This window comes from Oreochromis aureus, linkage group 17 (genome assembly GCF_013358895.1).
Source record: "Oreochromis aureus strain Israel breed Guangdong linkage group 17, ZZ_aureus, whole genome shotgun sequence".
Lineage (NCBI taxonomy): Eukaryota > Metazoa > Chordata > Actinopteri > Cichliformes > Cichlidae > Oreochromis > Oreochromis aureus.
The window spans coordinates 11,257,366-11,775,525 of NC_052958.1; the positions used below are offsets into that span (position 1 = coordinate 11,257,366).

Consider the following 518,160-nt stretch of genomic DNA (forward strand, 5'->3'; position numbering starts at 1 on the left):
CCTGTTCAGCTGCTCATCAATACAAGTGTTTTATAAGCCAATCCAGTGGTAGCAATTCATTACAATTACACTATGTGCACAATTATTAGGCAAGCTGTATTTTTGAGGATTAATTTCATTATTGAACAACTACAGTGCACTCGGTCAATCCAAATGTTAATGAACCTAAACCTGAATGTTTAAGAAAGTAAAAGTGAGGTTTTGTCTTTAAGAGAATATATATATGAGCAGAATTATCATGCAACTAAATGAAAAAATGAACATTTTCCCATCTCACTAGTTTATTTTCATCTGTTAAAGTGAGAATAATAAAACCACTCAAAATTTGCATTAACATTTCTGTGTCCATTGCTGATCCAGCCATGGGCCCATCCATCTGGGTGCAAAACAGCAAAGCGTTTGATGGTTCTGTGGTCACGCCCCAATATCTTAGTAATTTCAAGAGTTCTGCATCCCTCTGAAAAAGCTTTTACAATTTTTGACTTTTCAGAGTCCTTTAAATCTCTTTTTTGGCCCATTTTGCCTGAGGAAGAGAAGCTGCCTAAAAATTATGCACACCTTTATATAGTGTTGATATTCTTAGGCCACACCCTCACTCATTACGCAAATACACATCACCTGATATTCTTAAATTCAATAAGCACTCACGTTTATACAGCTTGCCGCTGGAAAATATGCATAAAAATTATAATATGGCCAAAATACTCACTCACAATACTCACAATACTCACAAATGTGTCTGGATACTTCAGAAAATCATTGAGGCTGGTTATGAACTTCAGCAGTATTACATCTATCGTGCACAGGAGAATGAGATTCACGTTTTTGGTTTTCTTTCTTTCCGTCTGACTCTCAGTTCAGGTTTTCCTCTCACAGTCCAGTTGACACGATAAGACTGGTATTTACTGGTTTTGGAAACACGGCAACAAAGTGGGAGATCAAAGGTTTCAATAGAAGCAGATCATAAAAACTGCTGGTTGGATCGCAAAGTCCTGGATATGAAAAGTGAATGAAAGTGTTTTTCAACGACAATAATAAATGGATAGGAAGGCTTTGGAACAGGTACAAGAACCTTGGAAATTCAAACACGAACAAGGCCTTGAAACAGGAATTATGTTCCATTTCTCAGTGTTAGATATTAGTTTGTTTGAGATTTTGAAGAAGTTTGCCTCTATTTGGCATTTATGTGAGTTTTAAAGCCAACATAAGAGAGTAGTAACTTTTAAACAGGAAGGGTCTGAATTATTCAGAGTGAGGACATGACTTCACATTTATCCCAGGTAACTGTATTCTGATAATTAACATTTAGTCCTTTTACTGAATGTACTTTAGGAAGTCCAGACCTTCAGTTAAATTCAGCTCTGGACAAATTGCCATACCTTGTGAATAGGAGGGGCATCCAATCAGAGAAAAGCTGACTTAAAGGAACAGATGAGAGGCTGTGCTAAGGACCACTACAAGATAAAGAGGGCTCATTTTGAACTGTGAACCATGGTAAGTCACTTTAGTAGAGCCTAAGCTGGAATATAACAGGTCCACTTTAACTATCAACTTATTCCACTAGGTGTCAGTGTCGAACTGCACTCCTGTGTCTGATACCCCCATCATGTTTGTACTTAAAGTCTGGCATAGTCTCTGTGAGTACTGTGAAACTTGAGACTCACATTAGTACCCCAGTCTTGCCGAATGACCTCAGACACACAGCACTTGATCTACGGAGCATGTTTACCTTTAAGGATGCTATTCATGGGTAAAGCATCAACCTCTTTCAAATTTAGGAAGACGTGGAGAGCCTTGGCTTCGGTGTGTAAATCAGTTAGTATTACATACTTCATTGATCTGTGCAAGAGCTGTTAAGAATGTGAGAGCTATAGTGATTCGGGTTTTATTTTGAAGGGAGATATTGAGCTGTGTGCGATTAACCATGCTATGACGGCAGTCTCAAAGTTCAGTGCAGTGTCCGCCAACAGGCCAGATGAGGGCGCCGCCTCCTGCTCCATCCTTTGTCCTCAGTTGCAACCCGCTCTGTATAATCACAGCAGGAGAAAATAAATGCTGTGACATAAGGCTGTTTAATCCTCTCTCCTCTGAAAAATGTATTCTGTCACGCAGCAATCTGCTCTCCCTTCCTGTCTGTCCTTATTGCAGTAGCAGTGCAGAGCAACAAAATTACTCTCCAGTTTATAGTTCTGTGTTCATTTTTCTTTTTTTTAAAAATTTGCTGTATTGTGTATCTGTTTCCTTTCTTCAGGTCATGTAGAAACAAACTATAAATTACCAACAGCCTTACAGTACATCCTGCATACACTTCTCTTTTACTGTATTGTATATTCAGTGCCAGGCCACAAGCCGCAGCGTGTCGGAGCCCTAGAGGGTCTTCATCTTAGCCTGGAATGTCAGTCAGGTGATCAACAGGTTGGTGTCTGTGTGCCAGCACAGCCAGAAAACATGAAAAAGATTCTGCCACACAAAGATTGCTGTAATAAGGGAAGACCTGGTGAACAGCCAGGTCCTCCATATCCTGACTGTCATCAAGGAGTTCTGCAGCAAATTAGTAGGCTTCTGCACTTCAGCTACATGACAGATTTAAAGAGAAAAGAGAAGAAAAGAAAGAAAAGAAAGGGCAACAGAAGCTGACCTGACTCGTAATTCCTAGTTTGAGTAAATCTTGAAAAACAAAAGCTTCTAAAACTGACTTGTGTCTCTCATTTTGCCATCTTTGCATGTTAGAAACCTTATCTTTTAAACACACCCACAGTCTGTAAAACATGCAAATCTGAAGTCTAAACTAAAAGGTGACATTTGTCAAGATTATGAGTAATAGTGATGAGTAATGTTACCTTTATGTATAAAATTTGCAGGGTGAAAATCTGACATCTTGTAGCAGCATATTTGCATGTCTTGTAATTAGGATGTGTTAGTTTAAATCTGAATTTGGGCATTCCAAGTAGCAGTAGCTTTGATGACAAATGACGACAGGCCCACACACTACATGCTTCATTTTATACAATATGGCTAAGGAGTATTGTTCAACCTCTTTTTAAAGCCCGACACCCTGTTCCTGCATCAGAAAAGGAGGAGCATGCAGGGAGGGAGAAGAGGGTGAGGCTATGTCTCCACACAGCCCTGACCTCCAGAAGTCAAGCAACCTGAGATCCTCAATGAAATATTTAAAGCTTCTGTTTTATCCGCAGTGCGTTGGTCAAGACAAACTGCGGGCCTGCATGACATAATGCCAAAGCCATTCACCAGCTGTCTGATTGGTCCACGCTGAGCAGGGTGGTCAGGTGTCCTGTGCCTCTGTGGCCTTTTAAGGCATTACGATGCCCCGAGGCTTCACATTAGACTCATGACTGTCTGCTCCAAGTTATGATCAATCACTGTTGGCTACAGCATTTTCTACAGCAAGGCTTTTAGCAGTGAACCTGCCTTGTGTGTACATTCTCTAACGAAGGCAGTTTCAGCCAATCTATGTGTATAAAAGAGACAGTGTGTGCTTTTTTGTGACTTTAGGCCTCCAGCTTTAAGGTTTAATAAGTTCACAGGCAAGAGCAGAAATGTGTTTTTTTATGTGCTGTAACATGAATAGATTTGTATTAGGTTTCATGTATGATTTTTTTTTTTTTTTTAAAGCATATACATAATAATACATTGAGCCAGAGTGCCAGGTTCCTCATGTTGGTGTTAGGTAGCAGGCAGTGCTCTCTCATGTTACAAGCTCTGTTTCACTGGCACGGCAGGGGGTGGACGAGGTGGCAGTGATGCCGGTGCAACAGCAGCAAGCGGTACAATGATGCTGCTGGGTCTTTACTAATAGATGAGCCGCTGATTAACACGCCTACCCAACCAAGACCACCACCACCTCCACCTGCTTGTTCTGCAGAGCCTAAAGCAGGAGAAGACAGCAGAGAAACAGTGCTACTGATGACAAGTGGTGCAGGAGTCATACAAATCACCTTGCAGAAGTTGGTTTGTTGGGGGGGAGGGCGCAAATACATGATGATATATATAGATGATATAACAGGAGGTTCTACTTTCTACAAATAATAATAATAATAATAAAAATAGCAGGACTTAAAATCTAAGCCAGTTTATTTATTTATTTTGCAATTTGCTTTTGTGTTTGTTTGTTTAAGCAAAACTGAACATTCCTGCAAAAATATACCTTTTGTTCGGGTTATTAACATTTTCCCGAATAATGATGTGGCATGCTTTGATCCTCCACCTGAACAATTAGGTTGGAAATTCATATTTTCTCAAAAAGAATGAACAAATCATTGTCATAATCCTCATGATTTAATATAAGTGAAATGCAATTGAATTACTAAGATGTAATTATTGTGTCCAATATACCCAGCAAATAAAGATAAAAAACAGTAATTGCAATGACTGTATATGATATACAAGATCAATCAGCATTTTCTCCTGTAACACACCTTTTTTAAATGTATATATATATGGAGAGAGAGACAGACGTATTATCTTGATTTTAATCTATTCAGTTATTCTTTTCGAACAACAGACTAAATCTTGCCCTATTATTATTTTGTCCTATGGCCCGAATCCCTTCACAGGAGGCGGCAGAGACCCCTCCATCCGATCCCTCCGCTGGCACCTGTTTCATCTTGCTTCGGCACGACAGCACAGAACCAAATGAGTATTTTAAATATTCATCGAGTGCTGCTCGTCTCCTGTATACACTACCGACCTCTCACACAGATGATCCGGGGCTCCAGTTTCAGAATTTCCAGGTGGAAACCACTTCAAGCCAGTGAGGGGCTCTGTGCTCATGCTCTCCATGAATTGAGCACCAACGACGAGTCACCGGGGATTAATTTCACTGTCGCTATTCACTCTGAAAGGAGTGTAACCAAACCCAGTTCCATCACCTCTAAATATTAGACGAGTTTTGTCTGCTTCGTTATCTGCCTCATTATCAACAGCAGGTAAATGGACTCTGTATGGCCATCGGAGAGGAGGATGGGTAGTACTGGCCCTCATATATTAGGCATCCAAGAGTGAACTAAGGACACTCCGGTGATGTGCAGCTCTGCGTAAAAGCTGGAGGAGGATGAGGAGCGACATCAGAGGCCCACTAAAGGCCCAGAGCTGCGTCAAGACACCAGGCCCACATCAGGTTCGCCAGGTCGTATGGTTTTCACTGGAAGGAATTATAAATAGAAGCTTGTAAATAAACTATAATGTAGGTTATTAAAAAAATAGAAATGAAAAAAAAGTAGAACCTGTTATGTGATGGAAAAAAAATCCTACATTGGTGTTACAGCAAAGGCATTTTTCTTGCTATCCTCGGACAGGAAATGTTACGCAATCTGCACAGAGTAACCGGCAGTGCAGGCTTTAAATGCAGTGTTTGATAATCATTAGCCATCTGGACGTAGTCATTTGATCTTACAGCATCTCGACCCCAAGAACTGCAGCCTCAGCCTACTAAAACTAATCCCGGGATGGTGGTAGTGTGCGGGAGGGGGTGGTGGTGGAGCTGGGATAGATGTCCCAAAAAGTCTATCTGATGCACCGTTGCTTTATGTCTGAAAATGCATCACAGGCCATGTCAGTCAGCATCTTTGGTACATCAGTTACTTTCTTTATTGTGCTTACTTTTTAACAGAATGTGAAACACTGAAATAGGAAGCGGATGCACTGCTTTATGCCTTTATTTTATCCTTCTTTCTCTCATTGGGAAAGTAATGTGGTCTGCATGTGCTGCGAAGGTAGACCGTGCAACAGTGATCTATATAGCAATCACAGGCCTGCAGGCCATTAGCCAGGCACCAGACCGATGAGGAACCGTGTAGTTGATTTTTTTTAAAAGCACTTACAGCGGAATATCCTACTTTTCGAATATAGCCTACAATAAATATTGAATTTTAAATTCACATTACAACGTATAAAGGACGAAAGAGCTGATTAAAATCAATTTAGCCTACGTGTTTGCATTAAGATTGTAGAAAAATGCTATGATGCAGAAAAAATAGTCAAATTCTGTAAATGTTCATTCTTATCATGTGGTCAGAAAGGCCTAATTTAAATTTGCAATTTTCCTCTCATTCCTATTTTTTTTTAACTGTCTAAACATATTTTAATGTCTTAAAATCCACGCGGGCTGTAGGACAAAATGGAATAATCTCGATGTTCCAGCTGGAGAAGAATCCGACACAGCCTTTCCTTGGGTTAGCCCAGTCAGAAGAGGGGGTTGGTCCACATTATTTGTCAGGAAATCGTTTAATCCGGAGACAAAACCAATCCTCATCCACTCAGAGTGCAGCAGTCCCGGGGTTAAAAACAGCGCCCTGTTTGAGGTCCTTTTCAGAGAGATCCACTCTTAAAGAGACTGTAGAGGCCCCTAAACGCAGCAGGGCAAAGAGAGGCTCGTGAAGGTTGGATTATTTGATTCGTGGGAAGAGATGCTCGAAAAATGTGTTTTTATTTGCTACCGGGCAATTCCTAGCATGTGTGCTCACAGCTCTAACCTGGAGGAGGGAGACTGGATAGAAGCTGTTTGGGTTTGAGCCTAGAAAAAAAAAGTCCACCGTTATGAATGCAGGTAGGCCAAACAGAGGTGGGTTTTGTACCATTTTCGGTTCCTTGCCCATACCATTTAAAGGGTAGGGGCCTGTCTCACATTTCACACACAGAAATAGCTCTAAATTTGTAAGTAAAAGTAGGATTCAAGTAAAGATTTGAAACAAAAGGAAGTTTCAGAAAATTTAAATATTAAAACTTTGGCCAATTTCAGTGGCTGTAGTTTCATTCTTGTCGCGTGTTGTTGCCGCTTTGTGTGTCTGCGCCTTTAAAAAGGTGCACGGGGCACCTATCTTTCTGTAAGTGTGCAGCCGGGACGCGCAGGTAAAAGGGAGGAGGTTTCAGTGTGGAGAGAGGGAACCGGTGGGAGAGAGAGGGAGAGAGGGGAGAAGAGAGGAGCGCAGGGCTGAAATTGACATTTGATACTCAGGAAGTTCAGGAGTCTGCTTGGATTTCTTTTGTTTCATTGTAATTCTGCAGTCCTGCTGCGGGCAACACGAACGGGAGGCTTGTGTCACTTCCACACAATGTTAATAGCGGAAAATCCTTAAATGATAATGATAGGTTGAGGACTAAAATGTGAGTTGGGTCCGACTTCTGAGCGGTTCGTGACGCACGACGATGGACTGAGAGGAAGGTACGAACAATATTTCGCTTTTTTGTTGTTGTTTTTTAACGCACAGGTTAGCAGTTTAAATAAAGCAGCCGAATACACAGGCTAGCTTAAAGAGAGGGTTCACATCAAATGAGAAAAGATGGGCGAGGAGGCCGTGTTACCTACCAAAATACTTGGCTAATATTGCAATTTGTTTTACTTTGTTTTTTTAAAAGATGAATGGGTAATGACCTACTAACAGATCAGTAGTTTTATAAATCTGGCTATTCGAATACTTCAACTTAAAAACTTTAACTGCTATTAATTCAATTTAATGTAAGGTACTACTTTTGTTTAACCTCTTCTGGGTTAAAAAAAAAAATCCGCACAAATAGTCCGTTAAACGTGGTCGAAATTAATATGAAATAGACTAAATCCCAGAAATGCGAAATTTAACCGCCACCTGATAAAATATTATTTAAATAAATGTTCAATTTAATGCAGTTGTGATAATTAAATAGGCTCTTTTTTATTTTCGGTGATGCTCGAGCTTTGTGGTATGTAATCACGTTGCACCTGCTTCTATTTCCGTCCAATACCAAGAGAATACAGTGAAGACCTCAACCTAATCCTGCGGATTAATACTGAATTGGGTATGTTGAAATTTTTTTCTCTTTTTTTTCCTTTTTCTTTTCTTTTTCTCCTTTAAAAAAAAAAAAAAAAAAAAAAATCCCTGCACACTGAGGGTAATTAGGGTTGTATACAGGGTGTGTGGTGTTATGAAACAGGACAGTATTCCTAATAACCAATAAAGGCCAAAGGGAGGGGTCCTTAAAATATAAACGTAAAAAATACTTGAATGTGACTTGAAGTACCTTTTTGTGTGTTTCAGGTCATAAGACTGAATTTAGATCTTGCTGCAGGACTTAGAGGAGTGATAAATCCTCCTGAAATAACCGTGAAGTTGAGGACTTGTAGACTCCCTATTCAGACAAATGCGATTAACAAGGGGCTTTGGAGCAGCTTTGAGGTTAAAATAACGACGACAGAAAGAAAAGGAAGTCCGGACTTTGCAGTGTTAACATTTCAAAAATATAAATCACGAGGAAGGGAATTATGAGCGCTTCCTAAACATCCCTTTGGACGTGTTACATCATTTCAGGTAATATTTTCATGTAATCTTGGATTTTTAATAAGTTGGCCTATGTTTGAATTCATGAAATGTAACTATAGCGCCATGTTTAGGTTTAAATTAAGCTGTCAAAGACGACATCAAGAATTCGTCTGTGAGAAAAGCTACTTAATTATTGTAAATGTTCAAACCTCACATATGTTTTTTTCCTTTGACAGTTGGTCTTCACGACACATCAAAACAAGATGGCTTTTTAAATTGTTTTTTATTTCCCAGATAAATCTACATTTATCTAGTAATGTTTTCTCTGATTTTATTTTCATTCAGAAATAGTGTCCTTGTTTTTTTCTGTTCTACTTCCATGAGTAAGAGGCTCTCATTTAAAAACATATTACTAAAATCTCATGAAGCTCCTTCCTTAACTAATTAAGGTATGGAAAAACACAGGCAAACCTTTAAAGGACACAGGTTCTTCTTCTTCGTTTTTTTTCGGACTTGGCTTTTTAGTGGTATTGATTTCTCCAGGAAATGGCAATGGGAGTCTTGCTCAGGGAGCCATTTGGGCGTCTGAAGAATCACTTAGTACATGGTTTGATCGCTGGAATCAATGGGAGCTCCCCGCACTGCAGGGCCCAGGGTGAGGGAAGCTAATGGCTGAACCAAGGGTGGGGCGTCTGGGCCCTGCCAGGACTGAGCTGAGGACAGCTAGCTTCTCTCTGATTCGGATTATCTGTGGTGCAAAGATGCTTTTGACAACATATCCAAGGTCAGGAGATGGTTTGAAGGTTATGATTCAGCTGCAGTATCATGATTTAAACCCTTTTATTTATTATTTCGATGTGAAGGAAAAGAGAAATAGGCTCAGTTGTTTGTGTATATTTTTGTAAGAGAAGCCTTGCATATTTATTTGACAGACATTTTGAATTAGTTGAGTTGCTTCATTGCTGATATCTTAGTCTGACTGCAGCCGTTTTCTGGGATTTGTTGTTTTTAAAGATCAGACTTAAATCACAGATACACCACACAATATGTGAATTTATCCTTATTTTCATTTCACTGACACAAAACCTGCAAGCCAGTTTTTACCTGTACTTGTACTAGTTACATGTAAACTCTTGAAATAACAAGAACATCAACAATGATGAAAACTTTATTTATTTTATCACAGATTTTAAAGATTAAAATGAATGGGTCGTTATAACATAACTGATGCACCTCAACACAAATGCAGCAAGCAAATTAAGAGGTTTGTTAAAGGTGAGCAGGTTGATTGTTTAGGGGGAGGGCAGAAGCCAGGATGTAAAGGGATTACTTATCAATCTATGTCATGTGCCAAACTTAAGTTTAAGACATCGGTGGGTTTGATAACTGAGCAGTGAAGTGCATATGTGTTTCTTTGTTTGGTCTTAGCAGAAAAGCAGTGGCTAACGTATTTTGTCAGTGTTATCCAAGTGGTATTCTGATTGAGTTCTGTGTGAATAAAAAAACAGCACCTGTTCCTGAAAAATCTTGGACTTTCAGTCCCAAATATTAATTGCTTGATTGTTTAGTAAAAAAATGAAATTAAGCAAAATCCATCAAGCATTATGTTTGGCTTGATTGTATGTGGGTAAGATGTTGAGATTCAGGGTTAGTATTGCACGAAACCTTGTAAAATATCCTCTATATATGTTATAAGCAACAACATAAAATCCAACTTACCAAAAAAACCATTAATAGTTGATTTATAACTGCATAACATGCTTATTTATATGTAATTATCAGGTACGTATGCTGTCAGGGTTAGCTCTCTGTTCCTAGAAATCTAAAAGCGGGAGTACAGGTGATTAGACGAGAACAGGTAGAAGAGGGTGTTTGCTCACTCGTAGGATTGACTGGACTTATATTTAGTTGCTCACATTGAGGCACAGTGGCTTTGACCTGTTACTCAGTGTGTGGATCAGTCCACTGCAGTGCAGTCAGTCTTGAGCTAAGCTGCGTCACTGCAACACTACGGACATATTGAAGGCTGTGGCTGTTCTAAAATAATTTCTTCACTTCTTCTTCACTCATTTCTCTTTCTCTTCTCTCACTCTCTCTCTCCAGGCTATTGCATATGCTCTGCTCTTGTGGGTTGGTGGTCTAGTTTGCATAGTCTTGATGACTGTCCCTTGGTGTTGGGTTGACAATGACTCCTGTTCTGTGTATGGCACTGGTAGAATTCACTGTGAGAGCTCACTATCAGTGAATTACCATAGGGCCATAAACAGAGCAGAGAAAGAACCACTTGATGACGATGCCCGTCTATCGCGGCTTACTTTCTGTGGCTCCTCTCTCTTGTGCTTGTGGGTGGGGTGAATGTGATGTAATGACTCTGGTGCGGTTGCATGAGCTGTGCTGCGCTGCGCTCATCTTGCTTCAGCATCTTTCTGTCCTTAGGTGTCTCTATAACAACAACTGCTTGCATTTGGATGCCCCAGCCACTCCTCTTCTTTGCCCATTTTGGCACTAGCACATTTTTGCTTCTGTATATATACTTTGAGCAATTATGTGTAGTGCCAATATAGGACAAGACAGACTTCCATCGCTTTTGCACAATTGTGGATTGATACATTTGGTATTTATTATTTAAAATGTCCTGATGATTGAACTCTGAATTCTTCTTGCTGTCCCCTTGGTTTCATGTATTTTGGCGGATATGGAGCTGACACTCCTGTTCTAGTCTGTCTTAAACCACGACCCCGGAGGATGATATCAGCACAGCAGGGCTATGAAACAGTCAGCTTATTTTTCGCATCGTTTCATTGTTCTTTTTGTTTTAAAAATAACACTTCTTTCTATGCTTTTCAGCTTCAGATAAATGCCATCTCGTCTTAGTGGCTTCATCCATGTTTATGGCTCACTTTGTAAGAAGAGGCCCTACAGCTATCAGGTGGTGTTTGGCAATGGTAGAACTCACACTGGTGAGGTAGATGGATCCGGTGGTTCTAGACTTGCCAACTACTGCCTGAGAGCATCCACCAGCTGAGAACAATGTGGAGACAAAAAATAGCCCCAAGCAGAGAAGCATCTGAAGCTCATTTAAGTCAATGAGTGAGTGGCTGACGGTGGTGAAGGGTGGGGTGAGACTCTGTTCCTCCCCTGCACACCCTGGCCTCAAAGCTCCAGTGACTTGGTATAAACTTTTTACAAGCAATTTTAAAGAACAATCAGGATCTAGATAAAACTCCCAAAGTCTTTGGCTTCTTTAATTCAGAAAAGATGACACGCAGGAGGCAGGACAAGTAGAAATCAATTTTTAGCTTTGGGAAACGGTTTCACCTCTAAAAACAAGAAGGAAAAAAAATCAATGTAAGTGTTTTCTTGAAACAAGATATTTGAATGCAATCAATGAAAAGTCTAGCACTGCAAGTATTACCTTGTTCTCCACTTCGCAAGATCAGGCTGACAGTTTTACCGCATAATTGTTCAAACATTTTATAGTGGATTGAGTACTCGGACAACAAGACATATATTCAGCTTACTATTTCATTTGGATTAGTTTAAATCAGAGAAAAAAAGAAGAAGCTGAGATTTTCAGAATCAATTTTTTTTCCTGATGTAGGCTAAATAACTAATTTGGGTGGTGGGGACAGGAGAATAAACAATAATGATGACAAACATGATTTTAATGGAGAAACTGATAGCTCGTAGTTTGTTCCATGCAGATAATGTAATTAAAATAATGGTTCATCAGTCAGTCTTTGACAAGTGGACAAATGAGTGCAGCTCTGCAGTGTGAGAGGGACGAAGTGCTCCACTTTATGTCTAGAGGTTCAGCTCCTCCGCCTTCAGCCAGCCATCAGGGGGTTCCTCTCTTAGCTCCATGGCATAATTGGCAAACCGTGTGGTGTCATCTTACCCTTCTCTTTTCAGTGCAGCCTTTTCCCCTCCTCCCTCCCTTCCCCAAATGGAAAGGGTGGAGAGTGAGGCAGTGTTTCAAATGTTAGTTTGGTTTGCTGTAACAGTCCATTGACAGTTTGGCGCAAAAAGCAAGCTCCATACTGAGCTTCATATATCTGGGTCAGGGTCTGCTAATGTAGGTGACAGGGGGATCTGGGGATTAAAACCTCTTTATCTGCCTTTGCTTAAATCCTGCTTTATAGCCTACACTTCAGCTTTAGCTAATATGATTTGTATTGTTTGCCTGCAGGCTAGCTATATTTGATCTACGTGGATGTCATCATTGGACCTTTGCAGAGGCTCTTTTGCTTTTTGTGCTGATTGGCCATTAAAACAGAGAGTGGGTAAGTGCTTAGATTGTGGCGATACACATACTACTTGACATAAAGGATCTCAGCTCTGGCTGATATTTTCAGGGCAACTGATTCAGGTTAACTGCACTTTTTGTCTCGTGTTACAGATATATCACGCACGTATAACGCCTAACCGTCTGGGCATGAATCAAAGGATTTGACATGTTCTTAATTGTGTGTGCACACCTGCTGACTCATCACTGAAATGCATAGCTGTTTATCTAGCATACATATTTGCCTGTGTGTGATGCAAATAAATACTTTTAAAAGACCGATCCATTGTGTCAGACTCCGTCTAACGATCTTCTTTGCAGCAAAGTGCATTGAGGGATAACCCTTGTCAATTCAAGGCCTTCTCCAGATGGACCGAGCAGCTCAGGTTACACTGCATTTTTCAGTGCCCCCTCTATCCCACAGCCCCCCTGGCCCCTTTCTCTATTTCTCTCTCTCTTTTTCTGTTACACACACACACACACACACACACACACACACACACACACACACACACACACACACACACATGGTTTCCTGGGTGGGTAGAGTTGAGCTGAGACAGTGCTTCTCCTGTGTTCTAATGCAGGCTACTGAGCATTAGTGAAATGAGATTATCATCGTTCTTACGCAGTGTCTGGGTTGAAGGTGGACAGAGGTGTGAGCCGGGAAGGTGAGGAGGCCATTATTAGACTATTAGACTACATTATGGGGGAAGACGCTTCATCAGCAACATGTCGGCAAGACGCCTAGATTTAAATTGAAATTGATTTAGAGTGAGTTGATTACATTTCCACAGATTAGAAAAAGTTTCCATTTTACACTAGAGGGGCATGCATAGGTCAAAAGCAGGGTTCCCTGCCCTAAGGAGCACCTCAAAGGCAGGTTACTGAGTTCATCGACTTGATGAGAGATGCATTCTCAAGTTGTGGTCCAGCCCTATGGGCGAGCGGTAGGAGATTATGTCTTGTTAGAGCAAGCGGGGGCTTGGACTGCAAGTAGTTTGCCCATATGTGTGCGTGGCCCTGTGTGTATGTGTGTGTGTGCATGCATGCACGGGCATAGGGCCTGGGATGCACGTATTAAGAAACGATTAGTGGAGATTAAAGCTCTGCCCCAGAGTCTGCTTGCACGACTCCAGGCAACAAGAATGACCAACCCCTCCCTTCACACCCTGCAGTGCCCCCTGTGGAGCTGGGCCACTGAAGCTCGTGCTGCAGCCTAGTCTGCCGACGGGGGAGAATCAATATCGCTGCCTCTTCTCTTATGAGAGCTTTTCCACCACTAAACATATCACCTCCAGGATGGAGCGCAGGCACTCACACTGAAACCTGGTTGCCTAGATTTTGGTTTTAATGGTTTTAATGACATCTGGTCTGATTTTATGTCAGATGATGTATCTGAAGTTTGAAAGTGTGCACTGCAGTGTGGTGCACCATGATGTCGGCAATACCTCAGTGCAGCAGTTGAACTTCTCATATAAAGCAATTGGTACAAATGCAGGTGATGTAACCACCTAACAGGTGTTCATTCATCCAGAAGAATGAGGTCTGCAGTTATTTAGGTTATTTAGGATGTTTATTCTCATGGCACAGTCATGTACAAACCTTCATCAGGGAGTTAAACATATTTCATATAGGAAGGATAGGAGCCTTCAAAAAAAGGACCAGATGGCACAAAGCCACCAACTTTTACTACATTTAAATCAGAATTACATTACCAAAACATAAAACCAGGTTTACAAAAACAAGTCAAATCAAAGTGGTAATTTAAGGCAAACTACTTAGTAATTTATGAATCTGAAATGCTTGTTTTTGAATAAGATACCTATGTCACCTCTTCATGTGGAAAAAGGCATTCAGTTATTCAACAGGCATGTAATGTAAATGGGTTAATGTTATGGAAATGTAGTGTCTAACTAGTATTGCCTGTATATGGCATATTTGAGTTCTGCTAAACTATTCTGCAAAAGTCTTTTTCTTCTACTAATGTAAGAGACTTTACAGCCGAGACATTCTAGCCAACAAAATGAGGTTTTAGAGTATTTAAAATTATTCATAGTAAACTCCTTTTGAGAGGAGAGGTCAAATAAATAAAGCAACATTTTGCTGAAAGTTAAAAACATATATTATTATCAGATATTTGAGCTCTTATTTTGAAATGAAACTCAAGAACTCCATTCTCAACTTTGAATAGAGTAAAGAATACATTTATTAGATGAAGTGCCACCATTATATGATGCAGTGGGTAAAACTGGTGACAGCTATCCTAAGGCTTTTATCTTGTGCTATTTTGTTACTACTTTAATCACAAATTTAAAAAGATTAAATGCACTTTATGTATGGATACTGCAGAGTGATCAAGAAATAAAGAAGGGAGAGACTTAGCGAGAAAGAAAGCATGCTAATAAAGCCTCTAATCTGCAGTGACAGTTTGCATACATGTCACGCAGTGTATGACTGCAACATTATACAGAGACTTACATGGAAAATTACCATTTCTCTTGCCCACAGAGACGCACACAATACACTTGACCTTATTAAGGGGTCCAATCGAAAAATCCCAGAAGGGAGTATACATTTTAAAAAAGAAGAAGAAAAATAAGGTCTTTTTCATCTGTGAATGCAACCTGGTTCGGCTTTAATCTGGAGGAAGAGCGGGATATACACTGACGCCTGATAGATTAAGGCCCGAACGCTTCTCTCTCTGTTCTGCTCTGCAACAGAAGGGCCCTGCTCACAAATCCCAGGCTTTAAAGCAGAGGTTTCGGGCAGCTTATGATGTAATCAAGGCCCATGTCTGTCACGGGAAAGGTGGGGGGTGCTATAGAGGAGAGTGTGGAGGTTATTGGGCTTTCTGGCAAGTGCACCATTATGGGTAAAAGGTGTAGAAATGTGGTATTTCTCAGATAAAGGTAGAAGGAATGAGGCTGTAAGGTCATCATAAATCTTTAAAAGTCTGTCCTAAACAAATTATATGCTGAATATGATCATTTTCAGATCCATGTTTTTTTTTTTTCATGTGATTCACAGAAATATTTTGGTGTTTTAGTGCCTCTATTTTAAGGCCACCTTCCCTTTAAGCCAACTCTTTTCTGATTCTGTCTCTGGCATACAGATAACTTGGAAAGCAAGTGGGTGGAGCTATGTCTGAGACTGCCATATTAGGGATATGATCTCTCACTGATATACAAAGGCAAAAGTGAGCATCGTAACAGTGAAAAGCACATATAACTTTGGCTTTATATGTATTATTAGTAATTTTTTATGGCTACCTTCAGAAGTTGAAGTATAAACTATACTGTAGATCAGGGGTGTCCAACTCCAGTCCTCGAGAGCTACTGTCCTGTAGCTTTTAGAAACATCCTTGTTCCGACACACCTGAATCAAATGAATGGCTTGTTATCAGACCTTTACCAAACTTGATGGCATGCTGAAGAGGCGATCCAACCATTTGATTCAGCTGTGTTGGAACAAGGATGCATCTAAAAGCTGCAGGACAGTAGCTCTCAAGGACTGGAGTTGGACACCCCCGCTGTAGGATATCACAAAAACAACCTGCAGATGCCAAAAAGGTTTTATAGAGCTGACTTTTCACATGTATGTTTTATGTTAATATGACAAAATCCACTAATTGTTAGGCTTTTGGATGAAGAGTATAATAATACCCGAGAAACTGGATAAATGGTGAACAGCAGCCATTTTATTGGACTTCATTTTTTTCCAAATACACAATTTTGGTGAAAGTCACACCAACTGTTACACCTTCATCAAACAGAGTTGATTCTCGGCAAGCATGGTTTTTTTGTGTGGCAAATCCTTTTGTGGATCACAAATAGTGCAGCTTCTGTCCAAGTACGACCAGCTTCCTGTGACATACAAAGTGATGGAGACCACCGAGTCCTGCGTGACATACAAAGGAGTTCATGTTGCAAATAACATGGTTGCCTCCTCGAATCCATGCACTGGGAAAAAAAATAATTAAAAAAATTTGGTGGACAAAAAGACTGCATCAGTAAGTCCTCTCAGCCATCCAGCAGTTAAAAAAAAAAAAGAAGTTATCCTGAGTCTTTGCAAAATTTTGGCATGTACTTGGATTACAGTAGAACAAAAAAAAGGGGGGGGAACAACAGGGCAAGACTGTCTGGGAGTGTCTGCATCTCAGATGCTGTGTTGTACAGTGAGAGAGTTAGTGAGCTGAGGTGGGAACAGCAATTGTGAATATGGCGAAACACAGGAGTGACTTTCCGACTATGGCACTGAATTCGTCGTCCTAACAACAGAAACAGTCGAGCATGGACAATATAGTGAAAAATCCCAAACAAAGACAAGAAACACACTCAGTGAAACAGGGGTGGCTTTCCTCCTGAGCTTTTTGGTTCATCTTTGTTTTAAGCAAAGGTTAATTGTAAAGAAATAAATACTAAATACTCAACTTCAAAGAGCTAAAAAAAAAAAACCAAAACCAAAAAACCAACCAAAAAACAATGCTAAATGGGAAAAATACACCAACAAACGCAATCTTTTTACATAGTAAACACAATGCATTGATAACACACGTACACGTCCCCTGCAGATGCACATTAAAAAATATATTTGACATTGTACACAGCATGATGTCTCGGAAAACAGAACAGATAAACAAATCTCCTAGGTGGCCAATCAGTGCTTTCTGCTCCTTCCGAGGTCACTGCTCCAGGGTTACGACCTCTACTGCCTGGCCGTCCAGTGTGACAGTGTTATCTATGCGAGTAGCGACAGGCGCCATTGCAACCTGGACGGGCCGGTTACCCTGGGCAAGGCTGGTGACTACAGTCTGGTACATGCTGACTGGAATCTGGACCAAACCTAAAGGAAAAAAGAGGACAAGTTGGACTTAAACATACAGCACCAGCATCACTAATACATTTTTTATTAGTTTAAAATGAGTACTTAGGTCGCAGGTATGTTAATATTACAGGGAAATCATTCACAGGTGGACACAAGTACCTTTTTTAAATAAACCTATTAGACATTTGAAGATCTTATACTCCTCACTGGTTACCCAATTCTATTCTACTGTCCTCAGAAATCTTGTTTTTGTTTATGGTGGCTCATTTAGATGCTGGCTAATTTAGAGCGGGTTGTCTAGTATTCAGAAGGTTGGTGATTCAATACCAAGCTCCTGCACCTGTATGCTGAAGTGTCCATGGGCAAGATGTTGAACAGTACCATGCATTTCCATCTAGGTTTGCAGACATGAATTAGTGTTAAAATGTGTTTGTGAATGCAGATTGCATTGTTAAAAGTATTAAAATTAGTGTCAGTTTACCATGGACTAAACTAATGACTAGCTAATGATACTTTTGATTATTAATGGGTCCAGGGGGACAAACATGCAAATCCACATGCTGCTATCCACATGTGAAGGACTGTTTCAGTTATCTGCTGCACTAATAGACCCCATTTAAATATGAAACTAACCACTATGACACCACCCAGTGGTTTGTAGATCTTGTTTTAAAGCTTTGATTTCTGTGTTGCATTTCACTGCATTTCTTTAGAAGCCTAAGTGAGCATATTTAAAGGAGAAAGTTGAGTAGTTACCATCTAATGCTTGGTTACCCAGGTGCGCCCATAACTGTAAAGAGGTATAGATCACTGGTAATAAATATGAAATAAAGTACAAATAAAATGCTGGGTTTTCACTCACTAAACATGGAGCACAGATTCTTATGTGAGCTGTACAATTAAACAGCAGTCCACAGTAATAGTCAAGTAACTACGTTCAAAAGACACTGCAAACATGGACAGGAAGTCAAGATGGTCAGGCTGAGGTAAGCCTAATGGGCAGTTTGAGGCCTAGACAGCATTCACCTGTGACTTAAACTAGCTAATTCATCAGTATAGCTATTATGATGGGATACGTCGTAGAGGCCAAAACCATTTGTAGTTTAGTACTCAGTTGTAAACATATTTTTTTCTGCTGTGAAGTTGGGGATTTTAACATGGGAGTCTCTAAGGGACTGATTCTGTTTTTGAGATGCCCCAAAGTGGTCATTTTTCTGGATCCACAGTTTATTTGGTTTTGTTTTTCAACGCCACAGGTTGTCACGCTTAAAAAATAATAAATCAGCCCTTCTGCTAAGAAAATCTGCTTTTACATTCTCTTGCTAGAGGAAATCCTGTTGACGGATTTTATGTTTTACACGGGCCTTTGGGAACCCGTCAACTCCAGGTAGTTGTTGGTGACAGGAGGCAGACATGTTACAGAGAAGGCATTTCTGAACAATGACCCAATTGAACGTCCTCGGCTTACTTCCCCCGTTCCCAGCTCTGTTTGTGCGTCTCTGCCTGCAGGGATTACTGCTGCAGTCACGTGGTGCTCTGCCCCACCCTGCAAGCTGTCACAGTGTCACAGGCAGGCAAGAAGGTCAGCATAGGGGATGGCAGTGGCTCATACCCACTCCCATTACTGCAAGCTAAGATGCTGGATGTTACAGGCAACCAGTCCACATTACAAATGAATCACTTAAAACACATAACCCAGATGAAACAAGGGTGGATATAATTGTAATTGAGAATAAATAACATTTTGAACAAAAAAAGGTCCTTTTGTTGCCTCTTGCTCACCCCTCTTGACACTTATTTGTGACAGTGTTAAGCTGTACTGACAGTTATTATGGAGGAAACCTTATAGGGAGCGTGGCTTTGGCCTAGCACAGCAACATAGACCTGGGATGAAGTGCAGTTTCTAATTGAAGTGCCACTCGAACATTGTTACTTAGAGATGAAGGGTCACGCCTTGTATAGCTGTGTTTATATATGTGTCTTTGTCAGTGCAGGGTTACTACACAAGCCAATCAGCAGTGTGCCCTGGCTGGTGCACTTCAAACACCAGTCTTCTCTGCTGTGTAGCACTACAGTGATTAGCGAAGGTCAATAGTTGCGAGAAGGGCTGGATTTGGCAGCTCCATTAATTGTTTGAGTGAGCTATTACAGCCAAATGGCTCCTCGTGGTTTAGGAAGCAAAATGCCAAAAATAAATAAATAAACAAATCACAAAGCCTGCAGATGTTAGATTTGAATAAGGTGAATCCCCATTATAGGATATGAATGCAGACGTAGCACCTATTATGTTTTAACAGGAAACTTTCATGATGATGTGGATGATTTGGTTTTCTAAAATTGTTTGGCTAATGGATACAATCATTTTGTAGCCTGGCAATTGTTAGAGCCTTTTAACCGTTATGCAAAGATTAAAAAAAAATGAATGCAAACACACCGTGTTTCCCAGCTTTGCCTGCTACAGAACTAAACTGATTCCATTGGTTTCTAAAACTCCGTAGTGTGATTTAAACAGAAATTCGATGGGCACACACACACACGCATATATATATATACATGTATATGTATATATAGCAACAGAGCTTGGTGGTGTCTGCTGACAGCTGGTCAAGTGATTAGACTATGGACTGATAATGGAGTGGATCAAAGCTCTTAAGGAGGGCACAAGAGGGACCTCTTCATGCCCCTGGACTAGTGTACATTGTGTGTTAGTGCATGTTTGTGTGTGTAATATGTGTATTGTACTGATCAGATGACATAATAAGTAAAAGATTGACAGCTTGCAGGCTACAAAAGGTTTCCCAATTCAATATCCTGATTCGTTTAAATTAACCAGTGAATCAAATTGTTCAGTAATAATAAATACTCACGATGCAGCTTTGACAAAATGTTATTGCTTATGAAACATTAGCTTCATGTTTAGCCTTGAGGGTACTGACGGAACATATCCACGAAATTGTTATCAGTGCTATTGAGCAAAGAGGGAAGGCTGTCACTGCAAACTAGCCTAGTCCCAGCAGACACACGGCAATAGCAGCGTTTGCACTATGCATTTACGGAGGGTGAACCTCTAATAACGTGTCATTAAAAGAAGGGACAAGATGCACACATAAATACACACCATCTGTCACATCAGCACAGAGCAGATTACAATGTGGGGGCTCAGAGGCCTCACAGTTGTTCTACGGGTGGGAAGCTTACACTTAGTAAGGCTAATTAGAAAGGCCATTGGCTGGGGAGTGCACACAAACACCAATGGGTAAAATTTAATTGCACACATTCACTGATTAAATTTTTTTTTCTATTGTAAAGTACACATTAGAACACACAATCTAGAAAAATATTTCTTATTGCTTACCGTTTGTCCATTAAAGTCTACCAAGAGGATTTTTTTTTACGTCAAAACTTGCCATTTCATTAGGCACACCTGTTCCAATTCAATTTAGATTCAATTCAATTTTATTTTATTAATATAGGGCCAAATCACAACAACAGTCACCTCAAGGTGCTGGTCAGAAACACTAATATCTAATCAACCAATTATATGGCAGCAACTCAATGTTGGCATGTAAACATGGTCAAGATTACTTGCTAAAGTTGAAATTAAGCATTAGAATGAGAAAGAAATTGACTTCAAATGACTCTGAGTGTCGCAAGGCTGTTGATGTGATATATGCTGCTGATCTACTGGGATTTTCCCACACAACCATCTCTAACCAGTAAGCAGCAGTTCTGAGTTACAATAATTTGTTGATGCCAGAGGTCAGAAGAGAAAGCCAGATTACTTCAAGGTGACAGGAAAGCAACAGTAACTCAAGTAACCACTCGCTGCAACCAAGGTATGCAGAAGAGCATCTCTGATTGCACAACATGTGGGCTACAGCAGCAGAAGATCACACTGGGTGCCACTCATGCCAGCTAAAAACAGGAAACTAATTCGAACGGACTCACCAAAAAATAAGAAGATTGGAAAACTACTTCAGGCTGCTGGTGGTTCATAAAGCTGTAGGTGATATTTTATTGGTAGTCTCGGGCCACTCATTACCAACTGAGCATCATTTAAACACCGCATGACCACAGTGTGACTATCTTCTGATAAATGAATAAATCTCTGTATGTGTGTGTCTGTTTTGCACTTTTAGTGACAACCATTAATCAGACCCACTTTAAACTTGATGGTTGGACTGCAGGGCACCTGAGGAAGTATATTGGCAAGGCTGGAGTCATTCCAGAGAGCGGCAATCTAATCTTTGGGGTCCTCGTAAATAATACAGATAAATTGATTTATGTGGTCGCCAGTTTAGATAACATAGTTTATATATAAACCACCACTGTTTGATTGTTTGATAATGTTACTAATGTACCTGTGATTGCAGGCACTGCAGTAGTGAGGTAGTAACTGACTTTTCAGACCTTCATTGTTATTACAGTTCAATGCTGCATACCAAAAAAACACTTGACACCTTTCTTTATAATTATGCAATTGCTGTAATTTGAGGTGTATTTTATTTTATGTTGCTTCATTGTTTGCTGTGTTGCTGATAATTGGGTACCTGTGGCATCTTGAACCCCTGCCAGTGCCCCAACAGCAGCTGCCGTCTCTGCCAGGACAATTTGACCTCCGCCTTGTAGTGTGGCTTCTGCCAGCGTCGCTACAGCGTGAGCTGCTGCCTCACTGTAACACACGAACACAAGTGCACTATATGTAAAAACATATTTCTGTACATGCAATTTCAAATTAAAACACACACAAACAAGAAATTAGGCTTGAAGATGCAATCTCCTGGTACAAAGCCAAAAAGCTCTCTCACGCAGAGTCTGCTCAGAGAGCCAAGGGTTATTAGAGAGATGTGGGGTGAAGACGCAGGAATACATGAGCTGTAAGAGGCTTTTCTAGTCTGGACTTACAGAGAATCTGTCACATCACCCTAAAGGCCAGGTGCTATGGGTCTAACAAAGCAGTGTTATATACTGGATCTATGCAGCAGAATTACTACTAGCTCATTAGCACACGAGTTTCGCAGCTTTATGATAATCAGGCTTGAGGCAGAAATGTAGAGCGATAGAAAGGAAGAGGAGATGCAAGAGCTGAGACAACAGATTCTTGATGATGCAATCAAGTGTACCAGAAACAACAGAGTTTTTTGTGTGTGTTGTTTCATTGTTTAATATGTGAATTTAGATTGGATGTTTAAGCTTGCTGAGGGTTTTGACCATGGCTAATAAATGTTTCATCTCAGGTAATTTTTAATCGCACAGAAGGAAAACAGTGAGGATAAGAGGCTCTGCACCCCATCTGTAGCTGGAAAACAGACACAAAATGTTCCAGAGACGGCAGAGTGGAGAGCCCAGAGTAGCTCAGCTCAGGTAAACAGCAGGAAGGGAGGGGAAATGAGAAGGAGGGGGTCTCAGGTGGGTGCAGGTAACAAGCCCCAGTGGGACATACCCATACACATCTGAAATGATTGCCAGGACAGGACTGCAGTGAAAAAAAATTCTAACACGGCAGTATCTAGGTGACTGACTTCAGAAACAAACTGCTGAAAAAATGTAATTCAGGAAGTGGGTAGCCAAGGGTTAGCTTCTTTTAACTGCGACAAAGACTACAACAAACTATTAACCTGCTTCTGTTGTGATCCTACAGGAACTTTAATTTGTGACTATAATAGGACTGAAAACATTTTGTTCTTTTTCTAACACAGCAGCCTAAATGAAGTAGAGATGTAATGCTGTATATTTATACTCACAACATCTCAAATGCAGCTATTTTAATCTGCTTTTACCTGCATATCAGCAGGTAATAGCTGTTAGAACGTGAAATATGTGCCTAACAACTGGTTTAATGGTTCTACACCGTGCATGCTGGTGGTATAAAAGGGTACAAGCTAATTATTTAGATGCTGAAACAGGACAAAAAGTATCTCCAGGGAATCCAGTAACCTGCTCTGACACATTTGTGCCATTTTCATCCAGCTGCCTGTGCATTTATGACATTTTTTATACTTGTCAGTGTTTGCTGACTCCAACACTAGTTTCTGAGCAACTGTGATTTTTTTCTCTCAGTGAAATTAAAACTTGACATGATAATAACATTTCTTTGTTTAAAAGTTTCTGATATTTTCTGGTGACACCAAAACTTTCTTCTCTGTTAACACATTTGTAGGTTTAGGCTTAACAACATAGGGATGCTAGCCATTATTACAATAGACTATTTTGTAATTCTTTTTTAACCTTTTTAAAAGTTGTCTTGAGCAAAGTTTCTCCAGATCTAAGTTTGCATTTTTTAGTCCTGTCCTTGTACCTGGACCATTTACACTGCATGCACCCCCTCATAATAGGTTAGAGACCTATTATAATATCTCAGGAAATCACATAACATAATATTCAGTTCTGTCAGAATCACCTGTTCAGTGCCATTGTAACAGTGGCTCCAGGCTGAATCTCTTGGCTAGCAGCGACAGCAGCTTCAGCTAGGGATGCCACTGCCTGCGTGGCCTCTGAAGCTTGAGTCGTTTGGATTGTCATCTCCCCGCCCTGCAGGGTGGCCCAGCTTGGTTCCACCTGGAGGAAAAACAAAGTATATACTTAAGTTTACATACACTTATCAGGGGCATGAATGTCATGGTAATTTTAGGCTTCTTCTTTGAACTGTTCTTTTATTAGGATTAAATGATTGTATAGCAAACATATGTTGCATTTTCTCTGTTCCACACAGGGTCAAAATCATACATACAGGCCAAAATATGAACATACACTCACAACACACTAACAGGATTTGTTGAAGGTTCAACAATGTGTTTTAACTTGACATGGTCAATTAATTCTTGCTAATGTTCATTATTTAACTACAGCTGGTAGGAATGACCAATACTCAGAACAATGGGAAAGTCCAAGTAACTCAGTGAAAATCTTAAAAAGGAAAATTGTAAATTTCCACAAATTGGGAAGATCTCTTGGAGCCATTTCTAAATAACTAAAGATTTCATCAAGATTTCATTTATGTAAGTACAAGTTTTTCCGATTTTCACCCCTTTGCCAACTTGGAAGAACACCCAAACTGTCCCCCGATGAGAGGAAATTGTTTGGGATATTCAGAAAGAACCCAGGAACCACCAACGCTCAAACCTGCCATGAGCTGGAAACTGCTGGAACACCAGCATAACTGTCAAGCATGATGGTGGTAGCATCATGCACTAGTGCTATTTGGTAATCAGTGGTACTGGTACATTACACAATGTGAATCGAATAATTAAGACTACCTCCAAGATCTTTAAATTAGAACAGTTCAAACTTCGACACAGTTGGGTTTTCCAACAGGGCAATGATACATCAAAACTAATCTTAGAATGCAGAAAACAGGCTGACGACATAAAGCTTTTATAATTGGACCACTAACCAATTTAAATGAACTGAACCAAATCTGCCAAGAAGAGTGTTAAATATCCAGCCAGGTCTAATGCCAGAAGCTTGCAATGGTAAGCAAAATGGTCTGGTCAAGGTGCAATATGCTAAGCTACCAAATATTAGTGGGATATATATATATATATATTTATATTTGAGCCTGCATGTATACATTTGGCACTGTGTGGATTTAAAATTCTGACCATAAGTGTAGATGAACATTAGCAATGAGGTAATGAAGACTGAGCAAATATTGCTGGTATTAGATTGATGGACTTGTGGCTTTAGTTTTGATTTTGTGGCATTAAATAGAGTGCATTTTTAAGAGGCTATGTGTGCAGTAAATAACTTAATGTGTTTCAGTATGGTTTTTGATAAAAGAATGATTTCTAGGCACGTTTGAACGCATGTGGGTGTTACCTCTCCGTCAGTTACCGTTGAGTAGTTAACTTGTGCCACTGTCACACCAGGCAGCTCCGAGGCATCCGCAAGAGTGGCAACTGTGTGTCCTGTACCGACCTGAAAACAATAAATTTCCACCAAGTGCATTAGGCTCTGTAAAAAAAACAAGAGGGGCAAAAACTCCCACTCAGGAGTAAGAAGGCCATGCAGTGAATAAAACGCACCTGGATAAGCGAGACTGTTCCATCTGGATTGTTGATGGTCTGTACCACGGTTTGTGAGGGCACAAGGTGAGCGATACTTTGTGCAGTGGTCAGGTGGTGCTGGGTGGTGGTTGCCGTGGTTACCTGCTGGTCTTCAAAAGCATATAATAGATCCTCACGGCCATGCTGCTTATAGCAGTTCTTCACTATGGTTCGCAACGCCTGCGTCCAAGAGACCTGAGGAAGTACAGACACAATTTAAATTCCTAAGACCGATGACTCTAAGGCATGGTGGTACATCTCTTAATATAATCAGATGATAAATATGAATTATGTAGAATGGGATTAAATTAAACTGTAATAATGAATGGACATGCGCCTGTTTCCTTTGCTCTAGAGCAATCTCAGAAGATACACAGAAAACACAAAATAAATGACAGAACAGGTGTTAACAGCTGTGCTGGTTCTACTAAAAGTGCATAGACTTGGCTTACCAGCACCTCTAAAGCCTGTTCTTCTCATGCTATATTAAGAGGAAAAAATAATCAGCTTCAAAGATGTGCATTAGCTGTAGCTTCATATTGAAAGTGTTGATTTATGAGTGGTAGCAATTTTCCTCGAGGTCTACAAAACAATTTACTACTAAAATTCTGCTGTATATATGCTAATAAAACAAGTTTACTGTATCTTTTACTCCTTCATATGGTATCTTTGTGTCTTTCTCTGGTATGTTATACCATATCACACCAATCTATCTTAAAGCCACTTGTGTCACTAAGGGAGCAATGATCCAAATCCTAATGTTGTCTAGAATGGCTTAGTAGTTAGAACTAATGTTCTAAGTTAACCAAATATGGCATTTCCCCAAAATGCCATCAACTATGTCTTTAAGGACTGTTATCACTGTCACTGAATTACACGTGGCAGGTGACTCTTGCAAAGGCAAGAGCTCTGGATCTTTAGACAACACCAAACAGAACTAGCTAATGTAACAGAACAGGATTAAAACACTGTGTAAAAACAATCTTTCTCATGGGTGTAAAATACAACATCTGTTTAGTTTGTTGTCACATTCGGATCAATAAAAATTTTGTTGTTGAGTGATCTGTACTCACAAGCAACGTTCATTTTGTGCACTTACAACCTTGTACTCTTTCCCAGCAAAATATCACTTTATACTAGTGTTTGTCTTACTCTCTGTTTCTGCTCCTCTGTGCGCACATCACTGCGAACGTTGGCCCAGGGGATGTCGTCGGGCCACCACACTGGCTTGCAGCTCTCTTTACCCCAGCCAGGCTTCCCTCTGCCTGTTGAGTACTTCAACATCTCTGGGATAAATGCTCGCAGCTGTGCCTAAAGGAAAATAAAAGAGGCAAAAAATGCATGGGAAAAACAGATGATATAGACAGAAAAAAAATGTTGAAAGCTGCAGGGCATACACGCCCTTGAGCAGGCTGCGAGAGGAATGCATTAGGTACCTGCAGCGGGTGCTGAGGTAGTCAAGGCCTGAAAATAGAAACAGACCTTCTAAAAGGAGAACAATGGGGTCAGGTTTACTAACAAACCAATCTATGGCTATGGCTCCAGCCTGATGTATCAGACAGACACGGTGAGCACATCAGAGGTGATCCAACAGACAGCAGACAGCCTGTTCCAACAAAGGCTCCAGGACACTGAGCAGAAGTATTAACAAGGACGAGACAGTCAGTATTGTCAAAATTAAAATCGACTGTCAAACAAGGGCACTGCATTAAGTCTGTGCTAATAGGTGCACTGTACAGACTTATTTCTTTATTGTCAACAGACTCTGTCAAGACTCTGGGGTGGCTGTAGCTCAGGAGGTAGAGCAGGTCAGCTACTGATCGGAAGGTTAGTGGTTCAATCCCTGGCTCCTCCAGTTTGCATGCCAAGGATCCTTGGGCAAGATACTAACCCCAAGTTTCTCTCCGATGCATCCATCAGAGAATGTTTGTTAGGAAGCACTAAAAGCTTAGAAGAAACGTGAATGTGGCATGTTGTATAGATGTAAGAATCAGTCCATTTATCAAGTGCTTGTCCACCGTTTTGGAATATCTTACAATGAAGTAAAAAGTACTGCTTTTGCAGGTGACCATCTGCTGAAAATGTTGTTGCGCTAAAAGCTGAAAATCCAGGCTTTATGGTGCATCTAGTTTCTACTTGAATAACAGCTGCCTGACAAGGTGAAAAAGCGAGCGGATGACGTTCTTAATCTCATCTGATTTGCTTGTTATCGATCGTCTGTATGCATACTTCATGTGCAGTAGTGAGTGGCACGCATATGCACTCCCCATCATGTCGACAGAGCCCGAGCAGGCGCGCGCTTACACTCACTGACATGCTGAGGTGGGGGTTTAGTGCCAGTGTCCTCGGCGTCCCGGTAATATGCAAGCATCACCGGGGGATTATATTGCACAATGAGGCACTGCAGCGTCCGCCTGCCTTGACATCACAAGCTAAATTTGGTTCCGGGAGAAATAAATCCCTCCCTCCTCCCCATTAGGCCCCCCTTTTCTAACTCACAGTCACACAGCTCCTCGGTGCATCACGCAAACAGATATGAGAAAATGGATCTTGATAGAAAATGGAGGGTCGGTGCTTCACGCCGGCTTTCGAACAACAAACCCTCCACGTAATGGGAGTTCCACCAGAGCCAACTCTAGCTCAGCAACCTGCATTAACCTGCGAAAAAGCCTTGTAGGAAAATGATTCTCCCATTTACACCTGCGATGATGTGGACGTATGTGGACGTATGTGTGCAAGGCCAGATGGCCAAATTACAGTGGCTAGCGAGTTAAGTGGCATGTTGCCCTCGCACCCACCACCCCACCCCAATCCTAATCCTCCAAGCAGTGGTCCAATCAGGTTTCAGGAAGGCTGTTATGTTGCCGGGTTCCTGAACCTAACAAGGCAAGGGGGTAATTATGAGCTCAAGCTAGTCGTGGGATCACCTGCTACAGATGCTCCATATATCTGACAGACTAGGGCCTCTGCTTAACCTCATTTGGGTTTTCTTCAGCTGTATAAAATTCTACTGCAGATATCTTTTTATAAGACATGTTTCTGATACGAACTGGGTGTCTCTGCTAAATTAGCTTCCTCTCCTCTCATTCCTTGGCCAAGGTTTATAGGCTTTTCCCAGAAGGACTTCCCGTTTCCAACGGGCAACACACACATATCTGTAAAAACACCCACCCCCACACCTTTCCACCCGGCTTGTCCAAACTGAGTGAGGCAACAGGTTACTCGCGATAATCTCATCCTACTACTTCCAGAAAAACAAGCTCCAACTAACACCTGGCCTCCAAGGATTCATCCGGCACTGGGATTGGCTAACGTGCTCCCAGGGTTGTGGATCGTCTCTGAGGGCCACTGTCATGCTGCCTACTGTGACGATGATCTAGAGAATGCGTCAGCAGCACTGGGACGGCAGAGTAAACAAGCCAAGCTCCCCTGGGCTGAAAAGAAAATTCAGGCCTGCGAGTGGTACTAACGCTACGATGAATGGCCTACAACGGCTGCTCTGCTTATCAAAGAGAAGGATTAGCTTTTTCTCAGATTAGAGTTTCTCTTAATGGTGATGCTGCTCTTCAGGATGAGAATAAATGCATGACTGCTGAATAGATTAATCAATAATATCAAAAATGAACTAGTGGACAACACACCTACAAATAAGCATTTGACCTTGCTACATGTAGTTAGCTAAGCTCTTCCTCTCACTAGTAATAAGACACAGTTTAAACTTTCTGGTTTGTTAGCGGCTGGCGCCCTCTGCTGGGGGTAGTGTGTGTAGTAGTGAATTTGTACAAAGGAAAAAGAGAGTAAACCTTAGCACTTCTAGAGGATAGAGAGAAGGCCTTATTAAGATTTCTGCGGGGAATCTTTGTAGAGCCTACAGCATAAAAGTAAGTGGCTGAGGTTGTTGCAGGCATTTAAGCTTGTTCTGATGTATTATGTTTTCATTACTTTGTGATTGTGTCCTAGTATTTTTGTGTCTTTTTGTTGTGGTCAGTCAGTTTTGTTTCATTTTGTTTTGTTTTGGCGGGAGGGGGGTTACATCCCTGCATGTAAAGTTGATAGTTTCAGCAATCACCCTCCAGGAATTTGCTGACAATTCCTATATTGATTTTATTGTCACTCATATTGACATGATGATTGTTATTCTCTCACTGATAAATTCAAGTTTGCAGTTAAGACGTAGCTACGGCGTAGATTCCCCACTAAAGAATAAATCCGCAGTAAGCCTTACCTGGGTCATCTTATCCACAGAGACGGGGATGCCATCAATTGTTAGCGGGGGCAGCTCTGAGGCGAGTTCTCCACCTGCAGGGGCATGTTCAGCCAGGGCGTTCTCCAGGTCCTCCAACAACATGCTCTTATACTTTCTTACCTAGTATCCATGAAAGATACATCACAGTGTGTCAGCCTGAGCTTTTAAGAGTGATAGCAGGTTTAAAAAAAATCACTGAAGAAAACATGCCAAACATTTGCTAGTAGATACCTGGACAAAGATAAGTATCTGTATGCCTTTTTTGGTTATGTTATTAAGACAAAATCAATATGGTCTTTAATAAATGATTACTAGCTATAAAACTATGAGTATTTTAAATAAATAAATAGTTATTAGGAAGAAAGATGTAAAGCAGATTCAGTTTATCTAACACGCAGTGTGTTCTTATGACAAGGGAAACATTGCATATGCATGAATGACTGAGAGGACTTCACTGAAATAAATGAAGGAGAACACTGAGCTTTGGTGTGATGGTAAGTTTCACTGTGTTACAAACTAATGCTTTCTACCTGCTCTATTTATAAGACTTACCACATTCTCCAGAGGAGCAGCACCAAACACCTTGAACACAGGGTTGGGTTTGGAGGGGGAGATGCACAACACTATGGCTTGTTGGCCCACTCTGGTGGTGTACTCATCCAACGTGGCTCGCAGTTTCCTGTTAACAAACACCATCCTTTACTTCTGTGTTCAGATTAAAAGCTGCAAAGCACTACAACAATTCTACCCTAGGAGCTGAGCGAGGGATATTTTGGTCACCATAGCCGCTGACAGAAAAGCTATTAGATTCACCTGAGGAGACGAGTCTGCTGTCTCTTACGGATGGAAGGGTTGGATTCAAAGATATGAGGCCTTTTTCTTTTCTTCCCAGTTGCTACGGCAGCAGCAGCTGCCATACCCACTGGCCCTGAAAGAAAGAGGAGGAGGGAGAGATTTTAGCAAAGGTAAAAAGAGACAAAGTATTTTCCTTCTCTGGTTTGAGCTTTTAAATACACAGCCCATGCGGTTGTTACTGTTTATTGTTCTTTCTCTTTTTTTAATATAAAATATGTTTTTAAAAAGACCTGAAATAGCACTTCACCGATTTAATTTCAAATCATGCCAACTTTAAGATGAAAAAAACCCAAAACATGGCAGAGGCTTGACAGAAGGCAACACTGCCTACACAACTAATCCACTGGCGCCACCTGTTGCTCAATTGAAAGCATTTTGCTTAAATTATGGTGTTATGGGATTTACCAGGCTTGTATAATTAATCACAGATGCTAAGAAGAATTAAAAAAACAAACAAAAAAATGGTCTGTTGTAAGGAGTTGACTGTCTAATTTGCCACAAACTTTGCAACCTTAATAATGATTATCAACACAAGTCTACAGGTCGTGAAGCACTTCTGCTTGTAACTTTGGTCAGACCCAACTAACACACTCTGGAAACAGCACAGAGTTTAGACTCACCTGCAGCAGCCAGGTGAGCTGTGACCTCATCAGTGCCAGCCGAGTTGAGGATGTCTGTGTCATCATAAGGATCGTCATCTGGGGAGGAGGTCGAGTCTTCCTCAGCGCTCATCATGGATGTGTCAGTCAAGGTGGTCACATGTACCTATACACGAATCAATGAATGAATGAACCTGGGACTCGCGCTATAGTGGGGCGTTAACATTTCTGATCTGGGCCAGTAATTTAACAAGATGAGTGATTAATATCAGTAAATTTGTTTCTAATTTACACCACTTATTATGCTTGTAAATGCACCTGCTGGCTGACAGCGCTAGCCTCAATGGTGGTCATGTGCTCTGTCTGGTGAACGGAGTGCTCATCCATTATCAGCCAGCTGGTCTACACAGCTAGGTCCACAGTACAGTTACTGAGGAAAAAAAGAGGGAAGTGATCAAAGTACATCAAATTTAACGAATAATGATATGTTATCTTAACAAGACAATATGCTGATATTTATTTATACATTTAAATGAATTCCTATGCACCAAGAATTTGGAAGTGTTACAATATTTCAGACAAAACTGTGACCATGCACAGCTGCCACTGTCATTTATTTTTACAGGGAGAGCTGTCTGATGAAGATGCTGGGGTGTCTTTGTGCTTGTGCACCACTGCCGCTCTGCCTCCAGAGGACGTCATACTGCATTAATAGGGAATTTCATTTGGAAGAGTATTGTCTGAAAACAATGATTCATTTTTTTCCACTCTTGTCTGACTGTACCACTTTCACTCTGCCCATAGAGGGCACTTATGTTAGGTGTTACAGGTGATGAATTTGGAAGATGTGCATTCCACCCAGTAATAGATAGCTTAGCACAACAAATCACAATTTCATGTCCAACTAAAGGGTCTTTTAAATTAAATTTTGTCACAATATGGGAAACTCCATATTAATTTGGAAAACTGGATATATGAGTATGTGGAGTTACACTGTAGTGTGGCTGAGGAAAAATAAACATATATTGCACACTAACACACACATAATGCTTATGTTCACTCCAAATCAATCAAATTACAGCGGTTAAAAGGTTTATGAATAAATGAAAGGAGACCGTTTCATGTAGATAACCTGCTTCATTGATACAGTGCAAAGATGATTTATAGAATAGTTCTTTAATCATGTATCTGCACACACTGTTTTAACTTTTATAGTGGCATACAAGAACGTCAATACTGCCCCCCCCAAAAAATAAATAAATAAATAAATAAATAAATAATTATATATAACTGAAATTCAGGTCATTAATTTCAGTCTAATATATTTATAGCCAGCTGCAGTACATGAAGTCTAGACACTGAGGAGATCAGTGATGCACGAAACGCACAACTCCACAACAATGTGTATGTGTAACCAATTTAGTGACCTGCAACCAGCTTAATTTTGCACAGCACTGGATAAAGAATTGATCGTGCCAGACAGTAGTGTACAGTTAGCCGGATCTGCCGGTCTACAGTCAACGACTGCTTCACTGAGCTAAGCTAGCAATGCCCTACATTCAGCTAATTAGCTGCCTAGCTAACCATTTGGCGGTATAAAGCCGGTCGTCTAAAATAACACGAATTCTGCCACCTATTTTGCACGTTCAGACACTAAACAAAACGATTACAGGGCGCAGTGAAAGCCGTCGTAATGCAGCAGCTAGCACGAAACCCGCGCAAAAAAAATCACACAAAAACATAGCGCCATAACAGGCCCGGGCCTGTGGGCTCATCCTCAGCTATTCTTCTCTCTCCGAGGTTGAAGTCGATACGCGCCTAGATCACGATTCCCCCCAAAAACAGATTTAAAATACAATCCGACTCCAGTCAACATCTAAACAATCTGCATCGTTCACCCCAACGCTGCCGGGTTCGATGATGCGGCTGCGCCGGGGCTGAAATAGATGGAGATTGCGCGGTAGGGCACTAACCTCAGAGCGGCTGCGCTACTTCGGGCCTGCGCCGTACAGCGGGGATGGAGACGAGCTTTAATGGAGGACAGAGGGGAGCCAGCACCAAACACAACCAACAGACCGCACACAACAGTGAGCTGCACTAGTGATGCTTTCAAGTGCCTGCCGCGTAACCGTAACAGTAATACACAAGAACTGAAACTACAATAACAAACGTGCTCATAAATACTTCGTAGACATTGTTTCATTGTTTTCTTTAAACTGATTCTAGTTAACAACTCATTGCCGATGTTTCAACATGACAGAAATATTAAACATAACTTCACTTTTTATTATGTCAGTTTTTAAATTCTCGAAATTTTTTTAATAAACCCCTACAAAACTGTTAAAATATCCGATTTTAAATACTTACTATAGTCAGAGCCTTTATTATGTTTTTTGGGGAGGGAAGAGTAATTAAAAATGAAAGGGAACATGGAAATATGAAACATAAAGTTTATCTCAGTAAATAAAAGATCAAACTAAGTAGTTTTTGCTGATTTTCCACGTGTAGAAAACCTGGACGTCACTAAATGTCCAGTTTAATATAACACAGACCTTTTTTTCATTGCATTTACGATTCTGCAATGAAACCTAACTTTTCCTGTACTCATGAACGCCACATAAGACCTGTCGAGCCACGCCCCTTTCTATTCAACGGCGGCAGGCGCCAGAAGATGGTCGTTATTCAAAAGTGGTCTAATCCGGTTTGGCAACAAACAAACACGAAACCACACAAAATTAAAGCATCTTTATTTTGTGTTAATAAAAGCTACTCCCCTACTCAGACCCCATCATTAACAATTAAAAAAAACCCCCAACCAAACAAACAGAAAAAACCCCCCAACAACAATAGGCTAGACCAGGGGTGGGCACCGAGGCCAAAATTGTCCTTGAATTTAAATGTAAATTATCTCCTCAACATGTCCTGATGTTCTCCAGAGGCTGTGACAATCAGAGATTCAGCCTTCTAGATTCTTCGAAGAGGTTAGTTGACTACCAAAATTTCAATTTACTGTAATTAGCAACTGTGGTGCTGCTGTGACATAGAGATGCCAGGCTGCTTTCCGTAATGAACATTTTCTTCGAAGAGGTTAGTTGACGAAGCTGTTACTTGTTCATTTTCTCGTGTTTATTTTCTTTCCCTAATAATACACAACTAATTTGCACAACTTTAATTATGAGACTTATGCAAAGTTTTATGCGGAGACATAGCAAGATTGGGCAGTAGCAAAAGGATAGCATTTGAACCGGTTAACACAGATTACAGAAAGTCATCCACCCAGATCAGGAAATTTGAATTCAGATTACTTTGTCAAGAATTTTACTATGCCGATTTTAAAATAGTGAAATATTTTCATAGTATCAGTTAAGTCATGTCTATCAGATTACTGCCTTGCTTAATAGTTAGCAATTTTTAAAAATAGATAATTACGTTTAGTATAGTATTATATTTATAATAAAATGGAAGATATGCATCATAATATTGTAAAACGGCAACAACAAAAACTTACTCAAAAGAAACATGAACCTATAAGATGCACGCTACAGGGTAAACATGCAGTTTGTGTATTTTATTTGTTAGAAATCTTTTATTCATTTGAATGAAAGCATTTTTGTGCAACTCAAAAATAAAGTTCCAATTAATGAGGTTTCTTTGTTGTTTTTAATACCAGACATTCAGTGCTTCTGAGCTTTCTGCAGCTTTCTCTGTATTGGTGGCAGATATTAAAATGAAGTTTAAGACATTACTGTAACCCTAAACACAGTTGGCATCTTAAACACCTTCTGGTGGGAAAGTGAGCTAAACGGATAAAGAGGCAAGTTTCTGATGCGCTTATATTTAATTTCATACGTCCTCAAGGGGGCAGTGTTGCATTACAAATCAGTCATGGAGCTGCGCTCTTCAAGTTTGTTGTAACAGGAGATGGCAGTAGGGCATCATTGATACGGCTCTCTGCAGGTGCCCTGGCATGTATTCAAGATGATGGATGTTTTACATTAGTGTGTGATGACAGCAGCTTATGTTTGTGTCTCACTAAATGTCAGCAAGTATCATATTAAAAAATCTGGCAGGAGAGCTGCAGAGTGTGATCCTGCGTTTTACAGCTTCCATACTGTGTAGCTGACCTTCAATCCTCTCTGTCTCACTGTCATCCCTCTCTGTCTTACTTTGCTTTCTACAGACAGACATGTGTTTTCATTGTTTCCTAAAGCTTCACAATGGATATTTATATAGAAAGAAAAATTGGGTGTGTTTTCTTTCCCGTTCCACACAACTCGCGTTGAAATTTTAAGAAGAATTTGTTGAATTTTCTTTGTGAAAAAGTCAACCTTTAGCTATATTGTTTGCCTGGACTTTTATTCAGTTTTCTGACTCAGGAGATCATTTAAACATATTTTTTTTGGTAACTAACTTGCACTCTGGCGCATAGATCATTTTAGCAGAGTCGAAACTGCTGACAAATAATTTTTATGCCATTCACAGAAGTTGTTTCCCAAGGGCACTGCAGTGTGAAGCAATATCCTTTAGATAGGTGATGATGTCACATAGATGGACTGAAAAGCTGGAGAATGTTGAAGAAGCAAGGTGCTGTTATTTGGCCCTGTTCTGCTTTCTCTATCATGGGCTATGGTTAGGTATAGATAAGGTTTACAGCCTGGGGCTCTGGAATCAATAATGGATGTAATTGGTGAGCTGGAAGTGAGGATAATTGAAGGTAATTGTGTGGACCGTCACCAGCTTTGTCGAGAGGTCAAGTTATCGAAGACGAGAAGATGGCGGGGATGTTAAATCACTCTCTCTCCCCTAGACCTCCAACTGTATACCTATTGTTTACAGCATTATTTAGTAATAACACCTTTGCATTTTATTGACTTTCTTTTTCAAAGCTGAAACAATAGTTCCAAGAATAAGGTGTTTGTCCTTACATAAATTGTTATATTTGCTCAGAAAAAGCTATATGACCTTGTAGTAAACTAGATGTTTTGCATCTTTGGGCCTTTTGGTGTAAAGGTCCAATTTACAGATGTTAGAGTTTAAGCTTGTGCTATTTGTAGAGGACGTTTCACAAACACATTGCTACCATTCATACTCTTAGATCAGATATTTCCTTGTATCAGCAGTCTCACCCTTCTGCTGTTCAAACTTTCTGTTTATGAGGGGGACCCAATCAGAAGAAAGTTGGCTTGAAGTTACAGTAACCTGTTTCAGACACTGCATGGCCTGAGGGGCTGCATCAACGCCTAGTATAAGATGATTTTCATTTCTACTTGACTGGATTACTGCAACGCCCTTTTTGCAGGGCTTCCTAAAACAACTTTCAGTAAGATGTAGCTTATTCAGAGGTCTGCTGCAAGGGTATTAATGGAAACCAATAACAGAGAGCACATTAGTACAGATACTGGCTTCCAGAATCCTACAGAATTGATTTAGAAATATTTTATTTATATAAACAAATCTTAAATGGTCTGACAGTTAGTCACTTTACATCTGAGTTTGCTTTCTTAGATCTTCCACTGCCAAACTGTTAGCTATGCAGTACTCCTCACAGAGAAAAATTGGGGATGCAGCTTTTGCACATTATACCCCCAAACTCTGAAACAGCCTCTCCCTCAAAATATTAGAGAAGTACACTCTACCAATAATTTCAAGAAACCGTTAAAAACACGCTTTAAATCTGGCATTCAACTAGCATTTCCACTTAATAATAATACCACTGTCAGTTTTGGTGAGACTCCATTCAGTAGTCTGGCAGATACGACCCATGCTTCTTCATTATATTTTTCCCTGTTTTTTGTGGGACTTTATGTATTATTTATTTTTATGTATGAGCTGTTTATAAACTTGTGGGTGTGCATATATGCATTTTTAATGGGTTGTTCATTTGTTAAATATCTCTTTTTAATATATTTATCAACCTCCTTACCCCCAGAAAAGCCCTTTGAACCCATACATGTGATATTGGGCTATACAAATAATTGAAGTGGATTCATGTTTATTTTGAACTGTGAATCATAAAAAGGCACGCTACTAGAGTCCAAAGATAAAGAATGGAAATTTTGGAAAACAGCATAATAGATCTCCTGTCATTTAAACACAAATTTGTAGTTTGAATTGTCATTCTATAAATTCTTTGGGTCTATTGGGCTTCCCAATAAATCTTTAATCCAGTACCAACTCCAAAACATTTTTCTTATCAGTCTCAGTTATTTTTATCTGGAAGAAAATTATGCAGCCACTTCATTTAGTCACTTGATATGTGCATGTTGTTTTCATTTTTTTTTTTTTTTTTTTTTTCAGTACAACCAGTGCAGTTGTAATGCTGGTCCATAAAGCAGTGAACTGTTGCACTATTTTGGCAGCATTCATTAAGAATATGGTATAAAATGGTGTAATTTTTAATTTAAAAATGTCTGCTAGTCAATATAGTTCAAGAATCACAGTGCAAAAACTTATAGCCAGTGCATATGTAGATGCTCAGAGTAACTGTTATGCTCTGAGTCTCTTTGGCATTGTGTATTGGACTGAAGCAACTCATAGAATATTAATTAAATTCTCTCATAGATTCTTTTCTCCCAGTGAACTTTCCAGGGGCAGAGAAGTTATTAAAGGTGAAATGTGTTCTATGGTCAGCAGGGGGCACTGCAGTACTGTCCATTAACTCAAATCTCAACCTCTGCGAAAACTTAACCGGTGCTCTGCAGAGTCATGGCCACTGAATGATATGACACTTTCATTCATATTTCACTCTAAGAACATTCAGCGATTACTCCCATCTTATAGCTTGGAGTAAAAGAATTCCAAAATCTGCAGTCTCTTATCTTTCTGTAGATTATATCTGATTTAACACCGTAGCATTTTACAGTCCAATTAGTGTTCTGTTTCAGATAATGCATTTTTGTTTTGAGTTGTCATTAGTGATAGATAAATGAAGGGATGTATCTATCATAACCTCGAACACTCAGAATACACTGTGGTTGTGTACTCAATGTAATAAATAACATTATTGTAGAAAGTGTGCTGCTCTTCTTTGACAATGCAATGTTCAGTATAGACTTCCTGTTAATTTTTTTCTTACTTTAAAAAAAACAAACCAATATTTTTATGTAAATAAGATTTACATTTTCATTGTAGGTTATAGTCCCTTAATGTACTTAAAGAACCTGTCGAACTGCTTTACAGTATTTGTAACCATCACTTGTGCAGCTGTAAAAGTTTAAATTCTGAAAAAAAGGTGTCTTGTACCAACTCTGGATGTACTTACTTTAATACATTATAACTAGTTTAATCAGAATGGCAGAAATAAGCCTCCTCCCAAGGGTGGCTGGGCTCTCCCTTGGAGAAAGGGTGAAGAGTTCAGTCATTCAGCAGGGACTCGGACTAGAGCTGCTACTCTCCCACCTCAAAAGGAGCCAGTTCAGATTTTTTTGGGCGTCTGACTAGGATGGCTCCTGGACATCTCCTAGTTGAGGTATTCGGGGCATGTCCTACCGGGAAGAGGCTGTAGGGCAGACCCAGGACATGCTACAGAGGTAATGTCTCACGGCTGGCTTGGGATCGTCTTGGTGCCCCTAGATGAACTGGAGGAGGTGGCCAGGAAGAGAGGGAGCGCTTTTTTTTCTGTTTAGACTCGGATAAGTGGTAGAAGATGAATTGATTGGTAGCTTAGTTAGTTTAATGTTAGCATATGAAGCAGCATAATTGCAGTAATCAAAATTAAATACACTTCTCAGGCCTTTTTTTAAAAAAAATGTTTTTTTCTTAGAACTATCTTAAAGCCTTCAAAGAATATGTAAACATTTCAAAGTGAACAGGAGAAATCCAACAGGAGCAGTGGTTGTGTTGACAAACAAAAACGTGAAAAATTTTAGATGCATTTATACGGCATCAGTCATTTGCTTTGATGTTGCAGCCAAAGGTTTCCAGGTGATCACACAACTTCACAGCCCTCCTGTCATTGGTTGGCTCAGAGGTACAGTAGCTGCTCTAGGATTCCTTCTTGTAGTTCCGACTCCCTGGGGGAGCCGCTGAAGGATGTTGTCAGTGATGAATACTCTTTGTAATCTAACGGGATATTAGAGTGGAAGTGCTCAACATTCAGCTGGAGGGAAAGGGGAACAGAGGGAGAACATTTACACAATCTTATATACTTGGAAACCATGAAGGGACTTGGTATTGATTATATGTTTCGACTCTAGTATTTCTGTTTTTGCTTTCTACATGTTTCAGTCTTACTTTAATCATCTGCTCCTCCTCTTTCCTCCACCCTCCCTTCACTGTTTCTTGTACTATGTACTTTGATTACAAGAATTATTTTCAAAACAGAGTTGGTGCAAGTATTTGAAAAAGAGCAAACACTACTTTATATAACTTTGGAAGACATCAGGTGGGTTTTCACTACAAATAATCAAGTCAAGACTTTGCCTTTATTCTTCAGGCACAGCTTGTTGTTAGATGAAACTGGAGTATGGAGAAGATCATCATCAAGGCAAGGAAAACATAACAGGAAAAAAAAAGCAGTAAATGTAAAGGCAAGAGGCTGAACTATCAGTAGACTGTCTCTCAAGTGTCTATTTCCTTCTTCCTTCACAATGTGTTCCCATGCTTAATTGGAAATGTAGTGTAGGTAATGAACCCATTTATAGACTCATTACAATATTCTGCGCTAGCAAAAGGTATTGTGCTGAGACACAGGACAAGAGCGGTGGAGAGGAGAGATTAGAATGGAAAGAAGTGAATACATGAAGGACATTCATAGATGGGGAAAATATGAGACTAAATATTTTGACATTTAAAAAAAAAAAAAAGAGAAGGGTTTCTCACAGGTGTACTTTTATGTGTCTTTGCGCATGCTGATTGTTGTGACCAAGAATATTGGGAGCCTGTCACCTTGTGTTGTACAGTGAATGCTTGCTGAGAAACATGGAGATATAGCCATGTTGCCCCATGTCATACAAACTCAGTTTTTTGGACTGCAAGATTCAACACCACGACAAAAATCTTAACTTTTAGAGCAGTTCAGCCTTATAGCAGTAACTGGTAGCAATCAGAAAAGGTGAAATCGATGAGAAAAAGAGAAGAAATATGCACGATAAGATGCAAGGGTTTATCTCCACTCCTCACTCTGTGCTATACTTGGCTTAGTTTGCTCTTGCTGGGAGTTACAAGGTCAGATTATCAACACTGTCATCTTTTATCATCAGTATTCCAGCACCTATGCTGGTTGGATCCTGACTAGCCAAAAAAACATGTCTAGGAGAAAGTAATGGGGACAGAACGGTAAACATATAATAAGAAAAATGTTTGAGCATTCATTCATAGCTTATTTTAGTAAATACTATCTCACAATCTTTGTGATACCTCTCATCACATTTGCATCATCACAAGAGTCTACTAAACTTTATGTTATGTTTCATCCCAGCCAGCTAAATTTTCAAATAAGTGCTCACTAAGGCTCAGCGTAGTTGAAATTCTGTTTGCACAATGTTTGACAAAATTCTATTAGTTACAAGCTGTGTACTAGAACCACGACCTTAACTCGTGATGATGAAGATGAAATACAAAGCAGAGTAATGGATTCACCTGCCATTTCCTGTTTTAAATCAAATAACCCATGGTTAAATGCTTGGGAGAAGTGCATATTTTGATGCCAGCGACTCACTCTGTCATACTTAATGGCACAATGTTTTCTCTTTGACTTAATGAGCTTCATTAAGGTCTGACTCACTAGTCTTCTGAATTTTGTTTTTTTCCTTCCCCCCTCTTATGCTAATTCAGTAACAGGAATTGCTGTTTTCATGCTGGGTATAAAGTGCTACAGTGCACATCACTTCTTTGCTGGTCTCTTACTTGACCTGTTGTCTACATAGTGCGTCTTGTCCAACTGCAGGGTTATGAGTACACCCATTATTCAGTAGCTTGTAGAACCACCTTTAGCAATAATAACTCAAAGTAATGGTTTTCCATATAACTTTATCAGTCTCTCACATCATTGTGGAGAAATTTTGGCCCACTCCTTTCCATATTTATTAAGTTATTTGAAGCTTGGCATTGGCTTATGCACACCTCTCTTAATGTCCCACCACTGCATTTAATCAGGTTGAGGTCTGAACTTTGACTTGGCCATTGCAAGTGGGATCATTGGGATCATTCTGCTGTTGCAGTATAATTATCCATTAACCCACTTAAATGTGTGATTGTACAGATTTTTTTTTAAATAGTAACAGTTTTTTGTGGAGTTTTTTTGTGGGTTTTTTTTTTTTTTTTAAACACCCAATCATCCACGTGCATTATATTTATTTACCAATGAAACACTAAGACGAATGGGCTGGGGTATGGTCATGTGATTATAAGACCAACTGGACAGTTACCAGTGTCAAACCTAGGTATGTTTGGTACTTTTCAAATACTTGTATCTTTAAGTTCTTTCATAGTGTATGTTTGTAACACTGGATGAGAAAAACTCAAATCATCACCCTGAATTTGCACTCTCTTAACTATCAAACATATCTAGATTTGACATTGGTAACCCCCCATTTTGGCCTTATGTCACATAACCATATGGCCAACCCATCCGTGTTGGTGCTTCATTGGTGGATAAATGTACTGCATGCAGACAATTCGATGGGTTTAAAGAAAAAAAAAAAGTTGTGCAATTTTTCTTTTTTTTCTGTGCAATTTCACATTTGAGTGGATTAGTGGATAGGTATACTCAGTGTATTCTATTTACAGTGCTGTCTACAATATAGTTCTTGATGACCCTGATGAAGGCCACAGGCCGAAATGCAACGCTAAATAATAAAGCAACCCTCCAAAAAAAGTCATATTAGTTCAATTTTTTGTCGTACTATCATGAACTTTAACATGCTAAATGAGGCCCATAGAGTCTGAGATGTAGCTTTGCTATATGTGGGCCATACTGGGGCATTTTGTTAACACACACTTGAATGCTCTAGACCAGTAAACTGGCAAAAGTTGTTCTTTTGTAAAGGTGCTCAAACTTGTTGATGGTGACCAAGGACATCAGATTAGCAGCAACTTGCTGCCCCCTTATTTCTATGGGAGCAGTAAGGGTGTATTTAGTTTTTCACACAACTGCACAGATTCCTGTGAAACTTTCTTTTCATGACTATATATCCAAATCTGTTTTGTTTTTGCTTTTTTTTTACATTCAAGCCTTCACACCGCAACCACTGAAACATCAAGAATCCGAGATGCTGATTCATTTAAAGCTGGAGGACAAACAGCTGACGAGGTATGAAAAGTAACTCTGTTTTTCAAGGCCAGCCACTTTGACTGTTTGTATATGTGTGTGTACTTGTGCTGTCCTTGCTCTAATTGACCAGCTGTGGCTACGTGTTCGGCCTCCTTAAAACCCCCATTGATCCCACAGCCGTTTCACAACAGGCCTTATTGCTTTGCTTGTGCCCTCTGTTTCAGGCGTCTGCAACATCCCTGAAAAGGAGTACAGGAAATAGTGGGGACTGAGCAAGTGAGTGTGCAAGAACTGTGGTGTTGGATTGAAGTGGAGGGGTAAGAATGAAACTGTACATTAGGATGGATATTCGAGAAGATGGGTGTGTTTTGTCACTTTATGATTTCCAAATCCTATTCATTGAGTCATTGAAAACTACGATACCGTGTGCAGGAGTCGATAAATGGATATGTGCATAAATGAATTAGTAAAGATTTCTGATGACATAAGCAGCGTGCAGAAAAACGTCCGACATTTGCAGTTATTAAAATATAAATCTTTTCTTGAATGTCAAATTCAGTGACAGTAATTTAGTCTAAGTGGAGTACATTAACGTGTTCTCATTCAAAATATATAATTGCAGGGCTAAATGGGTGTTAAGTATTCTGAAATGCATGCCGTGTAACCTCAAGGTCTGGGTCTGGCTTGGCCAAGAACCATTCGTCACCCCTTTTGCTCTCTTCTCCCGTGTGCCTTATAAAAGCAAAAACCTTTAAAAACAAATAGAATTGTAATTGCTTTTAGCTGTGGGCTAAGGTCAAAGAATGTGCTACTCTCAAACTTGGCTGGCTTTGATTGCAAGCTTAAGCACATTTTCAAGGAGAGAAACTTGGAAAAGTCTTGGTTAACAGAATTCCATCTGTTTTATAGTCGATAGAACAATGGAGCTCTGCCAAACACCGCACACCTCACTCTGTAATGTTATACAAACTTTGACCTTTCTCCCTCCAGGACTGTTCTCGGGGGTTGTGGGCCAGGGTCAAGGCCATTAAACCTGGCTTAATAAGCTGCTGAGGCCTCTGTCTGCCCAGCCCCCTCCTACTGGTCCATGTGAGGCCTGAAGGTTCAGAGTCAGCAAAGCTGGAATCTGGTACTGTCAGCAACCTTCAGAGATGGTTTGAACAGTGTGTCTCGATGGTAGTCTGTCTTTATTTTCGGCATGAATGATACTTGCTGATACATGCTGATCCCTCTTAATGTGCAGTCATACTCATGAAGCAAGATTTTTTGGCATACTTGCATGAATCCTCAGATTTTTAATATTCTTTGAATATTAGCACATTTGGCACTTTCTTACTGGCATTTTCGAAGCAACTGCCACTGATAAGTGTAGACAGCACAGGAAGCTGAAGGAAATGGCACATGCATCAGACTGATACTAAAAAGAGAATAATAATTGCTGAAGAACTGCTAAAAAATGTTGCACACTGCCTACAAGCATATCAGCACTTGCATGGAGCCATAATTTGATATGGTATATTACCATTACTATGGAGTTTTATCTGCTCTGATAATGGTTGATTTCACACTGAACAGAGAATATTTTGCAAATTGTTTTTATCAATTTCATCACTTTTTGGGGATCAAAACATGTAAAATTGATATTTTACCATCCTGTGTCGGTAAAAGAGGTTTTTTGTCCTGATGAATGTTTAACATTTGAGTTTTTGAATGTGCTTTTCAAACCGCTGGCCTTTATGCGGGATTATATATACCAGCCACCAAGATCAAATACAGTTCTTTTAACTGTGTCATCATTATTTTAGTTTTACTTTTGTCTTGTGGCTATAGGATTGTTTATGTCCCTATATTTTCTAGTCAGAAGAGCATGAAAATAATAGAGCAGTGCGATCGCTGTGGTATAGAGTTATAGATGTAGACTTGTTTCTTTTGACTAGGTTTGGTTTGGTTTGGTTGTGTGTGTGCGTGGGTATGCGAGAATGTGGCACATCAATGGTCCAATCAATGACCACATCACCACCACTAGTCTTTTTGTACTTGTTTTATGGTACACTTTGTGTTAGTTTCTGTAAGTGTTTGCATACGTAAAGGGGTGTGCAACCAACGCAAACATACTTGCTTGCAGTCTTCCAATGAAGCAAAGAGCATATAGCTGATAGATGATGCTTTGCATAGGTCAGATGCTGACTGTTTGAAAAGTGGACGAGAACAGAGGAGGGAGTGAGAGTAGCGTTCATAACAAAATAACAAAAAATGAAAAATATTCTAGAATATTCTATTCTATTCTATTGTTCTATTAAAAGGATAAACTTTATTAATCCAAGAGGGAAATTAAGTAGTCATAGCAATTTCAAAGCAATCGTATAAAGTGAATTGTAGAAAGAGAGATATAGATGGGTAAATATAGAGATATAAATATAATAGAAATATGAAAGGACACAAGCATTACCCTAATGTTTCTTTGATATTAAAAGGTGTTATAAGGGCACAGGTGTGCAAGTATACATTGTGGCGTACAGAAGTGACAGAGTCCTCTTCAGTAATGTGGGTCTCACCCAGGTGGATGAGTTAAATAGTCTGATAGCAGCAGTAAGAAACGACCTCTTGTCTTGTTCCCTCAGACAGTGAGGTCGAAGGAATCTGTTCCTGAAAATGGTCTTCAGATTGTCCAGTATCTTATGGAGGGTCGGAAGTCATTTTCCACGATTGCCAGTTTTCCATGATTCCATGATATAGCACCAGATGGTGGCTGCAGTACAAGGACACATTTCATTGTTTTTAACATTTGTTTTTTTCCTTCTTCTTCGTTCTTCTCTGCAGCTGGCAAGGACCAACAACATCAAAAGCAAGATTAGCCCACAGACAGGTTGTTGGTGATACTTTCCCCTAGTGACAGTAAACAGCTGCAACATACAGTATAGACAGTAGCCTAATTAAAAGCGGGTCTTTACTCTCCTCTGTCACTATGTACGTACTTAAGATGGAGTTATTGTGAATTCAGTCTTTTTTAAATGCTGTGAAGGAACTACAGTAAATTTGAAAAAAACAAAAAACCCAACATCTATTTTGAGTCAAAGATGAACTGATTTAATTTTGGTAGTCAAAGGTCAAGGTTATTGTGACCTCTCAAAATTAATTGTTTTTCCCATAACTCAAGAATTCATACATTCAGTTTTGACAGAATTTCACACCACCGTGTAATAGGATAACGTGATGAACTGGTAACATTTTATAAGCAAAAGGTCATTGGCCTACATTGGTTTGATATGACTGTGTTCTGCAAAAATACCTGTCTAGTTATAATTCAACACCATGAGTCACAGAACTGAAGGTGAGATGGTGACTATATTTCAGTTTTGATACTCATTTAGTGACACTACTTTGGGTGCACTCCTATTAAATGTCTTCACTGCATACGTTATTCTGAAGAGTCAATGTAATGAGAACATACCACATATAGCTCTTTATAAACATACCGCTTTGTTACCACCGTCTGTTTTGATGGAGCTGTAATGTGAACCTAAAGAGGTGCTGTGTGTCACTCGTTTTCTGAAAGTACTTGATAGAAAATTAGGAATGCAAATGACAAAAAACTCTAATACACTGATCCCCTTTGTACATGTTTAGTACTGCAGTTTGTTCTACAGTGTCTTACTCTTGTGAGTCAATGCATTTTTAATGTGGACTTATTTTCAACTGAATAATTTAGTGCTTGGTCAGCAACAGGGGTGATCCAGAATCCATCTGATGGGGTAGAAAGAGCATGAGGGGAAAATCCAGATGCGGAAGTTTGAATGGGCCTGAAAATGCATACTGGAGCACAGCGTACATGGGTCATGTCTATAGGAGGACAATGTTTGTAGAAATAGATTTTTTGTTTTTTTTTTGTTTTTATGGTTTTGTCTGCTAGTAGATGCTGTGCTATAGTGGTACTCTTAGCAGAGAGGTGTTAACTGCTTAAAAACGTGGAGATTTGCTTTTAGGCAAACTGAACTTTCCTTAAAAACTAGTCTTTGGTCTATTATTATATTGTTGTAACAATGCTTCTTGGCAATAAATCATATACCATTGCAAAGCCTGTTTATTTCCCCATAAATGGTGGCACATTTCTAAGGAAAATTCCTGTTATTAACTCTTGTTTTGAGATTCTGGTACCCCAGGTGCTGACAATCAGGTACCTGATTGGTGCTTAATTAGCAGCACCTGTCAGCATGGACACCTGCTACAGCGGTCAGTTGGTGTCTGCTCCATATTTGACTGATCTGGATAGGGCCCATGTCAAAGGGCAACTTCAAGCTGGTGTTCAAGTTGTAGCATTATTTGGATTGAGCCCTGTCTTCAAATTGAAGGCCACGTTCTGTATAACAGGGGATGTCAAAGACATACCGTGAAGTGTGCAACCCAAGAAGACGACACCACAAAGAGACAGTTTGCCTACAGATCGTAAGTGCTGACAGGGAGAGGAATCATCTATAGATTTGCAATCAGTGCTTGCAGGATGATATCGCAGACAGCTCTCTTCCCAGACAATGTGGAACAAACTGCACACATCTCCGGTCTATCAGGTGTGCTAGGAGACCTACCATGACTGACTTCAGTGTTGGGCTAATTTGCCCCGGAGCTTGAACATGTGGAGGACCATTATGTTCAGAGACGAGTCCAGATTAGGGTAAACCTGTGGAGAAGATGCAGGGAATGCTATGCTAACTGTGATGGGGGCAGTATGATGGTGTGGGGGGGTCATCTCTTTCACTGGAAAAACAAGGGTTGTCAACATTGGAAGCACTCTCAATGCAAAGAGATATCCACATGAGATTCTGTAACCGGTAGTAATCTGTCTCCACAGTCCGGGACTGAACTTCATCCTCCAAGATGACAACGCTCTCCTCCACAGAGTGGGCTTTATCAGAGGCTACCTCGAGAATTTGTGAGTCAAGAGGATGGAAAGGCCTCTCTACAGTCATGACCTCAACCTCATTGAACAATTGTGGGATCAGCTTGGGCGTGCTGTTCATGCCAGACTGACCAACATGACCACATTGGCTGACTTGCACCAAATGCTGGTTGAAGAATGGGATGCCTTCCCACACCAATGTGTAACCAAGCTGGTGACCAGCATGAGAAGGAGGTGCCAGGCTGTGTATTGTTCTTTCACTACTGAGGCCCCAGTGAATAAATCGGTTTCTTCAGACTTAAACCATTAATATCAATAAATGACACTAAAAAAAGAATCAATTGCAGAATAAGCTGTTTGACACTGGGAGAGAAGATTTGGCAAGTTTTTCATGGGTGCAATGGGGAAATAAGCAGGCTTTTTCAACAGTACAAGATTTGTTACAACAAGGAATGATCAACCAAACACAAATTTTCAAAGTTTTTGATGCCCGTATTATTTGTTATGAAGAACCATGTCATACTCATATGACACTGAGAGAGAGAAAATATAGTGGACCTCTATGACACAGATAAACAAGCTATATCAGGGTTTGGATTTGCATACTTGTCAAAATCATCATTTTTAGATTGGGTTTGTTAACTGTGAGCTAAATGGGGGGGGGGAGATCACCAAAGTTTTATTTCTCATTTCTCTTACCGAGCTTCCTTCATATCATACAGACAAGAGTGTGTTCATTTGTTTTATTGCATTAGAGCATTATGTAAATATGTATACTGCCAGTCTCTCAAGGGAGGCTGCACTGATGGGGCTGAATAGAGCATCCGGAGAGGGCAATTTAACAGGCAGCGATGAATGCCCTGTAACATATGTCATCTTGTCACACACACAAGTGGACGTCAACATCATGATGCAGAAGAGCGGGTAGGCCCATCTGCGGCAGGGGTAGACCCGGGCATCCGGAGCGCTTCGTCTCTTTCATTTACCACGGCTGGGCGCTGAGTACGAACGCAGGGTTTGTGAATGGCCTGTTGTTAATGAGGCCTCATTCGGTGCAAGCAGACACCCAGGGCTACCGCTTAGTGGCATGCCCTCGGCCGACATGAATAACAAAAGGCAGAGTGGGATCATTAGGCCCCCGGATGCCCGAGGGGTCCGGCACTTTAATCACGTTTGCGTAATGAATGCAGCTGCTTTGAATCACTGCTTATTCATAATGTCCACAAATGCAGTTGTAATGCAGCGTTAATGTTACTGCTGATCTGCCAGAAGTTGTGTGTCTGTGTATATGTAACTGAAGAAGCTGAGGTGGTGTCAGTTTTTATTGCTCAGACAGGGGCCACTCTGTTGGATAGTGTAACAATGGTGTGACAAGCCAAGGGTCACGTTAGATTAATCAACACCCAGAGATTTCTTCCTTTGCCCTCATGAGTATGGACAATGCAAATTTAAATGTTGGCGTATGGCTGTAGGGTCACGGAATGAGGGTTACTTCACATATTATGCAATAAGATGGCTTCTACATTTGCATTTTCTTATATTTTCGATGGGCATATTCTGAGAAGAATCCCTTTCTCCACAGTTTTCACATAGTCTCCAAGTCTCTGACTTTCTGCTGAGAGTGCAAAGTGTGTTTGAATTGATCCTGCAACTTGAAAGTATGATGAATTGTGCCAGACTCCAACAGTTAATGATCAGACAGTTTATGTTTTTACATTCACTAAAGAAATGAATGGCACATCACTTTTCTTCTTTTGTACCAAGCTATATCTCGAGACAAATGCTGAAATTTCTATCCTTAGGTGGAGAATTGATAACATGGTTTGTTTGCTTTTATGGAACCTCACTAAACATCTGTGATCACATCCTAATGAGTGACCTTTTCCCATTTGTCCTCCTCAGAGACGAATTTATGCAAGCACCAAGCTTTTCCCTCAGCTGCTGGGTTTAACATGGTGCAAACAGCGCGTCACTCTCTCATCTTTTTGATGTTCTCTCAACACCTTTATGCTATTCAAAGGGACATTGAGTGTTTCTATATGTTAACTTGTCTCAAAAGTAAATTCAAATGGATAATCTTGTCAGTTGGCCAGTCCTGGATCACGTGCACTTCAAAGCATCTGTCTCTTTGACTCTACTTTTCTGTCTCTTTATGGTTATCATTGAAATGAAATTGTGCCAAAGGGATTTGGAGTAATTGTGTACAGCCCCTTAACAATGTACATTAGTTTTTGGAGTATAATGTTGATCACTGTCTCCTTTGAGACCATTGTATGCCTGCTTTCTGTCCATGCCAAAGCATCTGCCTTCTCACTATTGAAAGTTAGAATTAATCCTCAGAAGGAGCTCCAATCCTAAATGGGTAAATGAATTCTGTTTGGTTTAAGTCCTCAAGTACATCTGGACTGTCTAAAGGGACGAGAGCAATGGCTGCTGTCTCAAATCCCATCTTTTGTGAAGCCCAGGTCTGTGCGTGCAGGCACACTACGCAAGCATAATGCCTGCTGCAATTTTATCTCGATTTCTGTGTATTTGCATATGCATAGGCTGAATCATTGTTGTCATTTTAATGAAGAGGGAAAACTCCCTCACAGGCAAATACAGCTAAAAGAGACCATTTTAATGGCAGACATGCCTTCATGATCAGCTTTAATAGGCAGCTTTAAAGGGGAGCTGCATTGAAGTGGAGGATATTAAGGAAAAGCTTAAAGTAGCTCATAAACTGCTTGAATCCTTGAACGTTCACTGTCATTATCCAAGATGATAGACAAAAAGCATTCAATTTCGAGAATCTTTCGCCCTCGTTGTCTCCTGTCACCCTTACCCTATTTGTGATTTCTGAAGTAAGCATCTGAGTGATCCTGATGTACTAACAAATGCTATTTGTCTTTCTTTAAAGGATGGTACTTAGCACAGACGTGCCTGTTATGGTCTGCCTACTTGAAGTTGTACCTGAAGAGTGATGTGAATGTGTGGAAAAGTGCAAATCACAAATGTAAGGGTGCACAGTGATCTCTTTGTGGAGTTCTGTTATAGCAGTGCAACTTTGCTAAAGGTCAACAACCGCAAGTCTAAACAGCTATCATGTCCTAATACTGTTACATGCCAAGGTTGGTGAAAAAATAAATAGGACAAACGAGAAGAGCGCAAATCCATAAAGAGAGGACATTAAACCAGAAAGATATTAAAACCAGAAAGGCCTGTGTATTTGCGGTCAAAAACTGTGGTCGGGGGAGATTTGATATTCTGAGATGGAACAGAGCCATCACCAGGGTGTCAAGAGATGTGCTGGGACCAGTGTGGCGATCGTGGCTCAAGAGTTGGGAGTTCGCCTTGTAATCGGAAGGTTACCGGTTCGAGCCCCGGCTCGGACAGTCTCGGTCGTTGTGTCCTTGGGCAAGACACTTCACCCGTTGCCTACTGGTGGTGGCCAGAGGGCCCGGTGGCGCCTGTGTCCGGCAGCCTCGCCTCTGTCAGTGTGCCCCAGGGTGGCTGTGGCTGCAACGTAGCTTGCCATCACCAGTGTGTGAATGTGTGTGTGAATGGGTGAATGACTGGATGTGTAAAGCGCTTTGGGGTCCTTAGGGACCAGAAAGGCGCTATATAAATACAGGCCATTTACCATTTACATGTTAGGATTACATTTTAGACTTTCACAACATTAGCATGCATCTGCTGCTGTCTCAGCATCAGACACTACAGGTAACCTTAGCTGTAAAGTTAACTTTGGGAGTGTTTTGACGGCTTGCAAAAGGCCAATAGAATGCTATTGAGGAGTTCTGATGATGTTTTGTTTCATTGGGGTCCTTCTTTTCAGCTCATTGGCACTGTGCTAAACTTCTATTATATATAAATCTTATATATAAATAAACTGCTTGTGGAAAGATGCTGATATCTGTACTGATATGGACTGTGTAATGTGTTAGGAACAAAAAGATGACAGAATGTATGATAAAATAAAAATTATCAACCTACAGGGGCTGAATTCAAAGACGCAGAAAATTAAAATGGAAAAAATGATGCATCAGACATAGTTAATTTTTGCTAAAATTTCATTGCAGAAACTTACTTAGTAGTTTGTATGGCTCCCACGTGCTTGTATGCATGTCTGACAACATTGCAGCATGCTCCTAATGAGACGACAGACAGTGTTCTGGGGATTCTCCTCCCAGATCTGGACCGGGACATCACTGAGCTACTAGACAGTCTACGGTGCAACATAATGGGGTTAGATGGACCAAAATGTAGGATGTTTCTATTGGATTTAGGTCAGGCGAACATAGGGACTAGTTAAGGGTATTAATTGCTTCACCCTCTAGGAAATGCCTGCATACTCTTGCCAGATGAGGCCGGGTATTGTCGTGCAATAGGACGAACCTAAGACCCACTGCGACAGTGTAGGGTCTGACTATGGGTAAGGATTTGATCCCACTAAGTAATGGCAGTCAGGTTACTCCTGCCTAGCCTGTAGAGACCTGTGTTTCACTCCATGGATATCCTAGTGGTTGATCTCCTGGTTGGTTCTGGTCATCTATGGGAAATGCAGATTAAGTTTCGTGGTGCCAAGCAGTGGGCAAGGGCCCACTAGAGCACGCTGGGCCATTAGGCCACCTTCATGAAGTCTGTATCTGATTTGTGTGAGACACTGACACTAATACTGCTGAAGGTAATTTTGTAGGTTTCTAGCAGTGCTTATCCTGATCCTCGTACAAAGGAGCAAATACAACTCCTCCTGATGGGTTATGGGTTAAGGACCTTATATGATCTGGTTGAGCTCTCCTACCTGCCTGTCTCCTGGATTCTCATCCAGTTCTTGAGACTGTGCTGGAAGAAACAGCAAGACTTCCAGCAATGGCACATATTGATGCACCATTCTAGATTGACACATCATCAGTTCAGGTATCTTCTCATGCTAAAAAAAAGAGCAAAAAAATGTAAAAGTAATCCTGTTTTGGGATTTGTCTCATTTTTGCCCCTCTAGTGCACCTGCTGTTAATTTCATTAACACCAAAGCAGCTAAAACTGATTAAGCCCCCCCCCCATGGGATATTGACCAAATCAATATCCCATAGGTTTAACTGACTCTGATTATAAAATGTTCGTTTTATATTTTTGTGCAGTATATTTTCCCAGTAAGACACAAACTGACACTAAAATTAGTCTACTTAAGTTACTATGAGGTATAATGTAAATTACCTTATGATAACCTAAGTACATGTAACCTACCTATATATGTTTAACTACTGAAAACATTTTAGCCATTGCAAAATTGTTTTTTTTCGCAATTGCAAACTGTTTTAAACAACAAAGTTAAAGCATATTTCAAGATAAAACAAGGATAATATGTTGGATTATGTCAGTATAAGTGAGTCTAAGGAGCTTGGAAAGAAAAGCGGCTGGACTTCGAAACTTAAAGAAGTCCAGATGCTTTTCTTTGCAAGCTCCTTAGACTACAATGACCTGGATGACTGAGAACCTTCATAGTCAACATAAGTGAGCAGATCTACATTCTTTTTTCTTTTACTAGCTTTCTTATCAACTTAAAGCTGCACTAGTCCAGCTGTTCCACATTTATCTTTTACTGTGCTATTAGTGGTGTTTCCTGTGTTCACAGCATTCTTCTTTTTCTTCAGTATGCATGGATAGACAAGAATAATTGTAGGTGTATGCTGTCCCTGTCAGTTCTGGGAAGAATTGCAGCCTCAGTACATACAATACGCCTATAGTAGCTATGGTACTAAAAACATGGGTACTATTACATTTTCAGAATTTTAATATTAACAAAATATTGTAAGCATTGGTTCTGTGGCATTCCTAGATTAGAGCCATGTCTGAGAATTAACTAAAAAAGAGGAACAGACTGATGTCTGTAAAGTGGATAATTCTCAGTGATTATCAAAAATGAGCAATACAAAAACTGTCATGTACATGATGGTGTCCATAGGGAATGTTGTTTATTTTGTTGATTAATGCTAAATTCTGTATTTTACATGCTACATTTTATACAGTTTTTAAAATAATAATAATTATTATAATTTGTATTTTTTTCCCCATCAGGTACCTCCAAACTGTTAATAAAGAGAAACTGTTTAATACCAGCTCTAGATATAGTCTGGCTCACCACAATCCATAGCTCAGGCTCTGGAGCCAGTGTTCTGCAGAGGGGTTGGACTGAGTTCCCCTCTGACATTGCCCTGGGTGAGAGGTGGTGGGCAGGGGTTTGGCACACTTGTATCTCCTTGCTTTGCTGCCTACACGTTGTGTTTTGGGGTTTTTTGCCTGGTGGACGAGAGAGTTGCTTTTCTACACCTTTAGGTCAGGGAACAGGTCCTGACTCTTACTTATGCCTATGTGCCAAATGGTCAAATCTACATTCCTACCCTCTACTATGGTCATGAACTCTGGGTGGTGACTGAAAGAATTAGGTAGAAATGAGTTTCCTCTGAGAAGCTGCTGAGGTCTCCCTTAGACAGGGTGAGGTGCTCGGTCATTTGAGAGGGACTTGAGTAGAGCCACTGCCCCTTCACATCGAAAGGAGACAGTTAAGGTGCCTTCTGGACACCTCGTAGGTGAGGTATTCCAGGCATGTCCTGCAGGGCGGAGACCCAGGGCAGACCCAGGCCTCACTAGAGTGATTAGTTCTGTTGGCTGGCTTGGGAACATCTCTCCTTTCCCCGAACAAGGTGGAAGAGGTGGCCAGGGTGAGGGAAAATGAAAATATAAATAAAAACAGTAGCTATAAGGAAGTTAAAAAATACTAAGTGTAATAAAAAATATAAATGGTAATGCAACTAATAATCACTGCCTTTTAGGTGACATGCACTTGTTCAGTGTTCAGTGCTCATGTATTGGTATTTATCTAGTAGTTTTATGGCTTGTGGGGAAGAAATACGAACCTAGAGTGTGTAAATCCTGTACCCTGTAATGCAGTTCTGCCATAAAAAGTGTTTTGAGCACATGACCTTATTTGTTGTTTTAAGATCATTATATATTCAAACCGCTGAGCAAAGTTGTTAACTTTAATGAAAAAAACGTCTTGAATGGCTGAAAAAATTAGTTCAGTTATGGCCATGAAGTAAGAGGTCCTATTGAATGACTCCCACTATTATGCTAGCATGTGTAATATGGTCAGTGCTATGAACTACTGCTTTATTCCCATATTTCATGCTTTTAATGACCATGGTTTATAATGGCCATGTTGTCATAATACTACTGAACTCAGACATTTTCATTAGGCGGTGAGTAAGATTAGATTGCCCTGTATATGAGTACTTATGAGTCTCCTTGACTTTCCAATTCTTATTAGTTTGTGCTGAAGAGGAAAAGTATAATTTTCTTTCTGTACTTCACATGTTACTATAATCTCTGAATGTTGATGTACTCACTTATGTTCTGGTTTATTTCTATCTATTTGGCCCAACATCTGCCCCAGTTCTGGTGTGGATGTGCGTGTGTTTTTCTATTTCCTTTAGCGAGGCCAACAAGCAATGTTTGGAAGACTGACGATGCTGAGGTGAATTAGACATTTGTGTCACTGGGTTTTGTTTTTGTTTTTTGCTTTGGAAAATATTCCTTACTGCTTTATTACTTCTTTATAACTATAACTTTTCACAGTTTTATTTTCCCGAAAATGATCCCTATTTCTTATTATATGGTTCTCACTATTATTTATTTAAGTACTAAGGGTGAATTTTCCGTGGGTCGACTAGATATTAAAGTTACGTAGGAAGTAGGTGCACTTTTTAATTTTTTTTGCGTCTTTGGAGAATGCTATATAATTTTCTTCAGTAAAATGATTATTCTTTGCTTGTGCCTGGCGGTAACTAGTTTATACTTTAGTATTGGAGCATCTATAAAAAATATAAAGGGGAAACAATAACAGTGAGACACACAGGCTCAGGAAATACAATACACTTTTGGCCTCGGGAATCAGCAGAATGAGCAGACTGCGCATAACCAAGTGTTTACAAATCTGTACAAATGGGAAAACTTCTAGTTTGAAGCTGTTTCGCATATTCAACTATTTAACATGTTGTTATTAGGTAGGTCCGTGATCTGGGTTTGTTTTCTGTTCGGATTTTCCACACTATTGGGAAAATCTGTTTTCTCAGATTAAAACATTAGTGCACAATGCTGTTGGCTATTACAGGGAAGTGATGGTTTGAAGATGAAAATGTTTCAAGTATGATTTTAACATTGCCTTTGACATTTCAGCCAGGCTCAATAATTCATTGCACACATCAGCTTTGTGGATTTACAAGCCTATCAGTTGTTTTTGGTTTGCCTAATTAGAACAGGAAGGAAGACATTTTATTCATTAGTATGCAGCCACATGTTTGTTAAATGGTCTCTCTAACCATGTGCTGCAGTGTCTTTATTTGATTATGCTTTTCAAAACATTGTCTGAAAAGAAGAACAATATCTGGGTAGTGTTTTATGTTTGGCCTCTGTGTCATAATCATAACATATCTTATAAGTTCAGCCAATTGAATTTCACTACCGTTTATGTAATATATGAAGTCGCCACATAGTAAATGCCAGTAGCTTGGTGGCTATAGCTAGGCTCCCCTATAAATTGAAATGGAGCTTGGCTTACTGCTGAATTGTTTACCTGTACAAACATGCAAAAGTATCTATTTTTGCATGTGTACTTTTATTTAGGTTTTAATATGCAGCATTTCAAAAATCATTGTTATAATGTGATTTATTTGTGCATTCATTAGCGACCTTAGATCCTGTGTTTTTGTTACATGTCTAGGCAGGCAACATCAGACTTGGTGTTAAAATTGCACTATGTAATTGCTACCTGAATAAGGTACAGGTGTAAGATGATTAGGCGTACAGTTGAAGCTGTTTTAATGTCATTATCTGTGGAAGTTGTTGTCAGGTATACTATCTATATATATCGAAAGAGGAACAGCAAGTGCAAATGAAAGGATAAGCAGAAAGGGGAATTTACATATTATTAAGCCCTTTTCTCTAAAAATAGACCTTACCATCTGTTGTCCCCTTGGAATGAATTCGCATGCACAGAACTTTGTGGATAAATATTATCAGCCGGGAGAAGGTGCTTTGTTCACTTTCTAATCCAACTGTTGTTAACTGGTAATGAAACCAAAATGAAAGACTTGACCTCTGTTTAAACCCACGTGTTATTACAGTACGTGCATGCATAGAGTGTGCACAGAATGGAATGAGACATGAGAAAATGAATGAATGATGGCAAGGTATAGAAGAGGTTGGGATACGGAGAAATGTAGGGAAGGTGCAACTTTCAACTTGGCCCTCATCCAGCCTGCATATCAGCTGTCTGTTGAGCTTTTTCAAAGGCAATTTATTTTTAGATATTTCAAAAACTCATTTGAAGGCAATTTTCACTCCATGGCTGCAGCCCTCGCCGTTAGCCTCTTCCCTCTACGCCAGTCGTACCTCCCTCTCATGTGGCACCCGATGTGTCGCAGAGCCCGTTTCTTGGCATCAGCACAGTTTTGATTTAATTCTGAGGGCCATCTGTAATCCCCTGCAGGACACAGAGGCTCGTAGCCCCACACAACCACACCGCTCTATCTTTCTCTTTATCTGCCTTTCTTTTCAGTTTCTCTCCCAGGACCTTACCTTTTCTTTCTTCTTCACTATCAGCAGCCCCCCCTCCCCATCCACCCACCTACCCCCAGGCTCATTCACCCCTCTGTGGGACTGTTAGCACATCTCATACATGCAGGGATAATGGGATTGCAGAGAACCAAAGACTTACCTCATAAATTCACAGAGACCAATATGAAGCTGAGGGTGACAACTACTGATGTTCAGTTTGTATTTAATAGGTCATGTTTGGTAGTTGTTATCAGTGCATAATGCACATGCATATCATCACTTGCTGTATCACTGAACATATTAAAGGCATTGTTTCCTATATATTGCCCAGTTCACTTAATTAATATAAAGAGTTTGAATTTGAATAAAAATTTTGACCGCCTGAGACGTTCTCATGCATTTCCAAGTTTTAAAAATGGAGTCCTGACAATAAAGTGTATATTAACTGAAAAGTAAGCGCTTTATCGTTTCCTTTTTGGGTTGGTCTCATCGTACTAAATCATTTAAAAAAATCTAAATCTAAATCAAGGACAGCACCTGAAACACAAACCTTGCACTTTACTTGCCCCGATCCCCACAAAAAAGAAAAATCTTTACCCAGTAAAGGTTGAAAAAGAAAATCTGGTCCCATTTCCTCTAGACCATTTGAAGCACTTGCACCTCCTTGTTCCTGAACTGATCACACAATTTAAGTCTTGGCAGTTCAGTGCTTTGAGTGGATGACTGGACTGGGCTAAGAGCACCTCTTCCTGCTCGCTTTACCTCCGGCAGTGACAGCAGATTGTGTTATTGATGAAGCAAAGATGATGTGGTATTGCTAGAGCAACGTGTATCACATTCACATGTGTATGATGTTTGACAACCTGTGTGTCATCTCTCTGCCCTGTAGCTCCATCACACCTAGAGAAATGGTTGAAATGGAAGATGTTGCAGCGTGAAACATAAACGTCAATGTTCTTAACTCTTACAGAAGTTTAGAAAGCACATATTTGCTACTAAAAAGTTCAACTAGCTTGGTAGAAATATCTTTCCCGGACATTGCTCTTCCCAGGCTGATTGGAACTTACTCCGAGAGTCTGGCTGTCAGGGTAAAGCAGTTTGGCGGTCAGTTGACTCTGTAAGCTCTGGTCAGAGATAAGCACCTGGCTGGAGAGCTTTTCCATTTCCTCCCAAAGCACCCAATCAAGTAGTGGCTGCAACTCAGCACTAAAGAGACCTAAATACTCCTCGTTCTTCCTGTCTGCCTCTCCCCTGTGGAAGTCCCACTGACTCGCTCTCTTTCTGTGTTTCCTTCTCTTTTACTCTCTCTTCAAACGCTTACTTACTGTCCCTCTCTCGCCCAAAACGCTCCTGCGAGACTAAAACCACCCAGCGCCTTTTATAGGCTGCATTGTCACTATCAAATATTTTATCGTTTTACCAATATTTATCTTTCCAGTACCTGTCAGGGGACACACAATATTGAGTTTATGATGAGGTTGGCCAGTTTAATTCCACTTGTGGACACTGGAAAAGCTTTGGTTGACTGAAGTGGCAGGGGTTGTGACACCTCTGCGTGTGTTAATTGAAATGATAAAGGAACCACCATGCCTGTAATCTTTAGCACCCTTATTCAGGCAGAAAAATCAGACCTTTTTGTTTTTTTTTTGCTTGAGATGTTATTGTGGTTTTGTATCTGGATTGATAGGTTTTAAAGTTAGATAGACTTGGAGGAGGATGTTTATTGGTTGAATAAAGACAAATTTGCCACATGAATTTGCCAGCAATGCCCCAGGAGAATAAAAATTACTGATTTTAACTTCTCCAGATAAAAAGCAGATAACTTAGAGGAGGATTCTGAGGCTTTAAGATCATTGAGATATGGATTATGCAGGAGCAGCTCCAGCTCAATATCAGTCTGAGGGCCTGTGTTTGTAAATTGAGTGTGAAATGCCATCTGATTTGTTTTTAAGATAAGTTTGGCCTTTACAGGTAATTGCACTGAATGAACTGGCGAATGGGAACGTGTTCTTCAGAAATTTGCCCTATATAGCCTGTGTTTTCATTTTTAATTATTTATCTTCCTGCTGATTGGATAAATTTCCTTTTTTCCATGGCTTGTCAATGGGAAAAGTCCCATTTAGGCTTACAGTGTGAGGGTAAGACGTTATGTACTTTGTGTAACATTCACCACCCAATTACAACCACTTAACTTGCTTTCAAAAATGAGAATAAATTTACACGACATCTTTGAGCTAATTCTGCTGTTGTCAGTCAGATTGTTGCCCTTTTTTTTTAACACCCTTGCTTTGTCTATGTCATCAGAGTGGCTCTGGTTTTTCTTTCCTTTTTGGGTCTTTTTTTTCTACCAACAGCACGTGATGTCTTTTAAAAGTGCTGAGTCAGTGGATGCTATGATAGGCCGGCTGATACTTTGTCTTGCTTGTAACCTTTGCTGTTCCTCTGATGTCCATAACAAATTGCCCCAGGGTATCAGCGTGATCATGCAGTGGCAACACAGCGCAGGAATAACAATAAGCCTAACCATGCTGCAGTTGTGTGTCTGTGTGTGTGCACGCGTGTGTGTGGTGTTACTGCAGCAAGACAGTTTTTAATTACACTCTTGAGTATCTTTATTTTCTTGCAAACTGACATTGTCCTGCCCATTTCCGTTCCGTCCCCTGGAAACCAATAAACTGATTAAAAATGCCTTCCTCGTGTGTGAACAATGCTGGGTGGAAAAGCGAAAGATTACTAGAAACATGCTTACCTTTTTCCAGGCTTTGGGCACAATTTTAATTTATAGATATGTGGACATTCTTAATTTCATGTCTGCTCACCTGGTAATGTCCCTTCGTATGCAGGAACCACTGGCTTTAGTTAATGGTGGGTTTACATATTTGAGTCACGTGAGTGCTGCAGAGGTTGTAAAGTTCTCTGTTCAGTACACGCTCAAAGTCCTTGATGAACAAGCAGATGATTTCAGCAATGAGCTGCAGAGGCAGGACTTTGCATGGATGGTTCCACATGTGCACAGTGTTTGTACACTTGCTGCCCGGTCTCCTGAAGACAGTATATCTAATTTCAGAAATCATTAAGCTCTTTAAAATGTTAAAGTATTTTTCAAGGAAGTGTATATATCTATATATCACCTCTAAAGTGTTCTGTTTTTGTTTTGCTATAATTTTTTATATCTCCCTTTTTTGACAGCCAATTTGTGGCTACTGAGTCTGTACTTGGTTATCCTCTGTCTCTGCTTTTGTTCTTCTTTTATCTCTGACAGCAGAAAGATTTTCAGCTAATTTGTAATCTCTTTTTAAAGCCAGATAACTTTCTAATCTACTTTGGTTTTTATTTTCTTCTTCCTAGTGTTCCAAATAGGTTTCTTTGTGCTTTCTTATACTTTTAGTTTGAAAACAATGGTGCAGAATTATTTCACAAAAACCAAAAACTACGCTGGTCAGAATTATTAGCGTCCCTGCTAATAGTAAGTTGTGTATCCTTCCTGCTGGATATCAACCCGTAGTCATTTATTCTAGTTTATAACGTTCTCACCCACGTTTCCTGAGCAATCCCAGCTCCTTCTTTTTTGGCAAATCTCTCAAGCTCCTCCATATTTGATGGTCTTCTGGAATGGAGCTTGGTCTGCAGTTTACTCCACAGATTTTAAAGTCTGGGCTTTGTGTTGGCCAGTTAATAATATTCACTTTAAACTTCTGGAAGTAGTTCTTCAGCAGGAGTGACATGAATTGTTATTGTTATGTGACAAAGAGACGACATAAACACAGTTTTGCTCATGACCACTTGAAGTTTTATATAGCACTAGATACCCTTCCAGTGTGCAGTGTTTCTCCAAGTTGTCATTAACATACTTCAGTCTGCATTGAAGGTGTCTCTTCTGCAGAAGTGGGTTTTTTCTTGGTCTGTAACCTCACGGTCCATTCCTGTGTGGCTTTCTAATGATTCTCATCTTTGAGACTACACTTCCCAACTTGGCTAAGTGTCTTGGCAGTTGTTCTGAGGTCTTTGGGGCTCTTATTTTTCATTTTTGATAATTCTTACTTCTCCAGGCTTGTAGCTTGTTGACTCTTTTGGAAAAGCTGTGATAATGTTTTCTTTTGTTTTGACTCTTGGAAAAGCATGATAATGTTTTCTTTCTTTTAGCCAGTGATGACTCAAACCCTTGGTGAAGTTTTTAGCGTGGTTTGTGTCAATAAAAGGTCAGTTTTCTAGTGCTAAAAATACCTGGCGTTTTTTTTTCCTGAAATAATTCTGTTATTGTGTTCTAAAAAGAAATAGTCTATGTTCTCTAAAGAAAAGTAGCATGTTTAGGAATGCTGAATGTTGAAAATCCCTTGCTCTGTTTGGGGGGAAAAAATCTATTTTATTTTGACAAGAACTTTAAATTTCACGAGGGGGGCTAATAATTTTGTCCTCATGTACAATTCTGATGTATCCAAGCATCCATCCACAACAGAAAATAGCTTACACATAAAGTAGTGAAGAACTAAAACGCTGCTAGTCCTTCTATCTGGACCTGATAGGCTTTTTCATAATCAGGGTCATTCCCACGGGACCTATGAGGCCCCATCACACTGAGCTCAGCATGATAGATGAGGGCTCTAACCGTTGAGCCAAGCTAGCGCTACCACCCTCTGCCGCTACCTCCAAAAATCTGAACCACACATACACCGTGATGCTGTCGCAGCATTGCACTGGCACACACTCTCATAAAGTTCCAAGGGCATCGATTCAACTCTGCTTCATTAATATGTATTGGAAATTATTTCCCACTTTAAGGCAAGTCCTGTTCCCCTGAAGGTTAGGTCCATCGGGAGTGTGTGGATGCACATGTGTGTATAGTTTGAGCTGTGCCACATAAAGTAGATTTGTAGTAATCAATGTACCATGAGTAGAATTTTTTTTTTTTTACTCAGTGACGGTATGTTTTTAGGTTGTTTCCTATTGTTAACAAGTCATGAAGTTTGGAAATTTCACAAGATTGGTCAATCTTTATAGACATGTGTAGAAAGCAGAAGTGGGAACGTATTTGCCAAAAAAAAGCAGTCTTAGTTTGTAATAATGAGTGGCAGACAACAGAAAGTCATGGCCATGATATTTGGCGATACCTGTGAGCAATCTAGGTAATGATTTCTCATGTTGGAGAGTACTGAGTGAGTCGTTCCTGGTAGTGTGTGTGGCGGATTTAATAAAACTCCAGCTGCTTTATGCTATACAGCTCACTTGTTCACAACGCAGTGTGCAAAGAGGCTTTCCAGTATTTTGTTTTTGTTTTTTTGGTCTCAAAACAGCTTTTATTTGACAGTTTGGTGTACCTGAAGCAAAACACGAAAGATTGGAAATAGATTTAGTTTTATGTAGCCAATATTGAAACATCAAACAGCTCTTGGATTGGGCCCAGTTTCAATCCTGTGGATTGGCTTGGAACACTAATAGAACTCCTGTAGGACTACAAATGTTTTTGTGGGGGAAAAACAAAACTTAAGCTAATTACTTTTGTGTTTAAATGCTATAATGCCAGTGAAAGAGAAGTGCAGCAGTAGGTTCATTAATTTTGTTAAACTTCTTTTATAAATAATAAAGTTTTATAATAATTCTTGTATTCTTTTTTTCATAAAATCCCAAAACCTCCATGGAGGTGATTTTAGCAAAACTTGTTTACTGTGACATATTGTATGTCTTTTAACGTCAATTATTTTGCTTCTAATTTTACTTCTATGAAGTAGACCCAGGGCACTCTAGCACTTTTAATTCATTCTCTGATTAGCGCCAATCAGCGTGTGTGTGTTTTTGGGGTGTGCGTTCTGCCATTGTTTCTTAATGGGGCATAATATTGGCAGACATGGCACAAAGCTGCCCTCATTGGGGAGCTTGTGACACCCGCGGCTGATTTGATTAAAGTCAGCAGATCTCGTTCTAAGGCTGCTCATTACACCAACCAACAAGGGACCCAGTGACAAAACCACTTGGTGTATATATTAGCTAGGTAGTGGGAGATTTAGGTAAAGATTAATGAGAGACGGAGGGGACAAGGGAGCACAGGAAAGATGGAGAGGGACGAAAACTTTCTATTGAAAAGATTCTATAAGCAGATTGACCTCATGTGTGGGACTTGGTAACTATTAATACAATTTTTCATCTTTACGTATAGCTTCCCCTAAAGGTATTATAGACCTCTTGTTGATGAAATGTCAAGTGTAATTTTAATGTGGCTCATGTTTAAAATATGGGCTTTAGGTAGATTAATAGAGACCCTCCCCCAAATCATAGTTTTCACTCCCTGGAGCAAATGAAAACACACCAACCTGCATTAGCATTATAAATATACTGCCGGATGTCTAATATTAATCTACAGAAAATATCATTTAATTTTTCAAAAGAGCAGGAAATGCTGGCCTCTTTTTAAATTGAAAATATCATGATGAAAAATTTTTACTGCAAAAAGCATCACACACATTTATACAGCCTCTGTAATACATAAAGAAGATGATTCTCCGTCTGCATCCTTTAGAAATAAGAGATTTAAATGGAGGTGTCAGCACGGCGAAGATGGATAGGTCTCAGTTAATGTGTTTTTTCTCACTTGGTAGGAATTAACTCCTCTTCTCAACTCTGGCTCACCCGGGATCGGCAGAGTAATGAACCCTAAAAGGAAAGCACTGATCATGTTTATCTTTTTTCTTTTTTTTCCTCCCAGTGCCTCTGCTGCCACAAACCTAAATTCCTTGACTTGACCCTAGACTTATTGAGGGAGTCAAAGCTCAAAGCCAATTTCACAAACATTTTCTCCATCTCCTGTTTACTCATAGATGTGTGCATTGAAGGGAAAAAGAGAGCTTTATTGTATATGAGTTAAGATTTGTGTATAGCCTCCGCATGATTGTTCACCTGCTGTGGAGGGGAGTAGATATTATATGTGCAGCTGGGGAGATTTAATCTTCTTATATAAAGCAGAGGACAAAATGATTTGTTTTGTTGGTAGTTTTGTTATATGTTTCTCAAGCTGACCATTGTGTAGAGCTGGTGACAACTGGTGTAGCAGCTAATTGTAAGTGACTCTCATTTTTGGTTCATTGGATGCTAGAGTGAGGAAAGTTCTCGCTTGGTGGTTTCACTGCTGTTCAGATGCTAATTGGAGCTATCCACACCTCTATACACTTCCATGCCCCTTCACACTGATGATGCTTTTTCAACAGTTTCCAGCTCAGGCAAACACAGACTTTACAAGCTGTGAACAGACATTAACTACTGGGACTTGTGGGTCTTTGTGGGCATTTTTTAAAAATGCAGTGACTGTAAATTATATTCCTGAATATATATATATATTCATGCTATTTATGATCTGCAGTTATAATCAACTTTAGGAAAGCAGTTAGCAAGCCTTCTCTCTTTCTTATAATATGGAGCCTAACGGATCCATTACCAATGTATGCATCCCTTGCACACACAGTCTGAATAAAATTCCTTTTTCGCCTTTTCTCCACCCCTGATAAGCAGAGATTGTATTTCATGCACAGATATGCAGACGACTATGGAGAGTTTTTGTTTATCCTTCTCAAAGGTGTCACTGGTAGCCCTACTACAAGTGTCTTATGTCGTAAATTGCATCCTCAGAGGGATTCCATGACACTCTGCCTGGTTACCCTCCAGTTTGTTGAAACCGCACAGCTGTCAGGGCAGATGCAACACTGCACGGACACCTGCACATTTGCATGTAGACTAGAACAGAAACTGTGCATGTGTGGAGAGTGCAGCTGTCTGTGTGTGTCCAAAATGCCTACCTAACTTCATTAGTTAATTACAGTAAGCTACTGGTAGCTGCATTTGCTAGCATGATATTGTTTATGTATTTTTTTTTTTTTTTACATTGTATCTAGTATAACATACAACAGGAGTTGTTGTAAACAAAGTGCTGTATAAAAATCAATCTGTAATGTTGAATTCTTGGAGGTATTTAGTTGCAAACATAATGCATTAAAATGCATTAATTTATACTTTAGTATGTGATTTTTACAGCAGGCAGCACTGTTGCCTTAAAGCTAGGAAGTCCTGGATTTAAATCCATCGGCTGCTTCTGTGTGGAGTTTGCATGTTCTTCTCATGTCTGTGTGGGTTCTCTCCAGGTACTCCAGCTTCCTCCCACAGTCCAAAATTATGCATGGGGTTAGGTTAATTGGTGATTCTAAATTGGTCATAGGTGTAAATGTGAGTGTGAATGGTTGTCTGTCTCTCAGTGTTAGCCCAGCAAGAAATTGGCGACCTGTCTAGGGTGTGCCTTTTGCCCTGTGATACCTGGGATAGGCTCCAGCCTCTCACTGACCCTGGTTTGGATAAATGGGAGAAAATGGATGGCTGGAACTCTACAATATAACATGCCTATAAACTAATGATTAAGACACAGTTTTAAAGTTGTTAGTTTTTTTTGTCTCACATAGTAGATGGACTGACATCACAACGTGTTTTTTTTTCTTCATTTTTTATTAAAGCAAACCAATATTAAACTTGATCATATTTTTTCAGTCTGTAGCATTGCCATTACTTCAGCATAACCAGATTTTCCATCTGCACATCCTACCCAGTGTACGCTAGTTTGTGTCAAATTGTTAGCTTTATTTTTTTTTTTAGCAATTTTCCCTACAAGAATGCTACTAATTAAACTTTTGTATAATCACTTAATCATGGATTCTTGTAGCTCGTATCTAAAGCTGCTGTCGGCAACACAAACACTGGAAATGTCCACGACAGTTAAAGTCAAATGGAAATTAACAGTCACAGTAAATTCGGGACTTCGTGATTAAACACTAATGCAGAACTAGTTATAATCCATGCCGTGGCTCTTTGGATAACTACATTATTTTATTGCTGAAACAAGATGATGTTTGCATAGCTATCCATGTTGGAGTTTAAAGGACTATTTTAACAGCTGAGGGAACCAATGTATTTGTGATCATTCTTAACTTTTTGTTTGTTATTCTTTGACCTCCACTGTTAAGCTGTTCTATGCTTTAAATCAAAAGGTCAGGTTAAATTACTTCTAGTTAAATTACTTTCAGTTTAAATTGTTTGATTTTTTTTTCTGTATTACCATAAATGGCTTAATACACAAACAGCACATTTTCTGGATGAATACAGAGGCCACAAGACCTGCCCTCTGAAAACTGGTGAAGGCTCTCTGTTATAGTTGTCACAGTCCCACAAGGCAGTGCCTGACTGAGCTTTTGTCCTGTGTGTCCTGCCTGGACATGGTCCTCTGCTTCCATGCCTTGTTTTTTCTCTTAAGTTGACATCCGTGACAATTACTTTAGGCCTGAGGGAGAGGATGCAAAAGGACATGCAAGGGCACAAATGAAGTTCTGAATGCATAAGGGCACATTGTGCATGCATACTGTAATGGTACACACAGTGGATCCAAACGTCCCTGACAAAGACCTCCTTTGTTTACAATTCTTTGTTTTACTGAAGTTATAAAGTTTGAAACATTATTTTAATATTTCATGTGATCACAGGTGTGGTCTGTTTTGATCTGGCATTGAACTGTAAGGAATTTTTGAGTGTGTTCTGAAAAAATGGCGCATTGACACTTCTTACAAGCGCTTTGTATAGAACATACAATGTTGTAACTTTCTCCCGTGTGAAGACACGTGCAGTGCATATTGATGTTAATTAAAGAGAGTCTTGCTAACAAGTCAACTGTTCAGCATTATCTAGCCATCAATTATATTTGTGTAATGTGCCCAATGAATAAATTTTTCCTCTAACAAGATAACCATCTATCAGTCTTTGTCATCTATTGAAAGGTGGTTAATGAATGGCCACTACAGATAACCATAAATAATGCAACATGCCTTATCTAGGGGTTTGACTCAGCCTACCTGCTATTTAACGCTGACTGATTTATTCCAAATTCTGCACATTTATCTGAAGACACTCATTCCAGCACTCTACCCAGATCTCTTCCAACAAAGTCTTGTTTTCATACAATTTGAATACACCAATACATTTAAAGTTCTTCCATAAAACCTTAATATTATGCCATAATGGCCTTTATCTTATACCACAAAAGGTACTAAACTATCCCAAGCTATCACTTTTTTCTGCTTTCATTCACTGCAAGCATTGTGCCCATTTTCCCTGTTCCGTGTATTAAAAATATTTCTGTCAATTTCATGAAAACTGTCCTAAAAAGTGAAACATTCATCCGCAAAACCTCTTATTGTTCTTTCATTGCACTCCTGTGGTCTGTTGATGTGCCAGAGTTAATTCCACCGGATGATAGCCAGACTCTGAGCTTCAATTTGATTATAATCCATCTCCCTCATCGAAGATCAGCCCTACTGATTGCTTTGTGCTATGTTTGACAAGATTAAGCCCCTTTTCTCCCTTTGTTATACATGAAGATTGTGTTAGATATGGTGCTTCTAGTGGAGCTCTATTTGAACTGATGCATTAGAAGTCACCTAAATGTGGACAAATGGCCATGCCAGGCCTAATACAGTGGGAGAATGAATTATTTGATCCCCTGCTGATGTTCTAAGTTTGCTCATTTATAAAGAACCGAACAGTTTCACATTTTTATGGCAGTTTAATTTTAATTGAGAGAGAAAGAATATCAACAAAAAATCCAGAAGAAAAGTTACTTAAAAGGTATGCATTGATTTGCGTTGATTTGCATGCCATTAAGTGAAATATGTATTTGATCTCCAAGCAAAATGTAACTTAAGACTTGGTGGAGAAACTTTTGTTTGCAAGAACGGCTATAAGACATTACTTGTGGTTGGTCACCAGGCTTCCACACATCTCAGGAGGGATGTTTTGTCGCACTGCTCTTTATAGGAGCTGTCTAAATCTTTTAATTTTCTTTGCTGGTGGCTGAACTTGAAGCGTTAGCTCCCTTCAAACTTGTTCCACAGGATTGAGGTCTATAGACTGGCCAAGCCACTCCATGACCTTAGTGTCTTTCTTCTTTAGGCACTCTTTTGTTGGCTTGGTGTTACGTCGTGCGTCATTGTCATTCTTGAAGACTCATCCACAACCCATCTTCAGTGTTCTGGTTGAGGGAAGGTTCCCGTCCAAGATTTTTTTACGTGGCCCATCAATGTGGTAAAGTTATCCTGTATCCTCAGCAGAAAAAACACCCCCAAAGCTTAATGTTTCTGACTCTGCACTTGACTATGGGGATTGTGTTCTTTGGCTCATCCTCACCATTTCTCTTCCTCCAAACTCAGTGAGTTGATTTGATGTCATGGAGCTAAATTTTGGTTTCGTTTGACCACACACTTGCTCCCGGGCCTGCTCTGAATCTGATGTTCATTGGCAAACAGGCCTGTACATGTACCTTCAGCATGGTGACCTTGGAGATGCTGTAAGAGTTCACTCCATTACAGTGTAATGTGTTTTCAGTGGTATTCTTCTTGTAGAAGAGGATGTGGTTCCCGAGGCTTTCAAATCATTAACAAGCTCCTCCCATGTAGTTTTGTGGCAATCCACCTTTTTTCAAATGATCATCCTCACCCCATGAGGCAAGATCTTGCATGGCGCTGCAGACCTAGGGTGATTGATCATTTTATATCTATTTTATTTCCGAATAATTGCACTAACCTTCTCATCAAAGCTTCTTGCTTGATTGTCTTGCAGCCCGTGAGAGACCTGTGCAGGTCTACAGTCTTGTCACTGATGTCCTTTGACAACTCTTTGGTATTGCCTATAGTGGTGGAGAGGTTGGAATGGAAGAAAACAGTTATGTGGACATGTGTGCTTTATACATATAATAAGTTTAGATCAGGAGATTCTGTAATCGAATGATTGATTGTAATGTATGTGCCACAAGGACACACTGCCTGTCTGTTTGAGCCAGAGGTCTGCCTGGATTGTAAGGGATCAAATACTTAGTTGACTCAATGGCTTGAAAGCTACTTTATAATTTTTTGTTATGTGTTTTTTTTTTTCTGAATTTTTTGGTTCATATTTTAAAAATGAGAGATAATAGTTTCTTTTTAAGCGAGTCAATTTACAAATTCAGCAGGGGATCAAATAGTCATTTCCCCCACTGTATTTCATACATTATTACTGTATTGGAAGCAGTGACTGTTTTCTCCAAGTGAAAACTGGTGTGTGCTTTTGGGGAAGTTGTAGGTGACCTATAGTAACCTAAATTCACCTGAAACAAAACAACTGTGTTAGCTCCTGCTGACTCCATATGTTTACCATTAAATGAAGTTGTACTACTTAATTAAAGTCCCATAACAGCTGCCACATGAGACAATGCCAAGTCATTAAGGCATTTTACTCCTAAATCCAATTAAACTAAAACCGGTGATTCAGCTTATTCAGCTTGGACATCCAGTTTCACTCGTTTAAACCCAACCACCATATACACCACACCAATCAAAATGGCTCCCTGACTCTCATAACTCCTTAACGGTTACAGATTTTAATAAGTGGTGTAGCTATAAAGCAAAGTATAACTCTATAACTACACGATTCCTCTCTTGTTTGATGACATATTTTCATTTTTAAGAAGTAATAGCCAGCCCTACTGTGATGGTCTGTGTGATAAATGGCTGAGTGAAGCAGAAAGGAGTCGCCTTTTTTACAACAAACAGGAACTGTTTGCCGCAAGCAGATCCATGAATTGCCATTAGTTGATATAGAGTCTGTACTGTCAGTTTGATGATGACATTGTAAAGGAGGACGTTGGTTTTATACATAAAAATAATGCCATGGAAGTTATTTTTTTTAAAGGCAGGTTTCCTTTGAGCTGATAGCATTGAGGCAATCGGCAAATCAGAAAGTAATATCATCCCAAAAGACATTTTTTCTCATCCATGTCATGCATTTATGTGTAAGGTAAATTTGCAGTTGTGGGGCGTGAGCATACATGCTTTTTTTGTTTACTTTTTCTGAATTGGCACCTTATTTTAAATGTAGTGTTTTCAAATGCATGCTTTTTCCAGTCTTTGCTAGGTGTGATTTCTAGTTAGAAAGCACATTATTAATATTAATGTGGGATAATCTTCCTCTGACCTCTTCATTTCTGAGAAGTTGTTTTAAAGGATAAGGATTGCTCAGCAATCTATGACGATGATGCCGATGGCAGCAGGTGAAACTTTTCTACTCCAGTGCAAAAAATAAAATGGAGTGAAAGTTAACTTCTAAACCGTTCAAGTCACTGAGTCAAGACATTTTTTAACTGACATTAAAATATCTTTTACTTGGCTCTGTGGTGTTTCAAATGTGATTGTTACGGTTCACCCCTGCATTTCCATTCCTTTATTCTAATCGTGTGAAACATCATATTGGATTCTTTTTTTCCACAACAGGAATTTTATATCTGCTATATTTTCTGTGTGTTTTTCAAATGACTCAGGCCACACAGGGGGATTGAAGGCAAATGAAAGCAAACATAGATAAGTGTCTTCTGTCAAAACCTTGCCACACATCTCTGTGTGCTTCACACACCAGATAGCTGTTCAGCAGTATATACATTATTATCTCTCCGTTACTGAATTTTAAAATCTAAAGCAACATAAAATGAAATGGAATAAAATGTGAATCAAATTTGGGTCATTTAGAAAGCCGTAAATGAAATTTTTTTAAAAAAAAAAACGTTTGTTCCAGTAATAAATTTAGGTGAACTTTGTAATAATGAACTTGAACAGAAACTAAAGCTTTTATGGATTTACTGCATATTTGTTGCCACAGGCTATGACCGTAGTTGCCTGGTGACTTTCTCTTCATACCACTCCCCTCGTCTCTCTGACCCAAAAGCCCCAGCAGTCACAGAAAAGGATTGGCTGAGATTACTGCGCTCCACTGCATCAAAAACGACCTGCCCAGGGGCAAATTTGATTGGTTAAAACGTAGCATCCGTAGCTGTTTTCCACGTGGAAGAATGGAAGCCCAGAGCAATGCACCAGCGGAGCAGGTTCATAATACATATTTATACCTGCAGTCTGTGGACCATTTATACCTTTACACTTTTCATTTATGTGTTGCTTCTTATCTATTCACCCCTGGCTGTGTTCCTCATTTATGTGGGGAGATTTGCCTTTTGTGTATTTCTACTATTATCATATTTATTTATTTATTTATTTTGCTGCTCACTTTTTAGATCAAAACCTCGGGGGATTTAATGATACAAGCAGGTGGCAGAAATAAGAAAGTGGTGGCCTTTATAAGAAAACTTTGGAAAGACTTTCATTTCTTCAATTAAACTATTTTTATTGTGTTTCATATAGCTTTCACTCACAGAGTAACTCTAGAATTACTTCATATTTTAGTCATTATTTATGCATTTTCCCCTAACATGTAGTGCTTATGACTGTAGTAATAATAGGAAGTGCAAAGAATTCAGACTAGCCCATAAAAATCAAAAAGTGCACCTATACATCGCCGCTTTAAATCATCTTCGTATGCACCTTTGATAGGTTTCACAGGTATCGCAGATTTTTAGTCTGCTTCCTGAAAGTTTTGTCATGTACCTCACATTTGAGACTTCAAATATCAGCTTGTGTTTTAAATGACATCAATTTCATGTGGATGATTGTTGAAGAGTGCACTTTCCAAGGCCAAAGGGGGCGTGTCAGTTTAAGAAGGCATTGTGCAATACATTCTCCAGGATTAACTTGTCAAATCTGAAGGTTCAACTGTCCGAAATGTCTGAAAAGGTTCTGGAAAAGAACATTCAGCAGAAATGACATGAACTCTGTGCCAGCCGACTGCACATAGAAAATGCAGGAGTTTTTTACAGATGCAAATACAATCTTTACTCCCCACCCAACCTGCAGGGCACATTTGTCTCCTTAAGATTTTGTCCACTTTCCCCAAAAATGAATTTCACTAGCTGGGCCCACGTCCTCATTTTAGGTTTGATAGCATTTTAGTAGGCAAAGGTGAATGCTTGGACATGAATTGAGCTGCGGTTTGGGGAAGGCCTCGAAGGGGACTGGCGACGGTTCCCGGGCCTGGCAGATCCCCATGTACTAAATAGGAGTGAAGAAGTTAAAGAATTGAGAACAAGGACGGAGGGAGGGTGGGGGCACGTAAACGAGAAAGAACAGCCTGCAGAACTGGGGGAGAACCTATATAGATGACAACTGGAAGGAGCGTGTTTGGAGGCGTGGTCCCGCTCCTGAAATTCCGATACATAATCTCCAAATCAAATTGAATGATCATCATTTTGACCCACAAGACAGAAGTGCAAGGTGAGACAGAAAAACTTCCAGGAACCAATTGATAACTATTAGTGACAGTGAAAGCAGCCCAAAGGTGCAAGAAAAGATCATCTTAAAGGTGAGACCAACCATATTTAAATCATGCATAATATTTGATATTTATGTCTTGCCAGAGCTTTCACACGTCATACAAGAACGACTATATGGTAGGACTCTGCCCTATGGACTAATTCGTAGCTTGACGGTGGGGTAAAGGTGAAATGGATCACTAAGAAAGGTTCATAGATCTACTTTATTAACCTTTTTTTATGAACCCTTTTTTAATGATTGATTCACTGATGTCACACTGCAGTTTTGTGATGTTTCTTTAATTTCTTTGCTAATTGGCACGAGTTAAGGCAGGAACAGTTATGAACTGTGAAATCATTGATCAAACTGTATCTACTATAGTGCAATAATACATGTTTTTTGTTGCGGAGCTCCTTGAAGGAACATGCAGTAATTTGGGTGCTATAGGTTTTTGACTGACATCAAATTCTACAATCGTGAACAGGGCTGTAATGGCAATGGAAATCTTTGCAGATACAATTGCTGGCTGCCATTATACACCAGGGCCTCTTGTGCTTTTGTGGAGAAGACATAAAATTGCTCTGCTATTATCTCACAATTCCCCTCCTCCTCTCATCATCTCTTCTTGAATAAAGTTGCCCTAAGAGCGAGATAAGCAGGGAGTGGATATACTGAGTTGTTGTGTTTTTTTTCTTTTTAAAATGCTCAGACAAACCTGAGCTGGCTGTCAGGAATAGTGATGAATAGAGTTTGTGTATATGATGGGTTTGACTGTCTTTTCTATCTGCAGAAAAGGGGAAGCTAAAGAAAAGTATTTAAGGTAGGTTTTTGAGTAAATGATTCAGTGGTGTGTAAAGGGATTTCCTATTTTCTACATCGCCCCCGCACTGCCAAACCCTCCTACCATCTCTATAGTCACTTAGTTTCATGCTTGACCCTCAGCCTATCCAAATGCTCTCCTGCTTCTCCTCTCACCATTCGTAGTCAGTTTCCCTCCCACATCCCGCTATTTTCTTCACGCATTACTCCATCCCATCATCATTTGTCTGTCTGCTATTGTAACTCATCAACTCTCCTGCTGTTTTTCTGCTATTTTCTTTTTCCTCCCTTCAGTCACTCCTTCTCTCCACCCCTTCCTCTTTGTTTTTTTCTTCTTCTTGTTTTTAGACCCTCTGCTCACTACCTAAGGGAGGGTGAACGGTCTGATGAACATGGATAGCCCGGAACAAATCAGTCTATCGATCTGTCGTTGTATCCCTCGCTCTGGCCCTCTGATCGTCAGCAGAAAGCAAAGTGTTTATTAAGCGAAACCTTCCCAATCTCCCTCTTCCCCCCACCAAAACGATCGCTGTTCCACCATCCCCCTCACTTGGTAATGGGGAAGCTGTTCCTGGGACCTGTCCACCCAGCTTGGACTTGTTGTTTCTCCCAATTACATTTCTTTAAATGTTCTACCTGCCAGGATTTCTAACTTTTATTTCCTCACCCTCCCTCCTTCCGCTGTCCACTACAGCCAATTTAAAGTTGGCCTGCACTATACTCAAAGAGAGAGAACAGAGCTAGCTCTTATTTATGATGATGCATTGCAGCAAAGGAAAGCCACAAGGAGGAGAGTGACGTGTAGTGAAGTGGAGTGTTTATCAGTCATCTGCAGTCTATAGGGCTTAAATTGGGCCTGAATTTTGTACAGAACGATTGCATTATGGGTTCTTTTGAAAGGGCTGAATTTGATTGAAATGGAAAGCAGTGCCTTCTTGCTCTGAAAATACATCAGTGCTGATTAGATTATGAAGAACTGCAGGGGTGGAAGGGAGGGTGTTCGGAGTGGTGGCAGATATGAGGGTGAAATGTAAGCAAAACATACTGTGCCGAACAGACAAGTGGGAAAAGGAGGAGGAGGAATCGGTAATGCTAGTGCCTTCAACCAAAACCGACAGACTGCAAACACAAGAATTTCCTGGATCTCATGATCTTTCTTTTTGGCTGAAGTAACCTCATATCAATACGGTATTAGCCGGAGTCGGAGCTTCTCTTGCAGAGCAGACCGCCTTTACTTTGACTGACAGACGGAATGGATCCATGCCATTCCCAGCCGCAGAGCTCCCAGGTCTCGCATAATCAATCAGCCATTAATGGAGTAAGTGGCTGTGGAAGGATATTAAATGTTAATTGCTGTAAGGTATTGATAACCCCAATTGATCTCCTAGATAATTGCAATCAGCGAAAACAAAGATACATTATATGAGACTAAGCCCACTTCAACTGAAGCCAGTGCTAAACAATGATGAATGGATATATGGATGAGATGTTCTTTGGTTCTTTTGTTCATCTCTTGGTTGTGTATCCATTTCTGAATATTTTAATAATGCAACCCTTGGTTAATTCTCACTGGTCAATGCTTACAAACATGACTATCTTGTAAATTTAGGCAAGTAGGTTTCTTAAATAATGATCACCCATTCGATTCGTATTTGGCATGAGTAACATTAAAGATGCCTTTCATAGCAGAACAAAGAGATGCTGCAGCTGTATTCGTCAAGTCTGACAGTCAATAGAAGCAGCAGAATAAACCAAACTAAATCCTATTAAGCATGGTAAATTAAGCAAAATCTTACATTGCCTGCTCATTTCCGGTTTCATTTTTTTTCTTGAAATCTGCAAGACTAGCTTTGATGGTTCACAGTTAAAAATATTCTTTTTTTAATCTTAAAATAGGCCTATTGCAGACTTTTGTTCTCTTTCTGGTGGAAAAAAAGCATTTAACTCATCTTAAATCCAACTTTATTCAGACTGACTAGCGACAAAAGATTTAAACAGCAGATTGGTGGTCACTTCTATGGTCACAGTCAAAAAGTATACTGTAAATCCACTGTAAAGTGCAGCAATATAAAAATAAAAACCATATTTTTCCAGCAAAGTCTCGATAGAATACATTTTAACTGGTTGCCATAACAGTCTAACAAATATACAGTTCCATGTAGTTTCGTTCAAGATGAAAAATTACTGGCTTGACAATAAATCTTTAGGATGTGAAGAAGCTTTCACTTTTCAAACTTTGTCTGTGTGTAGTGCTTTCTTCTTTTCCTCTTTATTGCCTCCTTCCAAGTCTATATTCTGAGTATGCCATCTGCAGTCTTTGCAGGGAAATGTCCATAAATGACTTGTTGGAAATGTAAGACAGCAGCATAAGTCAGATCATTATAGATTAACCCCTCACTGAAGGTCGATTACAGAGCAAAACAAATCTACAGCCTCCAGTTAGAAGGAAAAAGTCAAGACTTTTTCGGTTCATGTGTACATGCACTCATGCACACACAGTGTGTGTATATGTTAATGTTTTCACATGAGCAATTCATATGCTTGTGTGTGTGTGTGTGTGTATGTGTTTGATGATTTAGGGTGGGGTGTGTAGATAGTTGCAGCAACTCCTACGCCACCTGAGAGGAATTGGCAGACCCTGGTGAGGCGTTGTTTCAGAATGCCCGTTGAATAATGCATGGCCTCAGAGCATTTGGACCCTCTAATACCACATCACTGTGAGACACTCCTCCTAAGATCAATAACACTTAGAAGCTGCTTTATAATGAAGGAGACACTAAAATTCCATCATCAGGTAATTAGTTGAACTCTGCCTCCCATTCCTCACCCCACCTCTCCAATTTTTTTCTTCGGCCATGGTGCAACACGAGGCACATCATTTGTTAAAGAGCGAGTATGAGTGAGAATGTGGAGGCTGTGGATTCCCCTTTGATGGAGTGTTTCTTGAGGTTTGATGAGGAAATTTGTCAAGGCAATTTGCAATGTTTGAACGCCAGAGTTTTAGGGTTAAAATTGGAAAGTTCCTCTCTGGGATTTTACGTGAGTGCTCGCTCTCTGATTGTTTGCAATATTATTTGCTCTCTTCACTCTTATAACAAGGCTTAGGGCATATTACATTCAGTTTTTTTTTAACACCAGTATGGATGCAAGTAAGGCAATTTTAAGGGTGAATCCAGCCGTTAGAGGCTGGGGTTGAAGTATGTTTTTGTCAGTCACATACAGTCCATTTTGTATACTATAGTATCCCCTCCTCTTGTGCCACGTTCTGTGAGAATGCATTTATAATGACTGAAGGAGCTTTGCAGACAGGAGCACTCTCTGCTCTACTCCTTTGGGAGGTCAAGGGTCAGGAAGCAGTAATGCAGTGTAAATGTACTGGCATGGGATTTAGAGTTCATTAGAGGTCCATTATAGCCTTTGAGTGACATCACTCACTCTTGGAGCAGGAAGGAAGAAGTACCTGTAGGTGTGCAATTTATCATAAAAGGTCTGTGGCTTAGTGATGTGTTTTTTTTCTGTATGATCTAAGGTGATCTATAAAGTGATGGTTAAAACTCTCTTCTAATCTTACATGTGCAGTGAGAAGCTTTGAATACATTCTGTAGGGAAGCAGTAAATCACCTCAGCTCATAAATGTTGTTCATCTGTATATAGTTACAGAAAGTAAAACTTAAGGGCAAATCCTTTATAATGTAGGGTCACTTTCTTGATCTAGAAGAGGCTATAAATCCTCTTTTTGCCCCTTCTACCCCCCCAAAAACCCATCTTCATTCATATTCACTAAAAGCATCTGCAAAATCCAGTGCTGTCGTCTGCAAGAAACCAAATTTATTCAGTGAGAGCAAGGGGGGAGCTTACCATTGGGCAGCTTACATGCTTAATTTGGACCCGGTCCAACTTCTCATTATTAATCTTTCTCACTGTTTATTGCGAGAGGTAGGGGAAGAGGTGGAGGTAAAGAGGGAGCAGTCAGGCAGTCATGGAGTCATCTATGGCATCTATGGTTCTACAGGGGATGTCTTCTCTTCACTCTCTGAGTTCCTGAGGTCAAGCTTAGCTCCAGCGCTCTTTGGCAGTCTAGAATAATAGAATAATGGCATAATTAACTGGCAAGAAGATTTTACCCTGGGGACGTGCTCTGCTGCTCCATTAGAAGAAGCTGGAGTCTTGGTCCTGGCTGTAATTAGGTCTCCATGGGTTCTAATTGTCCTGCAGTTTTACAGTTTAAATGGTATGACTTTGGTAGATTGGGATCTACAATAAGGGAAGCTTAAAAAAAAGAAATGTGTGTACACAAGGACAGTGTACTAGACCGGAGTAAGTTTGTTATCAGTGAGAAGTTTATTGAGCCAAATATATTTTTAGCAGATGAATAAAAACTCAATCTAAAAATTAAGTAATTCCTTCAAGAATAGCCATCACATTCTTCGTCCATGGTGTAATTTTGTAACATTGGCTGTACTGTCTTTGCAGATTGGAAGGGTGGAGGGTGTAGTATGACACAAGTAGCTCAGTCATAAGATACAATCCAGATCATTAGGGGTGTAGCAGTTCTGAAGCTGAGGCAGCAGAAACAACAAACATCTACTATATCATCCTTTAAACAAATAACAGTATTTCCAGTTGTAGCTTCAGCAACGTGTGCTAACTCAGTAGGCTGTGTTGGAGCAGTCAGATACATTGCAGTATACATTCCTCATGTTTGCAATGATTGCCAGATTTCTGATGTTGCTTCAGAGGTGGGCAAAAGGTAAAATATTACCTTTGTGTTAAACTTGCAGAGTTATGCCCTTATAATATTATAATCCACTGTGCAATGATCCTTTCACACTATGTGCTCTGTAGTAAAAAAATGTTTTTGCACATTAAATTGGTTGAAATCTTGCAAGTGCTCAGCAGCTTGACGGTAGACTGTTACTTTTCCATCATCCTGCACAACATTTTGATATCTTATCTGGTTCTTGCAGCATCACGTTCTTAACACAGAAGAATGTGTGTCTTTAATAGTCTATTGACTTTCTGAAGATTTAACAATGCACTGGCCAGCAAGTTCTAGTTCTTCCACCCTGAACACACAGCTCTAACTGATCCTCCATTGAAAGATATAGCAGTAGATATTGGTTTTTCCACACAGCCACTTGTACGGCACTGGATACAGAAGAGAGCTCTTCTTCATTCCTGTTTCTGATTTATTTGAATTTTCATCACCTCAATTGATCGAGACCCTTTACTCAAGGGACAAGATACAGACTAAATGACTATTGACTGCCAACTGTTTGAAAAATGCATTTGTCAGACCACCAGTGCTATTGATGAGGGTGTATTAAAAAATGTATCTGGAGAATCAATGGAGAGGAAGGAGAAAGTCCATAGCAGTAGACTACCAGCGAGTGTTTTGCTCTCTAATTTGTGCTTTCTTTCTATCTGTAGCTCTGAGAAAATTCCTCTTTTTCTTTATGCCTTTTCTTTGTCTCTTAGTGCTTATGTGCTAACTGCTGCTGGTGCAATGCAGTAAACTAGGGGAGGTAGAGTCGCAGGGTGGGTGTGTGTGTGTGTGTGTGTGTGTGCGCGCGCATGTGGAGTTGTAGCAGAGGCATCGACAAGCATCTGTGGGTTTACTGTCTCCGTAAATCCCACTTACCCACTGCACGCATGCAAACGCTCCACATCAAGAGATACTGACCTTTTCTTACAAGTTCTTTTTTAAAATCTCAGTGCAAAACGCCAAGATGAATCACTTTGGAATTTAAATGCCACATGAATTCTTTTGGGTCAGTAATGAGGTTTAGGATATCGGAGCATTTACAGAATAACTTAAATGAAATAGTGAAACATATTTTCTAAGAATATCTTATATTTGTGTTGTTTTTTGATGGGCTTTCTGTGTTATCGTCATCACATGAAACCGTGACAATAATGAACACTTCATGAAGTCACATATGATCTCCAGACAATACTGGAAGAATCAGAGCACTGTCTGGTGTCACCTTTTTCACATGTTGCACACAACGGGAAATATAGTTGTGGTCATAAGTTTACATTCACTCATCACAGACATAATAATTTGGGGCTCTTAATGATTTGTTTGTTTTGTTTTTGTTGTTTTTTTCAGGTTGGAATGATTGTACAGCATACATCTTTTTAAAAAGCCCCCACAAAGTTTGTTTGCACAGACCCATCTTTTAGGCACAATCCACAAATTTTCAAAACGTTTAAAGTCAGTACTTGGAAGAACATTTCAGAAGCTTAATGTTAGCCTGCTTTATCCATTTTTGAGTTGCCTTTGGGATCATTGTCCTGCTGGAACACTGATTTGTATCCAAATTTTAACCATCTAGCTGTTGATTTGAGTTGAAGAAGTTGGAGATAGTCCTCTTCTCTCATTATTCCATTCATTTTGTGTATACCAGTATATACCAGTACCACTGCCAGCAAAACAGGCGCAGAGCATGCTACTATCACCAGTTGTTGCAATGTTGGTACAGGTTTGAAAGCCTCATCTTTACTCCTTCAAACATATCTCTTGTCATTGTGACAATTGTGTCATTGTTTATGTCTCATGTGAAACATGAAACTTTTTCTTCAGAAGACTTGACTTTGATTCGTCCATGTGGGTAGCTGCAAATTTTAGTCAATTTTAAGCTTTCTTGGTCAGCATGCTCTCATTCCAGGTTATACAAAACTCTCTCCACTGTGGACAGTGATGCTGGTGTTCCAGTAATTTCTAATGTATGGCAGGCTTGAGCATTTGTGACTCTACGATATTCAGGATGAACCCCAATCAGTTTCCTCTCATCTGAGGATGACAATTTGGTAGTCCTCTTACAGACCTTTTATAAAGTGGTGACACATCGGAAGAACCTGTATTTGCAATTGTTTGACCTGATGACCTTGGGACCTGCAGTTGTTTAAAAATGCCTTTAAGAGACCTTCCCAACTTGTCCAAATTCACCCATGATGAATTTATGTAAACTGTTAACCTTAAAAGGTTTACCTTAACTTTAACTGTACCCTGCATCAGATGTGTTTGCACTACTCGATAAAATGGGATACTAACAGCTTTAAAGACAAGCTAACATCATTCCTTGGGAATGAAATGTAAGTTTTAACATACATGCTAAGAAATATCTAGAAATTTCAGCACAGCACTGCACGTGTAAGGACAGCTTACAGCCTGATTACTAGTTTGAGTCAGAAATCCTTTTCCGCTGCATGACCAGACGCTCAAATCTTCATATGAAAACTGAGATTGCAATTAGAGTATTCTTCACACCCCTTGCATTGTCTTCATTTATTCAATATTTGAATTTGCAAATTGTGTTTGAATTGCAGACTAATCAGAATTGCAGTCATCCATGCAGAAATGTTAGCTGTCTTGGAGCTAGCTGTACAGTTTGATGATTGGGTTTGCTGTAGTATTTTAACGTCCTCATTTCATGACTGGCTAGACTTTATGGAGGAGATGATGAAAGGTGCAACAGTCTTCACCATCTCGTATATCATGTCCTCTTTACACACACACTTGCTTGGATTATCTCTCCTTCTCTGTCTCTATTTTATCTGTCCCCATAAGCTGACATACCTTCCAACTAATGCTCTGTCAAGATCATTAGGCAGTGATGGACAGCTTTTGATGTATGTCATCATTCACTGGTAGAATGTGTGTATGTTTATGGACTGAAGCAGGAAGGTTCAATCAAATTGGAGGACCTGTGTAAAGGTGTGCAGAGTGACCTTTGAGGTTTGAAAGCACAAAACACAGGAGGATGGAATGATGATGGGCTGAGATGAGAGGAAAAGAGTTGGGATGGCCTGATTTAGTTTCGCCCTTATTGCCCTGAAAAAAAATAATGGAAAAGAAATGGTGCTGGGAATATGTTTGAAGTGCTTTGAAGTAATATTGATAGTGTTGTTTATAAGTTAAAAGCCCAGCAGATGAAACAACCAACTGTGTTGCTCAAAATGAAGCGGATAGACCTATTTATGTCTGATTTTGGCAGTAGTGATATGTGCCTGTTTAATTATTTTTGTATTTCGAGAGGTCAATTTTCTGAAGCTCTCTGATTTAAAACCAATATATTTTCAGTGCGGATTAAATCATAATTTATGTGTGATTGATTAGGGTACAGTCTTAATTCTTTCTCTTATGTTGAAGGGGTTCAAGTGTCTGAGTCAAGAGGACTTTGGAGATTTAATTAGGGGACAAAGGGGTGCATGAACCCAAGCTTGCTTATCTCAAGTTGGGTAGGTAAATGGCTGAAGGTTCAAAGGTCCAGATTTATCGCTTCCTCTGGGAGGAATGCGTGATTACGCAGGCACGTACGTGTGCTTGCTTTATGTTCACGCACACCTGCTTGTGTGTGTACCGTTTCTGACTCCCAGGCAGATAGCAAAACTTGTCTCTGTGATGAATGACACTGTAAACATTGAACCAGGACAAAACAGTCCCCTGAGGACGGTCCACGTTTGAATGAGATCAGCAGAGAAAGTCCTTATCAAGCCTGTTACGGGCCTTTCCTTTGCGTTAAGACGGAATGTGCTTTGCATCCTAATGTCATAATCTATTCTTCATTAAGCCTGAACGCAGCAGTTAACACACCCTCTGATAGTATCACACTGTGTCCTCACTGCAGCACAGGTGAGTCCTGCCTGTCACTGATAAATGATTCAAAAAAGCAATAGAGATGGCTAAAATATAGCTGACATGACATCGCCTTGTGATGTTATCAGAGGCAACTGCCACAGCCTCCATAAATACTGAATCTCATTAGAGACACTGAAGTGTTAATTTTAAGGGAGAGTATTTTCCATCTCTTCATAATTCAGAGAGACTGTTGACGTTTGAAGGGCCCTGTCATGAGGTGCCATGTGTTCCCTTGTGGATGGTGCCATCTGGCCTGGTTACAGTGGGCTGCCGAGGCCACAGTGAGGGCTTTAACAGCTGATGTTTAACTGGCACCAACTTGAACCCTAAACCAGGCCGAGTGTGTGTGGGCAGCAGCACTCCCACACCTACAGTCTGCTAAGTTGTACTGCCTCTTGATGACAGATGTGGCAGTGCGAGTGCCAGAATCTGCTAGAAAATAGATGACTACAGGCATGTTTCATGTTGGCACACTGTAGGTGCCAACATGAAATCTCAAGACTGCTGTAAAAATAAATAATAAAAATATAACATTTAATTGGAAGTGTTCATCACCCTGTCCTCTGTTTCGAGTGAAAGAGGCTTTTAGAATAAAGGTGGAACCACAAAGAAGAGTTCAATGTAAACCTCTCAGAGAATGAATAATGGATTATGGAGCGAAAGAAACAGATAATATGGGTGGAAATAAAGAGAAACGGGAAACTGATGATTGACAGTGACAGGTAAGATAAGAGAGAGGGTGATCAAAATTCACCAGCTCACATCTGCACACATGCAACAGGCGCATTATGCAGAAACCCATCAAGGCTAGGCTGTTGATAGCTTACGGGTCCTGCAGTGTTTTTATCTGCACAATAGAGCCTCAAGAAGTGTGCTGTCCATTTTATCTTGGAATTGGGAGTTATCTTTTTACATTTTGTGTGCTCATCCAAACTTATCCATCTTTCAAAAATGCTGTTGTCAGTACAAATACCCAAGTCTAATTCTTCTCTCACACACTCTATAAATGAGATGCCTCTCCCTTGCTTTTTATATTTCTAAAAACATTTAGAGTGGTGACTCACTGTGTGATTGATGCCACCTTCAAGATAATAAGCAGTGCTAGAGCATTAAGCTCAAGTCGCTCTGAAAATTACTGTTTCTCAAATTGTGCCTGTGAAACCGATTGCCATCTCAACCTTGTTACTGAACTTAGAAGTGAAACGGGGAAAAAAGCGAAAACATTATGAATTCTTGCACGGATATACTGCTTGACATGTGCGTTCTTCATACTGAGGTCAGATGTTAAGGTCAGAACAACAGTACTGAACTTTTGGCTTGTTTGTTGTTGTTGTTTTTATGCAGTGAGGTTCAAAATAAAAATTCACATCCTCTGCAATAACACTGCTTTTTTTCGTACTCTGTTCTTCTGGTGAGGTCAGTTCTTTCTGGAGAGGAAAAAATGACCCAGCAAACATTTTGACCTTAAATAGCCATCGACTGGCGTTTATTTTCTTGACGTCTAGCCATGGTTGAAAAATAGTTGCAAAAGGAAAGCAATGCCAACTTTGAGACATACAGTACTCTGCAAAGATCTTGAGCCACTAATTTCTCTGTATTTTAGTAGGAAAATGTGAAATGGGTCAGTATTTTGTATAACTACGTTTATTCTTCAACACAGCCTGGACTGTTAGGAGGCATTCTTGTAATTTCTTTAACTAGTTTTCTGGGAATAGTTCTCCAGATTTCTTGAAGGAAATTCAAATCCGTTCTTTGGATGTTTCTGCCTTTTGTTCTGTTTTATGTCAAAATCATCCAATATCAGACGTGTGGAGTGGAGAGAGTATGGACCCAAATTCAGACAGTGGAAACAGAACTGAACTTAAACTAAGAGCGAGGCTTTATTCATGGTTGACATAATCCAAAGGAAAAAGCAAAAGGGAAACGTGACTGGTAGTGCTCCACTGTGTTTTTTTTTCTATCCAGGTATGCTTTTAGTGTATTGGCAGTGTCTTCGAGATCATTGTCATGGTGACAAATTAAGCTGTTGTCAATCAGATGCTTTCCAGATGGAATTGCAAAGTCAATCGAAATCTGATGGTACTTTTCTGCATTAATAATTTTAGGAATTTTGGCAAGATCTCCAATACTTCTGGTGAAATGTAGCCCCCCAAACCATGACAGAGCCTCTGCCGTGTTTTACAGATGGATCCACTAACACTCAAAGGACACACTCACTGTTGTGCTGTACCAATCTCCTGACTTCCTCCTGCACATATTGAGTATTTGAACCAAAAATACAAACATGTGGATTCAGTCCATCAGACCTGTTGCCACTGATTTTCAGCCCAATTCTTGAGTGACTTGGGTATACCTCAGACTTTTCTCCCTGCTTCCCTTTTTAAAAAAAGTGGCTTCTTGGCTCTTCAACTGAGAATATTTTTGAGGGATTTTGAGGCTTCAGTGAACAGTAGATGGATGAGCGGAAGTGCTAGATGCATCGCTCTGGATTTCTTTCTGTTTCTTAAGGACATGACTTTCATTTGGTATAGATACTTTTGTGGGCTTGATGCTTCTTCCTTTCTCCTCCACTTGTCCATTATTATCAAATTTTTTTAATTCTCATCATAATGAGGAACATGATTTGAGGAACATCATCTTGTTCTGGCATGTTTCTGAACAATGAATGCCAGTAAAGAACCTTGAACCTTGAGTTATTTAAACCGCACACGATGTTTTGGAATCACCTTGTTGGTGTAAAATACTATTTTATATGTGTCTCCATACTGTGTTAGCTTTTACATCTTTTTGTAGATTTGACTAAAGAAATGATGTATTTTAGTGACAGGCTGCTTGTAACAAAAGTACATAAAGATACAATTTAAAATTGGTTCATTGCTAAGTCTGTTACTTGTCGAGTCAACACTGGTTCATACCGTCAGCTAGATGCCTTTTTTATGCTTGAATAATTCATAGGTCATTGTTAAGTGGCAAAAAAATCTTCAGAAATTGGTCAGGTACAAGGTCTGGAATGAAAGTGAGATAATGAAAAAGCAGCTCAAAGAAAGACTTTAAAAGACCTTCAGAATACTTGGATAACTATTGCTCAAGAGCACTTTAAAAATGACAAGAAAGTCTGGCTCCTTGGGAAGAAAATATAAAGAAATGAGGGGTTGTGCAAGATTTTTGCACAGTAATTAAAACGCGCTGTTAGCTCAAAGTCCTTCGTGACTTTCCAACAAAAAAAAAAAAATCAATAATAGTTTCATATTACCCTTTTATCAATCTGAACAAAATGAAACTGTCGATCAAGAGAGGAGAAAGAACGTCAAAAAAAGGTACCATAGAACAACTTAATTTACATGCAGATGAGACTAAATGGCTCACAAGTTTCATTTATTTATTTTTTAAAAAGGCTAAAAATAGTAATAAAAATCTGCGTATGTGAAGAAGACATTTTGTGGCTTTGTCTGCTCAAAGACTTTAATTTATTTACTGAAATAATCTGAAATATTCTGTTTTACACATGAAAACATTTATAAAAATGTTTTCCAGCATTTCCCTGGAAAAACATACATGCATTTTTTGTCAATCTAAATCTAAGTTGTTTTTTTAAATTGTTGATTCCAATATTAGTATGTATTTAAATGCCTTGCTCAACTGTACGTTAATATAGTTTGAGTGCTAATCATCCTCACTCTGATCACATTTACTCCATATCAAACACTTCTAACTTTACTAGCTAAGAGGGCGACTTCATCACAGCGTCATGTTTCCATTCAGTCTCACTATCATTGATTAACGTAATCAGAGATGCTGCATCTCGCACATAAATGAGTTTGAGACTGACGCTTCAGTTTATTAGGCGCAAACTGTCTGCACTGGTGAAGTGTAATTAAAGCTCTCGCGCTGACAGCCAGCGCCATGCAAGCCACAATGTTGTTGTTCTCAACGCAGCATTCATTTTTAAAGTCTTTGTGAGTTTTAATATTGGCTTAAAGATTTTAGCAATGCAGCAAAACACTAATATTTAGGCTTCAAAATGCAGAGTCCAAACCAGTGACTGAAATCAGATTCATTATAATATAAAATTACCTAAAGAGATGTTTTTGAAACAACGTATTAACCTTTCCACTAAAAAGGCCCAGACATTTGGAGCTAGGACAAACATGGCTCACATTTGACACAGTCAGTTTTACTTTACTTTACTGCACCTATATTTTGATCATGGAATAAGCTGAAATAAAATTAGATATTCCTTATATAAACATTGAGCCCCAAGATGATGATTTAAAATTATATTCAGTAATCATTTGGTGATTGATTCAAATTTGCAAGCTTTAAAATAAGAATTTATCCCAAGACATATATTATGACATTAGGGCCCAGACCCCCCCCTGCTGTTAGCAGATATCCACAAATGTAAAGAAACCACAATTACACAAAGTGTATAAGAGCGTTTTCAACTATTTATATTCATTACATGGTTATGATATCATGCTCAGACATTAAGTTGTAACTCAGTTTTTTTTCACCATACCTGTGTTTACATTTCCTTCTTGCTTTGTGCTTTGACTGATCTGCAGGTAACACCTGTTGCTGCCTTGTTAATCATCATTTTGCACAGATTGTCTCTGGCCCTGTTCCAAAACCTGATATAGCTGTTTGCATAAGGTATAATGACTGAACACTGTGCTTGATTGAAACACACAGTCAACAACTTAGTAGCATAGCACTTACCACAAAAAACTCCTCATCTCTGAACGAATGAGATCTGAACTAGCATGTTATATTCAATTACCTCTGTCTTAAGTGGTTGTTATGTCATTCAGCACCTGAGAATATCCTCCCTTTAGAATTTTTTTAGGTGTTTAGCCTTGACTCAACATTAGATTCTGAGTGGGGTTGTGATTGATTAGCGCTCGCTCTTCTCTCAGTGGAGCAAAGACTGAAGCAAGCAAACCACCAAACCTCGAAAACTGTTCCACGGGTGCTGCAGATGGCAACCCACTGCTCCAAGTCAAATTCGTCTGTTTGGCAAGATAAGTGATTCTTTTTTTTTTTTCCACCATCTTCTATAAGTGTGAGCAGTTGACTCAGGTATTGATGGAGAAGAGTCAAAAAGTTTGAAACTCTGTTATTAACTTTTATAAAAGGTTAATAGCAGTTTTTGCTTGCCTTTAGAGATACCAAACTCCATCTACCTGTAATCTCTAGGTCAATGATCAAATGTTTAGTTAATTAATGATTGTATCTAATCAAATTCCATGTTAGTAGAACAAGCATTACATCAATAGCCTTTAAAGATGAATGGTTTTTGGCAGCAGGAGGAACAGATTTGTGGACTTGCTCAAAATCATGCGTGACTACTGCCCTAATTAATATTTATTCTTAATCTGAGTCAACTCCAAATTATTTGACTCTTCCTATTTTAAATGTGAAAAAAGGGTTCAGTACACTGCAGTGATATATCATGATCCCACCTGCCTTTGCAGTCAGGCAGGTAAGATTTTCTTTGGTTGACTGCAGCCCTTCTTATAAAAACCTCATGCATTTTGCAGAAGTGATGACATTACATGAAGGGCTCTTACATAACTACACTGTTGAAGTGAAATAGATTTACAGTAATATGTGGTATCTTTATTAGGGGAGCCTCAAATAATGACCTGAGGTTCGGCGTGCTCGGAAGTTGATTTCACAGGTAGCTGTTAAATTGCGTCATAGCGCTTCAAGCTGTGGATTTATCGAAGCAACTGAGCCAAATCTATTTATCCCTCTGCTTGAAAAAATATCCTATCTTTCGATTCTAAAAAGCTTCGATCTTTCCAACGTTGTGAAGAAGACGGTCGACTCGCTTGGTTTTTGTGAGATGTGATAAATTACTGATGGTCTGTTTCAAGATTTATGACCTGCTGTCTTGCCTGTGTGGCATTATGAAGTTGGGACGAGTGACACATTCTAATATTCTACACTTAATGGTGAATAATGTCACACACCGCCCTCACAGAGCCCATAGGTATCAAAGCAGAGGAATATTCAGTATGCTCAAACTCAATTTGAAACCCACCGGTGGGAAAATGGCATTTCTAATGGAGGACGGAGACCATCTGATTTGAGGTTGAGAGTGGGCTGATCAGAGGTATTTTTCTGTGGCATTGCTGGCGCTATCAATTTGAAATGGTGATTTGGATGGCAACGCGGTGGCCTCGACAGGTAATCTGGTACAAGCATTAGTGCCTGTTAAGTGGCTGGGTTTAAGTGTCACACCTTGTCCATCAGTCTTTATTTGGCCAAACACGGACTTTCCTTTTGCCCTCAGATCCTTCTATAGCGCAGGTAACCACATGGTGATAAGCTGGCAGAGGTGCTGACACCCCAAATCGACAACAGAGAGTAATGTAGTGTAAATGAATGAACTGACCCGCCACGTCAACTGCCACCAACCCCCAACCCTTTGTAAAGCCATCCCCCTTTTAATCCCTTCATCTAACCACTCAACCTCCACGATAAGGGGCTGCAACCCTGGAAGAGCACCTAATTGCAAAGGGTAATTAATCCTAACAGGCACGTGCTCATGAAAAGGGTAGAAATAACGAAGGACTTTAATATCCTCATCAGATAGGAGCAGATTAATTTCTGCTTAGATATGATGAGATTTCCTTGCAGAAACACTTAAAGCTAATTTCTAGTAAATGGATGATACGTATATCTGCACAGTTAAATATTTGACAGAAACTGGAGCGCATTTTCCTATACTCTGTAGAGCACCAATAAATAACAGTGATATTCAACCACAGACATATCCACTGTCTTGTAATTTCTTATGCTCAACAAGAGTGTGCTAAAATTTAAGTCAAAGCTTTGAAATTAATGGGGTTTAAATTACAGATGCCTTATTAGCCCCAATCAAATCATATTTTAAAGCACTCACAGGATTTTGTAAGAATATCAAATATCACATTGTATAAAAATGAAAGCACAAGGAAATGTTCCATCATGGTATTGGATCATGGCACAAATGAGAATAAAATTCCATCATGTTAAATACGTTAAAACTTTTAAAATTCACAGTACAGGAAGGAAACCCACTGACTTTATGCTGCTTTTTGTCTAAATTACAATGGAAAGCAGTCAAAATTCAAGCTGTGAGAGATATAATCTGTTAGCAGCCAGAAGTATACGTTTTCTATTAAATCTGTACAACCAGGAAAACTCAAGCGTTTTCTGTGGTCTCTTAAATCTGTACAACCAGGAAAACTCAAGCAGTGTGTGGATGGTTGATATATTTCTATATACTGTGTATTGTGTATTTTGCTGTACAGTTTGCTGGCAAGAAAGATTTGGACGTCTGAGTGTTTGTCACTGGCAGAGCCTCCAGATTTTTGGAGTTCTGCTTCTGTTACTGTTGTTATGAACAGTAATTTTTATTCACTTTATTATTTGAAGATTCTTGGTTGCAAATAATACATAAGGTTTTATCATAAAGTTTCAGGAATCTGCCAAATCTGACTAGGTTTCTCTTCAAGATTCTCTTCTCATGCACTTCTGGACCTCTCTGCTATTTTTAGATTGCTAACTGGATGATCACTTGCACACATGACCTCAAACTCAAGCAACTGTGATGCTGAGGATCATCACTGGTTAGGGCATCACAACATAGCTGGGCTGTAACAGAGTGCAAGTTAGACAAGCTTTAATGGATAATGGGACTAAACAGATGTGAGAAAAATGACTGGAAAACCAGCTTAAAGAGAAGAGGCTATATTTCAGTTGAGAGATTAGAAACTACATTTGAAGAAGAGTTTCATTAGTTGAGGAATCGGATATCTGATATATTGTAAGTACATTTTTTGTTCTGTTTGCTTAAACATCAGTAAACTGTTCTTTAGTGCGCTTATGGTGTAGGTATGCTTTTAGAAGTGGGTATTTGTTTCTTGTTGATGCCCTGTGCAGTGGTATTTCAAATACCAGTGAGCATCTTATTAAAACACAGCACATTGTTGTATAAAAAGTGAAGAGGTTTGAATACTCTTTAAATCCACTGCATACATTTCTTGCTTGCGTTCTCACTTGCAAATGTATGTGTGTTGATGAGCAGGATAAAAGGCTGGGATGATGGATCTAGTCAGACTGTAACCAAGTTAAATGAGAGACAAATGTTAAAAGGTGCACAAGCTTTGTTCGTGGAGGATAAGGGATGTGATGGCAATCACACCCTTGACGAAACAATTATCCTTCCTCTCAGTCTGCTGCCACAGCTGACACTGAGGCCAAGATGGGAGCATGCGCTCCACTGATCAACTCTCTCACCGCCTCCATATTTCTCCTTCTCCCCTCATTTTTTTGTCCTCTCTGCACCTAGCTATCACTGTAATTAGTGCTTCTGTCATTGGCTCTGACATGGGTTTGCACGTTAATGTGTGGTTGTTACAAAGCGAGAAGCTCAAAGTATGTTTGTGTGTTTGCATCACGGTGCGCACTTGTGTGATGGGGGATAAAGCGGAGTAGCAATAGGTCGACTCCCAGAGCGATCGATTCTCAATCGCCGTAGAAGCACTTTCCTCCTTTTTTTTTTTTCTTCTTCTTCTTTTTTTTTTTTTTTTGCCAATTCAACACATGATTAAAGCCGGCGGGGCAATTACCATTCATCTGGAAGGAGACAGGAAGAACAGGCCCTCAAAGAAATGTGAGAATCAATCCATTATGTGCAGCTCTTTTCCTCCCTCTTCTCCCTCTCTTCTTCTTTCTCCCTTCCAGCTCTGTGGCTAATCTTCCCCTGCCGCCTCCTTTCTCTTCCTCTCATTCTCTTTTTCTGTCTCTGTCCATATTCCTCACCTGCTCACTGCTCTTTTTGTTTCTGCATTGTAGACTAACTTATATCTTTCTGTCACCCATTCCATCCATCATTACCATTGCTTTGTCTCTGTTCTCATTATCCTTGGTCACCATTTTTGCTTCCTTTAGCCACATTCAGACATTTTTCCACTTCTGCTGTAGTACTACTCCCTGCAGTATCAGGAACACGTTCTCTTGCTTACTGTTTTTCAGAAAGAGAACACTACAGCAATTCTGTGATTTGATGTCTCTCCAGATTAATATTTCTCCTCTGAAATAACATCTTTAAAACTTTCCAAAAAGGGCAATATTGTTTGTATTTGAGTAAGACTTGTTATCTTGCCATCTGGACATTTTGACTTTACTGTGTAAAATGGCTTGATGTGACTATGTTTTGATTTGGTGATACAGAAATAAAATCAAACTTAAGGTCACCCCCAGATGGCTTGAGGGTCTAGGTTTTCATATTAGGGACGTCTGAAATCATGTTCTCTTCAACTTACACAAAAATATAGGATATGGAGTTCACTTCATGTTCTTCAAATGCACACCATATGAAAGATTTTGAAGACCTAATAAAATATAAAAAAAAGGATCATGAACACAAATTCTTAAATTACTCTAACTCTTTTCACTTGATGTAAATTAAGTTATTTTAAATTTTAAATCACTTGTATAGTCGAGGGTTGTGCAACCCCAACTTTTTGTTTATTTATCGTTGTTTCACAGGGCTGGAGAAACCTTTGGAAAAGCTTAAAAAACAAGTTATATGACACCTGCCCCCTTCAAAATGTACTTCTGCAATCTGTCTGTAGCCTCCTCTCAGCAGCTGTTTACTTTTGCATGAGCAGTGTTTTTAACAATATATGGATAACATTGGACATCTTGATGAAATTCGTGCTGGTGGCAAAATAACGAACCCTGTACTTTTACCTATACCACAAAAAACAAACCTGAGATTCAGAGAAAGTATGATCTTTAGGGGTGTAATGTTCTCAGACTGACATATTGTACTTCCCATCACACTGTTCTCCCAATTAGTAGTAGTTGGCGGTAATGCAGAAACATTGTAGTAATGCACAACCAAAGGAAAATAAACATAATAGCAAACATGGAAACAATGTAGGTTTACAAAATTTGCAAAATTCTTCATTTGGACCCCAGAAAGCACAATATGTTTTGGGTAAGTGATACCTGAGTAATGCAGTACCGTTATCCTTCTAAATTTTATAGATAATGCTGGATTGGCTGCTGGAAATGAAAGTTACAGTAACCACAAAATGATTTTTTTTAAAAGAAATTATGAGGATTTTAAAAACCTTTTACAGAGCCTATGATACGTAGGTGTTTCTACAGTCTCTGCAAAATGTTAAATAGTCTCTATAAAAACATTGGTAAGGTATTTGCTGCTTGTGAGAAAAGTGGATAAGGTACAGTAAGTTCACAAGCTGCTTAGTTCCTGTGTAACACAGCTTTCTATATATCCAAATATCATCCATTTGTAGATGTTTAATTTAATCTTTAACAGAAGAGAGACATTTAAATGAATTGCATACACATAAAGTAGCATACACATTCAGAAAGGGTGACTGTATGAATACATCCAGTGAGTGAGAGCAAGCTTGTGTGCAACAGCCTGTAAAATCAGCTCATTTATGATCCATTTTGCTCATCTCATTTCTCATGAGAAGTGATAAGCAGCATGTGTGTGTACATTTCCACCTTTGATGGAAAGGTGACAGCTGGCCACAATCCACGGCCTGAGAACTTGGCTTTTTACACCAAAATCACACAGCCGAGTCCTCGTTCATCAAAACTGAGAGGTGCAGACTCTCTTCCCCGACGCAGCAGGAAAGCGTGACTGATTGAAGTTGATTTCCCCTTGCAGAGTTTTGCATTGCAGCCGAGTAGAGAAACACGCAAAGACGGTCGAGTAGGCAGACGTGGACGGGCTTGTTAAGTAGCAACCAGGCCCCCACAAAGACTGTTGAATTGCGATTACACTTGTGTGGAGACAAGTGAGTGGTCAACTGTGGTGTGTGTGTGTGTGTGTGTGTGTGTGTGTGTGTGTGTGTGTGAGAGAGAGAGAGAGCAGAAGTAGTGGAAACATGGGCATCAGATATCAGATCATGGCCTTTTTAAGATAATAATCTGTACTCGATACAGACCAGTACAAAAACACATGGATCTGTCGCTTAAAGACTTAAGTCATCATGGTGACATGGAACTGTGAAAGTTCCATGTCACCAAAACAGAAATAGGGACCTTATTTGTACAAAGTTTTAACACAACAATGACCAAACTGCTGCAATGGGTTGGTTTGGAAAATTTCTAAATCTCTGCAGGAACATCACCAAAATAAGTACATGTATTGCTAGAAGGATAGCCAGCACTGCTTGAAGCAAGAAACACTGAAGCACGTTCTGAGCAGCTGCTCAAAGGCACTGGGAGAGGGATGGTATTGACAGAGGCACGATCAGGTGTTGCAGAGATCTTGCCCCATCAAACTGACACCATCATCAGTGCTGCAAACAAGACCCACTGCAAAACCATCTGCAGGCATTCCACCCTTATACCATCAGCATCAAATGAAGTTCTCCAAACACATTGTGGTAGTTGAAGTGGTTCTGTAAGAGCAGGCAGTTCCTTGTGAAGATTGCTTGTAAGACACCTTAGAAAGAAGTTCAAAACTGCGTGGGATTAAGACCCTGTCATTTGGCAGGTTATTTGGCATTGAAGGAATGAAGATAAAGAAGAGCATTTGCACTAGCCTCAAGAAAGGCTCATCTCAGTTGATATCTTAGAAACAGGAAAAATGGGCAAGTGAAAGGATATGAGTGAATTTGACGAAGATCAGATTGTCATGGCTAGTTTACAGATGCTCTGGGTCAGATCATCTGTAAAACTTGTCTGCAGTGGTCAGTGTCTCTCAAAAGTGATCCAGTATAGGCAACAGTGTTGAACCGACAACAGGGTCATGGGTCGCCGTGGCTCACTGATACACGTAGAGAGCGAAGGCTGGCCCATATGGGCCGATCCAACAGACAAACAGCTGTAGCTCAAATTGCCAAAAAGGTTGATGCTGATTCTGATAGAAAGATGTCAGAATACACAGTGCATCATTATTGGTTGTGTGTGGGGCTGCTGACCAGTCGGGGTGCCCATGCTGACCCCTGTCCACCACTGAAATCACTGACAAATGAGCACATGAGCGTCAGAACTGGATCATGGAGTAATGGAAGAAGGTGGCCTTCTTCCATTGCTCTATTTAATCACATTTTCTTTTGCATCGAATGGATGACCAGGTGTGTCACTTACCTGGGGAGCACCTGGCACCAGGATGCACTATAAGAAGGGAAGCGCTGTAATGCTTTGGACAACCTTTTGCTGGGGAAACCTTGGATCTTGCCATCCATGTGATGTTACTTTGACACGTACACCTTTCCATGGAAACAGTATTCACTGATGGCTGTGGTCTCTTGGCAGGATAATGCTGAAAAGCGAAATTGGTTCAGGAATGGTTTAAGGAGCACAATAAAGAGTTTGAGGTGCTGAATTGGCCTCTAAATTCTCCAAATCTCAAACCAGTCACGCATCTGTGGGGTGTGCGGGGCAAACAAGTCCAGTCCATGGTTGGCACACCTCGCAACTTAGGCGACTTAAAGGATCCATTGCTAACATCATGGTGCCAGATACCACAGCACACCTTCAGGGGTCATGTGGAGTCCATGCCTCAATGAGTCAGGGCTCTTTCATCAAAAGGTGGACCGACACAATATTAGGCAGCTGGTCATAATGTTATGCCTGATCAGTGTATAATTTACTTGACTACAGCTGTTCCAGCTTCTATAATAAGTAAATTCAATGAGCATAAAAAACCCAACATCTGTTCTGATAATCTAAGGACATACTTTTCCTATACTCATTAGGATAGGAAGAGGGACTACAGCAATACTTTTAGACTGTCAGTAGTTAGTAAAGATACGTTTTTGTCTGCTAATCATGTTTAAGTTTCCAAAAATATTGAATTGTTTGAATTTCTTGTAGCTGATAAATGTCCTAAATATACGCTCAACTAAGTGAATGTAAAATGTTACCATCTGTTTCACTTCTTTTACTAACATAGGACACTTACTTTGTTTTTTAAATTTTATTTCTATTTCTGTCTCACGCGTTCATTTAGTGAATTTCTTCATTTTAGCTAGCATAATTAAAATGTTACCTTTAAGAATGATTCATAAAGAGAATAAAGACAATTTACTCAGTGCAGCTGTTTAACTGAATTTTGCTACAAGCATGCAAATCAGAGCGAGACATGAAACAAAACAATGTTTGGATTTTGTCCCTCTTATCTATGATGGCCATTAACATTTTCACTTTTTCCCCTGTCTCTTTAATTTCCTTTAAAATGCTGTTCCACATCGCTTTGTAAGCCTAATGGTAGCCCCAAATGATTCCTTTTGTCCATCAACAGAATTGCAAACAAACACATATAACCATAAAACACTACATTGCCTCCATGTCCTGAAGGGGATAGAGCAATGAAATTGATTGATTATCAGAGAACAGGATCAGAGCAAAGATGTTCTCTGGAAATTAATGAGGCCATTGTATTAACACATTTTCTTTTCATTAGAGTTCACACTAACCTCTATTCTAATGAAGTGCCAAGAATAAAGAGTGCTTTTAAGGTGGCAGACCTTTGTTGGTGGTTAATCATATAAATGGCACATTACCAATTAAGCCCCACCAGCGCTGGGCGTTAAGGCTTTTAAGTGGGCCCAGATTACCCTAAACCACTCCACTAAGAACTTTTAATTACCATCCCTACCAGGAGAAGGCCCAAGTCAATGAACACATCAATGTGTGGATAAAGTCAAAACTTGTGTCTAATTGCCATGATTGACTTTTAGGGGTTTTTTATTTCTTGACAAAATGTGCTGAAATTGTGTTTATGGAACAGAATATCAAGTTGTATGTGCAGACAACAAACTCTGCACTAAAGAGTCAACAGAAGACAAAAACAAAGTCAGATATAAGTAAGGTCAAGAGAACATTTTATACTTCTCACTGAGCTTAGATCTGCATTAACATCTGGCATGGGAAGTTTTAGATGAAGTAAATGTAAGCAATTAGAGAAGGTGTTGTGAATTCATAAAAAGCTCATTGGGCTTGTACAGCAAGCGATGCTAATCGCTTTTTGTGTATATCTCATTAGGCTAGATGGAACTAAAGCAAACCACCATCCAGAAACAATTAAATTATATGCATGCAAAGTGAAATCAATTGTCAATTATGTTATCGTGTCATTTCATCCAATGAGGTGTGGATTTTTTTTTTTTCCATTGTGCTCATCTGTCAGTGCGTCTGCAAGTCCTGCCATAGCTCTGGTGATTATTTGACATGAGACGAAGTTTCCTTTCGTATGGAGCCCAAGTTATGTTGTTAATTAAAAAGAAGAGAAAGATCCTGACAAGGAAGTTGAATTAATTATATGTTGATGATCTTGGAAAGTAACAGAATGTGGTAAATTTCTCTTGAGACTGAAGATATGGCCAGCTAACTGAGAAATTTAATTCAGCTTTAGGAGCTGCTATAAAACCACATGATGCATTTTCATGAAATAGTCAGGGGGACAGAAATAATAGTCAGGAGAAATATAATTCAGTGAACATACTGCTAAAATAATAAAATAGTTTTCTATGTAAAATGCTTTTGTTGGGTAAAATCAAAGAAAAGTGTCTGGATTTTCCCTGGACACACATGCTGATTGGGAACTTATTTAATTGGTTTTCAGGACCTGATAAAGCAGAGCTGGCATAAGAAATTACATATTGGGGGATTTTTTTCCATAGCTGAAACATTATTTTTACTATTTTCTGTATTAAAGATAGCATAGCCATAGTGAATGGAAATATAGTCCAATCTAAGACACATTTACTACTGTAAAGTGCCCAAGGTCAGGATTCTTTACTATATCTTTATCTGTATTCAGCGACTGATCAGCAACTATAAGCTTTAATGGCTACTAATGGATACAGATTAAATAGAATGGGGCATGTTATAAAAAATACAGGCATTTTATATAATCATACAGTAACTTATTACAAGATTATGATAAAAAAATCCTTTTTAAATGCACAATGTATAAATCCCCTCCATCACCATGATATATGTGCTGTTATGTCATGGTGATGGAAGCATTGTAGTAGTGACAACAAGAGTATTCTTGCAATAAATACAAAAATTGGGCTTTAAATCAAAAGGCCACTTTAGTAAGCGAGTAGAAGAAACTTAAGCCGCAGAATTGACTGCACTTGTCCCTCTTCTGAGAAATGCAAACTTCAATCCACACCTGTACCTCGAGTTGAGGATAGCATCCTTAGTTCTACAAATTTGGCAAACAAAGCTTGTTTACAAGACGGCATCTCATGAGGTGTGTTTGTTTTTCAAAGGCTGTCAAAGTTCCCTTTTTTGCCTGTTGCAGTGAACCATGTAATGCTATTAGTCAGCTTTTGCATTTCAACACTGCGAGAGAGCATCAGAATTCTTCACGACGCTTTTCTTTCTCTCTGAGCTCATCTTAAAGCGGCTCTGGCAGCAGCTTAATTTTCACTATCTGCAGAGCCATGGCCCCTTCATGTTTGTTATTAACTGATACACAGGTCCATCCCAAATATGTTATTTATTTATTTTTTTGAAGAATATGAGCAAAGTATCTGAGGGCGATGGCAATGTTGAGCTATTTCACAGCCCATTTCCTAATTGCCATCTTCACCTCAATCAGCTGTGTTTTCCACCACTCGGCTTGCTGTTCCTGCTTCTGACACTAACAACAAATGCTCTGCTCACTGTGCCTCTGCCCTTTAATACACACACTCCTACAGACAGTAACACGTTGTCGTAAACACACGCATGCACAGACGCACCTTACGTTAACACACAAAGACCAGATGCCTGTCAGATTGGAACAGCTGGAATAAACACGTAAAAACCAGCGTGCTAAGAGGTTGCAATCAAATTCTGAGCACCACCAACACAATTGGGGAAAGGATGTGATGAACAGATGGAATGTCAGGCAGCTGACTGAATGCTGCTCAGTGTAGGAGCCAGACTTCGGGCTCCCCAGTTTTATATTATAGGATTAGTCACGATGGAAATTACCATGAATGTTAAGTAGCTGGCAGTGGTGGAACGATAATTCATATCCTGAAGTAAAAGTACCATAACCACAATGGAGAAATACTATTATAGTACTATTGCATGTAAAAGTCTTCAATTCAAGCTTTTACTTAAACTTAATATACTGTTCTTTTTCTTGTATTTTCTTGTATGTATGGGTCATTCCATCTCTGCTGTAATTTGTTAGGTCATATATCAAATCATTTTCATGGTGTATATATAGATTTTTTAAATGGTCCGTCAATCCACTTCCAGCATGTTTTTCTTCTCACTTTGAAAGCTGAGACCATGATTGATAAAAAAGCTATACTTTTCACTGGCCAGAAAAATTAATCAAGATCTCCAATTTGGGATATATAAAAAAAACATTGACCAAAAAAATGAAGCAGTTTTGTAAATTTGAGCGGACACTAATAAAAAATTAACATAGCATTGTGGCAATTTCTGAATGATGCATAGCTGTATTTAGACACAGAAACAAAAATATGGGTGGATAATATGTTCTAATTAGAAGAAAATTATGGTTTTTCCAAATGGTACTGTAATTATAATTGAGAATGATTTTAAACATCCCTAACCCTAACATTGGTCAAAAGCGTTTTTGTTATGAATGGAAGTTGAATTGGTTTCATGTTACTAAAAAAAAAAAAAAAGAAAGGACAGGATAACAGTATACTTTTTTTTTTTTTAAAGCGAGCCAATATTCCCAGTGTCCTTAGTCTCCAGACTTACATTTGAGATCAGATTTGGGCTTCATCATGTACAGATGGGTTTGAAAAATTTCCATTTCCACTTCAGAATGAGGGATTTTGTTTTAGTAGTTTTACAGTTTATTTTTGAAACCTCCACAATGGCATGAGGGGCAGATGGTGTCAGTAGGCAACAGATTCTGTTTACAGAAGCCAGGTGGACACAACAACCCAAATGAAAGTAGGATTTTAGCGAAGGGAACTTTAAAAATAGGAACTAAAAATGACAGACTGATAGACTAAGTGGCTGCTAACATTGCATGATCAATAATATAGCTATGCCAAGATACTGTGGTATTAAAAAAAATTAAGCAAGAGACAGAAAACTATTTACACCAGTGGGCAATTTCAAAAATCTACAATTACCTTAACCCCATTAATTGCATGTCTTTGGACTGTGGAAGGAAGCTGACATACCTGGAGATAATCAAACACAAAGGCTACGTTCACACTGCAGGTCTTAATGCTCAATTCCGATTTTTGATCAAATCCGATTTTTTGTCTGCTTGTTCACACTACACATAAATGCGACATCAAACGCTCTCAGTGTGAAAGCTCAAAGCGGCCCGCATGCGCAAAAGAAGATGTCACACAGAACTCGCTCTGTTTAGACCCAGAGCAAACAATATTGTTTGACTGATTGCCCTTAATATAAAGACTTCGGACTTTATGTTTCCAGATTTTTGCTTTAAGTTATTTTGTTATTTACATAATAATGTAGATAACCTAAAAATGATCCTTTTGCTGTTTTAGAGGAGCGGTGCTTCAAAGGATAGTTGCAGATTTCTGTCAGAATCTGCAGAAAATACAGTAAAAATAAAATGTTCACATTTCTCCAACATTGTCTTCCCAACAGTTTCACCGGATGGTAGGAAATCATTCGCGATGTCCTATCGGGCGCTTCTCCGGCGCTGATAATTGGCGTCTGTCTTGTGTCAGTGACGTAAAAGACGGATTTAATGCGACTTGACCGTTCACACAGCAGTCGCTTTCTAAAACATCGGATACGTATCGGATTCAGGACCACATACGAAAGTGACCCAGATCGGATTTGAAAATATCGGATTTGTGCCGTTCACACTGTCATACCAAGATCGGATACGGGTCGCATAGGGGCGAAAAAATCGGATTTGATGCGCTTTCGCCTGCAGTGTGAACGTAGCCAAAGTTCCCACCCAGATGGTGGATTCAAACCCAAGACCTTCTTGCTGTGAGGCAACAGTGCCAACCAGCACCACCATGTGTTGTATTTATTCTGACTTTATATCAGCGTCTAATAAATGTAGGTATGTACAACTAAGTTGCACTATAGTATGGGATTTTATTATCTTCCAGTGGATAACTATAATTGGTGCTAAAAGCTATGAACACAGAATCACACACAGCGACATACAAACAGCTGTATGTGCAGTCACACACCATTCGCCAAGTCACAAATTGCACGATTGAATGGACACTAGCCTGTAATTACAGACTTTGACAATATGGCTGCTGCCCTCCATTCTTCAGACTCTCTCACACTCTCCCTCAATTTGTCCCGAAAGCCACTGACCCGTTGGCTTCTCTATAATGACCACTGAAACGGGTCATTCAGTCTTATTGACACAGCCTGAACATTATGGTATGTCAGTATTAGGGATCACAGCTCCAACAGTAATGACTGCTGTTGTGGATCACAGTCTCGGTTAATGACCTCTGCTACGGGTTGAGGGAAATGTCCGCCCTGGTGCCTGTCTCACTCTGCCCATCCGTCTGTCAGCAGACCTCTGGAGGTCACAAGTTATTTTGGGAGACATACTGTCAAAAGAATTTTTGAATACATTCATTCATGTATCCATACATGAAAGAAAACAGACACACACCACCCCAGTTGTGAGCCCCATGTCCATTAGAGTGACATGGATGTTGACCCACTCCTCCCCGCTTTATCCAGCAATCCCACTACTGGGAGTCTGGATCAGGGCCCCTGGACACGATGACATGGCAGGTGACAGATGGAGGGAACACATGGAGAGTCATGGTCTGCCTTCCTGGACAACATGCCGGCTCCGAAAAAGGATGTACTATATAAAGTCTTGTAATTTTAGGCTGTAAAACATAGATTTAGGAATTTGATGCACTAAGATGCAACAGATTTATGACAATACAATGCCGACTACGAGGATGAGCAAACAGTATATTTTACTGCTATGCATTCACATGATAGATTTGTAGTTTTACTGAAATAAGTAGTCACACCACGAGCAAAATTAATTGCTACCCTGCCATCTGCTTGGTTTCTGAATAGTGCCAAAGGCTTAGGGTTTAAAGGAGAATTTATTTCACTGTGGCACATTTCCCATTTATGTGTCTTTAGAGGCTCTAAGTGTCATGCTAACTTTAAATTCTTCACCTCCGTTGTAGCTGTTTGGGAGGCGAGGAGTCGCTCTGATCTGATCCGATCTGATCAGATGTGCCGGCCGACCTAATCACAGGCATAATCACTGCGCCCGCTTTTTGTGCCGAAAGCTTTCATTTTGGCAGGTGTTTGCACCGGACAGGGAGTCGCAAACCAGTTTGTCCCTGCTAGTTTTGGGGTTGCAAGAAAAGGGTATTTACTCCCATATGGTCTGAGCAGTCCCACTTGCTTTTCACTTGGGTGTTGGTGCTGTTTGTTGTCTCTCTGTGCTCTTCTTTTTTTTTTTACTCACCCCAACTGGTTGTGGCAGATGGCTGTCCTCCCCGAGCCTGGTTCTGCCAGAGGTGGGTTTCTTCTAAAAGCAAGTTTCTTCACTCCACTGATGCCAAGTACTTTCTCATAGGGAAATGCTGGTTGTTGGGTTTCTGTCTATAAAATTGTTGGGTCTTACGGCATAAAATGCCATCAGATGATTGTTATTGCAGTTTGATGCAAGATAAATAAAAGTTAATTAAACATGTATAATATGAGCAATTTCTCTCGGGCTAATTTGGAACAAAAAAATTCATCAGTAAATACAAGCCAGAACTGTAATATTCATCTAAGCTGCAAATTCATTAGTTGTAGTTCAATAGCTGGGATCACTGTCATGGATGGATACATGGATATTTTCCACATCTGGTATAAACAGATTTCCAACTGCAGGAAAAAAGAAAGTTTTCCTCCTCAACTGACAGCAGTAGTATTGAGCACAGAAACAAACACTAGAGTTTTGTTTACAGGATAGGCCTGTCTGTCATTTGACTGTCTGTGGTTCTTTCAGTATGACCTTCTATCCAAGAACATGGAGATTTACAATGTTATCATAAGATGAGTTTTCCTCAGAAGTTGGTTTTGGAAGGATTTTTCACAACTGTGTTAACAGTAAGGATGTTTTTCCATTTTGGTGGCCAGCATAGTTGGAAATATATGTTTTTGCTGCGTTTCCATTGCTATGAATACAAAACACACTGGCACATCGCTCTATTCTGTTTTCCTGAAATGAGTGCTCTCCTTCCCCGAGGGGTTTGAATTAGGAATATTCTTTGTTACCCAGAAACAAGGGTACTACTTAAAGGTAGCATCTCTGAAAATGCTTGCATAGGTCCAGTGGGAGAAGAATTTAGATGAGCCTGGAGAGTGAGCATAATCTCCTCAATTTCATTGTTTTTTGCAATTTGTACATTATTTCCACGAAACACATACATCTCGAGGCCGTGCTCAGAGATTGAATGTGCCGAATGTAATTCTGTCTGTGCTCCTCTGGGCGTTGTATAGGTGTTAGTGTCTTGACTGACTTTAGCTTGGATGCCTGAGGCCCTGATGGGATCTGTACCACCCATGTACCTCATAATCGCTGTGGAACAACATGGTTCTGCAGCACAGAGTGTCTACCTGGTCATAGGAAAGGTTGTATCTGTTTCTTCTGCATTTGCATGCATTTGTCTGGCTGTCTGCCTGAGTTTTTGTCCGTTTCTCTCTGTCTGCTCGTATGATTGACTTCTGTCTCTCTCTCCCCTCCAATTCCCTACTCTCTCTCACTTCTGTAAGAAGATTGGATCGTTCAGTGTTTACATAAAGTCTATCACCATGGCAACAAAAGCAGCTTGTAAGCATCTACACTCCCAATTATCTCCTTTCCTCAGGCATCTTGGACTCTCTGCGCTTTCAGCTGTCCCCAAACATTCTTATTCAGTTTTTTACACTTGCAAATACTTCCAACCAAACACACATTTCACATAAAGTATGTGGTGACAGGAATGTGCAATAATGGATAAATTATTTATGCCAAGTGAGTGAAGTTTTGATTTTATCTTGTTATTTTTATGCCAAACATAGGAAACACTTTAGATGTTATATTTACACTTAATATATTAGATTAGTAAATGACTTAAGAACTATTATGAATGAGCCGCATCGTATGAGATTCACACCCACAAAAACAAAAATAAAATAAAAAAAAGATGCCTGATTAATATTTGGCCTTGAGTGTGCTTTCTGTGGAGAGCATTGCAATGCTTCCAGTGCAGCTGATAATTTTAGCTCTCTCTGTCTGAGCATTTATGCATCTGGACCTCCTCCAGTGTTTTCAAATTTTGGCCCTTCAGTTTTTTCGTTTTGGGGAAGAGAAAAAAGTCACAGGGTGGCAAAGTTACCAAATAACATGGTGGTGAGCAACAGTTACACTGGCGTGGCATAGCCTCCTGAGAACTGAAGAAAAAAGAATCTTCCTATTGAACTTTATTGTGATTTCCTGCCTCTTTGAAGCTAAAAGAGCCCACACAAACACATGAGATATCAGCGAAAAGCTCAGAGATGTTCTCTATTTAGTACATTAGGACTTAGGGTAGCTCAATAAGTCAAAAGATATAGACTATAAACAAATGTCCATTACAGAGGACATAATTGATGCTAGTTCTCAGGATGATATGAAACTCCTGCCTTTTCAGTGTGCTTTGCTGGCACACAAAGTTAGCAAAGTTAAAGTGAGTTGAGTCAAGCATTAGAATCATCACTTTATAGCAGAACTGATCCATAGGGACAAATTCAGGGTGCAAAACTGTGAATGTCACCTGGTGCACAAATAAACAGCCTTTGTTGGGGGAAATGAGCCAAAATTAAATGAGGTATGGTTTATATTTTATTTATTTTCATATATTTTTTTAAAATGGCGGAGTCATGTAACAAAGCAGTTGTATGTGACAAAGCAGTGGTAAGGAAATTAACTGTGAAATAAAAAAGGAAAAGAATAAAAGATGATAAAAACAAAGTTACAACATAGCTGAAAAACTGCATTAAAATCAGCCTATGCATCGAGCTTTTTAAAATATCAGGGGGAATGTGTGTATTTTTATTTTATGAGGCTGACATTTTGCTAGTGAATGAACAGGTGGTTACTGGGGTCAATGCTCTGAGGCGGAACAAGCCAGGTGGCTAGTCCTTTGTAAGATGGAGCACTTCTCTCTTGGCTGTGACGTTGGTCCCCATGGGTCATTGAGTCCGGATTTGTATTAGTATTTAAGACTGCTGCCATACAGATTTTACAGACACTTGTTGGTGCATGCAAACGCTGCAGATGTGGGACGACTTTTTATTTTTACCACAGGCAGTTTGCCCACCTAAGTCTTTGCCTTAGGTAGAGTGCTAGAGCCTTAGCAGATGTTGTTCTAAGTGGAGTCTGTGTGAGAGTTTCAAAGAAGAGAGCATTATAAGGAAACTTAGTGACACTTCTGGTGAAAGTCATAACACCATTACATTCTGCTCTTTAGATTTTTGCTTTCTTTTGATTCCAGGTAATGTAAAATATCCATACCGCCCAAAAGCAATGCTTTTTATTCCTCTTTCCAGGGATTACATGAGCTCAATTACTCTAGATAGATAATCTAAGAGGTTTTATCTGGTGTGTAACTGAAGTTTTGTGTCTCCTTTTATGGAGTGTAATTTTTTCTGTTGTTGTGGAGGTGAATGTGAAGTAGCAAGGTTGGGAGGGAGAAGAGGCATTAAGGTGAAGGATAGCAGTGAGGCTCACCAGGCAATTATAAAAAGATTAGGAGGAGATTTGAGATGTGAAAGATATTGTACTCAGATACTCATGCACATAGACAGACCAATCTTGCCCTCTCCCACTCACTCTCCTACACGCAAACACAAAGCCCTGTAATTTAGTTGGCATATAGAAAGAGAGAGCCGGCTGGTTCTCTTTTCAGACATGTCGAGACATAGAAGCCAGCCAAATGGTCACAAATATAGATGATCGGGCTGATAAATGAAGAAATATGTCCTTTCCTACTGTGCAGTTTCTATCACAAGAATGTGTGGTATAGTTAATATTTGATGTTGTCCACCATTAGCCTCAAACTGGACTGTTCTGAGGGTGCTACAATTGGAAGATTGCATAGAAACTGACTGAAAATAGAACATGCACACTTAAAGATGACAGTCATGTCTGCGCTGTGCAGTTAAGTCTTCATAGGTGATATAGTTAAAAATATTTCCATGCATAGGCTGTGTAATTGTAGTTTTTCCTCAAGGTTTTAGGACCAAAACTTGAGACTTTTGCTTTAAAACGTCATGCAGGATTTTGGCATATAAACTATGTGGGTTTACTAATATAAGCATACTTTATTAGGACTACTTTTATGTAAACTACTTAGTTCATGAGATAAATATTTTATGCTGTCTGTAAAGTAGAATAACTGTTACAAAAAGATAAAAGAAACACGGGCTTAGATGGCTTTTGTATATATGCAAAAGCAGAAGAAACCAAATTGTTTGATCTTGTCCATTTGTCTGTGTCCATCCCTTAACCTGACATTGCTGGAACCCGTGAAGTATGCACACACTGCCAACATTTGTGCTGATAAATGGCTATATTGTGCCATACATGCAAATGCACCACCGTGTAGTCAGTTAAAGGGTGACTGACACAGATGAAGGTTTGATCTTTGTTGGCATATACAACTCCCAGCTGACCAACCTTTAATCTCACCCACTTAATTATGCATGAGCCCTCCATGTGGGGCTTTAATGGCCTTTTTTCCTCTTTGTCTAACTATCATGCAAAACCTTTGATACTGCCCCTATGTGACGAATTAGAAGGTGCATCTTAAGTTATCATACGAAAATAAGTAAATAAAAAACTATTTTTTTTTTTTTTCTGAGTTGTAAAAGAGTATTCTTGAGCAATATACTTTCACATTATAAATAATTTCAATTTATAATAATTTTATTTTTTACTGCATATAGCACTGGCTGTGCCAGTGACTCAAAACAGGCTGCACATAAAGATTGCATTTAAAAAATGTTTAAAAGCTCAGTCATATAAAGTTCAATGAACTTTTATATTTTTTGCATATTATATCGACTCAAGTTTTCGATACTTGCTTTCATTCTCATATTGCTTCATGTCTTCGCGATATTATAATATTTGTTGCTGATACTGTGTTGAGCATTTAACTTGCTTATTTAAATAACCTTCACTTGCAGAAATTAGTCTAGACACAGACGTGCTTTAAATGTGAAATTTCAGGGGGGTTTTCTAACTAAAAGTGCGACATCATTATTTTAAAGGCATTTAAAGTCAAAACATTTCTTGTGCATGAACTGGCCTATAATGATACAAATTCAAAAGCCTTTTCCTGAATGACCTCCCTTTATTATCCAAAAACACATTTTCTATGTCTCTCTTTTTGTCGCTCTCAAACTCTCTAATGTCCCTGATGACCTGAGAACATAGTGTTGTCCAACGGCATTTCTCTGGATCAATTATGAACATATGGATATCCCAGGAAGGACAGATGTATAGCCATTCAGTTATTGTAAACACGCCAATAATATCAATGATGGGAGGCTAAACAGCAGAGGGTGTTTGGATCTCTAAACATGTCAATAATGTTTGTTTAAGAGACTGAACTGGTGGGCAGCATTCAGGCCTTTGTTCCTCGACTAATCCATTTAAATGCATAGATGAAATCAATCTAAAAGAGTGCTTAGGTAATTTGAGTATAAAGTGAGTGGTGTGTCCTTGTTTTTTTTTCTTTTCCCACTTTTCACTCTGACCTCACACAGATCCCCACTAGAATTATAATGGGAAAAGTGGGATGGAAACTGTGCTACTGTATAGGGGACAAATCCCATTGCTCTTGGGAAACAAGGTCATCCACTAACCTTCTGTCTCCAGCTGCAGAGCAAATGCTCAAAGGGAAAGGCCGCCATTACTGGCTCCCCGAAGAGGGTATCAAGTCAATTCCCAGTGGGCACCCATGTAAACACACACACACGCTTCCCACAGACAGATGAGTTTGAGCTTTCCGTCTCTGACACACACGCATACATACACAGTTTCAGTCATGTCCACACTCCCCTCAATCCCTCTGACCTCACCTCAATTAGCGAGAGACATCTTTGTTTGGGTTGCCGTGCCTAATTAGCATGGTTCACCACAGAGCAAGTGCTTGGTGAAATTCATTTATCAAAGGGGGCTAGGACAATGCTTCATGTCACGCCATTAGGATTACAATCTCTCTCATCATCTCTCCAGCTCATTGCATGAAGCCATTTGACAGTTCTGAGTGGGGGTGGCGGGGTGGACGGAGGGAAGGGGCAGAGCAGCATTATGGAGCGAAGGATGGAAGGTAACAGCATGTAAAACAGAATGCAAGTGAGAGAATACATGCGGATATTGAGCGAAGCAGACAAATCATGTTAGCAGGAGACACGAGGAAGAGAGCAAAAAGAGCAGGAAAAAATGAGTGGCACTTCAGAAAGTGGCAGATGGCGGAAGAGAGAGTTGAATAGATTTTATGAAAGACAAATAAGGAAGACCGAAAGAAAGAGGTGGGGGGTGGGGACTCGAGGGTATTCATACGCAGGCCAATTTGAATCAGTGTAGACAGATATGTGTATGTGTATAGACAATTCTGGCAGTCTGAATCTCAATCTTTCACACCTTACCAATGAGAGTGCCACGTAATGGATCCTCGTATGTACACACTGCCTATAGAGGCCACTGCAGCCTTCAGCGTGCATCTGATATTCAAAGCATCTTCTGTTCTCAACGCATACACAATAACACACGCCCTCGTGCACATTTTCTCACAGCCTCTAAGCCATAAATGTCAATATAAAAAGAAATGCTGGCACATCTCCCTCTCTCTCTGTCGCCGTCTGTCTCTGTTTTGCTCCTTCCTTTTGGTAAAAAGAAATTGTTTATCTAAATTGCTAGAGGATATTGTGAATCATTTTTCAAAACGTTATCATTTGTTATTTTTCACATGGTGTGCAAATTGATGCAAGGGTAAGGGAGGGGGCGCTGGGGAGGAATGGAGAGAGACAACCATCAGACCATCAATCATAGCAAAGTAGCCCACACTGACAAGTAGAAGGTCTCTGGCATTTTTGACTGATTTGATTGATGTGTTTTTGAAGTGTGGGGGGAGAAGGTGTCAAACTTTCTTTCTGGCATGGAGTGGATAGATCATGCATCACTCTGTGGCACTCAGCTGGGATTGGCAATATACTTTTAAATACTCTGTGTGGATCTACTTTATTAGGTGTCTCCCAGTTTAAGAGAGGCTGCATGTTTTGAGTTTTGATTATTTAAACTGATGGAAGTCAGTAAACAGACTGAAAATTGTACTAAACCAGTGGAGAGTAATGCTCATTATGGCATTCAGTGATGGGGATTTATCATGCTGCATGAGGGATCTTTGATCCTGTATCTGATTAGGATACTAAATAGTTCAGTTTACTTTAAATCTATCTTCTTAAAGTGATTCAAATTTAAATGTGGGTTGGCTCTTGCATTTAGTCTGTTCTTGTGGCAGAAAATGAAAAAAGACCTGTTGAACCATTGTAAATGTATACTGTGAGATTTCCCAGTTGACATATAATGTGAAGTGTACTTTAAGTAATACATTGCAGTGACCTGTAGTACAGAGGCTCTGCTGTGGCATAGATGTGACATTCGAAGGCTTTTAGCTGCTATACAGCATTACTATGTACACTACTTTAGTCTGTGTTTGAAAGCTTTTGAGTTTTCCCTTGAAGGCCGTATGAAACTTCAGATTCCATTATTTTTATCCTTTTTACTAGGCTCACATCTTAGAATGGAATATTTCTTTCTCTTTAAATGGCATTGAAATTGACTTGTGTTTTATGGTGCTATTCCTGTGTGTGTATGTAATAATAGAATTGAGATGGAAAATATGATAAAACATGATAACGCTGAGGAATTATTGCACCTTCACCACAAATCTGTAGTTCATAACAATCACTTGTTTAGTTGTAAAAAGTGTTGGCGTCATTACTGAAAAAAGATTTATTCCACATTAGTAATGCTGTATGCTGCTTAATTACTGGACAGAGAAAGTAATTTGTTACTCTACTCGTTACATTACTTACTATCATTAATCCCTAAAATTACCTGAAACACACTGTCATAATTACTAGTTAACAATATCACAGTCCCACACACAAAAACAAATCCCCATCCTTAAAGACACATACATAATCTTTGTTTGTGTTTACAAAATAGCACATAATTAACAACACAAAGCAAAGATCAACACAAGCCCTAAGAGATGTTTGTCATGGTACTTGGTCTCTGACCAGCATTTGTGTTTCAGTAGTTGCTTTAATATTCTTTGATGATTCTTATTCCTGGTTTTGGTTATGTTTCATGTATGTTTAGTGATCTTAGTTCTTCCTTCCTGTGTATTTTTCTTAGCCTGTGTTTAGTCTCTGTCCCTATGTTTTCTCTGTGCCTGTCCTGGTGCCACGAGTCATGTCTAGTCACCCTTCGCTCTGTGTTCCCTCCGTTTCCGAGTCAGTCATGTCTCAGTGTGAAGCCCGTGTGTCTGAGTAGGTGTCTTTGCGTATGTGTTGTGTTTCCTGTTTTACTTTGATAGTCTCGTGTGCTATGTCAGTGTGTCTAGTTTTGCGTCGCCTTGTCTCGTTATGTCTAATTAATCCCAGCTGTGTTTCCCTCCTGTTTCCCATTCCCTCATTACTCCCTTGTATATTTAAGCCCTGTGTTTTCCTCTGCCCGTTGTTGCGTTGTACCTTCTCAGTGCTGTGTGGTTCCACTGTGTTCCAAGTAATTCTAATTCTCAGTTCCTGGTTTAGTTTCTAGTTTTCTAGTTCGAGGTTTTGGTTTGTTTTTTGCAAAGTTTATTTTTGTATGGAAAGTCTTCTGCCGCATTAACTTTCATTCTGTTTCTGAGTCCTGCATTTGGGTCCAATCTCCTGCCTGCCACACAGCAAACATGCCAGTGTTAAAGCGATTGCCACCGTGATTGTTACTGTAGAAATATGGTGGAATTGGAAGCTACAAGCCTGACTGCTCATCATTGCCTTTGTTACCTGCTGAAGTTCTGGCTCTGGATGCTGGGCTGTGGTCTGCATACACTCAGACCTTTAACATCACTCTGGGTTCTGGACTTAGTTTACACTTTAGTATCATAGTCGTGTTCTTTCATGCAATAAAAATAAAAGTAATGTCCATATCACCATTCCTCAAAATTGTCTATCACTCCACCATCTTCTTCCTCTGGCACATGAACTGAAATCAGCTGATTGCCATGCAAGAGCACTAGAAGAAACAAGCATGTTTGATTTTTTTTTAATTCATTTATTTTTTCCCATCTGCTCAGCATGCAGATAGCTGAAAAACCTTTGTGATGCGAGTAACAACATAAGTGTAACTGTAATGTAATTACTGGATTTAGATTTACCTGAATTACTGGACCATGATAGTGGTCCAAAAGTTAAACCATCTCATAGCTTAGTCATACAGGCCTAAAGACTAGTTAGCATTCATGTGGCAGCCACTGGTCACATGTCTTCCTTGGCTGTGAAATTGATTGACCCCTGGAAACCACGGGCCAGGGAAGAGTGCGTTCCACGACAGGCTGTTGCTAGTTGCTTGTGTGAAACTGGTGGCAAAGGGGTATACGGTATACTTTTACACAAAAAACCTTCACATGATTGCTTTGCTCACTAGCGAGCTGCCTTTAGTTTGTGTGAGAGATGCAGACTGCAAACACTTGAAAGCTACTCACCAAGTTGTAGTGAAACTGGGAAAAGTGCAACGTAAACCGGAAATGGAGACCACCGGTCTTCGAAGTTACAGTTGTGCCTTTTGAAACTTTGAAGGTGAATGTTCTCTGGTTTCAGGTTACGTTACATTTATTTCCAAGTAGATAGCCCAGCGGACAGTTAGCAGGTGTTTACAGAAAAGTCCATGTCTTTCATGCATTCTTCTTCTCTGACCAATACAACCACACAAAGGTTTTTAGTGAAGCACCCTCTTTCGCTCATCAGCTAGCAAGCTCCGGCAAACACTTGCAACCAGTTGGGTAGTACCCATTTTTGCTAGACAGTCTCAGGCATGTGTGACAAAAAGCTGTGGGGACAAAAGTTGAGGTGGTGGTTCACTGGATTAGTGAATAATGATGAAAACAGACTCCATCAATGCTTTTACATGTTTTTTTTCCCCAATAAGCATTGATTTGGTGATTGGAGGGCAATGTTAAAATTAAACAGGTTAAAAATTAAAGGCCTTTTGAATTTATCTGCTTTGGCAACTTTTGAGTATAATGAGATTTTAAAATGTTTAACAATTATCTGCCAACTGTGTCCAAGACAAGTTTAATTAGGACTTACTGTTTTATTTTACAAGGCTTTACTTATTTCAATCTTCAAACTGGTAACTGCTTTTCATCAGTATATATGATTCAAATCAAGCGTTCTTAATAATGTGCAGGTTGCCTGTGTCCAATTAGTTTAAGAATGGTGTGTTTTAAGGTTTAACAGAGTTTTAAGTTATAATGCTGGACTATACATAGTGTTAAAAACCATATCAGCATACCAGAGATTTAGCTTCCTTTTCCTTTGTACATCCCAAGAAGTTCTGAAAACGAGAAGTTATTTCTTCTCTGTTCAAGCTTTTTTTTTTTTTTTTTTTTTTACTATTTCACACCATTCTTTCTCTCAGCATAAAGGGTGGCAAGGCAAGGTGACATTTGAAAAGTGCATTTCCCTCTCCATTTTGTCTCCACTCTGTCAGTACGTTCTTTTTTTCTTAAAGACAACCCCCTCCATCTCACACTGTCTCCGCACACACACCCACACTCTTCAGTGCCCAGTGACAATGATGTCCCTGGTTACCAACAGGGCTGTTTGTGTTTGCTAGACTAGAATGTGACCTCTGGGCACCTAAATGACACTCTTGCTGGCTGCGGTGTGACCCAAGGGCCCATTACGAGTCATACCCGACACTAGATCTGTCACATATACTCCTGTGACGAGCTGTTGGACATTTAACTGTCAAGTCCCGATGGCAGGTTGTCAACACCTGTGTCAGGTTGATCGATTAGCAGATTGAGTCCTAAAACCTCATCCTTCCACCAGCGCCTCCCTTTTTAGGCTGATTAAAATATGGGAACAATCAATTATATTTTGTTTCGTACAGGCAGCACATGTGGTTAACTCCCTGGTGACAGAGTTTCTGCACGTTTAGAAGTTAATTGCTCAGCTCATTAGCTGCACGTGTGTTTCAGGTTCATAACGGTGGGGGATTCAGCATTGTCGTTATGTGATGAGATGTTTTAGAGTGGTGATCTTTCAACCTGAGGCGTAAAGTGGTCTGAGAGCTTTGGAAAAACAAACAAACACACATACAAAAAAAACCCCGACCCAAAACCGTATGATCTGTTAATTCCTGCATCCATTTTTAATGGCCTTTGAAGAGAACACTTGTTTTTCCTCACCAGCGCCATTTTGGCAGCAAGGTAAACAGATGGATACTGACAGTGAGCGAGCGTCTCACAACAAGTGTCTCGCTCTGCCGTATCTCCTGTTTGACAGAATACAGCAAGCATTCATCCAGTTTTTTTTTCTATGTGTATCCAGTAAAATTAGGAGCAACATTTATATTGCAAAGAAATGGGAGGAAAGACTCGTATCAGTTTGACAGATTTTCTGCTGCATTTACAAATAATGAGGTTGCGCCTTGAGCTTTTTTCAGTCTGTAGTTCATCGTTTTTGTTATATCTCACTTATATAAAGGGGACTTGGTTTCATTCTTATATGTTTAATAACTTTAAAAGATCATACCACCAGCTTCTCGCTTTTTTCACTCTACCCTGTCACTGTTCCCTTCCTATTTTTCATTAAAAATGTGCTCTGTTGTCCCCCTTTTAAAATTCAGAGCGACTCTTATCACGTATGCGACATATGATGCTAAATACAGCCATACATAACGGATAGCTGCTTTTCATTCTGCCAAATGCTACTGTGAGGATTACTACTGTAGCAGAGCTGGTGTGACTTTAAACGCACATATGAACATCTAATTCATTAATCAGCTTCTGCTGATGGCTTGTGATCAGCAGAGAGATTCAAGCTTTCAAGGACTTGTTGAAGGTTGCTGTGTGGAGATCTGTGATTGCTGTGTAAATTGATTATAGCTGTGCCTCCCTCCAAGGATGCTGCCAGTCAGCTCCAAGCAAGACTTCAGAGCCAAAGTGTGTGTTTGAATGGTGATTGGATATTAAACACTACATCAGCATAAGCAAGCATACAAACACAGTTTACATACATGTGCTGTATTCGACACGCGTTTACACTGGCATGCATTTTCTCTTTCAAACCACCATCCATATAATCAAGTGTGCATGCCCACTTCCCTTTAGGTTAGGCTAGATGAAAGCCAGCGTCAGACCACACTTTGCCACACTTTAACAACAATTATTTGCTACTAACGTCTGCAGATTGTTTGATTTGATGTCATCTCTACCAGCCACAATAGTGGAATTTTAACCAATCTTAAACTTACTACATTTGCATTAGGTTTTGTGACAAACGGGCTCTGATAAACCCACTGTATGCTCTATATACAGAATCAAAATGGCTAGCAATGTTCACAAAAAGCTTTTTAAGAACCCCGATTATCTTGTTGGTTCAAATACACTTGCAACTTGTTTAATGCAAGTTAAAGTGCAATTCCCCCTTAAGAGGTCACCATCTGCAGTTGTCATTTCGGTTTTGGTTAGTTATTTGGTGCTATAAATACATGTTGTGGCTTCATTATTGACAATTGTAGAGTCCAAAATCCATCTTGCTATCATGTTTTTGTTATTTCAGATGTGAAATAGAAATAGACACATCTTGATTCATTGGATGATGATAATACGTCAAGACTTCGATGCTTTAATAATTCGTTGGGGCTGAAAAATCAACAAACTGCAGGAATACACCAGGCACGTCTGTGCCGCGATCTCTAGGGATTCCATCAAGCATGCAGCACCGTCCCAGAAATGGATTTTTGCACAACTTGAAATGGCTCTGCAGGTGCGATCTGAAGCTGTGTGAAAGATGTAACAAAAGTCTGTAGGAAACATGATTTTTAAGACATGTGCCAGATTTGATTGTTATGTTATTTATGTCTCTTTCCTGATCAGCACACTGTGTTTATTCTCTTCCTTAACAAATTAGCTACCTGTGCTTTATACCTGTTATTGGATGTGAGTCAGGGAATAGACAAAGTTGTCTTTTTGCCCAAAAACCCTGACACTTATACCCTGACATTTATAGACCACTGCAAGTGTCCTGCTGGCAGCCTGCGGCCCACTCTAGCCAGGTGTACATTGACTGTGTCCTGTCAGCTGCAGGCTACATTTTGAAAAGGAACAGATATGAAAAGGATATTGAAAAGGTGAGGGATGTAACGGGCACATGGATTGTGGGAGTAGAAAATGAGAGGCAGTTTGAAAGAGAGGGGTATTTAGAGGGACAACAAGAGCAACGGGTACAGAGGGATGATGAGAAAGCAAGCAGAGCCAGGTGAAGTTGTGTTCAGTCTTCTGAGGAGGGATGTTTTGTCAGCTCATACAGACTGAGGGTTATCTGTCTCCCCCAGCTGTGCCACCCAGCTGTCACACACTGCTATGCTCCACTCTGTCCTGGCATCCTGGCACACAGCTCCTTCTGCCCACTATTATCTGGCTCTGTGTGTGTGTACTCCATATTTGTCAGCCTTTCTGTATGCAGATTATTAGCATAGAAATGAGCAAGTTCAGGTTCTTTATGCAGCAAAAGTGAGAGTGTCTTCTTGCCCTTTCTCACATCTCTAGGAAAGTTGAATATCACTCTAGCTAGTCACCAACCTAGAGCATCTATCCATGTTCCTCTGTCTTTTAATTAATCAAGTCGCTCTCTCTATGATGAAAGTTTTCTTTTCAAGGCAGTCTTGGAATCAATTTGCAGTTATTTCCCAATGGAAGCCATGTGCCTTCTCCACAAAAGAGACCAATCTGCAGTCTCCCCACCGCTGCTCTCACCACCCCAACCCCGACGGGTAAGAGCCTCAATTACCCAGAGTCTATCACTGCAAACAGCCACTTTGCAGCCAACCACCTGTGACTCGGACTGTGGGAAGCTTTGGCTGCAGCCTGGCTGTGTGGGGGTAGAACAGCCAAAGTCATGGGCTGGGCAGCCAACCATTGATTAAGGGAATCAGTATTGATTAAGGGAGCAGGGGACATCTGGAATGAACCAATTTATGTCCCCACATCAATTATTCAAATGGCTGCCACTGAATTGGATTAGAGGTAGATCTTCCTGCCATCGTTTGTACCCCTCTACAATCTGTACCCTCTCAGCAAGCTGTCGTCACAAGTCTCTCGACAAGTCAGCTTCTTGAATTGCAAACTTTTTAGTTCACCACATGGACTTTTAGTGCATAAACAACTGGTGGAAGTCGCTGGGCTCTGCTCAGATTTGCTCTGCTAAATAAAGCGTATTGGGCGAGTACTAGGACAGCCTTTTTTTTTCTCATCACCCTCGATCACTGGCTAATGCCTATAGCCAATTGCTGGCCCACACTGTGTTGTTAGATTTGTTTCTCAGTTTGCCCTTCTGTCGCTGTGTTGACATCTTGAAGGCTTGAACGCAGCACCGAATGGTACAGCTCGCTAAAATCTGGGCCAGAGGGTTATTCATATTCATAATGTTGGTGCTGGAGAAGCTGTGAAAACGTGTGTGGCTTTGTTCACATATGGTTTGTTTTTTTATCGGGTGAGGGTGGGGGGTATTTGTGTTAATCCCTGTGTGAGTCTGTCTAGTGGGATTTTGCTTTGTGTATCATACAGCAGTCAGATCACAGAGGCCAGGGCCAGCGCTGAATCCAGCTGATGGGCTCCTGTCCATTGTAGACAGGCTAACGTGGCGGGGATATGTGACGTGACTGGGCCAGGGACAAAAGCCCACAGGTGGCTGACTATGATACAGGGCTGCCCTTTGTGTGCTGGCCCACCAGATCGGCTCACAAAAACACAGATTTATTTTTTTTCTGATATTATCATCGGCAATGTTTGAGTCTGTATTAAAGAGCAGCAAATTGTTATTTTCTCTCAATTTTTTCGTATTTCTACTCTTTTATCTTACACAGATCAATATTACATTGCTCGTCGTGATCATCCTTTTGTGCACTCACTAAATTAGAAAATATTTTTGTTTACCTCTGGATAAGCTGTAAAGGCTTTAATGTCCATGTGGGTAACTTTTCTTATCAGTTTTGAGCAATTTTCATTTTGACAGTTCAAACAATTAGCATATCACCATTTCTCTTAGCAATGGTGTTGCTGACATAATAGATGACAACAAATGGCTTCTGTATTGCATGTTTAATTAATTTTGATTTATATTACACTAATTTACAACAACAGTTGCTTCAAGGTGCTTTAGACTGTAAGGTAAAGATTCTACAATATTGCAGACAACAGCTCAACAGTGAGATGATCCTTTATGGGCAAACATTTGGCGATGGTGGGAAGGAAGAACTTTCTTTTAACAGAAATAAGCCTGTTAGAACCAGCTTCAGGGAACGGCAGCCATCTGCAATAACTGATTGGGGGAAGAATGGAGGAAGGGCATATGAAAAAAACATACGAGTGGAAAATAAATACTCATTATATAATGTGAAGCCTATAGCAGCATAACTTCTGTAAGGAATGGTTCAGGGCCCCCTGGGCTTTATCTAAAAAGACAGTTTTAAGGCTAATCTTAGAAATAGAGAGGGCGTCTGACTCCAGAATCCAAACTGGGAGCTGGTGCCACAGAGGAGATAAGCGAAGGCTCTGCCTCCCATTACTTTTGGAAACTGTAGCCTGTTGAAAGCCTGTGCTTAAAAGTCTCTAAGATATGATGGGGCCTGATGATTCAAAACTTTATATTAGGATTGTAAATAGAGTTCTGGATTTATCAAGAGCCAGCAACAAATGGAGCTAATATAAGAGAAATATGATCTCCATCTCTCTGGTCCCTGTTAGTACTACAGGCTGAAGGCTTTCAGGGAGCTTTTAGAAAACCCGATACTAAGAAATTCCAGCCTACAAGTCACAAATGCATTAACTAGTTTTTCACCATCATTCAAAGATGGGAGGTTTCTAATTTTAGCAGTCCTGCATTTTTTTTTTTTATGTTAGTGTTGTTCCATTGATTTTTATTAAAAAAATCTTTAACAGTATGGTTTATTTTCAGGTCATTACTATGTCTCAGTCTCAGTTGCATAACTTTGTATGGCTAGAAAGCTTGAATAACAGCTAATATACTTATAATAAGGTGCAGATTTTCACCAATACCTAGTTGCTTAATGGCATGTATATTTGTAGCACACCGGCACCTATTAAAGCCTTAGTTTCCATGGACACTCTTTTTTTTTATAACTAAATTACAGCAAGTTTAGTCAATCAATTTGTTCCTGGCTTGAAGAAAAGTTTAAAAAGATCTCTCAAGTGACCCTAAGAAGAGCGAGTTTAGTTGTAGTCACTTAACGCTTTTTTTAAAAAGAGAATGATTAGAAAAATACCCTTTTTTCCCCTTTAAGTTGTAACTCATTACAGGCTCTGTTCATTGCAGTGTGTTTGTGCTATGATGGATTTCCGAAGTATAAAAAGAAAGGAAACTAATAACTGTGCGGTTTAATAAGTCTCAGAGTACTTCTAAATAGTTATGAGCCATGCCTCGCATTAAACTGGGGGATACTAAACATTGTCTTTTTAACTAATTGAGTTATTTGGTCATTAATATTTATGGTTTTGTATTTATTACATAAGAATGGTGCATATTTATCAGGGTCTTGTTTTGTGGTACCTGCCACCTTATTAAAGAAGATGTTATCATGTTAATAGGATACTAGTTTTATAATGACAAAAGATACTACTGATCTGAACAATAGTTATTGTTGAATATATGTACCTTTAATATAAAGTTGTTTTGTTGCATATTGCTTTAAAGTAATTGCTTCGGAATGTTTTTTTGAAATTCCAGTTTAAAACCATTCCAAGAGCAGGAAACCGTACCGATCTGCTGCACAGCTATAATCCATTATCAAGAGGAAGAATGTGCCAGGCATGAAAGCAGACAATAGAATCAAAATAAATTCAATGAACATCTGAACCAGATAATCAATTTATTGTATTGTATAGGCTCACGCAGCTTTGGTAATTCGTGTGAGAGGGAACGTCGCTGGAGTCCGAGGAGCAAATGTGCTGCTTAAAAGGAATTCCATGGATGTTATTGATTAGGAGCTGAAATGCGGGGTGGGGGATTTAGAGGAGAGATTTTGTGTGCGTGTGTGCGTTATAGGTGTAATAATGTTTACCATAACAGGTTGTTTTTCTTGACTCTGCAACTGTGCAGCTGATTTATGCAGTGGAAGTAGTCAGCAATGCTGGAGTGAAGGATTCAGAGATGGCGTTTGATATCATCAGAATAATTTTAGCATTTGCACCGGTTATCCCGGAGTGAGCAGGTGATGCATTACACAGGACTCGAGTTCTGTCTGGAAGAATTATCACGCACTTATACTTTTACTGGTTTGACTCAGCAGACTCACAGTGTACACCTCAGCTTGAAGGTCACTTAAAGTCTTAGCTCTAAACCCTTTGACAGATTTGTATCTTTATTCTCCATCTGTACTATGTAGGGTTTTTCTGGATGTAACCATGTCCGTCTCATTTCTCTCCCACTCCATCCCTCCTGTTACCAGCAACACAAATGTTTACCAAGACAGAACAGACGGAGGAGAATAGACTAATATCGGAAATTGCTCCCATCTGCTTGTGTGCAGTTGTCAATATCTGAGTCCACTGCTGAAATTAGACCCGTCAACCAGTGTCCAGACTGTTCTGCTATCATCAAGTCATCCATCCTGCCAGTCTGGTAGTCAGAAAAGCAGCCAGTGATAGTAGCCACACGAAAAATTCAATTCCAAAACTTGAAATCACAAGCAAGAGCCAGATGTTTTAGTAAAAGTCTTGGCAAGGACACATGCTTGCCAAAGTGAAATACTCCTTTAGTTCAATATATTTGTGAAGCTGTCCTCCTATGGACACAATGTAGCAACTTAACCTGGTGTAATACAGTGAAGCTAAGGAGATACTCTGAGGGAATGTACTGAGAGCTGCTGATTCTGATACAGTGTGAATAATCATCATTCTACGTTGAATAAAAAACTATAAAGTTAGTAGAAATTAGCTCAGTTGAACATTTTTTTGCTTTAGTTTTGAGCTAAAAGTGGTCATATAATAAAAATGTACAAATGATTATAATTAAATAATAATTAAAGGGCCTATATGGATAATATTTTTGATAATATTCTGTGATGGATTTCATTGTTTTGTGATTCAACTTGTGGTGGTGAATGTTTTTATTCTAGATATTAACCCATGCAGTTACATGCATTCATGCACATTTGTGAAGCTCACCCTGAATGAGAGACCATATCTATGCACACAGTTGGATATTCACTTGCAAGGACACAAATGTAAATGACTAATGACCAATAATAACAAGGCAACAAGCTAGGCCAGAGGCTGTGGTTTGAGGAAGGCCTCTTCGAGGATCAGCTCCCAGCTCCACCAGAGATGCGTATGACAGAGGTTGACAACACATGATTTAAAAAAAAATAAAGAAAAAAAGACTCGAGCTGTTTTCACCTTCTAATACTTGACACTTCTGGCTCCTCCCCCTTTAGTCAGGTGGGTGGTATTAGCCAAACCAAGCCATTAAACACAACTCAGGTATATGTGCATTGATTATAAGTAATGAGCATGCCAACATACCATAAAGTGTGCAAGCTTGGATTTGAAAACTCCTCGTATCTTTCTGTAACATTAGTTTCTTTCATGTCTTTCTTTGTGAGGGAACTTTGACCTAGCAGCTGATGGTGAGATTAGTCATTTGAATTGCTTTGTTGACGGTAAATATAGTTTCTTGTCTTGAAGATCAGTCTTTTTAGCTAAGGTGACCAAGGAATGATTATGGGTTCAAGTCCCTAAAGCAGCAGGTCCAGCGTTATTGATTGTCCTGCCCTGTAACCCTGCATGCCCTGCAATATGCTGAATGTCTCAACAGCACCAAACCGCTCACCACTACTTCTTTTCCATCCCTCACTCGACCTCCATGTGGATGGACCTTCAGGTTTTTTGTTTTTTTTCCCCTCCATAGCCACATCACATCAGTGCATGGGGATGTGATGGCAGGGTGGGGATTTGGGGTGAAAGAGCTGTGGTGATCATGGGAGTGTGGAAAACCATCCTCGGTGCAAAGCAATCATAGCCGGCCCTCGATCATCCTGCCCCTCTGATACCTCCATCCAACCTTTCTCAACCCATCACCTCACAGAGTTGCCTCTCTCCTCTCTTCCATTATTCCCAGCTCACTAGTCAGAAAATTAGGGTAACACTTGGCAGCCCTTCCACCTCTCCCTACTTCTATTTCTCCCTCCACCTTCCCTCTTTCTATTTCTCACCCATTACTCCCAGTTCACTGGTTGGTATATGGAGGGTGACACTAGGCCAATTCAATCTCTCGTCCTCGTCAGGTACTAAGCCTGCTGGAGTGCTGCAGCCTCTCACATCCATATATACCCGTCCAGCAGGTTGTCACCCTGTTTTCTGCATTTCACACCTTCCCTGCCCTCCTTTGCTGCACAGAACTTTCTATTTCCTCATTTGTCACTCCTGTTTTCCATTTACTCATTTTTTTAAAACCTTACCTCTGACTTTTTCAGCCCCAGGTGTCTCAGGGAAGGTGTTTTAAAGATGGCCTTGTTGTAATGAAGTAGTGTTGTGCTTTATTGTGCAGCTGCACCGGTTGGAAAAGTTGATGTTACAAAGAGTTTCCTGTGAGGTTGTGTGTTTTGTGAGATAACGAAGCTGGTGAGCCAAATTAAACTTAATACATTAAAGTGTGCGTTTTGGCTGTCTTTGATGTACGACACTGAATAATGCAGGTTGCAGAATAAAATAAACCAGTTATGTCTTTACTGCAGCTAAGCTCTGCAGAGTGACATGTGCTTAGAGGCAGGGATTTCCCTCCTTGATTTCCTGAATGGCTTCAGGTCTGCATGATTGGCTTCAACTGGAAGAAGCTTACAGGTTCAGCTAATCTTTTACCAGTGCGACTGTTTACTTAATATTTTTGACCTGGTTTTTTGGTTACATCATGTCAGGAAATGCCTCTCATTAAAGACAGTTGGCTTTTGTAACTTGTCTCTTGACAATATAAATGGGAGCTGCGGAGGTAGCCCATGAAGCTTATTTTACTTCAACACAGATTAGGAGCTAAGCAGCATTTGCATAAGTTGGCAAAGTTAATAGGCTGACTTGCAGCCAAATACAATGAGAGGTCCAGGTCCAGTAAGCCAGAGTTCCACATTAGTTGGAAAATTCACTATTAGCCAGTTTCTACATAAAAAAAAAAGAAAAGAAATCCAGCTTGGAATGCGGAATTAGAAAACTAACAAATTTGGAAAGATGCAAATGTAGGATTTTCTTTTTTAACTTTAAGGTGATGACATTTTTTTCTCTCTATTCCGTTTGATGTCTGAACTGTTCAGCCGGTTAAAGCTTGAATCTATGAGGCAATTTCACTAGGCTCATTAAAAACTTTCATCATTTCTCCTTCTGTTTTGAGACCTTTTCTGGTCCCACATAGATCTTTAGTTCCAATAAGATGCATGAAATATCCCCTTCTTGGTCTCTAGAACCTTAAGACAACAAAATACATTTGCTCTATTTTGTTGTGTACTTCCTTCTCGAATAATCTTTTTTTTCTATCACCATTTTCTGTTCTCATTCATGTCACTTTATAGTTTTTTTTTTTTTTTATAGTAAATTTTCATTTAATAAGATATTGTTTGCGTCCATGTTTTATTTTTATACATTACGGCTCTGGGGTATATCTCACTCTATTTGTGTATTGTACAAACCTAATCTTAGGATGTTGCTTCAAAAATGTGATGTAATATCTCAAGAGCCAATCCTCTACATTCTAAATTGTAACAATGAATGATGTAAAAATAGTGGCTTTGGATAATTTTTAAGGATGCCATTGGCATACCTACTTACTTAAATACCTGGCTCCAAATCTAAAATCCAGTGCTACTATCTGCTGCTCATGACAGATCAACCAGCTTTTTGTACTTCAGCTTTCATCTTCAATTCTCAGTTGGCAGGGATGTTTCTTTATGCTTTGCTAGCCGGTGTCAGCCTCTATGATGATGTTAATGGCTTTGGCTGAATTGGATGTCATTGCTGTGTGATAGTCTTCAGATACATTATGATTGCTGGATGCCAATTTACATATTTATTTAGAGGTTTACCCTTGAAGCCACTTGCATTCAGATCCAGATCCATGGTTTCCTTTATCTTCCCCAATGGTACTGTGGGCAGAACTGATTGAATGAAACCATATTTTGACTAATTTGGACAAGTGTTTTTAAAGATCATCATGGTGTTTCTTATCATCGGAGAGACCTTGCAGCTACAGTACAGTTCTATCCCTTGTGTATCCTGGCATGTATAAAGTCAACAGCAAGGGAGTAATGAGAAATCCCAGAGTACAATTGACTCTTTGTTATGCATTATTGTGTAGCTTTTCTTTGCTGCTTTGTCTGGCACCCCACAGTGGGGGACTTGCGATGGCCTCTACATCCCTGAACATACCCTGTAGCGACTGTCACAGGAATTGAAAAGGAAATTAGTGCCATCCAGCTCATAAAGACGCAGTGTAGGTAGGTTTTTCTCACAAACTCGCACAATAAGGAACAACCAGACTCGTGAAATGCTTGGTTTCATAATAAAGTTTATTCTATATTACAAATAGTATTTTGTTCTTGACTGCAAAATAGGAATGCATTATATTTACATACACAGGTATACAATTAATTATAACAAAGTTAGAGAAGCTCGCCTTATATCCCCCAGGTTTCGTTTTCATCTCTCAATAAGATACTCTTTATCTTTCAAATATGATCTAGTAAAAGTCTTTTCTAGCATGTTTGTGTAACAGCTGCTATAACACTGAGCTAGGAGGACATTTTTAGTTCCTACAAAACGTTTGAAGGTGGAAACTTTATCTGTGCTCTTGGCAACGCTAGGTGGCTACTACCAGACGACCTTTGTTGCCCGGGAAGTGACAGGGCGAGGGAGGGAGAAATGAAAGACAGGATGAGACACCGGGGGAAGCAGACTTGCAATCACAGCTGAGGGCTCTCATCTTCTTTAGTAACACACAGCTGGGAGGAGAAACTTTGGATGTCCCTAAAATGAAATAATAGAAGTTCTGTATGCTGTATGAGATGTGATCAAAAAGTTCTGGGAATTTGGCCATGAAGATCAACAACCATAGAAGATAACATCCCTAAAAGTCCAATTTGCACATTCAGAGTGCGTATACAGCAGAGCCTAAACTTGCATGGAACAAATGTTCCAGTAGGTTCTGTATCCTAAATATAAACTGAGGGTTCAGACTTTCTATGTCTGAAGTGTGGTGTGTGCCATCACGCAGTGAACTCAAAAGGCAGGGGTTCTGTTCGCTCAACATTTGCCAGACTTGCCTTACTGTGACTTCCTCCAGATCTGCTAATTGAAACTCAACTTGAAGGGTTGCTTTTGAGATGCAGTGGAGGACATCCAGTGTACATTGCAGAGATAAACATGCACAAAGACATAATTCCCAAACCCTTTTGATCACCTCTCAAAAAGCTGCAGAAAGTTAACAATGATTTGTTTATCTTACATACAGACAAGGACCCCTTAAAAAAATGGAGTCACTTGCTAAACTTGGTCTAAAACATTAGTCTAACAAAGCTAATGCGCCTCTACTGCTATGGATGATAAATTAGAGGTATAGGCCTACTTAATTTGTTCTTGGTGTTCATTTTTTTCTTTGTTCATTTTCACATCTTGTGCTGGCAAATTGAGGCAATCCTTTGTTGCTTTTTAGGACGTGAACCTGCATCTAATCACATCCGTCTGTTTTCATAACTGCACATATTCTGTTCTTTAAAAAAAAAAAATGGGCAGGCTTCATCACTGTAAAGGAGCTTTTTTTTTCTGGGAAGTTGAGCATTTATCACGATGAAATACTTAATCTAACGCAGTTTTCAATAGGAAAAAATAAAACCAATAAAAAAGAACAAATGTTCTGCCTGACCAGATTTAAACTGCAGAGGCGGCACAGCTGTCACACAAAAAGAGTGCTGGTCTGTAATGGAGGACACAGTAAATGGGACAAGAAAATCCAAAATGGGGTACATGCTGTCTTTAAATGACATCCAGAAAATGAGCAGTTGTCTTGGAAATGACTTCAAAAGCCCCTAGCAGTTGTAGAAGTCTCTAAATATCTTTTTGCAAGGCAATTCAATTTCATACCATCCAAACAGGTCAACATGCAAAGGTATACAGTAACTCCTTTATTTAGCATCTATCACGTCACAAAAATCATAGGGATGAGACTGTGTCATAGGGGGACTGGTCTGGATAAAGGTTCCACCTTAAACGAAAGTTATAGTTTTTATAACATGAACAATCCACTTTTTCCATCTTGATTCTTCCAAGCAAAAGAAAGATAAAAGAACACATCCACATCATCATTGCAAGGCTTAATTTTCTTATTTTTCACTTTTTTTTAAATAAGTTTCTTAAATTGTTTACGTTTTACATGCGCTTAAAAAGCCAATAAAGGACCCAAGGTGGACCTAGGGCGGTCTTCACACATTCACATCACCACATGGGGCACGTTGTCAAGGCAAAAGAAAGGGCAGAGGTCAAAAGGTACGGAGGGCGCCTCCATCTTTCCATCGCTCTCTCCCATAGTGGGGATTCACATCCAACAAGTCTTATCTATGTCCATCATTTTCTGTTTACCTTGCCGTGATGCTCACGTCTTGCTCTGCTTTATCAGATCTTTTTTTAAAAATTTCTTTCTTTCTTTTTTTTCTCTTTTTTTTTTTGAGGTTTGGAGAAGGCCGCCCCCTGCCGCCACTGAGGACAACTACACTAATACAGACAAGAGCGCCTCAAACAGTTACACACTCAAGAGTTGGGGTTTTTGCCGTATGCAACTAGCTACCATCTCCAATGCTTGTGCAAAACAGAAAAACTGGTAAGTCAGGAGCCGGACGAAAAAGGGGGGTGAACGGTGTGCCGAGAGCCGGAGAGACCCGGGACGATGAAAAGAGAAAGGAGGATCGGATCACCTCGCCCACAGAGCCTCTCACCTCGACACACTGAGGTCAGAAAAATCACACATGTTGCTTAAAGTTCAAGTCACCATATTTTTTTTTTTTTTTTTGTCTTAGAAGTGGTTGTCTTATACATAGTCCTTTGTTTGTCAGTTCCTCAGTGGCACTTTATAAATACATTTTTGACCATTTTTGAAAATTTCAAGCTCCTTTGGTTTTTGGCTGACCAACTAAGTCCGTGTCATTTGATTTCTCCACACAAAAGTCTTAAAATTGGGACATCCCGGGAAAGAAGTGCTACTCTCACAACAGAGCCTCTTTAGGTAGCACACGCTGTATTGAATCATTCTTGTTTTTATTGATCAAGCAGTTTCTTACCCAGTGCATTTCAGTCAGCTCTTCCCTTTACCTCCTCCGTTGTTGGCGTAGAAATCTGGGCAGTCAGGATGTTGGGTAGCTGCTGAGTGTGTGTGCGTTTTGTGTGCATGTGTGTGCTTTGATAGACCGTCGCAGCGGCGACACAAGGTTGGAAGTGGCAAGAGCCAGGCAAAGACTGCTACTGGTGTTTGGATTAGCAGTCAAAACACTGTCTTCCAGAGTTGGTTGTGTGCTTTTTCTTTTTTTCTGTTTTTTACAAAGGATCCAACTTGGGCGGGGGCTCCAGGGTTTCATCTAATAGCTTAATTTTGCAGTAGCTATATAAGCCAAATGGAAGCAGAAATCATGAGCGCTTTCTTAAATGTATGCTGGGGCAGATAAAAATGTGTGCATGTTGCAAAGGGCTATAGGCTGGGGATGCTCTGGTTTGTAAAGTTCATCATGGTTCAGTAAAGGAAAAGTTCAGAGAAGCGATAATCCTTCCCTTCCCCCATCAGTCTTTTTCTTAAATACAACTCCAGCTACATTAAAGAACACAAGAACATTCTAGGCTTGCCTGGATTTGCCCCAGATTTCACGGATATGTATGCTTTGCTTGAAGGTACAGTGTAAACTTGGCAAACCATCCTTGCATTAATTTTCTTCAGAGGTGTTCATTTGGCTTGCAGTCATCAGTGTTGATGCTTCCTCTTGATTCTGTATATTTAATATAGAACTACAATAAACTGAACTCTAGAGATGGTTTTATTTTAACTATCCTATTCTGAAAAGTTCTCAACAAAATGGACACCCAACATTGTGGTTTTTAAAGAATTACCTATCGGTGTAAATTCTTGAAGGCAACATAAAAATGTTTTTCCCCTCTTTCCTTCCAACAGGGGGGATCGACACATTGCCAATATGGCCAGCTTTCAAGCAATCACCCCTTGAAGCTTCTCTGTGGTGAAGCTGAGGGATCCCCCACATTGCACTGTGGGAAACGCCAACCTCAGCTCCGGGCCACCCCTCGCATAAATTCAGGTAAACTAGTCTATGCAGCAGAGTGAATGGGAAGAAGAAAAAAAACAAAAAAAAAACAAAAAAACAACAGGATTTCTCAGGGAACAGGAAGCAGAAAAAAAGTTAGAGGAAGAATTCATCTCTGAAAGGCGGAGGGGAGGAAGTCACATGATGAAAAAAGATGGGGACAGGTCTTCGCTCAGGCACGGCTCGGTTTCTGACGGGGTCTCTTCCCAGTGCACCCTGGGAAGTGCGGTTCTCAGCTCTCCAGACTCATGAAGGCCACCACCTGCTCCAGCTTAAAGGCCAGCCTCTGTTTCCTGGCTGCATCGTCCTGCTCCAGTGCACACACAATCTGCCGGCGTGACCATGAAAAAGACACACAACGCTATTACTAACAGGACTTTACAAATCCAGCAAGTAACTAAACTAAAACAATAGATTTCTATAGAAATTGATTATAGCTATTGAAATACTGGCTTGGATTTGGGGAGTGCCTGAGCTTGACTGTCCCACTGTACCCAGCTGGCCTGCACTTACTGCTCTTGGCTTCAAGTTGGCTTTAGTTTGTCCGTTTTACTTCCCACATTTTAATACACTGTCCGTCCTTTCATTGACTTTTCATGACTTTTGGGGGGTAAATGCCTGGGCAAGGTACGATTTGCCTCTTATGAGTACCCCCATAGTTAGCGACAGCACTGATGTGTTGCCAAAAGGTATAATAGGTCCCAGCATTACGTACCTCCTCAGTGTATTTCCCCACATAGGAGTAGATCTCACTGAGAGAGCTCATGGTGTTGAACTCATTCATGTGCATCCGCGACTGCTCTGCCAGGTAGGCATTCATGTCCTGGTCACTGATCGCTGGCATCTTACTAATGTCTGAGTAGTATCTGTGAAGAGAGGGCAGGAGGAACAGTACAAAGCATTAAGGTGTGTTTACTGCAGGAAAAAAAATGTTAAAAGGAAAAGTGCTAAATGATTTTGAAAGCAGAATATGGCCCAGTGATGTTTTTTTACACAGATGTTTACCTCAGAGCTCATTGTTTATGAATGGCTGACTAATGCGTGGAGCATAGAGACGAAAAGCACGTTTCATAGTAAAGTGACCTAAATGGAATCTGGAGATGCAGAGAGGCCTCATGTTTTAAAATGGAACACTGCAACAGCATACAGTATACTCACACACGCCGCACTGAGCTAAAGGCAATCAGTCACTGTCAGCAGCAGCTGTGTTGCCCATATCAACTGTGTTGATTAAAGCTGCTTATTTACATATTAAATTCCTGGAGCTACAGCCACTTGAGGACAGGCCCGTTGTATGGATGGATAATTCTGGGAGTGCGTGTGATGATATTTGCCAGGAAACAAGCTGTCAGAGCTAACAGAGCAAAGGAGAAGGCAGGTGGGTGTTACTCACAGAGGTCATAGCTGTATTGACACTGCACAGTACTGAAAGCTAGAGCTCTGACCTGGGCCCTGTTAGTGTCATGAGCATGAGAATAGACTCAACAAGCTCATAACATTCACTAAAGCAAGCATAAGCAATAAAAGGGGAAAACAAATAAGAGGTGGTATGTATGGAAAGCGAAATTAAAGTCTCTATTGTATAAATCACAAGATAGCTGTAGGCCCAGCCACTACAATCAGGTTACTTTTTACTAAGTAAGCCAGCTATTCAGTAGTTTCTTTGTTGAAATGTGAAATAACATGTCACAATATGAAACTATGAAAGCCTCAAACTGAACTGATGTGTGACAATTATGCGGATTAAAGACTGCTGAGGTGTTTGCATTTTTGCTGCGATCACTTTCATTACTAGTGTTGTTGTGTTAGGTGGAAAATGCGAGTATATCTCTAATGAGATCAACCACAAACAGAACCCTGCACAAGCCAATCTGCAGCATTTCATTTGGCGTTCTTCACCACCAACTTTTTAAATTTAATTCATTGTAATCTTTAAATAACTAGTTGGTCAATTATTTGCAGAAGTGAAATAAAAATACTGCTATACCAATTTAACATCCAGTTTGTTGCAAGTGCCGATGTCTCTACAGTAATGTTTACTACTGAAGTTTAAAAGCTGTTAAAAAAAAAAAAAAACACCACACATATCCCATACTTTTAAATGTACTGATTCATATGCAAGCAGTCTTGTATACAAATAATATAATGACAGGTGTGATGGATTTGTCATTGTCTGGAGACCTTCAACTCCCACATCAAATTCAGAGCAGGTGGCAGTAGCTCACGGGTCTGCTTCACTTCACGACGCCTTTTTAATAACATCAACATATTGTAGCAAGTAAAAAGCTTTGGGATATTGTGGCTCTGCCCAGCTGCATAGCATGGAAGTGCTGAATGCAGTTGTTGTCTTATGTAATTTATTAGTGGCTGAAGTGGTGTTTCAAGCAAAGTCTCAGCAGGGTAGTACTGAGCGAGAGACGCTGATTTCAAGGCATGGAGATATCCAATGGCCTGCTAACCAGCTAAAGCAGCGTCCTCTCTTTATAACCAAGATAGAGGAGGAGGGAGACAGAGAACAATAGGATATCTCTTCTGAACCTCTACAGTTTCTTTCTATTATAGTTTGATTATGCCCTGAAAATCCTCCCCCTGGTAAATCCCTTGCTGTGGCACTTTGGACAGTAAAGTGAAACGGCATAAATCCACTTTGGGCCATTAGTGTGGCTCTTTAAAAAGATTAAGGCAGTTTCACTTTGCAATAATCACTGATTGAAAGAATAATTTGTAAAAGTACAAAACGGCAATTAGCATTGACGCCATTCTGTGATACCAGGCATTCCCTGTTTATATGCAGTTATTAAAAAAACAAAACAAAACATGCATCCAGTATTTTTCCCCTCACAGTAGCAGCTGCTCTATTCTGTCCACGCATATCTTTTTTTATGCATCGCTTATAGGAGACCAGAGAGAGAGAGCCACACAATCCCGAGCCTGAAGCTCCTCATTTGGTTCCACCCATTCAAGCACATATATTCTCATCCTGAGGCTTGCTTTGCAACGACGCTACAGCCACATAAATACTCGGAACCACTTCACAGTACCCCATCTTTTATTCAGGACCTCTTTGCCTCCCCTGCTGACAAATAAATTTAATAAAACTTCCATTTTAACAAATTACCGGCTTCTGCTGCCTGCAACTCTCAAAAATGCTTCGCTTGATTTTTTTTTCTCTCCCCCACACACACACACACACACTTCTGCACCCTTCCAGCACACTGACTCCTATGTCCTGTAGATCTCATGCCCTGGGCACTCCCATCTATTCCCACTGCATTGTAATTTGGATTGGGTTTCACAGCTCATAGATCACACTGCTACAGTCGCATTGTGTGTGCTGGAATGAAACGCGCTTAATGCAGGTTTTCTGATGGTTCTTTCTCTCTTCATCTATCCAGTAATTGGTGTGTATGCACATGCGCTTTTCTTGACAGCTTACCTCTCCACCCAGCTCTTGTAGCTGGGGATGTCCTTGGCATAAAGCAGCTTGTTGGAGGGTGAGTCTTTCCCAAGGCGGTGCTCTGAGGTGGAGCAGGAGTCCATGAAAGTCTGGGCCACCACAGACAGACAGGCATCTGTGATGCTGCTCTTATGGATGTCAAACACAAACTGGGGGTTTTTAATCACATTCACCCAGAAACGCAGAGGTAGGCTGTCAGAGAGGGAAAAGAGAAAAGTAGTTTAGTGACAAACTCAAAATCATGCAACTTTTCATTTCCTGACAAATAATTGTGTGTTGCTGTTTTCTTTAAATTCCTTTTAATTTTCCCGATCTTGATATTTCCAATTCTGGACACAACAATATGAAATTCTTTAACCTGTAAAAAAAATAAGGGTAGTCTCTTAAGAAAATCTAAAACTGATTCATGCTAACTAATGTAGTCTGTTAGGCTTCCTGTGGAAAAAAAAAAAAAAGTTTTGCAGTGATTGTTCAGTTCTGTCTCGGTGACAGAATGCTTGAATAGCCATTCAAATGGGCGAACAAAGAGTGTGAAGTAAAACAACAGCCTGTGTCCGGTTGAGCTGCTCTGAGATTAAGTCCCTAAATGCCGTTTTCAAATTTGCTACAGCCAGCTAGTCAATAGGCATGAACATATTATTCGCCAGAAGGGACGAGGATTCATTCACTTTGCAAAGCTAGTACACAAGCCCTGCTGTTGCTGATGTGCTCTATTTGATGTGTGTGCTCAATTCAATAAAGCCTTTATCTTTAAAACCAGGTGGTGGCTGGCTCTCATTTTTTTTTCTCGCAGTGTCCAGGGGTCCTTGCTGGGGGCCGCGCAGTGACACAGTTCATATTGCCTTGTTTGTGCAAGTGGGTCCTATTTTGTGCCTGTCAGGAATAATAAAAATACACAAGTCTGTTTATTTGCAGGGCTTGTTTCTGCCAAAATGAATAGATATAGGGCCAGCTTTATCTGTGTATTGCTGTGAAAGGGGCTCAGGTGGTATTAAGAAAAAGCTGAGTGTTACTTGGATCTCTGTATCTTTACTTTTCTCTGGGCTCTGCGCTTTTAGCTGATGTGGCAAAAATCAACAAAGACACTGCTGCTGTCTACACTACATAGAAGTTTCTGCGTATAGAAAAAAAAAAAAGAGCATAAAATGTAATAAAAAAAAAAAAACCTGAAACGCATTCATTTAAAGTACCACCAGTGTTCCTCGACAATCCACTGAGCATTTATTCTAGTACAACCACCCACAAAGATATTCAGCTGTACAATGTAACAAAAGAGGATTTAAACTCAGAATGGGAAAAACTCAGCATTATGACTTCAAAATTAATCTAAGCAAAAAAATCTAGTGGGATTAGGTGCAGGGATCAAAGGGATATTAACAAGGCTGCTGTGCTGTCTTGATTGTTGACAAGCTGGCGTTTCAATGGGGCAGTGGATGCTAAGATGATGAGATTTTGCCCAATTTTGTGTGTGCAAAATTACCACCATAATAAGTATGCCTTATCCATTGAAAATAGGCAAATCTGAGTTTACTCCTGCTGAGTAGTTTTAGGAATCTGAATGATGGTCATGATCGGTCCTTTTGGTTAGGGATTAGGTTAAATATCAGCTGCCAAGATCAAGGGCATCTCATATCCTAAAGAAATTATGCTGGCAGAGTAAGAAAAGGGCTCACTGATTCATCACTTGAAAGTGCAGTCATTTCAAACTGATGAAAGAGTGTGATATAGTAAAAAAAAAAAAAACTGTATAATTAAGCAAGCAAAATAAGCAATAGTTTAGACAGCATCTTTACTAAAACTGGGCAGATGTAAATAGGAGAATTATTTCTGTTTTAAAGGCAAAATGTGACCAGAACAAATGTGATTCTAACTAGTTGCTTTTCTCTTATTTTTTAATGCATCCACACTTTAACACTGGTACCTAAAACATTTGCAAACAGCTAAGTCCCCTTGTGGTCCCTGAAAACCACCTCATGCAGCCCTTTGAATCTCCAGTTTTAGGATGTTCTGCCCATTTTGTGGAATGGGCCTAATGAATTAGCTTACCATTGGCAGGAAAAGAATCACAGATGTTGTGATGTAGAACATCTCACTGGTGCCATTATGGCATAGACATGCAGTGAGCTAAATTTTTAATTAACAGCTTTATAAAGGTGACCTGACTGAATTTTGTTCCAGTCAGGGTCTAAGTAAGCAAAACTGTGCTATTTTCTTCCTGTGATAGGCACCTTATACTTAGATTGCTTACTACTACCACTGTGGCAGACCTGAGTAGGATTGTGTTGCAGTATGATAGCAGATAAGTGATAATCTGCATGCAGAAAAGAGGAGTGTATGTGGCAGTTTTGCACAATAATTAAAATTCTGTCCATCTTGAAATGCAGCGCATATAGACGGACACACGCGGACCAAATACAGAGGAGTGAGGATGAGAGCAGACACTGACACACTGCCACTAATCCAAAAGATACCATCTGGAGATGCTCTGGGAGCCATTGACTCATGTATGTACATACTGACTGTGCACACATACAAAACATGTTACAACTCTGTCACACAATACATACAAAACTAACAGTCTAACTAAATTTAACTTTGCACCATGAAAAGGCAGTTTATTTTAAAAAGCAATAAAACCGGTGAAAAAGAAGTTTAAACTGTTTTTTTTTTTTTCCAAATACCAAAAGTCCACACCTAGTACTTGGGCCTTAATCATCTGTCATGATTCTGCAAGGTATGCCACCAACCACTTGGGGTCATATTTTGTTAATGTCATTGTTTCCACAAGAAAATCAAAGGACAAGGCAAAGTTATTATGTATCTCTGTTGACAGTCAAGCACAAGAAAATGCTTTAAGAACTAATATCTACATATCTAAAGGCTATTTCAGCTGTTAAGATGTGCAGGACAAATGATAATTAGGACGTATAGTGTTTACAACATGTCTTCTGCAGTTTGGTTTGATCTGAATATATCTTGGTGGTCATTTACACTCATATTTAGCACTGTGCACATTTTAAAACTTAGTGTAGCAGCATCATAGAGGTACAGAAAGGCATAGTATTTTTTTTCTTTTTGATAGTCTTGCTTTGATGTAAAGGACTTGACTTTGATGTAAGGTTTTACTTGTGGCTATACAGCTGATTTAAATGTTCAACATGCCTTGATTCCAGAGGTCAATCTGTGATTCAGGTCTTTAAAACCTGCAGGGACACCGCCCTCGTGGACTGGGATGGAAACGTGGTCAGCATTAATCATGCCAAAGCAACCGTCAGCTTTTATTTTAGAAAAATTGTGAAAATTTTCTCACTGAATGGGGTAAAATAGTGGTTCACAATCTGATTTCAGTATAGATTTTGCAAACTTTTAAACATTCAACTAATAAAAAAAAGAAAACGGTTGACTGGTAAGCTATAGCAACAAATACACTGGCATGATATGACAATGGTATAAGGCTGAAGGATCTAACATAAGGGTTATATCAGGGGACACTGAAGGAAGGGAACCCTCAAGGTGGGGGTAGTAGTAGAATATAGGGGCTCCTGCTGCAGTTGAAGTTAATGGCGTGTACAATAACTGTGGGACTGATAGGTTTAATGGGATGGGGGCTCAGCTTGGAAGGGACACTGACATTATTATTTTCTACCATGAGACAAAACGAAGGCTTCTGTTGAAGCCAAGATTGCAGTCTTTTAAGATGAGGTCATGAGGTTATGCATATGCACACGCAGGGAGGTGCTTAAAGACACAATCATATGCACGTTCCACACTGAGAAGGTACTTGTGGTGGCATCAGCACAAACTGTGCTCAGCCTCAGTGGCTTTTTCCCAGGGTGTGTTATGATAAATTGTGCTTTATTTATAGCCCTACAGTGAAAGTCTAATGAGGAGAAGCACGTCGACCTCTCAGAACACTTAACACACACTGTGACTGGCCCGGTAACACAGAGAAAAACCCTAAAATTAGGCTCATGAGGTAAAGTAAATAATATTTTCCTTCAGCCTCTCCCTACCCATTCCTTTATGTCTATTCGTCCCTCGATACACATAAATTTTTCCTCCAATATCTGTGGTTCTCCTGGGCCTTGGGCTGAGTGATGCATGCTGGGATCTTGGCAGAGGCTATGAGGCTAATGAGATATTAGTGTGCATTTAACTCCCACTGTGTTCACTTCCTTTTCTTCACCTTTTCATTCCTCTGCTCACCCCATTCCAGGGCACTGTCAGTTATTTAACCCCAGCCAACCTTTTAAGGTGGACTCACAGGGGTCAATATGGTCTAAATTAATCAGCAGATATTAATTTAGAGGTGTACTTGTGCACCTGGGAGTGAACATTTGTCACTATAGAGAATTCCACAGTGACAGGATTTTTTTTTTTTTGGCCCAGTTATCCATGATAATAGATGGAGAGTCTTGGCAGCCAATTGGATTAGCCCCTTGTGGTTGGCTTTAATGAAGATTACACACCCCTGTGGTTAATGGATATTAGGAGAGGAAGAGGCGTATTGTGAAACTTGGCTCTGACAGGGCAATACCCAGGCAATGCCAGTGTGCCTGTAGTACTTTTAAAAAATCAAAATGCCCATCAGTGATCCAAATAACTGTTTAAGGAGTCTTAAACATTCCCATTCTGTGCAGTTGACACCAATTACTTGGTGTGTATGCATATTTCTATATCAGCACCCACAGCATATTTAGATTTAGATGCTAAATGAACTCACCAGTTGCTCTTCCATGTGTGTCGGACATGCGGGTCGTGGATGTTGTGTTTGTCGGCCTGCTCATCCAGGAAGTCAAACATATATTTGATGGCCAGTGGCAGAGCGCTGCCTCGATGGGCTGTGCTGAAGATGGTCTCAAACAGGTCATCCACAAACTTCTGTAGCGTACCCTACAGAGCAAGGAGAGGAGAGTTACAAAGATTCAGTCATTCTCTCATTTTTCAAAACTTCACTAACAGTAGCAGAAATGCCATTAATATGTATATTTTTTTTCCTGTGTCAGTTTGAGTTGTGCAGTGCATGACACTTTCTCTCCCAGCTCCGATGTTTATGTGTCTGACTCATATCTCACAGACCCTGCCCCTAAATCTGCTTGCAGCTTTGATGGGGGAAATTGTTATTTCACAGCTGACTTTTAATAATATCTAGGAACAGGAGGCGCATCTCCTAAGCCTCTTTGTGCTGCCGGATTAGCTCCCACACTGCACCATTGACCCTAATTTGATTTAATGTTGGTGACTTTAAGAAGGAGGAGGAGAAGAGAGACAGAGAGTGAGAGAATCTAATCCTCTTGTAAAGAATGAGCTGATGGGATGCACGGGAAAAAGGCGAGAGCCAGAGATGGAAATGAAACGACACAAGTTTCCTATCAGAAGAAGAGGCCATTGAGTGTGGCAGATGAGGTGTGTACAGGCATTGGCAAATAAAAATCCAATTTGGGTGGAGCGGGTGACCAAATCACAGAGTCAGGAGAGGTAGAAGGGGAGAGTGGGAGGAGGGAATCCTGTTAGTTCGACAATCATGGCTATAATTCTAATGTGGCCCACATTCCCGGCAGCTTACCATTTTTCTATGAAGACGGTATCACATATCTCTATATCAAGCCCACGTGCCTTCCTAGCTGGTATGGGAAGGCCTATCGCGTACATGTGTGCAGAGACAGTGAAATCTGTGTATGTGCCTACCAGTGCTTAGGCTGTGACATTTTACGTCATCCTCGATCTCAAGGGGTGCACCACTATCAACACTGTCATCATCACAGGGTTCTCTTGTTCCCTGGTGGAGCTGAAACTGCCAACATAACCCCCCCACGACCATCTACCCTGTCATTAGACTGCACTCTAAACACAATGTGTCATCTGGATGTTTTGATGCCATCTGCCTCCGCATTGAAATGCAAGGAAAGCGACGTTGGGGATAGCAATGAAACAGGGAGGCTGAGACAGGCACACACACACACACACACACTCAAGTGTACAAGTGGAGGGAAAATGCAATCCTTCCCTGCACCAGTCCACACACGTGAACACGTCCTGTACCCACACTCAAGAGTGTCACTGATGGAGCTAATATGAGAGATGTGAGTGGCGTTGCCAAGGAGAGGTATTTATTGGCAAGGTGAAAGCCAAACGCAGTCAATTACACTGCCTGTCTGCCCAATCATTTCTCAGCAAGAGAGATGGCCAGCCAAGATAAACTGGTTATTTCTCAAAAACAATCCATCTGGAAAGACGATGTGCTGTCTGTAGTCAGAAGCCACCTTCCTGCACTCTGGAACGGGATAATGGCAGGAAAATGGAGCGACTCACAGAGGCTGAGAGGCGACGTGTGCATGTGTGAAGGTGTGTGGACGACTACACAGTATGTGTCATGACGATAGCTGCTCTGTGTTTCCTGCCTCATCCTATTCTGGGATCTGTAGTTTGTTTATTAGTTTCTTTCATATGCCCTGTTTCACGGTCACTATTGCGCCTCTCTTTCCCTGTTAATTGATCACCAGACTTGTTGGTTTTCCGGTGTGTAGAATGTCACCACTAAATGTCAGCAGATTCCAGATTTTTAGTCACCTGTTTTCATACACCTCCAATTCTACTGCATAATCGTGCAGTGCTACGGTGGCCGCTGTAGGACAAACAACTCTGGTCACTGTTTAAGTGACTGTATGCTGTCAGCAAGTGTTTACCTCACCTGGTGTCTATATCTATTAACTCTGTATAAGGAGTCGATGAGTCAGCCGGTGTTAATGAAACTTTCTTCGAAGTGGCTCCAATATTGTTGAACTTGGGCACTTTGAATAAGGTCTCATACAATGTGGGAATCTAATTAAATGGCTTATCAGAACAATGGTGTTATGGGTGTTTTTTTAGAACATAAGCATAACCTTAAAGGTGGCATTACGTTAGCTTTTAATCAGCTGTTGTTTAGGTATTTAAGATGGCGGGGCAACATGGCCGCTTCAACAAACCAGCACCTGCTTGTATGTATTCTTAATGAATTCATTCATGAAGTTTATGAAAATACGTTTTGGAAGACGTAAGTACACACTCGTGAACAGGACCCAGAGATACTTAAACTCCACCACCTGGGGCAGGAACTCGTCCCTCGCCCGGAGTGGGCACTCCACCCGTTTCCGGCTGAGGGCCATGGCCTCTGATTTGCAGGTGCTGATTATCATTCCCACAGCTTCACACTCGTCTGAGAACCATTCCAGAGCGAGCTGGAAGCCATCACCCGATGAAGCCAACAGAACCACATCATCCACCAAAAGCAGAGAAGGGAGCGGGAGATCGACAGATGAATTGGTGCTGCGGCTGCAGTGATGCGGATGCTGTACCGGTCCGTCGTGGTGAAGAGGGAGCTGAGTATAAAAGCGAAGCTCTCAATTTGCCGGTCGATCTGCGTCCCTACCCTCACCTATAGTCACGAGCTGTGGGTAGTGACTGAAAGAATGAGATCGCAGATACACAGTGGCGGAAATGAGCTTCCTCTGAAGGGTAGCTGGCCTCTCCCTTAGAGATAGGGTGAGAAGTTCGGCCATCCGGGAGGGGCTCAGAGTAGAGCCGCTGCTCCTCCACATCGAAAGGAGCCAGTTGAGGTGGTTCGGGCATCTGACAAGGATGCCTCCTGGGTGAGGTGTTACGGGCATGTCCCACCGGGAGGAGACCCAGGTCAGACCCAGGACACTCCAGAGAGATTATATCTCTCAGTTGGCCCAGGAACGCCTTGGTGTTCCCCTAGACAAGCTGGAGGAGGTGGCTGGGGAGAGGAAGGTCTGGGCTTCTGTTTAGGCTGCTGCCTGGCCCCGGATAAGTGGAAGAAGATGGATGGATGGATGGATGGAAATTACCCACTAATCAATGTATAAGTATGAGCAAAATATTTTTTTTAGTATTACATGACTTCAAAAACAACTGACTACAACTTTAAGTGTACTGACTATAAGAAGTATATGGTATCACTAGAATGCCAAGTCAAGGTAGAGACAAACAAAATATGGTAAATAATCACATACTAACCTTTGTCTTTGTGAAACATTCAATTCAGTTGTATTTATATAGGGCGAAATCACAACAACAATTCCCCCAAGGTGCTTTATATTGTAAGATAAAGACAGTACAATAACAATAACTGAATAAATCTGTTAGATAGTCATGGTGATATATCTGCTGAAAAAGCAGACATCAGTGTTTCAAGTTGTATGGGATTACGTAAATGTACGGGATAACTGTTCTACTATAAGACCTTTGGATGGGAATAAATATTCCTCCAGATCATGTCAAGCTGTCCAGGTGCAGAGGAAGCGAAGAAACACCAAAATTATGATGATTACCATGCTTCAGTACTGGGATGATTGTCAAGCTGATATGGAATTCTGTTTTCTGCAGTGTTTGTAGTGCTCTACATTGGTCCTGCACAATTCAGCCATAGCTCCTAAACACCATCCAGTGTAGCATGGTAGAGCATTAAGTTACTCTTTGGTAATCTTTTCAGCAGAGTGACCATGGTATGTGTATGTTAAACTCATGTTTAACAGCTACAATAAATCCTTTAAGCTTATAGCTGTTACTCTGGGTTTCTCATCTATTACTCCACTGTGAATTCATCTTAGCTGGGTGCCCACTTGCAGGCTAAATCGCCTCAAATTATAGGCAATTTGTCTAACTGTGGACAGATAAGTATCTTAACTCCCTGAGATAACTTGTTTAATCTGTCCAGCTAAATGCAAATCAACAATTCCTGATAATAAAAAATAATTTCTTTTGAGATTCTGTTTTGCAGATCTATAGTGGGATTGGTAGATGGGATGGTAAGTTATACTTTTTTAATATCAAGCATCAACTTTTTCCACCCTACATCGTAAATATTTTAATGTGTTCGGTATCAATATGAACAAAAGAATGATCTGCGTAGCATTAGTTTAAATCATTTTTGTTTAGAATTTGAGTTTAGATTGAGATAAATAAATCGATAGATTGAGACTAAATGAATATAACTGGAAAGGGTTTCTTACTTTATCTTCCTGCTGTAAATGCTTTTGTGGTTGTAGAGGCTGTTGTTCACCGGAAGGCAAACGCGCTTTTCATAAAGAGAAACACAGCAGCGGCAAAAAAAAAAAAGAGGATTTGTTTGCCTATTATCTAGATGTACTGTTTCAAAGACAAGTTGGAATTGGCACACCCAAATTAGTTCCATGTTCCTGCTCATTAGCCAACATGTTCCATAAAGGATGATCATCCTGCTTCTTCCCTCTGTGCCTGTTTAATGGATGTGCTACCGGTGTGTTTGAGACACTCCACTTTAGACTCCTGACACTTTTCATTTATATTGCATATATTGCACTGGGTTTATGTTCCCTATGTTAACAGCTAAACAAAGACATTCAGGAGACGAAAAGCGGAAGTGTTGGTGAATTAAAAAAAACACATCCTAAACATTTTCAACTCACAGCCTCCCACTTTCTTTTACCCTCCCCATATGGCTGTCTTAGTCTAATAGAAAGGGTGTATTGGTGTGGGTGGAAAAAAAAAAAAAAAAAGAGGGACAAGGTGCTTTAAGAGCGGATTGTTAATTTGCATTCAGCTGTTGGATCAAAGTCACATTTTCCTCCAAACCAAATTAACTGTATTTTTTTTCTCCTTCTTAGGGGCCATTGTCGCAAGGCGCATTCAAAGAGACCCATTTTATAGTCATTTCTATATTTGCCTGATAATTTTTTTTTATAACAGAAAAACCTTCACTGGTTTCATCGGTCTTTTCTTCTTTACCCTTTTTGATATGCTGCTGCATCAATGCAACAGTAATGAAAAAAGAAAAACAAACAGAAATATCCATTTTCTCGTTCTCACCTGAGGGGATAGAGGAATACATTTGAATAATCTTTTCCACTGAGATGACTCATCCAAAGTAAACATGAATATTTAAATACAGCGAGGGATTTCTTAGTTATTATAACATGGGGTAAAAGATGGAGTGACCTTTTAGCCTTTCACCTGCTGAACTGCTTCGGTTAAAGATGCTACAGCTGAGTTGGATAACTTTATTTTGTCTGGTTTGATCACATAGCATTGGGTAAATTGAGCAGCTAGATAAAGGAGACCTATTATGCTTTCCTGATTTTTCTCTTCAGATTAAACATAGGGGAAGTTTATTTGAGTTAATGAGAGAGGATATCCCTAATGTGGTCATTACAGAAACGCAGCTCTGTCTGTGAGCACAGTACCCCACCCACCAGCTGTTCAGTCTTTCTGTTTGTGAGGGGCAGCTAATCAGAATAAAGATAGCTTAAAAGGAAGTTAAAACATTTTTCTTTTAAAAGACACAGTGGATAAAAGGATGGGCTGCACCAAGGCCCAATATAATATAAATAATGATTATTTGGCCTGTGAATCATGCAAAGCTACTCTAGTAGAGACTAAGAACAAAAATATGGACCTAGAGGTTAGTACAGTAGGTCCTCACAGCTTAGTGTCTCTCCTAAACATAGATTGCTAACCTTGGTCGCCAGAAGTCTTGTCAGGTAGATCTCAGAGACCATCTTGCTCCCGCGGTCGCCCTCTTTCTGGTCTCCGTGCTCGTGGTTCTTAACCAAGTGCCAAACCTTCACCCCACTCTCCAGGTCGGGGGTGATCATAGGAGTACGGGTACGAAGGCTGTCGGGGCTTCCAGTGTACTTGATCATGTTTTCTGTGAGAAACAACAGGCTTCAGTTTATGTAATGCTGCTAATCGATGCAACACAGAGTCAGATAAGTGTTAGATTTCTTTTATAAAAACTGTGCCTTCATACTATGATTTATGAATTTATAAAGATATGTAAACATCATTAAAAAAAATTTTTTTTGTTTTTAGATAGTCACAGAAGACAGATTTGAGCTAAAGCAAACTAGTTTAAAGGAAAAAAGAAAACTGACATAAAGGCAAGAATCAGTCACGGGCAGCACAAACACAATAGAAAAAATGGAACCAAAAAGGCAAAGAAAACTATAACCTGCATGTCAGCAACAGAATGTAGTTTCTTGGTCTGAGGTTTCCAATTTACAGGTGTGTGAGATTGGATATGAAACTTTCAGAAAGTCTGCATGGTTAATTTTTCATGGCTTCTTCTCCAAGTGACAAGACATAGCATTGCCGCCTGACACAAAATCGAACAGGTGTCAGACGAGATGAAATATGTATGGCCCACCCAATGGCCGGAGCGGCGATGACATTTCCAAACACATGGCTCAATGAATGTTTACACAGTGTGAAAAAAAATTGATCAGTGGGTGCGGTTTGGAGAGGAGTGCAAAAAAAAAAAAAAAAAGGAGTGATTTTCACCGTGACAGAAATCAATCTGTCCAGAGAGAGAAGCAGGAGGAGTGTATGGAGAAGAGAGTCTGCGGGAAAATAAGGGACAGCTGGAGACAACAGATACAAAGTGCGTGTGTTTTTATGTGTCTATGTATTGACTACTCATATTTGATCACAGTATGATCAACTAAAAAAAATAAAAAGCCTGCGTCTCCTATAGGGCACTTCACTGAGCGTTATTTAACTGTAGCTTTGTTACAAGGTTAACAAACCAAATACACTGTGCAGGACAAGCGCTGCACAAAATCTGCTGCTTTGAATTGTTAGCTTTGCCCTTGCGGTATGGCAGAACAGTGTGCTCATTTTGTGGTAATTACTTATTCAAGAAGTTTGAGAGCTGAGGGTGATGCGTAGTGAATGATACACAGGAGAGAGAGTTTCTTTTTTTCTTTTATTCTATTCTGATCCTGCTCCACGCGTGCTGTTATATTTCCCGTGTTTCCCTTCTTTTCCTCCTTGTGGTTTTTTGATGGAAACATTACATCAAAGATCAAACACAAAGGTTTCTCCTTTCATTCTCCAACTCAACATGTTATAGAGAATGTTTGTCTGAATCTTTGAACTTTTTTTGCACAACTTTCTCACCAGCCCCACTCCTCTTCCTCCTCCTCCTGCTGCTCTTCAGCAGCTCTATTAAATTCACCCTTGTCTATTTCTTCACTATTTGGCTATTGTACTCAGGGAGAGTTCAAAGTCACTCTCAAATACCACACTGGTTGTGAAGTGCATCACACTTGCATTTGAAGTCAGTCCCTTTAAAAAAAAAAAAATATATATATATATAGATATATAGATATATATATATAGTGGGGTGTGTATGGAGGGGGGTATTCCTGGCATCCTCCCTCCTCCCTCCCTCCCTCTTCTGTTGCACCACTCACCTTGCCCTATCTGGTCTAATTTAGAGCTGGAGAGATGAGGTGAGACCATATGGAGATGAGACAATGCTAATAACGTGGCACCACATTTGAAGTGTCTGAAGTGTTTGTGACCAGTGAGGCTTAGCCCTTTGATCAGCAACAAACTTGATGGTTTTGCAGGTTCAAGGAGACGTGGAGAAGGCACACAGGAAAAAACACAGGCACATGGAAGGATAAGAGGAGCCACTTTGGATTCTCAAGAGGCTGGAACGACTGAGGAAAGAGTGCGTTTTTGTCTCTTTATATTTTAGAAATCTTGTATTTCTGGCCTGCCACTGCTGACATGCAGTGATACCATCCACTGCTGCAGGGTCAGTGAGTTACTCTAACAACACCGGACTATTAAAAAAATGGACAAATTCAAAATTTTTATTCCTTGAGTGGATTGTTTTATTTCAAGTAAATTTATACGTATAGTTTTGCTAATGATTTTCATTTGCATTACCAAGCATCAATTCCTAAGATATTTCTTTTACTGAGTTAAATACATATTTTTCTAAAGCAAACTTGGTCCAGCTAAGAAACTGGCTTTGTGATAACTGAAACTTGTGGTACAGAAAGAGGCCGGCTTACCATATTTACTTGCAGAAGTTCGGGACACGGTGGAGTTATTTACAGAGTTGTAGGCTGTAACTTGCTTGGGAACCAAGGCCATTACTGCATTGTCAGGTACCTGAAACACAAATATAATGTAAATCTCTCTTCAAAACAATAGCAATTTTCTGTGGTATTTCTTTCCCCATTTGTACACATTTCTGACCACTAAGAATAGGAAAAAAAAACATATCACTGCGTAGGTGTCACTTTCTGTATTTCCTTCCATCTATTCTTGTTTCAGGTGAATAAACAGAGAATATCTTATTACCCTTATGTGTTTTGCTTTGCCCACACATACATATGATGACTGACAGTGGGAGGGAGAGTTTAGCAGAGCATTGTGCAGGCCTGTGTGAGAGAGGATGTCACAAAGTCTCTATTCAATAATACCTTCCCTCTAGGGTGGCGTGTCTGTGTGTGTTTGAGAGCATGTGTATGAAGATGTGAAGTGTGAGTGTGTGTGGAAATGAATGAATGAACCAGTCAATTGCATGCTCCTCCTTCCCCAGTCTGCCAAATAGGATTCAATTAATGAAACTGGGATGCAGCCTCTCCCACCAGTACACACACACACACACACACACACAGAATGCCTCTATTCTACATAAAATGACTACCCAGGCTGCAGGCTAAGCCCGGGTTAATTGAAGTGATCTTTATCATCGTGTGGGTGGATGCAACCGGGGGGGGGACTTCAGCCCATGAATGTGTATGTGTGTGCAGTGTGAGGTCCAGGGCGTTATTAAGATTGCGTTGTTATTTCACCCTTTCACTCAATCTGATCCTTATGCATAATATGTTTATATCATTGTCTGTAGGAGGCCCACAGGGGAGATCTCCTCCCTGATCACTGCTCTTATATGTCGAACCCATATGAAATAAGCAGAGCGCAGTGGAACATAATAGAATGTGAAAAAGAAGGAGTGGCATTTGGGGAAATAACATTTGGAGAATAAAGGCAGAAAACAGAGCACACTTTCCTGAAAGAGAGGAGGCGGAGAGAAATGTCTCATTATGTGCCTGGAAGATCAGATATGGAAAATGTCATTTCTTTTTCTTTTTTTGCTTGTAGCTACCCATGTGACTTTTTCCCGAATGAGAAGTTTCCACTTAGTTTGTGATGCAAACTGTGACAGTACAACCAAGTGCGGGGGGAGTTTGGCTAGTGGCAGATCAAAGCAGATTAGTGTAATAAAGAAGAGCACATGATTCTATTCAGTGTGTCTGGTTGGCCATATTAGGTTCAGATTGGACAAACAATACTGATGAAAAATGTCTGAAGGAAATGGCAAAATATAGCTGCACATCTGGGTCCTTTAAGATGGCATCAATCAATTGAGTGCATCAATGGATTTGATCTCCTTCACAACGATCTATGGATTTCAAATCAGATCATTTCAAAGAAATGAAGTCAGTAACAGAAGATTGGAAATGCTAAATATGGGACTGCAGATGCCCTTGACTGAAGCTTGAATGTGTTTGTGATGTCCCCTCCCTTTCTAGCTCTTTGTTTAGCCTCCTGACAATTTCACAGACGATGCCATGTTTTTTTTCCTCCCTCTCTCGGTCTGTCAAGGATAAGGTGCCCTTATTCCCCAGCCTGAAAAAATGAATTAACTTCTGTCTTCATTATCTTATCTCCGATTTGAATCAGCTCCCTAATCCATTCCACCCACGCTTCATACTCTCAGCCTGTTGACACTCGCTGCTGCTGACATTTAATTTAGGCACCACGTAAACTGCACTTGGAGGGCACAGTCGCTACTTGCTCAACTGCTTGAATTATTAACACCTTATTGACAATACAGGCCTGTTTTCCCATCCAAACTCCTTCCATGTGACCGGATGTGCAGTTATGAGTCATGTGGCACAAAACACCTGCCGATTCGTGTCAAAGTCTCTGTGTAAATGCACCGATGTATTTAATGAGTGACACGTCTTTGTATTTTGTGCATTTGTCTTCGTTTGACGGTCTCTGACCAGTGATGTGTGTCCACGCCAACATTAATCAAATTCAAAAACAAGATGATCCCCGGAGGCAGCACACCTGAAGCCCACTCCACACAGGGGATTACTCCTAAGTGTCACTGTGCTGTTGGAAAGTTCCTTGCCTCACTTTGTGAGCCAGGCAGATAACATGTGGTGTATAAGGGGATGTCCTTATCTGTCAAGTACTTGATAGATAACTGCAATAAGTGAACTCTGAATTATGTAGTCAGCTTAAGAGGAAAAGGTGAAGATGAGTTGCAAAAGGAGCCACAGATAGTGAGATGATGTGTAGTAAAGAAAGGGAGACAGATTGATTGTATGCAATACCAAATGCCAGGTGTTTGTGCTCACTATCAAATTCTCTTCTAAATGTTTAAAGTGATAAATTTCAGGTTTGCTGCTGAAATGCAACAAAAACCTTTCCTAACTTTCTTTAAAGTTTGTGCAATTACAAAATTTTGTGACTCAGCCCATAAAAATATGAAATAAATAAGTAATAAAACTACCTGATTCTAATTTTGACAAAAAAAGAAGTTTGGCATGTAAAGTTGTCCATGTCTAACGTAGATTTTCAGCTCAGGATAGGATACGGGAGCATGCTTGATGTCGTTTGGCATTCACATGTGCAGCATGGGTTTGTCCATGAGGAGGAAGTGTCTGAGAGAAAGGACTGATGTCATGTGTGCCTTTGGGCGCTACAGCAACAGAGCCACCATACTCATCACATTATGCTCCTTGCAATTTTGTGCTCTTGCTCAAAATGGTATTTAAGTTAAGAACTGCTTTTTTTACACGCTGTGGAGACGCAGCACATAGAACAAACCCACAAGTGCATGTGGGTAAGAAGGCGATCTAAAAACAGCAGCTACATTAAAAGCAGTGCTTTGCTGCCCCAAGAGGCTATCTATAAACAAAGACCTGCCATTTTTTATTTAATGACAGTATTTCTTTTTTTAATGGGTGTAGTTGTGGAACTTTAATTACACCTTATAATGTGAATTTCTGTACTCTATTAACTACAAGCCCGAAATTATAAGGTTCAAAGTTTCAGCTGACACCATTCTCTATGCAATGTGCTGTAAAACTTTACAAAAACTTTGATTTTCACATGTACATGGGCGTTCCACACCATCGACAAACACCGAAAAAGCAAACGTTCATAACTATTAAATCGCTGGAACACAATAATAAGTTTAATGCAGGATCCAGCTGCATTTTTCTGTATACCACTAAAAGCGTACCTGATAATGGGACAGCATGTTCAGTCTCTTCCAGTCACCTTCGATCTTTGTGGTGATGTCCTCATCCTGCAGGATCATGCGCTGTCCTCGACCCTGACGCCACTCTGCAATTGAGATGGAATAAAAAAAAAATCAATCAAATATTTCAAATAATCTTCTTATAGAAATCCATCAGACCAGGTGCAGAAATAATCCTTTAGGAGAAAAAATGCAAAACATAAAATAGAGATGTAATGATTACACAAATACTTGATATCTCTGAGAAGTTAGAAGACCTCACCTTGCAGCATGTATAGTCATCCCTTTCTCAGTTTATTCTGTCGCTCTCTGGAGTTTATCTTTATCTATACCCCTTCCTACTTCTACTCTTCTCCCCACATAAGAGCACTATATCCCAAATTACACAACAGCCAGACTGACTGTCCTTGAGGAATCCACAGAGGGGAAAACAGACGATGCCAAACAGAAAAGTCTGAGTGTTATGCTTTCAGGCCTCCCCCAAAATAGTGATACCTCCATCAAATTCAGGGATCCAGTCAAACAAAACATACACAATCCATCCCACACACAGCCCGTTCAACTGATTATATTTACTCTTTAAAAATCTCATCATATAATTTAGGAAACTAGCATTCCTTCATATTATAAACACATTTTTTGTCAAATACTATTTTTTGTAAGAGAAAAATGGTTTTGTGTTATAAGGTTGAAAAGTTCTGATAGCTCTAGTTTTCTTGGCTTCTTCTTATAGCTTGTGCCTAATTCTGTTAGTCAGATATATTCGGATTCTACACTGGCTGTTTCTCTGTGTAGCAATCAGAGTCTCCCTATGGGCTAAAAAGTTAGTTTCTAACTCTGGCTTAAGTTTGCAAATCTTAGATGAAGAACAAGCACACACCAGAGGAAAAAAAAGCACAACTTTTTTCTAATAAGAGTGTCAAATATTATTTTATCATCATCTTGATCTCTTTTTCTTTGCTTTCCACAGAACAATCAATTAACATTGTCTAATAAGACTGAATACAGTCAAAAGGACATAAAAAGTCTTTGGGTGGGGGTAAAAGGTTGGCAAGCAGAACTAAAACAGAAAAGGCTTCTGTGCTAGACAGCTACAAAAGGCGAGTTAAATTAATCACCCACTGTACTCTTTTTCTTCTTCTTTTTTTTTTAAATGAAGCTCACCCTCTTTGCTCTTTTCTAGGTTTGTTTTGCTGGTGTACGCGATGGCTGTGAATATAGGGTTTGTGCACTTCTTTTTCTACCCACAGCACTAGCCTTCATGTTTCAGCCTCTGATGGTACTACTGGTTCCTGTGCTTCCTTGGTCAAACTTTCATCTTCATCCCGCTGCCAAGCTGCTCTTAATGTTGTTCAGAATTTCCACCGAGGCGGACCACAAAACAATTCAGCGAGACAACAAAATTGCAAAAAAATTGTGCAACAGCAATACCCAGAGTCTGCTGACCATCTAATTTCCATGCCATTGAAAACAAGCGCGTTTTTCAATGGCTAGGAAGGCTTTTACACGACCTTACATCCAAATTACATCTGCATTACATATACAACAGGCCTTGTAAATCTACGCAACCTCACTACAAAGCAAAACAAAAGCTTTGATAGAAACATCTCACGATACCCCAGCAACATTATCATAAGTGAAAAAGGAAAGCCATCTTGAAAACAAACAGGCAGATGATTTCTCTATTCTTTTTGCAGACATCATGGGCTTTATGAATATGTTATTGTGCCTGCACGACTTGCTGAGCTTCCCACTTCTGTCGGCCACTGTCATCTCCTATTCTGATCACAAACAGAGAAACAAAGCGGCAATCACTGCGGTGCATGGTGAGGCCTGTCTTTGGAGGATTGACCAGAATTGTGTTAGCAACTGAAAAATCTGCTGGAAATACAGATTCTCCTGTTGTTTGTCTATACAGTTCAACTTCCCATAAAGATGCAAATGAGCGCCTGTCTCCAGGCAGAGCTCAACAGACGAACGGGGAACAAAAAGAACGAGAGGAAGGAACAAATAAAAGCATAAACTTGGTGTGGAAACTGCAACAAACTGAGATCACACGTATTCCCAAATCCAGTGGTATCTACTCAGGCTGTGTATGTGTGTGTACGTGTGTGTACACTTAGTCTTGGGGGGAATGAATAGCAGCTGATGGTAAAGTGAAAGGCTGAAGGTGACTGTGGTACTTGACAAAGAGGCAAGACACAGGTTTGCTACTGGCGGCATTTGCACAAAGACACCAAGACACACAGGGCTTACTTCTTTGTTCCTAGGTCCTATCTTCACTTGTACTCTACAGAGGACTACAGCAGAGGGCAGTGGAATTAAAAACAATACCTCAGGATAACAACGCTTCTGGCAAGTTTATCTCAAGACAGGCCTGCAAAAATCCTATTATCCTTATCAACAACTGTAATCAGTTTGTGTGTCAGAAATTACAAAAGCCACTGGTGTTACCTGTACATGTAGAACAGCCCTCTAAAAGTTAGAAAATAAAGTGAAATAGAAGACGTGTTCCCACTGAAGAGTTATCATCAGTGTTAATTGTGCAATAGCAGGAAAAAACAACCTACAGGCGTGAATGGATATGTCAAACGTGTTTTAAGTCTACTAATGGACTCGTGATTAAGAGAGAACTTTCTTCTAATCTGTGCAGCAAGTGTTAGAAATACGTTTTAATAAAGTTTCTTTTTAACATTATTTGCAACGTCTACTCATAACACTCCTCATTAGACGGATACAAGCACTAACCCCACGGTGTGAAGGGTTAACGAAGACGTAGGAGTGTTTAGTATTGAAGGTAAAATTGCTACATGCTTACACAACACAGTTTCAGTTAGGGAGAAGCTGCCTTGGCCATGCGTGGGGGTATAACATAGTGTTCCTATACTGCTGATAGCGTAACTAGAAACAGAAACTTTGAGGTACCGGTTAGACTTGACACCAATGTAGAGATAAAACATGTCTGGTAACAAGTGTAGAGTAGGGAGGCATTTTCTCACACAGGACAAGACCCCAGATTGAGGACGGAGACCAATGCCAAGATGAAGGACCACGAAGAGAACGAATCAGGGAGCGCTAAACCATAGACTCCCTGATATAAAGAAGTCCACAGCTGTGGAACTTAAATCTTTAACTTTATCTTTAACTACTAGATTGTCGCCTGAACTTCACTCAGAAAAAAAGAACACCACACAAGCAGGGTGCAAAATGTTTAGACAGCACTGAAAAAATAACCAAATTGCTCTATACACGTGTTCTCTTCTGCTTACATTTACTGATTCTCTCCCTTATGCTCGCAATCACACACACAGACACACACACACACACACACTGAGCGAGTGACCAGAGAACTCCAATTGCCAATTCCCTCTCGTAATAAAACAATAATAGAACAACACGTCCTGCCCAAATGGGGCCATAAAACAATTTCATCCAGGAGTGTTGTCAAAAGGCTAAACTAATCTTTTTACTTAGCTGTCTCAGACAGATTCCCTGTGGTATATTCCTAGCCCATCTGAGAGCTGAGGTTGGTTATAAATATGCTATTACCAAAAAACAACAGGGGGTTTGAAAAAATCCATCTGGCAAAATTAAACCATAAAAAGCAACCGTCCACAGCGAAAAGACAGCCTGTAGGTATTTGGCAGGACAACAATCACGGATAACAATATTATGCTCACATGTAGTCGGGGTGTGCATGTGTACTCTACACCAATAAAGGTGTACCAGAACCCCTGAGCACTACAGTAGGATGTCTTGCCAAGAAGGTACATAATTGCACCTCTTTCCCCTAACAGTGGCCCATTAAAGTAATTACTTGCATTAGGAAGGAAGGAAAGAAACACACAGAAGGAAGGGAAGAAATAAAAAGGAAAGGAATGGCTCGCTGAGCGTCTCAATTGATTAGCTGATCAATCATCTGACTCAGACGCTAGTTGACATGTGAGTCGATCGATGGGAAGTTTTGGGAGGAGAGAGACCAATCTCAGACATCTGAGCCATCACAGTCAGGAAGTCAAGTCTCCTGAGGTTAAAAAAAGCAACTTCTCTATATCTAAGAGGACTTTACTTTTTAAGAAGGCCTGGGTAGAGTGGGGAAGATTAAAAAAAATAAAATAGAATAAAAAAAAAAAAATCGATGTCTGTCTCAGCTCAGCCAGCCTTCTCCAGGCACACGAATAAATGATTTCTATATTTCATATTTTTTTGTCTTTTTGTGTTTTATTCTTGTTTGTATTTTCTTCTGGACCATTGAGTCCATAATAAAGGCTGTCTGATCTGAAACACTGAATCTAAAGAACTGTTTTGATAAGCTGAATAGTATCTACAGGAATGTGAAGGAGCTAGATCCCCGAATCATAGAATTATTTCAGATTTCTATTTCATTATTCTATTTTTTTTCCACATTGTTCACATAAACAAAGATTCATACCCAGGTCCATATCAGACGCTTTCAGGCGGTGTGAATGTGGGACGTTCTTGTAGATGGCATCCAGTATCTTCTCCTTCACTTGGCTTATGGTGTCACAGTTTAGCACCTTAACCTGGATCTCTGGACTCTTCTCATTTTCTGGATGTATGCAGTTTACCACCTGAAACACGCACAAAACCATCACTGTGATGAGTCTAATAAGGACTTGCGGGTTAAACGGTATCATAAGGTTTTATTTTACAGATGCAAAAAGGATCTTTCGGAATATATACTAAAAACAAGTTGATTTAAAGCAAGGTAAAAATAAAATAATGTACAAGATGTAAGGTTGTTGACAGCTTTGCGGGAAATAGGTTTTGTGTTTTATGTTAACAATGTTGATTGGTACTCAATGGAAATGCAATAATTCTGTTCTTGACAAGAGGTCCATGAGAAAACTGCAGGAAAAGAAAATATTCACTATGGAAACTGCTCTTTTCTCAGAGCTTGAGACGAGAGTAATTTGCTACCTGAACTGATGAGCACTAAAGCAGCTAATTATAATAATATTATCATATTCATCAGCTCTTACAGTACTGCCTTTGGGTGTTGGTGGCAATACCTGACTTACAAGATGAGCACAAATACACGTTAAAGGGGTGAGAGAATAAACGCCTCATCTTTTATATAAGCATCATTCCAAACACGTATGCTCATGTTGTACATAAAATGAAAAATTCCCTTTAAAAGGATTAACTAAGGGTAGTTTCTAGACATTTTTCTACTGCAAGAACTGGGTTGGGTAGAAAACTACTGGTGTTGGAAAAGACAATATGAAATATGTATGTAAATCTGTACTCCCAGAATGCTGAGTACAAACTGGTCTGACACTAGAAAAGAAAACCGAACACTGTCTAAGTTTCCCCTCCAGAAACAACAACGGTCACAGTGGAGCAAGGATAACAGACAGATCTGGGCAGTAAATCAGAGGTTCCATGAGGAGTGAGCTTCATCGTCTGTGCGCTTGTGCAGACACATACACAAACATAGTCTATTTCCTTCCTCCTCATCCCAAAGCCCTGCTCTTTTGCTTGACAGCTCGGGTCTCAACAGGAAGTGAGGTCGCCACTCCCGTGCCCCCTTCATGTCAAGCGTAACAACGACAACTTTGTGTCCCCTTGCAAATCTCATGACCGACCACCCATAACCACCCTTTTACACTCGCCTTGTCCCCGAAAGCATATTAAGTGTCCCCAGTGAGCCCTTGGACCCGTGGGCAGGTGAACCCCTTACCAGCGTCTTGTAGTCAATCTGTTGTCTGATGAGCTTGTCTTCACTGAGCGAGTAGCGTGCCTCTCCTGTGATGGAGTCAATGGGGCCTTTTTCCATCTGCTGCTTGATGGCACAGAAGAGGGAGAAAAGAGGCTCGCCTGCACACTCCTGTGAAGAGATTTGACGAAAGGGGGACGTTTGGAAAAGAATGAAGAAATTTTAAAGCCTTTTTTCTGCGCTCAGCTCACTGACAGCGAAGCGTAATTTTGTCTCAGAAGATAAAATTTTGTGGGTGTTTTTTATAACCGCTTTACTTCCAAGTGTTGCTGAGTAAGACTTATAAACGTCATGTTCCCGATAATATTGCACCCGTTTCACCTAAATTAAAGAAAATTGTACCACCTATCAATATAGAGCTGTTGCTGAAGTTAGGGGAAGGTTTGATGGATAAACAGTTAAAAAAAAAAAAAAAAAAATGAAAACCCTCCCCTCCTACGTTCCCTCCCCAAAACACTCCTGTTTATCAAAAAGAAGAGACTGGCCATTTATCATTGTTTATATTTATCTCCTCCAGCTGCAGAAAAGTGATGACTACAGAGATGGAGGAGAGAAACAGGATGATTGTGACATTTTCTAGACTCAAAGGTGGAGAGGAGTTGTGGTTTTGCTTTTAGTGAATAGTGGTGTCCTGTGAAGTAAAAAGTACACCACCTCGGTGCTGCATCAACATGTCAGTATGCTTTCTAGCTAAAAAAGGACAACAAATCCTCCAAGTGTTAGATGAATCTTCGGTGGCTGTGGCAGAGAGGCTGTCTTTTGAATATTATGAAAACATTTTCCAAATCGAAGCCCAGACGACACACAAAATATGCCACGTCTATGCTGTATTTTATGCACACTCATAGGCTATTTGTGCTATTCCTGTACACAGCTCTATTAAAGGTAAACCTCTTATTTAACAGACTCAAAAAAATACATGCAGAATTACAGGACATCGGTCATGATTACATGCTTGTGCTATATTCATATATCCATAAGTTGGAAACCAAAACAACCAGTAACAGTAGTTCAGCTGTTAAATATTGTTAAAATTAGGAACACTGGTCAACTAGTCCATGCTGTCCTATTATAGTTCCTTACTATCAGAACTATTAAGAGGTCCCTGAAAAGCCATCAGTGGCTCCAAAACACCAGTACTAACAGGGACTATCTAGAGAAATAACATTTGTCCCATATTAGCTTCTCCTCACAGGCTTCATGAAAAAAATCTCAAATTAAATGTACCATCGTATTTTATAGTATCGTATTATCCCAATACAGCACTTTATGTCAGAGTGCAGTCTTACTTGTGGTTCCCAGAGTTTGGAAAAGTGGAATGCAAGGCAAAGCCTTCAGCTATCGGCTCCCTCCTGTGGAACCAGTTTCCATTTTAGATTCAGGAGGCAGAAAACCGTTTTATTTTTAAGATTACACTATAGCTCTTCTTCTTTAAAGCTTATATTTAGTTAGGTGACCCTGAACTACCCTTTTGTTATGCTGCACAAGGCTCTGGCTGCTGGGGGACCTGATGCACTGAGCACTACACCTCAGCACCACAGTTTTTATGCTTTGTCCTATCTGTCTTCCTTTCCTCTTTCTTCTCAGCTCAACTTTTTGTGGCATATTGCTGAAGTGCCTTGCCTTTTTGGCACGTTAGGCTAACTGGTGATTCTAAAGTGGCTGCAGGTGTGGATATGAGTGTGAATGGTTGTTTGTGTCTTTGTGCTAGCCATGTGTAGGACTTGTGACCTGTCCAGTGTGTTTCTTACTCCATGTTAGCTGGGATGGGCTCCAAGCCCCCCTGCAAACCTCAACTGAATGAATGGTTAAGTCAATGGATGGATGAATGGATGGAGAACAGGAAGCATAATCACAGAAAACTAAAGAGTTACCTTCAGAAACTTGTAGAGGAGGAATGTAAACCAGTTGGTCAGCATTTTCTCCGCAACAGACTCGGTCCTGGAAACACACAGCGACAAAGCACATCATGAACATATGATCCCTGTGCTCTTATTACATCATTAATATTCAACACCATTGTCAAATATTAAGTTAAAAATGATGGTCGCTGCCATTGAATACGCTTGGGCTATGCAAACATAATTGCAAAGCCATGTATTGGGAGAGCCTTTGCACATGCTATATGATGGCCTTTCAGACAATCTTTCGGCTTGCCTTTATGCTCAGGCACGCCAAGGGCAGCTTGTCTACAGCGGCAGGGATTTTAATATGAGGCAAAGCAATTAAAAGCCTTTATTTGATCCCAGTGGATTGATGTCGTTAGGGGCTGGAGCAGCTCTGTAATAACACTGGCCTCATTATCAAGCGCTCCCTTGCCTATTCACTGGACTAACACTCGATCCGTGCACAATAGAAAGTGAATGAATACATCTCCCTCCCTTTCTCTGCCTGGCATCCATGCTCCACTGGTGTGGCAAAATGGTGTGCATCTCTTTTTGTGTGTATGTGCTGACCTGGGCTAACAGAGTGAGTGATCCCATGTGAATGGCTAATATGCATACATAATAACAACAGTGGTGGCAAAGAGAAAAGGAGGATAGGCAACGATCGAATATCTTTTGACAGCAACCTTCTTGGCCAGCAGCAGGGGTGTGTGGGTAATCTGTCAGAACACCTCAGATACACACCCACACACCCCTGCCTCCATCCTCAATGAGCAACTACCATAGGCATCAATATTTCAGGATTAGTGTCCATTGTGCCCGCTTGTGTGCGTGTAGATTTTGTCCCTAGTGTTTGGACTGCCACCTGCAGCCCTCCCACCCCTCACCATTCAGACAGCCTCTTAAAGGGACTTCAAACTGAGCTGTGAGGGGGGGGGCTTGATGTCTGCTGTGCCAGTGGGCTGGTCTGGTACCCCCCTGTCAACACTGGCACAGCACCTGGGGGGGATTAACTTCCTGCCTCTCACTGTGCCCGCACTTTTATTTTGCCGCCCTTCCTCCGTCCACAGATCCAAGGGTCAACAAGGTCACTTTTCATCTTTTCTTTCATGTGTCCTTGCTCTCTTTCTCCCTCCCGCTGGCTGCCATATTCTGGATCCTGTAATCATACACGCTTCCAAATCCTCTCCATTTCCACAAATGTAGCCTATCTATCAAAGGGATGAAAGGAGCATGGAGAAAGGAGGAGGTGCACTGGCAAGGAAGGAGTGAGGCAGTACTGAACAAGGCAAATGAAGAAAAGAACTAAAATAAATAGCTTGGCTCAGTCCGGCCTCTGCCTCTTTTTAAAAAAAAAAAAAAAATTCCTGAACTTCCTTTTTCTTACTCATCTCCAATGAAAGCTGTGTTTGTGTGTCTGGACAATTGCAAGGCTGTTTTAAGGCTAGTGTGCAAAAAGCACAAATTAATCCCACTGAGCATGTATTCAGAAATTATCATGTGTGCTGACTCGTGTTTATTGTATGTGTCTGTGCATGCGTCTGGCAGTGGGTGGTAACCCTGCAGTGCTAAGAAGTCTTGGCACAGCCGCACTGTTTCGCTTATGCTCATTCTCACTCATAGCGCACTCTGTGGGGAACGAGGATAAAAATGGCACTGTGACGGAGATGTTTGAACATCTAACATTAGCGTTCGGTTTTATAACTTTCAAACAATGTTCTCCAAACCTTTACTCGGCTCAGATTCAAAACACAGCACAACCTATGTTTGGGTTAATGCAATGAAATGTGCCGTGGCGTGTTGGCATGGTCAGGCTTGTCTGCTTGGCAGACAGACAGTGGGACAGTGAGCTTTGAGAATGAGCTAGAGCTGTGGGGACCTGGCAATATTTAGTTCCCATTGATTACCGAGGTAGGATAAATGGGACTCCATGCCTCATCGAGTATTTAACCTTTTTGGTGGCCACACCTGCAAGTTACATGCATTTTAATGTCCATATGACACAGTTAGTGTGACTCATTAATCAATATCCAGCCAATTAAGTTATAAAGAACCTTTCATGTCAACTTTAATCAAATCAAATCACTTTTTTCCATTTACTGATAAACTGTTTGTTCACACTTTAGAATACAATGCAGCTCCTCCAGAATAATAGAGTTACAACAATATTAACAAGTCCTTACTCTGTCTAACAAACAATTTCTCACATTTTAAAAGCTGGAACCAGAAAGTATTTCACAGTTTTAAATGAAATCAATTTAATAACGAGTTGTTAAAAGTCCAAAATATATTGTGATATTCAACAAAGTATAATTTCATGACACCTATCTGTTTGTCTGCCTGTCTATCAAATTCAGCTTGAGGTGTCTCTCTTGCATTAAGGGGAAGTAGTAACTGCATTTTCTTTGATTTTAGTCACATGCTAAAGCAGCACAGCTTGAAATGAGAAACCATTTCTATTTGTCACTATGGCTCTGGGTGGGTGAGGAAGATTGGTCATCATAAGTGTCAAACTGTCTTGCAGTGATGGCTTGCTACTGACACGGACTTGTTGATGCATGTGCACCGACATTTATTGCATTTATTGCTCACACCCAAACAGAGAGAGCGCTTATCCTTATACAAGGGGGCCTTCAGACCTGTGTGATGACAGGATGTCTGTGCATGAAGCCAAAGCAATATTGTGATTAACACATGAACATATTGGATTTTCATCTTTTGACCAAAAATCAAAACTGCTATTTTGACGCATCAACTGCCGCCAAACAAAACTTAAGGCTGCAAGAAAGGCAGTTTAACTCTGCATGATGAGGGATGCTGGTGTGGGGAGGCTTGGAGAGATGGAGGAATGAAGCAAAGAGAGGAGTTGAAGGAGGAGAATGCAGCAAGGAATGCGACAGATGGTTGTGGAAGGCTCTCGTTAGTTAGCTTGCCTGGTGGTTGTGCTTCAGCACAGGTTGAGATGGGACAGATGGAAGGATGTGTGTTCGTGTGTGGAAAGAGAGAGAGAGAGAGGGAAAAAGGCACACACACACACAGATTTCTTGGAAGAGGAGGCAGTGGGTATCCGTGCTCAGATGCTGTGCCAGAGACACCCTGCTCACGCACTTTAAGCATTGATTTAGCAATCAAGAAAACAGGGGAGGGGAGGGGGGAGAAGGGGAGGAAGAGCTGGGAATATAGATTGAGGGAGTGAGTATAGGAGAGCAAGTGAGTGATAAAGATAGTGACGATGTTACACAAGGGACACAAGCTTCAAGCTTCAGAACTGAAGACAAACATGAGAGAGAGAGCAGCGAAGAGTGAGACGACGGAGTCAGGTAGTGAGGGAGAATCATACTGAAAATGAACAAACAAGGAAAGAGAAAGAAAAGAGACAGAACAAATTAAAGAGAGACTGGGGGGTGGAGTGCTACTTCCTCCATCTTCACAGCCCCCTGCCTATATATCTGGGCTATTTTCAGTTGCTATCCAGGGACGCACCAGTCAGCCCACACTACAGGGTGGCAGAGCTTGCTCAAACTGCCTTATCACATCTGAAATGCATGCTGGGTTGTTGGAGAGCTAATAAGCACAACGGTGGAGGAAGAATGAGATAAGGACAGTCTGATCAGTGCCAATCACAATTGTGTGTATGACAAATAGGGATTCAAACTGGGTGTGGATGTGTTGTAAACATGTGCTCTTTCCTCACTGCTGGCTGAATGCAATGGCATTGTCTCCGGGGTTTCCATCTGCCCTGTCACCAAGGGTGAAGAGAAGGAAATGTCAAAATAAAGTGTCTTATATTCGGTGTCTACAGTTGTTGGTCATGCACAGGTCGCTGTAGAACTTTCTGTGACTATTTCCTTGAGAAGTTAATCCTAAATTCACTTTTGAATCAAATTCTCCTATGAGATTAATAATTATCTGCATGGAAAGCACACACAAGGCTCTGGTGACGCATAAACTGAGTGATCAAAGAGCTGCTCTCACGACTCGCCTGCGTGCCTTAAAGTCATCAGCTTTCCTCAGGTGGTGACACAGCTTTAAGTATCTGCATTGTCCTTGACCACCTCTCCCTGTCTCTGCTGTACGCGCCATCTCTTATGCTGTATCTACTGCCGGGATCAGCAGTTACTCCATTGTTTAGTGGCTGCACCATATTCGGTGAGCTCTGGCTGCAGTTAATCAGCTTCCAGCCCAGACGGCAATAATTTCTCTCTGCATCACCAAGCAGAGCCTAAACAGGCGTTCATGAGGTGAATATGCCCACTGTCTTCTGGATGGTACGGTAAACAGCATTAATTTCAGTCCCCTCTGCATATCCTTGCTGTGTTCATGCATTTGTCTTCGTTGGCAGAGAATGAGTGAGGGTGTTTTTAGGCAGAAGGAGAATTAGAATTAGAATCGAAATGAGATGGACAACTTCATTTATGATATGCTTGTCAAATTATCTGGGTATGCCAAGACTTGAGTGACAACCCGCAAGTAAAAACAACATTTCATAATATGTGTGTGTAGTGTAACTATCAGTGAGCATGCACACGCGACACACGTACAGCTGTGAGGAAGCTGGTTCACTCAAGAAACCATAATCATCACATTTACCAAACACCGTAGGCAGGAAGCATAATCACATACAGTGCTGTGTTCAAGTGCATGCCATTAAGGTTTTGACTGCAAATCCAACGGAGGATTGTGATTGTGCCAGAGTGCAAGCTTTTCACAGTCTCACTTTCTCCCTTTTTCATAAATGAGTATTTTTTTTCCTCTTGAGCTATTTGAAATTGGATTCAGTGCTAATTAATTATAATTATTTTGCTAATGATGTGCACGGTAATACACTCTGGTGTTTCTGAGACAGAGCCAGCAATTCAAGGTCACAGGAGTTAATCCAAACATGTCAGGGGACATATCCAGTCCTTCACAGTAAAGAGGAACCTGTATAAACCTTCCATTTCTATTCCAAACCAACAAGAATACCAAGCTAGGTTCAGAAAAGCAGATGATGTGTTAGATAATGCATTTTATGTGTACCTATAGACTGGTCTGCTGTAACTTTATGACCTGTGACAAGTGAAGTGAATTACCCTGATTCTATCAAAAGTGAACCAAGGAAAGAAAAGCTGTGAACTAGTAACAGGGTCCAAGAGAGGAGCTACTATTGCTCAAATTGCTGAAAAAGTTAATTATGGTTCTGATAAAAAGGTGTTAGAACACACAGTGCATCACAGTTTGTTGTCATTCAGGCAGACCAGTCAGGGTGGTCATGCTAACCCCTGTCCACCAACAATGGGCACATGAGCATCAGACCTGGACCACGGAGCAATGGAAGAAGGTGACTCGGTCTGATAAATCACGCCCTCTTTTATTTGCATGTGTGTTGCTTACTTGGGAACACTTGGCACCATGAAGCACTATGAGAAGCGAGGCACTGTGATGCTTTGGGCAACCCTAACCCTAACCCTAGCACCAGGTGGGTACTGGCACCTACTGGTGCCCTGTTATATATTCAACCCTTGGGTCCTGTCATGAACATGTTACCCCTCAGCAGGATAATGCACCGGCAGCAAAATGCACCGGCCAAAAAAAATGGTTCACCAAAATTTCAGAAGCACAATGATGAGTCTGAGGTGTTCACTTGACCTCTAAATTCTTCAGATCTCACTCCAATCAAGCATCTGTGGAATGTGCTGGACAGCCAAGTCTGATCAACGGAAGCCTCACCTTGCAACTTATACAACTAAAAGGATGCATTGCTAACATCTTGGTGCCAGTTACCACAGCACACATAGTGGAGTTCATGCCTCGATGGTTCAGGGCTGTTTTGGCAACATAAGGGGGGCCAACACAATACTACACAGGTGGTCAAGCATAGTACCATTAACTTACTATCAAAAAGGTAGGATACGTCTTGGTTAGAATATACAGCAAAGACGACTAAATTGTCCTTCACCAACTATGTAACTTCAACTTAACTGATATCACAGTCTAACAAGTGCTCTACTTGGTTTTCATGCCTGCTCATTACCTGCGGAGGAGCAGTTTGGGGTGGTTTTTGCTCTCGAGGTTGCGGTCTATGAGGTCGGACAGCAGGTGCTTAAGGACATCAGTGGCATACTCCAACTTGCTCTGCAGCACTGTCATGATGAGTGAGGCCACATTGCCGCGGTCCCTCATTGAGAAACCACGCTGGGCCTCCAGAGTGCGAATAAAACACAGCAGGAAGATCTTGTTGTTAATGAGCTGACCAAAGAGCTTCAGCCCTTTTTCCACCTGTTCCTGGCGGTAGCCTGGCACCTGCATGGAAACAGAAGAAATGTTCACTTACTTAAAGAATACAGACACATACTTTGTGTGGTACATTCAAGGCCATGACATACAGACTCAGTTAGTCACTGGGTAATTCAAATGCACTGCTATTTATTACCTTACAAGATGTACAATGTGTTAAATATTCTTTTTAAAAATGACACTTTTAGGTAATTCTAAGGGTACAAAATTAATGTGGTTAAAAAAGCCATGCTGGCAACAACATCATCTAAATGTATAAAACATTTCTGCAAGAACATGAACTTTGTAATAGGCAATATTCTGGGCTATCAAGTATCGCAGGGGTGGGGGAACTCCAGGCCTCAAGGGCTGGTGTCCTGCAAGTTTTAGATATCACTTTTGGTCAACACACCTGAATCAAATGATTAGTTCATTACCAGGCCTCTGGAAAGTTCAAGACATCTTGAGGAGGTCATTTAGCCATTTAAATCAGCTGTGTAGGACCAAGGACACACCTAAAACCTGCATGACACCGGCCCTCAAGGCCTGGAGTTCCAAACCCCTGAAGTATTGCATAATTTTGCATATTGCATAAACTGGCACCCACAGTAAAAAAAAAACAAGTGTCAAAATATTTTTTCATTTAGAACACTTTGTTTGCAATTGCATGTAGTATAAGTGTTTATTTTAATCGGGAAGCACAGAGACTTTGTAATAAAAAAACAAACCTATAAATGAATGAATACACTATTTCCCTATATAAAAGTGCAGTTTAAAAGTAATAGGTTCATCCCATTGAATAAAAGATGGAAAAAAGGAGAGGAAAGGAATAAGGGAAAAGGATGAATCTGGGGAAATGAGAAGTTTAACATTTTACACTCTTTGTTGCACTTCATCTGAAGATTGAGAATAAAGGCAAGTAAACACTGAGCCTCTTTAGGGAATGTTTATTATTTTGATGCTGCTGTATAAGCTGAAAGCGAGTGCAATGATGTGAATTTCCCTTGTCTGAGCCCAGATCATCCCTGCACCGTTTAAACAAGTAACTTGCTACACATGCTTCTCTTCTCCATTCTTTTTCACACAAATAGCACCTAAGGAGATTATGTATTTTTATCTGTCAAGAGCACTCGCGGTAAGACGGCATCTCTTTGCACCCAATGCAGCTGTCAACCAGCATATGTTCTGTCTTTCCACCTTTCATGGAAGTAGCTGTAATCTGCTGGGAATTATTGTTATATTGCAAGCCTAATTTCACACTGCTTGCCAAGATGTGTACTGTGTCGGTGTATACATGTGTTGAGCGTGAGATCATTTTCTTTGTGTACAGGCTGCAGACTGCATGATATGCAAGGAAAACCGCGTGTGCTATACCTGTATGTGCTGGCTTTTGATTGACTAATTTTTCTACTTACATTTCTAGCATTAAATGAGCACCTGGCATGTCTTCAAATATTTTAATACTGACAAAACTGCTTAAGTAAACCTAGATGAGCTTTCCAGCACCTGTGCTACTTCCGTCCACAGTAGACAGTCAAAAACTAGATACTGAGATATCTGATACATCAATAACAATTAAGTAGTCATCAGCAGCCCAAGACGAGCTTGCTGCTTTTTTCATTAAGCTCCTTTTCCACATTATGCTCCTTATACAGTTCAATATTTATGCCAATTAAAATATAATTAATATTGCTTATTACTGGGAAATTCTCATCAGGGATAGAGAGGCTAACCCTGAGGGCAGTGAAATAGGGGTCCATCATTCTCTTAATGGAACAAGACGACCTAGTCAATTACGGCTGTCTATCAATGTCACCAACTAAGGATAAATGACTTGATTTTTTTTCCTTTTGCTTTTCTGCCTGTGATTGACTTTTAATTTGCTTTAAGGTGGGGAGAGAAAACGGCACAGCTTCTCGTATCATTAAGAATTATTAATGAGACCACACTCCTGAATTGAGGGCTGCCTTGTTTGTTTTTGAAAAAGCGTGTCGTTGTCGGCCGTCAAAGGGGTTTTGTTTACCAGACAGCAACACAAACAACATCGGCGTCTATTTCACCCACTGTGACCCACCACATTGTTAATTTGCTTGCTCATTTTGCTCTAATTTCAAATAAGGCTAATTGTTTTGCAGCTGTTATTTGACGGATAAACAGTTACACACGTACAGTTACACACTTGATTGATGAGAAAATAGGTACAAGTTCTTATGCTGTCTTCCTTCACGAATGTACTGAAAACCACAGCTTTCTATTTAATTGAAGTGCTCTAAATATTTGACCTGGGCATGCTAGTGGAAAACTTCACTTTACTTCCAGAAAAGAATGTGAAAAATGTATATAGCCCAACCAGTTGACAAGTGGTTGCTGGAGATTATTACTTTATTACTTTTTTATTACTTCTTATGATTGCTTTGGTCTCTCATAGTTTGCACTGAAGACCCAGCAAATTCACACTAATCAATCACCAAGCAGTAGGGAAACTTGGAAAAAGTGCAACCCAAGTCCTTGAAGGTAAACGGTCTCCATTTCTGATTTGTGTTGCACTTTTCACAGAGTCACTGCTGCTTAGTGAGTCGTTTGCAAGGGTGTGCAGACAAGTTCCAAACAAACTATGGGATACCATGGCAATCTGCTAGTGACCAAAGCAATCTCAAGACTGTTTTTGGAACAACACTCAACCTCCTATGACAACTCGCTAACAAGTAGAGGAACACCTTTTTTACCTAGTGACTGGTGGTCATCGGGGGTGCCTGATTGGTCTTTAGGTCTGAATGACTGATGCTTAGTAATCAATTTCACAGTGACTGCCAAGAACAAGTCACAACTGGTTGAGGAGTATTAATTTTCCTTTAGCGACAAGTGCTTGCATGGTGGTCACCAACCGGCTTGTAGGACTCGGGGCCTTATATAGAGTCTGTGTGTCAATAATTTATCACAAATAGAGAACCCTAATAGAAAGTCAATTTGAAAGAGTAGCAATGTTTTTGTAAACTAAAAGTGCCTTTTGATTTAAAAAAAAAAAAAAGAATGAATAAATAGTTGCATTTTCCTTTGTAATAAAAATTGGTGAATCATACCTCCAGATCTCTCAGGACAGGATGCTCCTCTATGCCTGGGAAGAGGACTCTCATGGTATAGGTCCTGTAGTCCAAGAAGGGGATACCTGCACCATCTAGATCACTGGTCAATTCATGGATGTCTGTCTGCAGCTCTGCAAACGCTAATAAACCAAACAGAAAATTGTATATATGTATATATACATACATATAAGTCTTACATAACTCTTAAGTAGGCTGTAACCTATTATTATATAGATATAATCATACAAAATAATATCTAAAATAATATCTAACAAGGTCTGTCAGCAAAACATGTTATTTCTTACATGTTTTGCCTTTACCCTGCCTTCAGTTTATCTGTCTTTATCTTCCTGTTTATCTTCATGAGCTTACCTTTTGTTTCTCAGTTGCTTCCTCTATAATTTTGAAGGGCATTTCCTTGTGGTTCACTACATTTTTACTTTTTGATTTTGTTTTATTTCTGTCCTCATTATTACCTGATGAAGTGTACCCCTTTCTTATTTTGTTTTTAAATTGCTCTAGCACAAAGATAGCAATCTAAAGTGAAAGTGGATAGATATCGGAGGTACCATAGAAAACTAGGTACCATTTAAAAAAAAAAAAGTTTACAACCTACCTAATCACAAACAAGTTCACGCTAAAAAATCCAGTTTCTCTTTTGTCACAATGATGATGTGGTAAATGGTAAATGGACTGGTTCCTATATAACGCTTTCTCGTAACCTATTGATTAAATAGGAAATTTCTAGTATTGCTAACAAAGATTTAATTAAACCGTGTAAATAAATTTAATGAACCAAAATTCCTTAGATGTTCTTGGAAACAAATGTGTAAAATGAATATGCTGATCTGCATTAGCATGAACCTCTTACCCTCTTTGCACTCTAGAGCCACACGTGACTCCAGGTTGTCCATCTGCATCTGCAGCCTCTTCAAGGTGAGGTCACTCTCACGAGACTTGCGTTTATAGGCAATGAGCACTGCCACAATGACAAGGATGAGCAGGGCACCGGCTGCAGCAATGCCAATGATTGCAGTGCTGCTGAGGGGGCTGTCGGACGTGATGTGGACCGAACCTGGTGAATTCTCGATGCCGCCCACACGTGCCTTATGACAGTAACAGACAAAAAGGGAGATTATAGCTATTAAATTGATGTGGTTAAGTCAACGTCCAAGCTCAGACACACAGACAGACATATTGATTTGTGTACACACTTCTGTTTGTTTGGCCACCAACTAATTCTTTTACAGTGTTGTGTCCATTTTTTTCTATGATGCTGGGTTCAGGTGGTAACATCAGGAAATGCCTTGTTCAAAGTGGTCTCTCTTAAAACCACAAATGGAATCTTCATTGAGTTTTCTGGGGCTCTAATGCTTCTTATTGAAGGCTTATTTGTTTGTCTTTTGTCTGCTTGTGGGCACTAACCGCACAGCTGATTGGATTAGAGCCATAATCTGAATGGGAGTGGACAAGTGGAAGGATAGAAAGCAACACAAGGAATGTCTGTTGGTCTGTCTGTCAAACTCTCAATCGATTTTTAGGTCTGTCAGCCTTCTCCAACACTGCCTGCCTCTCCGTCATTTGTCTGTCTTGCTCTATGTCTTGACGTTGCGACATGTGCCGTGTCACTCACCAGGATCTTGTGTCGACCAATCAGGTTGGGGGACTCGCAGAGGAGCTGGTTCTCTGACACTGTTAAAATGCAGGGCTTCTCTCCAATCAGAACTGTGTAGTTCAGCTTTCCATTTCCGCTATTGGTCGCTGGAAGGAAATTCCGCCCCTTCAAAAGAATAATGATTGATGTTATTGCTGTCAGTGTCAAAGTGGAAGGGTTAGAGAAATAAGAGTCAAATGATATATGTTTATCTATATATTCGTACTGCAAAGCTGGCCAAAGATATGTTATGTGTAATGCTCTACAATTTATTTTACTTGGGTATGCAAATTATCAGTTTAAGCTGAGCTTTCTATACCTATAATATTTAACCTAAGACATGGTACTGATCTTGGGTTAGTTTTCACAGACTAACCCAAGATACAGAAATCATTTCTAAGCTGTGTACTGTATCAATCTTAAGATATACACAGTCATTACTAGCAAAATATCTTATTTTAAGAGCTTTACATTCAGACAAAAGGCACTAAAGATAATAAAATATTATAACAATGAAAATCTGAGTGTATATGCGGGTGAGTGATATCTTCCTACTTTCAGTATAATGGGCGATCCAGGCTTAAGCTCCAGGACTCCAGATGGACTAATCGGTTCAAATTCCGGATTGGGGAAGTAGATGAAGTTGGTGTTGTTGAGTGTGATCTGCAAGTCATCCAGTTTAAAGCCGAACTCTTCAGGTCTTTCAGGTACTTCTTGGTGTCTGGCTAGGCTGATGGGCAGCTCTGGAGCCTGGCACACCATAGTTGTAGGACCTAGTATGTCGCAGAACTAATACACAAAGAAAAGCACATAAGTGAATTTATCGTCTGCAAATTACTGCATTTATACAAAAATATAGATTAACAAATTTCTCGTGGTTGGATCTCAACATGCATCATACCCAAACTACCTGACTATGTTCCCAGTTAGCTCACTCGCTTTATTGGCAGTGCTAATGTGCCAACCCATACCGTCAAAAGTCATTAGTGTCAGCCTTTTATGTCACACTTGTGCATTTCACTAAACCCACTGGAGACACAATTGAAACTGGAAGCTCCTCCATTTCCAAGTGCAAAGAAGAACCTGTTGTATTTTCCTCAAAGGAAGCCACCAAATGAGGTGCAGTTAGAGAGCGTGTGCAGTCTCACCGCAATCACGCTTTGATGTGTGAAGATTCAGGAGTGATAACTAAGTCTTACCATCCCTTCCTTACCCTCCACAAAGACCCCTCCCCAGCCTCTCATCACTTCTTTATTCCATCCTGTTATTCCTCTCTGTGATCTTTTCTTCTCTCTTTGACAAATTCTTATTCCCTCAGTCATCTTTCTCGATACCACTTTTTTGCTCAATTACAGTGCCTCACATCTTTTTGTGTCCCACTCGTGTTTTTTTCCCCCATTCTCGTCTTTGCCGAGGTTTCTCATTTGACATGTGATGTTATTTAAATTGTTCATTTGGTGTCAAAACCAGTTTTAAAAACAATGACAGACTGACGCACAATTGTCATACGGTGCACACCTTTCAACATCCCCTTAACATTTTCATTCCTCTCCGTCTGTCAGGGCACCGATAAATCAACGACCGGCACAGGTCGCCTTCGCAGACGTTTCTGTTTCATTCTCAGACATTTCACATTTTCACAGTAACCTCTGCCATGCAGTCATTCAAACTATTGCCTGTCACCCTAATTGGCTCCTTGAATATCAAATTGACAAATCCTGCAAGGACATCTTTGACAAGGATCATGCACTGGTACAAGAAGGTAATAGAGGAAAAAAAAGAAAGAAAGAAAAAGTAACAAAAACTCTTTTTGTGGACAAATGCTTTGGATGTCAATTTTTAACTCCTTTTCATTTAGATCTGAGCTGTGTCAGATTGAGACTATATCGTGACACACTGAGACACTTGAGATACAATGCCCAAAAGAGGCACATCTGAGCACAGATGTTAAACGTGGCCATGCTTAAATGGACCAAGAAAGATAGCATTACCACCTTTTGTTACTCCCTTTTATTTCAAAGAGATCGCAGAGCCCCAAGCATGGCATTACCTATCCTCGCCTGGGTAAAGGGGCTAATCACTGCGGTTTCTAATTCAATATCAAAAGTTCCTATTTGTTACACAGTGGAGATGAATTACATTATTCCCTATTCAGTTGCAACCTGTTGGTTTTGCACTGTAGTGCCACTGAATTCTTTTCCCTACATTACAAATAAAGAATTTAGTAATGCTCTGGACTAATAACTTTATGGCTGACTATATAGCTCGCCGTGTTCATTTAAATTAGCCACTTTCTTTTGTTCCTGGGCCACATTAGTAAAAGTAAAATAAAATTGGACTGAAATAGGTCAACAAGTGTTGATTTTTTTGTGGTTTTGCCTCTGTACACCAACACAGCAGATATTTAAATCAAACAATCCAGAATTGACTAAAGTGCAGACTTTCAAATTTGAATCAAGGGCTTTAACAAAACTTTACAACTAACTCTTTAGGAATTACATGTGCACCTATTTTTAGACTACAAAGGAAGTGGACAAAGTGGTGTGGGCTGTCATTTCATTATTCCATGACAAATTAAGCAGATTCCAAGAGATCAAAGACATAGCAACAAGTTGCAAAATTATGGAGCTAGCTGTGAACAATGGAATGCATTGCAACACAAAAGGTTTCTGTTTTTAATACCACAATTAACCATGAGGTGATTGTTTTATCACCCACACTGTATCTACATTCACTTACATTGAGTGTCTCATGACCATTGTATTTGGCTCTGATGAGTGGTGTCTGAATGATGTCCAGATTAGTTCCTGTCACCGTGATCGGAGTATATCCACTGAAAGAGAAAAAGAGGGGAAAAAGAAAAGTTGGTTAAAAAAAAAAAAGACAGCTCAGATTGCTTTGACAAATGGTGATTTGAATTATTTATTCATTGCTTAGTTTACGCACCCAATGCAAAATTTGTACGCTGTAAATTTTGTATTATGTTGCAGTAGATGATTAAACCTTTTCATTTCCTCCTGACAAGGATCTGACAATAACCTGTGCTGCTGAGATATTTCCGTCCACAGGACGCATACTATTCTGTTGATAGCTCTCTGCAGTGAGTAACGAGTCAAAGTAAACGGACAAAAATGTATACCTGAAGATGCTCCACTCAGGCTCTATCTTGGTGATGGTGGGATCTTCCACATATTCAAACTGGAGGTCTTTCTGAAGGTGAGCCCTATCTATGCTCACAGATACAGACACATTTCCAATGCCATGTAGGGAAGCATGGGTTCGGCAGGTAAGCCATAGGCCACCCCTCCTAAAACAATGATAGGATGAAACATTAGTTACATGTACTGATATGTTAGTGGTACACTTCAACAGACAAAAGGAGGAATCAGTACAGTGGTATTTAAATGTAAGGAAACTTTAAAGCCATCTCTCTAGTCAATAGCCTTTTTTAAGCAGACTACTAAATTATTCCAACACTAAAACCGATGTAATAGTTAAGACATTTGAATGGTTGGTTAAATAGACATTGATCCATAATGTATTGACTGAACTGGGAACTGAGCATTTATCAGTGTCAAACGGTACATTGCAATGATGCTGTATTTACCCAATCATTTATGGTGCAATATTTATCATCACTGAGTAGAAATTTGAATCTCAAAATTGGAAAACCTCTCGTCAGCACTATTTCTGCTCCCAAGGTATTTAACATCTGCAGCTGTGTAGATGGTTAAATGTAGACCTTCGGCCTGTTACTGTGACAGGGTTGAGCACAAAGGCAATTTGAAGTACTTTAGCATTAATTTTCATTTGTCTTTATGCAGTTGTTTTAATTGAATTTAACATTTGTGCGGGCTCCAGCTGCAAAACTTTCTCTTTTTCCGCAATGGGTGTACTCAAACCCTTGATTAATCATAATGTAGTAAAGTTCCTCCTTGGGCATCGTGATATTTCATTTTATGTGTGAAAGTAAGACATTGTTGCGATGTCAGAAAGGTTTTCTACCTGTAGTGTGACAAAGAGTAGCTTTACCTAACCGTTTAATTGACTGTTAAAGTGTGATTGACGGGGTCAGCGCTGGCTTGTTCCAACTAACCTCTGATAAGTGCACGGCTGGTCCTTGAACATGACTGACACATTGCTCCCAGCATCAAAGTGGCTGCCTGTAATGTTGACGACAGTTCCCCCAGAGACTGGCCCACGGCTTGGCGTAAGACTGATAATCCTTGGAATCTGGTAAAAAAATTTTAAAAAAATAAATAAATAAATAATAAATGTTGTTGTAACAGCCTGTTGGTAAGAAAGTCATTTATAGCTGATTCATAAGCAGTTTGACAAACAAAGAAATACATTCCCCTGAAAATGGCCAGGTAAAAAATACATACAAGAAAGTCTCGCTCAAAATAGAAAGAAAGTAGGGATAGTTCAAGACTTTTGCACAGTGCTGTACTTTAACCTGCACCCACTGATTCCACTTAACGTGTTCTCTGATGAAAACTTTTGCAAATTAAAGTAACAGTAGCAGCAGATGGAGTTCAGGGGAAGTGGGGCATAAAGTAAATCCTCCTTCAGTCCATTTCCTGTTCTTATAATCTCATCCTTAGCCTGCTGTGTAGTGCGACATCTAGACCTAACATCCTATAATCCTGTGCAGGGAGCCCATTGAGAAATAAACCCAGCCAGCACCCATTAATGGATAGCAGTAAAAGTGATAACACAGCATAAAATACGTACATAACATTAACAACTGCTAATTTATTTCAGAAAGCGAAAGTGTGAGAATAATTATACGCAGAGTGAATGTTAAAAAAAACACAGCAAAGGTGTAATGTGTGTTTTTATCTGTTAATGTTCAATTTTTATTTGTTATTCACTTCGTTGTTTTTTTTTTTTTTTTTATAAACGTTCATGTTTTTTCTTCATTTTCTTCTCACTACTAACTGTCAGTCATGTCTCACGACTGATACATGGCATGACAGAAAAGCTGAGAAGCAGACTGTCAGTGAGAACCACACCATGTTGGAACACAGCCAAAAAAGCAACATGTACATACAGCATTAACACAGTAGGTGAGAAGACTGATCAGCTACAAGCAAGGTGCTAACATGCCGAGGGTGACACATGCAGTATAGTTGCCTTTCTGCTAATAGAAGCACACGTTTCAATACATTTTTAACCATCAGATTGCTATTTTTTTTTTTAAAGTCTGCAAAACTACACATACAATTACACAAAAACAACAGAAGTTAACACTCACCACAAAGTAGTAGTACTTGGAGGATTTTGCCATAAATTCAGATGTGCACTGCCCGACACAGACCTGCACATTCCCAGTATACTGGCTCATCTCAGCTCTACCCATCTCACACACAATCCTGGAAACAAACATTGGCACAATTGTAGAATATGTAACAAAACGAAGCATGTGTAATTGGGCAGTTACTTGTACTATACCAGTTGGCCTCGCTGGGAAATGAAAAGCAGGTTATTTAATAGATTTATAGCTAGACCTGTCTTAAAGCTTGATAAAATAATGCATTATTTGCCAACAGCTTCACCTCCCCCGCACTGCCAACTTGTCGGAGAGAAAGCAAAAAGTCTCCTTTTACATATGACCTCAAATGCAGCTACCTCTTCTGCTGGGTCAGCATTTGCTTACAAAGTGCTGGCACACAACTTTCTTTCTCAGCAGAAGAAGCACGGGGTCTGTTGATAAGCCAACTTTAAACTAGTTTTAATAATTTTACAGACCGCACCTGAAAGGAGCCAAAGCGCTGGATTAAACTCGTATGTCAACTAAATGTAACCTCCTGAATTTAAAAAAAAAAAAAAAAAAGATTATTGGAGTTGTGTGTGCTAGTGAGGGAGGAACTGTGCTCTGGTGCCTACAGGAATGCCTCTACTGTATAAGTGCACTGACTTTAAATTAGTTTACATTCATATACATTCTGCTAGTCAGAAGATTATGCCAACTTTGAGATCATTTCTCTTATGCAACCACCAAGACCACGCTACATTGAATTGTTAAGGATCTGTCAAGTTGCTAACACATTGAACAAAGTGCTGTTTGTGTGCATAAGGAAGTGTTTTGCCCTTCAGGACATGAAGTGTTCAGCTGTGGTCAAAGTTCTTTCAGTTTGAATCTAATAACAGCAAAGATCTGTGACTGTGCTCACACAGAATCTGTATAATACGCTTCAATATTTAGTACATAGTATCAACAGGCTGCTGCTGTAGGTTGGGCTTGAAAATGCAGAGCAGGATTTTTCCATTTAAATAAACATTCGTTACATTCAAGCCTTTGCCAAGGGAGTTCACACAGTGCTGACTGAGAACATCTGTGCCACATCAGTCTCTCTGTATTCTGCAGCATGACAGAGTTTTAAATACAATGTCTCTAGCGACATTCCTGTAGTAGTGGTAAAGACAGTGCAATTAAATCCCACACAAGAAAAGGAATTAATGCCTCTCCACTAAGTTCTAACTTTGTTCTGCAAGTTCCTAATTCAATCTGCTGGAAAAAAACTTAGCATCCTGATGTCTTTTATGCCAGTATGTCCAGCAAGCATTTTGTCACTGATAAGAGTCAAATGTACAAAGGCTGGTTTTAGACTATTCCATAATGTAGGTTTACGCACTCACCTAATAAATAAAGGACTCCCCGTTCGAGCCTGGGAATAGACACAAACCCTGGGAGGATTGTGCCAGAAAGGGCATCTGGTGTAAATATCTGTGCCAAATCAAATATGTGCATCCAGCCACGGTGCCATCCCCTTGTGAATAAGGGAGCAGCTGAAAGAAGCTTGGTTGTAGGCTACAAATGCCTTAGCTAACAACAGTAGCTAAAGCACTGTGTGACATTTTCATAAACTGAGTGTCAGTTCAATTGAAATTGAATTAAATTGAACTTTTCAGACCTGTCTTGAGTATTGTGGGGTCCCTCCAGTGGATGCGGCTTTCATAGTGTGAAGAGCTGTAACCTATCTCTGTGTTACTTCAACCTCTATTGATTGGTGTGCCATAACTGTGACAAACAATCACACTCAATGGAATAGTCTATGGAAATTAGGGGGGATTTATTGTATTAGAACCTCAAGAACATTGGATACATTTTTTGATCTATTCCATTCATTCACAGAAGCATTACAGCCTAAAAAAGCTGGCAATGGTGAGGACAAACATGGACACCATTAGAGGGGCTTTTCCTCATCGTAAGCAACCACCATTAGTGTTTGTGTGATTACACTCATTACCACAAGGTCAAAGGTTTGGCATTGCAGCTCTGAATGAATGTTTTTAAGTTGATAATGACCATTTGATGATATGTTATTTAATGCTTAGTCATGTCACTGTTTTTAATTGCTCATTATGTGATTTACTGTGATCAACATGTGACTTACTGCTCAGCAGGGATGTAGCCCTCACGTATTGGAGTGCAATCCACTTCAGCCACCTTCACATTACCCTGAATCTCCCTAAAGTCCAGTCCCAGGTTCTCACCATGGATTGTCACAAGTGTGCCACCTTCCCGAGGGCCTCGCAGAGGGGTGATCTGTTGGAAACGATGATTATGAACATTATTTAGTTTAGTTTTTTTTACTCAACACAATCATTTTCCTGACAACGTGAAAATAGAAAGTGGTGGAAAGCTAATTCTCATAGCTAATGTACATGATAACAGCAATGAGACAATATATATAATTTGGTTAGTTTTGTTAAGTAGTAAGTTAATCCATAATTCATAGATAGTTTAATGAATTAATGTAATAAATCTCTCACATGTTTCCATTAGCTTTCCATTAACTGGACAACCCTGCCAATTCTATATCCAAATCTGTGTAATTAGCTTTAGAGGCCATTTTTTTAAATGAAAACTGTATTTGAGGCTTATCTCAAATGATCAAATAGGCATGTGAAACAATGTGAAATCTGAATGGACCGGAAGACGGCACAGAATATTCATGTTATAAAGTTGTGGTTGTACAATAAAATAATATCACAAGGGTGTTTCAAATGGTAGTCGACTGTTAGTAGTACTGTTTAGTTTATGGCTGGTAAACCAAGTCAACGTCATGTTTTGTGTTTTTACAAGGTCCTTGGGGATAAGTGTTCAAGTTTACACATTAGGGAGCAGTCTGTAGCTTGGGGAACGGGATAGATGCAGTGATTGGTAAAGGGTCAAGACTCAGGGTCAACAACTGTCATTTCTCTATCTGGTGCACACTGAAATCTACTGTGAAGTATTTCATAAGATTAACTCATATCTTGGCATCGGGTGACATCTTTGCAGTAATCACAATGTCCTTTGATTTATCAGTAACATCTCTCATTGTTGATGATGTGGTTCCAACATCCATCAACACTTTACTCACACAATTACTTTTTGGCCAGTCAGTGTACGTGTGAGTACACATCATCAGGCCTGTCCAGATGGATGGATGTGAGAGATGGACACAGAATAGTCTGTGTCTATCTGTCTCTGCCAAATAAAAGTCCTCTAGGCTTCATGCTGCAGGCAGGAGCCCAGCTTTAATGGTGACTGTCATTTCTCTGCACAGTGTAAAAGTTGGCAGCATGAACCCCTGTGGTGTTCACAGGTAGAGTGCTGTGTGAGTGTGTTTGCCTTTATCTCATCGCTTGAAGCGGTCGGATCCTATAGCGTGACTTTCCGTATGTCACTACCGCAAACACGTCAAAAGCATTTAATTTGACTATTTGAGTACACAACTCACCAGTCAAATAACGCAGGCAATCTCAAGCCAGGTCATGCACAACACAAGTCCTGCGACTGTCATATGGGAGATATCGTTATCGTATGTTTCAGCGTCGCTGATTAATAAGGTTCCCTGCTGATATCTTAATGAAAAAACAGAGCCTTCTGGGAACAGGGCTACAATACATGCAATTAAAAAGATTGCACACAATGCCTCGTGGCTCTCAATTTATTAACAAATATGGAGCGGGAGAAGGACTTTGAGGGAAGCGGAGAAGGAAGAAGCAAAAGAAACCGAGAGAGAGAAGGGAGAGCGAAGAGGAGAGACGCAATGAGGCGTTGATTAGATTTGTGACTTTGACAAGATAATTGACGGTTGGGTAGAGGCAAACACTTAATCACTTCTCCCCCCCCTCTCTCTCTCCTTTTCACTTTTCATCTTTCTATGTGAGTCTCACCCTCTCATTGTTGATGGGAGATGTCATTATAATGAAGCGTATTAGAATGCATTAGGGCCTGGGTTGTCTTGGGAAAGTCCTCACTTCTCACCCACTGACAGTTTTTATGGGGGACGTGAGAAGGCTGCAATATGTCCCCGCTGCAGCCTCGGGGATGTAAGGAGAAATACAGGCCCATCTCCAAGAATAAATCCACTGCTCCCGGAGAAGACAAACATTAGAGAAGTGGAATGACAGAGTGCAAATGACTGATCCAGACTCTTTAAATAAGTGTAAGGGTGGGGGGGGGACAAAATGTTACCATCATGCCATCACTCTTCTTAAGAGTTGATTTTGAACGAATAAAAATAATGTCAGTACTCTGGGTTATCTGTGAGGGTCGAGTAATTACAATAAGCCCCTTTATTCTTCTTCTTATGACTCCCCCATGTTTGTTTCCCTCTATCTGTCCCGCTCCTTTATTTAGAAGCAACTCTGGGGAAATTAGACAATTCTGTTGTAACCCATCAGGTTAACATCTCATGAGTGAGCAGCCAGGTTCTTTGTGATCAGGCAGTTACTTGAATGCCGCTACATCCAGGATGATAGAGGGTCAGATTCCATTTCCGCACCCCCTCTTCCCACTCTCTGTCCGTATCAATCTCCAGGACAACAAAAGGGATTCCCCTCTTTGTCGTTTTTATCTGTTCTATGTTTCATCCACAGTCAGTCATCATCTGCCCCCAACTCTCCTCCCCAGGAAAAGGATGCAGAGTGGACCTTTATATCCATCACTGGAAAAGTGGACCCGGGTAAAAGGGGGGACTCTTTTCAGTCATTCAGCCTCACGCGACTCTTTTCTGCCTCAGCCTAGCCATCCATCACTGCCTCTCCCTCTTTCATGTAACCCCAAATCCACCCTCCTCCTCCTTCATCTGGCAGCTTTCCATCCATCTTTCCTTTATGTCCTATTATCCTTCATCTTGCTGACCCTTATCACTGCTGCTTTTGCCCTTTTTATGTGTCTTGCACAGGTCAAGTCTATTTACCCCACATGGCGCTGGGTTAAGTAGGGATTCACCTGAACATCTGTGCAGTTGATTGATAACTAACAAGAGTGATGATTTGTGATGAAGATGATTTGTCTCTCTAGATCTGTATATGTGTTTGTACATTGACATTTCAAGTATGAGAGGAGTTAATGTTGGCAAAAAATAACTACCGTCCCCCTACGGTTTGAAGAAAAGACATCTAAAATGCTAAATTACATGACTGCTGTAATTGTAGTTCTCATATGCCATTATCATTGAAACTTTTTTTTTCCTGTGATGTGTTGCTGCACTACAAAAAGGTGTAAAACATATCCTTCTTCACAAATGGTGTCAGACTGAATAGCTGATAATGACTCACAGCCTCTGCCATTATGTTGAGATGATCGACTGCCACGCTGTCAGTGAGGTGATGAGTATGACTATGTTCCCATGAGCGCACTATAATTAAGGTGTGTATGTATGGCCTTTCAGGCAAAAAGTTTTTACAATAATAGCTGGATTGATTGGTCCGTATATGTGCTAACGTGTAAACTGTGTGAACATATGTGGACGCTAATGCATACGTCTCACCTTGGTGATCCGTGGGTGGGTGCACTTGCTGTTGATACCGTTGTGCTCTAGCCACGTGTTCTCATTGGCGCAGTGTTGCTTGAGGGTGCAGCGGTTCTCCCCTTTGCACCAGACGCACCCAAACAGAGGGTCCGCTTTCAGACACAGACCACAGCTTCCACGCTGGGCGTCGCATTTGTATAGATGGACTGCGCAGGCGGGAGGAGATAAGACAAAGACAGACGGGAGAAAGAATGGAGAAAAGTGAACAAGCTTTTTACAAATGATGACTCCAAATAGAGCTAAATTTATTCTGGGCAAAAATCAAATAAAGTAACAAAAGACTTCAAAACACAAAAGAAACTGTTTTATGGTTTACCCAAATCACTCAACATCTACATAAAGCTGTTTGAACAATGTAAAAAAATAATAAATAAACTGAATATTATGACAGACATTTGTTGACATCTTTGTCTCATTATCGCTCCATCATCATCTTTACATACTCCCTAAGCATTCCACCCTGCCTCTCTGAGTTTCCTACACTATTGCCTCCTGCCACTCCTCACCCACCGCACATTTAACATATCATCTCCATGGAAACAGAGCAGCCATTTTCCTTTTTAATTGCCATTAATTTTGTATGTGATCTGCCCATCAAAAAATAAATAAATAAATTAAAAAAAGCCCTATAGGCTTCTTCCTCCACAAGCAAACAAAGGAAGGAAGAGTGTAGTGGAGGAGTCTCTAGTTCAAGCATCTCTAACTTCTGTTGCTTCTTTGATTCTGCAGTTATGCTTAAGGATATGTTTTGTAGAGCGCATTTGACTCAGACACGTATGCACACAACCAGAAACACACAAACACTCTACAAACTTTGCCTTACAGCACAGTGTCATTTTGGCATATAATACACATTTTAACAACATGCTTCTTATGCCTGACTCCACTGCCTTTGGTTAAAATAAGCTGTTTTCCTGTCAGAGAAGTACAACCCCCAGCATGCTGCTGTTTTTCTACCCCAGCATGAATCACTTAAAGTGGTGGATTGTCAGTGGCCAAACTGAATCAAGCTCAGCAGCTGAATCCTGAATTCTTAAAAAGCCAGTGCTGATATACCATGAGAGGATGAAGGGTTGGACATAAAAATAAACTGAGAAAGGTAGAAATATAATAGAGAAATGTAATGTACTCCCCTGTTCTCTATATATAGAGAAATAAATAATAAATGTACTTTCTTTACTAGGGCTTAGTAGTTAGTGTTATGTCAGACAGGCCCTAAAAGCAAGTTCAGTTACAGTCATAGTAAAACAGCTGAGCTCAGGGCTTCACACCAGCTGATGGCTTCACCTGATACCAATTTAAATATCTAGTTGGTAAATCTCAGCATATGATTTTTAAGCTGCTTTAACCCACTCACGGTTACTGGCCATCTGCAAGCCACTTTGCAACACGCCTTACAGCATCTCTCATGCTGTTTCTAACTTAATGCCACATTTTTTGTCATTGATGTCTCATTTGTTTTGCATGTGATGCAAAGGTGTTTTTGCCTTTGCTCTTAACATTTCTGGGGCAGAGAACAGAGCCATACCACAAAATAAAAAAAATACTACAGTTAGAAATACTCTCTTTTATGCCTATAATGGTCCTGGCTGAAGTGAAATTTATGTCAGTGCGCTTTACTGAATGAATAAAATAAAGGAGAGAGGCAGCGGAGACGGAGACTGAAAGATTGCCAGACTCATAGAGAGGTGTCAAAATAATAGAAACAGCAGAATTGGGGGACATTATGTTTGAACGGTAGTAAGAAAACTGAATTTAGAGAGTTTGAAAAAAGACAAAAAGACAACCGTGATGTGCTGGACAGGCAGACAAAAAGAGAGACACGGGGGTGGACGGGGAGACAAAACGAAAGCGTATGAGAGGATGTGGTAAAGTTAACCACTACATGGCAACATCAGGGAATGGATGCTGCACCTCAGCACACCACCCGCCTGTTGCCATGGAGATGGGCTCCAAGGGCAACAATGGGGAGGCAGCAGCTTTGGAGTGTGTCTATGTGTGCATGCACGTGTGTGTTTAAGTGAGTTTGTAAGAGACTGTGAACTCAATATGTTCTTCTATGATACTATGAGAAATATGGAAAGAGCTGATATGCGTGTGCGTGTGTCCGTGTGTGGATATGCATGTATGCACATGTGTGTGTCTGGGCCTAGACAGATGCTCATGCATCTGTGCATGCTTACCTTTGTTGTGGGCGGGGTTGTCGATGCTGAAATCTCCGTTCCAGATGACGGTCAGCTCCACGGGAAGACTGCTCATCTCCATCCCATCATAGAAATACTATCACCATAGCAACCAGAGAGGGAAGGAAGAGACATGGGAAAAACGAATGAGAGATAAAGTCTTTAAACTGTCTCTCTCTAAGTTTGAAAAAGCCTCTGGTATCAAAATACTTTTTTGAAAATGCAAAAATCCATCCTCAACAGGTTGCTGTACACATGTGCACACGCGCGCACAGTGAAAATACACACACAAACTCAAACACACATGCTTTAAACTCACAAACGCACACTATACACACCAGCGAGCATTGAGAGATTATTTTTCATTTGGTTCTGTAACACTAGCAGAATGGAGGGTTGGTGCAGGAATCATCATTTTCTGCTAAATTACAGTTTCCCTCCTTCACAGCTCAATCAAAGTACAATATTTGGAATGTGCAGTGATTATGCGCACAAATCCCACAGACATCTTTACTGACATACACACTTAGAGTGATGAAGATAGACAGGAAGATGGGATGTTATTGTATCAACAGACGATTAGCATCAAGACCAGCATAAAGCCTTTTTCATGCTCATCCTTCGTTCCTGTCAATGCATTATTCAGTCAGTGAATGGAGAATCATTGCAGCTAGAGACAAAGTTGGGCACTTATCTCATCTACCACCTGTCTAGCTGGAAGACCAAAAATCCCTCAGCTGGAATCAGTGTGTGCATGTGGCTGTATGTGAAGGAGAAAGATTGCAAAAACATCTTTTATAGGTAATCTAACTTTTATAGAAAAAGTTTGCAGACATGGGCCATCTTTACAGAGATAGGTGCAGGTGGGTGGTGGTCAAGGATGATATGTCACACAAGCTGCGACACTGAAAACACACAGACACCCACAGACTCTTCTCACCGATGTGTTTTGACACTGCACCGAGGAGCTGTTGAAGCGCAGGGCAGGAACCCGGTGCTCGTTTCCTTGGATGGTGAGCAAACACTCGTAACCCCTCTGTCCAGACTGTGGCTGAGGAAGGTTTTTAGCCCGTAGGGTGATGGGCTTCACCACATTGACAGGCACCAGTATCCTTTCTGCAGGCAGCAACTGGGGACACCCCTGGAGGCAAAGCAGCAGAGAAACAAGAAAGGTGGTCAGTGGGTCTAATGCCAAATTGCAAATGAAACATTGTTACTCAAAGAGATCCAACAGTGTCACTGTTGAGCTTTTGCTTAAGTAAGCCTTTTGTATATTTTGATTCAAATGCATTCTCCACTTCACTGCTGTTAGAAGTGCAGTTGATTTCTGCAGTGTAAGCAAAATGCCCAAGAGAAGCACATAAGGTTAAAGAGACTGGCATCATTAATGTCTTAAAGTGACTTGCGCTTCATTTAATCCACAGACCATATGAAAGATGAATGCAAGCTTTTTTAAAAACATGGATTCACAAGTAAGACAAACACGCCTGCTAATTAATAACCAGTAAAATCCAAAAATATCTGTCACCAAAACTGAAGGAGAAGGGTATGTTATTTGTCAAATTATCCCATTAAACATTCTTCAAAAAGGAACTGAGACCACAAACACAGTGGACAGGTCCATCAACTTCAATTAGCAAACACCAAAGAGTTATAGCTGGCTGTGTTGAGAGACATGCCAATCAAAATCCCTCAACTCCCGTATCTGGATGAAAAGTGTAAATGCACAGGAGAGCTACCCACAGAGACCAAAATAGTTTTTTGGAAAAATGCTTTTTAATGTAACGTTTGTAAAGGTTTTGGAGTCAGAGTCTTTTTTTTTATCCTTTTGGTTCTCTTGATATTCCCAGTAAGATGTGTCACTCTTTCCCATCATTGGGGTCAAATGCAGCACTGATCTCCTGCAAAGCAAGCCCAGTCTTGCTTATAGCGCTGTTTTTTGCAAAAAAGCTCATACCTATGCTGTTTTTCATGATGTGAATAAAAAGAAAACAATTTAAATCCGTTTCATTTTTTTAAAAGGCAGTAAGGAAAGTTACTGCTTGCACCAGGACATTTCCTAAAATCTAACTAACGCACAATGTGCTGCAAATTCACAGAGACATTCACACTTATCATTTATCTCACTAGATAGCATACCACCTAACAGTACTTCACAAACATTAGTTTAATTTAATGACACTTCAGTATATTTTCAGTGTTTAGTGCTTTTATTTGTTCTATTTTCTGTTAAGTAGAGGTCAGCTGTGTTTCCTACAGGCCCATGGCCTGCTCACATTCAACGAGTGAAGGTCAATAGGTACTCTAATGTCATTACCCACAGGAGAGGAGCATTAATGATATAACAAAAAAGGTACTTATTCTGATAGGATATGAGCTCTGAGTTTGAATTTGTGCATTTCCTTTTCAAAATCTAGGGTCTGCTGTATGAGAGTGTTGTATGCTGTAAAACCCCTTCTGGCAAATTTGTGATTTTTTTCTGTGATACTTGTGCCCATGTTAGGTGAGAAAAGATAACAGAGAAAGGGGAAGACCAAGACAGAGGTAAAAGTCACTTAGCAATTGGAGGTCTAAAATTAACAGCCAATCAATTCAGGTGTGACTAGCTGGTTAAATATAGAGCACCTATGACTCGCCTGAAGGATGAAGAGGAGAAAAAGAGAACAGGTGAGGAGAGGGGAAGGGATGGACAGAAAAGGAAAGGCAACGACCACAGAGGATAACTGAAACAAAAAGCATTATCAAGAGAACAGAGAAGTGACTGACAACCAGAAGTTAAAGGTGAAATGGGTGGTAAAGCAGGGTAAAGAGAGAAAATGAAGAACAGCGCTTCCCTAAGTACTTTTCAAAAATGTTTTCTCTGAAGGGTAGTTGAAATAGAGAGAAAAAGATGGCAAAATTGGTCAAATGAAGGAGAAGAACAACAAAAGAACACAGCAATGGGGGGAAAAACCCCCACCGTTAAGTGTATGTGACAGGACGGGCTTTAGCATGTCAAAGAAGGAAAAGGAAAGACGGTAAAAAGAGGGAGAGCAGATAAGGTGAGCCCCCACGCGGATGGAGCTGGGGGGAGTGAAGCATAGCGCACGTTGAACCGGGTGATAACACTTGTTTGAAGTTCATTAAAAGCCACTTGATTGGGTTAGGCTAAGTGAGTGACTGACTGGATAGCTGCGTGGTGAGAGAGGGGAACGCTCTGTGACACTATTCACAAAGTCATTATAGATAAATGACACACAGGGTGAGCGAGTTCAGCGGTGAAGGAGAGGAAGGAAGTTGCGGTGCATGCGTGTTTGCTCTTCCAAATCTCATTTTCCTAAGAACGAAGGGTCATATTTGGTGAATGAAAATGAGTGGGAGAGCAAAGAGAGATGCAATCCATTTTTAATCATGTCTCTTCCAGTTAATACACTTGAACAATGGGGGACAATGAATTTGATCTGGTTTGTGGAAATGAAGGCATGGAAAGCACCCGAGTATGACTTAACACAGTGACTTATGCTGAATTTTCAAGACACAGATGAACACTGATAGCGGCATATGATGACGAGGAGACAGGATTTCACACACACAAACATCACAGGAAGTAGATGCATGCATGCAAGCACAGTTAAAGTGCACCGTGGTGTTTGAGATGAGCGAAATTCCCTTTTTTTGCAAATGCATGTAGACTAAGGTTAATAGAAATTTTACTGTATGTACAAAAACAGAATCACATTACAGTATAAAATGAATGTCATCAACTAAAAGTGTTATGGACTGAACTAGTTTTCCACTTTAGTAGAATTGTTAAATTGCATTTTGATCAAAAATATGCATTGCTGCTGAAAAGACTGAAAAACTTTAATGTCTTTGCCAGACATTAAAACATCGTTGAAATCTGGATAAAACGTTAAAGGTGAAAATCTATCCTTTCAGATTGATGAAAAGATTAGAAAAAAAATGTCTCTTTACATTAAAAGTTGGTTGACAAGGACTTGCTTCTGCAAAATCTTTAAATGATCAACAGATTCAAACCCGTACTGTGAGCCTCGGTCTAGAGGCTCATGCATACAAGCTCACCGCACTGCACTACATGATAAAAAACTGACCAACCACACTTTCACAGGTATCCAGGCCACTAAAGGTTCTTATCCACATCAGATATTATGATATCATAATTGCCTTAAAGCCAATGAGCCAAAATAACCCGTGTATAGGACATATAAGTGTATTTATACACCTATAACACTTATAGAAGCATTTTATTTTCATTTTTGAAAACAAAATCTAATTAATTTCCTCAAAACTTGAACATTATGATACAGATGATACACCTTGATGTCATTACACTGTCTGGCAACCAGCTAACAACAGACTAATATGAAATTTATAGTAGTATAGCAGAATAGGACCCGAGCATAGCAGAGAACTCATAAAAAATTGACTAATTGCTATATTTCATTACATTTTCTCAATGTGATGAAGTATAGTACATCTGTTTGCCAACAGCACAGACTGGATGTTGTGTGACTCTCAAACAAATGTAGATTTTTTTTCCTTTTTTTAAATAGACATAATGGAAATGGTGCAAAAAGACAAAAATAGTCTCTGTGGAGGTTGAAATTTTTTGAAGCTGACTTTCCACATTACAACATAACCTCACATCAAGCGCTGTATTCTTTGCCAGATTTGTGAGGTATCATTCATCGTGTATGTTAAAGTCAATAAAACCTCCTTAACCGCCTTTAAATAAACATATTTTGTGACAGAAGAGATAAACATGAAAAAGGAGAAATACATAAATCTCGCTTAAATACCGATTATAAATGCATCATGCGGAAGTGAATTCACAACCGAGGCAGTGTGTATAATGGTGGTAGTCTGTGTTTTTTGCTACTTAGCTCTAATTTTTCATATTTGTATGTACGCATACACACTCAGACACACTTGTATAACAGTACGATCACTGCCAGCTCTTCCTGAGGCCAAGTGGGCTTTTATTGGTTTGGACAAACACATGCATATCCCCTAGCTGGCTAGAGATGCTCATGCTGCTGGCAGTGATGCTTGCTGTTGCTGTTGAGATTTATGTCAATGTTAGGTAGGTTTAATGTCTGTGTATTTATTGTTTCCTTGTCTAGCTCAATGACTGAGGTACACCAAATAGCAGGGGAGGAAATGCAGATTCACATACAAATACATTCATACATATAAACACATACAAATGATAAATGGCAGACAATGACAGAAAACTTTGCACTCTTTCAAAGCCGTACCTATAATTGGGGTTTGAATTATAAGTTCCATGAAAGAAGAAAGGAACTCAATAGTTATTTTACTCAGATTCCTACTGCAATCCAATAAATCAGGGGTTAAATTAATTTGTGGCGCTCGCATAATTTACAAATTACACTAACTAAATGCAAAAGAAGGCGTTTCAGTGGCTCAGAATAATTATTTCCAGTTTTCTAGTTCCCTGTGAAAACTACTGACAGCATGTTAAATGGATTATTTAGAACAACAGGAAAACAATTTCTGGAAAGAGATGTTGCTGTTGTTTTTCCAAAATGTAATTACGTGAACATATTGTGTATTTGTGGGGATCTTAAAATCCAGGACATATTTAACTGAAAATATCAGCATGTGTAGAGACAAGTAGAAGTTTTTGGAGTTTTTTTTGATAAAGGGGGAATATTAAAGTGGGAGAGATGGGAACTACAAACTACACTTTGATGTGGATTGAACTAGCTGCTTAACTGTATGTGTTTTACTTTATGTGTCTGTCGGTGTGCGTGTGGTGCCGGGAGCTTCATTGACAGTCTTCCAGTCATGTAATCAAACACTTGCAGTAAATCACTAAGAAAGGAGAGTATCTGTCAATAGCATGACTCATCATAACAACATAATAAGCTAAGATGTCTGAAAAAAGTCGGCGCCTCTCCCCCCAAATATGTAATTACCCTTCATTCTTCCTCTCTCCATCGCTGCCTCAATGTTTTCTTTAACCTCACCTCTGATTCTCAGTAATGCTTTTTCCCTCCTTCATTTCTATCTCTCTAAACGCATCCTGTGCTGTTTGATCTATCTCACTGACCCTTCTCATTTCTCTTATCAACTCTCTCGCTGATTGCCCTCCCTCTTTTCTGACTCCTTTTCTTCTTTGGGACCTACTTAGATCTGATAATTAGAGCCTCGTGGGAGGTGTGGATGGGTGGAGATAGGGAAAGTGACAGAGAGTAGGAAGCAGAATGGGAGCTGTGAATGTAAAAGCCCTTGGCATAGTTTGAAGCTAAGGAGGGAGGGAGACTGAGAGAGAGACAGAAAGAGAGAGAGAGAGACAGACATAATTATAGAAGTGCAAGGTGTGAAGATGAAGAGGATCTTAAGTTTTTATACATGCGCACACACACTTAGTGGTTACCAAGAGCTCCCCTTAACAAGCCTCTGTTTTATCATATCCAACAGAGCCTCGGGCAAAGACACTCTCCACGTTCTCTGCTCTTCACTCGTTTCTCATCTCTGTTTTTATCCCACCATTCATTCCTTCATTGCCTTAAAGTTTTCCCAAATAACTGGTTGCTTCTTTTTTTTCTTGCTATATCTGTTATTTTTTCCTCCTCTCTGCATTTGCATCCATTTGTTTTTAAGATCTGTTAGGATTTATTAAAATGTGTTTTTTCATCATTTTCCAGGTTATGAAAACATTCAACTCAATAAACCAAATGTTCATATTTCAGAATACAGAAGGAGCACTGCAACACATCCCATAGAGGAATAAAAAACAAGTAATCAGGGCTTCATCCAAACCACTTTATTTTATCGTTAACAGCAAAAAACTGTTGATTGTAAAAAAAACAACAACCCAAAAACAAGGTAAAGTATGTGCATGTACAACTATGGTAGGAAGACTAAGTTCATCTGTCAGCCCAGATCTTAAAACACATTGTTGGTAATCATTTCTCTGTTTGCCATTTCCAAATAAATTTCCCTAACTTCAGGGGTTTGTTTAAAGCCTCTATGATCATCTGACTGCTTCTGTTTCTTGTTATTGTGCCTTTTCTTATTCCCGTATTTTCAGATGTTACCTCTTTAATCTTTCACTTTCAGCGCCTTTCTGTAATTTTCTTTTCAACTTTGTTTCATTTGCTTTCGTTCTCGATTTTCGCGTATCCATTTTTCCTCTTTTCTCTGCAAATACTCAAACTGGTCCTCAACAGTCAGTGCGTGTGCATGGCATTGATTTGTCCATGAATTGAACCAAAGCACCTCGCTCTACCATTTCTGTCTAATATTGGCAACTAACAGCTATTACAATTGGCATTTAGGTTCTTTAATAACATTATCCTGATCACTTGATCAATAACTTCCTGGTAAATAAAGTCTACGGCATTGATCACGCAGTCAAGAAGCAAATAATCAAACAACAACAAAGGACAAGGATGCTTTATGTGCCAGGAGATAGTGATACATCTTTGGTAACATTAATATTTGTGTGTGTTTTGTATCTTCCTACCAACTGAATATATTAGGGTAAGGCTTGGCAGAAACTCAGGATATGAACATGCTGTGTTATAGACGGAGGAAGAAGAAGGGGAAATATCCCCCTGTGGTTTTCATCAGACAAAGAGAACAGGAAGTGTCCCCAGTTTCATCAGTGTCTTTAGGTGAGACCATGTGTGAATTAGGGAGGAGAGATGAAGTCTGAAACAGAGCTAAATATGTAGGAAAACAAATATTGTTCACTGGGTAAACACAACCTATTCACATCAGTGCTGCAGAGGTTGGAAATGACTGTTGGCTCTTTCTACAGTGAAACTGAATGAAGCTGCAAGCACGTCCATTGTCACTGAGACTCATCAGAATGATGGCTAAGTCCTTGACATGTGTGGAGGGCAAACAGGGACACGCCCTTAGTTAATGTGCCAACAGGCAAATGTCTGATCCGTGTGCCCATATCATTGCTGGCATGAATAAAAAGGCATTCACTGTACGCCCAGGCTGGGCTTTAACACTGTCCTCCGATGCATACTAACAACAAGCTCAACCAGTAGGGAGATTTGCCTGGCCTCGATCATTAGCATAGAGTTAGGGGATTATTCAGATCACTTCCTGAAATCCCCTAATTGTAATAGTACACAAAAATTCATGTGCTGCAGTAAGAGGCCATCCCGTTTCAGTGCAAAGTTGACTTGATGCCTTTTGTGAAATCTGCAAAATCTTCTACGGCTGTATGTGAGTGTGCATGCTATCAAGCTTATAGGTTTGTGTGTCTGTTAATTCAAAAAGACCACCAAAAGTCTGGCAGAAAAATACATGACCCTGGATTTGAGGGGTTAATTAAAAGCAAATTAAAAGTCATTAAGCCCCCAAAACACCTGCCTTTTTCGAAACAACATGTCAAAAAAAAGGATGTCATTAATGTGCTAATACCAAATCCGCCTTGCTTTATTTATGGTTTTCTTTTAGTCAGCAACACAATAGGAGAGGATTCAAGCGTTATTATCCAGAGTCAATATTGACCACTGGCGCCTGAGCTAATTGGAAAAGTAAACCTGCAAAGACTCACGCTTGGGCCTAACTAAGCAGAAGGTTCAAAAGGATAATGGAAACGGCGGAAAAAGAAAATAATATCGTCTGAGCAGGTTGAATGGCTCCGGGGAAACATGGGTGGAATAACACAATCGAGAGCAGACTGCTCATCAAAGGAGACAATCTGGCTAAGCTTGTCCCTGCCCGTCATGCGGCGTCTGCCAACCTAGACATGAGCACTAGTGATCTTCATCATAGCGCACCTCAGGCTAAGATTAACAGGCCACTCACTCCCTGTAAAACCCTCCCCCTGAAAGCCACTGCAAATTGTCAGCAAACAGACAGGCCAAAGACAGCCACACACTGTATATACACATAAAAATACAGAGAAATGCAGATTCCTGTGGAATACTGTACCCACAGGCCCAAATCATGGGCACATCCCTTAAATTTCCTTTACCTCCTCGCTTGGCCCTAAAGGCTACTACTGCTGCAGCCGCTCTAAATCAGCATGAAGCCTCTCTCTCACAGGATGGGGAGTGGCTGCTTTGGGGGCATTCACTGAATGTACCCCATCCAGCGAGTTGCTTGTCCTCTGCAGCAGAGCAGCCTAATTACAGTGGGTTCTGTTTTGAAGGGAATAGAACTGGCTGCCAATACTATTGATAATTCACACAGACTAAGCTGTCGCAGGGAATAGGGTTGGGCAAGTGGAAATGACTCAGTTTTATTAGCTTCCACTGCCCTTTGATGTGCAGTCAAGAGCGAGACATGCCAAGAGACTCATGCCAGATGGAAGCACTACAGCTGAAAGGTGTCTCAGTCCTTTTAACATAACTCTTTTTGCATGTAAAACCTCCACCGATGGCTATTAGTCTCACATAGCCAAACATTTCCCCTCAATTTATTTCACCATGTTTTATAACTTAGCTGGCTCAATACCCAGAGGCTGGACTGAAGCTGGGCTGCAGTAAAATCTGAGGATTTGTGGACAATGTCTTAATGGGATGTAATTTGACAGTCTTTAAATCTATAGACAGAAGTGATGCTAGAAAACATGGTCCTCCTTGAGAGCTGCTTAAACAACAATTGTGACAGCACATTTTTACAATCCCTGCCTAGCTCTGGCAACGTCTACCTTCTGGATGCTACAATGTGTTTCAATACCTGTACAGGTTGAAAATAAAAACAAAAATCAATGCAAACTTTTAATCTCATGCTCGGTTTGGGACTCACCTCAGGCTTCTTCACTCGACCCTCCTGGAAGGAACATGTGCGAGGGTCATGGGTACAGTCATGTCTGTATTTACACCAGTGGCACTGGTAGGGACTACTCACACATGACAGACACCTAGAAGGAGAGCATAGTTTTGAATTAGGAATATCAGCACCAAATGCACTGAAGAACAAAAGCTCAATATGCCAACTTATGTACACAAATGAATTGTGCACATAGTTTGTGGCAGTTTTTCAACAATATGAAGGCATTAGATTTGCAACAAAGTATCTGCTTTAAATGCACTGGACCTTACAGAGCACTTTTCTAGTTGTACACTCAAAGCACTTTATACAACATATCTCATTCATGTTGTCTATGTATATACACTTTCTACCAAACATTAGCACTACAATGAATGCATTGGGAGTAACCTGTGGTTCACTATATTGCCCGAAGATACTTTGGCATGCAGACTGGAGCAGCCAAGGATTGAACCATGAACCTTTCAGTAAATAGACGACCTGCTCTACCTCCTGAGCCAGAGCCACCCCAAAGGCCAAGGAAGCAAGACACAAACTAATTGCAAATGCTGCATGCCTTGACTCTTTAGTTCTGCCCCCCAGATATTAATACAACATAACTTCGGCATTGTTTTACACGGTTACTGAAGTGCAATTGAAAACCATTACTAGATGTAAACTTACGATTTGTGCACACTGCAATTGTAGAAAACAAAACTTGTATTTGCAAATGCCAGGCCGGTCTCTTTGGACTTGAGATAGAGCTGCACGATCTGGTGGTCACCTAGAGAAAACAGATTAAAGTCACAATTAACGGTTTGATACACAGAGGTAGAAATAAAGCTTTTGTACTCTGCTAACAAAACAAAGAAACACAAGACAAGGACAACAAGAATGAGAACTAACAGAAGGAGGAATTGCCTTTGTTTCAGAACACGTTACTTGAAGCCGTTATTGACAGCTTCATTCAACTCTTCAAACAAGTAGGAGAAACAAAACAGTATTATAATGGTAATGCTAGAGTGTCACCGCTACTCTTTCAGCACAGGCAGAGGGTAGACACCACTTGTATGATAATCATTTCATTCGCTTATTCAAATATCACTTTGCAACGTCGAGTTAGATTTCGCTTTAAAGAAAAAGAAAATGACTGCACTGCCAGGAGCTACAGGTGATCAGCTTGTTGCAATGGTAAAGGTAGTATGTCTTAGCAAAGAAAGAGAGTAGAAAGAGGGTTTTAACTCTACCTATTCCTGGCGTCTGACAAGAAACAAAAGTTGGTGCATATCCCTTGGGATGGACAATATTCCCCTGGAAAAGTCTTTGAGAGAGTCTTTGACAAGGTAAAGGAAGAAGATGAAACGGAAAGTACGTGTGTGTTTGTGTGCATCTGTTCGAGCGTGCGTGTCCGTGAGCTTGCGCCTCATCTGTATTTGGTGTGTCCTTTTGTCTGGCACTAATGAAGGAGTTCATGTTTAATTCAACAGCCCATCCACACATCTAAATGCGCTCTCTCTCTTTCTACACTACCTATGTATCTCTCTCTCATCCTCGCTCTATCTCTATACCCAGGTCTCTTCACTTCCTTCCACGTTGCAACTCCTTCGTCTCCCCCGTGTCTGTCCCCCATCTCTCCAACAAAGGAGGAATCATTCATCAATCACAGTAAAGCGCCACTGACAACGGATCTGTCCTAATTAGGCCACCTAAATGTTACCTTGAAGCCTGGTAACACTATCTCTCCCCGCCTCTCGTCACTTCATCCATCGCTCTCCTCTCCCTTTTCCCTCTTTCAACCGACCTTAGACTAATGAGTACTAGTAAAAATTGAAGATAAAAGACGCAAACATTTGGAACGGTTTCCTCTCCCTAAAACAGCAAAACCATATGTTTGTGAGAGTGGAGGGTAAAAAGCAGTCGGTAGGGAGAAATGCTGTATGGATCATTTGTGGATGACTCAGTGTACATATTTGCACATCAATGTTTGCATGACTGCAGCATTACCAGCTTTACATGTGACATAGCAAACATTGAACAAATTTTTTTTTTAATTCCCCAAAGCACCCTCAGGCTCCCTTTCAGCTGTACATGTACATGTGTGTCTGTCTGTCTGTGGATAACTTTATTGAAGTGATTTCATATGTCTGTTAGGCACATGTATGTGTGATTCTTCTGTTCTTCTGTTCTAGGCGCAACCGAGGAATAAAGAAAAACGCGAATGTGTATCTTTGCATTTGAATCCATTATATAAACAATGTAGAGACTACTTTTTTTGCACGACGCGTAAACAGTTGCAAATATCATCTTCTTTAGAGCCTATCCATCATAAATGGTAGCATTACAGCCGAATCCTAATATTTTTTGTTCTCTATTTCTTCTTTTAGAAAGAAAAATCAAGGGATGGCACTTTCATTATCTCAACACGAGGACACGTAAGCGTTGGTGAAGGATCAACTGCCTGCAGACAGACCTTCCCAGATGGGAGTTTTCTCAATTAGAACAAGCTTGACCACCCAAGAGAGAGAAGGACAGGGTTATCAAAAGAAAAACTCCATGTAAATGAAAATGATCAGTAAGGCAGTGGTACACAGGGAAACTGTCTACAGAGACTATATTATCTCTAGGCTACATGTTAGCTGAAATGCTGTAGTAAAGCCACGCTGTGAAGTGTGATTTTCTGCTTTTTACACCAGGGTTAACTAGGGTCCCATAACTCCCTCTAGAGCGTATTCACGTTAAGGTAGGAGAGAAGAAAAATCCCACATTCAGACAAATAACTAATGTTCATTCAATTACTAAACATATCCTAAGGCAGTGCTTCAAGGCCCGCTGAGTTACTGATGGCAATGAGAAAACAAAAATTCACAGAACACTCATTGCCCTAGGACAAGCATGCTTCTGACAGAAGGGAGAATATCCAGATGTGCATGTACCTGACAGTCATTCAAGTCCTAATCTAATACGTGATGACTCCAGTCTTTTTTTTTCTTTACCTTTGTCAACGATTATTCGTGGCATTTCCTTTTCAGCGGGCGAGGAGCACTTTATCCGATTTCCCTCCACCAAGCCATTCATCTCAGCCAGGTTCTCAAATGTACAGTTGACACCTGCAGAGAGTTCTGGAACATTATGGGCTTCCAACACCAACTGCAGAAAGGGAAAGAAAAGTGATACAAGCCGTCAGGATATGATAAAAGAGATTAAGGCCAGCTAAAGCTAACACATACATGAGAGCATGAAAGCCAGTTTAAAACATAGATGATGACATATCCAGGTGCATTTTATAGCTGCCCTGCGGTCTAAGATAAAAAAGTGAGACAAACAAGATAAACAAGCCCTAAATGTAATTTTATGGCTGACACACATCTGCGAGAACTTCACATTTTCAGATATGACTGCTGAGGAGGAAACTCATGCAAGGTCACTGCAGAGTAAAGATCCATCAGCACAGTGGTCAGTGGCCAGAGGGGACACTGGGAGGGTTCTTGAACCAGGTGTCAGGTGCATATCCTGACTGAGTGTCCACACAACATGGACACCCTCTAATGCATTAAGACATAAAACTGAAATCAGTTTCATCTTAACAGGCTGTATCCAACTGCCAAGAGCACTAATACCTTTCTAGTCACCTTTCATTATGCCTTGTGGCATTGTATGAGCTACATTGATTTTTCAATACCACATTAAATTCCTGGCTGTCTGGCTCTCTGAGAACAATAGGTGTTGTGGTATAAAATGTTTTGGAAAAGGTGAATAAAATGATAAAAACAGAAAACTCAAATTCAAAGTAAAACTCAAAGTGCAGGATGAACTATTAGCGAGAGGATGAAATGGCTAGAAGGAGGTCTGAGATTAACAAATGAGGCTGTGAACAAGGGGGGGGGGGGTGCTGGCACACAGGGTGCTGGACAGCAAGTGAAAAGAAGACTTTTGAAATAAAGAATGCAAATTCCCCCTTTTCATTTGAAAATGCTGTGTAAGCTCTTTCAGCTTCTCAGGAAAAAAGGCTTCAGGTGAAGTAGTGACAGTGGGAGAGAGAAAAAGTACTCCATGGATAAAAGGAAGAGAAAAAAAACACAGACTTGGGGAGGCAGATGGAGAGGGGTCAAGACCGAAATATACATACTGACGGAAAACTGTGTCTGCAAGGGGGCTTTGGTCCAGGCATTGATTTGAGGCGTAGCCTATAGTAGACTTGCAATGTGGTGTTGAAAGCTGCCTCAGCGCCAGAGAAGGGCTGACCTGAGCTGTTTTTATATTGCTATTTAATGGGTACTGGTGTGAATAGATACACAACATCCAGCATAAGGTGGACACTGCATGACTTTTCTCTCTCTCACCTCCTTTGTTTCTCTTCTTCTTTATTTATTTTTTCCTTTTAAGAAGGAAAGGCGGACAGATGTAGAGCTCCCTCAATTACATTTAGAGCCGAGCCACAGCAGTGATGCATGAGTATGGAAATAACATACTCATCTTTAATAGGAACAGCCGACAAATGCGCGCGCACAAATGACCTCCGGTAGTTCATAAAACACCATGCCTGATGCTGAGAATATGTGTTGCTGTTCATCTTAGATGGGTGAAAAATATCCTCGCTGCAGAGAGGATTTATTCAAACGCAGTCAATGCTACAGAGAAGAAGACTGACTTAAACTTTATATCTTCTTATGTTTATTATTATGCAAGCTTTAAATCAGATATGATTGTTTTATTTATGACCTTTTATGTCCAGAAGAGTGACATAAAAGTAAGATCTAAACTTAAAAGTACATTATTGCTGCATTGCATCTGGCATATAATAAAAAATCTATGTAAATATCAACTATATAAGCAACAATTAGCTCTTAAAAGCCCAGATGCAATAGAGCAATTTCATTTTATAATAACTTCCACTTGCGTTTCCTTTTGACTTGCTAACTTCTGCACCCACACACAGCAAAGCAATGTAGGGAGAAAATTAAGAAAATGAAACAGGATTACAATATATAAAAAGACTACATCCTCTGTGTGTGTGAAAAACTGCATGACACAGCTGTTCCATCTGTGCCTCTAGAAGCATAATAGTATTATAATGAGCACAACCCCTTCTTCCTCCAGTGTTGGGCTGTGATCAGCCAAATATATTTTTGATGGCTTTTGAGGCAGATCCATAAGGAGTCCCTAAAACTATTTGCTCAGAAAGTTATTTTCTGGAGCTCCTGGAGTTTTGAAAATAATGGCTTTTTCTAGAGTAGGTCCAACTGCAGCGGTGATGTGTACCTGTTTCTGTCAAGAATTTCTAAGCCTTATCTTTCTGAACAAATATTTAAGAACAAAAAGGTCAAACAAGAGCCTTTGTCTGTTAGGCAGAAGCCCCTGGATGGGATATGTCTGGCAAAAGGTTAAATACTTGAAAGGCTTGAGCAACAACACACACCCCCATGAATATCATTTTTGTGTTGCAGAGGAACCCTTGATGCAATGGAGATGGAGAGCTGTCATGCTGACCGCACTTTACGAGTTAAAATTGCACCAACGTGTTAACCTCTGATGCTGGGTACAGTAAGGTAAGTGGAATATTTATACTATATAACACACAGTGTTACTGCAGGACTTTCTAGTAGTGTCAAAGATGCTGACATTTAAAAACATTAGCCTCTTGATCCTGTTCAAATCAAAGAAAAAAAAAAGATTTTGTGTCGTGGTGAAAGCTGACAAGGGGATACACCGAGATAGTTCGAGTGCTTGTGTTTCTCCAGTTTCTGCAGAGACATATTTTTGTTGCAATGGATCACAGCCTCTTTGCACACCAATCAATACACTTAAACAATAAAAAACAATTCAGACCCTTTAAATCTGGCAGCTGTTTGAGAATGAAACATCCAGGGGGAAAAGTGGTGCATTTGGCTGCCAACAATCACAATAAACACAGCCGAGCTAAACTATACTCTGTCAATGATTGTTGACATTTGTTGGGAGACCATTTCGTTGGACGGGATTGTAAGTTGTGAGGTCAGGATTTGAGGAATGCCTGCTGGCAGTCAGTAAAATCATATAAAGCAGGATTACAGAGTTAAAACAAGCTACTAATCAGTATTTAGAGCATAATTCCACCATATTACAAATAATGCTTGAGAGTGTGATATTGTCAATCTGCCAGACAAGATATTCTCACCAGCAACATATTCAGTTATCCTCACTTTCTATTGCAATGTGGCTCCAGTAAAGCAAATGCACATTTGCCTGCTAAAAAATGTCCATATGCAGTCAGAGAAAGATATATTTAAATACTTCAAATTAAAATGTGACTAAATTTAATCTTCCAAGTGACACAAAGAGGAAACTGATGCCTGATAGTAAAGGACATGTAACAGACAAAGGGAAACACACAAAGTTTGCGCATCTAAAGCCCCAAACAAGCCTTTGTTTCCATTTCAGGGTATCTGATTCCGTGAATTTGTTTTCCACTCACCGTGACACTAAACTGGGACACGGAGATGTTGTTTGGATGGACACTGAGACGCACACACTGCTTGATGTCGGATGCAAAGCGCCGGGGCTCTGATGAGCGCTCACATTTCTCCTTTCTGGCACACCTGGTAAAAGCACAACAACAGGGAGTGTTATTCGTGGAGACAAATACACACATGCTTATTGACATATGCATGCCTGCAGTAACCTGACCAGGGCTTACCCCTTTCCACCTGTTGGCATCTGGGAAAAGGAGAATGTCCCTCCCCCTCCCTGACAGTTGGTGCTATACACATTTATCATATTTCCTCTCTGGCAGTGTACCAGCCTCGGTGTTCAGTGAATGGAAGGCTGGTCACCACAGGGCCGGGAGCAGTTACATTTAAAACAATGGTTGCTCTATATGTGGAAGTGGAGACGGCCCATTGGAAAAGAGGTAGTAGTCCTCTTCTTTGCAAAGCCATCTTAATGACTGGCATTCATGGGCAGTGCCAAATGCAGGTGGATATGTGGATGTTGTTTGGGAGGTGGGATGGATTACTTCTGTCTAATCCAGTAGAATACAGCATTTTGGGGAGCTGGAAGACTGGACCATTTGTGGTGTAAGAGGAGTTTACTGACTCATGTTCCAAAAACAATCCCTTGATAGACTACAAGGTCATTTCCCATAGCTGGGAGATCTAAATGAGTTCATAATCAAGAGAGTATGAGAAGCGCAACTCGTTCTCACCAAAACTGCTGCAGTGGAAAGTTTTCACATTAAATTTCCAGTAGAAGTGGCTGGCAAACACAATTTTTAAACTGTTGTTAAATATATGCTCGGTGAGAAATTCTAAGTGAAAAAAACGAGCCCCAGACAGTAATATCACCTCAACCTTCTTCTCTACACAAACACCCACACACTCTTGTTCTAATCTAATCCCCTCATAAACTTATTCAAGTTTAATCCCCTATTGATTTAGACAAAAACTTTCTGTGCAATTAACAACCTGGAAAATCCAGAGAGCGCCCTAAAACTCCTTTAGAGGAATAAAAGGCTGAAAAGAAAGGAAGAGGCCTTAATGAACGAATGAAAGAAAGACTTTCGAGGTGGTTGACGTCTGAGATACAGTAATACCTTATGCAGAAAGAGGCTTTTTTCTCCTGAATTGGACAGACAGAAGGAGGGTGGGTTTTGACCTGACATGAGCATTGTAAAGTTAAGCGGCCTAACGTGCTGCAAAGAAGACAGACAAAGAAAATGAAAAGAAATAATCTGTTCGAGAAAGGCACAGAACAGGAGGAGGGGTAAAGAGCGCTGCCGAGAGAGAAACAGAGAGAGAGAGAGAGTGTGGAAAAGAAAGCACAAGAGAAGCACGACTTAAAGGAATGCAACCATTGTTGGCTTTCTGTGAAGCTTTCCCTTCTAAGCTGGTTTGAGTAGGGGTTTAATCGCTTCAGGTTCCTTTGTGCTTTTCAATCACTGATGTCTGTGCCTCCTCTTCTAGCACTGATTTAATAAGGCCGCATCATATAAGTAACCCCCCAGGCAAACAACCCACATAACCCACCCCGCCCCCCAAAAAAACAGCACACTTTCACCGACAAACACTGATCAACCACGACATTAAAAGTGCTGACAGGTGCGGTGCGTGACATGGATCATCTCATTAGCATGCAAAGTTCTGCAGGAAAACCTTGGGTTCTGGCATTATGCGGATGTTACTTTGTACTCTGACAGATACCACCCACGTAAACATTGCTGCAGACCAAGCAACACAATATTGGACAGGCAGTTTTAGCGTTGCAGCAACATTACAAAATTAGATATAGAGTTACATGCGTACCATTGGCTTCTGTTTTGATTCATATTTTAAACAGCATTCCAACTTTTTTGGAAATGAGGTTCTAAATACTTGCTTTTTATGCGCTTTTGTGCCCATAATGATGTCTGTCTTTGTGTGCGTTCCTTAACAGTGTCACGGTACATTGTGTTTTGGTAGAAAAACATGCATTTCATGCCAAAATCGCTGGCTGTATTGCATTATTAACATTAACTGGCACAATCTCTTTAAGTGAATCATCACTATGCATGATTGAATCATTACTAAATTCAATTCAGGCCTAATACATTCAGAAAATGTTCAACAGATAGAACAATTGCTTAAAATTTCAAAGAAGGAATTAGATATCCTCTCACTGATGACACATACTTGAAGATCACCGACCTACATCTGGAGTTGTTGTTCTTCATTTTTTCCCCTCTTCTTTTCTATACTATAGTAACTCCAAACTCTACAGCACAGTTACAGTGAAAACATTGCAGAAAAAGTCACCAGACTTTTCAAAATGACCAATAAAACAAACCCTAGTAGCATTTTGATTTATGAGGGATAAGCTCAGGGTTGATAAATATCTGCTGTCCCTTGCTGAACCTTATTATAACCCAGATTTATGACATCATCTTTATGAGACTCTTGCTGCTGTAAATGACAGTGGTGGAGAGGATGATGATGATGTAGGAACACAACAGTATAGAGAATGAAACAGAGTAAACAGGACAAGATGCAAGAATGTGTAAATGCTGATTTTGTAGTGAATAACATTTTCAAATTTTACAGTTGTTTTTTTTATGTGTGTGTTGCATTGTTTATTTTTCACCAATATTCACGTCTACCAAGATTTGCAGCTGATGTTTTATCATCCGCAGAACTTATAATGCATCTTAATTCAGTTATAAGACATAACGATGCAGTATGAGAGGATGGTTGCAACAACAAGACCTGGCATAGCTGGACTGGGACTTGTTAATACAGGATTATGAGACAAGGTATGATCCTCTACTTTAAAAAGTGGACAGGGGGCAATTTGTTTTGGTTGTTATGCACAGTGAAGATGGATTTAAAAAAAAGAAAGAAATAACCTGACTCACTGAATTTAATCTGCTATAGATTAATTTCACACTTATAGAGATTCTACAACTGAAATATAGAATACATAGATGTATTTGTACTCTGTAAGACCACATTATTCCAGTAAATCAAATCTGTTGTCATGTGCAAAGTATAATGCCAGTGATTAAAAAAAATAAATACAATTCATTCATTTTTTAATTACATTTATTTTCAGGATTATGTGTTTTGTGACAGTTCTAAGAAAAGTGCAGAGGTGTTGAAATTCTGCAGCTCAGAAATCACCGCCTGACCAACACAGCATCACACCTTATGTCTCACTATAAAACACACAAAGAAAGATGGTTGATATTATTATCCATCATTTTGTGATGATCAGTTTCATTGATCGTGACTGCTGTGATTCTAATAGTTTCTGATAGCAATTAAATGCCTGCCTTTGTTATTTAACAGCTGGGGTTAAGCTTCAGTGAGCTATTAAAGCTTAACTAAGAATATTTATAGGAGGTTTGTAACATTTCATTTGCATGTGATTACCAGCTTTTATTAATAAACTGAAAAAATGAAAAGATAGAAGGAAAGGAGAATTCTATTTTTTCCAGTACTTTGAAGGGAAAAGTCACTTTCACCTTGGTCAAAGTGAACACTTTACTTTTGCCTTCAGCCCTGTAAAGTATCCTTTCAATGAACAGCATCTGCATGAGATGCTATTCATTTGATGGAAAGACAGATGCATACCACTGAGAACACATTGGTTTGTTTTTTTTTAATCACAAACAATCCTGCTGTATTTACTTTTTTTTCTGGTGACTCATAGGTAGCCGTATCTATAATGTGTGAGTACACTGCAAAAGTTTCTGTTAATGTTGAAAATATTTTTCATGACCACGATTAAATTGGTTTTGGGAAGATCATCAGACATGTATCTGAGCTATTCAACATCCCTCCACTTGTTTACTGATCTTCTGTTAAGCTGTTTATGGGAAGTGTGGGTCTATAAATATTGCCAAAGACAATGCTATAAGATTGTTTGTTGTAAAGCTACTATTTAAACAAATCGCACTAAATCACAAGATGAACGAGAAAGAAAGGGTCTCTTTTTGCAACAGCGTTTCTAATTTCTAGAACAGTTTCACTTTGGCTTTCTCTGGCCTTGCAGGAACTGTATATTGCATCTCCACCTCTTAAGGTCACAGAATTGCTGAGCAGGTTAAAAAAAAAAACAAAGGGGTCAAATAATTTCTGTTTGAGTTCAACAATGCAGAGAGAATGACTCAAGAGGAGAGGGAAGTTACCGATTTTTTAATCCGCCTTCCTAATAATGGGCAATTGAACTGATGTCTCGAGTTTTTCTGTTCAGTGAGATCACTGGCATAGTGGAGGGCTACACCAACAAAGCACAGGGTGTTCTAGGCATTTTCTTAAAGCACAATGCAACGTCACCCACTAATCAGGCAAACACTCAGATCGAATGAATTTTTTTTCAGATGCACTTTTAGGAGAATGGACTATTATGTGTTGTTAAGACTGTTTTTTGTCTGGTTCATCTTCCACCAGCACACTGTCACAATTTATGCATGCCAATCCTCTTTTTAGTTTGATTAAATGAAACCTCCTTTTACTTTATTCACTCCCAGCAGAGAATCCTACTGAGATGCTAGTGGGTGACCAGTTAACAGATGCATATGAATATTTTCATTTACCAAATGGCCTTGCATCCTGATTGAATCTCTAACCAAAGCATAGGATAGCAACACACATTGGCTATGCCCATGCCGGGAGAGGGGAGAATTTATGTGGCCGTTTGGTGACTTGGGACTTTACTGAGGGGATGTTTAAGATAATGCCTTACATGGTTTAACTGATGTAAGTGATGGGCATTATCAGAGCAAAGCACCGGATAATTGTTTTCAATTACATTCCACGCGGACCCTGAAAGGAAAGAAAGATTGCATCATTTGTAACAATATGTAACAATCTCACCCTTTTGTAAACATCAAAGAATAGAACATTTAGAGGACCCCCGAGATCAAAGCGATTTAGATTTCAAATAGCAGTCATAAAAAGCTTGACTCGGGCTATCTTTTCCCTTTTTTTTTTTCAGAGAATTAGACGTCCAACATCTATTCATTTGAATAGTAAACACTGCTGTTGTGAAGAGCTGTTTGACTGACTGGCAATGACACGTTATGAAAGAACAAGCTGAAAGGATTAGATGGGCCCTGAATGAAAACTAATCTGCACTCTTGTTTCTCCCAGCCTTTGATAAGGTGACACAATTACAGAGAGAGACTGGGCAAAGGGCACAGAAGGATTTTTTTTAGCTTTGGCAACTGTTGATGAGGCTGTCACAGCTATTAAAAGCAAGATAACCTTATGGATAATACATTTCACCACAAAATATTTATCACAGCTACAGTATTATATGCAACATGTGCATACAAGCCAGAAAAATAGATACATAGTCAACACTAAGAGATGATTTAAAATGACATGCATATGATTTTACCATGTACCATTTAGCTTAAAAAGGTGACATGACTGATGTCATGTCATTGCAACAACAAATAAACACAATGGGCAAAAGTAATATCAATTGTACAATATTTCTTTGTATTTTAAAGCATTAAAATAAGGCACATTGTAATGCCACTTTATTATGAAGCTTAGAAAATGAGGACATCCATCCATTTTTATTCCTCAGTGTATGTACAAATTGCTGATGGTAAAGGGAAATGTTAGGATTAAGATATTGCATGCTTAAATAAATGATAGAAGCAAAGCAGAATTAAAATTCTTTAATTTGATAGTATTTGATATATATTACCCACAATTTTTGTTATATTAACTGTTTGTGGTGTTTCAATGCCCTACAAATAGGCACTCTGTAGTCCAACTAAAAACCAATTACTGTACTAACCATGCATCATCAGACACCATATAGAAGTCTATACATACTAATAGCCTCAGCCTATATAAACTACCATAGAGCAAGGGCTATGTCACAGTGATTCAGTCAAATAACACTTCAACATTTAAGGTGGCTACATCTCACGCTTGCACATGTGACCAAACACACGAACGCAGCTGAACACACACGAACACACGCAAGAGTAAGTGTACCTCCTCCTGCTATCATTAAGAGTGGTGGTCCACAGAGCAGAAATCCGCATGAAGGGGCTGGCGGGAGAGTTATTACCTGGCCCACTGGCCATGACCCTGTTACTCCGGTTTGTGTGAACACACACGTGCATGCACACACGCGCACACACAGACACACACACACAATCTGTCTTTTATAAGGCCATACTTGAAGACACAGAAATTGCAGAATCCCTGCCCCAGGTCTAGAAATCTCTGAGCTATCCCCTTTGCATACCACTGGTGCAAGAACACCAACTGAGTAGAAAATTATACAGTAAGACTGCGCCTTTGCACAGGTTTAAAGCTGTATGAGACTTCTTTTAAAAGAACCGATTAAAGTAAATATAAATTGGAATTACTAGCAAGCATTTGCATACCGTAAATATGTAAACAGTTTGAAATGCTTTAATATGTGACCACCAAAGAATATTTTTGCTAAACATCGTGATACCAAAGTGCTCACAAAGCTCACAATTTGGATATAAAGTCACTGCAATATTTAATTCTATAATAGGGTCAAATGTAATTAGTGATGGACGACCGGAAAACAAAAAAGTGAAGAAAGGAGAGGCTGACGTCACCAATATTCTAAATGAGTGTCATTAGCTCCTCCAACAAACTATAAATCTTACAACACAAAAAACCCAAAAAAGATGCTAGCACTAGGCGGTGATTAGATTTGGCAGCATCAGCCCTGGCCTCCGGGCATCAATGAGCAGCTGTTTCTCTGCCATGACTTTTAGTGCTATGCAAATTTAGCAGTAGTCAAAAGACACGGCACCAACGTCTTACTCTCTCACTTCCACACACTAACAAACAAACAGTCCCCTGGTAGAAGCAGGCGGTGGTGACATGATGTGACAGGTTTATTAGGCTGTCGTTTTAATCGTGTTTGATGTGACTCCTGGCCCAGATAATGCCATTAGACCATACCAGGTATGCTGGTTAGTTGAGTGCCTGTGAGAAAGGCAGAAACCAAGTAATTAGTGATATTATACTTTTTTAAACCTATATTTTTTTTAGTTTAATTATCACAGGAAGTCTTACGATTATCATCTTTAAGCACCCATAGTGAGCAAAACAAATACGATACTTTAGATGGAATAAAGTACGCGATGGATTTAAAAGCCAATACTGGAACAGTTTTGAAACGGCTCATATATCACTGTCCTGTTACTACATCAACACAGTTTGACCTGGCATTCATAAAACAGAAGCCCAGACAAAGAAAAACATTAGTTTACTATTGTTGTGCATCTACAGTATTTCCAGATTATTTCACGTTTTAGGTTCAATGTTGATGTTTTCATACTTGCCTTTAAGGGTGACAGCATGGTTCTTTTCAATGGAGTTTGAACAGTGTACTCAGCTTTCATCTTTATCTACAGTACATTGTATTATTTTCCTTCATGTGTGCAACTATAGATAGGGGCATATGATACTATTGATTCAGGCAGTCGATACACAGCCTGTGGTGTTAAGGTGTGTTTATTCACGGTCACAAAGCTGTTTCGAAATGGTCTTGCCTATTACATATTCTCAACACAATCTCATACTTTACTGTGAACATTTCCTTTTTGCCTAGTCTCAATTTGAGCTAACAAGGAGCTAGTCCATGCAGCATATTAATAGCTGGCTTTGTTCACTGTGAGGAGCACGCTCATCATCTGAGGTATGCATGAACAAAAGAGCACAAAATATGACTCAACTACTGAGTTAAAAAAAAATCATACCCCACAATCCCAAATTTGGATAGCAAATACACCATTTTTTTTGCATATAGTCATCTAAAATCAGCTAATTACACATAATATATAAGACTAAATATAGATCAAGCGATTCAGCCTTTCAATGCATGATTTAGAAGAGCAAATGAACATACTGGTGACATTAATGCTGAAACATCAGTAGGGATTACTGTTAGATTATATAATAAGGTTATTATGTTGTGACTTAGCTCTTGTTGCCATAGAAACAGCTATGTGACGGGACATGTGAAGTGATTTACCTGAGTACGACTTCCCAGAGGTGATCTCTCATATGGTGGGTGTGTGTGTGTGTGTGTGTGTGCTTGTGAGTGTGTGTTTACCTTCACATCCTCATCAAGATTACCTGCTTACAGAGTTTAATTTACTTAACCAGAAGATTTCTAATCCCTCCTCATTTTTGCTGTGAATTTATAATCAACCTCTTTCTCCCTTCCTCGGTTTACCTCATCACTTGGAATACATCACCATATATCTTTACTTCCTTTGACTCTTGCCATGTCTCTCATTCAATCGTCTCTGTCTCATGTCAGTTACTGTGTCTGGTTCATGCTCTGCCAGACAAAAGCAAGACACCTTCACCACTATGAGGGTGTGTTTATGTCCATTTCCCAGTGTCTGTGCTTCCCTGTGTGTGGCGGAGTGACAAAAGGTGACAGTGAGCAATGGTCCTGACTTAAAAGTGGGTGTGCTTGCTTGCAGATGTGTGTTGGGGTTAGGTAGATTGGTTTGTGTGTTTGTGTGAGTGTGTGTGTATGTCTTCACACAATGATGGTGACAGTTGAGAGGGAACTGGGATGTGCAGAATTCCGTTCCGTCCTGATGCCCCTGTCACTTCTTGGCCTTGTTCCCTTCCCTCAACTTCCCTTCGAACCCACTAAGAGGTGAGGGTGAGGGGTGAAATCAGTCGCCCATACACAGGGGGTGGCCATCCTCCCCTGGGCACAGACATCAGAGCAATGCCACAGATCCAAGAATCTCAAGATCAAAGAAACAACTGCATACATTTGACTCAGAGTTGGTCAAGTCATCTTTAGGACTTTAACAAACTGAGTACAACTTCTTAAACATTGATCTTAGCAGTGCATTAAGAAGTGATTGAAACAAATTTCAAATAGCTCGTGTCTATACATCTATATGATACAAGAATAAGACTTTCCAGCCATTTACCTTCACTGGAGTCCTATCAAGGACTGGATATGCTCATACAGTCTAACTTTTCAGAAGATGAATTTTATAAAGACTCCATTTTCTCTCAGTTAGCTTCTAGCTGTACAAAATATATTTACAAGCACATTCACAAAATATATACACCTCATAGGCATAATCAAAAAGTTCTGTGAACTCTGAGATGACCGAAACGGGACTTCTAAAAAAGCAGAAGTGCAGGCACAGGGAGAACAGCACAACTTTATGCACCTGATATATTGTGCCACTTCCTCTTGGGATACACTGGTGCCAAATATTGAATACTTCTCTTAAAACATGCAGGCATTCTACACGCTTTCATCCAATAATTTCCAGACAGCGGGGGGAACGCAAATCATTAGATGTGAGACATTATATGAATTACATAATAGTGTTAACGCACAGTCACAGACACCACAGTGCTATAATCAAATAATTCTTGACTGTCATCTTTTCTTGGATGCCTTTCAGTCTCCAATTACACAGATACCAGGAGACATATTGGATAATTGATTTGGAATAAATTGAGTATTCCTGAATATTTGTATCATGGTGCCATCATTATCATGGGACACATTATATTACATTGAGACTTGCTTTGTGATTGCAACCCTAAAAGACTAGACTGCATAACATCACTGCTGTTGTGGAAAAAAGAATAAAGGGATGTATTGGAATTAATAGAATTTCAGCCTACTTGATCTTGGGAACACTGCAACTAAAGGTGCTTAAAGGTGTTAAGCCAACTGCTAAACTTGATGCCTTTTAATATTGCAAAAACTTTCTTTTTGTGTTGACAGTCACTGTCCCTGCTAACAATATATTTCAAAGCACTTAGAGCTGTCCTCCAGGGGCAGGTTAGTGGTCGTTGCAACCAAACACAATGAGTCTATGGCGGCATGCTAATTGTGGCACTGCAGTTTAATTAGCATTAGTGCGGCATACCACGGTAATGAGCATACTGAGGTAATGGATGGCTGTGAACACAGCGACAGGTAGTGGTGGTGTAGAATTAATGTCTGGGTGAGAGAGGGGAGAAAGAGAGAGAGAAAAAAACGTTCAACGGATCTGCCAATTAGCTTTTCCCTCCGAAAAGGTTATTCGTTTGACAGCACCAAAGATGTCTTGGGAATACAAAGGATTGAAGGGGCAAGGAGCTTGCAGCATGACTTGCAAGTTTTATCAGCCATTTTGTGTTTACTTATGACTTCCTGAACTTTTTGTATCAGCCTAATAAGCTTGTACATATGTTAGACAACTGTTTATGGAGATGTGATTGTGTGACACTGGCATACAACTGCATAGAAGCATTTAGATTTATGTTATCCGTCATTTACTATGAAACATAGTAGTACTCTAAAGACATAAGTTGTGGGCTTGTAAAACTTTACAAGTTTCAAGCAAATTGACATTTTAAGTAGCAGTATCATCTGGGTCCACTGATTCATTAGGGTGCCCCAGTATAATCACAGTTTACCTGTAGAGATCTACTGGTTGTACTGACAGACCTTATCTGATAAGCTAGAAGATGGCATCTGGCTATTGCCAGAAGCATGACATTACTTCTCCCATTCCCATTAGTGTGCAAAAATCCCAAGCCATCTCTCATTTCTTTATGTTTTGCTCAGAAAATTAGAAATAGATGCAGTGATTTATTTAAAAATATTTGTAAACTAGAAACTAGTGTTTCAAATATATAAATATAAAAGTTAACAATATTTGGTATGACGACTTTCTCAATACAGCCTGAACTCTCTTAGACAAGCAAGTAATCTTCAGAAATAGTTCTCCAAGATTCTCGAAGGACATTCAACCTCTTTTTTTTAGATGTTAGCTGCCTTTTATTCTGTTCTCTGACAAGATGATCCCACACTGCTTCAATAATTTTGTGGTCTGGGCTCTGTCCATTGTCATACTGAAAAATGATGCCATTGCCAATCAGATACTTTTTAGATGGTGGTATATGGCAGAGCAAAGTCTGAAGTTACTTTTTTGCGTTAATAATTCCATCAGTTTTGACAAGATCTCCAGGACCACTGGTTCAAATGCAGCTCCCAAACCATGACAGCCTTTAGCCTCCACAGATGGCTGTAGAAACTCACTGTACCTCTCTCTTGACCTGCGTACATATTGACGATGGGTTGAACTAAAAATTTCCAATTTGTTGTCACTGATTTTTCATCCAATTCTTATTTAATTTGACATACCTCATCCTGTTCTCCGGGTTACCCTTCTTTATAATTGGCTTCTTGACAGCCACACGTCCACTGAGACCATTTTCAATGAGGCTTCAGTGAAAAGTAGATGGGTCAGTTGAAAGGAGTTGCATCTCCGAGGACCTGTGTCAGGTCTTTGTTGCATTTTTTCCTCATTTCTTAAGGAAATTACTTTAAAATATGAGTCATCTGCTGTAGATAGTTTTTTTAGACCTGGCACTTCTAGTTTTTGTTTAAAAACGCTTATCATTTAATAACTAAATTAGTATCAAACAACAAATTCAGAAAGACTGGTGGATAGAAGGAAAAAAAACTTTCTTAAAGATATCTAAAATATATACATAGCAACTGAGAACAAATTATGATTTTGTGACAGGCTGGTATTAACAATGTGTCAAAATAGCTTTTTTTTTTCTCCAAAGTTGTCTGTTATGTGTGGACACAACAATGATTCATCTCTTGAATTAAGCAACGTTTTTATGCTTGAATGATTCATAGGTGAGTGTTAAGTGGCTTAACAAAAAAACAAAACCAAAATCCCCTTCAAATAGTCAGGCACAAGGGCTGGATTGAAAATGGGTGGAAAAAGCAGCCGGAGACCAACTTCAAAAGACTTTGAGAAAGCCTGAAGAACAACACCACTTTAAAACTGACAAGAAAGTCTTGCTCCATTGAAAGAAAATATAAAGAAGTGAAGGGTGGTTCAAGATTTTTGCATAGTAGTGTGTAGTGCACTCACACCTGACACAGATCAAATGGGCAAAAATATGCAAAAATAAAAATGTAAAATAGAGTTAAACACATTTAAAATTATGACAAATAAATAAAAAATGCACAGTGGAAGTGGACTAGTGGAAGTAAAGGTAGCACATACGAACGTGCCCAGGAAGAATATAGTGTATGATAACTCTGCTGGAGATGGAGTGTGATTTGAATGGTGATAGTGGAAAGAGGTAAGAGTAGGAGGAGAATAAGAAAATGAAAAAGTGAGAAAAGTGACAAGGAGAGAGTGATTTCAGTGCTCTGGGAATATTACCAATATCACAGCCAAAAGCAGAGATTGAGATATGTCAAACCAATTATTAATGTGAAGATATCTCAACATTAGCACGACTTGTTTCGAATTGACACTGATATCACAGAGGAATGTGTGATATTCTCAACATCCATGCCAAATATGATGACATTCATTTTGACAATGGTACTTCTCCAAATATGGTTTCCAATCTGTCTGGCTGTCATGCACGATAGGCGTGTTGACAGCGTAGTTAACCACTTACAAAACTGACAGCTGACAGACTGGCATTACAGGGGGTAACATAACCACAACGTGGCTGTAACATTTTGTTATATTGGCTCCCTGCAGAAGTGCTTCTGCTTCACTTGGAAGGGTTGAAGTGTGGATGGAAGTAACAGAAAACTTAATAAGCCCTATCAGACTAGCATGTACCAAAAAACAGTATAAACACGGTTGAATATAACAAGTATTGGCTAATTTGTCAAATTCTGACATTTAAAGAAAAATCTTTTTAAAAGTGACTTGTTTTGAAAGTGAAATGTTTTCACTCTGCAGCGTAGAATAAATAATGTAATGCATACATGTAGGAATGGATTTATGGTTGCTTCTACCCATATGGATACGGGAAGCCTATAATATGCTCACTCTTCTGTAGGAGGCTTTCCTCTGATTGACAGTGTGAGGTATTCAATGTCAATGGTAAAAGAGTAGGGGAAAAAAAGAAAATGATGAAAAGGAGGAGCTGCTTCGAGTCAAAACTTTCCTTTCACCTGCTGAGTTTGACAGGCATTAGCATACGTTGTGCATCTTAGCAGAAGATGGCATGAGACGGCCAAGTCTGTTTAGTTGACAGGTGAGGCTCGAGGTTTAGTGAGTCCTCCCCGCGGGGAGGGGCGAGGGAGGGGGTGTCTGATGTAAATTTTGATGGATCTAAACATATATAGTGGGGTTTAAGGGATTTTGCAACTAATAGGATAAATGGAAGCATATGTCTTCACGCAGCCGTGCGCATTCAAAGTCAAACGTGAGTAAATATTGAAGATATTTGTCTTTCTAAACAAATGGTCAGTGTATGTCAAGGACATGACTGCTATCAGAGAAGCAGACACACACACACACAGGCAGGTGCACCATCCACTCCTGTTGATTTCCTCTCCTGTAATATTGATTGCCTTTCTCCTCTTCCCCTGGTGTTCTCTCTAACAGCTCCTCTCACCGATCTATAGAGTAAATAAAGGCAATGCTGATAGAGAAGGAGTGTGTATATGTGTGTGTGTGTGTGTGTGTGTGTGTGTGTGTGTGTGTGTGTGTGTGTGTGTGTGTGTGTGTGTGTGTGTGTGTGTGAGAGAGAGAGAGAGCGAGAGAGTGTGAGTGTGTGTGTGAGGGAGTGAGAGAGAGCAAGAGAGCTTGCAATTCTGTTTTTTCTCGGACCAGTGAGGTGATTTCAAGGTTGATTGGAAAAACAAACTATCTGGAAGAACACTTTTGAAGAGGAACCGCTTGCTATCCTTCCACTCAACACCCCTCTTTCCAGCACAAAGTGAGTGTGGGTGGGAGACCGTGTATGAGTCTGAGCTCTTCCTGGTTCGGCCCTTTGCTATACGTTTGCTATATGTTATTAGGCCTTTGCTATGTGTGTTCAAGTCTCTGGTCTGTTGTCAGTGTACTAGGCAGGGTGCCTGCTTTTATCCTTTGTAAAAATATCTTCAGCCTTGGCCAGACCAGGAAACAGCATTTCACAGGATAGCACTGCATTGAGTGTGAAGGCAGACAAACACACAAGCTCTATATTCCTATATTTATCTATTTTTCCCTGCAGACTTCTCCTGAGGCTTTACATCATTAAACTGTTGTCATTCGCTTATGGAGCTTACAGGTTTTCACTTCATATCGTAATGCTAGGTTAATCACGTCTATGATTGAGCAGGACTTGTGACCAGTCACAGAGGGAAATGGAGGATTTTCTGTTTGTCGTTAAATCATTACTTTAGTAAAAATGTCGCATACAAGCAGATAGGCGAAGGTTGCAAGCTATACAGGCTTGTTTTGGTTTTATTTAACGGCTTTCATAATTAGAAATGTGAAAATGTGCAAACTTTACTGTTCAGTTTTGAGCTGTTGTATAGTTAGTAAATAACGTATCAGTCCTCTTTGACTAAACTACTCCTTTGAGCAACAGTACTTTATGTTCAGAATCCACCGATCGACTCTTGCATGCAGCTATCCATCAATAATTGTTCCTTTTTTGTGTTACAACAGAAATATAGTTCAGCCAAGACAATAAAGCGGAGGTGAGTAAAGACAGAAGGAAAAACATTAAACATTTCTGTCTTCTGAATATCAAACAGTTCAGCTTTCATTGCTGAGATGCCTGAAAAAAAAATGCTTTGGGTCAGCCATGTGTGCATTTTTGTGTATGAGTGTACCAGACCTACACAACAAGGACAGGCTAACAGTCATGCTACCTTGCAAAATAAACCCTAGTTCTCCCACTTTCTTTATCCTTCAGCCTATTTAACTTGTAAAGCTTCCTATTTTGTTTTGGATAATTGAAAAGTGGCCATACAAAACGACTATTAAAAGTATAGAAAACTGGAAAAAGGACATTTTAAAAATATTCTAGAGAAAGTATTAAATTTTATTGAGAACTACTGCTAAATGTGAAGATTGGCCATGTGTCTGTGTAAACACTTTTTCTTTTTGGAGGTCTGCTGGGATGTTGTCTATCAGGCTGTGAATCAGGCCTGTTAATGGCTTTGCACTACTACTGACCTCACATTAAATAAAGTGGGTAGGAAGGAGTGGAAAGATACATACACAAATATTAATAGACTGGATACATGCTTCGGGACCTTCAAAGCATAATTTTCAAGCCCATGTCATCTCAGTGGATTTTTATGTTTCCAGACACATAATTATTTTCCAATTATCCTCTAGAGACCATTAAAAGTAACATGTTTATGTGGACTACAGAGTATATTATGGTGTGTAATGCATTCGTATCTACACACGTATATTTGCATGAGCGACGGCACAATCCATGCACAGCAGTCAGTAATTAGTTGTCTGTGGTATATTAGTAAATATACCCAACAGCTACATCCATCCTCCATTGTTTTAACATGAAGTTTACAAGTCTGTTATTAAACTTTGTTTTGCAATTTTCTCAAACATAATCAAGAAAAAATTCAATGGTTAGGAAAAAAACACAGCAATAATGTAAAGAAGATGAAGTTATCCTAGGAGTGGCAGGAGTATAAAGTCCTGTCTACCTTGTGGTCGAGGTGGAACTCGGGGGGGTTTCAATTACACCAGACCCAAGTTAAGAATTCACATGCTGGGGGTTTGAAAGCAGTAAGGAGGATGGACTTTGAGAAAGGTGAACCTGTGGTAGATCAGTCCCAATGGGTTGTGCATTTTACATTTTGTTCCTGTGTGCTACCGGGGTGAAAAACTCTCTCTAAATGACAGAATGTGTGAGTGCTGATGGGTGCGCACAGGCTCACACACGAAACACAAACTCACATGCACGCAGCACACCTGTAATCTCTTTTTCCTGCCCTTGTGATGGTCAAACGTCTAGACACCTGAGATCGACTCGAGAGGCACTTTGGTTATTTTCTCGCACTCTTTGGGTTCTATTCTTGTTTTCGGTGACTTGACACTAACTCTCAAGCAACAAGGGCTTGTGTGTGAGCATTCATGGCTTATATGTGTGTGTTAAGACAGAGGTGAGCTGAAAGGGCTAAGTGTGACAGACCAATCTGTAACCACCCATTTGCTCTGACTGTTAGGATACAAAGAGTCTTAATGGGTTTGTAAGCACACATAAATCCATACTTAAAATGTACATATTACCATTTTGTTTGGTTGGAATTACTATGTGTGTGACCTTGCTTATAACTTCTAATTTGTGGTGCTCAAATGAGTGTTCACAGGCTGCATCCTATGTGCATCCTCTATTTTTATTTCTTTTGTTCTCTTGCACAAACAGATACTCTTTTCAGACACACTCACTCCCTGATCATTGAATATGTCATGATATCCTTGATACCTTGAGTGTTTCTTAGAATTTGCCAGTATCTATTCTTTACTATTCTGTTCCCTTAGCTCTCTCTTTATGACCTTGCCATTCATCTGTTATTCCCTTCATCTGTCCATCTTCAATTCTCTGCAGCTTTCAGTATGTTCCTCTCACACTCACCCTGCTTCTCTGCCCTCACTGTGTCCTCTCAGTGCCAGCAGGGATGAAGGTGCTAAATGTACTCAGTCTCACTGATACACACACCTACGCACACATTTACACACACTCTACCCCAGGGCTAGAACCAACACAAGAAACCAATTTTCAATTTACAGTGGAGTGGGAAATCTCCCTGCCCACAGCAAGCACTATCTCCCTCCCATCTTGAGGGACAAGGGTTTGACAGCAGCTGGGGTGTTTGCGAATTTGTGCTTATCTATGTGTGCATGCTTGTGCATTTCAAGGAAACAATGAGGGAGACGGTCTTAAAAGCAGAAGCAATAAGAAAAGAGAAGAGCAAGGGGAACAGGGCGCAAGAAAAAGTAAATCATTTGTTTTTAATGAACTAATCTTGGAGATGTCATTCAACAGTTTTCTACAATAAAAGAAGCTATCACTTGCCTAGCGTCAACCGGGCTTGGTGCCCACTGGCAGTGCCCACCAGTATCTGTGCTCTCACCAGGTTCTAGTTTCAGGGGTAGTAAACAATGCCAGTGGTTAGGTTTGGTAATGGATCTAAAGGGCGGGGTGGGGGGTTGTTGGCAAAAGGCTGATTCCCCAGGAAAGCAATCTGAGACTTGGCCTGTGGTGGCTTCAGGTGTCCCTGAAAGCTAAAAGACTGCAAAGGATGGAATGCTGGGCATGGACCCAGGCGCCACATAGAGGTAGGGGAGTCTAACAACCCAAACACAACCCAAATACCCTCAAAATGTCTGGTATGTTGGAGGCATAACAAATGAAAGAGAAGCAACTGAGCAAATACAGTATTTGCATGCATCAGGGGTAAGCAGGAAAGAGAGAAATGCGTGTGTGTGTTTAGGTCTGAGAGAGTTCTAACAGGACTTACATGTTGTGCAGAACACACCAGCCACAGTGGGGATCTCCGGATCCAAGACATTCGCTGCAGGTTGTGTACTGACCACACGCCTCCACTGGGATCCTCGACAGCTGCAATGGGATACAAATATCATTAACATACAGCAGAAAGCTGTGTGGCTGCATGAATAATGTGAGTATGAGCAGAAATACCAAAAGGAGAACATTACCACAAGACACAGAGAGGGCCTGAAACTAGTGAAAGTGATATATAATATTCCGAAACAAAACAGAAACACTGTGTTCAGGTTTTGGCAGAAAGACATAATGATACATTTTCAAGACCTCAAATAAAAAAAGTGCAGTGAGCAGGAATCTTTGGATAATGGTGTCATAGATAGCTTCTTCAGATCAGAGATACTGCTGTTGCAATCAGCAGTATCGGTCTGCTGTATGGTCAAGGAATGTGTAGGTGTAGAGGTGACGGTGATAGTAATGCCTTTTACTGAAAACATAATATATAATACACAATATATATTGTTACTGAGTCATTGTTTCCACCTGGGATGACTCAGATCAACACAAAATGATCATTAAAACAATTATGTTAGTTGCAAATTGTCTCTATTAAACACAATTACATCATAAAGATGTGGAAGATTCAATCAAAGCCTTCCTTTTATCTTGATTTACGCAACAGCCCAAAAAACAAATCCATCTAAAACACTAGTTTTACCCACTATACTGTATACACACATTAACTATAAATTATTTTAGTTTCATGACCGATTTCTATTAAAATGTTATTTCCCTACAGCTCCCCTGTTGCTCCGATCAACCTTGTTCCATATGGGTAACTTGGCCACTTGGGACAGCCGTCCATCCATTATGATGTATAGCCTTGCCAATTCAAAGTGGCATTGACTGGCACTGACTGGCATGGGCCATGAGTGACCGAGCACAAGGGGCAAAGCTGAGGTAGATCTCAGGCTGTCCCCCTCCTCTTGTCTCCATGGTAACTGCGTGGTGCAATAATAGGTGTTGCTGGCACTTTTGATAAATGAGCCGTCATTGGTAGATGACCGCTGTCACTCAGGCTGCTCTGTGATGACAGCCAAGAAAGAGAGACAACATCGTCGGTGTTGGACCGATGTGGGTAAAAGGGTGCACGTGTGCCTGCATACTTCTGGAATTAGTAAAAAATTGTGGAAAAAAATTGTTAGAATACAAGTACAAAGAATTTCTTTTGCTTTTAGCATCCAAGTTGAGTTTCTTCAACTTTTTCTCTCATGAAACTTTAAAAATTTGTTTCTTTTATTTTAAAACCAGCTTAACATAAAGGAACTAGAAGGCTATACTATCACTGTGTGTCACCCAGTGATAGTATACATCCACTGTATGATTTAAACCACTGGTCCTAGTTTCAAGAAAGTCTCAAAATTTGGCAGTCACTTTGGTAACACCTCCAAGCAATTATTGTACTATCTAAATGAAAAGGGAGACCGTTAAAACAGATGCAATGTCCAATGAGATATAAAAATGCATGCTGTCATATCTGTTATATTCATTAACTGACTCCTCAAGCTAAACCACAAATGTCATGCTAATTCATGCTATGAATATGATTAGACAAGAAAAAAAAAGTATTCTATCCTACATGTTTGCTATTTTTAACAAGTACAGGTATGGCTGCCATCACACAATAGAATCTATGGGGTGCATGTGTTGGTGCAACACGACTGACTCATATGGTTCCCTGTTCAGCTTTTAATTGGCTCTTCAGGGGCAGGGGCAGGACACCTTTACCATTACAGAATTCTCCAGTGCATATTTATTAAGGATTCTTTGAGTGATTCATTGAAGATTTATCATGGAAAGGACAAAACTAAGTCTTACATCAAAATACTCAATAGACTTATTATACCTTTGCTGAATACTAAAACCCATTATCCTGGATACCTGAGAGATACTACATTTATAGCAAAAAGAATTACAAAAATATAGATAGAGAAGTTTGAGTAAGAGGTCAGCTCAAGCGCAACTTGCTAAAGAAAACATGGATTTAATGCCCTGTTCGCAAATACTAATGCAGTCATGGTGAGTACTGATGTAATTTAGGTCTTAAATCAACCACCTACAATATGAACTGAGGATCAAACTGTTTTGCATACTGCTCTCTCTCTCTGTACCTCTGGATATATGAGATGTAATTATACATGTCGTTGCAGCACATTTTACTGACTAAATTCCATATTTGAGGGTATGAAAAGGACCATAATTAAACCATGCAATGTAGGGCATGACAGAATGTAACAAGAGATCAGAAATGCCTGTGCCTAGCAGTATCTCTAAAGCACAGCCTGCCACTGACGGCGGTTCTCTCTGTTGGACTATCACACAGCACATCTCTGCCTGACAGCCTCTCTCAAATAATAATAATAAAAAAAAACAACCCACACAAGTCAAGTCAGTTTTGCTCACGCTCATGGTGGAAGTCATATTTCAAAACATATGCACACTGATGCACAAGAACCACAGAGATTCACATACAGTACTACTGGAGTCAAACAGTGACACATGATGGAGATACTGTGCATAGGTCAAACAGTGACACAAATGATGGAGATACTCTAAAAATTGTTTATATTAAGCTATTCAGTTTTTCATTGTTCCATTTCTTCTTATATCTGGAGGAATAAATATATTTCAATAAATATTAACGTTATGACTTTGTTCCAGTTTTGAATCTTTGGCAAGTACTAGTTTGAAACTAGTGCATTGTTCCTTCTCTTTCTCGCAACATTTATGCATCTTTGCAAGTACTATAAATAGCGTACTCGCTTGCAAACACACACACGCACACACGCTCTAAAACAGATTCACACACAGCTGAATAAATTCAGAGGGGGCGTATTTCCTTGTCAAAGTCAAGAGGAATCCAGCTTGCTATTACAGATTAGAGACAAAGCACTTCTGTGTGCTAAGCTTGTGTCTGCTATGGGAAAAAAAATAGCTAGTATGTTTTGCCCTCCCTACTGTGTAGAGGCGTATTTGCATTAGGTAGATAAAGAGAATGAGTTTGAGATGGAATCGGGGAGATAGTGGAGAAATGGTGTGTGCACATGATCAAACTCAACACTGATCGTCATTGCACGGTGCATCTTGCAAGATAGATTTCCTGCTTTCCTGTCACTCTCCACCGGGCCTGCACCTCCTCCTGCAATCCAGCACTGCCTCGCCCCACTGCCAGCTAAAATAAGGTCTTAGTCACTAAAGAGAAAGGCCATTGTGATAGCCTATAGAGGGATTTCAGCTCCAAAAAGCCTTATCATAAGAGTATATGAAACCACGATTTCTCTTTGCCGGTGCATGTGCGTATTTATGTCATCTACGTGGCCGTGACACACCATCAAGTGGTTTGTCACCTTGTGATCTGCCATAGAAGCTAAGCACCCAGACAGAACTGTAGCAAAAGATGCCACCATATCGTTATAATTTAACACTTCATCAGTGGCAGATATGCTGATACACACATCGCCCACAACTATACACCTACACAAAAAAAAATCTCACATGGAATTAAACTTCGATTATAATGGAATGAACCTCCTGATGCCTATCAACGCCTCAGATGCCTGCATCTGGGGAGATGGTTTTATTCAACAGATAAAACATACACACAAACAAAGACAAACACACACCACCATTCAGAGCATGGCAAAGGCGATGGGTGCCAATGTGACTCCTCTGTTCCAGAGCACACATCCTGATATCATTCATTCTCCCTCTGTTTCTATCTGTCTGTCTCTGTCACTCAGATGCTCTGAGGTGTGTAAGATCATACATTCATCATCTCTCCAGAGCCTCGCTCCTCTATCGGACACACACACACACACACACACTTTAGCGGGCAATACTTTTGTCTCCTCTTTTATCAAAAAATTGAGGGATTTGGTGGCTAAACGACCCAATGCACCCCTTGTCCCTCTCATCTCGATATCACATTCATTTCATGCTATCTTCTTCGTGGGCTTTGCCAGTGAGACGACCATTACGGCTCGCAGTCTCTCCACTATGACCGTGCTATCATATCAGCAGGGATAAATACAAAGGATGGGGTGCATGGCATTTATAATTCCCTCCGTGTTTCAGGTGAGTAAATGACAGCCATTACACCCTGCACTCTCCCTCCTTTCACAAAATGGAGAGATGGAGGCTGCTGAATATAATCGTGCTTTTAAAAAAAGGCAGAGATCACAGAAGTACTTGATACCCTAATGTGTGGGGAGGAAGCTGAAGACGCACTTGATCATTTACTGTGGTGGCAAAATGGCATCAAATTATATATGCAGTTTATATATGTAAGATGGGTATCAAGGGAATTGGGGTGTCAGGGTGGGGGCCTTTGCATCTTCAAATTTTTACTTTAAAAGCTTAATCATTCCACTGAGGAAAGACTGACTTTGTTTTTCTTTGCTCCCTCTTTTACTCTGACTCCCCTTCTTCTTACACAATGCCAGGGGCATCCAAGTCAACCTGCAATGGGGAAAGTGATCATTTATTAAATCGGCAGAGACTTTTATTATCAACTAATTCTTCAGCCTAATCTCTATTCCTCTCTTTATCCCACTCTTTTCCTGCCCGCTCCACTTGTAATTAAACAGGGATTCCACCTGCAGCTAAACTAAACCACTCCAAATGAACAGAGAGAGGGAAATTAAAGTGATAGCCCAATCCTGCTTCACAGCCTGTAGGGCACACTGAACTTCTCTTATCTTTTCTCTTCTTCCTCCGGGCTAGCTTCGTCTTTTTCTCCTTCCCTGGTGTGAGTTTGTTCATTAGTTCAGCACAGTGTTGGCAGTCCTTTTGGCTAGGAAGCAGAAATTAACAAGAAATAATGTGCTAAATGTAAGTAATGTGGTGCTTTTTGGTTACTTTCAAACCAACACATTGCTGTGCGTTTGAGAACGATGTATTGCTTCTTACAGCAGAAGCCATGTCCTCATGTTGGCGAGTAAAGCAGTGCCAATGTGCATGCCACCATCTGTATTGTTTTAAAGCCTTTACAACTCAAGCTTTTTCAACGCCCCTCAAATACACCCACACCCACCCCACCTAGAGCAAAGCTATTGATCATTTATTCCAAGTGGTCAAGCAGCATTTTGTTTCTTGTTTACTTCGCCTTATAAATCCTGAATGTTTATTCTCTTCTAACACAGAATATAAGTTGATGCTGTCACTTATTCCTTCATTTGCTTCAGTGTAACTTCCTTTTTTTGTCTTTCTGTATCACACCTCCAGCTGGATGGAGGCGGGATTGACGTTAAAGTCAAATGAAGCGAGGGAGACGTCAACGATCCACTGCCTCGTCACAGCTGACGTCCCGCTCAATCCATCAGCCACCAAACAATGGTATTATATCACAAACTCGGCTAACAGAGCGGGCCAGTGGCTGCAAGTGCAATATTGTTTTCATTTGACGTTCCAGAGGTTAAATGACAAAGCCATCTATTGCACTGTCAGGATTGTCAGCTTAAGACAAATGACTCTGTTACAATCAATCATTTTCATTTATCCTATCACTCCAAAGACAGTGAGCCCTCCATTCACAGAGAGGAAAAAAGCAGGTGAACAAGCTTGAAACAGTTTATTAATAATGGCTTCTAGATTATATGCCTATGCTTACTTAAATTTGGAACCAAAGCTTAACGACAAAAAACAAAATCATATCGGGCGCCTCACACCAAGAAGGTCCTGGGTTCGTATTGAGGCTGGGGCCTTTCTCCTTGTGTCTACTTGGGTTCTCTCCAGGTATTCTGCTTCCTCCCACAGGCCAAAGATATGAGTGTTAGGTTAATTAGCAATTCTAAATTTACAGTGAGCATGAATGCTCGTCTATCTCTCTATTAGCCATGCACCAGATTGGCAAACTGTCCAGGGTGTACCCTGCCTCTCGCCTTATGACAGCTTCGACACCCCCACAAGCCCAAATTGGATAAGGGGAAGAAACGATGGATGCTAATGTTGTCCTATTACTGTACATAGTTACTGCAAGAACCATGCTTAAGACATGTCGGTCAGTAAACACAAAAAAAATACTCGCACAGAGTCTAATTCTGCACAGAATGCGTCATTGGGCCCTTGGTTAAAATAAGGCCTGTATCATGCAGAAGGAGTGCACTGTTTCCAATAGCCAAGATGCTCGGAGATGATGGTGACTCACTTGAATCACTTGAAGGACTTTTTTTTTTTTTTTTTAAATCAAATTTCTGTCTTCTTTTATTTAAAAATGTTTTTGCAGAAATTAGTTGCACAAGACTGTGAAAACGGACTGAGAAACATACTGCAACAGGGAAAAAGTTACCAAGTGAGACAGCGGGAGAAAAAAAGAACGGGGTAACATTAAAAATGGGACTTTGTATCAGGGAAGAGTTCACTCCAACCTTGTCTGCCCCACTTTATTGACATTTTTCAGAAGCGTGTCAGGCAGCAGTGATCGCGACATATCAGCTCTCTTCACTTGCCTTGTTAGACCACAATGTGCCTGTAGCTAAACTGGGACACAACATAATATGCACATCTAAACACCCTCATAACTTCCATCTGCACACTAGAGAGGTGAGAGAAGCCAAACTCTAAGAGATGTGGTAGAAAGTTTCCCGCTGACAAAAATTAAAGGACGCTTGTACTAAACATCTTGGATGAGATGCAAAGGCGCAATACTTCCACAAATTGGCTTGTCGGATTTCCCTTGGGGGTGGGGGTAAAAAAAAAGAAAAAAACCCATTTGACTTTGAACGATCTCACCCACTATGGTACACATTTTCAATAATTCACACTTACAGATCTACATTTGCTACGGTGAATATAAATAATTTAGCACAATGAGCGTGGAAGTCACAGCACTTTCCAGCAACAGTTTATATGCTGAATGAGAAGCTTTAGTATAGGTGGGGAAAAGAAATACCCAAGCATGAGGGCAATTTAGGAACATGGCAGAAAACAATCTAACCACTGGCTCACAGCTCAGTGGCTGGCAGGATAAGTTAATGCGTTTGCCGTGTTTGCTGTAGGGTAATGGTATAGCTATGGGAACACTAAAAGATGAATTGAAAGAAAAAGACACAGCAAACAACCTCTGGAACAGCTCTCGAATGCCCTCAAACACATGTCAAGGCTCGGCACAGTCAGCTGCTGACTAATGTGCTTTGCCATTAAAATCATATTAATAGAAATTACATTCTCCTGATTGGATCCAAGTTGTTTTTACTCCAGCTGACATAAAACCCTACTTAGAGCAGTGGTTCTCAGCATTTTTATCTGGCATGAACCACTTGAAAAGCTGAAAAAGATTCTCGCACCAAACGCCACAATTTTTAAGTCATTAAAAAAAGATCCAAGTTAGCGTCAGCTTTGCCTTCTTTATTTTCCTACACAAAACATATTCGTTTGACTTAATTTCATTTAATTTTCCCCTAGTCAAACAAAATTCACAGTTTCAGGGCCACAGACTTAGCTGTATAAAATGTGTAGTATTTGTGGACATGTACCATATTCTTATTATAATTCAAAGTCATGATTCTGTGTATTTCACCAAACCTATAAATGGAAAGCTTGCAAGATTAATGCAACTAGATCCCTCTCTGTGATTGGATGACCTTTATTTATTAAATATGGAAAAGAAAGAATGTGTGCGTTAAAATAAGCTTTTTATATCAGAACTAGTCACAATTCATCACTTCAGAGGGGCAACGAATATATTTATAGGTTTTACTAAAAATGTTGCTGTGTGGTGTGCACTTCAACTCCCTTTCACTAATGGTGAAATGATCCCGGACATCCAGTGACACCTCCTCATTCATTCTACCCAGGTGTAGTTGACAGATGAACCAGTGTTAACAGAATAGCAACATAATAACGGACTACGCTACCAGCTCATATTAACAGTGGGGTTGACCTGCCCTTGTCACTCAAACTGCAACCTCAGCATCCATAATCACACCCAGTTCTGTCCCCTTTATACCAGAACACCTATTTAGCCCACTAATAGGATGACTTGTGCATGCGCGTGTGCATATGCACATGTGTGCGTATCTGTGAGTGAAAAGAAGATCCAATTATAGGACAGCCAATCACTGAATTAATGAGGGGAAGGCAGGGATGACAGATTACTCTACTAGTATGGAATTAGGGGGGAATGGGGGATTGGGGGATGGTGCTTGGTTTAAATGACAATGGGGAGTCAGATACAGTTAGAAATGGGATACAGATGGAAAGAAAGGGGGATCAAGAGAAAACACAAAAGCCCTCATGTACTTTCATTTGAGAAAATATCAGGGGCAACGAGAGGCAAATTCTGTAACCCTGAAATAAAAACAAGACTAACAAACATCACACAGTCACAAGATGGAGAAAAGAGGCAGAAAAAGGCAGCAAAATGAATAAATAAAACACGCAAGGACACAGAATAAATACAATGTCGACATCATTTTCAGAATACACAATGCAGCGTGAGAATGTGTGTCTAAGTGTTTGGCCAGCTTCCTTCTCTAATGAGTGTATAATTTGACACAGACAAGCAGGGTATAGTGTGACTCTCAGCATGATAGTCAAACCCTGAAGGCTGATTTATACTTCTCTGCCAAGATGTTCCAGTAGTTCTGCCCCATTGTAACTTATTTATAATTGATTAGAGTTAATTGCCAACTGATTTAGGCAAGACAAAAAGACTATAAATACAGTGTGACACACTTAAAAAGTAATCATTACTTTAAATGCACTTTTAAATTAAACTGTAATTCTGCACAGAGACTTTATAGCTATTGTTAATTTTCTGCTCTCATCCTTGGCTGGGTTTTTCTTTTTCTTTGCAATGAGAGTGACAATATCCACCTTTACACTGAAGATGGCTTTGGTAGTTAAATAGCAGATAGCAATACACACGTTCTGTCAAGGATAAAGAAAAAACAACACTGGGCTGCAGAATCATTATAAGGCCCAAGTATTCATGTTTGCTTTCTTTCATTCCCGGTGTGATTTCAGAGTGATGATTGCTGGGGGAACAAAGAGTGGATCTCTCTAGCATTAATAGACAGACGAAGCTTCCAGAGCCTTTTCCCATCTTTGTATAAGTTGTCTTCATTGTAAATTGTGTGAAAGAGAAATATGAGCAACAAAGTAGTTCAGCTTTATTCAGGTCACCTTTACTTCCAGCAGAATCTCAAACCTCAAAGCCTCTGCTTGAATCCATTTCTACTATATCTTCTTCTAGGAGAGGTCTCGTCCCTCATAATGATACGCTTAATGTTACGATTAGGTGACTCGTATGTTATGTCCTTTACAGTGATGACATCTCAACCAAACTGAGCAACTATATAAGATGTGCTAGATAATCCTCTCCACTTCCAACAACCCAAATGAGGGAACAGTTTAAACATTGGGGTTTCGTCCTGCCAGTTCTGGAGACTCAATCCCAAAACGGAGCAACCAATTATTGCAGCATGTCTTGCCCAAATACCTTACTAACACACTTTGTGTTTTTTTTTTTTAAATGTTTAATCTATTGCTTACTTTGACATAAAAAAAATTACTGAACATGTACAAATAAAATTGTGTGCATAAAAAGAAGCATTACTGAATCTTTACTTTTGTTACGGACCCTAGCAGTCATGTATAAGCAAATAAAAATTTAAGTTAGCTCTGGGCCAATGTGTGGTTACAGCCAAAGCTGTGAGCTGTGTTTTGGTGGTTTCAAAGCTGCATGTAGCTAGCAGCATTCTTATTAACTTCATCTTTACTTTTGACCAACACCTGAAAAATGGAAGTGAGCTTTTTAAATTAATTTTTAATTTAACCCTTTTGCTCTTTCTTTTTCTGACCCGAAACTTTTTGAGACCTTCCTCACCGCATTCTCCTCCAGTATAAGTATTTGACCTTCACTGTCTCCTCCAGTATAAGTACTTGACCTTCACTGTTCGGTGCCAAGTTCACACAGCAGCCAGGATCCAGAGGCATCCCGCCTCTTGGTCGGGCATCGCCAATAAGAAGGGGAGTAATTCAAGGCTATGCACAGTATGGGTCCAGCTATATCGACCAGCTTTGTTCTAGCCTCCTGTTGTGGGCACCCTTGCTCCCCTCCTTCTATGCCTTTTTGTATTTCTCCTTCTTTTCAAATATCATACACTCCATCTTTGAGTATCTGTGTCCCAGGCCTCAGAAACAGCAGGTGGCCTGCTGCTATCGACCAACTTGAGCTGTTTTAATAGCGTTTGACACTCCTGGGAATTGGGAAATGTGTATGTGTACGCTGGATGTTATTTTAAACTGTCCCAGTGATCCGGCAAATAGCGTGGTAGCCAGCACTCCACTGTGCTAGGGTGACCACAACATGCCCTTTGAACTTGGCACTAACTGTTAGGCTGATAGCCAAGAAATTTAAGGCAATCTGCGAATAAAAATCAGGCGCCAATTCTTTTACATTGAAGCAGCAGATCTGCATTAAGGCCAAAAGCAAAGTAATGTCATGTATGTTAATGGCAAATCTTATGTGGGTAATTTATTTGTTGATTAAATGTGTAATAAATAAAAAATAAACATGTATTACATCAGATTATATCTTTGTCTTAATTTGTAGACGATTTCAGAAAAGCTGTTTTGGCCTGAAGCAATGGCGTGACAGGAAACAGTTCAACCAGACATTGCAGAAAAATCTTCAAGAACTAACTTGCTGAGAAAAAAAAGACATGCTGTGCAAACCTATAATTTCAAAATATTGTTGCAACATGTTCTCGACATTTCACATGCAAGAATTTAGGCTCATCTCCTTCAGTGATTGAAGGGACTTGGAAACAGAGCTCTGATTCACAGAAAAATCAGGACAGTGATGGTAAAGTTGCATATTTTAGCTGTCTAATCAACATTGAGGATTACAAATAGCTAGTTTATACTACTTACTTAGAACACACTGAGGTATTACAGTGAAGTAAAACATCAATAATGGACTGAAAATAGCGATAAGCTATGAAGGTGTTGCTCAAACATAAAGCAAATAAATGAAACAAAGTTACTCTTAGTTGTATTTCTCATCATTTTCTATAAACACTTTAAAGTTTATCTGTGTATTTATCTGCATATTCCATCTGGGGTGTTCATTAACTGCTTTCTCTATTTGTATGTATGGTAATTCCCAAATGTTCCTCCCAAACAGTTAGTGTAGGTTAGCTCCGCAACTGGGCTAATAGACTAATTATTACCAAGGCCTTATGCAGACACACACATGCAAACACAGACAAACAAGCACACACGCACAACGACTACAGGACAAAAAAAACTCCACTCCATGCTTCTTTTTTTCAATATAAGCTAATTGGCATGCAAATTAAAAATATACTAAATTTGTAACACGATGTTGTGCAATAAAAGCGAGACATAAAGAAATCTAACTTTAATGAGGGTAAAAAAAATGGAAGTCAAATATTCTTAATAATTCATTTGTTAATCTGTAGTATTTTTTATAAACCCAATTACATGGACTACAATCCAAGAGAAAGGGAAATAAAACACAAATTCTCACATTGCTGGTTAACAGATTTGCACAAAAGAGTAGTAATTGGACGCCGTGACAAATAACATCCTAAATGTCCTTATTTTGCTCACTTGTGTGTCTCGCTCTCCTTCCTTTGCTTTCCCGCTCTCTCTACAGATGGGCTGACTAGGAGAGGCAATGAGAGCGCCATCTGAAAGGGCACCTTCAACTCACTGATATTTTAAAATGTTATCACGATAATCTGGCCACTTAAAATGTGCAGACATTTACACACGCACACACACACACACAAACAAATTGCAATGCACTACATTAGTAAATAGTGACACTTTCACGGTGCCAGAGAGGTCTATAATCCTCTGGAAGCTACAAACAATGTGCAGGGGTAACAACTGATGCCAACAAAACAGCAGTGGCCTTCTGTGATTGTGGGTGGCAGGAGATAAAGCGGGGAGAGAGAGAGCGTGAGAGAGGGAATGATATGCACATTATCCGTACTTCAGAGCTCCTGCAAAATTATTTCTAACAGGCGCATTAATAATGAACAGCAAACAGAGACAGCGATTCACTGGTGGCTTGATTTGGCCTTTATGATTTAATTGCTAACAGTGCTTTGTGGAAAGTGTTGCACCGGTTAAATGTAACTAAATAAATGCTGCAATTAGATGCAGTTCTGAGGTGCTGATACGCTACATCGACAAAAGCACTGAGTCACCTGCAGATTGCCCTTATAGGAGCTGCTTGGCCATGGAAACCCATGATGTGAAGCTCCCAGCACATAACGTTTGGGGTGATGTTAACGCCAGATGAGGTGTGGAACTTTGCAGAGCATCGGCCTCTACAGTGCACTATGTGCTTCAGCACTCTATAATCCTAGTCCCATAACGTTATGTCATCTGTCAATTTGAATTGCTGTGGGTCCAAAAATATATCCACTTTCCAAAAAACTGACTTGTTACAATTGTGGGATCCTATTACAGTAGCACAAATTCTCCCCAAATGACCCATTCTTCATGACTGTAAAGGCAGAATGGATTGCTGGGTGCCTGACTTTATTCACCTGTGGCAATGGGACTAAAATTAAAGCTGAGTTCAAAGACTTAAGAGGTGTGGCCCATTACCTTTATTGTTGGTGCATTGTTAGGCCAAAGTTTAAAAAAAAGAATCATGATCTTGTTTAGATAGAATAGTAAAAAGCTCCTTATATATCTAATATGTCTCTTCCACATTGTCCTGTTTCTTTCCTCTCACCCCAACTGTTGGGGTGAAAGCCCTGAGCCTGGTTCTCCCAGAAGTTTCTTCTTTTTAAAAGGGAGTTTTTCCATCCCACTGTCACCAAGTGTTTGCTCATTGTGGGTCAACTGATTATTGGCGATTTTAATGTATTATTGTAGGGTCTTTACGTTCAAATATGAATCATTGAGCCTTGAGGTGACTGTTGTTCTTTATTGATTTAACACTATATAATTAAAATGGAATTTGAATTGAATCGAATCTATCTGTAAGTATCCATCAGTATGTCAACAGATTTTTCAGTTATTTTAATGCTGTATTGATAATTAAACTACTATTGGTAGCTTTAGTTAAGCAAAGTGTGTGCTCATTTCTTTGACTGTCAATGAGTGCTACAGGCTTTTGAATTTACCGTTTTATGATTGTGACCTTGCTTTGGTCATCATCTCACTTTTGTGAGAACAATGAAGAAATGAAGTCACTTTTGCAAAGTGTTTAAGTTCTAATTTAATTTAAATCATGTGATGTTTAGAGATTCACATAAATCATCATCTGCATCATTATATTATACATGTAAATTACGATGCAAGTCCATGCCTATGTTTTGTGTTGAATATAAAGAGAAAGTGAACATCTAACACAGTCAGCCAGTCAGAGAGCTGTCCATTTACGTGACTTTCCGTGGTGCTATTTTGGTAAGGTTTTGCCTCTGATAGAGGTGTTCGCCGACTCTGTCTGTGTCCATTACATAGAGTGCTGCTATTTCGCTCCACATTCCATGTCATCAAAGGTACCAAGAGAGATGTGTGAATCTGCCTGCTCAGACATACACACCAGCACACACCAAAGTGGACTAAGACCACTCTTCTCTCTCGCCATAATTCAACACATTTATTCACTCCAGCTCTACCCTCACAGCCTGTTTCTATAAAAAGACATGGTCACAACATCCAATGGTCCATCTAATCCTCTTCCCTCCTCTAGTCAGGCTGTAATGAAATCCTCTATTGCCATACCAAAGGTTATTCTACCCTGTGACATAAGAAAATGATAAATGCCAGTGGTTATGATACTGAGTCAGCAGGGAGGAGTTTTGATGTATGTGTTTGTTTGTGTGTCTGACCTGGGTCTCAGACATGACATAGAGGTAGTGATGGTCAGAAGAGAAGGCCATGTCTCTGAGGATGGGTCCATTCTCCACAGCCTGCACAGTCTCATACTGAAGGGCACGCGAGGAGCCATCTACACGAATCTAAAAACGAGAAGAGAAGGACATTAAAAGATTAACATACTGCATTTATTATACATTTTCAGTCACTCAATTCAAGTCCAATTACATAAATGTGTAAATGAGTAAATGGCTAAAGACATAACATTGAAATAAAGAACAGCTGAGGTGCAAATAAGAAACACAGGAGAGAAAACAGCCTTCCAGGAAGGACTTGGCAGTGGAACAAAGGTGGTATCTAGGACAACAAAGCGCGCAAATACAAATGAAGGAATCGTTTCAAAGGTAATTTTGGATGTTTTTATTAGCTAAACTGCCCAGGATATACTGACTTGGGATTTTTGCCTTGCATCAAGGCTGTCGGTGCTGCAGCTGAGAAGGACATCTTTCTCTATCACAGTTTAAGCCATTCAAAAGCGATTATGGTAATAAGGCATCTGGGCAAGAGGTGTGGTCTATGGGCCCCTAGGTGAGTTTACTCAGCAGAAAGTGCATGGAATTGAGCCCACGCACACTTGCTGATGTGATGGAAGTGGTCTGGGTTGTGCCAGAACATCTGCTTACATTGTCTCTCTCTCACACACACACACTCTCTGATTGTGTGTGCTGCAAATGATCCTTTCTAAATCTTGTCCTCTGGCTCCATTTTTCCAGTAACACAAAGTCCTGACTCTACCTAACTAAGCAACTTTCAGCACCCAATAGAATAGACAAACACACACACACACACACACACACCCCCCTTTCTGGGGGTTTTTGACAGGTGTGAACTAAGTCTCGTTAAAGTTGTGATGACTCTTGGTAGTTCTTTGTGCTCTTCAGCACTTAAGGGTTCACAGGTAACAGGCATAAACAGGAGATAATTGGATAGGAAGCAGATGGTCGACTAGACAGATGAGTCACTTTTTGATTAATTATAATAACCCTAGGACATCATACTCTGTGTTCTGTCTGAATATCATAACCTGATACACCTTAAGTTAAAGTCTCTTTCAGGTCAAGAAGCCTGACTGAACCGTTCAATAAAAGGTGGTTATCTTTGTTAAAGGCTGGATAAAAAGGACCAGTGGGCATTTACATTTTTAAAGCTTCATCTTCAGATTAATTTGTAGGAAATTACTCTATTTTTTTTCTCTCATGCCTTTGAATTTCCATCACTAAACTTTTAAGGTAATGTTAAAAAACTCAATCAGGATGTTCTTTATAGTAAGTGACAATGTTGGTTGGTTCTACTTTTCCTTTACTCTCTACATAACAAAAACCAAAGAATCTGCAGCTCTTTATATTTCAAAGCAACTTTCCTTTGTCTTTGCTTTGACAGTCAACTATTGTCGAGCAATGAAAGAAACCTACTATAAGAATACTGGCTTCAGCTTAAGTGCTGCCCTACCCTGCTGTTTCTACTGATATCCCATTTCACAACATCACATTTCTTCAAACAGACACCTTCTTTAACCCCAACTTCACCCCACTCTCCCTCCTTTTTTGTTTCTCATTCATTCTCGTTCCTCTCTCTTTTTTTTCCAGCCTCCTGCTTAGCTCGTGTAGTGACCTCGATCTCAAAGAACCTTGAGTTCTTTTTTTCCACTGGGAGCCATTGTATGCAGGGTCAGTTGCAAAGAAAGGAACAGAAGGCAAATAGGAGAGAAAGAAAGAAGAGAAGGAGGCGAGAAGAAAGAAACTTTCTTGTAAGCCAGAGCTCAATTCAGCAGGTGGGGTTATCTAATCTGCCCAATTGGGGGTGTTAATTTTAGGTGCTAAGCATATACGCACAGCATTCATCATTTGTGCATGTGCACGCATGGAAACATGTATCAGTTTACCTCAACAGCATGTGATAAAGGTCTCAAGTCATTTGCTGTGTAGAGTTAAAGGGCTGACAGTCTATAGCGGTCACTGGATGTAGAGTTTTATTGTGTTGGGACAGATCCACAGTCACCAAGGAGCAAAGAGGCTTCAAGGGGAAGTTCCTGTATATTATCCCTCAATCTGACCACCAACAAAACAAACGAGCCACCAGGGAGCACGGAGCACGTCTGCAAGAATGCAACGCTAGCTGGTTTAGTCACACTGGGACCAGAGGGGAACGCACAAGGGAGAAAGACTGATTTAAATCAAGGACCAGTGGTCTTGTTTGTACAATAATTCGCACATACAGAGGGGTTGTAGCTTTTAAAACAGAGTTATCTTCATCTTCTTTGATATCAATCTCTGCTCTTAGAAGAATTAATATAAAATATCCACTTAGTGCATGAAAAGTCCTTTATAATTAGACAAAAAAAGACGCAACAAACAAAACAGCATACTACTATACCACTTATTTTCTTGATGAAATGCTAAAATTAATGACATGGTTTGTTATGAACCTACTAATCCCACATTCATTATCAGAGACAGTAATTATGAATATATCTTTAAGTATTTTTTTTTTCATCAGCCTCAAATCATTAAGGCAGCCACACTGGTGCTAGCCAATATTATCAGATTCCTTTTCAACAGTAATAAAGTGGATTAGCTGCTCTATGCTAAATGGATTACAATGCTAATCTCTGCTATCACATTAGCACTACACAATAGACATTCACTGCCAGACAGACTTCATTTTGCCTCAGAGTAGTGGAAAGGTGAGCGATGCACTAGGCCCACATATAGATGAACATGAACACGCAAGTGATTGTGTGTGTAGAAACATTAGCAGTTCACTGTCTCTCCCTTTCACACTCCTATACACACACATACAGGCTTCCTGGCTGGAGATGCTCGTATGATAATAGGGGATACTCTGGGAAGAGCCGGGAGATTTATGGCACTTTTGACTCAGGGTGCACACAAAGAGCATACAACATTTTTTTTTAATAGTCCCGACTATGTCAGCAGTACCATGCAACTGATTCACACCATCACAGTTCACATATAGGAGAATCCTCCACAGAGTGACTACTTTGTCCAGATATAGCATCCACCTAGTGGCTGTGACAGATAACTACAACAGCTGCTATTATGAACAGTCGGCTCTGCAGTGACAATGTTGTAGAGACACAAACAAGTACTTGTCTCAGTGATCATACTGTCTCAAGAATACATTTAGTGCATATAAAATATTTTTATATAGACCTTTAAAGCTATTGGGCACGACTATTAAAGTTTTATTTGCAATCCACCAAAAAAGCATAAACAGAATGTGAGTGCAGTGCTGATCAAAAAGAATGCATCTAACGGCTATAGATAATTTAATAAAACAGTCAGAGTGCAGAGAAAAACAAGCGGAACATCATATGCAGATGGTACTTCCTGCCTTGACTGTGTCCATGAAAAATCATATGCCTAAAGTCACCATTTCCCTCTCTCCATGGGGCTAACAGCTAGCAGAAGGTGTGATACAGACGGGGAAGCCGTTCCGGTGTGAAAACCACAGGATTACCCTCGCTCAGTTTGCTCATATTGGCACTCTATGCCACCAAAGCACATGGAAGGTATGGTATTTCCTCTAACTGCATGCTTGTGGGTTGTTAAAAGCATAATGCTAAGAATAATTCATGTGATGTTCAAAAATAAACCCTGTGTGTTAAGTGTAGGGTTATTTTGTATAAGAAAAAAAAGGGAAAAGCTGTAGAAATGTATCACAGGACAGTAAAGAAAAAATACACAAAATAAGATTATTGCAATATCAGAGACACAGATCGCTTGTAGTGTCATGGCTGAATCAACAGACACCTTCCATATTCGCAGTCAATAATGCTGTTGCCCCTCTGGAACCCTCTTCCACTAAAAATTGCCCTTTGAAATTCAGTACCTCTGGTTACACATCTTAGAACATCTATTGATTTGGGGTAATCTCTGTGAACTTGGGCTGCGATTGTGTAGAAACCACTTTACATCAAACGCTGAGATAGCTGGTCCGCATGTTAGCACTAGACTAGTTAATCATCAGGAGAAATAAAAATACTGCTGTGATTAAATGGAGGCGCTACGGGCACAACCAGATAACAACACATTACCTAGAGCAAACTGAAGGTAGCACATCATTAGCTTTCCCTGCTTGGAAGGTCACAGTTGGAAGCTGGAGCATATCCCAGTTGACACTGAGCGAGAGGCGGGGAACACACTTGTTGCCAATCAATCACAGGGCTAACACAGAGACACAGTCAACAATTAGCGCTCACACCCACACCTGCAGTGTATGACCAATTTGCACTAGCCAGTTAACACGACATATGCTTACTGGCCACTTTATTGGGTACATCTTGCTAGTACTGGGTTGTATCCCCTTGTGCCTTCAGAAATGCCTTAAATCTTTATGGTATAGATTTAACAAGGTGCTGAAACATTCCTCTGAAATTATGATCCAAATTGGCATTAAAACATCACACAGTTGCTGCAGTTCTGTCATTTGCACTTATGTGATACGAATCCCACTCCATCACATCCCAAAGGCGCTTTATTGGAAAAAGATCTGAAGACTGCGGAGGCCTTTTAATTACAGTGAACTCATTTTCATGTTTAAGAAATCACTTTGAGTTGATTTGAGCTTTGTGACATGATGTGTTAAAACTGTGGTCATAAAGGGATGGACATGGTCGGCAACAATACTCAGGTAGGCTGTGATGTTTAAACGATGCTCAATCATCACTGATAATAAGGGCTCCAAAGTGTGTCAGGAAAATACCACCCACACCAGTACTCCACCACCAGCAGCCTGAATTGCTGACACAAAGCAGATTGAATCAGTGAATTCATCTTGTTTATCCCAAACCTTGATGTTATCATCCAAGATAACAGAAGTGGTTACGCAGTCCACTTCCATGTGCCTCAAAGTTCAGTGTCTTGTGGATTTGGAAAAGCTCTTCTGCATACCTCGATGAAAAGTTGAATGTTTTGCACCAACAAAGTGAGTGTACATGGACTTTAGGAGGAGGTGAATAAACTGTTGAAACTCTATTAAAATTGAACTTCTGAAACAAACAAAAACTTCAGGAGAGAAAGTTTTTGAATCTGAGTAAGGACAGCGAGCGAGATTGCAAAAATGGTGCTGTTTCCTACTATGGCATGGATTTTGGGGTGGCAAAAGGAAGGCTTGTCACACAGAGTTGCAGTCTGTTTTGCATGGCACATAAATTAACAGGCCATGGCTGGAACACACACCATGACCAACATGCTGCTAGGGGAAGCCAGAATAAGCTGCTGACTAAAGTATCACTACGGTCTGACACGTGTCATGCAACCACAGTGAGGTGAGTGGGCTGGAGCGGAAAGTCATCCAAAGTCATACAGCATGCTGGCAAAACTAAATTTCCACAATATTTGTGACAGAAATTTCCCTAATCCTGTGAAACATGCATCTGGGCAAACTCAGTGGTCTGCCAGCATCTCTGCAGCTGAAAGGGTCATGAACCCTTGTGTTTTGGATATGCTAAAATAATGCTAGTTTCCATTGTTCATGCTTCTTTTTAGTTGATGGACATAAATATATACTTAAAACAGAGGTAGTTAAATAAATTAATTAAGGATGAATATTTAACAAATGTAGCTACAGGAAAGTAGTGGGAAACTCCAAAGATAAAGGGAAAATAGCTTCATTGGATACTAAAATTAATGAAGGAAGGAAAAGGTACAGGGAGCCACATGAAGGGATATCCTTCAAAATAAAACAGGAAGTAACAGAAACTAAACTAAATTGAAAACAAGAATAAAGTCAATAAGAATTCCGATTTATACACCCATTAGTGTCACTTCACTGAAATTTGAAGCCATTTCATTTAATTAAGAGACCTTGTACTATTTTCACAAGGTACATTTAAAGATTTACCTTATAAGAGACTTTCTCTGTCACTTTACAAGAGTTATTCTGTCAGTTTTACAAACTAAGTATTTTCAAAGGTATGACAAAATACAAGCAGCAACATCAAGTTGTCTGCAGGTCATGTATATAGGAGCTTCAGCTTTTTCTCGGTTTGAGATATCAGTCAAACATTCTGGACAGAGCACAACACGGCCAAATGCCAAAAGACACCTCAGCCCGACTTGCCACACTCAGGCTCAGGTTTTCACCCTTGTTTTAAAGCAGACAGCAGAGTGTTAGGTATTCATCCAGGCAAAGCAGGACATATATTAAGAGCCTAGAGAGAGACAGAGGCAGACAGACAGAGACAAGGGAGAGCAACATTCACGGTGAAAGAGACAGGAAAAAAAGGAGAAGCAACATATCGTCACTACATAATGGCAATGTGTCTCTCCACGCGTTCTATTCATACCGACAGCAACACAATGGTGGCTGTCTGATTGCCCAAATCTGTCCAGTTCGCTGAAACATATGGCAGACTGAGAGAAAAGAGGACTTGGGGGGGTGAGCAGAAAGAATAACAGAAGGAAAGGGGGCTAGAGGCAGACTGGCTCCATCTCTCAGTGTCAATCAATGCCAGAAAAAACTCTGCACTTCCACATTCAGTGCCTCGATATTTAGCTTGAGGCGAGATGGACCGGTGCAACACCAGTGGGGGAGTGTAGATAATTTGACATTAATCTGAGGGTATTAACAAGGATGTCGCACCCAAATGTGGGATGCCAGGCTGGCCGTGCAGCATTGTTAGAATACAGAAATCTCATATGATCCGCTAGCTATTGCCAGCAAGAGTTATTAGGGACAATCAAAGACAGACACGTGGTTTTATCCTGAGAAGATGATGTCTGGCCAGGACGCTCTAAATCTGTTCCATTTCAACAAGTACTGTAGGTGACACATAAATTACTAATGCTATGGTTTTTCTTTCTACATCTACATTGTCTTTTGGCAGCGTATTTTATATTTTATGACAAGCTACAATAGAGTCATCTTGTACTTATTCAAATGGTACAACCCTGACTCAGTGGTTTACAGCTTTCCTTTATGGAAGTAAAATATTCATTCGGTTTATTAAAGACAGATTTAAAATCCCTCTTCTTTTCCCCCATCTCAACTCAGCTCCTCTGTATTGGAGGATGAGTGGGCAAAAAAAACCCCACTGACTGGAACTGAACTCATTCTATGCTTTAATTCACTATTCTCTGTTTTATGTTTGCAATTAGGCATATCTGCTACACAGCAGGATTTTAATTAATGTCTTTCCCTGATGCCTTCTCTGTGAGAGAAGGTGCTTTGTGGGTGCAAATCAAGGAAATGTCATTGTTAGCGGGGAAGCAACTACAAAGATTTGCATGGCCATTGTCAAAAATGTGGAGAAATACGACTTCTACAATGGTGCCCCCGTTGAGTTTAAACTTCTTTGGGTTAATTTTCTATAGATGATTTATTTTGGCTTGGCAGTTTAGGAATAGAAGGCATGGCATGATAGCTCCAGTTCTGTTCAGATTAACCTGGTCACCTGGGTGTACCCTGCCTATTGCCCCATCATGACCCTGAAGCAGAAGAAGATGAATGGATTAACTACCTTTTAGATTTAACTGACTAACTCGTCCTGCACATAATCCAAATACAGCACAGACCATTTCCTTGCTGGTTAGAAAAATAAAACGCAGATACCGGGCAGGTAGCAGATGACATAGATGTGGCAATATAAAGTAATAAATAGGGGAAGTTAAACACGGAATCAGACATAGCATATGTGCACTTAATGCGACTCCAGTAAATATTTTAACTACCTCCCACCTGAGATCTGACACTAAATCAGGCCGAGCTGCACGGGGACCCCTGGTTCGGTGACTGACCGCTGTAACATTTAAGGTGTGGTACCTGTTAGCCTGCAGGCCCATGTGGCCTACTAATCTAACCTTATCCACCTGCTGAGAGATAGACAGAGAAGGCAAGAAGAGAAGGACAAGAATGTTATTGTGGGAGATGATCGTGTTGGAAAGGGGACAAGTGTCCGGAGGCTTCCTAACTTTCCCCCCTGCTCTCCTCTCGTCCCTCAATCGCCTCCGTGGCTTCAAAGGATGAGTGACAGGTTTCCTCGCTATCATTGCCTTCACTTTTGAGCTGCCTTAGAGCACTGTGACCAGGCAGGGGGCTCACAGCTCAGCTTTTGTTACTCATTTCCCAGCTCTGCTATTTCTCTGCTCTTTTTCCATCTCTCTCTCTCTCTCTGCTGTTCTGTCTCCATCTTTAAGTCATGAGGTTGTCTAAAATACCTGCAGGCTTTTGGCCAGTTCAATCTAGAGAACATTTGTGACCTCTTGACTTCTGATGTCTCACTCAGTTTCTCTCATTTACTTTTTCTCCGCCCATTCTGAAATTTCTGAAAGGTCTCTTCTGTCACAGCTGGGACTCTGTACTTTACATGTTGTCTTCCATTCACTGTCTGCAATTGTCCTTTCATGTCTTTAGATTAAAGATCATTCACACATGTAGATGTCTTGAAGACTTTTTTTGCTTCATTACTCAATACAAAGTCTCTTGGAATATAGTTAGTGTTCATTGTTGCTGAAGTCTGTGTGAAAGTGGGCAGGAAGGATCCAGTGGGCAAAAATACTTTGCTCTTTCTCTGCAGTTGGCATCAGCTGCTCCATCTCATATGCTTATGTCTTGCTTCATGTCTTTGTCGATCACTGTTTTACTTTTGCCATTTTCCCTTGCAATATGCATCATCCAGTCGGTCTTATTTGGAGTCATATCAGGAAATTAGATGTGAAAGGTGGACCTGACCTACCTCATTAGTGCAAACAAATTACTAGCCAAGGAAAGCCCATATGCATATTTGTCATTCAAAGCTATTATTTTGCCTAAAGTTGTTACTATGTTACTTCATTTAGTCTGCAGTGATAAGAGCTGCTGTTCCTGAAACCTATGCTGCAGTGACTGGCAAAGGCAACAGCATAATATGAGGGCATATCACCACCTGTGTCTCTATTAGCGGTGGAACCTGGTGGCAGTGCCACTGAGTACAGTGAACCCCATTATATTTTGAGACCAGAGGCCATAGTGTGAGAGCTAAAAGGCTTTGGGACCCATTAATGAAGTCAACATGCCCCCTGGAGAAGTGAGGGCACCATATCAGCCTATTGTATCAAATCAAGCCTTTCAGCTGACACAGCATTGCAGAAAACCAGAGCTACAGATGCAGCTCATCAGGCTGGATGTAGCTCACAGTCGATTGAAGAGTGTACTGTATACGAAGACAAGTATTATACTCTGAGGGCTATGGTTTATGTGTGACATAAACGGAAATGCTGTATATGGGCATTTGTCCGCACTCTGAGAATTGCAGGGCCCAGGACACTGGACATGTGACAAAGCAAAAGATGGTTAGCTTGATGTTAGAGAAGCAGAGGGAAAATGAAAAAGAAGCAAATGCTCAAAAGGAAAACAATGGGAATAAACATCTACCCGTTTCCTGTTTTCTCTCTTTTCATTTCCCTTAATACACTGGATCTATTTTTATTGTTATCATCATATTTAATATCTTTCTAATAAAGCTTATAGTTAGGGCTGGATCAGGTGAGCCTGGACCATTATAACTGTCTTTATTCACCGTTGTCGTATTTAAACATTAGCACTCTGTCCCTCTCCTATAACTTGCTTCTTGTCCTGTCCTCTTTCTGCTGTCTTCTCTTTACCCTCAGCTCCAACCGGTCTTGGCAGATGGCTGCCCCTCCCTGAACCTGGTTCTGCTAGAGTTTTCTTCCTGTTAAAAAGGTAGTTTTTCCTTCCCGCTGTTGCCAAGTACTTGCTCATAAGGGATCGTGCGATTGTTTGCACTGACTGTACAATATAGTACTGCATGTTGAATAAGCCAGCGCAGATCTTAATTATTCCATCTCCAAGTGGGAAGAGAAACATGTGGCATCTGATCCGATACAGGTATGGCACTAACTCAGCAGGTGCCTGTGATGGTCTCTGAAACCCATCCATGCATCAACAAAGGTAGGGAAGTTCAAGACTGCTGGGAATTTTTTCAAAAATCACACGACTCTGCAAAATAGTTTGGGGCAATAAAAATAAAGTGATGATATTCCCAAAAGTAAATGATTAACACCCGCAGAAGCAGTTAATAACTAAATTAAATCTGCATTTGGTCCAACCACTCTTCGCCTGTGAAGTAGAGGTAATGCTCCTTGTTACATTTAAGCACATTTTGCAAATTACTTGCAGTAATGATGTTGGACTTTTCTACTGTGAATTCGAACCGTCTGAGTTGATATTTTCTCTTCATGTAATTCCAAAGTCACCAGTGCTAAAAACAGGGCTTTACAAGGACCATCCTGCTGCTCTGATGGTGCTGAAGCATACATAAGAGTTTAAACATCTTAAGTGCAAAAATGTTTTATCTAATAACAACAATTGCTTTTCCTTTTTTTAACAGAAGAAAATGTATTTATCATCGGGTGATCGTGGCTCAAGAGTGGGAGTTCGCCTTGTAATCGGAAGGTTGCCGGTTCGAGCCCCGGCTCGGACAGTCTCGGTCGTTGTGTCCTTGGGCAAGACACTTCACCTACTGCCTACTGGTGTTGGCCAGAAGGGCCGATGGCGTGATATGGCAGCCTCGCTTCTGTCAGCCTGCCCCAGGGCAGCTGTGGCTACAACTGTAGCTTGCCTCCCCCAGTGTGTGAATGTGTGTGTGAATGGGTGGATGACTGGATGTGTAAAGCGCTTTGGGGTCCCTAGGCGGGACTAGTAAAACGCTATACAAATACAGGCCATTTACCATTTATCAGAACTTTTGTTTATTTAAAAAAAAAACCTCAACTGGGAACTTTTAACTGAATTTTTTATCAGTTATCTAAATCCTCCTTCCCTCGCTGTCAATCACCAAATTATCTAACCACTGAGGATAACGAGCGAAGGATCTGTTTGTTGGTAAACCTTTGATCAGTCTTACACAAAACAGGTGTATATTTCTCTTTGGGATGAACATGAGGTTGGGAGATAAAGGTCCAATGACAGACTTTGATCAGCATTCAAAGGATCACTCGCAAACACCCCCCTCTGTGACCTTCATGCATCTCTTAGCAAGGGGTAACAGGGGTAGAGTGTAGTCTTTTCTTAACCGAAACATACTCTGCTTCTATAAATGTCAATCAGTAGCATATCCAACAAGGGTTCTGGAGAAGGGTCAAGTCCACAAAAAGATGTCTGGGTCTGATAATGGCCTAATGACAGGCTCTGATCAACTTTAGCCAAGGTGAAAGCACGACTTTGAGAAGTCTTTTTCCATTCTTTACCAAAAAAAATCTTTGTTTTAGTGGTTTTCTATCTCTTTTTTTACTTGCTTATCAGTCTGCCCTCTTTTCTCTGGTCAATACTTATTTTCGGCTTGTTTACCAGGACAAATAGAGCAGTTCATTGACTTCAAGGGTGTGATTGGTGTCCTGGGAGATAAACACAAACATATAAATACACACAAACTTACACCAATACAAGTGCAAAACTGCCCCCACCCCCGAAAAATAACAAGAAAAAGCTCAACAATGCTGGACTTTTAACCACTTGACTACTAATGTGGCAAATAACGTGTCGACAAAAAGGCAGTGTGTATCTGTGTGTGTGTCTATATGCGTGTGTGTGTGTGAGTGCGCACAGGTGTGTGAATAATAGATGGGGAGCTGAGAGCCAGACGCTGTCTGAGAGCAGACTTCACCCTGGATCCTGTTACCACACACTGCCATCAGAATAACTCTAGAGACACAGGCATTCTCTTACACACACACACACACACACACACACACACACACACACATACGCCTAAAGTTCACGCACTAAATATGTGCACAGTTTTGTGCCCACACAATCACATACACCAGAATCCAAAAAGGTCATCTTAACACTACCTCTTTCTTGAGTCTCTGGTTAGGTATAATCACAGAACTGGGTAATGTGACCTTGGAAAAGAAAGTTTTCTTAAAAAACCCACAAATGTGAGGAAGGAAACCGTTTTTAAACATTTTCCTGAAAAATATGGTATTCTTGTGTGGTAACATTTGAGCAGAATCACACATATGCACAGATTCAATTTATGGATAACTGACTTCAGCCGAAGACCACTCATATTCATGAATTCATAAATTATCGATGCTCTTACCTTTCAGACCTGAGCAGATCTGTGTGTCTATGCATGTGCGCACCAACATGTGCTCTGGAAGCATTCATTGTCTACCATTCAGTTCAATGTTGTGGTGATTTATGAGCTTCCTACCAAAGTTTCTGAGTAAATAGGGAAGCACCTCAAATACAATTCCTCAGAGATAAGCAGGTGCAAGTCTCTGTGTTCCCCCCTTACTGACTATACAATTGTGATTGTGTGTATGTGTGCATATATTTGTGCATTCCCTTGTTTTCATCCCCAAGGGCACTTCCTTTTTCCTTTCTCATTGCTCCTCTTTGCCTTTATCCCTTTATTAAACAGACTGGCACACTCCCTCTATTATACCTGTTTTCCCACTGAAGTGAAAAATTGCATTGCTGGTCTAGCAGAGAGAGAGGGAGACAGAGAGGCAGACAGTGAGAAAATGAAAAACAAGGAGGAGGACGGGGAGCGCGAGGAATAACACTGCACTAAACCCTTGAGGCATGTGTTGATTCACCAACTGCTATAATAATGGAAACGTTGGAGGAAAGAGAATGAAAAAGAGCAAGGAGACTAAAGGCCAATGTCCACTGAAAATGGCTTGGATGCAGTCCATGACGCCTGTGTATGTGTCTGGAAAAAAAATACATAACTGTTGTTTTAACAGCTTTCTAGTCAGCCAGCCGCACAGGGCCTGCAAAGGCAAAGCCTCATGATACAGTTTTTACAAGTGCAGTTAATGTGGATTTCACATACTGCAGGAATCTGCATGCATCGCTGGAACAAAACTATTATCAGTGTGTCGTAACAGATGCCAAATAATCAAAACTGTGCTTATTTTGCTTAAACTGTAGTTAGCCTTTTGGAACTAATAATGTCTAGTTAAAGAATGCTAAAAGATTCATTTTTAGAAGAAATAACAAGGCTTTTGTTGCATCCCTAAAAGTATACTTTATGTATAATGAATTAAGTGCAATAACAAAAGAAAACAGCTTACGTAAAATTAGCCCGAGCATGTGTTTTCTTAACTTGGTAACCATGCATACAAATGTAATACTTAAAATCCTGCACACAGGTGATTGAAATGTGTGACCAATTGTTTGTAATTGTTTGAGAGCAATGTTTCTTCTTCCTATGTTTGCTTGGCAATGCAAATACTCATGACTGCAAGCAAGAGTTTGGCTTTGCTATGAAAGCCCTCCCGCTTCATAACAAAAAAATGCCCATTAAAAGAGAAATACGAGGAGACAGACCAGATATACTGTACGTATCCCACAGAAACAGGTCAGTTGCTTAAGGTCACTTTTATTTTATTTTCTCCTGTCCATGTCTTATTCTCACTCCAAACATCCACCGGAGGCGAGCACATTAATCACAGCACATAACACAATTTCATTTCTATGTCTCACCATATGGGGTACAATACCTCACCCTGAATTATGTCTGACATACTAGAAATATACCATTAGGCTGAGACCCTACTTTAACTTTAATACAGTAACAGGGTTGCTGGAGGGCTTGGCACAAAAAAATAAAAAAATAAAAACAACAACAAAAAAACATAACGTATTGCTTTGTGTGACACTTATTACTTGGTGGTATGGCAATTGCTTTCCGTTGTGATGTAAGCTAAATAATGCATTCCATCTATTCCTGACCTGGTCGTGCATTGCTTGCTGAAAGCATATCCCCTCTCTTATAATGAAGACATCCCAACTACTGTACAGTATATTCCACCTCTTACACTGCCGCTGCAGGAGGGTTTTTCTAAAATTAGCACTGATTTATCAGGGGAGCACATTAGAGTTTCACGCCCATGCATTATGTGATAGTATAAAAGCAGTGTATTGTGCATGATAATAGAGGCTTCACAGTGGGAGTCAAATAACTTCACCCAATAAATAAATGAGCGTGTTGTTTCAGGATGGTTGGTTATCTAATCACAAAGACAAGGGAATAGATAAAAAAAAAGAAGCATGCAATCATGTTCAATTGAAACTATACTTTAGCAAATGTGTTACACATAAGCATGTGTGTATGTGTGAGCCTGTAGGTGATTACACAGGCAAAACAGGAAAAAACCCCACACATACTGCTGTAGTGTGACACATTTAATCCTGTATCACTGAAGATGCAATCTTATATTAGACATCTTTACCTGCTTTTGGACTGTGACCTGTTGCCTGAATTGTTTCCTCTTATTGACTGGTCATACAAGCATGCTTACTCCATGCCTGGGCTAAAGACTTAGCCTTTGGATTTTTACAATGCCCTATAGTTTAGAGCAGTAAAAGCAACCAGGACACTGACCTGATTTCTAAGGTTCAGACTTATAACTTTTACCAACTCACCTGCCTGCTTATGCACTCTTTAAAACACGCATAAACTTCCATTTCAACATCATAAAAGCCAAACTAATGGCTATAATCACCCTACAGATAATGTTTATAGTTTTAGAATTTAATTATGGGATGGACTGGAATTTATAGAGTGCTCTTCTAGTCATACAGACTACTCAATGTGCTTTAGACTTCAAGTCACATTAAACCATGCATTCATGCAGTATTTTACCTCTCTCACATCCAAAGAATAACCAGTTAACCTGACATGTGTGAGAGGAAGCCATGTAAGCCAGGGAAAATATGTATATCCATACACCCTTATCCATGGTATGTTTGCTGTGCTAACCACTATATGCACTTTGCATTCAGTTGAATTTTATTTTATTTATAAGGTGCCAAATAGCCAACACACTTGCACCGTCTGCCACAACCAGTTCTAAATATAAATAATAGCATAACTACTATCAAAAGATTAATTAAGACTTTAAAAGTATATCTTTAAGAGATGATAAAGTTAATACAAAGTGACACTCGGTGCTTTTGAAACTTTGTCTGCAACCTAAAACATATGTTTGGTATACTCTTCTATATTTTTACTATTCAAACAGTTTATTTAAGGCATTGGGATAATTCGTCTTGGTTGCTATGAAAGTTCAGCTAAGTCATTCTCAGGCTTACTTCTCCTATTCCTCCTCTTTTTCCCTCTCCTGTCTCCACCACCTCCCAGTCTTGTTATCCACATCCCTTTTTTTCTCCGTCTACCTATTCTGCCCCTTTTACGATGTGGTATATCAAGGTATGACAAGAAAACAGACAAACCATGTGCCACTGGCAGAGCAGAGCAGCAAGCCTGAATGACAGAGAATAAGAGACAAAGAGAAGAGATTGAGAGGAACCGAGACACATCACCTGCAGAATGTTAGATAAAGATGGGTATAAGCTGCACTAAAACTTGAAGACAGATAAAAGTTAATTCTTTTTCAGGGAGAGACAGAGTGAGAGAGGAATCTAAGAGGATATTTGGTGAATGGGGCCTGTCAGCTTGCATTGCGCAGAAATCCTCTTATACCTCAAAATTTCAATTAGGTGGGGAAGCGTTTCGGTGCGGTGCGCTTCTCTCATTCTGCGCAGGAAGTACAAGGTGCATGAGGAGGGATTTGTCACAGCAGCGACAGGCCTTCTCCACCTACATTATGATTCAAAGACACACACAGACACACACTCTCTCAAAGAGTGTGCCCCCCCAAATGCCAAAGCCATTTCGAGTGACAACAGTGGTACACTTGATGCTACTTCAGTGTTCAGTGAGCAGTGTTGCAATTGAGTTTGTTCCACTGAAGAGGATCTGAAATTTAAACTCTACAGGTTTGTGTTGGGCTTCTGTCATCTGTATGACAGCTACAATTACACTATGTGTCAACCCTCTCTAAATGACACTGACTTAGAGTAATTACAATGCCAAATGTAACAGCCCATTTTCATGGTCTGCTTTTATTTAATTCACACCTGAGTGTTTTGCTTTCCTTCTGCATTGTCTGTCGCCAGCTCCCTTAAAGCCTCACAGGTGTCCCCTTAAAAATCACCCCAAGTAGTATCAATGTGGAACTGATGGAACTGATGTGCATATAGATTATTCAAGTCAAAAAAGACTGTGTTAAATTACTTATCTGAAGTCCTTTTCCTGATATTTCTGACCATTTGATAAATAAAACCCCACTTTATAAAAAAAATCACGTTTTTTTTTAATCCATTACTAATCTTGGTAATTTTCCATTGGAGAAACAGCAAAAATCCTTTGATGCCAAAATGTTTTGTATGCAGGTTTTAAAAAAAAACAACAACCTTGAACTTCTTTAACTGAATATGTAAGATAATTTTTGCAAAATGTTGCACCATCACAAGATTTTTTAAAAATTATTTCTATTAACAAAACAGCAGGAAGTTCAAAGAGGACTCGGATCCAAGTGTGCTGCATAATCAAAAGGAAACTTTTGTCCTTTTTAATTTCTTCTGGGTGTGATAAAACTTTATTCACCCGAGCAACTGCCTTCAAACATGGGCGACAAAAAAGCTTCAGCAAAGCCTGACAGGTCAAGAAATATGAGAAGCCAGAAGATGTGCAATTACCAAGTTTTTAAGAGGCAGTATACTTAAGGGTAAAGCAGAATATGTTTTCTTGGCTGCAAGGCAATAGAAAAAAACCTACTCATAACCACTGTCGTGATCCTTCTATTCCCTTTTCTAACATTTTCCAACTCCTTTTGGTCCCATTTCCAGGCAGGTTTACTGCAGCTATCCACTGTGTCCTTCATCTTCTCACTATCCTAACTCCCTCCCCTCCAAGCAATTTACTAATTTTGCTATCTAACCCTTCGGCATTCTTCACAAACTATCCATCTTGTTAACTCTGAGTCCCACACTTCCACAAACCTTCTCTCCCCAAATCTTTTTGCCCTTTCTTTCTCTGTCTATCTAGCCCTTCTGGTCCTTTCTTTCCCTAAACTCTATCCTGTCGTTCTGTTCTCTCACCTTTCCTCCCGCTTTACTCTATTCCCAGCCTCCCAGCTGGCTTTCATCTTCCCCAGGTTAGATTACTGTAAGGCACTGCCTGTCTGCCAGCATTCCTGAAAGCTTTTCATCTCTGCTCTGATTCATCTGGGGAGACAGAGAGAGAGAACGAAGAAGAGAGTGAGGAAAATAGAGAAAAGAGAGAACTGAAGAGGATGCTAGGAGAGGAGAGACAGAGGAACAGCGATGAAGGGAGAGTGTAAGCCAAAGAGAGAGGTAGAAAGCTGTGTTGTGTTGCGGCTATGGATTTCAGAGCCTTCAGTGGTTAACCTGCACTGCACACTGCACCGTGGGCTGATGGGAAATTTCCCTGCTGGTCTCTTGGCTGTCTGTGAAACGCCCACTCAGAGCAGAAAGCCCACCTCTCTGGGGACACACAAATCTGCTCACCCATATATGTACACGCAGTGGCTGAAGCAACATGCAAAGGAATCCTTTTACACATATGCAAACTGCATACAAAAAAAGACATTGTCATCTGAGCAAACACTGCAAGAAAATTTAAATAAAAAGAGTTAAAACAGACAACAAATTAAATAGGAGAACCAAAAAAGATCACGGTAAGGACCAGTCACTGTTTACTCCTTCTCAAAAGCTCACTTATGAAACATACGCCCTTCCCAGCAATCGGATCAACAAGTCTACAATCTACCAAATGAATTCTTGTTATGTTTTTTGCATTTTATTTGAATGTTGAACAGCTCTAGCAGCATGATAATATACCTGGAGATGTGTTTATGGTGTAACTGAGTCAGACAGGCACCACTCATCTCTACATAGCACTCTGAAATTTACTCAGCCTTGAGAGCAGGAATGCATGAGATGCAAATGCAACAGAAAATGTGCCGAAGTGTGTATGTGTATGTGTGTGTGTGTGTTCTGCCCACATACATGCACTGACAGCTTACAAACAGCAGTACAGGTTTAATTACAGAGGGCCCTCCAGCTGTTTATTGCTCTGCCTCAGTGTGCTTGTGCATTCCCTGTATATGTTTCTGTGCAAGTGTGTCAGCATGTGTTGCTGTGGAAATGGGGAGACTGTGTCAGTGGTTGAGTATCCAGCTGTAACTACACTGGAATATATTTACATTCATGTCCAACAACTGCGAGGCTTGGTCGCAGGGAGAAGAGCATTTATTCTGATGTGTGGATATCTGTTTAACTATGTACAAGTGTGTCCTGTGTGTGTTTTTCTGTGTAAATAATAGCAAATGTGATGTACCTGCCAGTTTTTAACTTATTAAATTATCTACAGTTATAATTTACTACAAATAAGCACCAAGTATTCAGTATTTTGCGTTAAAACAATCTAAAACATCTATTGATTTTTTTTCCTTTCGGTGCAACCAATTTATCATGAAATCCACAAACTGTTTGTTTTATCTGACCATCACTACAAAACTAAATATGATCACACACACACAGCAAATAGCTGGAGACAGTTTTATACTGATGTTAATGACAGTGGAGGTTCAGAACTCTGCAGTTATTGAATCACTTTTATGCACTTTGCATGTCAGCACTTGGCGACCCCACTCTGTAACTTTACATGGTCCATCACTTCCTGTCTGAGTTACTGCGGATCCTAAAAGCTTCCACTTTGCAGTCCCACCACTTATAGATGATATTGGAATATCTAGGAGGGAAGAAATTATGTTTCAGTACTATGCTTTAAGTTAATGAGCTCTTTAGAACAACCCTTTTTTTCTAATGTTTGTAAATGGCAGACTAATTGGCTAGGTGCTTGATTTTATAAACCTGTGGCAATGGGAATCAAAACGCTTGAATTCAAATATTAAGAGTTGTGGCATAACACATGTGCATCTCAAACTAAAGCTTTTAACTCAAAGCTGTGACGCTTACTGCCCTCTATTGTCTGTAGTGTACTCAGTGCACACCCTCAGTGTGCAGATTCAGAGATGACCTGAGACAGAGGAGGAATGATTTAATAGATGAATGATTTTATACATGAAGTGATTAGCAATTAAGAAAACAGTGTTTTTTACATCATTTGAAAAAGAATGCAGAATCACGAGATATATGATCAGCATATATCTCATATTGCATATTATTGTTGGCGGAGACAAAGCTAACATTAAATAAGGAAAAATATGGATTCATCCGTGTGTTTTCTCTTGGACTTTAAAAAAAAAAAAATATTATTCAGTGTTGGAAAGAATTTCAATTTCAAGTCTTCAAACTAACTTGCATTCTCCTTCAGACACGCAGTCACAATGTCACATCCAAGTCTCTTTGTAGCAGGACCATCGTCTATGATGGGCCTGTATGATGATACAGTGCTATAAACTATTAGGGGGATCCCTGCATGTGATATTTATGGACCTGCCAGTCTTCTGGCCCTACTCATAACTCCCACACCCTTTAATCTTACTGCTGTCATCTACTGTCACTGCCTTATGTCTGTGGCCTTGGCTAACTGCCAGCTGACACATGGCACTGTGTGTTTGTGTGTGTGCGAGTGTGTGAATGTGGAACTGTTAAAAACACCATTGTATAGAGCAGTGCAGTATTTATATCTTTCAAGTGTAGAGCAAAAGCGACATGTAAAAAAAAAAAAAAAAATGTGCAGTGATACTAGTTACAATAAAAACGCCAATTTCATTAAGAAAGAAAAAAAACAGCACACAGTCCACAAAATGTATATTTTCACATACTGAATAATTAACACATACAGTCATGACAGTTCTTAAATACAACTACAAAGTGATGCTTATTGCCCTGAATTATCTCCAGTTTTCACAGTCCACACCCTCTGTGATTCAGAGATGACCGGAGGCAGAGGAGTAGTCTCAGTGAATTAATGAATAAAGTGAGCAGCAGTCATGCAAGCGGACCTTTAGAGCATTTGAAAAGAGAAGGGAGAACTCTGTCTGCACACACAGACAATATAGCCATACAGAGACACAAATACAACACAGGCAAAAGCTGAGCCTTACTCTGTTGTAATGAGCATTTATCAGAAAAGCCTTTCCATAAGTTCATTGTCCCTTAAAGGTTGATGGGAAATGTATATGATCATCCAAGTAAGTAATTAATCAAATGAAGTTAAAAAAAGTTAAAAAGCAGACATTCTCAGTAATACAAATATATAACAATGTGAAAAATGAATACACTTCATCAATATTATTTATTAATACTACTACAACTACTACTACTACTACTAGTACATGCCGATACTACAGCATTGTTTGGCTTCTTCATGCTGTTGGCAAAATGATATATGAAACCGCATTGAGAAATGTGCAAAAATAGCAGCGGCAGATGTTGTTTATATGCTAAAAATGGGTCATTTTAGCCCATTGCTAGGCTGTTGCTAGGCAACTTCGTAATATTAGATATAGATAAGAACTTTCAGGGGCCTAAGATATAGCTGTGTGCCAAGTTAGGTTGCTCAAGCCCTGATGGTCTAGGAAGAAAAAGAACTGATGATTATGATGATGGGTGTGAGTGACCAAAATATACTTATTTCCATTTTTATTTCCATGGTAAATAAAACAGCTATGATTTTTGGTTCATAATTAGATGGATGCTTTTGCAGAAATCCAAAACTCAGTCCACTTCATAGCACATTAACATAATCCAAACACTTCATTGCCAGAGTTTCGTCAGAAAAAGCAGCTGAACCTTACCCCATAGCAGGTTAATTGCACAGTGTGGAGGAGAGTGCTGCCTCAGTGGTTTAACTTTGGACACAGACAGATGGCTCCGCTCACCCTTTTCCTCCTTCACTCTTCCCCCTCTCTCCCTCTCTAAGATGGGAGCGGACCGTCATTATCTGTCGGGAAGTCTTCAGGTGGACCGGCTGAGTAAGCACATTGACCAACCTCATCCATTTTTCTTACACACTTTTCCCATTTTCTAGACGTGTAGAGTTACTGGAACTAACACTGCCTAAACGGTATAGGCAGTGCTTCCAAACAAACAGTGTATTTAATCAGCTGCATTAGAAGTTGCTGACACTGCGTTGTTTAAACTAGAATCGATAAATGCAATTAATGACACAAAATAAAGTACAATGCGAGGGGTTTTTTTTGTTAGCTATCATTGTGTGGTAAAAGTAAATGTGCTTCTTGTTGTCGCTACTCAGCTATGCTAGCCTGTGTAACATCAGTCTTTGGGCAAATTCACAGTGGTGCAACTGAAAAACACAGCATACATATTGTTCAAATGGCCGTACTTAATAGAAAATTGATCTCATATTTAACAGCATGACACACAATTTGATGTTTACAAATCTACAATCATCCTCCATTAAAGGGCTGTATTGTTGCTTTGCTGGCAGACCCAAGCAATTTCAAGACCCCCTCCCCACAAACATACACAGTCCAAATCCCTTTCCTTCACTCCTAGGTGTTAAACTGCCCCATGTAAGCCCTATCATTTCCATCTCCCAGGGGTTATATATTTTAGCAAGACCAGTCATAGCCCCTTAGCTTCTCATGATCTTTAAACATATGTGTCTGTGTGTGTGTGTGTGTAAGGGTCTTAGGCCAGGAGATGAGGGCTCCAGGAGGGGACTGGTAGAAGGATTAGCTTTTCTGTTCTCCTCCAGCTCTTTACCATTTTAATGAGGCAGGGCCAGAGGGTCTTTCTTCTGCCCCAGCCAACTGTGTCATAGTCTGGGCCTGGGGACAGAATACGGCTGCAGTGGTTCAGGGATGGTTCTGATACAGCATGGCCATTGTAAGGGGTAAATGGAGTGGGATATGCACTGATGAGAGGAAAACCAGAAGGGGTGGAGGAAAGAGAAACAGACAGATATGGAAATGTGTGAGGGCACGTGCACACAAACCTCTGTGTGTTTTCTGGAATAAAAGAGTAATTTAGGCCTTTCTATGGGAATACCTCCAAAGCTCCAGTGGCATGCACCCCGATAACACAGAGAGGGCCCATGTGGATTAACACTCAATTGAAAGGACTGTAATAACCTGCTGATATGAATATTATTACTTCTACTAGGGAAATACCTGACAATTTTCCTTTCAAAACTTCACAAGCAGATAAGAGTTAACTAACTGAGGAAAAATGGAGTGCTAATACTTCAGTTTGAGTTTGCAACTTCAGATTCACAAAAGGCAACACACATAAGGCTAAGTCAGTAAAATACAACTGTGACTGTACTGTGGTGAGATCAAGCTAAAATAACTTATACAAACACTTATTTTTAAGTCTTTAAAATGTAGCCCATGTCTATGCATTATGTAGCAGACATATTTAACCAAAAAACAAAAAAGCTACTGACACAAAAAGACAAGATTTATGGCACCACAATCCATAGGACGTGTGTATACGTCTGTCAGCACTACTCGACTGGCTCTGAAATGCACTTCCAAATCCACATGGCGTTATGCAAGGTCTACTGGATGCTTTAAAGTAAGACAAAGCTACTGTCATTGGAAGAAGCCATAGGGCTGCCATGGGGCTTGACAGGAATAGACAGTGGGAAAAGCAAAAGGTCTAAAGGCTCTAGTGGTGTGTGTTAAGATCAAAGGTGTGTTAGAGTGTGTGTCCCTAACGTGTATGTGCTTGTCTGTGCTTTTATTCAATGAGACCTCAAAAGAATCTAGACTGAAAAAAAAATATAACAGAATCTGCAAATCCCCATGGCAAAACAAAAAATGGTCCCCTGGTAGGGTGTCTCTGTGAGTCTTCTCTCGCGGACAAAAGACCTGACAGTCATCACAGGGGGTCAGAAGGATGGTCAAAACTCAAAGATGGATACAATGGCTCTTTGGCTTTCCATGCAGGCGCAAGCACACACACATACATGCAGTCTGAAAGAATGCATGCCTAATCAACCTTGTTGAAAAACACAAATAACCTTGAACTGATGATCTGTGTGTGTCACTGATAAAGGGTTCCATTAAAAAAAGGGAACTAGCCAAAGAATGCTACTGATGTGAATGCTTACAGCAATGGCTTTTGAATTTGTTAGAACTGAGAAGCCCATGAAGAGGAGTCATTGATTCAGACTAAAGTCCACTTCATGGTGGTTTTGGTATTGAGAGGGTGAGACTGAGAACCATTTCACAGCCACTTGGCCTTAGGGCAAAATGCCTTTGGATCAGGCTAGGCTCATTGCTATGACCTATAGGGTCATGGGGTAGAATGCAATCATTACTGTCACTAGAGCTCAACTTTGGCTTTGTTTATCTGTCTTTATCTTTCTCACGCATGCACTCACAGCAAACAAGTCTTTCTCTAGTCATCAAATAGATACAGTAACCCACTTTTCTATCCTTTGTCACATCAACTGCATGCCATCAACTTCCATGTCACCCTTTCCATAAAGTTCTTTTGAAATGTCCTTCCCAAACTCTCACCTTTTACACTGCAATTTATTTAACGCTGTCCACCTTCGTCTCCTGCTATCCCCTCAGACCTACACCTGTACTCTGCTTCCTTGTTTCAACAAGGCTGCTTCCTCTGCATTCAGACCCTATAGTTCCAAGGCAGGCTAAATCATAGTCTGCCACAGGCACTAAATAAGAATAAACGCCTCTGCTTTACCTGTACAGCTTCCCCGAGGGGACACTCAGACTGGAAGGCAGCAAGTATTCTTGCCTTTCTCTCTGTATTCCACCAATCTAGATTCACATTCTCTACATCGCGTGTAACTGAAAAACACAAGAGGCAAAGGCCTTTACTTTCTCCACCAAAGAAATAGGATGAATGCCTCATAGTGAGAGGAAGCGAAAGGGAGGGTGTGGGGGAGGATGCAGAGAAAGTGCAATGCAGAGGAATGGGAGAAGTGATTTAATTGAACAATAAGGCAGTCACCAAGGCTAGCATATACCTGGCTTTGGAATCTGTAGGCACACAATAGAGGACTGTTTATAAGAAGGTAGAGGGCAGCGAGTAGGGGAAAAAAAAAGTGTGGGAGGGAAAAAATAATATGAATACATAAGCCTGAAAAGAGAATCTAATATATTATATTATAATTATATAATCAGTCATTTTTTTCCTAAAGACACTTTGTCCAGAGTCCAGTGGAAAAACTGTCTGATATGCTGCTGATCATCTTCATGCGTGTAGTAAAACAGCTTAGAAACACCACGGCACTCATGGTATCTGGCGGAGCAAACTTTAGCGTTTAGCATCACATCTTAGTCCTGCAAGTTACAAAAAGGAGGAACTGTAGATCAGACTTGTTTCAGAGCAACTCCCAGTGTCCAAATCTCAGTGATTCAGCGATGATCAGGATGGTGACCAAGCCATGCCAATTTTAGAATTGCTCTGTCTCAGTAATTAACCAGAACAATTTGGCTTCTGTCAAAATTCCTTAGGTTATTATGTGCCCCATTTCCAGCACCCAATGTGGCTACTACTAAATCTGTCTGTCCACATACCGTATAATATATTCCAGCCCTCAACATAGACCATTTTTACAGATAATAATTAGCAGTGATTCATTATTTTATAAGGATTAACTGTGTAAGGATTAACAGCAGCCTGTAAGTTGCTTGCAAGCCATGTATTATACAGCTAAAATGTTCCATGAGCATGATGTTGCTTCTGAAGATTTATAGCTCCAACTTGATGTCCAGTGTGTCAGTTCCAGTTGAGCTGGATAAATTGAAAAGACGTGCAGGGCAAACACATAAAAAATTACTCTTGTTAAAGTGTTTAATTTCAAGCAGCAGGTGTGTATTAATTACTACACAGACTAAACCCAACTTGGTTCTCTGTCGTTATTGCAGTCACACACAGACTCGTACCCCAGCCCAAAAATCAGATCAACCTTATTTCTACAAGATGTACACTGGCACATGATGTACAAGCTGAAAATCCCTGCACAACTTTCACCCAATGCCCAGATAATTAGGGAACTCACAAATGACCAACATGTTTGTCTTAAGCATGTGCCCTAAGGCTCCGATGTGCATGTGCATACATACGCCAGTGTGACTAATTATTATTTTTTTTCTTTGTATATTACTGTGTGTCACTGCTCCTGCTGACTGCTCTGCATTTTCATCTCTCCTTCTCACATTGTGCACACAGATGAAAGTGGGACTTGTGTGTAATTAATTGGATATGTTTGTAATTAGGGGGCGAGAGAGGGAGAGATGCAAGCAAGCCTCCTTTTGTTTTGTCTGTTGCGCCTAACAACAGCACAGGAAAATAAAAACTGATTACACAGAACACTAATTACCATGGAATTATCCCCCTCACTTCACAGGGTTAATTCTTATTCTACGTGCGCATGTGTGTTTGCGTGTACATTCACGCACGCGAATGTGTCTGCCTTCTTTCCACATGGTCATGGACATATTCTTTGGTATGTAGAGAAGCATAAGTGGGGGAATATTTACTTAACATGAAAAACAACTAGCTTGTTTGTTGCCAAAAGACAGCAAATTATTGCTTTCAGACAAAGCTCATTTGTGTGTGCTCATATTTGCATGAACTAAAACATGGAGTCATTAAATATACCCTCAACTTTGTTTGACATTACTCCAGTCACACTGGTCTGACTGGATGGCAACCACCAGTTGTGAGAGAACTGTATTATCTGACCAGTTAGCAAGTAGCTACTGAAAGCTGGTGGTAGTGACTGTAAAAAAGACTGCTAAAACACACTTTCCCTTTGCATTTCAAATAAGTTTCTCTAGAATTCTGCAGTGAATTCAGAGAATGTGGATTCACAAACAAGGCCAAGCAGCTTTTATAAATTGTTAAAAAAAACAACAAAAACAAACCCAAACATGAAACTGCTCTAATCTATCTTCGGTTGGTTTCAAGACTCAAGCTCTGCTGAATAGGTACAGCTGGGCTTTAACTATGCCTGCTTTCCTCTTATATTTGCCTTTTGGTAAGCAAGAAGAGTTGGTAATGGGTTGGTCGGTTGCTTATATTTATGTGCTCTGTCTGCACATCTGTCTGTTTGAAGGTCCACAACAACATGTGTGTACACACATTATTTCCAACTACGCCTAAAATGCCATCAGATTTTTTCTGTTTTTTGTTTTTGTTGAGCAGTTGTTGGTGCCGCTGATAAGCTTATCGTCTGCAGCTTTTATAGAAACAAACACAGACGTACAACTGATACCAAGAGACTAAATAAAAAGCATCTGAGGCTCAGAGAGTGAGCTTCTACTGGCATGGGCCTGCAAGGAGATCTACTACACAAATGCACACGCACACACATAAGCTCGCGCTGACACACTTTGTGCCACTGTTAAAATATCAAGTCTGAAACGTGTGCACATTCAAATTACAGCACAGAAGAGAGACCTGCTGAAGTCTTCACAGTAAGATTATTTCAAGATTATAGCTTGTGACACACACTGCATATTACTGAAATGTGAATATGACAGACGACACAGGCAATGGCAGCAACATTTCTGATCTTGCATTTTCTCTCACACTCACAGTCGTAATTCTTTTGATATATGCACGCCAAACTAAAGTGCGAAGCTTCAAAAAACTGTTGGGATCAAATGCAGCGACAAAAAGACAACAAACCAAACCATACCGATAGATGAAAGTGTGAGAACATGTGAATTAAAACAAAGAACCTGTATATTAAATCTAATTTGGAGGTGAGGTGGACCTAAGTGGGAGCACCCTCTTCCCTGTAGATTACGGAAATGGAAGAGTGGATCCCTCTGGACCTGTCTCTCTCCTCCTCCTCTCTCTCTCCCTCTCTTACTGCATCCCTTTGTTGCATTGCTCGACTCGCCCTGTGTTACCATGGCAACAAGGACTTGTGCGACATGGTGAGGACTATGGAGGGAGAAAAAGCGAGGAATAGCAGGAAGGGAAGAGTCTACCTGCAATCCAAAACCTGCAGCAGAAACCCAGAGGGAATCGAAGAGGGGAGGAGAAGAAGAGACGAAAGTTCATCCCCAACTTACGTTCTCACACAAATATTTGTCCTACAGCACGACTCTTCTTTCCTGTCCCTTTATCTCCGTTCTCCTCTGCTCTATCCCGCTTTTCCCAATTCTCTCGCTCTGCGCCTCCAACCCATTTCTTCCTCTTTCGTCCCCTTCTCTCCTATTCCGTTAAGCATCCTATCTTTCCTCCTTTTCTACTGCACCCTCGGAAATAAATTAGCAATGACAGTGGTTTGGGTGAAGGAGAATTGTAATTATAAAAATGTCACTCCTGGTTATTCTTAGGGAATGAGGAGCCGTTGCTGTCTGATGCATCTGCGCTTTGCTGCACATAGAAGAAAGAACTAATTATGCTTCATTCTATTTACAGGGTCACATGAGTCATAAATAGAGATTATAGCGGATTTCTCTTTACGCATAGGCGACCGTCACATCATGTCAGAGAATGTGACTGCTGGACCTCCCGTGTCTCAGTTTATTCCCCCCAAGGACTTTAATTATATCTTCAGATGTTCATAAGATGTGCATGTGGACTTGGCTGCACTGTAAACTCATGGTGTGTCCCTTGAATGTTAACAATTGACTGCAGGTGTGAGTAAAATTAGCTGGATGTCTACCATCATAGTGATAAGTGGGCAGATCGTTTTCTTGAACTTTGCAACGAAAGGTCTCACAAGAATGAGTGATCATTTATATTCAGTTGCATAGATAATTAATTGGATCATAGAAAAAAGTTTTTTTTTCAATTCTTAGCTGTATTATAGAGATTTATTAACAGATTTTTAATCTTTTCATAACCAAACATATTATTATTATACTTTCTACCATACTGTTATGATACTATATGATGCTTATGAGGCTTTAGATGCAGTGTAGAGTAACGCACTCTATATCTTTGACTGTAGGAGTCACAACTAAAGGCAGAGCTGTCGGACTGATGTAACAATCTGACCTGAGCAGGGCCACTGTGCCAGGACTCCCATCAGACAGATAAACATCTTCATAAAAGGATTTATATTGGCTGTCAGAGTGTATAGATGATATCAGGAATATATAGATGAAACATCCATGCGCAGTCACAACTACACGCATGGACACAGATAGAGAGAAAGACACATCACACAGATGGTCCCACCGCATTCATCTTCGCTATTTGTGCTACCAAATGATTGTGAGCTGTGTGATCTCACTAGCTGATTCTGGTTCATATTTAAGGTATTGGATAACAAGAGGAAATCACACAGAAACCAGATGTAATCAGATTCCGGTTTTGCACCGGCACACAACTGGATCACGTCTTGACACATAACACAGGCAGCCTGCTTATCCCATCATTACTGCGGCTCACATTCCCTTTGACAGACAACATAACCCAATTACCAGCATCCTGTTTTTGACAAAGGCAATACACGAGTGTGTTATTGCATTGGGATGGATCTTACTGAAGGTCACACATTTATATCCTGCCCTACAACATATCTTGCCTCTTTATCCCTATGGCTTTAAAGTCATGTTGACTGTCTGATACCATGTTTAATAAAAATCTGCCATCAATCACAGGATTTTAGCCCAGTACATCCAGAGCTGGGCAACCAGCATACCGCACATATGGAAAATGAGTCACTAGACACCTTGCCATTATCACACACCCTGTCTGCAGTAGCATTTGCCAATTTAATGCAATTACACTGTCATATAACATGGTGGTAACACCAGCACTGTCATCCACTTCCCGATGTGAGCCAAAGACACTGTATATCTTTTGGCTAGTGACAATTACAAATACAAATCACACTATAAATTATAATATATCACTTTTTATTGAAGGCTGTAAAACATTAGTTAGCATAATTAAAACTTAGTTTATGCTCGACATTGCGGCTCCTGGCTGTGACTGGCACATATGCAAGATAGGTAGACTGGAGGTAGCTGTCTGGGCAGGACAATATTTATGGTTATGAATGTGGGGACAGAACCTTTGGAGGGATTCATACAGAATCAACTTCTTTTTTTAAGAAAAGTTGCACAAAAGCTTGAAAATGATTACCTAAAGCTAATGAAAAACTTTGCTGTCACAGCTTGTATACACCCTGACCAACATGTCTTGTATAAACATGGTTAAGATGATAAACATTTACAAAAAGAACTACTCAATGTGAGACTTGCACTTAGGGCTGTGGGTAAACTTTATCCAATTTATTGTGGACCAAGTCTCCACTAGTAATAGCAAGTTGTAATAGCTTTACTGCCCTGTTGCAATACAGAGCAAGTTGATGTGTTATAACTCACTTCTATGCGGGTTGTGAACCACTTTAACACCCTTTCCCACCATCTTTACATTAAATATGAAATTTTCATTCTTTAGCCTCCATGCAGTGTATAATTCTGAGTTTCTCTAATCAAAACCGTCTCTCCTCACCCCATCATTCACTCGCAAAATTTAAAAAGCCTCTATTTTAAAACTCTGACACTGAATTCAACAGGGTTCATAATTGCTTAGCATTAACTACAGTAGCTGTGGATTGTCAACTTAATCAGTAACAGCATTTACCTTCAATTAGCTTTCACTACAGTCTTCTTTAGACCCAAAAAGACTTTTTGAAAAAAAAAAAAATCATCACCGCAGTTTAACTTTCAAGGAAAAACAGTAAACACAGTAGGGGAAGATACGGAAACACAAACATATCAAGTCTGCACAAGAAAAAATAACATTTAAAACCACTGAGATTCTGGCAGTCTCTTTCAGTGTTGAGTTACACACATAAGAAAATGAAATAATTAGCCAGCTAATTGGAATAGATGCGCTGGAGAAGCTTTTTATGACTGCTGTTGCCTTTTTGTAAACATAATAAAGTAAGCTGGGATGGAAGGATGGAGGCAACGGTGGAAGGATGGAGGGGTGATATGATGCAAGACCCATTCATTAACAGAATCCATTAGTGCATGAAAATAAAGCAGCGGAAATAAAACAAACAGGAAAGACTAATTATGATGTGCTGAGTTGATACAACTAGTGGGTTTTTGCATGTCTGTCAAGTGTTTATTTGCAGATTAATATGCATGTGAGCCCACTGCCATGCGTGTTTCAGAGGCTTACAAAAGTCGTAAACACAGCACTGGTAAGTGTTATCGGGCCTTTCGCAAGGTTGCTATTTGCTACTTTAATTAACACACAGCCAGAGGGAGGCTTCACTGATACAACTGCAATGCACAAACTCTCTATCAATGTCCCTACATTGCTGCTTCAGGCCAGTACTATTTATTGTTAATACTGACAGGCACCGGCAATAAATCAAAGTGAAGGAAAAATACAGCCGCTCTCGCGCTTCACATGGAGCAAGCTGATGAGAGAATTTGTAAAAACAAGTTCAACACAAATACATAGTTTATGAAGAGAGAAAGTCAGCGTGTAATCCTGTCAACACTGCAAGGATATGTTTAAAAACCTTTAGCGCTTTGTCAAAGTCAATTTGCTATTTTGACACAAACAAAGCTAAAATATGAAGTGTATACACAACTGCATATTTGGGTATAGAGTTTGTAACATGTATAACTGTAAGATTCCTGCTTGATTATAATGAAGTAGCTCGCCATGTGTATGTGAAAATGGGTTCTAACTGACAACTGACACATGTTCTTGAACGTACTGTGTAAGGTAAAGGAGACAGGACCTGTTAATACACACTTAAAAAAGTTTTAAAATGCACTTTGTATATAGTTTTACAGTGACACATAAAGCCCTACATCTAATCATATTCATCTCAGTATGGTCCAATGAATCTTCACCTTGTGACAGAGTAAAAACACTATAAAGTATATCTTTAATAATACCCAATCCCAAAAATTCAAATAGGAGCAGATAAGAGGAACATTAATAGAGTTCAACAGCCCCTTTTTTGTAGTCTTAATCCTCTTGCTTCATCTGATGCCATTGAAACAAATAATTATCAGTTGTCAATGTAATATATAGGCTTCACACACAAAGGCATGCAGTGCAGCGAACTATAGACACTATGCAGAATGCAAACATCTATAGAGATATAGATCAATAGCATTAAAAGTGATGCTTTACAGAACTGAATCCCTCCTCATCTCCCTTTAAAGTTTGCATCTGAACTGGTGGTGCCTTTCTACTTATTCTCCATCAAAAGCTCTTTGGCCTGATGGTCACACGCTTGTGTTGCCCAGCATGGGCGAGAAGACCAACAGCAGCAGAACATAAAGAGAGAAAGAAAGCAGGAAAAAAATCAAATACAATACAATAGTGTGTTCCATCATGAAAAATGTCAGAATAATGGAGAAAAAAAAACAGGACAAAGAGAAGGGTTGAGGACAATGAATTATACAATTTACTTAAAAAAAAATACTGTACTTAACACTAATGAACCAAATAATTAGCCTTCTGGAAAGCCTTGTCAAAAACATTTACAGGCATGCAACTAAAGCACGAAGAGTCCGATTAGGGGAGAGAAGCAGCCAATGAGAAAGATAAAAACAAATGACAACCTTGATGAAAAGTTGATGTAAGCTCCAAAGGTAAGAAAAGAAATGTAATTAAAGTGAAGGCAGAACAAACTGAAAGGCATATAAGCGAAAAAAAAAAGAAGGGAACAAAAGAGAAGCTGGGGTAGATATGCAGATTGAATGTGGCTAAGCATGACTGCAATGCATCTATGATTCTCTGAACCAGTTCATAAATAGAAAAAGGGAAGGAACAAAGCAAGGAGCGAGCAAGTCGAAAGAAAATTCTAGTGTTGAGTCCCAATGTGTCTGACAGTGCAATGGATGATTTATGGCGAGCATTGTCTGGCGATGTAATTGGCCGCCATGTTGGTTTGCTTTGTGAGAATGAGAGCATGAGAAAAGTGGAAATATCTAAGGACTTGTGCGGACTACACCCCAACAGCAGCAATCAAAGTGAAAGGTGAAGGGTTAGAGACAATGAAACAGAAGGAGGGATAAAGGAAGTGCAGAGGAAGATAGAAACACTCAGTAACAAAGGCTTTGTACAATAAGAATAAAAACTACAGTAAAAGTACACTCACCTGCTACATTCTTACACACAGCTATTCAAAAGTTTGTTGATACAAATATGTAATCAGCCAATCACACAGCAGCAACTCAATGCATTTAGGCCATATGGTATGATATGCTGAAGTTCAAAACTGAACATCAACATGGGAAAGAAAGGCAATTTAAGTGACTTTGAATGTGGCATGGTTGTTGGGCTGGTTCGAGTATTTCAGAAGCTGCTAATATACTGGGATATCCCCACAAAACCATTGCACAGGTTTACAGAGAATGGCCCAAATACAGAAAATATCTACTGAGCAGCAATCTTGGGCTGAAAATGCCTTGCTGATGCCACAGTTCAGAAGAAAATGGCCAAACGGCATCAAGCTAAAAGGAAGGTAACGGTAACCAGTCGTATCATTAAGTATGCAGAAGAGTACCTTTGAATGCAAAACACATTGAAATTTAAAGCAGTTTGGCTATAGCCAAATTAAGGCAGGTCTGAAAGCAAACGTCTGTCTGGTGTCTGGTGAGCGTATACAGATATATGTATATTTAATTATATTTTAAATGGGCACTGGTGAGAGAGCACAAATGTCGGATAATCATTGTGTACTGAATAAACAGGTGAGTAACATTTAATCAATATTCGAAAAGCGTCCAGTGATGTAGCCATAGCTCCGTCTCAACTTGACAGTAAATGTGTGCTTCACGATGAGATCACCACCACCAAGTCAAAATGAGGTCATACTGATTTCAGTGATTTAAGATTGACTGCACATTGGTGCAGCACCAACCCTCAAGGGACTGTCATATTTCCATAAAAACAACAAATTTATCTTTTTACTACATTACTGCCTTAGATCAATCTTAGCTTCAGAACAAAGAGATATGTTTCAGTGCAGACAGTGGAGGTAACTCAAACAGCCGTCTCAAAAAACAAAGTTTGTAGTCAAGTGCTTTACCCATTAAAAATGACTTTAGTCTCATGTAAGTTAACAGTACTGAATAAGATAAACACTACTGCACATGTCAAATAGGCCCAGTAAGAAGAAAGAGATCAGAAAGTCTATATCAAATAAAAAGAAAATGATTGTTCATTGGTGTAAAATGAATTTCAATATACGTCATCAAAACAAACAGTTACATCATCCACTTTTTATATATAGCATTTGATGCAGTTTTGTAAAACAACTCTTCATTTCCAAATAAATTACTAAGGATATTCAATCATGTACTTGTTCAAGTGGGCAGTCAGGTTTGAAGTCAGTGCAGGGATATTATGCTGCTCTGATGTGTAAATAGCATTAGTTAAAAAGTGCTATTTGGTTTGGTGTTTAACTGATATAGTCTTTGAAAACGACATCAAAGGCTCCTTTGTGTTTTTATCTTTCCATCCTGAAACTGGTTTGATGGACACACACTACACACACCTATCCACACACAAACACAAAAAGAGAACGAAGAGAAAGACCACACTACTGTCATCCGAAGAGCCAAACAAGATAAACTACTATCTCTAATGTTCTCCCTGTGATGCGCCTCTATCACTCCTTGCTCACTTGTTCCCTCCTATTTTGTCTCCACTTTTCCCGGCAGTTCTGACACTCAGCACAGAGAAGTTGTTCTTACCATTTTCTCTCTGTGAGTGGACGAAGCCAGTAACTTCTCTCTTTAATGAGCATGTCGTGTTCCCCTCCCTAAACGCACCCTCTCAAACACTGGCAGCTTGAAGGGTAAGGAATTGTGTGTGCACGTGTGTGTGCATTAAGCGTGTTTATGTGGAAGCATTAGAAACAGGAAGTAAAGATAGAGATACTGTTGTTGTGTGACTAGACCGGGCCAGTAGCTTGATTCTAATGAACAAGTGTCATGTTCCCTTGCTTTCTCGATTCTCTTACCACAGCCCTCAAACGGGGATAGTTTTCTGAGGGGTGGAGAGAGAACATGGTAGGATAAGTCAGGGTTGAAAGCAATGAAATAAGAGAAGGTTAAAATTCACACTAGAAAAGCAAAGGAAAAAGGACAGAAGACAGACAGGCACCCAAACAAGTTCAAACAAGCTGTAAACTAAAGCTGTGAAGAGTCTGGCACAACAATATCAGACAGGCACTTTAGCATAAATGTTAACATGCGTGCACACATCCTCTAACAGCCCGGGGCAACGATGTCAATCCGCGAAACCCTTCTCACCAAACTGTAATCCCCAGATTTCCAAACCCTCCCCCGATGTTGCATCACTGCTTTGGTCTGTTTGATGACATCACAGACTTTCCTTGAGGTATAGATCAGTGAGCATTGTATACCAGACATCTCATATACCACTAAAGCTCCTTACAGCCCCCCAAAAAAGGTAGCGAGAAATGGCTGATTTGCATAATGGCTGTGCTGTTAGGAGGTAAAACAAATCAGCCTGTCACCATTTGGTAACCTTTACTATTTCACAGGCAAAAGAAATATGATATGCGAGCTCCCACCAGGAGAATAAAAGCATAATTTTACCACAAGGTCAGAATATCAACCAATTATACTTAATACATTTTTATGTCACAAAAGCTATAGCTTTAGTGCACAGGTAGACTAGTATATAGAAGAAAGAATACTGAAATAAAGATAAAGCCTATTACACACAGGCGAGTGTTAAGCACAGAACACACACACACAGAGACACACACACAAATGACAAAAGCCTAGGTTCCAACTTCTGTCTTGGCTGCGAAAAGAACAAAAAACCAAAACTGCTTAAAACTTTCTGCCGGAACCAGGTGTGGATGAATATTCATGAATGGATTGAGTATCAGGTTGTCGTTCCAACTACTACAGTGTGATTGAGTGAGACAGTGCTTTTGTGTGTGTGTTGTGATGGTAGGGGGGCAGCGAGATTGCTTCTCTATGCCTTTGTGTAGGTGGAAAACTGGCCATTTCTCAGAGAGGGACAACTAAATAAAGACGGAGGGTGAAAACAAAAGCAGACCAACTGCAGCTCTGAATATTCATGAGAGGTCGAGTGACTCAGAGCAATTCAAATAACAAGGAACAGGAGGGAGGGTATCGTCCCACTAATTCCTGTTCGGTTAAGTTTTATTTTGGAACAATACTGTGCAACATGTTCAGTTTTGGATTATATAGCTGAGTGCTTTGAAGCGGAGTCTTTAAAAAAGGTGTCTCTGGCAGCTGCTGCGCATTTTGATCGTCAAATTTTAATCAGGGTGGAAAAGTTTAGTGGGCTACAAAAGAGATTAAATAACTTTAACGCGCAAACAAAGCTCTGAGTCGTTCCAGTAGAACAGTTTTAGATAATGTGAAAAAAACGAGCATGTGAGTTAAAAATTATTAGGGAGAATCAGGCAAGGGTAACGTCCACATTTCTCACATATAGCACACACAGCTGGAAATAGTCTCTCTCACACTCACACACACACACACACACGGCCATGCACATACACACAATCTTCAAAGTCTTCTCCTGAAGAAGGTGCTTTATCAAAACACGGCCCCTGAAAATGTTAAGGACACATTGCCAAAGGGTGAACACACATACACACTTGCACACATAAATGCAGACATGCAATCTATCACGCTAAAATGCTATCAAACCAAAGCAAAAAGTGGGGTAGCACTTCTCAGATTGTAGCGCATTACCATGGGAACACGGTTTAACAGCTGGTTTGCATGCTAGAGGTACGCTGGTATTCACCCTACATAATTTAAGCCCCATTTAGATGTGCTCTGTCCAGTCAGTGATCTAGTAGGAGCAATGGCAGCAATACCCATTTTAAAAGCAGGAGGGGGGAAATGGACTGAGAGATGCGCCTTTATATATGATGTCCAAAATTTATGGCGGATAAGTAAATTGGGGGAGTACTGAAAGGGGTCCAAATCTGTACTGAGGGGCTTGAAGAGGTGAAGATGAATGCTGATAATAAGTACAAACAAAAAGTCTTGAGGAAGGGAAAGGGAGCAGTGGAGAATACGAGTATCCAGTACAAAGAGAGGTGAAGAGAAAATCTGAACTGAAGCGGAAACCGAGAAAACAAAATCACTGTTTCATCTGCAGAGAGAAAATGATACATTATTTATGTACTCCTCTGTTTCCCCTACAATCAGCTAGGATTGTACACTTATACCAGTGAGTGGGGAGAATGTGAGAAGAGGGATAGAACGTCTGACACAGGAGTATAGAGACTGAGAGAAAATATGAAAAATGAGAAGAAAAGTGACTGCTGAGTGCATGATATGATTAGCATTTTAATGTGTTCCAGACGTAGCTGTGAGACCAGCAGCTCGCTATGATTCCAATGAGAATGATAACACTAATAATAATGGCTTTGTATTTAAGACTGCTACATGCATGACAGGGGGAAAGCACTCTAGTGATATCTATAATTTATTTGTCTTCACTTCAGTACATTCTCTTCAGATAAAAAGGTCACCATGGTTGCCATAGGTGATCAGTAATCGAATAACTTGATTTACTATTTTCACCGAGAAGTGACTGATGTTACAGTTGCCATTAATCAATCAGAATCAAAATCAGGACTTCTGACTTGCAGACAAAGTTACCTCAAGAAGTGAGTGTGTGCAACTAAGTGGACGACCTTGCCGTGTCAAATGTTGTCACTCAGGATAATATGACAGAAGGGGGAGAGACAAACAGTGAGTCAGCAAACACCCTCAATGAATTACAATCAGTCCAGATGGGCTGCTGCTGTGTCATGAGAAATATCCAGCAAGTACAGACAACATGGAAAAGCTGTGTACTGTGCAATACACACAGCACAGTGTGACTATATATTGCACTACATCTGCATTATTTGAAATTATTGTTATCTTACAACGTGGTAAATATTTTTAAATTTACATACATTTACATTCACTTAGATTTAAATTAAGTTTAAGGGAGAAAAACTGGCACAGCTGTAGCTACTTGTATCCAGTTTGCTTGAGAATAACTTAGAGCAACAATTTTAACTCCAAATTTCACGGATGTTTCTGTTCCCATTTTCATCTCTACCTCTAATCACCCGTCTTCCTTTTCACTCTCCTCCTCCAGCTGTCCAGACTGCTGTTCCACTGAATCTCCTCCAAGCAAGGAGTGATCACACCAGCCCATGACACCATGCTGAGACATGTGGCATTTCCACCGCCACACATCTCATCTGCCTAAATTAGCATGCATTACACTATCACATGAGCAATTAAATTGCATGGGAGGATGACAGGGTGTTCAGGTGGAGCGGGTGGAGGCAGGTGCAGCCAGGTGGGCCTCGGATAGCTTTTTAGGGAGGGGCATGCAGGGTTGAGTGTGTTGGTCAGGCTTAAAGGGAAGTCAAATTGTAAGGATGGTGGATTTACAAAAAAACCTGGTAAACTGTGGGAAAGAAAATACAACCAAAAAAATAAATCACAGGTTGTCCTGCTTACACACTTTCTCTCTCTTGACACCATCTCAGCCCTCTGACATCACCTGATGGATTAAGTGCTTTTCATCTTGTGGCAGGGTTTTCCACCCAGAGACAGCAATTGAAAATCTAGGTAAGAAGTCCTGTTAAGAGCTTAACAGCTTCCTTTGTGACGAGGAAGGAAAAGCTCTGGTTAAAAGGTCAATGGGCTTCCACTTAAAGTCTTTATGATAACAGCAATGACAGCATACGCTGGCATAATAATTGCTGTGGCGATGCATTTTGGCTTGGGAGCATCCTCAAAAGCTGCACTGCCGAAGTTCAAATCACACCAGGATGACAGAATGATGAATTACATTTTGTCCAACATAGTGTGCAATAATATTAGTGATACACACACTATGGCTTAAAAGATGGAGACAATGCTACCTCCTGATATTTCCTTATTGTGTAGATTTTTTTGTATATTGTGTATCGTGTGTTGAATCTTTGGATCTTTGAATTGTCTTCAGGACAAGATATTTGAATTGAACAAAGCAACGTCTCTCTAAACATCAAAGCAAAGTCTCGGAAAAAATGGAACAAAATAAAACAAACAAATTTAGTATAATCATTGCAATAATTCAGTCTTTAAAAAATAAAAATGGGGCCATATGTGAAAAGAGATGAATCTATTCAATTTCTAAAAGGATTTTAGCAATTTAGGAAATGTTTAAGAATTTAGGAAATATGTCTTAGAAATTTTTGCTAAGCAAGTACATTGCAGTTGTACGTTAAGCAGACTGTAATCATTAATAATAAAAAATATAAATTTATAATCAGACCTATGGCTAATGAAAAAGGAGAAAAGGTATTATTGAGAATCACACAATGACCTTGGACAAGAGAAAGAAGAGATTTCTGCCTGGTGTTACGAAGACGAAGGATGAAAGGCTGTACTGCTACGGATAATATCAGAAAAATGTAAGGGATGTGTGTCTGTAGCGAACGTTCCTGTACTCTATGTGGCTTCAGAAACCGACCTGAGTTTAAAAAGAACGGTGGGAAAAGAACTCATGGATGTACAACTATGTCTGGTTCCATTACTTTGTGAATGACCTCTGGCTCCACAGAAGAATTCTTTTGAAAGAAGAGAAATAAAAACATCCAGCTGAACTTTTCTAAAATGAATGAATGCTGCCAAATACAAACATCTCCGGGAGAAAGTTGTTTAAACAGATGGACAAGTTTAGAGAAGTTTAGATTATTTCGCAAGTCACATGAAGGTTTCACTGACACAGACATGCTGCCTGCTGTGAAACTTGGCAGGTTTGGGAAGCAGGAGAAATGGAGACAATAACAGGAGATGTGAACAAATAGTGGGAAAGGCTATTAATCATTCCCACTGTAAAGATGGGTTACCATTGGCAACATCTATTGTGGGCCAGGAAGGTACAATAAGGGTGATCAATATGTCATATTAATGAAAGAATCCCACGACTGTTTACATGTGCATATTTCATCCATCTTGGACATACAAGTGCTACGTTTTGGTATTTTATGTGTTTGCTTGTTGTTTAGATGGAGCACACTTCATCATTATTTGACACATTATTTGGTCACCATCTGGGAAGCATCACCAAAAGCAAACAAATGTGTTGGAGAAGTAACAAAACAAACATTAGCGCTGAAAAGTGGAGTTTCTCATTATGAAAAAGGCTATGAGACTGACAAGTAGTAGATTTTGTAATTTCACTGGACAGCTTTATACAGCACACATGTGAGTATGAGATAATAGAAGGAGGTGGAGTTTAGCACAGATGTGCATGGATGTTTGTGCTCTTGAAGCAGTATATACCATTCTGTCCAAGCAAACACTGACAAACTTACACCGACACAGAGCCAGTAATCTGGTGTCTGACACAAGCAAACAAGCTACGCATGTAGATTTTATGAAAGCAACGTCTCTCTAAACATAAAAGATTAAACAGTTCCATGTGCACATGCACACACAAATGCACAGTGCTGCTACCACTCAAAGCTCTACAGTCATTACAGCATCCTCTGTGGACCTAATGTGTGGCTGTACTGTAAACACCGCTGACAGTGCAGAGCAATATCTGCCTCCAGCCATATTATTATCAAGGTCTCTGTATGTGTGTGTGTGGATAAGGGAAACACAGGATGACATAGTGCCATCATTGGAGACAAGTCCCAAAGGATCAATACTAGCATCACCGCTGACCAAACACACGGGTTTTTACTGATGATTTAGCAACATTCACCTATGTCCAGGTCTGTGAGTACACACAGCTTTTACTGGGATAATAAAAACAAAGTAAATGTCAAAGAGCAGAACTTTCTGAAAAACAGAAGAAGGGAGAGACAAGAAAAACATAAACATGGCAGAGGGAGGACAGAAGCTCCTAACACACACCAGATGCTAAACTAGCGGCATGGTGTCTGCTGTGCCAGCTGCAAATTGATTAAGAGAGCCTCTGGCCAAAGGGCAATGGCTCAAACAGGATGGCCACGCAGGTCACGGACAAAAACTCCCACAAAAAAAAACCACAAAAAAAAAAAAAAAACCTTGGAAAATCACATGGCTACGTTTTTATTTTTTCTTCAGTGCTTATTCAGTAGTAAGAGGCAAAAGGTAATGCTGATGCAACAAGAACATTGTCAATTAATCCTTAGATTGGGACTGGAAACTGTCTGGATATAGACAGGAAGTGTATGACAGTTTGAGTCCATATAACTGCAAGAGTGTACAATACAAGTAAAAAAAAAAGCAAGGCTACAAAATCAGTTACTAAATTAAATAATTTTCCCATGAACACGATAAGGATAAAGCTATAAATCTGATTTTTATAAGGGTATCCGAACCAAAGAAAAAAGCTTACAAAACTACATTCTGTTTGTTTAAAAGTGACCATTTACTAGTGGACTCATATCCTTTCATTAATTATTCATAAATTAATGACTCTTCAAGACAGGTCTGACACATTTTCCTTGCATAAAAAATGGTAACTGCTCAGAATTTACACCACTGTATAAATGACTGTCTATACAATGAAACAAAGTGTCTTCAATGTGTTTACATACCTGGAATTGGTAGAGGGCCATTTCAAAAGGCGAACAGCATCGAGGCATCAGGGAAATATGAAAGAAAGAGAGAAAAGTGAAAAAAATGTGTTAATATAAGCATATTTTTAAGGCTGGGATAAAATAAGAACTCAGAGAATGAAATGCTCAATTTACACGACATAATAACCACACATGTCAAACTAATTCAACAACATGCCACAGGGGGTTGTCTGTATGAAATGAAATATACCCGGAATCTAATTTTCTTCTCTTTGTGTTAACTCTCAATCCCTGTTAGCGGTGACAGCACCCACATCCTGTGCCCATGTTGTGCCAGTGAAGCGGGCTGGCACAAGGCTGACTGGCGCTCTGCGGTGCTGTGAAAATGCAGCAGCACAGTAGCAGCCTTAGGTTAGAAAGATGTGATTCATTAATCAACACTCCCCGCAGGGAATAACGCTGCCTGCTGGCACAGCCTTTCTTTCCATTCTCCTTCACTCCCTCCTGACTAGCCACTGGACAAACAACACAATAGTATGTTGTACACATACACCGTATGTACAGGCACACCGGTATGCATCTCACTCGTAATTAAGCAACCTACACACACGCACGCATGCACACATACACACACACACACACACCAATATAAATATTCATACTTGTTTTGCAGGAGCTTTGTCTCCTGAGGCTTATCTGTGGTAGAATGGCTTGGTTTGGGGAGTGACAAGACTAGGAGGATAATTAGTTGAAGGCAGAGTGGGAATTTTTATCTAAAAGCTCCAGATTTTCTTCGCTGTGTTGGTCTCTTTGGTCACCCCTTTACATTCACCTCTCATTTTCATTTATGTAGCCACAGTAGTTTTATTAATCACTGTCAACCATAATAGGGCCTGAAGCAGTAAGTAATTGGTGGGTGCGGCATTATGCTGAACACTATTGAGGCACCCCGTTTTGTTCTGAAAAGGTAAGAGGACCTTAAGGGGATGTATATTTTTGCCTATGATAAGACTTGAGGACTCAAACCCTCTTTTAGATAATGATAAATGAAAACAATTTCTTCATGTTCACCTCACTTTGGATCCTTTGAGAAAACTGTAATTTAAGTGCCATGTTAGCTAAACCACTCTGTTGATGCTGTGTTTCCTATCAATACACAGAGGATGAGTGTAGCTCTAAAAACCTCGCATGCCATTAAATGCCCCGAGGTTCCCAGCCTCTTGTTAAGTGCCGGTTTAGCATCAGGAGCCACCGTGCAGTCTGCCCCATGGAGCCCTCAGATAGACATTTTAAGAAGACAGCATGGCTGGGATTAGAGATAAAAAGCCATAACTGTGCAGCCCAAACACAGTGTGATGCAGTATGTTTCTCACATCGACCTACAGTAAACAGTCTTAATGGATAAGCTTTAGCATGGAATAGAGCTGAAAAATGGCAATAGTTTCCTCTGCAGGTTAAAAAAATGAGTCACTGGGGAAACACAACTTCTGAGAGTTTTAGATATTGAGATGGAAAAACAGAACATAAGAGCGACTCACTGACAGCGTTCACGTACAGCTTCTGAAAGAGCTGGAAGACTGTCATCTGCACACAGCAGCTGCAACTCCAAGTGCCTTTGGCATGGTGTTTAAAGAATAGGAAAGCTGAACAGAGGTGCAATGTAAATAACGGTCACCCCTGTCCAAACAGCCTTTGTCTCTGGCTGACAAGAAGCAGTACCTTTTCCCTGTTTATAGCTCAGTTTGTGTGCTGAATGCAATTTGTGGGGCTGCTGGCTTACATTTAGGTCCTACTAAGCTTAAAAAAAACTGGCTTGTCTTTTAGATTCTACAGCTTCAGTGCTTAGATGAGTATGCCACCTAATACCAGTGTTGCTAATACTATACTCTGAAATTAATTTTTTTTTTGTGATAATAACAGATTAACCCAATAATCTAAATGCACACTCAAGTTTCTATAAAACATCGAAAAGCTAGAAACAATATCCATTCACCAGCCATGAACCATTCCGTTTTGCCCGACTGCACTGGCTATTAATTGAGGTAAAGAAGCGGTGTTCACAAAAACAGGGATTTTATTGATCGTCCAGGAGGCTGTGACCAAATAAAAGGGGCAGACTAATTCGGCTAAAACAATACATAAATTGCCTGTCCTGTCAGGCACCAATGGGTGTGACTAGATGTCAACTGATGAGACAGACCGGCCACTTACTTCAGATTAGATCTGCTTTAAGAGAAAAGAAAATCTATATTGAATCCCCTAAGGAACCAAAGCCATTGCAAGTCATAAGTGAAAAGAAACTGGACGCACCAAGGCACATCACTCCACCTCTGTCTACGTGTCCTCTGTCTATCATTACCATACCACAGTGGGTCAAGACCCTGTTCGCAGTGGGAGCAGGACTTTTCTGCCGGGAGCCACTTATATCATTATCATATTTCAAATTCACCTTACCAAAACATATGCGGCCACCCTGAGAACACTCTCCATTTTACAAATTAGCATTTAAATACTGCAAACAAGATAGGAGGCGGACAGTGGAGTAAGGGAGAAGAGGAGTGAAGAAACACAACAGTGCATGAGAAAAATATGGAAATTTTGATTAAGGTTCAACAGATGGGCGTCGTTTAGAAGAGCCGCAGCTGACATATCTGGGTACCGAGACTGGTTCTCCCGCAATAATGCTGCAAGTAAACACTTTGAGAAAGGGAGGATTGCGGTGGGTGTTTGTGCATGCGCCTCTGAAAGCATCCATGTGTGCACACATGCTCCTGTACTTCAAATACTTCAGGGAGCAACAGAGGGGGCTTAAGCACTTCTTGTTTTTGTCTGCACACTGCCTTCACACACTTGACTGTGGCTCAAGCTAATTACCTGCAGAATTCCCCGCATTATTTCACACAACTAATGACTGCTCTTAATATGGCTGTAATTACCTGTCGATAGGATATAATTGACAGTAACAGCAACAGTCCTGTTCCTTAGGAGAACAGAGGCATGCGGGAAATTTGCGGTCAAAACATCAACAGTTTTTCTCCCTGTGTGACAACAAAAGAGATAACCTGCTATTACGATTTTAACCTATCACCATATATGAAATACATAAATCTATCTATTTATGCAGTCCTGTTTTGTTCTTTCCCTTTAAATATTGTCTAAACCTGTCATTCCTCACACTCTCTCTTCAGACTATATTTCTCCGCCATTGTTGTTCTCTTTCATAGTCCCTCATCTCCCTCTCTTTCTGTCTCCTCTGCTGTTGACAGCTCCCACAGCTCCTCTTTGCAATGCAGCAAGCGCTCTCCTTCCCTTGCTCCTTGCGTTTTTTTGCCCTGTCTCACAATCTGTTAGCTGCACACTCTCACCTCCTCGCTCCATTATTTATTGATCACTAAACAAGGGGCAGAAGGAGGGGTTGTGTGAGGGCCTGAGAGGAGGTTGAGCTGTATTTCCATAAATGATATTTAAGGCCTCTGCCTCGCAGTCCCCTGAAAGACATACTGTAGGGTCATGGGATATGAATAAAGGACAACCTGGCGTTCATGAAATATAGGCATGTTATAAATATGACAATAAGGGGACAGCGAGGTGATGGTAGGTACAGTATAAGTGGCTTTATGGTGAATCTTAAGGAATTTAGCAATTAAATTCAACATTTAAAAATCGTTTAAATCGGTGAAATGGAACACAGCCACTCACACTGCCCTTCATTTCTTCAGCCTATCGCAGTCAGACTGGTTTAGGGACACTCAAACCTCCCTTTCTTCTTTGAATAAAAGGACAAATGGCGCACCTGGCAGCCTGGCTGGGGAGCGCTAAAATCGAAGCGACATTGTATGTCATTAAATTCCTCCACACCACTGCAGATTGTGCTGATTCAAAGGCACTGCCAGTAATAGGAATGATGTGTGCGAGTGTGTTCTGAGAGCCCTGTAAAAGGTCAGAGATGGTACTGGAGTCTCTTGTCAGCATTTACGGTGAGTGGTGTGGCAGCGGAGAGAAAAGGTTGGTAGTATCTTTTCATTTTGGTTTCCCTGGGAAATAGCTGTGGAAATGAGGCTGTGTTTCACGGCTGTCTTCACAGCACTCCACACCGGCAAAGAGGTGAGAGAAAGACAGGAAGTAGGCGGAAGTAGAGGAAATGCAAGGGGATGCTGAGAACTGCTGAAAAGACTGGTGATGACCCATGGAACTGGCCCAAGGTGAGCATTGTGTGTTGTCTTGCCAAGGCCGAGGAACTACCTCAGCAACCGCAGCTGCAACATAACACAGATGCCAGGAAGCACTCAGATATGCTGAATTGGGGGATACAGAGGTTTTGGATCATGCACAAGCAGCAACAAAGGTTGATTATTACACCGGAACACTACTGAGCAGTCGGCTAGAAGATACACCTCTCTGGTTATCAGTACAGGGAGGAAAGGAATTAAACACACATGACCTAACAAGGCGTTGGGATGAGGTGGGTTAATAGACCTGCATGTAGGATAAACATAACAGGCATATTAGTAGGGCAGCTGGGAAAAACACTGGACACAGGGAGAATAGCAAAAAGGAACTACTTCAGGGAATGAGCCAGCTCACTTACTCACTCTCGGTATCTGTTAGGTCTTCTCTAGTTACGGTATTAATGATATATTGACCATAATTTAGCAAAGCTGCATGTTAATCATTCATCACAGCAACTATTCAGTGTGTAGGAGGCTGTTAAATGGCTACGCAACCTGTGTGAGACAGAGAGCAGAGGGTTCCCTTGGGCCTTAGTGGAAAGAAGAAGAGCAATTGATCATCCTCTGAACATTCATCATACTAGCCTAGTTTCTAATAAAAAATCCAAAGGGTTGGGGAGGGGAGGTCTGTTCATATGCATGTGTGTTGACATGTAAGAGAGAATATAAAGGGGTAAAAAATGTTTCTTATCACACTTGCAATTCAGCTGTAAGAATATTCCTCCCACATACATATGGCCTCAAAGTGATCACGACCCTCAGGTTAACAGGAAGCAAAAACTCACAGACAACAGATACACGATGCCAGAAAAACATTGTTTTCTACAGAGCATACATAAAAGAACATTACTGTGCATATAATCTGTTACTTAACATGGTGACCTCAACGGATTGGTGCAAGGGAAGCCAGGGAAGCAAGATTGCATGATTTAGTGCCATCATGTTTGGCTTGCAACAAAATTACCACATATACATAAGCATGGCATAACTGAAAACAATGAAGACGTGAATATTAGCATGTAATAACAGTTAAAAGCTTAAAAGGAACTTCTGATACATTTTATTTCAAGTATTCAAGTAAACTACAGCCTCTTCTTTGTGCAAAGAAAAACTATTTCTAAGAGCCATCGTTAAAACCTACATTACACAAGGATACATTTTTGAAGGACGAGCATTTCCCACGAGCTTTTCGTCCTACCGTACAACATGATGCTGATGCTAATGCTAAATTGTTTAAAGCGTGAAACGGCTCCCTTTTGTACGTTTAAGGCTGTCTGATTTTGCAGAAAGTCGAACAGCATCCCAGCGGTGCAAGTGTGCGTGCGTGCGTGCGTGTGTGTTGTGGAGAGCTGGTGCTGACAGAGAGAAGACGGGGAACATGACGGCATTAACAGTAAGCAGGCACGCTGTCACCTGAAGACAAGGAAATGAAGGGAGGGGAAAGAAAGAAAACAGGGATTACAGAAAAATAAGAGAATGGCAGAAGAGAGAGGACTAAAGAGTGGAAATAATGCAAATGGGCCAACACATATGCGACAGAAAAGCAAAAGTGAAAACAGGAGGGAAGAAAAAATACGGATATGGAGAAATTCTAGGGGGAAAGAGAGGGATAAAAAAAAAAACAACAGGCCATCTGGTGGGTGCAGTAGAGATCATTTGTGTGTGTGTGTGTGTGTGTTCATGTATTTTGAGTGAATGGGCTCTGAGTTTGTTAGATGTATGTTTAAAACAAGCATGGTCTCCCACTCACATATCCTCTGCTGGGAAAGAGAGGATGCCATTACCATAGAGCAGGCGGTGGACATGGCCTCTTCTCTAACCTTGCAAAGAGGAGGAGTATGGTGGTGTATTTGGGGATCCACACACACACACACACACACACACACACACACACACACACACACTGTTCAAACATATACACACTTCTGATGTTCCCTTAGGAAGCCACCTCAAACAAATGGTTGACCCATGCGTGCATGTTTGTGTGCGAGCACGCATGTGTGTTTTTCAGGCATTTATCGTCACAATGTCTAGGTAATAAACAATAACAGCTGCAGCCGGTCCTAATTAAATACCTGTGCATCTGCTCCTGGATCTGTCTCGCTTCTTGTGTCTGTTGTACTTGGTAGGTGGGAGACTGAGATTCTTTGTGTGTCCATGCATCATTGTGTTATTGGCAACGTTTTACTTCTTTGCAAACAGTCTTAGTAGGTTAAAAAAAAGGAAAATTGCTAATAATTAATTGGGATCAACCCTTCCTGATGGGACACTTAATGGTGCATCATAAAAGATATGACCCACGCTGGATTTGACCTCGCCTTTCAACCAAAAATGGAGCCATGACTGTCATCATTACCATTCATACCAGAATGTGAAAGAAAAAAAAATGGGACATATGAAGACAGAAAAACGCGGGAGAGGAGAAGAAGGCAGAAAGTCAGTCAGTTAATCACTTTTGGAAGTAGATAAAAAAAAAAGTGCGATGAAAGGAAAGCGGATGCTTCTGTTGTGATGACGATGAGGAAGATGAAAGATGGAGCAGACAGAGACAGAGCTCTTTGTGCATCATCAATAGCAGCCAATGTCCAGTTTCTAACCACGAGAGCCTGTCTGTCCCTATTCAACTTACCACCTTCCCTCGGGCTACCTCTGGCTCTAAATTGAGGTCAGATGTCAGCAGTGTGTGGGTGTGTGTTATGCACGCACCAGAAGGGACATCCAAACTATAAGCTTGGGTCACCGTGTCCTACGCTAACATGAACAAATAGCACATGAGAAGAGATACATCATATTCCCCTGCTCATCGCACCCAAGGAGGACAGACAGCCGCGTTTGACCCTCTTAAACATTTATCGCCACTGCTGTCATCCAAAGTTTCACAGTTAACTGCTGTCTATAACAACACGCCATCTATATAGCTTTTATCTCACATAGTAATGTAGTAAAACAAACATGTTTAACCTGTGTGTCAACCTCATTCCCTAATGCTTTGTGTTTTTGTTTGTTTTGTTTTTTTAAATACAAGGTATTGCCGCATTTTTTCGCCAAGCTTGTTTCCTGCGAGCCTGTCCAAACGCCAACCTAATTGAGACATCAGAAAGTGTAACAGCTAATATACATGGAGTCATACTTGTCAATGGTATACACAGGACCTGTACAATCACTCAATTACTCCGCTGACACACTCCATTGTCTGGACAATGGGTAGAGCCAAGTCATGCATGCATAAAGCAAAGGTTCTGGGTCTGTGTGTGTGTTGGGGGGGCAGGGTCTGTGTGTGTGTCAGTCTTAGCCCCAGGGATGATACTCGGGGCAATTATTCTCTCCTCTGCATTGTGTTTAACCCTTGACCTCTCGGAGTGATACAGTGCCACAGAGCTGAATATGTCTAGACCACTTACTGATCACTAAGGGCAAAAGAAGAAGTCAGCCTCCGGACATGATTGACTGAGATTTATGAATGGAAGAGGAACAGAAAGGATGTTTTGAGCATTTGGAGAAGGGACTCTGCAGCAACTTCCTGCAATTCTGATGAGCACCAATTTGCCACTTTGGATATTATTTATATTTGCAAACAGGTAACTTGGAAAAACATTCTGTTTATTAAATCTAGGACAGGAACCTCTAAATTAAGTTGTGCTTATCACCATTAAGCCACTTCAGTTATAGCATTATTTGTGTTGTTCAGTTAAATAAAAGGGATGAAGACCTAGATGATCAAATAATGGCTGGCTATAAATACTACCTGAAAATTTGATTTAAAAAGAAGAGGTTACAAGACATGTGCTGTTTGCTTGGTTTGTGTGTGCTGTCAGCCCGCACAGCATAAAATGGAATGAAAAATGACACGGGACCTGCTAAAATGTGATACCCCATCTCCCTGCTGTGTTTAGATTATCTCTATTGTATCAACACATGCTTAAGTGTGTGTATGCGTGCCGTGCACCAGGGGATTTTTGGTGCTTTTAGTAATCAATAGTGTCACTCGCTTAAACATATGGTAGGTTACTTATTAGCTGGGATCATCAGTCAAAGCCCACTTGACTCCAAGAGTCCCTGTAAATCATAAAACCGGAGAGCTGTCCCGCAGACCTCTTGCGCATTTGCACATTTTTTAATGTGTAAATGCAGAAGTGAATGCACTCAGGAGACATAAGTTATCTATTGGTGTTTCACGTTATTCTTGCCAGAGAAGATAAAGAGCATTTACGGATCAAGGGAAGGACAAAAAAGCTGCAAACACAACAGCTGCAATTAAAGGACAAGCACTTTGCCACATGAAGCCCCCCCTTCATGGGGTTTTGAGAGCTCGCAGTGGGAGGAGGTGGGAATAAGGGAGTATGAAATATGATGGGTACTAGTGCTACAGTTTGCCTTAGGGATGCTTTCTATGGCTCTTATTCCATCTTCTACTTCACTATGGAATGTTGTGTATTGTAGACCAGTCAATACACTACCCCCCTCCCTCGAGGTGAGACCTCCTAAAACATGCATGAGTTTATGAGCTGGGAATGCGCCACCAAAGGCCTTTAGGGCTTTTTGAGGTGGTAGAATATCTAAAAGCTAAGTGAGACCATCTTTCCAGGATTAGGTCTAAGGCCTCTCCACCTCCACTCTAATGCTCTTTTACTGTTTCTGCCCTCATCTGATTCTCCTTCTGCTTTAGCTCTCTTTTTTTTTGCTTCCTCCCAGTCAGACATATGGCTCTGTACATATCAATCAGTCCTAAAGCCTTAACCCTTGGGGCAGGTATATCCACAGCTCGTTCGGTGTAATAAGAGAAATTCCCATGGCTATTGTACAAAGCTTAAATTTTAGTCACTCCATCCGGAGCAGTACAGAGTTTATTTTAAAGAAAAAGGTTGGGTGCCCTTGATCTTCAAATTTTTAGAGTCCTTTAAGACTTAAATTTCAAAAATTTTGTAATATTTTAGAAAAAAAATGGGAGAAATAAGAGTGCGGGTAGGTGAAAGGAGAAGGAGGGCGATATGGGTTGATAAATGTTTGATGAGGCCAAATGGCCTTTTGTGTGACACAGCTGCACAGGACCAGGTGGGTTTTTAGAGGAAGGGAACATTTGGCGGCGGTGAAAAAACAAGGGGGAAGCAATGGGAGGCTATAGGACACATAAGAGAACATAACCATTGAGCGAAAGCTTGCCACGGAGTATGTTTTTCACAAAGTTATGATAAAATTATTCTGTTCTGTATCTACAATTACAATTCCTTTCCACTTGCTGAAAAAAAACTTGAGGATCAATGCCTTGTCATGGCTAATGTGCACCATCTGCAATCCTTCATATTCAAAACTGGGTCTCGGTATCAGAGCATAGCTGACACAAATCACCACTCAACAGCAAATGTGGAGCAAAGAATGGAAGTAGGGATGGATAGATGGATGGATTGAGAGAGGGAGGACAGCCACAGCTGATGGAAGACAGGATCTCCTGCTTACCAGCACATTAATCATTCACACACAGAGAAGCGGGACCAGAGGCCGACACGATGATGCGAAAACCAAAACGATCAAAACACTTTACATGCAGCTCCTGATCGGAAACACCGTCACAGAAGGGCAAGGGGAGGGTTATCACAAAAGACTCTCCATTTATTTATTCAAAATCAACACTGCTTATTGTTTTCCATCCATGGCTTTACACCTTCCCTCCTCTCAGCTACACACTCTCCTTTACCTTTATGCTTTTTCTATTTAGTTGCTCCTTCCTCACTGATAACAACCCCCGCCAGGTGTGGAGAGGCATCCAAGCCCTCACCAACTACAGATTGGTGAGGGCTTACTAGCCACAATCAGTTCGACTCGGCCCCTCACTGTCACTCAGCACCGGATCCCCACAGGGCTGCATTCTCAGCCCCCCACTCTACGCCCTGTACACCTATGACTGCACACCAACCCACCCAACCAGCGTCATCATCAAATATGCAGATGACACCACCGTGGTTGGGTTCATCTTTGATGAAGATGAGACAGTGAACAAGGCAGAGGTAGAGAACTTGTCCCGCTGATGCTTAGGAAATAACCTGAAGCTGAACATCCTTAAAACAAATGAAGTCATAACGGAACCCCCCCCCCACCACCACACACACACCTCACCAATCTGAGCCATGGTCTGAGTAACCCTTATCACTCAGACTCTATTCAGACCAAGTCTTTTCTTTGCACTACTTCTAAGCACTCTGCAACTTGTTCTCTAATGTGTACCTTTCTCTAATTTGTCTATAAATTTCCTTGTTTTGTATACATCCCGCTTTATTGTATATATTTCTCCTGTTTTCTATTTATTCCTGCTGTGTACTATTTATATTTAATTCTGGCACAGTTGGTGTGCAGCACCCAGAAGTTCTTTGTACACGTACAATGACATTAAAGGGTTATTCCTTTCTATTCTATCCTCTCCAGCTCTGCATTCCTTTATCCACCTCACCCTCCTCCCTCCTCCTCCATCAGACACAATGATGGTTAGTGAATATTACGCTCATCCATTCTTCTTTTAAGTGCCACCATTATGGTTACCAGATGCACTTATGGCTTTTTACGCCCATTGATTGGCACAATCAATAAGTCATCTTAGGGAAAGTTTGGAGACACTATATTAGGGCTGCCAGACGCTCTTAAAGCTTTAAGCAGTAATTTGTATGGAGATGGGAGCTACTTCATTATGTTAATGGTGAACAGCAGATGGGTTGGGGTTGGATCTAAACGCCTTTTGCCGGCTTCCGGTAATTTAGGATTTTTTTTTAATTCCCACAGACTTACTTACTCTGTTTCAAGTGTTTGTTTTTTTATTTTGAGGTCATCTTAATGATGCCAATGTCCAATAATTATGTGTTTCATAGCCATTATCAACTGTATTATAATATAATAAAAACTGACTGTTTACAGTGGTCAAAACATTAGATTCTCTAATTACATTCATGAATTCAAATTAGATTCTCCACATTTGTGTTTATGGATTTTATTTTCTATAAGTGGATTAACCAGTAAAGCAGCCTCAACATAACTCCCCATCCCACCGGCACACTACATGGACTTGAAATGATTTCAGAAATTACTGTGGAAGAAATAGCCACAAGTCTTTACTCATTCAAAGTGTTAGGGTGAACTTTTTATAAGGAAGAAAAATGCTTTGGTTCACAAATATATTCAAGAACACACTGTTATTACAGATTGACTGCTCCTGGCATAATTAGTCAACATTCACTGATATGGACCTAAACAACCTCTCCCCACTTAGAACTAAAATTAATTTAAATTTGCATCACAATCCCTTAATGGCTTTTGAGTCAGAATTGCCAAATCATAAGTACAATGTAATATGCCACCTTGCTTTAAAAGAACTGTTGACACAAGCATCATCATCACAATAGCCGTTGTCACCGTTATGGATGAATGAATGGATGAATGAATGAATGAAACGTACAAAATCATTTTCCAAAATCAGAGCTTTCCACTGCTGTCGAGCACTTGCACTACATTGTACCACAGATAAGCTCCAATTGCTTTGCTATCTTCCTACTGGTCACCAAGCTAATCTGGCATCTTAGGCTTGCAATCAGGCTGAAGCAGGTGACACATGACTGAATGGCTGAACAATGGGATGGAGCCTGGTTCTCAGATAAGAGAATTAATATTGATTGCACATGCATGTCAGACAGATCGTGTCCATTAGGAGTTTCACAGCTCCGCTCCGTCTCGCTGGTAACATGCCTAGGATCTGGGTTGAACGGCGGGAAGGAAGGAAGTTTTGTTTTTTTTAATTCAATCAGTTTAAAATTGAAACGTGTTTTTAGGCCGATAACTAAGAAGTGACTTCAAGACAATGAATTTTCAGGAGTTTAATTTGCTCCTATGATGAATTTGTCTAATTTTGTGTGTTTTGTTTTGTTTTTTTGTTACTGCCAATTTGTTTTCTGTGTGTGCCCGCTATGTAAACTAAAAGTTGATTAGCAAAATTATTTTGTTACTGGCTGACTCATTTGTTCCAAGGCAAGGAGCGGTTATTAAAAAAAAAAACCAAACATTTTGCCAGCAGACAGGTTTTCACAGTCTAAATAAGGTTGGTGATATTTTTCCACAACCTCATTCTCACAGATAACGCATAAATAAAAGCACTTTCACTCATTCTGGGTAGTGTAAGTAACACCCAAATATAGATCAGTGCATACAAGTGCGCATGTTTATAACCATGTGTGAGTGAGAGACAGAGAGCGCTAAGAGCTATAACTGTGGGAGTGTTTTACAAGCTCAAAGCCCTGTGCCTGCTCCTCTAATTCAGAACACACATTGCACTTTCAGCAGATCGATGATCCCCTTGTGTCTTACGCACAATCTCTCTCTACTCTCATCCACCCATATATACCCTCTAAGGTGCACAAACCCATGCGCGCACACCGATACATACGTTCAGTCCTGCTCCTTTCAGCCTCCCCTCACTCCTGCTCTGTTTCTCGCGTACTAGTATATGTGCTCTCATACACCCCCTCTCTTTTTCTTTCCATCCCTCCATCTCTCTGAAGCCCTGAGCAATTACTCACCGAGACTCTAGAGAAGACTATAAGTGAGAGGGGCGGGAGCGACTCAGGAGTTAGAAGGACAGAGGGATGGAAAGAGTAGAGACAGAACGAGGGTGAATGGAAACTGCCTGTAACTGACAGCACAGAAGGACTTCAGAAAACAGCTGCTCTTCAAAGACCAAAGTCAAGGTGTCACACACGAGTGTGTATGTGTCCCATCTGCAGAAACATGCACGTTTCCCTGCGTGTGCTCATGTGTGAGGTTGAGTCTGCAGAGTGGCGTAAATAGGAGTGTGTTTCTGAGGGAGGTCGGTCACAGCAGTGTGGCACAGCATCATTTATTCATTGGGGAGGGTAATATGTGTGTAACATCTGGGATGCACTTGCTTTATACACAACACACACACATATATACAGGGCACTTCTGGAAAGCAAATCAAGTCTTGTGGACCAGCTGTAGCTCTCTTGCTGCAAGACACACACACACACACACACACACACACACACACAAAAGACAACAACAAAAAACCTGTTGAAATATCCACACAATACAGTCATAACAATGGCTATATAACTGTGTGTATATGTGTGTATATGTGTGTGTGTGTGTGTGTGTAGAGTCCCCGGCCTTCACTAAGCTCTCAGGTTGATCCATTTAAAACACAATGGAGGATTACATTCTCATCTGGCCACTGGCTTCAGTCTGCACTGAAGAAAAAAAAAAAAAACACTACAACTCCAATTCTAACTTGGCACACAGTCTGTCTGTGTATACGGAAGTGTGTGTGTGTTTTCATATTTTACACAAGCACCGCGGGTTACAGTATACAACTGTCTATCATGCTTGTCTATCAAATATGGATGTGTGCGCTTGTGTAAGCAGGAGGCTCAGGCCTGTCATCTCAAGGGCAGGTTGGGAGGGGGGTAAGACGACCCCTCTCCAGTGTGGAGTGGTTGTGAATTGGTTTTGGCTCTGAGCTAAATCTCCTCACAAACACCTCTTCGTTTTCTCCACAAGACCTGAAAAAAAAAGACTGCTTTCATTCAAGCTGCAAACAACACATTCAATTCATCGTGGTTTGAGCCAGTCCTTGGCCAAAATGCAGGTGTGAATACACACACGCACACACACGCACAGACAATGTTTCTCTCCCCACTATCTCGTTTCTGCAACCACCAAATTATTTTCAAAACAATAATGAACCCCTCATGCAATTACCACCTCCCCCATCTATTAAAGCACTCCACTCATTCTTCCATAACCAAGCAACTTAGCCATAAACCTCTGCTCTCTCTCACAAAAACACACACACACACACACACACACACACACACACACACACACACACACACACACACACACACACACACACACACACACACACACACACACACACACACACACACACACACACACACACACACACACACACACACACACACACACACACACACTTACCATTCCTACATACCCAAACCCCCCACAAAGACGACGACAGTTGCAGTCTGTCTATCCGGCAGCATTCAGGCCCCTGATTAAACCAGTGCTTATTGGTAATTAAACACTGTGCTTTGTGGCAGTATCCAGAAAGCTGTAAAGCACTCCACCTCCCCAACACATAGGCACCCACCCCACCTCCACTGGCAGAGTGCCGTCCCCTCCTCTCCTCTTTTTCTGCCTTTCAGGGGGCCGCAGGTGGCACAATTGGCAGTAATGTGTTCTAATTGTTGGCAGCGCTGTCTGGGTAAAGATACGTAGTAGGGAGCAGGAGCTTGGCTGGGATACAGCAGGAAACAGAAGAGGAGGGAGCTGACGGGGTGTAAGGCAGAGCTAAAGGGGAGACAAAAAAAAAATGGAAGGACAGTTTGGAAGAAATAAATGAGGATATATGGAGAAAGAAGTGGCAAACACAAGAAGTAACAAGCCAAGGGTAGAATTTGGGGGAAGAAAATTTAAGAACGGGACATGAATAATGCAACACGAAATAGAAAAGCAGAAGTGCAAAGTAGCAGCAAAGAGTAGATATCAACTAGTAGAATCCATGGTTCACATTGTGTCCAAATGTTTCCTTCGCCCTTGTTTTTCTTGGAGAGAGGCTCCCTAGGGTTGAGGCTTAGCTAGAACTGCAGTACAGACAGACACAGCATGAGCTGCTGTAGAGAGCGGTTAGAAACAGGCCTAAGTTGCTGAGCTCAAGACCACATAAGCCCCTGAGGTTATCCAATACAGAAATGCTGAGAAGCGAGTGGAGTAAGGTGAGTGTAGACTTAAGTTTATTGTGAGTTTATACTGTTTTATAAAGAATCTTTGCACATATTTTGCACAAACACTGCAATGATGAAAAAAATGAGGTGCCAGAATCAATATACTATTGATTAACACATAAAACAACATTTTTTTTAATCATCTGTGATGTAAAAGATGTAGTCCAAGTCAAAAAGCTTAGAAGGTTTCATTTTAAGGTGATACTAAGAAAATATATCAGTACTATGACAGCGGTATAAAATGAAATGAGTCATATACCAAGAAGAATCCACTGGATATGTGTGTGAAAGGCAGTGGATAGTGACTCAGCTGCTCTCCTACGGTGCAACAGCACCTGTTCTCTATTGCTTGTTGACAGGTGTTGCCATTCCTGCTGAATATTGCTACAATGGCCAAAGACAGATGGAAATGAAAGCCAGAAACTGCCTTTTGAGCAATAAGTGAAATGCAGTAGCCGTGGAAAAACACTCAATCTGAAATCTTTAATTGCGGTTACACAACAACATTAACAACAAAAAAAACCCCTTAAACATTTCTGTGACACACGTGTCTCTTCTTGGTCTCTGACCTGATTCTTTCCTAATTATTCGCTCCATTTCTGTGACATCACTGGTCACATATGACGCCACAGCAAAAGAGACAGTGATGTTACTTTTGATGTTGATGCCAGCATCAGGCGCGACAGGCTCTGCCAGCTGACTGCGATTGATTGCCTAGCAACAGTGAAAAAGCCCCCAAAATGAGACCATCCCTCATTAAAATGGCCTTGAATTCACAAATATTTGTGTTATGTTGAATAGCAGATACAATAGAGCAGCGCAGAAATGCATTGCAAATGCTGCTTGCTAGTAAGCAAATCGAGCACAATGCATGACGTTCAGTCCTCTCTGAGAATGTTCAAATATATGTAATGATATGCTGTAATGGTTCCGATAACATAAATATGTTACACTGGTAGCCTCCATCAAGCGGAGATACAGATCTACCCACACATATACAATGCACAAGTGTTATCTTTGTAGACAGTTTGCCAAGTGAGAGGTGAAACTCCACATGAAGTCATGTTGATAATCACACACTCAATCGTGGTTATTTCTCTTGCAAAGTCACTCTATGTTGTGTTGTATATGTGCACAGATGCAGACCTGTGTGCACATTCAAATGTATGCTATCACAGTTTGATCTCTCCCTCTCTGCAGTGGCTTCACAAGCAGTTGGGTCATCTCCATGCAGGTGGAAAGTTTGAGAGAAAACAAAACCACTGGAATGAAAACTGCACTGAGCTTGTGAGAAAAACACTCGTACACTGCAAGGCGCTGCAGCAGCATCACCATGGCAACGGTGAAGAGAGCGTGAAGTGTTGGGAGTCAGAATCTCAAGGTTACTCAATCTATTCATGTTTTAATAATACCACTCCCTTATGAAAGGAATATTACATCCCTTGTAAGTATGATGAAAATACATATCAGATCTTTCCAGCCAGTGTACTTCTCAAGTGAACACAAAGAACTTGCCATCAGGGTTAAGACAAGGAAATGAACTGCATATCTTTTGATTAACCAAACCCAAGTTCATTATTTCAGAGTATTACATGGGCCTACCATTTCTGACTTTGTCTAAGACTAGTCAAAACCACTAGTGTGTTTTCTCCTTGGAGCTGGGAAGAGACTAAGAGCAAGGATGGAGCCTTGGAAACCAATAAAAAGCCAGCACGGGTTACAAACAGGAATGGCACTCTCTTTCCCAAAAACAGGGAAATGGGGAAGACAAATTTATCACAGCATTAGCAGCTTCCCATGGTCCAAGTGTTAAGCATCTTTTTCCCAGGTGTTTGTGTCAGAGGTGAAGCAGCAGGTGAGCAACTGGCACTGCACTGATGTCTGTGGAAGTAGGGGTCAAGGAAGCCTGCTGGGATTTGAGTTTACCTCCTGATCCGTCTTTGGGCACATGTGGCCAGCTTAAGCCATAAGCAGTGGTGCTGAAGAATAGCATGGAGCATGGAGTTAATGAGAGAAAAGCAGGTGTATGCTCCATCTCTGGAGAGTTTCTGTGTGCAATTACATGTGCCTTTGATACAGTTAATTACATATAGAATCTTCTATACATTGACATAATGCTATAACAAAGAACAAATAATTAATATTTGCACATATGTAAAATCAAACACTACAGACAGTGACAGTTTCTGCTGTAGGTGACAACACTGAAAAAAATGCAGTAGTCCTCCCTTGGTATCTTTACCGCATGAAGATGCACAGTAACACAATGTCATACAGAGGTGTTTTAGATAGAAAGTGCTGATATGAATCTATTAAAAGTTAAGTTTACGATATATTATGTTGTGCAATAGTCTCCATCTTAACAAAGCCGGCATGCAATACACAAGGGGAGAAATCAGATCTTTCCCAAATTCCTTTTGTGGCAGGACACAATGACCACAAACATAAATCCAAGCCTGTAATGACCTGTCATCATTAACAAGATGTTACGCAATAAATGTTATGGCTGTCATAGAGCCCTTTTTGAAAGTCCATCTGGGTCTACAAAAGCCACCCAAACAGCCTTGAGGCTTATAATCACTTCAAATATTGACTGTCTGCAGATTTTTTCTGTTTACTTTCATTTGTGTTTAGTTTATTTAGGAATATTAATAAATACAAACTATTCAAAGGTTCTGTTTCTACAAGCATCCTCACTGTACTGTTACACAGCCCTCTGTAGGCAGCATTAAAACATACGCATCCATCACCTGCACTTGTAAACAAGCAATATAAAATAATCATGTACAAAAGTTCAAAGGAAATACGACATATCCACCTCCACTTGAAAAATTGATCTGCCGATGAAAAATGAAATCTGTGCTGAAGAATTTGTTAAAAATCTTACAACACAAAGATTTTTATTGTGGTGAAGACAGATATAAAGTGTAAAATAGTCATTACAACTGTTTACAGGTATCACCTGACCCAGTGATATGCAGTTACTATTCTTATGTTCACTCCTGCCAACCTGTCTTTCCCTCTGGAAGAAACCAAACTATCACGACTCGTGCATTCATACCTGCACTCTGTGGTCTTCTGTCTGCTTTACAGTGCACTCTACAACAGCCACTACCTCTGCAGTATCAGCATCCACTGATCCTTGACAGGACCAGTGCAGTGCCAGTACAGTGCCAGTGGAGCACTTTCTTCAATAAATTCATGTTATTAAAGAGATTATAGAAACCCACGAGGAATAAAACAAGCGCCAGCAGTTGCTGCTGTAACAAATTCGAACCTTTTCGCCAAATAATTGTGGCAAATTCAATTATGTTTTCAGAACTGCGGGGACTGTGAGCATTTCATTTATTTAAAGAAAATGAATGAACCAGACTTGGAGCTGGGTCCGCACACCGGCACAGGAAGAATTTGCACAGTTCTTTTGAATGTCTCCATGAAATGCATAGATGGAATGCATAAAAATATAACCCCAGGTCCTGAGCCCAGTTCAATGACTGCTGTCCGTGGTACTGTAGATACCAACTGATTCCAATCAGAGGGGCTTCTCTGGTCACTGTCCATGGTGCTGAGCTAACACTAAAGGAAAATTTGTGGAACTTCTACAGTTGCCAAGAGTACTATCATGAAGCAATTATTCACACGTGACCTAGATACTCTATATGCTTAGCCTGCAGGTTGTTGCAGTGCAGAGCATTTAACCATTTTAGCTATAGGGTTAGAGAACATTCTGTCTTCACAAACTTTGTATAACTAGAGCTAGGAAGCACACTCTATAGGGGCGTTTCAACTTTTAGTCTCCTTGTTTTCATACAGCAAAAGCCTCGCCTCTTCACTAAACTGATTTAGTACTGCATAAATTCAGACTCTGTTACAAAGTCACATAAATATAAAAAAAAAAAAAAAAAAAAAACCCCACTCGGCTCTGAACCTGCAAACACACAAACAAAAATGTTTTTAGTCGTGAAATCTTTAAAGATATTTTTGGCTTAATTAAGCAAATGTTGGCGATGGAACATCAGAGCATGAACCACTAAGACAGGCAATTTCACTGCTCTCTCCTCTCTTGTATAAACTATTAATTGATCTCTAGGGAGGCTGGCTCTTTAAACTCTTCAGAAATAGCGAAGACTATATCACAACCTTTAACAGAGAGTGGGAAAGTCCCCCATGGGTAAAATAGCTGCTAGTGCGGACTGGGTCTGAAAAATCTTAACTTTGTCTTAGAGGCTGTCTGGAGTGCCTAATGAAGTCATTATCACATTTGTGGATCCAACTAAGTTGTCAAAAGATGCAAAGTTTAGATCAGTGCACTATATTAGAATTTTTTAAGTAATATCAAATCGTCCTCTTCTGACTATACGATGTCCAAAAAAAACTGAGATAAGTTGAAGTCCTGCTGTTGTAAATTCAAAATGTAGTTCCAGCAACAAACCAGCCACCATAACAACTCTGAGTAATTTGGCTGAGGATTCCAGCCTTTTACAATTCAGATGTCTCTCCACTTATGAATGATACATTAGGACTGGGAGGTTATCATCAGTGCAGAGCGGGACCTTGTGTGTCCATGAATGTGTGTGTTTCATTATTAATGAAGGTACAGTATACCATCTTTTAAATGTAGTCATGTTTAACTACTGTATATAAGAGACGGAAGGGGAAAGCAACATTTTAAGAGTAAAAGAGTGAAAACGAACCCCAGAAGAGCAAATATCAGATCTGTTTATGCGAGCTAATAATAAAGTTGAAAGGTTCTAGCAGGGTTTTTTTTATGTTATTAGGTTGAAGTGCTTACTGACATCATCAGAAGCAGATGTCTTCCATGTCATTGTTCCCGGAGCTCTACATATCAGCTAGCCACCATCATTTCTCTGTTGCAAGTAAGAAAATCAACAGACCACAAACAAGTAAATCTACAATAGACAAGAGTAAAAACCATGGTTTGTGGATTTCGCAACAAGTTACATATATACATACGCAAACACAAACACATATTCAAATTCTACCCTGCTGTCACTTCCCGAAGCTCCGATCTCAAGCACAGAACCAGACAAAGACAAATCAGTTCTAATAACAGGGGAGACTGGTGAAAGGTGCCATGATGTAACAAAGTGTAAACAAACACAATGGAACAAATCACTGTTTGTCTCGACACGACGCAAAGGAGACGGCACTTGAGACCACAGGAGAGCAGGTAGCTTTCCATCAGACAATAAGGGAACGGCAAGGGTTTCAGAGTGGAGAAAGGGCTTGGTCACACCTGCAATATGTTTATTTTTTTCTTTGCTGTGCTAGAAATAAAGCCCCCGAAAGCTAGTGCAAATGAAAATAATGGTCATGTGTGCACGCTCTGGAAAGCAGAAACACAACAGTTTTGTCTTTGTACTGTTATTTTTGAGCAAGTGCACATGTACAATTACATTTTAAAGTATTGATAAGGTCAGATGATTCACACGTGTGTTTAAAGTCCAGCAGTTTTGTTCTTGTTCTAATCACCAAATGGCCAGCTGTGCCTCAGAAGACAGAGTGGGCTGTTCACTAATGGGTGGGTCAGTCGTTCAAAGTGTCCTTGGACAAAATACTGAACCACAAACTACCCTGATGCATCAGTATGTGTGTCAGTATGTGTGTCATAAACAGTTGTATCCACACACTGAAGCAGTGTGTGATTGGATGAATATAGTTTGAAGTGAAAAGTTCTTTGACTGATAAATAAGACTAGAAAACAGCTATATAGCTAGTCTATTTAGCAAAATAGGCGCAAGTATATTTCGCCAATATACAAAAGCCATGACTGTATACACGTGATTATCAGTTGTGGAACAGTGGATACTCAAAAGGTGCTGCACCTAAACAGTACATGATCAGGCAAGCCTATGATTCATCTTCTTCTACCATGGGAGATATACTGACACAGCACAGCGATAAACAACGGAAGAGGAATCCCCACAGGTCACAAAGGGGAATCTTCCTCAAGTGTTTGAGAGTTTACATGTGCAAGCTCGTGCACATATGTGTTACTATCTACTTATCATCATGAACATCCATCACAACAAGGCACTGAATAATTCAAAACTACAAAATAAAGGAACATCCTCGTGCATGCTGAAGAATAAATGGCTTCATAAATGATGAATGAGAGGATGACAAACCAAAAAGGTCTTCTATACTGCAAGCGACTCTTATTCATTTTTGTATGTGACACTGTGTTCACACCCATGTGTTTGTCTGCACATTGAGAAAGTGCAAACACTCACATGAGTGCATATTATAGAGCGCTTTTTCTTTCTGCTTCCCCTAGGGGTGAGTTACGGCACAAAGCAGCTGGGAGTTGGGCCAAACAATTTTCTTTAATACAACAACAACACTGGTCTTGATACTTGATACAAAGCGGCACTGCTTATTTAGAAAATATTCATAGATGGGGAGGAGCGCAGTATGGCAGAATCAGAAAGACAACAGTGGAAAAGAATAAGAAGCAAGGAAGAGAAGACTGGAAATGAAAAGACAAAAGCAATAACGGGGAAAGAAAACACTGGTGCTTATTGAAAGTGCCAAAGAGCACACACACACACACACACACACACACACACACACACACAAGGATGGAGATGTAGCATATGTCCTCAGTAGTGCCAGCTGGAGACATCTGGTGGCAAAACTCCACAGGTCAAACCAAGTGACATGCTCCCTCAAGCACTGGAGGGAAACACACATGCGTCTCTGTGCCAAATGATTAAAACTGTCACTATGATTAGTATATACCATTCATCTTGGAACACACATGTAAACACACACAACAGATAATAATGTTATTCATATACCAAGACAAACTGTTATCAAAGAACCCTAATTTCACGTGATTCTATAAAGAGTGATTTTAAGTGTTGATGATGTAACTGTTGATGTATGCAACAAAAGACAAATCGGGACATACCAGAGGGGAAAGAAGGGAGGATGGAGGAAGAGAGATGAACTATGACTAATTTTATACAGTTATAAGGTTTTGTAAGCCTGTAATCCACAGAAAGCTACTTTAAAGGCTTACTGAAAGTAGAAAAAAACCTGAAGAGTAAACTGTGGTGCAAACAGACGCATGAATCACCGGGACACTGTTTGATTATTAGTGTAAACAATACAATAATTGTTTAACCATTAAAAATATGCTCTTAGAAAATCCAGATGCTGCATCGCCCACATGGGCGGTAATGTTTAGTCTGTTAAAAATCTATTTAATTTACAATTTAACATACTTAAAGTAATGTGTGCTTCAAATAAAACACAGAAGACCCAGTTAGAGTGCTAAAGCATGTAATCTAAGGACCATACCTAAAGGTCAAGTGTCTTATGTTGAAGAGTTGCAATAATGGCAGAAGAGCATGCCTGTCATGCTAAATCTGGCTTCCCTGCTTAATAAATACACAAATCAGAAGACATAACAGAAACCTACTGCAGGCCATTTGGGGACAGTGCTCAGCAGTTGCACAATACTTGGAGGAAATCAGCCAAAAACATGAACACACATGTTGTTTTTGCAATAAAAGTTGCCCAGCTTCCAAAGAAATCTGGCTTCAATCACTCACTTTCCAACAAATGGCTCTGACTTTAGTCCTACACTTTTTCCTAACAGCACATTTACAAAACCACAGCTGTCTTTATGAAGCAAAACCACTCCACCCATATCCCAGTTTCCTCGGTGCTGTTCCTTTTCAGGATTCAAGTACCTTATTATAACAAGGAAACCCAACAAAGCTCTAAGATATTGCACTCTTCAGCTTGGCTGCGCTGCTGAGGAGCAGTGCAGTAAAACAGTGCTCATCAAGCTGTACGGAGTTTAATGTTGAATTAGCATTGGCTCACAGCTTCCAGTGCAAACAGACAAACAGAAAAAGAGATATGATTGTTAAACTGGTTGTCCAGCATTGCTCATTAGACTGAAGAGAGAAATACTGGCACAGCCCAATCAAGCTGTGTGTGTGTGTGTGTGTGTGTGTGTGTGTGGACTAGCAGTTACAGTTGTATTTGTGTGTTCCACAGAAGTCTGTGTGCTCATTAGACTGCCTGTAGAGAGAACAAGAGCCAGAGGCCAGAATCAGACACTCACACACACACACACACACACACACACACACACACACACACACGGACTGCTGCTCGGGCTGCAATTAGACCAAAACACAAAAAAGTGACAGAGTTAAACTACACTCAACTATGTGATCAAGAATACAAATTAGACAGAGGACAGCAGGCGACTGAAGGCAGCATCCAACATAGAATTTGAAACACAATTAAATACATGAAAAGCTAAACAAAAAAAAAAAAAAGAGCACTGAAAATTGATTAGTGCAAACAAATCCACAGGCATGCAGAAAGGCACAAAAGCTCCAAGGCAAGGCCATCTAAACCCTCTGTCAACTGCAAATCTTCCCAGACATTTACACCACACGCTCAGTTTATCATTCACCACCACTGACCCCCGTCCTTTGGCTGACAGCATGCAAAACACACAGCCAAACAAACACAGCAGAGAAAAGGGCAACGTCCATCTCTTGTCCAGGCCATCGTGAACTAAAGCATCCAGTAGCCATGTCTGATTTCTCATTAGTGCTCACAACAGAATGTCTGCATTTTCCAAGTAAACACAAACTCAACTCAGAATTTTCACTTCGCCGGGATACGTTTTTTTCACTGATTTATTTACACTTTCTTGCACATTTCCTGTTCTGAACTATTTGAAATCTTCACAAAGCATTTGAAACATGCAATTCCAGCAGAAAAGTTGTAAAACATCAAACAAGTCACAAAACTGCTTTGGGTCATCCTCAGGCGAAGGCAGCCACAGTTCAGCGTTACTCTTCTGGAAGTTTGGAGTTGAAATCTTGCACAGACTTTCCAATTAGTCATATTATAATGTCATTGACTTTCAAGGAATAAATGATGCATCCATGGGAAAAATCGAGTAAATACAGTTTTAATTACAATGTGTAAGTTCATTATTTTTTTTTTATTTCTGAGCTCAATCATCTCAGACAAAACAAATATATTCAGGAAGAATTGGAATAACATGCTGCGATGAATTTTCAATTATTCGTCCTAAATCTTCCTCAAACAAAGACCTTTTTTTCTTTCCAGGTTACTGTGCTTACCTTCCACGTTGAGGGCGAAACACAACATTTTTAGCTGCGAATGGTGGGAAATGTTATGCATCCTGCCATAAAATATAATGGGAGCAACCATATAAAGCACCTGCTTTGTGCACTTAAAAAGTTAAAGGCCAATATATCAGAATAATGGAAAAAAAATGAATCTTTAGGCTAAACAATTAGTATTTGAATGACTTTGAGAAATTTGTGAAAATGTATTTGCCTCCTTTGAAACACTTAACTCATCTGTGACTACTGATCCAATAATTATGATAAGCTATAATCGTTTTCAGACAGCTAAAGAGTGAATAATCCAGTTTATTGGTTTAAGTATTGTCCTTAAAATGTATGATGATTAAAATAACCTTTAATTATATATCCAACAGTATGAGTACAGTGGGGGACATGTTAATGATATGGTGAACAGACGGCACTATTGTCATTCCTGTCACTGAAAGAGAGAGAGACAGAGGGAAGTAGAAAGAGGAAAGAAAGGGTGTGTGTGTGTGTGTGTGTGTGTGTGTGTGTGTGTGTGTGTGTGTGTGTGTGTGTGTGTGTGTGTGTGTATGCCCATGCATGTGTGCACCCACACCCATGTGGGTTAGAGCCAGTAAGCACATTTGCTGAACCCATCATTAAGTTCTCTTCCCTTGTGGTTGATGTCAGTGACTAGACAGGGAGACAAAGCCTGGGCCCTTCCTTCACATGCTACCCAGGGGAGAGGTTAGAGGCCTGGGGGAGAGAGCTGGGGTGAGACAGCGCTTCCTGGGTGACAGACAAGGAGCAGGAAGGGAAGGAAGCCAACAGAGGGACGTAAGAAGGCATGGTTTGATATATGGAGACAGATGAAACTACCACATTTCCCTTCTTATTAAAGAGCAAGAAAGGAAAAATGGTTGAACCCTTGGCAAGCTGGTGTTAGGGGGCATAATTAGTGAGGTAGACACACGTGTCCCTCATTGAGGAGGGTCCCCTGGGTAAGAAACAGCTCAATCAGCAGCCAGCTGCAGGTAGAGGGGTCGTGTGTTCTCGCGTGTGTGAGCCGAGTGCAGGTGCCTGGGTACAGCTGCACTTTCATCCTTTGCACTCTGACTCATTAATTCTTATGCTACATTAAAGGGTGTAGTAACACACAAACAGACACACACACCTCCACTGAACACCAGCTGACCTAAAAGTGTCACTTGCTGTCTGAACATCATACAGAGCAAAGACACATCTGAAAGGAAATCTGTATGTATAGAGTCACCTCACTTTTTGCATGCACTGGCTTGTAAATTTGCTAGACGTGCATCTAGGAATTAATTAGAGTTCACTTGTGGCAAACTGAAAAATGGATGGAACTTTAGAAAAGACAACCACATGACGTGTATTAGGGGTGGGCCGTACACGATTTTGTCATTGTCAACAAATGGATTTGGCAATACTTTTTTTTTTTTTTTTTTTAAATATGACGTACACACACATGCATTCTCATGTGGAATATACACATGGGAGATATACTTCTAATCCCAAACGAACTTTGTCACACCCAAAGGGCCCCAGTACTTTGTTTAATTGGACTGGGCCACTAAACACTGTAAGTAAAGTGACAATTTCCCATAAGCCTATCCTAAGACATACCATGAAAAAAGGAAAGTTCTTTCCATTTGAAAAGAAATGGATGGTGTGTCAGAACTAAATTTATAAATGGGTTGAAGGGAAAACCAAGCAAAGTCATAAAGGAAGCCAAGGAGGAAGATGACTACAGTAAAACTATGTTAAGATAGTGCAAGGTTATAAAATATTTCTTTGAGTTTCGAGTCTTCCCAGGAGCACAGTGCCCTCAATATTTCTTAAAGTAGAAATAAAAAAGCTCCAGGAATTTTCTTTTAGTTGGTCACCCAGCCAAATGCAGTAACGGAGAAAGAAGGACCTTGGATCCCAGCAGTCACTCTAACAGAGCTTTAGAAGTCCTCTGAAAGGATCTGAACCATCTCAGGTGCACTTCATCAGACAAGCATTTTTATTTCCATCCATCCATCCATTCGCTTCCGCTTATCCTTTTCAGGGTCGCGGGGGGCGCTGGAGCCTATCCCAGCTGTCATAGGGCGAGAGGCGGGTACACCCTGGACAGGCACCAGTCTGTCGCAGGGCCAACACACAGACAAACAACCATTCACTCGCACATTCACACCTAGTGGCAATTTGGATTTTCCAATTAACCTATCCCCACAAGTTGCATGTCTTTGGACGGTGGGAGGAAGCCGGAGTACCCGGAGAGAACCCACGCAAACACGGGGAGAACATGCAAACTCCACACAGAAAGACCCCGGCCTGATGTCGGAATTGAACTCAGGACCTTCTTGCTGTGCGGCAACAGTGCTAACCACCGTGCCACCGTGCTGCCCGCATTTTTATTTATTTATTTAATTCTTTATTTTGTTAGTATGATAGACAGATGTAAGCCACTCTGGGAAAAGGCGCATGAAAGCTCGCTTGGAGTTTCCTAAACCACTTTTTAAAGGAAAGCAAGAAGAAAGTGATTCTTTGGGGCTAATGATTCACTGAGAAATATGTTCAGCACTGTCACCATCTGGTTAACATCAGGCACTGGTCATTATCTGGCTCATGACATCCTTATACTGAAACACTATCAAAGTAGCATCATGTTATCAGGGTCCTTCTTACCAGCAAACACGGGGATACTACTCTTACAAGAAAACCTAGTGAGCAAAGTTTGAAACCATTGGGCTACAACAACACTGAATTAACCTCAGAACAAGGCCTTAGCAATCCATGAGCAACACATCAAAGATGCTACACAGAACATCTACCTCAAACCAAACTGACAATGTAATGATTTGCAAGGAAAGAAGGAAGGAGTAAACTGTATGTGTTTGTCTATTAGAAGATTTCTTTAAAAAATAAACACGATGCAGAGTCTGAAGTCAGTGTATATAAAAAATATTTTGCATTAGGAGTTTGCATTTCCTTGCTAGTTCTTTGGTGGTAAATAAACATATTTCTAAGGTAGCATTGCATTACCTGCTAAAGGCCTTTACAAATGCAAAAAAGTGTTTGAATGTGTATATAAATGCGCTGGGAGTTTTTAATAAGAAGCCTCAAGGATTTTCTCTGGCAAGGACAACAGACAATCCACCTTAGAGAGAAAAAAAGAAGAAAAGCAAGACCGTGGAAAGAGAACTGGGGGAAGGGGAAACGTGAAGCTAAACAACAGCTGTTGGGATTACTGTTTAATAAAAGCTGTCATATGCATGCACTTCCTCATGCCCCCTACAGAGCAAACCAAAAGACAGTGTTGTGTGGAGCCCAATAACCTCACAGTCAACATCACAGTCAACCCACCGCCCTTTGGGACCCTTACACCACAATGCCAGGCCCCCGGATCTCTCACCAGGCCTGCCATGCCTCCAGGCACACCTTATGTGTCACTGTGTGAGTGATTCACTTATTATCCATTTTTGCATATGTTTATAAGTGCATGGGTACATGGGCAGAATTGCACTGTTTTCAGCTGTGTATAAATAAGTGTGCGTATGTGCTTGTGTGTGTGTGTTTCTCTGGAGAAGGAGGTGGGGGTTGGTGAGGGGGGGTGGCTTATCATCAGATAAGCTACCTCATTTGGGCCGCTTCAGGAGGAGTGAAAGGAGCTGTGGGGAGGCTTTCATCTCTGAGACAGGAAAAAAAAAGAGACAGAATCAAGATGGAGTGAGTGTAAAAGAAGATGAGAAGGTGGGTGAGAGGGTGAGGAAAGTGGGGGTGAAAGGAGGAAAAGAGTGAGATAAAGAATGAAAGAGATAATCCAAGAGGATGTTTACTTTGGTCCTGCTGGCAGAGGACAAAAGAGGCCACTAATACGTACTGCCCCCTATAGGGCCACAGGATATTGAGTGGTGAAAGGAAAAAGTTTATAGAAGAAAACACACTTCGGGGTTACACTGCAACCATCCCATCCCTCTCTCTCACAGACGAATCGCTTAATTAAACATGAGCTATGTAAGTGCCGTCTGTCTGCCTCTGTTGGTCTGGGTATATGAGTGTGTGTGTCTACTGTGCATTCATCTCGTCTTCATAGATAGCACAAGGAGGCCATTTGCAAGTCAAATTCAGCATTTAATGACACGGGAAATCATCTGAATTTATTGAAAGCCAGCATGGAGAGAAAAGGAGCTTGTTCAAGTTTCAGATCAAAAATGCATAAAATTGCCTGCAAATAGAGCTTTGAGTGCTTCTGATTTTGAATGATGGGACGTGTCAAGGTGAATGTGTGCTGGACTGATAGCTTGGGCCGCTCGGGTGCAATATAAACCTCTTTATTTGATACAGATTACAGAGCTGAGATAATTCATCTCTAGAAATTTGCATGGGCCAAACTAGATTTGTTTATATGAATTCGTCAAGTTATGTGCATACATCTAGTGTCCTAAAGCCGCACATTTGTAGGCATGCTTATGTGTCTCTTGTGCACGCTGTTGTGTCTGCCGTCTGGTTATACAGGATCAGATCAAAGGGAGTTTATTTAATTTGGCTTGTAGGTGCTCAGAAAACCATGACCATCAAAAATTATCTAGTAAAACAGGATAAGCTATCCACCATGCAAACAAAGAACACGCATTATCCTAAAGATGTGTATGAATAATGAAAATTAAACCCTTCAAAATTCCTGCAAGTAATATAAGAAACTGAAAATTAGCATTCAGTCTCACTAGGTAACAAAGAGCAGAGTCAAGCTCTATCCTCAAAGAGGTGAAGCTCCAATTAATAAGTAATACAGGGCAGCCGCAACCACAGTTGTTAAAAAGCTCTCCCATGGCAACACTCCTGTCAAAGCATGCAGTTGCCATGCACGAACCGTCCATGAAAACTTCGTTTAAATTAGAGACAGACAGAAAGTGATATTTTGGGTGGGGATGGAAAACACACGAGGAAGGTTGTAGATTTGTGATGGTCTGCATGCATCGCGCTAATTGGAAATGAATAGGAGCTCATTGTTCAAGGAGCATTAATCAACGTTTAATCAAGTCTCAGCACAGAAAGGTAAAGCCATGGAGGACACCCTCCCCATCAAAATAACTAAATACTTTAAACAAGAATCCTTATGTGCGTGAGTGTTTGCATGAACAGGTTGATAACCTTTTGCATTAGTACAAAGGGAGGGCTAATTGCAAATGATTTCACTAGTGAGTAATTGGACAGTACTTCTCTTCTATGGACACAAATATATACATCCAAGCCCACATTAATTTGTTGATGGCCTTTACTTAATCTAGAGATGCTCTCTCCAGTGAGCCCAATTAGTAAGAGGCAAATATTGGAAACCTACTGTCTGATCGAGGTGGACAAAGTACAGAAAACAATGATTAAACCATGCAAAAGAATAAAAATAATAATAATTTTTTTAAAAAATCAACAAGACATTAAGGCTGCTGTGTTTTTAAACACAGACATACAGTTGTTTTTTTCTGTTATGTTTGGCTTATTAGGTTATTTAATGGCATTATTTCCCAACCATGTGTTTAATCATTATTTGTGTAATGCTTGCCATTTGTTGCACTTAAACACACACACACGCACGCACACACAATCAGCCATTAAAAAGACCAAACTGATTCTAAGTAGGAGTGCAGAGGGCCAGGCAGTGACAGAACATTTCGTGCTTACAGATACCAAAGCAAGAGAGTGGGGCAAAGATGGTTTCAGAGTTGTTGATCTCATCCAGATTAATAGAGCTAGACGGGAAAGCATCTACAGAGAAAGACTAAGAGAAACACAAAGGTATAGCTTTAATGGGATCAATAGATTGGGCATCAGTGCAAGGTCAGTGGCTGTGTCCATGGTGACCCATCTCTCTCTGGCTAGATGACTCACACCAGGGGTCCTTTGTAGATTCCTATCTCGCTCGCTCATTCACACATCCTTTATTGGCTCCTTTCTCTTCACCCCCTTCCACTCAGTTCGTCTGGCCTTTTCTGGGTGTTTTGTTCATTAACGCCACGTAATTCACCTTGATTCCCGTTTTTAGTTGAACTTTCCCTCTGCTCTCTTCCTCTGTCCCACTGACTCATCTCCTCTCCCTACACACGCTTTTCTTCCCGCAATCTCCCACCTCCATAGCGACAAGACACACCAGACTGAGTATTTTGTACCTCACTGCTTAAAACGGCGCATATGTCATCCCACAGTTTGGCAGGATTTTAAATGAAGTATTGCACTGGCTCATGGCAACAAATCACACGCATTTAATTATTAGTTGTTGAGATGTCACACGATGGCAAACTATGATGCAGGAGGAAACTTCAGTATCGCAGATGCTGTGGATTGTGAGCACAATTACTGCTTATGCTGTATTTCTCCTTTATGCTGATGTTATTTGTAAATGAAGCTAAATCTCTGTGCACCCGAATCTCTTGCCTACAGCTGGCTCTATGCCTCACTTTCCCCTTTCTACAGTATTTTGTAATTTGTCATTTCAGTTGACATAAGAGTGTAGCCCTGTGTCCTGTTGACTGAATTATTCACCGTGGCACAGCAGGGCACACCGCATACTGTTACCTAACCTTGGCAGAGACACTGTCACAGCAGTGGGAGAGAACATGTGTGCGGGTGGACTGGAACGGGAGGGACGCTGAGTTGGAAACAGAGGGAAAGATGGAGAGTATATAGAGATGAATGACTTGTAGAGGAAAAGCAAATGAGTGAAAACAAAAAAAAATAGCATGGAAATGAAAGAGACTGAAAAGAAAAAAATTCTGATGAAAGATAAAGAAGTGGACATTAAAAGTATGAGAAACAAAGGAAGTGCACTCCCTGATGGCAAATAAATAAAAAAAAAAGCAGGAAATATAAAGTAGAAGCTTGAATAGAGAGCAGGCAAAAAAAAAGAATTGGGAATCGTGATGACATGAGAGCAGGTCTAAAGTCTAGAAAATTATGTCACAACTGCTATAAAAGGGAGAACAGGGAGAGAGCGAGGAGTAGAAGTCCCTCTGCCTTCATCTCCAATAATAGTCTCTCACTTGCGTATTGCACTCTCTGTACTGAAACTGCCAGTTTCCCTTCCCAAAACAAAGCCCCAAAAATATCACTGCCAGCACATGGCACGTGCATTCACAAAGCTGCGTGCATGCATGCGCCTGTGTGTGTGTGTGTGTGTGTTCCAGCTCCCATAGCTGTGGGGAGTGAGGAGCATAAATAATTGAAGATGAGGGAGAATCCTGCCATCCCAAAAGCGAAATACCAACTGCTAGACTCATTTTATTTTATTTATTTAAAAAAAAAAGAAGGGGGGGAGGGGGCAAAGTTGGGGAGAGGATGTGAATAACGGGGGGATAAAAGAAGATGTCAGACCAGAAGGACACAAGCTTAGTCTAGTGAAGCCTTAGTCACCCCATTAAACAGCTGCACTTCTACTGCTCTGTCTTATTTGACATTCTCACTGAACACACAATGATGTTCATGACAAAGCAGGGTCACAGGTCAGGGGTCAAAGGTCTGAAGGTTAAGGTGAGGGTTGAGGTCAGAGCCATTTTCAAAAAAAAAAAAAAAAAAAAAAAAAGCTCAACAATACACTGATGCTATATGACCTTGGCTGGATAAACACATGCTCACCATAATTGATCCTAACGCAGAGGGGAAGCCAAAGCCCATGAATAATGATAATGTTATTATTGAAGAGTAGATTCATTGGTCCTTGCTTTATTTATGTTTCCTGTCATAATCTGTTACTAGTGCTGAGCAAATTGCAGAGTAAATGATGACTGAATGGTTCAAAACCACAAATAACTTAATGCTATCACGTTTTAAATAAAGTGCTTAAGTGCTTAATGCTATCGGAAAGTGCTTAAGTAAGAGGACAAACAAAAGACTGAGAAATCAAATTATCCAAGAGAAGCCATTACCGATTGGGTAGAGGGTTAGGGCAACAGAGTTGGCACACAAGACTTTTTTGAAATGACAGTCCCATTTACTCCAGGTGGAAGATCACAGTTGCCCTGCTATTTTATATCCGCAATCAAACTGTAGGACCTCTGAATAGATATCAACCAACCGTGCACAGCACATATTGCCGCATTTTTCGCTCTCTCTTTCCCCCTGCCTTGGCTTTGGTGGTGGTCAGCTTCAAACTCATTAGTCGGTTTGATAGATAAGAGGCTTGCAGCTGGAAAGCCACAGCACCAGTGGGTTTTGTGGGTTGTAAAAGCAATCTAATCAGGTTGTGCCAATAGGAATCTAAGGAGTTTAGGGAGGAAAAGACTCACTAATTTGTGGATTTAAATTGGATTGAGATTTCGCTAAAAACCAGATCTAATGTGGCAAATGGCTGTAATCTGAGGAGGGGCTGCACACGACAGAATCAAGCATAAAACAGACACAACCATGAGTGATATATGATAAAATTCCCAGAAAATACATAAAGCTCACCCTTGTGAACCATTATTTGCCGGGTTCTTCCTTCTTCTCTGCATGCCTCCGACTCATTTCCCCCTCGTGATTTCTGTTATTGCATTCATATTATGTTATACATTTGTCTTTTTTGTGTTTCTCCTTCCCTCTTCCCTTGCCCTGCCATCATGCGCTCATCTTATTTTCTATGCTCATCAATGCGATTTCTTCTTCCAACCCCCTTTTTCCTCATAGTAATCCTCTCCCCCTGTCCCTCCCTCTACTCTTGCTGTCAGATCTCTCTATCCACTCAAGGCAAATTACACTTTTCAGATTACACCCCAATTAAAGGCCCCATTGGTACCCAGTTTGCATGCTGCAGCTCATCTCTGGAAACAGAAAAATGAACTGTCTCTGTCTGCATATGCGTCCATGGGCACGGCAAAAAGGGCTTTTTAAAATACTACTGTCTGAATAAAGCATATGTGCGTGTTTGCGTATGTCTAATCGCAGACGGCAGCCCCCTGCTAAATCCCTATTAATGATCCTATTTACACTTGTTGCCAGATTGATCAAAGTTTAGCAGTGTGTGATCCACTGCCTTTTCATCTCAGCTGGTTTTGGAGGGGGAGAAGCAGTTGCCTGCTACGTGTGTGTTAAGTCTGCGCGTGTATGGAGGGAGGTTGTTAGTTGGCACAGTATGAGGCGGTTGGCACAAACAAGGGCAAGACGCCATGATATAAAGGCCGGGAGCTGGGCGGCATTTATGCAGTGTCAGTGTAGTGTGTGTGTGTGTGAGTTGCTGGCTGTGATCTGAGGGTTAAAGGAAAAGCAGCCGTTGAAGTGAGCAGCTGGTTTTTAGAAGTATTTTTCCCATTGTAATATTTAATTAGCTCACATAAATATGATAATTTCCTCTGGATAAATGTGCTGCACGCAATTGTTATGACCTCAGTTATCATTTCATTTCAAAAGCCTCAAGACTGAGCAGTATGTCTGAAAGCAGGGGACTCGAGCTGCTTTGCTATGAAGAAAATGCTAGTCAGAGCTACTCCACAGCTGACAAACTCCTCCAAAACTGACTAAAAATCAAAACATTAATTGATGTGAACTAATATTTCTTTAATGCAAAAGTTTTAGAATATGTATTGAAAGCAAGTGGAAATGGATGGATGGATTGAATTGGCACTAACCTCTACCTCGCCTTTTATAACTCAGAAAATATGCAGATTTAGTTCTAAGAAGTTAGCCCTCTGATTTTTTTGCCCCACATCCAAGCTCCAATTGTTACTTATTTGTGCATAATTACCATCAATTGTACTTGAACACCAGACACTCTAGTCTAAAGTGTCATTTAAACATAATTACACTGAAGCATGGGGAATAATTACCAAACAAAAGCTAAGTTATGGTTTACCCTCTCTGTCAGTGAGCACACTCCCTGTGTATTGATCAGCTTGCTGTTTCTCTCCATAATCTCCTCTTGACAGTAACGCCAGATTCCTATTGCCCGGCTGTTCTGAATGAGAAAAGTCAAACTACCCCTGTCGGTCTTTCACTCAGCTGGTTTCTCCTTTTTCTCAGTCTCTCTGTCCCTACTTGTCTCCTCTTGCATTGTCCCCTCAGGTGTTAACTGTGTTAATTGTTGCAAATGGGAGACTGTGAATTTGCTGTAAAATTTTGTGTCCCTCATTTATTTGCCACCAGACCTTTGGCACAGAGAAGAGGCTTGGAAGGAATTATAGTTGGATAGCAGAGACAAATACAGATAAATCAGAAATGGGAGGGGACGCAGAGAGAAAGCAAAAAAAAGGATTTTAGTTGGAGGAAAAAGAGGAGAAGATGAAAGGATGAGGGATGGCAGAAAAGGGAAAAGGATTGCTGGGGTGTTTTATAGACACACTCCTCTTAGCCTCCAGGATCATTAATCATCCAGACAGAAGCCCTAACAGCATATACATACACACTTACGGACAAAAACACATTTCCACTCACACAAGATCTCTTCCATTGTCTTTATGGACGTTCGGTTTCGGTAAAAGCACTTCCCATACTACGGTTCAGTCATCGTGTCCATAAGCAAGTATTAGCTTGTTAAAACAAACCCATAAACGTAACCATGCCTATTCTCTTTAGCAAAACAATCTAAGATTTATGTCTTACCACTTTCACCACAACTAGTTTCTACTTTTTATTACTTTGTATTGTGAAAACAATCCTTAACCTTAACTAACACTTTTTAGTAATGGATATTGATCATTGTTTGTTTTTTTTCATTAGTGAAGCTATCAGTCCAGAAACAGTGGTGTCCTATGGAAAATGTATATTAAACCATTAAAATAAACAGTATTTTAGAAACACAATGTGACATTAATGTGAAACCACCAAAACCACTGCAGTTTGCATCAGAACTTCAAGTCATGCATCTAATTAAATATATGAGGTAAAACTATGGAGCCCAGTAGAAAAATCTTACATAGCCTGTCTTTCAGATGGAGAAGAAGATGTTTTTATATGTCTGCAAGGAAATTACCCCTTCACTCCATCAGTGCCTATTCATAGTCCTATTGGCATGCAAATTTGCCGCTGACTGGTATCAATCATCTCCTTTTCCTGTCCAACAGTGAGCCCACACTGCTGGAGTTGACACTGAGTTGAGTGCCCACCTCAGTGATATAATGGCAGTGTGTGTATGTGTATTTATTGCATTGGTGTGCACATAGCCCTGTAGAGTGTGTTAGATTAGATCGACTAATATTTTAAATAAATGGGCTGAGAAGGTCAAGGAGTCGCCTATGAAGCACGTGAGGATGAGTGAAACAATCAACTGACGGAGAGGGGAACAGGAAATGTGTGTGTGTGTGTGTGTGTGCATTATGTCTGTGTGTGGAGTGAGCAGGTTTAAGCATATGGCAGAAATGCTACATTTAAAATGAGGACTCAAGTGCAGACAAGGAGGCAAGCAAGGAGATGTGAATGGGAGCCGTTGAATGGAAAGGTTGAGAAAACGCAAGAAAAAAGTTATAGATTTTCTTTTTTTCTATTCTAAATGGAAACCGTGGCGCGTTAAAAACCCTGTTATGTTACCCAAGGGCTGGATCTGTGGCAGGTCATTCATTGTCTGTAATGCCTTTTATACTAGTTGGTTTGCATACACCTCGCTGCTGATGCATTTAAACAGAACTCGAGTAAGCACACTCCACAACCTGTTGCTTATGTTGCACATCGTTTAAAGGAAACACATCATTTCCTTTACTTGGAAACTGCATCGAAATGTTGTGCACCATTTACAGATTTGAATGTGCCCACAGACTTTAAATAAACACTACTATCTGAACAGAAGGAAAACTATTGAGGAAGGAGCAAACCATCACAAAAGGAAAGAGAAAAGAAATAAGGCAGGAAATGAAAACAACAGAGATGGAAAAGTTAATGGAAGCTTTTAGAAAAAAGGGTATATTGCACTGCAGTGAAATCTGCACACTTGCGACATGAATATGCATAATTTGACGCCAAATCGTGTGCAAAGCAGAATTTCAAATTGTCCAGTTAACTTCCCCGTTGAGCTCCACCAAATCCCATAATAGTAGATAAATAGTTGCCTAGCAACAGACCCTAGCAACAGCTGCAGTCTAGATATGCTATCACTGTGCGGGAAACTTGAGGGGAGACATACCTTCACTTTCAGAAAGCAGCCGTTTATTAACACAGAGCTCAGGGAAAACATCAAACTGTACCGAAATGGATCTGCCATATCAGTTGTAGTGTAGACACAGATCCTTTCCCTACTGTTTGCTACCACAGTGAATCACTTTTGATGAGTTAGTGTTCGGGGCTGGCTCACATTTCTGTTGACACACAAACGTGCATGCACACACATACGAGGGAAAATATCCAACTGAGACGGTATAAAAGGTTATTACAGTCTGTTAGCATGAAGCAGGGCCGGGACAATTTCATAGCTCTGAGGCTTAAACTACAGCAAGTTGAGCAACAACAGCTTTATGGGTACGGTATACATTTATATCTGTGTATTCTGTCTATTGTGTTGGCCTGCTAACAATACTAAACCGACAAAAGCAATTTATAGTAAAACATCCATTTGTCTCTTTAAAGCGTTAGTAGCAGGTATTGATTGTGCCATTTCTCAAAGTTTGGACAAGCAGTTTTCACTGAATTGAACTGCATTAACATAGGCTGCATAGATGGCCTTGAGCACAAGCACATCTCCTCAATTATCTGAGAATACTGTTTAGCACGCTCCAGCCAGAAGACAAAATGCCTTTTTCTCTCAGCTGATGAGTAATTTCACTCCCCATCCATAAATCAATTATGCATAATCCCCTGATACAGAGAATTAGTGGCCATTTAACATGAGGAAGTTAAGTGTTTGAGTGTGCCGGGAGTGAGCACAACAAAACATGCGACTGTTTAGAGGAGCAGAGTGATGATTTGCTGAGACATGAAAAGTTGCAGTGATGTAAACATGCTTTATTTCATCAGGACAGTGGACGGGATTTAAAGGGCTATATAACACTACGTAAGCGTTACTTGCCATGGTCTTGCATTGTGACTAACACTCCTAAAAGAGCACAACTGCTGCGGCAGAGCGTTAACAAATCTTATCATGTTGATCACACCCACTTGACAGCGATACCCAATATAGAGATGCTAATATATTGTTATATATACACACCTTAGATGAACTTTCCATAAAACACCATTTTTATTACAGACTTGAAGTTTTAGAAAACATATGAACAGCATGTGAAGAGAAGACCAGAGGATATATAACAATTATGGGACAAAAAAAGAAAAAACACACTGTGTATTTATAGTTATTCTGCTCCAGAAAGGGGAGAAAAAGAGCATTTAGCATCAACAATCAATAAAGAGAAAGAAAACACAAGTGATAGAGGAAGAAAAATGCAAAATCTATCTTTTATTATATTCATAAGCAAAAAGGAAAAAAAAAAATATGGCTCAGAGCTCTGTGGGGCATTCTTCAGGGACAAATGAAGCCTAAACAATATTCTCCTAAGAGATAAGAATGCACCCTTCATTCCTCCTCCTCATTTGCTCGTTTTGTTCGTTTTGCATATTATCCAAAATGCACTTCCCCCACCCAACAACCCACCACTCCACCCACAAAAAAACTACACTGCTCCCAAATTGGCATCAAAAGCTCATTATTCAACTACTGACAGACACGCTGGCCCCACGTGCGAATCAGAATTGAGTGGCTCGTCCAGCAGCTGCTAACCTGCCTGACGATCTTGAGAAAGATCGGCACGTGGAGTTAGAAATCAGCGCTAAGGAGCAATGTTAAAAACATAAGGAGCGCGGCACTGCGCAGCGTGAGCAAGGAGAACATTCGATGACTGGGAGACTGACAAACAGAAATCGCCAGTCCTGTGGGAAAACGTGTAAGCCTGAAAATAAAAAAAAAAAATCATAAAGAGGAGAGAGCTCCTTCTACATTCCCTGGCATCCCTCGCTACCTCCCTTGTTGTCCTGTTTCTGCATCCGTCTGGTTGAAGCAAGCTGATGTTTCCATTTCGGAACGTGTCTCCCTTCGCTTGTCTTCGTCAGCCAAGTCTTTAGCCCACGCTGTGTGAAAGAGGGTGCCTGCCAACACGTTCTAACACACACAGTTACATCTGTAGCGTGCTAAGCCGGCAGGGAATTAGAGCCTAAACTGTAGGGCATTGTATCACAACACAAGGTATTTGTGAGAATAAATACAGCTAAAACAACATCCACCTTTAAAAGCATATTTAAAATGTGATAATGATGCAACAGGATGCAAGAACGAAGCATGCCGTGTTGTCTTTTAATACACATTTGATGGGTGCATTTTTGGATATGCCATTAAAAATACCTAAAGTAAGGACAGACTGGGTTTGAACTCCAGCAGTCATGTAAGCTCCTGCTAAGAATGCACACACACCCTGTAGATATTTCTTTTTTTTTTACTTTTCAGAGACTCACTGGCTCGACTTGGAGCTCACAGTTAAGCTGCTACTGCGGATGAGAGCCAACAATGATGGTGGTGGCAGAAGGAGAGGAGGACAGTGGTTTGGTTGGTTTGCCAGTTGTAGGAGCAGGCAGCTGAGACTAAACGGCAATAATGGCCTAACGAGAACAAATCTGGAGAGCCAAACCAGACAGATAGCCACAGCCTTGTGCCTTACTGGCTCTCTCATTTCTTTGTTAGTCAAATACAGACAGATTTTTTTTTCAAAAAACAAAAAGAAAACCATTTTAAAAAGAGTTAAGATGTTGGGTGTGAATTTGAAATCAGACTAAAAGATGTGTCAGTTTTTCTCCCCATGTTTTATTACATATTCAGTAAATATAATCGCCGGCTTTCTCTCTCTCTCTCTCTTTGTGTGTGCACCTTTTCTGTTGTTGTCATCCCCTCCCTACATCCTCTCCCTCTATCCGAACTCCTTGTCTAATTGATATTCCGCACATTTGGTGACTAAGGTTTTTCTCCTTCCCTTCTGCACTAAGGGCTTAACTTTAATGAAAGGGGAGAGGTTGATTACATATGGGGAGCAAAAACTAGGCCTCCATCTCCAGGGAGGAGCGTAGTAGATGAAATGCTGTGTTGAGTTTTATTTCACAATGAAAACAGAGAAAAAAAAGGAAACTGGGGCTGGGGGGTGCGCGCATCACTATGTCCTTGGAAGTCAAACTTCCCATTGTGCTCAAGTGTCAGGAATCAAGGACATGGAAAAAGGGATAAAAAAATATATATATATCTAGTGTTGGTGCTGGCATTTAGGGGATTTAGGCAGGTGCTACTGATACAAGGACACACTAAAACATGCATGCACACTCACACCTCTCAGCACGTGCAGCACCAGCTTGGGAGGTTTCAGCACCACTGTGATGAATAACCTATATCTTTGACTACAGCAATAAGAAGTGATTGGACAAAGGTGTTGCTGGCTGCTGTCAGACAATTTCCACACATAGGAACACGTGGTACTCCCAATGCTTTTTACCTGTTTGTTTACAGGTTGATGACAGGCTTATATATTATTTTACTTGTCGATATTAAAACTTACAAGTTACACTAGCTCAGCTGGAAACCATAAGGTTGTGACAAATTGCAAAGCTCTTCTAGTGCTGGCACAGAATTATATATTTGATTGTTCGTGGAGGAAGCACATGACATGATATTATGATTTTTATTTTTTTTATTACACTCCATTTCTTTCAGTGGTATGTACTAAAGTGGAAATGGAAATGTTTCTTTTTTCTGTGCATGTGTGTAAAGTATGGATTGTTAAAGCTGCTCATGAGTGCTTGAAAGCTGGGCAAAATTTAGAGGAAATGAGAGAGAAGAAAGAATGCCATTCATTATGGGGCTAGGCAGCAAAAACAAATGAAATATTAGAGATGTACATTCAGAATCTTATCACTTTGTGCGTGCTTTTTTCTTGCTGTAAAGTTGTATTTTAAATGGTTACAATTTTTTTCCATCACTCAAAAATAAAACCAACTAATGCCTCGTGTTTCTGACCCTTTGCTTTGGTACTCCAAATTATCAATCCTTCTTGTTTTAATTGTACTTAAAATGTATCTAGAACCTGATTTCTGTGACAAAATATATTCACTGAGCGCATTTTCTTAAAAGGCACACAGCTCCCGCAAGTCACACTGGATATCTGGGCAAAAACAAGTCATGAAGTTAGAGGAACTCCACCAAACCTCTTTGTAGAATTGCTTTTTTTCTAAACCCAGCAAGGGGGAGTGTGCAAGGTGAAGGAGGTCACCGAGAATTCAACACTCATGCTAACAGAGTCCTCTGCAGAGATGAGATAAACTGCCAGAAGGACAACCATCTCAGCAGCACTTCATCAATTAGGCCTTTATGCTTGAGTACACGGACAAAAGCCACTCTTATGCAAAAGGCATATGACTTGAAGACACCAGGAAACTTTATCTGTGACATTGACCTAGTTAATAAGATCTCTTTAGTGAAGAATTAGTTATTTTAGCATCATGCTACAGGGGTCCTTCTCTGAGCTGAGAGAACAATAAATCCAGCTACAACGGAGCTGGAGTACCTTAAGGCAACTCCCTCACTGTCCTTGAATAGCCCAGCCCGAGACCAGACCTAAACCTCATAATCACTAACATCTGTGGAGTAAAGCTGAAGATTACAGTGCACTTTCCATCCAGTGTGAATGATCTGCTAAAGTGAATGGGATAACCTGCCCAAATCCACCTGTGTAAAGTCTGTGCTGCAGACATTTCCCCAAGAAGACTTTAATCTTCATTTACTATGAAATCTGTCTTCTGCAAGGTGGTCTGAATACTTACTTAATGAAACTTCAGTTTGGTCCTTTTTAATGTACAAAGATTTGTTTTTATTAAGTCTTGAAATGCAGACTCATTGGCAAAATAGCAAATTTATGAACTTGAATTTAACTCCACAACAAAAATTGTGCAAAAAGTGAAGGCATCGGAATATGGAACATATTGCATGCATCCAGACACAAGCGATACTTAAAAACCTTCATTTTCAACAAATTCTGCCTCATTCCTTAAAAACTAGGAGTGTCTCTAACTGCATAGAGGCAATTAAAATTCTATGTGTGCAGCTGGGGGGGGAAAGCACCCACAAGCTTTTGGGAAGGCTGGTGTAACTGAGATAAAAATCCACTTATTAAGCTCTGTGTTGGGGATGGGAAAAGAAAGGGTGTGGAGAGTAGGTGAGACAAAAGGAAAAGACTAGGGATAAGGTGGGCAAGATGTTGTCTCTCTTTATGTGCTGCTTCCATCTTTTTCATCTTTCTCCCAGCATTCCTCTCAGTCTCACACCCTTTTTCCATCTCATTTATTTATTTACTCTCTCAATCTTACTTTCCATTTCTCCTGGCATTGTGTGTATGAAGTAGTTTCCCTACCTGAGATGCACTTCGATGTCTTGATTTCAGACCGACAAACAGACCCAGGGACCCTTTTAAAGATGTTTACACTTGCATCTATCTAATGGGCAAGTCAGTGTAATCTAAATCGCAACACGCTTACATCACCGCTCCTACATTAGAGGGTGTATGTGTGCCTTTGTGTGTCTGTGAGATGAGTAGGAGGAGAAGCTAAGCAATATAAGAATGTGCAAATAAACCAAAACAAACAGGTGCTGCTCAAGGAAGGTGATGTTTGCAAGAGACTTAATACGTGTGGTGGCTAACGGAAGCGTCTAAACACAAACACAATATACCAGCAGGCACGTGGTAAGACAATGTCTCACTGATGTATGTCTCTCATTCACGTGCATTTTTCCACCTCAGTTTACCTGTAATCTCATCGGGTTTGAAAACACCCATATACATGCAAACAAACAACCCACTCAACAGTACACTATTGCATCTGCAGTCTCAGGAGTCCCCTTGCACTTGAGCTAAAGCTATGAGATGCAGCCTAGCCTAGCCCTTCCTGCCTGACTGCCTGCTAGCATTTACTGCAGGGAGGGGAGAGAATGACCCAGTTGTGAGGCAAACTATTCTCTGCAGAGAGAGAGAGAGGGAGAGAGAAAGGGAAAGGGAAAGAAAGAAGAGGTAGAGGAAAGGAAAAGGTGCACAGGGGCGCTGACTACCCCAAAAGACCTATGGTGAGCAATGATTGGCTACAGGCGTGCGAGGAAGGAAGCAGTGAGAGAAGGAGGAGAGACAGTGGGCTCACCTGCAGTGATGTGTCCTCTATAGCTACACAAACCTGAGCCATACATCACAGTAATTTGAAGAGAAAGCAATATTGGTGAAAAAGAATAGAGGTTTAGAAGGGGGGTTGTTTAGCTTCCAGGTATCCAAAGGATATGCATAACTGGAGATATAAGGATGCTACATGTCACAAACTAACACTAATATAAAAAAAGAGGGTGAAAGACAGATCATCTACTAATAATTTCCAGATAAATTAATTACATGCAAAATGATGCAAGTCTGTGTAAAGCGAAATTAAAAAGACATACTCAACATGAGGAACGTTTGATTGGATTTTAATGAAATGAACTAATCCTCATTCATCAGGAACTTCAGTTACGACTGGTTTTGACAGAAAAACTAAATATTAAATGTGGCAGTTTTTGTTTCTGCCTCTGTTCTTTGTATGGTTTAAATGCTGTTCTTGGGTACAAGAACATAAATTTGCATTATGGGAGGTGCTGATGGGAAATTACACTCTGGCCCTGCCAGGATTACTGCTAGCTATCTATCTACTGAAATGTACAGGAACACACTGTGTGATTAGTTGCTAGACATTGTATTGATTTTCTACTTCTGGAGCACAAATTAACTACGGCCATTCAATGATTTGACACGCAGGCTAATACTTATGCATAAAGCAAAACCTGAATGAGAAATTATACGCTTAAATTTTAGATGAGTGGAGCAACTGTAAACTTTCTTTTCCTGTGCTATAGCTGGTGATTCCTTATCTTTTCACCCACTGCTGACATAAGTAGAAGTTTGTGCCTGCGTAGGTGTGTTTGTATGTGTATTAGAGGCAGCTATGCTTGGAGTGTTTCTCTGTGGTTACCTACTTAATGATCAATCAGTGGAAGAGAGAGGTGCAGAGAGAGAGCTTGGCCATAATTATATATCCCTGTGGTAGCTTGACACAGGCTTGTTATATGGCCGAAGAATGTTAACAGAGATGCTAATTAACTGCCTGAGCACATATAGGCTCTCAGAGAGAGGCCGATCGAAATGCTTATCTTCTACCATCTGGATGTCTGTGCATAAAATTAATACAATTAAATTATTTTAATTATGCTTAGGATGTTTGTATATTAGAATCCAGATGTTTTCCCATAATATTTTAGTTGCTTTTTTGCTTTCTTACAACTTTTTGTTTCCCTGTATATTATGCATGTAAGTACTTGCATGTGTTTATGTGACATGGAAATCTGTCTAGAGGATCTTTTTGGATTCAACAGCAAAAACCGTTGGACTTAATTTGGGCTTTCTCTGTGTCACAAAGCTGGATCACATTTAAACTGGCTACCGAAGGCAGGCAAATCAGCTTCCCAATAAATGTCCCTTGGTTCCCTTGGATTTCCTTCAGTATGTCACAAATCACCCCTTCAACTTGAATTTTATTTCAGGGGAGACGACAAAGAACCAGGTAGGGTCTGTGGTGAATGAAATGAGGGGTTTGGAGATTGTGTGGCCAACATAATGATGCACTAGCATGCTGGTACAACAATCAGGATGTTTCTGCTCAATGTTCTCCCTCGGGTATCTCAGGAGGTTACAGCAGAACCTCATGTTGATGGTCTGGCCTTGGTGGATACCCATATGAATGATTGAAAAAAATGTTAAGTATAACCCTGGTAGTGCAGCTGACCTGATACACCACTTTTGGGCTTAAACACTGTTCATACTTCCAGGTTAAACTGGTTTTTTTAAACTGCTCAATTCTTATCACCATCATGATTCTTGGTACAAACTTCAGGGTAGACTCTCAAAGTTGATATTTTCAGGTTTGAGATCACGTTAGATTTGCACAAGTTTTGCCGCAATCCGAAAAGAAAAAGAGAAAAACAGCTGAAATGGCCTTGAAGGGAAAATTGGCAAGATTTAAATCTGGTATGCTTTTCAATTTGTATGTGTAGTATATGTCTCATTGCTTTTTGGTTTTACCTTATTTCATAGCTGTCATGCACAAAGAACAGTTCCATGCATTTGTATTAAGTGACAACATTAAGTGCAGTTACAATTTTAAAGTTACTAGAAATGGAGGCTTTTTTTAAGATAACTTTGGATGCGTCAAATGCTAAACTCTTATAACTCATTGTATATTGTTTACAGTTTTTGTCTTGATCTGTTGATGTCGAAAATGATAACACGGCTTATTTCATGTGACGCATTTGTAAGTAAACTGGTTACTACAGGATTAACCAAACATCAGTGTTAGTGACGGCGCTCAACTGAATTAAAAAAAAGAAGAAAAAAGGTTTGACTAAGTTTAGAATGCTTCATAATAGAAGCCCCATGACTGCCTGGCAAAGCTACCCGAGTGAGCAGCTTGTAAACACACACAAGCTGCCAGCTTTTCTCACTGGACAGTCACACAACATGTTAATTAGAATAGAGGATGGAGGAAAAGGGAGAGGAAGGAAGCACAAAATGACAGACATATAAAAGCACAGGGAGGGAGAAGAATGAGAGGAAAAAAACTATTTTCTGCAGGTGTTTTTGTCTGTTGTGATTCAACTGCCATCTTCCTTCTGTTTGAAGTTTCTTAAAGCCATCTTAACACAGCTGAAATGGCATTTCCCACTATCTGAGATACTAATGAACAAGCTCCTTGTATATTTACTAAAAAGGGATCCAAATTAGGCATCCACCACATTCACAAAGTGAACTCCCACTTTTCAAGTAGCTCACTGATAGCTGTAATGTTCAGAAAGCATTCGCTTGCATTAGATGCAGTGCTAGCCAAAATTCATGTCATGTCAACACATCATAAATTTAACAGTCAAAAGAGAAATACTGTTGCAGCATTTTACTCCACGCCAGGGGAAATGTATTCAAACGCACACAAAATAAGACAAGAAAATAATTTAAACTGACAAAATAAAAGGTCTTTCCCAAGGTCTAAAAGTTCTGACATTTTAGCACTAGATTAACAGCCCTGTAAGGAAATTAATAAACATCAGGCATGAATTATACATGGGATCAAAGCATAGACTCCAGATTCCTTGGCAGCTCTTTGATTTGTTTATGTCCCCAGACCCTTACTTGTCCTTCTAAATAGGTAACCTCATCTTAACCCTGAGCCAACAACATGTCAGGGTCAGATAAAGTTCAAACTGTCAGGAGAAACAGAGATCAGACTGAAGTTCGCCACTCTCTAACTTCTCTGCTGGTTCAAGCCATTCAAATGCACATACACACTGTGGAGAATAGCCACTCAAATCACTCATAGCTCAATATGCTGCCACATACTCACAAGAGTGAAATGAACATCAAACTCCATTTCACCACTCTCACCCTCTCACTTTACCCTTTCTCAATATTCTCTCCATCTCTGTAGCTTTCATCTTTTATTCTTGCCTGCCAATTTTGCCCTCTACACTCTTTCAGTCTCTCAGCGCAGAGCTCTGCTTTCTGCTGCTGTTCACCCACTCTTCCTCCTTCTCGTTTCAGAGAAGATCTGCGTAAATAATAAAAAAAAACCCATCTGAGCAAGCCTTGTATCTGCATATTAATTCAATTTCAGCTGAAGGTTGGAAAGCATTAAGTATACCCATAATATAACATCGAGCTCGACATTCCAAGATATGCTTAAATGACTAAGAGTTGTTATAGCAAATCACTGAGTTAGTGCAATATAAACAACAGTCTGCAACACCACATGGGCCATTCATAGCTGGGGGCTCACCTTTGTGATACCTCCAGCTGGAGCTTAAAGCCACTGAGAGTGTGTGTGTGTGTGTGTGTGTGTGTGTGTGTGTGTGTGTGTGTGTGTGTGTGTGTGTGTGTGTGTGTGTGTGTGTGTGTGTGTAAACATGGTGGTGTCAACCTGCAGTGAAGCAGCTGGTTACCAAGGTTTGGTTTTGTGTGTGTACATGCATGTGTGCTCAGCCCGGCTCGGCTCCTGACAGCTCATCAATTATAAAGAAACCTTGGAAAGAAGGGATAAGGCCATGCTACAGCAATGGCATCTATAAATATACCCCCTGAATGACACAAGTAACGTGAACAGCTATTTTTACATACGATCACACACACCCACACACAAAGGCTAGCAGCCAAGTACACTGAATGCACAAGCAATGTCATCCACTATAGCAGGGCACTTTGTGTATCTGTTGAGTCAGGCCACTGCTGACTCTGCTTACCTGAGCACCATGAGATACTGCGTCTAAATCAAAGCAGAAATTGCTTTCCTAACTAAACGCCTAACCCATTTCCACACATCAGCTCTGGATGATGTGGGGAGAATCGGGTCCAAGCATTATCTGAAGTTGCACTTTCTCACACGAAGCATATAACAGGAGAAGCTCTGCGTCAGATGTACTCATATTATTGGTAAGGCTAGAGGTGACAGCTCAGAATAAGGAGGCAGATAGATAAAACCCCAGCTCCCTCACTGTGAATTCTCCAGACAACTACCTGCACTATTCATACACTGGCTCAGTCAGACATTACAACACAGGTATTGTACAAGCTGGCAGGCCAAGCTACAGTTAGTGTCTGATCTGACTGATTCAGAAATTTTATTGCTGGATAAGTTCGAGCTTTGCCATTCTGTGCTGGATTATTTTTCCACTCTGTTTTGCTCTGCATCCAGCCTTTTTCTACTCTCTCACTCACACAGTATATCTCTATCTGGAGCTCTTTATGCATCTCTTCTGTTTCACCATTATGGTTTCATTTAACTTAGCATAATTCCATGTTTCATTCTACCCACCATCCAATGATGGAGAACTTTAGTGTGTCCAAGGAGTCTACATAATCTGAAAAAAAACAAATGAAGTTGGAGTTGGCTGAAGAGGCTGATACCGCCACATGAATCATATTCATGCAACTTTATATTTACTCAACATTTTTCTCTCTGGTTTATCTCACATAACCACTGCCTTAAACCATACTTAATTTCCCCGCTATTCTACTTTTCTTACCCCCATTTTCCCCTCCTCTGTTCAACACAACCTCATATCATCCCCAAGCTAAAGCTAAGGCTTCCTTAGTGAATACAACACGGATTCTGCCTTCTGCCCATTCAGACGGCCTGGCTACTGAATGAGGGTTTTTGTCGTGGCACACGAGGCAATCACTGCCTTCTGATCCTCTTCCCAGGCCACTAATGGACTTTACTTCTCATTAGCTCCCATGATTTTCTGCACACAATTGACCAATATATAGAGAGAGACTCATATACAAATATGAAATGCACACACAGGCTATTAACCAACCCCGTAACTGTAGAGAAGGAATGGGAATTGGGGTAGAGGCCTAAGTAAACCTTGTCCACCAAGCACTTAGCAGAAGACGATCTACAGAAAAACAACTGGCTGGGAAGAATGGTGCACTAAAAGAGTCAAGAAACGAAGCATAAGGTGAAGGAGGGTGCAAGATGCTGGAGGACATTCCCTTAGCAGAGTAACAGCAGGCGCTAATATAGCGAGACAAAGACACTAGCTCTCTTATGTGTGTTAAATCAGCCTCCTAGCCATGAGGTGGACAGCAGTGTCATCAAATACCAGCCTGCTGTCATCAGATCAGGTTATCCTATCGTTCACTCCGTTTATTGTATCAGCATAATATTTACACTGTGTGTGCTATACCGTCAGCTTCCCTGGGAATTAAACACTGAATGGATCACAACACACTCGGATACGTGCATGTGTGTTTTGCCTCCACTCTATACGTTTAATTCTGCGCGTGTGGAGCAGCCAGTGCTACCATGGCAACGCACGTCTGGGCTTTTGCAAGCTAGTGTGGGAGCAGCAACACACACACACACACACAAAACCCAGGCAACTAGCAAGACTGCTGTGGAATACTTAAAAGTAGGAGAGCATTGACATTCTGGGAATACTTGCTGAGCACTGCAGCGGTTTAGACCACTGCCCAGGAATGAATGGGCGACTGGGTGGGTTTTGTAATGGCTACTGGCCAAGGTGATAATAGCTGTGTCTGCGTGCGAGTGTGCACGCCTGTGTTCAAGAGTATTGTGTTTATAGCATAACAAGGAGTAGGCAGAAATGATAAACCACCGTCTACACACATGCACGCGATGCCTACCCCGTCCTAAAGCATATTTCATCATTAACTTTAAGCAGTTAATCCTCTGCTCCACTGACCACGGCTCAGCTCAGCCCATTTCAATAATCTGCATCTGGGGCTAACCAACCCATCATACACACACATGCACAGACAAACGCATACACACTTGCAAAACAATGACACAATCAACCCGTAAAACATATGGGACTGGTCCGGCACAATAAATATCTCAAGAAAAAGCTCTCACACCTGCACACATCTATCTACATGCAATCTATTGTGCTGACAGAAAAGCCAGCTAGAAAAAAAAAAGTTCATTTATTAGACGGGGGATACCGTAGACAGATAGCAAGGGGGGGGGAGAAATCCCATTGCTGGAGAGATGGGTAATGAGACAGTCAAGGCAGAGTAGGCTGTATTGCGCTTGAACAGAAATTGACAGGGGTTGAGTCAAAAGTGAGAGTTTGACCTTTCCCTTTCCAGCAACAAACATTAACCATTCGGTGTTGAAATTGACCTGTTTTTTGCTCATGCCATCTCCCCTGACAACTTTAAACGACAGATCTCCCCGTCTCTATGCAACTCCTCTCCTTCAAGAAGCTATAGCTTTGTAAACTATCATTTATTCTCCATCTCGTAACCCTCTCTTTTCATTTCCTTGTTCCCTCATCAACAAAATTCTTCTTGGATCTTCTTCTTTGTTTTCTCTGCGTCTTCCCACCTCCTCTTTTCTTCCATTTTCTCCATCTGACTGGGACAGATTGAAATGTAGAGGCAGGAAAAGAGTGCTAGCTGCCTTTTTCCAAATACTGTGAAAGGCTTTGATTGAACCATGCGTGCGTCCAGTATCTAGGACAGAGAAAAACATTTATGGCGAGCTTTTCCAACCTTCGCATGTACTGCCTCACTCATTTTTCTGTTACTTTCCATGTCAAGTTCAAGGTTAGCTGCTCATTGTATTGAGTGCCAATGCTCCCCCATTGGGACGGACAGAGGGGAGATGCATTAGCACCTCGGCAGGTGGCCTTCAATCTCATCTCTCGACTCTCTTTTCCCTCCACACGTTCTTCTTGTCCCCTAGTCCACCTCTCGAACCATGGCCCCATGGGGATACCTGGCCAGCCTTTGTCCAGTAGTGTGTAGATGGACTGCTAGGTGTGGGTGCAAGTGTTCACTGACGCATGCGTGCATGCTTATCCCAATTCAAACAATAATGTGCAACGTGTGAGTATCACCGATGTGAACCTCTTATGTGTAGTACGGCCAGATGACCATGAACTAAACCAAAGCCTGCAGGGGGTTAAGGTTTTCCCCTTGACCTGCTGGTGTCTACTGGCCTGCAGTAAATGGGTTTAAACCTTACCCCAACCACAGCCTTTTATCTCCATCATATCCCCATCTCCTCCTCAAGCCACAGGCCAATGAGCACACAAACTGACCGACAGACTGGCTGAAGGAAGCCATATGGTCCATTCACTTCCAGTAGCAGGAGGTAGCCATCAAAGAGCTTTCACAGCAATTCAATTCAGGACATACAGAGGGAGTGAGAGAGATGAAGGGAAAAGGAAGAGGGAACTTATTAAGAGAAGGGCAAACAGAGGTGGCAATAGGGAGTGAAAGCAAAGAAACGAGGAGAAAGCAGTTGCAAGTGTGCTGAAGAGTGCAGAGGAAATGCAGCTTTATAATAAAAAAAAAAAATGGAAAAGGGTTCCAAGTTTTACGTTTTGTTTGAGACAGTAAAAGCTAAGCATGGCTGTAGTTGTGGGCGTATACAAAACCCCACTGTTTAGTAGTACTGCTTTCTATATGATAACATGATGGTGTTATCAAAGTCCACTCACACTAGACTCTGTCAAAACAGACTTTAGGCAATACAGCCACTTAGCATTAATGGGCATCTAAGGCAAGTGCTGATTTGTGTGAATGTGCTTTAATGTGTGTGCCCTTTACAAGCATAGAACCTGTATATGGAAGGAATATGAGTGTGAAGTGAGAAATTCAAGCTCGCCCTTACATCTTAAAAGAACTGCCACAGAGAAGAAAAAGAGTAAAACTGATACTGGCAAACCCTACTCTCCAGACTCTGGTCACCTGCAACTGATCTCCATTTTAGTTTGCAGTTAAGGTAAAGTTTGGTTAGTTATGCATTGTCTTAGTTCAGGATGAGTTTAAGAGCTTGATGATAAATTATGCTAATGAAAATCTAATCAGCACAGCCATGGCATATCTACGTCTGTGCTCTGATCCGCAAGCCTCACATTATACTAGCAAAATTTTATTCTAACCTCTATTACATTAAAGTATTTCACAGGCAAATTGAATTTCATTCACTCAGCGCCCTGCCCAGCCCAGCTTCATGATGTCATAAACGTGAGCCTGTAAACACTAACATTTAGCTCACCGAAACGCCACTCCATTAAACCCGATCCACTCTCTTTTACCGTAAATGCTTATATTTACACTGGGTGATGTGTTAGTCACAAGATCATAAATAACAGTGGAAAAAAAAAAAAACTGAGGCTGAAAGACAGACTGTGAGTGAATCCCAGAAGAAGGAGGAGGGGGCTGAGGGGTGGAACAAGTGAGGTGGGGGAGTGTGTATAAATCAACATCCATTAGCCGAGGGGTTATAAAGTCACTGATGAAGGAGGTGGACTGAAGCTCAGACTTTTTATTGTCTTGTTGTTGTCTTTTATTGCCTGTGATGTCATCTAATGGTATACAGTTAATGACATGGGAGGGGAAGTATATACATGGGAGGGGAGGATGTGGCTGTAATAGCCCAATGTGTGTACAACTGTGTTGACACAGTGTATTGATCACCTTTGTGTGTTAGGTTTTGGAGTTTTTTTTTCTTTTTGCCTGAATATAATGAATCTGAACAATCTGAGTTTGAAAGAAAACAATGCAAAAGACCCTGCAGACTGGATTCATACAGGAATTTAGTGGAAGCAATATAATATAAACCTTATAGAAGAAATAGCATTCAATTTGCCTGTGTGTATCAGCAGAAGACCTTTCAGCAGTGGGTCCACGTTCTGATCTCAGTAGTATCTTTGTTTCCTCTGTTTTTCATCCTTCTACTGTCATCACACAAACTCTCTTCCTCCTTTTATGACTTTCATTTCTGGAATACAGCTCATCTCTGTTCAGCCCCTGCTGCTCAACCCTACCTCGCTTCCCTCACTCATCTCTCCTGCGCTCCTCTCCTTCCCCAGGCCTTTAAGACTCACTGGCCTAACCGCCCTCTAGAATTAGTCTCAGTCATGGCCTTATAACACATATGTGCGTGTGTATATGTGTGTGAATGTGTGGGGAAGTACAGTGAAAGTACAGGTTGCTACCAAGTTCTATCACACCTAGCAGCAGTGCATCATCCCATTAACTCTGAAAAGGGCTACCACACGCAGGAGGGCACAGGGGCATGAAGGGAGTCTAAGGTGGTAACCACAACACTCCAAAGCCCAGCTTATCCAGTGCTGTTTAACTCTGAGGAGACAAATCTCGTTGAGTTAAAGGCTCTTCTGTCACACAGAGTGTGACATGTTCTTCTAAGACAAAGAGTTATGGTCACAAAGACACTCACAAATGCCCTGGTTAAAAGAATTCTAGAAATTTTTAGAGAATATTTTTGTATCCTAAGATGATAACAACATTCAGTCACTACACACACAGATGTGAGAAACCCTAAACTATAAAGGACGGGAGTGACTCATAGTTCCTTTCATCAACAGGCTATGAATTTGCCTAAATTACTTAATAAATGATGTATTTAATTTTATTCTGATGACTTAATTTGCCTCGAGGAAGAGCTAAGAAACTTCATCCAATCAATTCTGCAACATGCTGATCTGGGCTGTCTAGCAACTTCTGCAACATGCTGATGTGTGCTACAATCGGCCCCCAGGGCTCTGGATTTTATACAAGTCCAAAGTGAGGGAAAAGTACAGCGGATACCACTGATACAGGCGAATACGAGTGTATGTGTGATATATGGTGCAGTGGATGAGGAGGATGTTGAGAGATACCAGATAGGCTTTACTGTAGGAATAAACCCCCAAAGGGGCACGCCTGATCCCCTTTCCTCAAAACACACACACACACACACACACACACACACACACACACACACACACACTCGGTTTCTCTCTACCGTAAAGTACACACACTTCCTCCATCCGCTCTCCCACTGTTTCATGTACACACGTACACACAAACACACACACCTCTTCCTACTGCGAATACAGCCGAGTCAGCTGATTTGCCTGAAAGTCAATCTGCCTTCTTACTACTATCCTTCCTCCAATCCAGTAGTCCCCAATTCCCAGCCCTTACTCCACATTCTAACTGAGAGAAAACAAATCTCTCCCTCTATCAATTCAACCATCTGTGCCATCTTTCAACCTATATTTGTCTCCCTTACCTTCTTGACTTGACCGCTTTTTGTTCCCACGAAGACCAGTGAGTGGTTCTTGTAGACGTAGGCAATGACTGAGGACATTTTGTCAACGGCGTCAGAAAAGAGAGGCTTGCCTCTCACCATCTCAGAGACGCCCAATGGAGCATTCATGTCCAGGCCACAAAAGTCGTCGTCAATGGTCAAGAGCTGCAAGGAAAACAACAATTAGCACAATCAGATTATTTTTAACCCATAAAAACTAAAACAGTGCTGCATGAGGTGCTCATTTGGCAAACTCCTATAAATTCATATCTTAATTTCTCGTGAGAACAAAAAATATGACATCTGAGGGAACATGAACAGGGTGGAGAAACATTTTGGATGCGAAAGATCATCTCTGACCATCGGCTGGTCCACATGCCACAAGATACAGCAAATGTGGGGAAAAAAAGAAGAGACGAGGATGGGAGAAGACTGCAGTCAGCCTCAAGTTCTGTAATAATGCCAGAGGCTGCTCTGTCAGGCACAATTCCCTACCGTCCACCCAATGCAACAGCAACTGTAGAAATGCCTGTGCAGCAAGATATCCAATGTGAAGTGATTCAACGTGAACTGAGTTTAAAAAAAGAAAAAAAGAAAAAAGGAAAAGCAGTGCTGCATTATCACAGGGCTGTGAGGCAAAACACTGCAATGCATTTAAATATATATAGAAACTGATTTAGAGCAGGGAGAACTACAACTCTAGACGAGGTTCATCTGTTACGCTTTCAGTGTAGACATGCCGCTGTGATTTTGTAATTACATGTAGATAGGTGTGCTTCATGTCCTATGCCTCTCTACACTTTATGTTTGCGTGTATGTTTAATCCTGTCAGCTGGTATATTTTCTGCAGTCACAGTGGGCAGAATGACTTATAGGTTTTGATAAGAGAACAATGGCGTGGTGGATTGGTCGTTACTCGGAGCGCATGGGTTGAAACACTCTTTTTCAGTTTAGGACTGATTAATCGCTCCGTAATGTCGTGGTTTGCTGCAGGGTGAAATGCAAATGCACGTGATACTGCTTTCCTTAAAAAGAAAAGAAATTATCAAAACCATCAGTAAATTTCATTGTTCATGATATCCACCCTTTACTGTATTGGCTGTATCCTGAAAGGTCAGCCGTTAATTGTGCAAATAGATTCCCTTCTTTGACACTAGTGTCCACACCAGAGTCGACAAAAAAGCAGAGCAATGCCTTATAGTCAATCTACACTAGCTGTGCACTGGTAATTGTACAGTTGGCTGAAAAGGATTTCAAAGTTATTTGGTAATAAATCCAAAGGTGAAGCACCAGATTCAGCTGCATTTTGCTGGACGGTGCTTAAAGATCCGTAATTTAATAAAAATGTGTTTTTATGTACTTTGAATGTCGAAATGAAGCTTGTTAAATGGAATATAAATGTACACTATTAGTCCAGTATTAATAACTGGCAAAATGAGGTTGATGGCATAAAATAACAAGAAAACAAAACATTTAAAATCAAAAGGTTTTCATGGTAAAATAGCAAAAGGATTATCCTGGCATGCAACGAAAATCCAACTGAATCTTCAAATCTAGAACTGAACTGTCAGGTGAAGGTCCCTTTGATGGGCAGCGTCATCCTTTGCCCCATTTTTCCATTTTTCTTACTGGAAGTGCACCCTTTGGGCTTTCGAGAAATCCTGCAACTACTGGGTGTCTCCAAACAAGCTGTCACTAAAGGCCATCATCATCATCATCAGAAGCCTCACACCAAGCCAGAGTGGAAGTGTGGGATCTGCTTTCATTAGACAAATGGAACATGGTTGCTCTAGGCCACAAGCCTCGGGCTATAAAGTGGGATTGTATAGAGCGGTAGGAACGATCGATAGAGATGACCTGAATTTAGGTCAAGATCATGCCATATGGTTAAAGGGTTGAGATAAGGATAAAAAGGGACAGGAACAGTGACAGAAAGAAAAGGGGACAAATGATAGATACCAAAAAGATAGAGATGCCAAAGAACCTAAACAAAGACGAATATCGGAGCACAGTGAAAACATACAAGTAGAAGGCTTTTTCTCCATTTTTTTTCTCTTTTCTTGCCTTTCCTGACATGACCTTTTCAGAATGAGAGGCTGCCAAGAATGCACTCCCTGTCCTCTAAGTCATGTGGTAGCACTATGCTAGACTAATGGTGCTCCAATGAAAACCAGGGTCACTCCTTAAAGGGTCAACTGCCACCCTTCAAACCCCTCCTATTTTTCTTCAGTAATGTGTAATGCAGCTTCCTTGCATCAATTTGTACTACTATTACTCCTCATCTATGTGACAGGAAGAAAACACCCTCTAAATGCTGCATCATGCTTGGGTTCAAAGGTTAACAGAGTCTATTAGAAGCAATATGGACTGTGCTTTGTAGAATTTCAGGCTTCAGTGATTGGAAACTTCCTTGGACAATGACTAAAGTGCAGCCACTCCTGCAAAGATTAATCATGTTTCATCAGTGCAAAAAACATCATTCACATCTGTGCATCTGTGGGTGATGCATGTGGAAGAAGAGGATGTGTTTACGTGTAAAAAATGAGCATCTGTTTTATCATTTCTTCCCTCTAATGCACGGTTACTTATTTTTCCTGGTTGCCAATCATCACTATCTCCATCCTCCACTTTGAAATCTAATGAAATACATTTTGTCTGTCAGTGCTTTCAGGAAGAAGATGCATTTTTATTACACAACCACCAAAAATGGCATTTCTTACTGGCAAATAAATAACAATATATAGCTCATGAGACTGTCTGCCGGTGCCGTCACTGCTTCTAACATGTTTTATTCCTCCTCTTTTTCTCAGCACACCTGATTAATGTCTTTTTTCCCCCTCGCATATTTATTAATTCTCAATGGACCTTCTTTTACAATGTGTTTCATCAAAGACAAGCGATCACTTTCGGTTCATTCAGTATGGGCTCACTCTCGATCCCAATATCTCTTCTTTTCTGTTAACAAATGAGTGACCCAAAATACTGAAGAAGTTTCAGTCCCTCCAAACATCTCAATCCATAGGAATAGGAGGTCTAGGATTTAAATCAAATAGATACACAGGTAAATATAGTTGAATATGTCTGAAAACGTGGTACCTGTTTGAATAAGCAGGCTACTGTAGCTACTCAAAAGGCTCAAAAGTAAACAAACTAATTTCTTGCTCAAGCCTGGCAGGTAAGTCAGCCAGCATCCCACAGCGTAGCAACAGAGGAGAAAGATAGAGGGTTCCTCCCTAAAGACAGAGGGACAAGAGAGCAGAGTCTCTGTATTTGGACAGAGGCCAGGCACTGAGGCAGAATCAGGTCACTCTCAGCCATATCCATCTCTCTGCTTCTGTCCGCCTGCCAGCACCAGTACAAAGAGAGCTCTCTTCTGGATTGTGCAGAGGGATCAGTAGATACAGAGTGGAGAAAGAGAGAGGGGGCAGTGAGCGCACGCGAAAGCGAGAGAGTTGCTCAATGCGATTAGTGGGGGACTGAAAGAGATCCGCTCTCCAACGCTCTCTGATGTATGGCCTAATCTGGGCTTGCGCTGTTGTGAGGGCCCATTCCATCGGCTGCAAGTTCACAAAGTTAATGGCACACGTTAAACCACAGAGATGTCACTTGTCACTACTCAACCACTAAAGGTTCCAAAGAAACAATTTCTTGCAAATTTAGCTTTTCTTTTTCATTATTATCCTTCTTCTGGCACAATTACTTGCCCCATCAATCTATTTTTATCCCTGAACATTTGTTGACTATGATTAGCTTGTTTTACTGTAAACTTCCTGATTATAACATGGGGACCATTCTCTCACAAAGAAAGACTGCAGCCAATGAAAAGAAAGTATAATAGGAGTTGCTCTTTGCATAATTAGCCACTTGGATATCTGGTATTTTCCTCTTGCCCTACTGTGCTAAATGACTAACCTGCCAGGATGATTGGTGGCATTAGGGAATTATGTCATGACTAAGTGGGTTTGCAGTGTTTTGGGATTTTTTTTGCAAGATAAAATGTCAACATTTGATTTTTCTATAATAAAACATTTTTTCCTGTATAACTCCTGTAGCAAGAGGAGTTTTAGAGTAAAACATGCAGCGCTCACTGCTTACACTTTAATTTCAGGTCCTTATGAAAACTTGCAAATGCAGTTCTGCAATTGGAAACAATCTAAAATTTTGCTTTAAGTGTTTGAGGATTTTTTTTGTATGACTGGGTCATGAGTAACCATTTATCTCATTTAAAAACAGACTTGTTCAGATCTCTGTTTATGGTTTGCAGTAGGAGCATTAACTGTAACTCACAGTAGTTCTGGATGATGATGGTACTTGTATCTTAGGCAAAATAACCATCATTCATTATTACTCTCATCCTGTTAAAGAAAAACATCTTTATGACTAGAGTAGCCAAATGTGCACTACTCCCAGTCCAGATTCAGAATAGGAGAGGCATTGGCAAGGGGCAAGTTAACGTCCAAAAGAAAAATATAATTTTCCACCAGGACCAAAACCACCAGGTAAAGTATATTTATATACACAGAAATCGAGTCTGTTAGCCCAGATGAGCCTACACTGTTTGTGTGACTAAGAGTGAGTGTGTTTCACACTGTGCTGAGACACAGTCTATCCAGTTACTGACCCGTGTTGGCCTCTATTGCACTTGTGACCACCACATACACACACACACCACCACCATAAAGTAAAGGTGCATGTACTAACTACAAAACTCAATCTGAAACTTTCCTAAAAATAAATAAATATATATATATATATATATTGTGCCAACATTGTGTACCCTCCTAAGGGTTCCATGTTCCTTCTTTAGTCCAAATGTTGCATTTCTTTCCACAGATGATTTTTCTATTTCCCTCTCCTCAAATCTGTCAGTTTTGGAAACTGTCCAACCTTATGCAAGCTTTTTTGCTTTCTGATATTTGTTTCAGGCATAATAAGTGAAATAGGAACTCAGCGCCAAAGGGGAGAATTGAGAATTGCACAGCAAACAAGAGTTCAACACATGGAAGTAAAAAGTAGTGACCCAGAAACGTAATATGCATTAGCAGAGGCAGGAAAATATATGGCTAGAACAATCAAAGGAAAGCAGGAATATAAACTCAAAAACTGAATTCATCTTCTTAAAAATAAATGTGCAGTGTAGTCGGAGTGAATCTTTCTGATGGCTGAGGCTCATTGCTTTTTGCTGCTTTGTTAAGGCATCCACAGGGCATTCCAAAGGAGACAGCTTTTTTTCAGTTCTCTGACTGAATCATGTTCAAAATTCAGTCTGAATGTACAGGTGTCGACATGGACTACAAGAGCTGTCACAAGTAGCCTTATCTTCCTCTTTGTATAGGACCCTGGGGACTTTCTTGACAACCAGTAACAATGATTAGGACTGAAGATGAATAAATATGTACAGTGCATGAGTGAATACACCCCTGTGTAATATCACTTATATGTCAAATGATTCCAATTTGTAATGCCTTACAGTGATTGCATTTGATGTTAGAGAATGAACAGTAGGAACCAATTAAAATATATTAAAATATATTCTTCAGATTTTTTTTCCCCATCTTTTCTTTGGGTTGGTTTGTTCTACTGTTCTCTTCAAAATACCCCAAAATTGTTCTATTTAATTCAGGTCATGCAGCACAGAGCACTTGGACGAGTCATATTTCCCTTTGGTCTCCTTTAGAATCTCGTGTGATTTTGGCAGTGGGCTTTAGATCATTATTATGCTGCAATATTTCTTTTCTGCAAAGCTTCTAGAGCAGCAGTGTCCTCTTGTCAGCCTGTGCTTTGGTATATCCATGGGCATGGTGTCATCAGCACCTTAAAGCTCACGTATCACTATGTCATCACCAGTGTTGGTCAAGTTACTTGAAAAAAGTAATCAGTTACTAATTACTGATTACTTCCCCCAAAAAGTAATCCCGTTACTTTACTGATTACTTATTTTCAAAAGTAATCGATTACTTAGTTACTTAGTTACTTAGTTACTTTTTAAAAACACGATTTACAACCTGAATAGGTGATAAAGCGATAGATCTTTCAGCCCAATTCTACTTTTTCTGCATAATTCATCATACAAAATGTAATCAAATGGAAAAGTCTCTTTTAAAACTTGTTTTATTAGTTTTAATCTTTTAACTTTATGCATCAAGCAAAAATTAAATTATATGCAACATTCTCTGACTGGAAGAAATTTGTTTAACATTTAAACCTATTTTCTGCACATTCCAGCACATAAAATAAAATATTTTTTTGTGTTTACACTCACTCTTTCAAATAGATGCAAGTAAAACACAGCAGAAAATAAATAAAATCAAAGACTAGCGGTCCTGTTGCTCTATTTTCACCTGTAAAGCAGGACTGGGGTAGGCGGAGGAGGTTTACCCTGGTGCAGGTGTGCCGCAGCGGTCAGTGGAAGAATCCGCGAGTTTCTCTGTGAATTTCACATTACGTCGTAGTACACTCGGTGCTTGCTTGGAAGTTTAGGGTTTTTTCGCTGTAAAAGAAGTTTTCTTCCCACGCACAACGGACACTAATGTTTTGTCACTTTTTATGGAATCAAACTCAAAATAAGGTCAGTACTTCCACGCTTTAAACGCTGCATGCTACACTCTGTCCCGCACTCGATATATTATGATCTGCAGACAGCTGTTGTCACGAACGTCGCACTCGCTTACGTCACTGTCATGAGACGTTCTCGCAAAAATCACGGTTTTAGTAACGCAGTAACGCAGCGTTCCTACGTGAAAGTAACGGTAATCTAATTACCGTTTTGCAATAGTAATCCCTTACATTACTCGTTACTTGAAAAAAGTAATCAGATTACAGTAACGCGTTACAAGTAACGCGTTACTGCCCATCTCTGGTCATCACACTCTCATTTCAGTGCTCCCCTGCCGGTTAGCCCAGGGGCAGATTCAGGCCCAACATGTGGGTCAAACAAAGCTATCTAGGTCTTATATGATCAAACAATGGGTCCTGTAGTCTTCTGCCTTTCTTCCATATTCTTAAGCAAACTTTAATCTTGCAGTTTTGTGTATGGAGAAAAAGTTTTACGTTCACATAGAAGCTGACATTAGGCAATGTTCTTCAGACTGCATGAGCTGTCAAGGGGAATCCAATTTCAACTGATACCTCCTGTGCCAGGTGTGAAGTACTTGACCATCAGTTTTTGAGAGACTGTGCAGGTATTGCACAGAGCAGCTCTGATTACAGGTACTACAGCTGTAATCTAAACCTCCTGATTATAGACATCTCCACTGATTTTGAGTTGATCACTAATCTCGCTATCCTATCCTTTCCATCAAAATCAACATCATCGTGAGATTTCTTTTTGCATTTATTTTTCATGTGGAATCATGATGTAACCAAGTCCATAGACAAAGCCCTTAGGTACAAACTAAGAAGAATCTGGTGATTGTAATGTCGACAGATGACAGTTTTCCATAAATAAGTTGTTTTAGTGTCAATATTTATGCCATAAAGGGGAATGCAGGTTTTAAGAATTTACCTCGTGCCTTCTTTCCTATGGGTGTATTTTTCCTAGGGTTAATTTTAACACGTGAAGTTAGCCTGACTATTCTTTTACCAAAGAACCTGTGTATCTCAATAGACCTGCAACAGACAAGCTTGCCTTGACATAACAGATCTGATCGGGTTAATAAACATTAAACTACTAGTAAAGCAAATCTGAGCAAACTTCACTTTAGCATGGATGAATAAAGAGGACAGCTTACTTTTTAAGTGATCAAGAAAAACAGGGGTATTTATTTTTACTGCACAAAGAGAGGTTGGTTTTTTAAATCTTTCTTTCTCAGGCATTTTTTTTTTTATTGCTTAGGAAATGCTCTACTTTCCAACTTTAGAATTTTGTCACTTAAATGTAATGGATAGGGTTTTACTCGTGTTTGTTGTTTATACTGACATGACATCAATCTTTACAGATCCTTGCAGTTACAGAATCTGAAATGCAAAATGATGGGAGAGAGTAAGTATACATTAATATTAAAACATATGCTGTTGCAAATGCGGACATTATGAACACATGCTTGCTGGGGTGTGCCTGAAACAAAGTTGATTTATTTGTGTGTTCTGCTGGCAGGTTTCAATAGGAGGAGGCAGGCTTTGATAAACCGGTGATATTTTGTAAATTCATGTTTGTGGATGCTTGCACCTGCCAACTGTTAGCTGAGCAGTTACAACAGATAATAAATATTGGTTAGGGAAAACAATCAAATGAGAAGCTAACGAAACAGCGTGACAATTTTTGGAATGAAACCGAGACATCGCTAAAGCAGAGCCAGAAGTGAGAAAAGGTGGGAGAATATTGGAGCCGAAATAAGGTGCAGAAGTGGGGGAGAGAAAAAAAAAAAAAAAAAATCACTGAATATCATAAGATAGGTGCTTCAGATAACTCCCTAATCCGTGTTTTCCTTTTCACTATGCACTGGTGGAAAATCATTTTCTTTCTGGAATGATTAATGGGAAGATTATTTTCACTCAAAACTGATTTTGAAAAAAGCTGCATGTATTACCAGCAGCAGACAGCTCATGAGGTATGAGCTACAGCCACCAGTCACAGCTTCTGCAAATCAGTGCAGCAGCTACATTTGCTGATTTCACTTGTGGATATGTTAAACTTGTGCTGAACGCTCCCAATAAAAGGCATTAGACAGTTACATTAGAGACAATTGTATGCAAGAGAGCAAGAGAGTGCTGGGTTCCCTCTCCCATTGATTGCTGCCCTGGTGAGGGTTTTAATCAAAGTCGGTCCCTCTATTTGACAAAGTCTCACTATTTAGTAGAGCTCTGAAAGTGTCACATGACCAACATGACATGACCTTCTGTTTCCCCTGTGATGGCCTCAATTATAGCATAGCTGTGTGTTGTTTAGTTTGGGAGTTTAATAGAGTTAAAATCCAAAGCTCCTTTATCTTGACAGGAGAGCAGGCTGCTTATAAAGAAAGCTGTCTATTGAGGGGATAAGCATTTCCATCATTGATACATATTTTTTATGGATCTAGTCTCATATTTTATCTTAGCGAATATTAGTGCTGAGTGCTGATATTTGGGAATATAAGTAAAAATATTGGGAGCAAAAGGAGCATAGAGAATAGTTTTAAAACACTAGCCAATGAAAACAGCAGGTATGAAAGGTCCCGATTCAGTCAGCATTTTCAGGCCGAGGCCATCCAGCATGGTGTATGGTGAAAGAAGCAAGAGACACTTGTTTAATCACAGAATAATGATATTGTGATGGATTCTGACCTTTAGCAAGTCGTATCATGTATGGAGATTTAATTAGCGAGACAGCCAGCAAGCAGGATAGCGGATATGTGGATGGAGTGGGGTGAAGTGGGGAGTGGGGAAGGAGGAGGGGGAGCAGTCTGGAGGTCCTTAATGAATCCACTAGCCCTTCCCTTCCTGAGGATGTGGCCTAGACTGACTCATCAGCATCAGCAGCAGCAGCAGCAGCCAATAACTGATTAAGCTCCGCAATCAGACAGAGGAGGGATGAAGATGACCAGCACGGGAGACAACATCATTCGGAGGTTGGTCAAACACAGAATAAAACTGAAGCGAGAAAAGTCGATAACCTGAAAAGTGAGCATGGGGGAAGACGGAGACTGCAATATTGCAAGAGTTCCTTTCAAGTGAAGGATGAAACAGGGGAGCGATGAGCACACGTGATGGGGGACTGTGAGGGAGATCAAGAAAAAGACTAAAGGAAACAGCGGCGGCCGAGTAGAATAATCTAATTAATTGGAGTGAATTCAGAATGTGAAGTCGATAGCACATGACAAATGTGAAAGAATAGCCCGTGGCATGTTAGTTAATGACATGTAATTAATGATCATTAGCAAAAGGGATAAGGGGATGACCGTGGCCTGCCAGCAAGTTAGAGACGACCTTGCGCTTTTCTCGTCCGTGGTTCGAGGGTATTCCTCTCTGCACTTGTGGAAAGCACTGTAAGGGGAAATAAAGGAGATGGGGGTAGAGACTCCAAGACAATGAGACGAAACAAGGATGGTAAGTATTTCTATTGGGGGACAGGCAAAAGGAGAGTGGCATGTGAAGCGAGCAATAAGTCAAGGATGAGTGAGAACAGAGCAGAGAGTGAATTTACTGCAATCCCGCTGTTTTGTTGTTCTGTTTTTTCTGCTGACACAGTGATGGGAACAGGAAGCTTTTTCCTTTTTTCTTTTTTTTATAGGTCACATGCCATTTCACTATGATCTATGGATGCAGACCCTTTGCAGACTTATACTGTTGAGCATGCATTATGTGGCTCAGCCAAGCATGGCCATTTGGGGTAGAGAGGAATCACCCCCCACCCCACCCCAGCCACACACACAGTTTCTAAAGCTCTCTCACCCTCTCTGTAGATTCCTTTCTTCTCCTCCTTTTCTCCCTCTTTGCATCTTTCTCATTACAACATAAAGCCTCTTAAAAATGGCATAGGGAATCAAAGGTCTGAGGAAGAGTAAGCATTTTTATATAGCCCTAGCCTCACCCTGCATCCTATTAATGTGTCTTTGCACATTATTCACACTTAATATGTTGTTACAAAACAATAAAGAAAATATAGAAATCTAAATTTTGCATTGCTGAATAAAATGGAAACTAAAAACTGCAACATCCATAATAGGAAAAATAAGTTTTGCTATTAATTTAATAGCAAAACTTAAGTAAAATAACTTCAAGTAAAATCAAAGTGGTTGATCAAATTTCTATTGTTTTTATAGATTCCAAATTACTATGCTTAAAAGGAAAATGTATGTAATCGAAACTTATTTAACAGTTGTGATTATAATGTGATGCTACTATATGATTAGTGCCACTAGTATCGAGTGGACATTGTGGCAATGCCTGTGATGCATCTTTTCTGGCATAGAGAGTGGTTAGGTTTATCCACATTGGCTGAGAGCGTGTTTCATCCATATCAAAAGTGTGTGTACGTGTGTGTGTGTGTGTGTGCGCCAATGTGTTCACATTGGTCCATACAGCCAGACTACTCTAATGAGCCTTGGGGCTGCTCATCCTCTCCCTAATTGGAGGAAAAACATATCATGTTGGAAATACGACAGCGTTTGAAAGGGAAAAAAGTATACGGAAAAGCGAGTAGCAGGGAACATAATGTGTGAGAAAGAGGAAAATAGTGAATGATGAAGAGGGCAAGATAAAGGGGCATACCCACAAGGCTCCTTCTCATCTAAGTTCCCTCTAACAGTAATGACCAACACATCGTGACATGCAGGCCACCACAGGGAAAAAAAATGACTAAAATTGAAGGAAGAAGTGACATTTTTGCTCTCATTGGCTTGATTGAAATGATCTGCCGTTTTAAAGGACCAGAATTATTGGGGGGGGGGGTTCTCCCCCTCAAAAGCTGCTACTTTTTTCTGTTGCAAGAGGACACTGAGCAGGGCAAATTATACTAAACAATATCCCCATGTAAAACACCAAAAGCTAGGAAAATATTTCTAACAACAAAATAGTGGAAATGACTTCCTGTGGGTCAATGAACACTCCAAGATGTCAAGGCACTGTTTACATGATGTGACCCACAAATGTTTTAAAAATCATCCACAGAACCCTTCAAAAGGGTTCTATGAATGAACAGTATCTACAAAGACACCTGGACAACTGTCCATGTAAACTCGCCAATTATTTCATTAGTTACATCTTGCAAGTACCAGATGGCCTTCAGAACTGCCTTCATTCTTTATGAAATAGATTCAACAAGATGTTGGAAACCTTCCTTGGGGATTTTGGTCATGACACACAAACATCGTGCAGTTGTTCCATATTTGTCAGGTGCACAACTCTAATCCAAATCTCCTATTCTGCCACAGCTCAAAGGTGCTCTACTTGATTGAGATCTGGTGACTGTGGAGGCAATTTGAGTACAGTGAACTAACCAAACCACTTTGAGATGATTTGATGTGGTGTTGTGATGTGGTATGTTATCCTGATGAAAGCAGAAGATGGCTACACGTAAAGGTCAGCACAAAAAATGTTTTCCAGAAATTGAACCAGACCTATTCTTTCATGTTTATCGTGGGAAATTTTGGCCCTGCTATTCAAATGTTGTAGCAGAACTCAAGACTCATCAGACCAGGCAATGGCTTCCAGCTGACAGAACGTATCCGATATACTTCAGTTAACACGTTGTGCAATCAGAGATGTTCTTCTGCATACCCTGGTTGTATTTCAGTCACTGTTGCTTTCCTGAGGGCTCAAAACAGTCAGCCATTCTCATCTGACCTCTGACATCAACAAGGCATATTTTTTTTAAACACAGAACTGCCACTCACTGGATATTTCCTCTTTTCCACAGTAAAAGTCGAGCAAATCATTTTTCTTCCCTGTTGAGATGCTCAATTTGAACTTATATAAGCCGTCTCGACCATGCCTACATGACTAAATGTGATGAGATGCTGCCATGTGATTGGCTTATAAGATATTTGTATTCACAGTCAGTTGACTGGGTGTACTTAAAGTGGACGGTCTCAATCTGAATTCTATAGTTGGTCCAAAAAAGATTAGTAATTTATCTATTAGATCAATAACAATTTTATCGAGGAGAAAAAAGAAAAAGTGTGAAGTTATCCAAGCCAAGTAAACCAAAAAGATTATAAATATTTGTGTGTGCAGTATAGTATGAGCCTGAGTCACTATTGTACACCCAAGGAATGCACCAATTAGAATAGATATGAACAAAAAATTTCAACTTTGTATCTGAAGATATCTGATTTCCTTTGCTGTCATGCATCATTTAACCCAGAAAGGATCTAATCTGGAATTAATAAGCAAAAATTCATAAAAATGAGCCACAGGATATTACAAAGAATACGATCAATCACAGGCACAGGTGAAAGTTAAGTTTGTTTACAAGTCTTTAGTTTTAGATTTTAACACATAATCTTTATGAGTCTGTGACTCATCTGCATATTGTGTGTATACACATTTTAGTAGGATTGGTTAAGTCTTTACCTTCAGCTCTAGTCCAGCTCATTTAGATTTTCCTAAATCTATCAGCAAGCATATCACATAAGAATGTAAGCATTGCCATTACTTTATTAGAAAATCTTTCTGCCGTTAAAAGCCTCCATTTCCATCTCTCCAGTAGCCGTACTCACAAGTGTGGCTGCACATGTGTGTGTATTTGTGTGTGTGTCACAGCTCATCTATCTCCTGCAGAGTCCACCGTCACTTGTTCAGCAGGGTCTAATTTATGCGCTGGCGGTGGCGCATGCTGAAATGGCATCATTTCTCAGCGCTAACCCCTGTGTGCTCCCTCACACTTCCTTTCCCTGCTGACAGCTCCACCCTAGGCATGATTTATCAGGCCCTCAAGCAGCAGACAAAGGTGCCCTGGCACGTGTGCTGTGCCACAGAGGGATTAATAGATAAACACTGTGATTCCAGAGCCAAACACAAGAGAGGGTCAACTTCATAATGTCTCGATGCAGTGCCCAACTGAGGTCAGAACTATATGGTGTGGACGGCAAGAGGAAGTTTATGTTCCTTAGATGAAATCGAGTTGAATTTGTTAAGAAAGTTATGTAAAAAAGATCAAACATTATTACTTTTATTATTAACTTCATTTCTGGTAAAATATTACCTATATTTTGAGTTTTCGTCAGTACTCTTGACACAAATTTATAGTACATGCTTCTTTGGGGCAACCATCAACAATAAACCTTTGATTTAGACACTAAAAAAGAGAAATCTTTAGTTTGGTTTTGTCTTCACCCATTGTTTATGACCTGTTAAAAGGAAAATTTGGCAAGTGAGCACATGTTTTATTTAGCAATGCTTGCCATGTAGTAAAAGATTACAGAATCACTCTTGTGAAGGTAATTTTCTGTTTCTTCAGGTTCGCAGCTGTTATTAGCAGAGCAATATGAGATCAAGAAAAACACATGAAACAGCGTTGGCTGCTTGTGAAGGTGGTCTAAACATGTAACAGCCAATTTAACCTTGTTTTTTATGTGCACAAAGTGAGAAATCAAATGAACTGAATCACTGAATTTGTAATGCTGTTATGGAGAATGGAATTATGGTAATTTGGCTGAGCATTCAGCTGCATTGTTTAAAGGGCGAGCGGATTAAAAGAGGCACTGGATGGTTAACATCTCATCGTAATGGGATGGAGCGTGAACCCACCCAAGAACACAGTTTTTGTGAAGCCCTCCTACAGTGCACCCAATCTCATTATACTAACACATGATAAAACCTTCAAAATTCACTTTCCTTAAAGGTAGTCACCTGTAAGACTCTTCAACAGGAAACTAATGAAAACGAGAAATTATCAGTGGTTTGCTTTACTTCAAACACTTTTATGTCCTTTTACTAAGACTGAAATGTTTGAAAGCTAATGTCCTGGACTGGATTATAGCACCGGATGCCATAGAACAAAATGCAGCATATAAAGTAGTTTGTACTTGTGTGGGTACAGTATGTGTGGAATAATTAGAATCTACTGTTACAGCCTTGTTTTCTCTATCAGCATCTCACTGCCCTTGTACTGTCATTAAATTGGTGCACCGACAAAAGTCAGTGTGTGCTAAAGTGATGCCTACCGCACTGCTGCAGGGAATATCTTTGACTTTCAGCCAAGCCAGGTCCAGGGTGCCCTCTCCCTTGTAGCAGGACTGTAGCCTTTCCTTGATTTTCTCATTGATCTTGCGCAGAGAGAAAACACACAATGCAGAATCCTGGGAGGCCTGGCGTGGACGTCTCTTCTGGCCCTTTGAGAATATGGCGAACAAGACATCGTCATCTGGTGCCACATCTAGCGAGCGTGCCAGGATAGCACCAGCTTTTGACAGGTAGGCTGCCTCAAGTAATCGGTACTCCACGTTGTCGCTAATGCATCCAATAGGCACCTCCACATAGGAGTTGAATGCAGTGTCTGCCTTGCAGAGGCGGACTATCTTAGAAGTGTAGACCTGTTCTCGACCAGCAGAGGACGATCCAGTGGTCGGCCCACCTCCCATTTCAGGCTGCAGTGTCAGAAAGTAAACAAAGTTCCCACTGGCAAAGCCATAAATGTAGTAAATGTCAAAGTCTGGGATGACAGTGAAGGTATCTGAAGGGATTTTAATCATAGAGGCCACAAACTCATCATGGAAGACATATGCAAACATGCCGTCCTCCTCCGAGTTTCTGGCCAACTTACGGCTAGAGATGGTAGGGAAGTATTCTGGCTTGCCATCCACTGCTGTGGCTACAAACAGCATGTCTGGAGAGGCGTTGCCATACGAAACAATGACACCAAACACAGAACCACTCTCATTAACACCAGAGAGGTAGTGTTCCTTCTTGTGGAAGGGCTCTCCTAGTTTAAATAGGTCATCCAGACGAAGGATTTTACAAATGCCCTGGTAGAGACTGCCACAAGCCAGCAGCCGGTTCTCCCGATAGTCCATCAAAAGCATCTTGTTGACATTGTTAGTGAGTGTCAGTGGCTCACTGCAGGGTTGGACAATTCGTGGTGGATAGCACTTGCGATTGTCTTCATCTGGGCCAGTCTCATGGGATTTTTGGACCTCTAAGTTTGGGGACAGTTTGTATATGCGATTGACGGCTCCCAAATAAACATTGCCATTACGATAGTCCACAGCCAGGTGATTAAATGTCCACTCAGGATTCTCTGCATGAAATGATGCATACTCCTCCTCCTGAAGTAATGCTGTGATCACTTGGGAGCCAGCGGTATGAGTCTGTGGAGCTTGCACCACTGTTTGTGATGTCACAGGAAGCACCAGACTAGATAGGAAGCAGCATAGTAAGAAATAGGTCCGTATCCTAGTGAAGGACGTCATGGCTGCACTGAGGGTGGGACTGGTGAGGAGAGGGACAGAGGCACAATCCAGTACTGTTGGCCTATCAGGATGAAGCCTCTCTTCAGATGGGAGACATCTTGTACCTAAAGAGAAAAGAGACAAAAACCTAATGAAACACGGCAACATGAACATGCAAGAGATTGTCTTCAAGGCAACTGTCACATTGTATTGATAGTTATTATGTTCTAATTTTATCTGGCACAGATAGGCCAGAACATCTTAATGAGTAAAACAGGTGAAGAGGCCATACATCTGAGACTCCAGAGCAATTTATAAGAAATGGGCTAAACAGAAAAAAAGAAATGAGGCTGAGGTACTGCAGCATTCTAAAAAGCTGGCATGTAGACACCGCTCGGGTGAATAGGATCATTTGGGGGGGGGGGGCGCAGAGAAGAGAAGTAAAGCATCGTCTCAGAGGAGGTGATCACGATGGCTCTGCACCATCTCTCTGCATGCAACCCTGCCCCTTTCCACCCCTCCTTGCTTTTCTGCTCCACTCGCCATGCACCTAATTGATTCTCCCCTTGGAGTAGCAATTTGCATGCTTTGGCGATTTCTCTCTTTTCTCCCAATAGGGCAGCTCACCTGCTGACACTGCTAGCAGAGAGTAAAGGACCATCTCTCTCTCTTTAAAGCACGTACATACACACACGTGCTTTCACACACAAAAGGCCGAAAAAGGTACAATTAGGGAAAAAATGCAAGCGGTTGCAGAAATAAGCTTCCCTGTGGTCCTCAGGTCATTTGCACACTCAGCATTGCACATGCAGCCATAACAAACACACACTCTACATGAAATCAAACGACAATGAAACGGACGCACGATGTAGTAGGTAGAGCTTTTATAGCTTTAGTGTCAAAGCACTCAGCACACATTAAGACACACACCTGCACAGATTATCAAAAAGAAAACACAGCACTTCCTGGAAACATGGGGGTCCCCTATGTATGTTCTCTACACCCAATGCAAGTTATAAGCTGGGTATTATGACTAGTGATAAATACAATAACAAAGTCCTGTAGCTAAAATTACCACATATTAAACTCTACAATATTAGCTTCATAGCATAGTGGTTTGATCCCAGGAGGAGACACAAATCCCTCTGGGGTTGTGTCAGTAAAGACATTCAGTGTCAAAATCTGCTAAATAAAACATGCTGAGCTACCTGCTGAGGCAACCCCCTGTGAATAAGGGGACAGCCAAAAGTAGCTTCACTAAACTCCACATTATTGAATCCAAACTGCCGGGATTGTTTAAAAATATAGGGTTGTATTTTTCTAGCATACACCAGTTTGTTACCAAGAGTACTAAAGAGATGAGTATGATAAAGCAACACCTAAAAAAGCAGCACAAAAAACATCATCTTCTCTTATCATATTCAATTTATAGCAATCTGTGCGCTGCTGTGTGAGCGTGTCGTGTGAAGACACGAAAAAGTCTTGACGTGTCACTCATAGTGAAGTTGAAGTAAAATGCGAGGGCTTGTCTGTCACACTTCATGCACATCTTTTGCCTTAAGAAAGGCAGGTTTGCAGAGCAACAGCACGGTTCTGCTCATTGCAAAGTTTTTAAAATAAAGATAAAAGTTTCAGTATCATCTGCACTTGTTCTTGTTCTCCAACTACTAACAACACATTTTCCATATTGCTACTATAAATTTGCAGACTTTAAAAATCTGAATTTTTTTTGGAGGCCTTTTCCTTCAAGATCATTATGGACACTTGAATGCATAAACGATAGTGTTACCCAACATTATCTTGCCATGGATCTTATTTTACGTCCATACTCGAGCAATCATAAGTCACGGCGGTGTAAAATGCAACCTCACTGCAATCTCACCAATCTCCCCTCTATCTCCTGGCAGGCAGAGGGAGAAGAGCAGAACCTCTCAGCTCATGATAAGAGGACCAGAGAGGGTGATGAAAATGATAAAAACTGATATAGAGAGGTGGCATGGCTTCAGATGTGTGTGCAAAGAGCAATCATTACCATAGGTATGACAGAGACATAAGACCCGACAGAGAAATAAGCGGCCAAGACAGGAACATGGAAAAAAAAGCATGCAGTAGATTCAAATTCAGGGACAAACACAACAGATGTAGAGTGACCAACACTGCATAAAACATTATAAACAAATCTGATATCTGAAAATGTAAAAAAAAAAAAAAAAAAAAACAAATATGGCAGTTGGAACAAAATAAAAACAATAATTGGAGAATTTATTTATTCATGTATATTTTTCTGCAAGACACATGTGCTAAAAGGTTTCCACTAAAAAGTCCTTCTGACTTTTCCAGGTCTTTATAATCTATAATCTATAGTTATATGTTATATATAAATAGACCGAATCGAAGGTGGCAAGTTGAAAGGAGACTAAATGGGGAACAAAAGAGCATGAAACATAGTGAGAAATAAGGGGTAGATGCTTTTATATCACCTTCACATCCATCATGAGTAAAAAATACAGCATTCGCTCACAAATGACATCCCCCCCAAAAAAACATTGAAAAAAGACTCTGTAGTTTCCATTTAGAAAGAAATTTTGTGCTTTCCAATTAAAAAACAATACATTTTGGGGGGAAAAAATCTTCATCAGCAGTACCCCGAGATAACAGTGTATACCTCACAAATCTATTGCTGAAATGCAATTATACTCACTGACGGGTGGGGCTACCTTGTTTAGATGCCGTTTGTGAATGCCTGCTGTTGATCAAGGTCCATTAATTAAAGCCTGCTTTAGTTCAGAGTGTGCACACTAACACACCATAGTTCATCTTGCTCTAGTTATGTGCCATTATTGTCCGACTTTTCCCTTACTGCCTCTGTATGCACGCTCATTTTAAACCTAGGTACAACAGGTGGTTAAAAGAATGAGAAGTAATTATGCTTTAGAACAAGTCCAAATTGACTCCATGACAGCAATAACTTCTTCTCAACTGTTATGCTTGCATTGCTAATTCAAATGTGTTACATCTACAGATAAGCAAGCAAATACAGCAGATAGGATGAGAAAAGGTAAAGGAAACTTGAAGTTATGTGACCTAATTGTGTGTCTGGCTGCTCTAGGCTATCTGTCGTTTACAATTACACTACAAATATAAGTAAAATAGCACACACACTGTTGCACACAATCATGTGTTCGCAGCTCCGTAGACATCAAAACCTGTTAAAGAATTCATGATCAACACTCTTTCTCCAGAACACACTTCCAGTATCGCTGAAGCTGTGGGCAAAAAAGCAACACTGCATGTGCGCGCCTGTGTTTGTGTGCATTATCTCCATCTCTGTAACTCAAAAACAGAGTTTGAGCTCAGCATTCAGAAAAATAATTGGTATGTTTCCATTGTCTCACTTTGCTTTGCCTTTAAAAGCTGTCAGGAGCCAGTCAGAGAAGAAATCACATGATTACTGTAAAACAACAACGTAAAAGGGAAGACATACTGAAACTGTCATTTACATTACATTCATGCATCTTCACAACTTAATTGTGGTATCTTGTTTTCAGGGAAACTGTTGAATGAGAAGAGGAGATGAAAGAGGATTGAGAAAACAGAGTTTCTCAATATATGTGCATCCTTGTCACGGCTACACATCACAACTATGCAGGCAAACAAAAAAAAAAACCAACACATTTGGTTGAGAAGAGTTTTACCTGCCTTTCATGCACACAGTCTGGCAGTCTGAAATTTTTCCTCAAACCTCAAACAACCCACAGACAGGAAGTAGCGATGCACCAATGTATCGACCAAGCATCAGCGCCTGCCCTGCATATCTGCCCTGCAGGTATGAAATTTTGTTTCACATCAACTTGCAAAAGCCAATGTTCCAAGATAGTATGATAACTAAGAAGTAGTATGATAACTTAACATACTATCTGTGAACATTTGGGTTTTGCAAATTGACGTAAAACAAAATCTATCCATCTTTTTTCCACTTATGCACTTCAGGCTAACTTTCACACATATAACTAGTTTAGAACCACCAGTTACCTCTCGACATACTTTTGGACTAAAGGAGGAAGCTGGAGCACTGAGAGAGAACCTATGCAAGAGTGGGGAGGCAAGCTCCACACAGAAAGGCTTGGATCAGAAACCGGGACCTTTCTGCTGTGAGGAAGCAGTGACCACTACACCATCGTGCTGCCCAATTAGTTAATATATAAGTAAAAATGTCGTTTTTACTCATGAAATAGATAACAAGAAAAACAAAATAAAAATAACAAAAATACATCTTATCATTTGATGATGTAAAGCTAATTTCAGGGACAACAATGTTAAGCGAAACCATTATTGATATGACAGGAGCCATTTTGCTTTGCAGACGACTGTGTAACGGAGAGGCCTGGCTAGAGATGACAATTTAAGGAGACAACAAAAAGCAAGCCTCAACAGAATAATCTTCTACTATTTATAGCGTGACAGGGGGCATTTATGTTGAAGAAATGACTTGGAAATGAAGAAACTGTCAAAGCCTTTGGTAAACAGCTTAACTTCTCAAAGAGTAAAAATGCTCAAAAAAAATAACTGACATAGAAAAACACTAAGTCAAATGGGATTAGGAGATTATGAGTGAGTAACATGGGGAGTAATTATAGATAATTCATTATATTCTAGAGAAAACGATGTTCGCAGATTGTTTGGGTAATTTTTCACAGGATCAAGGGGGGAGGGGGGTGGATGAATGACAATACATTTATCAAAGGAACTGGCAGTGATGACAATGATTAAAGACAAGAAAGTAGTTTGTTCACTTGCTTGAAATGTAGAGATGATGGGATGATTTCAGAATGGACAGATGATTTTAAATAATCATCATCCTTCTGTGGCTTTGGCTTAAGTGGTAGTGGTGTTAGCCATTGCTCAGTCCATTTGTGTCCCCTTTTTTCATGTAATATTGGTGTGTATTGTTCTGATTTATATCAGCTGGCAAGACTTGGTACAGCAAGGATGGTGTTACAGACTAAGGCCCCTATAAGCACAGCATCAGGCTATACATCCACTCTTGCCTGTCCACTCAATCTGACTGCACAGATCTATGGGAGGCTGTTAGTGCTAATGGTCAAGGGGGTTTGGATTGGGTGTGAGATGTGATGTACTGTACTGTAGTAGCGGAGTGAAAAAGGGCACTAGCAGAAGTAGTGGTTGCGCATAGCTGCACTTGTCATATTGTTAATAGCAAAGTGTATGCATTTGTGTATGTATGAGAACCAGTGTGGGACTGGAACTTTGAGAGCACACAGATGAGAAAGACAGGAAGAACAGAAAGAGACAGTGACACAGAGGCAGATGAAGAAAGAAAACTAGCAGACAGAGATGTGTGTCCCAGATCAGTGGCTGTACTGACTGGAGTGGAACTCTCCCCATATTAAACATCGCCCCCCCTCGAAAACTCAACCCACCCCTCTCCCACGCTGAGCCCTTGTACTGATCAGAGGAATGAGCGTCACTCTGCATTGCAGCCACACACTGGGACTGGAAGAAAACATAGCGTTGCTGCACTCACCCAGCAGAACCCACAAATGCATAAACACACACTCGCGCACACCCCCACTCCAGTCAACACACACAAACCTCTGGACCACAACACAGCACGACATATGCTCTGACTTTACACTTCTGCATAAAAAAATCATACCAATACTGCAAACGGAAAGTAGCAATGCTGGCAAATACCCAGCTACACACGTTCAAACTGAAAAACAACTGTGTGCAAGGTCTGTTGATATGTTGATGTATATGCATGCTTTTGCACTTCACATTTTCATTTCTACGATGTTAGAAATAGTATTAAGAAAATGAGCTTACAGCTTGACCATCTTATCACACAGTTAATAACCCTTGCTCTTTATTGCCAGTTCTGACAATTCCTCAATTTTGTTTAAGGTATGACAGTCTCAATTTGTGTTTTGATACTGTTATAACTTGACTTTCATTGGAGATTTTCATTTTTTGAAGAATTGTATACACATATGGCCACATAAAGTCTCCATTGTCTCCATCTTAAACCTAAAATATCAAATGAGCCACAGCTGATTTGTTTATATTTTGCTTAAAGGGAGCCAGATTTTCCTGTTATTTTTAGGGTGGTCTTGAGCAATAGTTCTCCAGCAATATAGCCTCAAAATTGCATCAAAATATTTCAAGGAGATTTTTGATAATGATATTTCTCATTCACTGCAATCACTGATTAAAAAAAAAAAAAAAAAAAATACTTTCATCAGTGATTGCAGCTCACAGGCAGCAGCCTTTATTAGTGCAAATAAGGTGTGAATCTATTGCCACAAGGTGCCAGCAGGAGCAGCAGCGTTATAGTGCAGTTGTAGTGACACAGCATTATATACAGTAACACATTATAACATAAATAAAAGCACAAAGGCAGCCTAGGTAGTGTTTTCAATGGAAATTAAGGTAAAACTTAGCAGTGTGTGTAACTAGTTGAGTAGACATTTTAAAAATGCTGCCCCTGCTAGAAGGTGCCAGAAATAGTAGTCCGTTAAAGGTGTTGTTCCTATTTTATTCATGTACATCGACCGCTACCAGCTTAACAATGTTATGATGCCACCTCTTGCTCTCTCAGTGAATGAAGGTTGTAAAATGAGGAGAGGGGAAAGTAAACAGATAGCAGTCATGCTAACCAACGCTCTTCTGCAGTAATTTCATGTAAAAAAAATTTTTTAAATGACGGCTGCATGTAAATTTTGTCAGAATAAATTGCACTGCATTATAACGAAGCAAACAAGGCAACACGTAACCATGTTCTGCAGAGGGATGTGAATGCTAGCAAGGGAGAAAACAAGGCTAGTGCTGCTAAGGTTAGCAAAACTTTGGATGTTATTGAAATAACTCCCTTTGTTCAGGCTGATGTGCTGTTGTTGTCAGATATGCCTGGGCTTATCTTATCGTTGCTGTGTTTGCTAGGAAATATAAAGACATGGCATCTCTGTATCATTGATATCATGATATGACATTTGTTGGCACGTTTGAATAAATCCCTACGCCTATTTCTTAGCAAAATGGAATGGTTCAAGATGTTTGCACTGATGTGTACATGAACACTAATGTGTACAGAACACAGACAGACCCGTATGTATGGCCATGTGTGCAAAGGACCTTAGTTCCCCAGCTACAATTACTTGTTTTAGATCCAGGAGGCAAACCTGCTGCAGCACTTCTGCACTTTAACATATAATAACATGTTGCTTGTAAAAGAAACACAAGCTAACAATTGTTCCTATTCAAACACAGTAATTAAAAACTATTACTTTGGGAGGCAGTTACAAACCTGTTCAGAGCCATGAACAAATCAGTGTTGCTAAATTTCATTATTATTGTTATTAAGCACAGCAAGAGAAAATTAAGAAGTGCAATAATTATGTAGCTCTCTCACTTACACACACACACACACACACACACACACACACAAACACAAACACAAACACACACAAAGGAACAGACAAAAATTTAAGCAATGATTAAAGAGTGATCAAGTCCAAGACTTCTATCAAGCTAAGCTAACCCCTGCTGATACAAAAAAAACAGATAGAATATCCATTTCTCTCAGCAAAGTAGCAGTGGAAAGGGAAAACAAGGAGGACACAGAGGAAAGACAGAGAAAGCAGGGTGTCCTTGGTGTTTACATCAAGACATGGATTAGCAGCATGGATTACTGTCACCAGATACCCTGTCAAGATCAGGGTTAGGAGGTCTAATCCACCACAGAGCTGTTGATATTACAAAGAAAGCCTTGGGATTGTACTGTCAACTGGGTACATATCACATGAATGGAAGATAACTGACTGAGAGATTCAGACTTTATAACTACAGCTGTAGCAATCAGCAGTGTTTACAAGCATCAAGGCGCTGCAAACAATGCATTATGTTTAATTATTAAAAGCAATAACTGAGTTTTTAAAACTGCAGATTTTGGTGGAAATGATTCCACTACTCAGTTTGTTTAAAGTAGATTTATTATTCTCATTTTCAGCTCCATGTTTTAATTCTTGGACTGAGTGATTCCGAGACTTCTTATTGCTTTGATGCATACCCACAGTTGAACCAATGACTTTCACTCACTGTCTACATACTGCATGTCCTTGTTAACAGGTATACATGCGAGCAATGCACTAAAATGCCAAATGAAGAGGAATTTGTGTTACCTGGAAATACCAGCACAGAAAACTTGGCAAGTAATTCTGCTAGCATAATAAATTTCAAACTACTTTTACACCTCTAAAAACAGCCTTCAAGAGCTTAGCAACACTGTAAATATGCCAATTCGCTTTACTGAAACTGCAGTCAGAAGCTATTTGGTCCAGTTATCAATACATGGCAAACATTTCTCTGACATAATGTTATCCTATAGCTTCCGGTTCTAATTCTTAAACATTGCCGTCATGAATGGAACACACTTGTCTTTTGCCATTAGCCTTGCACTAAATCCAGCTTTACATTGGGCTATGTTAGCTAAAGAGTCCTCTGTGAGTTTGCATGAATAAAGAAATGTTTAGGCTTTTGGCTTTTACAAAAAAAAAAGAAAGAAAGAAAAAGGGCGGTGCTGGTGGGGGGGCGATGTCTTGTAAATTCTTCTATAGAACACAAGCAACTTACTTTTACTTCACTATTAAATAGGTTAGGGGTACCATAATGTGAGCACAGCCCTTCATATGGTCATATAAAGAAACCTCCTCATTAAAGTGAAGCAGACGGATTATATATTATTAATAGGGAAGACTGGGGGTAACTGTAACATTTTTCCTTTATAACTCAGAGTACTTGAAATACACTAGTCATCTTTTGATGAAAGGAACATATGTAAGTGGGAATAGTACAAATAGAAGTAAATAAATAGGGGCAATTATAACACTGAATAAATACATCATATTAATCCATGACATCTCAAACAAACAAAAAAAAATCTGCAAAGTAATCACATTACTGTAGAAGTATCTAATAATGTAACTTAAAATGTTTAGGCTGTATTCTTTCATTTAGCTGACGGGTATCGTGGCTCAAATATTTAACGTTAAAATCTAGAGAGAGAATCCTAATGAGCATGTGCAGCGTAAGCATTTTTACTGTAGGTCGTTTCTGCTGCGCTACAGTTGCCCCATTACAACTGCCCCAGTCTCCCCCACAGAAGTAACATGTATGTGTTTTGCTATACTGATGCATTTTAAGTGTGGCGTACTCAAGTTGTGTCACAAACTTTCTGCTTTCTCAGACTGGGTGTCTCTACTTTCTTTTCATGCTCCTAGAGTGAGTAAGAGCATTTCAAAGAAGGGGTCTAGGCAAAGATCCAACTGAAGAACCCCTCTGGATTTTAGAGAAATAGCTGACATCTGCCCATCCCCACTCCTTGCTCAATCTCTTTCATTTTTTGCCACTCGTTCTCTTTTCCTCTTTCACATCTGAGACTTACAAATCCTCCTTAGTGGGATGGCGTTCAAACGTGCTCATTTTTCTAAACACACGCTCTGAGTCGGCCCCTCAAGAATGTTTTCTGTGCAGAAAATAATCTGTGCATTGTGTCTTCAGTTACAATATCATTCATGGCATTAGTATAACACTCAAAGCAGTCCTTGGATCCAAAATAAGGTCACTCAGAAAACATACGCGCGCACACACACTGATAAACTCTGCACTCACACACATTCTTGGCTCGGGCTGGGCCATTGTGCAGTGGGTGCTGATGCATGCTGTGATTGGGAGAGTGTGTTATCGGTCCAGATCAAGAGGCTCTAATGTCATTAGGGCTGTTGAAGAGCCCACTGGCTTGTCGTCAGCACATTGCTCGTTAGACTGTGTATGACTTCCTGAATAGGAGGGGCTTCTGGGTTTCGCATAGAGCAGCGACCACAAAAGGGTGAACTTAATGAATCTCTAATCAATTACAGTCCCGACAATGATTAAGAACCCATTAAGGATTGTAATCAGACGATCCCTGTTAAGAAACCCATGATGAAAGAGCGTCATCGCTATTTGTTAATTAACTGCAAAACACGGAATAACAAAACAGTAGTTGAAATAGATTTAAATGATAAATAAAGGTTGAGTTGAAGATGACTGTGGCAAACTTTCAAAGGGGTAACAATTCAAGTATGATTATGCGAAGAGTAAAACAGGGCTTTAATGTTTCCCTTTAATCTATATTTAAAAGGAAGCATGCATGCAGGAGTTGATGATTTTGCATTAAGATATAGTAATGTTGTGACATATCAACTTACTCAGAATCAAAAGGAGATATTTTGCTGTAATTACAATAAATGCAGCCAGGAATCCTCCTTCTTAAAGGGTGTTGCTAGGCACTGTCTGACAGCCGCTTTCACAGAATAAATTCAAAGGCTCTAGCCTTTTTTTTTTTTTTTTTTTCACCATTTCCCCCCCAATTCCCTTATTCCCCACTCTAACGAGCAGACAGGAATGCAGGGCCGTTTAGACAAATCAGCTCTCACTTCCATCGGCTGCCGAATGGCACCACCTTAAGTCCCAGCACGTCGTCCTCCTCTTTCTCCATCCATCCGTTTTCCCTTACCTGTACCTCTTCTCCTCCCAGCTCCTCCCTCAGCTCTTTGGTTATTTCATGAGCCAAATTTCTCCCCCCTTCTGCTCTCTTTATCTGTCTTTTGCCTCCCTCACCCTCTCTCTCCAGCTCATCCCTGGTTTCCAGTATCCCTTTCTCCTCTCAACACAGTAATTAATTATGAGTCGTAGTTTGCTCGAAGCTGAAATGACTGTGGATATTTTGCTGCGGTATGAGAAACACTGAAACAAGACACTTCAATGTAGTGTGCTCTGTGTGTTTTGGTTAAAGCGAGTGAAATGGGTTTGCTGCTACCTTTAAGCCAGGATCTGTGCTGTGCTGCTCATCAGTAATTTTGCAAGTGCTCTATCTCACGCTCTCTCAATTGAAGCTCCTCACCGTCACACCAGCATGACCAAAATTACCGTCCAACCTTAGCTTTTCATAGATAACACATAATGAATATTGATTGCCGAGGAGAAATAATTGCATTTTAGAAATGTCAGAGATGCTTGATGTGATTAAGAAATAGTTTGTTACTTAGTTCATCAAACAGAAAGCGGGGGCAAGTTATTATAACTGTTTATCTTATGTAATAATGTCAGCCGATGTAATTTTCAGATGTTTGTTGCAAAATATTAATGAAGTTGTCGGCACGGCATTAACAGCTGCGCGAACACAGGCACCTCTGAGGTTTTAATAATCGCTAATCAAGTCTCACTGAGTTGTGATAAGACTTCACTTCCAACAGGGGTGGCATCCTTAAAGGTCTTTCACATTAGCACCCCTTCTCTTTATCCCACCTCTGTCACTGAGCAATATCCGAGCGTGCCAGTGCCACTTAAGCAGGTAATAAATCAGGAATTATAACACTTCATTTTGCAGATGACAGACTATAGACCTGCAGTCATTATAAACAATATACTCTTACTACAGACGATAACGTTTAGGGTTATGCTTGCATCAAATTTACAGGAATTTATGAGGTTTATGTAAAAAAAAGAAAGAAATAAATGTTCATTTAGAGGATGCATATATACAAAACATGCATGTTACATGTAGTAAGCCAAGCACATCAATCTGACACTTTGGTAGTAGTCAAATGCATATGAAAGCAGCACAGCTTCAGTCTGGTTTCAAACACTGTTTCTTCCTGGCAAGATATTCCAGTAACAAAGACCACAAGAGCCTGAACAGTACCGGGGTCATGAAAATAGGACACGCCAATTAAATAATTAATTATACCTTTACTTTCCTGTTATTACATGCCAAAATGCTTGCTGTGAAAAAGCCTGATCATGCAACATGCAGGCACATTTTGAGTACTCACTCACAATAGATCAGACCTTAAGAAGAGACTGATCTATAGAGAGACTACTGATGCCCTGAGGGAAAGCACGTGTAAATTGTCACCATAATATTTAAACACATTAACAAGGATAGAAATCTAACACTGCTGGTAGAACAAAGCAAATCACAGAAGTGTAAAATAGTCACAACAGCACTAGTGCACACAGCTACACCCCAGATACTACCCTATAGTACTTTAAGGGCAGTAGAGTCAGTCAGACTTAAAATGAAAGTATCTGCTCATTTCCATATGTAAGTCAAGTTCTATAATTCACATCAAATAGGGGCCGCTATCACTGACATCCCATATGCTTTAATCATGCACTCAGACACCAAGACACTGCTGGCATCCATCAGGACAGTGTTTATTTTCAGGTGCTTACAGCTCTTGTGGCACCAGAGAAGAAAAAAAATGAAGAGACTATTACTCCATGACAAAATAACTTCTTAAATCGCCAGTTGACTAAATCGGGTTTCCTAGCTGAGTCGCCGTACAGGATCAGACCTGGCCCAGTTCAGATGTTTACTCATGACAGTTTCTTTCATTCTTTACATTCATACCTCTGTCTCGTTCTCCCTCTAAATCCCGTGTGACCCGCATGCAGCCTCTGCTTTCCTTGTCTTCCTGTCTCTCTGTTCCGGAGCTAAAACAGACTTGACCTCTGAGATTAACTTCTTAGACATGAAAGCTTGATAATTTAGAAGGCTTTGTGGTGATTACACTAAAATGGGGGAAAAAACTGCAGATTTCTTTTCTTCTCTGATCTCTCAATCTGTTTCTGCAGCACTATTTCTTCAAAAACTGGTCTTTCAGGTGTGCTTGCGTATAAGGTGCATGTGTGCTCTGTTGAGCTCGGTGTAAAGGACAAGGAATGAACTACTGGACAAAACAAAATTATTAATCCATCCTATTGTAACCCACAATAGGGGCTGTCTCTCTGCCTCACACACATCGCTGTAGCACCATGCACATCTGTGAGCCTCATCACTTCCGTGGATGATTTGGTTTGCTTAAAGCTCATGGATTACGGCTCTCCCTCATAATCCATGGAAGAAAAGTCTTAAAGATCTCAGCTTCTGGTTTACTACGCACAGCTGGAACAAGGTCAGCTGACTGGCCTATATTGAACTTGTTATTCTCTTTGTTTCTCTCGCTTTATCTCCCAAAAAATGTATCCAGCCCCTGCTGATCTACTAAGCCAAGAGAAAAATCACTGTTATTATGATTAAACGATTACATAGAGTATCATTCTGAAATGATGCTCAAGTTAACCAATAAACATTATTTTTAATTTATACTTGGTGGTCTTCAATAAATAATTAGAACACCCACAATATGAGAGCGGCACAAGCTACCGCCTTACAAATGATCACTGAGTTGAATCAGCGTATTAAAGCCCTAGAATCACAAGCTATGCAACATTGCTAGCTTCAGCTAACATGGCAGTCTGTTATTCAGAATACGGTCACTTTTATGTTAGAGAAGAGTCAAGGTGACTCAAATCAGTGTATGGAATTGCTGCGGTAAACAAACAAAGACATTTGGCTAAAAACTTCTGTGAAGAGATTGTGTTGTTGAGTCTCCTGCATCTGAGTCGGCGTCACCTTTTCTGCCTCACTAGCTCCCTTTCCTCTCTGTGAACCCTGTCCTCGTATTCCCTCTGCTGCTGGACGAGGACAGCCTCATTTTCATCAAAGTCTCTCCTCATGCCAGCCAAAAGCCTGCGTTGGTCCTTGAATGTCTGCTGATGCCTGGGCTTCTTCAGGAGGACTTTAATCCTGTGCTTGCATATCCTACTAAGACTGCTGCTGCGACTTGATTTAGATCCCATCAGATTAGTGGAAAACGGTGCATGTCGGGAAGACACTTTGACTGCCTCAGTGGAAAACTAAATACTACATTCCATTTTAATGGTTTTTTGTGCATCACAGCAAATAGATGTATCTATTAACAGCTCTAAAGTCTGATAGAAACACTGATGTACTGTCATACAAAGGAACTTGTCATCTGTCACATACCTCTGATTCTGTCTCACTCTTGACTTCACAGTTGCTTCAGTTAGAAAGAAAAATATAGCCCTGTCCCCACTCTTCTTCTAGAAACAGCACACGTCATACTTTGTCAGCCTGTTCACATGTCTATCCACCATAAATTACCTAAGTATAGACCTTGTGGAATGGATGGAGAATACTGGGCATGCTAGTGAAGACAGAATGTCTACATCTGCAGAGACTTGCGGCCAAACCATAATGGTCTGGGAAAACTGAAATATTAGCAGTTTGACAGCAAGTGTCAGAAGTGCCCTTCTAGCTGCTGAGATATTCCATTTTTAAACACATTCAGCCAATGGTGCTATACAACTAGTACTACCACAGACCGAGAGGTAGAAGAAGAAACGGTTGATAAATGAGCAGAAGTATAGAAGTGGATGTGTCACTTCCCTAAAATGTCAAAGAGAAAATGAGAAAATCATTATGATAAGGAATTGTGGTGATTAAATAACGTGATATTTAAGCCGCTCTGCAAACTACACATGTTCACTCTTAATTCAGATTATTTCAAAACATGTAACCGCTGTGGGCACATGCATCACACGTGCACATCTGTGATTTTATGTCATTCTTTGACTGTTTTATGAAGAAAGCATGCAGTTTTTACACTACTAAGACTGAGAATTGCATGGTTTAATTGGTAGTAATTGCCAGTAATTGTCAGTAATTGCAAGTAATTGTCAATAATGACAGTGCAGGGTCTCCTTTGGGCTTGTTATTAACATGTTGACAATGTTAATATCTAATTAATGAGTCCAATGATGCATCATGGGAGTCATTCTCGCAAAAGAGTTTATGCACCCTGTGTAGATAAGCGGTTGTTGTTGAGGGTAATGCAAACACTAGCACACAGCTTATATAAGCACCTAGCTAATAAATTTCTCCTGCTATGCTGTAGCTCGTTGAACTATGAGAGCTCAAATAAGGATAATTTAAAGAGTGTAAACTAGAAGGACGGTGGCGCTAATACCCTAGACACTAAGAATGATCTGAAAACTAGATGCAATGCTCATTAAAAGGGTTAATTCGGACATTTTAAAGTAATATTCCAAAGTATTTCAAAGAGTATGCAAAATAGACATAACTATGGGTGATTTCAAATTTGCTTTTGCACCATTACAAAATAGAATATCAACCAAAATCTAATGTTTCAACATGACTGAGGCATATAAACAGTTAAACGTGCAAAGGTGTGTGCGAATATGAAGAATGTGCAGCATACACAAAATCCCTCCTGCTGCAGGATCCCTAGGGCATTTTGCAGTATCATCTTCCCACTTACAGTAACATGACTTAACATGTCTTAAAACTTGTTTAGCGAAAAATGATCAAAACTTAGAAAGATAACAGCTTTCTTCTACGTCTTGTGTCATTATTTGTTGGATTAGATTGTGTAGTGACCCAGGACTCCACACACAAAGAGAATCATTGCTGCCAAGAAGTTTTAAAAAGGTGGCCCCACATCAATAGTTTTGTTACACAGGACTTGTGTTGTCAACTTTTAACCATCCACTGGGATCAGGTTTCACAAAGCAGGAATACTCACTTTCAAGGGCCGGGCTTATTGGCTGCCAAAATAGACGCTGAAGGAAGCACAGCTCTTAAACACAGATGCAGGACTATTTACAAATCCACCAGCTGACATAACTTAGAATATGTCTGCAAAGAGCTGCTGGTCCCTAGTATAACTTATTCGTCTGCTGATATCAGTATCAGCATATATGTTGTCCAATATTCGGTGATATGAAAACTTTTTACAGATAAAATGCAGAAAAAGCAGCCACAGTTTGCCCAGTAGAGCTGCTCCAGCTCAGTGGTTAACTACTCTTGGCACAAGAGTGCAAAGTGTGCATCAGAACTGACAGACAGTGGTGTTCAGCCAGGTGGTGTGTACATTGCTATGAATTTACATTAAAAAAAATTCTTCAGCTGAGATATGTGTGAGCGCCATCACAACAACTAAGATGTGGGTAAACTGAGTTTAGGCAGGTTTACACTTCATTACATGCCTTTCCACAACCACTCCCTTCCCACTGCATGGTTCCTCTTAAACTTTCCTTCTCCCTTTAACTCCATCTTTCAAAGCCTACGGCATAAACACATCAGACAAGCTTTCTAGGCAGCCATCGTTCACAGTGGCAAGTGAGAGGATGCAAATTATTATCCAGCGTGTTACCCCTCTCTCTTCCTCCCTCTCATCCTCCCTTGCTTTCGTCTTTTCCCTGCTTGTCATGGCCATTTTTATACTTTGATTTTCTGAAAGCTTTACCTCATCTCATTGCTTTTTCCCAGAGACATGAAGAAAACCCTCTTACACACGCCGACTTACACATGGACAGAGACACACCACATAACTATCTGGTTGCCAGATTTGCCGGTGGGCCCAGAACAACCCAATCAAAGCTCAGCTGGAAGGACTGCCATGACAATGCATAACGGATGGACAAAAAAAGAAGGGGGAGGGAGAGATGAAAACCTTGTGCTTTCTCCACAGTTACGTTTGCGGACTCGCAGAGAGAGGGGACAGCCTTTTTTTGAGCCAACAGAGGGAAAAAGTGAGAGGGAGAATAGCTTGATGCAATACAACAAAGTGGCTAACCTTTCCTCTGCTAGTCTGTCAACTGGGGATTTGGAGCATTATGTCTACAGGAACTCCCAGTGCTCTGTGTGGGAGGTGGCAAAAAGGAGATGTGTGCTCAGTACTGAAAGGCTCTATATGCTCCAAATCAGCCACAGAATTAAAACCAGACAGGTGAAGTGAAGAACATTGATTATCTTGTTACAGTGGCACCTGCCAAACTGTGGGATATATTAGGCAGCAAGTGAACAGTCAACTCTTGAAGTCAATGTGTTAGAAAAAGGAAAAATAGGTAAGTATGAGGATCTGAGCAACTCTGAGGGGCAAAGTGTGATGATTTGCTGCCTCAGTCACCGCATCTCTAAAACAGCAGGTTTTGTTTTCTGCAGTGGTTAGTACCTAGCAAAAATAGCTGAACCAAAAACAACTGGTTAAAATTTAAATATAGCTCATTTACGCATGTATGGATAGGAGGCTTGTCCTCGTCATCATGCACATAGTGACTCCTGTTCACCGCCTACAAATTCTACACTGGCCATGTAAGCAAAAGAACTGAACCATGGATCAAAACACATTTTTTATGTCATGTGGAAAGCCACAGGTGGGTGTATCATTTCCTTGGAAAAAAACAGCAGCAGGATGCAATATGAAAAGAAAGGAAAGCCAGCAGAGATCGTATCATGCCCTGGGCAAGGTTTAGCTGAGAAACCTTGGGCCTTGACCATCATGTGGAGTTTGACATGTACCACTGACCTAAACATTGTTGCACACCATGTACATTGCTTTTTGTTAAAGGTATTCCCTGATGACAAAGGTATACCCGGCAATATCCACCATCTCAGTCAGCAGTTTGTTTCCAGCTGAGCCCTATTTTCCCTACTCTCTTAGCACTACCTTGAAGCTTACCAAAAGTTGTTTCCAGTGTGTCAATCATTTTTCTAACTAATCAATAAAAGATAGCTGCAGCCCTTTGGTCCATTCTGCTCAAGATAGAAGGATGGAAAAAAAAATACCTAAGGGTATGACAAGTGCCAGACTACAAACACTCCAGCAGCCACTAACAAGACTCAGCCAAACCAATCAATATCTACAGTGACACAGTCATCACTGGTTAGAATATCAACAAGCATCAATGATCTTCCCTCCACTTCCGATTAATATATTAAGAGATGATGTTCCATCTCCTTTTGGTGTCATATGAAAGGTAAGAAGCCCAGAGAATCAACAATCCGTGTCTCTTTAATGCCGCTTACCATTTTTCAAGGTAAGCACACGAGTAATTACAATTGCTGTGAAGGGGTTCTCAGTTGACAAATCATGTTGCCATAGGAACAGTTGTGTGGGTAGCAGGTAAGAACGGTGTGAGTAACTATAGGGGAAAGATTTAACAGGACCTCCTTTCACTGAGCTCCAGCATGCAGAAAGATTTCATTAAATCAGTTAATGATCATCAGTCCCACCAATATCACAGGGAAAGCGTGACAACGAGGAAAGTAAACCAAACAGATAATTATCAGATAAATAGGACATGCACCTCACCTCAGCTAAGTTTCACATTCTGATGCAATCGTCACTTTTCGGAAAAGTTTAATCAAAGCGATCAATACGATCACGCCGAAAGTCAGAGACTTAAAGGAATGACAAAGGAAAAGGGTTTTATTCCAGGAGAGCAACAAATTGTTCATCACAGCGGTTGGCGAGAGTTGGGCCTTGGCTAAGAGTCAATCACTGCATTTGCACAGACACGAGCCATTCCAAATCCCATCAGCAGAAGAAAATAAAATATACTCAAGGAAGGCAAAATCCCAAACTCAAAAGGGAGTAGCACACAGAGAGAAGAATAACACAAAACCCAATGTAAGCCTTGTTAAGTCTCTCCTTAATATCCCCAACATTATGCTGCTAGTCTATGATATATCCTGGGGGGAGGGGGAGACAGAATAAGGTGGGTGATGCAGGGGAGGGTATTACAGTAAAGTAGATCCTCCCTTCAGCCTTCTGGCTATAGAACAGCAGGGGTCCTTTCTGAACCCGCTGTTTCACAATTACTGTGGTGACGCTGAATACTGATGCCCCCTGACACCGCCGACACTCACAGCAGACAGGAAGTGAGAGAGAGAGGGTACAAGAAAGAGCGGAACAGAGAGTGTGTGGGGGTGACAAGAATGGCGAGACATATTAACTTTAAATACTCCGGTCATCTCAACAAATGTATAGTAATACTGCTTTCTGTGTACTTTACTGCAGCACTTCATTGCCGCAGAGTCTTTTTTGGATACCAGAAAGAAAAATATTGCTGAATTTCCAGCACTGAAAGGCATTCTGGTCCAAAGACATTGCCACTCGCCTTGGCGCGGTAGGCTGCTCGCAGGCTTGGCAGACTCAAGTAGCTTAGAGCAATACAGACTGATTTGACAGGCACACAAGAGGCGGTGCGAATTCAAACAAGAGAACCAATCAAGGACAATGCTCAAAATTTGATCGCATACTGGCAAATGAGTGCTGCCCGTCTAGATGTGGATTTGCCTTTATGAAATTGTACCCTGGATTGTGTTGCACTTAAATTTTCCTCAAAAGCTTGTTGACCCATGTTGTCCGGAAATATTCCAAAGGAAGGCACTACTGCGAAAAAGTAGCAGAGCGACTATTTAGTCAAAAGATACGCCTTTGTGGAAAACAGCATATTCAGAAGTGAATTTCTAATCGCTACCATTTTTATAAAATTCCATTCTAAGAAATGTAACTGATTACAATTGCATGTTTTGTCTAGTTTATTTACATAACTCTGTTCCATAAGTTATGTACTCCAAGATTTACCAAACATGCATTTACCAAAAAGCTGGAAGAAATATTTGTCTACTTCTCATTACTAAAAAAAAGCTAACACTTTAACTGCTCACATCCCAAAAGAAACCGCTGACCTCTTTTAGTACCTAGCACAGTAAGCAGGGATTCTCTTTTCAAGCTGAAATGTTAACTTTTCTAAAGAACAGCACTTATTGAGGTCAATCCAGAGCTATGATAGCAATAAAGTCAAAGCGGAGTAGGGACAAGAGTGTCAAGCACAAACATGCTACCAATAACCTTTGCTACAACAAACTGACAGCCCTGCTGTTGCTCGAGAGGATGATCCAACGAACTCAAACAATATACTTGAAATCTGGCTTATAAAAAAAACATACTATAAAAGCATAGTTTCTTATTGCATGCTCACTTAAAACAAAACTTGTTATTCAAAGAACTGAATAATGAGACCAAATTTCATATGTTGACTGGGTTGCATGAAAAATATTGAGAAGGTTTTGTCAAAAATCGATTAATAGAACATGCGTACATGCTTGCACGCCCATTCTTCCAACAGGCATGATTAAAACACCATTAGGTGCCTAATCCTTGCGTGGACTTAAGGCGTCAGTGAAGGAGTAAATGAGAGATAGCTAAAGAAAAAAAATGCCCTAAGACCGTCTGCAATTTTCTCATCATTTCATGCATCTGAAACAAAACTAATTTACTGCTTGTCATGCTCGGCTTGGCACACACAGGCATAAGAGCCAATATGCCACAGCGTGTCATCTGCTGCTGCATCAAAGAGAGCTGTTTATACATCAGACTCACGGCTCCATATGAATCATAGAGACCTGGGAGAAACGCTTAATATGGTCTTATCAAAAGGAGCAGTCTGGCAAACCCACTGATACGTCGGTGACTTTCCACATCTCCCCGATTCTCATCTAAAACAACATCCCATGTCTCCTTCTCGGTTTATATCCTTCTTCATAGGTCATTCCAATGACACAACAGTCTGGATTTTTTTTCTGCCCATCCCTACACACAAATACACAAAGATAAAGTTATGTGCTTGGGAGCTTAGAGTGTGGCAGAAAGATATGGGAGGAGAGTGCTAGAGGCAGAAACCATAGGAGAGAGGGAAGAATTGAGTAATAAGATGAAAGAAAGCATGATAGAAGCCTGGAAGGAGAATATAAAAAGTGGTGCGACTGTGATACAGTAGCGTGTACATGGATTGGGGTCCATTATAAAAGCATGCGACGCCTTAATAGGACTCTGTGGCCAAGATGCTGACTACGGTATGTGTCTACATACACACATGCACTCATATGTTCTTCTTCCGCATATGACGGCTAAACTATTCAGAGGAGAACAAAGGTTCTCATTAAACTGGACGCGGTGACATGTATTGATTTCTCCCCACAGAATTCACAGCACCTATTGTTTGGAGATCCTCACTTGATATCTCTGCTGTCATTGCTGTGCAAACATCAATATGCACCTCTTTGGTGCATTAAAAAAAAAAGGGGTTAATTACATACTTGTAAGCAATTATTCCCTTAATGTAGCATAGAATCTACGCACCCCCTCTAAATTGGAATTTAGATTAAAGCCATCAGGCCGTCAGTCAGAGATGGCATCTTTTTAAGTGTCAACTAAAACCCAATCACACATTGCATACCAGATTTTAAGCTTACTCCAAGGTCATGTCCATACAGACAAGATAACAAAGATGGGTTTTATGCATCAATGGAATGATAATTCAAAGTGTAACACCATGTATTGCGCTCATCCTGAACAAAGAAAAAGGTTATCACGCTCCAATAAGCCAAGAGAATCCAACTTTGATCAAGTAAGAAGGGATTAATAGACACCGAAAATATTTCTTCCAATTTTATACTATCCCTGCCGCTCTTGTTAAAGAAACATGTCTCCGACTGTCCTAAAATATGGGAGACAGATTATAGTGGGGAGAACAGTTGGTGACACGGAAATACAATTTGCAATCTCCTCGGTGGTGTTTGGTGGCATGAGAGAGGAGGGAGTCTAATTGGACACAAGCCTGTGTCTGGTAGTCCTGTCGCAGCCCACAGGGTTGTAAGTGTGTATGAGTGAGTGAGTGCGACGGAAAGAGAGAGAGAGAGACATGGAGTGAGAAAGAGAGCAACAGAAAAAGAACAAGAACAAACAGAGAGCTCCATTCAGGTCCAATCCACAGACACATCATTCAGTCTGACATGACGATACGTCTCTGTGACCCGAGTATTCATATAGGACCTCGCCAGCCAGTCACAGATGCATCATTCACACCCACACAGAGACACACAAGCACACTTCCGCTGGGTCTTGCCTACACTGCTACCAGGCATTTATATCGCTACAGCAAATCTTACTAAGAGTTCCCACTCATATTCATTCACAATTTCCCCCCCTGACACGGACACATTGCAAAGATTTTCTATGGAGCTTATTCTCGCAAGCGGACCACTACCAAAATGCAATGAGCGTCTTTTACTGCCAAGGTTGGAGTGAGAGTTTATCCATTAGCAAGCCATAATATTGACAAGGCCGTGCTCTCCGGGTCCAAACCCCGGCCCTCTAGCCGTAACACTGGCCGACAGACAGGGGGTTGTATGTCAATATGAGGTGCTTACAGGCAGATAAAGGGTGCTGCTTCAATTCCTATAGGCAGGCCTTGATGGACAGCACGTAGAGAGAGAGGGAAACAGACGGGAAGGGAAGGAATGAGAATGAGTGCTCTGAGAGCTAAGAATTTAGGACTGAGCTGGAATTTGGCTGAAGGGCAAGGAGGCTGAACACAGATGACTCTCAAATTGCTCAGGGATCAAATATTTTTTTGCCTTAAGACCTTGACAGCAGCTGAGCACACAGACAATTTGAGTAAAAAACGGGAACATTCAGAAACAAGATAGATGTGCATATTCTGAATGCATGTTTTGGGGAAACAAAACACAGAAGGCTGTCTACCAGCCTAAATCACAAAGTGCAGAAGAAAAAGCTGAATGCATTTTTCCTGTATGCATGTTGCTGTTTACTACCTCACCACCACAGATAGTTAAAACACCAGTTAGTGGACGACTAATCAGTAAAGAGACATATTTTTGTATTCATTTGCTTTAATTAGTAGTTAAAGAACCGGGTGAACTCTGATGCCAATGTTGCCCTCTTTGCAAAATGTACGAAATTCAGTCACTTCTTTACCTTCCAAACCTACAGCACATCTAAGCAAATGTCATGAAACATTGTGTATAACAACTATTTCACTATTTCACAGTCACTTATTCAACTTGCAATAACACATGATTCACTGTAGGAACTGAGACAAAATCAAAATTAATGCCAGCATCAGCCATGTACTGGGGCTCAATCAATCCACTTAATCCTATGAGCCACACTGCCCCTCATGGATTGTAAAGCACATAGCCTCGTCCCTTCAGCCATGCTCTTGCACTGAACAAGCATGAGACTTTTGGTGAGCTCATCAAAAACACAACTAGAAGTACAATTTTGCGAGATATTTGTGTAAAAACGCTGGCGCACTCCTTTACATTAGGATAATATCAAGTAGGGACCTGAAGGGCAACATTGAATTGATGCTTTGAGTGTGGAGAGAGCAGGTGGATAGAGGGAGGGGGAAACCAGTAGAGGAGCTCAGAGTGCTCACTGTGGATGCTGTACTACGAATCTGCATTTTTGGTTGGCTGCAGAAGCTGCTTTCCATGCATGAGGTGCAATGGAGGGTGGGAGGAAGGAGAAAGCAGTGGAGAAGGAGATGGATGGAGGAGACTGAAGAGCTGCATCATACCACAGGGCAGAGTTTGCTTAAATCTCTAGAAATCGCTTCAAGTGACCCACAACAAGGCTGAGCCAACGGGGATGATTTACCCTGTGTACAACCAAAATCTAGACTAAGTCCAATGTGCTGACAGCAAAGTGCCACAAGCTGCTCTTATCAGAATTACATGCATTATTTCAAGACGCTGAATATCTTTAAGTGATGACAGAAAAATTGCTCATCACTCTATCACTCACTTTGTTGCATGTGACTTAGGAAAAGTGGAAGCATGAGAAAAATCTATCCTTGTGGATTATTGTTTGAATCTTCTCTCGGCAGGTCAATCAGCACTCCAGACAGCCACAGCTGGGTTTATAAGCTACTCAACATAAAAAGGCTTGAATATCATTTAAGCGAATAGAAGTGCCTGTGGCAAAGGCAACAGTGTCATAAATGCGCCTTTCGTGTCTTCTTTTGTTACGACATCAAAGCAATTGAAATGATCCCTTAATCCTTTTTTTAAGTTTAGCCCTAAATCATACCCGTAGTGTGCTCCGACATGAAAATGAAAGTGCTAACATAAAATCCAAGCCTTAAGATAAAGTTACATTAAACTGAGTAGCCTGCTACCAGAGAGACCAAATGCCGTATAGTCAGGTTTTTCGTCTCAACTGAAAGTGAAGTACATCCCGCAGTGGTCTATCCACATCGGTCAAGTTCAAAAGCCTTCAGGCTTCCTTGACCGACCCTACGACCGTGGATCCGCACGGGGAGAAATGTCCCAGTGTTCAGTTTGAGGCACATTAACGTGGGCTTTCCTGCAGGCTGAGATAGCTGACAAACCGTAGATAGTCTTAAGAAAAAAGAAAAAAAAACGCCAGCAAAGCGCAATTAAACGAACAAAATAACTAAACATTGTGATATGCACATGCTGTATTGTGCCACAGTGACACTGTTTAGAAAAGTTCTTTAGCAGCGTGCTTGAACAGTGTCAGGCTGCATGCACTCAGCCCTGCGTGGAAACCTAAAATAATAGGAAATATTCCAATACTGCACGGTTTAAATAACTTTTTGAAAGAACTATGACGGAAATTTTTGAGAAAGATGTTAACTTTTTGTTAAGGCCACAGAAATGAATAAATACCATATTTAATAAAACATCGGGTAGTTTTCCATTTCCATCTTTGCATTTCGTAAAGCTCAGCCACCTCCGATATCTTAATTTTGGTCCAGGAGTCTGAACGCCACTACATACCAGTCCTACGCATTGCTTCATCCTCCGAAGACACTGCGTAAAATCGACGCGGAATCCCCGACAAATAATACAGTTTTGAACCGTCATAGTTACCGAGTCGTGGGAACTAAGAGCAACGAGCACAATTTGGGCACGCACCTCTCCGTGGCTCACATGGGATGAAGGGTACGAATAGCCAATGAAAACGGAGGAAACTCGGTCAACTTGAGGTCCCAAGTTAAAACAAATTGCAGAATTTGTTGGGGGGTTGTCCTACAATTCTTCCTCGGGGCTATAATGAGACGATCCAAATGGATTTTAAAAACAAAATCCGGCCGATCATCGGAGTGCGCAGAGCGGGCATGGCGCAGCTAGAACAGGTGCAACACGCCTCTCGTCACCTGGCTGGTGCAGTGGGGAACCTCAAACCCCAAACCCGGCTATGATGCCCACCACAGACTGCAAATATAAGTCCCGGTTGTGGGAACTAACGCAGTGACAAGCCTCGTTCCTTACCTGTAATCTATGCAGATATCATTCACAGCCGCATCGACACTGCGGATAAGAGGCACGTCCAGAGCAATCCCAACTCCTTCTACTCTTCCCCCCTTCCCCTCACAAAAAAATTGAAATGCTTAGAGTAATGTTATATCCTGATCAGACGGCTTGTCCACTTTAAATCCCTGGTAAAGGTGTAGTTAGAAGCGATTCCTGCACGGGAGAAAGAAACAGCAGCAGACTTCCAGCAGCATCCCCGATCAGCAGGACTCTACTAAGCCTCTCAGAGTGTTCTGAAACCCGGGAGCCGCACCTCCCATCTCCCGGCGAGGACGCACTTGGTATGCCGTTGGAAAAGCCGCTGCGCCGTATGGGATACCGCAGGAGGCTGTGCTTGTGTGCGCGTATGTGTGCGTGTAAATGCGTGCAGAGAACGTGTGTGTATAGATGTGACTCAGTGCGGTGCTCCTGCTCAACTGAGGTGCTAAGGGTGCTGCAGCGGAGTGCGAGAGAGAGAGAGAGCGGGAGGGAAAGAGAGAGAGAGAGAGAGACAGAGAGAGAGAGAAGTAGGCTGCTGCTTCGGAGTTTGCAGCTTCACAGCGAATCTCCAAGCCGGGAGGGACTTAGTGCACGGAGCTTCGCCCGCTGTAAAAGACGACTGTTTTCACCAAGGTTCATGACTTGCCTGCAGTAACCTCTCAGATTGGAGGCGAAGTGCGGACTGTTTTCTTTACATTTTAAGACCTTGGCAACTAGGTCTACATTAATAACACCGAGTGCGTAAAGCCTACAAATAAAAGCACACGTTATCGCGATCATCAATATGAGACTATAGGAAGTGAGACAACTCCCCATATGGGGTCCTGTGTAGTTGCTTTGTACGCGTCAGCATCTCTAAACAAGAAGAAAAAAGTACATTTCCTATCTTAAGAGATAAGCAATTCGAAAGGTATATTTTCCACCTAAGAGAATAAAATAAAATAAATCTGGTAGGATGTGGGATTAAATGGAGCCCGTGCCTTGTTAAAATAGAGGTTTATACAGTTAGGTATGGGTCCCGCAGCCAGCAGACGGTTTATGTAATGCATTCATCCCGTTGAGAATGGGATTTGGCAATGCCAAAGGGGAATTTAACACAAATACGCTACAATACCGGGGTGAAATGATCAGATCATCGGATTTGAATACCTAATCGCAGGATCATTTAAAGATAAAGATTAGGCAACACAGCAACATAATTACGAATCCTGCATAGATGTGGGGGATTAGAATCTGCATTTTTCTGTTCATTGATGATCTTTAAACGTGCCTCAGGAGCCCCCCCCAATACGTTTTAAGCCATTAATATTCGAAAAGCCTAATTATGTAATCAGGTCTTTAAAGAAATAAGCAGCGTGGGTGCTGGAATAATGCATTTTTCCATAAAATAGCTTCCTTATGTTCATATAGAGACAATTCACAAGAAATCCATCATCATCATCATCGACTGAATTTTGCACACTGGGGACCTGCTCAGGCTTCTTTCAATTAATATTTCCAGTTCAAAGATAACTTTTAAAATGTTCCCCGGTGGTCTTAAATATTAGAATTTGATTTGATCTGGCAAAAATCATAATGAAGACGAGCGCTAGCTATTCAAAGAACTTGTGAAGAGTAAAGATTCGTTTCCATGGCATGCATCCTTGTTTAATGTCTAATCCTGTGGTGTGCGTTTAGAGGTCTTATAGAGCGGTTTGGCGCCTGCTGCAGCATCCTCTCCCCCTTTGCCTCATCTCCCTCCCTGCCTCCGTGCTCTCGCTTCCAAGAGAGGTCCCTTGCTTTGAAACACTGCATCAGAGCCCCACCTACAGGCCAAAGAAACTTTACAGCCACAGCCACTGACGGTGACAAACACAAATGAAGGCTGTAAGTGCTTCAGCGACTCTGCAACGGTCTGTGGCCATTTGTGACTGTTGTTTGCGGCAGCGTTTTTAATCTTTAAAAAAAAAAGTTGTACCAGAACATTAACGTGGCACGAATGTAACACAAACATCCCAGAAAACTACATTATAATGATCTACTACCTAAGAACGTCATTTATTCCTGCCTGTAAATTAAGCAAGCGGAAACAGAAGCACGGCACATCTACTGTAGAGAGTCAACGCAGAATTACAGCATTACGGTGGCAGTATTACAACACTAAACATGTTAGGCTGAGCAGATAGAGCAATTTAAACAGTCATGCAGGATTAGTAATAACTGCTTCATATAGTCTTGATCTTTACTCTCACCCAAACTTCTGCCTTACTGCGGGGAAAAGAAAAATGTGCATATTGGGACATTCTTTGCTCTGTGTGTAGCTGCTTCTCCTGCTGGTGCTGCTGGTGGGGGAGGGGTGACTGATGGCAATCAGCAAAACTGGCAACACCTGGGCCCGGTGTGCCACCCCTCCTGTAGCTTGTGTTGGTGGGGCGCTCTTTCCCATTAACAGACAGCCCGTATTCACTGGTGATTTTCGACTAGGAGAGCCACATCCTTCATGAGGAAACTGAAAGCATAATGCCAGAGTAAAGCTTTGAAAGTTAAAACCGGTTTATCTGATTTTAAATGCTCTCACAATAATCAGTTGGATTTGTGTATTGACAGAAACACTGCCCCAACCTTTATGGCAAACAAGGTAGACACACACAGCTGAGCCAATTAATAGTTTTAAACTGCCAATGACAGGTGTAGTCGGTAAATTCGGTGGTGCAGGTAAGTGGATGAGTAGAAAATTGTATGCAATCTTGTATGGAGCAATAACCGAACCAAATAACAGGCAGAAGATTAAAGGCTTCAGTGTTGAACCAGATGGGAATACAAGGTTTAACACATTCAATGCAATTAACCCTGACATCCATTCGTTTCAAAGTCTTTTTGACTTTTTCCAAGAGTTTGAATACACTTATCAGAATCTGTGGCCAGATGCACCATAGTTTTGTGCTTTGTACGTCCTAAATTTGCTGTAACAGGTTAAAATTTCTTGAAAAGTTAAAAATCAATACAAAAAGAGGAAAAAAAATGGTTTATTTAAAAAAAACTGTGATTTTAGATTCAAGAATTCAGCAATACCTCAGAGGAAAAGTTACCCCTTGTAAATCATTTTAAGCAATAAAACCAACCATGTCTTTGTTTTGCTGGGTGGTGATGGTTTACAAAAAAATCTCTTTGAAAAGCAGCGGATTTGAAAATGTGTTCATTTGTAATACTTCGGTCTTCATGTCAGATTTTGAGGTCATTTAGAGGATGAAAAGCATAGATACTGACATACCTATTGGCCACATTTAATTATTCAGTACGAGCAAGGCTAAATCAACAGTCTGTGGAGCTCAATAATGAGATAACTTTCAAAGCACAGCAAATCAATAGTGCTGCAATCTACAGTGACAATAGTCATTCTGTGAAAGGGTCAGGATCGTGTGACCTTCTGAAATTAATGTAAAGGGCAATGGTCTGTGTTCAGATCAAACATGCTGGGATCAAATGATAATAGGGTTGTAATTATTATTTTTTTATCATAGGAGTGCAATCATTTCTGTGTTCTGCATGTCCATATACATATTGATTAAACCCAAGGACATATTTGTCTTGACAGCTTAAATATACAGGGGGTTTTTCAATAAATGACAGACATGCGTAAAGTAAAATATTGTAATATCTACAGTTTTCCCTGAAAGCAAACTGGTGCTGGCAATTCTTGTGCATTTGCTTATGAGACTTTAGCTAGCTCAGAGCTAAATAACAAAATAAGTTTACATTTATTGGTTGCCTTGAGATTATTGTCCAAACAATATTTGTTTGCTTTGAGCAATGTTGCTTTATCGTTTTTGCTCTTCATTTAAAGCCAGTTAGAAATTCAAGGTTGTATAAGCAAGCTTAGTACAGTAGTTGCTGATAAAAGGACAACAACTTCAAAGATCGTGAGTAGTTGCTTTGGAGCTATGAAGGATAATTAATGGTCTTTCCCAGAAATTTAAGTTAACCATTTCCTAAGTTTTTATTTTTTCCAAACAGTATATTTGCTTTTCAGCTTAAAAAAATGAGATTAAACACTGGTTCATATACACTCACCAGCCACTTCATTAGTTACACCCTTGTAGTACTGGGTTGGATCCAGAACTGCCTTAACTCTTCATGGCATGAATTCAACAAGGTGCTGGAAACATTCCTCTGAGATTTTGGTCCATATTGGCATAATCGCATGACACAGTTGCTGCAGATTTGTCAGCTGCACATCCAAGATGTGAGTCCCCTGTTCCACCACATCCCAAAGGTGCTCTATTGGACTGAGATCTGGTGACTGTGGAGGGCATTTGCATACAGGAAGGTCATGTCATGTTCAAGAAACAAGTTTGAGCTTTGGGACATGGTGTTTTATCCTGCTGGAAACATTCATGAGAAGATGTCACATAAAGGGGTGTATAATATTCATGTAGAGTGTGGTGGGTCTAAGGTGCACTAAGTGTGCCAAGAAAATATCCCACGGACTATTACACCAGCATCAACCTGAACAGATGTTCAAAGGAAGATGAATTTAGAGTGAAATTCTGACTCTACCATCTGATTGCTGCAGTAGAAATCAAGACTCATCAGAACAGGCAACATCTTTCCATTTTTTATACTGTAGTCTTAGTTTCCTGTTCTTAGTGGACAGGAGTAGTACCTGGTGTGGTCTTCCGCTGATGTAGCGAAACTGCTTCAAGTTTAGTACATTCATAGATGCTCTTCTGCATAACTTGACTGTAACAAGAAATCCATCATCATCATCGACTGAATTTTGACAGTTGCCTTCCTATCAGCTCAAAAGAGTCCAGCCATTCTTCTCTGACCTTTGGCATCAACAAGATCGTTTCAGTCAGAGAACTGCTGCTCACCGGGTATTTTCAGACCATTCTGCAAACTCTAAATATGGTTGTATGGGAAAATCCCAGCAGGTCAGCAGTTTCTGAAACACTCAGAATTTGTGTTAATGTGCATTGGAACAGATGTACTTAACAATGAGGCCAATGAGTGTAGTTACTTCTGATATTTTTCAACTAAATGTATACCAGGTTTTAGTTCTAACAGTGCAGTAAACCTAGATGCAGTGATTAATCCATGTATAAGATAAATCTAAGATCCTGGTATCTTCTAAACCAGCACTATGGGCTTTTGATCCCATAACGATGGGAAAAACTGAATTAGAATATATGGACATATGGGAAAGGTAAGTGCTTGGTAGTATTAAACCATGAATTTGAATATTGGTATATCAAAAGTTTATGAAATGTGTTACTGCAGTTTAAAAGCTTTCATCCGTGAGGGCAAAGGAGAAAAAGAGGATCCTATCTCTGTATTTGGCTCTTTATTAAAATGCACTGACCAATGTGAATTCCCCATTTGTCTTGCAAATGAGATGATGACTTATAGAGGCAACATGAATGGCTTTGATGAAGCCTCCTTTTTAATGCAGTCAAGTGGGTTGGAGGGAGGTGCGTGCGCATGTGTGTGCATGTCTGTGTGGATCCCATTGCCAGCTGGCACAGCGTTATTTCAGCAGCTCTCCTCATCTTGCTGGAAACAATGTTTGTGTGTATGTGTGTGTCTAAGCAAAGGCCAGTAATGCGTCCCAGTGTCCCTTGAATTAACTCAGTGAACCCCTTTAAACACAGCTGTACTAGGTTTATCTTAAGCCTGTGGGGATACAGGGATCACCCCTTAGTGGTATACTGTTCCCAGGGGTCTTCCCCCTTTCCCCTTTAAAAATACCATACACATCCGCACACATCCATATGAACTGTATCACCAACAGAATAGACATTCATCACTCTTCTGCTACAGCATATCCCTGAATACGTCAGCCTGCTAAATCACACATATTCTAAAGTAAGTATATATGTGCTTTATGGTCAATTTACAAGTCATTTCTATTCCAGAGATGATGTTATTTATGAGCTGCCAGTGGCATTGCCAGATTTACTGTGTCCGTCTTCATAAAAGTGTCTGCCCATTCCCTTCACTTTCTCAAAGCCCCTTTTTTTCGTCCTGGTTTAAATCACACTGAAACAGTGGATGTGTCAGCCTCATCCATGATATCTCAATTTTGTAGGAAATCTATTAGTGCGTCTCTGACCTAATGAAGTTTTATGTGTCTTATGGATGCAATGAATGACACTGATACCCCGCTGATTTGGATTGTAAATAGGTTTTCAATTTTCTGTCTGTATCAGGAGTTACTGGATAGTAAATTATATTGAAGCTGACATTTCTGTGTGTGTGAGTGCATGTGCATGAGCCAGTGCGTGGGTGTGGACGGACGCGTGTGTTGAATATGTCACTCAGTCATATAATTAGTTAGTTTGCATATTGATGACTTTCTGCTTTTGGTGTAAATGTGTGCGCTAGTTTGTTTCAGTTTTTATTCCATCATCTCGTTCGTGCGTGTATGTGTGTGTTTATTCATCCATGTACCTTCAGCCTCCCCATCAAGCTAGCAGCTGCCTGTCTGTCTGTCCATATAGCTGTGTGCATATGTGTGTGTGTGTGTGTGTGAGTCTGTGCACACTCCAGGGCCAGGTGAATCAATGTTATGCCAGCGATTTCTCCGGAGAGTCAAGCTCATGTCCGTGGAGATCCAGACAAAGCCACCCTGACCGTGCTTCTTTTTGTCCCCCCAGAATTAAACTCTTCCGCTGGGATGTGCACTGCAGATGGTCAGGCGGATGGAAACCAGGGACACATTATATGCATGCAAAGTGCCACAGCAACAAAAAACAGTGATAAAATAAAGTGTGACTCATGGGGACCTCGCGGTTTTTCTGTTAACATCACTCTTTAGTATGCCTTTATATCCATACTAGTTTTACGACCGCAACTATACCCAGTTGTAACTTGTACAAGTATTACAAAGAGTATAAAACTGAGACCTTTGACATAAAAAATTAAAAGAACATGATCTGAGATTTTGCTGATTTGTCCATTACAGATGTGATTGTTTGGTTATTGCATTGCTCGCAAGATCTAACATCTTTTTTCCTTCCTTTTTTGTATCGTCTCCATTTCTTTCTTTCTGCAACATACCTAACTTACAAAAATGCTCACAAAAGGAGGTTAATTGAAAACCCGATTGAATAATGTTACTCAAATTGTCATTGGTGGAAAATTAATTATCCATATTTTCATGAAGGTATGTTCTGCGGCTGTGAGAGGAAGTGACTAATCTTTAAAACCAGGTTTTGGTGAATTTAAGCTGTCTTATTTTTTATTGCGCAAAATACATAGTTAAGAGGTGCATGGTCAAGGAAGTTCCTGTGTGGTCATTTTTGGATGGGCATTTAAATTATTTGGTTGAGCAACAAAAAAATGTATAAATAGTTAGAGATTGCATTATGGCTACATTTGTTCTCGATCGGTCAATACTACACAGTCTATAGAACAGAATGCAAACAGATAATATAAAGTTTTCAGTACAAATATCTTTTTGCTTCCCCGCAGATTCTGCATATTCATATGCAGATGTCTGAGATTTACGATTCAGAAACCTTACAAGTAACAAACAGCTTGCAAAACACAGAAACTCACGAGCAAAACTACTGTATACAAGTTTTATAAGAACCATGGAACAGAATGAGCTATAAACAGTTTTAGCTGAATGGATAGAGCGGCTAGCTAAAACGTTTGTACAATTTATTTAAAAAGCTGCTCCAGTTCAGCTGAAGATATGCATATTAGGCTAAATGGATGTCAGGCAGATAAAGTGCTTAAAGTATATAGAATTAAATGCTATATGAATGTATGGCTAAATGTGGCTTTTACTCTAATATGCTTTGAGTGGTCAGTAAGACAAGAAAAGCACTATAGAAATGTAAATCCATTACTGTTTCCATTTTCATTCCCATTTGGCCAACATGCAAAGTCCACCTGTCCATGTACCTCTTTGTGTGGTGTTTTGGAGACAAATTTAACATTTTATTGTCAACAAGGGGCATTTTGCATCTCTTCCATCCCCTTCAGAAACTGTCTCTCCTGCAGATTCAATATGTTTGAACAGCCAAACAACTCCCGATGATGCCCAACTAAATGTATCAGTGCTGGACACACCACTAAAACTACAGGCAATGGTCAGCCACAGGGGCAAAAAGACTCCCCCCCCACTGGTGCCAAACAGGCTGCTATTGGTTTGATGTGTCATGCCCTTAAGTCCTTTTTCAGCCAACAAAATGATAACAGTGTTTGTGTCTTTTTCATGAGGAAAGTGAAGCTAAAAAAGAACCCAGAGTCTACTCAGTTTGAGTGAGAACTTGTTTTTAAAGGATCTTTCCTCTGGTTTTTGTTGCGCACAAACTCACACAAACACAGCAGCAGTTCTGGGAATCCATTGCTGTGGTCTGTGGCTATAATCCATCGACAGTGCCTTTCACCAGCTTGACCAGAAGCTTTCAGCGCAGTATCAGCTGGCACCATTCCACATTGCACACCATTACTATTACTCCTTCCAGCTTCTCTTTTAAATGCACTCACTTTTATTTTTCTAGGTCCACATCTCCACATATTCTTTTCTTGAGATGTTTGTATTTCTAAGGATGTTTTCATGCATGAAATGAATTTATTTTGGGTCTTATAACCTGCAGCAAAACCACCTTAAAAAGCAGACATGGCCTTATGTGCAAACTACAGTCTCCGCACACAAACGCGTCACTTAAAATCATTCTGACATGTGTCTGAGTACATCATGTTAAATATTCAAAGACGAGAATGTTTCATAAGGAAATGACAGCATAAACACATCACAGAGGACGCACACAGCTTTGCTTCTTTAAACACATGGGTGGAGAAATCGAATGAGTCACCGACCTTTCCTACAAGTCCTCCATCATGAGGACTCCAGTAAACGTTTTTCACGGATCCTTGTGTGCCTAAAGATGCCGCTGAAAGTGGGTGGAAGATTCTTTTATAAAATACATGTTTGGTGTGAACACAATTTACCATTTAAACAGCACCAATTCTGCTAGACGCACTTGTATACTTGTTGTGCAGTGTCTTTGAGTGCTTGAACTTCTTCTGTCTCAAATGCCTTTGTGTCTTGATGTAATCCCAGATTGACTTGATGATGTTGCAATCGGATATCTGTGAAAGTCATCTCCTGTAGGACTCCCTGTTCCTCAACATGTGATATTTTAAAATCTAAACATCCAGAAATCAGCGGTGTCCTGTGTTTTAAGCATACCTGCTCTAAATGCATTTTATTATATTACCATACGTCTTTAGAATTTAATCTGTATTCAGTCCTTAGATGATGATACATGATGAGCACCAGTAATGAGATGAGGAGAGAGGAATAGGACGGGAAAACATTAAATTACCCACAAATGTTATTTTTACTGTTAATTGATTAGATACCGAGGGAGCGGATTTACATTTTGAATTGATCATTGTCAGAGAGGGAGAGCTGTTAATGGCATGATTATGCATGCGTGAATTCATGCTATAAACACGCACTGTAATTTCAGTCTGCTAGAAAGTGCTGTATATAAGCACTGAGTGACAGACCATATCTAATTCATTCTCCGCTGGAAGTTTTAAAAGCGAGATAAAATATAACTGAGAACTGTCACTGGATTCGATGTATTTTGAAACAAAGCTACAGGTATATGAAGATAAAAAAACATATTTTGTTGCCACTGTATAACAAGAACATAAAAATGCATCGCAGATAAAACCACTGACTGAATATGAAATTGGACATGGTCATCACGAGGTCACTCATTGGTTTTTAACTCCTGCATTAAAGCAAAAGTCATTGTGCTAATATCAGCTAATATTAGCAACCTTGGATAGCAAGCTGCATGATCCAAAAACTTTATGGCTGCATTGCACACACATTAATAACTGCTAATTAGTGTCACGTAGTATAGCCTACTAGAATTTCTCAGATAAAAACTGATCCACTGGCTACTTCTGTAGGCTACACCTTGGAAGAGGCTGGATTATTTGCAACATAGCTCCATGAAAAATGCCCCAAGGATCCCTCAAGCACCATAAAATTGAATGAGAGGTCCAGTTCAGTCATGTGAATCAAAGTAAGATGATGTACCAGCCAGCCAGCGGCTACAGCCACTGGAGTCGGCATCCAGTCAAAGGGGCCACGCTCTTAACATTGCGTATACAACAATTGGGAGACGAGGACTGAATTGTTTTTGGAGCTAGCCTCAAGTGGCCATTCAAGGAACTTCAAATTAGACCAAAAAAAGCATTTATTAAGAAAATAAAAGAAAAATCAGCTTTTTTGATTTACAAAACCTGAATGATAAGGCATAGTAAAAGAAAACACGCCCAGACTTGTGTGTCAAACAATAAAAAGGAGATCATCTTTATTAAAAACTTTCAATTAATACTTAAGATGCAGCGTTTGTTGTTTGAACATGCAGTTACAGTCACTGAAGAAATCCTCTTTAATGCATTCACGATGGATCTATCCTGCTTCTGATAATCCTTCATTGAATCGTTTGTACCGTAGTTGGAGTATTACTTTATAATCCCACTCAGCGTTGCTGTGATAAAATAAATAAATAACTACAAGGAAAAGTACCAGGTACAGAAACAGTATATTATATATATGCAAGCCTCTGTGTCTATATTAAGGTCAAAGGGGAAAATCCGCTCTGATCATTCCACAATGAGATTTCAATACGAACAAACTCAAACAGTGTGTGAGCCTTTGGTGAATAGTGTTAAAGTAAATGAGTATGCTAGGACATAAAAGCTGAGTTTTCCCTACCAAACCATTCCTTTGAAATCCAACAGTTCAAAAGAAGTAATAACTTGAATTTTAAGCAATTATACTTGGAGGTCGAGAAGAGATGCATCTCCATCTGCAGGTTTAATTGCAGGTGGAGAAGAGGTGCATCTGTAAAAGGTAGAACTAATATTTCACTGATATTTCAGTTTCACGCTGTGTCACAAATAAGGGGTTAGAAAACAGATTCATTAATTTTCATTGCAAATGGAATTATGTAAATAATAGACCAAAAAAAAGCCACAAAACCATGAAAAACACGAAAACTACGCAGCATTTCATCCACCGGCATCTACTGGCAATGCAAAAAGAAAAACACAGGCACATATTTAATACACCTACACAGACAGGAGACAAGCACATGTAGAAGTCCTTGGCATCCAGTGGAACAAAACATCAACTCACAATGGAGAGCAGTTACACGTAAAGGGGGAGGAGGTTCTGAAGAAGAGATATACATAGTGTTTAGCCATATCTCAAATTCGGAGTATATATGAAGACTAAACATCTGTCACGGTGCTCAAAGGGGATAGCTTTGATTTATTTTGCAGATTGCAGCATTTTGTTCTCCACTGTACGTTTTCAACACAGAGGAACCGTCAATCCGCCTCCCACTTACCCTACTGTGAAATTAAAATGGATCTGATTACATAGAAAAAACGATCTCTTTCAAAATGACTGACAGATATTTTAATTTGGGAACTGATAGTACATAAGAACTATTTCTGATTTACTCATTTTAAACTCATCAGTAAACACAGTACTCAGCAGATCAACGGGTAACGTCAAAGTGGCTCTCCCCACCTTTTGGCTGTGGTACTAATGTGTCGCTCTTTTGCTCTTGCATGGACTTAGTACATGAATGCAATCAGTACTGTTTGTAATACAAATGTAAACCAGAGTAATCCCCAATTTTTTTTTTTTAAAAAAAAAAGCAAAAATATATTCCTATGCAGATATCTGTTTTTAGAGATTAGAGTCAGAGAGACTGACTGGCCCATTACAACTTTGCGATGAGACGGGATAAGGTTTACAGTACAGCTATGCTACTGTGGTATATTCAACACCAGTGCTTTTTTAACAGTTCAGCACTCCACTGTGCACACATTCTTGCCAAGAATATTCGTATGTCTTGTACATAAACACATACGTGCACACAAACACACAAAAAAAGAAGTAGATGAAGAGGAATGCTTTAGCAAGCTGACAAGCAGAAGATTAATCCATCCTTCCCAACCAGTCACTCCTATTCCCTCCCTCCTCCTGTTTCTCCTTCCAGCCTCATTGTTTTCAATAAAGTGTCAGGACTGGCCATTTTATAATCACATTTGCGACTTGGGATCTGGGATTCAGATGCAATCAATGTCTATTAGAATCACTAGGTTATTGATTGAAAGAGGAGAAATGGTGTGAGCGATCTCTCCCATTTTAATCCTCACCCTGTACCTCACATATATTTTACATATAATGCCAAAGCTGGGACCTACACATTCTCGTGTACGTGGTGCTTGTGTTTTATTGGCAGTCACTTGAGTTGTATGAATAGTAAAATAATAATTTGAAAAGGCGGAGAGCACCCTGAATACTGCCAAATAATTCATGATCCTTCTCTGCCGAGATATACACTCACCGGCCACTTCATTAGTTACAACTTCCAGGTAGTGGGTTGGAGCCTATTTTGACTTCTGAACTAACTAAACTCTTGGTGTAGATTCAAGATTGTGCTGGAAACATTGCTTTGAGGTTCTAATCTACATTGACATGATAGCATCATATAGTTTCTCTAGATTTGTCAGCTGGACATTTACGTGTTTATGCACCATTCTGCATTTAATCATTAGATATTATTAATCTCTGGCTCTCTTGTGATTTCCTCTCTCTTATTGTAGCATCGTTACATTACAATATGAAGTGAGCAGAAGTGACTGTTGTGATTTGGCACTGTATAAATAAAGCTGAATTAACTTGAATTGAAACTCCTGTTTCAATGCATTGCAAAAGTGCTCTGTTGGATTAAGAGCTGTTAACTGTGTGGAGTAAGCTAATTTTTATGTTCAAGTTTAAAAGTAGTTGAGTTTGGGGCATGGCTTGTATTATGGCTAGTATTCATTAGAAGGCACTGAGGTCATTATCCTGACAATATGAAAAAATCAGGACTCATTTGACCAGCATCTGTTGTTCAATTTTTCTGAGCCTGTGCTAATTGTAGCCTCAGTTTCCTGTTCTTAGGTAATAGTAATAGTACTCAGTGTGGTCTTCTGCTGATGCAGCCCATGTAGCCCATGTGCTTCAAGGTGCTTCTACATACCTTGGTTGTGATGAGCGGTTACTTAAGCCACTGTTGCCTTCCTATCAGCTCTGAGCAGTCTGGCTATTCTCCTCTCACCTCTGGCATCAGCATGGCATTTTAACTCCGAACACACCACTCACTGGATATTTTTGGACCATTCTCTGTAAACCCTAGAATGCTTGTGTGGGAAAATCCCAATAGATCAGCAGTTTCTGAAATACACAACCCAATCCATCTGGCACCAACAACCATGCCACATGCAAAGTCACTTTAATCACTTTTCCTCCCCAGCCTGATGCTCACTTTGAACTTCAGGAGGTCACCTTGATCATGTCTACTTGCCTAAATGCAAGGGAGTTACTGCAATGTGATTGGCTGATTAGATATTTGCATTAACAAGCAGTTGACCCGTTGTACTTAATACTGCGGCTAGTGAGTCTGTATTAAGTCACTATCACAATTAACTAACAATGAACTAACAATTATTTTGCGTAGAAACTGTATTTAAAACATGAAAGATTTTGCAAGGTTGTATTTGATTTAAAAAATCATGTTTATGGCGACTCTGTATCTATTTTTTTCTAACTTAAAAAAAGTAAACAATAGCTGTGTTCATATTGCATGAAATCCTGAAGGTATGTGTTTTATAGGCAGAAGAGTGATTTAACACGCGCGTACCTGTGTTTTGTGCTACAAGACAAAACGCAGAATGCGAGAAAAAGACAAAAACATAAACCAGTATTTTGGGAGCAGCTGTTTCTTTGTGCTCTCCCATGCTTCAGTGTACTCTTTATAATATATAATGTTAAACTTACTGTGTATGTGCATAAGTGTGTTTGCATAAAGCAATGTTTTATCACTCAGCTTCTGGGCAACATTACCACAAGGTGACATTTAGGGGACAGTTTCACACACTGGGAATATGGCTGATTTCACTGCTGTTCATCACCTGCTTCTGGTAATGTCACCCAGATTTCCAAAAGCTATTTGTCAGAATATGCGCTTTTGTGCATATAGGTTTATCAAGAATTTTCAGCTCTGTGTGAAATGAGTGCATCTACTGAAAGCTGTTAAGTTTTAAAACAGACAAATCCAGGTTAAATTAATGTGAATCATTTGGTTTCTCTTTAAGGGAGATATTGATATTGATATCCTCCTTCTCAAGACACATCACACCATTTTAAATGTCCATTTCAAGCAAAAAAAAAAAAAAAGTGACATGAATAACATGAAAGCTCTGTTCCACATCCGGATCTACTTGGACTCTTTCACTGGGTATCAGGATAGGCTGTTTACCTCAGCTGTCTATACGCTGGGTTAGAAGCATCCATGTCTATTTACTCCAGACAAGGCTGTAAAGTCCAATACAAGCTGATTAATCAGTGAAGCTGACTACTGACAGTGATATTGACATGCGTTCTTGAGCATATCATGAACTTTTCTGTTAGTGCTCCTGTTTTTGCCTCTGTTAGCTGCTGTTAGCCTCTGTTAGCTGCTGTTAATCACTATTTGCTACTGTTTTGATATTTTATCCACTTTATTTGAAGTGAATATGATATTGTTGGATTCTGACGCGTTGTAAATAAGCATTCATTTTGTAAGAATGCAATCAAACTTTTATCAGAGGGATTTTTAGGGAACTTGTTACATCCCCCAGGAGGATGTTGGTTTTCTTCTTTCAACTAACTCCTTATGTTCTGTCTAGGCTCCACCTCCTCTGTCCTGATTGGATGCTACTCCAAGATATCCAGCTAATTGTCAATCAGCAGAGAGCTACTTAAGGCCTGTGGAACTGTGTTTCTGGGCCCTCTGGCCATTTTGATTGCCATACCTGTGCAGGCTTGCATGCCTTTGTGACTTGTATGTGCATTTTTTGTGTGTTCATGTTCAGACTGCCTGTAGGGGAGAGCTGCCTTTTGTTTTGACACCCTGTTTTCTCCTGTTTATGCGTTGTTAGGTAGGTTATGGTTATAGGTTGTATATTTTGTTTTCTTTCGAGTTAGGTAAGTTTCTTTTATTTTCATATCAGGGATGTTTTGTTTGTTATGTTGGCCTTGGCTCTCCCTGAAGTTATCCCTCAGTCTGAACCAGGACTTCAACGCTAGCATGAAATAAACCTTTTAAAATTACCATCTTGGCTCCTCCATCACTATTTACCTTTATGTTAGTCCCTTCAAACCCCCTAGACTAGCCAGGGGACGTAACAGAACTCCAGTCTAACATTAGATGACATAAGTTTAACTTCAGAAACTGGGTGGTCACATTATAAATCTGCTGAAAATAAGTAAGTGTGACAATATCAGGAACACCCTGGGTCCGTCCAGGGTGTTCCTTGCCTTTTGCCCTGTGGTACCTGGGTTCCCCCTAATGTCTGGTTTACAATAGGAGGAGAGTGTAAGAGGGTAAAAAGAACCGTCCAAGATAGGCTAAAGAATGTATTATGCCACTTATAGGCCTGACAAGATACAGGGTACAAAAGTGCATATGAATGTACATTTTCCTGTGTGTGTTAAGCAGTCTCAACTCCCAAGACAACTCATTTACAGTGAAATCCTCCCACAAAAGAATAAAACATTCTGCTGCAGTCTGGACTCAGCATGCCAGTCACACAAAGAAACATATGCATATGCGTCCAATCGTACGTGTATGTGTATGTGAGTGTAGAAGAGGCGTACGTGTCCAAGTCAGAGTTACAAAAGGACAGCTCTTTTCACCCTCTCACTCACATTTTCTCTGTCCAAAACTACAGAACCACACAGTCACACTGACCATTACACAAGCACACATAAAACTTACAAAGGCTGACAAGGATTTATATTCCCCACAGCTCAAGAAGACTAGTCTTGGGAAAAGGCGCAAATTCAGCCAAAGAATAGGAACACCCCATTGTTCAGAGAGATACAAATACACACACATACACACACACAACTGCAGGCACATACTGACGAGAACACACTCTGGCTATTAACAGGAAATGGATTATTGACTGCACTGTGTTTAAAGCAGACCTGTGCTTGAGAGAGAGGCTGTTGTTTTAGTCACTGCATGCTACTCTGCACTGCCTCCTTAATGGAATAATTGAGTATGGACTTCTATTGACATGCATGCATGTTAAACACACACACACACACACACACACACACACACACACACACACACACACACACACACACACACACACACACACACACACACACACACACACACACACACTTAAACTGACAAATGCTGATAGACAGAGAAATCTGTGAACTACATTTGCTGTGATCACTGATAAGATTTGTGTTATTTGAATGGAAATGAACCTTAGTATTATGTTTGGTTACTGTCTTGGGGTGAAATGTGTGTTTCCATGAAATGAAATTGTGGAACTGATTTGAGATACGACTGGGGGATGGTGAGGTTTTAATGAGTGCTTGTTTGATTTGGGAATAGAAAACTACAAGGTCGATTCTTCATGCTGATTTGTTCTGTTTAACAATAAATACCACGTAGGTTCGCATCTGTGTGTACTTTTCCTTTCCTCTGTCCACTCTTCATTCGTTCTTTTTGTTCTTTCATCCAGCCCTCTGCTGTTTTGTTTGGACATGAAGGCATGACTCTTTTGTGCAGCTCTTCTTCTCCACCAATCTCCCTCGAAGTCGATGAACGACACTCGGAAAAAAAAGAGAAAACGTTAACAAAAGCAAAATAGGCTATGTTCCTCTATCTTTCCCAACTCCACAGCGATCGATAATCAATCTCTAATCTTTCTCATCTCTTTCACCTTCCTACTCTCTCTCACTCCTTTGGACTATCCCCCCTTTCCTTTCAAGCCCTTCCATGTCACTAGTTAAGATACTGAACCAAGGGCAAGAACAGGACGGTGCAGAGCCAGATGAAATGCACTTTTAGCCACGCACACAAGTAAAAACAATGGTAGTTATTTAAGCTATGCAATAAAGTGCTCCAAATCAAAAAATGTATTTTTAAATCATGCACACAAGGCTGAATTGTACCCATGAATGCCATACAGAATTCTTTCTCATGTACACGCACAAAAGTGTAGGTTCAGTTTCAGAAGTGATGGTGACACAATGAGGTCAGGATTTCTATAAAAACTTTTTCCATTTACATAAAACCCCATTTCCAAAAAAGTCAGGACACTCTGTAAAAACCAGCATCCACACATAAAAGTTGATCATGTTCGAGGAAAAAAAAGCCCACAAGACCAAAAAAAAAAAAAAGCCACCTCCTCAGAGCCTGAGCTCACTTACGAGTGACCTCTACCTAGTCTGTCTGTTCAGTCACAATTTGATATTTCTTCAGTCATGGCTGCATACTGCATGCACCTTTTTTTTGGAAAATGGTGTTGTACATACTACCATCAATAAATGAGAAGTTATCTTAAAGATAACAACAACAGTCAGGTAGACTGCAGCATATAAATAGGGGCTTATTTGATACTAAGGGGCACAAAGTGTGCCAAGAAAATCTCCTCCACACCATTACTCCACCACCATCATTGTTTACAACAAATTCTACAATACAATTCTACAATTACAATACGAATTCTGACCCTACCAACCAACTGTCACAGCAGAAATTGAGACTCATCAGGACAGGCAATGTCTTTCCAGTCTTCCCTTGTCCAATTTTGGTGAATCTGTGTGAATTAGTAGCCTCGGTTTCCTTTTTTTAACTGACAGGAGTGGTATCTGGTGTGGTCTTCTGCTGCTGTAGCCCTTCTGCTTCAAGCCTAATGTGATGTGCCTTTCAAGAGGCTCTTCTGCATACCTTGTTTCCAATGAGTAGTTGTTTGAATTACTACAGAATATCCCAGTAGACCAGCAGTTTCTGAAATATACAAACTAGCCCATTTGACCGCAGCGACCGTCCTCAGTTTGGACTTCCACATGTTATCTTCATCATTTCTACAAGCCTAAATGCACTGGGTTTCTGCCATGTGATTGGCTCATTAGATATTTGTGTACCCAATTGTGATGTCCCAATTTGACATGACCATACAGAAAAAGTCTCATGATCACCAACACTGTCACAATAAATAATTCAAAGTTAATCAAACAGTTGCTAGTACAAAGCTATTTGGTGTCTCTTGATGATTATTCTTGAAGGAAATATACTTTATATTCATATTCACTGTGAACCAGAAATACAATACAACAACAATAACAGTCACATACAGAGACATATGCCTATGTCTCCATGCATGTGTGTGTGTGTGTGTGTGTGTGTGTGTTCCTGTCTAGCTATCTTTGTGAGGACCGAAATCTGCATTCTACTATACTTGTGAGAACCAACAGTCATTTGTTAGGACACACAAACCGGTCCTCACAAGTTTGAAGGCCTTTTTGAGGCTCAAAATGTAGTTTTAGTGTCAGGGTTACAATTAGGTTATGGTTAGGTGTAGAGATAGTTGGATTTAGTTCTCTTTTACCAAAGCTTTTAATGCACGATCCTAGGGGCCGCTGGCTCATCCAGACTCTAAGGGTTAGGGTTAGGCATTCATTTTTAATGGTTAGGGTTAGGGTAAGGGGCTAGGGAAACCATTATGTCAATGAAGGTCCTCACTAAGACAGCTGAACGGGCTTTGTGTGTGTGTGTGTGTGTGTGTGTGTGTGTGTGTGTGTGTGTGTGTGTGTGTGTGTGTGTAGCTGTAGTTTTGCTACAAACAATTCTAATTCTGAAATCGTATTTTGAGTGTATCTCCTTATAGACACAGCCTATGTAAGAGTCTTCAAGGTCTGTCGCTACTCAAATGTAGAAGCAATAAATCTACTTCTCCTTTACCTTCATCTACCTTCACAGGTGCCTATTGCTTTAGGAAATGTTAATCCTGCCCATATGGACACGATAAAAGAAGAAAAATGTGAGAGATTAACAGTTTAAGAAAAACGGGGGAAAGGCAGAACAAAATGAGAGACGAGAGACGAGGGACTCAGGTTGCCAGATACTGAACAGCAATTAGTCCATGTGCTTTTGCAAGCATAAGGACACCTGCTGGCCTCCAATTAAACATAAGATCTCTTCTATACCTGCTACCTTACTCTCCCGTGCATCATTTGTAGATTTTTTTTCCTCAGAATCAAAGGATTTAAAAAAAGCTACAGTTCTAAGAGGGAAGAAAAATACAGACATGAAGACATGAAACCAGCTGGATTACTACGTTGACACCGAACACTGAATTAGGCAAAGCTTTCTGCTACTCTGTCATGAGAGTATGCGTGTGTGCATATGTATATGTGTGTATCCCCTGCTGAGGTTATATGGTATAAAGAGTTGTCCCACTTAACACCTGTCTACTTGCTGTCTGAGACAAATTTACACCCATTTATTTTTTTAAACCAGACTACTCAGGTTCCCAGACATGGATTAAGCCCAGTACCAGACATAAACTTTATTCAATAATTCTTTTTTTTGGTGTGGGACTCAACTTAATCCATGTCTGGGAAACCTGCTGTGTGTCCTTTATACAAACTCTCCATGTGCCTCTCATGGAATACACTCATTGACCAGATAAAAATTCTTTTAACGTTTTTTTTTTAAAAATTCCATTTGTTCTGCAAATCTTTCCAGTATATTGCGTTTGTTTTTTCCATAGTTGGGAAAAACCTGGGCAAATTTAAAAGGATAAAGTCTAAAACCCACCTAAAACATTTTTTAAATGAATGTAAAGGTCAAATAAACAGTGGAAAAGATCAGGTAGGAGAGAAAGGCAGAAATTTGAGAAAAGCCTGGACAGCTCCACATGAAATCACGAATGCAGCCCAATTTCATATTCCAAAGATGGATTTAGTCTGCATTTCCTGCAGCGCTGTCATGTTTCCTTGGGAGACTTCCAAAGTTCATGATGATTTTAAATCCTTCAGTGCCTGCTGTGACTGCAGAATCCAGCTCAAGCCATTCAGAGACCCTCTTTCTACACCAAGGTCTCATTTTATGAGAAACTCTCAGCAATTCTGACAAGTTTTGCAGAGCAGCAAACAAATTGCTAAATAATAATAATTATAATAAACTAAACTTTGATTTAGATAGAACCTTTAAAAGCAGTCTACAAAGTGTTTTGAGTGGAAAGTAAAAGGAGAATGCTCACATTGTAAATTACAGCACAAAATATTGACGCCAAACAAAAAAAGACTAAATTAATTCAAAGTAGAGATAGGGTTAAAACAACAAGATAAAAGAATGCAAAATTGCAAAATGTCAGTATATTAATAGACAAGTGAAAAGTAAAAGCAAAAAGAGGAAAAAATACATTAAAAAAACAAATAAATAAGACAACAAATGCAAAAATGTGTTTTGCAAAATTATTCAAATGAAGGCTCGGGTCTTGGAAGCATCATCTCACCAGGGTGGTCACTGAAAGGGGATTTTCTGGTGTCCTTTAAGGCAGCGGTCCCCAACCTCCGTGCCACCGGTACTGGTCCGTGAGTCGTTTGGTACCAGGGCGCGAGACTTGAGGCTCGAGTGTAAAATGTATGGTTTTCAGGGTGTTTATCGTTATTTTTTTTTTAATCGTTTTTATCGTTAACTCGGTTTCCCTGGGTCTTTTCCCGTGTGTTATGAATACATCTTTTTTTTTTGGTACCAGACATAAACCGGTCCGTGGAGCAAAAAAGGTTGGGGACTGCTGCTTTAAGGTGAGCATGTAGTTGGGGAGGGTCAAAGTGGGGCTCAGAGTAAAAGTAGTGCATAGCAAATGCTTCAGGGGTCAGGACAGAGTCAAGGAAACAAGTTGTAACACAAGGATGCTTTGTTCTAGTGTTATTCAATTGTCAGTGAGATGAAAGATGGCTGTGGCCAACATAAACTGCATCTGGTTTTTATAACTGCTGCTATGGAACATGGTAACTATATATATCAGATGAAACAGACCAAGATCTATAATATTTGTATCTGCTTTTAGCTTTCACTGCCTCAAGCTGATACTGATTGTCTTTTTAAATTATGTTATATATCTATTTTTAATTTATTTTATTTTATATTGCTTTTTAAGTGTTATATATCACATACTCACATCTTCATATCATGCTGCAATAAACAGCTGACGAACTATATTTGGATAGCTTTTGATTATAAAAGAACTGCATGTGTGTTTTGCTTGGTGTGAAACACAAAACAGTGTTGTGGCCTGTTGTGATCAGAGTCTCTGCAGGATCAGGCCGTAATGGATGGAAATCACGCAGAAGTGGGTGGTTGCGGGAGTGTGGAAAAAAAAATCAGTCCCTCACATACATCTGAAGCAATGACTAAAATATTAAAGAGACAACTTGAGATTGAAAATATGTTTGCACCTGCTCCTCCATCTCACTCTTAAAGACAGACACACTGAGCAAACTGACAGCAGATTTTCAATTCCACCTCCACAAGTGGCCTGAAGTATGAGGAGGGGCAGCAGGAGTCACCACAAACTCTATTTGGTCCCATTTTTGGGCTTTGTTCTACAGCCCAACTTATTTTAAATTCCAAATCTAGGCACTTAAAATTCTAATCTTTTATTCATTTTTATTCTGATTGTGAAACACGTAGGTGTTTTGAAGTGCTTACGGTCACTTCCCAAACAGCATTTAATGATTACAGACGTGCCAGGCAGAATGGCTGCTTTCAATCTGCCTGCATGGTTATTCAATAATTCTAACTCTTATTTTTCATTTCATCCGTTCTCATTGACTGACATGCACACGAAGCGAGTAGTGTGTACAGTATATGGAACAATTTTGACCTTCATGAGCACAGTAATACACAATAATGTCTCTGTGTGTTTTTAACACATGCATGCATGAAAATACAGTCAAGGTTAATTCACACTTTCTAATTTTCATTTTCTTATCACAAACTCTCACATGCAGGCAAAAAAAAAGGTGCACCTCAAGGATATATTAATTGCCGGCAAATTAATGCTCATAACTAAACAGACCTCATCATCCTAATTCTAAAATGCACACATACTTAAAAAGCTGCTAATGCATTCTCCTAACCAGGAAATGTAACCTTAACCACCTAATAGTGGAGATCCACAGACTATTATGACATTTTGTTGCTATGGTGTGTGTGTGTGTGTGTGTGTGGGCGGGGGGTGACACTCTCTGGTTACTTGGATTACATCAAGATAATAGCCACACACACAGTTGGTGCAAATTTGTTGGCTGCACATCCATGATCCATGAATCTCCCGTTCCACCACATCCCAAAGGTGCTCTGTTGGATTGAGATCTTGTGACTGTGGAGGCCATTTGAGTAAAGTGAACTCATTATCATGTTCAGGGAAACCAGATTGAGATCATTTGAGTTTTATGACATGGCATTTTAGCCTACTGGAAGCAACAATCAGAAGATGGGTACACTGTGGTCGTAAAGGGATGGATGTGGTGGACAAAAAATATTCAAGTTAGCCAGGGCATTTAAATAATGCTCAGTTGGTAATAAGGGGCCCAAAGTGTGCCAAGAAAATCTCCACCACACCATTATACCACCACCAGCAGCAGCCCGTTAATTATGGGCAGTGTAGATCCACGCTTTCTCGTTTACACCAGATTCTGACCACCAAAATGTTGCAGCAGAATTCGATACTCATGACACTCATCAATATTCTGTTGTCCAATTGTGGTTTACAGTTGCAAGGGTTACCATTCTTAACTTAGACAGGAGTGCGACCTGGTGTGGTCTTCTGCTACTGCAGCCTGTGTGTTTCAAGGCTGGATGCATTTTGCATTCAGAGATATTTCTTCTGCATATTTAGATTGTACCAAGTGGTTGTGTGAGTTAACGTTGTCTTCCTATCTAGCCATTCTTTTCCGACCTCTTTACCTCTTTCCTCTCTATTCTGATGCCCAGTCTGAAATTTAGCAAGTTATCTTGACCATGTCTACATGCCCAAATGCACCAAGTTGCTACCATTTAATTGGTTGATCAGATAAAACTGTTAATGTTAATGACTGATCTAGGGAGCTTGGAAAGAAAAGTGTCTGGACTTCTTTAAGTTGCTTGAAGATGTTTCACCTCTCATCCGATAAGCTTCATCAGTTCTAAGGTCAAATGGTTGAGAGTCCCAGATTTAAGCCCTATGGGAGTGTCCCCTCAAGAGGGAGACCAAACAGCCACTTCATAAACGCATGGCACAACATAGAAGAGCCACCTCAACGGGACAAGACTCGGCTGTCCATCTACATCTAAAGGACAAATGTCAGTCTTTCGAGGACACCAATGTTCACATTTTGGACAGAGAGGACAGATGGTTTGAAAGAGGAGTGAAAGAAGCCATCTATGTCCACTGTGAGCGACCATCTTTGAACAGCGGCGGTGGCTTACGACTCCAACTGTCTGCCATATATACCAGTTTTGAGATCCCTTCCCAGATTCCTTAACGCCCACTCACATCCTGGGCCTTTTGGCCTCAGGAAATCACATGATAGGGTGCGGTTGGGTTTCACAATGAGCTCACCCGAAACCCTGGTTGATTGTGACCTACACCCGTTTTCACACATTGGCTCATGTGATTAGGTAAAGGATCACTGGGGGGTCCATGTCCCTCTTGGGGGGACACTCCCCATAGGGCTTAAATCTGGGACTCTCCACCATTTGACTTTAGAACTGAAGAAGCTTCTCGGATAAGAGGTGAAACGTCTTCAAGCAACTTAATGAGGTCCAGACGCTTTTCTTTCCAAGCTCCTTAGACTGTGATGACTTGGATGAACCTTCACAGACATGTTAATGATTGATAGAATGAAAAAAATCAAATGCACATGAAAAATGTATGCCATATTTTTTTTTTTTTGCCCTCTGATGTGGAAGGCCTGAAAAAAAGTTTGATAATTACTACCTTAAAAGTGAAGGTCACTGCTAATTGATACTAAATTGTTTTGGTTCATTATATCAATCCCTGATGGTAGTCACCTCCAAGGGATTAAGTATGAACATGATGCCAGTCATGTGCTATGGCCTTTAGGGCCCCGAGAGTTCAACCCATTTGAACACCTACGAGAGATTATGGCCCACCAGGTTAGACAGCTTTCCACCACCATCACCAGAATGGGTGTTTATCCCTCCAGTAGAGTTCGACTTGTTGAATCAATGCTGAGGAGGACTGGAGCTGGTTTGGCAGGAAGTAGTGAAGTTAGGGAAATCCGAAATAAATCAGTTTACACAAATAAGACCACAGCAGCAGCCTGCATGGCATTTGATAAAGAATAACAGCAACTATAGAATCATTTATAGGAATAAGTTATCTACTTACCATAGTCATAGAAGACAACAGAGCGTTCCACCAAAAGGATAACTTATACACACAAGTATACCTTAAAATGGAGGATTATACAAAGACAAAACACAATACTAGGGAGCCTTTTCCTCGAGCCATAAGAGCAGAATAACAGAATACAGAGAAGGTCAAACTCTTAACAAGTTCCATCACAACATCTTATTAAGTGTGGGTCACCAGTCTTCAGATACTTTAAATGCAAACAAAATTTAAACTGAAGTTACTAATGTTTTCATGTAAGGTAATCTAGAAAAAGTCAAAACCTAATTTGCGTGCCATATTTAAATTCAGGGGAAGACAAATATGACAGATAGCTTATCTAAATGTCAGTGAATGAAAATGATACAAAAAGAGAAACTGATTGAGTTGCCCAGTCTGAAGAAAATGATGAATAATAACGGGTTTATGATGAAATCTAAGTTTTAAGTCATTACTAAGCCAGTCTTGGTGTCCAAGGCCATTCTTTTTTGTAAATAATGTAACTTTGATATGTGTGTTATTTCAAGAACACTGAGGAAAGGTGTATGGATAACATGGAACTTATAATATACTCCAAGCATTCAAATTTTTGTCATCAGGAAAAAAAAATCTTGCTGTATTTTTCAGCAGGTTATTACTAACACAGTATTTTAGACTTCATCCATATCTATGGTGTGGAACAGGCTGTTTTGTCCACAAATAAAACAATAGACCTGGTGAAATGAGTGGAGCACCTTGGGCAGTGTACCAACGCTGGTAAAAATTGAACTAGAGGAGGCTAAGAGGTACTTAAGCAGAATACAAAAAGTTCATGCAGGCACTCACTCTGTGAGCATATTCAATTGAGAAAACAACAATGAATGATTAATGGTTTTCATTAAATATTCTAAACCACAATAAATTCCCTTGGAGCGGAAGACGTTTATAACCCCATATTATTAGTATACATCTAATAGTGGGTGTCTTGAAGAACCAAATTAACTGGGTGATGCAGAATACAAATAATAAAGAGATGCATCTGTATTGCAACTGATGCTACAGATAGTTTAGGTGTGCCTCGGGAAAGAAGGCTGTTATCATCTGTGTTGGGTTTATTTGGAGTTAATGGAACCTTATGGCTCTGGCTATTTGCAAATGATGGGGAAAAAAAGTTTGGGGACAGATTTACAAACCCTCTTTTGACACCTGACTATTGTCATGTAGTAATTAACAATCGATAGGTGTAGAAATTTATTTGGCTTGCATTTACTTTCAGAACCACAAAATTGGGCAAGAGTATTTCATTGAATCATAAAATGTGATTTAATAAGCTTTGCTTTACTGTTAATTACACCGTTATTTAACATAAAAAAGTGTTTCTTAACTAATAGCTGCAGGAAGTTCTGCAAGACGGAGGTGCTTCCAAGAACAGAGAGAGTGTAGTACAAAGGAGATCTTTTTTATGTATGTTAAGAATGCCAAGGAAAGGCTTTAGCAGAACATTTCGATTGCCAAGGTACACTATTCTTAATTTGCCAGAGGAAATCAAGGCTGACCTGGCACCCTTCATTTTTTTGGCCTCTGGTTCTTTTCAAGGAGTCAAGCAGGGCTTTAATTAAGTTCTTACTTTCATATAAGTGTCATAAGGCTTTACATCATTCCACACCAACACACAGACACACACACCAAACAGACATAGCAGGAAATACAAACGGTATCTCTGTGTTTATAAATTTACTCATAGTTAATAGATGACCCACAGAATTTTCAATTTCCATCAGCCTTTTCTCCGCAGTTGTGGTAGCCTCAAACTAATCTGAATAAATTCGGCCCTGAGGTCATAAAATGATGGTCAGCGCTTTGTGTGACTGTGTTACAAATAACAGTTTAGTTTTAATCGTTATGTTCAGTCAAAGTGCTGAGCTAATGCAAGCTGAGAAACATCCTTTAGTGGTTATGAACCCATTTCTGTTATCTTCACTTCCACTTAAACACAATGAGCACCCTTCGTTGATAAGATATTGTCCATGGCCCCCTCGGGCTGCTGCAACACACATGCACGCGTGCACACGCACTCACACAAACACGCATACACATACAAACACACACACCTCCAGGGTAAAACTCAGCTTGATAAACCAAAGTCATTCAGACAAAGCGTTAACACAGCACCATGTCTGCTCCATCAAAATCAATAATGGCCCAAGGGCAAGTGCTATGGTTATGTTTAAGAGAAACATGGTAGCACCACCAGCAGTAATAACCATGTCAGTGAACTCCACAGAAAGGTCAAGGCTTAACAAAAGAATTCCTCCTTATAAATATTTAAGTGTGATTAACATTAGCAGACCTAATTAAGCCATCACTCTTTGCCATGAAAGGGCCTTTGATTAGTCGACAAACAGGACGCCTCACTCCATTGACTCTGCAAGGTGTGATGCGGGAGCTGCTGAGAAAAGGGTGTGACTGTGGGGCATTTTTGTCCTTTTATTTGTTTTATTTGTCTTGCAGACTTTCAACCAAAATGTAGATTATAAATTAAACCAATATTATGGAATTGCTTCAAGTGGTTTTAATGCAACATAACCAGAAAATCAAACATAAATATTTTCTTTAGCATATAAACTCTGTTATATTGAATGCACTAAAGCAATTTTTAAAATATTTTCATTTCCCTAAACATGACCAAAAAAATAGGAATTTACCTCAAAAGTGGTAATCTAATGTTTAATTATGTAAATGCACAGGGGGTTGCAGACCAGCATGACTACTAAAAAAATTAAACAACAGATTTGACAACTTTCTCAGGGCAAGCAAGGCAAACAGTGATTGCCCACTGAAATCTAAAAATAGATCTTAACTAAAACATACCAAAGTGAAATGGATTTCTCTCCTTTTATTTCAAACACCCTTCTGGCATAAAGTTTTTTGCCTGTTTGCACCCATACAAAGTATTTGCCAATAATAAATAACGTGATTAATTACAAAACGCAGTTTTTAATTGAATTATTTCATTTATTAAGGGGGAAAAAGCTATCAGATCTATGTGGCTCTATTGAAAAAAATAATTGCCTACTAGTCCTAATAACTTGTTGTGCCACACTTAACAGTAAGAACTGCTGTCAAGCGTTTCCAAAAACTGACAATGAACAATGAGCTGACTTTCACATTGCTGTAAAAGAATTTTGGCCCACTTTTCTTTGCAAAATTGTCTTAATTCAGCCATATTGGAGGGTTTTTAAGGATCAATTGCATGTTTAAGGTAATTCCAAAGCACCTTAATCAGATTCAGATTGACTAGCCCTCTATAAAACCTTCTTTTTCTTCTCCTTCTTTTTTTTATAGTCAATCAGAGGTGGGCTTGATTCGGATGATTGTCCTGCTGCATAACCCAAGTGTACTTGAGGTTCAGAGCATGGACTAATGGCTAGATATTTTCTTTTAGGGTTTTCGGTTAGAGAGCAGAATTTATGTTTCTGCCAAGCAAGTCATTCAGATCCTGAAGCAGCAGAGCAGCCCCATACCATCACACCACCACCAGATAAATAGGGCTAAGTTGGTTTGGATAACTTTTTATAAGAAATCAGGAAGGAGACAAATGCTTTTTAACATTTGTCTATCTTGTGAATGGATTCTGAAATTGTCTGCGGAAACAGGTTTGACTCTGCTTGACTTAATTTCCACTGGAATCCATAAAGAGCAGAGTTTTGATGGGTGTGGTTGTACCCCTTTAATAACAGCTTGAGTTGGCTGAGAGGCAAGCACATTTTTGTGGTTGTTTGCACATGCATATTGTGGATGAACCTCTTGTCCTTAACGGGAGATTGATGAGAGATTAACATTCTGCCATGGGCTCTGCTTTGACTGCTCTGAGATCAGGTAATATCTGTGCATTGTGAGTACAGAATAGGTATTAGCAATTTAAAAAAAGCACATTGTGTATTCTCTCTGTAACAATGCATTTTCTCTTAGTAAGCACCATATGTGTCCAACATATGTGAAGTTATAGTGCAGTGTGGAGATGTGTTTTTTAAACACCGTTAGCATGTTAGCAGTGAAAACCTTGATAATGAAGAGGAGATTACTCCTGTCATGTTCACTTTAACAAATCAGGAAAGTTGAACAGGTGCAGACCGTACCAGCACTTGCAGATTAGCATCTCTGAGAAATCACTTTGTTGAATAAAATTTAACCAGCTGTTTTGCCAACACAGCAGTGATATTTATCCACATAGCACAGGTAGGGAACATTTTTCTGCAGAATAAATGCTTTTGCTTTTGATTACCTTATGTTCAGTTTGCCAATAATTCAATGTTATGTGTAGTTAAGTATTTACATGATGTTGTTCTGTTGCTTTGCTACTTTACTAAAGGAATATAACATTTCTTCTACTACTTGTCAGATAATGCTGAATTTTCTAATAACTTTAGAAGTAAAACATTTTAAATTTATATTTCAAAATGTGAGCATGAATGTGCATTTACTTTGCCTTAAACTTGTTCAATTTGCTGAGTAAATTGTCTGGTAAGAAGTTGTATGCCATCAGTACTCATCGACAGACATGCATGTATATATATCAGCACACATCAGCCAATACAGCACCTCGTTTTAGTGGCAAACTGCAACTACACCCAGATGGATTCATGCATAGTGCTGATTATGCAATAGCGTCCTCTGGATTGTACACATGTTCGTGCGTGTTTGTGATAATGACTCCACAGTGCCACCAATCCCAGTATGACCCAATCACCAACATTAAAAGGAGATAATCATGTCAGAGTGTGCATCTGTGTTGTGAATGCCTCGAGGCACTTTCCACAGCTGGGACAATGAGGTATAAAACACAAAGCATGCTTTAGTGTATCTGAGTGTATGAATGTGTATAAATGTGCAATATCTCTGTTTGCCCTCCGGCCCTCTGCTTACAATATGAGAGTGTGCATGTGCAAGAGCTATGGTCATTGTCAATAATAAATGACTGTGTGTGTCTGTGTGCTCGGCATGTTTGTGTGTGCGCGCTTGTATTTGTGTGAACAAGTGTGTGTGTGTGTTTAACCTTAACTGCATGCGTTCATGTGTTGAAGCACCTCACGTGGCAAAAGGAGGACAACTGCAGAGTACATTTCCGTCTGTGCATGTGTAGTTCTCATCAGGAGGGACAATGTGGGCATACTGTATATAAACGGGCCCCAGTAACCCCAGTGACTTGGGCCTGAGGACAAAATTAACGCTCCAGGCACCAGCTGCACACCACATTGCAGCCAAGGCAGAGCACAAGTTGTAAGTGTAAAGTAATTTAAATCCTCTTCTGAAGAGTGAGAAAACATTTTTTACAGTTGTGGGGATTAGTCTAAACTGGCTTCTTGCAGGTCACGGATGGATAGGCTTATGCGGGACCATGTAACAGGTTTAGTGGCCACTGGCTTATGGCATTCTCTAACATGTAGTGACTCTCTACCATTCACATGAGACTGACTTATTGCTTCTGGAAATGTTTTTTAGGCCTTTTCTCTGTTCAGTTTGTATTAATTAATGAATTCATGGCAATTACTTATCCTACAGCTCTTATATACTTAGGCAGTTTTTATGGCATTACAATTTGGTCATTAACATATGATGTTGTGGTATATTATCATAATGCGCACAATGTAACAATGGATTTCAGCAAGTCAGCTAGTATTTTTTTTTTTTTTTTTTTGCTAAGGTCTTAATTTTTTTCCAGCTATAGTCTTTTAATCTTCCCAGGTGTAGAAGCTTTACCATCAGCAGTGCTGCAAATAACTGTGTAGGACCTGCTATCGTAATGCTGTCAAACAAAAGTGACCAACTTCCTGTGCTTCAGTTCCTGCAGTTCCTCAAATGGCTACTTGAGGCTTTAAGGCTTTAAGGCTAAGTCTTAAAATGACAGACTGGGTGGGCCGACAAAGGCAGGTGTAATTGATCACTGTTAGCTAATTTCAGTCACTGAAACAGCGTCTCCATAAAGTTTGATGACTTTTTGAATGTAATGCAACAATTATATGCAGTTATACTAGGATGAACAGTCATTAAATAATACTTGTCAAACTCCAAAAGTAGATTCTGTTCATCTCGACGTAGCGTTTTCAGTCCAGATGAACAGAATCAACTTTTGGAGCTTTACTTACCTGGATGATTGAGAATGCATCAAGACGAAATACTTGTCAAATAACAGGTTGTTGAAATCACTTCTAATTTCTTTATATTTGTTTAGAATGAGCCAGACTTCGACCAAAGTGGTCAAGCAATAGTCTATCAAAGTTCTATCAAAGGCATAAGTTCTGCTTTGGTCACTGGCCACTTTTGAATTTCTTTATCAATCCAGTCCTTGTACCTGATAATTTTCATATTTTGTTTGTTTGTTGTTTGCCCTATGAATCGTTTAAGCATAAAAAGGCACTTAACTCAAATGTTGTTCTACCAATTTCAAATTGGATTATTATACTGTGTTCTTTAGCTCAGTCTAGATTTAAAAAAAACCCCCAAAAGTCAAAGTTTACAGTTTGACAAATAGTATTTTTGAAGCAACAAGGTGATTCCCAAAGAGCTATTAGCAAAAAACTTGGCATATCTCGCCATTGTGTGCAGTGTATCCTTAAAAATTTTGAGGAATTGTATAAACTGTTTTTGCCTTAAATGTATACATTTCTATTCATGTTTGCACATGTTTCAATAGATCTCTGCATCTATTTCCCTTTTCAAATCCAAATACAAAGAAATGAAGGGTGGTTCAAGACTTTTGCGTAGCACTATAAAAGCATAATATTTCACACCTCTGCTACAGAAAGTTTCAAACATAAAACCCGATTCATAGCCTCTCATAGAGAGAGAGAGTGAGAAAGGCTGCACAATATGCATGTAGGAAAGAATTCAATTTCCAATGCCAATTTATATATTTTCAAGTAGTTTGATTGATTTATTATTCTGTTACAGTGCACATTTCAGTGTGTGCCTTTAAGGTCATCCTCATCCCTAGGTGGTCCTACTGTTTCTTTAGCACAGCAGCTCAGTGTCTCATTAGCACTTTCTTGTCTCTTGTGCAGGGGACTGAGAGTCAAAGCTAAGCTCTCACTTAGTCTACCCTTCATACATTCACTGCTATCCATCGCACCATCACCATCACTTATTCAACAGATAATTCTTTATCTCCACACCAGAACAACAAGCCTGAGATTTATACATAATTAAAGTTACTTTAACTAACATTATGCACTTGTTGGCCTTGTACCAATTTAGAAAATAAGCAGAGCCAAACTGACCTCTGGCAAGACAGGAGGAGCGTATGGGCTCAAAATGTGGTCATAAATATTTTGTACTTGTAAATCAGGATTTGTATGTGTAAAAAGAATTTGTGCGTGCGTAAAAAGATTTGTATGTGTAAAAAGATTTGTGTGTGTGTAAAAAGATTTGTATTTGTAAAAAGAATTTGTGCGTCAATTTGTATGTGTAAAGAATTTGTGCGTGCGTAAAAAAAGATTTGTATGTGTAAAAAGAATTTGTGCGTGCGTAAAAAGATTTGTATGTGTAAAAAAGATTTGTGTGTGGACTTAGCCAAAAACCCCCTGCAAGTTACAAGTACAATTTTGACCCTATTTTTCTTCCTGTCATCTGATTGGTCAATGTCATGTCAATCACAAATGTAACAATCCAATCAGAGAACAGATGGGTTTGGCTGTCGGAGGGCACTTTTTGAACTGCAGGTCCTTGAAGGGTAATACAGTTTGAAGCTGGAGGATCTCTATATAAATATCCGATAGCAGCTAGGTCCCCTAACTTTCAGCAGCTGTTGAAAGGATAAAGTTGTGGTATGTCAGTGGTTAGAAATACCATTATTACTTTAGGATTAGTTTAACACAAAGTCAGGGCTGACCCGGGACCATTGCTGTGAGTCACAGTGCGCAGCATAAAGGTCCTTTCACATCGGACGCAGGATGTGCTGCTAATGCTAACTAAAAGCAAAGGATCCAGAATTTGTTGCGCTGGCTGCTGAGCTCTGTGGGTTTTTGCAGCAGCTCTACCTGTACTAGATGCACCTGCTCCTTGTCGTTTCTATCTCTGACTTTATGTCCTCTACAACAGTTTCTGTTTTTTTTTAGTTCTTCAAATGTTCAATAAAAACATGTATGCTAATTCATAACGAAGAAAGCTTTGTAATGAAGACTGTCATTTCAAAACACTGCCCCCCGCGGTCCGCAGCGCTGTTGAAAAGCCTGTGGAAGTCCCTGTATAAAGCACGTAGACCTGTGACACAAAAATCACCAAACTCGGACGACCACAGACTGTTTTCCTTCGTGGTGATGAAGGAAAACGCTGGGTTGGCATGTAAAGGGCATGTATTCCTTCAAGGACCTGCAGTTCAAAAAGTGCCCCTCCGACAGCCAAACCCATCTGTTCTCTGATTGGATTGTTACATTTGTGATTGACATGACATTGACCAATCAGATGACAGGAAGAAAAATAGGGTCAAAATTGTACTTAAACTTGCAGGGGGTTTTTGGCTAAGTCCACACACAAATCTTTTTACACATACAAATCTTTTTACGCACGCACAAATTCTTTTTACACATACAAATCTTTTTACGCACGCACAAATTCTTTTTACAAATACAAATCTTTTTACACACACACAAATCTTTTTACACATACAAATCTTTTTACACACACACAAATCTTTTTTTACATATACAAATCTTTTTACGCACGCACAAATTCTTTTACACATACAAATCTTTTTTACGCACGCACAAATTCTTTTTACACATACAAAACTGATTTACAAGTACAAAATATTTATGACCACATTTTGAGCCCATAGGAGCGTCTCTTGATACATGTTGATCACATTAAAAGATGGATTTACATTTTTCTGCTGATAATCTTAAAATTCATATAGCTATAGAGGTGTTGGCAGCTCAATCTTCAATGTCCAGAGCTGCAGATAGTTGTATGAATTCAAGTTTCAGTAAGTTAGCTAAAATGCCAGTGCACTGCTTTGGGATTTCCTGTCCCCCCCCCCAAGTTGGATTATTTGCCCTGCAGTAAACAGGCTTTGGCTCAAAAAGTTTGACTAACTCCAAAGAGACTATCTGCCATCAAGCAGCTCTGTCTCCAAAAAGTGTTTGCATGACCAAAACTTTAGACTGACAAAAAAAAAGAGAAGAAGGTAGCATCAGTTTCCAACAATGAACCAATAACTCATTCCCCAAGCAGTCGAAGTTCTAGCTGGAATGAAAAAGTCTTTTATGGCGCCAAGCAGACAGACAGCACAGACTTGTGGGGAACAGCAGAGGTACGGACTAAAACAAAAAAGAACAAATAAATAAGAGCAAGAGAGAATAGCAGAGGGGAGTTTGAGGGAGAGAATGCTCCATAAATTGTAGCCCAGTGCAGGGCTGCAGGGAGGGCGTAGCTGCCTGATGAATAGAGCCATCAGCCTAAGCAGAGGCTACAGAGCAGCCTGCCATCTGCCTGCCCATTACTAGAATGGAGTATATGATGGTCTGCTCTCATCTGCAGGCCCCACTGGCATCGCTGGCAACCAAGAACATTTCTTTGTTTGTGTGTGTATGTGTGTCTTTACTTTTCCTGAAATCCAAACAGAATGAGGTACCCCGTCTAGATATAACCATAAACACATTTCCGTGGTGTCTTCTGTTGGGTTTTTAATTTGTGTGGATGAATGAATTTGTCAAGCGCTTGTATCTATTTAAAGCATATTGTGTGCAACTGTGTGTGTGGAACGCAAAAGAAGGCGAGGGCGGCCCTCAGAGAAGAGTTACAGCAGTATGGCAGACGCTTCACACCTCATTGGCAAGCGAGGAGAGCCAATCACCGCCAACAGATCCGCCCCTCAGGCTGCCAGCCTATTCTTCAATATCCTTGATGAGTTAGAAGTGAGAGAAAGAAAGAAGGGAGAGAAAAGTAAGGAAAAGAGCAGGGTGAGACGAGGAAAAGAACAAAAAAAAGTGGAGTGAATACAAACACTGGGATGGGGGAGTTGTTGCACAGCGCACAGACGCACAAGAGGATAGGAGCTGGAGAGCAAGTGTGGGGGAAACTTTAAAGTGAGATGCTATTTTTCTTCAGTGAAGGTCATTAAATCAAATGCGATTAGTCAACATGGTAGAGGATGTTTTTGTATTGCAGAGCTGAATGCTTTCTGGTGCTTTTTTTCCCCAAGACTGTTTCTTTAGAGAACAGAGGCAATCTAGGACTGAAATATCATAAAAGCACTGAAATTCAATTTTAGCTTTATCCTAATCACTTCATGCCAACCAATGCAGGAAGTGCTGCTGGTGGCAGTGACAAACATTCTGTGTTTAAACCAAGATGGATTCCACTAAAGAGCTATACTGATAGCAGCTGGTATAGTAAAAACAGCATGTAAAGAGTGAAATACTTGTAACACATTTTAAGAGACTTTATTAAAAAATAGCATCATTAGGAGTGATAATGATGGTGTAACAGAAGAGGATCTAAAGAATAGGGTGAGATGGTGGCATTTGATACACTGTGGACACCCCTAAAGGAAGCATCTGAAAGAAGAAGAAGAAAAGGATGTGTCACTTATTTGGCTTTACTGAAGAATAAGTGGGCCTGAGAGAAGAAAAAGTAGCGGGAACATGAAGAACACCTTGATCATGTTTTTCTGTGTAGTTTTTTAAGGCATTTGACAGGGTGTGTTGTGTAGCTCTTTGGTCCACCACGTAGAAGTATAACAAGAGTCAAAAAGCTTTAGAAACATCAAGCAGCTGCAAAACAACACTAATAGGGCAGTACTTGTCAACATCTCCTCCGCATAATGATTCTGGACCTCATTTGGAGTGCATCAGGGTCGCCTTCTATTGCTGACACTTTTCAGCGTCTTCCTGCACAAAATTGTGACAGAAGTGCTGGAAAACTACACAGAAACTGTCAACACTGGAGGCCGCGACATCACCAAACTCTGTTATCCAGAGGAACAAGAAGTGAAGGACCTGGTTGTACACTTGGGCTAAATCTCTTAGGAATATGGAATGGAGAGCCACGTAGAGGAAACTAGACCGATGACAAACTATGCCAAAAGTATCATAGCATTTTTTATGAAGTTTAAATATCTTGGTGATAAAGAAAAAAAATCAAAAGTATCCAAACAAGCAGTGAAGATCTCTAAATGGACCTACTAGTCTGAAGCTCATATTTGGCTGAAAAAGCTGTATTTTTTCTGTTTCAAATCATGAAAACATTCATTTTTTTGTATGTTAGTATTGGTATGTGGCATTTTTATAAGTATGAATCCATTTCTTTCAGTCATAGCTTCCATTATGATAGCTACAGACATACAGTTCACGGTTATTAAAGGTAAGGCCAACTTTTTTGAGTTCTTGGTAGCCGGTGACTGACACTGGTCCCACCCTAAGATTGAGAATAAATGGCTGGATTTTAAACTATGTACCACCTTCTGTCAAGCAAAAATTGCTTCATCACAAATGGATTTTCTCTTGAAATTGGTGGTGGTGGTGGTAGTAGGGGGGCATGCTTTCCTAATAGGCGGCACAGTGGTACCATTGCTAGGACTGTCCTGGGTTTGAATCCACCAGCTGGCTGGGGTCTTTCTGTTGTTCCTGTGCCTGTGAGAATTATCCCCATGTACCCATACTTGTTAGGTTAGCTGCTGATAATAATAATTTCACCGCAAAGATAAACTTTGATGTGCAACCTATAAAAGTGACCTGACATGGGTGGATCATTAGTTAAAAATAAACGGCAGTTCACTCCTTTTTGGAATGCTATGTTACACGGGATGGCTAAAACATGCCTTTGGATGTTTGTATGCAGGCTCAGTCTCAGCTTGAGAACCATTACAGCACTTACGAGCAAAGGACACTCTCCTACCATCTTCCATTTGTTTCAAATCAGCGGCTAATAACAAAACAGACAAGCCCTGTGTGTGTGTGTGTGTGTGTGTGTGTGTGTGTGTGTGTGTGTGTGTGTGTGGCAGCATGCATGGTGATCCTCAAGAGGTCTCCCAACAAATGTTTTATCTACAAAATTAAAACAATAGCAAAATCACTCATCTGCAGACTTATGATGTTATCAGAGACTGGCAGAGGACTTAATTATGAATTAATGCCAAACTGGCGACCTATCCAGAGTGCACCCTGCCAGTTGCCATATGGCAGCTGGGATGCCCCCCCCCACTGAAATGGAGAAGCTAAAGAATGGATGGATGGATGGACAAACTGAAGTACTGATGACATCAAAGAGATATAACATGACTAAAATGGAAATGTGTTCAATTCGGTTGCTTTAACGAGTGATATGAAACTGCAAGTTTTGGAACCAAGTTTGGAAACATTTTCGATTTGTTTAATGATCCACGATTCAGCTATAAATTGTTTGTGGCAAACTACCAAACTAGTAGCAGACTTCCTTTTTTGTAAATATGATTTGTAACTTGTTTTTCATCTTGATCAGAGAGAAATTTTTCTTAAAGAATCAATCCCCCGCTGCCAAAATCAACCAAGAGCAGATCAAATGAAAACATCAACGTGACAGCTCCGGCGCCACAAATTTAACAGACCTCCTGAAAAGAGACGTGTGCTGTGTGTCGGTTTATTTTGTGACATGTTTTTTTTGTGCAAAAAGAGAACAGAATGATTGACAGTTTAAATGCACCTTTGGCTATAATGCCTTTGTCGCTGCCTCCAGCAGTCGTCATGAACTCTGACCCCAGATTCAACACTGTCTCCTGCCAACACACAGCCTCCCTTCACTATTAAAGAGCAGCTTGGTTCTCAAGGACATCTCAGTCACACTTGTTGAAATTACAGTAAAACCTTTTCAGCTCACTCCCCTATTATTAATTTCTATATTTAACCTTTGAAATATTTGTTAACATCTAAACGTTCCTCTGGTAATAGATAATCAGAAGGGATGTATATAAATCCCATCTAATATTCATTACATTACATTCATTTTGAATGGTTTGTGGTTCTAATGCACCACACTAAAGAAGCAAAATGTTCTTAATATACACCATTTGGTACTATAAAGAACAGCAACAAACTATACGGGGCAATTTTAGTCACTTTACACCTTAAACAGGTTGTTGAAATAGATCCAGTAAAGCCCGCTGTTTACCCCTAATGATTCTAATCATCTTCTAATTATCGTAGAGGGGGTATAATCTTATTACAGATGGAATTCACTCTTAAATCGCTTACCCTTGGCTCTAAGGTACTTGGTCCAACAGGGAGTCATGCAGCTTGTGTCAAAGTGAAAAACAAGTGGGTTGGGGGTGATGGAGGGTGGGGGAATGGGCTTAGTCTGTTTCTGTGAAGGAACATCTGCCACGAACTCCAATACCCATTATCCCCAACCTTTAGAAAACCCCTCCAACACACATAGCCGCTGTATAATAGAAGTCAACCCCTAACCCCTTTGAGACTCCAAAAGTCAAAAAGCAAAAGGACAGCTGACTGACAGAGGGGGATTAGTCACAACGAATCACATGCTTGCACGCACACACATACACAGCACACACACAAACCCACCACGCCTGTCTCACCCTGCCCGACACACAGTTCCTTCTTCTGATGGAGAATTAAGATAATGTCTCTTCTGCGATCCCCTGCGTCCACATCAAGTCCAGAAAATGTCCCTTTGACATCCACACACTAAAATAATGTCACTGCAGCAATAAACGGGCCAATAAAAAGATGTACAGCCTCATCCGTACGCATACATATACATAAGGTGTCTGTCTGCAGGTAAATCTAACTCTGAGAGTCTGGCAGGATGCAGACAGCGTGGACAAGAAGTCTCCTTCAAGGCAGCAGTAACCTGGGACACTGAGTGGAGAAGAGATACTCCAGAAAGAAAGACAGAAGCAGATTAATAAAAGAGTGACAATGAGCAGACAAGAAAGAATGCCCTTTTTTTTTCTTCCCAAATAGCTAGAGCACAGAGGATTCACACAACAGAGCTATATTAAAAAAAAAACAGAGACAGAAAAGCAGAAAAAAGAGAAAGATAGATGATGAAGCACAACATCTGGGACGAATACTTCCCCTGTGCTTCAGTCTGTCTCTCCTGGGCTCATTCACTCCATTTGGCAAAAATGCTGTGGCAACACAAGGGCCACGGATCCATCAAAGATGGGTAATGCTTACAGTAATTATCATAAAACACACACACACACAAGAGAGATGGTGGAAACTGAATATTTACGGAGAAAAGTTCAGCAACAGCTTCTGCTTTATTTTGTCTTTTTATTTCCTGCTCAGACATTGTCACAAGTGTTGGTCTAGATACACAGACACACAGATGGTTTTATTATTAATAACACACAAAGTAAACGGATGCAAACAGGAAACACGTGCATTTGTGTACACAATGATGCATTAGGAGCAAGGAAACAACAAATTATGGACAACAAAATAGATTTGACTTATCAATAAAATAGACTTCTATTTTTCCAAGTGGGAGAGTGTGGAGAAGGGTCCAAGGGACAGAGGTGACTGGTTTTGTTGAGGCAGTGCTGGTTAATCATTGTCCCTTTTCAGAGGGCCAAGCTCAAGCCGTCTGATCCCTGCTGGTACCTGATGTTTCTCCACAATGTAGGACAGTGTCACTGCTCCTCTGCTACACTCACAGGAGAGAAAGACACAGGGTAAAAGAGGTGCTGAAGAGGTAAGTATTGAAGGGAAAGGTGTTTTTCTCTGAAGGTGCTGTGCTCGGTGCCTCTAATCTGGTTCTTTTCTGGGTTGGTTCTCCACTGGGTTTTTGAGGGTGTGTTTCTCGGTGCTGACTCATCCCCCTCTTCCTCCACTCTGGTTTAGTCTGTCAGTCGCTCAATAATCAGAAATCCCCCACAATAAACTCTTCATTGCTCCTTCTCTCTCGCCCTCTCTTCTTTATCCCCCAGTCTTCAACTTGTTCTGGAGACGAAAACAGAAAAGAAAAGAGCATTAGAGAGATGGAAAAGTCAAACAAAAGTATCAAAAAGAGAAAAAAAACAACAGAAGAAAATATTATTTCGCACACGAGAGATGAGACAACGGGAGGAGGGCCTGAGAGTACAATAAAGGACAAGAGGATGAAGTGAGGTTGAAAAGCAGAGAAAGGACCCAAGGGCACTGGATTCCATGTTAGTGATAAGTGCAACCACAAATCCCCAGTACTCCCTGTCAATAACCATTTGAACCGGCCTATTGCTGCAGATGCCACTGGATGAAATCTGCCCAAGAGAAGACAAGTAAGGAGGGGGGGAAGAAGGAGTAACAAGGGACTTAAGAGGGGAATCAAGTAGACAGAACAAAACAAAGAAAATATATTTTCTTCCTCACTGACTAACTTAATAACTGTTGTGGATCCATGGTTGTGTGTCCCAAAAGAATCCCAGTTTATTTTCCACACTATCGATCTAACCATAAAATGATTACCAATAAAAGAAGCTTCTTCTAGCATGCCTACTTGGCTGCATCATCCATGTTAAGACAAAAAGCAGAAAACATCTACACGATGGTTCCAGTTTATTACAACTTATGTTCTGAAACAAAGCAAATGCGTAACTAGAATTAATTCAAATAGGGTAAAAATGCACTCTTTTCTTCAATGCTGGCATTGCTGTGCTTTTTGGCCTATCACTTAATCGGTCTAAAACTATCTGCAGGAATCCTTTCACATCACTCAAAATCCCACTCCTAAACAAAAGCACCCACACCACTTCGCAAAAACACATTTTTTTACCATAACGCTACTACCACAGAGGCAGCTTATTTGGACAAAAATACTGGGCTACACCTCTTAGGCTACTTCTACAGTAGCCCGGATAAATTTGAAAACGGCAGATACGTCTGAAAACGCTCCGCTTCCACACTATCGTTTTCATTCGTTTTCACAGAGTCGTTTATCCACATTGAAATGGCCAAAAACGCTTACATTTCAGTACTGCGCATGCGTGAAATGCAAGACGTCACAAAATTGAGAGCAAACAAAACTGCTGTGTAATGCCCTCCGCTATCTTAGGTTAATTGGTCACATGACTGCATCACATGACTAAAATGTGTCATTGTTTTTGAAAAGGGTTCGCTGGCCATACTGCGACGTCAAAACTGCGTCTTTAAATGTATCCGCTTTGGAGAGCGTTTTCAAAACGCTCTGTTTTCCTTGACCGAAAACGCCGTCTCAGTGTGGACGGAAGGCCAAAACGGAGAGAAAAAGATGCGTTTTCAAACGAAAACCTATTAGTGTGGACATGGCCTTAATATTTGCAGTGCCATTGTCACTTATGTGTAAAATCGAGCACCTAGCCCTGCAGTGCAGTCTGCCTCTGCAAGCATTTGTTAAAAAAAAGAAAGAAAAAAGGACGTTCTAAAGAGCTCACTGAAGTCTATTATTGTAATAGATTACCACTGTTGCAACAAGTTGGTGCGTGAAATTTCTTCCCCTTCTAGATATTTCACAGTCAACTGTACGTGAAAAGTGGAAGTGTTTAGAGCCACAGCCAGACCATGTATTAATATCAGCACGAAAACTGTGTGCTGGGAGCTTCAGGCCATTGGTTTCCATGGCTGAGCAGCTCCTATAGTGTGAGATGTAGGCACCCAGTACTTTTCAAGACACTTTCAAGTCAATTCTGTTCTATAAATATAGCACAAAATCACAACAACAGTCACCTCAAGGTGCTTTACATTGTAAGGTAAAGCCCCTACAATAATAAAGAGAAGACCCAAACAATCAGACGACCCCCTATGAGCAAGTACTTGGGGACAGTGGAAAGGAAAAACTCCCTTTTAACAGGAAGAAACCTCTGGCAGAACCAGACTCAGGGAGGAAGCTATCTGCCATTACAGTTTTGAGATAAGGGAAGAAAGATTTAGTACAGTAATGCCTTACATTACTGTGTTTCAAAGTGTAACTAAAGATTAAATACAAAGTGATGTTTAAACAGAGAGTGAAAAGGATACTTTTATACAGGAACACTATACAATGTAGCTTTCAATCGATTATTTATCAACCATGAAAGAATAGATCTACATAAATTAAAATCAGATACATTCAGTGCTATTTATTCTGTACTATTTATTCAGCCTCAGTTACATTCATTGACTCACAACAAGTGCTTCCTGCTGTGTTAACAGTCACAGAAATCCCAATCATCTGGTTTAAATATGTCGCCAGCCCCATCAACGTCATCCTTTTGCAACTCTACGCTACTCTTATTTTTAGATCGCTCCTTAGGAAGTCCGATTCTGATGAGCTGCACATGCACATTTGTGATGCGTGCTGGCCCTCATCCACTGGAAGACACTTCAGCTTGATTTTGGGAAAGAGGGACAAGCTTGCAGGAGCCAAATCTGGCAAGTTTGGCAAATAGGGTGTGATGACTGTGTTGGTGTTGCCAAAAAGCTCCTGCATTTTCAGTGCATAATGACATGGTCACAGTTCAGTTATTTGCACCAAATGTTCTCCCTCAGATGCCCCAGAGTGTTACAGTAAAACTCAGTGTTGATAGTCTCACCCTGGGGGATGAATTCAAATTCAACACAACGCTGTGAATGTTGGTCACAACCTGACGGTCACGCTTAGACACGGCAGGCTGTTTGGACTCTAAAGTGTAGGTGGAGATCCCTTTCATCACACATAAATTGATGCATGCTTTCTGCACACGTTTGAGGTATATGGTGAAATTAAAGTGTGCATGTGAGGGAGGTCAAAAAGTGAATTCTGTCACAGATCTCTGCTCGTCCACTACATTTTAGCACTGGAATTACAAACAATGAGACAGCGGGGCAGGCATTAGCCTTTATTCTTAAGAATCTTTTAAATTAAGAGCAAAAACATGTGCTATGTCAAGAGGTAACAGCGAAGTGTTGACAAATTAAATTATAAGAGTGCTTAAGAGCATTTGACTGAAATCTTTTGTATATTAAGGAAGCCACTTTTCATTTCATTCCCTTTAATATAAGGATAAGAAAACACAGCACAGTTGGAAACCACAAACAGCAGCTGAGCTTACCCATTGAGAGCAAAAAGGAGATGGAAGGGTCAGTCTAAAAAATGAAGTGCAGAACGAAAAGATAGGGAGCAAAAGGCAGTCATGCAGCGAGAATATGGAATGAGAAGGAAGGCAGCGGATGGAGAGATCGGACTCGATGATAAACTCCTGTTCATAGAGAGAGGGGGAGAAGGAAGGAGACTTTATCTGTCCTTCGACTGCCTCTTTCTCACTGGTTGCTATCAGACCTGTTAAGTGCTGAATGCATTAGAAATGTGACTAGGGATGAAGGGATAGTGGATGGAGGAAGTGGAGGAGAGATGGTGGCGGGGCGCAGAGGGCACAGAAGACAACGAAAGTGGGTCTAAATGTTATCACTGACTGTGGCGATAAGAACGCTAATTATCAGTGACAAAGGCTGGGCAGCTGACAATGCCTCTGTCTCGGCTGACTCCAGACGAGGGGTCAATATTGCAAAAACGAAGATTTTACAGATTTTGTTTTTATCCTTGCTAAGATGGCATCTGCTACATCACTATCTACGCCCATGGCGCTGCAGTTTAAGGTGGAATTTCGGATCTGAAGGGAAAGGACGAGGAAGGGGAGAGGGATTTTGTCATGTGAAAACCGTCTGAGCTATGCTATCGAGTGTCTTTGACGGAGAGAGGACGAGGATGAGAGACGTCTGTTAGAGGGCACGCTTGGATCTTGTGACCTCCAGAGGTCAAAGTCATGTCCTTTGACATTTGTTTGTAGAAGAGCTTCCTGCTCGGTTCTGATAAAGCTGTGTAAACATCCTAATCATGAAGCTGCATCAGCTCATATCAATCCCACTTCGTTCCTCCCTCCCCTCGATTTTGTCGGCTGTGTAATTCTGCATATTATTTCCTTTAAAGCCTTATCACAGAACTGTTTCTTTTGCACCTAATGACTTTAAAAGTAAGTCTTAGCCCGATAAGCAAAGATGAACAGGAGTGTGCTGTGATTGCTGCAAGGTGATAAACACAAGCGGATTACCATATCGTGTTCGCTTCCAAACAATTTACAAGATCATAACAGCATTCGCAATGTGAACATACCCTCGCTGAATCCTGACGAGGCTACATGTAGCCTAGACTTAAACACACGTACGCATCCATGTTTGTGCGATGAATAAAACATTCGGCAATTTACATGACATATAGCTTAAAAATCTGCCTGCATCTGACTTTTAGATCTAATATTAATACCCACGAGAGTGAGCGAGAGACACAAAACTCACTTTTCCCCATTTCCGGGAAAACAATGCAATTGCAAAAAAATCTAATAGAAAAGCTCTATGAATGCAAATTGAGTCTTTTTTGGGGGGCAATGGATGTTACATATTGCAAAGTGAGACCGGGGAATCAAGTTAATATCAACCTGAGTGACATCACTATTAGCATACAGAGTTTGACTGCACAAGACAGAGGGCAAAAAAACATTTACACTTCTCAATGAAAGAAAAGAGAGCACGGAGAGGACAAGGGTATTCAACTAAGCAGAAGCTACTCCCTTGGTCTTATTGCATTAAAACGCACACAGACACAGTTGGGGGGAATGCCTGTGTCAGCAGGTATTATGGAAATAGGCCGTGAGGTTTAAACTGGCTATCTGGACTGAGCTTTATTCAGGCGCCAGTAGCCTGGTGGAAATTATATTCTACTGTCTAAAAGCAAGGAGCCAGCATATGTAAATGGATGCCAGTGTGTTTCATCATATGATTTAATTTAGAAAAGGGGAATGACCACTGGGGTGTAGCTACTATACACATCTACGAGCTAAATGACGTAAGCTGTAGGCTCATTTGTAATCCACACAAAGCTTCCACTTCCTCTATGCTATCAGGCTAGGAAGCTCAACAACTTACATATTATCTGCCTGTGAGGGTGCATGCACAAACTTGTCATTCTTTTCAAAGAGAAAGAAAAGTTATTTTGGAAGGTTTGTCGGGTTTCAAGTACATGTTTTATATAACAATCCAGCTGCATACAAAAAAATGTCATTTTTTTAAATCAAGCATGAAATAAACACAGTTGCAATTAAAATACTTACAATAACAATAATTAGTATTCAACCCTACTGAGTACATAAAGGTTGAAGCGTACAGCTTTTTTTCCCTAATTACAATTGTATAACATGAGTGGCCTAATTAATTTCATAAGTAAATTCAGAATTAACAAGTATAACAAGTCATGTTCGAATGAGATGGGAAAACAGCTAGGACAAATACCCACCTGTTTGGCATCGTTGACACACTGCAGGTAACGGGCTGCTATGTTGGAGCAATGAAGGGTTTTCCCCACATTCTCTTTGTAGCATGTGAGGATTTGTTCCTGCAGGTCTGCACACACAGGATACGCCTCATACCTCCTGCAGGGGAGAAAAGGGGAACAGAATAGTGTGTAAATAGGGGAAAATACGGTGTTAGACAGGATGGGAGGAGGGAACAGTCCAAGTGATGAGAGTTACAGCAAAGGATAAACTCGCAAGAGAAGTTGAAAAAGATAAAGGTGAAAAGAAAAAATGAATAAATATATAAATTAAAGCATTAACACGGACAATCCAGAGGAGTTCACGAAATGTGTGACGTGACATAGAAAACTTCAGAACAAAAGAAGAGCATTAAATATATATTACAAGTGAGGAAACTGAGCGTTTTTACCTCCAGAGAGTTCACACTGTTATTAGAGCACACTGAGCTATACTACAATCTGCAGTGCCGAATAAACCCTTGCCTTTTCTATTATTACCATTGTTCCAGTCCAAAACACCTGAAGCAAGAATCAAAATTACTGTATCTGCTGGGAGAAAAGGTCAAAGTGCAGTTCAGCCCTCAGAGCATGGTGTGAAGACCATGCCAATGTGTGCAACAATTTGTACAACATAAGTACCAACAGAGAGGCTAGAGGGATTTTTTTGTGTGTTTTTTTTTTTTAAAAATCGGGCAATCCAGTGACAGTTTAATCCCCTGAAAGGGGGGATCTGTTACTGTCTGGAGAGACCCCACAAGTCATTGAGCTTCAGGTTAATTTAAACGTTCATGAGCAATTACATGTGGTATATTGGTTGTGGTCCTGGGTCTCTGACCCAGAGTTTGTCATTGGACTCTAATTTTGGTTATTACTAATTAATTATTCTCTGCTTTGTTTACAATCTCAGTTTTGAGTCGCTTCTTTTCTTAGTATGTCTTTAAGCCTAATTTTAGTTCTTGCGCTCAGGTTTTGTAGTTTTGTATATTTTGAGTCCTGGAGTTTTAGTTTTAGTCTCTGGTAGGTTTTTCCTTGTTAGTTACTTCCTGTTTTATTTTGATAATCACTTGTTTCATGTGCCTCATCTTCCCCTGTCTCATTATCTCTGATTTGTTCCTGCTGTTTTTCCTATCTGTTTTCCTCTAGCCTCATTACTTTGTGTATTTATTGCCTTTACTTTTCAAGTCTCTCTTTGCCCTTTGTTGTGTCATCCCACTCTGTTCTATGTTCCTTCATTGATTCCTTTTGTTATATAGTTTTCCAGGCCTTGTTCTGGGGTAGGTTTAAAACTATGTTTATTTTCTTTACTGCCAGCAATAACGCTGTTTTCCGGGTTTTGTGTTATGGTCCACTACCTGCCTGCCACACAGCAAACCAGGGCAAAATTAGTCTCACTTCTCACCATTGTCTTTTTTGATAATAAGACAAAATAAAAGGTCCACAGAGGAATGTATTGATCACTCTGCCATATTTTAGGGATCTGCTGGATCTATCTATGGATCCTTAATCCTTAAAAAAATCGGGAAGCTAACTGCTTCCAATGGAAAATTCTATCTTTTGGCATCCACAAAGAGTTTGTTGTCACTTGTAAGCTACACATCATTTCAAATTAGCATGTACAAATTTGTCCTTGAGGTCTATGAGAGTTTTAGTGCTGCCGTCTGACCTTGTTGTGATTGATGCTACACCTAACTTCAGTGCATTTAAATGGGACTTTTTTCGACAGATGTATGCAAGAGTCGGAGCTTTCAGCCAATCTAAGCAGTGGGACATCCTATCAGTGCTGCTGCCTTGCCCAGTGTTAACTGCTTTTGTCTGTCTCTTCGCACACCTCGTAAAAATCCATAATGACGACACAAGCACAAGCTAGGGCTATTATGCTAATGGTGGTGTCATCGTTTTGCTCACATCAGTGCCCAGGACACTCCATCTGCCTCACTAAACATGCCTTGCATGAGTGTGAAATACAAAGAGATTTTGCCCGTCAGCAACTCTGGAGATCTCAGAGGAATATTGGGAGGGGTGAATCCGAGCCCCTGTAGTCAGAATCAGATGTTTGATATGCCCCCTAGAGAGAGAAATTTCCCCACTGTTGAATACAGAGCAGAGGATTGGACGCATGGGTCATTACCCAGGGTTCAATGCAGCAGGAATGCTGTTGAAGTACCGATGTCTACATATGTGCGTCTCCGCATGGTCATATTCGTTAGGAGTGCCAGGAAAATCTTTAGTCCTTGTCGGTTCAGGTCAATGACAATTTGTGACGAGATGAGAAGTGGTCTCCACACATTCAACAATGTCAACGGGAGTGTGAATAATCAATACACTTTATTTATTGTCCAGTACTCTGCCTACTTGCTAAGATAAACTGTTTTAAAGAAGTAATTGGAAATAACTCACTAAGAGACAGAACATCTTGACCGACCGTGGCTTTTCATGGTGTGGCTCAACCCATTTTCAGCCTTTGAGAGCCAACATCACTTTCTGCTAGTTATCCTTAATATATCAAGAATGTAGTCAGATAGGTGGCACTGATCTTTCCCAAAAGGTAGAACAACTTTTTACATTTTGCTTTATACAAGCATACTATAGGTCCATACACTCAAAGATACATGACATTTACCACTTTCAATGCAGACTGGAACATTAAACCGTTGGGTATAGAGAAGCTTCTGCATTTGTGGATCCATCAGGGAGAAATTCAGTCATTTGCTAGCAGGCATGACAAGGCCATTGCTCTGCGTCAGGGTATTGAACGATGACAGCAGTGCTAGCAGAAATCGCTGCCATCCTATTCCTATGGATCCTGGTGCTCATTTATTACACCGCCTATGGGCATCTACAGGGACTAGAGCAGCCACATACACCCACTAATTACTTTCTTAAGCATTCACTTTAATGCCAGGTGCATCCTGCTGATACAAACCACAGTGTTTATCACCAGTAATGGCCTCTGAGAGAGAGAGAGAAAGGACAGCAGAGGAAAGGAGGGAGGATATAGCAGAAGAGCTTGATGAGAAACTAAACAGTGGTACGTCTATTTTGCTTGCTCTCTGATTCTCTCTGAGAGGAAGGGACTGAGACAGTGGTTGAGTTAATCATAGAGACAATAACACTGTCACACACACTCTGTGGCGGCACGCTGCATCCTCTATCATCTATCATTAAGATTAACATTAAGTTCCTGCTGCTAACCACACAGAGCCTATAAGGGGACACTAAAGCCGTTCCTCCCTCCTCTTCAATTTTACATTAAATGCCCTCATGTCATTTGGTAATATATAACTGCTGTAGTGCTATGCAGCAAGGTGAGCAGATGCAAAAACAGCCATAACCATTATAAGGCCACTCTTTCTTTGTATGTATGAGACCTATGTATGAAACAGTGCATCAAGAAAATATTCAGACCACTTTGTATTTTTCATACCGAGTCAGTCTTACACTAATAACCATTAAATTCATTTTTCCCCTCATAAATATGCATTCAATAATCTTAATGAGGAAATTTAACCCAAACTGATAAGATAAAATATCACTTTGAAAGCACTCAGACTATTTATTATGAGACTTGAACTATAGCTTAGGTTCCTCCCATTTCCCTTGATCATCTTCAAGATATTTCTACATCTTGTAGAAAGTGGTTATGATTGAAAGGCGTGATCTAAGCTGCAGGATTGAAGGAAATGCCTGCAGATCTCAGAGACAGATTTGCCTAAAAAAACAGATCCCAGAAAAGGTTCCCAAGAGCAGTCCTACTCCATAATTCCTCAAAGGAATGTCTTGAGTTAGGTCCTTCTTAAGAGAGATCATTAACAACCTATCAAGAAGTGTCACTCTGGCTGAACTCCAGTGATTAACTGGGAAGATGGGACTCTAAAAGGACCTTCCAAGAGCATAACCATCACTGGAGAACTTTGCCAGTCGGGGCTTTATGGCAGAGTAGCAAGTCGGAAGCCTCTGCTCCATGACAGACAGATGTAGGCCTGCTGGATTGTAGGAAAAGCGCAAAAAAAAAATCTCAGACTCATGATTTGATTAAACAGCGAGAGAACTGGTAGTCTCAAATCAAAGTGTCAAATCTGAAAAGTGGCACTGCTAATCACCTGCATGATACAATCCCAAAACAAACCATAAATGCACTTGTGTCATGGTGTGGGGGTATTTTTTAGAATTAGAGACTGATCAGGCTTGAAGGAAAGCTGAAGAAGGGAAAGTATAAAAATAAACCTAATGAGAATCAGCTTAGGAGTGCCTAGGACCTCAGACTGGGTCAAAGGTTCACCTTCTAACAGGACAATGACCCTGTGCACAAATCCACTTGGCCCAATTAGATCCCTGACTTGAACCCATTCAACATCCCCAGAGAGCACCGAACTTGGCTGTCCATCCACAGTCTACATCCAGCATCGCAAAGCTTGAGAGGATGTGCAAGAAGAATGGCAGATTATCTCCAAATCCAGGCATGCAAAGCTTTTTGTGTCATTCCCAGGTAGACTCAAAGCTGTGATCACTATCAAACGTGCTTAAATACTGAGTAAAGTGTGTGAATGCTGATATTTTGTGGTGGGTTTTTCATTCTAATGAATTTGAAGAAAAAGGGCTTTATAATTTTTTGGTTTATGTTTATGAGGAAAAAAATGAATACAGGCTTCAAAATTGTATAAAATCAAGACCCCAAGTATTTTTCACAGTAGTCAGTGTAGAACTACTCTCTCTCCTCACTATAAGATTTTGAGAACCTAACAGAAAAGAGAAGCCTTCTATTTCTCAGTTAATGGCCTCACATTATCAAATTATTTTCTGCCTTGTTATGGAAATACACAAGTTTTCATACACAGTCACAGGCGAGCTGATTTGCAGCTTGTATTTAAATACAACTGGCAACAAAATCCCTCACTAAATAACCGCATCAAATACCCTACAAATCAAGCCAAACATTAGGTTCGTCATGTTGAAGTCATGAGCAGATAGTTCAAAGTATCAGGAGTCAAATGCTGTAAAGTAAATTCCTCCACTGTGGAAATCTCAGGGTATTATTAATTCAATTCAATTCAATTCAATTTTATTTATATAGCGCCAAATCACAACAAAAGTCGCCTCAAGGCGCTTTATATTATACAGTAGATAGCACAATAATAAATACAGAGAAAACCCAACAATCATATGACCCCCTATGAGCAAGCACTTTGGCGACAGTGGGAAGGAAAACTCCCTTTAACAGGAAGAAACCTCCGGCAGAACCAGGCTCAGGGAGGCGGGGCCATCTGCTGAGACCCGGTTGGGGTGAGAGAAAAAACAGGATAAAGACATGCTGTGGAAGAGAGACAGAGATTAATAACAGATATGATTCGATGCAGAGGGTCTATTAACACATAGTGAGTGAAAAGGTGACTGGAAGGAAAAACTCAATGCATCATGGGAATCCCCGGCAGCCTCGTCTATTGCAGCATAACTAAGGGAGGATTCAGGGTCACCTGGTCCAGCCCTAACTATATGCTTTAGCAAAAGGAAAGTTTTAAGCCTAATCTTGAAAGTAGAGATAGTGTCTGTCTCCCGAAAAACTGGAAGCTGGTTCCACAGAAGAGGGGCCTGAAAACTGAAAAAATATTAAAAAAAATAGTGAAAAACAACTATGAATCATCCAGTTCCCGTGTAACCTGAGGAGCAAGGCATTTGTAAACAAGGACACTGTATCAAATACCCAAAGCAAACCATTTTTTAATTGTTTTAAAATGATAGAATGGAAATGAAAAAAGGGTTGAAGGCCAGAGGCATGTGGGTATTTTTTTCATTGCTGGTTTGCTCTGAATGTATAATTTCTGTTTTGGTTAACATGCTGTGAATCATTTGGATCACTTCAGAGGACTCGGTGTTGGTTGTTTCGGCCAGTAATTTCCCAACTTTTCTTATTTCTACCTATGACCCCTTATATTTGTGAAACATAAAAAGAATTTCACAGAAGAAAAGCAAAACTTAGAGAAAATGTTGGTGCTTAAGTTTCAAACCTAATGGGCAAAAAATGTTAAAGCCCGCTGTCTGCATCTAGTATCAAAACTTTCCTTTCTTGGTTAAGGTATAATAAGAAAGCAATTTCTGCTTTGGTTATTATCCTTTAGAAAAGAACCATCTGTATTAACTTTACCCTACGTGAGACATTTTACCACATATATTTATTGTTTCTTTCATATAGCTGGAACAAATTTTCAGCAACAAGTGCATATTGCTGATAGCAACTTTTCTATGTCAGTGCCACATGTAGCTGCAGCCAGATACACATCAGAAGAAAAGCAGCAAACGAAAAGCAATTGGAGCCCAGAGATAGAAAGCAAGGATCTGAATGTTTGATTTCTATGTGTGTCTAGATCCTGCGGAGGGGCAGCCAACAGTAATGTTCAGGCACACATACCCTCTAGATTAATCTTGTGAGCCTATCTGGTTTTCAAACTTTTCAAACCAAAATACCTGCTGCTACTTAAGATCCAGTGCCTTTTTAAGGTCAACCAAGTTTCCCTCAGATTGGATGTTCAGTTTCTTCCTTAGTGCCTCTTTAGCTCAGCACAGTGTTAGCATAAGCCAGCTTCTTCATACTGACTCACTCAGTTTGAGAGCTGTTGATGCCTCCCAGTCCATCTGAAACCAAAAGACAGGTAACTTGCAATGTTGTGTACTGGCAGTTTTTTCTCTTTAGATGGGGGATTGTCTGTGCTTATGTTTAGTTGTGGTGATTTATTTTTCATAAATTTTATCAATACCTTTGCTATCAATCAGGCAACTGGCCAAACAGACAGCAATTTCATTGGTAAGTTTTTTAAAGGGTTTTTTTTTTAGGTAATCTAATTTGTATGGAGAAGAAATGACACCGTAACTTAACTCATTTATAATTTTTAGCGTGTGTTTAGCCATACTACCTTATAGTAACATAAAATTTCAGGGCATACAGGGACATGTACCATTTGGTAACCACTGATCTAGGTTTATTAGCCTTCACAGTTAACCTAGTGTACTACCATTTGGTTATCTCTCACCATTAATAACTATGCTTAATGCATGCTTAAATATCAACAGATACAAAACTAGACTGCCAATAAATGTCCCACAGTCTTTTACTCTCCCTTGTTCTTCCGTTTTCACTATATCTTCATCTATATCTTCCTTTTATGCCTCTCTCCTTTATTCTCCTCCTCAGTCTCCAGGTCTCTACGGGATATCTAGCCAAATGCAGATGGCTATTATTTGCACTCTGTGTGTGATTGTAAGTCTGCACTCCTGTGCTCCAGAGACAGTAAATCTAAACAGTCATATAGGGGTCTTGACTCATGGCATCAGTAGCACCTAAGGTCTCTATAACAACTCCTTATTCAGCCCTGCCCCCAACACACACACACACACACACACACACACACACACACACACACACACACACACACACACACACACACACAATCCGAGTCCCTATTGCCTTGATCCACTGATAGAAGCAAGAGTGAAACAAAGAATGAAGCCAGCTTGGGTTGTTATATTACAATTTCTTAGCTGTGTGACACTGGACAGAAACAAAACGCAAATAATATTTACAGAGAAATAATGGTAGTTCAAGGAAAGAAGAGCCATCTCCTCATACACATACGTAAAGATACAACTTAGGAGAGAAGGAGAAATACTGAAATAATATGAGAGACTCGATGTGTTCCACTTAACATGTAACAAAGCAGAACAGATCACATGCCCACTCTCACTGTCGGTCTCCCTCTTCAAGGTGTGCCTGTATCATTTTATTATAATCCCCTCTTTCACGCCTCACACTACCCAAGTCAGCACATTTGCATGGAGGGGGCATATTCTGATGGATTTACGGCTGAGTCTACATTCTGCAAAGAACATATTGACTGGAAGCTGGGGGATGTATGGAGATCGATGTCTGGATTTTCATACAATATGCATGTGTAAAGCCAATAGACAGTGCGTGGAACAGAATCGGTCCATTTTTCAAACTAACATATATTGACCATGACTACCATCTGTTGTAACGTCGCAGAGCCATGCACTAAAATGACATTCATAGATCTCAGTTACCAATGCAGCATGCTTCAATAGCCGAACAAGGTGTGTGATACATGTGCAAACAGGTACAGTCATCTGTCATAATTTCAGAAACATTACAAGTTTGAAGAAAAACTAGAAAAGCAGCTCAAAGGGATATGCGTGGATGCAGATGGATGGTGAAGGCAGGGCTGAAAGAGATCCCTTTTAACTCTTGTTGATAGCAGTGGTCGTTTGCTAATAGGAAATACTGCTTGCACGAAATCACAAGAGAAGACTGCTGTGAAAGTTTTCTCTTTAACAGCAATAAGCGCACTACTTTCTCCCTATAACATGCTAAATTTAGACTGACAGTGGACAAAAAGCAATGCACCACTAGCTGAGTAATGATAATAGCTGAAACCGGGCAGTAAGGAACAGAAAGCAGTGAAGCACAGTTGTACTAATCAGTCAGTGGCAGAAAAAAGTAATTGCAGAATCTCTTTCTCAGAGTACAGAAGAGGTTTGTCAAGTGACCCTTCCCCACCCACTCACCCCCCCAAAAGATGTCAGATGGACTCAAGTCATCAGCATAACCTCTTGTGTTCAAATTATTCAATACTCAATTATACAAATATGGATACTCTTATAATACTTCATCAAACTAAACTGCTTGGTCAGCTTGGATTGAGCTAATAATTCACCACTGTAAGCAATACGTTTTGTTTTGTTGTTATGTTTTATTTATTCATTTTTTATGGAGCCCGACTGACATGTTGGCCAATATTAGCTATTTGCCAATACATTGGTATCTGCATTTACAGCAGCTGTTCCAATTTTTTTTTTTTGAAGCAAAGAAGAAATGGGGAAAAACACCCTTCAACCATGTTATGAGTGTTGATGTTGCAGTATTTTCCACCAGGGGGCACTCTTCCCCGTTCAAAACACGTGGTTGGAACGACACAAACGCAACATTTACCCTCCGCTTGACAGCGTAAATGAATAAATAAACAACTACATATGACAAATGTTAGGGAAATCTTTACATTTCATGTGTGTCTCAAAGAAAAACCTATCAGATTTTTTAATCACGATCATTATCAGTCTTAAAAATCCTATATCTGTCAGGTTCTACTTTTTAATAATTTATGCCTTACTTATCAACTACTGCTTTTTATTAACTTTTCAGCCCAAACCTGTTCGGGCCAACTTTATTTTCTAATTAAACTGTCAATTTTTTAGATTAGTTGTGATAATCTTTTCACTCACCCCTAAGGATATTTGTACCTCTGGCTCCGAATCACTGCTCTTTATAATCAAACAGTAGCTTCCAACAGCTTTGCCTGAATAAAAAAAACACTTTGAAGCTGGCAATATTGGTTAGTTTATGAACAATAAATGTGTATTTTAAAAAAAACCCATAACAACTCATGGGCACTCCACTGATTTGAGGGTTAAAATACCGTGAACTGTAACAGCCACAGTTCAAGTGTGACTGGAGACCTTTGTTGAATCTCCCATTTTCTACAAATTACAGTTCTGACGCTTTGGGACTGATGATTACGTGAGATGTTTTCCACAAAGACATACAGTAATGCTGAAAGACATTTAGCCTAGTTTCAATAATAATAATAATAATAAAATAATAATAATAAGTTAAAAAAAAAAACACTTTTGCAAACAAGTTGCTACTGTTGATTCTGAGGAATCCATCTCCTTCAAGTATAAAGGATTTTTTTCCTCCATTTAACTCCTGAAACACAATCTGTTATCATTAAAAAGCCCTTGACCACAAATAGGAAGAAGTCTTTGATGGCCTAATTTTGTTAAGTTTTACATGTTGCCAGAAATCATCTTACGTCGTGTCTAACCCATTTTTTTTGTTATAAACATCGACAGTATGGATTACTCTCAGCTGCCACCAGACTGAAATCCCAATCACCACATTGTCTATTTATCATCATTTGGATCCGCTCAGGGGTTAATAGGGTTAAAGGGTGGACGCCGGTTCCCCCTTAAAAAGCCCTCATGTTCTCTCTAGTTAAGGCAGGCGTCAGTAATAAGAGGAGTAAATAAATACAAATGATCCAGTTAAGGAGAAAAATGACACGCATTTCACTCTTGCTGCTTTTTAAAAGCGGACCTGAGTGACCCCCTGCAGTGAAATCCATCAGCATGGATAAGAGATTGAATGAGTAGAGAGAGGAAAGGACACAGACTGAGGCAGATTCAAGAAAACTGTGAGGGATAACAGACTGGAGAGTGAGGGAGGCAGACAATAACGAAGAGGGTGAAAGTAAAACAGATTTAAATGAAGACAGAAAACACTGTTCCTACATTAAGTGGGAGGCAGAGAAGGATGAGTGGGTCAAAGGAAGAAGACAGGGCATGTGTAACCTTTCTGACCTCCTTAAGACACACTTTTAGAAGGAGACTAGCAGAAAAATGTGTTACACACACACATACATATATTAAAATGTTAAAAAGTAACAAGATTAAATAAAAAAATTACATAATAATATAAATGCTGTATATCAGTTCATTTCTTTTCCTTCATTAAAGTCTATATGTCTTAAAGTACATGAAAATACACTGAAAGGCAATGAAAGTACTGAGTGGGTTTGCCAACCACTTTCAGTACAGCACAGTCACTAAATAAGCTACTAAAAAGTGTGTATGTGCATCGTCTGTCCATTCGTGCGCCCACACAGGTCTTTTAAATTGTGTGTGCTTTTTACAGCTAGCAAAGCGAAGCTCTTAAGGCCCAAAGAAGAGCTTTTAAAGCAGTTATTGACTTCTGTCTCCTCAGCTGACCACCATCTTGTCCTTGCGCCCGGGTTGCCTAGCTACAGAATGGTGGTTCACCCTTACCTGACAGAGGGGTCAAAACTCTCTTACCTCACAGGCTACTTTACAGAAAAAACACATCTATGACTACAGCCAAAGCACTTTGAAATTATTTGTCAGCTAAATTAATTCCTGTCATTTTTAGTAATTAAATGTGCCGCTTGGCACAATTAAATATCCATAAATTATTGCTTAATTAATTCTGGGACATCAGTATTATTTCCTTAAACAAAAAAAAGCACTGCAGAGAAAATGGAAAGCCTCTACCTGGCTCTGCGCCTTATTTACATTTTGAAGCAGCAGGGTGAATTTTTAGGAAACCCCCTGGATTTCTTCTCTTCGGTTAGATAAAGAAAAGGCACAACGCAATAGTCCTGCAATGGCTTGTTGCAGGACTGTTTTATTGGATTGCATTAGGTTGCATGGAACTTCTCAGTTTTGTGTCCACAACCACTATTACAAGAGAAAATCATATAATTTTTAAATCTAGGGAAAACACAAATTAAATGAGGACCGTTTTTCACTGATGAGAAACAGTCCTCATTTGTAATACGCTGCTGAAAGAGGGATAAGTGGGTTCGACGTTCCCACACATTACCCGGAGGAGAAGATGGGCTGTCATATCTGGTCTTCTTGACCGAGGCAGTACAGTACACCGGTGTTGTGCAGGAAAACAGCGAGTCATTTGTATTCAACAAGTTTTACTTCACTCCTCCTCATTCCACCTTTGCGTGTGTGGAAAGACGAAGTGAGGACAGCAGCTGCTGTTATTGTCAACTGGATTAAATTTTTTTTTTAAAAGAAGGTTTATTCAAAAGAACTAAAAAAATAAACAAAAGACAAAGGGAGCGAGCGTGTAGCCTTAGGGAAGAGAGGAGTGACAGTGAAGTGGAAGAATACAATTATATGGGAAAAACAAACATCCCAGGCATAGACAACACACATATGTTCAGCTATGAACCAAAAAAGAAAAAAATGTGTGGAAATATATTTCCTTCTCTGATCTTTGACAAATGCCACCATCAAGGCCCAAAACTTGGAGTCCAAGATTTAGAGATTTCAGGCAGGGGATGGAGAAGATTAGTAACAGCGGTCTCAGTTCCTTATAGTACACACAGCCATGTCAGATCAACTATTCACCATTCGGAGATACCCCAGCCCCATCTCAATTCCGCAGGGACCCTGGACAAACACAGAGTGACCAGCTTCAACAAAGCAGTTCAAAGCCCCGCCAAAGGTTAGCTCTGACAGGAGGCTTAGGGCCACGCCATCGTTCTTTCATCACACATCTAACATTTTTCTTAATGCCTGTCATCTTACATTTCAAACTAAAGCCTCCGCTGGATTGCTTTAACCAACAAACACAGACTACCGGTCAGATGTCCCCCATGCACGCGTGTGTAATGTGAGCAGTTTCAGACGCATTAATCTTCACATACAGAAACCCTTACATACATGTAGCACAGTAAAGGTCACACATTCAGAGCTGGGCAGTCAGATAATGCATCGGACTTTGATAAACAACTGGTGGTGAATGTGGCAGCATATAAATCAGAAGCACAGAAAGATAGCCTCCTTTTTTACAGGCAACTGGGAACTCTTATCTGGAGTCAGTGTCAAGGAGAATAAAAGCTTCGATCCTACGCGTACGTTTGTCTCTAAAATGCTGTGTGATTACATTATTTGTCTTGTTGTGTGTTATGCACTTTTGCATTAATTCAGAAGAGGTGTACACCAAATATCTTTCGTTTAGGTGTTGATCCCCTGCAGCTTATGATTCATGTATGATTTCAGACACTGCAGGGGCCAATTTGCTGTTTTAGTTGTATTTGATCATACTCGCCTCAGATGATATTTTTCATGTTTAGGGGAAAAAAAATCTTAAGTGATGTAGAAGTGCATGAGTATTGCTCCGCTTTTATGTGCAAAATAATGCGAAAAAGTCTGACAGAAAATACTACTGCAAAAAAAAAAAAAAAGGAAAAAAGAAAAGAAAAGAAAAGCTGGCATACCCTTTGGAATTACCAGGATGTCTGATCTGATTTATTGAAAGGAAATATGGTCTGATCCTTTTATAAAACACAAATATTCTTAACAAATGCATTTTGACAAAAAAAAATACATAAAACTCAAGTTACTGTTTCTTTGGGGAAACCAATTTAATTCTCGAAATTAATAACGCGTAGAATCTCCAGCAGCAATATCATCAATCAGATGTTTCCTGTAGCTGCCTACGAGACTGCAGTGACATAACCGTGACATCCACTCCAAATTGGTCTATTGTGGATTGGTGAACACTCACAGATGCTTCTGCAGCCTTTCTAGCTGTGTGCGTCTTCATAAGGTTTCCTCTAGGATCCTGTGCAGATTCTAAAACCAATCATTTTTAAGAAGAGGTGAGTTTGTCAGTAACAAGGCTTCTAATGTCTTTATTTATAGGGAGTGGCACCTCCTTTAGTGTGCTCCTTGACTGGAGCTTCTGAATCCAAGTTGGCAGTAAACTTCCCTTTTATCTAAGAATATTTGTTTATAAGTGAGTTAAATATGAGTTCATATTTACGAGTAAAAACTTTAGTTCAATTCCAAAGCCCTCTTTTGCCAACTGCAGATATACCCATATCGTTCTATATACAGATATGTGCGTGTGTGATTGTATGTGTGTGGATGTAATGAGGTCACAGTGATGTAGTAGCGTTCCGGTTGGGAGAGCTCCATCATTCAGAGAATTCTCTGGCGGGAATTCTGCGGGAGCACGGCGGGGAACAGCTGTACCGTACACATACACAAAAACAAGCACACATAAACACAGCTTCATATTTGCACGCACACACACCATTCCCTACCCCGAATGCCTACCTCTCACACTTTAATTTATTTCTTTCAACATCGCCAAGGAAAATGACCACGGTGTACCACTGCAATGAATGGAACATCTGTACTCTGGCGCACAGTTAAAAAGGAAACACGGGAATGAAATTTTCATCTCAGTGTAATTGAATTCAATCTTTTTTTCTTTTTTTGTTGCTGCCAAGAATATCTGATCATGGACAAATGGAAATCACCTGTACTACCAATCTAGCCTCAAACCAAAGTAATTATTTCCCACCTGTTAAAGTAAACCCAAATAATCTGCATATGGACAGATGCTGCATAGCTGTGGCCTGAAACACCCCCCCCTCCCTCAAATCCAATCCACAATTGAAACCTGATTTAGCTGTCTTGTTCCAATCCCAGTGTCACAAAGCAATAAGTAAACTCCAACCAGACAAAGTCATAATTAATTCTTCCAAAGACATGCATTAAGCTGTTATAACCCTTGGCAGTCATCAACATCTAGTTTCACAAGTCTCCTCTATTAATATAAATTGCAGTCTAATAAAAGACCCAATACTTAGTGGCACTGACATAAGCTAAAGTGGGGAAATAAAGACATTCTAAGAAAGATGTCATCTCCCACACTTCATACAATCCCATATTAACATATCAAATGATAATTCTACCAAGTATGGATAAGGCGCTGGCTCTATTTTTTTTCTTTATCTCAAGGGGGCATTTTCAGCTCCGAGGAAATCAAAAGCCTCAGTGAGACAAAAAATATTTCCTTTTATTACTCAATAGAGGCCACAGATAGCATCTTATCTCTGCGGGGTCTGTCATAAGCTTTGAGGAAAGACACACACATTGTGCTCACAGAAGCTGTTCATCATATGAGACCATACAAACATACACCGTGATGCATGAACTTACACACATAAACAAGGATGGGCCAAACACTCCCTGTTAAATCCAATTAAACCTCTGCTCCGATCTCCTCAATGCATCCCTGCTCCTGTCTTGTAACACCAGACCTTCCCGCCATTTCATTAACACACACACACACACACACACACACACACACACTCTGACTATCCACTATTGAAATCCAGTCACAACCCTGCTAATGCACCTCCTATAATCAAATCCACCAATCAGTGTCTTCCGTGCAAAGACCCGTGCCACATGACTACCCGCACATTAGCCCAGCATTCGCTTGCAGTTAGCACTGCCATTTTGCACTAATGTTATTCCACTGTATTTTTTTTTCTTTAATGTGATTTGGGAAGTCTCAGCTCCAGCTTCCACGAGTCTAGCGCTAAACCCCTGGTGGGCTAGGCTAATCAGTTTCCAGCATTTCAGAGGGAGACAATGATCCCAGTGTTAGCGCAGGCTAATGACAAGCTAACACAATCAGCCAAGCCTCCCTAGAGGTGAGCCTAGAGCCAGGGCCCATTCTTGCCCCACCTCCTACAGGCTCCTCATCCACTTTCACAACATTACTATGGAGGATAATAGCCTGTTATTAAGAAGACAGATGGATCACGGACGGGAATGATTCTGCATCTTCTTGAGTTACATATACGTGCTGGATTTGTTCATCCATGACAGCTTGGATGTTTAATATTACCTCCTCGGTCACTTTAGGTGTGGCTGTTCTATCGCTTATTAAGGTTAACCATAAGGATCACACGCATGCTCCTTGTTTGCACTCATATTATGCATTGTATTTAGGATAAAAAGACATGCAAAAATCTAAGCTAGTCCAAAGTATTTTGTAAAAGAAGACATGAAATAAATGGGGACACTGGAACGTCGAGAGAGCAAATCCTACTATCACCAGCACATGATCAGGCGTATCAGTGAACTACATCGGCTTCAGCTAATAGGGCAAGCTAATATTGTTCAGATTGAAAGATGTGGGTTAGGAAATGGGTAGAATAATTCAATTGCATATTCACTGGTCCACGTGGACCTCTAATCGTCACTGAATATATCAGTTTTGATAGCACAAAGTCTATAAAGACCATCAAATAAGTACCTATCATATACAACAATAGGCTTTATTAAAAGGCATCATTAAAATGAGAGAAAAAAACCCAGCTGGTATGAGATTTATAGTTACGTGCAGGAGTTTGGGCAATTTTGCATGGAAATAAATAAACACAATACCTTCAGCAAAGAGATAATAAAAAACAGCCTTTCCTTAAAAGTGAATGCACTGCGCTGCTTCTTTCTGTTATTTTACTTTTACCTGTGCAAATATTTCAAGGTTCGTAGAAACAAATACATTTCCTTTATTTTCAAACAGACTCAAACTGAACTATCATCTATCCAACTGAATCTGACTTATCCAGGTGTTGCTGTGCAAATTTCAGACACTGTTTTCTGATGAGGATGTTGATCATTTTTCCAGACTGTTTCTAATATAGACTCGTTTGGGAAAAATTGAAACCATGCAGCACCACTCCTGTAGTTAAAGCTCCCTCTGCAGTTACAGGAGAGTTTTCCTTTGCCTTTCTACTCAGCAGCATTATCAGAAGGTTTTCTCACTCCTTCCCTTCCTGTCTTCACTTCCACAGTTCCCCATAACTTGCAGTTCAATTTAATTTAATTTTACTTTTATAGACCCAAATCACAACAACAGTTGCCTCAAGGTGCTTTATATTGTAAGGTAAAAACTCTACAATATTAGAGAGAAAACCCTAACAATCATATGACCCACTATGAGCAAGCGCTTTGGTGACAGTGGAAAGAAAGAACTCCCTTTTAACAGGAAGAAACCTCCAGCAGAACTAGGCTGAGGGAGGGGCGCCATCTGCTGTGACCGGTTGGGGTTCGGGGAGGAAGACATGACAAAGACAGGCTGTTTTGCAGTTAGCTTTTTATTCCCTTAGTCAACTGCAAAAAGAAGGCTCTGCTTGTAGAGTGTTATCATATCAAATTTTTATAGAGAATAGCACACAGTCTTCTCACAATTATCAGTTGTGTTTTATTTTAAGTTATTTATCTACCTTAGACTGTCTGTGTCTGCACTTACCTGAATTTGGCATTCACTTGGTCTGCAGCTTTGTGGAAATTCTCAGTGGTGACCTTGTAGAACTGAGAACTCTGCAGAGACAGAGGAGAAAGTCAGTGAGCGGGAGGAATGCATTAAAATGTGATTCTTAGCACTTTATTAAAATAATCGGATAAGGCTAATTAGGCAAAAGGAAACATATGAATAGAGCAATTTTTCTTTACAGATCTGGTCCACACAGCTCTGGCCTCACATCTCAGACTTCATTAAAACCTAATGGAGATGCATTTTAAGATCACCGTTTGGTTTAGTGTCCACAACATAAATGCTTACTTTGCAATCAGTAACATATAGTAACCAGTACACATTTGCAGTATTGAATACTGCAAAGACAAAAAAATTTTTTTGAGGTGCGCTTTTCCTGCACACGCAAAACATGGTTGCTTCACTGTATGTGTGCTTGTGCTTATCCTGACAGTTAAGAGTGCTGTAATAACAGAAAGCAATCCTGTAAGGCCACGGGGTCGCTTGTCAACAATGTACAGACCAGTGGTTGTAATCCCCCGGTGACCCATAGCAAATGAACCCATAGCAGGACCACTCAACCTAAATTACCTCCTCAAACACAGCCATATAACCTAGCTACTAGACCATTTATACAACCCAGGAAGATCTGTCTTGTCAGCCCTGAGTGGCTGCTATGCACATTTATAATCAAATTGTGAGAGGTTGTAAAGTGTGACAGATAGCTTGTGTTGTGTGAGGCTTGATTGAGGGTAATGTCAACCGATATAAATGTCTTTCTGTGAAGGACTCCATGTGAAAAAAAATAGTAATACTTGCACGAATACTTTCATTATAAAACTGTCATTCACAAAATGATTACCTTCCACAGATTTGACATTTTTTGCCATTAACTATTGGGTTCATGTTTAGCTGAACAATCTACACACATGCTCTAAGATGCAGCACTGCCATAAAAGTCTCTCAAACTGTAATAACCTATCATCCTTAGCAAATGGCGTGCAAAAATAATCATTCAGAGGGAAAAATCTTAAGCGTGCCGCAGATTTGTGCAAAAGCGCATAAGTGAACAGCTAACCAATCACCATTACATTTACCAAACCCTTCAATCATCTTGCATAAACATAAATGTGACAAATTTAAGCCTCTTGGTGCCATCTGCTCTAACTTCATCCCCAAGCAGGGAAGACATTCATCATAGTTCAGAAGAGATCAATAGGAATGAACTGTGGTGCTGAAAAGATCAATAGTCATGTGTTGTAGAGCTAAAAGAAGATGAGACATGACAACACTGACAAAAGGTCTGATACCAATTTAAGTTCTCTTCATTTGGATGAACTGCAGTAGATTTAGAGCACTTCCCTTTTCACATTCAGTACAGTTACACACATCAATTAAAGGCACATCACATTTATTTTCTTTTACACTGCAAACTGCTCTGTGTATGCATGCTTTCTCATACTTCTGAGATCAAAATGCAAAACAACATAAACGACCCACACTAGCTGTCCCTCAGGCAGACATTACTTTGTATGTAAAGCACAGTAAAGAGTATGGCCGAATTGCCAAGAGTTAACTTGTAAGCTCGTGCTTTATCGGCGCCCTCTTGGCCTTGAATCAAGTGGTTTTCGGTTTAGACAAAGGAACTGTCAAGAGCTACGGAAAAGGATTTAAAACAGAAGCTTATTCACAGATAAAAAGCCTAAAAAGAGATTTTGGGGGCTGCTAAAGAGGCAGAAATAAGACTTCTCCTGGGTGCTGAGACTGAGCCACTGAAAGAGAAAAGAGAGAGACAGAACAAGCCAGATTCGGGGTTCTGTCTAGAATACTAAGTATAAGGTAATAATACCTGCCTAAATGGCAGAGCTGGCTCTAATCAACACACTAATCCACCTGAGAGTACAAAAGGCCATGTGTGTCAATGATTGCAGGAACACTTTCAAAACATGTACACACACAAACAATGTGAATGCTCTCCTGCGCACACCTACACAAACAAGACACTAACACACACCATGGGAACATGAGGACGCACTGCCATAAGTGTCTAAATGTACCCTGGCAGCTAGTAAACACTGACAGACATATCCAAAAAAAAAGAAAAAAAGAACCTCAGTCACTCGCTCACGACCAGGTAGAGAGGAGTGTAATTTGTGTGATTACTGAGTGGTCTCAAATTGTGATGTCCTGCTGTTGTCCCAACTGATTCAGAGAATAGCCCTGACCTTTCATTAGCCCACAAAAGTGAGGCCCTGCTCAGTTTGGATGAAAACATTCCTCCCTTGATCAACATTTTAGGAGCTGCAAAGCACAATCTTTTTTTTTTTTAAATCGCTGTCTGCTGTTTAGCATGCTTCGTCACTGGCTCAACAGAATAGCTACACAGGCCTGATGCAGTGCATCGCCTCCCCATGAAATCAAATATCTAACACCTCTTGAATAAAATAGTGTTTCTGTTTGTTTTCATCCCATTTACTCTATTTGCGTTCCAAAAGGTTTTTAGCTCATCTGGAGCAAAACAAAATGCTGGTGGGGGGGATGTCGAAGACAAATTAAGTCATTACCGCTAATGCACTGCAACGATATGGAGAAGATAGAAGCGGCACCCCCAACACAGGCTCTAGGTCAATTTAGAGAAAAGGCTTCCAGTTCTTAATGAATAAAACAAATAACTCCTTGTACTGATGGCTTCTTTCTCTTATCTGTTGCTGAGCAGGAGGGCCGAAATGGGAAGAAACCCCACCATGGCTAACATTATGATTCTGCAGAGCTAAAGAAAATTAGACTTCCGCTGTGTGACTCATAAGTAGAGCAAGCGGGCTGGTAAATGATTTTTTACACAGAAATGACTAAGCATTTTACTATTATCTTTCAAGGGCTATGGCAATATAATAGCATATGGATGCACAGATAAACACAAATGTTCATCTTTGTTATAAACACAATAAGCTCTTAACTTCTATTTTTGGTAAGAGGTAACAAAATCTACCCAACATGTCCACTAAACTGAGCAGCACAATTAAAACAGCAGGAATGTGTGCAGTCCAGTGTTTTCTTTTTCATCTACTTCATCAACATGCAAAACCCAGAGGTAAGAGAGAGACTGGAGGAAAACAGCACATAAAGTATAATTTTGTTTTTTGTCAGAGGCCTTTGCCACAGCAGAATCAATCCGTTTTTGGGAGGCCTGCATATTTGTTTGAGCTCCCAGAGTCACAACTTTCCCTGTAGGGATTTTTTTTTAAACATCTGACTACATCTGGGTGGCCTACATTAACTTTTGGATGGGGCTCAACAGCGATACCGGTTGGTAATACTCAGAGGAGACAATTACAACAAGAGCTATTCCTGTTCTCTCACAAACAAACAAAATTTGTGAAATTTGATAGAAATATTTAGTTTCCCTCCTTTCTAAACGCACCATGAAGTTGTGATGCACTTTTGTCTGAAAAATAATCTGATTTTTTTGCAACAAGAACATTTGTTTTTGACTGAGTTCCATATTTCTTGAATCTGCTGGTTACAGGTTGCAAACTCAAAGAGCTAGCTTTCCCGTTTCAGCTAAATGTTAGCCTTTGTCCTAAGCTAACCTTTTACAAAAGTTCATATAACTTTTGTAAGTTCATATAACTTTTGTAAAACTCAACTTTCAAAATAATTTCACTTTGGGAAAAAAATACTACATCAAACTATTTATTAAGTTCCTGTCAGCTATTTAACAGGTTTTAATTCTTTAAGTTAGTTATGCTGCAAAAGACTACAGGCTAGCTCCAAGCTAGCGTCTCTTATGACTAAACAAAATGCGTCTAGAGTTGACCTTTCATTTTAACACCTGATTAGGACAGAAAAATAGAAATGTCTCCAATTAAAAAATTAAAATAAATGAATAAAACAAAACAAATAAATAAAACTGAAAAATACAAGCTAAAAATTCAAAGCCTGTACCCATAAATTATTTCATCCTGTGAAAAGCAACAGATGGATGGCTATATTTTTGTTTTTTGTCTTGTTTTTCTACATAAAAAGGATGCACCACTTTGTTATTGTAAATTCTTATCTCTTCATTTGTTCTTTGAAGAAACTTCTGGTAAAATTCCTAAGACTCCTGTCACGCTGCTGAAGAAGCAAATGGTGATAAACAACACTGAAATGCACCGTCATGCCTCCAGATCACTCTATTTTCAGTTTTATAACAGAGCCACAGATGGCTTCATAGTGAAGAAGAAGGGGGGCGGAACCACCCAAAATTTAAAACATTTTATTACTACAAAACTATAATAATAACAAAAACACTACCTTTATTTTAATATTTCTATTGCTGACAATCAGCAGGAATACAGTAGTTTTTGCTGCAGCCTGCAGAAAGAGTACAAAGAAAGAGCAGGAAATGACAGGCAGAGGGAGAGATGAAGCTAGCAAGTCAGAGGCAGAGACACAGATATAGAGATAGAAGCCATTACATTTTTTTAATGCTCTTTCTCCTGTATTTCTTCCTTTCACAGTGCGGTGGAACTTTGCTATGAGATGGCAATTGCTGCTGTGATTGTCCTCCATGGGAGAGCAGAAAAATCCAATTTCATTGATATACAAGGCGAAAAGAAAAAAAAAGAAGAGAAGAAAAAAAATCTTTTCTGAAAAAGATGAAATTGAAGCATGGAGGGGAAAAAAGCACCACTCGAAAGGGAAAAAAAGACTCAAAAATGAGAGATATAGAGACAGATGTGATGGGGGGGGGGGCTGCAACAAGATATGGTAGGGATAAAAGAGAAAAAGAAACATTGGCAAGTTGATTGTTAAATATGAGATTGTTTTACAGCGAGGCAGGTATTGAGTGAAAATGTAATAAATATATAGATATTGTTTTCAGGGGCTATTTGGTAGCTCTGGCCCCAATGAGCGGCAGCATCGGAGGCAGCAGGCTGAGCTGTCTGGGAGCCTGGTGATGGCCTGTCACTGGAAGCCTCTCTGATGAATGGCTATGTTAGATTGGAACAGACATGTAATATATATCAGACTTATATTCTCTCTCTCTCTCTCAGTTCCTCTGCCTCTTTCTCCTGGTGTTCGAGATGCTGGGGGAATCCAGAGGTAAGCAAGGAATTGAGAGGAGACAGAAGGGGGCGTGAAAAATGTGATGGAAGATAATGGTGAGCAAGCAGTATATTCCAAGTGAAAACTAATTTTTATGCACTCTCTGTAGAAAAGTGTTTAAAAAAAAAGCATTGGGCTTTCACAGCTACGGTGTTTGCAGATTGGAAACTCCAAACTTTGCATACACAGCCTTTCTGAATGTCCATACTTATGGCAGAAGATTCAAAACACAACGGACATTTACCTTTTTATACACAAATTACACAATTTTTCTCACCTCACTCTTGAGTTATCGCATTCACAAGGTTTTCAGAAAACTTGACCTCTGACCTTGAAGTCAAGGTCAATGGGATTCAAACTCATCCGAGATTTTTAGTAGATACACCTTCGGTATCGATTTGAAAATCCTGTCTCCTCGAGTTATCACATGCACAGACTTGCTTGTCTACGCCACCAGGTGGGGTGACGTCAATACCCATTCAGCCTTTTACGGATGAGGTGTAATAAATAATAATAATTAAGAAAAATATATTATTTACATCGTTACACACTTATTTTTGTGTGTAGTGATAATTCTCTCCTAACGCAATAGTAAACTGTTTTCTTTAAACATATTTTTGAATTTAGATTGTAAATGGGGCCAATCATTGCTGTTTTCCATAGTCATACCCTTCATCTCCATCTTCTATAGTGCATGTTCAGTTGTTTTAAGTAAATACAGACAAATGGCAATGAACTTAAATTCCAGGGTAGCATTTTTAAATATCTTATTTTATCCTACAAACAACCTCCAATTCAAAGATGATCAATGTTTAATAATTTATAATGATAAAAGCAGAAAATTCCCAAATGTAACCAATTGAAACTTGAGAAATTTGGGAATTTAACTGCAACTCTAAGCAGACATATCACAGGGCAAACGCAACCTTTGTCTAGCAATACTGACTCTAGTGTTCCTTGCCTACAATGCATCCTTGTTGCTCTGTGTATGGCACAAGAAAAACTTAAACCAATTATATATAATAAACGGAAACAATATGAACTATTTATGAATACAATGCTTTGGTTGTTCAGCAGTTTTACACTTAATTGAATTAAATATCTCTTTGCTTGTTTCTAAGCTACATATTCCTGGTTGCTATTTCTTTGTGACCCTGTTCTGTTTCTTTCCTCAAATTTGCTCTTTGTACTGTGTATACATATTATAAGCCTTCATCTGGAGTGGACACTATTAAGCAAGCACAAAATACAATGAGTGCACAGGAAAAGAACATGCCAAAAGTGATTTTGGCTCACACTGGTTGAAGAGCACAGGGAATGAAGGGCGGCTAGATTCAGTGCCAAATGGGGCACTGAGGCCAGAACAAGAAAAAAAAAAGAGCATTGTTAACACAGTCCAAACAAACTACAACCCCTATGGAGCTCCAAGCCGCTTGATACACAGTAAGACAACATGTGATATGCCAGTTACACAAAGGAGTACAAGATCATACAATAGGACACAAAATACACACATAACATCTACTTATGTTGTAAATTGCCTCCATGTGCAATAAGGCAAAATAATTTTTTAATAAAAATACATTTTGTAAATATATCACTTTCTTAGTTTTCATTGACCCTTCCTGCTATCCAGGCTTCCCATTTCTCCCACTCAGCTTCCACGTTTATGCTCCACTCACAGCTTGTAGTGGTCGTTTTACCTTTATCATACTTGTCCTTTAACATTTAGAGGAAATACTCATTATTATACACTAATTAAGATTCTTAAGAAAACTAAGAATCACTTTCATTTCAATTTTTCTCTTTCTGGCTTCCATGCATTATGTGTTTCCTTGGTGTCTTTCCACTCTGTCTTCTGCCTCCTTTTGATTCCTCTGTTTCTCTTGGGGCCGCAAAAGTGATTTGTTGACACGTTGATCTAAGGAATATTGACCAGAGGCCAACATGGTTGATGGATGACCAGTGTCGAGAGTTGATAACAGCTGTGTTAGTTGGGACGCATCACTTCTTACACCTGAACTCACATTTGCCCCCTTTCTATATGATGCACTACTGTCTCCCTGTGCACTGATATAATAATGCACAAGGAGCTAAATAGCTTTCAGAATTATACAACTAACACTGTAATCTTACTGGTTTCTTGACAACTGATCAATAAATTTACAAACTGCATAAACATTAGCAACCTTTCTTCAATCATAATGCATTATAGCAATGAATTATAACAACTACTCTGCTATTTGCAAAGACATTTGTGCCTGTTAACCAAGAAAAAACAATTTCATGTTATATTTCTTGTATTCATGTCTGGCTTTAAGAACAGCATCACCTTAGCGCCTTCACAGTTGTGTAAAATTTCCATTTGGCTTCCACCGTAGAGGCCATTTGACTTTTTAACCCTTCAAAGGGGAGAAAACTCCTTCCCAGCATGAAGGTGTCAATTTAAGCACACTAAATAGGGCATTATACCCTTCCTGAGATATACTTATGATTTGAGAGCCACATGAAGGTACTCTTTTTAGCACACTCTAACAGGGCATTTGACCCTGGTCCCCTGCCTTGCAGGCATCTCTCACTGGGACCAGCATGGAGCTGCCATTTGAAGTGCGCCAAACACGGCAGCTGACCCATGTCCCAATCCATAGGACACTAGTTTACAAGGAACATCAGGGTAGTGTCATTTTCGAGAAACGGGAGGACACATGCCGGGATGAATTAGATTTAACCCTTTATCTGTCTGGCCCAGGCATAGAGGTTGAAAGTTAAAGTGAGAGCCAAAAAGGGGCAGCAAGACAATTACAGCGAGGCAGCCAACAAGAGAACGAAGGACAGCAATACACACCACACTGGGGAACGCATGCAGAGTTTAAGTTCAAGGATGATGACAAAAACAGTGGGGCAGTGGGATGAAGAGGAAAAATAAATGTGACCGCTTTGGCTGAGCCCAGCAGGGACCAGGCCCACTGTGTATAATGGTCGAATTCAGAGTTCGAACATGCGTGCCCTTATTTATGCGTACACTGGTATGTGTGTTTCTGTATGCACTGCAGTGTGTTAGTGACTGACTGTTCCGCTCAATGATGTAAGTATGTAAACTTTTACCCAGGAGAAACTATTGCAGCAAATTATGGCGCAGGTTCTTGAAAACAGTAATGACACCAACTCACCTGGTGAGCATGCAATGCAATATTTCATTGTGACTTTGCTTTGTGTTGTGAAATAGAAAGTTGTATTTTCTGTTACCTTTCATGCTACTCTATTATCCACCTCCTTATTTTTTACTTTATTCACATTCTTAAATTATTCTTAGAGTTATGTGAATGTTCTTGAGTTTTGGATTTAATCACCATTTTCAAAAGAAAAATTGCCCCATCATATTGTAAACTTTTTAAATTTAAACTTAGGAAACCTTGACAGAAAAACAAGCTGGATAAATAAGTGTGTTTCTCCAATTTCAACTGAAAATTTAGCTCAGGGAAAGGTTGTAAAAGTCAAACTCATTAAAAGTGATACTTTAAAAATAAATAATTAGCGTAAGATCAATCGTACATCTAGTTGTGTGAGCGATCGTACATGCCAACTATGCCCATATTTCAAGTTGGTGTAAACTGCAAATTACTTCTTACCCTCTCCTCCAGCCGGGCCACTTGCTCTCTGTAAAAAGCATCCTGCTTCTTTAGATCTGCTTCCTTGGCCTCCACCTGCTTGGCCTAAAGAGAAGGACAAAAATTAGGTGCTGAGCACGGCCGGTTCGAAAAAACCACACACGTGAGACAAGCAAACAAACAAACACATTAAAGGCACCCATAATGAGAACTTAGTGTTTATAGTGTGAATATAAAGACAACACAGGCTCTTGTTTTTGTTGTTGGGTTTTTTGGGGGTTGTTTTTGTACATATAATCTATCTTAATATAGAAAGAGGTGCATCTTAATAAAATAAGATAAATAGATCACCGCCCAGATTGTCCTGGATTTATAAAACATAGTTTTTGTTGATTGATGAAAACTTTGCTTTGTCTAAAAACCTAAATTTCTATGGTAGAAAAAGGGACTTTCCTGCCATTTAATTGTTTATCTATTACTTAACTAGTTTGGCGTAGTATGAATGACTGTTGAAGAGGTCTTTAGGAGGAAAAGCTGTAAAACCTTAAAAAGAATTGCAGTTAGAGGTCCAAAACTATATGCCCTCCTTCATACTTCCAAAGCCATTTAGTGAGCCAGAATGGAGTCATCGCCAGGCTGATTCTAGCCCTCAGGCCTTATGTTTGACCCTGCTCAACACATTTTGTGCACTGTACTCACAAACATAGATGATGAAAGAATTCAAGATGGATTCAAGACCAATTACAGTTGAGTACATCCTACTTATCATAATAATTACTGCAAACTGGACACAGAAATATGTGGAAATTTAAAGTTTAAAAAAAACCCTAAAATCCCTGCAGTGACATTACTTGAGTTCACTATGAAACTTTTCAAAATTGTTCCAAGAGATCAACTTCATCCTATGATAAAATATTTCTATCCTGATAGGAGCAGTCACTTCCCGGTGAATCAAATGCATTGGCTTCACAGTCATCAGATCTCAACACAACTGAATACCCATGGGAGATTTTGACTGGCTTGATTGGTTTGTTTGACAGTACATTTCACCACCTTATTCAAAATACCAAATGGGAGACTATTTTTTTTGGAAGAATAGGGTTTCATTATTCCAATAGAACTTCAAAGACATGTAACCTGCCAGAAGGACAACCATTTCATCTACCATATTATGGTTGAGTGGCTACATGAAAGCCATTTTTGAGTAAAATACTCCCTACTTTGAGTTTGAAAAAGTGTTAACTGGAAAAAAACTCTTAGAGGGAAGGAAAAGGATTCTGTGGTTTGATGAGACAAAAAGTCTCTTTGGTCAGAACCAGGGAACAACATGCGCCTGCCAACTTACTACCACCTTTTCAGTGAAGCATGGAGGTGGCAGCACCACGCTATGGGCAAAAGACCTCATTTAAACCCTAGTGAATATTTTCAGAGAAACTAGAAGATGGCAATTCACAGACATGTAATACACAAACTGGCAGAGCTAAGAGGAACTCCCAAGAAGTGTTAATGAATTACACAGCTAAATTTGTTGGCCAAATTCAGGCGTGCAAAGCCTGCAGACACTGAACCAAGAATAATCTCAGTCATTTTTACAAAGGGCCTGATAAAATGTACTAAACTAATGCCTGGATACTTTTGTGAAATATTTCATGTATTGTATAGATTTGCAAAGAACATCTAAAAACATATTTTCCCTTTGTTATTATCAGTGTTGAATATGGATTCATCTGATTTCACAACGTGTGCACCAATAGAGGTAATGGTGATTTGTGCATATATGCTTAATGTCTAAAAGAAACACATCTGTGTGCACATATGAATACGACTTATAAAGCCTTGCCAGGTACTGTAGGTGTTTCTTTGTCCTCTTGTGTTAAGTCTCTGGCTAAAATACTATCACACCAAGGAGATAAAATCAGTTTTCACTGCAAACAGGCATCACGATCTGGCATATATATTTACACAGCCGACCTATCTTCACTGTCCTCCATTCTACTGTGACCTTCATTAAACAGTTGGCTCAAGTTCTATGTTATATATAGAAAAAGATAAGACCTGATATATCAGTTCTTAGAGAGAGGAAAAAAAGAATGTGAACCGGTGACTCAAGCAAAATGATAAATACTGATGGCATTTTTATTGACCATAAAAGAAAGTACAACACAACTATCTGGACCACCTATTTTGATTAATGGAATTACTTATCATCATTAACTTGCCAAAACTGATAGATATGTTAACAGCCAGCTAGAAACTGTGATGAATTAAAATTAATAGACCAGTTTCAAGTGGATGTTATATCTAGTAAATAAGATACCATTTTTAAGATGTATAACATGCTTTTAGAACAAATAACTTTGCTAGGAAGTAGTCATCTAGAGTTCTTTTTGGAGTAAGAGATCTGCATCAATAATTGTTGGTGGAAAGACAAATCAAACATGTCATATGAGCTACAAAGAAAAAGAAATTCTTCACATGATCATGTGAGAGAGAGGTGTCACTTTAGGGTGAGGGTAAAGACTTCTAGACTTACCTTCCTTCCAATCTCCTGAATAAAAGAAGCATTGAAAAGAAACAAGAGAAAGAAAAAGTGAAAGACTGAGCAAAAAAAAAACATACTGATTCATTCATGAACTTCTTCAAAGTGACATTTGGGGAGTTTTAGTATTCAGAGACTAGGAGTGACTGGCTGCCACACTGTTCTGCCTGAATACTCACACTCCGTCCTCTCAATCTTCTTTCTCACTAGCATAGACACAGACTTGTGCATACATAGAGTCATGTGAAAAAGGATTTCACAGGACTTCATGCAGCTTCCATAGAAATTATGAAGGTAAGTAGCAGCCAGGTGCTGCTAATCAAATGCACTGATGATTAATTGATCATCAGTAAGTGTAAGCACCTGTATAAAAGCACAAGTTTTGAGGGTTTTTTCCAGTTTGTTGGCCTCGACCATTCAGTTGTGTTTTAACACAATGCCAAGAAGAAAAGACTTCGGCAATGACCTGAGGGAAGCAATTTCTGCTGTCCATCATTTTGGGAAGAGTTCTAAGGCCATTACCAAATAATCTGAAGTCCATCAATCTACAAGTAGGAAAATATCTCAGCAAATTCACCCCAAAGTCAGACCATGCAATGCAAAATTGCATTTGAAGAAACCACAAGACCTTTGGAACAATGTTCTTTGGACAGACGAAACCAGAGTGGAGATGTTTGGACATAATGCACAGTCTGGCAAAAACCAAACACAGCATATGAGCACAAACACCTCACGCTAACAGTTACAGGATTGGTAGCTGCAAAACAATCATGACCTCCTCTGTATAACCAAAGGCCGACTTACTGATAGCTAAGCTTGGCCGAAATAGGGTCATGCAACAGGACAATGACTCCAAACACAGCAGTAAACCTATAACAGAATGGCCGAAAAAGAAAATAATCCAGATATTGCAGTGGTCCAGTCAAAGTCCAGACCTCAATCTGACTGAAATGCTTTGGCAGGACCTTAAGAGCGCTATGCATAAACGGAAGCCTGGAAACCTCAATGAACTAAAGCAATGTTGAAAAGAAAGGTCGCAATGATGTGAGAGACTGATAAATTCATGCAGAAAATGTATTACTTCAACCTCGTTAGTAATAAGGTGTACTTAGCTTTTCAAAGGCCTGTATGGAGTTCTGTAAAACCTTCTTTTTCACATGACTGTAGCATATAAGAATAAGCCATTCAAGTATGAACATATGCATGGCTGCATACATTCTAGCTCAAACATAATAGCACTGCTGAGGACTATTGAAAAAGCCACAGCACAGATGGAGCCTTGAAGCATTTCCTTTAAACAATATAGAAAGTTGAAGGAAACAAGTAGGAAGAAAATATAACGTATGGAGAAAAAAAATTGCCTTTCCCCATCGAGTCTCTGCTACGCTGATAACCAGTGTTGGGCAAGTTACTTTGAAAAAGTAATTCAATTATAGTTACTAGTTACTTCTTCAAAAAAGTAACTGAGTTAGTAACTGAGTTACAATATTCTAAAAGTAATTAATTACTTGGAAAAGTAACTATTATGTTACTTTAAAAAAAAAAAAAAAACGTTTAACCCCCTGGGGTCCAGGGTATAATTGGCCATTTTTTTACTACTCTTGATTTTCCCTCCACATTTTACCTTTAAAAACTATTTACTTTGCCTTGTTTGGTATCATTCTTTTTAGCACAACCTCGCGTGCCTGAATTTACAGTTATGTTCTCATTTTGTCATACTGTATAACTAGAATTTATCTAAAATCAGACAAAACCATAAAATCAGAGTAGAAAAAGTTATATTTTTACTGTAACAACCACAAACATGTTTAATGAATCATATTTCATAACTTCAAATGCAAATATTAATTGTCAATTTTAAAATCCTATGCACAAGTTTTGCAAACAACAAATTTATTTGCATCCATTTACCTTGATTTTTAAATAACCATTTCAAACTATTTACAGAACAATCAGCTGTTCTTCAATAAGATGCCACACAAATTATTTGTGCCACTCCAAAAAAATATTTTCTGTCCAATACAAAGGAGAACATCACAGCCTGATACCTGCAGGTCTGACAGCAGCAGGTGTATCACTGCTGTTTCTACCTGGAGACAGCAGTCGCCTCATTGTTCTAACACACAACACAAGACTATCCACAACACTACACACTAACTACACAAGACAACACATTAACTACACACTCCAAACACGCTAAACGTCACAAATCTCACATCTCAAAACTCGCTCTCTCTCTTTTCCTGCTCTCTGTCTCTCTCTCTTTCTCTCGCCGTCACTCCTAAAACTTCCCCTGTTTTGTTTTGTTTTTTTGCTCATAAGGAGAGAGTGCTTGCTAGCGCTAACGTGGCGAAACTATTGAGGAAAAAACGCCGCGTATATCTTGTTTATCACGACTCTGGTTTTACGTAGGCCTATCGACACAATTTAAAAACTGGTATATGTCACCTTGTTGCTTTGTCTTTAAGTGGTCACGTGATTGACTTACCACGACTACTTTATTCTTCCTCAGTCAAACAGCAGCACTCGATTGTTTTGCCACCTGAGCTCCAGGTGTTGCGCTAGACAGTGATCGTGATTACCGTCCGCGGGAGCGCGCAGCTGCTTAAAGCTGTAGCGTCCAGATTACTTACAGCTACTTCCGTGCAACTGATATAAGATGCTGTTAGCTGAACACAGTTTCAACCTTCTGTTTGTTGAAAAATAGTAACGGACCGCGTTTCCTTGTTAGTAACTGTAACGGCGTTGTAACGATAGGAATAGTAATTAGTTAGATTACTCGTTACTGAAAAAAGTAACTCCGTTAGTAACGCCGTTACTTGTAACGCCGTTATTCCCATCACTGCTGATAACCATCTGTGTTCTGCTCAACACACTGCAGGCGAAGCTGCATGCTCTATGCATTGTGATGAGGAGCAGCGAGGAGTCTCAGAGTGGGGCTGTCCTCAAATGAGACGAGTGGGGGGAAGTTTCAAAGTCAAGCGGATGCTCCAAGCTTCCCTGCTACACACAAGATAGAAACCTTCCCACACAGCCAAACACCTGCATACACATAACCATTAAGATATCTCTACAGACATATAGAGAGAAAAAAAAAGCCACAGCACCACGTAATCACATTCCTGGCAATACTCAGCACAGCAACATCATGCCCTAGCTGCCACTGTCTCTTCTGTCCAAAGCACAACCTAACATTAGCTAGCCTTAGTGCTGTGGTCGGGCAATTGTCTCTATTGTGTGCCCCTTAGAAGTCTGAAGGGCTATTGTAAAGCTGCCTGCACTTCATGATGGAATCGAGTTGAACTTGAACCTAAATCATATCGCTGGGTGAATGTACCCTGAAGTAGACAGTTAAAAGCATGCCATAAGCACACTACTAGTATAACTATAATGACCTTTAAACGTGTTATTGATTCCAAGCCTGCAATCGTGGCCTCTAGGATCGATTGTCAAAGATATTGAGAGACCAGATTAGGTTCATTGAGGTGCCAAAAAACTGTCTACTGCCAACAGCTCAATTTAGAATGAAGAAGAAACAAGGGATGGTGGGATAGAGGGAAACAGAGAAGAGAGGATTGGCAGGGGGGCTGTGTACTGTCACGAGTGTGTCCAAACTCAATGTTACGCTGGTAGGTGTTGACTAAAGACTTTAGCTTTGCAAAGAAAAGACAAAACATGCAGACGCCAAGACGCAAACAATGGCTCAGACACTGATCTGTAACGCACAAATCATCACACACACAAACACCCACACCAGCCCGAGCAGCTGTACCCACAGAGAGATAAATGTGTGCTGAAGGCGAGACTAAAGGGGTCATTAAAAGAGGAGAGGTTGTGACAGAAATGTGTACCAAGGGATTTTCTTTCTTTCTTTCTTTTTTTAATGTGTATGTGTTTGTGAATGTCTTTTGCGCACATTGGCTGGTGCATGTGTTCAATTTTCATGCGAGCTGGTTGCCTCTCATTTTTTATTATACACACACAGGCCCAGACACACCGACACACACACACACACTCTGTCAGGATTACTTCTGACTGATTAATCCCATTCAGCAGACTTTAAAGATAATCTAATCATACTAAAGGCCAAACAATAGGACAGACTTCACCACTGCCCATACACCTTTTGTTCCCCTAATGAAGAGGCGGTCACGGGTAGAGGAGTAGAGCACGGGTAAGAGTTGGGGGAGGAAGAGAATGAGAAAGGCAAAAAAAAAGTTTTTAAAAAAAATGAAAGTAAACTTGAAAGTGAAAAGAGCGAGATAAGAGACAAAGAGAAAGAGGACAATAAAAGGTGATTTATCAATGGAGGTGTCAAGAAGGGAGAAGTGGCTGTTTGATGGGACATGGAGCCTCAGCCAAGTGTCTCTTTATATTTTAATAACCAAATAAATTTAAAAAAAAACAATGGCAATGGTGGGGAAAGTTTCCACATGTGATATCTAGATTTCCCCCTGACAGTAACTCACTGTCATATTCTGTAAGCAACACTCCAGAGGATGATTCAACTAACGTTATTGAATTCCACATTTTTACTGTGCAACAGCCCTTAACATAGATTAAAAAATTTAAAAAACCTAGTTAAAATATAAAGGCTCACAACATCACCCTCCCACTAGCCATCGAGACCACACACTACAATTTGTAGCCCAGGAAGTAACATTAACATTAGCAGCAAACTTTTATATTAGCCTTCTTGCATCCATCTCCCCTTATTAAATACAGTAGCACAGTGGCTGATGGTGACAGGCGGTTGAAAGTGAGACTGCGGTGGTCAGATTAAACGAATCGTTTAGGGGAGGTGATCGCCTCTGTGAATATCAATTAGCCAACCGCTGAATAATTAAGGACAACCATGTTTTTTAATTAGCTGACTGCCGCAGTTTGAGCCGGGCACATGAGAGGGAAAGAGGAGGAGGAGCAGAAGAGAGGAGGATGGAAGAGGGATGAGAACAGGTGGGTTTTGCTGCGTCAGCCCCCCTTCTCCCCACCCACCCGCCGCCTGTTCCCTCACTAAATTGCTCCCATATACACTATTTTCTTTCACACCTGCCTTTTTATTTAAAGTAATGTTTGTCACTTCCTTTTTCTTTTAAAAGATTCCAAGATGCTGAAATAAAACTAACTATTATCTGCAGCACTGAGCAGGCTTACTGCACAAGACAGGTATAGGGAATATCAAAATCACATGCTTGCATGCTTATATTTGTATAATGTCCCACTAGTGTTATGAAAATATACTGCAAAATTGTGTAAAGGATATAACTGTGTTATGCAGTGTAAAGCAGTTTGAGTAGTTAGTAGAATTTTAAAAAGTGAAATGAATGATTCAACGTAAATCCTGCAAGTTGCTGTCACAGCCTATTGACAGGAACAGCAACACACTTGCTCAGCCCTCAAGGAAGCAATCTGAAGGAAGCAGGGGTGCAAAAAGACCAACTTAAAGTGGATTACAGTCACATGTAGATAAAGTTTTTGCTTTCTAACAGGACACTGAATATAAATTGTGAGAAACAAAAACTTTCGCTTGAATAAAATGCTTTATTTTAGCCTAAAAGGGGCAAACCCATCTTTTATCTACTAAAATATACAACACTTGATACAGTACAAACTATTATCTTAATCCTCAGGATCTATAATCTTAAAACGGGATATCACAATAATAATAGTTGCCACTAGCAAAAAATATAATTCAGACAAACAACTAAAAGTTCTCAGTGCTTAAGAAAAAAAGTGGATTATGGCCATTAGCGATTCTGCACATATTGCATTTTTCATTTCACACCTCAATGATGGAGACTTCTGTATTGTAATATAATAAGGTGACTGTTTCACTGTAGTCTCGCTACATGCTTATAAATCATGCAAGATAAAAATAATCTTGCGAGATGCCATGATCGATGGAGCACAAATCAAATCTCATCACATTAACTAACAGCACCTCATCCATAACCTTGGTCTCTTTTGTCTTACCCCTGCCACCATTAGCTCAGCCCTGATTCACCCCTGTCACGAGTAGCATCATAATCAATGCTCCCTCACACTATCCAAGTGAGCGCTGCAGCACAGTGGGTCAGAGCCGCTCACCAGGGCCCATCTATCAAAGACTTGTGCGACAGGGCTCTGTGACAAACTAATACTGAAGCCGCAAGCCTCAAGTCCTGTTTGCTCTGACAGGCAGGGAGTGGGTCAAAGGGTAGCGCAATGTGACCGTGTGCCGGTGTTAATTAGCACGGTGGAGGTGCAGGTGGCATGTGGAAGGTTTGAGATGGATGCAGCAAGGGAAGGGTAAGTTCATGGTGTAGAGATGATGAAATGAAGGCTACACTGAGAGAGTGATGGGTCAATGTGTGAATGGAATATGGATGACAACATAGTTGGAAGGTGAATTTTGCTGTTGCCATTCTTGTTGACAGCTGCTCAAAGAAGAAATCATGAAAGATGAAAGAGAAGAGGATTTGAAGAAAATCAGTTTTTCATACTTTTTTCAGCTACAGCTCACACACATACACACACTTTTTCAGACACACACACCATCCCACAAATCTTGGTCCTTCTTTTAAGTGCCTCTAAAACCTTTGCAACTCTATCTTTAAAAGCTATCACTGGCAGATCAAATCTATGTGACTGAGTGCAAAATGATATTACCTAACACCAACCCTACTGGCAGTATTCCATTCACCCTTAGCATCACTAATAAAACATAAGTCCTGGTAGAAGAGGCTGTAAAAACTCCATTGGAAACCATTCACCTTTGCTGTTTAATTAGCATCATGGGGATTTACTGTGCACCACTAACAGTTACATTCACGGCTAGCTATTAGTCTCCGGGGAAAATAGTAGGGTTATGGCGATATAAGTGCGTCAGATACAGTGTGGTCAATTAATGGGCATAACACTCCCTGGTCACACCAAAGAACAAACACAAACACATTAGATCCTGTTGGACAAGCCAAAAAACACTTATTCTGAAGCATATCAACACTTAAATGTGCTTGCAGCAAGAAAGCATCGGTAATAATAATGATAATAAAATACTTTGGCAATGACATCTACTGGCCAAATTATCTGTGTTATTGGGTCTCTAATGACAACTTCACCAAAGAAAATAAATACAACCTGTAAGCTCAATAACAAGACTTAGACCATATGGAGAGAAAGAGCTGCAGTATGGTCTGCGACAAAGTGGGCCCACTGATTTGGAATCACTTACATGCTGGGACACAAGGACACCCAAAAATAAACTTGACAGCATGGCTGTCCTGTCACGCCAATGAGGTCGCACTCCAGTCACCTCTTCTTGGGAATTTGTTTTCCCGAAGCTGGGGTCAAAAGAAGTGGCAGTATTATTTACTTTTCACATAGTTTTTCCCTTTTTCCTAGATATGACCAGTGAGGAATGCTTAATATTGTGGAAATTCTGAAAAGTATTCAACATGCCAACAGTGACAGCACATCCTGCTCTCTAGGATGTCACTGTGGCAGCATGGCAGACTCAACACTAAATAATTACTAGTAGGCCATGACACTGTGTTTTGGGGTATTAGTTGTTTGCACTATGCTTTTGTAACTACATATAACCAATGGTGTAGTTAATATGAGAAGCAGATGTGTTCTATACTGTAATCCAACTAAGAAAGTTCTACAAAACCACATGAAAATGTGCAAACATGTGATGGTACATAGCAGCAATGTTAGCAGCAATGCTACATAGTCCCTTGTTGATCTCCATCCTATGGTACTGCATCATTATACCAACTTCTGGCTAGTTTTGTGGCCTGATGATAAGGTTAGGGAATTAAAAGCAGACATCCTTGGTTTTAGTGGAAGGACAGAAGGTAAGATCATAATGATCAACTTGAAAACCTGAGACATAAACAGGTTTAATGTATAATGGTCAGTTATTACAATCAAATGAAAGTCTAAAAAGGTCTAGTATGGTATTGTACATAGCATGAGCAGTGCTTCCAAAGATTTAGATTCTTGTGGGAATGTCCATTTGGGTGCACTATAAAGGAGGCACGTTTTCCTCTTAAGAGTTATTAAACTGAATGATTAGATTCCAATAGTAAAATAACAACAATAAGACAACTGCAAAAGTTTTTCCCTTGCAAAGATTTTATTTGCTGGGTACGTTTTGACACATAACTGAACAATAAATCAAGTGCCTCATCTTGGACTGCAAACAGTTACAGACAGAAGATCTGTTTTGCAAGCAGTTCTCTACATCCTACAAGTTTAAGCTAACGTGGCTTAAACTTGTAGGCAATGTTCTCTAACTGAGTAAAAATAAATAAATTAAATGTTAGAGATACACAAAATGTAGCTGGACGAGTCACTCAAGTAGACTAAACTACACAACAATAAACTAAACTACTGGCAATGAGCTGTATTCGGGTACTTCATTATGCTCATACTATTGTCCAGCTTTAGAAACTTGGTAATTCAATTTGTCTTCATGGATACCATCTTCAGGGAAGATAAGTGCCACAGGCTACAGAAAGAATTCCTCTCCCTAGGGATCTCTTAGCACAGTGAGTAATGACACAAAGGGTCAAAGGACTGACCTGCTCAGGACAGGGATTGAGGGGCTCGGACAGGCCAAGATGTGTAGGTGGTGAGCATGGGTGTCTCAATGTTTGTGCATGTGTCTAAACTGTTGACTAAGGACACATTACAATGAACTGTCCTCAGAGTCTGATGTTTACTGGCAAGGGTCAGCAAAGGGCTTGATCTTGTGCAGCTGGCTTTAATAGTAACCCAGTTAAACATTTACATCCCTTTTTACAATCCTTGCACATTTATATGTTTAAAAAGGGTTTTAAGGTAAACAGCTTAGAAAAAAATTGGAGTTCTAGGCCTCCAAAGATTGAAATTCTGGTACAACTGTGAAACTACACTTCCAGACACTTTAAGCCCCTCAGCCTTTGTTGGAGACACCACCTCCTCCACTTCACTGCCAGCACCTCCACTGAGGGACAGCAACAACATCTGCTAGCCCAAGATTGATTAATTGGCTGATCAGGCACCTGGGGTGTAAACTGATTGATTGATCATCTTGGGGTTGGAGTTGCCTTTATCTACAGCCCTGGGGATAGAACCTCTGGAGGTCCCCAGTCATCTGTCATGTCCAACACAGAGGGGAAGATGAGGGAAAGATGAAGAGTTGTGAGTTCATTACCAAGACATGGGGGGCATGTATGGAGTAAGTCTCGGCCTACATGGGAAAAGGGGGCATGCCTAGAGAACAATCAGACATGGGGACAGAGCGAGGATGAAAGAGAGGGAGAAAAAGCTCTGTTGCTTTCACAAAGATGATAAATAAAGATACACAAAGGCAAAAAGGAAAGGAGTGTCGCCAGGATAAGAACAAAAACATTACAACATGGATATTAAAGATAAACCAGCTAATCACTGAATGATCATTTAAGTTCTATACTAAGAAAAACGACACTGAAATTAGATTATAATTCTATAATTGGTGTGAACCTGCATCTGCTAACTGTTTGTCAGAATGCTAGTATGTGGGAGATGCTGGTATCCATTCTGTCAGACATATTCACCAGAAAATGTCTTTACTTGTCGACAGAGGACACACTGAATGACCTGAAAGTGGAAAGAGCCACATTGCCTTTGGACAACAGATGTCCCGAGGGAACCAAAGTTAATGAGAGAGAGAGAGGTGGTGGTGGAGAGACAAGAGGCAGAACAACCTAGCAAAAGGAGGTGAGAGGAATGTAGAAGAGAAGACGATAGGGTAAGGCATGCAGGGGAGAGAGAAAAAAAGACAGCCTCAGGGTGTGTTGCTGACATTAGACCTTATGGACAACTCGAGCAGCATGCATCTAGTGTGTCTGTGTGCATACGCCTGCAGCATGTGAATCCTCACCTGGATCAGTGTTCATATTTGACAGCATCGCAGTGTGAAGTGGCTAAAGACTTGCATGACAGTGGGCATACTGCGTATAGTGGAGTGTGTGCTCAGGCTTTGCATTAATGCATATTTATTTCACGCAGCCGCAGGTGGTCTTTCCAGGCCCAACGAAGCTGGGAGGGGGCCACAGTCCACCTTGAGCTTATGCCTATCAAAGCCTTGTCAGCAGATTCAGGGTCACCTCGAAACCACTAACCTCTTTACACAAGTCTTTTCCACTTTCTTTGATGTCCTACTTAATAACAGTTAGGTGTCGCAAAAAAAAAAAAAAAGTGATTGACATGGAAATTAAATTTTGACAATTATGTTACTTCATCAACACTCTTTTATCCTATTTTCCCAAAGTAATCCATGCTTCCTGATATACATTTCTACGCTGTTTCTACTTGACTTTGGTGCAAAGTTGAAACTTTATATAGTTCTAAGTGCTGCTTTGGATTGGTTTGTATCCTAATTGGCTTTTGTAACCTTGTTTCAAAAGCTGCTTTGTAAATCAATATCTGTTGCTCTATTGTCTGCTCTTTTCATGCACTTCTGTTTATTCCACTCATCCACCATCTCATCCAGATTTTTTTGCTGTGCGCCGCCTCCGTGACTCCCCTCTGATCTTAGTTTCCTCCATATGTTTAAGTTCTTTCCCTCATTCACTCAAAATCACTCCCTCTAGCACCATTAGCTGAGCTGACTGTTCACTTCCATAGAACCTTATTAATACCACTCTCCTGTCAGAGTCAAGAGGGAAAACACAAAGAAAGACAGAGAAAATGAAAGGGACAGGCTCCAAAGACAATACCTGTCATATTACACATCCAATATATCTAGTGGTCTCAGACATACACACGAACACTTTGTCAAATTGAACTTGCATCGATATCTGGCCTGTTAATTAACAGCTAGGCCACGCGAAACAAAACAAGAAACATAAAGAAACTATTGCAAAAATCAATAACATTACAAGATGCATAGTGCTTGTCAGTGTTTGTTTATAAATACAATATTCATAATTACTTTGAGCAAATAAGGGCTGAGCAAGCGTGCACACTGGCCAATTCAGTTCATGCGGAGACATACAGGTTGTAAGGATTTTTTATTCTGTGACCAGTCAAGTGGTTCAGGAGCAGGTATGATTTTAGGCTACCAACACTCCCATCATTAATATGTATATATGATGGCCTATATGCAGAGCCTGTGATTTCAGTTCGGTAAGTAGTAGTTTTTGTACAAAGCACAATAAGGATGCAAGTGTAAAATGTTAATAAAATAAAGTATCTTCACACCACACATGGTCTCAGTTTTCATCCCTCTGCTGCCGATGTGAATTAATTCCTTGCAGGTAACAGTTATACAGGGAATGGTTTCTGTTTTAGGTAAAAGCTCTGTTTACAAGACTTAAGCAAGTTTTTTGCATATGCACAATTTAGTTTCAGCTATTTCAGTATAATTAAAACAATATTACCTTGACAGGTGCTGTGTTTATGTAAAACACACTGTGTGTAAAGCTGAAAATATCTACTTAAACAGATTTACATGCACTGAACAGGTGGTTTGATAAATTACTCTTACTATATCGTTTTTTGCTAAAGCAGTGACTACACTTACTCTGTCAGCTGCGCAGTAACAACTCTAGAAAACTGTTTTCATTCACTTCACCTGGGTTCATGGTCTCGGCTGCCTCTTTTCTATCCACTATGTGTGTGTAATGTAAAGAGACTACAGCTCAACTGCTATTATAATGAGATCATAATACCATAGATGAAATTAAGCACATAAGCGAGAAAAAACACATGTGCCTTGCACCTATCAATGATATGATTAACCCCTTGATTTGAAATGTTTAGGGCAGTGCTGTTATTTAATGATGAGATATGAGGAAAGCTTGTGGTATGAGAACACCCACCACTATGAAAAACTGCTTAAAACAAATGAGGATGCATACTTAAATATATACACTGACCAGTGAATCTGAGACACTAGATTGACTCTACAAGCTCTGAAGTCAGAAATAGGCTTTCCTGACACTACTACCCATCCATCAATCGAAGTGCTGGACACTTGCGGTGCCAATTAGCCGACAGGGTGAGTGCCTGGTGCAGAGTGCCAGCCACAAGCCCTGCCAATTAAAGTCTAACCTCCCGTCTAACCCTAATACTTGCACAGTGTGTGGGCACCCCACCTTGGGCAAGGGTGAAGTACTGCAGCCAATATGTAAAGGACGGCTACGTGGACATCCTCTAAAATGATATGGAGAAAGCATAACAAAGACGGAAATGTAAAATTTTGAGACAGAAAAAGAAAAGAAGAAAGGGCAATGTGCCGTGCAATGTCAATAAAAAAAGTATTAAAAATACACTAACAGTGTTAACACAATTCTTACAGTACACAAAGGCTGAGAAAAACAACTAACACTGATGCAAACATAAAATATTCTCAACCTCAGACACTGAAATGTTCGTAAATTTGATGAATAAAGGTTTTGTCCTCTAAAAAGGTAGCAATCATAAGTATGCTCAATTTTCCTTTTATGGTGAGGAGCGTATTTTCAAATAAGTCTCTTTTTTTGGGTCAATTGTGCATAACAGGAAATATTTTTCTTGTCAACTTAGAAAAATAAGGAGATATTCAGAAGTGATACAATTTGGAATCATTGACATTAAAGTGATATTATGTACAAGTACAGGGGTGTACTTGCTTCTTTGTATCCACAGTGACTGATAGATGTCTCCACTAGGCTCTTGAATCTTTGTGTTTGGTTAATGAAGCTGTAATGGTAGCTCCCCCTCTGGGCCAATAAGAGAAATAATTCACTTCTTTAACATGAGGTTTGTCCAAATTAACACAATAGTGCAATAGGTACATAACCATTAGTATCTGCCATTTTCTTTTTTTTTTTTCGCCTGTCCCATTTGGCTCTTTTGCCATCAGAATTATTGTCTAAAGGCGAAGAAAGATGCCCAACGGATTTACTTTACCAAATTGACCATCCCAGCCTTGCCGTAATGGTCTATTTAATAATTATAAGGTTCCTTCATGTAATGATCTGCTAGAGGGTGTGGGGGGCCACTGCCCCGTCCTCCAGGGCATGAAGCAGGTATGGAGGAGATCAAGACTCCAGACATCCAGAGGCCCCCAGAACACAAGAGACCAAGGAAGACCAACAGAGGGGCAGCTGCCATATCTGCCATTTTCAAGATTTACTTTTTAAGAAGTAGAGAAAATGTGATGTAAATATCAAACTTGTGTCTCTACCCAACCATCTTATTCCTTCTGTCAAACTTTATCTCGACTGAGAAAAGTACACTGTGTTCTGACAAAATACTCTGCAGTAAATTAAAATTAATACCACATTAGATTACTGCATAAATATCGACAAACTTAAATATCCAAAAACAATTAAGATACATGAATAGAGGTGGTTTAATGTCAATATGATGCCAATAAGTACCCCATATATCATGGACTTGTAACCTTTTGTAAGCAGTCTTGTTTGGACTTCAATCTTCTGGTGGTCAAGTGTGTTTAATGTACTAGGTTTGGGTATACCTTTAACCTATGATCCCTTGGCACAACAAGCTAACTACTTCATTAAATTGACAACTTCAAATTTCCAAACTTTAGAATAATTCAACTGATAATTCTCTTAAATCCAGCTATGTCAAGGCTGACAGGTGTTATTCTTTATAAAAGCTCAGGAGTATAATCAAAGATTGGGTGGAATTTGTCCTTGGTGTGCTGAGCAAATTCAAAACAGTGTGCCACTACCTGTTTATCTCATTCAAAAGAAATAGACACAAGGAACCCCCCCGCCCCCGCCCAATATTCTTCATACTCTGTGATGTGGAAGTTTAGAGAAAATAAATGGGGTTTTTTAAACTATTTCTTTAAATACCACCAACAGGCACCAATTCAAAACCCAGCAAGTCTCCTTTAATACCTGGGAAATTAAATTGTCAGCCCATTATCAGCCGGGTCCAGTCGTCTGTATCTAAAATGCAACAGCACGCAACTGAAGTACACAAGATTCTCCAAAAAGAGCAGGACATTTACTGGAGACTGCAGTTTTGCGAGGGGTGGAAAAGAGAGGACTACCAGAGCGAACACAGATTGGTGGTGGGGGCTAGTTGCATTAAAAATGTTAAGCTTTACCCAAAGTCATTTTCAAGCCAGCCAAGCATCAAATGGAACACAGTTTAAGGAAAGAGTAGGTACTGATTTTCTCTGAGGTCTGACAGCTTGGACATGGTGTGTGTCTGTATGTGTGTAGTGAGCAAACAAATATTCTTAGTATGCTGCATTATCCCTTGCTGTGAAAGCAGAGGTAGTGGAAAGAAATCATGGAACATCGCATTACCGGTTGGAATGTGTATATCTGAGTGTCTGTGTGCGTGTATGAAAGACAGAGATAAAGATGGAAACAGAAGGAGTGACAAAAGACTGATAAACAGCTACAGGGCTGATGGGTGGGATGAGGCTCTGAACAGAATATCTGCACATGTTGCAAATTCTCTCTCATCTCCATATCTGTTGTTTTCTTTTATAGCACATGCAGCTTTAAGCAAAGGTGACAAAAACTGGCATGCAATACGACCAGGCTGTACCTATGTCTAAGTTCAGTCAGGAACACTAGTTAACACCAGATTGTTATTTTCATCTGTGGTAAATTTATATCTGGCAACTCCCACCCTTCTACGTTCACACAGTGCAAGGAAATATCAAGGCATTGTGAGCACACCTCCTGGCCTGTATACACACAAAGCCAGAGGCAGAGGGAGAGAGGCCCAGCAAGACCCCAGAACCACAGAAAACAGCATTTATTAAGGCAGTAATAGAATCAAAAAATAAACTGTGGTGGAGGTTGGTTGCAAAGCTTCTTGCAGATGAGCAACAACTATGGGCAAAGTAAAGTAGCTTTAAATGACTATATGAGATTAGCCATGTCTAGAAATGGATGTCTAGAAAGTATCTACTGAGCCATCATTAATACTATGGTTCATTTATTAAATCTTACTGATAACACTGAAGGTTTGTTAACAATGTCTATAATCATTTATGATTGTAGAATTTTAAAAATGTGAATTGCATGAGAGTCTCTTCAATTATACACATTATATACCTGTTTTTAAATACTATTACCGATATAGGATTTTTAAAACCTATATTGGGAATCTAAAAAAACAATATTATGAAATATTGACTGATATGTTTCTTTTTCGGTAAGAGCCAGTAAAATCATCAGTAATATAGTTGATAAGCACGCAACTCAATAAGAGTCTTCATTTTTGCTTGTTTGCTCATTTGTTATCCTTCAGCTAAAGCTAATGCAATCCTACAGTAGATTTCAGGTTAAGGTTTCCAGCTTTGTGCTACAGGTCATCGGGGTGGAATAAAAAGTAAAACAAATGAAAAATTTGAGTGTTTTGGACCAGTTTGATTATAGCAGACAAAACATTACCCCACCCAAACAACTGTTTAAAGCTTGAAAAGATTGATGACTCTTGCTTTGATTGAAAAGCCTGCCTTAGGGTTAGAGACTGTGTCTGAGTGAGACGCTATGGCCAAGTGATTGATAGACCACAAGACCGGTTTAGCTCTGCAGGGAGCAAAGTCGTTGAAAATCAAAAGAGGGGACAGCGAAGGTCTATGATTGTATTAAAACACAGATGCGTGGAGTGACAGATGGACGCACACTGTGAATAAGACTTCTATGACTCATTCAGGCCACGTCTGTGTAGATCTCTGCCAAAAGCACAGATCTGTCAGTAACTAAGGACACAATTATATTTATATTGATTTATATACTGGTCTTTTCTGTTTTTCCTTCAGCTGGTACCCACTAAAAAGGAGGACATATTACTCACTGTTAATGCCTTTTCAATTAAGCACTAATTGAACTGTTATCCAATTCAGGTTTATGGTTAAGCCATCTCTACTACATTAAGCTCCCGATCACAGTTCTTCCACATTAATATGTCAAGTGAGTACATGATGAGAAAAAACTGCATTCATTAGGTTACCCAGCAAGTGCGAGTTAAAACAATAAGTGTTGTGATTTAGCTTTTCAGTATGAATCATGAGGCTTTGTCATTTACTTACAGCCAGTTTAATCTCCAATCTTAAATATTTGTTCTCTTTTGGACAAGCAACCATAAAATAAGTGAATAAGAGCGTTAATAGTATAACTAAGCATAATACTGAATTATCTCAACAGTAATTATGTCTGCTTGTTTAGTGTTTATTAAAGAAAACACCAAGTCCACACAGGAACAGATTTTATCAACACATTTCCAGTGTTCCCCCTTCCTGTGCTGTGCCCCCCTCAGAGTGGCAGAACACATGTGATCGCTGACAGTGAACATGTTCCCCTCCGACAACAGAACCCCAGAAACCCAGCAGTGTCGATGACAACGCACACCCCTGCCTACACTACTGTGAAGTTTCAATTACCGGTAGACTTGCTGCCTGACTGCTGCCAGTCACCCTGACGGGGACGGGAAAGACAAGCAATCCCACCAGGGTGCTGCAGAGTATCCTGGTTACACTTGTTATTTATCATAAAATATAGCTGGTTGCATTCAATGTCATGTTTAGACACACATAATAGTTTTTTGCAGACATAGAATAAAAAATCTTTTTTAAAAAGAACAGTTTGCCTAAACATGCTTGACAGGTTGGCAAGCGGTCATACAACAACATTTTTTCTGCTGGATTAAAAAGGCAACATATCAAATAAAGTAAAAGCAGTAAAAGAAGAGCAAAAATAGCAGATAGAAATGAAAAGAATAACTAAATGCTAAAAACAATGGTAATTGTTCATGCCTTCCTTAAAAGATTCCCAAAATAAATTGGGATTTATTTTTCTTAATCTTGTTTCCCTTGGTATATAAATAACAACAGTGAATTATAAATCAATTACTGGAAGTCAGGATCCAGACCAAATAAAGCTAAATCTAAATCAATAAAAGCTAAAATGAAACCAAACCTTAGTCTAACCCAATGTCTTGGGGCAAATCTCCAGAAGAGGTGTCTCTGTAATTGGTGCAGCAATGGTTGTGAAGGTTATGGCTATTATAGGTGAGCATGGGGAGGCATAACTGCTCACAACACCGCTCTCATTGTGTGTGAAGTAGAAGAGGGAATGTATGGTGTTCTGCTGCTCACCGTGACCTGTATCTTAATGAGGGGGACAAATCAATACTATGCTGGACAAAGAGCTACTGCTGCCATAGACAAAGGGTTTTTCAGTGGCAGCGAACATGCGAGCAGGGTTCAGGTCCGCTTATATCTAAATGAAACATTCTGAAATTCATTTTAAGCATAAACACAATTTCTGGCTTAATATTTAAGTCAGATAATTCTTTAAGTTTAAGATCGCATGCTGTTGTCACTTTTTTGCTCAAGTTCTTCTTCTCTTCTCTCATCATGTTTTCTTCTTCTTTCTTCCTCCCATATTAAATCAACAAAGAATAAAAAGTCCTCCACTGTCAGACAGCTAGATTGATCGGTGACAGATGCAATGTTTACTCACGTAGTCGACGCTCTCAACTATTTCACTTTCTACAACGCTGAAAAAAAAAGTACACTCTCATTTCTCTTGACACCAGATATGCCAGTGGGCTAAAATAAATCCAGCAGTTTTCAAAACATTCTTACTTGTACTGGTAATTTTCAACAACAAGTCACTTTTTTTTCTGGGAACACAGCAGAATGGCATTTATAACTCAATCTGAACATATTCAGTCAACACTAGACTTAAAGCCAATACACGTATTATATATACTGTGTTTGTCGAATGGCTGTGCAAACGACTTACAGCATCAAAATTAACAGTCAATTCAGTAACAAAGCACTTTTTGTGAAATGAGGATAAATCAAGAAGATAAATAGTGTATAAAAGCAAATATGAGGGGAATTCAAAACTCATGAACCACTAAAAAACAAATGAATAAAGCCTAAAAGTTAATAGGGTTGTCACTAAGGATGTCAACACAACTGATACTTCCAGTATCTTCGATGGCAAAATTCTGAAAATGTGACAACTGAATAATTGCAAATAGCTAAACGAGCTTTACTGACCTCCTGAAAATCGTCAAACTGTTGTTCAGTGACGTGAATGTCAACTGCTTAAAGGTGTTGTGTGTGTGCAAATGAGTATCTAATCTAACAGTAATTTTTAATACAGATTATTGTCCAAGTATCGACTTTTTTAGAACCCTACAAGGCAATACATGTGGTGTGAAGAAGACTAGTGCAATAAATACTGAAAAATCACCTTGAAAAGGTTCCCTCAGTCACCAGAGTCTATGCTTAGCCATAACTTTACCCGGGAGCTCTTTCTTAATAAACTTATAGACTTTGCCATTGGAAGTAGTTTCTCCTTTCAATTACTGATACTTATGCTCTTAACATCAATGTAAATTTAATTTGATGGGTAATCTGTGCAGAATTGCTCAACTGGATGATCTGAAGAGCAGTTAAAAACAATATATTTGAGAAAAAAATTAAAAGATTCAATACACTTATTTGCTGACATTTTAAATTAAGCATCTTAGCATTTGATAATAAAAAAAACATGTCACACAAAGACATCGATGGACTTAAAGACAGACAGGCAGGGGATGGACCCAACGCAACACAACTTGTTTAATGTTTCATCAAAGGTGAGCTCACTGTGGGTAGTAGACAATCCCGGAGTTTGACAAACACGGAGTGAAATGACAATGGGTGGGAGACGTCTTGGGCGAGAGGCTGTCTTTTAAAATGCAAAAGTCCATTTCCAGTTGAAAAGAACATTGGCTGTGTGCAAGCGTCTGACTTGACAATTACATGAGTGGTGCGAACGGCGCTGCGCCTTCACTGATAACCCGTCACATTCTATTAAAACTCCAGCACTCCAAAAGAATGCTCGAATGGAAGAAAATTATCACAGGCGCACACACATACACAATTTTAAAACAGTAAAACCTTCTGACAAAGATTCTTTAGCTGCATTATGTCTGCTTTAAAGGAAGGAGAGACAAACTGGAGGGGGAATAGCAACTATCAAGTGAATTTATGCAGAAAATATAGCTTACAAAGAACGGAACAAAGAGGGAAAACGACTGTGTGTATGCTCTGTCTGCTGCTGAATGCTAAGCTATTGCAGAGTTGTCTATCTGTAGTTTCAAAGGCTCCTAATGGCCTTAGGTTAGCCTTGGGGCTACAAGCAATACCTTCACAGCTTTAAGGAAAAGTTCTCTTAAATGTAGGGAGTTATTACTTCAGGAAGATACGGGCAAAGATACGCACAAGGACTTTCCTCTGTGACAGTTCAGTAAGACGCACCACCCACTACGCTGCTCCATACGTACAGTAAAAGGTGTTAACTTCTTGTCCTTCCTTTCCTTTAACTGCATCCTGCCTCTCATTTGTCCTGCCTTCCTCCCCATGAAAACAACAGAAATTAAATTACAGAAAACTTATGACTGAAACCGTTTTCTTCACAGAGGCTGAATGGAAAAGCACATCACATCATAAGTCTCCCATCCTCACCATCTCTCTCGCTCATCACCTTTTATTTCTTTTTTTAACTTTCGATCTGAGCAGTTCCAAATGAAGGATCCCTCATACACTTGTCCCGCGGCTAGGAGTCACGTCAACGCTTCTCTCGTCCTCTCTCCCTCTCTCTCTCTCAACAAAATGATTCATTTTTCTATTACGCCGATGAACGTGTGAAATGAGCTATATAATCAATAGCATAGGTTTGTAAACAGCAGCCACACTCCAGGGAAAATGTGTTTTCTTTTTGAAAATAATACACTGCCTGTGTGTGTGGTAAAGGATGCTCATCTGACAATGTTTACAAGGGCAATTTGCAGGAAATAAAGACACAGGCAGCTCAAAATGAAGGTATATTTTATAACGGCAGCAGGATGAACAGGCCGAGATTTGAAAAGAGGACAACAATATCTACAGCAAAGAGCTGTTTACTTACTGTACTATGTTTAAAGTGTAAGCCGTGCTGTGACACCGTGCTATGAGTTTTTATAATGCAGAAAAAGCTTTGCTATATACAGTGTTGAGAATGGGTAGAAAAGGAATATATTCTATGAATTGCTGCTCACGGTGATGCTCACAGCCTAACATTTGTCGCTGTACCACTTATGCTCTGCGTAACCGCCAAAAGGTTCACTTCAGAGTGCAAATGTGTGTGACAGAGCAGGAATGTGTGAAAATAAAATGGGACCCTTTTTTATGTACAACCTCAATTCCAAAATAGTTGGGACGCTGTGTGAAATGTAAATAAAAAGAAGATGCAATCATTTGCAAAAATGAACCCAGATTTTATTCGCAGTAGAACACAGCAAACATAACAAATGTTTAAACCGAGAAAAAAAAAGGTCATTTTGAATTTCCAACACATTTCAAGAAAGGTGGGACAAGGCAAACTTTACCAATCTGCAGCATCCCCTCTTCTTTTAATAACACTTAGTAAACTGGAAACTCAGGAGACCAGCTGCTGGACTTTGGGAGAGGATTTTTGTCCAATTGTTGTCTAACAGAGGATTCCAGCTGCTTAACAGTATTTGTTGTACTTTTCTTTTCATGAGGGTTAGTGAAAGGTCTGGACTGCAGACAGTTCAACATTTGAATTCTTCTACTATAAAGCCCTGCTGTAATAGATTAAGTATGCATCTTTGGAATTGGGATAAAAACATGCTCTCCTCTGAAAATACAAGTCCATACAACTAAAATAGTCAATCTCTGCTTTTGAACTGTGGTGATGACAAACATCACACATCCCCATCCATCCATCCATCCATGCAACATGACTATTATTTAGGACAAGAACAAACTTCCTCTTTCAACAGCTATAACCCAATCTGCCATGGGAGACACACATAGGGGAACACATATCTCTGGAATGCACAAGGTGTCTTTAACAAAACTGCAGTGTTTGACACTGCACAACACTCCTGAGCCAGTTCCAGCTGACACTGTTCAAGAGGCAGGGCATGTCCTGCACAGGTAAGCAATCAGACACAAGGCTAACACAGTCTTTAGTTTTCACATTCACACTTGCCTAACAGCAAATTAATCTAACCTACGTGTGTTTTCACAGTCAGAATGAACCTTAAGCACTCAGAGAGAGCACATGCAGCCTCAAACACAGAAAAGCTCTAGCCACCATGTTTTAATGGCAGTGTTGGTCATGGTGCAGATTTAGATTCATGTGCATTTTAAGATGCATGAAACTGTTTAGCAAGATACAATGAAATTGCCACATTCACAGCAACATATTAACTACTTTTTCTCAAGGACTTACTAATAGGTGAGCACGGAGCTTCTCATCCTCAGCAGCAATCCTCTCCCGTATGAAAGCCTGCTGAAGGCTCTCTTGGACCGCAGCTCGCTGTTCAGACAGGAGCCTGGACACTTCACCGTGCACTTGGGACTTAGCCTCAGCATGTGCCTGTGCTGATGCCCGGGCCTTCTCTGCCTCTGCCCTGTGTATCATCAAAAAAAAAAAAAAAGTCAAACATTCCTACACCTTTAAAACCATTTAAATGCCATAAGTTCATGTATAAATTAGCATGATTAGCATAATTTAGCTTAGTGTACATTCATACATGCTTCCACATTAGGAAGAGAAAATCTGTTACATTGGTACAACATGTCTGTATATGTGGCGCTTCAAAATCCAGTTTTCTATGTTTATTAAGTTCAAGCGACAACAAATGAGCTTCTTCAGTGTTTATAAGACTACTTATGCTCACGTGACATGCAGTTCTTCTGAAAACAATTAAAAGGTCTCAAATGTAAATACGGTGCTTCTGTATATGAATTTTATTTTATTCCAACATACATCCAAAAATCCATAGACTGTATGTAAAAAACAGAAGTAGCCACCACAACGTCACCCACCGGTTTGCAAAGTCTGATTTTAAAAGCTTGATGTTAGCATTTTGGCCATAATGATAACATGAACACCAAAAACCATAATAGAGAAGTCCAATCCAGTGACCAGAATTAAATAAGTGGAAGCCTAGCAGACTGGTTACCGCCTAGCCAGTACATTTCTAACAATAATAATTAATTATAATTCTAAATAATTACATTCTCACATTAGGAAGAGAGAATTTTCTATACAGACCAAAAATATTTTTTGTGAGAGGCTGTAAACAAGTGTATTTACATTTTAACATGGCCTATAAACTAACTTGCTTTTGGAGCCAGCCTCAAGTGGGTAATCAAGGAACTGCACTGTTTCCCAATTTCATGTGGGCTCATTTTTTTCAGTTTTGAATGTTGATCCATACTCATGTTTTTGCTATTCCACATCTTCCTCAAAAATGACAGCTTTGAGAAGTAAGGGTAAATCAAAAATAAAAAGTTATAAAATTCACAGTCATGTGAAACTGAAACCATTTATCAGATGTCTATCAGAATTTATCAATTCTTTATAGTGAAACTAAAGAGTGACTTTACAGTAAATAAACAGAAAACGCTAGCATTTAACCACAAAAAAGGAACATCAACCTTATGAAGCAGTAGTATAGACTGAGGCAGTATGCACTCCGCAGACACAGGACCACCATTTGAACCCTGTCACTGGGTTCACAAAGCAGCTGCCTCTTCTTCTCTCATTCTCTCCGTTTCTACTTCAATCACGAAACTGATCAATGATCAGCTGATCGGCTTTTCTCTCTTGTTTGTTTATCTCCCACTTTGCGCCAGAAAGAGGAAACCAGCGGATTCGCGTTAAACAACAGCAGCACGTTTAAGCTTGATCAGCTGTTGTTAGAATTTATTTAATATTAATTTCTAGTATCAGCTGATGTTTGCTGGAGCCACAGCTCACTGGGTTCTCATAGTTGCCTAGCAACGCGCTCCCTATTCGGTGACAGTGTGCTTGATTGAATAAGGAGGAACATCCCTGAAACCCTGAAAGTCTTCCTCTGCTCGGAATCAAACAGTCACAGCAAGGTAAAATAAACAGAACAGACAGAGTGAGAGGCAATCTGAATTATGACAGACTGAAAACATCACAAAAATCCAAAGAAAGCCCTGAAAAACACTCTTGACATGAATGAAAATGAGTCAAAACAAATTCCTTCACATATGAATCAGCCATCTACGAACCTCAGCAGAGGTCTCACTCATCTCTTATTGTATGATAACCAATGAGGAGACACAGCAGGTGTGTATAAATTGGGATTCATCAGAATAAGTAGTTCTTCCCGTTTTATTTCATCTCTTCACAAGAATTCAAGTACAGAAAAGTTAAATGACTCATTTACAGCCTCATCAGGTTTGTGCATTATGGCTCATTATGATAATTTAAATGGATCATCCTACACAGCAAGTGTATAGTGAGAGTCATGGGTGGCTTCCTCAACTCATGGCTATATTTTCTTGACATTACAAACACCCGATAGGATTTCATCTTTTATTCCATTTCGAAAGAATCCCATTATCTCTTCATTCACTTGTGAATACACCGAACATTTAGACAACCACGATGGACAGAATTGACTAACTGACCATTCCAAGACACCGGCTTTGAGGAAATGATGGGTAGGTCGGGCTAATTAAAGTATGTATGATGTCTAAAAGCTGCAATACCATTAAATGTTGAATAAAGTGAGGTTAGATGGGGACCCAGATGAAAAGCCTGCAAGAGAGACAAAAGTAAGGCGAGTGTGTGAGCAGTGGCGACATGACATGTTTGGCCCTGAGGAAGTGAAGCAAAGAAGAAGTGAAGCACAGAGTGAGAGAAAGAGATGGAGAGAGACCAGCCATGTCCAGTCTCACAGTCCACTGGGCTGCACACGTCAGCAGACTCCATCCATCATCAGGCCCCGACTCACGCACACACAGACACACAGGGTGCCTCCTAATGGCCTTTTACATTCACCATTTCCCCTCCGATCCACGCTTCCCTGCCTGCACTGCTAATGCACCTAAGCTACCTTTATCCAACAAGCTACTGCTAAAACTATGACACATGACTGACTGTATATCACTTTTCTTGAGAAAAAAGGTTTGGTTTCAGTCATGTGGGCCACTAAAAGCTACAAATTTCACATTTAGGACATGCCAAGTTTGACACCTTCAGGAGAATAGAATTCAATAAAAATGTACCCAATGAGACATTTGCCATTTGCCATGTAAAAAAGGTTCATAAGTTCCTGAATAGATGATAAGGAAACTTTAAAATAGCGTGGTTTGTGTTGTTCTATGAAATATTGTTTTTTCCATGGGTGTAGGTGAACTAAAAAATATAAGCGATTCATATCACCTATAAAAGATCCTGACAAAGTATCAAAAGCTACCATATGAACAAAAGAAAGAAAGAGGGCCAAGAAAATAGACAGCCCAGCAAAAAAATCTTTTTTTACCGACTTCCCGACAACTGCTAACCCAAGCAAAGACTGCTATCACTAGCAGGATGCTATCTGTCTGCTTCACCTCTATTGCTTTCCAGTCATTATTGCCCTGTCTCTGGGATATTGGACGCATTTTTCATTCGACTGTAGAAGATTGACACTAGGAGGAAGAGAGGGGCTTTGAGGTAGAGAATGGTTGAACCAGAGTCGGAGAGGGAGAGAGAAAAAAACAACACGTACAGAGTGCAGGGGAAGGGAAGAATATCATGTCTTTGGAGGATAAGTGGATGATGTTTGGCCGGGTTCAGGACAGAAAGAGGGAATCATTTGGGCGAGTAACCAGAGCTTTGATTGTTCCCTGGCTCAAGCCTTAAAAACAGAAAGATGGAAAGTCAGAACCACTGAGGAATCATTATTTTGAAGAGGAACAAAGCACAAGTGGGTCGAACTGTGTCGACCTTTCGAGAAAAGAACTCGCCACATTCGTGAGGTGACCTTGAACAGATGGACTAAGGAATACTTCACTTCTTTAGGGCACTATTTTTAAATCTGGCAGACATCAGATCTGTGGCAGTTCATACGGGAAAAATTATACGTTGATTTTGGAAATGAATTAAAGGCAAGCTTTGTGTGCATAGTCATCCAAAAACAAAAAGTCAAAAACAATGAGTAGAAAGTACATTTCAAAAAATGCCAATTTCATTTATATCCAGCACTTTGAAGCTAAATATCATTACCTTTATGCAAATATCAAAACAAAGGAAGTTTAAATCCATGCCTCCTGTTAACTCAACATTAGTCATCATCCTTCTCTCTCCTCAGCTCTTCACCCATTAATCCTTCCTGTTGTCTACCTGTCATCTGCACAAGATGTGTCTCAATACTGTATTGGATTCTGACAGGCCTGCATAGCAGTGCAAGCTCAACCCAAGTGCCTTGAAACAAAAGCATTTAAAGGCCCGATGCAATATTGATGTAAGGAATAATGTCGCAGAACGCTGGCTATGAATATTTTATAGAGCTATGCACTCGCTCTGACACACACAAACGCGCACATACACTGCACCTGACAGTGGGTGCTATCAAACACTGTAGCAGAGTTACATATAAATGCTTACACTGACAATCAGTTTCGTGGGAAGATTAATGCGGAAAACAGCAGAAAGAACATAAAAGCCTTATCCCACTCTTACTTTACCCAAAACTATAAAGACACAATCGCAATAGTCTTAGGAGCTACAATCAAGCCTCATCAGTAGCTAACACTTTCATTCTCACCTGATTTCTTCTCCTATCAGACAAAGTACACAGAGCTCCAACTCCCAACTGAGCAGAATAAGTTCAGAGGTCTGATGCTTATCATTCTGTGCAGGAGTGTCTTATGTAGCTAAAAGACTGGGATGATATTAGAAATGACATTTTAACAACCAAACTCCCTAAAACCGATTCTACAGATATTAGATTTGCTGCTAGAGTGGACAGACTCAATAAAAATAACCGAATACATCAGCAGCATATGCTTCCATACTAAGAAATCCAGATGTCTGATTTTTTTTGTTGTTGTTTTACAGTTCAATGGCATTGGTACTGGCCTAATAAATTGTCGATAGGAGTAGTTTCGCAATAATATGATTAATTTTACAAGAGGCATCATTTGGAAGAAAGACCTCTATAGAAAAGATCTCATCATGCAGAAAATGAAAGACTGAAATGACTGCATCACACACACATATACAGATATGCTGAGAAAGACGTGTTCTCATTGCTACAGTCTGTGAGCTCAAGATATTGTTGTTGTTGAATTTATTTTCCAAAAGAACTGCAAGGGTGCTTACTTACAGCTGGTACTGCACTTTAAGCTCTTGGTGTCAGGGTAGTTATCAGGGATGCGAACAGATTGTTTTTAAGATGCTCACTGCAATTATCGAGGAATTTCCAGTATAGGGTTCAGTGCTCAAGTGTAGTTGCCACCTAGCTGCTGATTTGGTTTGGCTGTTCGGCAGGGCAGGGAAGGACTGTTGCAAGGTGTTTCCAGGTTTCACACATGTTTAGAACAGTTACACTGGCAGTACTATTTTTGAGTTCTACTTTACCGAGAAGTTCCACAGACACTTAATTCTTTACAATTTATGAGAGAGGCCTAATCAAAGTGGCAGCCATACATACTCTAAGCTTTTTAAAATGCAAGAAATACATATGATATCAAAGTTCACTAAAAAAATCAGCATCAGTACCTTATGAGATTGGTTGATTTAATGACACTTGTTAACCTGCACATTTCCCAACAAGTGCTAATTCATCAACACAGGGGAAAACATGAAAAACATGCAAATAACGATGTCAGTATATCAATATGTAATCCCTTTATCAGGGTTCAGGTTTGCTCTAAACACTCAGTTTCTTTCAACTATTGGCTCCGCATGATGCCAGTTTTGCGGTCATTCCAGATGGTTGTGAGCAAAGAAGACCCAAGGACTGCAGAAGGACCGTATGCTTTTCTGGGAAAAACTAAGCACACCCTTTCTGATTAAGAGTGCAAGTACCATCCAGGTACTGCTAAGCAAATGCACTTGATAAAGTGAGTGATAAAGCAAGTTTGACCACTTCTATAAAGGCAGACCTTTTATCATTTTACTGGTCTGGAGCATCAAGTGTGCAATTTCTCTTTCAATGCGCAGAAAAGCTGTGAAAAAAAAAAGTTTTACAACCTCGGTACCTGGGCACCTTTTAAGTTATTAACTCAAGCATGAATTCCTCTGTATACCAAAGTATTCAAGAGTCAAATACGAGGCCATTTGTCTGACAACTAAAGCTTGGGGCAAACTAGGTCATGCAATAGCACAATGATCCCAACGACAGCAGAAAATCTACAACAGAATGGCTGAAAAAGAAAAAAAAATCAAGGTGTTACAATGAACTGAAGTTCAGCACTGAAAACTGAAATGCTGTGCCACTGCCAATCATACTTCCACAGTGATGTTGGAGCCTGATAAAATCATATAGACAAACTATTACTTCAAGTTATTCTTACTAAATGTCATTCTAATGTACAAACAACTGAACTAAAGCTTTATCCACATGACTGTAAAACAGCTACTTTAGCAGAGTGCACAAACTAAAACATGGAGTTGGAACAGAGCATAACAGGTCCATTTAGGGTATTATTATTGGCATTCCAGCCATATTATTTTTATCATAATAGAGGTAGTTCCTGGTGATAGTTATAGTGTCAGGGATGGCCAGATTCAAAGTATCAATTTAGCAGCTGTTTGATTATGTGGCGTGGGCGTACAGTCGTTCATTATCGGTACTGTTTTTATTCTGTTTGTATGCTTGTACAGGTCTTTGTGAGCTCTGTTTAAAAGGGCTCAACTAAATATATGATTACTAATATTAGGAAAACCACTTTTATTCTCATCATGTCTATTGTTATTATTACTGCTGTGGGTGTGACAGTACTACAAAGTTGCTACATCACAGTATTCACAGAACATGATAAAGATGAAACAGTACATAGTGCATTCAGACTAGTAATGTCGTCGATTCAGATGCAATTTGGAATATAATTGCTGTGCAGAAACAATGCGGGCTAAATCATGTCAAATTCAGGACCTTTATTTGTTTGTTTTTAAATAACCTCACAACTTTCAAAGTCTTTTGAAAGCTGTGCTAGCTTTGTGTGTGTGTGTATTTCAGCACATGTCTGTGATGTGAAGATAAAAGATAAAAATAAACAAAATGTTAGACTCTGTAGGATAGACCGTCTGCGTCTGATCTGGGAGCAATAAAGAATTTAATAGACGGCATGGTTAACAGGGTGGGAAGACGGAAGCTCGGAGAGAAGGTCAGTGTTCTCACTCAAAAGTCTGACATGCAATTATATTGCACAAGCCAACACAGGCTGCTTGACTACATGTTGAAATAATGGGAAGAAGTTTCATAACAACTAACCTCTGAGTGTTAGAGTTGGAGATTCAAACACATGCATTTGATGCATGGGGAGGGTGGACGTGAGAGGGTGGGGTGGGGGGAAAGTATTGGGAGTTTGATATAAATAAAAAGGATACAGGAGATAATGAAAAAAGAAAGAAAGACAGGGAAAGACTAAAGTGCAAGTATAAGAATGGCAACAGGGAGGAAAACTTGAAAAAAATAACAGAGAGAAGAAGAACTGGATCAAACAGTGATGCAGAGCGTTACAGAGCAGAGTCAGGTTGGTATAAGAGTTCTCTTACCCTCATCCCTCCTTCTCTCATCCTTTTCTCTGAGTCGTTCTGCTCTGATGCCTCACAGAGAAACGGCAGAGGCAAATCTTCTCCCTGCACCCGCTCCTTGCAACAAATCAGTTTAGGCTGCACCTAAATGAACTCAGAACTCAGAGCTCTTCCTTCACTCCTACCAGAGCAAAACATGCAAAGCCAGATCTCCGGAGTTCATTTACGGCCCCGGAGCCAAGCACAAGAAATCCTGCCTAATCTAAACACCGCCGATCCTCGAACATCCCAGGAACTGTCTGCCTGAACAGTGATACCACGTAGAATGGAAACAAGAAACAATATTAAATGAGAGAAATAGGAGAGTAACCAAAAAGTAGCAATGATAGGAAAAAGGCCAATTCACTGTATTAAGTAACAAGACATTTGACTGTTCTGTTTATTTTTATCAATCCTGAATGAATCTGTAAGACTTAAAATTAATTAGATCATATGAATAAAATCCGACTCTGCTGGCACCCTAACCTACTATTTGCATTGAATATGACCTTGACGTTTTGGTATCATGCATCTTGTGTAAATCCTCAAATATTGTTCCATTTTTCTGTATTCATGCGGTGCAGCAGTTTCACTGCAGGATTCTTTAACTAGTGAGCAGTGAGATAACAAGCAGTCCTGCTGGCCTCGCTTTGATACACTTTACACAAAAAAAACAAAACAACTTAACCTGTTACTCTAATTTTCCAGAGGAGGAAAAAAGAAAACAATTAGAGAGTCCTCGCTGTGTCTTTCAATCCAGCAGTGACCACCTTCACTATGCCTTGTTTGCTTTTAACAGTATAATACTACCTGTATAGTAGTTACTATCTGCACATCTGCACTGTAAGAGGGTGAAATATTACAGCAAATTAGTCATGATTTGACAACCCAGATGAGGGAAAAAAGACTGTGTTCCGCTCATCTATTTATGTCCAGCGAAGTTCACTTATGTTAGCAAAGAGGAGAGGAAGCCATTTTTAATCTTTAAGTATGGCGTTAAGCACAGAGAAGAAAGTAGTCTGTTTCTTTTAATGTAATATTTTAACTATTCTGCCCATAAAGATGACATCTGACGATTTCCCCTCTACTTTAATGAGTAGTTTTGACACCTCAGTATGTATCAATAAAGATGTGGTTTGACATTTATTAGAATAGTTTCCAGGTTTTTCCACTGGGATCTGCACAGGTCGAGACCACCCTCACTAACTTTGGATGCACACCCAGTTATTTGCTCTATAAGCAGGCCTGAAATATGCTTTTAACTTCCACTGTTTATGTAGCTTATTTCATTGAACTGATAAAGAACAAATGCCCTGAGGCAGGTCAGAAGATATAACAGCAACGATAAACATGTATATTTATTTACAGTAGAGAAGGTGCTGTTATTATAACTTTATGTTAATTCAAAACAAAGGAAAGAAAGAAAGTTCATCACAATCTACAACCGTAACGCCAATGATGGTCGAAGCAGAGATGCCCAGAGCTCCCTCTCCCCAGCCACTTTTTCCAGCTGTTCCAGGAGGACACCAAAGCGTTCCCAAGCCACCCAAGAGATATAATCTCTCCCGTGTATCCCAAATCTGCCCTTGGGCCTCCTCCTGGTAAGACTTGCCCAAAACATCTTACCTAGGATATGCCCAAGAGATAAACCTAGCCAGCTGTCTGAACCACCTCAACTGGCTCCTTTTAATTAGAAAATTTGTTTTCCATTGCAAACCCCACTGGCTGCAGTTAGTCTTGCCTTTTAAACACTGCTTTTATAATCCGATTACACTGGGAAACATTTGGTGTCAGAAAGAAAGGCTCTAAAATTAACACCCACCGTGCACCAAATGAAGGTAGATTTTCCATTTGGTGAGTACATCTCTGAAGGCTGCTGAAGGTTACCCAACACACTGCAGTGAAAATGCTTGCACCAGAACAGTCTTTTAATTAAAAACAAGAGCCTCTACTGTATTTTACTTTTGTCTTTCGCAGGTGCACCGCTTCTGTCCTCTGCTGTCTGTGTTACAGTTTAAAAGAGGGGCCAAGCCCATGACTCAAGACCGTTTCCCCTGCAGATTCAGTCTCTGAACTGTCACAACCTAAAGGCAATTTATTACAGCACCCAGTTAAAAATGTGCTTAGTGTGTTGATTACTCTTCTACCTGTCCCCTTGTCTGATGAGTCAAAAAGGTACGGTCAGACACCAATGCCACACATAAGTAGAGTAAATATGTAACAGGATGTGATTTTACTAGGCTTGAATCAGATGCTACATAATCCCTATGAAATCTGAACTAACTGTTTAGCCAGTTCTCCCTTTAAAAGCTCTCTTCAAAGCCCAGAATACCCTTAAAAGCTGTTCCATGTATTATTGCCTGCCAGCTGCTAACTAGGAACATGAATAGACAGTAATACAAATGGACAGAAATAATGAGCAAATAACGGACCCAAGAAAAAGCAAATGGCAAAAAAGGCCACATTAAACACTGATCTGAATATGCATCTACACACCCACACGCACACATGCAACTAACACGAGGCTAACTGCTTGTTTACCATTCCAGTTCAGTTAGGACTTCTAAAGAAAATGCAGCCCATGCCAAGCACAAACAAGAATTGAGGACTTGAAAGCCAACTATGATTTCAGTTAATTGCTAGGAGGGCGTCATTTTTAGGCACTTACTCCTGTGAACAGACATCAATAAGTGAGCTTCAGGAAGCAGTTACATAAAAAATGACCAGAAAAAGAAAACGAAAATCAATAGACAAATGATTTCTCAAAACCACTTGTTAATTTCTCTCTCATCTCAAATAAGCCTCAAAAAATGAGGCTAATCGCCAGGCTAACACTACCTACCTCCTCGTGTTCAGAAAGATTTGCCCAACCCCCCCCAATACCGTACAAGAGCGTGTTTAGAGCCTCATCACAGTTGTTCATTTAACATCATCCAGGCCCATTAAAGAGAGGGAGCAACTCGATTATCCAACATTATGGTATGTACACCTGCCACTTTAGTGGGAAAAGAAAAGGATAGATGAGGAGGGAAGGAATAAAAGGAGGGTGGAGAAGAGGAGTGCAAGAGATGGAGACTGGAATGTGCCCCTCACATGAAGAGTGCGTTTCTTCATCAGGAAGGGCTAATGAATCACCCACTCAACACCCAGGAAATTATCTCAGGATAGCGCCCCCCTTTCTCAGACATGATTAATTGATCAGAAGAGAATGAGAGAAGGGGAGAAACACAGGGAGGGGAAAAAAGTGCTGATGCACTTCGGAAGAGAGGTAAATTGGAAACAGCGGGGAACGGAAAGACTGGTGCTGACCTTTTTGACTATTAATGAAAGTGAAAAATGGTCACATCTGAAAATGTCTGAGCTTTCTTATAAAAACCTGGAAGAGAAATTGACACTACTGCAGTAACTCCAGCTGTCATGGCCCACAAGGAGAAGAAGGTGGTGGTGGTGGGTGGGGGAACAGACAAAATACCCAAAACACAGGGAACATCCAAAATTCAGACTTTAAGGAATAACAAGAATCTTAATTTCAGCAATCAATCAAAAATAAGGCAACAAACAAAGACTAATTTCCCATATTTCTGTGCATTCATCTCACCAGGCTTGCAGCTCTTGCTCTACCTTGGCCCTCTCTTGCTTCAAGTCTTTATACAGCTCATCAGCGATCTTCTTCCTCAGGGCCTCCTCATCGGCTTGACAGAAAAAGAGAAAAAGGAGACAAAGAAAGTGAGTTAAAGATAAGAGATCCAAGTAAACAGCTGCTGTTTGTGGACATGAAAAGCTGCACGAATCAGTAAATGTGCAGTTCAGATTAAACATTTAACCAGTAATGATTCAGCGCATGTACGCACTCTGTGTTTTGTCTAAGCGGAGTAGTTTGTTGCTAAATTGCTTAAAGACAAAAAACTGTTGTCGGGCAGGGCTGCAACTAATGATTATTTTCATTACTGACTAATCTGCTTGATGAATGAATTAATCATCTGGTTTCAAAATGTTAGAAATGAAGACAGATGTTATGCTAATGAAAAATTAAAGACTATAATTTCTCACTGTAAAGATTAAGTCTACAAATGTCTTGTGGTTGCAAACAAAAAGTCCAAAATGACAGGATGCGGACCAAAAAATAAATAAAAAATACATTGAAACCCTGTGAAAAAGTGGCTAAAACTATTATTTTTAAATAAAGTAGTTCTCAACACTTTTATTTTTATCAATCGAGACACAATCTCAGCTCTATTACAGAGTGTTTACTGAGTGCAAGGACTTGGCACAGAAAGCTTGGTCCCTACAGCCTGTATGTGTAGTTGGTGTCAAAAACAGTCACAAAACAAACTTAAGCCAACAAAATGAAAGTACACATATTGCTTAAACACATACAAAGCAGTGTATACACTCACGCCATGCCACCCCGTCTGCATATATTCATGTCATGGACATCATACGTGTATGACTCCATGTCCTCAGTGGTTTATCTTGGCAGGTAATTAAGCATGAAAGTAAAGATGCCAGCCAGCGACCAGGCCGAAACGTGCTCTGAAGACAGAAGCACCATGCAGTGTGCTGCACCACTGCAGTGATAGAAGGGCGGGGGGGGATGTCTGAGTCTGTCAAGATTACTCTCACAACGCATTAGTTAGATAGCATAATCCCTATTGTCAGAGTCTATTATTACCTGAAAACATGTGGTAACAACAGGAAACGCAAACTTGATTCCAGATTAATCAGATTAACACAAGGAGAAAACAATAAGAGCAGAAATATATCCAGCCGTTCTCTATTTGCCATCTTCGGATAGTGAAACAAACAGAAAAAAAAGTCTTAAACCAAATCTTACATTTTAAAAAGCTGCCATGTTTTGGAGTCATTATTAAAATCATTATTTCACATCTGTCCAACATATGGATTTAGCAGCAACTGGATTCCTTAATCATTTCCTTTCAATATCTGGAATATAGCTTAAGCATTAGAATGTCAACAATTCCTCAAATTGCCTTATTCACTTCAATGTGAATTTTAATTAATTTTTTTTTTTAATAACATATGCTTAGGATTTAAATTTAAGCCCGTCACGACTTACATTGTTCTGTTTAAAAGCCAAAGCCACAATTCCAGATTAAAATACAACAGAGTAATTAAATGTTTTAAATGTCGCTCAGCCAAACCTCTGCTACCCAGTTAAAACTTGTGTGTGTGAAACAATGTTGTTATCCGTGGTTCGATGTAAAAACAGAAATAAGGTCATGATACTGATACTGTACAAAGATATTACTGTAGTTCATGCAACTCGTGCCATGAATACTGAAATCTAATTTCGGTACTTCAGCAGCTTCGTACTAATTTACCCACTTAAAAAACACACAAACCACAAGTTGAACGATTCTCTGATTTCTAACATCCATACACTTGTCTTCTCTGCAGAAAACAACATATAACATGAGCTCACACTGTGACTACATGGGCCATCTCTTTACTTTCAGAGGATTCCTCTTTACTTACAGTAAAGCGACTGAATAAGAGTCACATAGAGCGAGGTTCAGTTTGACAGGGCTTCAGAAGAAACACGAGAACAAACAGAGGCGGTGACTGACAGTTGACAACTTTTGTGCTGCATAGCATATCTTTAAAGGCAGAGGCTTCTGTCACCTACTGTCCACAGTGTGAGAAAGTAATATCCATCATGTTTGACTGCACTCAGAAGCACCATTGATCTCACTGCGGAGGAGAGTCTAATTACAACTCTGTTAAGAGCAGCAGAGGAGAGACAGACCTGTAGGTCTGAAATCCTGACAGAGGCTCTGCCATAGGCTTGCCAAGTAACATGTATTAATTATGTTTTATGATAGGTATTAAAATAGGGTGCGAAATATGCTGTGATGTTGTGATATATTACGAAATGGACTCAGATTACCCACAAAAAATCCAGTGAAAATGGAAATGTACACTCGAGTTACATGGGAAATTACTGACTAGGAGAGACCAGCAACTCAGCGATCAATATTAATATTTCTCATCAATATCATATTTACTGTAATGTCAGGCTAGCCATTCATTCTGATTACCTTAATGCTGTGATGTGGTCAACAAAGATGACCGCATAGTTTGTCATCTTTGACTTTGCATTTGCAGACTGTAGACAGTTACTCTGTGACTCTGAATCCTAATAGAAATCAACAGTTTATACCTTAAAGCTCGATGACCTGCTCAATATTTTTCTGTCAACAACAAACCAAATAACTGATTAAATATGATGAACCCACAGAGAATCTTCACATGACAATGTTTTCAGGAGCTGATTTATTTTAATGAAACAAAAAAACAAAAAACAAATATACTCTAAAGTGACCGTTTTCACAGGAATGATTTTTTTTGTTTGTTAAACCCCTTAAATCTGACCTATGAATCATTCGAGCATAGGAAAGGTATCTAACTCAAGGAATGAACCAGAGCTGTGCCCGCACGTAACAGACAACTTCGCAAAGAACCCATTTTAAATTTTATCTTTAGGCACTTAGCAGCCTGTCACAAAAAAACACATCATCTGTTCCCATTCCTTTAGCTGAACTACAGAAAATGCCAACGATAACACAGCTTGACAGCCATAGTACAGGCTGAAGACTTTTGCACAGTACTGTAAATATCTGAGCATCTAAACAAATAAAAATAAATAAAAAACACTCCCTGTATATTGATTGGATACAGGACACCAACATACCTAAAATCCAAGCGTTTTATTATCTTCTTAAATCACCTATGGGAATTCCTCTTGTATTAAAACAGCGAGTCAACAATGCAAAATATTTTTTTTTAATACTTAATTTAAAACATGTCTATCCTTATGAACACTCAAAGCACTTTATCCCACAATCACCCACACAGCTTTTAATTATTATCTAGCTGATAGAAATCTGTCCAAGTAAAAAAAAAAAAAATCTTTGCCTTACTACCAGCTGGATTTGACTGGATACCAAACTGGCAGCTAAAGTCGCAGGTCGAGCCCTGTCTTTATGAACTTTAAAGGTAAGGCTTCCGTTTCAGCATCTACTGCCCTTTAGAATATCTTACATTTATACTGAATATATATGCCCTGTAGTAGCGCACTATGAAGAGTAAGATTTTAAAAGTCCTCCAAGTTCAGGCATTCTTAAGCAACTCCTCACTTATCACCACATCCTCTCCAGCCCTACAGAAAGAAGCTTCAGATTGCTAGCGGGGTCGGCAGGAGAACAGGTTCTGATATGATAAACACTGTCTGGGGTCCTTGAGGGAGGCTGGCTGGGGTCAGAGACAATTCCAGATCGACAGAGCCCGTGTCAATCCTGAGTAGGACATGTAAATGTTAAAAAGATTAAAAACTCATCATCTTTTTAGACGTGTCCCCCTCCTTCCCATTTCCACCAATCACTAAACCCCGTGGAAAAACCGAAAGAGGACGAGGCGAGGCGGTGGAGCGCGGGGCTATTGGCAGTGGAGATAATAGACGAAGGCAAATTGCGTTTCTCATCAGAAGTTTCATTAACCCCAGGACCCGCGTGGAGGGCATAATCTGTAACATTACCACTTCCTCACGTTTCTACCTCGCGCTTAGTCGAATCACTGTGCACCTTTCACTATATACAAATAGGGAAAAAGGAGGAGGAGAAAAGAAAACGCGGAGAGGAAACTAGCAGCCCCGGCAATCAGGTGAAAGTCGGATCATCTCTTTTATTCCTATTAACAAAATCTTCTGCAATGAGACACAATCTAAGTGATCGTTTTTAAGAGACAACAAGAAAAACGTAACATTTATGCACAAACGTATATGGTATACCCCCCCCCCCAAATTCTCCTTGCCTCACCTGGGAGATATCTTTAAGCAGGCTATTAGTTCAGAGCAGTGTGTGGGCTCTGGCACATGAATATTTATAGCACAATGGAGAAGGTGTAGGAGGTTCAACCTTGACTACAGTGTAATCAGCGCACACATACTGACTCAGGCCATGATTTAGAGACAGCCGACCTGCTGAGCGCTTCACTCGATACCCAACTCTCGTGGACGCACATAATCAATGTCCGCCTCATTAAGGTCACACCCTTTGAGGATTGGGCTGAACTTTGCAACATTTTTAACAAGATTCACATTCACATTCATCATACCGTTTTTTTTTCTTATTCTTTAAAAAAGCGTGCCTGATCAATCATCCCAAGTTAGCTTTTTTTTTCCCCCTCGACTCTTTTAATACTTCTGTAAACTCGGTACCCTGTGGTGACCTTGCAAAGAGGTCGACGCACATTGCTGTTGTATGACTAATACGCCCTGCAGGAGGCAGCCACATACATTGATTAAAAAAATGTTAATACAGCCAAAACAAACACTATTTTGCACTGTGTGCATAAGGACTATATTTTATCGGTCCCAAGAGATCTGTGCTTCTTATCAGACTTCACATTAGTATTTATAGACTTAATGAGCAACGAAAGGAAATGGAAAGACATCAGAAATGATAAATTAATGTCCCAGAACAGACAGGTGACCACTGTGAAAACAGTAGACAGTTTATCATAACAGCAACGCTTCATACAAGTTAAGTAAGTTATTGTTTGATGTATCTTTCAATCTAAAAACTAATTAGAGCAAACAATGGAGTTATAACTTTATTCATCTTGATAATAAAAATAAAAGAAAAAGCACTATTCTCGCTATTTTCCAAGGCATTTTCTGTGACTGACGGGAATCAAAGCCTGGACTAACAATGTGGAAGCTGCTTGGAACATGCAGCACTGCGGGAAACTTTCGGATTGTGCTGGAACTCTCGAGTGTACTAAAGAAGTTTAACTTTGTCCTTGTTATGTAGTAACATCAGAGAAGCATCTGATCAATTCCAAATTCATTCTGCACCACGATAAAGAACGAAAACATCCTGCTAGCATCATAAATAACGACACTATCTTCAGCCTATCTTCTGCAACAGATGGTTTTGTACCTACACAGCCCCGATTTCAACATCATAGGCTGAGCCTAGAAGAAACAGAGTGAGATGGTACAAAAGCAGCACAACTCTACAAAAGAACAGTAGAAAGTACATCAGTGTTGTATGTTTTAAAGGCAAAATCCACATGCAGGAACTTGTTAGTCTGGGCATGACTGGCTCTAAAATTAGAAGACAACAATAACTTCAGGACTGCAGGACTTAGTAACTGCCTTTTTCTTTAAATTACATTGATCATTTAATTACTACGACAACTTTAGAGAGGCCACTTTAAAGTTTCAGGTTTGCAAATCACGTAGTTTATTGATGAAAACCTTTCTCCATTGAGCCACAGTTTAAGATTATTAACAATTATTTACTTCAAAACCATCTACAGCTGACAGTTGTAGATGAAAACAATATCTAGACTATTACTAGTTAACCAGGGATCATTTAACCGTTTACAGATTTGTGAACCTTTCTTTCAACTGTGATCTTCGATCGAGGCAACAGATTATATACAATGCTCAAATTATTAAAGGTACATTCTTTCGTCAGTGCATTGGATGAAGTCAATTACACTTCTGATCTGGTCTGTTAAGTAGCAGAAGGGGTTATTAATCAGCTGTTTTGGCGTTAATGAAATTAGCAACAGGTCCACCAGAGGGGCAACACTGAGACTTGCTGCTTGAGAAATGCTTTTACAGATGCAGGCCACTGACATTTTTTCCCTCCTCATCTTTTCTGGCTATTTTTTCACTAGTTTTGCATTTGCCAAGTGTCTGTTTCACTACTGTTAGCTGAGACGATACATAGACCCTACTCCTCCAGGACGGCACATCACTACATCCCATTGCCAGAAGGTATCCCAGCACATTCTCAAGAGCATGGAGAAGATTCCAGGAGAGGGGCAGTTAATTTAGTGTAACTAATGTCAGACGTTTTCCAGGTGCTATCGCACGGTGGATCAAACTCTTACGATACTGTTCTGTGATCATAAATTGTTACAAAATCCCCAGCTCCGAACCATGACAGATCCTCCACCATGTTTTACAGATGGCTGTAGACACTCACTTTTTTATCTCTCTCCTGACCGCCTAAATACATGCCACTGAGGCCATTTCTGATGAGGGTTCAGTGAACAGTAGATCAGTTGAAGTGCCTGATGCATTTCTCAGGTTCTGTTCCAGGTCTTTGCTGTTTCTTTTACTATTTCTTGAGGACAAGAGTTACAGATACTGTTCATCTGGTAATTTTTTTTTAGGCCTGCGACTTTTATCCTCCACTTGTCAAGTTTCCTCAGTGTTTTTGGTTTTGTATTATTTTGTTTGGTGGTGGTGGTGGGGTTAAACAACACCATGCACACCAAATCCAGTGTTATATTTGGTATCATTTGACGAATCATCTAAAGAAATGGGGAAAAGATGTGTTTTTGTGACAAGCTGCTAGTAACAAAGTGTCTAAAGAAACAATTTAAAACTGGGTATTTGACTTTTATGTGTAGACACAACACTGAGTTAGGTGCATTTCTTATGCTTGAATGATTTGTAAGTCAGTGGCTTAAAAAATATTCTGGAAAATGTATGGCCCCAAAAAGCCAAACAGCAAAATGTAAAGAAATGAGGGGTGACTCAAGACTTCGCATGGTACTGTAAATGCCACTAAATCACAATAACCCCAAAAGACAGACAGTGGCAACTGGACATTGTCCATTTATGTTACTTATGTAGTTAAACAAAATTCTGTGTCATATCATGGAAGCCCAGTGGCAAAGTAAAGAAATGTAACACACATACACACTCTCCAACCACCTTCTTCCCTTAATGAGGCCTGGAGGTTTGTTGTGTGAAACTGCGGAGGTGTCGTTTTAATCACTGGAGTCAGTGTGGCGTGGCATAAGTTGGCCTTTTTTAATTACCTTACTGATTGAGCACAGTCAAGGATGGGGAAGCCTGCCCACACCCTGGATGCCAACCTCGAAAGAATCTGCACCTACGGCTCATTCTGCTCTGCGTAATGAACAAGTAACATTCAAATGTCCTCCGCCACAAATGTCAAGGGATAAGGGCCATGCGCCCACACTAGCAAGACAATAAGGCTGAAACTTTACTTTGAGTAAAAGAAAAGTGGAAAGAGTGTCAGCTTTTAGCTCCGTGTGTGAGACAGTACACACACATTTTCACTGTCACTCAATTATCCCTTCATTATCTGTGTGCTGTGCACTGGAAGCAAGCTGAAAGCCTAATACTGACCACATATTGGGACATTTAAAACAAACGGTTACCCTTTTAATCATCCAGGAAATACAGAGCAACATTAGTATTCAAAAAGAATTTCACACTGTGAATTAAAGTCCGCAGTTCACTCTTGTTTAGGTCAGTTTTTTTAAGAAGCTATGATACAATATGTTCACTAACGTGACAATTTTCAAGAATCTCTTGTTGCTGAACACGGAGGGCCTCGAGAGTTTTCTCTGCTAAAAAAAGACACCAATGATAGTGGTGAGAATGAACCAGAATACCAAAACATAGACGTGAAAGATGGGATAAACTTCTGTAGAGCAAAGGGGAATTGCATGATTATTCTCTGTGGCTTCTTAAAAGTTGATTAGGAGGTCCCTCTTTCAAATAAAGTGTTAATTGATCCATTATTAATATAGAAATATTAATAACAGCCACATGAGTAAAAAGCACGAGTTTAGCCTCACTATTTTACTTCCAAACTGCATGAAGGTAAAGGAGGTATTATGACAGCCTGAGCTTCACAGTGACGAGGCAGAATCATCGCCCACTAATTACAGCATCAATTTATTAGCATTAGTACAAGTTAGAATTAATCATTTCATTAACAGTTAGGGGATGGCAATGAATCACAATATGACCGAGGCTACTGTGGGGCCCATTTTTTTAAATTAAGACTGATTACAATCTGCATGAAAAGTTGGGAGGCAAAAAGCTTAAGGTGGTTTAAAGTAAACACCCACACAATAAACATCATTAAAATTCACTGTATATGGACAGCTGAGTCCCACATAGCCTTGGCTTTGCAGTTAAGCATACAGGTAAAGAGTGTCCCGTACATTTCATAATAAAATGAGTCACTCCCAAAAACGAATTATTTTTTTGTTTTTTTACTACACTTCCATCGGTTATAAGAGGGAAGAGAATGAAGTTTGCACAGCTGCTTCATAGGTCAAAGATTACAACTGCATAAATCTATAAAAACTGGAACACGTGTCTGATCTTTGGAATAACTAGCTGTTTAAGTTAGTAATCAAACCACATCAGCTTCCTTCTTCCTCAAATTCTTTGGTCACTTTTGACATTGAGAATAATAGCATGCTTTATATATTTATTTTTGTATTACCAGCAGTGATTTTTTTGAAGAAAACTGGAATAAAAACTCACCAACTGATGCAGCAGGAGATGGTGGGACTGGTTTGGACTCGGGCACTGGTTCAACTTTGGGCTGAGGAGGAGGAGGAGGAGGGGCAACTGGTTCACAAGGAGCATTAAATTCAGGCAAGGGAGATGCAACAAATGGCTTGGCAGGCTGTGGTGGCATGAAGTTGACAGACTCGAAAACAGAAGGGGAGGAGAGGGGTTCGGAGTCAGTAAGAGGTGGAGGAGAGGTGATTGGTTCAGCCTTGACAGGAAAAGGGGGTGATAAAGGCTCAGCTACAGATGAAGGAGTAAAGGGTTCAGCCACATGTGGAGGAGCAACAGGTTGAGCAAGTGGAAGGGAGGAAGCAGTGGATTCATTTTTAAGAGGAGATGGTTCACCTACAAGGGGAGGAGGAGGAGCAAGCGGGGCGACTACTTCCACTACAGCTGGAGCAGGGCAGGGGGAAGGAAGTAGGGGATCAACAGGAGCAAAAACAGAAGCAGGAACAGGAGAAGGTGTTGCTACAGGCTCAACAGCAGGAGCAACAACGCCAGCGGCAGCAACAGCAGCAGCTGGGGGAAATGAAGATGGGGGAACTATGTCAGCAATGGTGGGTGCTGTTACCTTTTCTACAGGAGGTTGAGGTGGAGGTGCAGTCACAGACTCTGTGGCAGACTGAGGAGGAGCTGGAGGTGCAACAGGTTCAACAAGAGGAGGAGGGGGAGGAGGAAAGGAGGTGATGGGCTCAAAAAGGGGAGGCACTGGCCGCTGAAGAGGAGAAGCTGGAGCTGCTGGGGGTGATGGAGTGGTAGTAGGTTGTTGAGCTGCAGGTTCCTTCATGCGCTTAATGACATTTTCAGAAAGCTGCAAAGTAGAGTGGAAGAAAAGTTGAACACTTAGATGAAAAATTAAGATGATATCACAATAAAGGCATAAAGCTAGGGCGGGGATAGCTCAGTAGGTAGAGTGGTCGCCCCATGATCGGAAGGTCAGGGGTTTGAATCCACTGAAGGGCTACCCTGAGGTACCCCTGAGCAAGGTACCGTCCTTACACACTGCTTCCCCGGGCGCCCAGTGGCTGCCCACTGCTTGAATGGGTTAAATGGAGAGGAATTTCCCCACAGGGATCAATAAAGTATACATTAATACCACACTTTATTTATAGATTTCACTCAAACACAATATAAAGTTAATAGAGTATTTAGTGGGAATTTTAGGGATATTTTTTACTTTCGAGGTGGATGGACTGGCATGGGTTTTGCCTTGTTTTCAGTTTTCACGCTCAGCTATTCAGTTTTCAGCTCTGAAGTATAAATGGTATCAATCTTCTGATGCAGCTCTTGGTAAGATAAGAAATAAGTGCATTCCTTAAATGCTTAACTATGTTGTTGCTGCTCCTATAGAAAGCCACACATTGTGTTTATTATTTTTAGATAAGCACCAAAATAGCACTAGTCTCGGCACGTTGGCTTAACAACTGAGTAATAATAGACAGAGCCACAGTCTGATCCGCTCTGCTCTATATTTATCACCAGCTGATCAGTGGTATTATTATCTACAACACAGCCATACGTTTGCAGCCGACAGGAGAGCACGAGGCAAGTGACGTCAACATTCCGAAAAAGCCATAAAAAGTTTATTCAGACTAAATCTCAAAGCAACTGCAGGGGTTACTAACCACACGTTTGCTTCTTCTATGCTTCATGAATGAATGAAAATAAATGAAAGTTTCCAGGCTGCCAGGAGTCTGCGTCATTTGAGCCACGTAGCGCTTTTGATAGCATAAGACTGCACTTCCACTCCAGAATGCTTTCGGATTACACAGCATTGGATTAAGGCAGCCATGTAACACCTGTTCAACTAAGGTCCATCATATCACTTACCCGTATGCCCTTCACCACCGTTATATTGTCGTTCTCGTCTGATTCAAATGACACGCGGCGGGTGCTGTTGTTTGCTCCCATAGTCAAACGGCAGCTCGTTAACAAATGTCAGTTATCTGTGTCTCATGTAAGAACACAAAAGTGCAATTTGCTTTTATTTTTGGACAGTTTACTTCAAGCCAGGTATAGATGGCTTCACTTTCTCCACTGCTTGGGATTCTTAGCGCTTCCTGAACTCGACGTATTTGAAGAACACGCGAGTCGATTGGACAGAAGCGTCATTCGGCCATGCAACAGCGACTTTCATTGGTTATTGATTTCACGTGGTAGCGCCGGATAGTGACGCGCAACATTGCCTGTCATAATTTCCTGTCAGTTGTGTCGCTGTTACAGTATTGTATTGTATATGACACTATAGAGTGTATCTGGGACAACATACTGTGTCAGTAGTTGACAGCACAAAATTAGCGTCATATGGACCGTTTCTAATCTTACTAACCACTCAAAACATTTAGACAACAAGCTAGTACTGCAAATTTTGTAAAGACAGGGCCAGCATATGCAAATAACCATGACAGTACTTTTAACCTATAGAGACAGCTTCTATAGCAAAGAGCAGTGTGTCATTATCTATAAGATGAATCATCATTCATTCTCAAATGTTGAACTACTGAATTATTGTGATTTACTGTGCATGATTACTTTCCACAACCATTAGTTAATACAACAAAACATACCTTTCAACTTTTAATGTTTTTTGAAACTGAGGGTTTGGGGTTTTTTTGGAGCCCTGAGTGTAAATGTGCCTGTCTCTAAGCACTTTGGGTCAGTTTCTGTTGTTTAAATGTGCTGTAGGCTATAAATAAAATAGATGTGACAGTCCACACATAAAATACAGATGTTTTTCATGGTGCATATTTTAAGGTTGTTTTTTTTTTTCATTTCCAAAAAACACATTTATTTAACACAGTACAATTGGCTACATATTGAACTTAGAGGACAGAAACAATCATAATCCTATTGCAGTGGTATCGATCCAATACAAGTGCCAGGGTTGGTATTGATACTATCGATAGTTGGATTGATCCGCCCACCTCTTCTACAAGCCCCATTTAAACATACATTCATACAGCCTTTAATTCTATACACTTTAAGTACTTTATTTACCTCTCACTCAAGGCCTAGAATTACAAATTAACCTAACATGTGGATCTTTAGCATAATCTGCAGTGTTGTGAAAAAGTGCTTGTGTCCTTCTATTTTTATTTTGCATATTTTTTTATTCCTATGTTTCACATCTTAAAAGACATTCGAATATCAGACAAAAATATATGAGTAAATACAAAATAAAAAATTAACTGTGATGTTTTTGTAAAGCTGAGTTCAATTTCACTATCCAGACCCAAGTTGGATCACTACCAGACCTGTTGAATCAAGAAATCAAGCAAAGTAGGCTAAAATATCTCAAAAAGGGACACACCATGCCACAATCTAAAGAAACTCTAGAACAGATTAGAGAACATTAACTGATATCTATCAGTCTGGAAAGGGTTATTAATCAATCTCTAAGTGAGTGGCTAGTCTACCAAAATTTGTCCAAGAAAGCACTGATGACTCAACGAACAAAACAAAAACAGAGTAACATCTAAAGCAATGCTCACAAGACCTTTGGGAATATATATTTGGAAAACTAACACATAAAAAGTAACATCATGCCAGCAGTCAAACATGGTGGTAGTGTGATGGTCTGGGGCTGCTTTGCTGCTTCAGGACCCGGATGACTTGCTGTAACTAATGCAACTGTAATTTCTCCTCTCCACCAGAAGATCTTTATATTATATTATTCATGTCCTGTTTCCTCTCTATGGCATCAGCTGAAGGATTTTTTCCTTCTGAGCTCATATGTATGCTGGTAGTGAGTTTCATTTACCTCTGAAGAGGTTCTCTCAGGGTAAATATCATTGTCTTTCCTCTTGTAAACAATCGTAGTATTTTTATAAATGTAGTTAATTTTCATTTTCCTTATCTGTAAGACTATTTGTTTTCTAAACATCCCTGAATAGACAGGGAAAACCTCAAAGTAGGCTAATTAGTTCCCATTGATGTAATAAAAGCAGTCGTGATTTGCTCTTGAAGACTGTCATCCCACAAAAGACTACAACGGGGGCACCAACTCAACTCTCTGGGTTGAGCATACGCCATAAGGCTAATTTTGAAATCCATCCGAAGGTCATTTACTGCTTTTATTTCCATAGGTTTTCTCACAGTTTTCCTGTTTTCCCTCCACTGTCCCATCAAATAAAGATTAAAAAGAAAAAGACCACAATCATTTCTAATTAGGTATTAAAAAAAATTGTATTCTGGGGGTCATTTCAGACTTTAGAAACAAACAAAAGGTGTGTGTGTTTTTTAAGCAGCTAGAATTGTTAAAAATGCTGAAATGTCAAATTTTGGGTTCTACGTGAAACTTTAACTGCATAATTAAATCAACAGCTAGGGTTAATAAAAAAGTTTATTATTATTATTATTCATTCACATGTTGTTTAGTTCCTTTTTGAAAAATACTACATACCATATCCATTTCAACAACTCATACAGCCTTGGAGAACATTACATTACAGCTGGAAATCTGATATGCCTCCAGAAGAGAGGATATTATGAGGAATGACAGCTCATAGGAATCCTGTAAACCTGATATATTATATACACACAATAACTCAATACAGTCTTTATAAATCTGTTTCCTGACGATTTTGGTGTTTTTGTGTCTTCTGGAATGCATATGCTGCAGATGTACAAACATAAATCAATGAAAATCTGTTTGGGAATTCAACCGTGGCTGTGTATACTCTGATATTACTGTGAAATTTGATATACACAGAGGGTTCATTCAGCCCTTTTACACAAAATAAACCTTGATCAAATACATTATTTCTTAATATAAAACAGTTTACCATAATGACAGACAGTATTACAAAAATCGCAAAATGGAAAGGAAAGAAAATATATATAGCGGTAGGAAGATTTTTTGAATGAATTACAGCAAAGGGCATCAGTCTCTTCATATTATGAGGAATATCTTGAGACAGAATCACTTCACAACAGACTCTATGAAGTGGTTTTCCAACTGAAAATAAAGGTTGTTTGGTCAAGATTGGGATATGATTGTTATCTGGAGCTGTGAGGCATTTGGCATAAATCAACCATATTTGGAGTAGATTTGACTTGTTGTACCTACTTTAGTAGCTACTATGGGTTTATAATATATCACATAGCGAAATAATACCTACCTTTTCCATCATCTGTGATTTTACTCGGTATTAGAATGTATTTAGTCTTGTCCTTGCCCATGGAGGCATTTCTCACCACTACAAACACATTATGCAATAAAGACTTACAATGTATAGCAGCACCCTTAAGGCGTGCTGTGGAGTGCCTCAGGTTATGTGGAAAGAAGTGCTTATAGAAATAGATTTAGCTGAATACAACATTTTTTTTCCTGTCACAGCATTATTGTAGCAAGCAATACTACTATTTCAATTGACTTTAATACAGAGCAATAATGATCCTTGCTTATATGGTTAATTTATTGTTAATAGCTCAGTCATTCACCATATGCAGCAGAATGAAAATGCAATGTCCAGCGTCCTTTTAGGTGTCTCATATGTTAATACCAGCTAGATGTAAACAGAATCTCTGTAATTACCCACCTTGTTTTTTGCACCATTGCATCGGTTTATGCAATTATGTGAGCTAGTTAACATTTGTTGCTTTAAAATTCGCAGCGGTGCACCAAGATAATGGGCAATGTTGCTGTTATTGACTGAAAAACATGCTGCATCAAAGAGCAAATCTTTCCCTTACAAGATGAGCTCCAAAACACAAGGGTAATCCCAGCAACATATAAAGGTGAACACAAATAGAAAAGTTTCTTTATTCTTCTAACCTTTATATTATTGCTGCCTTTCCCCCCACAGTATTAATACTTTACCTTGACCTTATGATGTTTGAGTGGAGTTGGGGATCCATCTTTAGGTAATTCAATTTCTCTTTGTTTAATTTCTGCAGAGGTGAGTGGTCTGTTTAGAAAAGACCAGATGATTCGATGATGCGAAGCTCGTGTTTTGTTTGAAGATGAGAAATCTTGAAATTAATCATGAGGTGAAAAATAGATTGAGTGTTTTACTGTCCTACCCTTCTACACCTCCGCATTCCCATGGAAACAGGTAGCTAAAGAAACATCTTCTTCTTAATCACCCAGAGATGACATTTTGTTAGAAAATTCCAAGTTGTGTAATTGAGATGTGAAAATAAGCTTACTCTGTTCAACCAGCCTTCTAATCTTTGCGTGGAATTTTTCTCAGGATAATTAGTACAGCTATTAACATTCATTATCAGTGACTCATCTGGTAATTAGAATCCAAAAATGCCATTTAAATAGATTCCTGAGCCAAGGACATTATTTTTTACTCACAAAAACAGTATGTTTCTGCTAGATAGCTTGTTTAGCTTGCATCATTTGGTGTTGCTTTAAGAATCACATACATTCACTGTGTGTTAAAAATCCAAAATTTGTTTTGGAAATGCTGTGGTATAATTTTTTTAAAGTGCTATCCAAGTCATATTTATTACACATTAGCTGTATTAATGCAGCATTTAGAATGACCTTGTTGCACTTTTATTTGGTCAGGAAACCAGAGCAGCTGCTTAGCTTTTATTGAAAGAAAACAACCTTGCTTCTGCATTACTGGCTAAATAAAACCCAGTAGACTACTTGATCGGGCTGATGGGGTAGGGTTTTTGGGGAAGATCATAAGAAATTCAAAACTTTTAACTTGGACCTGGGAAGCTAGTCACCTTCAAAAGAAAAACAATGCTTCCTGCATGACACAGCAATTGCATTTTTCTTTTGTGAAGAAACACCAAGATCAAACACAATGTTATCTTTTCAGTCCACCAGCACATCAATCAGGGTCCAAGCTTCTGGGGATCGACCTCCTTTTGCTTCAGAATCAATACACTTTCCCGGTCTCATTGGTACAGAAGAGATTGTCAAAGATACAGGGCAGGAGAGCCCTGCAAAATCCACCACTGTATGTTCTAAATGGGGTCAGCTATTAACTCACTGACACTCGCTCTCTTGCACATTTTTTCCTTTCCCAACCTGTCTTAGGTCTCAGGAGAACTGAGCTGAAAATGTTACAGTGAGATTGGTTTCCTTTTTTTGTGCTAAAAAATGAGGAGAAAAAAAATTAAGCGTACTATCATATAGTCCTCATCACCACACCACACAGTAACATAAACAGTGTCTCTTACACACACCGGATAGATTTGATGAAGGATGATTACAAAGGTGATTATTGAATAGTTGGTCTTATAGAGAGTACTGAAGTAAAACCACATCTTCTCTCAAAAATAATCAGGGCTTATTTTTATAACAGGCATTAATATAGTTCCGAATAAAAAAGGTTTCGCGTGTGATAAGAGAAGACAGAGGAACTGAGAAACACTTTTTAGGTTCAAACTACAACTCCCAGAATCCCTCGGTGTAGCCTCGCGGTTCTGTCTTCCTGTTTGAGTGCCGCAGCTGGAAAAATGGCAGCTGATACAGGGAGATACAGGAGTGCTGTTAGCAAAAACAAAGATCCTTCTGGTCTTCTCATCTCTGTCATTAAGTAAGACATGTTAAGTTTTTTATATGTGCGCGTAAGACGTCAGAGACACTTGAACTGAGCTTGCATTTGCTCTCAGATATGGCTTGACAGCTACCTTTAATGCTAAGGCTACATTGTAGCTAGCTACATCCTTCCTGTTTTGCTAAATACATGGAGAGAGGTAAACCTCACCTGTTTAATTTGAGTTAGTATATGGGCAAATCTTAATAGCAGTTATTTTATTTTTTGCTTAAGCCAAGATTCTTTTTAAATGTTACTGACGACTAAAGTTTAGTCACCATTGTTTGGAAAGCGGCTGTTTTCTTAATAAATATTGACGAGAAATTGAGAAAGAGTCGCGGCAAAGCAAGGTGCTGTTTATTGGTTGGCTGGCTTTTCTATATGTCTCTTACCATAAGTTGCTAATTGTTGTGAATTGACTTCACAACACTTTCTCTGCAGGTCGTAACGAAGGAAAAAACATTAACATGATAAACGAGGCACACATCGCAATCGTCGTTGCAACCACCATTGTTACACATGCAACACGCTATTTTATTTATTCATTTTTATCCATTGGCTCCACAGTTTTGTAATACAGGAAACTGTGTTCTTTAATGTATATATATTTTTTAAAAATGTATGAAAAGCACAAACGTAATTGCATATAACAAAATCCATACTCTTACTGATATATCATTAATTTTCCTTTTTTCAACTGTAACGGATTTTTGAATTTGGAGATGCTTTTGTTTTCTCTTAAACAACAATGCTTCCCCCAGATTCCCTTTGTGGATTAAAATATTTCTTCCTTGCCTTTTTGTTTGATGCAGGACTCTATCCAGTAGTGATGACGTGCAGGACAGGGAGACGGAGAAGAGTCGTCTGGAGGAGGCTTTCGAGACGTGTGATCGGGATTTAGATGAGCTGATTGTTCAGCATTATGCCGAACTCACCACTGCCATCAGGACCTACCAGAGCATCACAGAGCGCATCACCAGCTCCCGCAACAAGATCAAACAGGTAAATTGGAGAGGCATGTATACAAACATAGACTCAGGTTTTTTAGATAGACTTCAGAATGGTGGCACCAAGTTTTGTTATTAACAACAAAATATTGTTTTCAGACATTTTCCTATATCTCTTTATTCATTAAAACTACTTCTTATGTCAGTATGATCTTTTTTTTTTTTAACCTTTTTTGAAGTTTCTAAGACTAATATTGCCCACTTAACAGCATCCAGCTCAAGTCAGTATTCTTACAATCAAAAACGTGGAGGAAAGGCCCCTTGGAGGCCTTGGTGAGCAAAGCAGTAAACACTGAGCAGAAAGATGTTAAATGCCCCAGTGCTGCTTTTTCTCAGGAGTAATCTAATGCAAGATGTGTGGATATAGTCCTGTCTTTAAACTACAGAACTTTCATGGTCTTCTTGTACCTGTTTAAGTTCTCTCCAGGTGCTGTAGTTTCCTCCTATAGTCCAAAGACACACATATTCGGTTAATGTATGATTCTAAAATGCCCAAAGATGTGAATATGAGGATTACTTGGCTTTTTCTCTGTGGTATGATTTTTCTGCTTAAGTTTGGAAAAAAAAATCACCATCTGTATTAAAACATCAAAAATTGATGTCAAGCACTTTCAAGAGCATGCCAAAGCAACAAGTTCCCATATAAGTCTAACCGTATATTGTTGACCATTCAAAACTCTAGCTGTGATGGTACAGTGTGATGACAAATTTCCCGAATGATACAGATGCATTTCAACAGCTAGCAGTTCAATATTCAGGCAACAGAAATGTTACAGTAAAATGTCCAGGATAGCCTTACTTTTCAATCACAACTAGTGCATTTCCGCTACATTTCTTTGTAATGCTTAGATTAATTTACTTGAAAAGTCCTGAAGTTTCAGTGTAGTCACGGTGTGGTCCTGGAAGTATGAGTGTGGCAACCCTCTGTAACAGCTTAATGAGTTGGTCCATGTTATTCCCCACTATCATTGCTGTAGCAGTCATTGTGGGGAATTAGTGTAGGTATTGTGATTGGGGGAATCATTGTACCAACAGCACAGAAACTCAGTTTCCTCTGCATCTCCTATGGGCAGTAGCTGCCAGTGTGATCAGCTAGTGGAGATTCACCAAGAGTATAATGCAGAGAAAAATCACCAGTAGATTTGTAATAATTGACATGCACACCAAGAGGACTCTGTATAATAAATAAATTGAGTTCAACTGTAATTATTTTTGTTTATTTTTGCACTTTATTATACCTGTGCTTTGCCATTAAAAGCGTATTTAATGAAATTTTCCTTGTATTCTAATAGCTGCCTAAATGCCTAATTTCAACCTGAAATCCACCGAGTTGATTAGCCACAGTTGAAAACACCTGTGTTGGTGTAAAAGGTGTTTAACTTAATTGTAAATACATTCAGCTCACTTTTGTAATAAATTACAAAATAACTACAGAGAAATAATGACTGTGTTAAGGAAGTGTCTCGCTCATTTTTCTTCTTCAAAGACGCCTACACCTAATAAAATGTATGTCTGTTGATGAGTATCTAAGGCAGTATTTAATTTAAACACTGTAAAAATGCATTGCCTCTCTGTGCTTTCTTTCCCCTTAAGCCAGCTTGTTGAAACAGTAAGCAACCTTCCCTTAACCTGTTTATGCCAGAGATTTCTTCTTGTTAAAAGAAAGTTTTTTTTTTTTCCATCCCCACTGTCATCAAATGCCTACTTATATGGGGTTTTGGAATATGGCTCTGTGTCACTGGACATCTCAATCTGTCCTACAGGTCAAGGAGAACCTCCTGTCTTGTAAGATGCTGCTTCACTGTAAAAGAGACGAGTTGAGGAAGCTGTGGATAGAAGGCATCGAGCACAAGCATGTCCTTCAGTTGCTGGATGAGATCGAAAGCATCAAGCAGGTCCCTCAACGTCTGGAAACTTACATGGCAAGCAAGCACTACCTTCATGCCACAGACATGCTGGTGAGTAGAGTGATGGCTGAAGATGGGATTCGTAGAAGTGTAATCTTGTGCCTTAATATGTGTGAGATATACAGTGTTTAAAAATGGAAAACCCAGAAAGATTGGTGGAAAAATATGTCCTTTTTTTAAACATGTTTGATCTTGCTTGTTTTTTTATGGATGGAAAAAGGGAGAAATGGAAAAGGGAAGAGATTTTTGTCTTGTTTCTATCGACATATCAAGCAGGGACCCATGGTGTGCACAGTATGCACACATAAACACCAGTATTTATGAAGTGCTGCTGCTGAAGATTGATTTCCTGGCACCTCTCATCTCTTAAAAGAACCTCTTTCTAGCCTTGAACAGTCCAGTGGGTGCAACCCACATCAGTTAGGGCGCTGCAGGTGTGTATGTTTGCGTGTATGCCTGTCTTTTGATGTATGTTTTGCAGTATGCACAGCAGGGGAGCTGAAAGATGGCATTGAGGACTAAACGACCAAGCTCTGTGATCTCTCTGTTTCTTACCTTTCTTTCCTTTTTCTCTCTGCCTTCCTCTGTCACCCCCGCACGTCTGCCTCCAGACTTTGGTAATAATTAGTTTGCTAGAATGGGGTTATCTGAGGAGGAGGAAAAAAGAAGAATGATGGTGCACCCATAGGACCATGAAAAATCCTCTTTGTGGGGGTGGAAAGAAGTGGAACTTCATTCAGCCTGTGCTCAGTCAGTACAGCATGTTTTAAAAAGGTTGTGGAAAGTTCACAGTCAGTTGGATGCTTTGCCTCTGTCTCGTCTCTTGTCAAATGTGCTCTACTTGATCAGGATGATGGCATTTTATTTTCTTTTACATATCAAAATGGTGTTGGATGTACTCTTACCTTTGGCTTGGTTGACATATTTATGCAGTTCAGGGATGAATTATGTATGAACAGTCCACTTTAAGTAAACGAGACTCAGGCCAAGGACATTACTAATGTTTATAAAATGATGGAATTACCTTGAAATAACTTCTTTAAATGAGTCCACCAAACTTTAAATTAATTTTACATGATTTATTATTGACATGATGAAATAAATGCACCATGTAAGCTAAAATGAAATTATGTTTTTAGATCCTGGACACCTAGATGTCAAACAGCAATCTCAGCACAAGGTGATAGGCCGGCAGACAGCTTATTTTTAAGATCAATAGACACTGAGCAAGTCTTACATAAGAACTATCCTGTTATTTCTAACCATCTGACAATCATCTAACTCTTGTTATCTGTGAATATAATGTGTATCAGTGCTCAACTGTTAAAAAATATTGGTCAAAAAGTTCATGGAGTAGTCATTTAAAACTCATACCTTAGATAGATTTGGGCATCAAGGTCAACTTCATGGATTTTTGGTGTGGAGTTATATAGATTTGCACAACTTCTCAGCAGAAGGCTCGCAAACATGGCTCTGCTGATGCGCAATGAATCCCGTCCAGTGTTTTAAAATAGTGTTCCTTCAACTTAATTTTTAGTTTTTAGAAGAAGAGAAACTCACAGGAAAGCAATTCTGTCAACTAGGGAAGCTGTTAAGTGAAGATTGTGTGCAATTCTTTTAGCCATACTCACAAACTGTATCATGCACCACAAGTCAGGTCTTTAATCCCAGATGTTCTACTTCAGATGCCTGAGGTCCACAACCACTTGAATGTTGAAAACATGAACAAGCATGACCCTGGTCATAGATCTGATCTCTGATCTGATCGCCTTTGTACTTGGAAACTACTTACGCTTGAGATAAAAAAACATTTTCTGAAAACTCCTGGGTGGTAGCCAGAAACACATCCCTCTTCCCGAGTAAACTTTTTGACATTTAGGTGTGGACAGCCAGAGAAGATGGTCTCGAAGGGGAAATAAAAAAATGTAAATCAGTGTACACTGATCGTTGTGTGTTGATCACACCTTGTACTGCACCAGGAGTAAAGTCTGTAGGAATTAACTTAATCTTATTTTTGCCCTCTTTAAAAGGGTGCTCATAATTACACTAATGTGACTCCATCTTTCGCTTAAGTCTCTTCCACATGTCTGAGCCCCTCCCAGGATGTGAAGAGGAGATGCAAGGAAAGTATTGGAGCCTATCTAATGTACTTGATATAAAAAATATTTTGATGAATTATGCACAATATATAAAAAAAAATATGGAAATTGTCAATTGACTCAAATGCATTGAAATGTAGGGTGTAGATGCTTTGTCTTGAATATCAGCCTTTTTGAGGCTATATATTTGCTATTTAAGAGATAAGTGGATATGAAGTCATGGCCCTTTAGATTTCGACCATCTTCTCCTCATCTTGATATCACCCCCTTTGTAGCCTACATTAGTGAGATTATATTTGTTTTTGTTAAAGTAATTACTTGTGCATAAAAAAAAAAGCAGAATTATGGTATTTAAATGAGAACCCCCCCACAAAACACATTACAGTTTGTGGTTGTCAAGGTGCCTTCACAGGATATATACATCTGTATACATCTGTGTTTTGTTGTTACTTCTCCAGATGCCTCCTCACTTCTTGTCTTGTTGCGGTACTTGCAAGATCCTGTGTGATGGTGGAGGGGAGATGATTTTTAGGGGATGATTTCCCTGTCTCTGTTACTATTCTACCATAGCTTACTCTCTTCAACATTGTGTGTGCCTGTGTTTTGTTTGAGGCTTATCTCTAAGGGTTGACAATTAGAATTCAGACTATGCTCTGTGTGTACTATTGAATGGCAGCCTTAGATCCCATGGGGTTGGTTAAAAACCAGACTGACTTTGGTTGTAGAAAATCTCTTCTCTTCTCTCTCTCTCTCTTCTCTCTTCTCTCTCTTCTCTTCTCTTCTCTTCTCTCTCTTCTCTCTTCTCTTCTCTTCTCTTCTCTTCTCCTCTCCTCTCCTCTCCTCTCCTCTCCTCTCCTCTCCGTCTTTGCCATTCCTTTGGCTTCTTAGCAAATTCACAAGAGGCTTCATATTCTTCATTATGGTGACAGGCCTAGCCCCCTAATGTAATGATGTTAACCAGGCTTCCTCTGTCATCCCAGCCCAATGATAATGAGATCCCCACCACCGCTACCCCCATCCCCACCCCTGACTCTCACTCTCACACAAACACATAAATGTTAAATGATTTACAGTCATACAATTAGAGACACAGATAATCAGACATTATATTAAGCCAAAGCAGGCTGATCACGCAGTGCATTAGCTCATCTTCTCACTAATGTGACTCTCATTTGCATCAACACATACTTGACCCATGCTCCCTGCCCTGTAGTCTACTCAGCTCTCCCCATTCCATTCCCTACTGTCCTGCCCTGGCCAATCAAATATTATCGGCAGCGAATTTGGCTGTTGGTGCCCCTGAAATAAACACAGATATGCACATAAAATGTGTTAACAGACATATAGACCAGCACATTTAAGCATGAAAACATAACTGTTGTTCATGAACTATGAGAGCAGGTAGGAAAAAGCATGAAATTTGCTAAATATAGGTCATGAATCAGGAGCACATGGTGGTACTTTATTTATTTATGTATGTATGTATGTATGTATGTGTGTATTTATTTATTTATTTTTTGGAGGATACAAAAAAAATCATCCTCAATTAAATAAATAAATGAAAAGAAATGATTACACTTTTTCACCAGCTTCACTATTGCTTCCTCCTTCCGAGGAAGTTTCTCTGAGATTAAGTGTCATTTATTTTAAAGACTTCCTAACCTGACAGGACAATTGGACTGCTATTACAATGATTTTGCCCTTTCAGCAAGTCTGGGCAAATGCTTCTTACCAAGGAGTGATGGCCACAAGCTAGTGGGTTGATTCAATTTCCCAGTAAAAATTTCTGTTGACAATTTGCCTATAATTTGAGTGTGTAGTTTGTAGAAACATGAGGGGATACTTAATATAGTTTAGATGCTTCTGTCATTTTTTTCCTGCCCCCACTTTTGACTTGTCTTTTCTGCCACCTTCTTTCGAGTACAAAACATTGATACCAGACACAGCTATCTTTTGGTAGAGGTTGTCTGACTGGTTCTTGGCTGTAATCTGTTATATGCAGGTGACAGCTGTGCAGTCCTTAGAAGGCCCCTTGTTGCAAGTAGAGGGCCTTGGAGACCTGCGCCTGGAGCTCCACACCAAGAAGCTCAACATACACTTGGTGCTCATTGATGAGCTGCACCGACATCTGTACATCAAGTCCACAAGTCGCCTGGGGCACAAAAACAGGGACAAAAATGCTGCTAGGCTTCCAGGGTAAGGGCCATGCTCTGTTTGAACAGAATTGGACTGTTTTATTATTGTTAATTCATGAGTGCAAGGTCTTACATTTGTGCAGTGCAGTTGCTTCACTTGTGGTCAAAAATGTAACAGTTTTTCATTTCATTTGCTTGATAAACATTGGTGTTCATATACTTGCTCCAGTATAGCTGCCCATGCAGAAGAATGTTAAACATATCCTTACAGTGTTAGAATCAAATGCTGGAAAATGTCCAAGGCACCGAAAGCCTTTATTACTCGCCTGTTAAGTAGTCAACAGAAATGTAGCCTTTACAGTGTGTTTTTCTAAACTTTTCAAAGTTGAAATCATACCGATGTGCCTTCATTATAAGTTATCCCATTGCTGCTACAACCAAGAACAACTTGCCAGTTATTTACTGCATGGAAACCAAGACCATTACAGACAAAAAACAATTAGACCTCATATAACTTGTTGCTCTGCTTCATTGTTTGTACAGTGTGCTGGGAAGATCCAAAAGAATGATGAGAAGCATTGGAAATGTTTATTGTTGGAGCAAACAGCAGTAATTTACACATAACTAATTAGGTGTTCTGCAGTCATTATGGGTACCTCTGTAAGGACATCAGAGATATACACATGTTGTACTGTTTGGTTTCCAGGGAACAAACCAAGTTTTAAACCTGGGAAACAATGTCCATTGCCAATTACTGAAAGAATGACAACATATACAGTTTCTCTTTGAACACCACTGATCACATGAATGAGATGGTAGGTTTTGCAGCAGCAAGGAGAATAATTTAAGTTGTTCCTTTGTGACAGCTTGTTAGGTATAATGCAACACAATGGCTTTGAACATACGGTTGATGCTGTGGCGTTCAATGGTAGGCATTGTGTCTGTGTCTGTGTCTGTGTGTGAGGTGCAATAATTATGGTGGCAGTGGGTTGGTGTGGTACAGTGATTTATTACTGAGGGTCAGCAAGTGACAGGTCCTGGCCTTCTTGTATTAGGTCGCCTCTAACAACAAGCCAGCCTCCATACACCCCACCCACTTAGCAGGCAGACTGTGTTTATACTGCTCAACTTAAAGGACCTGGATTGCTTCCACCTCCGGTTTAAGGCTTGATAAATGACTCATTGGGAAGCAGCACCAATCCCACCCAGAGATGCAAGGCTTTTGGTTTTAACAGTAGATTGTTTTCATTAGGGAAGGGGAGGTTTAGCATTTGTATTTCTCTTTGCGCGCACTAAACTTATTGTATCTTTGTCACGTATTTATGTGAGACCCATTCAATGCCTGGATTTAGTTTTTTGTGTTCTTTTTCCTCTTCACAGCTCCATGGCCAAAGATGCATCTCCAATACCTGTGTTAGATGTCGGCAGCCTGTCCACCCCACGCAAGCTTTTGGATTCATCTCAGTTTAGCACACCTGGATCCAGCAGTGGTATGATCTTAAGATCATAATAAGGAAGGGAAGAAGAGGCAGTAATGGAAAAAAAATAAAGGGTGGTGGCTGAAAAGATATATTGAAAGCAAAGAGTCGTAGGTAGAACCCAGTTTCATGAAAAACCATAAATCATATGCTTTCCCTCGATTAAAACTGAACACATTAGAAAAACCAGAGAAAGGAAGACATCAACTGGCAGTTTTACTGGTTTCATCAAAAAACATTGCGTGTGAATTTTATCGTGCAATGCTGTTTTCACTATGCTGATATTCTTAGTGATAATGAAGTCATTAGTGTTGCTTTGAATTACATCCATTTGCATGTCATTATGGATACGTACACACTGAATGCACACAGAAACCACTGATCCATACTTTGATACAAAGGACTAAACATGTCACAAATGTCTTGTTGCAGAGATACACGGCTCACACCCACATTTCTTCAGCTATGATCACAACATATATCTCTCTCGCTAACATTATAATCATCTTGCCCCCCTACCTGTACCATTAGTCACCCAGTGTGTGTGCCTTCACAGCAGGGGAGCAGCATTTATTACCCTCAAACTGCTAACCAGCGCCGTAACAGAGACTGATAATGTAGACTCTAACTGTATTCAGAAATGTATGAATCCTCTCTTGGTTGTAGGGGCGTGCAGTCAGAGCCACATTCCTTCCAGGCAGAGCACAGAGGAACGCAAACAAGAAGATAATGAAAAAAGTTAATCCAGCAATAACTTGGTGTTCCCTTGGTGTTTCTGAGTTTTTATATTAAGCCTGGCACTTTTTTTTTCTCTCCAACACCCACTCTTGGCATTCTGAGTTAGCAACTCATCGTGTTGTTTTTAGCTCTGTGGATACCAGGCAACAATGCACCGTACTGTACATACCAAAGGCATTTTTATCTCGTTGCTGCATCAACTAACAGATTAACAACAACATTAGCATATAATTACCATCTGTGGGCAAGGTTTCCCTGAAAGGTATGGTACAGTCAACATCTCTGTGCCATTTAGCAGTTGTTTTATAAAGCGGTTCTTTCAGTCATTCTCAATCTTTGTCTCTTCCTCTTCTTTTGCGTGTTTAACATTTCCTAGGTAGCCATCTACCATTTAAATCATGTCCTTTACTCCACCTACTGTTATTTACTCTGCCCAGCTCATCAGCATGCATGTGTATGTCATGACCTCAAAAAACATAAATACGCAAATGTACAAATTACCACTAATACATATTAAATATCTGCTCAAGTCTCCCACGCTGTAGGCCTCTAAGTAATAGCTAAACCACAGTTTTCTCAATATTATGCAAAGAGAACACTGGCAATTAGCTGCCAGTAGGCAGTAAGTGCCTATATACCGTCATGTTAACAACTGTGGTCACGACACAGCAACGGGCTTCCATCAATGCCCTAGCTTGCCATTTTGTCTAATAGCATTAGAGCACCTCATTTGTAGATGATAATTGTCATAATTATTACACAAACTACAGTTGCAATGGCTGAAAAGAGGAAATACACCCAAAGTCCATTAACTTGCCATAAACATTAACTCTCTTAACGTGCTTTGATGGGGAATTGGGAGGCCCCATCTAATGGAAATTAGAGCATCACTCGATTCTGCCTTTCTCAATTTGGCTACTAAGTCCGATGAAAAGGGGATTAGGGTGGGGTTAGGTACAGTTGTGTGTATCACTGAAATAATTGGATCTGTGTGTTTGTACAAATATAAGAATGTACACTATATGGTAACAAGTGTGTCTGTTTGCATATACCTCTTTTAGTGCATGAACTGCAGCAAGATATTCGGGACTTAAACCAGTCAGACCTTACTGAGGGGGACCCAGAGGAGAACAGTGCTGAGTTCATGGGCATCCTTATCAGGGTACATTCATGTGCACACACATGACGCATGCTATTAATTGTAAACTTAATGTTTTGTTTTGTTCTGTCATTTGGTTGAAGTAAAAATAATGGCATTATTCATTTTCTTTAGGCTCTGGCCAAGTTGAAGAAACTTCCAGAGACCATTAAAGCCATAATGGAGCGGCTGGAACCTGAGCTGAAACAGATTGTCAAGAGGTCTACCACTCAGATAGCAGACCATGCTTACCAAAGGGGAGAAAACCTGGCCCAGGAAAGCCAGCCAAGGTAAAGTATTGGCGGAATGCACTGCTGAAGAATAACTGATGAAAGAGATTTGCTACAGATCAGAAAATATGAAGCTAAAGGTTAATATTAATCCCTTAAACTGCCCAAAAATTGCACGATACATTTTTAAGCAATTAAAAAAAGCCATATTTAGCAAATACAATAGAAATTAAAAGTCCTATTTGGAAATTAAAATGTAATGATTAAAAAAAACCAATTTTTTAGATGATTTAATAAACTCTATTTTCAGAAAATTCTAATTTTCTGGCAGTTGGATCATATTTCAGGCTTTAAAGGGTTAAATAGCAAATGTAGAGGGGAAGGGAGTTTCAGACAGTAGATGGGCATAAAAGGGGAACTATAAGCTGTTATGTGGAAAGATGAAAGCAGTCCTTTTGAAATGATAATGTTTGCCTGATAGGGATTGTAAGTAGCATTAGAACTATATGCCAAAATGGTCAGTGTAAATAACAATGTGCAGCTACTGTTGTTTACCTTAAAAAGACTAACAAAGCTCCCACTTGCATTCCCATCATTTATCCCATTGTTTATTCTTCTGTAGTCATAATATTTTTCTAGCGTCAATTTTTAAGGCGTTGAATAAAATGTGGCCACCCTCCCTAATGATTGGTAAAAGCTATTCCTGTTGATGCGGTAGCTTCAGGATTTTGTAGCTTGTCTGTTTTTTTTAATGTTACCATTCTCAGAGTTTTGGGAAGCACCCAACATTATATTAATTATACTAATATTCACTGTATTATAGTCAGCATTCACTTTTGTTAATGCATAGCGTGGATCCTTAAGTTATACTTAGAGCTGACAGTAAAGGCAACAGTCAGTGTGTTTAGAATGCAGTCCCATGGTGTTCATAGTCAGACAGTCAACCAGGTGTGAAACATAGTAGCGGCTAGGACTGCAGACACACCTGCTTTAGACCATGAAAACAGATACTCTGCTGCTTTAAACGTAGACAAGTCATGGCTAAACACACCCATACACACACAAACAATTTCACACCTGCCGTAGAGGGCTGCTACATTTTAAAAGCAGTCACGTCAGCTCCTGCAGACATACACATACAGTGAGCAGACTTGAGAAGCACAGGTCTCAGTCCACTGATCCTGAACCATTTAAGAGGAACGTCTTGTTTTCTGTCAGGGATGTTCTCTCCAGCCTTGTCTGCCTTACTTCTTCTGTTGCCTACTGAATCTTGTCTGACCTCAGTGTAATAGGCTACCATGTAGCTTGTTCCCAGTTCTGCTGCTTGCTGATTGTTTTAAGTTGCCTTCATGAGTATACGTGTGTGAGCATTTAACACTTTGAGGTTGTGTGTGTGTGTGTGTGTGTGTGTGTGTGTGTGTGTGTGTGTGTGTGTTTGTTTGTATTTGGATGCGTACACACCTAGTTTTCCCTATGCTCACTTCAATTTAAAGTCAATGCTTGTTGCTATGGAAACTCCAACCAATGTACCACTTGTAGAGAACAATGGTCTTGAATATTGCACACTATATTTTATAGTACTGCAGACTAGCAGGCAACACTTAAGAGCTTAATAGCATAAACAGCAGTGTGTGGCTTGCTCTTGGAGGTTTATGTTCTCATTCACATCCTCACTGACCACCTCACTGAAAGTTTATTTTCCTTTACAACTCCTGCATCTAGATCCTACTTACATAGAGATACTGCATATAGCTTCCCTCTTCATGCACCAAAATCATGACCCTAATCCAATGATATTTCTTAAGGTTTTAGTGATTCTTGAGCTTCCGGGCTAACTGCAATACCTATGTTTAAAATTACAGCTAGTTAATAGCCAGTGCATGTGTTCAGTTTCCTGCTGCTTCTTGGGATCTGGATTGCAGAAACGGTAGTCTAAGCAGAGCTGCCTGGAACTCCCTCTATGAGACTGCAAGGTATTCCAGCCAAGACACACACATTCTCTTCAGTGTGTCCTGGGTCCTAGGGTATCCTTACTTTTGGAAATGCTAATAACAACTCACCTAGGAGTTGTCCAGGGGCATCATATTTAGATTACCACATCTCAGCCCTACTCTGACCTCTCCCAATGACTTAACTTCTCACCCTCTGTTGAAGGGTGAGTTGCGAGATCTAGTAGATTAAACTTATTTCTGGTGCTTGTATCTGTAGTATTATTCTTTCGATCACTACCCACAGTTTATTGCGTTATATGAGGGTAGGATTGTAGATTGACCAGCTTTCTTATCACGACAACAGGCTGGTACAGCGTGTTCATTGCAGACCAATCTGTCTGTCTCCTGCTCCACTTTCCCCTATTTATGAATATTACTGTGAGGTACTTGATTTCCTTGACTAGTTCCCAGCAGATTGGGCAGTCCCCGTTTTCTGAATGAAGAAAGGGCAGACCTAGTAGGGTCCAGTTAAGCCCGCTAGGCTCACCTCCTGTGCGTCAGCCACCTGCAGGAGGAACCTTAGGGGTTTGGTGGTTTGTGGCTTGGTGGAAATCTGATCACTGGCTGCCAGTGTATTGTGTTTGCTGTTATAACCCCAACCAACAAAAACAAACAAACAAACAAAACAAAAAAACCCAAACAAAACCAAACAAAAAACTCCTCTTTTTCAAGTCTTCGTTTCAGTGTGTCTCAAATAACAGCAATAATACAAATTTCTCTGACTGGATGAGAGATATAACGTTTGCAGGATTTACTGGGCACAACAAATAAACATCAGCTTCTTCCATCATTATTTGCTGATGGGATGTTAGTAGTAAACAAGGCGAATGCTGATACTGATATTACATAGTAGATTCTAAATGAAATCTGAATAAAAGATTAAGAAAACTGATTTAAAGTGAGGATGTTTTTTCCAATAAAAAACAGAATATCAACAACAGTATTTTCAATTCAATCTAAAAAAAGAAACAAAACAAAGCAAAACAGGAAAAGCACAGTGAACATAGGATGGACTTTTTGGACTCATTTTTCCCATTTAGTGGTCCTTGGCATCATCCAGAGGAAGATTGATTCCATGTGAATCGACTTTTGCTCTGTGTGTCCATTTGTCTATGACAGCAGGATGACTGAGATGACCTGGTACATTTAATATCTCAAGAGGAGCCTTTTGACACTCTTTAGACCTCTAACAATAATTTAATTATCTGTGACTTAGCACCAACCTGATGGTAATCTAATTTAGATACTATTGTTGTCCTTCCAATATGAAACACGTGCAGTCCTGCTGCTGGTTAATAAGTTGGAGACTTTACGTCCTTGTGTGCTCCCTGCCATTTCTCCTGGTTCTTCATCAGCCGTGTGTGTCAACTTCGATCGGGAGAGGAAATGAGAAGTGTGGTCTCAAAGAACAGACAATATGGATTAGGTTGGACTCCACTGGGAGATAATGAGGAGGACTGTTTACACTTTGTTTGTCCATCTACACGTAGCTAGGTGTGTTTGTGGGTGTAAGGGCCGGGGTGGTTAGAATGTGCTTGGGGATTAAACAAAAAAAGCAGTGTCAAAGTCAGAGCCGTAACTTTTGGGTGCCCAACTTTATGCATGCATGCATGATTATGTAGTTTTTATGCTTATTTTTTTGGAGATTGGTGATCATATATCATTCATCTTACATTTCCGTTTTGTTGTCAGTCTTTCATGTTTATACATGAGAGTCATTGGCATTTCAAGGTCCCTGTCCTTGTGTCACTAACATCTTACACTCTCTGAGTTATAGCGCACAGTGATTTGTTCCTCTGTTTCTCTCCATTAATAACATTTACTTGTGTTACTGTGGGTGTAGTGACAGACAACCAACCAAAATGGTCCCCATTGAAACATTCGTCTTGCCTCTCTATTTCCTTTATACCTTCACCGAAAATCTTGGCTGCTTCCCAAAACTCTGAGGATGGTAACATTACAAAAAATGGACAACCTACAAAATACTGAAATAAATGCAATAAAACATATCTTTCTGTTGCTTTCAATTGAATAAAACTTAATTAAAATGGCAGAGGAGAGTACTGAAATACCAACGTTAGACAAATAGTGATTAAATTTAACTTTAACACTGCTACTTCTAGCTTGGTTGCACTAGGAAGCCATTCACACTCAACTAATGTAACCTGTGTTCCCTCTTTACCTTGAAAGCTTTGCCCTTGTGTAGAAACTAGATGTAGCAAAGTCTGGATAAAAGCATTAGTGTAGATGAGACCATCCAGGCTGTAGCACTCAGATCAAGTGGAAGGTCAGTTTGGTTTTGGCTGTGCTCTCTTCTTCAGCCAGAGCCATTTAGAAGTAATGAGAGTGCCTGTTCATTTGAGTCCAGGCTGGGAAGCTCGCTTGTTTTTTGTTTTTTTTGGTCCCGGTTAAATAGAAAACTGTAAATAAAAACAGGTTCCTGGAATACTGGTCATTTGACATTTGGTCATTTGTCAATGGTCTTTTTCATGGGTAGATTATCTGTTATTAGCTGTATGTTACTTTTCTGCTGTTTTGGACAGTTTAGATGAGCTTTTTCCCACCTTGATGTTGTAAAGCATTTGCATACATTCCTCACAGTGGCTTGTTGTACTTGTATTGTTTAATAACATACTAGAGAAAGATAATTTAAAAGCTGGATCATACTATTATCAAACCTTTCACTGTTCCACAGTCGTTTTAATGGATTTTCTTAATTGTGAAGGTTAAGCAAACATGACAGAGTGGTCTTTACAGGTGGCAATCTGTGTATTTTGAATTTTGGGGATTGTTTGTCAAAGGTAGGAAATAATTCTATAACCTTGACAAGCTGCCTCAGAACACCTGTAGCTCTCTATTTTACTTACATGGAAATCTCAAGTCATGTGATTTACTGCAGAAGACATATATTTTCCTAACAAAGTGCCCAGTTGAAGTAATGCAGGTTGTCTATTTTAGTGCCTGTATAGACAATAAAGATCTTTGTGAAATGTTTATAAAATATAAAATAAACATTATACTGCAGATTTATTTTTTAATAAAAACAATTAAATATATAATTTTAACTGCTGTTTGAAATTTTTTATAATTGTACTTCACTTTCTGCTTTCTATCCCCTCCCCATGTCTCTATTTACTCCCCACTCTCCTGACCCCTTCCCTTCGCTTCCTCTCTTCCTTTCTGCTCTCTCTGGCTCCCTCTGCAGGCTTCTGCTGGAACTGCTTGAGCTCTTGTTCGATAAGTTCAAGGCAGTGGCCCAGGCTCACAGTGTGGTGCTTACCCACCTGAAACACATCGGGGTGCAGGCCCAAGAAGAGGGCATCAAGCTGTACGAGCAAGCAGATGTCTCTGCTAAGATCCAGACTGTACTGCAGGTTAGTTGGCAACAGCAATGATAGAAGAAATGCAGTCGATATCTGACAATCAAGTGTACAAAAACAGATGTAAATAATATGAAGTAATACAGAATAATTAGGAATATTTTAGTCATCTGTCTGAGGAACTTGAATAATATTAAACAGTTTAACTTTACCATGTCTTTATGGCTAGTAGATTAAAATAGATTTGTAATTTATTCTGAGATATATTATCCTCTTATAGTGGCTCTTACATGTACCGTTACAACTTAAAGTATACAACCATTATTGGGCTATTTATCTGTTTAGAAATGGGACCCGTTTGTTTTCTTTTCCCACACTAACATACCCTCAGGCTTTTATTTTTCATTCAGTGCCACAGTGATTTGTTCACTCTAGATTTACCCCCCCAACCCCCTTCTTATAGCAATCTTGTAGCACTTTCACTTATAGTAAATTAATCAGTTGAGAAACAGGCAGCAATGTGATGGATGGCATTCAGTCTGTCAGTAAGGAGTAGCTAGAGAAAAATACAGAGGAGGCTTGATTGCTTGGATTAATATAAGGTTCTTTAATTGGCGTGTAGTTATGCTCGGTTCTTGATCCTTGCTCCTGTCTGATTGGATGAGGGGGGGTGAGCAGCTGTTCAGTTGACCCGATAGTGACTCTCAGAGGAAAATCTGTGACAGTTGGCATGCGTCTGTCTCCCAGTTTGTGTTTATACCTAACAATGGGTAAAAAACACACTGATGCACCTTGATTGTGATTCAGCCTTGATTGGGTGATTGTTATTTATGACATTTTTTCCGACCGATTTTGCAAAAGATAACTACACATGTACTTATCTGCATCTGATATTGTTAGAGTGGATGAGATGCTTCTTCTTTAATATTAATAGGCTGTTCTCCTGCATCTATTTAGATGCATTGTGAATACATATATAAAAAATATGAACACAGCAGATTTTTTTTTTTTTTTGAGTGGAATCTATAAAAACAGGGAAGAAACTTTCTCCAAGGGTCTACCTGGATGCATTTATTGTTGCCATGGTAATTGATTGCACAGATTACTGCTGCTTTCATTACTGATCATACAAGTGTAAAAATAAATAAAATGACAGAATGCTAAATTGGAAACCCATCTATTTCTAACTCACGCACTAGGGCTCTTCTGCTTCCAATTACTTTAGTTCTTTTTCCAGCTGGCATGCATAGATGCACAAATGAAGGCGTGTTTAGGTGTGTGTATGGGTTTCTAGGGTGTGAAACAGCATAGGCATGCACTATAATTGCTCTGCTGTACCAGCATCATTATATAAGACATTAAACCATTCACTTGCATTCGACCACTGCCAACACCCAGTTGCCAGGGCCTCCGCTGTCCCCTGGCTCTGCGATGGGAGATAATGTAATCTCTTGATTAGAATACTCATTATGTGAGATGAGGTTTTCTTATTCAGTCACTCGTGTTATTATTTCCTGACTGATTATATCAATAAAAAGGCCTGTAGTCCATCCCTCCTTCCCCTTGCCATTTCCCTGCATGTTCATTCGTCTTTCTCTATGATCCTGCATTTCCATTTCCCTTCCTCTTTCCTTCAGCTTCATTCCTGTTGCCTCTGTATTACAGTCTCTCAATTTCCCAATACCTTGTGCATACCCCTCTTGCTCTTTGTAATTTCCTCCTTAATCTCATTATCTGGCTTTCTTTTTCTCTCTCACAACTCCCACACTCACTTTCACCCCCTTCGCTTAGCCCACTCTGTCTTAGAGAGTCACATATCAGCAATGAGAGAAATTAAATTCCTACTGCTCCCATAGTGGCTCTGTTAAATTTTATTAGATACTGAGCCAGTTCTTATCTCACGCCTTAAGACCCACAAAGGGGCAGGAGCCTTCTCAGCACCAGCCAGACTTTAGTTGTGAGCTTTATGTTAGTCACTCATTATGCATTTCACTCGAGTTTGTTACTCTTTAGTTTGCATAAATACGCTAACTCTTATTTAATGTTCCATTTAATGTTCCGCTGCAGAATAGACCACCTAAAAGTAATACTTTCAAATTTTGTGTGCTGACTAGCTCCATATTTTTTATTCTCTAACTCAACTAGAACTGTTTTGAATGATTCACAGCTCAAAATAATTCTTATTTATGACATACTGGGCTGAAACAAGCTGGTTTATTTCACACCTGCTTTCTTGAAGCTAGTGGTTCTCGCACCATAGAGTTGGGCCAAACTGCTGGCATGAGCCCCTGTAGGTGGGACACAGACATGATACCAACTTGAATTAATATAGTTAACTATTTTTAGCCGTAAATGAATGGCAGTTTGTTGATCTATTGATAACAATTGTGCAATGTGAATCTTTATCAGGTTTTAAAGTGGGGCATCCTAAAAAGTACTACTGCAGAACTATGGCTTCCAACTTTCACTTGATTGACTGCCCCTCCTAAACAAAACAGGAGATGGGAGGGGTCTATGTGCTCTCAGTCACAGCTGTGTGCCTGAGATGCCCATATTAAGGATACCCTCTCTCACTGACATCACACATTACAGTACTAGTACATACACTGGCCTTATTATTTTAAGATTTTGGCCATTTTAATGAGTATCCACAACTGTTATAAGTGGTTGTATAACGCAAATTAAGACAGAAGGCTAAAGGGTCCAAATAGGAAGAATCCCCACTAAAAGGTGAGGAAATACTCAGGCATCTTGTTAGTTCAGTATTTGCAAAGGTATCAGTGAAGTCGATGGAGACACTTGTTAAAACCCAAACCTTTTACCACTAGCTTTACTAATATCCTTTATCCTTTTGCCCTTAAATTATTTGAATCCCAGCCTGTCTTGTGCCTCTTATTGCAGTTCACATGTTTGATGGGCACAGAAACCTCTTGGTGGGTGTTATTTTTTCCCCTCTTTGAGAGCAACCAGGTTGACCTTTCCACATGACATACCAGTAGACAGATGCAAGAGCTGACAGAAACACATGGTGCACCTAGTTACAAGGCCTTGGCAGAGAGACTCCGTTCATCAGTGTGCGACTGGGTCCTGGTAGGCTTAGAATGGGGAGCGGGTAAACAAGATTTCTAAAGTCAGGATGCATGTAATGGTCCTAATCCATGTTCAGAAAAGCCTGAGATGCTTCTGTTGGTTGTTTATTTCAGTGTGGAAGTATTGATTCAAAGCATGAAAGACTGTATGGTAATCGGTAGTTTTGAGGCTGGAAGGAGTGTTTTAAATGCCACTTTGCAATTTTTCTAGCTCTCTGTGTAGAATGTGTGCAAGTATATCTATTGATTATTTACACCGCCACTGAAGTTACATTTCTAAGCACATGTCACCAAATGCCCTTCCTACTTCCTATCTATCCATGACAATTTTTTCCATCTTTTTTCACCAGAAACGATTCTTTTCTTCAAAGCACTCTGTTTTGTCAAAGAAATAACTCACTGGAATTTTGGTATATCCATAAATATTTATTAAGTTTCTCTTTTGACATCGAAAATATACTACGACATCAGACAGTTAAGCAGGCCTGGACTGTTTAATATGATGATGTCTGAATTAAAATTTTAGTCAAAACAACATTTTATATATACCAAGGGAGAAAATCCATCACTTTCATTAGAATTGTGACCTAGATGGAAGCAGCAATACGTTACCAGGTAATTGGATAGCATAGTTCATAAAATCTCACAGTTCATAAACCTTTACGTACATTCTTAATCAAGACTGTCCAGTGAGAATGTTATTAAATCTATATTTAGCAGTCTGACTAGTGGCGTCCATCATCACCCTTTGACCTCGTCTTCTGTTGGGTTTGAGGCCTAAAAGTTTGTTAATTAGCTTGCCATTTACACATACTACAAGGATTTTTGGTTGTGTGACTGCTTGCTGAAACCGTTGTCTCCTCTGGTGTGTGACCAGAGTGCAAATAATACTTTTAATGAGTGGTTTCCTCTGCACACAAGGATGTTTGAGACTGTATTTGAAAATATGGATGTTCACCATCAGTCTTCCCAAAGAACTGATTCCTAGATCATTGAAACTTCACAAGGGAACACAAGCTATTAATATTTTCTACTAAAGCAAAAGGTAAATTTACTAGAAGCGTGGACTGAAGTATTTTTATGATGCTCTAAATAAAGATTGAAATATTAAAAAAGGAAACTTTAATACGGTTGCTTTTTCCTGCCTCATGCTATATTTTCTTAAATCCTCCCTCCCTGTAATACTCTTACTTCTCAGAGTGCTTAGGATATCTTGCTTCCATGAATTTCCTACAGAGTTTTGGACTATTTTCTTTTGCTCTTGTGTTCCTGATTATTTGCCTGGTCTTTTAGGGTTTTTTGGTTAGGAAGAGAGCCTATAACTTGATCCATATCTGCTTCATGAATTAATCTTTTTTTGTGCTATTGAATAATAAAAGGGGTTTGTTTTGTTTGTATCAAAAAAATATGAACACACAAGTGGCTTAAATATGCATTGTACGAAATCAGCTCATCAACAGAGTGAAAATGAGTAGAACTGAACTGCCAGAGAGCAGCCAGAAGACAATAAGCTCCTTTAATTAAATATGAAGCAGAGACATCGCTATGTTGTTCTCACCCAACATTTTAATCAATGTGTCACATTTGTTCTGGCCTCCAAAGACTATAATATTTACATATTGCGGAGCGGAGGGAAGTCTACCATGTCTGTGGACCCCCCCAAGCCACCACCACAATAGACACACACACACACATTAAAAATCACTGAACATTGACGTATGTTTTAGCAATAATTGTCTTTAGTTGTTGATGGTTATACGATATGTTCCTGGACTGTGTGAATAATCTTTTGAGTAAAGGGTGTCTCATATGGAGCTATTGCAGTTGTCCACCTCTTCAAGATCCAGAGATTTTATGTGTACAGTACATGTACATAGCATACTAATATATGTAGTGTAGTTGCTGTTAGATTAGTAGAATATAACCAATAAGTCAAATATAAGCAGTATCTTTTAACTCTATATTTAAAATGAAAGGAATTCTCCAGTTAATCTAGTCAGGCTCATTTTAATTCATCAGCCACATAAATCTCAATTACACTGGGCCAGCAAGGCCTTTTCATATTAATCTATAAAAAACTAAACTTTTTACATGGTGTAAAGAACCACAAGTACATTCAGAAAAGGTTCAATTAACCATCCATTTACAACAGATGACGAAAAGTCTGAGATATCCTAAGAAGAAATAGGTGACATTTGAAAATTATGCAATACAATACAATATCTGCCATATTGTAGAGTGTAGACCAAGGCGGTTTGTTGTATAGGATAATGCCCAAGAGCCTGGTTTCCTTTACTTGCTGGATGGCTGGTATGTTTATATGGTATTACTGTCTCATGTCATAGCTTTAACTGAGTACCATACTTTTTACTGTGGATGTGCTAAGTATCAGTTTGTTTTGATCCATTATTCAAAAATATCTAGGTCCCTGTTCAAGATAGCAGTCAGACCAGCCGATGTCATTGCTGATGCATATGCTCTGCTAAAATGTCCATTAATCTTCATCCTTTTGATGTATTCACTGCTGTTCTGAATATCTCTTAAAAGAGAAATGAAAAACACATTTATTGTTTATAGCATAAATACACTTAAAGTGTTTGTTACATTTCAAAAAAATGTTGAGGACACAGCAAGGACACAGACGAGTAAAAAGGGTTTCAGTGAACATTCAGACACACCTCCCTTTCCTCTGTCAACAAGATAGCCTTCAAAAGATTGACTAGATGCAGCCCCTCCAGGTGGGAACTCCTGCTGCTTAGCAAGAGTTCAGCGCTGAGAGAGTAGCTGTGGCTGAAGCTCTGTCAGAACTTGTGAAGGTTATTGAAGTTTCTGGAACACAATCAATACCGGGTGTATACAGAACCCTTTTCTTTGACGGCCAAGGACACTTTGGGCTTTAACTTCAAACTGGCTGCAAGGGATATCAGTCAATGTTTTGTGACAAGACACTAGCCAAGGGATTTAGTGGGAGACAGCCGATTTCAATAAAGACTTGAAAAGAGAAACAAAGTGCTGAGATTGTTCTCTCGGCTGCTTTAAGATTACTTAATAAGAAGAGGAAGGTGGAAACAAGGAGAGAGAATGAAGTGATATTTATTCCTTTAATTTTAGCCAATTGACTTCTTAGTTTACACAATGACTAGTGCTCACCTGCAAAAATCTGAATGATGCTTCCATAATTGAACTGATTGCTGAGCTGTTAGGGCCCTAATGGACAGAACGGAAGATGAGTATACACTTCCTCCAAGCATAAAAGGTGACATCAGGACACTTCAGTTAGGAGGAAATACATGGGAGTGCTGGAAATGAATAACAAAGGCTGACTTCCATTAAGGTTCCCTTCTTTTTAATTTAACTTTGCACTCAGCGCATTGGACTGATTTAGTTTGGGATGAGACCCAATCTACTGAAGTACCAAACATCTTGGTTAAAAAGTGCTGGCAAAATTATTGTTGTTATTATTATTTTTTTTGTAATCTCTTTAGAAGTGTTTGGCATGTTTACCCACTCACACACAAGCATCCAGTCACAGGAAGTTTTAGGCTTAGTCTTATTTGCTGTGTAGACCCATTAGTCAAAGCCTACCTTTTTCTGTTCCATGGATTTTCCCATGAATCTAAGTTTTTTTTTTTAGGGAATTCAAAGTATGTGTTCAATCATCTCTCTCACCTTTTATTGGAAGTCAAAGTGAAAGTCCACTGGACTAATACAATTGGGATCCAGCTGAACTCATAGCAAGATGTTGCTGTAATATTTATTTGGCTGATTCTTCACCTGAGCTGTTTAAACAAAAGGAGATGTTGAAAGATGAGAGTTTCCTTCCATGTGGTACCAGCTGTTGCCAGTATTTAAAATGCTAAGAGAGCTTTGTAGCATTATTTTTTGTATATTCCCATAAATTCTTGTTTCTCTATTAGTACTACCAATTCAGCAGACCATTTGTAGACATGCTGTTTTTGGTGTGTGTGCGCGTGACCTTGGTTTAATAAGAGGTTAGGAAAATACAGGAATGTAGGTTGCCAAATGGAATGGACTTTGTGGCCATTCTGAATAATAAGTGAATGAATCTCTCACGAGTTTTTGCATTGCTATGCAAATACTGAGCCAGCTCTTTGATTTGGCAACTGCATTCACAGTGCTGATCATTCCTGAGCTGACTCTGGAGGACCTGTATTTTATATCACTTGCAACTGCATTTGCCTTGGTTTTTGTTTCCCTGTTGTCTCTTAGAATCATAAAAAAGTGAGTAACTATCTCCCTCTGTCTCTGAATAATCATCCTATGCTTTTCCAAATCCCTATTTATTGCTGTTCCTCTTTTAAATATACTTTCACCAATGCGGTCATATTATAGTTCCTTATTTTCAGTATTCCGTTGTTGTGTGCTTCACATGAGCTGTTTGGTAAAAAGCATGTGACAGTAAGAGAATCTGTGCCTGCAGTAATAGTAGCTTTAATAGGATTTCAGGTTCTTGACCTGAAGGGTAAGAGGGAGAAAGAAAAGCTGATGATAAGATTGCCATGGTCATAGGATTGAGACAAGTACAATATATCCAGGTTTTAGGAGTAGTTTTGCAAGTTTGCTGAGTCTGCTTGCTTGCATTGATAGGAGGGATTAGTTTTTGGTATTACAACAAATATCAGAGATGAATTTAGATTTCAGGGTCGTTATCTTGGAATAAGATGAAATGCTTCAGTATAGTTTTGATCCATATAAATGCGTCTACAGCACATTAAACAGTATTAGTGGGAGACAGGTAACAGGCCAAAACTATTGCCACCTGCAACATTTCAAATCAACCAACATTTGATTGATCATTAGCCGCCTGTGATTAATGTTGGTACCATCCTCACACACTGAGATTGGGCTCTAAGTTTGCATGCATGAATGCTATATTTGGAACAGTCAGTGCTAAGCAACTAGGTTGTACCTTGTTTGTGTTCAACAGACTCTGGACAGCATGGCATGACTGATTGTATTTTGCTTATATGATATGTAGATTGCTAAACTTGAGATCCGTGGCATTAAGAAATAACTTACTTGCCATTTTATAACTCGAATCCAAACTAAAACGCTCTTGACAAGCATCAAGGATGAATTCATCGGCCTCTTAAATGGTTCTGTTTTTCTTTATAATTAGTTTTCACACTGTACAGTAAGAGTAAGATGTATTTAGTCACCACCACTACAAATTAAAACACATTTTCATTGGTTTGGCTTTACAACAAAGTAACTTTGTTAGGAGCAATGAAATCTTCATCAATGAGCCATCTCCGTAATGGATAATAAATAAATAAAACATTTGATGTGAAGAACTTTTGTAAGTGAACAACTCTGTAGCATACTTTGCAGAGGAAAATCAGCAAATACTAACTAGTTACTTAAGTACTTGTATTCTCTCTGGGTCTTTCTCCTCATTTTCTTTATCTCCTTTTTCCGATTAGCATTCTGTTCAGTTTTCACTTCCACCTATAATCCTTTGCTCTTTCTATTTTCCACAGCTCTTTTGCACCGTTATCTCCCCTTCTTTTCTTCTCCCGTTCGGTGTTGCTTTCCACCTCCCATCCCTCTCTGCCTCTATCTTTCTCTCTGTCCTAACAGTCCAGTTAATTGCCTCCAAAGTTCACTCTGTCTCTGGGCTAATGCAATTTAAGTAGGGTCGGAGCCCCTTCATCAGCCCAGCGCTGGCATTTCATTAAGTCTGCTTGGGTGTTAGCTTGCAAGCAAGTCGGGGTTTCGCTCCATCAGCTCATCATTAGTAATTAATACACTGATAGGATTAGCTGCAGCATGAGGCTAGTGGCAAGTGGTCGCTCTGTTGTTGCCAGTTGGAGAGGGCGTGTGTAATATGTTTTCCAGCTCTGTATGTGATCAGGGGAAGTGTGTTGGCGAGAACGGCTAGCTTGTGTATTTATATGAGTGTTTGTAACCAAAAGCCATATTTTCAGTCTTGTTTAATTTATATGTTGTAAGTTGTAAAACATTTGGGGTCCTTTTCATTTTGGGTCCATTTAGGCTTAAAAGGCATTAAAAAATTTTCCAGTAAAACATCTGCATTTAACTAAATCTAACACAAGATTTTACCTGAGATGATGCGATCCACATCATATTTCCATGGATGTGCACTTGGATTAATATGAATTTTAGCGACTGAAGGCTTTCCCATGCTTGATGGGAGGGGTGCTCTCCGCAGTGTTAATTACATCATTATGGTTGGGATGGATCTCCATCTGCTCAGCCATTACTCCTGTCCCATTCTGGGCTGACCCACACTGCGTCTCAGAATTAGACACACACAGGCTAAATGGCCCTTCTAAATTATGAAGCTATTAGATATGGGAAGCTATTTTAGAACATATGTATTCACACAGAGAGAGAGAGAGAAATGAAGAAGGGTGAGAGAGAAAGGAAAAGATGAGATAGAGAGAGCAACAGAGAAAAAATAGAAATGTGAGAAATGAGAGATGACGCCCTAAGAGATTTTGAAAAATGAGACAATGAAAGAAACAGAGGGAATGTGCAGATAGAATGATAAAGGAGAGGAAGTGAACTTTCTGAGTCTGGCCAGTGTTTCAATGTGCTTGTTCTGGACTATTGTTAGAAATTGATAAGATTTTTATGAAGCATGATAAGACGTTGATAGATCTCACCATGGATCACGCAGACAGATCAGAGAAATAGATGACAAGAATTTTTTCTGCAGTCATCAATAGTGCCCAGTCATGTCGTTGGCTGTCTTCTGTCCAGAGGTCTGTTCTTCATAATTATTTGTGATGCATGTTTATATTGAAGACCACAAAAAATATTTAAAAAATATAAAGTTTATCCCAGGCCCTTTTTTTTGTTTTTTTGTTTTTTAGCAGACTCTATCTGCAAAAAAAAGTCATCTAAAGTTTCAATTTCCCATCAGATGTGATATGAACGCATGAGTCACCAAAAGGTTTGTGGGTTTATTCAACCAAAAATAATAGTATTCTAGAAAATAGATGTTTCTCCACAGCTGCCACAAGAGCTGTCAAGAAATCAAAGGGAAAAAAACAACAACAAACAAATCTACATTGGTTAGTTTTTTGCAATAAAGCTTTGCTTTAAAGCTCTTCATTGAGCAGCAGTAATAGGATATAAAATGGAATAGAAACATATTTATTGTCACTGTAACATGTACAGTGAAATTTAGTGCAATCTCAACAGTGTATAGATCAAGTCATATAAAGCTATATAAAAATAAAATAAGAAATCAAAACAAAAAAAAGACTAAAGCAAATTCATGTGGACAGCATGTAGCAGCATGTAATCTTTCTGTAGGTCTGGCTCTGCAAACTCAAATTATCCAAAAAGTTAAAATCAAACTCTTAAGTGTTTGAAGTCATTTTTTATAACCAAACTAGACATACCAATGAGGCTATTTTCTTTTTCCTATTATTAATAAAGACACCTGCTGTACAAAGACCTTAGGATATAAAGAAAGCTCTACATGAATAATCTGACAACAGAACAGAGCAGGAGGGTCAAGCTCCAAGGATACGATTGTGAGTCATTAGTAAGCCTAAGCACTTCATGTTACCATATCAGAGTTTAGGTAGTGTTAAGATAAAGCATATAAATGGTACACATATCAGAACAACAAAAAAAGGAGTTTTATCATTTTATATTAAAACATGATACAGGTGACTTTGTGACGTTTATTAATTGTTTAATAATTGTTATATAAATGTTAAATGTTTATTATCACGAATCTCATTTTTACTGTTACTAAGAAACAGCCCCTCGAAATAGATGTGTAACTTGCTTTTTTTGTACAGCAGAAAAAATTTTAAAAAATGTAAATAATGAAAATATTTAAAAGTTAATAATTGGTTGTGATTCTTACTGCATTATTTCTGCAGACTGACTAAAAGAAAACACTAAAATATTTACTCTAAAGTGACATGATTGGAGCTTTATGACTTTACAAAATATAAAGTCACCTTCTATGTAAAATGTAAGTAAAAAATAGAATGCAATGATTTTATTAGAACTTAGAAAAAAAAGAAAATACCGATTACCGATTATACCGATTATTATTATTTATTATTATTATTATTATTAGTATTATGATTGCTGCTATTTATTTAGAATTTGATGGCAGCAACTTGCCTCAAAAAAGTTGGGACAAGCTGTGTTTACTGCTGTGTAGCAAAATTTAACTTGTGAATTGAGACCAGTTGCTGGACTTTTGAGAGAGAAGAGTGTGTTTTATTGTTATCTGACAATGTTGCTCAACATTCCTGATTCTTCTTTGTTTTATTATTCATGATAAACCAAAAGTTTTTAGTTGCTGAAAATTCAGTTGACCTGAAAACAGGCCAGTTCAGCAGCTGGACTCCTCTACACTGCCATGCTGGTGTAATAGATGCAGTATGTCGTTTAGCATTAACTTGCTGGCATCTTCTTTGCATGATAAAATTTTAACCTTGGGGATGGCCTATGCAATGATTTCCATAACATGCCTGTCTTTAATGCAGCGCCGCCCGAGGGCCTGAAGATCCAGTATTGATTTTAAGCTTTGCATACATATATTTCTCCATATTCTCGGAACCTTTTCATGAGATTATGTAACATAAATGATGAGATATTAAAAGTCTTCACCACTATTTGTAATTTTTGCATATTGGTGAACCTCTGGCCCTCATTACTTCTGAGAATCTCTGCCTCTCTAAGATGTTCTTTATATACCCAATCATGTTACTGACCTATTGCTAATTAACTGAATTATTTGCAAAATGTTCCTCCAGTTCTTTGTTTTTGTGTACCACACATTTTGGCTACATTTACCTTGTGTTTAGATTGACTTAAATATATTTCCCCTGCATTAGAAACAATTTTTACTTCTTAAAAACTGTTTCTTCAGATTTTTACGTTTTCACCCACTGTTTTTTTTGTATTTCTTAGGTTCTGCTTATGGAGTATTTGGATGTGAAGAACAGCCGCAGTGCTACGGAGCCCTCAGCTCAGCTCTCCTATGCGAGCACTGGCAGTGAGTTTGCTGCCTTTTTTGCAAAGAAAAAACCACAGCGTCCCAAGCAGTCGCTCTTCAAGTAAGGATCACATTATTTTCTATAATGTTTGTGTTAATTCAAGTTAAAAAAAAGGCAAGAAAGAAAAGCACGTGAAACACAAAAAATAAAACACCAGAGTCTAATGATCTATGTAGCTTAAAATCTGTTGAATTATAGTACACTTTGAGACCAGCTATTCTTAACTGTACTTGTAGAGCAGTGTGTTTCTTCCTATTAGCAGTGCACTGAGGATAACAGAGGAGAGGTATAGAGGTCTTAGCATTTTTTTATGTCAAGGGTCCTTAGCTAACCATTAATCAGTCATATAGTTCTCAGCTTATTAAAGGTGATCTACAATACCCATTTCCAGCTTCATATTTTTCTTCTTGGGTTATACCTAACAAGATTCACAGTTCAAAGGAATTATCATTTGTCTTTTACTGGGCCTTGCTGCACTGTTATGAAATAAGCTGTTTTAACTCACTTAAGGTCAAAGTTCCTTTAAACTTTCCTCTGATTGGCTCCCTATTGCAGCGTTAAGGATATCCCTTCTCAATAATATCATACAAAGCCAAGATTAGAAAGAATGGTCTGATGCTGACCGCTTACAGCACATTGAAGCTTAGCTCACAGGTACTTAACACACAGTTGTAACACTGTATGCCAGTTATTAAGGAAAATCATAATAGTTTTACCTTTCGTACATCTGTAGTCTTGTCAGGTAGTTTACAGAAACAGTTACTACTAACTTCACAAAATGTGTTTTTATGTATGAAATTCGAGATTTAAATTCCATGTATGTCTCATTTTCACACCTTTGAGTATTATGCTGATATGTTGTTCCCCCTTGTTGAACCTTTTGCCTTTTGTAGGTTTGAATCATCATCCCATGCCATCAGCATGAGTGCCTACCTGAGAGAACAGAGGCGAGAGCTCTACAGCAAGAGTGGAGAATTACAAGGTGAGGAGAGAGATGGATGGATGAACTGAGCAGTTTAAAGTAGAGAGGGAGAGAGCTGATTCCCTAATACAGACAAGGGACAGACTAAAAGGAAAACCTGAACCCTTGAACCTATAGTGAGGACATCGGGTGTCTCTGTTATGCTGTGGTAGGCATTTTCACGGGGTGGTTTGGCCCACTTGTCCCCTCAGAGAGAACGATTGCTTGGAATCGGTACAAATTTGTTCTGACTGGTCACCCTTGTTCTGTGATGAACCATTTCTATACTGATAGAAGGGAACAATGATAATTGAAAACTATGACTCATATGCTATGGCTTCAGCAGTCATAGTTCTCAGCTTAATTGAACACCTGACATGTTAGACAATCCTTTTCACCGTGATGGTCAGAAGTTCACGCCTTAATACACTTAATCTTCTTATTTTCCTTTAAGTTTCCAACCATTTCTTGGTATATGATAAGTGTGGATTGATGGCAGGAGGAAGAGATGAAAAAGATATGATAGGGCCAGATGGTGTGAAAAGTACTGACGGAATAGCAATAGAATAAATTGGATAAGAATTTTTTCAACTTGTGTGAAAATAAAAGAGCAGCATGAACACAGAGAGGTCATCTAAACGGCAGAAAAGAAAGACAGGGGTTATGGAAGAAAACATAAACTGTAAAAAAAAAAAAGAAGTATAGTTTAAGTTAGTAGAGACATAAAGACGTGGACCTTGCTTTGAATAGGAACACAGTAGAGGAAGGTTGAGGAAGGTGAGGGGTATTAGGTCATGTTTGGCTAAGATGGAGGTGTCTGCGCTGGAAGGATGGTGATGGAAAAAGTTTGGTAAAGAGGAGGAATGATAGCGTCAGAGAGATGTGACTACAGTGCTGTGAAGATGGGGAGGACATGCTGCAGTTCGAGAAGTCACACTTAAGAAAAAGGAAAGGCAGACAACAGGAGTGTGAAGAGGGAAATGGCGATAGAGAGATTGACGAGATGCACAGAGCGGGGTGACTTTGCAGAATCCGCCTACAGGGAGAGGCCTTGAAAACCTCTCACTCACACTTTCACACACGCACAAAATAGCACAGTGAGTGAGCTACACAGCCAGACCCTGGAGAGTCTAAACTGTTGTGCTGCCCCGACTTCTCTCTTCTCTCTCTCTTTCCTCTCCTCCTCCTCTCTTTGCCTGGCTCTGCTCCTCTGCCTGTGACCTTGAGGTTTCAATCAGCAATGCCTGACAGCACTGTTTGCTGCTGTCTGTTGCTATGCCTTTTTTTCACACCAAATGCCTTGTTGACATAGTATAGATAAAATAAAAAGGTAATTTGAAAAGACTAGGTGATGTGAAAAAAAGTGCAAAAGAGATCCTCTAGCACTGTCTGCACAACTTATTATAACTATCAGGGGTAAACTGTATAAATAATGCGGCATTGATTAGGCTAGTCTAGATATTTAGCTTAAGGCTGAAATTACAATGCAGGCTGTACTTCTTTTCTTGACTAGAAATGCCACTCATACTGCACTGAGTCTGTAAATATATGCAAAATCTACTACCCCAGCTCCCCACTGCTACAAAACGAGCAGCGCTGATTAACTGTCGATGAAGGAAACCCCCAAATGGTCTTCATATAACGGCTCTTTTTTTTTTTCTTCTTCCATCTGTCGGTGCCTCAGAAAGAAGGTGGAAAAATATTTTTTTTGACTGGCTGAATGCCTCAAGGGTTTATAAGAAGATGAGATTTCTCTGGGCTTTCATTTCACCTGTCACAATGCGTAGCACCGACCACAAGCCCAGGCCAAGGCCTGAATGGCTGAAAAGAGAATGAAGGAGTAAGAAATCATTTAGAAAGTGAAATAAGTCAGCTGTGATGGAGGGAGGGGAAAGATGGATGAAGGAGGAGGGAGGTTAAAAGTCATTGTTTTCATCAGGGTCTAGCGAAGAAGCCATTAAGAGCTTTCTGAAGGAAGAAATTAGAAAAATATGTATTGAGACAGTGTGGAAAGGGACTTTTTCTCTCTCTCTTCAAATTAAACTTACCATAGGGAAGGAAGGAGAGGAAAAGAGTTAGAAATGAGAGATTGCGTTGATTAATTCTTCTAGCTCTGGGATTACTCAACACTTAAAGCTTAGTCATGTGTGTCTTTCTGTCTTTTTACTTGGAGTTTCCTAAACTCCTTTTTTTTCCCTCAACGGTCTGCTTCAAGTCAATATAGTTATTAACTGAAACGCTCACCAACAGAGTCTTGGAAATAAGAGTTTGATTGTTCATTTTAAATCCAGCTATGCACCGTTAACAAATGCATAAAAATGGTAATGCACAAACTTCTCAACTTCAGATACTTTTGAATTTTGCACTTTCTGGTGATACTTTCTGGAGATGCACCACTACAGAATTTCAGGGCCAAAGCAAAAACAAAGAAATATTTTCATCTTTGTAGACTTATTTAACTGTTTCAACAGACTAATTACTTTCAGACTTTTCTGTATTTATTTTTACAAGCACGTGTGGGCTACAAAAGCCAAAGGATAATTTTAGATGCACATTATTGTTAACCTACAGTACTGAAAGATACCAAGCTTTTTAAAAAATAAAATAAAATCAAGTTAGATTAGGTCTTCTTCTTAGGTCTTCTTCTATCCTCAAAGCTTTAGAGTTTAGCTAATCTTCTGACACATAGGTAATTAGGCTGAACTGTTACCAGCAATTAGTGTCACAATTAAAAGCACAGAGGAGTGACATAGAAAAATCAGCATTCATGGCTGGGTTTTTAAGTTTGTGTAGGATTTTTCTTTCTTTGTTTTTTTTTTGGAAACTGAACCCTCTATTTAGTGAGGTCTCACTATTCTGGGGCAATGTGAAAGAGGACTGGCTCGGTGGAGCCATTTGGAGCACGATGACCTGACTGTCTTCTGTGTGGCCCCATTTGTTCTGCCTTTACGAAAGGCCTCAAGGACATCCTAGCTGCTTTTTGATAATGTGAAAGCTCATTGTGTTCCCTTAGGGCATAAGAAAATGACACTGAGGAAGAATAAACTACTACTTCTGAGTGGAGTTATATTTTACACCTTTCTCTTGTGTATCCTGAAAAATTATTTCTGCTCTCGACAAAATTTCTGGAAGAAAGTTAACAATACTTTGAGTTTCTGTTATCATTATCTTAAAGCCCATGATCTGTTGGGCGTCCTTGACATTTTATATGTGATCACATTAATATAAAAGACATTTGCTTTTGGGTAGGTTTGTCAAAAACTGACCAGAGTCAAATGCCATCATTCATTAAAAACATAAACACAAGGTTAAACCATTTTAATATTGCATTGCCTCCACAAACCAATGAAACCAATGCTTGTATTAATTATATAGGGCAATTAATTGTGAAATATATTTCATTATCAAGCCATCTGGGTACTGCATTGCATCAATCTTTTTCTAAGTTAGCCATTTAATAAGACTTATTGAGTATCTTTTTATATAGCACAGTTAAGGTTCCACAGTTTTGTTATCTACTGATCAAAATCTAGTGTTTTGAGTGCAGTTAAATAAACCCCCATTGGGTCTTATCACTTGAGACTTTTGAATTGTGAAGATTTTTCTTTAAGCCATGAATTACAACTGTTAAGTTAGCTAATGTACAGTCTTGGAGCACCATGCAAGATCTTGTCTCATCGGGTAAGGATGATCAGGAGAGAGGGTGGTGGATCAGCCCACGACCACAGAGGAGGGGCTTGTTTATGTTCTGTTGGGGCCACAGTCACTAAGAATACCATTGGTAACACACAACGGCATAATGGACATTGAATCTTCTTAAACCTCTGGATTAAGAAGAATGAATCTTGCAGCATGTGCAAGGTCCTGCTGCTTAAGAAGGCACATGTACAGGCCCCTCTTAAGTTTCCCGGTTTATATCTAAATGATTCCGAGATGGTCTGGGAGAAAGTCCTGTGGTAAGATGAAACCAAAATTGAGCTCTTTGGCATCAACTCAACTCACTGTGTTTCGAGGAAGAGAAATGCTGAGTATGGCCCAAAAAACACCATTCTCAGAGTCAGTAAAGCCAGAACACTGAAGATAGTTTGTCGATGGGTCTTCCAGCATGGCAATGACTCAAAAAGAACTGCTTAGAAAACAAAGGAGTGGCTAAGAAAAAAGCAGGTGTCCAGACCTCATCCTATAGAAAATTTAAGTTATCAAAGTGCAACCAAGAAAGCTAAAGGATTTAGAGAGTTTCTGTACAGATCAAATGGTTATTTCGCTCAGTGACGTACAAATCAATTTCTAACTTCTAACTATGTAAAGCATTTTTACTGGATTTTTGTTTGATATTCTTTCTCTCTTTATTCAAATGAAACTACCATAAAAAATAAAGTCTGTTCAATACTTTGTAAGTGAGCAAAATTACAATTCAGCAGGTAATCAAATAATTATTTTCCCCACTGTATGTTTTTAAGCTACTTTACTTTTTTCCCTTTGACCTATTTTAATGTTTTTACTTTTTACAGAAATAAAAAACCTAAAAACTTTAACAACATTAAAAAAAACAAGATTTTGGAAAATAGTATGACTCGTTGTAGCTCACCTTCAGGTGTTGAAGTGACATTCCTCCTCTTACTTACCCTAATAACAGTAGGCTAAAAAATTCCTGCTAAATACCTCTCTCTCTCCCTCATCTCTGCACCTGCAGCAATGTAACTTAAGCTTGAAGGAGTGAGAGCTGCCCCTACACCACACAGCTGTTCTGACTTTGCCATAGAGTGCATGCTGCCCCCAGCAGCAACTTTGCATTCTATGTAGCTCAGAACACAGATGGCTGCTGGTAGTGCTGCTTTTTTAAAAATGTAATTATTATAATCAAATTTAGAGTATTCGTTGGCAGCACTACTCTGGGGTGATTTGATAGATGAATAGCTGGCGTGTAGACGACAAGCTTGCTTTGAACGGCGAGACAGACTGGTCAGATCTTTTGGCGAATGCCATTCCCTTAATTTCTTCACACATTTTCTGTCTCTCCTTTGTTTGTCACTATCAATTAAAGCCAAAAAATGCAAATAGTAAAAATATGACCAAAAACACACACACATTTGTTCTGAAAGGTTACAGTGTTTGTTGTACTGTTGTATGAGTTCCAGCCTTCCAGTAAGTAAACATTATTGCGAGTAGCAGTGTTAATGTGTAATGGTTTCGTAACTTATCCACAGTCAGAAATCTCTAATGGGTTTGAAATTAATATGCTCTGTAATGTATGTCTCCCAAGTTTTGTATACACACGCACATGTTACACATGTGCACACAGCTACACAGGCACATGGTCACATGCCCAACATACACATACAAACACACTGGAGGACTTAATTGCTTGCTTTCTCATCTTGAACGCTTCAATTAATCCAATGCTTCATCTAAAGACTCTATTACAGCTCCATATGTAGCCACATCTGGAATATGTGATTGGAACGCATGTATGTATATGAGACTGCAAGTTTATATGTTGTGTACCTTTTATACACCAAATCCTCAGCTATCTGTCTAAATGTGGATATACTGTGTGTGGGTATGCTGCTAGCCTTTGCAAACCACTGCTTCAGAATCAAAGAACCTCATCCAGATTCAATCACATTTCCTATGAATAAATGATGAAAATAGCAATTTTCTAGCCATAGATGTGTCACCACTCCCTCATATTCCTCTGCTTATCTCACAGCCTCTACACGTTTACACCCTCCTCCTTTAGTTTTTTATTGCGTCTTTGTTGAGTGAAGGCATCAGAGTATGCCAGTGGTCATCTGGGAGGTGAAGTGTGAATAAATCCCAATAACTCCTGCAGTCTTGCGACACACCATAATGCATTTAAAGCCTTTTTTTTTTTTTTTTTAAATTTTATTTCTCTTTGTGCCGTGGTCGCTCATTGTGTTTTGTACTATATTGCCTTGCCCCGGGGCGTGTTTGAAGTGACAGTCCCCCCCGTACACAAAGCCAGCTTGTCGCCACATACTTGCCCCATATGTGCACATAACCAAACATACACACTTTAAACTTATCAATTTCCTTGTAGGTGTGCGCACATACTCCTTCTCCCAACACTCCAACCTCTGACCTCCCCCTCTCTCTTTGAAAGTGTTCATAATCAACTCGGTTCCAAATCTATTTCACACATTCCCTATTTCCCTTTTGATATTCAAATAGACTTGTTCACAGTGTGTCTGGCACAGAAAACAGTCTGTTCGAGTCTCCCTGCACAAGCATTGTAGTTACAAACAGCTTTCCTTCTTGCCCAACCTTAATACCCAATGCTCAGTCTGAAGTACATAAAAAAGCCTATGTTGTATTAGGAGCTTCTTGTTTGTGCATAATAGCATCATATTCCCACGACAGGAAGGAAACGGGGAAAGGTAGAGGTGGAAGAGAGTGGGATGATAGAAGTGGTGTTCCTTGTCAAACTGATTTGCAGACCCCAAAGGGGAGAGAGAAGAGGTGCAAATGGAAAAATGTCTAGCGGGAGACATGGGTGTGGAGGTGATGCTGGGTGGGATATTAGGGGCGGGACTGGCAGGTGTTGTAAGCCACGTGTTCAGATAATATATGTGCAAGACTGGCATGGTCCTGCCAAGTGATGTGTGATGTTACACTATTTCTCTGTGGAATATATTATGGTTAGGGCAAGGTTAGTTTTCAGTATCACTTGGACTGCTCAGAAGGGTGATGGAGCATTTACAGCAGGCTGTGACTAACTCTCCAAAACAGTACTCATACACTAATATTGCTCTTTTCTGTTTAGCTCCTCAGGAAAACTAATCCATGTTTTTAAGGTGTAACCTAACATGGGGCCCAGTGAACATGACACTATGCTTTAATTGGTTTCTCATAGGTCACACTTCAAAAGCTCCTTAAATCAATTTTTATTGTAGAATCACTGACTTGTCTTCTCAATTATTCTTTTTTCCAGTCATTTGCTGTCCTCATTTGTTGGCCGAATTCAAGGATAATGGTTGTTCACTTATCTTGGAACGTGATCAATACTTGACTTCCACTGACCTTCCAATTATAATTTATCATATTCATTAATGGAATCTTAGATAGAATTGAACTTTGTCTGGGAAAAACTCAATAGATGTTACAGGATTATGACTCTGGAATGTCAAACGTATTGGTTTAGGTACTGTTGATTCCCCAACTACTTGTTTTTTTCCACATTGATGCTCTCTCACAATTTAGGATTCATAGTAATCCTTCTTTTTCTGGTATTTTATTACTCTACTTGTTTGCTACTTTTAATACAAAAATTCAACACATGCTGTACTTCAGTGTCATGTAACCAGATTGAACTTATATGCACCCTTTTTCTTCAAGGCCAGACCTTTATTAATCACTTTATTTTACTAGTGAAATTCTGGGATTTCCTCGAGTTAAAATGTATTCTACCTTTTTTAACAAGAGATGATGTCAGTGGAAAGTTATTTATGTTCTTCATCACAATACAGAGCAGATCTGCATGTTGCAGCACACGTATTACTGCAGATGTTTCGGCTCACAGTTGTTATTTTAAATGTGTTTGGACTCATCATGTTCAATTTGGCTGCACATAGATATCAGTGAAGTTGATGATAATAGTTACAAGACACACGCATCCCTACATCCATTTTCTACTGCTTATCCGGTCTGGATCCCAAACACACACACATACACACATAAATATGCGCTGGATGCTCATCTGCTGCAGGACCAGTAATTGAATTACAACAGTTCTGTTGCTGAAATTAGAGTGGCGCACAGAACCAGTGTGGAAAATGAATGCGGCTTATAACAATAATATTGGGTCTTTACTATAGTGTACCTCACCAAGCCTCTTATTATGATAGTGATGGACAGAAGCACGATAATGGAAAACACATTTCAGGCAGTTATTTATCGTATCCGCTGAAACAGAATTGATCCAAGTATCTTGCATATTGCACTCTGTGTCAGTTCATTTAGTTCTGGCTTTCCACTTCTAGACAAAATATGAATCACAGATTATTTAAACCCTAGCCAACAGCACCTGCTGGAATAAATCTCAGTAAAAGCACAACAGAAAAACTAAATGACAGCCAAATTGAATCCTGTATTCAGAAAGCTTGGACCAGAAAACCTGCTTTGATGTCTCATTCAGTTGTTCCATGTAAGTGATGACTGCCATGAAACTAAAATAATGATCACATGGCAGCAGCATTTAGGCATGTAGACATGGTCATGAAGACCTGCTGGAATTCAAACCAAGCATCAGACTGGAGACGAAAGGTAATTTAAGTGACCTTTTCCTTGGCATGGTTCTTGTTGCCAAACTCTCTAGTCTGAGTATTGTAAAAACCACTGGGTTTAAGCCAAAGTATGCAGAAGAGCACAAAGCAGATGGGTTCCAGCAACACAAAACACTGGGTGCTGCTCTTGTCATTTAAAAATAGGAAACTGAGGCTACAAATTACAAAAGATCAGTATAACTAAATAGAAATTTGGAAGGTGGTAGGATAGCATCCATCCTGGTGGTGGTTTAATGGTCTGTGGATACTTTCTCGGCACACTTTGGGCCAAATACCCAGTAGTCCCCTTTGAGCTTCATATACTTACCTACCTGAGTACTTTTGCTGAACATGCAAGCTTTCAGGAGAATAACTCTAAGCTCAGATTATCTCAAACTAGTTTGTTGATGATGACAGTTCAAGTTCAGTGTACCTACATTTACTGTACAAAACAGGAACAAACCTGCTGGAACTAATAAAGTGTTCATTGATTCTGTGTATGCAGGTTTCAATGATGGGCAGCATATTATCGCATTATGTATCCAAAAGACCATTGCAATGGTGACCTGTGAAAGACACTCTGGAGGACGGTTAAGAACACACAAATAGCCCAAGGCAAGCCTGATCCATTGGGCCCAAAACATCTGCTACCAACATCCTATCATTATACAACACAGAACACCCTCAGAGGTCCCATGCCCACACTCCTATCGCTCAGAGCCATTTTGAAGGCATAAAACAAACTGTGCGACAAAAAGGAATATGTGTGTTTTTCTTGTTTTTTTGTTTGTCTTAAATGCATCTAAGTTAAATAACTGGTACGATAAAACACTCCTAAAACTAGAGCTGCTTCGACCAATAAAGTGCCTGGATAGCACATGCATAATTAAAACATTTAATCTGGTGAGAAAATGGAATCTGGAGGAAATGTAATGACAGGGGCTGTAGAGGACAACAGAGAGACTAGAACAAGGTTGTAATAGTTTACACAGTTCAGACATTTAATCAGAGAGAAAGTGCTTGGTGTATTTTCCTATCCTAGGGCTAATTTTAATCAGCATTGGTCTTACCGTTATTTGGGGCTTTGACTGTCGCCTTTGTGTTTACTTTTAATCTCACACTTGCTGATTGGAGAAGGTGGAGAGAAGAGCAAATGAAAAAGGGACAGAGGGAGGGATGGAAAGAAAGGGTGGAAGAAGGGCTTGTTGGACCTCAGCTACACTTGTAGACAGACAGGTAAATACGTACACAGCTCTTGCAGTCACAGCGTGCAACAGATTCTTCAAGTAAAGAACAGGATACACAGTGTGCTGCCTAATTCCCTGCTGGG

The 518,160-nt window shown here is 40.0% G+C and overlaps 4 protein-coding genes and 2 long non-coding RNA genes across 12 annotated transcripts in view; 3 read left to right on the plus strand and 3 right to left on the minus strand.

The window, feature by feature from the left end:
* Positions 1-16,215: 16,215 nt before the first annotated feature.
* Positions 16,216-33,216, minus strand: nrf1 (nuclear respiratory factor 1). Of its 2 annotated transcripts, none has more exons than XM_031726605.2 (12): positions 33,083-33,216; positions 31,428-31,539; positions 31,131-31,275; positions 30,469-30,583; positions 30,208-30,334; positions 29,635-29,775; positions 26,562-26,720; positions 25,389-25,604; positions 25,198-25,281; positions 23,765-23,922; positions 21,915-22,036; positions 16,216-17,382 (listed from the first exon to the last, which is right to left on the minus strand). In XM_031726605.2, exons 2-12 carry the CDS (start codon positions 31,494-31,496, stop codon positions 17,222-17,224), a joined length of 1,497 nt encoding a protein of 498 aa, XP_031582465.1. In that variant the 5' UTR covers positions 31,497-31,539; positions 33,083-33,216; the 3' UTR covers positions 16,216-17,221. The 2 variants fall into 2 exon arrangements, with proteins under 2 accessions (XP_031582465.1, XP_031582464.1); XM_031726604.2 differs by having other exon boundaries at positions 25,183-25,281.
* An 834-nt stretch (positions 33,217-34,050) lies between these two features.
* LOC116309846 lies at positions 34,051-142,222 on the plus strand. 3 transcript variants are annotated; one of them, XR_005608849.1, is made up of 5 exons: positions 34,051-34,090; positions 42,282-42,360; positions 42,546-42,597; positions 124,503-126,128; positions 141,984-142,222. It is a non-coding gene; the product is annotated as an uncharacterized LOC116309846 (long non-coding RNA). The 3 variants fall into 3 exon arrangements; XR_005608850.1 differs by lacking the exon at positions 141,984-142,222 and adding an exon at positions 129,032-129,276; XR_005608851.1 differs by lacking the exon at positions 141,984-142,222 and having other exon boundaries at positions 124,503-124,780; positions 125,987-126,840.
* LOC120433938 lies at positions 46,549-47,542 on the plus strand. Its single transcript, XR_005608852.1, has 2 exons — positions 46,549-46,764; positions 47,168-47,542. It is a non-coding gene; the product is annotated as an uncharacterized LOC120433938 (long non-coding RNA).
* plxna4 (plexin A4) lies at positions 122,330-360,824 on the minus strand. Of its 3 annotated transcripts, none has more exons than XM_031726553.2 (32): positions 360,743-360,824; positions 332,390-333,738; positions 317,790-317,972; positions 224,707-224,835; positions 210,837-210,937; positions 193,525-193,648; positions 190,067-190,220; positions 187,758-187,857; positions 187,071-187,185; positions 178,264-178,464; positions 177,324-177,420; positions 175,099-175,286; positions 171,727-171,878; positions 169,584-169,701; positions 168,423-168,559; positions 167,466-167,633; positions 167,066-167,159; positions 164,882-165,115; positions 164,306-164,452; positions 163,544-163,778; positions 162,670-162,812; positions 159,348-159,616; positions 153,323-153,389; positions 151,413-151,559; positions 150,141-150,300; positions 145,691-145,794; positions 142,437-142,536; positions 140,088-140,278; positions 134,315-134,484; positions 129,571-129,783; positions 126,850-127,000; positions 122,330-126,462 (listed from the first exon to the last, which is right to left on the minus strand). In XM_031726553.2, the coding sequence occupies exons 2-32, from the start codon at positions 333,632-333,634 to the stop codon at positions 126,367-126,369; spliced, it is 5,733 nt and encodes a 1,910-aa protein (XP_031582413.1). In that variant the 5' UTR covers positions 333,635-333,738; positions 360,743-360,824; the 3' UTR covers positions 122,330-126,366. The 3 variants fall into 3 exon arrangements, with proteins under 3 accessions (XP_031582413.1, XP_039456992.1, XP_039456991.1); XM_039601058.1 differs by lacking the exon at positions 360,743-360,824 and adding an exon at positions 358,491-358,929; XM_039601057.1 differs by lacking the exon at positions 360,743-360,824 and adding an exon at positions 357,996-358,048.
* A 36,178-nt stretch (positions 360,825-397,002) lies between these two features.
* chchd3a (coiled-coil-helix-coiled-coil-helix domain containing 3a) lies at positions 397,003-473,995 on the minus strand. 2 transcript variants are annotated; one of them, XM_031726627.2, is made up of 9 exons: positions 473,764-473,995; positions 472,505-472,744; positions 471,904-471,964; positions 463,150-463,243; positions 452,235-452,415; positions 428,484-428,567; positions 419,761-419,831; positions 403,026-403,161; positions 397,003-397,708 (listed from the first exon to the last, which is right to left on the minus strand). In XM_031726627.2, exons 1-9 carry the CDS (start codon positions 473,842-473,844, stop codon positions 397,685-397,687), a joined length of 972 nt encoding a protein of 323 aa, XP_031582487.2. In that variant the 5' UTR covers positions 473,845-473,995; the 3' UTR covers positions 397,003-397,684. The 2 variants fall into 2 exon arrangements, with proteins under 2 accessions (XP_031582487.2, XP_039457510.1); XM_039601576.1 differs by lacking the exon at positions 473,764-473,995 and adding an exon at positions 473,559-473,745.
* A 5,333-nt stretch (positions 473,996-479,328) lies between these two features.
* exoc4 (exocyst complex component 4) overlaps positions 479,329-518,160 on the plus strand; it is a 131,370-nt gene continuing 92,538 nt past the window's right edge. The window contains exons 1-10 of the mRNA XM_031726575.2: positions 479,329-479,438; positions 480,251-480,440; positions 482,209-482,403; positions 486,454-486,647; positions 487,967-488,076; positions 489,864-489,964; positions 490,076-490,230; positions 495,367-495,535; positions 507,502-507,647; positions 508,481-508,569. Of these exons, the coding sequence (XP_031582435.1) occupies positions 479,359-479,438; positions 480,251-480,440; positions 482,209-482,403; positions 486,454-486,647; positions 487,967-488,076; positions 489,864-489,964; positions 490,076-490,230; positions 495,367-495,535; positions 507,502-507,647; positions 508,481-508,569 (1,429 nt within the window). The 5' untranslated portion in view covers positions 479,329-479,358. The remainder of the gene's footprint in view (positions 479,439-480,250; positions 480,441-482,208; positions 482,404-486,453; positions 486,648-487,966; positions 488,077-489,863; positions 489,965-490,075; positions 490,231-495,366; positions 495,536-507,501; positions 507,648-508,480; positions 508,570-518,160) is intronic.

Coding starts and splice junctions, on each gene's coding strand:
- plxna4 (XM_039601057.1), bottom strand. Junction 317,973..332,389: donor ATATTCCCTGCAGCAGTGCG/GTAGGCATCACT, acceptor TTTTCCTTGCAG/CTCTTGACCATTGACGACGA. Junction 145,795..150,140: donor AGCGTCTGATATGGACCTGG/GTATGAATCTTT, acceptor TCTCAATTGCAG/AGTGGCGTCAGGGTCGAGGA.
- chchd3a (XM_039601576.1), bottom strand. CDS start 473,708: ATGCTGTGTAATCCGAAAGCATTCTGGAGTGGAAGTGCAGTCTTATGC. Junction 452,416..463,149: donor GAGCAAGAGCTGCAAGCCTG/GTGAGATGAATG, acceptor GATGATACACAG/GGCAGAGGCAGAGAAGGCCC. Junction 419,832..428,483: donor TGGCCCGGCTGGAGGAGAGG/GTAAGAAGTAAT, acceptor CTGTCTCTGCAG/AGTTCTCAGTTCTACAAGGT.
- nrf1 (XM_031726604.2), bottom strand. CDS start 31,496: ATGGATGAGCACTCCGTTCACCAGACAGAGCACATGACCACCATTGAG. Junction 30,335..30,468: donor CAGCAGACTCGTCTCCTCAG/GTGAATCTAATA, acceptor GTTTGTTAACAG/GAAACTGCGAGCCACGTTGG. Junction 23,923..25,182: donor CAACGGTAACTGACGGAGAG/GTAACACCCACA, acceptor TTTTTCCTCCAG/GTGGAACCAAGCTGGGCCAC.